Below are 576,716 nucleotides of genomic sequence, written 5' to 3' on the forward strand. Positions count from 1 at the left end.
TACAGCTGTCCTCTTTGACAGCAAGAGAATCAGTCTTTACATCTATCCAAATACAAGTATACAATACATGGTATGCATTGTGTACAAACCTAAACTATGCTAAAACATTTTTAATATGGATTATTATTTATGGGCATACGTGTTACACTTCAAGGTATTTTCTATCAAGTTACTAAAACTAGAAGTACAGCTGCAGAGCAACATTTTCCAATCTTAACATCCCAGAATTTCAGCATCACCAGTTACAATATATTGGAATTTTACATATACCTCCTATTACACAAAGATAAATGCCATGAAACAAGATGGAGAAGGAAAGGTTAATTTAATACCATTCATTTAATTTAATCATTCAATCATTTAATTTTTAGTGGGATTACACGGAATGTTGGGATCCTGAGATTAAAGTAAAATTAACTTCAGGAAAGCAGAAAGCTTCAGGTTTTTAATGACCATTCCAGCTAAAAGCTATCCGAACAAAATAATATAACCGCTCATATGGAGAAGCAAATGAGACTCCTGATAGGTCAATCACACAATAACACACAGACCTTGCCTCAAAGAGACATCTGTCTCCCAAGGCTAAGAGTGGATTGAGAGAATTACAAATAGATGGTTTTGTTTGTTCTGTTCAGAAGTGTGCTCATCTTGCTACACTGGAAAACTAGGTTTGGGTGAGTTGGACTCCTGGGGTGAAATCCTGGCCTCATTGAGTGTCAAAACTACTAGTGACTTGGCCAGGATTTCACCTGTGACTCTTGGGCCATGGGGAGATGACAATGGGTTTCTGGGAGCAGTGTAATCATTGTAGTCTTGTTGTAACAATATTTAAGAGGAGAAGGAGGGAAATGACAAAACATTCAAGATGCATGCATTGCTAATCAAAGTATCCACAAGGTTATAGTCTAACCTTCAGCTTCCTCTTTCCTAACTCAGAGATCGTAAGGGCTCTTGGGTAGGGTCTATCAGCCAGAAACTTGGCCCCACTGTGGTCACTTTATGCTGCTCCATAATAAACAGTAATAGGAGCAGGTGACATGCAAATATATGCCAATTTTAGAATCCCCTTCTGCTAGTTGTCAAATGGAATAACTTTGGTGGTAGCTATAGAAAGTGCCATATTTTTTGCCAACCCATCCAGAGGTTGTGTGCAGGGGCGGCTCTAGGCACCAGCAAAACAAGCTGGTGCCTAGGACGGCCAAATCTAGGGGGCAGCAAAAGGCTGGGGCCCCAGCCCATCCTGCCGCTGCCGGCCCGTCCCCTGCAGCCGGGGGGGGCGGCAGGCTCGGCCGGCGGACCTGCCGCAGTCATGCCTGCGGGAGGTCCACCGGAGCCCCGGGACGACCGGACGTGCTGCAGGCATGACTGCGGAGGGGGCGCTCGTCCCGCGGCTCGGCTGGACCTCCCGCAGGCATGACTGCGGCAGCTCAAGCGGAGCTGCCGGACCCGCGAACCGTCCGCAGCCGCGGGGGGTCCAGCCGAGCCACGCGGGACCAGCAGTCCCTCTGCAGTCATGCCCGCGGGAGGTCCGCTGCTCCCGCGGCTCCGGGGCGCCTCCCGCGCATGACTGCTTGGGGCAGCCAAAACGGTAGAGCCGCCCCTGGTTGTGTGACATCATAATAGCAACAACTATGGAGGGAAATAGGCAGCATCCAGGGGATGGACTATATAAAAACAATTGCACTGGTTTTGTCAATAAAGTTCAGTATGGGGGCTCTGTTAATACCAGTCTTTGGAAAGTATTCTTTGACTACTCAATTAAAATGACAGTGTCTTACATTTCACTCAGTGAAGAGTACAGAAGTGATGAATCATACCTCTTCTTTTCATACCCTGTAAAATCAATGGTGTAAAATCAACCCATGTAGATTGGAGGTATGTGCACTCTGGAATGATTTCAGTCTTAAAATCCAGGCTTAAAGTCTTACCAGTTTGATCTAGCAGAATATAGTTGAAATACCATGCTATTGGTGCTGATTTTGTACTTTTATCCTCTTGGTCAGTGCCTGGGGATAAATGGGTTAAAAGGAACTACAGACAGATGTGTTTTTAATTGTTTGATGTAATTTAGTTTGAAGGCACTTCTTTATATAAGAGAAGCCTTAAGCTCTCCCAAGATGCTGAATGATAAAGGCCCCATGCGAATTTGTTATATAGCCCATAAAAATGACACATTCACTGTACCTCTTCTCTGTAATGGATTCAAAAGTGACATCAAAACAGGTTATCTTTGCTATGTTCTAGTTAAAATGTGATTTGATTTTTTTTTCAAAAAACTCTGTTTGAATGAGTCTACAAAGGATTGCAAACAATGACTAGCTGTAATCTCAGCCGTTATTTGAGTACTGTTTTTAACATTATTTTTTAAAATTTATCCTTTTTTTGGTTGGCAGAGGTGGGGGAAATAATGTTGGTCAAAGAATAATACATTAAAATTTGTGTCAGATGCTGAAAATGTGTATTGGAAAGAGTTTGGATCAAATTCAGCCTGACTTAGGACGAGGGTGTAACTTCCATTGAAAACAATAGGTGTAGTTTAAGTTTACAACAGGTTTGAATTTGACCTTAGTGGATAGAGCTTTTGTTTCTGTATCAAACTTTTACTGTTATTTGTGTCAGTCATGTGTTGTCTCAACTGCACATTCTTTTTAACAGTACCCAGTAAGATTTCTACAGTCTCAGGACAAATAAAGAGCTCAGTCCTCCATCTCTTATCATATCATCATGATCTGTCCTTATTTACACTAGGGTAACACCACTGATTTCTCCAGTGTAACTGACATCAATCTGCTACTCTACCATACCTGCAGTAGTCAGCTGAGAGTCAGTTCTGCTACTTGAAATTCTCTGAAGTAGTGGCCAGGATAGGGATCCATTGCCTTAGCTCTTCAAGCACTTCCTTCAGAACAAAGTCATCTTATATGTATCAGTGGAGTTATTCCAGATTTACACCATTGTAAATAAAATTAGTATCTGAGCCTGTGTTTGTTGGTTGTACTATATGTAAAATCTGGGTTAATGTAGGCTGGTTCAGAACCTAATCATGAACTGCTTTAATGGTGTTGCAATTCTGAAAGCATTGAATGAAAAATGCTTATTGGGATGCTATAACTGTATGCTATACCAAGTGCTGCTCTTGTATTTCTGCTGGTTCTTCCCATTGACTTCAATGGGAATTGCTAATGCATATCAGAAGACTAAATTTGGCACTAAGTGCTCTTATAATTCAGACTGACCATCCTCCTGATTAGTGATGGGTGACATGCAAAAAAGAGAGAAAAATTCACATCAATTCTGAGGCAACCCCAAAACTGGATGATTATCTAAAGCTTATTTAAAAAATGAACCAACTCCTCTTAGGACTCCATCTTCAGCTGTGACAGAGCAAGGCTCAATGCAGATAAGGTCAGGGGAGGTGAAGGTGGCTCTGAGGTGTAAAAAAAAAAAGTAGATTGCGTTTGAAGAAGAAAAATCAGGTGATGACTGTATGACCTATGTGATCTCAAACATTATGTGGAAAGTGCCACTTCTTAGTAACTTTAAAGTTGTGCATTTTCAAAATTAAAAAAAGATGTTTTATAATTAGTGATGTGCATTTGAAGCATATACTGAGATGGCCCCAATGCAATTGTTTAAACCCTATGAATGTCATGAACAAGTATTAAGAATAATATGCAAAGTTGAATGAAATGTGCACTGTATTTACCAGTCCCAAATGCAGTATGCGTAATACTGTTCTAAATCAGTGGCATCAAATTTCAGTTAAATCTCCTAATGATGTCTTTGATGTTATATGGGGGATGGAAGTCTCTGACCTCATTGACAGATAACTATGAATGTGTTATTGAACACAAGACAAACAACATAAGGAGCTGACTTAAAATTGAATGTTCCTGCTTTCATGGGGTTTTTGTGCAACTGCTCTTCTGGGATATGAAAGATTAACAAACAGCTGTTCTGACATGATCTCTTAGAGATCCAGCAATAGAAATTTTTTGTCTAAGACTCCCATTGGGTTGAGTGCACAATATGACCCTGTTAATGTTCAGATAATGCACACTCTTTTTTAGAAGGGTTTCTGGGGACTTTAATTGTGGGCTGTAATTTTCATTGCTAAACTACTGTGTAATGCTAATTTGTAGGCTAACTCCAGCACATTTAGTATAACAACACTACAAAGCTCATCTCTGGTCAGAATATGGATAAGGTCATTATCCTTAAAGATTCTTCAAAGAGAGAAGAAGAATTGGAATGAATACATTATATTACTAAATAAATTTTATCTGCTTTCAGTGGAAAAAATTGAAAAGTGAGAGCTATCTAATATTTTCAAGCCTCTGTTTCATGTCTTTTTTTGCCCCAATGTCCATTTTAGGTGCATAAATGCCAGACTGAGCACAAAATGTGGGATCTGGTTGCCTAGTTTCATTACCAGGTGGGTGAGGTAAGTCCTTTTAGTTACTAACATTTAACAGTTGAGTCTTCTCCATGTGCAAATCTTAGTTCTCCTTATAGGACTTAATCCTGCAAGATGATGAATAGTCTGGCAAGTATCCAGGAAAGCACTTATATGTATGCTTAACTTTTAAGCATGCGAGTAGTTCTATTGTATGTACAGGAAAGGCATCATTCTGTTACACTAGTGTAATTCTGGAGTAACCTTGTGTTTGCACTGCTGTAATTGAGATTCCGATCTGGCCCAGAAAGTGAAAGAGTGAGGGCAGCTGCAGCAATTATATTCTCAAAATAAGCTCTAACAAATATGTTTTTTTGTTTCTCAGTGATCAGAAAACTCTCATTCTTAAAATGCAGTCACTCATTTCATCTGGCAGACCTTATTTCTGTGCTCAGGGCTGGCTCCAGGGTTTTTGCTGCCCCAAGCGGCAGGGGAAAAAAAAAAAGCCACGACCGCGATCGGCGGCAGCTCCACCACGCTGCTTTCTTCTTTAGCAGCAGGTCCTTCCCTTCGAGAGGTACTGAGGGACCGGCCACTGAATTGGTGCCGAAAAGCCCAACGTGCCATCTCTTCCCTTTGACCGCCCCAAACACCTGCTTGCTGAGCTGGTGCCTGGAGCCGGCCCTGTCTGTGATGTATCCCACTAGTGAACTGTTATATAAAACCTCATATTAGGCCAGAGATCTTTCTATCTGGTCTAATACGTATAATGTAGATATCTTAAGCTAATGCTAATTATTCAAACTTGGGTAGGTTCTTTAGTGTTCAGATGGCATCTCAAAAGACTTACATCTGCCTATTTGTGCTTTTGCTCAGTTTCTATGATATCTTTGCAGATAGCTGGGTCCATAAATGCTATTTGGCAAGACATGGAGTACAATAATTTGTATGTTTATTTTATTCTTGTTCGAAAAGAGAAGCCAAGTGTTTCTAAGCATGTTTTAAAATTGTGCTCTAATTATCTGTGAATAATTTGTCATTGTTAGCATGAAGGTTTTTTTAATATATCAGAAACAAATTCTAATCAGTTGTAGTTGCAGGGGTGGCTGATTCTTATTTTATTTACTTTGGTGTAATTACGAATGATCTCTAATGGAGTTACACCAGTGTCAAGCTAGTTCGAGATCAGAATCAGGCCTAGGAGTCCTAATTTGATTGCTCTCTGAGCTATAAAAAAAAAATGTAATGACAACATTGTAACCACAACACTTGCTGACAATTTTAGTCTTTTAAAAATGAGGCTAATCATGATGTTGTTGGAATGGATGTAGAGGTGCTATATAATAATTTTATTAACATATTATGTAACCTAGTCAGTGAGGTCAAGTTACTGAATGTTGGATTACATAAGACTTTCCTGTGGGAATGCACTGATCTATAGAGTCCTGTGGGGGAAAGAAACAGGAAGGCAACCCAGTGGCATCCCAGATGAGAACATCCAGGGATACATGTGAACAACAATGGGGCAAGCTATTAGCTTCCGGGATCCTGTATCCGATCTCCAACAAGTTGCAAACCTTGTTTTGTCAAAGCTAGGAGCCAGAAGATCAAAAGAACAACAAACAGTTTAAAAAAACCTCTTTCTTGAGAGAAGAAGGAAGTTAAGTTATCAGAAGTGAGCAATAGGTGGATACAGGGAGAGACTGGGCTGAGAGAGTGTGCAGGAGCTGAATATTCCAAGGTCCCAGGCAGATAAGCCTTAGGGAACATAACATCAGGCATGCACACAGTTTGTTTTATTGTTTTAAGACCTGTTGTCTTTTAAATGCTTTTGTTCTAAATAAATATTGTTTTGGTTTTAGGAGGCCATTTAGTCACTGGCTTCTACTGTCATTGTTCCTGGAGAGAACAGAATGGCAGGCCCTGGACATAAGTCAGACCCGCTGAGGTAAATTATGGTTGATTGTAGAGGACGTAGCAATGGGCCAGTCTGAGAGTTGGAGAATTGCATGATTCTATTGCGAGTCAGGTTACTGCTTGAGGTCTGAAACCGGAGGGGGGGGGGGGGGTGGGTGCTCTTGAAGAGACCATGAGGGGTCTGAGGTGCAATTAGCCTGGTAACAGTGTAACTGTCAGTTACACACTAGTGGCGTTTGGTGTAGACCTTAGACTGGAGAGAGAGGTTCGATTCAGTGAATGTAGTACAAGGAGATGTAAAGGACATCTAAATAGGCCAGCAGGGCCTCCTGAGACTCAGGAAGGATTCACTCCACACAGGCCAGGTGCTAATATAGCTGTTTGCCTTACCTCCTGGTTTCTGTCAGGAGAAAGCAACTTTAATAATTGCTGGGGACCTCTACAGAAGACCTGCTGGCAGAGGCTCCTAAACTGGTGTATAGCCAGCCCACCACTCCACAGCCACTCCTATCCCTTTGGGGGGGGGGGGGCAACCCTGGCCCTCTTCAGGCTCCCCAGCAGAAGGGAACTTGTGGCAACTCTGTGCCCCTTTAGCCTATCCTAATGGATTTTTTTATCTCACGGACTTTGCCCCAGGGTTACAGTTTTATTTCGAATCTATGGGTGCTACAGATTCATGGGGACTGCTACACCACATTCACTCAGAACAAAGACAAGAGGCTTTCAGTTGACTATAATCAGAGCGAGGAAAGTTACCATTAGCTTAAATATGTATATGTATTTGGCATTGTATTGACAGCTTCAGGATCATAGTAGGTAGAGTTGGAAAACAGCAATTTGATTGTTAAGCAGACTCTCTCAAGGACAGGCTAGGGTCTCCCAACAGATTTTTACTGATTCTCTTCCACTCCTACCCATCTGCACCCTGTCAAAGATCCAGAACTAAAATAACAATCTCTGTGCTCGAGGAGCACAGAATACAAAACCTTTTGTTACAGGAGTGACTTCTATGAAAGAGAGAACTCTGTAGTTAGTTATTAGGTAATGTATCTGTAGGTAGTATTCAAGAATATGCAGTATTGTTCCTGAGTTTTTCAGGACCAATAAAATTTGTTGTGCACTGCAAACTCAGTGCAGTTTTTTTGCATGAAGCTCTTAACTTCCAGAACCTGTTAATTCCATTCTGAAGATTATCAGATGGGTTGCCACACAGGAATGTGATGTATTCCCTCCCCCAAGGACAAGGGGCTCACTCCAGAGCACAACTAGCCCTTGCCTGACCACAAGTGAGTCTGGGTTCCAAAGGATCAAGTTTGAGTCCCAGGTAATAGATATGTGCCCAAGCTGCATAGTTCAGATCTGGAGCCAAACTTGCCCAAAGTTTGAAGGGAGTAGGTGGGAAAGTTCAGGGATGATCTGTCTCTGACCTATACATTGAGAAACCTTTAAAAATTCCCCGTATCCTTTAGTGATTTTCCTGCCCTCCAGTCCATATCTAAGGAATGACACCAAGTACCTCTAACAACAGACTCTCTCCCTACAGGATAGATGGGATTTTAAGCCTTCATAACTGTAATTGTGCTATTACAAACCTGTAAGGATGACCCAGGTGCCAGAATTTTTTCTGAACTAGCTCAGTCAATATCTTTTTGTTCTGTTTCTCTGTGTTTTACTTGACACCTTGGCTTTAATTCAAAGAGTGCTAATTATTTCAAACCAACCTTCTGTCTGTGGCAGCCCTGTTTCCCTCCCCCGTGCAGACACACATTTTCTACACCCCTGATTTTGGAATGGAGTTCTGCAATAATAGCCTCCTACTAACTTACCCAGGATGACTTTGCTGATTATCCATGACAGATTTGTTTGTCAACATATCGTGTTTAACAGCAAACTTCCATCTCAATGTTATTGAAAAGCTTTGTTAAAGAACAGCAGTGCATGTGTCTGAGGGAAGGAAGGGAGTGATTTTGGGTCAGGAAGCGCTTGTTAAGCTTTAGTTCTTGAGCAGATACTTGTGTTGAATATAAATAGTGTTGTCATTATCCACTAAAATGGAAGATCCAGTTATCTCCATATACTAATGACCCACAAGCCTTACAGTTTTATCATGGATGCTTCTGTAGTGAATTTTCACTGCATTCCCTGATACTTTTTGTTGTCTATGACACTTATTGCACTAAGAGCTCATGTGTATCCTCCTCTGCCTAGGATGGTAATGTCATAGTACAAAGCTCAAGGATCCAGAGAACTCTGAGGAGTCAGACCTCAAAGGCTTTGTCAAAAAGAATTTTTTCCCTCTCAGACTATTCTCCTGGTAATATATACTGAAATTAAAAGGAGCAGCTGCTGTAGGCATTGGTGGAAAGACCCTGTGTGCCAGGGAAGAACTCCTTTTAAGTGAGGGCATGTCATCTGCACTGTCTTTAAAAATGAAAGAGAGAGAGATGAGTGCTTCACAGCTCTGTGCCACTTGAGATGACTTGACATGAGCTGGTTTTGTAGTGTAAAATCTCCTTTAGCTGACTTCAAAGCTAGCACACATGCATTAGAAATTCTGCAGACATCCTGAGTAAATGTTTCAGAGACTATTTCTATGGATTCAGAATAAAAAGTCCACTTGGAGTGAATACTAATGACATGACGAATGGGAGAATAGTTATGCAGGAGAGTACAGATGTAATCTGGCTACCGCCAGACTGGGCTTTAGTTAAAACACACAGCCTGGCAGCAGACAAATAAAAAGCTGTCAGCTACTTGCAGTTCAGATTAACGATGGCCGCTTGAGCTCTTCAGACATGTTGGTGGGCATTACCACTTAGTTGGGCATATTCTAGTGATTGAAACAAGAGGCATACTGAAGTGATCTCTCTCATTGGAATTCCCACTTCTGCAAATTCTGTTTTGTCAGGATAAATGGAGTTCATTGGTACTTCCATAGGCACTACAAAGGGGCTGATCCAAAGGCCACTGAAGTCACTAGGGGGTCTTTCCACTGGTCTCAGTGGGCTTTGGATCAGGCCCCAAGGAAGACAAAGTGTAGCCAAAAGGAAACATAAGAAGATGACAGTTGGCCCAGGTTCCCTCATGCTAACTTTCAACTGAGTGAGGTAACGCTGCTGAATGTTGGCCTTAATTAACTCTAGACCTGTGAGCACTTTATTGCTTAATTCTGAAACAGTGTCTGTTCTGATATTTTAAAAATAAATTCAGTCAATTTTGGGCAAAGTTGGCAGTGGTGGGGGAGGGAGGTTAGAGGTACTATGCTCATTAATAAATGGCAATATGTTGCACTAATATAGTAGCAGTATTAAGGTGTCAATGTCGGAAATGTTGCCATTTTAAATATTAAAGTGTGAAAAACAATTTAACTTGCTTGATTGTTTTTTCTAGTCCCTCCCCTCAGTTTGGGCCTTACTGTATGTTTTAGAGAGGCTTGTTTTAATGCTCACAAAGATTTGGACCCTGATTATGTAAGCAGGTGTTTTTCCCATGACAGTATTTTGGTTCAGTAGCCAAAGTGCTTGGATCTAAAACCCCACTCCCTCATAAAAACCTGAGCCATTTAACTGGACTCTCTGTTTGTTTGGTATATGATCCCAGCTAAAAATATTTTGAACAACCAGCAGTTCAATTCCTAGATGACTTTGTGTTCTAGAAAACAGGAGTGCTACCTACTCTTTCATAGCAATGGATCCACCAATGGGATTTAATATTTTCCCCTGTTTGGCTCACACACTGGAGAAAATAGATTGCTGTATATAAAACTAAACTATTTATAAACTTGCCAGTTTCACCTAAGCTAAAAACATGAAGTTATCTCAGTATATGCAGCATTCCTTTGCTCTTCCTTATATTTACCATAGGGAATAACTCAGATACTGAGTTAAAATTAATTATCCAAGGAGTTGAACAGTACAGCTAGCAAATTTTGAAGGGCCTCAATTGTGGATGAAAAGTGAATTCTAGTGTGGAGAGACCAGTCTGAATTAGTGTTGGCATGATTTAGGTAAGTTTTGAGCACCAAAAATTTAGGGCCAAATTGTTCCTGGTAGATACTGTCCCATGTAGAGATTTGTATGGAGAAGCACTTTGCCATTGGGAGATGGGGCGGTATTATACCTCAAGACCTGTGCTGTTCGACATATCCATTAATAATCTGTAAAAGGGTTGAACAAAGTGGCAAAGTTTGCGGACAATACAAAATTATTCAATTATCGTTAAGTCCAATGCAGACTGCAAGGAGTTACAGAGGGATCTCTTGTGACTGGTTAACAAAATGGTAAATGAAATTCACCATTACTAAATGAAAAGTAATGCACATGGGGAAAAAAATTACCCCAGCTCTATATCTATATATAAAATGAAGGGGTCTAAATTAGCTGTTGTTATCCAAGAAAGAGATCTTAGCATCACCGTGGATAATTCTCTGAAAACTTCCTCCCAACGCACAGCAGTGATCAAAAAGGCTAACAGTGTGTTAAGAACCATTAGGAAAGGGATAGAAAGTAAGACAGAATATATTATAATGCCATTATGTAAATCCAGGTGCATTCACACCTTCAATACTGTATCCAGTTGCCATCTCCAAAAAGATATAGTGGAACTAGAAAAGGTTCCGAGAAGGGCAACAAAGATGATCAAAGTTATGGAATGGCTTCCATACAAGGGGAGATCAAAAAGATTAGGGCTGTTCATCTTAAAAAAAAGACAATTAAGGAGGTATATGTTAGAGGTCCTATAAAATCATGAATTGATGTAACCTCATGCTCAGGATTACCCTAAACCTCTGACTGCCAGAAGCCAGAAAGGGAAGGCAGGGTGGACCTCTCTAAAATTGCCCTGTTCTGCACACTTTCTCTGAGACTCAGGTACGGGCCACTGTCAGAGACAAGATAGTGGGCAAGGTGGACCATGGTCTGACACAGTATGGCAGCTCTTATGTTCTTAAGTCATAACTACTCCTTGAGCTCCATGAAATGAGCATAGGATGTTCCCCAGGGTTCATGTGACCTGTTGGGAGGGTTGATGTGGAAGGGATGCAGGGCCATTTCCTTGCCTTCCCTACCAGCTTTGGGGCATCCTAGCAGGTGCATGGAAAAAGCAGTCTCCAGTCTCAAGTGAGTGCTGGGAATGCAACTCTGTGTGGTTCATACAAAGTCTGTGCAAATGTTGGGAGAGGGTTCCTTGCACATTCCCATCCCCATGCATCTGGGCATGGATTAGTCACTATCTGGAGTATAGAGCAAATACTTTGGGGTTAAAACAATGGAAGCAAGCAAGCACCATTTCATTTTTCCTAAACAAAAGTTTGAATCCAAAAGTACTACTAATCAGGGGCGGCTCTAGGATTTCCGCCGCCCCAAGCAGGGCGGCACGCCGCGGGGGGCGCTCTAGCGGTCGCCGGTCCCGTGGCTCCGGTGAACCTCCCGCAGACGTGCCTGCAGATGCTTCATCAGAGCCGCGGGACCAGCGGCCCCTCTGCAGGCACATTTGTGGGAGGTCTACCCAGCGGACCTTCCGCAGGCATGCCTGCGGGAGGTCCGCCAGAGCCGCCTGCCGCCCTCCTGCTGGGACGCCGCCCCAAGCGCGCGCTTGGCGCGCTGGGGTCTGGAGCTGGCCCTGCTACTAATATATACAAAGTAATCAATGAAAATGATATTTATCTTATTTTTATTTATTTCCATTTACATAATAACTAGAATAAAGCCTTAGATAGGTTTCATGTGCTTTAACACATTACTAACTGTATAATTACATCTTGGCAGCATTACAATGATTAAATTAAAATAATATTATTAAATAATAAATTTAGCAGGAATTCAGCTACCCAGCCACTTACAAAGACTCCTTTCTTGTCCTTCGTCATTGTGGAAACCATATCCTCAGCTTTCTCCAAAAGCCCTTTTGCAGAGCGCCTGGAAAGTTACCAAATTTGCAAAATAATGGAACAAAATGGGAACAGGAAATGTAATTTGGCAAACTCTTTTACCTTAAACTCCAGGTCTTTGACTTTATTAATAACCCAGTTGTACTAGAGAAGGACCCTTATCATTCATTCTAGAGTGTTCCACAAAATATAATAAAATAAATGCTAGGAGCAGAAAAACAATGGTGCATATATGGAAATGAACTGTATGGTGTACAGTTATTCATGGGGTAGATCATGATTCTAGTCTTACTTTATGTCCTTACCTTATGTCCAAAGACCATTGAAGTTGAAGGGAATCTTTCCATTGACTCCAATGGGAACTTACACTGCCATAAGACAAGAGTAACTCCACTGAAATCAATGGAATCATCCAGACATAAAAATGGCATAAGTGAGAGGAAAATCAGGTCTGTAGAATGCGTAAGTGGGAACATAGAATTTAAATATACATGTCACTTGCTAAGCTGGGTGTAAGCAAACAATATGCATTTTAACATGGCTAAATGTGAACGTATACATTCAGGAACAAAGAACGTAGGCCATGCTTACAGAATGGAGGACTCTGTCCTGGGAAGCAGTGACTCTGAAAAAGACTTGGGGGTTATGATAGATAATTAGCTGCACATGAGCTCCCCATGCAATGCTGTAGCCAAAAGGGCTAAGGCAAACCTTGGGTGAATAAACAGGGGAATCTCGAGTAGGAGTACAGAGGTTATTTTACTTTTATGTTTGGCATTAGTGTGACTGCTGCTGGAATATTATGTCCAGGTCTGTTGTCAACAATTCAAGAAGGATGTTGATAAATTGGAGAAAGTTTAGAGAAGAGCCATGAGAATGATTAAATGATTAGAAAACATGCCTTGTAGGATAGACTCAAAGAGCTCCATTTATTTAGCTTAACAGTCCGAATATCTACATGAGGAACAAATATTTAATTGTGGCCTCTATAATCTAGCAGAGAAAGGTATAATGTGAACCAATGACTGGAAGTTGAAGCTAGACAAATTCACACTAGAAAAAAAGATGTAGTTTTAACCACTGAAGTAAGAGTAATTAACCACTGAAACTAGGGAACTGGTTGTTTACAGTATGATATGCAAACTTGGCATTTCTTGGCAGCTAGAAACACCACTATAGTGATTTATATGGAGAATGCTGAATATGAATGAAAATCATTGGGTGGTATCATTTAATCATTCTCATGGCTCTTCTCTAAACTTTCTCCAATTTATCAACATCCTTCTTGAATTGTTGACAACAGACCTGGACATAATATTCCAGCAGCAGTATCAAAAACTGGCATTTTTTCCCCTGAGAAATAGCCTGTCCAACAGTCACTGCAACTGAAAGACACCCCAGATGTATTTCCAGTATGGCTTTACTATCAAATAAAAATAGAAGCCAAATTCTTTAACAGACCTTCTCTCTTATTATGAGAAATATTTTTAAAAAGACAGGATCTCCAGTTTCATAAAGAAAGGGCTGTGTGAAATAGTGGCTGCCTGGAGATTAAGGAAAAGACTTTTTAAAAAAGCTCTTCTACAGCATTTGTGTATGCTCTCCAAAATATTATCAGAATATTATTATTATAGACAGGGCTGATAGCATCATCTATTATTAAAGTTGCCCAACACTTCTGTGACATTCCCCTGGTGTTATCTGGACTGCTGATCTGCTAGGTCACTCCAATCCCTGACACGGTGAGATCCCTTACTCCTGGGCTGTTCACGCACAGCCTCTAGCACATAAGATGCTCCCAGCTATGTGAGTGAGCACTTTTGGCCAGCCTCTGCTTGGATTGTGCAACTGAATGACTCTAGCCAATATCTCCCGTCCCAGACACAACCCTAGGAACCGCCTTCTTGCAGCGTCCAATTATGCCTGGTGGCTGCTGCCAGCTTATATGAGTTTGTCAGTTTAACAAAAAAATTGATTATATGCCAGGCTTGTCATCCCATGCTTCAAAACAAATGCACTGCTTCAGGTAGAATAAACAAACAAATTAACTACAAAAGTAGATTTTAAGTGATTATAAATCAAAGCACAAGTCAGATTGGTCAAATGAAATAAAAGCAAAATGCATTCTAAGCTGTTCTTAGCACTTTCAGTGCCCTTACAAACTTAGATGCTTCTCATCACAGACTGGCTGGTTGCCCTTCAGCCAGGCTCTCCCCTTTGATCAGCACTTCAGTTGCTTGGTGGTGGTGTCTGTAGCTGGAGCTTGAAGAGAGAGAGAGCATGACAAATGACATGATAAAAAAGAGAGACTTTTTTGTCTCTCTTGGCTTTGCCCCTACTTCAGAGTCTGGTGAGCATCATAGTCCCAAACTGACTAAGGGAAAGGGGGTGACTCACTCCAGAGTCCAACAAATCTTTTGTTGCTGCCTAGGCCAGTGTCCTTTGTTCCTGTGAGGCTGGGCTGGGTTTGTCCCATACATGCCCTGATGAGGTGTGAACTGCCCCTCTGCTCCTGGAGAGTTCTGCTTGGGCCTCTGCTCCTTGACAGTTTTTGCCTGGGCTTGTTTTAAGCCATGAGGACACATTTTCAGCCTCATAATTATATGCATGAAATTACAACCTATAACATTACTATTACAGCAATGCTCAGTGCATCATGAGCCTTCTGAAGACACCTGACATGACAAACATTGCATTGGATACCACATAATCATATTATAAGGATGAACATGGGGGTGCAGGGTATCCCCCTGAGGTACAGAACATCACAACTTCCGACTATAAGACTCTGTTTTCAGTTGCTTGTAACTTTGCCAATGTTTAACAGTTTTGGCTGGAACGTTCCATGCCAGGTGTTTGCCTCGGGTTGAAATGATTTTGGAAAATTTCAGCCACAATATGTTTCCAGAAATTTGGCTAAGGAAAGATATGTTATTTTGCCCATGTTAAAGGTTTGGTTTTTTTTAAAACCTTTAATTGAACAGCTCTAGAACCCCCATGCTTTGGAGCAGGGATTTGATATCTGGCAGGGGAGTAGCCTTGTATTAAGGATATGCCTTTTACTGTTCCTGTGAAAATCCATGCACATTCGGCTGAGGCCTGGTCTACACTAGGCGTTTAAATCGGTTTTAGGAGCGTAAAACCGATTTAACGCCACAACCGTCCACACTAGGAGGCACCTTATATCGATTTTAATGGCTCTTTAAATCGGTTTCTGTACTCCTGCCCGACGAGAGGAGTAGCGCTAATATCGGTATTAACATATCGGAATAGGGTTAGTGTGGCCGCAATCGACGGTATTGGCCTCCGGGAGCTATCCCACAGTGCACCACTGACCGCTCTGGACAGCATTCTCAACTCAGATGCACTGGCCAGGTAGACAGGAAAAGCCCCGTGAACTTTTGAAATTCATTTCCTGCTTCGACAGTGTGGAGAGCTCATCATCACAGGTGACCACGCACAGCTCATCAGCACAGTTAACAATGCTGTCTCCTGAGAATCGAAAAAGAGCCCCAGCATGGACCGCTCAGGAGGTAATGGATCTGATCGCTATATGGGGAGATGATTCAGTGCTAACAGAACTGCGTTCCAAAAGACGAAATGAAAAAGTATTTGAAAGAATTTCTAAGGCGATGACGGATAAAGGCCACAGCAGGGACTCCGTGCAGTGCAGAGTGAAAGTTAAGGAGCTCAGACAAGCCTACCAGAAAACCAAAGAAGCAAACGGAAGGTCCGGGGCAGGTCGAAAAACATGCCGCTTCTATGCTGAGCTGCACGCAATTTTAGGGGCTGCGCCACAAGTACCCCACCCTGACCGTGGATTCCGAGGTGGGGTTGTAATCTCTGCCATGTCTGAGGATTATGCAGACGGGAAGATGAAGAGGAAGAAGAAGAGGAAGACCTCGCAGAGAGCACACAGCACTCCGTGAACCCCAGCAGCCAGGAGCTTTTATCACCCTGACGGAATTACCCTGCTCCCAGCCCTCACAAGCAACTATTCCAGAGAATGACGCCCTGGAAGGGAGCTCTGGTGAGTGTACCTTTGCAAATAGCAAACAGTGTTTTTTAAGCAAGCCTTTTTTAATGATTGATTTGCCCAGAGGACTTGGGATGCATTCGCAGACAGTATAGTTACTTAGAAAAGTTTGTTAACATGTCCGGGATTGAGAGGAAATCCTCCAGGGACATCTCGATGAAGCGCTCCTGTAGGTACTCCAGAAGCCTTTGCAGAAGGTTTCTGGGCAAAGCATCCTTGTTCCGCCCACCATGGTAGGACACTTTACCATGCCATGCATGTAGCAAGTAATCAGGTATCATTGCGTGGCAAAGCATCGCAGCGTATGGTCCCGGGACTGCTGGCATTCAAGAAGCATCCGCTCTTTATCTTGTTCTGTTATCCTCAGCAAAGTGATATCGTTCAGGATAACCTGGTTAAAAATCAGGAATTTAAGTAAGGGGGGTGGCCATTTTTCTACTGGTTTCGTGGAATGCAGCAGCTTAAAAAAGACACTTTCCTGCACGTAGCGGCGGGGAGGAGGAGTGAAATGCCGATGATCTTTTCTGTTTGGTCACCGGTGGGTGGGGGAGGAAGGTTGTTGATTAGCAGGAGCTAGCGTGGTATTAGCCATGCGTTGGGGGGGAGGGGTAAATCACTGAGACAGTGGCTTACCATGGCCGCATGCAAGCTGAATTCTGATGCCTGGACCTGATGTGTCTGTGAGATCTGTAAACCCAGAGCTGCAAGTGGTCACTATTAAGATGAAAAATGCGACCTTGTAGGAAATCACATGTGCTAGGTGAATAGTGATGTTCACTGTGAAACAGTATAACCATTGTTCTGTAAAATGTATCTTTCTAAATATTTATCTCCCTCATGCAGCTGCAAATTTTTCAAGCATCCCTCCTCCATCCCAAAGGCTAGCACAGATAAAGGCGGAGGACAAAGAAGACGCGAGATGAGATGTTCTCGGATATTATGGAAGTTACACGCAATGAAAGAGCTCATCTGAATGAGTGGAAGGACGTGGTTTCAAATTACAGGAAAGAGGCCAGTGAACGTGAGGACAGGAGGGACAACCGAGATGAGAGGTGGCGACAGGAAGACCGGCAGGAAAATCAGCGGTGGCGGCAGGAAGATCAGCGGTGGCGGGATGCAACTCTGGGGCTGCTGCGTGATCAAACTGACATGCTCCGGCATCTTGTGGAGCTTCAGGAACGGCAGCAGGATCACAGAGTGCCGCTGCAGCCCTGTATAACCACCCTCCCCTCACCATGTTCCTTAGCCTCCTCACCCAGACGTGTAAGAACGCGTGGGGGGAGGCTCCGTGCACCCGCCCACTCCACCCCCGTGGACAGCCCAACCAGAAGGATGCCGTTACTCTGAATTTTTTTTTAATGGCCTTCTCCATCCCTCCTTTCCTCCTCCCAAAGCACACCCTTACTTCTCTCCCTCTTTTTATAATGAATCAATAAAGAATTCATGCTTTTTAAATATAAGTGACTTTATTTGCATAAGTAAGCTGTACTCGAAGGGGGAGGGGGAGTTGCTTACAGGGACTGAGTCAATCAAGGGGGTTGGGTGTTCATCAACAAACACAACAGTCACACTGTACCCTGGCCATTGATGAAGCTCGTTTTCAAAGCTTCTCTGATGCGCACCGCTTCCTGGTGTGCTCTTCTAATCTCCCTGGTGTCTGGCTGCGCGTAATCAGCGGCCAGGTGATTTGCCTCAGCCTCCCACCCCGCCATAAAGGTCTCCCCCTTACTCTCACAGAGATTATGGAGAATACAGCAAGCAGCAATAACATAGGGGACATTGGTTTGGCTGAGGTCTGAGCGAGTCAGTAATGTGCGCCAGCGAGCCTTTAAACAGCCAAATGCACATTCCGCCACCATTCTGCACTTGCTCAGCCTGTAATTGAACAGATCCTGACCACTGTCCAGGCTGCCTGTGTATGGCTTCATGAGCCATGGCATCAAGGGGTAGGCTGGGTCCCCCAGGATAACGACAGGCATTTCAACATCCCCAACTGTTATTTTCTGGTCTGGGAAGTAAGTCCCTTGCTGCAGCCGTTTAAACAGAGTAGTGCTTCTGAATACGCGAGCGTCATGAACCCTCCCTGGCCATCCCACATGGATGTTTGTGAAACGTCCCTTGTGATCCACCAGTGCTTGCAGCACCATTGAAAAGTACCCCTTCCGGTTTACGTACTGGGTGCCCTGGTGCTGCGGTGCCAAGATAGGGATATGGGTTCCATCTATCGCCCCCTCACAGTTAGGGAATCCCATTGCAGCAAAGCCATCCACTATGGCCTGCACGTTTCCCAGAGTCACAACCTTTGTAGCAGCAGCTTAGTGATTGCTTTGGCTACTTGCATCACAGCAGCCCCCACAGTAGATTTTCCAACACCAAATTGATTCCCGACTGACCGGTAGCTGTCTGGCGTTGCAAGCTTCCACAGGGCTATCGCCACTCGCTTCTACTGTGAGGGCTGCTCTCATCTTGGTATTATGGCGTTTCAGGGCAGGGCAAGCAAGTCACAAAGTTCCATGAAAGTGCCCTTACGCATGCGAAAGTTTCGCAGCCACTGGGAATCGTCCCACACCTGCAACACAATGCGGTCCCACCAGTCAGTGCTTGTTTCCCGGGCCCAAAATCGGCGTTCAATGGATAGAATCTGCCCCATTACCATCAGGATCTCCAAAGCGCAGGGGCCCGCGGTTTGAGAGAATTCTGTGTCCACGTCCTCATCACTGTCATCGCCGCGCTGCCGTATCCGCCTCTTACTCGCCTCGGTTCGAAGGTCCTGGTTCAGCATATACTGCACGAGAGTGCGCGAGGTGTTTAAAACATCCACGATTGCGGTATGGAGCTGAGCAGGATCCATGCTTGCTGTGCTATGGCGTCTGCACGGTTCACCAAGCAAAGCAAAAAAGGCGTGAAACGGTTGTCTGCCGCTGTCAGGGAGGGAGGGAGGGGTGAGGCTGTACCCAGAACCACCCGCGACAATGATTTTTGCCCCATCAGGCACTGGGATCTCAACCCGGAAATGCCAAGGGGCGGGGGAGGCTGCGGGAACTATGGGATAGCTATGGGATAGCTACCCACAGTGCAACGCTCCAGAAATCGACGCTAGCCTCGGACCATGGACGCACACCACCGATTTAATGTGTTTAGTGTGGCCGCGCGCACTCGATTTTATAAAATCTGTTTTACAAAACCGGTTTATGCAAATTCGGAATAGTCCCGTAGTGTAGACGTACCCTGAGTCTCTGGAAAATTGCAGTTTCACTTGCTCTGTAGAGATTTGCTAGAGCTTGACAGCTTTGAAGATTCTGTCCTCATTGCGCATGTTTGAGCCACTCACAGCTCCTGGTGCTGACCAGACTGTGTATGTGCCACCCCTATGGAGTTACTGAGCACGTTCTATAGCAGGACTTTTTGGGGGCTCAAAAAGTCTTTCCCTTTAATAGCTGTTCTGGGCTAGATAGGGCTGGGCACCAGAACTGAGATCCTGTCTGTCCTGTGCTCCCATTGACAACCTCCCATCCCCACTGGTGAGCAGGCATCATAGAGGAGGAAGCCATCTGATTGAAATGAAACAAAGATAAAAGCCAGATCAGAGTGGAGGGAACATACGGATTAAAACAAGGAGTCTGGTGAGACTGGGCCTGGAAGGGGGAAAAGGCACTGTGACTGAGAGTTGGAATGGGAGCCTGGACTGCACTGGATAAGGAGCTGGGGGCAGAGGAGAGGCTGCGACTGGGTGGGCAAGGAGACTTGGACTGGAAGCTATGGATGGGGGAGACTGAAACTGAGAGTTAATAATGGAAGTCAGGGGAAGGAGGACAGGGTGACACTGAGATCAGATGGGTATAGAGCAGGGGGAGATTGGAATTAGCTAAGCGAGACTATGAAATAGTGAGAGAGGAACAGGGACGGGTGGTGGAGAACTGGGAATGATGGGGCAAAGGCCCTGAGACAAGGAGTGGGTGGAAGGACTGAGGTAGGATGAAGAATTGGGGAACAGAACCGGAATGGAAGCAAATGTGGGGAAAGGGAGAGGCAGATCAGACAAAGATCCAGCAGGGGGGAACTGGGACTGGCTGGGCGAGGAGACTGCAGCTGGGATAAGAAGTTTGAGGAACGGAGTCTGGGACTGAATAGACAAGGAGAATTGGACTTGGACAAGGAGACAGGGATGGGTAAAAGTCAGAACTGGGAGAGAGACAGGTTGGAAGGGAAGAGCAGAAAGGGTGAAACTTGGGGCAAACAGGCAGAAGAGTGTGACCACTAGAGCATATACTCCTCCAGAGCCTGGACTGGAACCGAAGATTCCTGAGTCTCAACATTCTTCTGGTGAGAGCAAATATCTGTGAAATCCTCTGGCAAAGCAGCCCATCCCTCTCTAGTTCTGGTCCACCGAGAGGATGACACCTACTGCTGCTATAAGTAACTCTGTTAGGTCAAGTGGCAGAGGACTGTGTGGTGAATCTAAAGGTTCCAAACCTGCTGATGAACCATGTGGGTGTCAATATGATGCCATATGATGGTTTTTGTGTTTTTTAAACCGAAGAAAATACACACACAAACCTTTGGTGAAAAAACATCATTAAGGTTGCAAAATCAATCTCTTAAAAGTTAGGAAATACCAGAATTAAGGTTGTCTATGTAACCTTAATTTGGTGCCCTTGTGCATTATGATACTGTTTTTAACTACATGGTTATACTATTTTTTCGATTGGACCCCTGCCTCAGTCAGTGCACAGGACAGATGGTACTCACTTAATGAGCTGTGAGAGGAGCTTATAATTAGTTGGTTCTTTATTATTTGCTTTAAGCAAATTGTCTTCTGCATAGTATGCACACCTTGATGGCAGAATTTCATCTTTGTCACTGCAGTGTGAGCACTGTTGGAACATTAGAATATATGGTATTTCAGAAGCCTGCAAATGGGACTTTGCTGAGGCTGATATGAATCATGTTCATAATGACTCTTCAGTGTTTCTTGCCAGTAATTAGCTTATCTGTTCTCTCTGTTTGAGAGTTTATTTGCTTGATATAACTAAAATACCAAGAGATGCCTATAGAGTTACTATTCCAGGTACTGTAGCAATAGTAGTGTTTCTATCATAAAGACCTTATTGAACTGTTCTACTGCATGTCTGTCCTGAAAATCAGAGATTGTTAGCCAAAAGGGCTCGTTTCCCCCTGGAGCTTACCTAATTACACCAAGGAGGCACGGAGACAGGAAGACGAGTACCACACCCTTTATTGATCGGTCAGCTGAGCGGGTGTTCCTCTCAGCTAGTGCCAGAGAAAGAGACACACCTTACATGGCCAGATGGGCTTACCTTTATACCCCGAAACAAACAACTTAGCCTACGTTTGTCTACGTCATTTGGTTGACCTGTAGAACCTGTACATGCATCTGTTAGGGGATAATTGGATATGCAGGATACATATATCATTTTGTGGGGGCTACAAGATACATCTGTTGAGGATACATTTGTCATTCTGAAGGGGACACAAGATACATCCGTTGACCCTTTGTACTAGATACTTTGGATGCATACATGTGAACGCAGCTGCATACACTTGGGGAGCCAACATATACTTGGGGAGCCAAACAAAACTGATAAGCGAAATAGCTGACTTAGGTAGATACACGGCCTTCAGTCTAATGAGTTCTGTAAGCTTTCCAACACAGTTTGGACAAGCATAACATAACTTTGGTTTACTCAGGCCTAATACGGAAAGGCTTCATTAGCACTATGATTTTTCCAACAACTCCCCCCTTTGAGAATACTCACCAAACCTTTTGGCTGAGTTTTCTCACACTTTGAGGCCAAAAAGCAATGAAGCTCTGCAGAAATATTTACAACTGCTCTTTTAAGCTTAGTCACCCCAACCCAGGAATGAATGCATGGACAAAAGAGTGGAACCTTGTTCATTGAACAACTAAGGGATTGGGGCACTGACTATAACTCAGGTAGGTATACCTAATGGTTTAATTTCCCAGATGTCTCAGTGAATAATTTAGTCCCATATGCATCCTCCCCATGGACCCGGCAGGATTCGGTATGTGGGAGCCACACCCACCCTAACCGGTCCATATGCTTGGAAGGAGCACTGTAAATGTACACACTTTCATCCAGAAAGTGTCCGAATATGTTTCCATGACCACAGATCAGATGGTACTTCAGATGTGTCTGTAAGGGCAGTGGGCCAAGTCTGGTACTCAAGATTACTCCAAATGGCCATCAGCTGGTCATTCAGGAAATCCTGAAATTTTAAACATACTAGATCCCACTGCAATGCCTTCCCAGCCTCAGTGATATTCAATACCATCTCTGTCAGTAACTTCTGGGTTATAGAACTAAGGGTGGAAATGACATGTAACTCAACTGCTCCAGCCTGTACTTAAGATAGCTGAGCTTAAAAAAATAAGGCTAGTGGCCCTTTCTAGTCGGCCCAATTTCTTATTATGTTCTTGGCCTTTAAGAATATTCCAAATGGCTGTTACAGTGTTAGCCCCAGCCCACAGGGATCTGGTCAATTCCCCTTTCTCCAGAGGAAATAACCCAGGCTCTTTGTTGTGCTAATCTAATGGCAGCCCCTTGTGAGCAATCTGGGTATGTAAAAGTGATCTGAAAACTGGATAAAGGCAATGTCATTTAAAATCCAATTAGGGAGGGCAATACATACTAAAGGATTTATCCAAAACACAGGGCACAGCCTGTAGAATAAACCCCAAAATTCAATTAATACCACATTTCCAAACAGGATCCCACAAGTTTCTTCCTGCCAGTGTAGAATTTTTGTTTCTTTACCAGGGTCAGTTCTCAATGTCCTTTTTAGTCAGGAATTCCTGGACTTTGGCAATGTCAGTGGAGTGAGTGTTTTTTTTTTCTTCTTTCCCAAAACAATTGTAGTTTAGCATTCTACAGGGGAGAGATTATCAGCACATCACCCTGTAATGGTTTTTGATTCTTCTAGAAAAGTTCAAAGGCACAGTAGGTCTGTCAGCGGACAAGGGAGAGGTTAGCTAGCACGTCACCTTGTCCTTTTTCCCTGCTGTCCAGAAGGCACAGTGGAGCTAGAAGAAGGAATAGCTAATCATATAGGAGAGTTCTCCTTATGTGGACGGGTCTTTTTGCAGTGAGAATCATGGGCCCAAGCAGTCAGTCTTTGGCACTTCACAGCGGTGTTGGTAATCAGCAGGACTCAATAAGGGCCTTTCCAGCGTGGAGCCAAAGCAGTCTTTTGTTGGTGGACCTGTACATTGATCCGGTCTCCAGGTTCCATGGAGTGGCAGGGCTGCTAGGGTCTTCGGTAGTGCGTCTTTACCTGTGTAAAAAGGAAACCTAACACATTGCATTAGTGTCTTTGCAGATTGTACAGCCCCCCTTTTCTGGTTGTTAGCCAAGTGTCCTTGAACGAAGTCAGTGTATTTTTTTTTTTTTTTTTTTTGGACTGAGCTTGCTAGTTAAAGTTTTTCTCATTTAACTCGTTCTTTTTCCTTTTCCCCTTTTTGGCTTCCTTTTTTTTAACCTACAAAGGAAACTTTTACTTTTTACTTATACACCTTTTGTTAACAATGAACACATACACATTGCTGTTATACAGTACATTAGTCTTATTATTTAATGTATGCCACATGTATCCTTCTACTAAAATAACCTTATTACAGAGCTTTGGAACAACAAGCTAGGATAAGCACACCCACTTTGATGAGTTCATTTAATACAAGCTCTAGTTCAATAGCTTCCCACCATCCCCAGCACTCTGGCTAGAAATCTGAGGTAGCCAGAAGTATCCCATGTACAATATGGGGAGTGGGTTAACTTTTTATGTCCTTGCTTCCAAAGACTGTTAGTATGCAATTTGGCCAATGCAGTTTTTTTCTTTTACTTAAGAAAATACATAAGACTTTAGTATATCACATTTTTCTGATGTATCCAAACACTTTGTATTTTAAGTTGAACAAAACAAATATCTGCATTTCAATTCAAGCCTTCTGATTTATTTCAACCAGACCATCCCATGAAAATATTAAACAACAATTCTGGCCACTTGAGACAGACACCACAAGACAGAACATAAACACAAAACATAATTTTTACTCTGCCAGTAAATCATGGTATGTTGTATGCTGTTTAGCTGGCATTAGTTTTCTTTGATTATCTGAAAGACAAAAACAAAGGTCTACCCCTTCTGGGCAGTCAATTATTGCTTAAAATATACAAATACCCTTGTTGATTTTAGGCAAAACAGGGGAATTACCCCATATTTTCTTGTATATGTTTTATAGGCAGCCCAGGTTTCAGTGGCTTTTACCTTATCAGTTAGATAATTTGCATTAATACAGATGCTTTCTGGCTTGCTTTTTACTTTTAACTCCTGCTTTTAAACACTGAAAGAAAACATCACCACTTATAGTGCCTTAGAGCCTAATAAATTTTCATTTACATAGCACTGTATACATTCTTCAGCTAATTCAACAAAATTGTTCATAGCCAAATGATTGCAATCTAATAATTTCTTTGCCTGAATTTATTTACAAACATTTTAAAAAAAACACCAAGAACTTTTCTCTTTAGCATTTTTACAAAGTTCAACTACTATTCCTTCCAGCAACTACAGAGTTAACTTTTCACTCTCCTTCAAATCACTTGCTCTTTCCTTATATCACTTGCTTTGTCTTTCAACAGCCACTTACCAATTCAAATCACCATTCCAAATATCCTTCTGAGTATTTGAAATCCCCATGCTTATACTCACTTACTTCTTCCTTCCACGAGACCCTCAAAAGTTTCCAACCTGTTCTCCAAGCTCTCTGTCTGTTGCCCGCCCGCCTGGGCCCGATCCTTTTTTTTTTTTTTTTTTTTTCCGCTGAACCGTTTCTTTCATGGGCTTCTGCCCCCACCCTTCTGGTCTTTTCCCAAAACATTTTATTCACAAGACGACCCGAGTCCTCCCTCGTGAGGCTTGCCACCTGGGCAAAACGCATGGCCCACTGGCGTTAACTATTTAATTGCCTCTTGTAGCAAACACACTGCTGTTACAGCATATGCTGAGCACGAATGGTTACATTTTAACAAGTCCCTGAAGGACTGGTACTTGCTTAGCCAGGGCTTCCTTTTCTCCAACTACTCTATTGCCCAGTCCTGCTACGACTGGGGGTAGATCCTTTCACCTGCCACCCTTCCTGGTCAACCAGGGTGGAGAGAGGAATGCTAAACCCGTCTCCAGTTCTCAGACTTACTGCAGCTGAGAATGGGCACACCTTTAATTATGCAATCCTCAACATATAACACCAACAATACCAAACAGAACAAACATAAAACAACAAGGGTAAAACAAATAGATGGTGTAAATTCTACAGGGTTCCCCCATTCTCTATTGCTCACCAAACTGTGACAAATTTCTGTTACCAATTTATGCCTCATGTCAGGTGATCAAACTGACACTGCAGGACGTTGCAGGAGGATAGAGAAAATACACCATATAACCAAATTTTAAAGCTTCATTAAAATGATAAAACAACAATGGAGAGTGTTGGGAATGCTCCACATCACTCAAGAAAGATATAAATGCCCCATACTTACACATATCCAGACTGGCCACGTCTGTATATAACATTCAGAAAAGGGAATAGGTGGACGGGAGATTATCCTGTATACAGCTTGTTCAGAATTTCCAACATGCTTTCGCTCTTGGGAAGGCTGTTCTTTTACACCCTGGAATCTCCTGCGGTGTCTCTTTCAGAGATTCTAGTCCAGGTCAGCTACCTGTGGCTTCTCCAGTGTCACCAAGCCACACCAACACCGGCATCCGTCACAAAGTCAGACTGTTGGATCTCACCAAACAGTTAAGCTTTGCAAATGTAATCTCAGTTCTGTAACTTGTACTGCCTTTGGTTTGCTTGACCTTGAGCATAAAACAACTTTCTCTTTTTATCTCTGGGCGAAGCTGAGTTTTAAATTAACCCGTTTCTAGACAAATTGCTCACACTGTGTCAGAGGCTTTTCTTTGGTGATTAAAAGCTCCTCTGAGATATATGATCCTATCTAGATTAAAGGTACCTTTTAATGGGCATTGTTTAGATGGATCTTCACGCGTATAAAGATTCCAATTCTCTAAATACCTGCAGGTTTTAGAACCATAATGTACGTACATATAATATGCTGGGGTACCCTTAGGGGGTGAGGTGGAATGTTTAGACTGTCCCTTACCCACACGGAAAAGAAGGGGGGGGGGAGAGAAGATGGGTTCACACGCTCCTAGACCCGGTTACAGTTTTGGCTTCCAGCATACCAATAGAACAAGAAACAAAAGTACCCCTACCAAAAAGAAAAGCCAGCCCTGGGGCTGCTCTAAGTCCCAGTAATTGTTCAGCATGGCCCACGGACTCGTGGAGTTAATGGAATTATTTATTAGCCGTGTCTGAACCTAGGTACCTTAACCAGAAAGCTTTTACCCACACACACCTTCCTATTTGTGGGTTCCTTTACCGTTAGGGGCCCAAGGTCCCAACCCGCACTTCGGGGGCGTTAATCCTCAAACCCAGGAGGTAACGCACTTACCACGCCCGGAGTGGCCACGTCTGGCAGGTGGACTCCCCTCTTCTGGTACTGTCTTGCCTCCGTGTCGTTTGGAGTTCTCTATGGAGGGGGCGTAGCCGTCCCGGCCGATTGCGGCGACCCGGAGCTCGAGCAAACCAATAGCTCAAGGTGGCCACTCTCCTGAGCCGTCCTCGGCCGCCGGTCAGCGCCCCCAACAGGGAGAGAAGTCCCGGCGGAGTCGCCATTTGTTAGCCAAAAGGGCTCGTTTCCCCCTGGAGCTTACCTAATTACACCAAGGAGGCACGGAGACAGGAAGACGAGTACCACACCCTTTATTGATCGGTCAGCTGAGCGGGTGTTCCTCTCGGCTAGTGCCAGAGAAAGAGACACACCTTACATGGCCAGATGGGCTTACCTTTATACCCCGAAACAAACAACTTAGCCTACGTTTGTCTACGTCATTTGGTTGACCTGTAGAACCTGTACATGCATCTGTTAGGGGATAATTGGATATGCAGGATACATATATCATTTTGTGGGGGCTACAAGATACATCTGTTGAGGATACATTTGTCATTCTGAAGGGGACACAAGATACATCCGTTGACCCTTTGTACTAGATACTTTGGATGCATACATGTGAACGCAGCTGCATACACTTGGGGAGCCAACATATACTTGGGGAGCCAAACAAAACTGATAAGCGAAATAGCTGACTTAGGTAGATACACGGCCTTCAGTCTAATGAGTTCTGTAAGCTTTCCAACACAGTTTGGACAAGCATAACATAACTTTGGTTTACTCAGGCCTAATACGGAAAGGCTTCATTAGCACTATGATTTTTCCAACAAGATCAAACAGAATTAAGGTAGCTGGCCCCACAGAAGCAGTGCCAAAACTCCCATTGATTTCAATGGGACCAGGACTTCACCTCTGCTATTGTTGATTTCAGAAATCAAGTTGAACAGTTCTGGTACCCTAAAGAGCAAATATTCAATATTTCATTAGCCAAGAAACATGAATCTAAATCTCTTTTTGATAAATCAGTCTACATTTTAAAAAATGGATAACTTTTAATTAAGGTATTTTCCTAACTATAACACTTAGTAGTTTGATCTAAAAAACTTATTACTTTGAAAGCTTTATATGTGAGAAAGACACAATAAGTAATGAGGACTGGCCTGGTCACTAACTTTGCCAAGACACAGCCTATATTTTCTGGAACGTTTGGAGGAGTTCAGTCTAGCAAATTTACAGATATGATGGGTTTTATATTGAGTCACTTAAAATATTTTTACTGGGCAGATCCTTAGCAGGTGTGAACTGATGTAGCTCTATTGGAATCAACAGAGCCCTTGGAGTCAATAAAGCTATGCCAATTTATACCTGCTGAGGATCTGCCCCAACATGTCTATGACTCCCTGATGTACATTGTGTGAAGAAAGGCTTGTCACCCAGTGTTCAGCTTTCTTTGAAGCAGTGTTGTAGGAGCAGAGTGGAGGTCATGTGACTTTACACATGTATTTCCATACTTCCATTTTTTTTTAAGTGGAAGCTTAACTTTGGACTTCCAGACCTCAAAGTTTGTTTTATTTTTTTGAAAACTGATGTTCTTTAAAGGCACATTCCAATAAGGTTAGTGGTACATCTGGTCAACTTTAACTCCAGCTTACTGAACTTTTTTTGCCTGGGAACTGTACAACAGCAATGACACTTTGACCCCTTTTTGAGCTTATAAAAAACAGACCTGGGATAATCACTCATTCATACATTAAACTTCCTGGGTTGAAGAAGACTCCCAAATCATTTTGATTTGATGGTCAACTCAGTAGTCAAATGGAGTTGATTTAAGACATACTAGAAAAATCTAGCATCTGGGTAGTCACAGTATGAATGAAGGTTTTATCACAGATCCCCAAATGTTTGAGGTATTTTGATGCATAGTGGATTTATTTATGAATATATGACATCAATAAAATGCTGTCTGTGAGAGATAAGCACTTTTTATTTCTGCAGGATGAGCTGTTTTGATGCAAAGCTATATTAAGTAGAGTTGGTATTTTCAAAATCAGATATAACAAAATTTGAACCGTTGGGAGCCTTTTTCTTAAGGATGAAATATATCAGTCTACTCGGCCAGGGGATACAGTGTTCTTTTTTCTTTTTTACTTAATTTAATTAATTAAAAGAGCATTCAAATTACCAGAAAGTTCAGATTCAAGGTCTTGTTCAAGACCTGTATATTGCTGAATCAGAATCCTGAGAGTAATCAAAGGGTTAAAAATGAACTATAACCAGATGCATCTGTAGGATAAACAAAACAGTCCTCTAATTTTCAGGGACAGCGGAAATTCTAAGAAGCTATATCAACACTATGGTCCTATAGAAACTTGTTTGTTGGCTATAAAAACAGATGATTGGGTATGGAGCTGAGTTTGCACTGAAATGAAATGGGAAGTGTTCAGTCACTTCCCACAGTTGTTTCTATTAGATAAAACTATAAAATCACTTTTAGTGCAGCACAGTTTTGCTACAACCAATGACCACTTTTCACATCTTAGCATTGAAAGCTGTGCTTTGTCTGAAAGGGGATCTGAGAATAGAGAGAACAAAGGGGAGAGAGAATTAAGGGAAGTTCAATGGGAAGTTCCTTAGACTCAAAAAACAGTTAACAGTATACCACATCTGAGATTAATGGCTAAGGTAAAAATCTAGTAAGAGGGAATAAAATAGAGATATCTGTCTTAGAAGCAGAATACAAAGGGGAACCATTGGTGAAAAAATTCAAATTGGAAAGATTTTTGCTTAAATAGTGTATCCCAAAAGCTCAATTTTAAGTCTTAAAATTGAACCTTGATATGACCCACTTTTATATCTAAATTATTTGGATGATGATATTGAAAATAAGTTTTTTTTTTTTTCAAGACTGCACAGGATACGGAAACTGGAGGCAGAGCATATAGTGACATGCAATGCAAGCTGATTCAAAAGCATTCAGATTGTGGGTGACAGGACCAGTAGATGGCCATTGTAGTACAATTAAGGCAGATGTGTATCATTAATTAGTATCAGACTACAGAATCAAGCTAGCAATACAATATCAGAGTTGGTGACTGAAGCAGAAAAATATAAGTAAGTTCTAGAGAACTTTTTAGCTGACTGAGATCACAGAGTGTCCTGGTGGAGCCCCAGTTTAAGATGGTGACCCGTGTAACTATAAGTAATCAAGAGGGTTAGTGGCTCCTTCTAATCAAAGGACTGGGAAATAAATGAATCAACTCATCTACTTGTGAACTGAGGGACTTGAAAAAAATTATTGATTAAATGGGACCTGTTCCAATGTATTATTTAAAAGCCAGACCATCTTTGGTGGTGTCATGGTGCATGCTGTAGAAATATCTATTAAGAACAATAAGCTTTGAGCATTGTGATCTTTGTGATCTTTGTTGTCAGGCTGTGGGGAGGGCCCATAGCTGGAAAGATCTGAGACAGATAGCTAGATGAATACATACATACAAGACATTGTATTAGAAGGAGATGCTTCTAGCAGTGTTCTCTGCTCATAGTCTGGACTGGGAGTGAATTGTTGCTCCTGGAAATTAAGTAGGGTATTCTGAATATGAAAATAAAGCACTTAGGAAATGTATGATTCTAAAAGGCACTGTAACTTGTACCATGAACTGTAATGGCTCCACTGTCTCCAGCCCTATGCAGGTAAGCAATGGTTTGTGAGGATACTTCTCTTTGCATCCATATGTGGGAAGAAAGTACAGGTACAATTCTAATACCACTAGTGGTACTATTTAACTATAAGAGGATGTGAAGTGGCAGGGAGAGGGTAGTAGGCCTGGACAGTGGGGTCGGATATGCACACTGCACCCAATGAAGTGGTGATGGAGTTGCCCCTGGAACGTGTATTGCCTAGGAGTCCATGAGGTAATCTGGGTGAGTCAGCCCTGAAAACCCCCTGCACTGTGACTCATGGTTTAAAAACTACAGTATAGCCCTAATATTGTGCCTGGTCATTCTGTTGTATATTTGTTACTCTGATAGTATTGTGTGGGGACTGCTGCAACAAGCAGAATGTGGCCTGTTTTTCATTAGTCTTTACTGCTTTATACTTCTGATGGCCCAGCAAATCTAGCTAAGGGGAAATGAGCAGGATAAGAAAGAGATCTTGGAGTCACTTGTGGATAGTTCCCTGAAAACATCCACTCAATGTGCAGCTGCAGTCAAAAAAGCAAACAGAATGTTGGGAATCATTAAGAAAAGAATAGATAATAAGACAGAAAATATCATATTGCCTCTATAAAAATCCAGGGTATACCCACATCTTTAATACTACATGCAGATGTGGTTGCCCCATCTCAGCTTGAATTTTCCATTCTCAGCTTGGAAAAGAGATGACTAAGGGGGGGATCTGATAGAGACCTACAAAATCATGATTGGCGTGGAGAAAGTAAATAAGGAAGTGTTATTTACTCCTTCTCATAACTCAAGAACTAGGGCTCACCAAATGAAATTAATAGGCAGCAGATTTAAAACAAATAAAAGGAAGTGTTTCTTCACACAGCACACAGTCAACCTGTGGAACTCTTTGCCAGAGGATGTTGTGAAGGCCAAGACTATAACAAGATTCAAAAAAGAACTAGATAAATTCATGGAGGATAGGTCCATCAATGGCTATTAGCCAGGATGGGCAGGGATGGTGTCCCTAGCCTCTGTTCTCCAGATGCTGGGAATGGGCAACAGGGAGTGGATCAGTTGATTACCTGTTCTGTTCATTCTCTCTGAAGCAGCTGGCATTGGCCACTGTTGTAAAACAGGATACTGGGCTAGATGGACCTTTGGTCTGACCCAGTGTGGCTGTTCTTATGACTCTGTTATTTCTCTGGTGCATCACTAATAGAGTTGTTTACACGTGTTTATATCTGTAAAACTCACTGAAGGTGAAGGGGGGTGCACAAGTGTCACTGATAGCATAATTTGGGCTTTGGAACTCTTAGCACTAAGGATGGTACATGAGAAGGAAAGAATCTGCTTTGGTTCTCCAAACTCCCATTGAGTTTGCAGGGCTGGTAATTAGAAAAATCTTATGTTTGCTTGCAAACAATCCCTATCTGATATGAAACTAATTGAGACACCACAAATACAGAACCCCACAATGTTATTTTTGCAATCACTGAGAGCCATAGTCCCTTTTAGGTACATGCAGGGCCCAAATCACCATACTATCCAAGCACCTTGCAAATGGATTTATCCTCAGAACAATCTGCTGAAGTTGAGAAGTGCTATTATTCCCATTTAACAGGTGCAGATAGACTAAGACCTAGATCTTTACAGGCACCTAACTCCCATTGGTTGCAGAGGAAGTTAGGAGCCTAAATACCTTTGGGAATATGGGTGTGGGTGACTTGCCCAAAGTCATACAAAAAGCCTGTGTCAGGGCAATGGATTGAACCAGACTCCCAACTCCCAGGCTAGTGCCCTGACCAGTGGAACACTCAGTCAATTAGTTCTTCAGGAAAACTTTCTAGAGGAATCTAGATTTCTGATATGACCAGGAAAACAAGCACCCAATGTGACACAGTTGGGCACAGTTACAACAGTCTCTACTCAAGAGAGGCCAACGGCCAATAGCAGGGGCTGCTGCAGATCAGAATGAAGGCACATCAGTAGGATGTAATGGGCTCTGTTGATATGAGCAGTTTAGTCGAGAGGTGTTTGATGACCCGAGGGTTACATGAAATGGTTACCCTATAACAGATATGTTCTCTTTAAAAAACTTGAAATTGTTTACAAAAATAGGTTATATTAAAAATCAAAATTAATCTTACAAATCCATGTTAAGAGAACTGGGAAAAATATAGCAAGAAAGCACCTCAAGGTGAGGACAGCTAGAGTTGTAATACCACCTATTTAGAAAGTGTATAGGTTGTATGCAGGTTTCTAATCAATACCTCTCTTTCTCCCATCCCAAAGGGATTTTACATCAAAAAATGAGCAGGCACAGCTTTTGAGAACAATTTAATACAATAATTATTATAAAAACCTTGGAATTTCTTAGATTATGGATATAAATGTTGTCTACATTGTTTTATATTAAAATGATCTCTAACTACATGCTCCTCTTCTTCAGACTTGACAGCCCCTATTGTTATACTGAATGCCTCAAATCAGATCTTTTTGAATTATATTAAGAACCTGCTTTCTACCATACTTTGCCTATCTACCTCAAGATGCAGGTTTGTATTATAACTTGGTGTGGGATTTTCAGTTTAATGATTTAAAAAACAATTCCCCCCCCAAACAAACAACAAAAGCCAGATGGGCAAAGAAGGTTCTTTATTATTGTTGTTTTAGTAATGAAAACTAGACTAAGAAAAGCAATGCTAACAGCCTGTTCTTTGCACTGGGAAACAGATTTGCTCTAATCCCTATGTTTTTCTTTATGCTGAGAAATTCTTCACACCTCATATTGCTATTAAATTGGCTTGTATTACTTTTATTTGAAACTGGCCACCATAGATAGACTAATCTGTAGCTAAAACAAATGATCATTGTGTGCTGAAGCATTTAGGGGCACACAAGATCATATGGACTTATAAACTAAATGGAGTTATTCGGGCACAATTAATAGTGAATGTCAATAAATCTTCATTCAGCAGCCTGTCTGTTTAGCTGTTTCCAACTTAGCTGCAGTGCAGGCAGTTGATGAAACAATTTGTAAGTACAATGGAAGTATTTTGCTCTTGTGGTTTTTATGTGTATTGTATTTGTTCTCTTATTATGGTATCTGAGCCATCCTTCAGCTTTATGAGTGGAACTACATTGACCTCACTATGAAGGTCATAATCGGGTGATCAGTTTTATGGTGAAAGCAGCACACCCAGGTGAAAATGATGATAGGATTATTTAGCCCGAGATGTATTTCATACCCTTAAAAATACTTTATTGAAAAAGCCATGAATAATTAAGGATGGATGAGGTTAGATACTATCACTAGCTGAGTGATGGGGACAGTCTTGCAAAGAAAAGATTCAGAGCAATGGTAGGTGAGAGGCATAAAACAAGGCTCTTATTAATAAAAGAAAACATAGATAAAATATGGATTCCAAAATTCAGAATTAGGAGTTTAGCTTTTGAGGTTTTATTAGAACCTTCTGTCCACCTGCTGTGCCTTGCTGCGGTTCCTACCTGTAATGACCCATAGTCCTGTACTGCCTAGGAGTTCAAGATATTGTATGCAGTGTTATAGCCATGTCAATTCCAGGATATTAGAGAGACAAGGTGGGTGAGGTAATATCTTTTATTGGTGAGAGAGAGATGTTTTTGAGCTTACGTAGAGCTCTTCTTCAGGTCACCAGTAAAAGATATCAGGTCACCCACCTTGTCTCTCTAGAAGTTCAAGAGGCATGCTGCTTCTCAACCAACTACTGGTGCATGTGAAGTGAATCTGCCAGTTGGAGGGAAGAGGAACAGTCTTGGTGTGTCAGTAGTTGGGCTATTATATATATGAAAGGTAAGTGGGAATTCCTGCCTTCAAAGAGTTGCCACAAGTTGCCTCATGAGAAGGGAGGGGGCAGAGGAGAAGGTTGTATTGTTCAGGGAAGTAGCAGTGTGTTGTAACAGGACACTTTGAAAATGTTTTGGGGGAAATTATTAGAATTTAAACTTGGAGTGCATCCATAGCTACAATCCTACCTGATGTGAACTCCAGGCTACAGCTGCAATCTCTTATACATCAAAATTTGTCCAGACTGTTTCAGTTCCTTTTGATTGGCTATTGGTGCCTTGATCATAGGCATCATGAGGGGAGTAATGAATACCTAACAGATCCAGCCTGTGATAGATGTTAAGGCCAGAAGGGACCATCATGATCATCTTGTCTGACCTCCTGCACATCTCACTTTGCCCACCCACTCCCCACAATAGACCCATAACCTCTATCTGAGTTACTGAAATCCTCAAATCATGATTTAAAGACTTCACGTTACAAAAAATCCACCATATACACTATTTTTAAATGGCAAATGACCCATGCCCCATGCTACAGAGACAGGCGAACCCCTCTCCGCCACAGTTTCTGCCAATTTGAACTGGGGGGAAATTCATTCCCGACCCCAAATATGGTGGTAAGTTGGATCATGTGGGCAAGACCCACCAGCCATATACCAGGGAAAGAATTATCTTTGTAACTCAGAGCCCTTCCCATTTAGTGACCCATCACCGGCCATTGGGCATATTTGCTACTAGCAGTCACAGACTGGCTATATGCCATCGTAGGAAGTTTCATCATACCATCCCCTTCATAACTTATCAAGTTCAGTCTTGAAGCCAGTTAGGATTTTTGCTGCCACTGCTTCCCTTGGAAGGCTGTTCCAGAACTTCACTCCTCTGATGGCTAGAAACCTTCATCTCATTTCCAAGCCTAAACTTGTTGATGGCCAGTTTATGTCCATTTGTTCTTGTGTCAACATTGGCACTTAACTTAAATAACTCCTCTCCCTCCCTGGTATTTATCTCTGATATATTTATATAGAGCAATCACATCTCCCCTCATATCTTCTTTTGGTTAGGCTAAACAAGCCAAGCTCTTTGAGTCTCCTCTCATAAGCAAGGGTTTCCATTCCTCTAATCATCCTATTAGCCCTTTTCTGCAACCGTTCCAGTTTGAGTTCATCTTTTTTAAATATGGGAGACCAAGTGATGTCTCACGAGTGCCTGGTATAATGGTACTAACTTTCCCCTAGCTCTACTGGAAATACCTCACCTGATGCATCCTAGGATTGCATTAGCCTTTTTCATGACCGCATCACATTGGTGACTCTTAGTTATCCTGTGATCAACTAATACACTGAGGGAGTGGGAATATAGACAATGGTTGTTTCCCTAACAGGTAAGGTAATATCTATATACATGGGTTGCAAAAGCAGTTTTGCCAACCTTAAGTATTCAAAAATTGTGAATCTAGTTCCCCTTCCCCCCAAATAAGACTTGTTTAAAAATAATGAAATTTAAAAAAATCTTGTTTTATTAACCTTCTGTTTTTTGAGTGTTTAAGTTAAACTTGGTTCCTTGGTTTTCAAGCTTTTCTGCACAACCATAAAGGATAGAAATGTACTTTAAAAACAAAAATGAAAGCTGAGATTCTCGTGTATTCCCATAACTCCAGCAGTAAGAGCTCTGAGGAAAAGCACTAAATATCATGAGAGTTGGCAATACGGAGGGTGGAAAACAAAAGTATAGCTTTCCCTTTTAGTGGAAGGCACTAGCCTCTCCTCCTGAGTTTAGCTCAACAGCAGCAATCCTTAGATATCCAGTTAACTCTGTAGTAGGAAAAAAGACCATTTCTGCAGCAATGTATAGAAGAAAAGAAATAGGTTAGTTAAATATTATTTTTATAGCTTACAAACACCCCATTCCCAGTGAACAGAAGGAGTTAGATATTAGCCTGCCTCCACAGCCTAATGGAAGAGGGGGAAACTGTTTCCTCCATTCCTAAATTCAATTTCAAGGATCCCTAACCAAAGAAGTGTTTGACAAGAAACCCTATTCTCTGCTATGTAAGATCCCTAAGAGCCCTTTATTCTCAGATCATGAAATGGGGGAGGAATAGTTGAAGGTTTTTTTTTAAAGTAAAGCACTTGTCACAGATCCTCAGATGTATGAAAACAGCCTCCTTGCAGGTAAAGTTGGGGAGAAACCATGCTTCCATTTGTCTGGAGAAAAAATAAAAACATGGCAGATTATTTCCCTTCATGAAGTTGAACAGTAACTGTTTCTAGATTCATATGGGGCTTTTTGTTTAGCTAACAAATGTTGCTATGAAATCAGATACTACGGAGCTGAAGCAATTGTGGAGTATTCAAGACATGTCTGGTAATTCTGGATAGTTATGTATTATACATTCTTAGGAGTGGTTGTGATGAGTCTGGTCCCATATTCAGACTGGCAAATATCCATCCTCTTACCAGGCTGCATTCACCCAGGCAAACATATTCATTGTATTTGCTATCTCTATTGATGGCTTGGTAGAGCTAGTCCTGTTCATTGTACACATAGCTATTGTAGCATTTTATATGAGACTTATTAGATTTCTCTTCCAACATACTGCTAACTCACTTGTCTGTTTATTAGTAAAGTACCAAAAACCCCAAACCCATTCAAAGAGTGGACATAGGCCAACAAAATTCATGAAATTCTGAACAATTGCTAAAACTAAAAGTGCAAATTTCCTTTACTTGAGAGATGGGTTGAATGAATGCCCTATTAACTATGCTAAGACTGTAAGATGCACATTCCAAATAAACACACCATTTTTTTCTTCAGGTCCCACAAAATCATGTCAGGTGGATACAGTACCCATCCTGATCCCTCTGGCCTTACCGGTTCCTCCTTGTGGTGATGAGAAATTGAAGAGAGTCATTTAGGTCCAAATCTGTACCCTTGGGTAAAATCCTAATCATCTGTAGAATAGCTGTAAAGCTGCTCTGTGGTGGCTACTACAGACCAATGGCAGGAGTATGTTGTATGGCTTGTTATATGCCTTTTTTTCCCTAAGATGGATAGGATTGGTGCAACAATGTGTCCTTGCACTCCAGTATCCCTTTCCTAGCTCCACTATGTTCTGCTCACAGCTGTGTCCTGAATGCTGTCAGGCATGGGGTCTCTATGTAGCTGAGTTCTGTACCGGGGACAACTACCTCATAGACCCCCACTTTTCTCAGCTGCATCCATCTCACCCATGGTACCCTTTGCACATTGGAACTAGGCTGGTTCTGCTGCTGTGGAACTCTGTGCCCTGCAAGGGGGGCGGCGGGGAGTGGATTTGCTCCCTGGAGAATCTAATGGAAGAGAAATTGCTATAAAATCTGATTGTGAAGCTGAATGCCTCATTTTTAGCATTTTTCTATTTCTCTATAGCGATGATAACTGACTTCCTTGAAATCTTTTCAGCTGGTATTTTTCTGCACTCACACAGCAGTTACTGAATGTCAGCACAGCAGGTTATGGCTGCATTACTCACCCCAGCTATCTTTCATCTCTAAATGTGGCATCTTTTTAGTCCTTGTTTAACAAAAATACCATTTGCGAAAAGGAAAAAAGGACTAAGTATATGTAATGCCCCATTAAACAGGCCATACAATATTGTTTCCCTTATATGACACTCTCCCTAGCCCCCATCTCTCATTTTCAAATATAGCCTTTGGGTTCCCAGTTACAATGTAACTTGACTTTCCTCTACTTGTTTTTTTTTCTTTATAGTAGACAAAATGTGACCAGAATGTGGTGTATTAGAAGGTGAAATATGTGCATGCATATCTAAAGGGACAAATACGCTTTTCATCACCAAAATAACTCACTGGGTTCTTTATTATTGTATGTATGTGTGGAGAGGGCCATCTTGCAAGCGTGAAACTGAGATGGAGGTCATTCTCAGGCAGATGATAAAAGGAACTAATGAATCCCAAAAAGCACATGGAGGAAACAACATGCTGCTTTTTATCAGAGAAAAGAAACCAAGAACCTTGTGCTAGTGGTGTGTATAATGATAGGTTATTATGTCTCCCTGCTAGCTCAGTCCCAAGCCTCTCTGGAGACTGAGGCTGACAATTACTGTGAGATTTTAGTAATGTGAAATGTTCAGTAGTGAAACAGCTCAGACAACCACATTCACTTCATAGGGCCTCATTCTGACCGTGAACATACACAGAAATTCCAAGGTGAAACAGCTTTATTTGCCTAGCCACTCAGGTCTTTAGATTAATATAATTTCTTAAGCGAGTAACAGTGAAGTTATACTAAGGCAGTGACTCTGCTTGGCTATGAATGGTCTGTCAAAAAGCTGAGGCAAGGAGTATTTATTCAAGGAATGGAGAGTCAAGTGGTAAGCAGTGGCTCTGTGATGTAAATGCATACAGTATAAGTAACCCTGTTGGTCAGCTGGTTGAATAAATATGAGAATTTCAGGGGTAAAATCTTAGATGTGTTGAAATCTCTTGGAGGTTTGCCATTGACTTCAAAAGGGCCAGGATTTTCTCCCAAGTTTTTATATTCATGTATAGTACATTTATAGTGATACCAGTGCATCCATACTTTTGACAAGGCAGGTATATTTTAAATGTGTTCTCATTGCAACAGATTTATAGTGTCACCAGGGGGTGAGATCTGAACGACAATCATTCCAAGAGGATGCTATGTCTACAAACTGTTGTAAGTTATGACTTTTTTATGTATTAGCCCTCATAAATCAAACCCTTCTATTGCTAACACTATGGTGAATGGTCCAAATTCATCCCTGTTATAACTTGTTGAAGGTTTTTTTTGTCCCATTTTCCATAACTGTAGAATAGATCCACTCTGAAGGCCTGATAATGAAAAATCTTAACCAGATCAATAGTCCCATTCAGCTCAGCAGGAGCCAGGTTAGGCCAACAAGGAGAAATTATGAAAACCCTTGTGTCTTGTCCTGTCTGCTTTGAAAAGTCTCAAGTGAAGAGACTTCTGACACTTACCTTGGAATAAAAATGAGACTATTAAAATGTATATGTACATGATTGTAAGAGTAGAAGTCTGAACTCTGGATGTACCAACTTTCCATAGATTCATAAATTCCAAAGCCAGAAAGTACCATTCTGATCATCAGGTCTGACATCATGTATAACACAGCCGTAGAATATTCCCAAAATAATTCCTACATTCAATCTTTTGAAAAGCATCCAATCCTGGTTTAAAAATTGTCAGTGATGGAGAATCCACCACAATCCTTGCTAAATTATTCCAATCAGTAATTACTCTCACTGTGAAAAAGGTACACCTTATTTCCTATCTGAATTTGTCTAGCTTCAACTTCAAGCCATTGGCTGTTGTACCTTTTTCTGCTAGATTGAATAACTCATTATCAAATATTTATTCCCTACATAGATACTTACAGACTGTAATCAAGTTACCCCTGAACCATTTCTTTGTTAAGATACATAGACTCAATGATCTCAATCACAATAAGGTATTTTCTCCAATTCTTTACTCATTCTCTTGGCTCTTCTCTGAACTCTGATTTATCAAAATCCTTCTTGAACAGTGGGCACCAGAACTGGACACAATACTCCAGCAGCAGTTGCACCAAATAGCAGATACAGAGGTAAAATAACCTCTCTACTCCTACCTACATAAAGAGATTTGCCTCTTTATGCATCCAAGGATTGCATTAGCCCTTTTGGCCACAGTGTCACACTGGGAGCTCATATTCAGCTGATTATCCACCATGACCTCCAAATATTTTTCAGAGTCTCTATATTTCCCAGTATAGGGTCTCCCGCCGACCCCCTCCATCCTGAAAGTATGGCCTATGTTCTTTGTTCCTTAATTTATACATTTATAATCAGTCATATTAAAACCCTTATTGTTTGTGACCAGCTTACTAAGTGAACCAGATTCCTGTGTATTAGTGCTTGTCCTCTTCATTATTTACCACTCCCTCAATTTTTGTGTCATCTGCAAACTTTATCAGTGATGATTTTGTTTTCTTCCCGGTCATAAAAAGGTCAAATAGTATAGGTCCAAGAACCAATTCCTGTGGGATCCCACTAGAAACATCTTTTTGATTATGAGTTCCTATTTACAATTACATTTTGAAACCCATCAGTTAGCCAATATCTAATTCATTTAATGTGCGTCATGTTAATTTTAGATCATTCTCGTTTTTTAATAAAAATGTCAGATGGTACAAGTCAAATGCCTTACAGAAGTCTATTACATGAACACCATGACCTTTATCAATCAGATTTGTAATCTCATCAAAAAAAGATAAAGTTAATTTGACAGGATCTATTTTTCCATACATACACATTGATCAGCATTAATTATATTACCCTCCTCTTATTCTTTATTAACCAAGTCCCGTATCAGCCTCAGCATTATCTTGTCCAGGATTGATGTTAGGCTGAAAGGCCTATGATTACCCAGGTCATCCCATTTATCTTTTTAAAATATTGGCACAACATTAGGTTTCTTCCAGTCTTCTAGAACTTCCCTAGTGTTCCAAGACTCATTGAAAATCAACCTAACTGTCCAGTGAGTTCCTCTGCCAGGTCATTTAAAACTCTTGGATTCAATTTTTCTGGACTTTATTGTGATAGACATGGCAAATTCCTGCAATATCTTTGGGAGATTTTACTGTATTAAGTTCATATACCATTGTGGACCAGAGATGGTATATAATTCCATGGTGGAGGGTGACCACAGCTCCTCCAGGAATTAAGAACAGTGGGGGGTGATTAGCCAAATTCACTCAGATTGTAACACCTCTAGAGGGATACCTCAAGAGGGTCACATTTACTGGTTCAAACTGGATTCTCCAGAGCCTAACAGACAAAGAGAGGGACTTGTGGATAAATAGTCTGACTTTAAACTGACTCAGGGCCTTCTAGGGTTCCATAGGACCAATGGGTATAATCTGTTAAACTCTTAGCACATCTAGAGGAATGTTTTTGCTGTTAAATATATTTTCTCTGTAGTTCTTTCTCCTTAAGAATAAATCAGGTTGTTTTTAAAGGTCTGTGTGGTAACTTGTAACTACTGGCCATTACATCTGTCCATAGCCTTCAAAGAGAGCAAAGTGCAGGTGCTGACCTCTGTAGGCAGTCTGGCTTGCAAGAGATATCACAGTGTAAGCAGGGAACTGTGCAGCCTGGAAAAACATTGGTCAGGTGAGAGAGACACATGGGTCTCTAGACAAGAGACTTGGTGGTGGTTGAGATGCCTGTAGCCTAGAGTCGGTGCCCTTGAGGGACCATGGAATTGCCTGGTACTGTGATGTTGATCATTTACAAATATCTAATTTTAGTAGCTGCTGTTTAACATCTTCCTGAGATACTAGTGGAATGGAAAGAGTTTTATCACCATCATATGACATGACTACAACATCTGTTTTCCATAAACTTTTGTGGGATTAAATCTCAAATTTAATGTGACATTAAATGCTACATTTCTTTAATACATACTTAGATCACAGTGGAATGGAATGGGGGAACAATGAGAAATGAAATCTCTCAACCTTTTGACATTTGATTTACTTTTATCTAACTTTTTAAATAGAATATAAATTTAAAATAGGACAGGTCCTTATGTGCAGACATACTGTGATGAACTAAATTCTCATGTTTCCTTATGCGCATGCTGAACTGAAGCAGTTCAGCCAGAGGGCAGACTGCAATGCCTCCTGGGAGGTGTAGTCTAGCAGGAGAGCCCAGCCCATAGGGGCTGAATGGGGGCAGGAGTTTTACCTGACTGCAGTTCCCACGAGTCACTGTGGTGGTGCAGACAGACCTACACTAAAGTCCAGATGCCCCACAAAAAATGTTAAGATTTGGTGTGTTAATTCAGGTTGACCTGACTGAAAATATTTTGTTTTTTTCCCCCAATGGAAAATCCAAAAAAAGTTGGTGAAAATGTTAAATTACCATGGAAAATTTTCATTTTGTGGAAGCCACAGTTTCTTTGTCAAACATTTTGCTAGAAAATTCCTGACTAGCTCCACAAATTATTATTAAAAAAGGAACCAACAAGATGTGCACGTGACATGTATTTCCTGACCTTACACTGTAACCATTGTCCTTTCCATGCTATTATGTGTTAAAACCTAATCTCAAAAGCTGCTGAATAGGCTCATTGTGGACTCTGAACATGATGCAGTACTGGACTCTTTTGTAGATTCTTCCGGCAAAGGCCTGTCTTGTTAATTTTGTCTGCAAAGCACCATACACATTTGTGCACAAATAATAAATAATTACTTCATTGCTCTAGCATATGGATAGCATTTGTCCTGTCACTGCATTGACACACATAGCACATTGACTTTTGTTTTATTTCCACAGCACTATACCTGGTAGTATAATGTTTGCAGAATTGGAGCCCTATAATTTACAGCAGAGAACTCCATACATTGCTTTTCATCTCAGTAGACACTTCTTGTAGAGTAAAATAATGAAATTACAGAATTCCTTTTGCTTATTAACAATTTTGAAATGCATAATTCATTTTATATAAATTACTTGGCTGCATTAATGTGCTTAACTGAAAAGTAAACACATATAATCCTGTGTACATATTTTTTCTAATTACACAAAGATTGAAACAGCACGCATATAAATCTGATCATTATGCAAAATTCTGAAAAACAAACGATGGGGCTTAGTGTTCTTTGCATTACATTTAACAATGTAATTTAGAGGAAGGATTTTTCCTAAACTGCGTTCTTACTGAAATGGATGTTTCCTTTGTAAATAAGGTAGTATGTTGGCATTACTGTACCTGGGAGAGTTAATCAAACTTGTAAAAAAAATAAAAAAGTATAGAAGTGGAATTGCAGGCAATGGAACAAAAAGTACCAACGTGCATGTGAATCTGGCTTGTTTGACTTGCATAAAGAAAATATTTAAAATTTGGGTAGGCAAACATTTTGCCTTTGTATTAACATTCTTAACAAAATAGCAGCTGCTATACTAGTTATCCCACTGCAGCACCAATGTAGTATTATAATTTAATTTCTTGAACAAATAATTGTGGGAATTGTGAGAATAAGTATTTGACCTTGTTGAGGCCCCGTGGTTTAAATCCTTTTAGGATTTTCTGTACAAATAGCACTGGTTAGCTCTGAGTTTTGCCATGGCACTATGCAAAGTAACATACCAAGACCATATCCAGCTCTGTCGTCACTTAAGCCAACATACTCCCTAGCCTTCCCAATCCCTGGCTGCCTTCTACCTGCCTGCATCTCCCTTCTCACCTCCTTTGAAGCTCAGAAATTTCTGTGGACCAAGGGAGAACTTTTCAAAATATAGAATCTTGTTCTCACAGTTAAATGGGTCCATTTCCCATTCACTTCATTAAAAGCGTAATGAAGGGAAGGATTGAGGTCAAGATGTAGGGCATTTCTTCCCACTACCCTATGGATTCACACATCCATGCCAGTTACGGTAATGATGTTAGACATTTGGTACCAGAGACAAGCAATCAGATATTGTGCTTTGGCTTGTTGGTCTATTGCATGCATGAAACTCCTGAAAGATCAATGCCTTATCTGGTTTCATCTGCCTAATGTCATCACTGTAACTCATATGAATGTGTGGCTCCATGGGGCAGTGGGAAGGCGTGGAGCATGCCCTGCTGCTCCAGCCTCAGTAGCCTACATGGCCATCTTGTCACACCCTAGGCAGGGAGATAAAGCTAGTGTGGAGGGGTAGGTTGACCATCCCCATCCCCACTGTGCATAGATGAACAGAAAATCGCCATGGAGGAAGGCTGTCCACACTCTTCACAAATCCTGCCCACCCACTCAGTGTAACCACACTGGTTTCACTGAAACAGGAAGGCAATCTACAGGTGTGCGAGAGGAGGAAGGATTTGGCCTTCAAAGCAAAATCAATTACATTATTTTTTCCTTAATTTCTAGTTTCTAATTTTTTAAAAAATAAATACAGTTCCATATTGTCAGAGACTGACACTAACCCTTTAAGAGGGAGCTTAGGGCCTGTGTGGGGAGGGAAACCTGGTGACTCAGAGTTGTCTGAGAGCACAGACTGGAGGATCAAGGAAAGGGACAGGTGAGAACTGCCTGGGAGAGAGAGTCTGTAGAGAATAGAATGCTCTGCAGGACCTCCCTGGTAAAAGGGAGGAATTGGCTAGCAGAGGAGCTCTCCTGCTGACCTTCCTGAGCTACAGAACCAGTGCCTGGAGGCTGAAAAGGCCTGTGTTCTTAGACTGTGTTTTGTGCAGAAGAGTTATGAGACTGGTCACTCTTGGGTAGATGGCCCGGAGAGCGGGACCTTGGAACAAGGGCACCAAGTTGCTTGTGGACTCGTGGTGGTGAGTTCAGATGGTGTCCCTGCAGAAGAGAATGGGAAATCTGTTGTACCTTTCTATGTTTTATGGTGGGAATTGTGAGAATGTTTTTTATCATGAGGGTTCTACAGAGTGTCACGTGTGCACATGAATAAATTATGCCTCGTGGTGGGCTTTGTATCAGGCACTGGGAGACTATGTTCCCTTCAGGGGCAGAAGAAAGGGAAAACAGAAGAGGGTTCATGTGTTGTACCATGGCATGCAGATGGAGGGTGCCCTATATGGGGGCTGACCTATGACACATGTTCACTTAAAATTGGGGTTTTTTTGCTCATTTTGCGAAAGCGGGGTGGGGTGGGGCAGAAATATGTGGAAATCACTATAATCAGCAAAAATCTATGGAACAGAGTATTTTATATAGCTCCTTCAAAATCAAGATATCCCAGTTCTCAAAACATCTCCAACACTTTCCTTGGAGATCCACAAACTTGGGTTAGAGATTCGTATAAATGTCATTCATAAAGAAACCGGAAAGTATATGTATCTTTTTCTGGTTCTGAAAGATAACATTTAGGACTCCTGTATTTTATTTCCATTTTTGTCAATGACAGGAGAGCTTCTATCGTTGGCCTAGTTAATCCACCTCCATGAGAGATGGTAGCTGTGTTGATGGGAGAAGCTCTCCTGTCAACATAGTCTGTCTGCACCATGACTGAGGTTGGTATAACTGTGTCATTCAGGGGTGTGGATTTTCATATCCCTGAGTGATGTAGTTATACCAATATAAGTTTACAGTGTAGACCTGGCCTCAAAGTACTTGTTCCACAACTGTTTGTTTTTCCCTAGGATGAGACGTGGATCCGATGTCTGTGTGTGTCCCTAGACTTGCATTTACAATTGTGCTAATTCACTTGAGGTAATTGGCAATCAATTACCTTGAGTTAAAAGAATCACAGCCTGTAGTCTAACTATACCACATCGAGCTAAGCAGCCCGCATAACCAGTATTGGTAGGAAGTGACCGTTATGAAATGAGTGGGGGAGAGAGGCACCTTAGTATGGTGCATGCTATGCTAAATTAAACCATGGGAGATGTCAACAAGAGGAGTGTGTCCTAAACTGCACCGCCTCACAAAATTCAGCCTGTTTCTGCTTGTGATTCACATCTAGGGACCTTATCCCAGGTCTGCGCGCTAATCACTTGACTATACTTTGATTATCACTTTCACTAGCCTAATTAATACTAATTGTTAAAATGTAATGGTTTAACAAGAGAGAGACACATCAGAATATCCCATAGCCAGCGGTTAGGGAACTCACCTGGGAGGTGGCAGAACTGGCTGGTAGTTATAGCTAAAAGAGAGACTGACCCACAATAGGCCAGTGTAGTAGTAGGTTGAGCTGTGCTAAACCTGATGCTCTTGGTTCAGACTTCTTTGGCAACCCATAAGTTGCAGCTTATTATGCAAAGGTATGTGCCCCATGGGTGAACCTCTGGCCTCATTAAAGTCAATGGTAAATTATTTTTCCCTAGGAGTTTTGGGGTTGCTTCAAACTAGGCCATTTCATAATGAAACTGGAAGGTTTAATCTACCCTGCTTTCCTGACAAGATCCCCTCATTCCAACCAATGCTGGTGTAGTAGCAGGGAGGAGTGCATCCAGGGTGCTTTTTATTTCTATTATTTTTTGGTTAAGGTTGCAGTATTTCACAGTATATTTGAGGTATGCCACTCGATGAAGTGAGAGGCATAGTTCAGGTTGGCCTGTCAGCTGTGACATTCCACCTAGGCTCTGGAATGTTTCAGTAAATACACTTCATTATAATGTGCCTTTCACTGAGGTGTGCCACAAAATCCTCCAATCCTCTCTATTTGTATAAGCAATTTTCATACATGGTGGTCTCTTATATTTAGTGTTTTGAAACAGCTCAGTAATATGAAGAGTATTTTCTTGTACAGAATTACCCTTGTATTGCTTAATAAATTAAATTAGCCTTATTATATCTGCCACACCACTGATTTTGTTTATACCCTACATGCATTTTCTTTGTACCCCAAGTCAATCGGAGTGTATCACAAATTCACATTATGTCCCTGGTTTAGGATTTTTCACTTGGATCTCTGAGTCTGCTGAAAGACATGCAAAAATCATGTGTCCAGACAACTGCATTCTAATTGTACATCTAAGAAGACAAGTACATGTTCTAGCAACTGTCTGTGTCCAAATAAATTTGTTTTTAGAAAGGAATGTGCCGATAATGCCTGAAGCTAATTAGCCCATAGTCTTGTGCAAAAGCTGCTGCCAGCCTGCCACTTGCATTAATTATCCTATGTTTTGATGACCTCATGTAGAACTTCAAAGGAATATACTTCTGTTTACGACTGAAACTAGCTTAGGTGGGCTCCCATAGCATTTGATGATTAATAGTATTCTTAAGAAACAGGCTTCACTTATAGTGACTTACAGAAGGTTAAAAGAAAGGTCTGCAGCTGGTACCAGCAGTTGGATCGGGACTTCTGAAAGGAATTGGCATTCACCGGTATGACTCCTTCCTATTTTGTGTGCCATCTGTGCCAAGCTGCTAGGTTCCATACCATCTCCTTTTCTAGCAGCAGAGGGGAAGTGGCACAGTTACTGCTAACAGACTGAGACCAGAGACAGGGAGGAACCAGCAATCTGATGAATTGACAAGAAGATCTGAAGAGAGGCAGGGAGGGGGCTGAGAGCAAAGGTAAATGGGGCAAGAGATATGAAACTCTGCTTGTAAAGAGAAAGAATGGCTTGGTGCTTCAAGAGGGGAAGTCAAGGCATTGTTAAAAGAAGTTAGATAGGCCTCACTTTGGGTATGTCTACAATGTGATTAAAAAAACCACAGCACTGAGTCCTTCACTGCAGTTAACTGATGCAGTTAACTTCACTGATGCAGGTATTTTAACACTGCAGTTAAAATACCTGCATCAGCAGACTTGGGCTCACAGGGCTTGGGCTGCAGGGCTATAAAATACTTTCCCCACCCATGTGGTCTCAGAGCCTAGGCTCCACCCTGAGCCCGAGCATCTGCACTGAAATTTTATAGTCCCTCAGCCCAAGCCCCACAAGTCTGAGTCCACTAACCCAGGCTAGTCTTTTATTATTGCACTGTAGACATACCCAAAGGGAGCATGACTGGGGAGGGAGACAGATGCTAACATCTGTTGTACACTTGCAATGAAATATTATGTTGATTTGGTGCTATACAAATGACTAATATAGAATGGGTTTTAAAGGACAAACAATATTTTAACTGAAACTGTAGCTTGTGTTACGGATGTTAAAATAATTTTGTACATCAGAATTGCTCAGGACTTCTCAGTTGATACTGATGAGGATGTATTCTATCCAGATAGCACTCGAGAGCTTTATGAAGAGTGACAGGACTTAGGTACTGAAAGCTTTTCTACATAGACTCCTAGTGGAAGGTCTGTTAGGCAAAGAGCACTACCATAACCAGGTCATAGTTCTCTCTAACACATATTCTCTGCAGAATTTGGTTCACTATCCACTCTCAGTCTCTCTCCTTCTCCTGCAAATCTTTCCTCACCCCCAAAGATGCTAAGACAGAGTTACAGTTGTGAATATATTTAACTTTTTAAAAAGGTTAAATGAATGTTACCATCAAAATTTAATAAAAACTTAAAAATAAGGAAATCGGAAGCTTAGATTCATGTAGGAATCTTAACACTATGTCTCAAACAGCATGAATATGGTTGAACTGAACCACCTTTCAAAATCTGAAACCTTTATCAACGCTTGTTGGCAGTACTCAGCCACCTGTTACTTTGTGTTGAAACTAATCCAATTTTATTATTTAGAATTTAAGATTAATTCTAGATGTGATGGATTCAGCCACAGAGACCCCCTTGGGACTGCCACCTGAAGTGCTGAAATTATCTCGGAGACCATTTTCCCTGCTAGCTTGGGACTCCAGCACCCTGCATTGTTGAGCCAGACACACTAGCCTGCTGCAACAAAGACCCAGAGTCTGGTCCACGCCCCCAAAGCTGCAGACTTAACTGAAAATGGCTCAGCAGGTTATCTGTCTCCAGCACCTAGACACCCAGTTCCCAATGGGATCCAAACCCCAAATACATCAGTTTTACTCTGTATAAAGCTTATACAGGGTAAATTTATAAATTGTCCACCCTCTATAACACTGATAGAGAGATATGCACAGCCATTTACCCTCCTAGGTATCAGTCACTTACTCTGGGTTTATTAGTAAACGAAAGTGATTTATTAAGTATAAAAAGTAGGATTTAAGTTGTTTCAAGTAATAACAGACTGAACAAAGTAAGTCACCAAGCAAAATAAAGCAAAAACATGAAAGTCTAAGCCTGATACATTAAAAAACTGTTTACAGGTAATATCTCACCCTTAGAGATGTTCCAATAAGCTTCTTTCACAGACTAGACTCCTTTCTAGTCTGGGCCCAATCCTTTCCCCTGGTATAGTCCTTGTTAGTTTCAGCAGATATCTCAGGTGGTAAGAAGGGTTTTTCTCATGACTGGCAGCCTCCTTTGTTCTGCTTCACCCCCTTTTATAGCTTTGGCACAAGGCGGGAATCTTTTGTCTCTCTGGGTCCTCACTCTTCCTTCTAAATGGAAAAGTACCAGACTTAAGATGGACTTCATTATCAGGTGACATGGTCACATGTCACTGTAAGACCCCTAGTCTCCATTCCCCATGGGCTGGACCACACATACACAGGAAGGTTTTCAAGTAACTAAGGCCATCTACAACTGATTGTTTCTGGGGCACCATTAATGGCCTCCACTTAATATGTTTACATCAGTGATACAAGTTTATATCTTATTCTCCTAACTCCAGATATAGAAATAATACATGCAAACAAATAGGATGAACACACTTAGTAGATTACAAGCTTTCTAATGATACCATACAAGGGGTATTTAGCATAAAGCATATTCCAGTTGTTATATTCATAAACATATTTCCATAAAGCATATGGAGTGCAATGTCACATTAGAGTTGTACAAATTGTAATTATGAAACTTTAAAAGCAATAGAAAAATTCACCTGCATTTGGAATTTGCTGAAAACTCAAAATTCAGTCTACCTTTTTTCATAAGAGTCACAAACCTTTTGAGGAACCTAGGCTTGCCCTCTCTCCCCAACAGTTCTGTGTTAAAATGCAGGGTATTTATATAAACCCCCAAATGAAAAGCAAAATTTTAGGGGTCAAAACCACTGCAAAGTGAAACTAAGGCAAAGGGCTGTGGAAATGGTAACAACTGAATTTCACACAGTTGCTTCTGTCATGTTTTTCTATCCCACACAAATCTAATCCATAATCTTAAAACATTGCAGCAATGAACTGGCACTATACAATGAACTACCATTATTATTCTGGATTATCTCCTACCCTGTTTAAGAGAAACTTCTTGGTTGTGTGATGTGAATGTGGGTGATTGGGGAAAATGTTCATCCAGAATTCAGAGCAACAAATTGTGAATGGCAATACTAACAGGAAACAGGTTTACTAGCAATATGAGAATCAATGACAAGCCTGAATAATTCAGAAGGGGAAAGAAGGATGTGCTTTTAATAGTTCTCTGCACTGACCAAAAATACTAGAAAAAGGTCCTATTTGTATCCCATAAACTGATTTAATCTATGCTGAATCTCTTAACAACCCTTTTTTGTGTGTTGTTCACGTCTTTCCAATGCCTTTCAAAATGTATATTAGTACAGATATTCATGACAATAAACATTTCTGCCTATGCTCAATTCATTTGAATAGGTTAGCAATATGAAGCCTATGCTAGAGACCATTAAAAACATGTGCAGCAAACTTTGACTTCACCTTGACACTACATACAGCTTGCTTTTGTGCTATTTTTCTAAATTTTCTTCTGGTTTTCACCACCAGTAGTTGGGTTGTTTACTGATGCTTGCTGAAATATGAAATAGCCCATACTGTCAGCTAAAGTGTCTGGGATAAGCTTTCAAGACCCAATGTGCCATTAAATGGGGAGAAAAAGCGCAGGAATTCTATTTAAAGTCTTTTGGCAATAACCTGCGAGGGAGAAGGAAAGCAAGGGGGAAGAGCACCTTTCAAATGATCAATTTTCTTTACTGAAGAGCCTTTCAGTGTGTTGGAAACGGTTTTGTCGGTCTGCCACAGTTAACACTCAGCAACTATTGTGCCACCCACTCCAGAATCAACATGCTCCAGCCATTCAGAAGTACCGTGCCACATGCCTCCCAAAGAAGGAAAACATGATACCTGGCAGAGCAGCTGATGAGTGGTGATGGTGAACAAAAAGGCTATTGTGCAAGGAGGGTTTATGGCGCCCTCCTTCTCTGCATGGAGTTCAAAAAACAATACATTATTTTCCTTCACACTGCTATGTTTGGCTATTGGCATGCACTCCATGAGCCTTAATGGTTTCCCCTATATTACCCCTATTTCTTAATGCCCCTATACCAGTTTATATTTCCTTTAGCTGGATATTGCTATTAGCAAATATAGCAATTCTTTCCTCCCAACACTGTTTGTAAATTGCCTTTTATGTATTTTTTTAAATTATTTTAAAAAGCAATTAAACATTCCCAGGATGATATTTTAAATCACATTTTATGATTTCCCTCTACTCTACGTGAAGGGCTGACAATGTGCTGACCCACAGCTAATAGTGCCAGGGTTTGATTGAATCAGTGAGTGTTCACCTGTAGTCCAACAGACAAGAAATTAGTGCAGTGAGCCAAAAGGGCAGCTTTTAGATTATAGTTCTTTACAATTCACTGGGCCTGAATCTTCACTCTCACTAATTTTACACCATTGGCTTCAATAGAATTGTTCTTTTATTTGCCCTCATGTAAGTGAGAGGAGAATCAAGCTAGTTTGTTCTTGTTGCCCCACTCAAAAAAGATATATTAGAAATGGAAAAGGTACAGAGAAGGGCAACAAAAATTATTAGGATTATGGAACAGCTTCCATGTGACGAGAGATTAAAAAGATGAAATTAATAGGCAGTAGGTTTAAAACAAACAAAAAGAAGTACTTCTTCACACAACACAACACACCATCTACCTGTAGAACTTGTTACCAGGGGATGCTGTGAAGGCCAAAAGTATAAATGAGTTTAAAAAAAAAAAAGTTCATGGAGGATCGGTCCATCAATGGCTATTAGCCAAGATGCTCAGGGAGTCAACCACCTGCTCTCGGTGTCCCTAAACTTTGACTGCCAGATACTGAGATTGGAGACAGGGGATGGATCACTTGATAATTGCCCTGTTCTGTTCATTCCTTCTGACGCATTCTGTTGGCCACTGTTGTTAGACAGGATACTGGGCTCGAAGGACCATTGGTCTGACCCTGTATGGCCATTCGTATTTTCTATTGAAGCTATTTTCCCTTTTCTCACTTGTCTGTCATTGTTGCTCTTGGAGAATTTGATAGTAGAAAAACTGGAACAGAGAAAATCTTGAACATGATTTTTTTTAAACTAAAACTGTAATTTGCTAGATAGCTGGATGTGTGTATCATAAGGTATATGAGTATGTGCATATCTGTGTTGCTTTCTTATTATATCCTTTATTAAAACCAATCACTTTATGGTATGTAAAGATTATTATTATATTTGTTGTTAGCTGATGCAGTCACCATCCAAGATAACGTAATGCTTTATGTGCTACACAAACATGACTTCCCAGCTGGGGCTAAAATACAACTTCCAGCTGTTTTTAGAGCTTTTGGGGATAACATTCCAGAGACCACTTCTGTGCCTCACACCATACATCCCATCTCACAATCTCTTCTGCAATTCCTATAGGTCTCCCAAGGGCAAGTGTTGGTGCCATGAGAAAAATTTATTGGAAGATGCTCTGCAGAGATGATGTATTAGGTCTGAATTGCCAAAAAATTCATGCTTGGGCCAAGCTAAATACAACACACATTTATGTCATCTTATAACAAGCAAACTGGATTGGATTATTCTTCAGAGATTAATGTGAAAACAATTCCATACAGCAGATGCGAATTTGCAGAGTAGTGCCAGATTTTTAGCTCGCTTGCTCTTTTCTTTTTGGGACAAGTCCTGAAGCAGTGAGCCTAAACTGCTGACCACTTTAAATCAGCAAATCCACCCTCTGTGAGGAAACAGTTTTCCTTGCCAAGAAGGGTCAGAAAATAGAATATAGGCCTTCTGTGACTTGGTGTCCCTGTTAAGCTAACAACTAGTCTAGCAGGTCCAAGTGCTTGAGTTGTGGGAATGGGAGTGGGTGAAGAAACAAGAGGAAGTGTCAATTTTTACCCGAACATGTCTTTTTTTTTTTAAACTGGCAGCTGTGAGAAGTGTGACTGTGACATTCTCATCTGTAATCTGTCGCCCAGTTCAAGTACTGGGTGGGTAGCAGCTGTTGAGAGCATACAGCATCACACATCTCACGAGGGCAGCTTCCTGTACTTCATGCTTGAGTCTGCTAGCTTGTCAAATGAATATCAGCGATATCGATGAATATCAGGGGAGGAGAGGTTGATTGGTATTTAGACTATTTTAATGTATAATTTAACAAACACATTTTATATAATTTATTTGTATTCAGGTAGGGGCCAGCATACTTGGTGATAGGTTCTGCACACACAAAAAGTTTGTCCCTGCCCTGTAGAGTTTACAGTCTTAGTGTATGTTGAGATACAGTGAGGGGAGGGGAATAAGAGGGGAAGAGGATAAGGTGATGGTGAAATGATCCTGTTTTAGTATACTAAGCAACAATCTCAAACTATTAGGATTATAATCCATGCTTTTGGAAACCATTCGTGAGAGTCAAGTTACAAACATTTCATATTAAGTTATTTATAAACAGGTTCACAAATATATAAAACTTCTCAATTCTCTCTCCCAGCTCCTCCCTTGTGTATAGGATCCTCCTTTGTATGTGTATGGGATCCTCCTTTCATTCTAGGAGTGTCTCTCCATTCCCCCCTTCCTCCAACACACACTTTCCCCTCTTTCTTAACACAATTCTACAGCAACAGCTTCCACCATGCATGTTTCTTCTGGATCTGATAAAGAGGGCAGGGTGTGCTACTGAGGCCACTCGGATTGGATTTGGAACACCCAGCAGGAGATGCACTAAGAATCAACTCTCCCCTGTTAGGAGGTTGAGTGCTTCACCACTCCACACTTTCTAGGCTGGTGGAAGCCAGGTGTTTGAAGGTCATTTCCAAACAGGATGCCTGGGATTCTATCCATTAAGGCAGAAGCTGCTTTTTTGAATTTTATATCATAAATCACTCTACAATGAATTTGAAAGAAAATAAAAACAGTTGCATCTCTGGGATTACTACAGTCACTTTTTAAGCTACTTGGAGTTCCAAATTTTCCCCAAAATAAGACATGGGAATTTAAATAATAGATGAGAGGAGATGGGAGCATATTGTCATCATACGTATTTTGAGAGCATTTATGGTATGTACTGCAATTGCTGGCAGTAAAACTAAGCCAAAATTGGTCTAGCCAAAACCTTCTGTTCAACACTACTTAACAGTTTTACAGCACATATTTTCATCACCCATCTGTTAATAGTTGTTGGTTTTATGCTGCTATATTTGTGGAATAAATCTTCCAGTTTAGCAACAAGTATGATTTGCTTTGACATTTATTTGCCATTAGAAATAAGACATGTGACCACAGCAAGTCATTTCTATTAACCTAGCAGCTAAAAATAGCCTTCAGAAAAGGCTCAGACTTTAGTGTAAGCATTTTTATACAGAAATCTCTTCTTCAATTAAAGGAACCAAAAACCTTCTTGCCCCATAGTTATTGAGAAATTTATCCCATCATATCACTTAAGGCAATAGAAATTAACTAGTTTAAACAAAGAAGTAGTAAAGAAACAACCTTTTCAAACATTCTTTTCTACACCAAAAAAGAATAAGCAGGTAGCAGCAGTTCATATTGCCTGTTTGATTCATTTTAGGCCATAGTGAGAGAAACTCTATAGCTCAGGAGTTAGAACACTTACCTGAGAGACCTGAGTTCCAGTCCCTTCTCCAATGACTATTTAAGTATTTAATAAAAAGTAGAATAACTACAACAGATGATATTGATACCATATCCCAGTAGTTTGGGCACTAATTTGAGTGGTGGAAGACCTGAGTTCAAGAACTTGATCTACATCAGAGAGAAGGGGGATTTGACTGTGGGTCTCCCATATCATGGATTGACATTTTGGGTATAAGAAATACAGCCCCAGGCCTAGCCTGGTGAGCCTTTCAGGCCCCAAACTAAAGCCTAGCCCTGGCTTTGCTGGCCCCTTGGCCTTGACCCTAGCCCAGCTCTAGTAAAGTGGTCATCAAGACGTTAACTAGGCTACTCGGAGTATTATGGAGCCAAGCTCCACCACCCCATACTTCCTGTGTAGTTAGTGGAGTCCTCCATCCCGTTGTAATGCAGTTAAATAAAGGATCAAGTGCCCAGCATTTTTGTATGTAGTGTAGGATCCCCTCTTAATTAGCATGACGGTCCTGCAATAATTGTTGGAGATACTTTCTGATGTAACACATAATTAGAAGAGAATGTGAAGGTTGTATTAATATTTCTTTTACTTGTTTGTATTTTGGTTAATGGGAACTGTCCTTTTAGGAACATATTAGGACATTTACTTGTGGAGAATGTTTACAGGAGACTGAATGTGGTATGTTTTGAGGCTTTTTTTCTGTGTCTAGATAGTGGATGGCCCTGCCTTTGTAGGCTTCAAAATGGTCAGATCATGATTTAATAAACTCATCATTCAAGAATGCAAGCCTTCTTCAGTAATACTAGCACTTGGGGGAAGGGGGGGGATTGGATACCTTAGGTATAGCTAATGAGCTATAGAGCCTTTCACTTGTAGGTCACCAGTTTGAATCTATGTAGGTGTCTCTCTCTCCTAGTTCACTTCCAGATGCTTCTCCTATTTTGGCCTTCTGCATCAAGATCATAGATCATTTCTATACTCCACATCAAGGACATAGGGCATTAAAGATTCCTTGCTGCCCAACATACATGTAAACAATATTTAACTACTAAATTCTGTCAACAGCCCCACTGCCATCCAGCCCTCTCAAAACCAAGTCAACCATCCCTGTCAAATCCAATGAATTAAAACATAGGGTTTCTAGATCATGCTTTTTGAAGTTTTTGCGTCAAAAGTTTGTAAAAGTTCAAGAAGTGAGATCCTATTTTTTTTAAACTCTTATACCTCTTAAATACCTAGTTCATTTGTTTCAACTCCTCAGAAAATATTTAAAATTTGAGGTGGATTGGTTTAGTTTTGGCAAAACTAGGAAGCAGTCAATATTAGGCTTACAATATAACACTAGTTTCAATTTTAAGTATGGAGATTAGCAGTACACTAGGGGATCTTTTTGGGAAGTAGCCCTAGCATTAACACATCAAGATACTATATAATTAAAGTTATGAATGTAATTCTGTATTTTATTCTATATATGCACTGAACAATAGCATATACTCAACTACAGTAATCATAGCCTGTGTTTCAAAGAAAATCAGGATAATCATTTTAATACTATATATGTAACTATATTGTTATGTACTAGAGTTGGCCAATTAATATTGTCAAATAATTGATTTGATAATGTCATGAGATTTGGAAAATAAATCTATCAAATAAACTTAAAAAACAAAGCAAAGCTGTCCACTCTTTTATGGAGATGTTCTAATAATTCAACACATTTATGCAATGCATATGGTAAAATCAAGACTATATACTGTTGTTATTCACCCAGAGCTAACAAATAGACTTGCATAGCAGCTGCTTGGTAGCGATCAGTTGAGTGTAACTGAGGGAGAAGAGCTCATTTCTGTAAGAAGTGGTGTTGACAGGATTAAATGAAGTGGCAACTGAAGAAAAGACAAGCAACCTTTCTTTCTTTCTTTCTTTCTTTCTTTTAAGGATCAAATTCAAATTGTCAAAAGATAAAGGTGAAGGCAAAAAGCTACATTTTGAAAATAGGCCTCTTTACCACCTTTAACTGTCATTAAACCAATGAACCTAAATAGTGTTGTTCTTGCTGGCAGGTTTCTGCAGCTGTGCAGTAACACATGGGAAATTTGCTCAAGAACTGAGGAGAATGTGAAGACCTGAGTAAATAGTGGATGAGACCAGCTCCCCCAGAACTGTTTGGCATCAGTGTGGAGAAGGATGAATAGATTTGCAGGCTGGATAGATTCTTGTTTAGTAAAGCACTCAATGCCTATTTATGTTAATCAGTTTGTATTTTGGTATGGACTGGGAAGTTAATAGTGAGTTTGTTCTCTGGTCAGATTCTTAATGAGAACAACCAATTGACCAGACTGATTTCCATAAACATGTCTTAGTCAGAGGGTAAAAGATTATCCTAATTTTAGAATAAAAGCTTTCACTTACATGGTTGCTGCTTCTATCATGAAGTTTCCTAACTAAACAGCTGGAGGTAATAAAACATCTTCTATTTTCAGGCCTGTAGGCAGTCTAAAATTTCCTGCTTTTCATGGATCACCTGTTTCTCTAATTTTCCACTGACTTTTGAGGTAGTTGTTTAAACACATGGCAGCCCAGTGCTTATGTGATTGCACATTGCTAAAGGCAGGATTCTAGAGTGACTTCGGCTGCCTGGATTGGCCTGCAAGATATTTAGTGAAACACACAGAGAACTACCCTTTGAATAAGGGTGTCTACTCCAGTTTCACTTGAACATGCTAATCCTGGTTAATCCACAATACTAGTCCTGGAAGAGATGGCTTAAAATAGTAGTAGTCACTTACAGGAAAAAGAGGATGCTATGTCCTAAGAAGCCAGGGATGTAAGTAGGAGGGAAACATTCAGACACAGAAGATATGAGCAACTTACCAGTAGGATAAATGGTAAGGAAAGAGTGATCAATAGCTGTTGCCATAGCTGACCCAGCTATGTTGCTAAGGGATATGAAAAATCCACACACCCCAAGTGATGTTATTAAGCCAACCTAACCCACGATGTAGACAGGGCTAAGTTGACAGGAGAATTCTTCCATCAATCTAGCTACTGCATCTCATAGATGTGGATTACCTAAACTTATGGGAGAAGCCCTCTGGTCAGCATATGTAGTTTCTATACCAAAGTGCTACCAGTAGGAAGATATGAGCAATTTACCAGTAGGATAAATGGTAAGAAAAGAGTGATCAATAGCTGTTGCCAAAGTAATGCTATACCTTTTGTGTAGGAAATAGGAATCTGAGTTTAATATGAGATTTTGGCTTTCAACGTTTAAAGTGGTAGTGAGTTTTTCTATACATTCAGGCCTAACTTTTCAGAAGCATTTGTGTGTGCATGCATGGGTTCCAGTAGTTGTTTAAGCATTTATTCCAGGGTGTAAGTGGGGAGATAGATAGACACAGGATTTTCAAAGGCAATGCCTGGGCATGTGCAGATGTGTGTACTGCAAGAGGCTATGTGCAAATTGGTTGGGGCCCACTCAGGCTCTCAGTTAAACACTTCTTGTGTTGTAACAACAATGAAGAAGAAAGAATACCACCTCTGTTGGATTTCTTTTGTTTTCCTTGCCTGTGGCATATATTAAGTAGCATTGTACTTAGGATCTGGAGTAGAAACAGATCTCAGCATATCGCAAAATCTGAGCATCTCCAGACATTGTTGTTGTATAATCTGAAACAAATAACACCACGTTGGGACCCAAATTTCAAGCTGGTTTCTATGTCTATAATGGACTGAAGGAGAACCCTGGATTCAAGCTCTAAAAAGTTAAAAAAAAAAAAAATCAGATTTTGTGGGTGATGCCCGTCTCCAGTTTGGAGCATAAAAGGAGGTGAGACAACAGATTTTAATGCATGATATGTTTAAAATATTAAATCTCCTGCTTCTTAAGTGTATTTTTTTTAAATATGCACTATTCATATGTATAGAACTTCCAGTGATGGAGTGGAACTAAAAGCATTTCAAGCCTCTTTATTCACAGCACAGAGCTATATACTCCAGAGTACGAAAAAGGCCTTTAATGTAATTTGCTGCCTGACAAGTGAAGAACTTAAGTGACAGACATTCTTTAAACACACTCTCGCCAAACATTTTTCAAATTTTGTCATATAAAATTCAAATGAACATAGGAAAAAATTTCCCATTTTTGTATGAAAAGCTTCCCCTGTTCCTGTACTAGCCATTGAGCTTATTGAAATTTTTCAAAGCTTGAAGGAGGGGACGGAAATAAAGGGAAGGTGGAACATTTTTGGGGAAAATTCTTGCTATTTTCCCACATTTCTCCCCAGACATTGCTATAAAACATATTTATGCATGCATCTGTGACCTTGTGAGGTGAATGTGGGAATTTTGATATTTTTTATTCTAATATGTGCCTTGGTTTCTGCATGTGTTTGGAATTGCTATGCACTGAGTGTAAAGAACAAAATGAAACAAATTGGTTGTTAAGAACTGACTTGGACCAACCCACATCAATAGAAGACCCTCCAGAGCCAATGGAAACCCCAAGAACTGAACAATTGGCACTTTCCAACAGGGGGTTCCCACCTTGACTGGGTGAAGCACAGGTGAACTCAGAAGGAAGACAATGGAGGCGATGGCAGGAGGTAGTAAGAAGAACTGGGCTCAGAAAGAGATACAGGGTTCTCCTTTAGCTAATAGCATGTGTACACTTGAAATGCTGCAGCTGTGCTGCAGTAGCACTTTGGTATAGAAACTACATATGCTGACCAGAGGGCTTCTCCCATAAGTTTAGTATCAGAGGGGTAGCCGTGTTAGTCTGGATCTGTAAAAGCAACAAAGAATCCTGTGGCACCTTATAGACTAACAGACGTTTTGCAGCATGAGCTTTCGTGGGTGAATACCCACTTCTTCGGATGCAAGTCTTGCATCCGAAGAAGTGGGTATTCACCCACGAAAGCTCATGCTGCAAAACGTCTGTTAGTCTATAAGGTGCCACAGGATTCTTTGTTGCTTTCCCATAAGTTTAGGTAATCCACATCTACGAGATGCAGTAGCTAGATTGATGGAAGAATTCTCCTGTCAACTTAGCCCTGTCTACATCGTGGGTTAGGTTGGCTTAATAACGTCACTTGGGGTGTGTGGATTTTTCATATCCCTTAGCAACATAGCTGGGTCAGCTTAATTTTCTACTGTAGACCAGGCCTAAGACAAAGACACAGAGAAAAAGGAAACCAAGATGGTTCCTACAGAAGCATGGCTCAAGGGAACCCTGATGTTGGCCACCATGGACTGTGCTTTAACCTTTGCTTCTCACTGATACTCAAAGGTCTTCTGATGCTCTGTTCCAATTGACTAGTAACCCCTACTCTGCTTTGAATAGGCTTCTTTGGTGCCACTGTGAATACTCTCTAAGGTGCATTGATCCTGCAGAGGAGAAAAGTCTCTGAACAGGAGTCTAGCTTAGCTGGACTTACTCAGCACAGTTCAGGGAGTGAAACAAGAGTGCTGGACCCAGAGGTTCAGTCTTGGAGGCATTAAGGCCACATGGCTTACCCTTGTGGAAGAGCTGGCGCCCCTGACAATACCATCATTCACAAGTCACAAAGTTCTTTCCATATATATTTTACTCTACATTTTGTTCAACAGCCTGAGACCTACTGGTTTTGGCCCTCCCATAATTACCCTCCATTGCTGGAAAGGAGTGTTTCCAGACTCAAAATGCAGTTTTTGACCATCAGACTTTGCTTTCAACTCAGCTGTTGAAAATAGCTGTAAAAATAGTTGGAGAAGAGACAAATTTAGTTCCACCTTAGGGGCCAAATGTCCAGAGTGACCTCTAAATTTATACCGACAAAATTACAGGCACCCATTTTGGGTTTGTATATCCAAAGGCAGCTATATGTAACTGTGTGACAGCACGGTGCTCTGTCCCCATCCTTCGATGCCCCAGAAACTGCTCAGACCCACTTTCTTCTAGTATTCAATGTGTATTTTATTGCACACCCTTCCACCAACATCAGTACAGTGCAACATCACTGTTTTCAGTTCCTACATTTTTCAGTCTCTCTTTGCCAGGGCCCTAAAAGGGAAAAAGATCCCCCCCATTTTGAGATCTTTCAGCCTGGGTTCAGCTAGCCCTGTCCTCCTCCCTTTGTAACAATTCCTTCCCCACTTTTATCAGATTAGCCAGCTGAGGGCAAATTAGTTCCTTACCTCCTTACTGTCTCTTTCTGATTAGCTAATTGCTCAATCAGCCAATTGCTCAATCAGCCATCACTGGGGAAACTAACTGAGGCTACAGTGATCAGAGTACTGACCCACTTGTCAGGCCTCAGCACTTTGTAACAAACTATCTACCTGATATACTCAGCCAAAGTGTCATTGATCCCACAGGATCAGTGCTATGCCCCAGCTTTTAAACAGTCCTTGGGAAGTACCCTTCAGTGTGCCATGCCCCCAGGGTTGGTTCTACCTTGTCACATAGGTCTTTGCTAGGCTTGTGGAGTTTTGATCCTCTCCATCATGGGGAAAAAACTCTGAGTTGATTCTTTTGAATTGAGTCCATAGGAAGTACTGTGCACTAGTGGCAGCTCACGTATTTACTCAACTGAAACATCTCTTCTGAATGGATTCTAGGTGCTCTTTGAGAACACACAGTACTGTCTTCTGCACTGGGAATGTCTAGACCACCACAGTTTTCCCCACAACTTACCCAGTCAGCTAAATAAAAAGCCCTGAGTGGTCTGTGTGTATCAGGCTGGGAGACTGCAGATATTCCCAGCAAAGGCATTCTAGGTTAATACTCTTTGGACTTGAATTCCTTGAGCTTTTTGCATGCTTCCACTTCTTTTGCTATCAGATCAAATGAGCCAAACATCATTAGAGCACTTTGTGGTCTTCACATATAGGCGAAATACATGTTCTTTATTCATGTCTTGTAACTATAGTCACTTATAAAAGTTCTACTGGTGACTGAAGTCAACCATTTTCTGGATATGTACTTGAAACCTATGATTGCTTACTTCATTTCCTACATTAGACTGTTGTAGATCTGCTGAGAGCAAATAAATACAAGGAGAGAACCTTTTAGAGCTCAGTATATGAGGTTATTTGTTCTGCAGCAATTTAGGTACAAAGCTAGACTGATTGCTTTTCTAATTTCTTGTCACTCAGATAGCTGTGGCCTCAAGATAAGATATCGATGTTTGCCAAGTTACAGGTGTGGAACAGCCTTACCAAAGTTTCTTTAGTATTAGAAACTAGTATTAGTATTAGTATTTAGTATTGTTTCTTTCTAAAGTTCTCTTTCTTTGCCCTCACACTTTTCAGGGCTATACAATGCACTGAAATCACTGTTCCAAAGCTTCTGTGAGATGCAGCTTCTCTGCCTTTCTCTATGGAGTTTTGTAACAATTATCCCAGGAAATTAGCCAAAACCCCCACATAACACAACAGTGAAGGCATTGATTGGATACTGTGATAGAGCACCGGCTTTGCCTTGGAGGGTCCTGCACTTCTGGACAGTTAGGGTTTGCCTCAGAGATTTGCTGTGACCCTCAGTGTAGCCTCTCTCCCCTCCTAGAGGCAAGAATTACAGCTTACTGATTCTCCATCATCAGTCAGACAACGGGTTCGGTGTAAGAACCCTCTTTAGTCCCTAGCTTCCTTCTCAGGGAGCATTTGTATAGAAGTTGGGGTGGGGGAGGAAGGGGGGTTGGGAGGAACCAAGGCCCACCCTCTTCTCCAGGTTCCAGCCCAGGGACCCTAATTGGCAGCAGCAACAGGTAATTTTCCTATACTACCAGAGCTCTAGCCCTTCCCTAGGCTACTTCCCCAAACAGCCCCTCCTAGGTACCTGACCACTCCTGTTCTCCCAGCTCTTTTACTGCACACCTTCTCTCTTCAAGTCTTCCCACAACACACCTACTTACTCCCAGCTCCTACCAGCCAGCCTCTCTGAAGGGGCTTCCTTTTAAACTAGTCCCAGCTGATTCTAAATGGGCTTCAGGTGATCTGATTACCCTGTTTCCCTTTATTGCTTCTAATCAGTTCTTAACTGGTTCGAGGTGTCTTATGGAGTCTGCCTGACTTAATTGCTTCTAGCACCTTCTTGACTGCTCTGGAACCTGCCCTGGTTACTCCGGAAACAGAAAACTATTCATCCAGTGTCCAGTGTGTTTTCCTTCCACCAGACTCCTGCATCCTTCCTTCCACAAGTCTGGGTCTGTCACAATACTCAGTCAGATTAATAATGCCACCATTTGGAAACAACTGGAAAAAGTGATACAACCAACAGTCTATGCGGAAATAGGCAGACAGGTCTGTCTCTCTCTTCCACAGCTGAGAATGGAACCGAGATTCCCTTGTCTCACTATTCTTCTGCACTCAGCAAATATTTGTGAACTCCACTGGCTAAGTGTCCCCATTACCCTCTAGTGATGTCCCATATATAGGCTAAGTCTACACTGGGGGGTGGGGGGTTCGACCTAACATACACAACTTCAGCTACACAATTACACAAATAGTAGCTGAAGTTGGTGTATCTTAGGTTGATTTACCTGGCTGTGAGGACGGCGGTGAGTCGACCGCTGCTGCTCCCCCGTCAACTCTGCCTCCACCTCTCGCCACGGTGGAGTTCCGGAGTCAACGGCAGAGTTAGACGTGATAAATCAATCTCCGATAGATCGATCACTACCCCTGATCTGGTGGGTAGTGTAGACGTACCCATAGAAAGATAATCTGCTTCAGCTATCAGTTGCTCTGTTAGCTCCGAAGGGAGAAGTCTGTGCAGTGGATCCAAAGGATCCCAACCCTGCTGATTTACCATGTTGGTTTCAATGATACAGTAACTCCTCACTTAAAGTTGTCCTGGTTAATGTTGTTTCGTTGTTACATTGCTGATCAATTAGGGAACATACTCATTTAAAGTTGTGCAATGCTCCCTTATAACGTTGTTTGGCAGCCGCCTGATATGTCCACTGCTTGCAGAAAGAGCAGCCCATTGGAGTGAGCTGGTGGGAGCTTGGAATCAGGGTGGACTGGCAGCCCCCCTATCAGCTCCTCACTCCCCTAAGTTCCCTGTGTGGCAACCGCCCAGCAGGCTATCAATTGCCAGCAGTTCAGCTGTCTCCCTCCTGCCTGCTTCTACTCCTCACTTTCATAGAGCGAGAGTGGGGGAACACGACAGGGCTCAGGATGGAGGGAGTGTGCTGGCAGCAGGGGCTGTCTCAACTTGTTGATCTACTTAAAAAGGCAACATACTTAGAGTGGAGTCAGAGTACTTAAAGGGGCAATACGCATCTCTCTCTGACACACACAGGGTGTGTGTCTGTCTCTGTCTCCCCTCCCTCCATTTGTGCCACCTTGTAGAGTGTGAGGCTACATTAACAATGTGTTAACCCTTGAGGGCTCAGCTGTTCTAGTTCATCATTTAGCAGTAAGGCATTCCCTGGGAAATACCCCACCCTCTTCCACCCTCTGACTTCACAACCTCAACCAAGCTTCACAATCATCATTGCTGTGTACAGTATTAAATTCTTTGTTTAAAGCTTATATTGTGTGTGTGTGTGTATATATATATATATATATATATTCACCAGACAAAAGACTATATATATATAAAATATAGTCTTTTGTCTGATGAAAAAAATTTCCCTGGAACCTAACCCCCCCATTTACATGAATTCTTATGGGGAAATTGGATTCGCTTAACATCGTTACACTTAAAGTCGCATTTTTCAGGAACATAACTACAATGTTAAGTGAGCAGTTATTGTATATCATGATATACCTTCTGTGGTTTTATTTGTTTGCTATACAAACCTAGGAAAGTACATACTCATATATGCATACGTGCAAACACTGGGGTTGCAAAGTCAAGCACTCAAAAATGAGGAAATGCCAGAATTAAGGGTACTTGTGCAACCTTAATTTGCCTCCCTCACCCTATGTGCATCTGCCTTATGGCATAGTCTTTAATTATATGATCACATACTGTATTTTTACAGCCCTCCGCCACCTCATTCAGTGAACAAACTGGATGATGCGCACTGAATGAGCAGCTATTCAATATTTTGTTTTATCATCCTCGTTCAATGAGTGACCATTGGGCTTATTTAGTGAATGTTATTCAGACCCTTCACTTTGCAACCTGAACATTCTTGTGTATAGTTACACATTCAAAACTATGTTAAATTATCTGTTGCAGAGGCTAGGTCATTGGTTGGAGCTTTGATCCAATCCAGCCTAAAACAGTTCAGCAACATATCGGCAGTTGCCATCTATTTACAGTGAAATTCAAGAGTGCATTATAAGAACGTTCTCAAAATTCATTGACCTGGTCTGTATTCTGAAGGACTCTGATTGTTCTTGTTCTTTTGAGTTTTGAAAGTCTGTTAATCTTATGGCATGTCACTTATGGTTTTCTTCATGCCCACTGGGATGCTCTGAAAAATGAGATGTTGTGCTTATAGTGAACTTTTTGCTGATTAAAATATTTCAAGCAAATAAAGATAGCATTCCACAGGGTAGGCCATCTATCTCAAATGCTGTTAGTGGCTCTTGGCAAGTAACATGTAATAGTTAACATAAATGTTTATTCAGTTTTATAAGTCATAGGCCCACTTCATAGAACAAACCAGAAGATTACAGAAGACAAGGTTTTCTAGTTGTCACAGAGAAATTAGCATCAATGATTCAGCAAATAAGTGCTACAGTAGGAGGTCACTGCTGTTAGGTTTAAAACAGACATTTTAAACACCTGCTCTGGAGAGCAACATAGGTTCCTCCTGGATTTATAACATATAGAGGTATCAGGGAAGAAAGATCAGGGTTAGAACCACTTTCTCTATAGAGCTATTAGATAGGGGTTAAAAAAAACAAAACAGAAGGAAAACCTGGTTTGACCTTTCTGGTGCAGCCTGCCTATAAATGTAATTTAGCAGGATACACAACCATTGCCGCTAATGATTAGGAGAAAATTCACTTGAAAAGCTAATATAGTGTTACCAGAGCAGGCTGAAAAGTCTTAAATGCACAGTAATCTTGTAATAAATCGGACTCTGCTATGAAAAAAGGAAATAATAACAAATTGCTGCTTAAACTGCCCTGTAAGGATTAGACTTTTCTAAACCAAAACGAAAACAATCAACACCCCTCCCAAAAGTTTTTAGATGTAATGTAGCATAGTTAAAATTCAGAAACTTTCTTTAACATACAACACTCATGATATATATAACACACAAACCTTATACTTCATGTATTGGGCACATGAGCAATGAAGTGTCAATGGTACAAGAAAACAGCATTTTTCCATCACCCAATAGGCTGCAGGGGAAAACAGCAGACAAGAGGTTAAGCAAGGGCATCCTTATCTTTTTACTGACCTATCAAAAGGTTTATTTGATTGCATACTGGGAATTATGCATTTTATTCTTGTCACACCAGAGATGAAAAAGAAAAGAGATGAGAATTCCACAACTTAATAAAACATTACTATAGTTAAGTTATGAGTAACTCTATCACAGGACCATGGTGAGCGTATAATGGTAATGCTATTAAAATATATTGCTCAAATACAAGTGTCATTTTAAATAAATTTTCTATAATCTGATTACGTTACCTGATAAATTTACATTTTGTTTTTCTATGGTTTAAGGACACTTTTAAAGTAATGGGAAAAGTCAGCATGAATGCAAAATAAAGCAAAATCATGGCCAACATTATGTTGGAGGCTGTGTTTTATGTGACAAAGGTTGACCAATGGCAATTTAAAGCATGTCCACTTACCTCTTGATTAAGGATCTGTGTAGAACTGAATCTTAACTTTTCCCACCTACACAAAACTCACATAACTTCCCCCCACTGTCTCCAATCACATTTAGATTAAAATGGTTTTAAGAACAAGATTTTTTAAAATCCATATTTAAGGAAGAGTGAACTATTTGATATTAAATAAGAGCTTAAACCAACCTCCCCTCACTCTTTAAATAAAAAAGCTTTGGGAAAATGTGTCTTTAAAAAAAAAAAAGATAGCTTCATTTCATGTTCCGAGTTTCATACTGGACCAAAGCAGTAGTGATTGAACATTGCAAGAAAGTCTCTGCAATTGTTTGCCAAAACCAGGAAAGGCTGGAAAAATCTGTGCGCTCAGCTTCATAGGCTCTGGAGTTTCGGATAAGTTTTGAAAAAGGATCTGAACTTTAGTGCTTATGTAGACAAAACCAAACTTTTGGCGGTTCACCCGTCACTAACCACAACTACTCATCGCAGTTTACTACTGATGCATGCACATTCCCTCCCATTGAGAGTAATGGGCATATGGTATATACATCAAGAGGGCCCCTAGTGTTTCTACTTTAAACTACCTTTTCCTTCATAAATATTCAGAGCTGGTACTGGTTGAAAAATTTAAGTGGCAAAAATATTGCTTTAGTTTTTTGTTTCCAGTTGTCTTGTTTTTTTGTTAAAATTTTGCTGACAGATTTTTTTCAATCTCAAAAATTTTCAACTAGCTTAAACCAACGTCACCAAAATGAACAGAATGACAATAGAGTGATAATGCACAGCAAATACACAAAGGAAAGAATATATATGAGTGGCTCTTTCATGGTCAACAAAATATATTGGATACGACTGAAAAAGCCACACCCTTGAATAACATAGTTAAGCTGGCCTAACCCCCTGTGCAGACAGTGCTCGGTCAACAGAAAAATTATTCTGTCTACCTAGCTGCCACCTCTCAGGGAGGGGGATTACATCTATGCCGACAGTAGAACCCCTCCCGTGGGCGTAGGTAGTGTCTATGCTAAAGTGCTGCAGCTCTGCTCCTGTAGTGTTTCAAGTGTAGACAAGCCCAATAATATGTGTTGGTGTGCCTTGAATTACAGACATGAAGTGGAGGTGACCCTTAAAAGGTTCCGTTTTTATGGTCTATTTAAGTAAGTACCCAAAAGTGGAGTTGAAATCTCATGAGGTATCCCAGTAATCTTGCTTAAAGTTGGGCCAGATCTGTAAGTGCAGAGGAGTGCAAAGGGAGAAAGAAATGTGGAATGAGTAAAAAAATCTTCTTGAACACTGAAAACGTTGGCTTGAGTTCAGGTTTCAGGCAAGACATTGGGGAAAGGTGTTCTGACTCTGTCAATACTGGTGTATTGATCCCTAATGGGAGTACAAAAATGTGCACATATGGTATGAAAGATCAGGCTGTCCTTGTAATTAACATAATACAGTAACTTTCACAGCGGTGCATGCATTACTTAGCCATTACACAATGCAGGATTTAATTATTTTTATTTTTTTAGTATAGTGTGTAAAATTCATCTAATGGAGTGTACATTTGAAATCAATTACTGGCCTCAACTCAAATAAAGAATGGTCTGTGAATTTGGGAACTCTGTGTTGCTGTATTTCCTGTGCTTATGTTATGATAATTAGAATCCTGCAATTCAGCCACTGCATTCAAATATACAAAGTTATTTTGGTTTAGACATTATTTCTATGTTTTTTCGCCTTGTGAATCCAAAGAGGTGAAGGAGGTTCTAATGATGTTTTCAGGGGAAAGCGAGGTGGTCATAGCCTCCTCAGTCTATGCACATGTCCTTCTGGGAAATCAGGAAGGAGGAGGGAGGATTCCCATTGAACGCCCCTCTGTCAGCTAGTTTAGTCTTACAAAGAATTACAACATGAGAATTTGTGTGCTTGCTTGCTTGCTCTCATTCTAAAGGCAAATGTACTCTAGAAGTGTTAACCCAATTCCAGATTTAATTTCTTAATACTTCAGTGCGACATGAAAATAGACCTCAGTGTTCTAAACTATCAAACTATGGTTGTTAGAATTGCTTGCCTCTGAAATGATTTGATTGTGCATTTGGTTTTGAGAAAGGAAAAATGTTTATTCACACCAGTGCTTTCTGGTTTCAAAACCAAATGTGAAACTATATGTGAACAATATGCCTTAAGTCACTTTATAGTTTGGTATTATCCCTGAACAAGTATTATCTAACTGAATTTTTCCAGTCAATGTGGACACAAGGAACTATACCCCAGGAGTACAAGAATGCATCCATTGTCCACTTGTACAAGTGGAAAGGTAACAGATAATCCTGCAACAACTATTGGGGTATCTCCTTGTTATCAATAGCTGGCGAAATTCTCGTCAGAATTCTGCTGAATGACCCTGTGCCACACACTGAACAAGTGCTCCTGCTTGAGAATCAGTGTAGCTTCTGGAAAGGATGTGGGACCATAGACATAGTGTTTGCAGCTCATCAACTTCAGGAGAAATGACAGGAACAGAACTCCAACCTGTATATGGACTTTCATTGACCAGAAAAAAGCATTTAACACAGTCAGTTGGGAGGTCCTTTGGAAGATCATGGCAAAATTTCGGTGCCCAGAGAAATTCATCGCAATGGTTTGTCAATTCTATGATGGCATGCTCGCTTGCATTATGGCCACAGACCATTCAAAGTTTAAATTGGCCTGATCAGCCACTCATGTGTTCACAGAAACCAAATGAATCAGTGATGCCATTGTCATCTTCGAACTCAAAGGACGAACAACATTATCAAACTGGAAAATAGATATTGTACTTATTGAGAATAAAGATAGAAATCATGGTTTGTGATAATTTGTAGGATCAAACTCAGAAGTGCTCAGTCTATTGCTCCTTAAGCTTCTAAAGCTGGGTAATTTAATGGGGGATAACACAAATATGTTATTAGAAACATTTTGTGAAATCCACAAGTAAATTAATCAAATATAATTCAAATAACTCTTTTAGAAGAGGAAATGAACCTGCTTTCTATTTTAATCAAGCCTTTGTGTCCTTTTCTTTGCTGTGTATCTGCCTACCTCCTAGTAAAGGAAACAGTTTTCCATTCATCATAACTGCTGACTTCAGTTATGTTTCCAGACGCTTCAATGCAACAGTAATGTAAAGTCAAGGAATCAATACTGGGGAAAAATGCAAATGTCAATCTTGAATGTTTCTAACATGCATTCTTGTGAAAGTGCAAACAGTCAAGATGGTATCTGGTGTTAATTATTTGTGATTTACACAATTTTCCATTGTTTCTTTTTTATATATCCCTTTCTAAAGGGTAAAACGCTGCATTCTTCTTATTATTACTATTACTATTTATTATTTTATTTTGTATTCCCCTAGTGTCCAGATCAGGAGCCAATTGTGCTAGTCTCTGTACAAACATAGAGTAAAAACAATCCTTGCTGCAAAGAGTTCACTATCTAAATAGAAGACAAAGGGTTATGGGGGAAAGGGATGTAACACATAAGTGGAGTTAACAAATGTGCTGGTTTGCAACTGTTAGTTAAGCCATGATTTATTTTAAAATGTGGGTGGGGTTTGTTGGGAGGGAAATGCCTAAGACAATGGAAAGGAGAAGCAAGGTTAAGGGGACAGGAAAGGAGGAGAGTGGAGAAGAGCGGGAGCATAGTTGGCAGGGAGACTGGGACTGAAGTGAAGACTCTGTGAGGGAAAGAGTAGGAGGTAGTTGGAGCAAACAGCTATAGATTCTAAACAGATAGTGAGACAGAGACATGTTTAAACCAAGTCTCATTTAATAATTCCCTACCCTGACAATCATCTTCCCTTTGTGAATTTTTAGTTTTGCCTTCTCTTTTCCAGCAGTACTTTTGTGTCATTCTCATGATAATTTGTTACCACAATCTGCATTTTGTTCAATGCAAAGTGGATTGATTTAAATAATAGATTTTAATCACTTATACTTAGTTATTTTCCTAATGGAAGATCCATTCTCATTGGTTGGTAACCATTAGAATGCTTTGTAAACAAAAATAACCTATAGACTGTCTGGTACTTCTTTTTGCTAGCCAGGAGGATATATAATATCCATACACACACACACACATATATATAAATATAATGTACATCTTAACACTTTTTTTTCAGATTCTTAATTTTTACTTTAATTGAGTTTGAAAAAGGTGAATGTTGCATTTGTTGTTTGCTAGATAACTTTTTACTCTGGATTTGTGTCAAACTGCATTTGAGGGTTAGAAATTGTAATTCAGTTAAAAATACAAAACAGCATTTTAGCATAGTTTGCTTTTTAATAATTGAATAAGTTAAAAGTGCTGGATACATAAGAAAAATATAACTATCAAAACTGTTTTGCATTTAAAACAAATTGGTTTATTAAACAAAGGATGTGTGAATTACAGTCAATGTGTTGATTCTGATCACCATGGACCAGATTTTCAAAGGTATTTAGGTGCCTAGTGAGATTGCCAAGAGCTCCTAAGCAGTTTGGGTGCCTAACTCCTACAGAAATCAGCAATTAGGTCCTTTTGAAAAGCTCACTAGGTATCTATCTGCATCTTAGCTGCTTAAATGCCTTTGAAAACCTGGCCCCACATCTTTCCAAGTTTTAGAATTAGTAGATCTTATCCTCTCCCACCAGGTTCTTATGCATAGATTGGAAGAAGGAAAAAAAAGCTTTCCTGCTTTTTCAACTCCCAATTGGTTTATCTTTCTCTTTGAATGAACCAGTCCAAATGAAGAAAATATTCTCTGCACCTGCTTGCTTCACTGAAATCCCAAAGTAACTAAAATAAGCTTGCACAACAAATGTAAGTACATTCAGTTGGGAAACATGTAAATACCACCATTTGCTTGATTGTAAAGACTGAAAATGTAGATACTAGATGCAGTAAATGATATAGTGACATACTCCTAAAATGTGAGCTGACTTAAAATCTTAGAGATGTTTTCCCCCAAGTCTGTATAAATGGTGTTGCTTTTTTAAAATGTGAGGAGGGCTCACTGACGCAGCATATTCTTTATTAAATGATTTTGATAGATTATAGTTACTTAGGTCTTAACATAGGTTGTCATAATTTCAAACTGAATTTCAATCAGATTTTTTACAAAGAAGAATATATTTAACTTAAATAGAAAATCAGATTAAAAAACTCATTGTTTTTTATCTAGCCTGGATCAATGCAGTTTCATAAGCAAGCATTTTTCATGCTCGCTCAGTTATAATCAATAAGTTATGATGAGCACTTGTGTGAACAATTTCCATCATGAAAATGCCTTGTGGGGCACTTTGAAGAAGAGAGTTTCTGGGGCTTGGGAGCAAAGGAGAAATTGTCCAGGACCAATCTTCTCAATCTGTTCCTCTTCAGGTGTGATTGAAATATATTATAGAAGATTGATAGGGCTGTCAAGACTTTTTTTTTCTAGATAATGTTGTCAGTTTTCTTGTGATGCCTAACTGCCAACAGATGTTTGGGATGAGACCTGCTGATTGTAACTGGCTGACATTCATTGTTAAACTGTTGAAAATAGTAAAGTCTTGGTAACCCACTTACCTATTTCTGAAAAAGTGTAATGAGGATAATGTCCTTAATGAGTCAGACACAAGAATCAAAGCTAATGGTTTTCCAGTGGAGGAGCACAGATATCATGCTTTAGACTTCTGGGATCAGGGCTTGGGCAGTGACTTGAGAGTGATTTAGAATGGTTACAATATGTGCAACACACTTAAAAAATGATGGTGCCAACATCTTTGAAATTTGTGAAACTTTTAATCTATCTTTAATAAGAAAAAGGCATAAGAAAAGTAAAAGGCGTTCAGGGCAAAAAAATAAATTTCCATATATGTAATCACATCCAACTTAAAATTTCTGTTCACAAAAGAGAAGAATTCTCTATTACATACACCCCATGATACCATTATCACTGGGGTGTGGAGAAGGAGAGGAGCGGGAAGGAGAGAGGAGTGGGTGTCTTTTAAAAAACAAAATAAAACATAGTAGTAGTAGTAAACATAAGCAATATTAAACCTGCTATTTTGTTCCCAAAGGCAGAATTCAATTATTTTAGGAAGCAACAAACAGCTGTTAACAAAAATTAACAAACTAGACAACATAGATTTTGGAAAATAAATATGTGAAATGGTAAGTCATTCTTTCAGATGATTTACTATGAGTTCATGAGGTCAACAAGACCTCCACTTGGTCATAATAAAAACTATATGTGGTTTTTTTTCTCCTTCCACACAATTGCAGTTTTACAGGAAATAGTCAAGGTTAGGACTCAGAGAGACAACATCTTCACAGACAGAGTAATCTCTTTCTATAAGCTTTCTGGCCTTGGCCACATCAGGGAAAATATATGCCTTTTGCTCATTGTAAAGAATATTACGTTTTTTTCCATGCTGCCTTCATCAGTCTTTCTTGATCAATAACTCTTTCAAAAGAAACAATAACTGTAGAAAGTGGTTGAGTAGTTTTATTTAAAGACAGAGAAGCAATATCTGTATTACGTATTCACAAAATCTTTGCCCGATGGTGAGGGTCAAAATAATCAATGGAATTCAAGAAACCAATAACAGTTCACTGGGAATTTTCAGCATTTTCCCCAACACTGGTCTAGCACTAAGGGTAGCAAAAATAAAAGCATCAGTTTAGACTAACCTACAGCAGTTCTTGCCACAACTAGTAAGTCTGGTTCATTGTAAAGATAGATAGTCACTATCTTTTATTTATATTTGTACATGAGTCTATCAGACAAATACATCTAGGGTGGGATTGCTTAAAAAAAATGTTCAGCATTAACCTAACTCCGCTCTTAGTAAAGTCAATGGGAATGTGACTTCAATGGTAGTAGAATTAGGTCAATATTGAGGACTTTTGAAAATTCCACCCAGAGTATCTGTCATTTGTCAAATAACATGGGCCCAATCTTATTCCCTTTGAAGTCAATGGGACTCGTTTTTTATTTCAGTGGGAATGTGAATGGATTCCACTCCCATTGTATTTATTGACAAATTTTCTTTAGAGCGGTGGTTTCCAAACTTGTTCCACCACTTGTGCAGGGAAAGCCCCTGGTGGGCCGGGCTGGTTTGTTTACCTGCCACATCCGCAGGTTCGGCCTATCACAGCTCCCAGTGGCCACGGTTCACTGCTCCAGGCCAATGGGAGCTGCTGGAAGAAGCGGCCAGTACATCCCTCAGCCCGCGCTGCTTTCTGCAGCTCCCATTGGCCTGGAGGAGCGAACTGAAGCCACTGGGAGCTGTGATTGGCTGAACCTGTGGACGTGGCTGGTAAACAAACTGGCCCGGCCCGCCAGGGACTTTACCTGCATAAGCAGTGGAACAAGTTTGGGAACCACCGCTTTAGAGCCATTAAGTGAGTTTATGTAGAATTTATATATTCTTTGGTTTGTAATGAAAGTGACTCCAAAGGAACTTTATAAACAGATTTTAAAATGACCCAATATACCATGATGTCACCTACTAATTTAGGACAATTATGTATGTCCCTATTTTAAGCACATATTAAAAAAAATCTAGAAAATCACTGATGTCTTTGCATAGTGGGCATTCTTCAAATGTGATTCCTTTAGATGTTTAAAATGGTTATTTTCCAAACTTCCTAATGTAATTGGCAAGTCAAATTTTACTTTTTAAACTAAAACTGTTTATAAGCTATGGCTCAAATCCTGTCCATCTATTTCATAGGGAAAATGGTCTAAATTAACCTGTTAGTCTTGTGTACTGTATCAGGGCTGTACACCAGTTGAGCCAATATTAAGTATAGGGTCCATGGACCTGTTGAAGTGGGTAAAGAAAAGATGCAACCAAGTTTCTGTCCCCTGGATGACCCTGGGCACTGATATATAAAGGAGGGAGAACAAAGCAGGGGAGTGGACGGTGTGTGTGTGGGGGGGGCAGAACTATTTGTAGTAGATGGAGAGGACCCTCTTTGCCACCAATTGCACTTGGTCTCTGTACTGATGGAAAGCTTCATTTTGGATCAAACTCCACCTCATGGAGCAGCTTGATGGCTCATGGCCACATAGGATTCCCCAGCTGCTGAGGAAGAGTCCTGAACTACAGAACTTCATTATACCTCACAACCTTTGCATCAAGATTATACCAAGCCTGATGCTGCAATCCATTGAGATTTTGTGCTAAGTAAACATAAACTTGTTCTCAAATTTTACAATCTTACGCTTATTTTATAATCACAGGAATAGGTATAGAAAGATTAAGGTGTTTGCTTTATGATTTTCTTGATATTCATGGAAATAAGGTCTCTTCCTCTTTCCACGCCCCTGCATGAAACTTTACATCCAAGAGTTATATCCAATCGATGGTCACCAGTTATAGAAGATAACGTTGTCATTCATTAGAAGCTATGCCTCTGTACCTGTTCCATTACAGTACATGATAAAATATAGTACACAGTAATAATCTTCAGAAACTATTATTTCAAGTAAATGGTAATTACTATTGATTTATAATTAGATGGGTCTTTGCTACAAATTTGGAAGCCTAATCCAAAAGGAAGAGGGGATCCTTTAGCAGAGAAAAATCTTGTGGTATTTGGCAGTGTCCATGTTAATCCTGTTTTTATAAAAACAAAACAATTCTACTCATGTATCTGGAGAACAGAGGCGCTACTAGATGTGTGCGTAACTGAATACAGATGGGAAAAAGAACATCAAAACTCTAATCCCATGAGATGTCATGAAAATGGACACTGGTTAGCTTCATTGTTAAAAAGATGCTGTGTGAGACAGCCTGTGGCTGTGACAACAGGACACTGCACTAGATGTACTGGTCAGCAGTAATGGAAGAGAGATATTCTGAGAGAAAAAGTTAGTGGGGAGAAATCTCATTTCAGTTGTAGTTTTACATAGACATCACTCATTTAACTATTATTTAAAATCTATTTTGTCTTTTGAATTACATAGGTACTAATAACCTGATTTCAAAATCTAATAAATCAATGAATATATACATATTGCTTCGAGATACAAAATGTTCGTGAAGTGACATAAAGACATTGCAGTGACATCTCTCACCACCAGTAAGGAACACTTCCAGGGAATGATGGGGTATCAACAGGTTCCTGCTGGTTGCATATTTTGGAGTCTGCACTGATCTCCAAATACATTCTCACTTTTGAATTAGTGTTATGATAGAATGCACTATAGCATTATGTTATGACTGAAAAATGCTAATACAATAAGAAGTTGCTAACATTATACTAGATGGATATCAAAATCTAGCTCTCAGAATTATTTCATATATATTTCAGATGCTTAGTTCATGCCAGGGGAGCAAATATATTTTAGGTGATTTGTTTTGTATTGTCTCACTTTTCATTTTTCACATGCCCTTTCCCCCATCATTATGGTTCAAATCATAAATCTCTATCGTTTCTGCTGTAGTATCTTTCATAATTGGAATCTTCTAGTTTCTAGTTGTGGGGGAGGATGAAAAAGGTGCCATTTTAATTTTGGATCCCTTGCTTCTAAGTTATTGCTATGTCTTTCTAACAGATTGCTGCACTGTAGAATTTAATGGCCTCTATTGTCAGGCTAATATGATGTGTCCACATTGATAGCTCAATGGTTTGAGCATTGGCCTGCTAAACCCAAGTTGTGAGTTCAATCCTTGAGGGGGCCATTTAGGGAACTGGGGTAGAAAACTGTCTGGGGATTGATTCTGCTTTGAGCAGGCGGTTGGACTAGATGATCTCCTGAGGTCCCTTCCAACCCTGCTATTCTATGAAAACTGTAACCAGAATTGGTTGTCAAGAACAAATCCAGTTAATAGAGCAAATAATGTTGTAGGTAGTGAGGTTGGAACTCTGTCTTGTGTTGTGTTCCATTGTGGACAGGGGTTATGGTGGTGTGTATGTTGATACTGATGGAAGATGACACATTGATAAACCACAGAGACTGAAGGACTCTCTACCTTGTAAACAGTTACGCTACATCTTGGCCAGCTGCAATGCAAGAGTTCCCACATTGGACAGCAAGCAGCCCTTTGATATGCCTTCATAGGAACATCCTGGGATGGCAATTCTTTGGGGTAGGGATTGTATTTTTATATCTGCTTGTACAGTTCTTTACACAGTGGAAGTTATATAGTGTACTAGTGAGATCATTCCATTGTATTTAGGGCAAAGACCCTCTCCAACGAGGATTTTTTTTTAAAAGGACAGTATACATTTATTCATATGGACAAGGTAGATAACATCACTAGTAATTACTGTGACCTGTCTGTGTCTTGTGCTAGGATGTATACCTCACTGTCAGTGACAGGGTTAAGTGGAGACAGAGCACAATTAACCCATTCTGTGGTACCTGGAGGGGAGATAGGTATTTTAAGATTAGATAGTTTCTATAAAGGAAGGACTGCCAGGCAGGGAGTCTCAGGAAAGATGCAGTTAAGAGTTCTTTCTCTTTGGGAAAGGTATTAGAGAGGGGCCTGCAGAAAGGAGCTTGTATTCTGGGACTGCCCCTAAAGGGAGAGGGCAGCTGGAAGGAGACTATCCAAGCAGGCCTGGGAGAAGAGACTTTAGGGAAGGCCTTAGGGTCAGCAGCTGAGGTGGAGCCAAACCACCTCCAGGGAGAAATCCCTGGGAGGCAGCCCTCTGTAACAGAGAGAAGAATTCTCCCAAGCCCATGAGAGGGAGGAAGTGTCTTCAGAGGACTGAACCCAGGGAGGGTAGAATAGTTTTCATTCTGCTGACTCTTGAGTTGGGCTGTTGGCCCTGGAAGGGGTGGGACTCTGCTACACCTGGCTGGATAGTCACAGACCATTGAAGTCTGTAGGAGGCAGCAGAGGCAGCAGGGCTCCAATAATTGGTATTGCCATGAGGAGATGCTCCAGAATGGTAAGTCTGTGACTAACCTACATTACAGCTGCTTGGGAATTTTTCAGCAAACTAGTCCCATTGCCAAAAATGTAGAGTAATTGAAACTGTTAATGGGAACGGTTGGTATTAGCAAAAACATGTAATTGAAAAAATTGTCAAAACATCCTGTTTTGACACCTTTAAAAATAAACCAGTCCATTTTCCCAGTTTCAAAATGAAAAGTAATGTTGTATGTGAATTAAACATATTACAAATATCAAAATCAGAAACTTCAAAATTGAAACAAAATGTTTTGATTGACCAAACTGAATCTCTTTGGTTCTGTTTTGCAAAATCTTTCAAGATTTTGACATTATCCTGAATCAGGCCAAGAACACTTTTTGAAATCTCAGATATTTTCCTGGGATGGATAAACAGTTTCCCTCACAGATTTAATTTACATACATCATAAATGTGAAGGTGAAAACCATGTGACAAATTTTATTTCCCAGGCACTTTTGACTTCCTGGCCCGTCTTTTGCCCATTATTCCATCACACCTATAATTGATTCCATCATTCCAAACCCCAGAGTAGCTCCAAATATTTTTAAAATCAGCCTGACAGTTAAATGTTCTCTTTAATACCCAAAATTGGAATCTCCAAATTATACTGGTCTCAGGCCCAAGACAGTCAAGGTTCAGTTCCGTCCCAGTGACAGCTTTTCTGTGTATAGAACTGTCATTGCTTTAAAGTCTAGTACTTTGTGGCCTTACAGGGATAGAAGCAGAAGTTTAAACCAAATGAAAGGAGTTATCATCAGCTTCCTCACAGGACCGAGCACTCTAGCTGTGGAATGGCCTGATATAATTCAGGCTGCCTGGAAAACAAGAATTCCATTTCACAAACATTTCAAGGTTTCTCCTCTCATTGATAGGGAGGAAGAGAAAGAGACCCACTCCCAACTTAATCAATAACCCAGTGGTTAGGGCACTTGCCTGGAATGTGGGAGACTCAGGTTCAATCAGATAGAGAAAGCATTTGAACCTGGATTCCCAACAACTGGGCTATTGGTTATTCTGAAGTGGGAGAGGGTCTCTCTCTGGTTGTGATCCTGGCATTTTTTGACCAGGAAAAAAAAAGTTTTGTTGGGAATTTTTTGAGCCTCTCTAGAGATAAGACTTCAAATCCTGACTTATTTTAGGTTCCCTGTACAATGAAAGGTGTATGAGAATTAGTCTAATTCAAAACTTTGGATGGGGAAACTTGAAGTGGAGTTTTAAATCAAGGGGACTCTCTGCTTCACTATGTGGAGTCTCTGGAGCCTAGAACTGATGGAGGAATTAGACTTGCCTACATCTTGGCTGTGCCACCAGGTGGGGTCAAGTTGAGCCAGCCAGGTGGGGCATAAAGGACTATGGAGTTAGATCTCCAGGAGAGGGCTTGGTGGGGAAGCTGTTTCCTTTGGATTTGAAAGAAAATCTTTTGGATTTTGCAGAAAGGTCATGTGCCAAATCATCACTATGACCAGGGGAGACTGTGGAGCAGTCATGTGGAAAATCATCAGAGAAGGAAGGTGAGGCCACAATTGAGTTTCCACGCTGGAGAGAGATACTGTAGTCATAGGCTCTTGTTTTTTTTTTAAAACTTGGGTACCAGCCTTATAAAGTGTAAAAAAATATATATAAGCAGGGTTCAAAAAGTGTCTTGTTTTTCAAAAGAGTGAACGAAAGTATCTGCAGCTATTTTAAGAGAACAATCTTGCATTGGCATAAAGATAAGGTAGATGAGCTAACAGATCTCTTCCACGATTCCATTAAACATTTGTCTTGTGATTTATTTAGCAGGGAGACCTCAGCCCAGATCCCTCTTCTCTCTGTGTGTTTAATGATGAGAGTCTGTCTTTTCCTAGTTTTATAGCTTAATAAACAGAGGTGCAAAGAATGATTACTTTATCAAAATTCCACAGTGAGTCAGTAGCTCGGCTTGAACTGGAACTGAGAGTACTACTGGCTTTCCAGTTTTTTGCTTCATACCATGTTGTCTCATTTTGGTTGAAAGTTTTCCCCTCGTTGCCTATGTTTGTGGTGGAAGGAAATTTCTAAGAGCAAAGGACAATCAAAATGTGACATGATATTTGGTTGCTGATGTGCAAGTGCAGCAATAGAGGGCCTTTTACGTTTTTTATTGAATAAGGAACAATGCAGTTGCCAGTGCTGAGCATGTGATCAGCCAATCTGTTTTTTTAAACATATTTTCCCCTGACTCTGTTTTTGTTTTTTTATAACTGAGCTAACTACAGTCTGTTCTTGCCTGAACTCCAGCCATAACCCAGCATATATTGTGAGTAGCGGCTTTTAAAAAAAACAACAATAATAATAATAAAAAACCTTTCCGAACTGAGGCATTAGGCTTGCATGTAATAAGATCTGTAGTAAAGTAATGAAACCACCATATATTTTAATGTTTTTGTCTGAAGTGGGCCCTCGGCCATGATTCCAATGGTGATGGGCCATCTGGGTTGCAAATCTGATTCCAGCATTGAGGGTTACCTCATTGTCACAAGGAAACAGGAAATACATTTGAGAAACATCTGTTTTTTCACCTTGCACAGATTTGTCAGCGTGGATGCAGTGTTTCATAGCTGTTTTGCCTTTTGTTTTACAAAGCTTGAAAAGTTCTGGTTCCTTTCCTTTCCCTACCTGAAGAATAGTAATAGATAGATATAAAGCTGAGAGGCATACTTTTGGAGATGAGTGATTTCTAATCCAAAAATCAATTGTCATGGCTGAGTATATTGGGGGCATGAGGGGGAGGAGAAGAAATGCAACATATTGTTTCAGGATTTAATATTAGGTTTTTAGGATCTTGACAAGTAGGGTTTTTGGTCTTATAAAATATTTTTAAGAGTTCTAAATCTCCATTATAATGGCAAAAAGTTACAGTCTAAGTTTTAGCACCAGCATAATGAGGTCCTGGGTCCATGACTGGGACTCTTAGGCTCTATGATAATAATAATCTGCTTCCTGTTCTCTGCTCCTGTTTTAAAATATCTCTGACCCTCTCACAATATGATGAGTTGAGTGGCATTTATAGTTGTAGAATTGTCAAACAGTAAAACATAATAGGGATAGTTATTTATAGTGTGTATATATACATACACACTACTGGGATAGTTAAAGGAGTTAGGGAATCCAGCTACACTCCTAAGAAAAAACTTCTTCTGGTTTCTCACAAACTGTGCACGCACATTTATTTGTACACTGAAATCTAGTTGAATTGTGCATTGTGATACCTTTTCCCTAGATCCATAGACTTTAAGGCCAGAGGGGCCCACAGTGATCATCTGCTGAACACAAGCTAAATAATCGCACTCAGCAATTTCTGCATATGTGTTTGCATGCAGTTTTGTGGGTGCAAAACACACGCATTGCTATTTTGAAAATGTAAAATTATACTATCTTCCCATGTATGTGCTAGTATCATAATGAGATATTACAGTGAGAAGTGCACTTCATGAATAAATATAGAAAATAAGGAAACATTTTTGAGGAGCGGATGAGCTTTGCATTCTGTAGGGATGGCTGGGATCCTCCATGCAGAGAAGGGCGTGAGATGAGTTGATATTTATCATGAGTTGGCTCTAGTAGAGACATGTGGTGTCCAATTGTGGAATTCCAGCAAAATCTGTTTGTTTTAAACTGTATCAGCATCACCCATTTACTGGCAGAACCATATGCTAACATGTTGAATTTGGCTAATTATGCTAAAAAAAAATATCAAGTGAACTCATGCAATCCAAATTCTGAAACTTGGATGGCTTCTTGGGGACAGAACTATCTTTGACTCATTGCATTGTACATGTGTGACAAATTTATACTAATACATAAAGGCATTGCCAGTGTAAATATGACCTCTTCCATATATTTACTGAATCATATTCAGCTCTCACAAAATGTCATACTCATTTTCTTTAATTATCTGAATGGTAGTGGTGGTCTGAGTGTAAATGTGTTTTGAGAGTATCTTTTAGTTTTACTTCCGGCAAGTCTACACTTAACGCTGCATCAGCACAGCTGCACTGATGCAACTGCACCACTGTAGCGCTTCAGTGAAGATGCTCCTCCATCGACCAGAAAGCTTCTCCTGGTGGTGTAATTAATCCACCTCCCCAACAGGCGGTAGTTAAGTCGATGGGACAAGCTCTCCTGTCGACATAGCACTCCCTACATGGGGGTTGGATTGGTATAACTGTGTCACTCTGGGGTGTGGATTTTTCACACCCCTGCGTGACATAGTTATACTGATGTAGGTCTGTTGTGTGGACCTGGCTGGAGACTCTTTCAAGAGTTTGGAAAGCAATTATTAAGCTTTAACGATCATTGGCTCTTTATAGGGTGGGTCCATTAGCCAGTTGCAATGCATAAGAAAAACACAGATAGGCACTTATTTTAAAGACATTTTGTAATTCATAGAGGTGTCTGGAGTTTATAAAAATCTGGGCTAGATTTATGTGGAGATGCAGTGGATCAGTGACCTGGCACTTTTCTGAAGGCTGCTATCTTGTTCTTGAAAATTTCAGTGTTCATTTTAAAAATATCAGTTTCTGTCTGTGAAAAAAACTGAGATGTGAATTGACTGTTAGTGATGTGTCTCCCTCTATAGACAGCCTGAAACAACAGTTCTGAGAGGAGTACATTGTCCCATTCATCTTGCTGGGGTGCTAACTTAGATGGCCAATCATTGCTTAAAGGTCTACATTGGTTTCTGTTTTACTGCTGATCAAAGCATGTTAAGGAGGAGAATCTGCATAATCTACTGTGAATAGTATCTCATTTTGGTGCAATGGGAGAGTACCACAATTTTTTTCTTCCCAATTTGAATTTTGGTGTCAAAAGGCCAGAAGGGAGGAGTAGAGCCCAGAGGATCATCTATGCCCCATGAAAGGGGAGCCAATCCTGTGGAGTCCAAAGGAACATCCAAACCCAACTCCAACCAACCTAACCCTCTCAACTTCTCTACGTCTGCCAAGCAGTGGGGGCCTAGGCTATTGCAGTGCAGTGAGGGGAGCAGGGTCAGCTTCTTCTCTGATTCTTTTGGATACTGCTGCTCTTCTTACTGGGGGCTGTTTGCAGACTCAGCCATATGCCACTGCAATGGTTACACTCAATTCACTTTTTCAAGCTTTTCTTTGTGACCAAAATGGCTAGAAATATATTTTTTGTTCAAAATGAAAGCTTAGATTTTGATGTCCTTGCAAGAGTCTGGGTGATGGGCCCTAGATCAGGGCCGCCCAGAGGCAGGGGGCAAGTGAGGCAATTTCCCCCAGGCCCTGGGTCCCGCAGGGGCCCCGCAAGCCCTGGCCCAGCGGTGGTCTGGGTCTTTGGCGGCGGGGGGCCCATCAGTGCTGCTGAAGCTGTGGAGCGACTGAAGGGCCCCCTGCCACTGAAATGCCCCGCGAGCCCTGGCCTGGCGGCGGTCTGGGTCTTCGGTGGCTTTCAGCGGCGGGGGGCCCTTCAGTGCTGCTGAAGACGCGAAGCGACTGAAGGGCCCCCTGCTGCCGAAATGCTGCCGAAGACCCAGACCGCAGCCGGGTAAGTACAAGCGCCGCAGCTCCCCCGCTTTGTCCCAGGCCCCCTGAATCCTCTGGGCAGCCCTGCCCTAGATGCAGGTCTGTGCCTTTATTCTGATCTGACCCACATTCATAGATTCCAAGGCCAGAAGGGACCATTGTGAACATCTAGTCTAAGCTCCTGTAATAACACAGGCCATGGACTTCCCCAAAATGATTTCCACAGCAGATCTTACACAAAAATATCCAGTCTTGATTAAAAAATTGCTGGTGAGGAGAATTCACCACAACATTCTAAGCATTCTAGAAGCAATCACACCTACCTGAGATTCCCCCTTTTTAGGGATCCATGGATCACATTAGCTCTTTTGGTAACAGCATCACACTCAAAGTTCATGTTCAGCTGATTATTTTTCGGAGTCACTATCTTCCCAGGATAGTAAGTATAGCCTAGATTCTTTGTTTCTAAATGTATATGTTTACATTTATCTGTATTAAAATGCATCTTATTTGCTTACGCTCAGCTTACTCAATGATTCAGATCTCAGGCCCTGTTCTTTTAATTGTTTATCAATTCCCCAATTTTTGTGCCATCTCCAGACTTTATCAGTGATGATTTTATGTTCTCTTCTAGGTCCTTGATAAGTGTCAAACAGCCTAGGTCCAAGAACCAGTCCCTGTGGGATCCCACTGGAAACACTTGTTGGTGATTTCTCTGTTTACAATTACATTTTGAGACCTATTGGTTAACCAGCTTTTAGTCCATTTAATGTATGTCATGTTAATGTTAGAAAGAGAAGGTGGGTGAGGTAATATCTTTTATTGGACTGACTGCTGTAGGTGAGAGAGACAAGCTTCTGAGCTTACACAGAGCTCTTCTTGTGTGTTGTGGTCTGAGGGTTCTGGCCCAGACCCGAAGAAGAGCTCTGTATGAGAATGTCAGACTTTCACGTTTACAGAGAGCGCTTCTTCAGGCCACAGCACACAAGAAGAGTTTTGTGTAAGCTCAAAAGCTTGTGTGTCTCTCTCACTAACAGAGGTTGGTCCAGTAAAAGATATTACCTCACCCACCTTTTCTCACTAATATCCTGGGACCAACATGGCTACAACACTGCATACCACTGTTAATGTTATTGTTCTAGTTTTTAAATCAAAATGTTGTGTGGTATCAAGTCAAATGCCCTACTGAAGTCCAAGTATGTTATATCAACACTATTACCTTTTATCAACCAAACTTGTGGTCTTGTTTTTAACAAATCAAGCAACTCTGACAGGATCTACCTTCCATAAATGCATGTTGATTGATGTTATGTTATCTCCCTTTAATTCTTAATTAATCAAGTCTTGTATCAGATGCTCCATTATCTTGTCTGGGATTGATGTTAGACTGAAAGTCCTATAATTACCTGGGTCATAAAGTTTACCCTTTGTAAATATTGGCACAACTTTAGCTTTCTTCAATTCTTCTGGAACTTCCACAGTGTTCCAGGACTTATTGAAAATCCATATTAATGGTCCACTGAATTTCTCAGCCAGCTCTCTTAAAATTCTTGGATGCACGCTATCCAGACCTGCTGATTTTAAAAATATCTAACTTTAGTAGCTGCTGTTTAACATCCTCTTGAGATACTAGTGGAGTAGAAGTATTACAGTATGATATGACTACATAATCTGTTTTTCCTCCAAATACAGAACAGAAATACTTATTGAACAGTTTTCTGCATTATTGACATTTCTACCATTTTCATCTAGTAATGGACCAATATCATTGTTAGGATTTTGTTTGTTCCTAATATACTGTTTAAAACTCCTTATTACTGTCTTTAACTCAACTGGCCATAGATATGTCTTTGTGTTCTTTTAAGAGAATCACAGAACTGGAAGGGACCTTGAGAGGTCATCTAGTCCAGTCCCCTGCACTTGAGGCAGGACTAAGTATTATCTAGACCATCCCTGACAGGTCTTTGTCCAATCTGCTCTTAAAAATCCCAAATGATGGAGATCCACAACGTCCCTAGGCAATTTATTCCAGTGCTTAACCACTCTGACAGTTAAGAAGTTTTTCCTAATGTCTAACCTAAACCGCCCTTGCTGCAGTTTAAGACCATTGCTTCTTGTCCTATCCTCAGAGGTTAAGAAGAACAATTTTTCTCCCTTCTCCGTGTAACAACCTTTTATGTACTTGAAAACTGTTTTTATGTACTTGAAAACTGTTATCATGTCCCCTCTCGGTCTTCTCTTCTCCAGACTAAACAAACCCAATTTTTTCAGTCTTCCCTCATAGGTCATGTTTTCTAGACCTTTAATCATTTTTGTTGCTCTTCTCTGGACTTTCTCCAATTTGTCTACATCCTTCCTGAAATGTGGCACCCAGAACTGGACACAATACTCCAGTTGAGGCTTAATCAGCGTGAAGTAGAGGGGAAGAATTACTTCTCGTGTCTTGCTTACAATACTCCTGCTAATACATCCCATAATGATGCTTGTTTTTTTGTAACAGCATTACACCGTTGACTCATATTTAGCTTGTGATCCACTATGACCCCAAGATCCTTTTCTGCAGTACTCCTTCCTAGGCAGTCATTTCCCATTTTGTATGTGTGCAACTGATTGTTCCTTTTGCTTCCCTTGTCTATTTTCTACAATTCCTAGCTTCTGATTTATATTCATTGTTATTCACTTCCCCTTTCTTTCACTTTATTATATATTGTTTATAGCTGCATTCACTTCCCTGCTAACTAAGTTCTTTTTTTTTTTTAACTAATATGGCTTTCTTCCTTGGTAAGTGGTTTCTTGGATTGTGGCTTTTTGGACATCTAGTAAAATGTTCTTAAACAATTCCCAATTATCATTCACATTTTTCTGGTTAAATTCTTCCTCCAAATTTATATGCTTGGCTCTATTCAAGTACTAAGTATATATATCACTGGTCTGAACTTTATTATGTTTGATAATGTGCAATGTGATCAAGTCATAATCACTTTTACCAAAGTTACCATTATTTTTTAGTTCTGTGAACAGTTCCTCTGTCAATAAGAGGTCTAATATAGAATTCTCCTGTGTTGGATGAAACACTTCTTGAATTAGGAAAGTTATCTCTAATGTTAAGAAATTCCAAGGATGCTTTGTTACTGGCAGAATGAGACTTCTAGTGTATGTCACTCAAATAGAATACCCCATGAAAAAGCTGCTTTTCTTCCTCACACATTGTACATATAGGCATAAGGAGATGGTCGTTCTGTTCCCTTGTTGACTGGTGGTCTGTAGCAGACTCCAACTGGTACCCTATTTTTGCTTTATCTGTTAGAACATTGATCCATAAGCATTCAAGACCATATTCTTTTGCATTATCAGTGACTTGGAAAGAGGTAATGCCACTTTTGACATAATGTCACTCTCCCTCCCCTTTTGCTCATTCTAAATAGATTATAAACACTGACTTTTAACATTCCAGTCATGTGAATCATCCAATTGGCTTTCAGTAATATCAGCTAGATTGAGCAGTTCAAAAACAGCCTTCAACGAGAAACTGCAGAATTGGAATTAATTTGCAAACTGGACACCATTAAATTAGGCTTGAATAAAGACTGGGAGTGGGTGGGCCATTACACAACGTAAAACCTATTTCCCCATGATATTTTTCCCCCTCACCTTCTTGTAAACTGTTGGAAATGGGCCATCCTGATAATCAATACAAAAGTTTTTTTTCTCCTGCTGATAATAGCCCACCTTAATTGATTACTCTCATTATAGTTAGTATGGCAACACCCATTTTTTCATGTCCTCTGTGTATATATATCTTCCTACAATATTTTCCACTGCATGCATCCAATGAAGTGGGTTTTAGCCCATGAAAGCTTATGCTCAAATAAATTTGTTAGTCTCTAAGGTGCCACAAGTACTCCTCGTTCTTTTTGTTGATACAGACTAACACAGCTACTACTCTGAAACCAATTCCAATCTGTTACCCAGACTCCTAGCATTGGTGTCTAGGCAATTTAAAAGTTTCTTCTCTTCGTGTCCTTTGGTTCCTTGATTTAACTTTCTTCTCAACATCTCAATTTTGTGCTAAACCAGTGCTCTTTTTATTCTCCCCCTTTGCTATTAGTTTAATGGCCACTGAATGACTGGCAAGCCTGAGAATACCACTAAAGCATGCATGATTATATTTTTAACATCTGCCCAATGTTTTGTGATTGATACATCATTTTAGTGTCTCAAGTGGCCAAGTCTTTTCTTGTAGGTGGTGCTTGTGAAAGTACTACTACTTTATTCCCACCAATTCAACCCCTGCATTATTCTTAGTTGAATTTAATGCAGATAAGACTTTTATTTCCTCATGGTATAGCCCATATGGCCTGTTCAGATTGTTAAAATTGCTTCAGTATTTGACTAAACACAATTTTTTTGTGCCTAAAACAACTTAAATGTAACTTATTTTAGTGTATGTATTCATATTTCTTCCTTCCCCTCCCCAGTGTTCATATAACTCCCAGATATCTGCCTACAGGGATGTGGAGATTGTCTGGCACTTACATAACATACACTTAAATTGGCTCTGTCACCTAAATTACTGTTTGAGTTCATTCAGTCACCAAGAGAGAACCTCACACACAGACAGACAGGTTCATCTGTGTTGTAATTTCATTGAAGCAAGTGGAATTACACCAGGGATGAACTTGTCCTGGAGACTTATATGTAACATGGAGACATAAACATTAAAACACTCTATTAGACATATGACAAATGTCATTCTAAACTTGTCTCACCAGTGAAATATATGGAAACAATAAAATACCCATGAAAAGATGATGTAACCCTACAATATATTTTTTTTTATATTCAATGGAATCCTCACTCACTTTTTTTCTTTTTCAGAGAACAACTTCTCTCAAAGCAGAGGTATATTATAATTAGAACTGCAGCTGGCATGCTGCGTTGTTCGGAAATAATTCAGGGCTTTCAATCTACGTCTCTTCCAAATGGAGTTTCTTTGTATACTGATGTAATTATATGTAGGTTGCATAGTAGTCCTCAACATACCAGTATGATTAAAAAAATATTCATGACAACTTTTGTTTTGTCAAGAGTGTGGAACCAAAGGGACTGAATCAACAGGGTAAGAAGACTTCATTCAATTTGATCACTCAGAATTTTTTATTTGAAATGTGTGGCCTCTTAATTAGGCTGACTTTAAAAAAATTAAAATAGACCATTAAAGGTTAAACCATGCTCTGTAACATTGAGTTTTTTGTTTTTATTTTAAACACAATAATATGGCATGTGCTAAAAGTCTTAGCAGTATCAGGACTTAAGACTTTACATGGCTTTCACAGGCATTTAATCACTGCAAAACAGCAGGGCTATGGCTACACTTGCACTTCAAAGCGCTGCCGCGGCAGCGCTTTGAAGCGCTAAGTGTAGTCAAAGCGCCAGCGCTGGGAGAGAGCTCTCCCAGCGCTGTCCGTACTCCACCTCCCTGTGGGGAATAACGTACAGCACTGGGAGCCGCGCTCCCAGCGCTGGGGCTTTGACCACACTGGGGCTTTGCAGCGCCGCAATTTGCAGCGCTGGAGAGGGTGTGTTTTCATTGCAAAATTTGCAAGTGTAGCCAAGGCCTAGGGTTTCTGTTTGCTCTTCTGAGGAGAGGAGTGTGACTATGTATAGTGAGTTGCTTTTATAAAATTCATTTTTAGTATTAATGTGGGGGGACAGCTTTATCTAAACGTGTTTACATCTCCAAGGTAGATGAATACATGATGATTTTGCTAAACTAAAAGGGAAAATCCTACATGAACAGTTTCCCTAATGACCTTCACAATATCACTCAAAGATGCATACATGTGATGCAATTTAAAGAGACCTCTCCAAAGCCCTCAGTCTTACGTAATGTCACAATTTGAAGAGTGCTTTCCTGATATGGGTGATGAGAAGGTGAGAGGAAGGTTGGTTGATTTCTAGAAAGATTTTTCTATCAGGGCTATGGCCCAGCACTGTGGTCCTTCTTAGGCATGTGCTTAAGTTCATCACTCTCCAGGAAATCACTTGAGCTATGTAAAAGCTGGATGTTATTTATTAAGCATCTATTTAAACAGGTATTTAAGTCCCACTGCAGTGTAATTCCAAACTACAATACAAACTAAAATGATAATGTATAAAGAAGATTTAAGGAGACTGGAATGTGAACTGCTAGTTAAATTTAAGTACGTGCTTAAGGGGGTATGTCTTCACTACCAGCTGGATTGGCGGGCAGGGATCAATTTATCATGTCTAGTCTAGATGCGATAAATCGATTCCCGAGTGCTCTCCCATCAACTCCTGTACTCCAGCTCGGTGAGAGGCACAGGCAGAGTCGACGGGCAGGGGTGGCTTTATGTATTTTGCCGCCCCAAGCACGGCAGTCAGGCAGCTTTTGGTGGCATGCCTGTGGGAGGTCTGCCTGTCCTGCGCCTTCAGACTACCCACTGCCGAATTGCCGCCAAAACCACGGGACCAGCGGACCTCCCGCAGGCATGCTGCCGAAGGCTGCCTGACTGCTGCCCTCATGGCGACCAGTAGGCTGCCCCCCCGTGGCTTGCCTCTCCAGGCACGCGCTTGGTGCGCTGGTGCCTGGAGCTGCCCCTGTCGACAGGGGAGAGGCAGCAGTCGACTCACCGAGGAGAAGACACCCCAGTAAGTCGATCTAAGTACATCGACTTCAGCTACGTTATTCACGTAGCTGAAGTTGTGTAACTTAGATTGATTCCTGCTCCCCCCACTCCGCCAGTGTAGACCAGACCTGTACTGCACTAATTTATTACTCTGACTTTTGAGTTAATGCAGGAAGACTGAAAATGATGTTATGGTCACACTTTAAGAGTTAATTAACTAAAGTTTAACAATAGAGCAACCATCGAAATAAAATGCAAATGCCACATTAATACAAAATACATTCAGTGTGATCAATGTTACACTGAATAGCTAAAGAATAGTCTCAGAGGCAACTCCTCAAAGGAAATGCTGTCATCTTACATTACCATCATTGTTTGTAGTTTGTATTGTAAATTGAAATTAAAAAAAGAGAGCAACTAAATGGCAACCTGAATGTTTTAAAATATATTTCACACAAGTAACTGTTCATTTACTTTTGTTGAAATGTGAAGTTGTATAAGCTAATCTAAATGGAAAGGTTGTTTTATTAGTGGTTATAAGGATGTTTTGCTCATGTTTGTTGGCAGATTGCACATATTAAATCGATGCAGTTGGACGGTTATGTCTAAGTATATCTGTGCAACAAAGATTCTTGGATTCTTCAAATGGAAGAGGTGGGTCAGTATAATCTTTAGGGGGAAAATAACCTTACCCATAGGTAAACAGAAAACTTGTTTGTCTATCATCCAAAATGTGGGATAGTGCAAGCAAACATATAGAATAAAGTGCTACTCCTCCCCTAGGTCATGTACACTGAGGGGAAGTGAAATGAAACTGACACTAGCTGCACAGTACAATATATTGTGGAAACTGCTTGTCCAATTAAAATAAAACGAAAATATCCACGATTCTTTCAACGTATCCATTAGCCAATAACCGTGGCCACTTCTTGGTAGTGTGTATCTGAGGGTAAAGGCTCATTTTAAAGGATGCACTCTCCTATTTGAAGCAAAGGATTATTTTATTTAAAAAAAGTTTTCCAATTCCTGACAATTTCCTGCTGTGGTCTTTAGTCATCTATTTGACAAATGTGTAATTTGGTTAGCATTATTTTTTAAGTTTGCCTTTCGATTTAGTGTGTGGTGTTTTTTATTTTATTCTCAATCTTTGCAGTGGTGGAAAACCAATCCATTGTTACATATGAGGAGAGACTGCTGTTAATCCGGCCCAAAATGACACTTCTCTCCTATTATTAAAAGAGTGACCCATTGGTTTCTGAAATAAGGTAAATGTCTAAAACTAGCAGAACATCATCTCTTATTTTTGGGGAGGGATGGTGACTCTCAGGCTCCAGATTAGGACATAACATGGGATTTACAACCCTAACACACTTGCAATTTCTTCTTTCACACTTGTTAGTCAGCTTTAAAGCAATCCTTTGGATAATCTTCAATAGTTTGATCAGGTGGAGTAGGAAAGCTAGTGTATAAGGCAGGGCCCACAAGAAGAGTATATTACATTAATGCTTCACAACAAATTTCTGTTTCCAGGTAAGAAGACTAGTAAATAGTGTTTGTAGGTAAGATTTACCAGGACTTCATGATGGTATAGGAGATGGTTCATGGGAATAAACAGTGTTTCCATATTGCTAAAAATAGTTGGAATGTACCAGTAAAATGGTCAAGATAAAACATTCAAATGCAATTTTCTATAAATTCTGGATGTTGCAGGGCCTTACATTTACATGTACAGCTCCCAGTGACTTCAGTGGGATTTGTATGTGCTCAAATGAGGACAGAATTTGGCTTAAGATATCATTTCAGAAACTGAAATATTTATAACAGAAATAAATCTATTCAGGAGTGGAACGTCTACAAAGGAAAGGACATGCACTGACTCTTGTTCCTGAGCTGAGATTTTTTCCCCCAAGTACTTCACTCAAACCTCACACTGTTTTAGGTAAAAAATATAAAATAGATTTATTAACTACAGAAAGATAGATTTTAATTTATTATAAGTGATAGCAAACAGACCAAAGTAGATTACCTAGCAAATAAACAAAAACTCAATTTAAGCCTGATATACTAAATAGGATTTAAATCAAGCAGTGTCTCACCCTGTACAAGCAGTCCACCAAGGATTCATATGCATGCAGGCTTCCTTCTTTCCTGTCTGAGAACAACACTTCCCCCAGTTCAGTCTTTGTTCCTCAGGTGTTTCCAGGTGGTCTCTTGTATGGGGAGTGAGGCCCACTCATGATGTAACTCCCCCCCTTTTATATCCTTTCCCAACGTTCTGGAAAGATCTTTTGCTTTGATTGGAGTCAAACAATCTCCCTTGGATATACACTATCTTTGAGAGCTTTCCAATGTACATAGTTCTTGGGGTAATTCTTGTGCTATCACTGAGAAGTTTCCATTGTTTGCGGTTCCTGGGGTAATCCTTGTGAGTTTGTGTATTCTTCTCAGTGACCCATCAACATTGTTTTTATTGTTGTACCTGAAAGGCTGCTTGTGGGTGTTCCCAACCTCACAACATGTTTCAGTGGCACATACATAGCAAAACTTCATATGCAATGATAGCACATGCAACTTAACAGGATATTAATGTTTAAGAGACTAAGATTTTTAGAATGATACCTCACAAGGCATAATTTGTACAAAACATATAATTATATCACCGTGGTGACTATGGGATGCAGAGTGTCACAGAATTGTTAAATATTTGCTTTCAGATTCTGATTTTATATTGAATCTTGATCATACAACGTTCAAGCCATCAGACACTTCACCATTTTTCCTAGGGAATCTTCCTCAAGGAGAAGATTGAATAATATTAAGTGATCTGCAAAGCTTATTTGAATGATGGCATTCTTAAATAGCTTCTTGATGATTGAGAATAAATGCTTCATTAAGCTTTAACATCATAACCCTGAGAATCCTAGGAAGGACAAATGAAATAATGAATGATATTACAAGGAGGCAAGAGCATAATACACTGTGCTGCACGCAGGAATCTGATTGCACTAGATATTTTATAAAGACTGAGCCACAGATCACATGCTAATTCTGTCAAGACCTCACAGTGGGATGCAGTAACCTTGAGAAATTGCAGGAAAGGAAACAATAGGTTTTGGTCCTGAGGTGAGATTTCAACATGTTAAATTAATAGCCTTGGGTTATCTAATAATTACAGTGTCATTCACACATCACCAATCACCACAGATCAAGGCTTTAAGAGAGGTATTTAAGACAGACACAGATAAGAAGGATGGGCAAGAAGTATGACTTGCCTTTCTAACTGATAGGCATACAATCAAAAAGAGAGAGGCTTTTTATTTAGGCCTTCTCTGCATTGAGAATTTGCCCTGATACTAGCAATTAATGTTGGTCCTTGATATAGACATGCCAGTGTAAACCCCCTGGGTAGACTGGGAATGCTGTGAATTGCACTGGAGGACCTTATTACTTCTTCAACCCCCAGGGTAAGATCCACCTATGTAAATTGCAGCTTTACAACAGAATGCAATGGCAAAGTAGAGCCTTCAATAGAGAACAGAGGGATGTGTACACAGTCTGGCTCGGTTCCCAGGAGTGCCAGTGAACTAACCTGTTTATGTTTGCTAGGTGGTTGGAAGTTCAATGAACTTGAACTTTAAAGAGGAGCTTTCTACACAGAATTAAGCCTTATGCATCCTATGCCAGCATTTCTCAAACTGGAGTCCATGGACCCCTGGGGGTCCCCAAGGGTACTCCAGGGGGTCTGCGGGCCCCACTGATCATCTCCTTCCCCTCCCTGTATCTCTCAGAGGCTACTGAAGCCAAACCGGGAGATTTTAGGTGCTGAGAGTCTGGCAGCTCAGTGGGGCTAAGGCAGGCTTACCTGACCTGGCTCCATGCCACTCCCAGAAGTGTCCAGCACATCCCTGTGGCCCCTAGGGGGGATGCCAGGGAGTCTCTGTGCATTGTCCCAGCTCCAAGTGCCTACTCCACAGCTCCCATTTGCTGGGAACTGCAGCCAATGGGAGCTGCAGGGGCAGTGCCTGTGGGCAGGGGCAGCACATGGTGATCCCCCACTCCTACCGCCTAGAAGCCACTGCCAGAGAGATGTGCCAGTCGCTTTCAGGAGCTGCCCAAGGTAAGCGCTGCCCAGCTGGAGCCCACACCCCTTACCCTCTCCCGCACACCAGCCCAGAGCTCTCACCCCAAACCCTCTCCTGCACCCAAACTCCCTCCCAGAGCCTGCACCCCACACACCCTCATGCACCCAAAGTCCCTCCCAGAGCCTCCACGCTGCATCCCCTCCTGCAACCCAACTCTCTGCCCCAGCCTGGTGAAAATGAGTGAGGGTGGGGGAGAGTGAGTGATGGAGGGAGGGGGTATGGCGTGAGTGGGGGCGGGAAGAAGAGGGGTGGGAATGGGGCTTTGGGGGAAGGGGTGGAGTGGGGGTGGGGTCAGGGGCTGAGCGAGGGGGTTTGGGGGTCTCTGAAAATTTTTAAATCAAAATGGGGATACTTGGGTTATTAAAATTTGAGAACCACTGTCCTATACTATAACTTCATTGCAACTATAATTCCACCCACATTGTACATGTGAACAATTAATCTTGATACACTGTTAACAGATACTGTGATGATAGATTCCCTAAACTAGTTACTAGGGAGTTTGATAGTTCCGTTTAACAGAATTAGGCCAATGCTGAGAGCTTTTGAAAATCTTACCTACGTTAGATAGATACATATTGTACAGCAATACAAAATGCTACATATGTGCAAAAATGCCAAGATACTGTTGCTGAAGGATCCATTTGAATCATCTGATTGTTATACACTTAAATTCTCAACCACAGTGTTGCAATAACAATTATTTTATTACTTGAATTAGAGATCAACGCCTATTACAAAACACCCATGTATTGTAGTACTTGCCTTTATGACCTTATGTGCCTGAGTTTATTTCACAGAACCTTGTTAAAAGCGAAATAGTAGAACTGTGATAACACGTTCTTTCTTTTACTTCTTGAAAGAGCTGATCTGAAAGAGACAAATCATAATCACTGTTGTTGTTGTTTTTTTAAAAATCATACTGTAAGACCCTGTTCCCAGTTTTGGTTTTAGTATTTAGCTTCAATTCAGTTCAGTTCAATTTACTTCTTTATTATTTTCCTCAGGAATGAACTCATCAACATTCATCTCTTACTTCCCACAAGTCCTGAGGCTGTGGAAACAGAACACAGTCACATGCCCATTCAATTATTAATTACAAATAAAATTACAGATACAAACTGTACATATGCATGAATATTTAAAACATAAATAATTAAAACAGTGTTTTAAAGCACTTTTCCCAAAGAATCAAAGATCCCAATTGTATGCTTGATTACAGGAGTGAAATAACACCTCAGGTACTAGACGCCATTTTTTATAAGAGGCCAAGGCCCCAGTCTTGCAACTGACTATGCGCAGATGCACCCTCCTCTGTGCAGAGCCTCACTGAAGTTAATAGGCCATGAACACAACCTGTTTTGGTTTTTTTTGACTCCTGGTTCTGTGCTTTAATTGCAAGATCTTTACTTGCCAACAAAATGTTGGTTAAAATCAGATACAACGACAATGCATGACAATGATTTATGTATTAGGGGACTGTTTTTAGGAGGATCTTAATCTATTACATATAGTCTCTGACATTTCAGGTTTGTTTTGTATTATATACAATGTTTGCATACAATCTCAGTTGTTTTGCTGGAAATTCAGTAAATGTATACAAGAGTTAATCAGGCAATTCCATCTATATCTCTCAGTGGTTTATTGGTACACAAATGGTCCTAATTTTGCTTTCACCTATACATGAGCATGCCCTCTGGAGTTGCACAAATGTAAACGACCTCAGAATTTGGCCCAATTCTACTGATAGTCCACGGAATTACTGTTTCCCTGTTGGGTATGCTATCCTAGCCCCATATCATTATATTCATTTGTTTATCATGTTGTGCACTCTGAAACAGTGTTTCTTCATCTTGAGCATCTGCTCAAATGGACAAGAGATGCCCAATGTGATAATCAGCTGACCTTAGTGGATGGCCACAGTGAAAAGCAGCTGTCCACTGCAGCATGTTCCAGGCTAAATCTCTTCTGTACAGGGTAATATAGAATGTATTATTCCTCATGGTACTATCAAATCAAGGGAAGACACTGTATTGTATATTTAAGAGGCTAAGTCCTCAGCTTGTATAAATCAGTGTGGCTCTAGTGGATCTATGTCAATTTACACCGGTTGATGATCTGACCACCATACTCCACAATTATTTAAGGGTCTGAAAGTCTGGAAATTCCTTCTTTGTTTTTGTCCAAAGAACCATCATCAACTAGTATTAACCTTCTCCAGCTCATTAGATATTGATGAAACTGAATCTGTGTACTCTTCAATATTTCATTATCCTCTCATAATCATATATATAAATTAACAATACTTGGTGATAATCCCAATAATTGCCAATGTGCAAGGCTGAATGGATCCACAAACAACAAACCTAGGCAATTCTGAATTAGGAGTTTAATTAGCACTTCATATTGTTCTTTAGAATTACTTCTTTATCTCTAGCTACTAGATCATTGTTGAGTACTGACTGACTGTAAATATTTTAGAAATAGTGACAACACCTATTTCTTTTACTGAGTAATGCTTTTACAGTATAGCATTACACTTATGCTAATATGCAGTGTGGTGAATGTATCTTTTAGGCACACTTTGTAGGACTTGGCTGACTTTTTGTATGTTAGGATTGCTGATGTAAGGTTATTTGAGTAGGTTTGCTCAATTAGCACTGCTTCCCATCATGATTCCAAAGATGTAGTATACTCAAATCTTTTATTTTTTAATCAGAATTTGATTTTCTAGAGTTCACAGTCAAGATTTAAATAAAAATAAAATCTACATTGGTTCCAATCTCAAGAGAAAATAGCCACTCTCACAACAAACCTAGGGGGAAAATGATTTAAAAATGAAGAGATGTTGAACAATGGAGACCTAAATAACCCAGAGATGTGCTAACCTGGACAAAAAAGGCCTTGCAAAGAGCCTTGAAATCACTCAAGAAGCATTCTAGTGAAAATTCTTAGGACAGGAGTTCCAGAGATGTCCCTGAAGTGAGAGGTCCCTGCCATTCAACTAATTCAGATGGAACTTCAGGATGGAAAGTAGGGACAACCAGGCAAATTTCACTTGCCTTAAACAGACACAGTTGGAAAACCATTTCAGATGTGTTGTGCCTTTTAGGACCTAATTGAAGCTCCCTTGAAGTCAATGGGAAAACTTCCATGCATTTTAATGGTACAGAATCAGATTCAAAATAATTTCCTCCAGTGAATGTGCCAACTGTGCTTAAACAAATTGTGTTTTGGTTTTTCATAGAGATTAGCAAATAATATGTGATGCAAAATTCATCAGATGAATTTCTGCTTACTGAAATTCTGCAAGCAGACCATGATTTTCCCCAAATCCATTCATTATTTGTATATATTTGACAAGTGTTGTGTGAATTTTGTTAACTCTATGGATTGATTGTGAACAGTTCTCTTGTAATAGTTAATCTTTATTTCTTATTGAAGCTCCTTTGCTAAGAGCTGGTTAGTCAGCTAAGTTACATGCTATTTTACCACTTTACCTGAGAATACTAGAGTAGCATGTGAGCTACTTTGAAATTTACTTTCTGTGAAAACTTGTCATTAAAACTCAAGTGCATGAAGAGAATATACACACGGGACAAAAATTTGGCCAAAGCTAATTTGTTTAAAATGTGGCATTAATAGGGACAGATTTTTCCACTTAGAACTAATTATTCTTGTAACCTTTTAAATGATTTATTAAATATCAACAATATATACATTTTTACCATGAAAATAGAGGAAATTGTCTCTGGTTTTACTTTTATGGTAGTGGATTCTGCCCCACATTTGGGGAACACAGGGATTCTTATATTGGATAAGAACTCAGGAAAATGTATCTTTCATAGGTGACATCTGCTGTAGGTTAGCTTGCAACTTATTATGTTTAGTTCACGTGTCACAAAAAAGGTCTTATTTTAGATTGATAGCAGCTTAGACTGGTTACCATAAAGTGTGCCTAAAATTGCTTGACAGTATCATTCTTGTATTATTATTTTATTAATCTAATTTCTTAAGATGAGACCACACACTTGAAGTGGTGCAGGATATGGAGAATAGGTTTCTGTGCTAAAGAAAGTATAATATAAATGTACAATGAACAACAGAGAAACCCTAAAAAAAACCCTTCTCTTTTAGGCAAGGATTAACAACCTTGGATCTGTTTTTATTCAGCAAAGCACTTAGGCACATGCCTAAATTTCAAATGTAATCAATAGAACTTCACAATGTGCTTAAACTTAAGCGCGGATTTAAAGTACTTTGCTGAACTGGGGCTTGGGAGTGACGTTGTTCTTCTTTTTATGCTACTCTTGATATTGTTTCTCTAAAATGAAAGAAATATATGGAAATATACATATAAATAAATACATACATATAAATATATGGAAATATACATGGCAGATGGATACTAATTAGAGCACTAAAAAGCCCTGAAGGGAGGCTAGAAATCTTTCCTCCATCTGGTCCAATAACTGATAGCTAAAGGAGGATTTCACTAAGTATGTAAAATTGTAACTTCTACAGAAAACAACCTTCCAAACCTGAGTTACTCTTTTACAACATATCAGAAATACATGTGCTGTGACAAAGTGATGTAAATCAAAATGAAAGACAATTCAGAACAGATGTTATTTCTGACATTTAGACCAATAGGTAAAAGGCCTGGAATGATGGATATCAAATGATACTGAATCATGGAACAAGCTCTCTGGAGAAGATAAGATACTAAAAAAGAGGTTATGGTTGCTGATCAACCAAAGCACCTTCATATGTTCCTCCAAGTGTCTTTTCTTACTATAAAGATATGGATGTCTGAGGGATGGGAGTGTGGGGGCGGAGGCATATTAAAAGAACTTATTCAGGAACATGGGCAACCTGCCCACTCCCTGATGACATCCATATATGACATCTATATTATAATTAAGTTAGATGAACCATCTTCAACCCCACATGTCAGAGCTGAGCGGGTAAATGTTAGGGTAAAGTCAATGTGAAAAGATCTAGCTCTTTGGCCCCAAGTCCTACTCCAAGTGCTCATCTGGACCAAGTTGGTCAGGTGCTGGGGAACCCCATGGTAGGAGGAATTCTCCACCCTACACTGAAATGCAGAAGAGCCTCCAAAGCTCTATGTCCCACCCACACAATGTGTGGGAGGAACAGAGGCTCTACTTCAAAGCATAGCCTCTAGCCCTAATCCCTTCTTGTCCCCCCAAAAGCTTTTGTGTGCCTTTGGGGAGAGAGCCCCCTGCACAGTATCACTGATGTGTATCCTACCCCTCCATACAGCAGCAGTACCATTGTCTTGGGAGTGGGGTTCCTTGGAAGCACTGGAAGGGAGAGGAGGAAAGTGATTTGGTCTTTCCGTATCCATGAACATTCCAGGAAGAATGTTTACTTTAAAATGCCCATCTCAATTGGACAGCACCAAAAATGGGAAGATGAGTGCAATCTCTATACCTTTTCTGTGGGAGGTGTTACAACCGTGCAGGAGACTTTAGCCACAGGCTTTTAGAACTTTGTGATTACATGTACAGATTACCAGCAGGGACAGCTGAAAGTACAATTGAAGTGGAAGGAGGTCTGGGAATTCTAGGAATGTACCAGTGAGGTTGTAGTGCAGAAGGAGCCTGAAAAAGTTTGAATGAACTTTGGATAAACACCCACACCTTATCAGAGCCATATGGACCATCACAACCTTTTGAAGATTGCCCATCACTATTTGTTATATCATTTGTGTTTTCCCTGAAACAGCAGAACTTGGAATTCCGGCTGTGGCAGGTGCAGTATGTGTGAGAGAAGCTGCTTTTCAAATACTTTAAAATACATAATTACAATTGTAGCATAGTCTGCCAGGACCTGATCTTGCTCCCAGTGAAATCAGTGAAAAACCTTTCATTTCTTTCATTGGGAGCAGAAGCGGGCACTAGAGGATATGGGATCTTAAATAATGTTTCTAAGAGATTTTACAAAGCCTTTGCTTCAAAACATGCTTGCAGACCCTTTATCTCTTATGCTAATTTTGTACACATCTTATTTAAGGTGGAAAATGGATAATCTAAAAGATTGGGGTTTTTTGCATGCATAGAATATTCATGATACTCTCATCTGTGGTACCAAAATGACTGATCAGGGCTTAACAAGGCAATACTCAACATGGGATTGCATGGTACACTCCCTTTTCTTAAGTTCTACTGAATAAATATTGTGTATTTTCTCTGTTGTTTAAAATACATTATACATGGCCTGGCAGAGTTGAGTGACTCCTTTGTTTCCAGTCCATTGGGTAAACAATAAGCATTTTTAAAGAAAATGTACAACTATGTATTTGTTCAATGGCCAAGAATAGTTCCAATGATTTTGCTCTGGTCTCCTAGGTAAATAATACATGTGCTGTGATACCATCTTTTTAGTCCTTGCCCTTCCTACTTCTATCCCCAAAGGGGAAGGATGTGTTATAAAATACAAAACAACCACAGAGTTTTAACAGTGTTGTATTCATCAGCTAACAACTTAAAAGTTAAAGCTTCATCACAGTTTTCTTAATTAATGCCATCTATTTTTCACAATAAAGTAGATATACATTATTACTCCAGTCTTAATTAATTTGGCTAACACTGGTGCCATATAAATGTAACATTAAATGCGTTCTGTATTATTATTATTATTATTATTTTATTTTATTACAGGCATTTTCACTGTGTTAACTGCAGTTTTTCTCCATCGATATGGAAAATGTTCACCTTTTTATAATCCTCCTCCTAAATCAAATCAATGAATGTCACTGAAAATAGCAGTTTTCACATGTGAATGCTTGCCAGGTAAGTAATTTTGAATTATTAGTATTTGGTGGAGATTTAAAGACTGATGCAGGTACAAAATGCCTGCGTGCAAACTCATCCCTCCAGTTTTCGTTCTGTATGTTTTTCAAAGCTAGAAGGTATTTTCTCTCTCAAATTTCAGTTCAGTTGCATATGGAACCTTGTGAAAACATTACATTTTACCAATTTTTTTTTCATAATTTTGAGCCAAATTCTCACTGTAGCATCTTGTGAGATTTCAGTGCTGTGACTCTTAACTTGAACCTTACTCCAGATTTAAGCTTTGAAATCCAAATATTAGTGTATATTTTGTGTGAGACAACAACTGAGGCGTCAGCAGCCCCATACATTCAGTTAAAGCCTGAAGCTGCGTTATCTGTATTGGACAGAAGCTGAAAAAGACTGTACCAGTTAGCATGTTGCCATTTGCTGGGGGATGCAGGTGTGTGTGGTGGGGGGAACCATTAGCCCATTAGGAAATGGTGTGACACTAGGTTATGAATTACTATCATGATCCTGCAAGGTGCTGGGCACTGAAGCTAAATGCAGCAGCAAAGCACTTAAGCACATGCTTGATTTGAAGCATGTGAGTACTTCCATGGGAAAATAAGCTTTGAGGGATGGGCAGCATGTTTTCTTGAAAGTGGTTTTCTGTAACAGTGGACACAAAAGGTGGCTGATATTTTTGTTTGTTTGTTAATTTGTTAAAAGCAGGTGGTAGCAATGATGTCAATCTACAAAAAGTGAAACTCAAATCATATTTTCCCCTTTTTCCTTTCTGGCTGAGCATTTCATTAGAGATATTGGAGAGCAGCAGCTAGTGGGCAGTTTCTCTGTTCCTTCTCCCTGACCTCCTGCCTTTTGTTGATACCATATTAAAAGTAGATATCAAACTCCTTTCTTTGGTCGGGTAAACGCCAGGGAAACCACAGAGTGAAATTTAATTTAATTAATTAAATAGGGCTAATAGCCCTTGTGCTGCACCTTTGCAGAGCTGTTTTTTTTTAACATGTTCTCAGACTAGTCAGCTGTTCCTGCTGAGGCACACTGATTGTTTCCTCACTTAGTCTGTCCAAAAAGCTCTGTGTCCAGTCTCTTTCCATGCACTTAAAAGTCAAATCCCTATTTTTTCCTCTCCAACTATTCCTATTTAGATATTTCAAATGTGGCAGATTTGTCTTGCCTCTGGGTAGGTGTTTCCATCTTTGGATACTACCTAAATTATGATAGGTGTTTTAGCTTTAACATTGCTACCCCTTCCCCCCTCTCCCTCCCTCAGTGGCCCTGCCAGAATGGACCCATCAGGACCGCCGACGGGGAAGGCAAAAGGGGCAGGGATGTTAAAGCACTGCCGTGGCAGCGCTTTCATGTGGGCTGCGTACGTGCTGGTACCAGCTTCTTACCGGTATGCTATACTGGCCCATACTGGCTCACTTTCACCCCTGGTCATAAGGGTCTTTTTATGTATTATATACAGAATTACAATCAGATTGGCACTGACAAAATATTATGTTCAGTTATGCATTCTGAAAAATGCCCATGGATCTATAATGTTGTGTAATGGTAGGGGAAACTGAATGATAGAAACTGATATAAAAAGAACCCATATTCATGGATTGGGAATGGGTTCTTTAAAAGTGGAACCATCTTTATATATACATATATATTTATTGCTGGGAACAATTATTGTCCTGGTGGTGCAGTAGGAGGTACATCTGTTGACACAGATCAATTAAAGAGATTTGTAGAAGACAGGAAATTACATCCATAGCCCATTTTTAATATGCTTGGTAAACATATATCCTCTTGATTTATTTCTATAAATGGAACTAATCTGATCCCAGACTTCAGGCATTGTCGTTGTCATCAGTATTCTAAAATTAAAAACCAAGCCAGGAAAGTTGCCTTCCCATCCAGACTTTAGGCCAGGTGGAATATGAACATTTCTCCCCTTAAATGTTTTTCAGTTTAAGCAAATATGTTTGCTACAGTACTTTTTCTTAAAGATTATTAACTCACTTGGCAATAGTTTCAAAATGGCAAGATTATGTTTTCCACATGATTGAATTCATTTGGGAAAGCATATGTATGTGTGTATATATATGTATATTACTATTTCCTGCTCAGATAATTTTCCATAATCCTTTTTCAACTATTTTTTCCCATTTGGTTTTTGTAAACAACATGATTGGTTTGCCTGCCTAATCTCCAGTGTGCATTCTGATCTTTTCTTTAGGGAGAAATGCTTGTTACCTCCTGAAATTCATTTGTACAAACAAGACATCATCTGTTTGGTTGGAATAACATTTAATTTGACCTCTGACCCATTTCATTCCTGCTAAATCCCATTGTGGTCTGTAAATGCATCTTTATTTAGTGATGGTATGAAATAAAGTTTTAGCTCTTCATATTCAACTGCAGGATCAGTCTGTGGCTGTTCTGCCACTGGACAAGTTGGGGCCAGTGCAGAGATGTACTGCCCTAGTAGCAGTTTCTAAAGGCAAGCTATAATGTCTCCAAGAGTTCTGGTGTGGTGTGGTTGCTGCTACCTCCTTTAAAAGGATGCAACATCCCCTTTGCCTCTGATGACTGGTAAAGGCAGGAGGAGGATCTTCTCCTTCTCTCCCTAACCCCTCTGGTAGTCTACAGCCAAGGGTGACACTAGGTTCAAAGACTCCATGTGCTCAAGGGAATGCAGGGCTGTGAGTGGTACATACCCAGTGGCATCATAAGTAAGGGGATAAGGCTCCTCATGTCTTCTCCCCTTGTCCACCCAAACAGGGGAAGCCCCCCACTCTCAACTTCAAAATCTCTTCTCCTACAAGTAGGAATAAATTGAGGGCAGGGCATTATGTGAGGAAGGAGGGAACTGTACATGGGGATCAGAGCTAGGTTATTCTACTATCCTTCTTTGACAGGGTAACAAGCCTTGTAGATATGGAGGAAGCAGTAGACGTGATTTGGATTGATTTTTAGTAAAGCTTTTGATACTGTCTCACATTACCTTCTTGTAAACAAACTAGGGAAATATAGCCCATATGGATGTACTATAAGGTGACTGCACAACTGTCTGGAAAACCATACTCATATAGTTATCAATGGTTCACAAGCAAGCTGGAAGGGCATATTGAATAGGGGTCTTGCAGGGATCTGTTTAGAGTCCAGTTCTATTCAATATCTTCCAAAATGATTTGGGTCATGGCATAGAGCAGGGGTAGGCAACCTGCGGCCTGCATGTGGCCTCTCAGAGTAATCTGCTGGCAGGCCATGAGACAGTTTGTTTACATTTGCATGGCTTCCTGCAGCTCCTGGTGGCCATGGTTAGCCATTCCCAGCCAATGGAAGCTGTGGGAAGCAGTGGCCAGCACATCCCTGCAGCCCGCACCACTTCCTGCAGCTCCCATTGGCTGAGAACAGTGAACTGTGGCCACTGGGGGCTGCGGGTGGCTGTGAAAATGTAAACAAACTGTCTGGTGGCCTGCCAGCAGATTACCCTGATGGGTTACAGGTTGCACACCACTGGCATAGAGGGTACACTTAGTATCATTTGGAGGGGTTGCAAGTGCTTTGGAGAACAAGATTAGAATTCAAAACACACCACAATTTGGGAAAGATGTGGACAAATTGGACTAAGTCCAAAGGAGAGCAACCAAAAATAATTACAGGTCTAGAAAACATGACCTAAGATTAAATATTGAAAAAATTGGGTTTGTTTAGTCTGAAGAGAAGACTGAGGTGGGACATGGTAACAGTGTCACGCTGTCTGAAGTGACTCACCACTGAGAGGGACAAACTCAGGTCAGACTGTTAGAAAACAGGGCAGAAACCCCAAATTAGTGATATATTCTATAAATTAGATTTCACCAAGCCAGTAACAAATGTATACTCCTGGATCACTATACAGTACTAGCCTTACCATGGAGTCCCTTAGGCTCTCCAGGGAATCTTGCCACTCAGTCTTTGTGATGTTAGTCTCTATACCAAATACCACATCACATTAGGTTACTCCCAACCCCAAGTGGTTGATCACTTACCCCAGGTCAATGGTTACTCTGGATCTCTTACCAAAGACAATGCTGGAAGCCAATTTCTCTAGTAAACTAACTAAGAGTTTATTAGCCAAGAAAACAAAATGATACTTATTGAGAGGTTAAAGCAGGTAAAATAGATTAACAGGTGAGTCCAAGTTTGAGAGTCCAATATGATAGTACAGATGTAGTAATCTGCTAGCCTTTCGTAAATCTCTGGGGGTTACCTGGAATAACTCAAGGGAATTCTGTTCAATCACTTAGTATTCCACCCTGTCAGAATCCATCAGTCCAGAGATGCAGGATCATTCCTTTAAACCAGCATTTATAGACTCTGCTCACAGAAAACAATCTGAACAGTGTCATCACTCACATGGGTTTTGATGAGTAGCAGTCACAGATTGAGTTTGTGAATTTCCATTGTTGAACGCAACAACCCTTGCTATGGAGTTAGCATTCTATTTCCTGACATTCACAAATAATTTAGTTACAATGATATCCGTAATGCAATTTCCTGCCATTATATTATAATAGGGATAGACAAGTGAAACAATACAAGTATCATTCATTAGTATTCATTAGAAGTTCTAACACCTGAATATGCACATACTTTGATCTAGGGTTATTTAATTACAGGAACATGCTTAATGTAATGTGATAGCAAGCAACAGATTAACAGATAAGTGAATACAATGCTATTAACATTCCCTTTGAACTAAACTAACACAAGTGAATTGACCTATGGCTCTGATTTGAGCTGACAACCTGCTAGACAGCATCACAAACATTTTTCAAGTATGTAAAAGGTTGTTATAAAGAGGAAGGTGATCAATTGTTCTTCTTTAACCACCAGGGACAGCACAAGAAGCAATGGGCTTAAATTGCATCAAGGGAGGTTTAGGTTAGACATTGGGAAAAACTAAGGGTAGTTAAGCACTGGAACAAATTACCCAGGGAGGTTGTGGAATCTTTGTCACTAGAGGTTTTAAATAACAGGTTAGACAAACACCTGCTAGGGATGATCTAGGTAATACTTAGTCCTGCCTCCGTGTAGGGGGTGGGACTAGATTACCTAACAAGGTCCCTTCCAATCCTACAATTCTATGATTCTAAGACCACTGAATATTTATTTTTTGGCACATGGCCCCAGAGCCCTTGACCAGGCTTCATTATGTCCCCTGAGAACTCTAGGGCTGAAGGTTCTTTACTATTTAGAAAGCCTTGACTAATGTGGATATCTTCTGTTTTGCACTATAGAAATGGCATTTCTTACTGCAGGCTTTCTGATCCATGTGCTATTGGAACAGTGGGCCAAAATTTGTCCCAGAGTGCTCACTGTTATCATCTTCCTGCATCAATGTAAAACCGTGTCATTGATAAAGAAGTAAAAAAAATAGGTGTTATTAATTAAATGACCATATGGACATCTAACAAACCTTTATACATTTTGGGCCAGGACAATAGGGTATTTGGACAATTTTAGTGCCAGTGTCATTGATAAAAACTGTCTGTCTTTTGTGATGTGAAATTGTTCAGAAATCAATGTGTGGTCCTTGTGCAAGCATCCATAAAACAGAAACTAGCAGAATTTTATTGTCTCAAGTTATTAATGTGAAGCTGTTCATTTCAGTGGATCACTGATGTGCAATGCATGAGGTCATAATATTTCCACAGTGAAGCTGTTAAGCAACTATAGCAAGACAATTAGAGTTTAATAGGGGAAAGGATACATATTAAAAGAAGCTACATTTTTAAATTCTTTCTATTTGATTGTCTCAAAGCCAGTAATACAGCACTTCCTGAGCAGGTAGGAAAAATGTACTCTTTAATTTTATTTCCCCACTTTTATGGATGATACTTGCCATAAATTGGGGTGAACAGAATGACATTGGATCAGCTACCCAGGAAAAATTCAAAATGCTCGCTTTCAACTTTGCTCATTTCAAGGATTTTTTTTTGTTCTTGTCATTTTGTTTGTGTAATTTAACACACTGCAGTATTACTCAGGTTCTCTGTATGTTCGTTTGGTTCAGAAACCTGTTATTGATCTACAAAGCAGCTGACATACGGTATTTGAAATGAAAATGGCAAGTGGAAACTGAGCAGGCAGTGAGCTGTTTGCTGCATCTGCTTGTTTGTTGACTACTTAAATTAAATTTGTCTAGTTCTGCTCATCTCTATATAAAATTGCATTTGTAATTCCCCTAAAAGATTAGAAACATTTTCACTTGCATCCCATATAAATTACAATAATGCAACATGCTGTCTTCCTAATAAAAGGAAAAAAGCAAACAGACTGAGTTCAGATCTGTATCTTTTCCAGGATTCTATGATCTCACATTCAGCTTGTCTCCACATGGAAGTTAATCTGGAATAATGTAGGATGTGAATTTAGAGCTTATCAGGAATAGCTGTTCTGCTCTATCTAGTGATGCTCTTATTCCAAAATAAGAAGATCCACACATGGAGCTAACCAGGCATAGATATTCCAGAATAACTCCCTATATAGATAAAGCTCTAGTGTCCAAAATTAGTTACATTTTATACTGTCTGGGTATTTGTGCCTTGCTCATCATTATAGTAAATATAATTAATTATCTTAGGAGATACTCTATGAAGTATTTCAACTGAATTAATTATATCTAAATTAGCTGATGCAAGAAAATCAGATCAGGCCATATCTATGAAAGTGATGCAGTAGATGAATACCTTTTAAGGACACTGTAACAAATTAATGAATAAGGCCACTTTTCATGTGCCCAAGTAGTTAGAAAAGATTAATTAATTTGTTGGCTCCACCAGCTCTTTTTAAAAGTATTAAATGATTGTACAGCAATAGCACCAAATACTTCAGTAACATTCTAGTATGCTGCAGTGGTTAGAATCCTATGGTAACATGAGGAAAAATGTATTTAGTCCTTTCCCATAACCTCTGTTTGTGTTGTCTATTTAGCTTATAAGCAATTTGGAGCATTACTCTGTTTGTACAGTGCCTAGCACAATGGGGCCAAACTTAGCTGGTCCATAGAAACTGCTGTAATAAACATGATTAATAATAAGCTGCAATCTTTACTGGTCATAGACTCTTCTGACTGTTTTAATTGTCCAGTGGACCTGATGAACCAGAGGAGTTTGATATATTATTTCCCTCCTTTTCTGGACTTCATGGAATTAACAAAACCACAGTCAATCAACTAGATTGTCCATAATGAGGCCCATAATGATATACTGAAACACATGCACAGGGGAAATAAACACAGGAAAACAGATTAAAGGGATGGAGGAAACACCTGAACTACAAAACAACTTAGCAATGGCATGTAGTGTAAAAGATAAATGAGCTTTATTAACTGCTTAAACATACAGCGTCATTAACATGAGAATATAAATGACTGAAGAGAAGATCAAGAAAAATGCAGCAGGAAGATATCCTGCATAGTGCCAAATGAGTACTTAGAAGCCGTGATCAATCCAACCTGTGAATAATTAAAACTCAGTGAGGACAAGAAAATAAATATGATTATGTGGGACATACACTTCTGTAGAGCTCTTTAAACTAATGAATCATTACCTCATACTCTGATAAGGTTCCAGTATTCTAATTATGATTTCAGTGATTAAAGCTTTTGATGACAGTTTTGTTGGGAAAGCATTTGTTTATTATTTCAGCATGTCTAGATAACTCACTAATTTATGTTATCCTTCAGGCATCTGGTGGACTAGTGATGAGAACTTAAAAGAAGGATTTGTACCATTAAAATATAATTCAATCAATGTGAATTTCTTATGTTCTTACAATTTCTCTGAAAAAGTTAAAAGTATCAGGGCTTAATCCCCTCTTTTTATTGTTAATGTAATTTAGGTTTTAAAACTTGGAATACAGAATGTAAAATGCAGAACATGATATTGAGTTCAGCTTGCCAATAATGATTAAATATCCAAACATTGTGAGCCTAAAGCAGGACCTGCTCTAAGTTTTTTAAAAAATAAAATCTAAAGTAGTTTTAAAAGTGTGCATAATCAATAGCAAAAGATGAAGGTTCTTGTTTGACAGTGACCATTCTTAGGAATCTGAATTTCATGTTGTAAGTTGGTGAGTATTTTTTCCCCTTTCTGTATATCATTTACTGGCCTGATTCTCCATTGCCTTGTATGGTGTGTGGTGACTTATTTCTGTGAAAAGTGGGTGTAAATTATTACCAGATTAGAATTGTAGCAATTTATACCCAACTTGTATGCACCTTGTATTCTAATTCACAACTGTGAAATGTAAGAAACAGGCTCATTGATTTTTATAGACCATACAAGGTTAGCAGAAATGTCAGTTCAGACACACTTTGTACAGTGTCCAAGTGCTAGAAAACCATTACACTTAGTGAAAAGGAAAAAGTGTAGTAGTTTAGTTGCATGGGCTCACAAGTCAAAAGTTGAGACATCACTAAGGAAGATTAAATGCATTTTTAGGTGTAATACTTGTAATTCTATGGGATTGTGTGTCCAAAGAGCCCACCTCTCTGAGATAAAAAGTGAAGAAGTTTACAATAGAAGCAACAGGCCGTGAACTTTCTTCTAATCTCATTTACACTGATATAAATTATGAGTAACTCTACAGGTGTCAGTAGAATTACAGCAGTGCAAAACTGGTTTGAGATTCAGGCACCTAGGCCCTGATTCAGCAAAATGCTTAAGCACATGCTTAACTATGAGTACATTTAAGTCCATCCCTATTCAGCAATGGACAAGCAAGTGCTGAAGTCCCACTGAAGTTGCCGAGACTTCATCACGTGCTTAAATTTAAGCACATGCTTAAGTACTTTGAAGCAGGGCCCTTGCTGGTGTACAAATTAATTGAAGTTCTTCATTATACAAAGTAATAGAATTTTCATGCACAAAATGCACCCTATGCATGTTTGTGCATGTGTCTGAATTGATAAGTTTTTAATGCTCCAAACTCTCTAATAATTGTTTCAATGTACACTAATAATGTATCAAGATGCACATTACTTGATTGGTAATGCACTTCTTGAGTGGCTGAAATTTTAACCCCATGTCCCCCTGGCAGTGAGGGTTTGCACCAATAGCTAAACAAAGCACACCTTGTAAAATCTTAGTTTATTTATGAAAAACATTTAATTTTTGTCTTAAGATATGATATTTGACATAAAGAAGGTTCTTAACAATTAATTAGTATTTATTTAACTTACAATATTTATCACTTTCCATTTAATTTAAATGTGCAATGGTTGCACTTAGCACACTTTATTTAAACTATCACTGTATTAATTAACATTTTAAGTACTTTATTATAAAATAGCATTCTGCACTTCAAGTTCAACCCAAGTAGATCACAATAATATAAATTACATAAAATAGCATATCAATTTTCTTTGTGTATTTTAATATGGGAACATGAAATAAGGCCACCGTATCTGTCTACAGAATGAAATAGAGAACATTATCTGGAATTGAAAGAGATCTAAGCTACAGTCACAGAAAAATCTGCAAGGTACAGGTTTATGTTCCAGTCTTTAGAAAACATATCTATTTAAATGTAGATTTTTTTTCACGTTAGCTTACAAATAGGGTGGAAAGTTATGTTAGTCATCCCAATATCAGAATGGCTTTTTATTCAGAGATGGTATAATTTACTGCAAAAGATCACTGGTTCCATAATCTAATGTGTTTGGCATGGCTGAATCCTTAAAAGCATTGAACAGTTAAAAAAATGAATTACCTGAAGCAGGACCTTTCGCATGTACAGGTTATTTCAGAATTCTCTTTTAAAATGAGCTGGGACTTACTATTAAGTTGCTGAAATTGCTCAAGATCATTTTGTTGGCTTTAGACTATTTGGTGTACAAGTGGCACTGACATGGACAATGGGAAACAGTAAGAAAATAGGTGATGCAGGAGTGTCACATTTACCTTTTTAGATATGAAGAGCCTGCCTTCTCATTTTCAAGTGTACTTTCAGATTTCAGTCTTCTCTGCAGAATTTGTAAAGATTAATGACCTTAGACCAGATGCTTTCTGACTCTATTCAGTGCCAGGCGTCTCTTTGACAGCTAGGGTCATCTCCCTAGTGTAAGACACAGGAAGGTGGTTTTCCACAAGGCAAGAAATTTGGTTTGTTGGGACCCCATCAATATTTCCTATACAGATTGCCAGTATATGTCATTTGATTTCCACTTCAATTATAGGGTACTTAGTGACTATAACCTTTGGTATGATATAAGATCATTGGGATTGAAAAGGACTGTGGATATGACCCTCATGCATCACTTTTAACTGAGACTGAATAATAAACTGTAAACTAATGGAATGTAAAGAATACAGTGGGCCAGAATAAATTTCCCTACCCACCTGGGTACACCCAGTAACCAAACTGACCCACTTAGAATCGAAGATGTGCAAGTTGGGTTTTTCATATGTAAAGAAATTTTTCCACAAAACAAGACTAGCTCTGCTCACTATTCAGTATAATGTAGCACTGTCATTGCTTGAAGGGAGATGGGGGAGTAAGATAAAATCAAATACACATTTCCTAATGTCTGGATATGCGGACTCTGTACTCAGACCCTATGCCACTAGCACTCCAAGCTATCTCCGTGACACCACTGATTTCCTGAGAAAACTACAATGCATTGGTGACCTTCCAGAAAACACCATCCTAGCCACCATGGATGGAGAGGCTCTCTACACAAACATCCCACACACAGATGGAATACAAGCTGTCAGGAACAGTATCCCTGATGATGCCACAGCACAACTGGTTGCTGAGCTCTGTGCCTTTATCCTCACACACTATTTCAAATTTGATGACAATATATACCTCCAGATCAGTGGCATCGCTATGGGCACCCGCATGGCCCCACAATATGCCAATATTTCTATGGCTGACCTGGAACAACGCTTCCTCAGCTCTCGTCCACTCACACCCCTACGCTACATTGATGACATCTTCATCATCTGGACCCATGGGAAGGAGACTCTGGAAAAATTCCACCACGATTTCAACAGCTTCCACCCCACCATCAACCTCAGCCTGGACCAATCTACACAGGAGGTCCACTTCTTAGACACCCTGGTGCAAATAAGTGATGGTCACATTAACACCACCCTATACCGAAAACCTACCGATGCAAGACAAACCCAAGAAAGAAACCAACAGGACTCCACTGGCCATCACATACAGTCCCCAGCTAAAACCCCTCCAATGCATCATCAGTGATCTACAACCCATCCTGGACAATGATCCTTCACTTTCACAGGCCTTGGGTGACAGGCCAGTCCTCGCTCACAGACAACCTGCTAACCTGAAGCATATTCTCACCAGTAACTGCACACCGCACCATAGTAACTCTAACTCAGGAACCAATCCATGCAACAAACCTCGATGCCCACATATCTACACCAGCGACACCATCACAGGACCTAACCAGATCAGCCACACCATCACCAGTTCATTTACCTGCACATCCACTGATGTAATATATGCCATCATATGCCAGCAATGCCCCTCTGCTATGTACATCGGCCAAACTGGACAGTCTCTACGGAAAAGGATAGATGGACACAAATCAGATATTAGGAATGGCAAATATACAAAAACCTGTAGGAGAACACTTCAATCTCCCTGGACACACAATAGCAGATCTAAAGGTAGCCATCCTGCAGCAAAAAAACCTTCAGGACCAGACTTCAAAGAGAAACTGCTGAGCTTCAGTTCATCTGCAAATTTGACACCATCAGCTCAGGATTAAACAAAGACTGTGAATGGCTTTCCAACTACAAAAGCAGTTTCTCCTCCCTTGGTTTTCACACCTCAACTGCTAGAAGAGGGCCTCATTCTCCCTGATTGAACTAACCTCGTTATCTCTAGCCTGCTTCTTGCTTGCTTATATATACCTGCCCCTGGAAATTTCCACTACATGCATCCGACGAAGTGGGTATTCACCCATAAAAGCTCATGCTCCAAAACGTCTGTTAGTCTATAAGGTGCCACAAGACTCTTTGCTGTTGATTCCCATTGGAGTCAGAGGGGAGTTGAGGGTGCCCAGAAACTTGCAGCATCAAATCCTAAGTGATCTGTAGGAAGTAGGGGAGAAAGACAGACTCTTACATACTTGTTGCTCTTTGTTTATGAGAAACTTATTTCCAGTGAACTATATATGTGAGCCAGATCCTCATCTGGTGTAAATCAGCCTATTTCCTGAAGCTAATGGAGATACAGCTGTTTACACCAGTTGAAGATCTGGCCTTGTTATTGCTTTTCATATAGTTTCAGCATTCTTGTTGTTCAGAAAGTAATTAAAGGCCATGCTAAGAGAAATGCCTGGAGCAAGTGCTCAAGCAAATTTTCAAGATTGATCTCTAGCTGACTGCTGACTGCTCAGTACTTCAGAAACCCAGGACCTGGTTTTCAGCAGGAGTTGCAGATGATCATCATTTCTGAAAATAGGTCTTACTGGATGGGTGTATAAATTAGGACATCTAAAAATTGAAACTGTGGCTATAGTTTAGGCACAATCCTTTGTTACTCTATTGTGTTAACAGCTCTGTCTGATGCAACGTGTTTTAATTGGCTGCAGTCTTTCTAGGAAAGGAGGTAGCAAACAGGACTTTTTTGGAAGAACTGCAGATTCTGAGGCAGGGACTTGACTACTGCATGTGTGTCTGTGGCTGGTGTCTGTCTGTGAAGGTTATGTGGTTGGTGTGTTACTGTTTATGGCAAGGGCCATGTGGCAGAGCTCTGTGGCCTGATCAGACCTTTGATCAGGCCCTGTGTGTGTTCTCTGTCAAGTGACCCCCTCCCTGTTAGCAACTGGGTTGGTGCCGACTCAGGTAGGCTGGCTTGTAAAGCAGCTGAAAAGCGAATTTGGGAGAGGATGAACAAGAGACAGCAAATAGAGAAGTTTTTACAGGAAGTTTGGGAAAGGGAGTGGTTTTTTTTTCTCTCTCTCTCTGACAATTGGAAGCCGGGGACCTTTATACACTGGGTAGAGGTCAGGCACGAAAGGATTCTATGCATTGTGGAAATGGGACTGAGTCACTACTGAAATTTTTGATCTGAGATACATCTTTTCCACCATCCACACTGTACCATACCATGGCACATGTATATACCCACACCCCTCATGCATGCTACCTTTTTCACTGTGCTCCTTCATGCATGGGCTTCAGTGGTTCAGGTGTGGACAATAGAGGGGTTATGGCACAATAACACAAGTAGCCATGTACAGTCACTAGGGTGGACATAGTTTCAAAGAGATGCTGTAGTTTAAACAGGCATTAATTCGGGAAGTTCTATGGCTGGTCATGCAGGACAGTGTCTCTCAACCTTTCCAGGCTACTGTACCCCTTTCATGAGTCTGATTTGTCTTGTGTACCCACCAGTTTCACCTCATTTCAAAACTACTTGCTTACAAAATCAGACATAAAAATACAAAAGTGTCACAGCACACTATTGCCAAAAAATTGCTCACTTTCTAATTTTTACCCTATAATTATAAAATAAATCAGATGGAATATAAATATTGCACTTACATTTCAGTGTATAAGTATATAGAGAAGTATAAACAAGTCATTTTCTGTATGAAATTTTAGTTTGTACTGACTTTAGTTGTACTGACTACTTTTTATGTAGCCTATTGTAAAACTAGGCAAATATCTAGATGAGTTGATGTATCCCCTGGAAGACCTTTGTGTACCCCCAGGGGTACGAGTACTCCTAGTTGAGAACCACTGATGCAGGAGATCAGACTAGAAACTATGAATAGGAACAAGATCTAAATTATTTCCAATTAGCTGCTCCTTCTTTGGTGGAGACATGAGTTACTCGTGTTTATAAATACCTGAGTAATTCTGAGTTCGCAGTGTTGTTGTAGCCATGTTGGTCCCAGGGTATTATAGAGACAGGGTGGGGGAGGTAATATCTCTTATTAGGTCAGTGTCTATTGGTGAGAGAGACAAGCTTCATAATCATTGTGAATTAGCTTTATCCATCAGTCAAAAAGTTAAAATGCTACTAATTTGGTGGGGTCCATTAGCTTTGACTATGAATATTTATTATGTATATATTTTTGAGATACAGGAAGTCAGCTATATGGTGTGATTATAGAGTTTCCACCTGCCTTTTAACAGGGTGTAATGGATAAAGAGAAAGCTTTTTCCTTTTGTTTTGGTATCTGAGCTTGAAAACCTAAATATTTCTCTCTTTTTCCAGCTTGCTTCCTCAGCTGTTCTTAAGGTTTTGCCAACAAAATGAAATGTAGGTAGCTGTAGCTTATGAGTGAGAACGAGGATGAAAGTATTGCAAGAAAGCGTGTCACGTCTAATTGAAACATAATGAGGACATGGCTATGGAGGTATTATTTAATCTGGAAGATACAGAACAAAGGGATATTTTGGAAAGAACTAGGAGCAAGTTGTTTTAACAGAAACTATTCAGGTTTTAAACATTTTACATTTATTCTACATTGCATCAGCTGAAGCACATATTTCTGTAAATGTATGATATATACTCTGCCCTCTCTGGAATACTTGGCTCCCAAAGTATCAATATATATCAACAGTTACCAAACAAAGGTCTAAAGTAACTGTTGATATATATTGATACAGAGGTCTAAAAGCAGATAATCATTTACAAATGCTATACTGTAGAAAACTATATTTTGCTGTAGGGCTTTGTGTCATTACAGGGAAATAGTTCTTATAAGGTAAAATAAGTGAATGGGCTATTTACTGAACAGTTAATTGTGTACTCAAATGCAGGTGTGCAATTGCATTGAAACTTTTTTTTTTAAATGGCTCACAGTGTTTTTGGAAGTATTGGCATTGTTTGATTTCCAGGCTGTGTTTTGATTAGTCATTAAACACTGTACTGTACAATACAAAACTCATCCATTACCGGCTACAGATATTGTATTCTAAGAATTATTTTCCAGCAACAATAGTTTCTCTTTTCCAATAGATCTTCAAAACAGTTCTCTACAGAACTGGTTTATTCATGATTTGTTCTAATATTGACATGTTTTTTATTCTTACAGCATTATTCAGAGAATTTGATCACTGTAAAATGGCTTTGATGAGACTTCATGAAAAATACATGATGGAGTTGGAGAAGTTTTAGGAATTTAATATCCAAAGCTTTGCACTGCTTGTCTCCTTTCCTTTTCTCTTGAAGCATAAAAAGGGCTGATGACTATACTGCATATTGTCTTCTACTATTGTTTTTTGATGAAGAGTCCCTTTCCTTCTAGAGGCTAATTTAGTGCTTTTTCTCAGAAGAAGTGTGCACAATTGTTTCGATACCGACATGGTGGTTATTTGTCAGGAATAATTTAAAGTCAGTCTCTGTGAAGCTTTGAGGAGAAATAAAGGAACTCAACTAGAAACAGTGCTGAATAATAATAATGTACGTACTAGTCATGAGACACTGAACACAACAGTTGGTCTCCTTTTCTCTTACTGTTAATGTTCAGTTTAAGTAATGGATAATTACTGGATGTCTTAAATTTTTAAGAAGACTGTTACCATACCATTGACACATAAAGCTGGGTTTTTATACTCAATACAAAGTGAGTTTCTAAATTTCATTCTTAGATGCTTTTAACCATATTTCTTTTTGTTAAGTGTTTAAAATATGCCTAATATAGTACTAAAGATTTGACAATTTTGCAACATGCCTGTATGCATTGTGAAGGAGTCAATTCACTGCTGGCCCCTCCTTGTGGCCAGGTATGGCGTAGCAGCTCTCTCCCACCAAGGTAGCTCCACCTCTGTGGTGCCTCTTCCTCCAGCCAGATCACTTTGAAGTCTCTTCCCTTCCAGAGTAGTCCATGAACAAAAAGAAAAGGGAATTAACACAAATAAACAGAGTTAATAAGAAATAGAGGGGAATGATTCCCCCTCAGGGTGTATCAGAATCTGGGCCTCCCTTCCTTCAGGAAGGGACCTTCAGGCAACCTTTTCCTCAGGAGATGAGGGCTGAAGATCTGTTCTCTCCCCTGCTCTGCCAACAAGTGAGCTGTGCTACTCCCCTCCAGCTCCTCCTCCAGCCTGTGCATGCCTTGCAGGTGTGGTGTGGTGAAGCTGAGCCCAGAGTAGCTCTTTAACACCTTGTTGTCCAGTGGTGGATTTGTGCACCCCATCACAGCAAACAAAGTAGGAAACTGTTCTTCATCAGGTATTAAATTATTCCAGGATAACTTGTATGTCTTTGCTGGTTTTATTTCTAGCTTTGTGTAGAGAAAAATGTAGGCAAGTAAATTGGGTTGGTGAAAAAAAATAGATCAGCAAAATATTTGTGAAGAATATTTTTTTACAACAATGTTACATGTTGCTGTTAGATCTGGCCTATATTTATTACCACACACAATGTCTCTAATATACGTGCTATGGGTTAGACGAGGTTTCCTGATTATACTAGATAAAAGGATTGGGGTAGAATTTTCACTAGTAAAATTGTAAGTAATTTATTAGCCATGTTTTCCTTTACCATGTTCAATTCAGTTATACTGTATATAAATTATGTGGATGAAAGTGCAAAGGTTTTGTTTCTCCAAGACCCTCAGACACTGGCAATAAACCGGGGATTAATATCTAGTCAGCGATAGGGAGAGCACTTTAACTGCAAATTGTACACTTGCATGCCTAATAACATCTGACCTTCAGAACCCTTTAGAATTGTATCTTCTGAAATCGATATTATGAAATGACGCAGGACAAACCACTGCAAATATAGCCAGAAATTAAGAATTATAATGGAAAATGTGTGTATATACTATTCATTGTCAAGAATGCACCAAAAACCAAACCAAAAAACAAGCCAAATCTGGAAAAAAGATTACATGTTGACACACAATAATATTGGTTGATATTTTTTTATTTTGAAGAGAAAACTGAAGCCAAGCATTCAAGCATTCTTAGGCAATATTGGGTGCAATGCAGGAAAATAACTTTATTGTGGAACAGAATCTAAGCAATCTCCTCTGAAACGACTTTCCACAGAAAAGCAGAGAGGAACATGAGAGCATATCTCAGGAGAAAAGTGTGTTAATTCATTTCCAGAAAGAAAGGGAAAAAAAAACCTAATAGAACATTTGGAGAATATGAGGCTCTTACTGCTGGTCTAAAATTATCTACAGAGAAAAAAAAAACATACAAGACCAGATCCTCAGCCGGCGTAAATTAGCATAGCTCCATTGAAGCTAATGGATCTATGCCAATGTCCACCATCCGGAGATATGGCCCACAGGACTTCTAGAAGATTACTTACATGGCAACACAGACAAATGAATCAAAATGCTTCGATTTAGTTGGAAAAGAAGAGTAATCTATATTCTGTCTAGAGGAAATGTATTTTCCATCATATGTTTGTCAACTATTTAATATTTATACTTATCACAACAAGGGTGCCTCCGATACTCAGAATTTCCCTATAAGGAAATCTATCAAGATCTGTGAATATTCCTACGTGTAAACATTTTTTTAAAATTTCCTTTCCTTTTAACTTTTCCTTTCCTTAACTTTCCTTCTGATATTTTACACCCCAATAATATACCAGTTGTAATCAATTGTAGCTTTACCATTGATTGTAGCTTCACCTGTTCACAACAGGATAAGGCTTTATATTACTAGGTATTTTCTTTAATAACAGTAAGAGCAGAGCTTTGAAAGCCTTTCTGATCTCTGTTTTCATGCCATTCTGTGAACCCTCTCTCAGTCCAGTTTACAAGATGTGTTTATTATACACCTCTACCCCAATATAACGCGACCCGATATAACATGAATTCGGCTATAACATGGTAAAGCAGCACTCCGGGGGGGTGAGGCTGCGTGCTCCGATGGATCAAAGCAAGTTCGATAACACAGTTTCACTTATAATGCGGTAAGATTTTTTGGTTCCCGAGGACAGCATTATATTGGGGTAGAGGTGTATCTCACATATTTAGCCTTTTAAAAATATCATTTATGCTTAATTTTCTTAAGACAATAGACATTAGCGATGAGTAGAATGAATCTGTTTATAACCAAATTTATGTGGTTAAAGATACCAAAGCAGGACTAATCCACTTCTTTTGGGGGGCTAGGGTAACTAGATATATAAATTGAAATCCTGGCCTATTAAAGTCAATGGGAGATTTGCCATTGACTTTGTTGGGGTTAGGGTTTCACTCATAAACTTATTTGTGATATATAATAGACAGACTTATTCCTTCCCCCCCCCTCATTCTTTCTTTTTTGTTTTGTTTTGTTTGCAGTGCTGGTGTAGCTGTGTTGGTCCCAGGTTATTAGAGTGACAAGGAGGGTGAAGTAGGAACTTGGTCCAACACAAGGTATTACCTCAAACACCTTTTCTGACACATTTCTGTTGTTCCACCATCTGTGGTTTAAATGCGTGTAATACACAATCTCAATTCTACATCTAGAGTGGAGAAAACACCAAATATAACATAACACTGTCATGAGCATTATGAATTTGAATAGAATAGAAATGCTCGAATAAAAGATTTGCAGGTCTCTCTGGCTGGTAGGGTATTCCTGCCATCTCACTTATATTTGGCTTTCCTGTATACCTGACCTGTTGCCTTCAAGCCAAAGATATTTTTGAAGAGACTCATGGAAATCCTATTCAGTGTTTCTATTGTTCATAGCACAGTCTAATATTTAATGGTTTCTGTATGTACTTCACACACAACAGTGGACTGATATCTGAGAGAAAGCGATACAGGTATCATTTTAAGCTTTCCTTCAGTGTATGCATAATACTGAACCTAATCGAATTGCTCTGCCTCGCTTCTCTATCACCCTCACCTTAGCTGAACCTTTGGAAGCAAGTGAAAAGATAGCTTGTCTACTAATATTATCATTTTTTTAAATGGGAAATATTGTAGTTGCTGGCACTGAATGACAAATGTCATTGACAAACCCAGTAAAACCATTTGAGATTTGATGTAAATGCAGGTGGTTCACACGATGAGTACAATCAAGGAGTTAATTCTTCTCCTCTAAATTTATTGGCATACAGGATTTATTGACATATAAAATGTACAGTGGCACAAATAGTACCCATACATCTTCTGAAGACTTGACAAATCCAAACAAAAATGAGAGATGTCTTCTCTCACCATCCAATCAGGGAATGAGATATCAGATTTTGAGTTTATGTAATTGGAACTGGAAGTTTCCAGTCTCTTTGTGCAACACATGTTGTCACACCAGCTTCTGTAAGACAAATTGGGTCAGAACTGTTGGTACAGCCATATTAGTACATAACTTGAATACCAATTGCTCTAGTTAGCAACTTACCTCTATAAGTCACTTTCCATGGACCCCTTGCAGTGTATCCCTTGGCCAACTTTGCCATTAAACTTGCTCAAGTTTTAGTTTCTCCATCAACATTCTGCTAGCTGCTGAAATGTCTAGTTAAAGTTTATATAATTTATATGAAGTCAGTCCATATTTGTTGATGCTCTTTAAACTTGTTTTAACAATCCATTATACAGTCTGGCAGACCAGAACAGCTGTATAAATCTTCCATTTCTGTTTTGCTTGTTTTAACAACAATGGTGGGACTTTGGTGGGTACGCCTGAACTGAGTCTCTGCATTATTAATCAAACAGTTACTTTTCTGATTATTCCTCTCTGTGGTCAAGTGTGCTTATAAACACGATATTTGGTTTCAGTTCCTTTTTTATTGCCTTTTTTAGCACAGGTGTATTTTGTTAACTGGATAGCATAAGCATGCTCAATTGGAAACATTAGCCTTATTTCTTCACTTTATCACTAAAACTAAAAGAAATCAATATGAATGCAACCCCTTTTCTTTTCTTACCGGCGTGCCCATGAGCTAAACCTTGTCATTAAAATTTATAATATTTTGCCCAAATCTATCATTTATAATTAACTTCCCTTTTACACTCATTTTAATTATAATATTAGAGTCCATCAAGTTCCCTATTTTATTACTGTACCTGACACATCATATAATATCAATGTTTGATATTAATTTAGTCTGATTAAGGGGAAAAATAGGAGATCTTTTTTTTAGCTGTACCAGCTGTACACTCTTGCAAAAAAAGCAGCAACAACTCTAGTTTTGTCAGACTTTTGAAGAAATCTAGCCATTAGACCTTGAGCTTTTATTCTTTTAGCCCTCCATTCTACCTTTTCTAAAAAGGCCTTGCTCTCTGGGCAATTTTTAAATAGTAATAACTCATAATTTTAGAGCCATAGTTGCTACACAAATATGGAGAAGTTCTTTCATGAACAAGCACTTCTTTCTCTCTGTCTTTGAAGTATCCTTAAATTGTTTGAAGTTCATTCATAGATTCTAAGGCCAGAAGGGATCATTTTGATCATCTAGTCTGAGTTCCTGTATAACACAGGCCATATAACTTCCATAAAGAACTTTCTAGAGCTTATCTTTTAGAAAAACATCCTGTCTTGATTTAATCGACTCCTGTATCACCCACTCCATTATCTTGCCCAGGATTAATGTCAGGTTGACAGGCCTATAATTGCCCAGGTCATAATGTTTACCCTTTTTAAAAAATTGGCCCAACATTATTTTTCTTCCAGTCTTCTGGAGTTCCCCAGTGTTCCAAGACTTATTAAAAATCAGCATTAATTATCCAGAAAACCCTTGTTCCAGCTCTTTTAAAACTCTTGGATCCAAGTTGTCTGGACCTGCTAATTTAAAAATGTTTAACTTTAGTAGCTTCTGTATAACATTCTCCAGAAATATTAGTGGAATGGAAAGAGTGTACTGTCACCATATATTGAGACTATACTATCTTTTTTTCCTAAATGCAGAACAGAAATATCTATTGAACACTTCTGTCTTTTCTACTATTTCCATATGTCAGGATTCTTTTTGTTCATATTATATTTAAACAACTCCTTTTCATTGTCCTTATCTCTGCTGGCCATAGATTTCTCCTTGTATCCCTTGGCTTCCCTTATCATTTTTCAACAGTTCCTGACTTCTGCTTTACTTCATTACTATCAACTTTCCCTTTCTTCCATTTTTATATATTATTTATTTTATACAGCTATCTTCACTTTTTAACCATTTTTTTAACCAGCACATCCGCCTTCCTCAATTATGGGATTGTGGGTTTGGGGGTATCTAGTAAGGTTTTCTTAAATAATTCACAACTATCATTCACATTTTTCTGATTTAATTCTTCCTCCCAGCTGACTTGACTCATAATTGTTTTCAGCTTTGTGAAATTGGTCCTATTAAAACACCAAGTATATATATTACTGTTCTGGACTTTATTCTGCATGTACAGTATAAATTTGATCAAGTCATGGTCACTTGTACCCAATTCTGTGATCAGTTCTTCTTTATTTGGTAGGACAAGGTCTAATATAGAATCCCCCCCATGCTGGCTGCAACACTATTTGAATTAGGAAATTGACATCTATAATATTTAGAAATTCCAATTATCAATTTAATATTTTTGTGTGTGAGTTAGACTGTTGATCATCTCTAATGATCTTCAATTATGTTTATTTATGGTAGGGAAAGATATCCACCCTCAAGCAATCCATTTTATTTAGGGTATTGAAATATGTCATTGCTAGGTCAGTGTTTTCGTTTCAGAGAAATTGAACTAGGCTCAACCACAGCTAACAAGGTGCTTCAGCTAGTAAGGTCCCATTGAGACACTGCCACAGTTTCTGAAACTGTTTGAGAAGTTTTCAATAAGAGCAAACAATCCTGCAGGTTCCACAAATTAAACAGCTGAGATAATTAAAGCTTGGAGGACTGGGGGAGAAAGGCCTTAAAATAAGAGTTAAAGACAGCCCTGTGAACACAGTAGCTGATCAACGCAGGACCAAAAGATGTGTCCATTGCACACCTAGCCTGTACTATACTGTACTGGATACAGGCTACAGATTTCCTATCTCACCAGAAATTGAGAAGACTTATTAACCCAAGGGCTGGAATGCTGTTAGCTGTAAGGATCTGCAGATTTCTGCTTGCTGATTAGGCTCTGTGTTTAAAAAACAATGGAGATGCTGCCGTTCTTCTCAAGCTCTGAAAATTCCAGGGAACACACACTAAATAATATGGACATGCTAGAGAAATGGAGAAATCGTCTCTGAAAGAAGCAGCAAGTGGAACATGTTAATATGTATGTGCTAAAGTGTGTGTGTGTGTGTGTGTGTGTGTATATATCTATATGTATGTTGAAATCTTTCATTTAAATATATGCAATAGCCACAAAGTGGGGGAGTCTGAATAGGGAGAAGGACCAGTAGATCTGCTACCTAATATATTTTTTTTAAAGATAAATTTTCTAAATAGTATTTATAATGCTTGTGTGTGCATTAAATGTTTGTTTAATAAGGACAGGTCTACATTTGAAAAGCTTTGACAGTATGGCCATACTAGTATTCTATACTGGCAAAGTGCTCCTAGTGTGGACACAGCCTACACAGCTTTTGGCCTTCCTCCCTGCTGGAGTGAAGTAACCTATACCAGGAAAAGTATTCCTATACAAGATGGGGTAGGGACAGAGAATCAAAACCACATGAAGCAGATAGAAATAAAACAGAGGGAGTAGGTATCTAAAATTATGACACCTAATTTTTTCCTGCATCTGATGTCTAGAAGACATAATAGCAATACCAGCCCATACCAAAGTGTGTGTGTGTGAGAGAGAGAGATGTAGGAAAGAGACTGGCTGCAGGGAAATATAACCTGCAACTCTTTTCCATTACAGTAACTGTTTTAAATCTAAATCTTTCATCTGTCCATGCTGGCATCATTCAGTAGCTGAATCTCAGCAATTTAATAATTATGTTCAAGTAAAGCGGACTCCATAGGCATTTTGTTGACTATTCCCCCAGCTGTGAAAATGCAGACATTGTCTGACTCGCAAGTAAATTATCTTAATAGTTTTTATTATCTCTTTATCTAAGTTTGTCAAAGTGTTTCAGCAGATGCATTCAGCCATCTGTTCTTTGGACCCATGCCCTACATGACTTTTAAGGGTGTACTAATTTTATTAGATCAATCATTTATGCAATCATGAGGTTGTTTTGTTCTGGTATAGCACCAACATCTATTAAGAAACAGTTATTTATTTATTTTTAAAAGCCTCCTTTTTTGGCTGATGATCCTGTTCACTTTCATTCAATTTCTAACTTGCTGCTATTAAGAAAGATACCAGGGAAGGTACAAAGAGGTTTTGGCTCAGTGATATGCAAATAGGATATGTAGTAAGGTTTAATCAGAATTTAATTTGGGTAGCACTACCAAACCCGTCATGCCTGAACTCAAGTATGAAGTAATGTAATTCATTTGGCTAACAGTGGGGCAGAGTCAATGCTGGCACTTTTGGATCTCCCAACAGTACCCTGGAATATGAAGTCCCAGTGGAACAACTTGAATAGCTGTGATGTTTTAAACATTTAGAGGTCTTTGAGAATTCCTGGGCAGGGTGGATAAAAATCAATGATTTAAAAAAAAAATCAGATTTTTTTTATTTAAATCAGGTTTTTTTGATAAAATGCTTTTTGAGGAAAAAACCTATCTAAATATAGTTTTAATTAAGATACAGTATAGCTCAAAGATATCTCATCATGGAATAGGGATTATAAATTCTAATTCTACAGTATGAGACAATATAGTCATGTAATGGTTAAGATAAGATTTGTAAATCAATTCCAATAGTTCATGGATTATGGACCTAATCGTATGGGGTTCCAGGGGCTTCTGTATATATTATTTAGGTTAATCTTTCTATCTACCCAATGGGACTCAGTGCTCAGTCTAGAAGATACCATCAGAGATGCTTAGTTTTGCAGTTCTCAGACTGAGGAGTTGTGTCTCCAGAGATAACCTGCTTGTTAACAGCAAAAATGTTTTCATATAAATAAATAAATAAATAAATAATATATAGAGGTGAGAAATAACAGACCTCAACTCTATTGTCCCTCTGCAAATTTGTGTACACAGAGTCAATCCCTTACCTCTCTCTAAAAGTGCAAAGTTTCAAAAAGTTCAATGAATAGAAGATTGTTGGGGGCGGAATAGATCTGGACAAGAAGTCTGGAGATAAATATGAAAAGCGAGGGACAGGCAGTAGAAACAAAAGTGAAACTATTTGAGCAGCATATTCCAGAAGTCTTGAGGTCTTTCTGAGTGTAGCCTTCATTGATTTGAGACCTACCATACTCTCATTCTCTCACTAGAAGGAAAAACCTATAATGGCAGAAGGCCATAAAAGAGACCCAATTTGGGAATATTTGAATGAAGTTCCTCTACCTGTGGGTAAGACAGGAATGTGTGCAAAATGCAAATAGTGCAACAAAGAAATGCAAGGCTTGGTTGCCCGAATGAAACAACATCATGAGAAGTGTTCCTTCTCAGGAGGAAGCTGTGTTGAAGATGATGAAAGGAACATGACTGTACATGCTAGAGATCTTCAGGTTGGCAAACTTTTTTATTTCATACTTATTTCTTAAGGACTGCCTGTCTTCCTTCTGGACTATTCTTGAATTCTCATGTTTGAACAAAAAATGTAGTTGTTACTCTCTGGTACTATCATTTTAGATGCAGTTGTGATAAAAAATAAATAGCTGAATGTAGAAGGGTTTGGCCAGAGCTCGTCCCTTCCCGGGGCAGTGGGGAACCACACCACCTCACTATGTCCATCCAGTTACATCGAGGAACTAGTCTGGCTGTGGGATCTCATGCCGCAGCAGCGGTAGAGGCAAAACAAATGGTTACTCCTCCCAGGCTGGTGAGCAGTAGCGAGCCCCACGCTCCGGTCCTCAGATGGGGTGGAGCAAACCATTAAACAATAAGCCCCGGTCCTGGGTCAGGGCGGGGCAGTACAGAATCAGTGGCTCAGGTCCTCAGGCAGGTATCTAGTTTGCATATTAATTCAAGTTCAGCAGTTTCTCATTGGAGTCTGTTTTTGAAGCTTTTCTGTTGCAAGATTGGCACCTTTAAGTGTGTTACTGAGTGACCAGAGAGATTGAAGTGTTCTCCTACTGGTTTTTTAATGTTATGATTCCTGATGTCAGATTCGTGCCCATTTATTCTTTTGTGTAGAGACTGTCTGGTTTGGCCAATATACATGGCAAGGGGGCATTGCTGTCCATCATGTTCTCTGTATGTGTATATATATCTTCTTACTATATGTTCCATTCTATGCATCCAGTGAAGTGAGTTGTAGCCCATGAAAGCTTATGCTCAAATAAATATGTTAGTCTCTAAGGTGCCACAAGTACTCCTGTTCTTTATACAGGATTCTGAAGACTACCCACCTTCAAGATCACCATCATTTTCTATAGGTTCAGAGTTATCTGCCAATTATAGTGTTTCAGTCACATAGCCAGAGTTTATCACCTGTAGCAAACAGGAAAAAAAAATCTCCATCATCCAGAAACAACCATAGATAAGTTTGTGATAAGAACCAGCAGATTACAAAAAGAGGTAATTGATGAAAAATTGCAACAAACTCTCCTTTCTGTATGATTGAGAACCCACACTTCATTAACATGGTTCAGTCATTAAGACCAGGATACAGTCCACCCAACAGAGTAGATGTCACAGGCAAATTGCTGGATAAAGTGTATGAAAGAGAAATTGAGCAGTGTGCAAAAGGTCTAGAGGGTAAAATTGTTAACCTGAGTCTTGGGTGGAGCAATGTCCACAGTGATACTGTTGTATGTACCTGTGTGACAACAGAAGAAGGGAATGTCTTCCTTACAGAAACAATTGATACATCAGAAAATGCACACATAGCAGAATACTTACAAGAAATACCAGTAAAAGCTATAACAAACTGTGGGAAAAAAAATTCAAATGTACAGTACACAGCTTGGTCACAGACAATGCTGCAAATGTATCCAAGATGAGAAGAAATTATTTAGAAGAGAGTGACGAGAGTCCCAAGCACAGGTGCAGTGCTCATTTGATACACCTCTTAGCCAAAGACTTCAGTGTTCCAGAAATAAAGGCTAATGTTAAAATTGCAAAATACTTCTGTAACAACCACTTTGCAGCAGTTGCTCTGAAAAAAGTGAGAGGAACCAAGCTAACTCTCCCACAAGACGTGTGACTGAACTCAGTAGTGGACTGTTTTGAACACTATATCAAGAACTGGCCTAATCTGATGACAGTTTGTGAACAAAATCATGAAAAAAATAGATGGCACTGTCATAGCCAAAGTTCTCAACACTGGGCTTAAGAGAAATGTTGAACACATGCTGAGTACCCTGAAGCCTATTTCTGTAGCCTTGAACAAAATGCAGGGAAATAACTTTTTTTATTGCTGATGTTGTTTAAATTTGGAAGGAACTGAGTGAGCTCTTAAAAAGAGAAATATGCAATGACAGAGTTAAATTACAAGCATTAAAAAAAATGGGACAAGCACTATCTCCAGCTCATTTTCTTGCAAATATTCTCAAGACTCACTACCAGAGTCAAACCTTAACTGCTGAAGAAGAGGAGTTGGCTATGACATGGACATCCAGCAATCATCCTTCCATAATGCTATCGATAGTAAACTTCAGAGCTAAGGATGAACCATTCAAGAAATATACGTTGCTGATGATGTTTTAAAGAAAGTCATACCAGTGAACTGGTGGAAGTCACTTAAGCACTTGGAGACTGTTGAAATGATAATCTCACTTTTAACAGCAGTAGCTTCTTCTGCCGATGTAGAAAGAATATTTTCTTCCTTTGGACTGATTCATTCCAAATTGAGAAATCGTTTGAGACCTGAAAAAGCAGGAAAGCTTGTTTTTCTTTTCCAGATTATGAACAAACAGGAAAATGAAGGTGAAGACAACTGAGTTAGCTGCAGAAGCCAGTCCTGCTTGCAGGATAGGGGGCTCTATAGGAAAGCATGTGATCTGGGTCTAGCAGCAGTCTTCAGCCAATCTGCTTTCTCTCTCTCTCTCTGTTTTGTGAGTTCTTGTCTGTTAGAGTTCTGAATTCTAAGAAATAAAGTAGGGTTACATTGTGACCTTTCAGCAAAGAGTATTTTATATTTTTATCTGTATATATGCCATGAACATAACAAGTAATTTCATCTAGACTGTATTTCTCTAGTTTATCAGAATGTCATATGAGACTGTATGAAAAGCCTTACTAAAGTCCAGAGATATCACATCTTTTTCTTCCCCCTTATCCACTAGTCCAGTTACCTTGTCAAAGAAGGAAATTCGATAAGTCTGGCATGATTTGTTCTTGATAAATCCATGCTGGTTATTACTTATTACCTTATCCTTTAGGTTTGAACCAACTGATTGTTTAATAATTTGTTCCAGTATCTTTCTAGGTATTGAAGTTATGCTAACTGGTCTATAATTTTCCAGGTACTCCTTTTATTCTTTTTTTGAAGAAAGGTACTATGATTTTTTTCCCTTTTCTAGTCCTCTGGGTCCATACTCATCCATGAGTTCTCAAAAATATCTGTTAATGGCTTGGATATTGCTTCAGCTGTTTCCTTAAGTACTCTAGGGTACATTTTGTCAGGCCCTGATGACTTGAATACATCTATCATATCCACGTATTCATTAACCTGTTGTTTCCCTATTCTGGTTTGAGCGCTTTTGTCCTTGTTGTTAAGATACTATTTATTTGTTATGATACACTAATAAAATATTATACTAACACAGAAACTGGTAAAACACAGACTTCACTGTGAGTTGCTTCTGTTTAACCCAGGAAAAAAAGTGACCTAATTTGTTTGTGCAGTTGCAGCAGGTCTCTTATCATATTTTTAAATAAATTGAATTATTTATTTATTTTATTCTATAGAAAAATAAACATTATCCATGATTAGACAGTACCGTATGAGTACAAAGTAAAACAAACATGGCCATTATATAAATCAATATATCATCCACAAAGGGAATAGAAAGTAAACAGCTAAGTAGCTATATCATTCAAAAAAATCACAATACATAATACCTGACTGGCTTCCTACATTGACTTCTAAAGGCTAAATTATCATACAATATAGTTAAAGTTGTGGGAACAACATATGGCCCAATACTTCAAATTGAACAAATTCTTGTGCACCCTAATGCATGCATAAAGTCTCATTTAATGTAATAGAGCTCAGTGAGTGCGGAGGACCATAACCCACAGCTTACAGGATTGTGCCTTTGTGTCCAGGTGCACAGAAAAGTGCTTGAGAAACTCTCATTTGTGCATGGAAATCAGCTAATTACACATGCTCGTGTACATACACCATTACCCAGTTTATGAATACAAATATAGATTCTGAGGACACAGCATATAAGAGCACACTTTTCATGATGGCAATTTAGATTGTTAGTTGAAAATTTAGCACTTGAAAGTTTCATTTTAACCTTTAAACAGAAGGGGCCAAATCTTAAACAAACAAACAAACAAACAAACAAACAAACCCTAAGTTACGTGTGCAAAATATGGAGCATCACAGATAAAAGAGACAATGAGCAGCTGGTCTAGGGTTATGCATCTGCAAAATAATTGCATATACAATCATCTTTTTTATGTGCACAGTTACATATTTTGCATGTCCGAGAGCACATTTTCCATGTGTAGCCCAAATCTGATTTTTTTTTATAATTTCCACTCGTCAAATAGTGTTTTAGTTGAGTTAGAAAGGCAGTTTATTGAAAAGTAGTCTGGCTTGTATTTTGATATGATTTATATTTGGATAAAAATGGAACTGTTTGCTATTAGTTTCCTTTAAAACTCAGTGACTTTTCAGGGTCTCATTTGATTCAGCACTGAATGTGGAATATAGACCTATTTCTTATATTAATGACTTCTATTCATTCTCTCCAGAAAAAAATGATTTTTCAAATCTTCATCCTCTGACTTATCTTTAGTCCAAAGATTTTCCTGTGAAATGCTTGCCTGTCATGCATCACACCTTGAGAACTTTATCCCTCTTGACATCCATGGACTGAGCCACTGACTTTTTAAATCAAGAGTAAAGATGATCTGTTTGCTATGCCTATTCCTGTTGATTTGAGATAAGCTGGTTTTATTTAATTTGTGAAGTGCCTTGCAGTACATTGATGTGAAGTATGATTGCATTAGTACAGCTTTATATAGTGCACACATTCACCTGCTGACATTCTCCTGAACTCAGCAGAGTGACCTGGCAAAATTTAACAGTAAAAAACTTTTAGGTTAAGAGGACAGTCAAAAAATATTGTAATGAATGCAAAACAGTGTTTTACACAGCAGTAAAGGGCATATTATCCCTTATTGCTCCATGTCCTCAATAATGAGTATCCTCCAATAATGGTGTCCTCCACCATCCTCCTGGTTGGGGAGGATGATGGAAGAGCTGTGAGCCTGCTTAGTGGTTAAGAGACCTGTTGCTGCTCTGAGGTGCTGGAAGCTCATATCATTGAGTAGCCAGTATCCCTAAGCAGCCCTACGCAGATCTTAACCTCCAGTGAGATGTGATGTCAGTAGCCAGTGTTGCTGAGTAAGCAGCCTCCTACATTCTGAACCAACTGGAGTTTTAAGGGCTGTCAGTTTCATTCCAAGGTACAGTGGATTGTGCTAATTTCCGATTGTGCTGTGGTAACTTTTCAGACTGAAGATAAGGAGTAAATTTGTAAAAGTGAAGGTAATTAACCATTGGAACAACTTACCAAGAGTTTTGGTAGATTCTCCATCACTGGCAATTTTAAAATCAAGATTGGATGTTTTTCTGAAAGCTATGCTGTAGTTCAAACAGAAAAAAAAAACTGGGTGGGAAACTGTGTTTTATACATAACAGGTCAGAATAGATTATCAAAATGGTCCCTTCCAGACTTTAGATCTATGAAATTCAGTAAGTGTTGACATTTATTTTAATGGTAACCGCTTGTAATATTATTGTTTAATCCACAGCAAAAACTTTAGCGTGCTTTTAACTGTGCTTTACATTTTCTTCTTGTGAAATCATCATGAAAGTTCCATAAGCAAAATCTGACTTTATGAATCAAGGCCTCAGTCTTCAACAAACAACTCAGTCTAAAATAAAATTAGATTCATGTCACCATCATTACATATTTAATAACCATTGCAGTGCATCCCATTTGTAAGCAGTTTCATTATTCAGTAACCAGTGAACTTTCAAAGACCCTGTACTCTTTCATGTTTGGCCATGGGAGGAAATACAGGGGATGAATTATTCACTTGTTACAGCTGAGGAAGCATTTAGTGCATCCCAAGAGAAGTGTTGAACAGAGGGCAAGTTTAGGTAGACTGGTTTCTGACATATCCTGTACGTCTGAGGACTTTACACCCTGTTCCAGTTTGAGTTTTTATCATTGTAATCCCATGTGGTCACCTACTAACTTTGTAACCTTAAGCAGATTTCAGAGATGAAAATGGGTAAATATAGGTTAGTTAATATTAGCAACTCTATGGGCCAGATTTTCAAAGTGAGGAATATACAAATATTTGTGTTTATGTCTAACTTGTGGATTCAAATACTAAATGCACATATGCCAATCAGGTATTTGTGCATGGACTTAACCAGTTATAGAATTAACTTGCCATGTTTAGGCATGCAGAGATTTATTCACTTGAACACATCTGGTACACATGAGAATGAGTCAGATGTGCACAAGTGCTTGTCTGCACCTAATTTTGAAAATCTGGACTTATTTTTTTTTAAAAGATGGCACAATATGCTAGTGTTCTGTTACTTCCAACTGAGATTCAGTTTGCCATTAGTTCAGGTTTTGAATGTACATGGTGGTTCTAAACTTCACTCAGTGGGCATCACTTAATGTGTTCCAAATTCTCTGCCCTGCTTGGAAAAGTTATAACCTGATTTTATTTGGTTAAACCAAAAAACCAGACAGGGTTTCTCCAATCATGGCAAATAAAAACTATTGAAGGACCTGTGGGAGAGGAGGAAGGGGAGAGAAATTACACCAGAAAACAAGACTGATGCTTTTAGAAATTGAACTGACATATAATCAAAAGTCATTATCAACAGCAACTTGGCAATGAAGGGCTATTAACATGTTTACAAGGTTAACAACATAGGTGTAAAGTCCAGCAGCCAAAGTCATTAATTTTGCATGGACTGTTTCCTGCCAAATATAAGTATTGAGACATTTAGGCCAGAGTACAGTTTAATACTATGTAGTATTAAACAAAAACATCGTATGAAAAGAAACATTTCATTTCCTTGATCTACTACCTTTTATTTAATCTAACAATACTTCAAATTATCTTCCTGCTTTATAGATTATTGTCTTGGTAAAAAAAAGTCAGCTAACTGTTACTATTAAAAGAGGAAAGGTGGAGTTGATACCACCTCACCACCAGTTTCTGTTATCTATGCAACATAAATTGGTGATGGTCAGATTATAGATTGCACTCCAAAGGTTAAAACAATACAGAAAACAAATGGAAAATGAAGTGAAAGCTGGAATGTTTACAGTTGGAGGTCTAAGAATACAACAGTAAACTCACTTCCACCTCACCTCATTGCTGATAACTTGATCATTTTATTTGTGGAATATTTTGGACCAACTGCTCTTACTTCCTGTATTACATATGCATTTTAGTATATTCAATAACTTGTTTCATTTAACATTTTGAAATAGTATAAATTAAAATAAAGTATTACACTTCCTTTTGTGATATTTTCACAAATATACACTTGTATCAGCTTAGCGCAGAGCTGGAATGAGTGTTCAGTCTATACCGCTGTAAAAGAATCCCCACAATTTTATGACTGTTATTCTAGACATTTAATACTTGCTTCTTTTTTTCCCTTCAAAGAAAGATAACATTTTACAGGATTTCAGCTAAGCACTTTTGTGATTATTCAGAACATTGCGGGATCCCCCCATCACCTCTTTGCTGAGATAAAATCTGAAGAAAAAACCGTAAAGATTTTAGAGTATCCTTTTGACAATGGGCATGGAAAACTGAGCAGATCCATGCAACAGTTGCCTCTGTATGCCCAATTGCCTAAACTCTTACCGTTGCATTTCTTCTTATTTAGGACAAATACTCATGCATAATCAGAAATATGTTGGTAATAAATTGTCTAATTCATTTCTGTACACTTATGATGACAAAATGGAATTCTGAGAGCCAACTACCTTTGCATTCCATTTGCTATTACCATAACTGTATGCACAAATCATTTAAATGCATACAGAAATGGCTAAAGTTAGACTTCTTTGTACCTTCATACAAACCCTATTTACTCATGCAAACACAAGAGTGCTTTTTCATATTTACCTGAGTCCCTACCTTTTGAAAAATGTGCTTTGGTAAGTAACTTGAGATGACCATTGAATGGCAACTGACAGTAATAAAATGTCACTGGAACAATGCTTTTATAATGTACTTGAACAGTTATCTGTTGCTTGTAGAACCACTCAAGCATGCAAAAGTGGAGTCCCACTGAGTTGTAGCCTTCTGCTTGAGGTTAGGTTAGTAAGTTCATTGGCTGTGGCAGCTATTTCTGAACATTTCAGACTGTCATTAAGTGGCTCTAAAAGCTTCCAAAGAGTTTATGGACCAAGCAATATTTTCTCAAAACTCAATATGGCAATTTTCAAGTTAGTCAGTAATGAACAAACTGAAGCAACAGAGAAGGCATGTATGTATGGCCAACTGACCACTTCATTTATAAACTGGAGACCTTTCTCCTACCTTTTGTCAGTTTGTCTTTCAGACTGTAAGCTCTTTGAGACATAGTCAAGACCAGAATAACTATCTTGTTTGTGTAACATTTGTTGTGAAGACTAGTCCTGTGGCAGTGATCGTATATTCTTTTTATAATTGGGAAGAGACCAGCACATTATGGAGGAAAATAATAATAAATTGATTACTTCTCACATTTGGTGACATTTGCCCCAAACCTGGCTCTCCCTTCATTCCCATTGTAACTGTGCCTCAGTGGGTCACAACTGAGGGTGCCAAATTCAGGACAAACTGCTGAGAAATAGAGCAAACACAACCCAAAACTGGTGGTTATTCTTCCATAAGATATACCAAACCAGCAACAAAAGTAAACTTCTGTTTCACCGCACTGGTTAACAAGAAGTCATAAAAGCAGTTCCCTTAGGCATTCAAGTTCTTATATCACTACCAAAAACACTGGATTTGGAGATGAGTGGCTCTTTAAAACCAATTTCTTCAAATAAAAGGTTCTTCTGATCCCAAAGGACCGGCCACACACCCAGATCAATATATAACTTAACTCTTACCCCAAAATCACGCTGATGCTAATCCTTCAGTATCTAAAATCTAAAGGTTTATTCATAAACAGGGGCGGCTCTACAAATTTGGCCGCCCCAAGCAGTCACGCGCGGGAGGCGCCCCGGAGCCGCGGGAGCAGCGGACCTCCCGTGGGCATGACTGCGGAGGGTCCGCTGGTCGCGCGGCTCAGCTGGACCCCCCGCAGCTGCGGGCGGTTCGCTGGTCCGGCGGCTCCGGTTGAGCTGCCGCAGTCATGCCTGCGGGAGGTCCAGCCGAGCCGCGGAACCAGCGAACCGTCCGCAGTCATGCCTGCGGCAGGTCCGGTCGTCCCGGGGCTCCGGTGGACCTCCCGCAGGCATGACTGCGGCAGGTCCACCGGCCCAACCTGCCGCCCCCCTGGGAAACGGCCGCCCCAGGCGGGTGCTTGCCCCGCTGGGCTCTAGAGCCGCCCCTGTTCATAAAAAGAAAGAGAGAAAAGGGAGAGAATTGGTTAAAAGAACAGTATACCTACAGACATGAGTCAATCTTGAGATTCAGATTCATAGAAGAGATGGGGAGCTTTGTAGATGCAAAGAGTTTTAGAACTGAGTCCATAGGTCTCAGTTCAATGTTTGTATTCAGGGAGTTTCAAAGTTTGTATTCCTTTGCAATAAACCTCAAGCAGAGGTTCTTGCTGTGCACAGGCACTTCTAATGTGGGGTTGGGGGTCTGTGGTGATGCAGGATGGGGAAGGAGGTAAGAGACACTCCATTGCATATCTAAGCAAAATATTTACACCTACTGAACAACACTATGCTATTATAGAGAAAGAATGCTATGCAATTTTATGGGCAGTAAAGCAACTCAAACCCTATTTGTATAACAAGAAGTTTACCATGTTCAGTGATCATATTCCCTTGGTATGGTTACACAAAGCAAAAGGAACCAATTCTAGCTTATGCCGTTAGAATTTGGCCTTGCAAGAGTTTGATATGGACATAATTCATATAAAAGGAAAAGAGAATCTTGTGGCTGATGCCTTGTCAAGGTTGGGAGATTCTTGAGGTGCATTCAGGAGCTCTAATAGCTCCCTTCCACACCAGTTTTGTGTTGGGGGTGTGACACATGACCAGAAAGGGTTATGCATCCTGCAGGATAAATTACTCAAATTGAACCCTTAAAAACATATGGGGAGATAATGTTTGTGTTTTTGTGTATTTACATATATATTGGTAATGGTCAACAATGTAATCAAACAGTCCCTGTCTGTGCTGTATTCTGTTAATTCAGAGATCAAAATAATATCTTAACATTTAAATGAACTATAAACATAGGATATCACTGTATTCATCTCTCTTTGAAATATATAGCAAATCATCTGTAAGTGGTGGAAAAACAGGCAATTGCCTTACGTTAATCTGTGTGGATAATTACAGGCGATGCTTAGGAAATTAGTGTTTATTGTTCACTGAGGGACTCCAACTTGTCACAAGAAGGCCTGAAACTGTATAAAAATGGCTTGGGTCCTGATATTGTCATCTCATATCTGCTTGAGGTTTCATGCAGGAGAAGCCTAAGCCCTAAGGACTGAGATCCCAGCTCTGACTGGACCGCCCTGAGAATAAACATTAGACTATAATCTATGGACTATTTCTGAAAGAACTGTTTGCATCTCCGAAGCTCACCATCTCTGCTATAAAAACAACAAGGAGTCCAGTGACACCTTAAAGACTAACAGATTTATTTGGGCATAAGCTTTCACGGGTAAAAAACCTCACTTCTTCAGATGCATGGAGTGAAAATTACAGATACAGGCATAAATACACTTGCACATGAAGAGAAGTGGAGAACCAGTGTTGACAAGGCCAATTCTGTCAGGGTGGATGTGGTCCCCTCCCAATAATTGATGAGGAGATGTCAATAATTGATGAGGAGATGTCAATAATTGATGAGGAAGTATCAATACCAAGGCCTGGTCTACACTGGGGCGGGGAGAATTGATCTAAGATACACAACTTCAGCTATGAGAATAGCATAGCTGAAGTAGACGTATCTTAGATCGAATTAAAATTACTTCGCGTCCTCGCGGCATGCCGTGGCTCCCCCATCGACTTTGCTTCTGCCTCTCGCCGAGCTGGAGTTCAGCAGTTGATGGGAGAGCAATCGGGGATCAATTTATCGCGTCTACACTACACGCGATAAATCGATCCCTGATAGATCGATCACTACCCGCCGATGTGGTGGGTAGTGTAGACGCACCTCAAGAGAGGGAAAATTGCTTTTGTAGTGAGCCAGCCACTTCCAGTCCCTATTCAAGCCCAAATTAATGGTGTTAAGTTTGCAAATGAATGGTAGCTCTGCAGTTTCTCTTTGAAATCTGTTTTTGAAGTTTTTTTGTTGAAGGATGGCTGCTTTTAAATCTGTTATTGAATGTCCAGGGAGATTGAAGTGTTCTCCTACTGGCTTTTGTATGTCGCCATTCTCGATGTCTGATTTGTGTCCATTTATTGTTTTACGTAGAGGCTGTCCAGTTTGGCCAATATAAATGACAGAGGGGCACTGCTGGCACATGATGGCATATATCACATTAGTAGATGTGCAGGTGAATGAGCCCCCAATGGTGTGGCTAATGTGGTTGGGTCCTCTGATGGTGTCACTAGAGTAGATATGGGGACAGAGTAGGCAACAGGATTTGTTACCCGGATTGGTTCCTGGGTCAGTGTTTCTGTGGTGTGGTGTGTAGTTGCTGGTCTGGCCTGCCTTACAAGGTCTGTGAGAGTGAGGGTTCATTTTCCAGGATAGGTTGTAGATTATTGATGATGTGCTGGAGAGGTTTTAGCTGGGGGCTGTGGTGTTCTGTTGTTTTCCTTGTTGGGCCTGTCCTGTAGTAGGTGACTTCTGGCTACCCGTCTCGCTCTGTCAATCTGTTTTCTCACTTCCCCAGGTGGATATTGTAGTTTTAAGAATGTTTGATAAAGATTTTGTAGGTGTTTGTCTCTGTCTGAGGGACTGGAGCAAATGTGGTTGTATTTTAGCTCTTGGCTGTAGACAATGGGTCGTATGATGTGTCCTGGATGGAAACTGGAGGCATGTAGGTAAGTATAGCAGTCAGTAGGTTTCTGGTATAGGGTGGTGTTTATGTGACCATAACGTATTTGCACTGTAGTGTCCAGGAAGTGGATCTCTTGTGTGGACTGGTCCAGGCTGAGGTTGATGATGGAGGTGGAAATTGTTGAAATCCAAGTGGAATTCTTCAAGGGCCTCCTTCCCGTTGGTCCCTATGATGAAAATGTCATCAATGTAGCGCAAGTAGAGGAGGGGCACTAGGGGACGAGAGCTGAGGAAGCATTGTTCTAAGTCAGCCATAAAAATGTTGGCATACTGTGGGGCCACGCGGGTACCTATAGCAGTGCCGCTGACTTGAAGGTATAAGTTGTTCTCAAATCTGAAATGGTTGTGGGTGAGGACAAAGTCACAAAGCTCAGCCACCAGGTGTGCCGTGGCCTCATCAGGGATACTATTCCTGACAGCTTGTAGTCCATCCTCATGTGCAATATTGGTATAAAGAGCTTCTACATAAATGGTGGCCAGGATGGTGTTTTCAGGAAGATCGCTAATACAATGTAGTTTCCTCAGAAAGTTGGTGGTGTCTTAAAGATAGCTAGGAGTGCTGGTAGCATAGGGTCTGAGGAGAGAATCCAAGTAGCCAGATAATCCTGCTGTAAGAGTGCCAGTGCCTGAGATGATGGGGTGTCCAGGATTTCTGGGTTTATGGAACTTGGGTAGCAGATAAAATACCCCTGGTCAGGGCTCTAGGGGTGTCTCAGTGCAGATGGTGTAGTTTCTTTTGGTTTTCCTCAGTGAGATCGGAGGATAGTGACCTGTAGAATGTGGTGTTGGAGAGTTGCCTGGCAGCCTCCTGTTCATAATCTAACCTGTTCATGATGACTACAGCACCTCCTTTGTCAGCCCCTTTGATTATAATGTCAGAGTTGTTTCTGAGGCTGTGGATGGCATTGTGTTCTGTATGGCTGACGTTATGGTGCAAGTGCTGGAGGGACCAACTAGGGGCAGAGTTCTTCTTGACCTGCTGCTGACAAACAGGGAAGGATTAGTAGGGGATGCAAAAATGGATGGTAACCTGGGAAGCAGTGACCATGAGATGGTAGAGTTCAGGATCCTGACATAAGGAAGAAAGGAGAGCAGCAGAATACAGACCCTGGACTTCAGAAAAGCAGACTTTGACTCCCTCAGGGAACTGATGGACAGGATCCCCTGGGAGAATAACATAACGGGGAAAGGAGTCCAGGAGAGCTGGCTGTATTTTAAAGAATCATTATTAAGGTTGCAGGAACAAACCATCCCGATGTGTAGAAAGAATAGTAAATATGGCAGGCGACCAGCTTGGCTTAACTGTGAAATCCTTGCTCATCTTAAACACAAAAAAGAAGCTTATAAGAAGAGGAAGATTGGACAAATGACCAGGGACGAGTATAAAAATATTGCTCAGGCATGCAGGCGTGAAATCAGGAAGGCCAAATCACACTTGTAGTTTCAGCTAGCAAGGGATGTTAAGAGTAACAAAAGGGATTTCTACAGGTATGTTAGCAACAAGAAGAAGGTCAGGGAAAGTTTGGGCCTGTGGCAAAGATATGACTCACCAGCATGGCGCCTCCTGCTGGTTGTCTTGGGAATTAGCTCTCTAGTGTATGGCATGCCCGCTGCAGGCCGCTGGCCTGCCGCTGGCCCCGTGTCCCTCTTGGACCCCGGTGCCCTTTACCTCGGGATTCTGCCCCAGCAGTACCCCCACGCTCTGGATCTCCCCTCCCAGAGGAATCCCCAGCCCTCTAAATCCACCTTGCCTACTGCCAGTTATCATCTAGCCCTTGCTTACTGGGGCAGACTGCAGTCTGTAATGGCTACTCATCATTGGCAAAGGGTTCAGACCAGCTGCCTCAGCCTAAGCCTGGACTGCAGTCTCTGAAACCCCAGTACCTGTTTTGGCCTTTTCCCAAGGCCTGCAGCCTGGGGAGTTGCCAGGCCAGAGCTCCCCAGTTCCTCTTGTCTTTCCTCAGCCTTGCTATACTCCCAGTACCCTAAGCTCCCAGGCAGCCAAGTCCTTCCCTCTCCAGAGTAAGAGAGAGAGACTCACAGCTTCTGGCCCATAAACATCTTATCAGGGCCAGCTGGGCCCTAATTGAGCTGGCCACAGCTGTGGCTGCTACTCCAATCAGCCTAGCTTGGCTGTTTTAACCCGTTATCCAGGAGTGGGGCAGCTGCCCCACTACAGGGCCCCTTACTGAATGGGGGAGGCAACCTAATGACAGAGATTGCTCCCAGACTGCTGCACTGGACAGCACAGTATGGGGAGGAGGTGATCAGCCCTCTGTGGAGAAAGAAGTGGTTCAGGATTATTTAGAAAAGCTGGACGAGCACAAGTCCTTGGGGCCAGATGCACTGTATCTGAGGGTGTTAAGTAGTTGGCAGATGTGATTGCAGAGCCATTGACCATTATCTTTGAAAACTCATGGTGATGGGGGAGGTCTTAGATGACTGGAAAAAGGCTAATGTAGTGCCCATCTTTAAAAAGGAAAGGAGGAGGATCCGGAGAACTACAGGCCAGTCAGCCTCACCTCAGTCCCTGGAAAAATCATGGAGCAGGTCCTCAAGGAATCAATTTTGAAGCACTTAGAGGAGAGAAAGTGATCACGAACAGTCAGCATGGATTCACCAAGGGCAAGTCATGCCTGACTAACCTAATTGCCTTCTATGATGAGATAACTGGGTCTGTGGATGAGGGAAAAGCAGTGGACATGTTATTCCTTGAATTAGTAAAGCTTTTGATATGGTCTCCCACAGTATTCTTGCCAGCAAGTTAAAGTAGTATGGGCTAGATGAATGGACTATAAGGTGGATAGAAAACTGGCTAGATCATCAGGTTCAACGGGTAGTGGTCAATGGCTCCATGTCTAGTTGGCAGCCAGAATCAAGCAGAGTGCCCCAAGGGTTGGTCCTGGGGCCAGTTTTGGTCAATATCTTCATTAATGATCTGGAGGATGGCGTGGACTGCACTCTCAGCAAGTTTGCAGATGACATTAAACTGGGAGGAGTGGTAGATACACTGGAGGGTAGGGATAGGATACAGAGGGACCTAGACAAATTAGAGGATTGGGCCAAAAGAAATCTGATGAGGTACAACAAGGACAAGTGCAGAGTCCTGCACTTAGGACAGAAGAATCCCATGCACTGATACAGACTAGGGACTGAGTGGCGAGGCAGCAGTTCTACAGAAAAGGGCCTAGAGATTGCAGTGGACGAGAAGCTGGATATGAGTCAACAGTGTTGCCCTTGTTGCCAAGAAGGCTAACAGCATTTTGGGCTGTATAAACAGGAGCATTGCCAGCAGATCGAGGGACATGATTATTCCCCTCTATTTGGCATTGGTGAGGCCTCATCTGGAATACTGTGTCCAGTTTTGCACCCCACACTACAAGAAGGATGTGGAAAAATTGGAAAGAGTCCAGCGGAGGGCAACAAAAATGATTAGGGGGCTGGAGCACATCACTTATGAGGAGAGGCTGAGGGAACTGGAATTATTTAGTCTGCAGAAAAGAAGAATGAGGTGGGATTTGATAGCTGCTTTCAACTACCTGAAAGGGGGTTCCAAAGAGGATGGAGCTAGACTGTTCACGGGGAGGGGAAAGGGAGGACAGAAAGAGTGTCCCAAGATAGGACAGACTCTTTGACAGACTCTTCTGCCATGCTAAGTGTGTGGTTGGACAGATTAACAATATTGTTGGGTGAGTTAAGGGTACCCCAGTTGTAGCCCGCTGTGGCATGTAGGAGTTTAGATAGTTTACTGTCCTTTTTCCTGTGTAGAGAAGTAAAGTGTGCATTGTAAATGGCTTGTCTTGTTTTTGTAAAGTCCAGCCACGTGGAAGTTTGTATGGAAGATTGGTTTTGTATGAGTCTCCAGTTTTGAGAACTCATTTTTGATCTTCTCCTGTTTGCTGTCATGATGCTGATCAGGTGGTTCCTCAGTTTCTTTGAGAGTGTGTGGCACAATCTCTCACCATAGTCAGTGTAGTATGTCAATTGCAATGGATTTTTTACCTTCAGTCCATTTGGTATGATGTTCATCTGTTTGCACTTGGAGAGGAAGATGATGTCTGTCTGTATCTGTGCGAGTTTTTCCATGAGGTTGATGGATTTCCACGTTATACGACTAAATTCAGTGCCTTGCATGGTGCCAAGTGACAGAGGGGTAGCCGTGTTAGTCTGTAACCAATTAACATGGCTACCCCTATGATACTTGGCATCTCTGCTATGAATCTGAATCTCAAGAATTGTACTCACGTCTGTATGTACACTGATCTTTTAACCAACACACTCTATCTTTTCTTTTTAAATAAATGTTAGTTTAGTTAATAAGAATTGGCTGTAACTGTGTATTTGGGAAAGGTCTGGAATATTCCCCTATTGGGGAAAACTCTCATTGAAGCAATTCTCATAGGATTGGGGCCGTAGATAATAAGTCATCACTGTAATGAATAATAGACACAATAAATGTTTTTGGTTCTTGACAGAAAAACCACATAAAATATTTTCTACTTATCGTCACTTTTATTTCTCTTAAACCTTTGACAGTTACTAATGGGTGGGTTGGTGCTGGCTTTAGGCCTTGTGTTTATTCTTTATATAATTGTTAGTCTTTCTGATATTATGCGTGCCAGCTTTGTCATGTGTAATTGGCTTCATTTTACAAATAAAAAATGAGTTAGATAAATATCAAGTCAGATTTTTTTTTATTTTATTTTTTTGCTATGGTAATGTCATGTCCTTTAAAAGTAATAGAGACATTTGCTGAGGGAGATTTAAACATGAGCACTAATAATGTACCCTTTTTGGTCAATTCCTGTCTTTTTTGACACAAACAATAAACATGTTGTAGCTCTGCTGAAGAATGGCCACTCCAAAAGAAGGGTAAGAAAACTGGGGTGAGATCCTGTCTGCTTGAAATCAGTGTGGTTTTGCCATTGACTTCACCAGGTATTTCAAGTGGAAAAAATGTAATACTTTGAGATACTGTAATAATACTGAGTAATACTGAGATACTAATAATACTGTAGTAATACTGAGATGCTAAAAATAATTTTTACAAACCAAACTAATGAATTAGGGCATGTGTAGCATAGATAGATCACTGGAGCCAGAGGAAAAAAAAACATTCTTACTGAAATTCTGTCCCTAAAAAAGAGTGAAAGGTGAAACTCACAAGGTCTGGCATTCTATTTTCATTTTGAGAAGCATCCAACAGGCCTAGTACTGAGCTATCCTCACCTCTTAAGTCTGTAAAATTATTTGGAAATATCTGAAGAACATGCTTTTCCAGAAGATTTATGATCCTTTGTGTTTCTGGTCACAGCAGAAATACTGTAGTCTTACTCATGATATTTTGGCACTTTTGCTTCTGGCATGTTGTGATGGGTTGGATCACAGGAAACCCGCTTTGAGACTGCCACCTGATGTGCTTTGGCTACCTCTGAGTCTGTTTTCCCTGCTAGCTTGGGACTTCAGTGCCCTGCCTGGTTGTGCCAGACACGCTTGCCTGCCACAACCACAGCCCCGGGACTGAAGCACGTCCCTCAAAAGCTGCAGGCTAAACTGAAAACAGCTTAAGAAGTGTTCCTGTCTCCAACACTCAGATGCCCATCTCCCAATGGGGTCCAAACTCCAAATAAATCCATTTACCCTGTATAAAGCTTATACAGGGTAAACTCATAAATTATTCATCCTCTGTAACACTGATAGAGAGCTATGCACAGCTGTTTGCCCCCCCCCCAGGTATTAATACATACTCTGAGTTAATTAATAAGTAAAAAGTGATTTTATTAAATACAAAAAGTAGGATTTAAGTGGTTCCAAGTAATAACAGACAGAACGAAGTGAATTACCAAGCAAAATAAAATAAAACACGACAGTCTAAACCTAATACAGTAAGAAAGTGATTACAGATGAAATCTCACCTTCAGAGATGTTCCAGTAAGTTTATTTTACAAACTAGCCTCCTTCTAGTCTGGGTCCAGCAATCACTCACATCCCTATGGTTACTGTCCTTTGTTCCAGTTTCTTTCAGGTATCCTTTGGGAGTGGAGAGGCTGTCTCTTGAACCAGCTGAAGACAAAATGGAGGGGCATCCCAGGGGCTTAAATAGACTTTCTCTTGTGGGCAGAGACTCTCTCCTCTCTCCTATCCAGAATTCAGCTTCAAGATGGAGTTTTGGAGTCACATGGGCAAGTCACATGTCCATGAATGACTGAGTTCCTTACCAGCCAGGCCACATTCCTGGGAAAACTCAGATATAGACTGGTGTTTCCAAGTTCATTGTTAGCTTAAGTGTTTCTTGACTGGGCACTTACTGAGAATAATCTTTTCTCAGGAAGCTGACCAACGGCTTCACTGAGAAATTAAACAAGTACTGTAGTGGGGTGATGACCCGCTCCAGCCCTGACAGGGTTGGAACCAGTCCTGGGAGAGGGCTGGCAGGCTGGGAGAACAGCCCAGGCTGAGTGAGGAAACAGCCACAGCTCTGGTCACATCCCAAACGGACTCAGCTGGCCCTATAAAGGGACTGCTGGGCTGAAGCAGTCTCACTCTCTTTCTCTGCCTTTAGAGGGAGAAAGGGCCTGGCTGCTAGGGAGCATACAGGTACCTAAGGTGGAGCAGGGCTGGGGGAAGGCAAGAGTAGTTGGGGAGCTCTGGCCTGGAAACCCCGAGGCTGAAGGCCTAGGGTAAGGCCAACTGGGTACTGGAGTTGCAAAGGGGCAGCCCATGGGTAGGCAGAGGCAGCAGGTCCAAACACCTTTGCCAGTGATGAGTGGCTGATACACTGCAGTCTGCCCCAGTGAATGGGGGCTAAGTGATGACTGGCAGTAGCTAAAACTGAGGTGAAGTGGGGATAATGAGTGGGGGTTCCCCTGGGAGGGGGAGACCCAGAACTGGGGGGTTACTGCCAGGGGGCACCACCCCAGGTAAAGGGGCACCGGGTCCTGGGAGGGACACAGGGTCCAGAGAGAGGACAGGTGGATCACCGGCCTGCAGAGGGTGCTCCAGAGCTGGAACGAGCTAATTCCCAGAAGTCACCATCAGAATGTGCCGCAGGGTGAGTCCGCACCTCTACAAGTACATAGCCAATATTCATAACTTTGAATACAAAAATGATACATTCATAGAAATAGGATGAATATATTCAGTAGATCATAACCTTTACAGAGATATGTTACATGGCATATGTAGCATAAAGCATATTCCAGTTATGTCATATATACGTTCATAAGTATATTCCCATAAAGCATTTTGGGGTGCAATGTCACACGTGTAATCATTGCTTCATAGATCTCTTCCATATCATCTCCCCACTAGGAAAGCTGCAGCTAAGGTGAGGTTGCATAACAACCTTCTAAGGAAATTGGCCAGCACTTAATGGGGAGCAAAATGCTCAAGCTCTTTGATCATCGAGTTTAGCCCTCTGTTACTCTGCAGCAGAATATTGTGCTCTGATCTGACTCCATTCGTCTCACATTAGGTTGGTTGACACACAACTATATTAAACTATCCGCATTGTAACTGGGACGATTTGACATATACCAGTACCATAGTTGCCTGTGTTAAGCAGCATCACTCCTCCACACATTTGTCTTGAGGATGCTGCAGCCAGAAAGGTTGAGAAGACCAGGGCAAACCTAACTTACAGTATAAACCGACCTCTTCAACCACCCAAGAGCGTGCTTGTTGTCAAGGCACCTATTGTAGGCCCACTTGCTGTGCTCAGATTTCTCTGGGATATCGATGTTATTGATGTGGTATGAAGAATGGTCTGCAGCTGATGTCAGCAATCAATCTGTTATAACTGACCTGACCATGCTTGTACCCGGCTTTAATTTGCCATGCTGCTCGTGAGTGCTCCTGAGCAGATTTAGAAGGGGCCAGGGTAAATGTGCAGCCAGCCTTACCACCTGGGGCCAATGAGAGGATCCCACATATGGCTGTGGCCAAAGACAGACAATGTCTCACGTCTCCGATGACTGCCCTCTGACTAGATTCAATGGTGGTCTGAGGGCTCTGCACTTTGCTGAGAAGGCTGCTGCAAATTAGCTTGGCAAGCTCTGCATCTAATAAGATGAATTAAAGTCACTGGGGATTTTACTTTGATTTCAAAAGGGCCAGGATTTCATCCAAGATCTGTCATAACATAGAAGTGAAGAAGCCATAGAAAAAAATGGAAAATAATAGGGAAAAAAAGCAGACAACTGAATCTTAAAGAACTGAAAAAGTTGGATTAGATCTGTAGGTAAATGTCTTTGAGGAAGTTATTTAACAAACAACCTACAGCTATAGAATACTCCACAGTCTAGGTGAAATTACTTAAATATTTCACATTGACTTGTTTTGTTTCTATAAAATAAAAATCAGATTTCTATGAGACTGAACATTTCTGGGAATGGCTACTCAGTTTTTATTTACCGTACTTATGTACTTTGTGTTGCTAAAATCTTTCAAAATATTTCATGAGCTCATGTCACATGATATGAAGCTCTCACAATCTTTATTTGTGTGCATGTGTAGAGAAATTCAGGGGATTAAAAATTATTTGCTCTGAGTGCTAGTTTTTTATATTAGTATTCCACTGAGGCTATTCAACGTAATTATATGGTAGATGCTTAGTGGTTCCACTATAGTTGAACCAACTCCTCTGTGTTACTTAGGATTACTGACCCAGTCCTACAAACACTCACACACAGGCTTGATTCAGTGGGACTAGTCACATACTGAAAGTTAAGCAAGTAGATAAGTATTTACTGGGGGGGAGGGAGATCAAATAAGCACAAATAGTCCCCATTCTAGTGTTATTTAGGTTTACCCAAAAGCAACCATCTAAACTATTGAGAAATTACTTAGCTAAACCTTTTTTTGTAGTAACATTTCACCAGATTATATGTGGATAGTTGAAGTCACCCACTATTACTATTTTATTAGACAGTGGGCACTCAGTATCCTTTGCCTGATCAGGAAGCTAGTGCTGTAAACTTATTGGTATACTTATACAATTGCACTTTGGATTTTGTATTCATACAGATTCTGCTTATTATCCATTTCACTCAGTAATTTTATCTTAGATTCTACATACTCTTTTTTAATATCAAGATGCTGTTTGATCTCTTATCTTATCTTCCATTTCTGTATATTTTGTAGCAATGTATTATGATATCATGTTAATTGCCATTTTGCTATGTTTCAGCAAAACCTATTATGTCAAGATCTTCTCCCATTGCCAGGAGTTCTAGTTCACCTGTATTTTTGTTTTAAAGCTTCTCACACTTGTAAGCAAAGTCAGGATGAGCTCTACCCTGACATCCAGTGGTAAATTATGAGGAGTGGGCAAAGGAATTTCAAGAATGTGCATTTGCATTGGTAAACCGACTCCACACAGCAGCCTGGGATGGTTATTTTCATAGCTGTGGGATCCCCAATTTCTTTGTTATTGGGGCAGGAAGAAAAAAAAGTGCTGTCATCTTAATTATGTGAATGAGGAACTATGAGACTGCTTTATGACAGAAATGACTCAACCTACATTAAATAGTACTTGCTAGACAAGGGACATGGGTTCCAAAACCCAGTGAATGGAGAGAGGTTGGGGACTGGTGTGTGTACCTGATGGTATGGGCCCCTTTTGAGGGCCTGGAACACCAATTGCACATCCTCCTCTCTCCACTGTTAAAGAACAGAGCTAATTTTGAATCCTTTAGGAGTCCATCTAGAGGCTGCTGACCTGAATTCACGTTGGGCCAATGTAGCGCTGGGGCTCCCCTACTACAAGCTGAAACCACTAAGAGCTGAAATCACTAAAAGAGCTAAGCTTACTGAGCTGAGATCACTGAGTGGGGGAGCCTGAAGATCGATCACTAAGCGGCTGGCAGAGCGGAGCAGTCTGCAGCATGTTGGAGCAGCCCATAGAACAGTGAGCAGTGTGGAGCGGTTTACGGGGACGGCTGATGTGGTTCACGGGTCTGCTGGAGGAACAGCACAGCTGGTGGAGTGGAGCCAGTCGTGGTGAAGGCTGCAGCAGAACTCCACGGAGAAGCGGGGCAGTCGGCCCTGGCCCAAGTAAGGTGTCCCTTAACACCCTGTGTGCACGCCCCCCCCATTTCCACCCAGGCTGGGGTGGGGTAAAACTCTGCAGATAAACTTTTGAACTCTGGGGTGGCACTGACCAGAGACAGAGACTTTTGGGTTGTTGGACTTTGGGGTGATTGGACTTAAGACCCTAAGGGGGAAAGGACAGTGCCAAATGTACTTGGAGTTGGGTGTTTTGCTTATGGTTTGTGTATAGTCCTGTTTGTGGTGTCTCTCCAACATGATGCTGCATTGGTTCCCTCCTTTATTAAAAGGATTTTGCTACACTCGGACTCTGTGCTTGCGAGTGGGGAAGTATTGCCTCCTAGAGGCGCCCGGGGGGGTGGTAGGTAATTGTCCCAGGTCACTGGGTGGGGGCTCGAGCCGGTTTTGCATTGTGTTATTGAAACGGAACCCCTGGATACTGAACCCGGCCCTTGTTGCTGCCAACTTAGAGGGGCAGAAGGGTTACACACTGGCATATAAGCATTTATATTGCCTTTCATTTTTGGCTGTGTGCCTATTTTTATTGAACTCTTTAAGTCTGACTCTTGTAGCTTTTCTGAAATTTCCCTCTATTGCTCAACATTTCTCTCCTTCATTTCAGATGTAGCTTCTGTTGTGTCCTTTACTGGATACACAGAGACCTCTGTATTTCCAATCTCCTGAGCAGATTTTTGTCCAGCATGTATCTATTTTGGTTATAAGGAACCCATCACCTCTGTATACTCCCTCTCTTTGCCAAAAAATTCTCCGGTGACTAATAAACTTAAGTCCTGCTTCTTTCTATCATCTATATCCTTAGCCATGCCTTGAGACTCTAAAGTTCCCCTTGTCTAGCTGGCCCCGCCACATAAAACTGGAAGCATTTCTGAGAAAGCTACCATAAATGCCCTGGAGCTAAGCCTTTTTTCTTAATAAGCTCAGTTTAGCCTCTAGGGCTTCTCTCCTACATCTGTCTATGTCAGTGGTGCAAGTACAAGTGGTACAAGCAGAAGTCAGTGGTACAAGTATGAGCTTATGACCCTGGGCTCCTCCCTGCAACTTCCTAGAAGTTTGCTTAGATGTCTTGTGAGATCCGTCACCTTTGTTATTTGGTGGCAAATCATCAGTTGGATCACGTACTCAGCTACTGATATTTCTAATAAAGAAACCCACTATTGTCACAGATTTTTAAAATGATTTCAATGGGAGTTAGGCATGGCGATGCTTTTGAAATTACCACTAGGCCCCTATCTGCATGTTTAGGGACCTAAACACTTTTTTAAAAGATGGCTTTTAGTCCTTCCATTCCACCTTGGTCATCTCTCATGAGACCAGCTTCCTCAAGTGGGGCAGCTGGTTTTGAGATAGATCGTCTCTACAGTGCTGTCTCTAGACATAGTTCTAGACTATGCTCTGTCTCTGCTCTTCCAGTCCTGCACTTTTGTGCATTCTGATGGCTATGAGCTGGTTGCAGTCAGTACATACATGCACCACTTGGCCCAAGTGCAGATACCAGAAGTCCAACATTCTGCACTCTGTAGTATCTTACGGGTTGTCATGGGTTTTTTAATTGTGTGAGTGGGTACTACATGGTACCACGTTTACACTTTAAAATAGCACTAATTTTATAGTTTTAGTTGATTGTTAGGATTTTCTCTACTTTACTCCAACTGCTGCTCATTTAGTACAAGATTCCCACTCAGTTTTAACATCTTTGTGCACACTTTCTCAGTGTCTCCCTCACACTGTGTCTGGGGTTAAAGGCAGGACATGTAGGTTCCAGTGACTTAAATGAAAATCTATTGGTTTCAAGGAATATGAGCCCATTTCTATTAAAATGTTTTGTCTGGATAAGCTGAATGTTAGATTAATTAAACTCTAGCTGGTTTCATTAGACTTAATTAAGCATTTGTCAGACAGACCTGAGGTCTTTAATATTGTTCCATCCTCTCTGGAACAATGAAATGAAATCACAAATTCCTTCTTTCCCTTCCCTTCCAAGGGTGACTAAAATGCACATACAATCTATTTTTAAAATAGTTTACAATTTTATACATTTATAATTTATTTGAACTATATTTATATGAACCCATGCATCCCTCAAGAGGAATGTCATCTCCTATAATGTCATTAGATTTTGTAATAAATAAATAAAATAAAGGATTCATAAAAATCTTACAGGAGAAAGCAAAAGAATGTCACTCAGGGAAACAGACAAGGGGCAGGAGGGGAGGTTGCCTGGATAAGGGATGACTGAAAGCTGAATAAGAACTTCATGGTTTTACCCAATATGTATAGATGTGTTTTTTCATTAATTTTTCACTCAAAATTATTTTGATTGTCTTTAAGCGTACCCCTACACTACATGCTGTCTAAGCATTACAGAACTGTGTTAGCATAAAAGAGCAGGAATGCAAAAGTGATTCAAGGCTTGTTACAAACAGAAATGGAACTGACTGTTCTATTTCCATTGTTGTTTTAGCAGTGTAGGTCCTGGGATATTAGAGAGACAAGGTGAGTGAGGTAATATCATTTCTTGGACCAACTTCTGCTGGTGAAAGAGACAGACTTTTGAGCTGCACAGAACTCTTTCACCAAGAAAAGATATTGGTCCAAGAAAAGATATTACCTCATCAAGCTTGTCTGTTCTTTTTTCATTGTCCAATGGGGAAGAAGAAGTAAAGAGCATGCATTAGGTTATTTTATATGACATCTGTTTTGGATTCTAAGGTATGATTACCATATAACACAGCTTCTGATCACTTCTGTGACCTGTATGTGGAGACGACTCTATACATTGATATCCCACACATGTACAGAAAAGGAGCTGAGATGCCCTGGTGGCAGAATTCCCTCTTGGCATGAGATAGTGTTTGTATGCTTGGGTATAACCAGGTGTGTGTGCTCCGTGAGATAATAGGACCAAATTCCATGGCAACAATCCCTCAATTCCATAGCAATGTTAAATTATTCTATTACTGTGAAATACCCTTCTGTCTCATCCCTCATCCTCCATACTTTACTGCTTCAAAATTAAAAAAAATGCAAAAAAAATATTCATGGATGTAAAATTGGTCAAGGATTATTTTCAAGGATACTTATTTAGCATAGTACCACAGTGCCTCACAGTCTGCACACAGCCCTGGAGGGAGGGAAGTCCTAGCACCCCCAGTTTACAGATGAGAACTGGGTCACTCAGAGACTACATGATTTTCCCAAGGAAGTCTATAGCAGATCTGGGAATTAAACCCAGGTCTCCCAACTCCCAGGCTAGTACCCTAACCGCTGGACCTTCCCTCCTCTTCCCTATGCTGCTCATTTCCAGGCTGCCAGGAGATATAAGTGCTTCAGGGACAAGAAGTGTAGGGAAGGCAATTCTTTGCACTGAGCTCTAGTGACTGAATGATGCACAGAGCAGTACTGAAATGTTCTGGAGAGAGCTGAATCCTGCTTTCCCTTACAGGATGTAATATAGGGCCATTAAGATAAAAATTAAAGCAATACGTGGGAGGAATGTTTAAAAAACTAAATATTAAACTGCATATCGAAGCCCCTGTAATCTTTGGATTAATGTAAATGTGGACTAGATAGAGTATTGGAGGAGATGCTGTAGGGAACTATCCTGTACTGGCCCCAAGGGGAAAGATGTGATAGCCCAATATGTCTTTTCCATCTCTAATTTCTGTGGCTAAATTGAAAGATGGTCCTCTGATTTTTTTTAATTGGATTTTTTCCCCAAGGATACTTATAAGATTTTTACGTGACCAAGATTAATGTCAATTAAAGACACCATATATATTACTGTAAAACTGTGCTGCCTCACATTAGGCACAGCTTTCTGCTTTTTTTTTTAACTAATGTTCTGATTATTGTAACAATAAAAGGGAGTTTGTTAAACACAGGCCTCTTTTATGCTCTTTCCTTGATGGAGCTGTTCAGTGCTGTATTGCGACTGCTTTGTGGCTCTTTTTCACTCTAACCCATCCCTGATTTGCTGTAATGAATACTTAATAACAAAATGAGCATTTCAGTTTTTCTGTGCTTTCTCCTCCAGCCATTTATCCAGCACTGAAGTATTTGATTTTAGTTTCTCTTTAGTTTAGTTGCCACCTCTTGTCCATAGGTCCATAGGTATTAGCCCCCATCTCTCAATTTTATAAGGTATGTGTTACAATTTTAAATTGTACATTTTAAAAATGACAGACCCCATCAAAGTCCAGATGTAATTGTGATGGCGCTTGTGTGAGTCAGAGTACTGTACTCATTGTTTTCTGTGAGCTTTGCAAATTTGTCTTCCTTTCCCAAAGTACTCTGGAGAGAGAGAGTTACCATTTTCATTTGTAACATAGGTTTTATATGCCTTTGATATTAGATATGTACAAATCCTATCTTTAAATCAGGGATTTTTCCATCTATTTTATTTTCAGTTGTCATAGGTTTGGACTTACCAGCCAGTAGCTAGGTTTGATTTTTCCACATGATAACTTCTCTTAAAATTGAGCATGTAGGCTTAATAATACATTCTCCTGGTATACATTATTGGACTTGTATACTCAGAGTCCCCTTCACTTTTAAAAATCTATTTGGAAACAACAAGGAGAATCTAAATACTCCAAATCTTAGACTGTGTAAAAAAATGTGTTTAATTTCTGCTGCCTTTGCTACTTGTCACATTTTCAAAGGCACATAAGAAGGGTGAGCATGCAAAATGCATGTGCATCTACTGCACCTGTGATATCCCATGTTTGTGTGAGCAAATATTTAGCTCTTTGTGCAGGTATCCAGTTTGCCCAGGCTAACAAAAGCTTGCAGGCATTAATGCAGCACTTCCTATCTTAGGTAGTTATATGGCCCTCATTTCTGAGCACCTCACAATCTTTTATGTATTGTCACAAGACCTGTGCGAGGTATTGTTATCCCCATTTTACAGATGGGAAACTAAGGCATAGAGAGGTGCCCAAGGTCACACAGGAAGTCCATGGTGGAGCGGGGAATTTAACCTGGATTTCCCAAGTCCTAGGTTAGTGCCCTAACCCACTGTCCTTCATCTCAGTTTTTGTGGGTTCACTAGCTATGTGTACAATTTAGGCTCTTGCACAGCTCTTTGAAATCTTGTCTTCAAACATTCAAGTTCCTGCTCACTGTGTTATTTTCCGGAAGTTTTGGGGAAATGGTGGGATGTGTTTTCTTCTGGAATTTGCTCAAATTAGTTTTACACTTATCCTGAGGGAGGTTCAAATGTACTTGACTTGTCCCTTACCGTTGGGTCTGGGTGAGCTCTAAAGTAACCAGGCATCATTTTCATTTTAGATACATAGTACCGGCATTGCATTTATAACTGAAAGCACTGATTCACCTGTTCTCCAGCAGCAGAATCAGCCTGCTCCTGTTAATTCCTGCTGCTGTCTGATTACATATAAAAGGAATGCAACGAGTATTTCTTGCATGTGGGCACACACTGTCAGGAATGAGGGCCTGCAACAGAGCCAGTCTCCGGTCAACGTAATGAGTACAGCTGGCCTGTAGTAGGCTGCCTGATTGGCTATGCCGTCTGACCAGTAGGGAGAGTCAGCAGCAGTGGCAGATTAGTCACTGGGCCAACTGGGCCCATGCCCAGGGGCCCTGACCAATTGTGGGGCCCTTGAAAAATGGGCACCCCTATGCTCCCTGTCCAGGAGTGGGGTTGGGCTGGGGGCGCTTGCCCTGCTCTGCCTGCCTACCCTGCTTGGGGGGTGGGTGGAGCAGGGCAAGCTCCCACACGCTGACCCACTCCCTGCCAGGAACTCGAGGTGGGTGGAGCAAGCCCCCGTTCCTCGGCCCCAGGATTGCAAAACCTTAATCCCTCCCTGGTCAGCAGGCCAGGTCTTAAGCCCAGCAGAAGCAGCATTTTGGTGGCTACTCAAAGCATAGGCCCACAGCTGCATTAGTGCCTGCCTCTGCCTTGCCTCACTCCAGGTAACCTGGCTCTGACCCATGGCTCTGATTCCTGATTTTGGTTATGACCCCTCAGATCTGGCCTCTAACTATGACTCTGACTTTGGGCTCCTACTGACTTGTGCTCTGACCAGTAGGTATGATTCCCACTCCAGCCACTAGGCATGATCACTGAAGTTCAGGTTTCTGACACATAGAAAGGGCTTCTTTGCCATTGGAGACTCAATCCTCTCTGGAGCTCCACCAAGGACAGAGGTGACTTTGCAGTGCACCAGTGAAGGCCATTGTATAAATAACAGTCTGGCCCAGTCTTTCATACAGATGGTGGAAAACCCAGAGTGGTACATTTTACTCTTGTTGTTGAAACAGAACCATCTTTCCACAGAGCCTGACTCTTCTTCTATATCAGATTGTTTCAGTTTGCTGAATGCTGCTTCATGGCCTTCGCACCCAGACTGCTTATAGGATATGACACTCTAATACAACAAGAAAGACAATCTGGTGAGAGAATGAACATATAACTACACTCCACCATCACTGCATTACAATCATTCCTTTGCATCGATAGAAAAATGCCTCTACTAGGAATAAGAGAGAGAAACACACATATGGCACTGCCTCGCACCAATGAATGCCCATCCCGATGTGTTGATTCCAAACGTAGGCGTTCCTGCCTTAACAGTTCAGTCAATAAATAATCGTATTTTACTCAAAACATATTTGTTAAGAACTCAAAATCATTTTTGCCACATAATACCTTGTAGCATGAAATACTAGCTTAGATTATGTAGAGGGACTTTTTCTATGGGAGATTAGCAGCACAGTGTTGTGTGGGAACACAAGGCGCGCTTTGATACTGGAACCTGACTCCTCATCTAGTTGGAGGCCCCTTTCATTCATGAGCACCCAGCCTATTGCATTTGTTGCCTCATTAAGATGACAAGGGCTGGCCAAGATAAAGGCAAGGGTATTATCTCTCTACTGTAATGCCAATGTTATGTTTAATATTTAGGGACAGAGGATTAGCTTCATCTTCCAAAAAGGGATTAATATAATAATGGACTTAATCTATGTTTTAATAGGTTTTTGTTCTTTTGTGTTCACTGTAATGTGGAATTAATTTCAGCCTCGATGCACAAAGGTCCCTGCTGGCTGGTGTCACAGTAAGGTGAGTACTGGCAGAAATCCAGCAGACTTCACACAATAGAATCAGGCAGCCTTGGTTGAGCATGGCTGGCTAACCAGATTTTTTTTAAAAGCACTGGGCATTTCTTCACCATATGAGTGTGAATGTTTAATTTGACTTGATATTTTGTTATTTTAATAGCATGATAATCTATGTTCAGTAAAAGCCTCTACAGCAGGAAAAAATCACATGGGTTTCTGCCCCCCTTATAACTCAGGCAGCTTCCTGGCAAAAAATAAAAATAACTCTACATTTTAAAATGATGGAAAAAGAGTGAAGTGAGATTGGGGTGGGGAATAAAATGGATCTTTGCCTAATTCCTGAGACACTTAAGATAAGTGAAGATTGTAATGTAGGCAAATGTGAAATGTTAGAAATAAAGAAAGCGCATGTGTGTATGAGAGAGACAGAGACAGATGGAGAGAAGAAAAAGGATAATGTTATGCAGCACTGGAGTACTTATAAGAATGATAGCCTTATAAGTACTCCAGTGCTGCATAATATTATCCTATTATCGTCATAGGCTATCATTCCACTGAGGGAGTGCAGAAAACTCATGCACAGTGATATTCATGTCCTTGGCCATGTGATTATTACCACAAAGTGAAAGAAGGGCTCGATTCACCTGTTTTTCATTGGTGTTGTCCTAATGGATTCAACAGAGTTCCACTGGCATCAAATTGTAGAAGTGCACTGGAGAATCAGGCCCATACCATACAATATATTGGTCCTAGATTTCAAGGCCAGCAAGGACCATTGTCATCATTTAGTCTGACATCTTGCATAACACAGGATTTAGAACTTCACCCAGTAAATTCTGCAATAATTCCTGTTTTAAACTACCAATCGATTACCTCTTTTCCACATGGTATCTGAATTCCCCTTTTCAAGTATCTTGCCCTTCAGTTTTTTTCATTTCTTCCTCCACAAGGGTTATATTAAGATTAAATGTTGAAACATTTTATGATCCAAAAGGTATTAGACAAAGGGCTCAAACCAGCTCCGCTGAAGTCAATGGAAGCCTTTTCATTGACTTCAGGAGGAGCTGGATATATCCCATATGTGATAGCATAGCCCAGGGGTTCTCAACCTTTTTCCTTCTGAGCCCCTCCCCAACATGCTATAAAAACTCCATGGCCCACCCTGCCACAAGAACTGTTTTTCTGCATATAAATGTCAGGGCCAGCGTTAAGGGGTAGCAAGCAGGGCAATTACCTGGAGCACCATGCCACAGCGGGCCCTGCGAAGCTAAGTTGCTCAGGTTTCAGACCCAGGCTGTGGGGCTTCGGCTTTCTGCCCTGTGCCCAAGCAAGTCTAATGCTGGCCCTGCTTGGCAGACCCTGTGAAAACTGCTTGCAGCCCTTCAGGGGGCCCTGGACTCCTGGGTGAGAACCACTGGCACAGGGTACCCTCATATGTACATGATTTATTGAGGACTTCACAAAGCAAGAGCGGGGGGCAGGGGGGAAACAGTGGTTTGTTTAGAACCTTTAAATGGACTTATATCCACAATAGAGGTACATTTTGAAGGGCCTTACTTAATATCTATAACTCATTGCTTAATTAGGGCCTGACTGTATTCATTCCCCATAGGGCTGCATTAGGGGTGATATCATGGCTTTACCATCCCTATGCTCCCGGGATAGCACAAGCAAGAACTGCGCCTCCAGAAGCACAATTCCTTCCCCAGCTCCCTGGCACATGGTAGAAATGGGAGCATAGTATAGTGCAGGATTCTCCATTTTGTGTGACCAGCTAGTGCAGAGGTGGTATAGGGCCATAGATACATATCCATCCCAACCTCTTTGGGTGGGGGTAATTTCCAGAATCAAAGGTCTTTCATTCAGGAAACTGTCTCCAGAGATGAATGAAAACAAGAATGAAAATGCACATTTTAACTATCACAGCTTCCATGTTTTTTTTATAATTGTTATTAATTCATCTGTTAGGTGCTCAAAAAAACACACCAGGCCTCTGCCCTAAAAAGCTTGTAATTTAAAGATGACATAATACAACAAACGAGGTTTGTGAATAGTCAAAAAGTGAAGGGGGGAGGACAACAAAAATAGAATGAAAGGAGAGACAAGGGACCAATAATAAGATCACTTCATTACTCTGTAAGGCATGCATACATGGAAAATTCTGTTAACACTGGATTTTCCCTCCTCTTTTCCTCCCTTTTTGTCAATGAGATGGTGGAAGTGAATTTTTAGGATGGATTTGAATGAGTCAAGGTTAGCAGCTCAGTAATAAAGGAGGGGTACTCATCTGGGTCAGTTTGGGAGAAAGCATAGTGAGTGAAAGAAAGGAACAAAGAAGAGAGAAAGTTTTTCACCGTTTGTGGAAAACAGATGACAAGGAAACTTGATGGAAGATAAGGTCAGAGATAGGCATTATCATATTTCACTATTTCTATTATTACCACATTTCTTGGCCCTTGGTTCTTTCAGTGTGGTTTGCCTATTAGCTGTGATGGACTGAAGCTGATGAAATCTGGATCTCAACCTCACACAAATCAGAGGTGTTCAGAGTTTTAGTGTAGCCTGTCATAAAATTGCAAATGTTGAATTCAGATCTAGGTTCAGATTAGGGATAAAATCAATATTCTGAAGACTTCTGAAATAAGTTCTTGGCTACTCTTTTCTGTGGTTATTTAGCTTTTACAGCATATATAATCTCACTAGTAAATCTTTCCTTTTCCTCACTAATGATTCATTAAGAGCCATCTGAGCCAGATCAGCAGCTGGAGTAAATTGGCTCCTCTCTGTTGAAGTAGAGGGCTCTATGCCGATTTACATAGTTGAGTTACTGTCCAATTAAATGTCCAGTGAACAGGAAGTAGAAAAATGGAAGCCTTGTACAGAGAGAGAGAGAGAGACAGTAAGAAATCAACAAAATATGTCAAATTAACAGGGTTATTGGGGAAGCTTAAGAAGAAATTAAAAATGAAAGAAAAGTGAAATAAGATGGCAGAGAGAATAAGTGAAAGAAAGGGTGGAACAGAAATGAATAAGCAACACTAAGTCAAAACTGCATGAGGTCACCATATAAGTAGCATTGCTTTGACTTTGCCACCTACATGGTATTATTTATTAAGAAGGTTTAAAAACAAAGAGCCTCCTGTGGCTCAAAAAGCCCCCTGCGTGCCTCTAGGACCCACTGCAGCTAGAGTAACTCATAATTAAAACAACTGATACGATGCAAGTTGCTGCATTTCTTACCGCTCCCAGACCTGAAGAAGAGCTCTGTGTGGCTCAAAAGCTTGTCTCTCTCACCAACAGAAGTTGGTCCAATAAAAGATATTACTTCACCCTCACCCTGTTTTCCTACAGGAGACAGGGCTTGTCTTTTTAAACAGGCTTGGTTTATTTGACTTTCCTAAGAAAGAAATTACTTTGTTTCCAGATTTGCTTTGCAAGTGACTTTAACTCCACTTCTTTACCTTAATGCACACTGGAAGTGACACCGACATGGCTTTTGTCAGTCTATCTGAAGTATCTAGTCTACCCGAAGCTCCAGGAAGCAGTGGGGAGACGTGGTTTTAACACCTCTGTGTTTAGACAAGGTGTTATATTGTCAGGTAAGAGAGAATCCCAAAGGAATGCTGGTTAAACCTTTATGCCACACCATACCATCATTAACTCCCTACATCAGTGGTTTTCAAACTTTTTTTCTGGTGACCCGGTTGAAGAAAATTGTTCATGCCAATGACCCAACAGAGCAGAGAATGAGGATTTTGGGGTGTGGGAGGGGCTCAGGGATTGGGCAGAGGGTTGGAGTGTGGGGGTGAGGGCTGTGGGGCAGGGCCAGGGATGAGACGTTTGGAGTGCAGGAGGGGGCTCCAGTTTGGGGGAGCTCAGGGCTGGGGCAGGGGATTGGGGCATGGACTTACCTCGGTGGCTCCTGGTCAGTGGCGCAGATGGGGTGCAGAGGCAGGCTTCCTGCCTATTCTGGCACCGTGGGCCATGCTGTGTCCCGGAAGCGGCCAGCAGCAGATCTGGCTCCTAGGCAGAGGTGCGCAAGCAGCTCCGTGTGGCTCTCGCCTGCAGGCACCGCCCCCGCCAGCTCTCATTGGCCAGTGTCAGTAGTTTGGTGTCAGAACAGGTAGGGACTAGCCCACTTTAGCCAGGCTGCACCGATGATGGGACTTTTAACGGCCTGGTTGGTGGTGCTGACCAGAACTGCCATGACCCAGTGCCTTACATTCTGTGACCCAGTACTGGGTTGCCACTTGCAGTTTGAAAACCACTGCTCTACATCACTTATGTTACTGAAAAACTATTTTAGAAATGTTTTTATAGAGTTTTTTTAAAAAGCTAATGGAGACTATTTTTGTAACCCTATTCCTGTAAAGCATCAGTCTGAGTCTGATAACGCTAAAACACCTCTAAAGAATTACCTAAAATAGTCTTTCTGTACCTAAAAAGTCATGATTCCAAAGTCCTGCAGTTGCATGCAGGGGAGGCTCCAGGCCCCAGCTCGCCAAACGCGTGCTTGGGGCAGCAAGCCGCGGGGGTGGCAGGCAGGCTGCCTCCGGCAGCTTGCCTGCGAAGGGTTTGCTGGTCCCGCGGCTTCGGTGGACCTCCCGCAGGCGTGCCTGCAGATGTGAGAGGTCTACCGAAGCTGCGGGACCAGCGGACCCTGCGCAGGCAAAGCGCCCGAGGCAGCCTGCCTGCCGTGCTTGGGGCGGCAAAATCCCTCGAGCCGCCCCTGGTTGCATGTGAGTGGTGGGTTGCATTGGGAAGTAGGGAATCTTTCCTTTTTGCAGTTACTTCTAAACAGATGCAGTCACGTACTTCAGAAAGCATGGTAATGTTTGGTTACAACATCAAAAATGTTTTCACTTATCCCAGATACAGCACTCCTTCATTTCTTTCATTTCAAGTGTTGCTTCCATTAACCAATTTAAATGTTCATTTTACAATTTTTTTTGCTGTTTCTAGTTGTGGACAAAAAGGGAGGGAGATTTTTGTAACAATTATGGGGCCTACACAGCACCCACAGAAACTAAGGACCCCTGCAAACCTCACCATCTTCCACTCCAAGTGCACGGCACATTTTTTCAAGGTCATCATCTCCACTATGAACACATTTTAAAAAAAAACCCCAAACACTACTGTGATGGGTTGGATCACAGAAACCCCCTGGGAGCTGCCACCTGATGTGCCAAGACTACTTCTACCTCGGCTTTCCCTGCCAGCTCAGGACTCCAGCACCCTGTCATGCTGAGCCAGACACGCCCGTCTGCTCCAACAAAGACCCGGGGTCTGAATTACTTGCCCCAAAGCTGCAGGTTTACCTGAAAGCAGTTAACAGAAGTGTTCCTGTCTTTAACACTCAGATGCCCAACTCCCAATGGTGTCTAAACCCAAATAAATCCATTTTACCCTGTGTATAACCACTATTAGAAGGCACTCAGATACTAGTGTGATGAAGGGGTATAAGATCCTATATAGAATGGAAAAGAACAGAATCATGACACAACTTGTCTCTGAAATAGCTTCAGCATGATTCCACAGTTAATATACTATAAACTTAACACTGAGAGTAGGTTGTTTTTTCCCCCATTTTACCCCATTGCCTCCATAGGATTTTACCATGAAATTCAAGAAACTTCCCAATGCTATTTTGTGTGTGTGTGTGTGTGTGTGTACACATACATACATAAGCAATTTGTATAGATTTGTCCTTGTGGCACTACATCAGTTTTTTAATGTCTGTAAAACAAATCCACCAACAAGAGCAAGAAAGTGGAGGAGGTGGGAGAAGGAAGCGAACTGTATCAAGCCCGAGAGAGGTTCCTGGCAAAATTATTAACCTTTTATGAGCTCTACAGCTGTGATTTATATGGTAAAACTTGGACTGAATTTTTATATGTACAGTACACTTAAGTAGTTCAACTGAAAAAAAAATAGTTACAATAATTACTCACTTAGTTTGTGTCCATCTATCGTTAAAACATAATGAACACTCATTCACTGTGAATGCCCACTTGGAGAATAAGTTTACCAAGCAGTGTGGTAACAAGATGAATCCTGTAAATAGCCAAGAATCCAAGTGGTGGGGAGTAGCCAGGGGCGGCTCTAGGCACCAGCACGCCAAGCGCGTGCTTGGGGCGGCAAGCCGTGGAGGGCGCTCTGCGGGTCGCTGCAAGGGAGGCAGGCAGGCTGCCTTCGGCGGCATGCCTGCGGAGGGTCCGCTGGTCCCGCGGCTTTGGCAGATCTCCCGCAGGCTGCCGCCGAATTCGCGGGACCGGGGACCTCCCGCAGGCATGCCGCTGAAGGCAGCCTGCCTGCTGTGCTTGGGGTGGCAAAATGCCTAGAGCCGCCCCTGGGGGTAGCAATTTGGAGGACATATGGAAAGGGAAATTTGGGAACTATATATGAGTCTGGTGGAACATTGGATACTGGGGGGAAGGTGAATGGAGATGGGAATAATTTTTGGGGAGACCTGAACCTAATGATGGCTAAAACTGGGGGAATCTGGAGGAAGAAACTCTGGCAAGTCTAAAGGGGGCAATTGTATGGGTGCAGTAAGTAGGAAAGTAAAAGATGAGTCAAGAAAGAGACTGGTGAAAAGAGAGTACGGGAGAACAAAAGGGAAGAGGAGCTAGAGATAGGGAGATTTGTTGTGGGAGGACAGATCCTGTCCCACAAGTCCTCTGTCCTGCCCATTTTGTAAAACTGACTAGACACAAAATGTGGTTCAATACACAAAGTAAACAAATCCAAAATGTTTTTTTAAAATCTTTCAGTTAGTACCTTCCTTGTTACTGGTAATGCTACTGGCATCATCACTGGCACAAAAATGTCTGTAAAATTTGTGAAGGGAATCCCCAATTTAATTTGGCTCTGGGGCCAAGCCTATACAGAAATAGAAACCTCCAGTAAACCCCTGTAGCAGGATTTTCTCACCTAACTGAGATGTACTCAGCACAGGTGGGCAATCCTTTGAATTATCCTTGTACCATCCACAATTCTAGGACATGCCACAGACCAATGCAGTCCCCGGGCTAACTTAGAGCAGCCTCTGGTTTTGGGGATGGGAGGTGTACACAGCTAAGGTGGTTTTTTGAAGCATGAGGATTTGTCATTTCAGTGTGAATGCCCAGGTAGCCAGCTAAACTGGCATTACAGATAAATCAGCCACAGTGGGTACAAGAATCTAGCTCCTTGTTTTATTTATTACTGTGATGTACAACATATATTACAGTCTTTGTTGAAAAGATAAGATTTACTGCACTGTCATTTGCCAGAAAATGCAGTACTAATTGCGCTTTCAAACTTTTGTACTTAGGCTGGAAATAGCGTTGAATTTTGATGCTTTAAAGATGTGTGCAATCCTCAGAAGTTAGGCAGCTATTTTTTTAAATAATAGTCTGTTCACCTCTGACCAAAGCCAAGAAGACTGATTTGTCATGCTCTTTATTTTCTCATTTGCTGTCACATTCATTCTGAACAGCTTTCCTTCCAAACACATCTCCATCATTTGCATCTGATTTTGTGCTGTCAGGAAGCAAATGTTTCTTAAAGGGAAAAGCTTTGAGAAATGAAAAACATATTACCAACATATTGGGGCTGGTAATTAAATGGCTGAGCAATATACACAATTTCCCCCACATATCACTAATGTAGAACTTAAATAACTAGGACAACTGTGAACTTTGTGGTTTGCTTATGAAATACATTGTGCACAGGTGCAAAGTAGTAAATTGGACCCTAGGTATGTGACTTATTAGCTCCAGTCAGCTGTCTCAGTACTGTTGACTAGGGAATGTCTCCCCTCTAGTGGCTGCTGAATCCCCAGTGAGTCAGCTGCATGGGATTCAACCAATGATGAGAAAGTATTTCTAATCCCCAGCATTTTATGTAATTTACTGTGTTGAAAGAAGAACTCAAGCTTTTATAAGAAAGATGATTACATTGCATTGTGTTTGGAGAAGTAGGTTGATTAGCACTGCCAGCTTTGTATATACCATTTTGATATTTCATGGTATTCCAATCTTTTAAGAATAATTCCCAGCATATTTTCTGTATGGGAAGTTAAAAGCCAGTCTGACCAACCAAAAATTTTCAGCACTATCCGAGATGCTTCTTACAGCTACACAAGAAAGGAGACGTAATGTAAGTTAAAGCAGTTGAGAGTGGTGTGAAATGGGAGGAATCTCTTTAAGTATCTGTGCTTGGGAAACCTGCCTACTCGAAAACTGTAGAGAATAATTTAATTTCAAGGGAAGAGTCAGACGCAAGCTTAATATTTCTTCTACTACTTTAACTGTTTTTTTAAAGCTTCTTTCCCTACATTGTTCATTTAGTGTCCTTGGCGAGATTTCTGGCTTAGCCATAGCAAGCCTGCTTCCCCTAATTTTTTAGAATGAAAACTAATAACATCTTTGGGGGTCAGTGCAATAAAGAAATACTGTCACATTCTGTGAAAGATAAGTTCAATTATTCAATTTTCTATTTTTTGTCTAAATTTCCGCCCTTGCCAATAGCAAAATAAGATTGATTTTATCGTTTTTTTATTCTTTCCTGAACTGCGCTGAGCATTTTTGTTTCAATTTGATAGTCTGCACTGCAGACTAGCATTATCAAAAGGGTCTTAGAGGAGTCTGTATTTTTCTTTTTAATTAAGGCAGGTGACACAGTGGGGCTCATGTGATTAATGCTTGAGGAGATGTTTCCTTTGTGAGCGTTTGCAGCAAAACTATAGAAAGGTCATTGTGTCATAAAGCAGTTTTTTATGTCTGAACTGACAGGTCTTTCCTTCCTATTTACTTCATCAAAGGATATTAATTTAATATTCCCCATAAAGACTTCCTGGGTTTATTACATTATGCCTTAAAACCTACTTGTCTCCTTTAAAAACCCAGTTGTAATCTTTTCAGAAGTCTTTACAATAAAAATGTGGAGGACTCCAAATAATTTCTAGGCAAGGGTTAGAACGGAAGATACAGTAATCTGCACCCGCAATTCTTGCTCCAGACTATCCCTATAAGAGCTTTGAATAGCTATACTGAAACTTTGTCAATCATCCTTTCCAAGGGGGAAACATCACTTGCAGAAGTATTGCTTTCAGCGGCAGCACTTCAGGGGATAAAAGTTAAACATTGCGACCACTTCTGATCAAGGGACAATGGGCACACAAGCACCTTTCTTGTCCAAGAGCCTTTTAGTTTAATGTTCTATTTCTTGGGGTACCTGCATTTTTAAAAGCTGTATATACACATCTTTTGGGAAGTAACAGAAGCAGAGAAAACATGTTAGGTGACATTACAGAGCAACCATAAAATACAAGAAGTGTATACATGGGTGTAGCAGAGAGGGTGAGATGATCGGAATTTAGGCTTGGATCATGCAAAGTGCAGAGCGCTGTGGCCTCAGTCCAGCTAAACACTTGAGTACAAGTTTAATTTTAATAAAGCCAGAGAAATCAGCAATTGTAGGATTGTACCTATAAAGACAACTATGCAGTCTGCTACTACATTATAAGAAATCTCTGTCTGTATTATAAGAAAAAGCAATCCAATGTGTCCTGTCTCTTAGTTGTTTTTGAAGGGTGATTTTACCCATATTCTAAGAAAGGAAGCTAAATAGTATATCAATTACAGGGTGTATTTCTGTATATTCAGTGAGCTTTGGTATTATAAGTGTAACCCCAGTCTTTTCAAACCAATGAATTGTGTTGTGGGGGCGGGGAAGGGGAGTCTTTCTTTTTCCAATGCTAAGAAGCACCTTGTTCCTACCAGGAAATCAGAAATAAGCTTAGAGGTTTTGACTACCTACCTTTTAATGAGCCTCTTTTGTCTTCCTCAGATAATTTGGGGGGAGGGGAAGAATTGCAGTATACTTTTCTTGCTTGATGCTTTATTTATTTTTGTTAACTTTAATGTGTAACTCAACAACATAGGCACAATGCAGTCTAATGAAAAGATCAAGAGAGAGCAAGTTTAAAAAATCTCAGTTTTTGTTTTAACTGTATTATTTACCCAACACAACCCTCCACAACATAACCCCCTCTAAAAAAAGCCAAAAAATAAAAATGATTAAACATACTCAGTTCTAAGTTCACAAAACTCATGCAGGGGCCAGAGTTTGTCATCTACTCCATGTTTCCCAATTTTCATCCACATGTAATTTGTACAACCTTTATTTAGTCAGGCAGACTCCATACCAACTGCATTACTTAAAACACAACAAATAAACAACTAAGTGTCCTGAATACCTGGTAAGTGTGCCGACATACAAAAGGACTTCAGCAGTTCAGCAAAAGAATTGTCACATTATACTCGGTCACTGTGGATGAAACAAAATGTGGGGAACCTCTAGAGTTCTGAATAATGGTCATGATTAGCAAAGCTCTTAAGCAGATGCCTAACTTTGGAAATATGCTCAAGCGCTTTTTTTGAATGGGGATGGACTTAGCTGTGTGCTTGTGTGCTTTGTTGAACTGTATCCAGATTGAGCAATTTGTCATTGACTGTGGATATATTATTATTTATTATGTAGTATGAACTATTTGTATTACCCTGGAGCCTAGGGGCTGTGGTCATTGACTGAGGCCCCATTGGGCTAGATGCTGTAAAAACGCAGAACAGGTTTATTTTGACAATAATAGATTCTGTATAATTTTGTAGCAAACCATTCTATGTCCACATAAAGGGGACATCATGTATTAAATCATACAAATTACATCATTGACAATACATCTTAGGTTGTAAAATCACTTAAAACTCACCAAAGGGTTCAAAATAAGTGAATTTTTTATCCACCTCACCATAAAACCCAACCAAATGGGCTTTTTGTGGGGTTGGCTGCAAGATTTGCAAGGAGATAGAGTCCCTGATGTGTGTGTTTGTGTATAGATATAATATAGTCTTCCCAGAAAATTGCCATAGAAATCACACGCAGACGTGTGGTGTATATTAATATTTTCCATGGGAATATATGGAATAAAATGACTTAGGTCAAAATGTCTTGTTTTATCTTTAAGACAAATTATATTAGACATTATAAAAATCATAATACACACCAAGTATTATTGTCCTATTTAGTTTTCATATACATGCAGTATGTCTGGATAGCATAATAAATGTATGGAAAATTATTCTTTGTCTGCTGAAGTTGGGACTGTAATGATTGACTAGGGGCAGATGTGCAACCTGCAGAAATATGCAAAAACCATCACATTTCTTTATGGAAAAACTCAGCTTTCCAAACAGTAAGGGCCCAACCCTGTCAACACTTATTCATATGAATAGTCTGTATTCACATGATTAGTTCCACAAGTAGTGAATTGGAGTAGATATAGTTGCTCAAATGTGCAGAGATCACTCATCTAAAGTTTTGTAGGATCAGGTCCTAAGCTTGTCTCACCAGGAAAATCAGACTGATATTTTCAGCTGCCTGCTAATTGTGGGAAAACAAACTACTAAAATATAGGGAAAAGACTGGAAGAGTGCTGTGTGATGGCTGACTTAATAACGTGAATACTAGCATAATATACCATTCAAAACATTTAACATGTGTTACCTCAAGCACACTGTGCAACACAACACTCAACAAATTCTGCAGGAATACATCCCTCAGAAAAATAAACTGGTTCCTCTTTCTTCCACTGACATGGAGAACAAACATAATTTTTACTAAAATTATGAAGCCTTCTCCACAACATGGAGTGTTGGGGAGAGAGAGAGGGAGAGAGTATGCTAGGAAAGAGTGAGTGGCAAATGTTCAGCTAATACCTGTGGCTCAAAGCAGAGACTGAGAGTGGCTTGTAGTCTTACTTACACATGTCTGTTTCTGCACCACTTTCCTGCTCTGAATGATGATAGTCGAGACAAGGAGGCCTTCTTTCATACTAATGCACCCCCATAATTTTCCTCTCAGAAAACAAGCTCTGCGGGTGGTACAGGTAAATTTGGCTGGCTGTAAAATTAGCCATGGAATGAGAAACAGCTGAGAGGCATAACTCTGAGAGTAATTGATTCCATTTTCAGTAGTTTTAATAAAAAATATCTCAGCACTGTAGCTAACACACATTGACAGAAATTACTGCTAACCAGACACAGCAAACGTTCATAACTGCACCAGGTGATGAGGTGTTTGGGAATGCTAAATGTTTGGGTGATGCAGTCATTTCATTTGTTAAATAATTTTAGGTCTAGAGCAAATTATTTTTATGTTCTTCTTTTCAAAGTTCAGATTGTAGAACATTCCTACAAAACACCAATTCATTCTCTCGGCCTTTCTTTCAAATAAGGCCCCATTTTAAATCCTCTGTAGTTAATGGATAGTGGAACACCTGTGGAGGAGTTCACATGACATCCCCCCAAACTTAGGAAATAGACATTCAACATTAATATCTAGGGTGGAAACATATTTGTCTTCACCTGGCCAACAAAGCTCACAAAATATAGCTGAAGAGATTAAATGGTATTCTGCAGAATGGCAGGGAAGTAGGCTTTATCCATCAGCTTTGCAGGACCACTGCTGCAGCTGTTGAATCGGGACTACTTTCCAAGGTATGTGGTAATGCACATATTCTAGGAGAGTAATTTAGAAATTTGATCCAGGATAAAATTTTGCCATTTTGCTCACTTCAAACATGACGAGATATCACAGGGAGTCAAAATAATTCCTCCCCGCCTCCCAATTATTTTTCCCCTCAGGATTAAATTTTGCCTTTTAAAATAATACCGTTTTTTTTCCACAGTGAAATTTTTCATTTGTGGCGAGTCACAGGTGTGTTTCTTTTTTACGTGTACGTGGGGGAAAAATATTTGCAGATTTCATGAAATTGTGAAAATGTAAATTTTTTCTGGTAGTGAGAATTGTTCTCACAGGCTCAGCGAAGACAAGACTGTGACATAACCACTGACATGTGGAGAGCATTCTGCAATTCCTCATCTACATTACATCATTGAGTGTAGAGCAACCTTAAGTGAAGTGTTCCACTGGAGGTTTCAGGAAACTCTTTCCCTCACTCTTTGGATACTGCAAGCATGGACACGAAGACATGTCCTCTTAAAGATTTATATGGTTACCAGCCAGGAAAATGACAGAAATTTAGGTGAAAAAGATGTCTGAAAGGCAAATGCCCATTAAAACCAAAATCTCCCCAGCCATGAACTGATGAGGAATTGTCTGTTGGAATAATTTTCATTTTCTTCTGGGAAAATTGAAATGAAATACTTCCTTTTGGGTTGGTTTGAACCAAATTAAAATATTGTATTTTTTGAATTGACCTGAAATGTTTCCTTTTGAATCAGATCAAGAAAACATTGAACTTCATTTTCCTGTTGTGGCACATAGCCAAGCAGGAATTCTAGTTCTGGCCCCCTTATGCGTCAGTGACCCTGGAGGACTACCTCTCCCATAACACAGTGTGCTAATTTCCTTCTGACTCAGCTGTATGGTGGTGCACTGTGGAAGTCACATAATTCTGGGTGCATTGTGGGAGATATAGTCTGGCCAGGGAGCTGGCCCCAGGTGAGAGAATGGGGGCATCAGGCTCCTGAACAACAACCCCATGAGGCAGTGCACCATCAGGGGAAAATGCACGTTAGTATTGAAATTACTTGAAACTAAGTGTTCTGGGTCATTTCCACAAACTGAAACAAAACATTTTGATGTTTCCAAATCTAAATTTGTTGGAATTTTTATTCTGCAGAAAATTTTGAAATTTTCTTCTTGATTTGGGTTGAAAACAAATGTTAAAAAGTTGGACTTTCCTGGGGATTGAAATTTTTCTCAGCTCTGTTCAAAACTATTCTTAATAATTAGTTTTCAGTGATGAGACGGCAATATATAAAGTCAACATTTGCATTTCTAACTACCTAGGTTTTGTGTTGAATGTAATGTCTAGAAACATTCTAATCCGTGCTCATTTATAACAACTGTCAAATGAACAAGCTTAAGCAGTTCTCTTTGGGCAGTAATAGACTGTGCATCTGCAAGACAAATGTAGATTCTAAAGTGACTCACTCTACTTACAGAGAAAGATTTCTAATAAAAACAGGCATATTGAAGTCTTTAATGATAGAAATAATCCACGTGTATTTCTAACACAGCCCAGGAATACATATCTGAGACCAAGGAACTTTTCAAAGATGAAAGTGGAATTACTGGATGGCCCAGAATGGAATTACTGGATTTTTTTTTTTTACAAAGTTGTTTTTCACGTGTGACTTTTTTATGAGTGCAAATCACTCCTCTGGGAAGCAGGTATAGCTCTTATCAAGGCATTATAGATGTGCAGAGGTGTTCTTGTTTAAGGTAAGTGATGCCAAACAATGGTAAATACTATCCCAGATCATGCAAACTAGCATATCACATAAACTTGATGGAACTCTAATAGGCTCCTGGCTGGTAAGCTTGGAATATAGTTTGTCTGTGAGGATGGATAAAATAAAGGCTAACCAAAGAGATGAAAGCTCATTCAGATTTAAAGGGTTTTTATAGCATTCTGTATCTCTATTTCCCCCCTTGCTGTTATATTTTTGATCAAGACAACTAGAGGTTTTTTCCATCTACTGCACTATGTGAAAAATGTTAAAATTAACATATGTGAAGAATTGGAATATATACAGAAGGGCAAAATATATTTAAAATGAAGCACGCTCTTTTCTAAGGACCTGATTCTGTCACCCTTATTCGTATAGAGAATCACTTAATGTTACAAATAGCTCACTGAAACCACTAGCACTGCTCCTAGAATTAAGACGAGTATGGCATTTAGTTGATTACATTTGAAATCAATAGGATTGCTAGAGGCATTAAATACAGCTCAGCATGCACAAGGGTGGCAGAATCAGGCCCTAATGTTTTAAGAAAAAACACATGAATTTATCACTGACAGCTGACACTTTGGGTCAGAATCACTGGGTTGCTCCATCTGCTTTATGCCACTCTGACAAGTTGCCATTTGGTTTAGGGATTCCATAACTGACTCCTATGCTAATCTCAGTTAGGCCTCACTTTAGAGGGCATGGGAGGGTAGGGAGAGAGGAATGGTTAGAGCATGTTGTGCTCTAACAATCTCCATCTGGTAAGTGGCCCCTTTGGAGCCATAGCCAACCAGTATAGATTAGAGCAGGGAGCGGCAACCTTTGGCACACGGCCTGCCAGGGTAAGCACCCTGGCGGGCCAGGCAGGTTTGTTTACCTGCTGCGTCCGCAGGTTCAGCTGATTGAGGCTCCCACTGGCCGTGGTCCGCTGCCCCAGATCAATGGGGGCTGCGGGCAGTGGCGTGTGCTGAGGGATGTGCTGGCCACCATTTCCCATCACCCACATTGGCCTGGGATGGCGAACCGTGGCCGGTGGGAGCCACGATCAGCTGAACCTGCGGATGCGACAGGTAAACAAACCGGCCCGGCCCACCAGGGTGCTTACCCTGGCAAGCCGCATGCCAAAGATTGCCGATCCCTGTATTAGAGCATATCTTGATGAGGGCAGCATAGAAGCAGGCCCAGGATCAGGAAGATGCAACTGGATGTCAGCAGTATAAATGAAAGGAAAGAGAGTGATCTCATGTAGTATTTATAAGGTAATAATTGGAGATATACCAATCTCCTAGAACTGGAAGGGACCTTGAAAGGTCATTGAGTCCAGCCCCCTGCCTTCACTAGCAGGACCAATTTTTGCCCCAGATCCTTAAGTGGCCCCCTCAAGGATTGAATTCACAACCCTGGGTTTAGCAGGCCAATGCTCAAACCACTGAGCTATCCCTCCCCTAGATTGAATCAGTTTTCTCCAACTTCTGTGCAGAAAGCAAGGGTTCAGAGCAGTGGAATTTCACCAAAAGGTGAAACGAAGAAACCATTAAAAAACTCAGAGGGACTCATAGAAACAATGAGAAGTTTGGGGCAGGAGAAAGGAACAAAGGGGCATGCTTTTGTAGCAGAAGGGACCTTTTTGACTGGCTTAAGACAGCTGGCTTCTAGAGAAGCCATATGCAGGATGGGGGCATCCTGGATGCACTAGAAGACTCTGGTCAGATCCCAAAGAATGCTCAATAGTGGCAAGGAAATTGAGTCTTTGCTTCAACTTTCACATGTCCCTGAAGAGGTGAACTGGAAACTAGAGGGCCCACAAAATTGGCAAGGGTGTGCTAAGCTGCTGGGGAGCCTAGAAAGTTGGACTCTGGGGCTTCAACTCAGAAGAGGGTGCCAGGGAGAAAATCTGTGTCCGAAGAGTGTCCCAGAAACCCAGAGGAAGTACCTGGACTCTTGTCAAACTCAGGAAAGCTTAAAAGCACGTGAGACTCAAACACAGCAACCTAGTGAGTGCAGGGCCGTCCAGAGGGGGGGGCAAGAGGGGCCCCCACGAGTGTTTTCCGGGGGCCCTGGAGTGTTTCCTGTCTTCCCGCGGCTCCGGTTGAGCTCCCGCAGGCATGCCTGCGGCAGGTCGACCGGAGCCCGGGACGAGTGGACCTGCCGCAGGCATGACTGCGGAGGGGGCGCTCGTCCCGCAGCTCGGCTGGACCTCCCCGGGACCACGGCACCCGCCGCAGTCCGCTCGTCCCGGGCTCCGGAGCCGCGGGAAGACGCCCCCCAGGGAAAGGGCCGCCCCACGCGCCTGCTTGGCGCGCTGGGGTCTAGAGTCGCCCCTGAGCGGGGGCCCCCCGCCGCCGAAGACCCCGGGCCCCCGGAATTCTCTGGGCGGCCCTGAGTGAGTGTCCCTCAGGGGGAGCTAGACAAGGGCTGTGACTCTCAAGCTCCTCTGCAGAAGACACCATTCATAAAAAAATGTTTAGTCGAAAACCCAACTTTCTGTCAAACATTTTAGGTGGAAAAAACTGTGAGGAGTCCTAATTTAAATAAATTAATGTCAGGAACATAAAAGTTGCTTCAAATAGGGCAAAGAGGGAGCTTTTACATCTTACAGCCTCATGACACATGATCAGTCCATGAGTAGATATTTATAACAAGTAGGGATATGCCACATTATTTTACCATGTAAGTGTTTCAGTTTGTCTGCAAATTAGAGAGGTCGCCAGTTTGCAAACAGCAAAAGGAAATCTGATAGTCAGTCCTCTTCTATGTGATTCAGTAAATCCAGGAAGTGTTCCCACTCAAGCCATCCACACTGCTCAGATTAATTAAAAATTTCTATCAAAAGCAGGAAGGCACTCTGACAGCTCCTGCCAGGCTTGGGAAGTGCTTGGTAATTGCTGGTTCATAATGTTGTCTAATTTCACTATTGGCTGTCAGACAGGCAACACTAGTAGGAAGAAGCATGGAGGAGGGGAGGTAACAACATAGCACATAGAAAATCTACTCCCTAAAAGAACATAAAATAATAAGACTGGAAAAATATATTGAAAATACAAAAGAAAGCAGAAAAAAATTAATGTACTGCGTTTTTTATAATTAATGTTTATGGACTGTGCTGGCTTCAGAGCACTGAGCTTCTATCTAGGTGCTTATCAGCTATGGATATCCCCTTCCAAAAGCAATAATAGAACTAAAAGTTAGCTAATGAATGTGTTCTTCTCTTTGTGCTTTATGATTTGTGACTGCTACTGACTGCTGCCTTATCTAGCTACTTCTGGCTGCTCCCATTCTTTTCCAATAGTTAGTATTCAATGGGTTATTTTCTTGGCAGGTAAGTATTCATGTATGCATTAACACAAGTGTTAATGGCAAAAGTATTCTGCATACTAGCACTTGTAAAAAGGACTTCTGTGGCATTAGTTTTTTTTATTTTTGTGAATTATTTGGTTGGGTTAATTCAGATTCCAGCAAAGAACTCAAATATGTATCTTACCTTTCTTCCCTCTGAGCATACATTCTTCTTTGGCTTAACTAAAAGCCTGTAAAGGAAGGAGCAGGGAATTCTAAGTTTCACTAGGATTTCATTAGTTTTCCTCTAGCTCTGGTCTTGTGGCTAACTTTTCTGTCCATTGGAATGTGGTATCTTACCTATAAGGGAGGAGAGAAAGGGTAATCAAAAGTAAGGGAGAAAATACAAGATATTTCTGTGGCTTGGTGACAAGCATTGAGGCTTCAGGACAGTTAATTTTAATGCAGCATCCTCTCAACCCAGTAAGGAACCCAGGAAAGAGTCCACTCACCATGACTGGTGGTGTGGTACCTCCAGCTATACTTGGGTATTCTTTGCAAACTATTTACTCCCAAGCCACAAAAAGAGAAAAGGAATAGATGACCAAGCCACTCCATTTACCTGTGATTTTTTTTTGTTAAAAACTATATCTATTTAAATAAAATACCTTATCTTTTTTTACCCTCAGACTGTATCCCTTGCCTCAGTTAAGCAGAACCCAATGAAACAGAAACCCAGCTTTGCGGTGTTTACTGTCCACCTGCCACGCCTTACACAAAAGCAAGAAACTCAAAAGAGAAGAAAGAAAAAGGCTCATATCTTTATTCCTCCTTCTATAAATTCAAGCACCTAAATACCATATAATTAAGGACTTCTGTGTCTTGTATCATATTGCCTACTTGATAGGCCACACTCGGAACACAGGCAGTTTCGCCTCTTTCTCAATGGCATAATTCTTCCAGGAGAAGGATGTAACGAGTAATTTATAATTTGTGTGGCCTTGCTAAGTTACGTTTGACATGCCAGATCATGCTTGGTTGGTGCAACTGGAGGTGCATGAAAATGAGCAGCAAACCAACTCAGATAAACAAAAACAAACTCAACACTCCTCCACCTCTCTGCACCTCTGTACGCACACACTCAGTTCCTATAAGGTCTACATCACTTGCCTAATCGTAGGGCAGATTTTATTACCAAAGTAGAGTTTGTGTCAAGGAAGAAAGGGTGTGATTTGCAGATCTCATCTCTGCCTCGCAGCACACTACAAATTGAGGCCCATTAGCCGCACGAGTACACTTATCTCTCTTGCAGCTTTCCTTGAAAAATGGCTCTTCCTATTAGCTGCCACAGAGGGGCTGCAGGCCTCATGTCAGGGGAAGATTTATGAACTGCATGAGGTGCTGCAGGGGGTGTAGTACTGTTTCAGCCAGCGGCCAGCTGTTGCACACTGGTCAAAGGAAGAACTCTGTGAGCCTTTGCCTTTTTATAGAGCAGAGAAATTATTCTCCAGATAATTTTCATAATCAATAATATTGATATGCATCATTTACATACTTCACAGAGATTCATCAGAGGAGATAGCACTGGAATAGCTATAAATTCTTTCAGGTAAATTCAAGTTTTTATTATACATTTATATTTATGCATGTGTAATTTGTAAGTGTATATAATATGTAAGTAATTTGTACTCTTAAAACACTGTTCCCCTCATTCAATAACACTATTATTTGTATTGCAGGAGCACCTAGGGACTCCAATCATAGACCAAGATCGCACCGGGCTAGGTTCTGGACAAACATATAATGAAGATACCCTGTCCCAAGGAGCTTACAGTCTAGGGGTCTGTCTACACTTGGAGCTGGGGATGTGATTCCCAGTTTGGGGAGACATACCCATGCTTGCTGTCATTGTGCTAGCTTGCTAAAAACAGAAGGTAGCTGTGTCAGTGTGACCAGAGGAAGGGCTTACATATGTAGGCTCTTTGATGGGCTTGTACTCAGGGTGGCTAACCCCTCTGCCACAGCTACCTTCTACCTTGCGCTGCCACAGCTACCTTCTATTTTTAGCATGCTAGCTCAATGAGAGCTTGCGTGAATATGTCTTCTCAAGCTAGGAACCACAGCCCCATCTCAAAGTGTACACATATCCAAAGTAGTTCACTCCATAAAGGGCCAGATTGTGCCTGGCCCTCACACGGATGCACAAGGACCAGGCACTATGCCAGTCTCTGCTGGGAAGTGTGGGGACTGTTCCTACCATTTGTCCTCAGTGCCATACATGCGATAAAGGAAGGACTGGACCATGGAGCTGGCCAGCTGCAAAGGGATGGTGAAGCATGCAGACCACCTTTGTATGCTTAAACTGTTCAAGCACAAGTCATTTCATAAGATCTCCCTGAGGCCAAAGACTTTGCATCATCTCTAATGTAGGCCTTTGTCTATCTGGCACAGTATGGCCCAAAGAGTATAATGGGCTAACTGACTGTGACATTGGTTTTAAATAGAGAAACTCCTCTTAATATTATCTGGCCTGTTTTCTAGAATAGGATGTTTTCAAATTACATGTGAATGTCATCTTTAATATGGTGACAGCACTGGAAGGCAGTTATGAACGTTCTGGAGAGCTTCTGTAATATGGCTAAATGTAAATGTATACATTGAGGAACAAAGAATGTAGGCCATACTTATAGGATGGGTGACTCTATCCTGGGAAACAGGGACTCTGAAAAAGATTAGGGGGTTGTAGTAGACAATCAGCTGAACATGAGCTCGCCGTTCAAAGCTGTGGCCAAAAGGGTTAATGAAATCCTTGGATGCAAAAATAGGGAAATCTTGAATAGGAGTAGGGATGTTATTTTACCTCTGTATTTGGCACTGGTATAACTGCTGCTGGAATACTGTGTGCAGTTCTGGTGTTCACAGTTAAGGAAGGGCATTGATGAATTGGAGAGGGTTTAGAGAAGAGCCACAAGGATGATGAAAGGAATAGAAAATATGCTTTTATAGTGATAGACTTAAGGAGCTCAATCTATTTAGCTTAATTGGTTATAGTCTATAATAAACTTATATGTGGAACAAATGCTTAATAATGGGCTCTTCAGTCTAGCAGAGAAAGGTATAACACAATCCAATAGCTGGAAGTTGAAGGTAGACAAATTCAGACCAGAAATAAGGCATAATTAACCACTGGAACAATTGACCATGGGTCATGGTGGATTCTCCCTCACTGACTGAAAGGAATGCTCTAGGAAATATTTTGGGGAGATTCTATGGCCTGTGTTATATGGGATGATCTCAGACTAGATAATCACAGAGACCCTTCTGGCATTAAAATCTGTGACTGTGAGGTTGACTTATTGGGTTTGACATTTTTGGGATCCAAGCACAAATCGTCCTCTATTTTCTTTGGAGAAAGCACTTTATAAACAATGCCTTTGTAAAGAGGGTGCAGTGTGTACCTTGATAAATTTTCTAAAATGATTGTGTATAAAGCTTTAGGTGATTTGGTAGGGTAGCATGAGGAAGCTTGCACTTCTGCTGCATATTCTGTGCTATATAGGTTTTTATACCATGCTCATCACTGTCAAATCTGAACACTTTCCAGTATTGCATTAACCAATATGATTACACACATGTCATGTGATTATTCTCTCAACCTCTCCCCAGAAGGAGAAACGTGCAGTAAAGTGTCTTCTTTGCTAGGGTTTTTGGTATGGTTTTGTTGCGGTTGTTAGAGAAGGCAAGGTCAAAGGAATGTGTGCACATTGGAAAGTGGTAATGATTGTGATTGTTGTTAGTTCCTGGAGAAATTTATTTCATAGTCTCAGTCCAACCTGGAGAAAGTTCCATCTCCTGCACAAATGAGCCTTACTCTTACTGTTGAGGGTTTTATTGTGCCAGAGGAGCAGAGCAGTTGAACAGAGATGGTCTGTTAGATATCTTGGCACCAGGCCATGGAGTGGAGTGCTTTGAAGATAATGACCGAGACCTTGATTTGATATTCTATAGGATGCCACTGTAGAGCGTGGAGGAGGACAGGTTTGATGTGCTTATAGTATTCTAACTGCTGAGGAGAGATGCTGCAGCATTCTGCACTAGCTGGAGTTTCTTAAATGCTGAAGGTTTCATGCCCAGGTATATCACAGTCCAGCCATGAAGTAATGAAGGAGTGAATAACTGTGGTTGGGGTATTCTTTCTCTAGGATGAGATGGAGTCTGCTAGCCAGCTGGAAATGGTAGAAAGCATTACTTGTGGCTGCTACTATGTGAGACTCCAGCATCAGTCCATGTTGTATATTACCTGTTTTGTTGGATAAGCAGAGGGGTTCAGTATTCGGGGCTGGGAATCCAGCAACTTTCCCAAGCACAAACAGGTTAAAAAAAAAAAGAGAGAAGGTGGAAAATGTGCGTTCTGTGATTCTGAACACTGGTCATTCACATGCAGCTATTGCACTATAATTTACTAAGATTTACATTTACGTAGACATACTGTAGTGTTATTAATAGGAGTTTACCAATCTGTCTGAAAAAAAAGAGATTTCTTTGGTAAATAGGTTTTTTAATACATTGGAAAGACAATCTGAGTTCATTCCAATCCAGAAGTGTCTTTCACTGCAGCAAATCTCTTTAAAAGGCTATGACCTTCTTGGGGTTTATTTTTTTGAGGACAGAAAATACTTTGAGCTTTTCTACACATAATTCCCTTAGAAAAACATTCCATAGGAGAAAGCAATATACTAAAAGCACAGTCTACTGCTACTTCCCATCACTGAGGGCAGAGTCAGTTCCAGGGCATTTCAGCCATTTCCTTTGAATTGGGCTTCCACCACCCCCATCCCAGCTACTTTTCTAGTTTAAAATAATGTGGCCTTGATTCTCTGTTCTGACCAAGCTAACCTCTGGGCAGAACTGCAGGCAGGGGGAGGAGGCCACCTTTGCACCCCTGGATTCCGGGGCTAGCTAGAGAACAGAGACATCCCAGGGACTGCTGTAATTTACATTCTGCTGCAACTGTTCTCTGTTTTCCTTTGCAACAGCCTAGATTATCTACAGCATTCTCTAACCATGTCCTCAGTTCCACCAGTCTCAATCCAGTGGTTGTGATGAGAAATGCCAGCATGGCAACCATCAGCTGATTTAAGTTGATGCATCAAAGAAAACAATCTGATAGTCCATTTTTTGTCAATAAAAATTAATGCAAATGTGTATGACATAGGCCCTTTTTCTTTGACTAGTCCATGACTTTTCATATTTTGAACTGTTTTAAATTAAGCTCTTAGCAAAAATCTCTAGGACACTGTAAAAGTCAATGACTTTCTTGCATGAAGGAAAATAAAGGGATAGGGTGTAAGGGAGAAACCTTTGAACTAAACATACTGAGCTCCCTTCACCAGCCCTGACCTTTGTATCTGGGGTGGCAGACAATTCACCCCAAAGGAAGAAAGGCAGTGTTGCCACCTGCCCTCCCCTGAGGACATCTTGCCGTAAATTATACTTGGAGCTCCATAGAAGCCTTGCCAGCAGAGCCTGCTCAATGATCTGCTTTGCTTCATCAACACATTGCCCAGCTGTCCTGGTGATGCCTCTTTCTGATGCATGCTTTTCAGGCTAAAACCCCTGCTGAAGATGAAGTTGTGGCCATTTTCTTCTTCTACATTATCTCCACTCTCAGACTTTCAATCCATAAGGACCTCCAAGAGGGGCTCCCTTAGTCGAATGCAGTGTAGACCCAGGAGCTGACCTAACCAACTCTGGACATTATAAAACACTGCAGAATCTTTACATGTTTGTGAAAGTAGAGCCAGTGTATGTTTTAAATTATGCTATTGGGGCCTTATAATCTTTGAAAAATAATCTTGGCAATGTATCTGCAGTGTAACTGTACTGCAGTGTTGAGTAGTGTAGAAATGCCTGTAAAGAAATAAATATTTACAAAAGAATAATTAAAACCAACATGCACTAATGTGGATATAATATTGCAATTTGTGAAATGTAGAATGGCAGTTGGGCCATTTGTCCAACAATAAAGAAGCATTTTAGATTGATTAGTGTCTGTGTAGAAGGCACAGGGATGAAGTGGGCAGAAGGTGCCAATTTATAACTGTCAAGCTAAGGGAACAGAATGCCAGTTAAGAAGTACTTCTGCATCAGTAGCATAACATTTTTTATGCACTATGAAAGGACTTCAGAAATCCCCTAGACAGAAAATCATTCATAATTCAATGTTCTCTAGTTCCATGCAACTCAGGCATTTCCTTCTTCTCATTTTGTTTAAAAAAATTACTGTAACCTTAATTTTTTTTTCCCTTCAGCTTTTCTAGTTATAGTTCACACCAGGGACTTAAAAGAACCCAGAAGTCAGTTGGGCTATGCATTGATCAGCAGTGAACTGGAATCCAGACCAACACTTTCTGAGGGTCTAGCATTTGTTCTCTGAGGGACTATAGCATCTCTTTTTACTAGCACACACATAGATTTCAGATGCCTGAACTTGTACTGACCTAATCAAACCTCCAAGGAAGTTCACTGCCTCCACCCATGGCATGTTGAAGAACTGGAATATAGATCACTTATGTAGAATTATAAAGCCTTTTTAGAACTTCCTAATAGCAAGGATGTAGAGGAAAAACCTTTCAAATTACTTTTTGTTTGCTAATAGTCCTTTTAGGAATACCTTGGAAGCAAAGCTTCCCACCTACTGCAAGTTTTTCTGGCCTTAAGTTTTGTCTTTCTTACACGCCGTCACCCTGAAATTAAATTTGAATGTCATCTTTGTTTTGTTTTCTAATATCTACCTAGAGTTTCCCAGGTGTCGCTTTGGATTGTCTCCTCTGTTTGGTACACTGTAAAACCTCCCCCAACAGTCTTGTGAATGAGTACTTGAGTCTTGTCTCAAACTGAGATTCATATATCGAAGTGCTACATTAGTCAGATTTTCAAAGGAAATACTCTGTCACCCAGATGCCTATAACAATAGTCAATAGAGTGAGAATTCAGCAAATGCCCACAAGGATCCAAAGCCTTACCCAGCCATTGGTGCAGCTGTGCTGCTGTAAGCTGTGTAGTGTAGCCTTATGATAGTGAGGGGATGGGGGGGGAACTAATGGGTACTGGGATTTCTGAGATTCCCCCACCATATGTGGAAGGACAGTGTATGTGCAAGGAGACAGTTTGCATAGCATTTTTTGCAGCTGGCAATGAAATGCTTGCAAACATTCCAGTTCCCTAAAATTCAGTACTATATTCTCAACTCTTTATCTCTGTGTGCAGGGTTTATCTGAAATAATATCTAGCTTACCCCACAAATATTGGCTTAAATTAAATTAATTCCCCTTTAATGTGTTTGAAAAAAATCTTTTAAATGGTTTTAAGCAGGAATTAAAATCCTAAACTGTGGCCTCAACATTTAATCACAACAGCTAATCAGAAATGTGGCATTAAAAAAACACCTTTAATTTGAAGATAATTTATTTTGACTAATTAAAAGAGCAATAGTAATGTGCACTTGTCTGACTTTTTGCCATTGCCAGCAATAACATCTGCTCCGAGAAACTTGAACCTGGAGGAGCTCAACAAATGAATCACATCATGATGTTCAGGAGAGAGCTGCAGTTCAACAACAGAATTGTGCTTATATCTCAAGCATAGAGTACAAATTTATTGCAGAACTGTGGGGTTAAGGAGGAAGATACTTTTGCATATTCATGCCCTGAAGAAAAGAATGTGGTTATCCACAATAAATGTGTTGTGTGCTGAGATGAAAATAAGGGGGAGAAGGATAAGATCATCATCCTGAAGGATTCTCTGTCAGATGAACTAAAAGTATGCCTGGTAACTGCCAAATACAAAGCTAAATGTTCTTCTCTTAAGGAAACACTGACTCTGTCCTTCACACACACACACAACCGCCACCCCTCAGATAGTTGAAGAAGACTGATAGACAACTCTCATCAAATCAGGAAATATAACTTGCCATACTTTGTATGACCATTTTAATGTTTCAACAAACTCAATGTTATTCTTTATTTTTTTTCCTTTGTTTGGATGTGCTACTAATTCTGCAATTAGAATTAATTTGCCTCATATCTACATAGATTTTGGGTATGGCCAAATGTTATGTTAAGTGAACTAATTCAATAATTTGATCAAGCGAGATGGCCAGCATGTTTTTCACATATTGCAAATTGTGGATCATCATGGGAGATTGTTAAGGGGATCGTTATCACTAAAACCATCTGGATAATGTTTAGCAGTAGTAAAAATGACAAACAAAAACTTGGGATGTGTGCAGAGGAGACTGGTATATATATCACTAAATCATTTTGGCATGATAATAAGCAATTTTGTGACTGAATTTGGAGTATGGGCTCAAATTCTGCTCTTAGATACATGCATGCAATGAGACTGATGCCAAATGAATTTGGCATACATTGTGCAAATTTGGTACTTGCTTCAATTTTAAGAAAGCAGATTGGAGAGGCTTTGAAAGCTCTGTGGTAGCAGGGAGAAAGGATCCTCAGGTTATCCAATGGCACTGGCATTGCTATTAATGTTTGTTTATAATTGAAGTGCAATATAGCTTAATGGAAAACCACAGGCCCAATTCACTGTTGCCTGGGTGTAAATGATCAGACAAGCTACAGGGCAACAGTGAATTGTCCCCATGCTCTCAGTTGTCCCATTAAGGCACAGTTTTGAGAGATGGTACAGAGACGTACTTCCCCAAAGAGAGCTCTAGGAGGGACTGTGCCTCAAGTGACACAATCCTTTAGAGTGCTCCCTTCCGCACAGTGAAGCAGGTTTACTATCTCTGTCTTTTAAGATGCTGCAGACTATTCTCTCCTCTGCTGAGCCAGATAACTTCCCTGCCTCCTTTGGAGTGCCTTGCAGTTTGGAAGGAGCAGTCACCGGGCTTGGCCCCATACTAGGAAATATACATAAAGCAATAATAAAATGAAGAAAGGCAGTGAGAGGGTAACTGAAATGGGAGGTGCACAGAGTCCAGCTCAGAAAATGGGTCCAAAATGACATACAGTGTATTTAAGGTTACATCGTGAAGTTACCACAAGCTCTAAGCAATGGGCACACTAGCGACCAAACTGAGAGAGTCATAATTCAGCCTCTGGTTCTCCTTTGTTCTGGAGGGAAGTAAGCTGCTATCAGTCTGTTGCACAGTCTGTTCCTCTCCATGCAGCTCAGCTGCACTTGCTGGCATGCTGTGTCGGGGTGGGAAGGATACAGTCAAGGCCCCTCCGGCCTGTCCACATGCGGGAAGGGAAGGATAGATGCTCTGCAGAGGCTGTTTCCCCCCGAGCAGTGATCACAGTGCAGGTAGTCAGCGCAATGGTGTAAGGGAGCACTTTACATTCCCTTATTCCACTAAGCGAGCATGTACCACTAGTCATGACTTAGCCCATAGTAAGATAACACATGTTCCTGTTTAAGGTCTTGCTAGCTAGTCAATGGGGCAAAACTATTTTAGGTCACATGTTACTGTCTTGTTCATTCTAGCAAACAAAAAAGTTTGCAAAGGCACTTTTGTTATAAACTCATCATTTCAGTTGCTCAGCACTGTTAGAAAACATAGATTCAGCCCCTATCTTTCTAAAATGGCGTACTGGAGAAACCGAGGATATATACACAAAATTAAATATAGGCATTTGTATTGCTTTTACTGTATATGCCTGTGACAGCCTTAGTAAGTGTGTCCTGATGGTGAGAATAGGAGGGGCAACCCCAAATTATCATTTAAGAACAGACTTTCAGTAAAAGGGCTCTAGGAAAAACATTCAGAGTGGACAATCCTTGAAAATATTTGAGAACTGGTGAGTACCCAGAATAGGGTCCCAAGGTGATGCCCTAGTGGTTGAAAGGCTGTGCATCAGTGACTAACATTTCACTAGTAAGACTTCAATGATTAGTGTCACTAGTCAGGTACATTAGTAGGAACTAAATTTCTGTGATGGGATTCCAGACCTCAACTGCACACTGGCAAAGGCTTTTGTTTCTAGGGAAGAGAGGCAGTTTTCATGAAGATGTAGTTAAACCAGCACTAAATGGCATTGAGCCCAGTCTTGTTCAAAATCAGCATTTCAGCAATGTGACAAAAGGCTTACATTAGCAAACAGCTTGCAATGGATTGCATAGTGTGCAGCCTGCTTACTGCATGATACATAACATCATTTTAATTCTGCCAAACCCAAGGAGTTCTTTTAGAGTACAACACATCTCTATTGTGTGAAACACAATTCAGCAAATTCTAATGGCTAAACTGGGCATGGAATATCATTAGTGCAGATATTTTTACCATTAGTGGGTGAAGATCAATGGGCATTTTCCTGATGAAGGTCCCAGTAAATATTGAATAATGACTCAGAAGTTGACCCCAATTTTTATCCAAATTGCTTGATTTTGCAAAACTGATGTGGAATCTCATGTGTTTTTCGGTACTTTGTGCTTCTGGTCTGGTTGGAAATACATTACAAATTCCTTTTGGAATTTTGGTACCAGAACCAATAAGTGGAGACGCATATAGAAGACAAGGTTTACTAAATTATTCTAAATCTTGAGGTTGGATTCGGCATGAGTTCTGGTCAGTGGTAAGGTTTTTTAAATCTACTCAGGTTCACCCATTTCTAATTCTTATTTAAAAGTTTTATTGGGGCTTAAGCATGGTGGAAATGTGAACATAATACATACAGCATGAAAGGGACAAATGTAACATTTTTTTCATTGTTCTTCCTTGTTTTTAGGAGAGAATGAAACAGAGAAAGAAGATTCTGTAGACTCTTTGACAGAGTGTAATGACATTACCTGGTCCCTCATGAACAACAGGTTGACTTCAATTCATCTTCACCTTCCCTCTTCCCCAGAGGAAGGGCTAATAAAATAGTTGTTGGGGTGACAATGAAGGAAAGTAGAATTCTACCACTGGGTTAAAGATGAAACATGAATTTGGTTGAACTTTTCTGTTTAATTTCTGTATATGTTAACTTATTTTATTTCTCATTGTAAACCCTACCTCTTGGGGAAGAGACCTTGCAGATTGCAACTGTGGGGTTTTTTTCTGCTGAGTCATTTCAGCAGTTTGCAGCACCTCAGTGTAATACATATATATGTGTCATACATCAGCCAGACTCGTATTGTGTTTACAGCATCCATTGTAAAGATACTGAGCTGAAAATACATTAATGATGATGTGCTGCTTCCTGTGTGGTTCCTAGAGTGGGAAGATAGGAGTGAAGTAGCATAAAAGGTAATCATGGAACATTAAAAAAGAGGCAAATGAGTCTATGAGCATGTCTACACTGCAGCTGGGATCATGCTTCCCAGCATGCATAGATAGACACGGGTTAGCTCTCACTAAAAATAGCAACATGGGGGGCAGGGGTAGCATGGGAGGTGGCTTGGGCTAGCTGCCTGCATACTTATTCAGTGGGGGCTAGGTGCGTTTGAACTTAGGTGGCTATCCTAAGCCACCGCCAGTGCTACCCTGGCTTCAATGCTAATTTTAGTGTGCTAGCTCAAGCAGAGATTGCACGTCTGTCTACCTGTTCTGGGAAGCAGCTGCAGTGTAAACATATTCTTAGAGAGAAGACTATGAAGATATTTTAAAATAATACGGAGGGTAAAATCCTAACCAGTTGAAGTCAATGAGAATGTTGCTGTTAACATTGATGGGGCCAGGATTTTACTCTGGGAATACATGAAGAAACAATTCTTCCAGAGATAAGGTACATGCCACTCTAATCTAATCAGTGCATGTCAGTCTGTTCTTGATAATGGCAAAGTCCTTCTCCAGTGATGTGATGCATAGATCATCAGTGTACATGAAGCTCCTCGTATTGCTCTATGTGGGCTGGGCATTGGTATATATGTTGAAGAGGGTTGGTGCTAGCACACTGCCCTGTGAGAGGTCATTTCATTGTCATCTCCAGTGGCTCCATTTCTTGCACAGTTCTATGTAAAAACGTCTGTTCTTCAGAAGTGATTGGATGAGCTGCACTAGGGGGTAGTCATGCATCATATCATATACTTTGGAAAGAAGGTTTTGGTGGCTGACCGTATTGTATGCCACTGATAAGTCTATGAACTCAGCGCCTGTTATCATCCCTCTCTTGAATCCATCTTCTATATGCAGGGTGATATTTAGTATTTGGCCAGTGCAGGACTTTCCTGGTCTAAATCCAGCTTGTTCTGGTATTAGATGCAGTTCAATATCAGGTGAGATGTGATTGAGAATGAGATGTTCATAAAGTTTATAAAGGTGACATAGGAATGATATTGGCCTGAAGTTCTTTGGGTCAGAGGCATCCTTCCCTGCCTTCAATAGAGCTATTACATGGGCTCGTTGCCATAGCTATGCTAAGGGTTGATGAACAATTGTTAAAAAGGCATCATACCCATAACTTTGGTTGCAGGACCAAAGTGCTTTATTTGCTCCATGTATATGTCGTTGAGTCCAGCTGCTTTGCAGATCTTCAAGTGACTTATTCTGACATTGACTTCATCTATTGTGTATGGCGTGCTGAAATGATTTTCTTCCGGATCAGTTGCTGTCTAAGTAGTATTTTAGGCTGCTTGTTCAGAGCTTTCCTGTTGAGCAGAAGCTAGAGTGCCACCTGGTCAGCTGTGATATTGTGGTGTTGCTCTACTTTCTTCAGATCATTACATAAGCATCAACTCTGTGGTGCTCCAGGGTTAGAGCACCCATGGAAAAAATATGTGGGTGCTGAGCACCCAGTGGCAGCCTCCTACCACTCCCTCCCCCCAGCACTTCCCACCAGCCATTGGCCCACTGATCAGCATCTCCTCCTCCCAGCGCTGCAATGTAACTTCAATTTAATTGTTTCTGTATATGTAATTTAACTTTTATTTGGAGTGTCGCTTTATGGCCTTCTAAACAGCTCAACAAAAAACTGTTTTACACTACTGTACTGGCATCAGACTTAAACCAAAACCATTTCTTTTCTTCACAGGTGGCTATTTTTTCATTTTCTCTCACTTTTAAGTTGCTAGCCATTTGGTTTTGAAGCAGAAGTAAAGATTGTCATCAAAACATTGTTGCTGGCCCTTAAAAAGGAGACCTATTGCATTGACAATTATCTAGGGAAACGTGTTTATCACAGATAAATATTTACTTTTAATATTGCCTAATGCTGCTGTGAATAACATCTGCCTTGCAGAGTTCTCAAGTGTGATTTAACAGTAGTGCTGGAGGAGTTTGGGAAAGGTGGCCTCTGAGAAGTTCTTTTGTTTTTGTTTTGAAAAGGAATTCAAGATGAGAGGTGATTAGGTGGTGCCGTGAATTAGTGCATTTGTCTTTCTAAGAAATGAGCCCCAGGTTCACCTGATGCACATAAAGTAATATTCTTATGTAGACTGAGCTCATGAACTAGTTAATATTTATGAGTGTCACTTGTGAACCCAATTTTGGAAGACTGTTCCTTAAATTCCTGGAGGAGGTGAATGGAGCATTCAAGTTCAATTCATATTCAGATACAAACACTCAAACCAAACTCAAAATCTCAGAAGTACCCTGGTGATGTGGGAAGGATCTCAGGTCTTGATGTGTTGCTTCACCAATCATCGCCCCAAAATTTCTACCATGAGTCTCGTTTCATCTTTCAGTAGTCAGCCAGTTGATGGCTCCCTGTAAGGAAGCTGACTACATTTCTAAAGCAACCACTGCTAAAAAATATGTTTAAATTTATCTGTGGTTGAAGGCTACCACACTGTGTGGCTTTGATTTACAGTTAGCTTTCTTTGTCATAGACAGCCTCTAACACTGGTCTTCATTGGAATTCACTTCTAATTTTGGGAAGGTCTTGGCCTGTTAAGCATACAGGACAAGGCCTCCTAGGCCTGAGAATAAGAACTGGATTCTCTGATCCACCAAGTTCACTTTGTGCTTCTTATGCTTATGCCAGCTCCTTCCCTCACCACTACAGTATATGGGGAGAAGAGGAGGGATATCAACAGTGGAGGTACAGTGTGGTGGAAGAGGGGAAGAGTGGGTGAATAGGGGAATAAAGCTTCAACATGCCCAGTTCTCCACTGTTGTAGGGTCCCTGAGTGATTTTCCTTTAGTGACATACGTAGAAGCAGCTTCCCTGCAGCTTTAATTTTATGCCAGGGCCAAGCAGCTAAGAACTACTACGAACAACTTCCTGAAAGCCTCCCCCTGTGCCAAAATCCAACTTAGGTCTTCTGTTGGGCAGTAGGATTTGAGAAGAAGCTCTTGGATGAAATTTTACTCCTGGACAATTTCATTTTTATTTATTTATTTAAATGTTACCCACAATATGTGAATATTGGCCTGTCTGCATAGCCTGAGACTCATCCTCAAACATTTTTGCATACATTTAACTTTACAATCCATTTATGTCCCACTGAAGTAATGGGACAACTCATATGCATAAGTGTTTTCAGGATTTTCTCTTTAGTGCTCTTGTTCTGACTTTGTCCTTATTTAAACTACGCAGTCCTTTAAAAATCTGATCCTTAATGTGAAAGTTAGTTAATTCACACTAAGTAAGTTTACAAAATAGAAAACAAGTAAAATGAATGCAGTCCCTTCAAATATGAAACCCCCAATTTAAACAAAACTTTGAACTACCAGCTCTACAGCACTGGATTGGGGCCATATTGGCTAAAATAATGAAATAAGGAAAAAACATGCAGATTGCTGGGAAAACTGATGAAGATTGATCATTCTACTCATTATAGTTACAGTAATTATATCATGTCAGTAGGTTGGAAATAACTTCCAGCTGCAACACTGTGATAAGTTCTCAAGAGTTTAATTGAAACGAATAGATAATCTGTTGAAAACTGCTCCCAAGACCAATAGTGCAAGGGTTAATGTACATACATAATAGAATTTAAATCCAGTAGAGCCATGTGTATGGATCTCATGTAGGCTATTTTGTTTGTTTTGTTTTTACCAGTTACATCCTGTCTCCATGAATCGTGCATTGGAGGAGCCCAGCTCAGATCCCATCTGACTCAGCTGTTAAAGGATTTAGTCCATATTTTCAATTCTGACATCAATTCTGCTTACTGTAAAAACAGATCTAACTTGGTGATGAGGCAGGTGCCACTGATGCCTAATTAATCCTTACTTAAAATGTGGCTCTGTTGTGTCTTAACTGCCTTTAATTTCATTTCATGCTTTAGGGCATTGCCATTAACTCTGACCTCTAATTAAAAATCATGATGCCACAGAGAGAGCACGCTACTAATATTTTACCTATATATATATATATATATAATATATCAATTATATATATATAAAGAGAGAGAGAGAGAGAGAGAGAGAGGCAGGTGCATTTGCTGTCTCTGTGCTGTTCTCTCTTTGTCTCTCGTCTTCTCTTTCTCTTTGATAACCCTAAATTATCAGCTCTTCGTCATGCTCACTCAGAAGGAAAGATGAATAACTTATATTCTCATTCTGTTACTTCCTATTGACTTAATTTATCTTACACCAAAATTCCATCAAAACTCTGTAATGGCAAAACTCTCATCTCTACTGTTGTAAAATTACTAAAAATAATTGCAAATGGAGGGTCAATGAAAATAATTTCTCCTGTTATTCCCACACCACAAACCATAAAGAATAACTCCAATGACTTATCTTGTACAGTGATAGCTCAGAGTTTCAGCTGCTCTTTTAGCATAATTTATTATATTACTACATTTGTACTAGTGAAAAGTGAACTTCAAGAAGCTTGGAGGTCTGGTTCAGATAAACCTCCAGATTTTGAATGCTTATCCAAACTTTTTGGATCAAAATACATTTTGGGCTCCAAAATTCTAGTGAAAATTAATATTCAACAGGAAATTCATAATGTACATATTGGGTACCTAAATTTAGGCACCCAGGTACATATTTAGGCATGTAAAGAAGTGGCCTGATTTTCAGAGATGCTTACCACCCTCAGGTCTTATTGATGTAAAGGAGAGATCCAGGCTCTGTGGATTTAGGGGTTAGCTGTAGGAATGTTGGTTTGAAAATGCTGGCCTGTCAAGGCACCAGAACTGCTGCCACAGTACATTATCATAGAATCATAGGGTACGTCTTCACTACCGGCTGTATCGGCGGGTAGCAATCGAGTTCTCGGGGAGCGATATATTGCGTCTCATCTAGACGCGATATATCGATCCCCGAACGCGCGCCTGTCGACTCCGGAACTCCACCAATGCAAACAGCGGTAGCAGAGTCGACAGGGGGAGCCGTGGACGTCGATCTCGCGCCGTGAGGATGGTAGGTAACTCGATCTAAGATACTTCGACTTCAGCTACGCTATTCACGTAGCTGAAATTGCATATTTTAGATCGATTCCCCCCCCCCCCCAGTGTAGACCAGCAAGAGGTCATCTAGTCCAGTTCCCTGCACTCATGGCAGGACAAGTATCTATCTCTGCAGTATGGCTGAGCTCTGGGCTTTTCCTTCATGTTGTCTTTTTGTAATGCTTGGTTTAATTTTCATGATATTTTGGTGAGAATTACTTTTTGCTAGTGCTCATTCCAATGTGGTCCATTGAACAGTATGAAGAACATTGCCCTTTCTCATAACACTGTACATGATGTATTTATTTGCCTATGAGTTTTCATGGTGAAGACATCTATAATCCACAGTGAAGTATGTTAACTGTCATAATGTCACATGATGTCACATTTAACACACTTCACTCTATACATGAACCCACATCTTTTTACATAAATCTGAAAAGAATTTTTCATCTGTGAAATTTATGTACAGCCAAACACATCCATGGTGCAGAACCAGTCAGATTCCATAGGCATATAGGCTTACATGAATACTAAGAATACAACACCCCCATCTCCCCCGCCCTTTGGGTCAGCCACATAATGCCTCAATTCCAAGGCTGGCATTGGTAGAAAGAATTACTCATCTCTCAGTGGACTGGTAGACCAGAGTATGTTTAGTGCCTCCCTGACTCCATGTGATTTGTAGGATCCTCCTTGGCTGATTAACACCTGGGGAGACTTAATGGACTGGAGGTTCAGTTCCATTCCCTTTCTCCTCTCTCTACTGCCATGACAGTAGAGTGATGGCTAGTGCAGTGTAAGGGAGGAGTGACATCTGCAGCACAGAGAGGAGTAGAGAGGGATTTGGATCCATGGAGGATTTCTTAAGGTTGATTAGCAAAAGTTCTGTCCCCAGCAGCTCTTCACCTCACTCTGAGAGGAAGTTCAAATCCCTTCCACCAATCCATTGTGTGATGGGTTAGCTGTGGCCAGGAGTAGTGAGACTTTCATGGAACTGGCATAGGGGCAGTAAAATGCTTATAAGCTCCTTGCTTCATCATAATATGGGCTCCAGCTCAGGCCCATAATAACTAAGCCCTTGAAGGAAAGTAAAACAATGAAGAAAAACAACTAGAAACGCTCTGAGTGGTTCTGGAGCAATGTGATAAGAATTGATCATTGTACTGTATAATAGGCACAGTAATTATACAAAAACATTATCTAAAGGGAATAATATGAATCCCTATTTAAAAAAAAAAAGTAGTGGAAGGTGGTCCTACTTGTCATATTTTTTTTTCAGAATGAATGAGATCACATTTAAAGTAGGGCATCCAACACATTTTTTATCATTTAATTAAGTACAGATAATTATACTGAAGAAATAAAGCTGGTGTTTAAAATCCACATATTGATTTTCACTTTAAACTCTAACTGTTGACTTCATTTCATATGGTTTCGAAACTAGATGACAGAAGCTGTGATGAATCTTTTTGGCTCACACACCTACAGGATCTCAATATTTCAGTAAATGAGATCCTATAATACATTGTTGATTCTCCAATAATAATATCAGATTCACTATATATTGATATTAAACAACTTGTTTACCATTTTAGGGAGTGACACAAAAGTAGATCTTAGGGGACAGATAGGGTGGGGCTACAGACCATCAGAAGTAGGTTACCACATGGGTTAGTCATATGGAAATATCTCCGCTTTCGGTACACTTGTAAAAGTGAATTCAAGGGCCTAGAAACTTGTTTGATTGGTGCAGCTCTAAAGGAAGGCTTTCCTATGTGTTCATGATAGAACTATGAAGACACGGGGATGGAATCTTTCCTTATTTGAATCAGATGGGGCTGAATCGGATGTAATGTAGGATTGCTAAATTGTTAAGTTACTGTACACATTTTTAGGGATGAGTTATATAACATCAATCAGTGGGTGCAAATTTAGTACTTGTCAATGGTACCAGGTCAGAAAACAAATCCCTTTATTTACTCACCAAACAGGAACAATAAGGGCAGCAGTAAGGTAAGTTTTCCCATGTTGCTCCTGCAGTGTCTCTCAGTCACTGCTGAGAGTGGAAAGTGAATTACCTTCTCCACTATAGAGGTGATACCTCTGCTTTTGTTGAACTTCTGAGAATATTGCAAGGCCTTCCTTTCCAGCCAAATATTTTCTTGACCAGGATTCAATTACAGAGGCTTTTCCCATGTGGGTCTATGCATGCTTTTTGCATGTGGACCTTGCAGTAGACCCAGAAGATTAGCAATTTAAACTGAACTCAAGAGCTGATACTGATTACAAATGAAGTAACATGGCATGGAGAAAGAGGCAGTTTCTCATGTGAGCTTATCTGGCTCACTAAGGCTTTATGGGTTAAAACCAACATCTTGAACTTCACTTAGAAAATTATCACCATACAATGGAGAATATGGAAACTGGTGTCATGTGACATCTGTGTGGCACACTGATAACCAGATGGGTGCATTCTGCACTAGCTTCTGTTTCTGAATGGTCTCTGTTGTGTAACCTAATGGCATTACAGAAATCTAACTAGGAAATGCCAGAGGACATGAAAATTGTTTCCTTTCCTTTAAACAAGAATATATATACAGTATATCTGTCTACATACACAGACTATAGATTTTAACACAGCTGTGTTCCTTCCTGACTAAGAAAGATAGCTATATGGCCGATTTATTGGCTGACAAGCAGATTTCTCTTCTCTTTGTCACTTTCCAACTAATTAATTGTGTCTCTACAGGGTGGCAGGTCAAGCACTTCTAGTGTGAATATGCTTGTCCACACATGAATAGATTTCCACGTGCATGAATGCCTGTATCTGAATTAATACAAATATTTAGCCAAACATTTGTGCAAGCAAATACTGGTTGCACGAATGTTCAAAGAAAAATGAACAAAAAAGGGTCTGAAGAAGATCAAAGTGAGTTGTGAGTAAGATTTAGCTAGCATGTTCAAGAATATTTTCTTCCACTATGTTTTACACTCTCTTCAGAATCCTTGAGTTGAGGGTTTATTCCTCCATTGGTTTGGCCAGATGTCTGTAAATGTCCTTACAATATGTGGATGATGCCAATTAAATCTTCTAGGACAAGGTTACCTCCTGTTTTTTTTACTTCTGTATGAGATAGTTGCTCAACTAAAATAGCTGGAACATTCTTTTGGATGGCTTTAACTAAGCAGATCGTACTGGGTATGTGGCAATACAGGGAGGTGCAGGAACTCTCCCAGAAAGAGGGGAGGAAGCAATGAACTCTGAAGAATGTTGTTTTTCATACTCTGTTCCTAATTCTTCTATCCATCTTTTGGTCTAATGTCTATCACCACATAGCACATTGATATTATTAACTTGATTTTTGTAGCTAGGAAAAGTTAGGCAAATTAAGAGAAATTAAGAGACTTGCCAACCCACCACCCAAAACCCACAAAAAAGCCAGTAAATGAGCTGGGAACAGAAACCATATCTGCACACTGCCCTCTCTGTACTTTAATCACAAAATCAACCATATATACACATAGACAAAGTGACCACCAAGAATCAGTGATCAAGAGAAGAAATTGCACTAATGACCTTTCAGATCTAGAAGTTCTAGTGTAAAATTATATATATGGGACACATCAGAGACTTATATGAAATCCATAATGCGTATGAAGCTATTTGAATAAGTAGAGGGTCACACCAATTTACTATTGGCTCCTATGTTCATTCTGGTGATAGCAATCCATGACTGTGTGCATGCACATGGTAGAAGAGGAGAGCATCTAAAGGATGGTATTTTAAAATGGGATTCTATACCAAAGTAAGCACAAGTTCCTTCTCCAGTATTCTGAGTAGTAAAGATTATTTATGGGCTTTGAATTTTGGAAAGAATAATGATGTGTGATGAGATGATGCAAATAATAATAATAATTATGAAACTCTTGAAATCTACTACATTAGCTATAAAATGCAATAATCTAAAAACTACTTGTTTGAAGTTTTACATTAGTAATTCATGCAGTTAACTATTTTATTTAATATTCCATTGCAAAATGTAAATTATTTGAGTGAGGGTTCCTATGGGCATGGCTCTTGAAACTAGGGTTAGGGTTCCTTTGGGTCAGGTACTTGGAGCTACAGTTAGAGTTCCTATGGGTAGGGCTCCCTGCCCCAGGATTCAGGTTCTTATGTGCATGGTACTTGGAGATAGGGTTAATATTCCTAAGGCTAGGGCTCCCAGCCCTAAAATTTAGGTTCCTATGATTAGAGTACTAGGAGTTAGGGCTAGGGTTTGGGTAGGGTACTAGGAGCTACATTTAGTGTTCCTAGGTTAGGGCTCCCTGCCATAGGGTTAGGGTTCCTGTAGGTAGGGTACTTGGAGCTAGGGTTAGGGTTCCTGTGATTAGAGTAGTTGGACCTAGGGTTAGGGTTTCCTATTGGTAGCTTACCCTGCCCTAGGATTAGTGTTCCTATGGGTAGTGTACTTGGCACTATGGTTACAGTTCCTATGGGTAGGGGTCCCTGACCTAGGATTAAAGTTCTATAGGTGGGTACTTTGAGCTAGGACTAGGGTTCCTATGGATAGGGTACTTGGAACTATGGATAAGGTACCTACTTAGTATCTGACAAATTTTGAGACAAATAATTGAATTTCCTCCCATTTATTAAAACTGTTCAACTTTAAATGGTATTGTGAAGAAATAGTTTACTTTCCATTAAACTGCATTAAATACATTAAGTATTTCCAATTTCATTATTATTGTGACTTGCATATTTACATTGTAACTAGCACATTAAAACTTCATTCTTTTACTTGATCAGTAAATCAAATGTTTAATTTCTTTTCTTGACAAACATTCAAAAGCCTTGTTCTTTGCAATCAGTATTTTCCCACTACTGTGGACAATTACTTCTGTGTATTTAAAGCACTTTCCCTCCCTCCTCAGACAAATCATAATCAAAGCATGTAGGCCCAGATCCTTAAAGGTATTTAAGCACCTACCTTTCATTGATTTCAGTGAGAGTTAGGTGCCTAAATACCTTTGAGGATCTGGGCCTTAGAGCCAATATTTGACCCACTGATACCTTTAAATTTGGAGGAACTGATAAGCTTCACACACCAGACATTTAATTTATTCCAATATGTGTTACAGGGTATTTACCATGAATGCAAACATTAACTCAGGGCAGACCCTCTACAGTCTTCCCCTCAAACTCAGTGAAATTGGGAAACCTCTCTCTCTCTCTCTCTCATTCCCCCCAGGTAAGCCCTGGGGGTGGAATGATATAGACCACAAGGTTGGGTGGGGATAGACTCAGTCTGCAGAGACTTCAGGTTCTTCCTCCCCATGAATAAAAGGTCCAACAGCAAAATCCCAGGTCTCATTTACCTCTGGGAGTTGGCCCTTTTACCCTTTCCCACACTGTACACCGGCCACTGGGAATGCCAGCAATTAGCATGGAAATGCAGACCCAGCTCCTAATGTCATAGAGCCAAAGGTAAGCTCCAGTATCAGACAGATGCACTGCATCCTCCCTAAAAAGCTCAGGACTGATTTTAGGATCATTGTATCAGATATCCTCATGTGTTATCACCCAGCCACTCCACTCCTAAACTTATCTTGGAAACCTCCCAGTTCACATTTTATTCTGTGTCTTGTTGATGCAGGCTGGCTCACTGGCCCCTTGCCAAACTTATCTTATGAGCCTCTCTGACCAAACCAGTCGAGTGTGAGGCTGCAACTGCGTAATCAGCTCCATATCCATCTGTCTCCCAGTTCTTAAATTTAATCCAGTGCACTCCCCAAATAATTTTCACCCAGGTGAACAATCAGGACCTCAAGAGGCTGTGGCTCAGCCATCAATGAGTGCAGCAGGGGCATGAGCGGGTCCCAGCGCATGCCCCATCTGACATACCATTGAAGCCAAATGGTTTCAGCCTTGAAGCGCACTTACAATCCAACTGCTGACCTGGCTGCCCACTTGTGGGCCCAGTGTACAATAGAATGCTCACAGATCCAGACCTTGACCTTCCTCCCAATTTCTCCTGCAATCATAAACCACAACATTAGTGTAAACCCTGGTGTGGCTAGTGACGGCTAAGGCCAGGAATGCCCACTAACCTGCAACATGAAATTAAGTGTGTAAGGCCCATCCAGCTCATGCATGAAACCAAAGCTGGGATGCCACATATCACACCTCAGGGATGAGCCATACACAATGAAGTCCTTGATCGCTATATTCTGCAACTTTGACCAAACAAGCCGTTAAACTAGAAAGTCGGGGGAGCAATAGGGTTTTGTTTTTTTTTAAATCATAAACTGTAATGAGACAAGGCACCACGAGTTGGGGAGGCATTGTAAGTAAGTCACGGCTGGCAAGTGAAGCAAATACCCAGAATCTGATCTCTTGAAATTAAGACAGTGTTTCAGCAATGCCATTATAAGTATTGTAAGTAAGGCATTGTAAGTAAGTATGTCTGGAACATGAACTGCACAGAATATGTTAAATGAAAGGCAAAATAAAACAAATGCCCTCACCAGCTTCATTACCTGTGCCAATTTTGTTGACTGTTGATAGATTATAAGAACCACTGCCTAGCTGTCACCCCAGAAACAAGCCCACTTATTTGTGAATTCCTCACCCCAGATAATGACTGCCACCAATATATGTTATACCCTGTGCTGTTCAGTCCACTGACCACTGCTGTGTATAAACCATTTCCCTTGAAAGTATACTCCAGAACTGATTCCCACAGAAGCATCAGATTGTACCTGAAGCACTGTCCAATTAGCTTGCCAGAGGGATACCCCATTAAACTGATCAAGGACTTTCCCCTATACCGACAAGTCAGCATTCATATCCCTTGTTACTCTGATGAAATATTGAGTCTCCATGACCCCATCAGTGGGGGGATGGAAACCAGGCACAAAAATCCCTGCCCAGAGCAACTAACTTACAAGCAAAATGCAGGTGTCCTTAGGCCACTTGTAACTGGCTGAGTGTAGTCTTTCTATCATCACCTGTATCAATGCTCGTAGATTATCTGCCTTATCCCTGGATAGCTCTGATAAACTCTGCATTGTGTCTAACTACATTCCCCAAAATACATCAACTTCTGTGTTTGGTCTTCTGTCTTTTCAGTGGCCAGCGGGACCCTCATGTGCCTGTGATGCTTTGAGTGTTCACCCAGACCAGGAAGGAGTTCTGACACTGCCTGTCCTGTACCCTGGGTGCTTCTGTGCTATGCAGATCAGTTCAGATCCCAGACATCAGCAGCATGCTCCCAGCAGTGTTCAATCTCTCTCACGGGATACTCACAGAAGTTTGCTGCTTCCAAAGAGGCAGAGCACACACCAGCCTGTTAGGTTAGCTGAGGATTTCGCCCTGCAGTTTAAAACGCAGCACTGAGCTCAAAGGGCGCTGCTCCTCCTATATCCCCCTGGTGATGGATGCCAAAATGGCTCTCTCTTTCTGCTTGTATTTCCCCAAATCTATTGTCTCTGTTTCAAGAGCCAGGAAAGCTTCCTGGGGGTGGAGGCTCCATTCTCCACCACTCATTTAGCTTGATGGCTTTGCTTAGCTTATGTGTAGATGTACTCTTTGTCCCCTGAGGTTTTACCTGGCTCAATTCACATTGGCAACACAGGAAAACAGGCAATACAACATTCCTTTGTCTAGGACAGGCTGAGCGTACACACTGCTTGCATATTTCTATATTTAAAGAACATATTTCCAGTACACAGCCCATATATACATCACACAATAATATTAATGACCAGCGTGTTACTGATTTGCATATGATACCTTACGTGACACCTGGTAGATAAAGATTATGACTACAGTGTGCTGGAGCAATGAGTGAGTCGGGGCAATGAGTGTGTCAGGCCTGCTGAGTTATGGTATGGGGAACCCTCTGCCAGTTGGCACTGAAGGCCCCCCCGGGTCACGGTGCCATTCCTAGGAAAAACACTTCAAAATTCAACACATTCACCTGTTCCCAGTTTTCCTGCAAAGAGAAGATAATGAACCACCTGTTTTAAGCCTATTATTCTCAAAACTGCCCATTCTAGCATTGTACTAAACTTTTCAAAAACTGAGCATGAGATGGAACAGCCCATGGGCAAATATTGATTGAAACATTAATAACCTTCAAACTGTAAACTAAACAAGTTAAAATCCTTTGGATGGACAGGAAGCAACCCGAAATGTAGACTTAATGTCACACTTTGCTAACTGTGCTCCTTGGCCACATCTCTTTGTCATGGCTACTGCTGTATCAAATGAGGAATATCGAGCTGGGATCAACATAGACTGGGATCAATGCTGTCATTAACAGAGGAGCCCTGAGGGTAAGACAAATGGTATATAACACTGTATTCTCTTTAGCTTTTTTAGAAACCAAACTTTGGGAAAGAAACAGGTCCAGGACTGGTAAAATCACAAAGGGGCCAGCCATCCTTTTAACTGCTAGTTCTGCCTGTATTTTTGTTTTTGTGAACTGTTCAAATCCTTTAATGGATTTTAAATGTCATTATTTGCCTGTGCATTATCTCTATCTCTTTCAAATGGGATCCAAAAGTCAACCATTCCAAAACATAATTAATGTATTTTTTGTTTGGATAGTCCACCAACAGGGTCCTAAGTCTAAGCCCCATCAGTCAATATGTTCTGTTGTTCCTACAGTTTTTCTGAGATTCTCATCCACAGGAAACAATTATTTCTCACCATGTTCCTGTCTAAAAGAATGTTTAAACTGAAGCCATTGGAAGTGGCAAGTGCTCAGCATAAGGCCTATTAATCCCAGAGCTGTTCTGTGACCTCCTATGACTCTATGGTACACAAAGATGTATGAACATAAGGACCTGTCAGCTGAAACCTGTATAGATTCTAGTGAACAAACTGAGTACATAGAGAACTTGCCACATCACTGCCACCCGCTAGGATTCTCAGTAGGGGAGGACAGAAGCAATGACAGCTTTAGAAGCTTTAAAAGTATTATGTTTGAAAAAAACTTCTGAGCATTGTCACTTGGAAAGTCCCAAATGCCCAATTCAGTGTGCAGCCCTAATATAGACTACAAAAAAACCTACATTAAAGGAAAGATTTAGGTTACACAGTCAAGCACTCAAACTTTAGGAAGTACCAGATTTCTGGTGTGCCATGCAACCTTAATTATGCTCTTAATTTTGTATCCCTCTTGTGCCCTGAAAGAGGCAGGAGAAAAATACTATGAGACCATGTAATTAAAGACTGTGTCAGAATCGATATGCACAAGGAGGTAGAATATATTTGACTTTTCCTAACTTAAAAATATTTGTTTTTGCAACGTAAATAATGTTCTTTTAATGTAATTTTTAAAAGGAAACATGTAAAAACAAATATACACCTATGTATCTGTAACAAACCCATCATGTTTATTATCAGTGAGGTTTAAACCCCACACCAGTAACATCACAGCACAAACAACCTTCACTTGAGCTATTTGACTAACTACATCACCTAGCAACAGGAGAATTTTGTTATCTGGAGGTGATCAGCTGGGGGACCAACCCAGCCCATCTTGCTTTCTCCCCTGACAGTCTACCCTATGTGATACCCCTCAGGGATAGAGGTGTGAGCAAATGGGTCACTCGAGCCAGGTGCTGGGTTCAGGGGTGGTTTCTCAGGGTGTAGAGGGGGGAGAGCCTTGCCCAATTCAGACACTTGTGGTTTAATGGGTCTCTGAGTCCAGGGAGTCTAACTTTTTCCTTCATCCCCCATCCAAGTGCTGCTTTGGCAGTTCCCAATATAGCAAGTGCTGCTGGTATTGCTTTGGTAACAGTATGAACCTGGTTTTAAAATGTTTGTGTGCACAGTTATTATTTTGGCAGTCTGCCAAAATTTCCTGAAGAACAAAAGCAACAGAAGGGAAATGGTGATTAACAGTTGATATCTCAGGGTACGTCTACACTACGGGATTATTCCGATTTTACATAAACCGGTTTAGCAAAACAGATTGTATAAAATCGAGTGCGCGCAGCCACACTAAACACGTTAAATCGGTGGTGTGCGTCCACGGTCCGAGGATAGCGTCGACTTCTGGAGCGTTGCACTGTGGGTAGCTATTCCATAGCTATCCCATAGTTCCTGCAGCCTCCCCCGCCCCTTGGAATTTCCGGGTTGAGATCCCAGTGCCTGATGGGGCAAAAATCATTGTCGCGGGTGGTTCTGGGTAAATGTCGTCAGTCACTCCTTCCTCTGGGAAAGCAACGGCAGACAAGCATTTCGTGGCTTTTTTCCCTGGATTGCCCTGGCAGATGCCATAGCATGGCAATCATGGAGCCTGTTTTGCCTTTTGTGACTGTCACCGTATGTGTACTAGATGCCACTGACAGAGGCGATTCAGCAGCGCTACACAGCAGCATGCTTTTGCTTTTGCATGACAGCAGAGATGGTTACCAGCCATACTGTACCATCTACCATACCATAAATTGGTAATAAGATGATCATGGTTACCAGTCCTTTTGCACTGCACCATTTGCTGCTGTCATAAGTGCCCCTGGCTGAGATCAGCCAGGGGCGCAAAAGTCAAAATTGGGAATGACTCCCTGAGCCAATCCCTCCTTTTTGGTATCTAAAAATAGAATCAGTCCTGCCTAGAATATGGGCAAGTGTACTAGAGAACCACTGTATCACAGAACCAGAGAGCACAGCTGCTCTGTGTCAGATCCCGCAGAAATTATGAGCTGTATGCTATTCACAGGGGGTGCTCCTGCAACAACCCCACCTGTTGATTCCGTTCTTCCCCCAGCCTTCCTGGGCTACCGTAGCAGTGTCCCCCCACTTGTGTGATGAAGTAATAAAGAATGCAGGAATAAGACACAGTGACTTGTTAGTGAGAAATGAGTGGAAGGCAGCCTCCAGCTGCTATGATAGTCCAGACAGGACATTAAGCAGTGTGGAAGAGAGGAGCCCAGCATCCCGCTGCTAGTCCAGGGACAATTGTATCTTTACTTTACACATGAAGGGCGGGGGCTGATGGAGCTCAGCCCCCTGTTGCTATGATGAAGACGGTTACCAGCCATACTGCACCATCTACCAGGAAAAATCAGGAGCTTTTTACACAGGCGCTCATGATTGACCTCACTGAATGCTAGTCGGCATGGTTACCAGTCCTTTTGCACTGCCCCATGTGCCAATAGGTTGATGATGACGATGGATATCAGCCATATTGCACCATCAGCCACCCATGGCGGGGGGGGAGCAAGGATGTTGGTGTTGACTGCTGCAGCATCGCATCTATCTGCAGCATTCAGTAAAGATAGGGTGGCATGTAAAAGAATCAAGAGAGGATTGTTTTCCCTTTCACTTCTGGGGGTGGGTGGGGAGGTGCGTAAATTGCCGAGCTATGCCCTGAACCACCGCGGACACTGTGTTTGACCCTAGAAGCATTTGGAGCTCAGCCAAGAATGCAAATGCTTTTCAGAGACTGCAGGCACTGTGGGATTGCTTGAGTCCTCCAGTCCCCGCTCCAGTCCCCCCTCCATGAGCGTCCATTTGATTCTTTGGCTTTCCGTTACGCTTGTCACGCAGCAGTGCGCTGAGTCCCTGCTATGGCGTCTGTGTGGAGATTTTTTAAAAATGATTTTGAATTTCGTCTTCTGTAACGGAGCGCTGATAGAACAGATTTGCCTGCCCTTACTGCGATCACATCCGCATGGTCCATGCTGGAGCTCTTTTTTTATTTTGATTTCGGACTGCATCGCCACCCGTGCTGATCGGAGCTGCACGCTGGGCAAACAGGAAATATTCAAAAGTTCACGGGGCTTTTCCTGTCTACCTGGCCACTGCATCCGAGTTCAGATTGCTGTCCAGAGCGGTCAGTGGTGCACTGTGGGATACCACCCGGAGGCCAATACCGTCGATCTGCGGCCACACTATCCCTAATCCGATATGGTAATTCCGATACTAGCGCTACTCCTCTCGTTAGGGAGGAGTACAGAAACCGGTTTAAAGAGCCCTTTATATCGATATAAAGGGTCTCTTAGTGTGGACGGGTGTGGCGTTAAATCGGTTTTACGCTCCTTAAACTGGTTTAAACGCGTAGTGTAGACCAGGCCTCAGCCAAATCTGAAGAGAATTTCAAGGGAAGAAAAGAAAAGTTTGCAGATGACACTAAGGTGGGGGGAGAGGTAGATACAGTAGAGGGTAGGGATAGGTTCCGGAGTGACCTAGACAAATTGGAGGATTGGGCTAAAATCTGATCAGGTTCAACAAGGACAAGTGTAGAGTCCTACACTTAGGAAGGAAGAATCCCATGCACTGCTACAGACTAGGGACCGAATGGCTAAGAAGCAGTTCTGCAGAAAAGGACCTGGGAATTACAGTGGATGGGAAGCTGGATATGAGTCAACAGTGTGCCCTTGTTGCCAAGAAGGCTAACGGCATACTGGGCTGCATTAGTAGGAGCATTGCCAGCAGATTGAGGGAAGTGATTATTCACCTCTATTCGGCACTGGTGAGGCCACATCTGGAGTACTGTGTCCAGTTTGGGGCCTACCACTACAGAAAGGATTTGGACAAATTGGAGAGAGTCCAGCAGAAGGCAAAAAAAAAATGATTAGAGGGGTGGGGCACATGATTTATGAGGAGAGTCTGAGGGAACTGGGATTATTTAGTCTGCAGAAGAAAAGAGTGAGGGGGGATTTGATAGCAGCCTTCAGTAGGGTGACCAGATGTCCCAATTTTATAGGGACAGTCCCAATATTTGGAGCTTTTTCCTATATAGGTTCCAATTCCCCCCCCACCTCCTGTCCTGATTTTTCACACTTGCTGTCTGGTCACCCTAGCCTTCAACTACCTGAAGGGAGGTTCCAAAGAGGATGGAGCTAGGCTGTTCTCAGTGATGGCAGATGACAAAACAAGGAACAATGGTCTAAAGTTGCAGTAGGGGAGTTCTAGGTTGGGAAAAACTATTTCACTAGGAGGGTGGTGAAGCACTGGAATGAGTTACCTAAGGAGGTTGTGGAATCTCCATCCTTAGAGGTTTTTAAGGCCTAGCTTGACAAAGCCCTGGCTGGGATGTTTTAGCTTTGAGCAGGGGGTTGAACTAGATGATCCCCTGATGTCTCTTCCATCCCTAATCTTCTATGATTCTGTAGCCTGAATGTGTTCCCTTGCTAAATAGCAAGGACCTTCAGAAAACAATGGAGATACGAAAGGTTCTCCCCACGTCCCCTCAACAAAAAATGGCCACAAGAATCATTTATAATGGAAAGTGTTGGGGAACAAAAATATAGGGGTTGCTACCGCTCCCCTGCAATAATTGTTATGGCCTCAATTTTGTCTGACACATTAGGGATTGAACCAGAGACCTCCACAGACAAAAACATGACTCTACAGCTTGTGATAGACCCTAAGGCTGGGATTTATCACAGACCCACATCTTCTGTACCACACTGACCAGAGGCTACATTTTTTCCTGCAGACAGAGGAAGCACAGTCTAAGCATCTGAGGCCCACAGCAATCCAAATCGCATGCAAGCCGCCACTTATACAACAGCCACACTCTTAACCAACACACTGGGAAGCAGGAGAGAGAAACAAATGAATCTCTACGGCTTAAGCCTGGCTCTCAAGTGAGAGCTTTAAGAGAATCATGTCTTCTCTTTATGGGGTACAGAGGTGATTGCATAACATACACTGAATCAGACACAAAAATAGTTTTTGATATTGCAAGCAGAGAAAAAACACAAAAAGTAAAAGACAATAAAACTTTAGAGAGCCTCTTTCAATAGTTTCTCTATTAAAATGGAGTAAGTGTTCAGTATTTCACTCCACCACTTACTAGCATCATCTTTATGTTTTATTTCTATATTTTTCCATAGCCGTTATTACCATATTTCTAAGTACCTCATAGTTACTACGATTAACTATTTATCTCACAGTAGCACACAGAGGACCCCATTCTGCCTGTGTTAGGTGCTGTACAAACAGAGAGATGAACATATTCTGCCCCAAAATCTTACAACGTAAGAATACACACAACCTGTAAAGGGTAAGGAAAAAAGAGAAAATCAACTATATATAATTTTAAATACCTTTTTAAATGTATTTTACAAACATTCATTAATTTAACTGCCTCCTCACCCCCTATAATATTCAGCTGATATATAAAATACAGACTCTCTTCCCCCGGGACACATTATTTCATAACTGTCTCCAATCCACTAGATTTGTGAAAGTTTGCTCTCTCAAAGGAATTTTTTTCTCCCAGCATGCCTTTCTGTTGACTTTCCCTTTAAATTTGGCAGAGAGAAGCTGCTGCAGCTCTAAAGTGGCCATATTGTAAGAGATATGTGTTTGCTATATCTTCCCAGCAAGATGGTAAGTTTACTTGTCCCATTATGTTTTTCTTTTCTTATGGTGGAATAGGTGGCACATTCTTAAAATCCCTTTGCAGAAGCAGTATTGTTAAATTCCTTTTGCCTATAGAGAAATTGAGTGATAGAGGTTAAGGGACTTACCTATGGTCACACAAGAAAACTGCTGCATAGCTTCCTGATTTCCAGACAAGGGCCTGAACTATCTCTTTATATGATGAATCCACTCCCCACCAGTTTCTGAAAATCTCTCAAGTTAAATGTGGATGTTATCATTCTTACAGTAGCTTAAGAAGTAGTGATAGGACCCATCTCCTCAAAGGTGTCTTTGCAGGATTCAGTGTCATTTCTTCTGACTCTTACAAGAAACTGGAGCACTTGTGACTATCTGCATTAAAGACTGTTTCCTTTGTGAGACAAATGCTCTCCCATGGATTGTAGTAAATTCTATTTGTAGCCATAGAGTTTATGAAAAGAATATCAGCAGAGGCCGTAGAAGCAACAATGTGTGCAGTAGCAGAAAAAAAGCATATGGGAAAACTAGATGATGGCTTTGCACTGGAAATATTAGGAAGGAACTCCTGTAGTTTTCTATCTTTTGGCAAAAGCATGTTGAAGTGGAAGTGTTCTTGTCTGAGTATGGTAAATTCAGCACCTGTTCAAATATGTCATCTTGGTGTGCTCTGTGAGAACTACAGGACGAATAACAGAAACAGTACTCTGTTGTGGCCTTGACACACCCATTTTGGGATGGTGAGACCCAGAAGATCTGCACAATAGCCTAGCAACCAGACTAGATCTTCTAGTACTGCTTCTCCCAGTCCCTAGCACTCTGCAACAAGCACAGTAGAATGCACCAGGCTGTTCTGTTCTGGAAAGAGCTGGCTGGGAAACAATATTTTTTCTATGAAAATTTTTAGTGAAAATTATTTTTGTTAATGGCTTAACCAAAACTTTTCAGACTTAAAAAATAAACAACTTGCCCTCCCCAAAGAACCCATCAGCACCCCCCCGCCTCCAAACTAAAAATGGTTGGTGTTACCAGATTTTCAGTTTTCTAACAAAAATCAGATTTTTTTTGATTAAAATTGGTACATTTTGGTTTTTTAAAAAAATGTGCATCTTCCTGAAAAACAAAATGCTGTTAAAATATGTTTGGGTGAAAAGTTTTTGATGAACTCTAGTTCCAATATAAGAGTTAGTGAAGGAGAAGTTTAGGTTAACTAAAGATTAGTGCTATGTATTGTTCTCCACACTGAGTAGAAGTAAGTCTCATATTCTTTGCATGTCCTCCCCTTTACTTTATCTCAGGAGTATACAAATAAGAGGATTGGGGCATGAGCAGAAACTGGATCTATGGAGGACAAATGGCCCTAAGTGCAATCCTCAGCCTAGTAAAAAAGGCACTTAGCTACTCTTCCACTTAGGCCTTACTCTAGCAATTTGTCAGGAGTAACTTGGTGACCATACTGCAAAGCTTTCATTAATTCTGCACTGAGTTCCTCTTGGTCCCTGTCCCGTTCATTGCTTTTTACGTTATGCCTATATTTGTGCAACCTGTACATATATGATGATAGGGTCAAAACGTTTCAGTGGTAACACAGCAGAATTCCAAGTGGGATTGTACAGTCCTCGAGGCACAAAAATGATCCAAAGCAGCACAGATGTATGTATATGATTATGGAAAGCAAACATGAAAGACTTCAGAGGTTGTAGAGTAGGTTTGTTTTTAAAATTGTATTTAAAGATCATAATGTGTCTGAACAGGTTAAAAAAAGCAATACAAAAGAAAAGAGAAATAGACAAAAATCCTACCTGTAATTTTTTGTACTTGAGACTGGAAAAGTATGATGGTGTGTTTCACTGCATTCTTAGCCATCCCCACCCCACCCACCCGGCTACTCTCAGAAAATTTCAAGAAAGGCTGCATAATTTGTGGGGTTTGTCTATATGGAGATTCTTTTCAGTCTTTTTTCAATTTCTCTGTTTCAGCCTTGGGTGTGTGTGCATGCATTATCAACAGCAATTTGCTTTGGCATCTTGTTGCAAAGCCATATAAAAGGTGCTTCCTTCATCGTGATCATGCATGCTTTAATATGGAGGCTTTATCAGGAAGCTGTTTGTCAGACACTCTATTAGGAGATATTGTTAGAGCAATCAAAGCCATTAGAGCTAAAATTATTCCCTTTCAGCCTGTACCCACACTCAGCAAGGTGACATTTCGCCTACTTTAAAAAGATGGCAGGCTCCTTGGCTTTTAGATATGAATATCTTTTTCCTTTTTTAGGCTCATATTTAAAGACCAAAGTAATTGGCCGAACTTCTTAATTTCTTACATACATTAAAAATCCTTCCTAAGAGGATTGTGTTTTAAAACTTTGTGTAGAACTAAAGTTCCTTGCAAATATGTGGTTTATTTTAACATAAATGTTTAATACAAAAAGTCTAATCAATGATATTCTGCTAACTTCATTATATGATGATATTTCTGTGATTTTGTATGGGGGTAGAGGGCGAAAGGAATGGAGAATGGTGTCTGTGCAACATTTATGTTCTATTTGTCTATCATGGGGGTTAAGGGTTCATTTTCAGTTTTCATCAAACTTAATTCATCCAAAATTCCATCTAGCAGTGGTCTTGCAGACTTTGCATTTCTGAGATTTATGTGGAAGTTCTGGGAAGAAGGGAAGGTTTTTTGTATTCCTTATTTAATGGCAAAGGGTAAATGGTATCCCGTGAAAAGAGCCTGTAGGAGAGGAACAAGCAAGAGAGATGAAGAGTCAAAATATTGACAGGAGACTGGGTGCAGGGTCTGATTTTAAAAGCATGGTCTGAGAGTCCTCTGTGGATATGTTTACGCTGCAATTAAAAACCCATGGCTTGCCCATGCCAGATGACTTGGATTCACAGGGCTTGGGCTAAGGGGCTGTTTAATTGCAGTGCAGCTGTTCAGGCTTGGGTTGGAGCCCAGGCTGTAGGACCCTGCAAGGGTCCCATACACAGCAATTAAACAGATCCTTAGCTCAAGCCTGAATCAGCTGGCATGGGCCAGCTACAGGTGTCTAATTGCAGTGTAGACATACCCTATGTGAAACATGTTGGGAACCATTTGTAAACAGAAGGACTTCTTTAATATCACAGTTTTTCACACAAAAAAATGTTTGTTGCACATTGAATTCCTTTTTTAGCAGCCGTGAGAAGGTGCTCCTGGATGTCATTATTTCCTTTGATTCTCCTCCACCTTCTAAGAATCTGGTCACTGGGACCATCTGTGCATTGAGATGGACTGGATTAGCTCTCTCCAGAGAGATTTGTGCCACACCCTTATGGCTACAGGTGGTCTTTATAGAGTGACGCAAAGCTGTCCCTATTCCCTAGACTCATGAGCTAAACATGATTCCTATCCCCTAATTACCTGAACAGCAAGGAACTAAGAGCAGAATTGGAACTCAGAACCCCCAGCTAGTGAGCATATTGCACTGCCACTCAACCACTGGGCCAGCCACATAGATTGTTAGAAATAAATTTCTAACTATGTTTAGCTCTTGATGGACCAGAATGCCAAAGCTGCTGCTGTACCCAAACTGAAAGTGGGTAATCACAAACGAGGCAGCCAGAAGGAATGCTTCAAGGACACACTGAAGCATAACTTGAAGCAGTGCAGCATTGATGTAGACAGCTAGGAGGCATCAGTGAGAGAGGGATCACACTGACAAGTAGCAGTCAATGGGGTTACTCAGTTTAAGAAGAATTGCCATATTGATCTTGAGGTACTGAGGCTGAATCATAAACAGCGGCATATTCAGCAGGCTCTGACTGTAATCAGAGGTCGAGCTACATACTCAAAGTGGAAAGGACCGCCACTCACACATTGGCCATTTTAACTCATTCATACTCACAAGACGTAATACAGTTGTCAGTGTCTTCTGTCATGAAGGTAACAACAACAGCTCTTGATGACAGTAACATAAGTATAATAAGTATCATTCTTCTCTTACAGTGATGTAAATTAGGAGAAATCCCATTAAAGTGAAGCTAAAGTGGAGCTATGTTGCTATAAAACCACTGTGAAATCAGAATTGGTTTCCATAGACCAGATTTTAGCCCCCGTACTACTCCTATATTCTGTGCTGGCAGCATATAGGAACTATGAGGAGTGGCAGTAAGTCAGAAGCAGCATACGGCCAATGTAAGCATATGGGACATTGCCAAGTTTAGGAAGGGATGTGCTTGTATTGCTCAGCATTGCAAGGATTCACTGCTGCAAGAGCAGGTTTATAGAGATTCTGGATTTATGGCTGCTTAAATTAGGGCAATCTCAAGGGATGATGCTGGCCCCTACAGTAGCTCAAAATCCATGTGATGCAAACGTGGGTGCCTCTCTTGAGGTGTATCTTCTGTGCTGAGCCTCCCAAAAAATACAACACAGGATCTAGCCTAACGTGTTTTCTCCCTGAACAGATATAGTTGATATGAGACAGGCAAAACTGACCCACTATTTATGGTGCTTGTTATTTAATGAGGTCAGCTTCCTTGTGAGCTCAGCTCAAGGAATTATAGCAGCAGCTGTTAGAGCTGCTTTAGTGAAGGGTCTATTAGAGGTTTCAAAACCTTGTTTTTCTGCTAATAGCTTAGCAATAAGAGTTCAGTTTAGTCTGAAACTTAGCAAAATAAAGCACATAAAAATAATAAATGAATCCATATATACTAGGCCTGAATCACCACCCCCTTACCACCAGATTTAGGCCAGCATAACTCATTTAGTTTTAGTGGTACAAAGGAGTAGCAAATTTGGCCTGTTGTCCGATTCCTCAAAAGATGTCCTTCCAATCAGGTAAATAATGCAGTTTGAAAAATCACTAAATATGTATTTAGGAAGGTATCTGTATATACCAGATAAGAAATTATAAATCCTAAATTTTGGGGATTTTTTGGTCAGATCCCTTTAAAGGCTTTTTTAGTCTGCTTAAATAAAGCAGTAACTGAATTTAAATGACAAAAAAGAATGTAAATGCTGTTAAGAGTCTGAAAAACCCAGAAGAGCATGAAAAATGATAGTAAGACATTATAAACTTGCATGCAACCTCAGGTAGTGAACAGATCTCAAAACAAGGTTGATTATCATTAATACTGGTGTGTATGATTGTTTCCCCAGTGTGCTAGGTGCTGTCCACATACTCCTGAATATAATATATGATTTAAATAAAATAAAGGTAGAAAAATCTTAGTGCTAATAAAAGATTGTGTTTGTTTATTGAAATAAGAAAAAAGTTTAGGGGTACTTTTTTAACATTGATTTTTTTTTAAGATGAATATAGAGAAGTTGTGCTGGTCAGTCTTCCTTATTCTTTTGGCCTTAATCCTGCATCCTTTACACATGTGAATAGTCCCCCTGAACTCATGAGACTACTGGAAGCTTTGCATCTGTTTTGGAGCTTTTGGGTGCAACCACAATATTAATAACAATAGGCAAATACAATGCATGGCCCTTGTTTGGCAATCTGTTCTGTTCAAACTTAGCCATGTTGATTTCACTAGGACTCCATGATGGCGTAAGAGCCCACCAATGTGGATCAGATTGCTGGATTGGGGTTTAGGGATCAGGGGTGCTATTATAAAACCAGGCACTAAGTGGTCAGTTAAGGGTGGAGTTTTGATTTAACTCACATCTTTGCAGTTGTTCATTTAGTGAATGTTTTAATGGGATTCATACATATGGCTAAACCCATACATGACTCTTAACATCTAGATGTTTCTGTTGTTTAAATATACAGTAAGGTTTTATAGGGTATGTGTGTTTTACAAGGCCTTGCCACTTAAGAAGTTATTGATATTGATATATTTATACACATATACACACAAATGCTGACTTCCCCCCCACCACACACATTTTCATACTTTGATTCTGCTTCTGCACCATTTTGAAGTCATGTTGGCATAAAACTGGTGTAAAAAGGGGAGAACCAGGCCTCTTATTTATAACATTTACCCTTCACAGCACCATCAAAATAATAAATTGGTGCATTTGAGCATTACATGGGAATTGAGTTTTTTTCTCAGACGACTGTTTCTTAAACAAGAGGGAAGAATCATGATGATTATTCTGTACATATGACACTCATATAACATGGATAACATGTATCACTCATAACAAAATGCATTACATACCTACATTCCTCTGCAGTGACTCTCAGTTGGACGGAAGTATCAGATCTCACCATAAATTCTCCCTTTCCTTCCTTAACCTGGGGCCCTTTAATAAACACTAGATTAGGTTTTGTAGCTGCCAAAATCAGGGATTGAGCTGCTGAATAAATTTGTCATGAAATGCATGAGTTCTTTTTCTTTAACAGATTTGTGTGGGGAACTTTATTTTTAAAATGCTCCCTAGTTTACATGTAACACATTTTAATTTTCCCTTTGCATGAAGTTAGGAAATATGCCTGAAAGGAAAGCGTAAACACTGCCTTGGTGGTTGTTCGCGGTACTGCTGTGTAATCCCAAGGCATTGCTATGTAGCATTCCAAGGCATTCTCTATGCAATTAAATGACCCTTTAGAATACCTCACCAAGGCAGAAGAGCCATTTAGCTTGATTTGTTTTATGAACTAAACTACGTTATTTTACCCATCTTCAATAGGGTTCAAGGTTAAGCTTTTCAGGATTTCTCTGGGAAAGTATTTTTTTTAGATGAGTTGACTGCTGAAAATTAATACCATGTCACACTTTTTCATTTCTCCCTTCTACAAGTGAGCAGTTTACTAATGTATTTGTTGAAGGAAACTTACTTCTATTCTGCTGGATACAGATAATGCTTAAATGTTGTGCCCTGAAATGCTGACCTGTTATTTTCAGTTTGCTTCTGTTAATTCATGATGCTGTGATCTATTGGGGGAAGTGAACTCTCCCTTTTGTTGTGTTTGGGAAAAATATGAAACTGAATACAATGTGTCAAGTCTGGATAATTATGTTCTTCATAATAACCAAAGCCCTTATCCCACTAACACTTTGGAAATTTGAAGCCAATGGAACTACTTGTGTAAAGTTATTGATGTGCATAAGTGTTTGCATGGTGGGGCTCGAGTGCTAACAGAAGGGTGTGCTGTCTACCAGGCGCTAAAATACGGGATGTGGACCTGCAGTTGAAAAGGATCCGAAAAGGAGCAGGTAAGAACCCGTTGATCATCCTTCATGTAGGAACGAATGACACGGCTAGATTCTCGCTGGAGAGAATCAAGGGAGACTATGCCAGGCTGGGTAAGACGCTCAAGGAAATTGAGGCTCAGGTGATCTTCAGTGGGATTCTACCTGTCCCTAGGGAAGGGCGACAAAGGGGTGACAGGATTGTGATGATAAATAGTTGGCTCAGGGAGTGGTGCTATAAGGAGGGCTTTGGGATGTACGGGCACTGGGAGGCATTCGGGGACAGAGAACTGTTCTCACGGGATGGGCTCCACCTGAGTAGGGAAGGAAATAGACTTCTCGGAGGGAGCTGGCTCATCTGATCAAAAGAGCTTTAAACTAGGAATCGGGGGGAGACGGTTGGGAGATGTCCAGGCACTCTCCATGCCAAATTTAAACATTGAGAGGGAGGATAACAGGATAAGAATGGATATAGCCAGAGGGAGGGGTTTGGACATAAGGAAGAGGGGGGCGGATGGATACTAGACCAATAGGTCATACTGGTGGTACTGTGTCCCTACCAAACTGGGTAACACAGGTAAGAGAGGCCAAACAGCAAAAATTAGGATGTTTGTTCACCAATGCGAGAAGCCTAGGTAACAAAATGGAGGAATTGGAGCTCCTGGTCCGAGACTTGAAACCGGATATCGTAGGAATAACCGAAACATGGTGGAATGCTAGTCATGACTGGAGTACAGGTATGGAAGGGTATGTGCTGTTTAGGAAAGACCGAAACAAAGGTAAAGGTGGGGGAGTAGCACTGTATGTCAATAATGAGGTGAACTGTAATGAAATAATTACAATGGAATTATTAGTAATGGAATGGATAATACGGAGTCTGTTTGGGCAATGGTCACATTGGGGAAGAAAACTACTAGAGCCTCCCCTGGGATAGTGATTGGGGTGTGCTATAGACCGCCGGGATCTAGCCTGGATATGGATAGAGAACTCTTTAATGTTTTTAAGGAGGTAAATACTAATAGGAACTGTATGATCATGGGAGACTTTAACTTCCCGGATATAGATTGGGGAACAAATGCTAGTAATAATAATACGGCTCAGCTTTTCCTAGACGTGATAGCTGATGAATTCCTTCATCAAGTAGTTGCTGAACTGACGAGGGGGGATGCCATTTTAGATTTGGTTTTGGTGAGTAGTGAGGACCTTGTTGAGGAAATGGTTGTAGGGGACAACCTTGGCTCGAGTGATCATGAGCTAATTTGGTTCAAAATAAATGGAAGGATAAACAAAATTGCATCTGAGACTAAGGTTTACGATTTCAAAAGGGCTAACTTTACTAAATTAAGGCGACTAGTTAGGGAAGTGGATTGGACTAACATATTTAGGGATCTAAAGGTGGAAGACACCTGGGATTATTTCAGGTTGAAGTTTCAGGAGCTGTCAGAGGCCTGTATCCCAAGAAAGGGAAAACGGTTCGTAGGTAGCAGCTTTAGACCGAGCTGGATGAGCAAGCGTCTCAGAGGGGTGATTAAGAAAAAACAGAAAGCGTACAAGGAGTGGAAGATGGGAGGGATCAGCAAGGAAACCTACCTTATAGAGGTCAGAGGGTGTAGGGATGCAGTGAGAAAGGCCAAAAGCCGGGTAGAGATGGACCTTGCGAAGGGAATTAAAACCAATAGTAAAAGGTTTTTTAGCCATATAAATAGAAAGAAAACCAAGAAAGAAGAAGTGGGTCCGCTTAAAACTGTAAACAGGGTGGAGATTAAGGATAAGCTAGGCATGGCACAATATCTAAACGAATATTTTGCCTCAGTCTTTAATGAGGCTAATGAAGGGCTTAGGAATAGTGGCAGAGTGACTGATGGGAATGAAGGTGCGGGGTTGGAAATTACAGTATCCGAGGTAGAAGCCAAACTTGAACAGCTTAACGGTAGTAAATCAGGCAGCCCGGATAATCTTCATCCTAGAATATTAAAGGAATTGGCGAGTGAAATTGCAAGCCCGTTAGCGATAATTTTTAACGAATCTCTAAACTCGGGGGTTGTACCGTTTGACTGGAGATTAGCTAATATAGTTCCTATTTTCAAGAAGGGGGAAAAAAGTGACCCGGGTAACTACAGGCCTGTTAGTTTAACATCTGTAGTATGTAAAGTCATGGAAAAAATATTAAAGGAGAGAGTAGTTACAGACCTTGAGGTCAATGGCGATTGGGACAAATTACAACATGGTTTTACGAAAGGTAGATCATGCCAAACCAACCTGATCTCCTTCTTTGAGAAAGTAACAGATTTTTTAGACAAGGGAAATGCGGTGGATCTAATATATCTTGATTTCAGTAAGGCGTTTGATACGGTACCGCATGAAGAATTACTGGTTAAATTGGAAAAGATGGGGATCGAAATGAAAATCCAGAGGTGGATAAGGAACTGGTTAAAGGGGAGACTGCAGTGGGTCGTATTGAAAGGTGAGCTGTCGGGTTGGAGGGAGGTTACCAGTGGAGTTCCTCAAGGTTCGGTTTTGGGTCCGATCTTATTCAATGTATTTATCACTGACCTTGGAACCAAAAGTAGGAGTGGGCTGATAAAGTTTGCGGATGACACGAAGTTGGGAGGTATTGCCAATTCAGAGAAGGATTGGGATATCCTCCAGGGAGATTTGGATGACCTTGTAAACTGCAGTATTAGTAATAAGATGAAATTCAATAGTGAGAAGTGTAAGGTTATGCATTTAGGGTTGACTAACAGGAATTTTAGTTATAAGCTGGGGACGCACCAGTTGGAAGTAACGGAAGAGGAGAAGGACCTCAGAGTCCTGGTTGATCGCAGGATGACTATGAGTCGGCAATGTGATGTGGCCGTTAAAAAAGCTAATGCGGTCTTGGGATGTATTAGGCGAGATATTTCTAGTAGAGATAAGGAGGTGCTAGTCCCGTTATACAAGGCGTTGGTGAGACCTCATTTGGAGTACTGTGTGCAGTTTTGGTCTCCCATGTTTAAGAAGGATGAATTCAAGCTGGAACGGGTACAAAGAAGGGCCACTAGAATGATCCGAGGAATGGAAAGCCTGTCATATGAAAGGAGACTTGAGGAGCTCGGTTTGTTTTCCTTAACCAAAAGAAGGTTGAGAGGAGATATGATTGCACTCTTTAAATATATCAGAGGGATAAATTCCAGGGAGGGAGAGGAATTATTTCAGCTCAGTACTAATGTGGACACGAGAAGAAATGGATATAAATTGGCAGTCGGGAAGTTTAGGCTTGAAATTAGACGAAGGTTTCTAACCATCAGGGAAGTGAAATTCTGGAACAGCCTACCGAGGGAAACAGTGCGGGCGAAGGACCTCTCTGGCTTTAAGATTAAGCTTGATAAGTTTATGGAGGGAATGGTTTGATAGGATAACGTGATTTAGTCAATAGGTCAATAACGTGCCACCACTGGTAATTAGTACTGAGGGTCAATGTTGGGATATTGAAAGTCTTTTTCCTGAGTGTCTGGCTGGAGAGTCTTGCCCACATGCTCGGGGTTCAGCTGATCGCCATATTTGGGGTCGGGAAGGAATTTTCCTCCAGAGTAGATTGGCAGTGGCCCTGGAGGTTTTTCGCCTTCCTCCACAGCATGGGGCAGAGGTTGCTTGCTGAAGGATTATCTGCTACTTGAAGTCTTTAAATCAGGATTTGGGGACTTCAACAGCTGAGTCAAGGGAGAGAATTATTTCAGGAGTGGGTGGGTCAGCTTTTGTGGCCTGCATCTTGCGGGAGGTCAGACTAGATGATCATAATGGTCCCTTCTGATCTTAAGTTCTATGATTCTATGATTCTAATAAAGAAATAATGAGGACCGAGGACTCTCAGATCAGCAAATATCTGTGTTGTGTTAGTGAAGGTAACTACTGATTATATGATTCTCCTATTATCTACAAATGATTTTTATATATTCCATTGTTTGTAAATACTTATTTAGAAGCTGGGGGGAGGGAAGGGCAAGGACAGGGACAGTTTCTCTGGATTTCTTTTCCGTCCAGCAATCATAGATACATTTACTGTTCATAGAGTAAAGTCAATATGATTTTGTGTTGTTTACTTCCTTGTCTCTACAGCTGTCATTGTGATGTCAGCAGGAAAATGAACTGCTGTGATATTGCGTATTTGTTAGTTAGCTATTTCTGCACAGTCAGCAGAGCATGTAAATGTTTTAGATTTTTTTTTAATTTTATTGCTGTAAATGATACAATGCATAGAGTCATATTGATGGGTTCATTATAAACTCCAGTACATAACTGGTGTCTTAGTCTTGGCAGTTTTTTCTGTGCAAATCATATGGATTAAAATATCTGCATAACATATATGCTTATGCATAGCTTTATACATCCTTTAAATCCCTCCTGAAAACTCATCTCTCTCATTTTGCTTTCCTTCACTACTCTGCCCTAGCACTCTTTCTTACCACTCTAGCACCTGATCAGTAATTGCTGCATTGTATTGGTCTTGTTTAGATTGTAAACTTCAGGATAGGAATATTATATTGCTACCTCTTTGCAAAGCAGCAGAGCATGTCAGGCACAATGGGCAGATCTTGCCTTCTGTCATATGGCCATATAAAGACTGGGCTGAGGAGGAGCCAGGACAGTAACATTGTAGAAAGGGGTGGGGTGCTGGGAATCCATTCATAGGGACCATATATTCTGTGTGCCATGCAGCTGTGCTCCATGAAGAATCCCTGTGCCTCAATACAAAGAATATGAGGATGGAGGAGGACAAGTTGTAAAGGAGATTTGGAAGACTAGTGAAGGAATTGGAACCTTTACTTGGAGTTTATGCAAATACCATTGAAGTCAATGGAGTCTTTCCATGAAATCAATGGGCTTTGGATCGGGACCATGGGGAATGCATCACCTTTAGTGGCTACTGAAGCTCTCAGGGCACCTTTGTAGCCTGTAGCGGAAGTATTTCTTTCCCTGGTAGAATCTGATTAGGAAGATGAAGACTTGCTCAGTTTGTGCAGCCCAGCAGGAAGTTCATGTGGTAAGAAGTAGATCACCATGTACAAAATGGGAAATATATGAAGGGTAACATCTGTAATTAAAAGTGGCTCACTTTTGAAATGGAGTCTGTGTCTGGGGTCACTCCTGAGACAGAGAATATTTTGTGAGGGAAGTGGTATGAGCACCCAAAGATATTGTAAATAACTGATTTGTTGGTTCTCTGGCACTTCCAAAAAATTGGAGTGAAAAATCAGTTTGGGCTGAATTGAAACTGGAAGTTTCTGGAATGTTTGGTGAATTGAAGAATTTTTTTTAAAGCAAAGAAAATGAAGGGCTACATTCACAGAAGAGGCGGAAGAGATGGTGCCTCTCCTTATAACTTTCAGCCTAGTGGTTAGAGCACTCTCCTGGCATATGGAAGACCCAAGTTTGCATCCCTGCTCTAGAGCAGGGAACATTGAACCTCCAATGTGAGTGCCCTAACCACTAGACTATGCCATTTTGGGAGGTGTATGTCTTGATCTCTCCTGTTGAAGCTACTTCAGTTTGTATCAGGGATGCCCGGTGGGCAGAAGGCATTGGGGTAGGGGGAGGTTAGTAGGGGGGGCTCTTCCTCCCCCCCCCCCGCTCGCCTCCCCGTTCGCCTCCTCACCCTGCTTGCCTTCCTGCCTCACCTTCCTGCCTGCCTCCTCATGGGGCCCCCCAAACCGCGAGGCCTGGGGCAGTTGCCCCGATTTGCCATACCCAAGAGACGGCTCTGATTTAGGGCATTCACCTAGGATGGGGGAAACCTATTCTATTCTACACAGGCTTTTATCCTGTGCTCATCACCGTAGTATATGAGCACCTTACAATAGTGCATTAAGCCACATGACTACACATGCTCTTTGTTATCTCCTCCCCAAATGAAGAAGCAAGTGCAGTGGAGTGTCTTGTTGGGATAGTGTGTGTTGTTTAAATCTACCTGTCACTATGTGATTGTTAAAAAGGCAAGGTCAAAGGAGTATGCCTTGCACTTGGAGCAGAAAGTGGTGAGGTTTGTGATGGTCCTTCATTACTGGGGGAGTTTATTCCATAGTCTCAGAGAGCCCATGGAGAGGGTTCTATCTCTCACTCAGATCAGCTGGATTCCAGTCTACGCTACAGATTAGGGATTTGAACCTGGGTCTCCTACATCCCAGGTGAATATCCTAATCATTGGGATAAAAGTTACAAGGAGTGGCACCACCACTACTACTTCTTCTGCCTCCTTATTTTTTGTGAATGATGCCTAAATTCTTTTGTGAATCTACCCCACAAAATCAAAATGTTTTATATTCATAGTGTCAAAATAATTCATTTTGACATTATCAAAAAAATTGTTTTGATTGAAACAGTTTGCCAGAATTGATACAGATTCACAAAATGTTTTGGTCAATCTGGATCTTTTTTTGGTGAAAAAAAAGTTGCATCTTCAAACTTCAATCCAGCTTTAATTGTAGACAGATTTGGTTTTACTTTGAGATTGTGGCTCAACAACAACATTACTAAAATATTGAAAACCACACAAAGATATAATGCCTATTTATTGCACATTTATTGTTAATTTGGTGTGTAAATCCTCTAAATTATTTAGAAAATAAGATGCAAGTGGGATGTTTTCAATTTAGTTTCTTCCACAATCTTTATTTGTGACATTGACCACATTCTGCAAAAGTATAGCTTAGCAGGGCAGTAAAAATGTCTTATTCTCCATATCCCAGCCGCATATTCCAGACACGCATTGACTAGAATAGGGTAGCAAAAACATCTTTGTTTGCTCTTTGCTTAGTTTGGGGTTTCTGATCATTTAACAGATTAATCTGTTACCAAACCCATGATCTTAAATTGATTTATGGGAGGAAAAGGAGAATGCAAGGTGGTGGTTGTCTTTTAAATTATTTTAGAAGATTTCAAAATATTTCTAGAGGCTCTGTGAAACATTTTAGAAGCTATAAACTTTTAAAAAACCAATAGGGTGTTTTAAAGGAAAAATGAATCATAGTGCAATTAAAATAAATGTTTGTTAATCTAAACACTAGTCTGAGAAAACTACTTTACATTTCTTATTCAAAGATAAACTACATCTTTAATCTGATCAGAAATTAGAGAGTTCTGATTTATCTGGAATTTGGAATATCTCCTAAGTGAGATGTACAACATGAAAAGAAACCAAAATTGACTTACAGCCTTTTGGGTGTAGGAATTCTTAATTCTCGGGACAGAGGGTGGGTGGGAGCTCTTTACCACCTCCAAAAAGAATCATTTTTTGATTCAAAATATATTCCTACCCTTCCCACTAATATACTTATGTTTTAAAAAGAGATGAGCTCAGTAATTTTCTATGGCAGTGAGGTCTTCCACAAGGATTCTTGAAGGCTCTTACATAGGTTAGGTACGTTGTCTTCTTAATCATCTTATAATTGGCACTGGAATCCTGGATGTTTTCATCATTGGGAATTTGGCTTCATATTTGTCAATGTAAGACAATTCCTATTTGCTCATCCTTATGACTCTAGGCCTTACTCCTGCAAATGATAATATCTGAATCAGAGAGCATGAATAAGTGTATCTGAGGTATGGAATGGAAAAATTAAGCATCCTAGATTTAGCCCATTGCTACTAAAAGCAAAATCTCTAAAGTATTTCCAAAAGTCTGAGGTTAATCTTTCCTTTACCTTTCCTTTCAATCTAGTGGTGGATTCTTCTGCACATAGGTGCATGGAACAGGACCGTTTCTTTTTGTTTATAAGAGCCTGGTCTGATATGGAAGTGCCTGCAGTTTTGATTCCAAAAATGTCAGTGATGAATTTCCATCTCTAGAGATGCCAGGCTATGTGGTGCCACCCGCCTAAGTTATTCTTCCTAGGCAGCCAAATCAGAGCAACATATTGTAGTAACAGGTGAAAAGTGGTAAGAACTGAGAAGAGATAAAGAGAGCTTGTGCGAAAAAATCAAAGAAATCATTAAGGGGGGAAATAGTGGTGTACACTGAAGATGGTGAGCTTACTGATAGCTGCAGGCAATTAAAGGATTTCATGACTCATATACTATCAATTTGAGATATCTGGCTGGGTGTTAGAAAAAAGGGCAGATTCATTGTTTTTAATCCAAAAGACATAGTCATTAAATCATTTGAATTTACTGTTAGAAGCATTTTTATTGGACAATCTACAGAGGTAAATTAATTGAGCGATGAAACATGACACTTCTGCAGGTGAGATATCAAGATATAACTGCACCCCTAGGGCAGAAGGTGCATCTGGGTGTCCCTGCTTCTCTCAGAATTGTGATTGCTGCATGATAAAAAAATATATAATTGCCCCCTATTGTTGCCTAATGCCTTAATGAAATTTGTTCACTGCCTAAATATAAAGGCATTAGTCTGTTTGTGGACCCTACAGGAATGACTAGTTAATATTTGGTCTATATGACATTTTAAAAAGAAAGAAACCAGTTACTGCGTAGTGAAATCCTAAGTGATATTTCTAACTGGAATTTCAGGTTGATATATAATTTTTTGCTGCTTCAAGTAACCTATAAATACTCTACTGGCTTTGTTTAAAGAATCCAGTTTGTTGTTGTTTTCAAGCTCAAGCAATACCTTATGGGCAATGAGGTAAGAAAGAAGTTGAAAAAGCAGTATGGGGAAAATGTAATAGTTTTTGAATATGCTGTTGCTGAACCGAATGGCCAAGTTGTAAAAAGATAGTACAGTGGATGCCTCCACAGAGCCATGAACAGAACTGTTGTGTCTGCAAAATTCTGTAATGTGCATGCCAAAGTTGCCCCTGCATGCACATGGCTCATAAGTTTGTGCGGCATAATGGGTGCATTGTTTTATGTGGATACAGCCATTGTGTCCATCTTTGAAAATGTCTTCACATCATTTGTGCTGTGTGAAGTGAAGTGCTTTCAGATGTGGAGAATGTGGAGTAAAATCACATTGAATTCTGTTGGTCATCACCACCCAATTCTTTGGAAAAAAATACTTTGCTTTTCTCACTCAGACCTTCTCTCCATCTTTCCAAATTTGGACATCACTGCCCTCCTTCCTCACCCTGAGTTGATAGTCTTTCATAAGTCATGGCAGTCATCAGAGAACGTATAAAAAGTACTTTCCTTTTTTTAATAAAAAAAAAAGTTAATACCAATTCCCTCACTAAGAGTCATTCCTCTGGCAGCTGTTACTCTAATGATATATTACTGCAATACAATATCAGTGAGACACTGCTCTGCTGAGATTTTATTATTGAACATCACCAGGGCCCTGTCAGTCTGGAGGTACACCAAAGTAATATGTCAGAGTGATGGTTGAAGAAAAGTGAACCTTGAAAAGTGATGGAGTAAGAGAGGACAAGAAATTCAGATTGTTTTACAATAAAATGACTTTACGCATGCTGACATAATTTAAACTTTCTGATTGGCTGGCACTTACATCATATCCATCTATGTAAAGCCTGTACATGAATGGCTTGCACTGTTTTCCTTATTATATATATATATAAATTCCATCTCCTAACATCAATATGTAATAAGACACACCTGGCAAGACATTTCAAGAAGATTATTGCATTTCTTGGGTGGTCAAGTCACTTGACTTTCTGCTTCTTGCCTCCCTAACACTACTCAGAGTGTGCTATAATTACCCAGTAATGTACTACCTGTCATATTTTATTACTTAATTGAAATACACACACATCTGAGAAAACTCTAATTATGCACAGATTTTTAAAGCCAATTTAAAACAAAACATACTGGATCTTCTCTCCAGAACCCTTTTATTCTAGCAGTTACTCTGACCTATTGTTTTCTAATGCTCTATTTCCTTCCACATCAACACAGGAGATATAGGGAACCCTCATGCTCGAAATACCTTTTAAAAACTTTTTAAAAGCCTGAATTCCATTCCCACTTGAACTACTGCTGTATTCCTCACCTGTGTAAATGAAAGGAGAATCAGCTCCCCTATTTGTAATATAGGGATAGTACATAATATTTTTGTGCATTGTTTGTGTTTATTGTGGTACATAATGGCTTTCATTTTCTGTTCTTTGCAATAAGAAAGGTCTGCATATAAATGGAAGGTGCCTATTTTGTGTAATGATACTATATTCCACTTAATTTAATGATTTGCTTTTGCTCCTCTGTTCAATGTGTTTTGCCTTTGCATAACATCTGTTAAAATCAATGCCTCCTAAAGAGCAGAGCTATCTATCTGTCTTAGTTATTTCTAAGAATCCTATCATATTAGTATCTAATAGCTGGAGATAAAATATTTCCAAGTTCTCTCTCCTTTAGTGAGATCCTTGGTAATAAAGATTATTTCTTTGTTAGCACCAAGGCAACACAACAGGCCTCAAGACCTTAGACACACAATATACCTAATTCCTTGTGCTGCAGAGAAAAATCTTCATTGTCAGTCACACATCATGCTTTACTGCTTCAGTGCAAAAAACCTACACTTTTAGTTAATTTAATAACTCAGCCTAGCTCTTACATTGACAAAACATTATTAGCTACCTTAATAAAGAAAAATGTGACAGTAATCGATATGAATTAGATAAATGTTATTTCCACACAGTGATAAGAAACTATCAATGGCAGAGTCATAAAAGGATTCACATTTGAGCCTGTTTTATAACACTTTAGAGCTGGATAGATGGAAGAACAACCCCAGTTGCCCAAGTGCAATGGAAGCAATGAATACTTTCATATAGTTGAGAGAATTAAAGTTGGGTTCAGATTTTCACCTAAAGCAGGGATTCAGCTTCTCTACTTTATATGAGGAATACAATGTGTCTTCCAGAAATGTAGTGACTAATCTGAGTAAATAATTAGTCTTCTGAGGATTTTCAAGTAAATTTCTTACTTAATTTGAGTGACAGGAATTAAAATGGGACTTTTTAAGAAACAGTTCCCTGTTATCTCCCCTTTTTTGTTCCTTTTGATAACAAACGGCTAATTTATTATCATTTACATTTTCTATATAGTAAAAGCTTATTGTCATGTTGCAAGAAAATAATCACAGTATACTTAAGAATGACATAGAGTGAAGTAGTTAATGGATTGTGTGTTTATAACCTGGTTATTGTCCCTCATTTACAGAAATGAGGAAATATGCAAACTAAGGTTGTAAGACATTGGCATAAAGTCTCCCGCTTTCTGCATCTTCTGCCTTAACTGGTGTGTGTGAATGAATGAATAGAGGAGTAGGTAGTATTACTGGAACTTGAATTAATTTGGATTTATTAACCCGAGTTTTACTTATTACTGGTCCATTAAGATTTCAAGCAACGGAACGTATAAATCCTTGTCATAAGTTTGCCTTCTAACCAAATCCTCTGTACAAACAGATTAGGGCTGGCTGGGAAATAAGAATTCCATTTCATGAAAATTTTTGAGGTTTCAGAATTTGTTTTCATTCTACGTTGGAATAAAAGTGAAACTTTAAAAAAAAATGTGTGAAAAGAGAGAGCTCCACTGCAGAATAGTCAAGATCCCAGTGGCAGGGCACTCACTTAGAATGTGGGAGAACCCATGCTCATTTCCTTGCTCTGCCTCATTCAGAGCAAGGACTTGAACGTGGGTCTCCCACGTCCCTGGTGAGAGCCCTAGTTGCAGGACTACAGGAAATTTAGGTGTTTTGCAGTCTCTGATTTTTGACCAGAAATCCCATCCTGGACCTGAGAAACCTTCCCAACCTTATCTGTGATTGTTGAAACCAATTGATTGACACCCAAGGTTTCAGGTTCAATAACTTGACATTTTCTGATGAAAAAATATTGCAGTGAAAAATTCTAGACCAGATCTAAAACTGATGCAGTTGGCATGCTTGGCAGTCACTGCTCCATAGGAACGTGAGGCAAGGAACCAACAAGGGTCATGCAGGTCATCATGGAGGCACACTGTCAGAGTTGTGTGGGAGAAGATTCCCTTGCTCCTGCCTGCACTTTTGCTAGTGCTATCAGTTGCTCAGTTTCATGAGTGCCAGAGCAACCCAGCTTTTTGTTGCTGCTGCTGTTGTACAAAGGAGATTGAGGGGGAGGGTATGAAGCTAATCCACTCTTCTCTAGTTTAGCTGTGCACACTAATGCTTCCATAGATTTGCTTCAAACTGTAAATTCTACCCTCAACACTCTTTACTGTAAAATGAATTGGGACAGTTCCCAATCCTTGGGAAAAAATAAACAGATAAATGCTATTTTTGTATAAGACAACACAGTAGGGTTAATAAAGCTGTATCACAGGATCCTACCTGATCTGGTGATGTGGATTATTTAGGACCTTATTGTGAGAGCTGCTGAGTACCTCTACTCCCTTTGTAGTCAATGACAGGTGAAGGTGATGAGTGCCTTTGAAAATCATATGATTATTATTCCTTAGTGTATATACTGTTCTATAGAAATGTGCCACACGAGATGGGCAAAAAGGTACTGTTATATTGGGGGTTGGGTGATGCCACCCTTCATTTAAATGAAGCTTCTTTATGGAATAGATGGCTGAAACAATAGGAACTGTAGCTGAAACGCTGGCAGTGTGCAAGACCAGAGTAGAAGTTGAGCCATGCAGCCTGAAAGGTTTTCCCTAGGTCAGAATGCAAATACAGGGTGCTGGTTAGTGTTTGAAGGAGCTCTGTGTATGTAAGCGAGAAGGTCAGAAGCATTCAGACAAGGCAGCAAGGAAATGCAAGAGACAGCCACTGGTAGCATAACCCTGAGAAAAAGTTGAGAGAGAGATTTTGGGTGGAGTGTTGGCTGGAAAAGGGCTTGAAACTATGAGCAAACAAACTGTTTCCTGCTCTTTGATTCCTTCTGTGTTCAGGGAAACAGGACTTGTAAATAACCAGGATTTCATCAAATAAATACTTGACTCCTCATCAGTTTCTCCCCCTAACAGAATCAACTTACAAGCTTCCTCTCCACCAGTATGGCCATCATTCTGGTCAAAGGAGTTGCAGTATTTTACATTCAGTGTTTATATAAATTACAAAATGAAGTCCAGGAATACTGTATATTCAGCTGTCTTTAGATGCTTTAAATAAAAGCAATCTTATCTGTGATCTACTCCATATTTCTCAGGCTCTTTCCAATAATTTGCTTCAGGAGGTTTGAGTTTACATTTCATTGCACTGTACCTGTATAGATTTGTGTGAACACTAAAGTATATACATGCACAAGAGAATTGTATGGGAAATGGTTTTACCATGATGTGACATTTTGAGATTTTCAAAAATTGGCCTATTTTGCACTGTGATAAAACGGAGACCTTTGGAATTTTTTTGTCAAAAAATAGAGTGATCTAAATCAGAATGGTCTGGTGGTTAGGGCTCTCACCTAGGATGTGGGAGAGCCACATTCAAGTACTTCTTCCACTTGACTGAGCAGTACAGGAACCTTGATCTCCTATATCCCAGGTGTGTTCTCTAAAAAACAGGGCATTCTCCATGTCTATCTCGCCCCACAGAGGAACGTGTTGGTTTAGACAAATGAGCATTTTATGATGAAAAACTGTTTAGTGAAAAAATTCCCAACCAGCTCTAATACACACACACACACACACACACACACACACACACACACACACACACTAAATTAGTGTATTGAGACAGGGAAAAAGCCTTTGGATGTTGTGGCTGACATTTCATTATACTGTTGTTTAGAGGCTGGGAGTCTGCAGCCATTGTATGGTGCAACACTGATCCAAACTCCTGTAGAGCGACTTTTTTGGCTGAAACTTCTCCCTTGTGTTTGAACTTCATGTATTGCTAAATTTTTCCTCCTTCTTTCAGGAAGCCTTCTTACTACTACAGTTTATATTAACACTTACAAAAGCTCGTGATCATTAAGTAGAAGTACATAGGTTTGAGAAGCAGGAGCAGCATTATATTTTGGTTACCCATAATTTGTCACAGTACACAGAGATTACAGATCTTAGTTTAATTCATAGTGGCGATGATAAACTTTGCCTTGGGGAAAATGTATGTATACTATAGGTGATGACAAGCAGGAATTTTAATGCTGCTTCTCTTGCACCACAGACACTGTACTTCTATCACCACATAGGTAATTGATGAGAGTGGTGCTTATTGCGTGACAGCGTTCAGCTAAGTGTACACATGGCAATGTTTGTGCAAATCATATAAATTAATCAATAATGGCCACTAGCTAAATGAGTGTGAGAGACTCTTTGCATGAGAACAACCTGTCAGTTCTAGGGAGACTAAACGGGCAGTTAGGGAAAAATAAAGCTGGATTAAAGCTGCTGAGAATGTATTACAAAAATGTATTACTCAAGACAGAACAATATCATGTAAGCTGATTTGGATGCGATCTGGTGTTGGATCGCCTCTGTAAATATAAATCCAGCTGTAGTCGTGCAGAATCCTAGTTATACTCATCATTTCCATCAAGCTAACAAATTATACATGACATAATTGACTTTGTTAGTTAACAATCTGTCATGCTTACTGATGCAGAGTCAAATAGAATGGTCAAATGTCCAGTACCAAATAGCCTTCAGATAATGGGAGAACACAGCATTGTATTGTTTTAAAAAAAATACATCCAGCTTTGCAAGAACTATATCAAGATTGTTGATGTTTCTGTGCATGGTAATATTTTCATTTTAGTAAATCTTCCACGCTTACCTGTGATAACCTCAGACAGTCATATTAATGGGTAGAAAATAGAGCTGTTTGAAATTTTGCATTGTAATTTCAAATTTAATTGGCAAAATGGATTGATATTTTCATGAAAATGCTGTTACATTAAGTGTTTCTAATGAGCACACACTTCCACTACAGTTTTTGCACATTACAGTTATTATTAAAGTTTTCAGTATTTGTAACTTTTGACCATACTCTGCCTCCTCAGATTGTGTGTGTTTCATTGCAGCTAGAAGTTTACTTGTGCACTGCTCCAAAGTAACAGAATAGATACCTTTTGGGCCAGAATCGTCCCTTTTGCTTTTTGTGACTGATGGGGAACAAAAACATGTGAAAAAGGATAGCACATGCTCTGCAATATGGACCCACTCTGGGTAGTTACATGCAGGGTGAGGAGCGGGAAGTGATGGAGTTGGTGATCAGGTTCTGTGCAGGGCAGGCTTCCCTGCTGACCCCACAGATATCCAATCCGTTATTTGATTTGGGTGTTGATGCTTCTGTGTAGCCATGGAGACATGCAGCCAATTGCAAAATGGCTCCCTGGGAATTCATCCTGCCAGGAAGATGGGGAGCCAGTAGGTGCATGAGGACTTCAGATTTTCAGGGCTTCACAGGTTTCAAAGGCTTGTACTGCCTACCTATTTCATGAGGGAAGGACTCAAATTCTCCTCAGTTCCAACTAAACAGTGAGACTTAGTGGTAAAGACCTCCATAAGGAGAAGAGAGTTCCAAAATAACAGGAGAAACTAACATTAAGTGAGTGGAGTAATGAACAATATAAGAAATAATGGTTGTTACAGATAGAAATAAATTCTTTGGGCTAGCAGAGTTGTAAAGCAAATTAATATAATCAGACATTAAGAAATATTGAACTGCAGAGAACATCTCACTTAACAATACATATGTTTTCAAATAGTTACATAATAAATGATTAAAGAAACCACTGGTCCATTTTGAGAGAGGCAGTGTGGTTTAGCGAGGAGAGAACTGGACTGGGAATCAGTAGACCTGAGTCCTATTCCTGGCTTTGTCACTAATCTACCATGTGCCTTTGGGCAAGTCACATCAGTTCTCTGTGCCTCTGTTTCCCCTCTCACCCTTTTTATGTCTTGTTGACCTGGCTTTGGAAGCTCTTTGGGGCAGAGACTATTTCTCACTGTGTGTTTGTACAGTGCCTAATACAATGGGTTCTAATCCTGTTTGAGACATCAGTGTGCTATTGTAGTACAAATAATAATAATTATAAATGACAGTGAAGAATTTGCATCAGGAATTAAGTGAACAGCAGGGTTTTTCTCTGTCTTGACAATAGGAAGTATGTTTCGGTAAGGAGCAGATACCAGAGAATGATACAGAATTGACTCTAAAAAGCAGATAAAGCAGTGGGGTCAAATTTATTGCAAGAATGAACAGGCACAGCTCAATGGAATTGAGCCTAGCCTGGTCCAGATGTCAAGAATCCATTAGCCTGAAAGGACATAGAGAAAGAAAAAACAAAGCTTTAACTGATGTTTTAAAAGGCTTACTCAGTTTGGGATTGATTCCTGAGAAATGTAAAGCAGACAACATACTTTTGATATTTAAAAAAGTCAAGAGACAAACCAGAGAACTATAAAACAGTTATTTAAATTGTACTTGGAAACTATCTTAGGAGTTACTGAATGCCTAGAAAAATTCAATTTGGTTATGGGTAGTCAGCATGGACTCAGGCAGGGAACTGATGCTTAATTTACATTCTGCAGTTCTTTGACGGTAATTCAGTGCTGCAATGGTAAAGTAGATAAGAAAAATTCAGGGTATGTTATACATACAGATTTTTCAAAAACTATTTGACAAAGCTACACAGCAGCTTGATGTCTTAGGCTAAAGTAAGAGACATGGATTAGGAGATTTATATTAGGTGACTGACCACAGAACTATCCTGGGTCTGATTCTGAAACCGTTGAAGTCAAAACTCCCACAGACTTCACTGAGACAAGGTTGGCTCCCGCAGTGGACAGGAAGCAAAATTAATTTTTTTAAAGATTAAGGGGATTACAAGTGTGGTGCTGTCAGCAGTGGCCCCAAACCTTTTCTATACCAGGGTCCCTTGCTACATATAAAAGGGATTCTTCTCTCATCTAGTCATAAAGAAAGGGAGGGTGGTGATGGTCACATTCCCCTTGGACCTGTTTGTGATTCCCAGATTAAGAACCCATGCTAAGGTTGTTAGAACCTTGTTAATCATAATGATGCTCTATCCTTCCACTAATCTCTCTGTGGAGCTCCCTACAACTGGAGAAATACTATGTAATGCAAACAGATTGCAGAAGGTATGGATCATTTATTTAAGTGACCATGTGTGCAGATGTCAAATAGGGACAAATAGAAAATAGTCTGATAGCTAGGAATCAATTTGGTAAATATGTGCAACATTGTACAGTTAAAACAGCACATTGATTGAGATCCGGGGGGCGGGAGGGAAGGAGGGGTGGCTATTGTGTAAACCGCACTGAAATGATCAGACCAGTGAAATTCAAAAGTAAAAATGGCATACATCATACTAGACTGATTAACCAAGGGACAGAATATAAAGTAGAAGAATACACAATACATAAATCAATACACACCTTTTAGATTCCATCTTACTCTAAGGAATAATATCTGTAAGGCTGTATTCCCCACCCATTTAGACCTTTTCGGTTATAGGGATTTCAATAAACACTTCAGTGAAGGCTAACATGGAGCTCACCAATGATATGAACATTTGTATATATTTGAACATAGATTCCTAGGGCTCCCTTGTAGGATAGTTATGACTATAGAAATGCATCAACCTGTCTGTCTGAGACTCCCTTGTAGTATGGATTTCTATATATAAAGGCTGCACTTTGTGGGGCTCTGTGTAATGTGATTTTCAGTATGTACTCAGCAGCAGCACCCTAGAGCTTCCCTGTAATATGAGTATCTCTATAAAGATTGCATTGAGCAGCTCTCATGGCAGGTGACCACCAGTCCCTACTTTTATTATTATTAAATGCATATAGACTAGAGGACCCAGCCAGGATCAAGGCCCCCGGTGTGTTGGTCCTGGATAACAGAAGGATACTACCTGCCACAGGGAGCTTAGAATCTAAATTCTCTCTCCTTCCCCTTATTAATCTGTGGGGACTCTTCCCTCCCAAAGCTGCATCCCAAAAGAGCCCTACTGCTTCCTATGTCCAAAACATCACCAGCAGTTCGCACACCCAAATGATGGGCATTTTGCATGATTGTGGATTCCCCTTACAGTTTGGTCAGATGGGGACAAAATTTTGCCAGAACAGAGGACCTTGTAAGTTTTTTGCCCGGTAATGAATCAGAGCTACAAAACACCAGACCTGATAGGTTTTGATCCAGCCTAGAAGCCTACATCTAAAACCAGAGGGGACTAGTTTGGATGTAGTTCCCTGAATCATCAAAGCTGTTCCTTCCTTACTACAAAATTGTGAGAGCAGCTTGGGTTTAAGATGGCCATAGCAGCCAAGTGGCTATCAGCAAAGTAATGGGTACCACCACAATCAGATGGCTTTCATGGATAATTCATTTTACTTTAGCTGTCAAGCCACATCAGGGACTCAGCAACTGACACCTCAGTTTGTTATGGATCATGGGGTCATAACAAGGCCATTTCTTTTCATTGAATGTGATGAGCAAAATCCCCTAGTCCATCTTTATAAAAGGCAGTTTACTCTGGCATTCCATTATCCAGCACACAAGATGAATGTTCCTGGCCATTCTTTTTCCACATCCAAGTGAGTGTTACGGGAACAGGCTTAAAAATAAATCAAATATTGCCTTTCCAGCTCCAACAAAACACATCAGGAGGAAGCTTTTCCTCCCCTCCCCCATGTCTTTATACTGTGTTAAAACCCTCCCTTCTTCTTGACAGGTCTGGAATACTTTCTGGAAGGAGCTGAGAAAGTGTCTGCCTGTTTTCCTGTGAAAACCACTGCCAGTACTGCAATGCACGCAAGGGTGCAGAGCCTCCGCTGGTGTATATTGCCATTACGCCACTGAATTCACTAGAACAACTTACACCAGTGAAGGATCTACCCCAAGGTTTATGGCTGCCAGCTTCTTGCAGTGCTAAGGTGGATTTGTGCCATGCTCCCAGGCCTTTTGATTGGCACAGTGTAGGACTGTCACTTGGTTACACATACAAAACTAAGCATATCTTGATTTTGTTTTTGGTAGAGCTAGATTGGCAGCCCTATTTTGTTTTCTGTGCAAATCTGTTGAAAGTGAACCAAAGCCAGCTGTGTCTGGAAAAGGTGCTCACGTACCATAGCACAAGCAAATTAAATAAACAAAAGTACTGACAGATAGTGACATTCTGTTTACATGGCTTTGTATGACAGTCAGTCACTCTACAGCAAGGATGAGCTGATATTTGGATATTATTTGTATAGACAATTCTAATGTAAGGGAAGAGTAAAACCTATTTGTTTCATCATGCTTTGGGCTGCTATTTAGTAGAAAATGAGGTTTTTTGTTAGTGAGCAAGGGTTTCTGTTCTGTTACAGTGATAGTTTTAGTGGTGTAAGGCATTTTGGTGTCTCAGTGACTGGAGCCAATAGCCATTTATAAAATAAATTGTCTGGGTGATATTAGTGCCAAGAAATCTGAACATCACTCAGTCTAATATCAACAACCCCATATCAATTTCTTTCCCTCTCCCCCATCTTTCCGAAGGCTATCATCCAAGGAGGTTAGTGTGGATTGATGTCCTTCCATTTCACTCCAATGTCTTAGGAGAGAGACAGCTAGCCAGCCCCCTATCTCCAAATCCCCCACCTCTTCATGGTTGAGACAAGACCCCTTCAATCTACACAATATTCTTCCAGAAACCAGACTGTCTGTCCTCCATATTCTGCAACAGCAGGCCAGCAGCACTGTGCAGTGTGGAACAATGCAATCCCATGGGGCACAGCAGTGGGTTGAAGCCTGCTGTGCTGAATATGGATTGGCAAAATAGGGGGTCTCTCTGCTGAGTCCTTGAAGCCTGGAAAGAGGAGGATGGGGCCCAGCTGGCTGTGCACAAAACAGTGTGAGGTATTGGGTGATTAGACTATTGCTGCCTTAATCTTGCCAGAAGAGACTTCTGATCGGGCATGGAGAAGTGCACAGATTGAAAGGCATATAGAAGGTTACAGAGAACAGGGGTGAATGAGTATGCAGCAGTCAGATATTCCAAAATGATATTTGGGGACTATTCAACTGACTGAATGGCAGTGTCTGTTATTTTACATGCTTATTCAATATGCCTGCCCCTCCTGAACAATGAATTGGGAAACATGACAAATTACAAGGAGTTCAGTCATCTATACCTCATAATCATTTGCCACAAATACCACACCACATTAAAGGAAATGAATTTTTAAATATTAATTGAAGATAAGTCAAATTGCCTTGGCCCTTTTCAATTCAACAATCTCAATTCAACACACCAAATGGGTCACCTACCAAAACATAATAGCATAGGATTTCTACACTTTCCAGCCTGTGTGCAGGAAAAAAAACAGATGGCCTGTGAAATGAACTTCCACACAAGTACCTCTGCCTTGACTCCTCAGACTACCAATCTATCTGATATAAACAGACACACTCTCATTTTACCCAATCCTTGTGAAGGTGCAGAGAAAGAAAGCCCTGTCAATGCTATTTTAAGATAACCCACCCTTTTCTTACTCTTGATAATCTGGGGAAAGAATTGGAGGTGAGGCTGGAGGAATTGTCACTGTTAAATCTGTTGACCCCAAGAAAATGTTCTAGTTTAATGACATGTTCCATTAAACTGGATTTCTAATGATGGAACGCAGTTTAACAGCTCAATCTTTTTCCCCATTTAAAGAATTATAGATGCAAGTGTCCATGAGCTCAAATGTTTGCCCACAAAGTCAAAAGCCAGGTGGAAGCCAAGTTTCTAGATGAAATCTTATGGTTTTGTTACATGAAATGGAACTAATTTAATATGCCACATCAATGTATAGGCTTTATGGCCTATACCACTTTATCCTGACAGATAAAACTTTCAACCATGCCCAGATCATTTCTTGTCTGGATTACTGCTACCCCCTACTCTTTGGTCTCTCCAATACCCACACCCTCTAGCTCATCCAAAATGCAGCTACAAAGCCTTCTATTTCTGGCGATCTGGCCAGAACACACACTCTTTGAATTGTTACACTCATTCACACTTTCTCCATTACATCAGGATAAACTCTGCCCCTATTTACGTATGCAGCCCTGATCACATCCCACCCTGTCCTACTTGCTCCACCAAAAATTCCAATTTTCACTTCCCATTTATACCATTCTCCTACAATTGTCCCATTCTTCCATGGCTCTAGTTCACCAAGTCACTAACTTCACTTCATGATAATGATCATTATAATTTATATGTATATGTGTGTGCATGCGTGCGGCTATATATAGCCTTAGTTGAACCCCCTAGATATTCAAATGCCTGCTAAGCATCTATATTATTATATTTCTTCAGCCCTCATCTTTCCTGCCCTCACTCCCTCTCTACTGCTTGCAATCCCCACTTGTTGTGGCACATATAAATTATTTACTACATTTTATATTGCAAGCTGTTCTGAGCAGGGACCACGTCTGTCTGTCTATATTGTAAATCGATAGCACACTCTTGGGGGCAGTGAATTAGTAATTATACTGTATATGTCCAATATAGACAGCTCTGTGAAAACATGGAATAGAAGAAAATTTCAAATATAAAAAACATTTCACATAGATGATGATCCAACTATTTTAAAACATATTACTTTTTAAATGACTAGGGATATTGGCTAAATTCCCAATCACTAGTTTTTGCTATTAGGTGAGCATGTGTGCAGAAGAGAGGATTTAGGAACTTATTTAGAACTGTATAAATTGGAACTCAAGTAGTTGTCTGATTTCAGTCTCTGGGAAAAAGTACAAGTATGTTATGAATTAGAACCGTAGCAAGTCTTTCTTTTGGGAATTTTTTTTATTGTGTTCCTCTTTAAATTAATGTTCTAACAATATCAAAAGACTTGATTTCTAGTTTCCCACAATACACATGAGACTAATGTTTTTGCACTCATGTTCACATTCTAAAACCCTGTTGTAAAAGTTTCTCTAACTCACTCGAGTGCAGAAGATGCCCCTTTAAATCTGGCAGCCATAGAATAATTGAATCCGCGTGGAAAATCCAGACAATATCCATGAATCAGAATCTATGAATCAGAAAAAGAACAAGACTGAATTTATAGCTGCAAAATCAGCTTCTCTAGAAACATTTGTAGGCAGTTTTCACGAAATCAGCAATACATTCCAACATCCCTTTTGTACATTCAATTTAAAGGTCAGACCACTGAAAAGAATTTTACTGGTACTAAAGATCATGATTTTACATCTCTCCCTCCCCCAGTTTATAACTCAGATTTCACAAATAAAAAATTAGAGGGAGAGAGACTGTGTTTACATGAATGATTTATTTCCAATTTGCAATATCCTAGATATGTGTAGGGAATGCAATACTGCACTGAACATGTAGGGCCAAATCCCCCTTTTTATTATTTCTGGTGCAACTCCACTTATGTCTATGAAGTTGTGTTCATGTAATGGAGAAGAATTCAGCCTATAATTATTTAGACAAAAGAAAGGAAAGTAACTGCAAAAAGAGATGTATCTGCAAAAAGAGACGTACCCACAAAAACATACACTTTAATGTACATTTTAAACCATTACATATAAAATACTTCTGGAACTCACAACCAACCAGTTATTTTGAAAAGCAAATCAGCCAGAAGGCGCAAGCCTCCCCAAAATATAACATGGAGGATATTACTCTGGTGAACTAATATGATCTTCTTGACAGGTTTAGGTGGAGAAAAAATGTTAGTTCCCAATTGGGGACTTAAATAAAGGCACTGTGCTGCATAGAAATAATAATTGGAAAAACAATTTCCAAACTACAGTGAGAGGAAGATGGTAAATCATTCCTATCTCGACCCCCAAGCAAAACAAAAAAAATTGCCATCAAACCTCCCACATTAAAATGTAATTTTATCTCATTTCTTGTCTCTTTATTGCTTTGGTGGTCCCAGACTGCTTCCCTCATACCAGTGAAAGCAAAGACGTTGCTTAATATGTGTGAAACAGCTGGTTGTGGATAAATGTGTTATGCAGACACATTTGCAATTAGATTGTCCGGTAGAAAGGGTAGAGCAAATAGACTCTGAGACCACACTATTATTTTGATATGGCACAGCATGAACAAGATAATCCCTTGCTCATGTGATAGATGCTTTTCAGTGGGTATGTTAAAGAAAGATTCCAGAGGCACTCGTGTTTTAAAGCTGTTTTGGAAGCAGTCAGGCCAGATACAGTATATGGTATAACTGCTCTTCATAATGACGTGCAAAAGCAAATAACATAGAGCCAAATCCTTCTCACTTTATTTACATGAGTAGTCCACCTGAAGTCAGTAACTTGTGAATGGGATAAGTGGGAACTGGTACATAGTATCAAGGACAAAGATACAGCTGTTTTATTATTAATAATAGCACCATTTCTAAAATAGCACCTTTCAAGGATCCTTCTCTATTTTACAGACATCCAATTAGAGCTGTTTGAAGCTTAACAATTTCAGTTTTCAGTGCTTTGTGGAGAAATACTTTAATTCTGGTTTTGCTTCCCAGGGTTGGCATTCTGTGAGTTTCACTGTGAATTTTAGGAACCAAGAAACAAAAAGCAAAACTAGAAACTGTGTTAGGCTACAAAGTTTAGTTCCAGACCCTAATTGCTCCAGATCCCACAGATATGTGGATCCAAGATTTAAATTCAAGCTACTATAGAAATAGGAGACAGTCATGAAGTTCAAATCTGTTCCTGCCCCCTCATTATTGTTTGTACAAGGTAGGGTGTAATTTCCTCTTTGTGTGTTGGTAGTTGTGAACATGAAATCCTGCACATTGATGACAAATATGCCCTCAAGCAAGCAGGGACATTAAATAAACGTTGCAAAACTTTCCATCTCCAGCACAAAATAAATAAATAAAATCCATTGCATTATCTTACAGATTCATCTATTCTGAAAGCAATATATGCAGCCTGACAGAAAGCTTAGTATGAAGGCAAGCTGCAAGGTGACAAATTGGAGTTGATAGCATTGTTATTCTTCCTGATGTTACTAATAATTCATGGGATTCTGGGTCCAGGTGTTTCACCAGAGGGCATAGTTCTTTTGAATGTCATGGTATGATGTTAGGTCACATTGTACTGCCTGATGGACTTATCTAAACCATTAAATACTCAGAATGCCTGGGGCCTGATCCTGCAGGTCCTAATCAGGTAAAACTCCTATTTACCTCAGTGGGAAGCTTGCTTGTGAATGGACTGGAGGACCCTGCCTGTTAAGCTGAACAGATATGACAATTCTGGAATATTGTTAAATCTATACAAAAAGTAATGGGCCGAATCTTTTTCTCACTTGTGCTACTATTGCTCTAGTGACCTGAATTAAGTTACTCCTAATTTACAGAAGTGTAAAAAGAGAACCCACCACAACAGAGAAAACTTCCAAAATATTCCTTTTGGAAAAATTTCCTGTGGAAAATTTCAGTTTTTCAATGAAAAAAATAAAATAAAATAAAATAAAACACTAAAAAATGTTTGATTTTTGAAAACAATTTTCAGTAATATATTTTGGTCTTTGAAACCAAAAACTGATTTTTTTAAATTGAAAACCAAATTAGAAAATTACTGAATTTTTCAGTTTCCAGTTTTTTATAGGAAAAATGGAAAATGTCAACCAAAATGAAAATGTCCCATTAAAAAGCTTCATTTTGATTAAAAAGCCATTTAAATTAAATGAAAAGATTTAAACAAGCTGTAATAATCATCAACCATCATTAGAAATGAGCTATGCCACCCTATAATGTTATAACTTTAAAATCATGTTTACTAAAAGTGTTCCTTTGGGTCATTATGCCAACCAAAGATGGCTAGAGTGCAGCATGAGCCCTTGTCTCTGGTATGTCTCCTGTGCTGGAGGGAGCCCATGAAGACGTGTCCAGTGGAATCTTCAGCTTCCCTTTTAGAGTTTTACAGACAATTTGTGCTGCTGGAGTGAAGTGAGGGAACCATAGCATGAGCCTCGATCTGACTTGGCAGTGCTGCTGTCATACAGTGCAGTTTGAGATACCACTAGACAGGCAGGTATGATGATAATTGCTATTTAAGTTACTCAAGTTCAACACCTGTTCCCAAATCAAAAGTGAGCTGGTTAATTGCTTGTCTACATCCCTCCATAAAAGTGATCCTTTTTCAATTATAATTTGAAGTCTATTGGCTTATGATGTGTGCTGTAACCATTAGGTATCGTCTGCCCCCCCCATCTAAATCCTTCATCTGCCTACTCATCCTAAATTAAGCGATTAGTAGGTAGCATGTTCTGCAGATGTCTAGCCAGCAGCCCACATATATTAATCATTGTATATATTTAGCCTTTTTCACTGCCTCTCTTTGTCAGTCTCGTTCTGCAGCTGTAAGTTAGAGACTCAGATGAAGCCTTCAAAAATGAGGCACCGATATTATACTAAATACAGTTCTTTCATAACATCAGTCTTGCTGAAGCACGGAGAAAGATATACTCTGAGTACACGCTGGAAAGTAAATCTGATAGAAACAACTATGGAGTTGGTTATGACCAAGATCTTATTTTCCTGTACACTTTGATGCTTTTCCTGACATCTTGAAATTTTAAACATGAAATATCCTTCCGTGGATACAGAAAGGAAATTATATTGGCCAGAGCAACCCAAGTTGAAACCATCCAAGTATTTTGTAGAAGTGAAAAATGATATTGATACACTGTTATAGTTTGGATGTTGAGGGTGTCGTTACAGAGGGAATTGTTTCACTAGCATCTTCTGCAACTGGTCTAATAAGAAACTGTACCTCAAGATAGAAAATGAGGATGAAGACAGTTCCTTGCTTTGTATGTAGATGATCATCAATCAAGTTACCTCGGTTTGAATAAATAGGCACCAGAGTTGGAGAAATACTGAAAAAAAGTTGTGTGTTTTACTTTGACTTACAAATCAATACATTTCTTCTAATAGTATTCATTACCTTTCTTATTTCTCCATTGTGACCTGCATACAACCATTTGAATGAGTAATTTTTGTTTGCAAGTAGGTTACTGAAGACAGTGAAACTTGTGAATATATTAATTAAATGATTTGCATTGGAAAATGTAACTGCAAATATCTTGAAATCTTTTTGATACTTCTCTTGGTGTTAAGTGTTTTCAGTCATCCAGTCAAAAATCAAAACAAAATCATGTGACAAGTGGTCAGTGACAAATAATAAATGATGAATAGTCAAACCAAATAGGTTGCCAAACTCATAACATGAACTATATTCAACTAAAGTGTTCTGATTTTCAGTAATGATCAAATGCATAAATATCAGTCTGTTCATGGATAAAGGGCTTTGGTTTTCAAATTTTGCTACTGTTCTCTCAGTTTTAGTCAGCAGGATGGTTCTGCCTTTTATGTAGTTCTTACATTTAACAAAAAAAGGCTACCATTTTATAAGTTCTCTTTCAAATATCTCATTGATTTTTAGAGTTTAAAGGCTACTTCGAAACTAAGTTTTCTACTAATGCAATTTGGAAGACTCTCCTTTTGATCCAAATTCACTTCACATTTTTCTCAGCAAAAGTGTAGTTACCAGATACGTATCATCGCTGATTTAATATGATGGATGTGCCTGTGTTGAAAATCCCTGTGACACAGGCATCAGAAAAAAACCCAGATGTATAGGTTTCAGGATTACATAAGGAATACATTAGTTTTTAATGGACAGCACTGGTGTACATGTGAAATCATTTAAGATGCGATGTCTTAGTTTTACTGCAGCAGAATCTTTATACTCCATGCAGCAGACATTCGCCTTATACTTGATGTTTGATGTAACATGTGGGGATAGAACTAATTGCAAGTTGAAACTCATCTGAACTTCTTGAGACTTGCTCTAGCAAACTCCTCTGACAACACCTTTGATCTCTTCCTTCAGTTGCCACCCTTTCCAACTGACCTAGATTCCCCCCCTCGGTATGGTTGATCCATTTCCTGATGATCCCTCTGTTCCAGGGTTGCTGCAGAAGACAGGATTCTGGTTATTAGTAGAACTCACAAGAAGCAGCATATGGCCCTTTCTTGTCAGCAGCAGCTCTTGTTTGAAAGAGGCTGAAGACCAATCCTACCAGCCGCTGCTCTTTGGAAGGAAGGTGCTTTCCCAGCCACCACCATTGGGAGAAAGCTCCTGACCTGAGGTGGGATCCAGAGGTAAGCAGCCTTTCTGCTAGGTTCTATTGCTCCAGAATTATAATCCTAGATGCTCTGTAGATTTAGGAATATTGTCCTGAGCAGTGATTATGTAGTCCTAAATTAGTAGGGGAGGTACCCTTGAATATCTGCATAAAGCAACTAAAAATTGTAAAGGGAAATAGATATTGAGATTCTTCATAGTGGAAAGCGAAACCATCTCAAGTTGGAGTCCAGGGTTCACTGCTGTTGTTACTGATGATATGATAATGATGGAATATCACATTGATGTTGATGTATGACAATTCAGCAAACACATGAATAGTCAGTGTTGTGTTACTGAATCACCTGTACTGTCAATGGATTATAGTGGGAAATGTTCCAGTCCTGTTCTGTCATCCTTACAAGCCATTTGCTATAGTGGTTCAGAAATTGCAATGAGTAGGGCAACAAATGCGGTTGCAGATTTAAGTTTAACCAGTGATATAAAGTATAGAAAAATATATGTCTGCAATTCTACATTATCCCTTGATGGTTAATTGTCAAATAAGCAAAGTAATGAACTGTTTACACCTTAGAGCTTTCCATATATTCCTACATGAAACCAACTCCTGCGTAAGGTTAACCAACAAGCCAATTTGCTTAATACATTGGATTTTTTCCCCCATTTCTTTAGAATAACCCCCCTCCCCACCAGCTTATTTTGGCAGAATGTGAAACCTCAGCCTCATGATGAGTTATAACAAACAACTCTCGGTTGGAAAAAACAAGTTTTTTATTTCAAATTGTTTTTATGAAATTAAAATAGAAACTGTGATTAAAGGATACTGCAAAACGTTTTCCCTGGGTGGCCCTCTGTTTGGATTACATACAACTTTGCAATGACTGAAGTTCTGAATAATTCTTTAGCCGCGTATTTATAAGACTATCATTGAGGGAAAGATGCTTTTAGGAAAATCAACTTTTCTCAACTTGGCCAGAGTTATGATCCTTGGCTTAACACTCAGAACTTTCACAAAGTTCTATGTACTTTAAAAGCAAATTCCACCAAAATTCTCCCCACTTTCAGGCTATTCCACATATTCTGTGGAGCCATTGCAGAGCTATCATGATATTACAGCAGCATTTCTCTAATGCACACTGACCTGATTGTGTATCTTATCTGCTTTCATAGCATGATGATGGCAGAATTACATTTCTATGCAGCACATGGGGAAATAAAATACAGCATGATTATAACTGGGATTAAATATGGAAATAGGCTGGATTTAGTGACCAGAGGTAATACAGATAAGGTGGTCAAATTTCAGCATTTCCCTTGCAAGGCCATTTCAAATTGTGAAATTACCTGTGTATCTTAGTATCCTGCCTACTGCTTTCTAAGTGGTTGAGTTAATTCATCATCTCAGTGTCATATGAGCTCAGTCCTGGCGCAGTTTCAAGAGATCTCATTATTTTTTGATGTCTGTGATGGATTAGAGATGAGAATATCACTGGCCTACGGGTTCACTAGCTCTGCCTGTCATATTTGTCAGCTACAAACTAGCTCTAGTGAAGGGTTATAAGGGCATTTGGGATAGTGGGCCATTAAAATGCTGTTCCATTACTTACACACAGTCAGCTTGAGGAAATATAAGGTAACAAGTGTGAGAGTTACCTCATGGGATCCATTTTCTCTGTTATGCACCCAAGAAGGAAAATCAAGATGACAGCAGACAACAAGGAGCTTTTGCCACACTCACTAGCCACATCTTGTAATTTCTTACTATCCCACTCTCTGCAGGTGAAAAGTGCTTGTTTGGGTAACCTCGCATGTAATTCTGGAAGCTCTGTGGTGGAGCAGATATCCTGCTTGATCTTCTCGTTCTTGGTATCCTTCTTAATTTAGTTTTGGATCAGAACTTAGGATGACCCTTGAACTTTTCACAGTCCTGAAAAGATTGTTCTCATTTGGAGTAGTTGTCTCAGGGATCAATATACAGTGAGTACTTCACTTTTCAAATTCAGGACAAAAGGATTTGTGGGACAAGAATCTGAAGAATCAAGCACTTGAATTTGCAAAAGAATTGGTATAACTTGAGGCAAAGTATATTTGTGAGGTTTATGATTTCCAGATAGCTTATATGGTTGGTATGAAATAAATCCATAACAATGCAGGTAGTATTAGAGCATCTGAAATACCCCATTTTGACAATGTCATTATGAGCCTGGAGTTTTAAAATCCCACTTATCTTACAGGAACAGTGTGTCTTTAACAGGAACTCAGTATTAGTGGGTTTCACCCTGAAGGGGAAGAAGGCCCAGATCCACAAAGGTATTTAGGTGCGTTATGTCTAGGGCACTACCAAATTCACGGTCTATTTTGGCCAATTTCATGGTCATAAGGTTTTAAAAATCATAAATTTCATGATTTCAGCTATTTAAATCTGAAGTTTCACAGTATTGTAATTGTGGGGGGCCTGTGGCAGGGTCACAAGGTTATTGTGGCAGGGATGCAGTACTGCCACCCTTACTTCTGCGCTGCTGCTGGCAGGGCACCACCTTCAGAGCTGGACACCAGGCCAATAGCTGATGCTTTCCAGTCACCCAGCTCTGAAGGTAGAACAAGAAGTAAAGGTGGAAATACCACGACCCTCCCTAAAATAACCTTGCAACCCTCCTGGAACTCTCTTTTGGGTCAAGACTCCCAATTTGAGAAATGTTGATCTCCCCTGTGAAATCTGTATAGTATAGGGTAAAAGCACACAAAATACCAGATTTCACGGTCTGTGATGCATTTTTCATGGCCGTGATTTTGGTAGGGCCCTACTCATGCCTATTGATTTAAATGGGAGTGAGGCACCTAAATACCTTTGAAAATCTGGGAAGAAATGCCTGTTAGAAGTGAGGCATTAATACTGCTCTAGGACTGTGTGCTGCTTTCCCTAACTCCATCCTACTTTAAATACTGCATATATATTGTATCAGACACACACAATGTTTGATAAGCTGCAGAAGGATGGAACTGACAATTCAAATGGCATCCTCTAAAGATCATCTTCGATTAAGACGGAGAGATAGGTGTGTAAGGATGGATGAGAGTGGGACAACTCATCCTTTCTCACTGAAGAAATTCTTATATGCATGATATAAAAAGATTTACTGTATATGCTACACTAGACCCCTCTCTTAAGTTCAAAATTTCTCGTCAGTTCTTTAATGACAGATATTTCAAAAAGTGTCTTCGTTAACTGGATATCATGAATACGTCAAGAGCATTTTTTTCTGTATATGAAATACTTCATTCTAATGTATGAAGAAATGAACCTTCCATTTCTGGTTTAATGACTGAGTAATACTCTGGGCAAATATAGAATTTTTAAAAAATTTGAATTTATCCTTGAAGTAACTGTAGAAAATTTTAAGTTGATTATTTTAAACTTATCATTATTTGCTTTTAAAATTCTATAGCTAACAGAATTCTTACTTTGGATTTCACAATAATTGTCCAAGAACACCATACTGTCTATAAAATAATGGACAAACAATTTCATACATACAAGACTAGAGTATAAAACAAAACTTTTAGAAAAGTATGGAATATCATGGTGATGCCTCTACTTGTAAATCATTCTTGTGTCTCTGTGTCCTCAAAGTTTATAATGTCACCACCTGAAAACAGAAAGTTCAGTCCCACTATTTGTCAATGACTATTAACTATAGCTGGTCAGGAATTTTGCTGAAAAATGGCTATTTGTCAAAAGCAAATCTTTTTATTGAATCATATTGATTGCAGTTAAACTTTCACTGGGAAGGTTTTTCTCAGGTCTTGCTCACAATGCTCAGGGTCTAACTAATCGCCATATGTGTGGTCAGGATGAAATTTTCCCCCAGATCAGATTGGCAGTGACCTTAAGGGTGGATGCAGGTTGCTTGCTAGGATTATCTGGGTATATCTCACTTAATCATTTCCTTGCTATTTCTGGGGCCTTGGGCACTGGTGTCCTTCAGTCCTTCTATTCTCTGCCTGTGCCATATAATAGTCTAGTCTCCTGTGGGCTATAAAAATGTGGTCTAATTTTCATTGTTGCATTTAATGTGAGGGTGCTGGGTAGTGCTGATGGCCTGTGCTATGCAGGATGTCAGACTAGATAACGTGGTGTTCCTTTCTGGCCTTAAACTCTATGAGGTCCAGAATGGAATTTTCTGGTCAAAACGAGAGACCTAACCAGGCATTTACCTGGGAGTTGAGAATCTCGGCTCATGTCCCTGAGGTCTGAATCAGGCTATTGGCTATGCTGCAGTGGTCTTCCTCTTATGCATATTTTGTGAGAACTTTCAAAATGTTCTTCCCTCTTCCCCCCACCCCCCATTACAGAAATAAAAATTGAAACCTCACACATTTTTGTGAAATGGAAATTCTTGTTTTCCTGTCAGCCCGCTTAATAATTATATGGTCATACCGTATATCAGTTTTACCTAAGTGTCTCCAGCAAAAATGACAAGGGATATCATTCTCTTTGAAGACACTAGACAATAATCTTCCCCAAATAAGTAAAAGTTTTTAATTTTTCTCAAATAATTTTTTTTTAGCATTAAGGTATTTACAAAAAAAGGGAACACAGAAAATAAGAGCTTTTAAAGATTAGTCGTGATATTAAAATCATATCATGAGTAAGGCTAAGTTTTTGTCATGGATATTTTTAGTAAAAGTCACGGACAGGTCATGGGTAATAAACAACAATTCATGGAAGCCTGTGACCTGTCTCTGACTTTTACTAAAAATATCCCTCAGAAAAGGGGTAGGTGGGTTTTGCACCCACTGCTGCTGGGGCTCCTGGATCCTGCACCGCTCTGGTGCGTGGGAGCTCCGGGGTCCCCTTGCCCATAGGGCTGGGCTGCTGCAGGGTCCCCTCACCCCCGGGCAGCTGGTAGTTGCATAGTCCCCCAGCCACGGCTGGGCAGGTGCGGAGAGATTCCCCGCCGCCCACTGTGGCTTGGTCTGCCAGCCCCCTGCCATGGCTGGGCAGCTGTGGGATCCCCCCACCACGGCAGGGGCTGGGAGCTGTTGAAGTGGGGCTGGTTGGGAGCTCCAGCCCTGGGGCAGAAAATGTCACGGAGGTCAATGGAAGTCAGGGGCGGCTCTACAAAGTAGGCTGCCCCCCAGCAGCGGCGCGCGCGCGCCGCCTCCCCAGTCCCGGTCGGGTCCCCTTCCCCCGGCATCCTGGGGCTGGGGGGGAGGCGTCATTTGTGGAGCCGGCGCCGCCGGCCGCGCAGGTCCACCGGAGCCGGACGAGCGGACCTGCCGCAGCGCGGCCTGCGGCGGCTCAGCTCCGGAGCGGGGGCCGGGACCGCGACGGGGCCGCCAGGCAGGCACCGTCCGCTCCCTCCGGCCGGTGGACCTGCCGCAGGCGGCCCGGCGAGCCAGCGGAGCCTCCACCGACCGCCCCCGCCCCCTCCCAGGATGCTGCCCCTGCGCCGCCGCCCCCCCCCCCCTGATGGAAGTCATGGATTCTGTGACATAATCATAGCCAGGGCCGGGTCCAGGCACCAGCCGACCAAGCACATGCTTGGGGCGGCACCTTGAGGAGAGGCGGTGTTCAGGTTTGTTTGTTTTTTTTGGTTCAGCTGGGTGGCACTGGAGGATTTTCTTTGTTTGTTTTTGTTTCGGCCGGGCGGTGCTCGGGGGGCTTGGGTGGCGCGGTGCTCAGGGAGGGGCGGGGGGCTTTGGCGGTGCGACACTCGGTGGGCTTTGGCGGCGCGGCGCTTGGGCGGCGTGGTGCTTGGGGGGGCAGGGGCTTGGGCGGTGTGGCGTGGCGCTCCGGGGGGGGGTTTGGCGGCACTCGCGGTGGGGGGTATTATGGCGGGGCAGCACTTTTTTTTTTTTTTTGCTTGGGGCGGCAAAAAAGTTAAAGCCAGCCCTGATCATAACCTTAATCATGAGGTCTGATATAGTTACAAAAACTAAAAATAGATTTTTTAAAGTCATTCAACAGTATCCGCAATCAGTTAGCCTTGTAGGATTTGAAGTCCTGTCTGATCCATCATACAGACATCATCTTACACGATGCTCTAAATGGAGTCTCACTGAACCACTGCTCTCTGAGCCCTCCTTTGAACTGCTCACTCTCTGGTGGAAGTCTTCATTAGAAGGTAAAAACTGTTTCTCTGAAATATCTTTTTGAGTGACTTCAGGCTTAGCTATTTCCAGTGAATCATTGGCTCCCCTTTTCCCTGTAGTCTTCTTTACTGAGTACTAATGTGTAACAGAGCTTTTATAACTCCCCGACCAAAAAGATGAAAGCTTGTTGATTCTACCTAAAGTGCCACTAGCAACACAGCCTCCATGCTGGGTTACTTGCACATGCCTCATTTTGCCATTTTAAGAAGTCAAATAGAACAAGATTATTATTAAACATTGCAGAATGAATGAACTCCACCCCCCTACATCTCTCCCATTATATCCTACATTCATTGGGAAATGAATCCTACATTCATTGGGAAATGATCATTTAGGTGTGTGCTACTGGAAAGGGTATAAGAAAGCAAAAATGGGCCAAAATGGTATTTCTGAAAGGGAGAAGGTGGTGAGTCTAAGACCTATTTTCCAAAGAAGTAAGTTTTAATGATGGGTGAACCAATCTGGCTAACATAAGAACTGACTCAAACTGACTCTCTTTATAACTTCATAAAGCATGTTTAACTTTAATAAAAAGTTCTGCATACTGTTCACTTTCTGGTTTTGAGTTAAAGGAGATATAAATACTGTAACAAATCCATGGCTATCTGCTGAAGAAACTTCATGATAGTAATTGTTTCACATGCTGCATGCTGGCTAACATGAAAGTGCTTGCAAAACTAAACTGGCTTTTTATTAAGAGAACTATTTACAGAGATGCTGCAACCTCAGTTCGCATTCTAGCCATATGCACACAGACTGACTACCTCCTCAAAATTCTTGCCTCCTGAAACCTGTGCTGCTCCTTCCAAGTTTTATGCAGGTTGTAACCATCATCATACTGAACTTCATGGCAGCAGCGGGGTTACACCTGAGATCTTCCTTCTCTCACAGCACAAGGGTCCTATTACTTGAGCTAAGGGAGAATCCCCATTAGACTTTATTATTTATTAGTTGTGAAATTCTGACTCCATCCAGTGGAGGGCAATAGTACACATGCAGACATCATCTAGTCACTTCATGGCAATACTATATTGGAGACTGTTCTCATAGTACTTAAACCAGTACTGAAACTTAAAATACTGTTCTGATGAGATTTTAAGTCTGGTCTCCAGACTGAAGCTGTTTGGATAAGTTTCCCATAAGCAGCTAAACTTTGGATACTTATTCGAACTGAAACCAACTCAAACCTCTGAACCTTGTCTTGTTCGTGAATCACTCCTCTGTCAGTGCTTTCAGCTATTGACAGGTACAAAGATATATAGAGCTTTAGTCATAGTAGAGAAGGGGTGTGAAAGAGCCTACCCTTGAACAAGTGCAAAAAGAGTTTGTCCTTCAAAATAAGGTAAACTTTTTTGCAAGACTGGCATCAGCGTTAATTGTATGTGAGTAATGGTGACATCAATTTGATTTACTTTATTAAATTTCTTTAAACAGAATATAAGCACATCAGCAATTTCCTCATGAACATTATCCTCTGAGAGATACATAAGTATATTCAAAATTCTAATGAAAACAAAATTACCATACATTTAAAAATGCCTTTTCTGCTTACTTCTGAATTACGTGATAAATACATCCTATAATGCCAGCAAACAAAAAAAAATAGTTTAGAGAAGTGGTTTTAGTCACTCCAGTAATTAACTATATTTACAGGGTAAAAAAAGTATTAATAATGCATGAAATTTAATTCTGAAACCATTACTCTGCTGCTTTACACAGTCAGGGCTTCATTACTCAATTACTAAACAGGAAATATTACAGTAATTTAACTATAGTTAAGGCTGGTCATCACTAATGATGGGTGATGGTTCAGAAGGTTCAGTTCATATAAATAACCAAAATAACCAAAAATTGCTTCTCAGAATTTCATTTAAACTAGCTGAAATGCTTTCTTCTGCAAACTGAGTTCCAAATCTCATTAGGACACTGGGTCTTGTGTTTTTTTACAAGATTTCCAGTACTTCCTCTGTGCAGTGAATCTGGACATGTTGGACCCAGTCCTCCAAATCTCTTGCATGCCTCCTGTTTATGTCAGGTGGATCTATGTATATCAAGCTTGTAGCATCAGGCCAGTTGTGAGGACACCCTCTCTTTCAGTATTTCATAACTTTCATACCACAACCTGACGGGGACCAGAAAGAAAAGAATGTGCCATTTTCATATCCTTTCCCCCTCCCCATGCACAGACCTCACATTTCACTTACTATTTAATTTCTTCAAGGAGCGAGATGAAAGAGTAGATTTTAGAAATGTTTTATAGGAAGAACTGGACAAGAGGAGAGAAGGATACAAGGCATCTAAAATTGACCTCAAGATTAAACCTTACAATGAAATGCTGGTCCCATGAACTCAATGACAAAATTCCCATTGAGTTCAATGGGGCTGGGATTTCACACCTTATATTTAAGATACCTGTTAGTTATAAACAGCTCTGTATTGATATCTAGAAATGCTATTTGAGAATTTTTGTGTGTGGAAAACTTAGTGAGTATAGTAGGCATGAAATAAACACTTCACAGATTTGTATGTACTTTTCTTTTTGTTAATCATAGATAGGGCCCTACCAAATTCATGGTCCATTTTGGTCAATGTAATGGTTATAGGATTTTTAAAATAATAAATGTCATGTTTCAGGTATTTAAATCTGAAATGTCATGATATTGTAACTGTGGGGGTCCCAACCCAAATGAGGGTCAGTGGGGAGTTCCAGGGGGGGGACACGCAGTATTGCTACTCTTACTTCTGTGCTGCTGCTAGCAGCAGTGCTGCCTTCAGAGCTAGACTCCCACCCAGCAGTCACCACTCTCCAGTCACCCAACTCTGTGAAATCTGGTCTCCCCTACAATAGCCAGATTTTATGAGGGAGATCAGATTTCACGGGTCGTAACACATTTTTCACAGCCATAAATTTGGTAGGGCCCTAATCATAGACCTTCACATATGCTAACCAAATACCCTGGAAATCATTCTTTTCCAAATCAAAAATAGTCTGTATTGTTATTTTGGAACAGTATTTTTTAAAATCATCTCATTAAAAGTTCTCAAGGGAAAACAAATCTCCAAGAAATTTTTTTGCAAAATTGTTTACATTTATACAGAATGCAAATGACATAGGATGGGAGTAGAAAACCAGTTGTTAAATCTGATTGTTTCTTTCAAGTATAGAAAAAATAGTTTTATTGAAATAGAAATCAGAGTAATTAATAATAATATTATTGCAGTTTTTGTCCCTTTAAAACAAAAGTCTATCAGAGGAAGACCCCTTCTGAGAAAATTAAGAGAGGGGTGGTAGTGAGTTACCTCATTAATAATTCTCCTTTCTACCATTGTGTTAATTAGATAATCCCATAAAAGGTATTGGTACTGTTTGGCGGGAATCCCCCTCTCCTCCATATCTCTCGCCCCAAACACCCCCACCAAAAACTATGAACAGTTTGATAATTGTACCCCATTCCCATTTTCGCCCTATCCCCAGAGAACTGGAATATATGCACCGATCAAAATTCTTCATTCCAAAAGCTAAACAGGTGGCAACTCATGGCTCATTTCCAAACCTGCTCTGAACAGTGCAGCTGGTCAGCCATCATATCAGAGTGAGAATATTTTTACCCTTGCCCACTTCCTCTATCCTTCCAAATTCCACCTTCACAGTTTATTAGTCTCAACAAAATGGTCATTGTTCATTCTCACGTACTGAAGAACTTGGTTTACTGATTGCTTTCCCAAAGCCGGTGCTTTATTCCCTGCTGCCACTGTGCTCAAAACTTTTTGGATGTGAAATTCTCCGTTAGTATTGTCATTGTATACTATGGTAGGACTTTATACTTCAGACAAGTGATAGCTCTGTGGGGCAAGGATTGTGTTTACTAACACTCCACATGTCAGACAGGTCAGCAACAGGGGGGATGAAACAGACAAATAGAGTGGGAGATAGGAGGATGAGGTAACAGTAAAATGAACAGGGTTTTGAAAGAAAAGCTGCTCACTAATCACTACTTGCTCTAACAATACAGGAAGGCTGTGATTTTTAAACAACATTTCAGGTTTTGGTTTTAAGGATCCTCCATTGTGCTCCTTCTGGGGTTTTTTTTTTTTTTAATCATCTTTTTTTTTTTGTCTTTCTCTTGCTTTAAAAAAAAAAGGAATAGGAAAAGTGGACTAATAGCCATGGTGGGCCAGATCCAACTGAATCTACTATTAGACAACTATTAGAAATGTTAGGAGCGAACTAGTCTGACTGGAACTATGCTAAAAAGTCCTTTCAATGCTTATCAGATCAGGGAGCAGATTTTCTGTGCTAGATTAGGTCTTAAAATTTGATTTTGCCTATAACTTTGCTAAGTTTTTCTTAAATATTGATTGTGTATATACTTGTACGGGGGGAAGGGGGGTAAGAGAGAGAGATCTTCTCTATCCTTTTTCCCCTTCCCTGTTGTCCATGATTTCATCTCTTCTGTCCCCACAGTTCTACCTTTTATCACATTCTTTCAATTTCTGCTTTGCTTTTTCTTGCCTCTTTAGCCTTCGTTATTGAACAAATTAATCAAAAACATCTTTAGCTGTGGCTTGTTGACCAGAAGCTTTTCACTGAATATTTCTGCTTTTAAAAAAATAATTAAAAATAAATGACCAAGTTAGCTACTGACCTGACTCTGTCTGTGACTAGGTCTCGGGCAGCAGGCCTCTCTAACCTCACAGGGCTATAGTCAGAAGAAAAATGGCATGTCCTTTATACCTACATAAACCTAGGTCAGGATGTGGTGTTTAAGGCCAATAAACACATTTCTAAACCTTGCTAACCTCATTGAAACATGGATATTAGACATTAAACATTGAGATTAGGATGCTTGTGTGCTAAGAAAACTGCTTATTGTGTTTCATTGTTTCCCTGTACTCCCTGCCTGTTTGCCTGTATTCATCTGTTGTCTCTTGTCTTATACAGACATTGTAAGCTCCTTGGAGTAGGGACCATCTTTTTGTTCAGTGTTTATACAACGTCTAGCACAATGGGGTCTGGTCCATAGCTAGGGCTGCTTAGGTGCTCTGGTAATACAGCTAAAAATAATAATGCTTCACATCAGATATTCGATGTACTAAACACTTTAGATATCCAAAAGAAATAAAGTTTATGCAAATCAGGAGTGTGATGACTACCTGGATTGCATTTCAGGCCCAATTTTGTAACAATCCAGGGAAAACTCCCTTTCGCAATTTTATTCCCTCGCTACATGTGGCTGCAATAATTTGTGGTGATGTCATTTGTATCATATATTTGAGAATCTGCTTCTATTGTCCAGTAGGTTGATAATATTTTTAGTTTCGTACCAATTCTTTATGATAAGAAGTGTTAGCAAATTTGTAATTGCCAGATATATTTGGCCCACATCCCTAGTGGATAAAAAAACTGGTGTAGCTCCTTTGAAGTCAATGGTCCTACACTGATTTACACCCGCTGAACATCTAATATTTATATGCATGCAATCTATCTGAACAAATATGTACTGAAAGTAGAAAGCAGAAACATGTTCAGTGAAACTTATATTGTTGTACCATAGTTATGTGGCAACCAGCAGTATCGCAGATTAAAAGTGGAGTTAGAAGAGGCAAACGTTTCATTACGACGCTTCTCTAATGCTGTGTCTATACTGCAAGTGAAGGTATGATTGCCGTGTGAGTAGGCAAAAAGATTAAAGCTAGTGCTGGTAATAATAGCAGAGAGACCCAGCAGCATGGACCATCATGTTGGCCAGCAACCTGAGTACATATCCAGAGGACCTCGTGGGCTTGTGCTGGGGTGGCTAGCCAGCACAGAAGACCATGCCATTATATCCTCGCTGCCACTGTTACCTGCACCAGCTTGATTAAAGCTAATTTGGGTATGTACACCTGTGCTGCAACCGCCTTCCTTTGTGGCATAGATGTACTAGCACTAGTATACCTTGATTTGTTTCAGTGGGCTAGGATCCAATTTTACATGACTCACAGACTTTAAGCTCAGAAGGGATCATCGTGATCATCTAGTCCGACCTCCTGCACATTGCAGGCCACAGAACCTCGCCCACCAACTCCTGAAATAGACCTCTAACCACTGGTGAGTTAGTGAAGTCCTCAAATCATGATTGCAAGCCTTAAAGTTACAGAGAATCCACCATTTACTCTAGTTTAAACCTGTAAGTGACCCGTGACCCATGCCCCATGCTGCAGAGGAAAGTGAAAACCCTCCACGGTCTCTGCCAGTCTGATCCCAGGGTGGTGGGGGAGATTCCTTCCTGATCCCAAATATGGTGATCAGTTAGACCCTGAGTATGTGGGCAAGTCCCACCAGCCAGACACCTGGGAAAGAATTCTCTGTAGTAACTCAGAGCCTTATCCATCTAGTGTCCCATCTCTGTCTGTTGGGGATTTTTGCTACAGGCAGTCACAGACTGACTATATGCCACTGTAGGCAGTCTGTCATACCATCCCCACCATAAACTTATCAAGTTCAGTCTTGAAGCCAGTTAGGATTTTTGCCCCCACTGCTCCCCTTCGGAGGCTGCTTCAGAACTTCACTCCACTGATGGTTAGAAATCTTAGTTTAACAGCAAGCCTAAACTAGTTGATGTCCAGTTTATATCCATTTGTTCTTGTGTCCACATTGGTGCTTAACTTAAATAACTCCTCTCCCTCCCTGGTATTTATCCCTCTGATGTGTTTATAGAAAGCAATCATATCTACCCTCTGCCTTCTTTTGGTTAGGCTAAACAAGTCAAGTAATACAACAAGAGAGGCTCTTAAGTTACCTGTTTCAGATCAGCTATATTATTTCTTGGAAGAAACGGGAGTTGTACTAATCTTCTTCTTGCACTGTTATTATTGTTTTAGTAAATATGTAGTCTCTTCAACACATACAAAATCACTTCTAATTTTGTCACAAATAGCCCACCCATCCTTGTTCTCCATTTTTTGCCCATTCCCATATATTAATCCCTAATAGACACAGGGACACTATTTCATGGCACTGTTGTTCATCATAATTCAAATATCACTGCTCTGTTTTGTTGCAGAAATCATGGCTAGTGTTGGGTGGATAATATTTTTCCTGTCCCACAGAAATTTTTATCAGTTCAAAAATTTTCCCATACCTCATTGAGATGAAACCTGAGACTTTCAGTGTGTCTGAAAGGGAAATTAGTAAATTGTGGCAAAAAAATTCTATTGCAACTAATTGGCATTTTTCAATGAAAAATTATTTCCTTGAAAATTTCCTAGCCAGCTCTAATCATGGCAGCTCTCAAAACCTGATAAAACCCCTTGTTCTGTTTAACTGGCAAACTATTATCAAAAGCAAGCAATATTTCTACCTTTACTGCCTCTTCCTTTCCCTTTCTCATTTTAGTACCAATTCCTATGCGACCTTATGCCCAGAAAACCTCAAGTACTGGACAAAAACTAATCAGCTAAAACTTGAGCAGCCACCTGATATAGTCCTGTGTATAGTGCTGGCTGGCAAGAAGCAGCATGTATGTTTGTTTTTTCAAGCCCAAAAAGTGTGTTGTAAGGAAGAGAGATTTGTTTCTGATGTTCCTTGAACAAAAAAAGGTTGCACTGATTGGACTTTCAATTAGCAACATGTTAGTGACATTTAGTGACATGCGTGAAAGTAAAAAAGTGAAAGTAAAAACTCCTCTAATTCCTAAACTTTCTGGAAACTCTTATTACACAGTACTATAGTATCTACAAAGATATTAAATTCCAGATGTGTTGACTGCCAACAGTCATTGATACAAGACAACATTATAGAGTGAATCTGAGTCACCCCAGTGAAATTCTCCTCCTCACCATTGTTTTTGGTTCACTATTTCCTTAGCAGAGGGAGGGAAATATTGTCAGAATCACAAGAAGCAGCTATTCTGGGAAACAGCTCATTTTACATCAAGGGAAACAGTGTGTTAGAAGTGCCAGATGCTTTGTGGAGTGAAGTTATGGTATTTATAAAAATGAGCATTATTTAACGTGATTTTTTTTTTTGGTAAATAGAAGTTGCATCTACTCCAAAAATGGTTGAGTTTCTGCAGCTGGAAAGTATGGAAGGAAGCAGGAGAGTATGGAAGGCCAAACTATAGAGAGCTTCTTGCATCTATCAATATAGTGAAGCAGCCTTAAAAATCCCACCTATCCTCTGGGGAGGGGTGTCTTTTTCACAGGGACTTAATGTAATAATATTCACCCTGCAGAGCTACATTCAGGTTTGGTGTCATTTTAAAGCTCCACTGCTGTAGTTTGTTTACAAGAACCGATGATGTTGGCGATGAAACTGATGTTGGCGATATTGTAATGCCAGATGGATATAGGTTTATTATACAATGTAGATGAAATTTGCCTAGATCATTACAGCAAGTTACAACCTCTTTCTTTTCAAATAGCAAGGAAAGTCTGAGTTATAATTGATGTGCTTTTCTTTTTGCCTTGATTGGCAGCTTGTCTTCAAAGGTAGCAGCAGACTGGGGAAGAACAGAGGGAATTTGAAAAGAAACTCAAGGACTTTGGAAAGACAAGTTGATTTGTGTTCTATTTACCATGCTTTCCTTTTCCAGGTCAGCATGAACACATCAGTAATGCTGAGTCTATGCAATCATTGTTCCACCTCTCCTCTCATTCCTATTGACTTCCTGTTAAGAAAATAATGCTAACTAATGCCCTCTTTAATTGAACTGAATTCCTGATGATGTCTGAAGGGATGGTGTGTGACAAACAGTTAAATCGAGTCATTTGTTTGTTTCGTGTATTCTTTATAATGTATTCAGATAAACTCCAAAAGAACCAAAAAGACCATCTGTTCTCAGCCAGCTGTACATTTGCCACCCTGGATTCTATCCCTCATCACTACAGATGGCTGCAGTTGCTTGTTTTGGTGTTGATTTTTTTTCAGTTCTGGTTACTACAGCTGTTCCTCTCCAGCAGGGCTCTAAGTCTTATACCCCAAAAGCTGGATGTAAGACATCCTGTTAAATGTGCAGTTTTACCAGGTATCTATCTTGAAAAAATAAATTCCTTTGGGAGAAACAATGCTCCTTTTCATATTCTGTCACTTTTTTGTTTTCTGATTCACTGAGGCTGAATGAGGAACAACAATAATTGTATTCCATGTCAATAGGTTAAACAAAGCTGGGTTCAGACAAAAAAAATCCTAGAACCAATTTTATACATCATGAGTTTATATACTGGATAACACAACCTTCCATATGCACAGAAACTCTAATAAATGTCACCTTTGCAATTAGACAGTAAAATCAGTTTACTATAATTTATGTTTTATGCTAGTTTGATGTGACAAAAAAATGAAAAGGCCTCAGTCCCAGACAACTGTGAAATAAGAGCTGATTTCTATGCTGGTCCAGTCATATCTCTTTAAATTCTTAATGGTATCACCTTCAAATTGAAGGTCCTTTTCACCTAATGCCAAAATACCAGAAAGGAAATATTTCTAGTGGAATGACTGTGGACCACTCATCAAATATTTACACATCCTTCCACACCCTTAACTCTGGAATAAGGAATTTGTGAACTGGAAATACTCCAAAATCATACAAATTACCCCATTTTACATTCAAAATCAAAACACTTCATGTGAAAGGTGTCCAAATTCAACTATGAGCAGAGGTAACCAAGATGTTCTGGAATTTGCATCTAAATAAGTTTCTTAGCACTCTGCATGCCTGTTACCAAAAAGGAGATATTGAAACTAGAAATTAATGAGACCTACTCAGGTGTCTGGATATTCTTCTGCAAAACATCATGAACATAATCAGACTTGAGTCCCTGGAGAAAAAGTGGAAAGAGAGCAGCCTGTTGACCATGACTTGTGAGGTCTGTGGCCACTCTACACATCTGACATTCATATCCTGAGGGAACTGTAGTTGCGGCAGGTGTTGATATAATGAAATTCCATTCTGCCTGTGTTGGAATAAGAACTGCTCAGTTATCCGAGCAGTCAACATTCATAGCAAGGTCATCCTAGACACCCTATACCTGTCATTTCCCCAGGGCCCATTTCAAACCAGGTCTGCTGTCTGGTCTGAGGAAGAGTTTCTGCGTCGCTCACTGCAAGAAATATTCTTGAACATTTGTTTGATATTGAAACATTCGGTAAATAAATCTATTGAAAAATTATACCCTGCAAAAAAAGCCACCACAGTACAAGGTATCAGAGTTAAGTGAATAATTTGCCATGAATAATTTAGTCAGTGATTTTAGCCTTTTCCCATGCATGCAGGATATCCATGTTTTCTTTTATGAATAGAATTTCTATAAATTCACTATGGTCAAGATGGTGGTTTGCTGTACATGGACACGGAGGGAAGAAAGGGGGGTGTAAGCTTCCCCATTACTCACCATCAATGGCCTGAGTGCAGAGGGACAGCAGGCGGTATGGGGATGCTACTTCCTCACAACGCAGGTGGCTGAGGAGTGAATGAGTGGAGGAGGGTTGGGAATTAATGATGCTAGCACTCTACCCTCCCAGCACCCCATCCACCATAGCCAGTAACAGATTACTTCCCTCTGAAGCTAGGAGGGCAACCAAGGAAGAAACTATGACTCTGAGTGAGGGGCTGCTTGTAGGCTCGTGCAACTATACTATACTCTTTCCCTTACTCAGGGCAAGATACAAAGTCTCATTCTTGCCCTATTTGAACTTACTTTCAGTGATTGATTGCACATATTCAGTGCTGTGATTAGTTATATAATATTAGTCAGCATTGTTTTCGTTCCCTGATTGGATAAACCCGTAAGCATTTTCAGTGCAAGTACTTGGTTTCCCTGGAGCTCCATGTATGGAAATTTGGAATTTTCCTTTTTACAAACATTTTGCCAGTAAATCTTGATTGCTCTGATGTTTGTTGAAACAGAAAAGGGCTAGGAATGTGAGAGAATGCTCCAAATGACTTCAATAGAAAATTAAAATGAAGATTTGTGGAAAAATCTTTATTTTCCCCGCTTGAGATCTATTTTATGAAGGTTAGACTGCAAAGGTGGTAGCTTGTGAATTCCTTTAAAACCTGGTGGGGTAGATTTTTAATGAGGCATGTGGAGGTTTAGCCACACAACTCCTTTTGAACTTTATGGAAATGTTGTGGCAAGCTCTCTTTGCCCACCACTTTGAAAATATTCTGCAATGCATTAAATTAAAGTACATATCAATAACTAAATCTTGATCTATGAACTACTGGGACATTTGTGATCCTCTGGGACAATGCAGATCACAAGCCTAGGGCATGGGAGATGAGGGTTAGGCATTCTCTGCCACAGAGACCTAGCTGTGGACCCAGAAGACCCAGTTCTTCCTTTCAGAAGAGGAAAATAATAATAAAAACAATATCTAGCTCTTATACAGTGATTTGCACCAGTAGATCTCAAAGCACTATACAAAGGAGGTCAGTATCATTTCCCCCATTTTACAGATGGGCAAATCCAGAGTTAAGCTCTCTTTAGGAAACAATGTACAACCTTCTTTAAGGTGGTGTACCTTACCACCATAAAAAGGATATTGGCATCCTTTTCTACTTCTGCCTCCAAAGAATTTAAAAAAATCAAAATAAAAAAGACACACAATTAATAAACTAATCAACCAAAGAAAAATAATCCTCAGGGATTTTTTAATAGCCCCAAAATAGGAGAAAGGATTGTCACTCAACAAATTCTTTGCATTGCTAATCTATTTTAGGTGGAAGGTGCTCAGGCATTGTGGTTATGAGTGGCATTCCAAAGCCCTAACATAGATTAAATACATATTCTGACAGCAAATAATACACTTTGGATATATGGACAGGGTTTAGGCAAAAACAAAGGTTTAGCAATCAAACCCAGGGTTTTGGAAAGAAATATCATTCAGGATCTCATTGGCTAAAATACTTTTAGCTACTGTTATTTTGCAAGAAATAATAGCAGCACAAAATAGAATAAGCTGTATCCATCTCTTCAACACTTTGCTTTCCTGAAACCTCTCTACCTGCCCAAATATAGCCCTCTTGTGTTTTATACTTTGGTAAAATATTTGCTGCATTTTTAAAAAAGAATAAACTACTAAGGATGCTGGAGCTATGTATAACATGAACATGAGTTCTCACATTAGCAATGAAATCGCTGGCAGAATATTTACTACTCATATTATTTTTCCATAAAATGTAACAAATTAAGTGTGTATCTGAGAGAGAAAGTACTGTATCACCCTGGACCACAATTAGGGCATTGTAATGCAAATGGCATTGGTTTGGAGCAACCATTATGTGTTATAAAGAATTATGTAAAAATCTACATAAGAAGGGGGCAAAAGTTAATGTTGGACTGAGGTTATTAGTTGTACAATGAGAATACACTCACAATACATGTATGGTCATTACCCTTTTCATAAATAGGGGCATTGAACATAAATTAAAAAGCACAGAACCAGAAAATACAGTAGCTTGCCAGCAGTCCCTTACTAAACACTGAACAGAGTCATTGCCAATCTGACCTTTGAGCTTTTGGAAAGAGTGCAGCAACTATTATAGATACAGAATTTTTGTCCATTTTTTTAGTTTAATCCTCTCTCATTATATTTCACATTGATACTATCCAGCTACAGCACTATTTCAAATAACACTTTCAAGGCACTGGGCCAAACTCCGAGATGATCACTGAAGATGGTGGTATAAATTGTAGACTGATGAGTCAAATTCACATGTGGTTACCTCTTAGACATAACCCATGGAACCAGGGCCGGCTTTAGGCCAATTCCCACGATTCCACAGGATCGGGCCCCGTGCAAGAGGGGCCTTTTTAATTTTTTTACTCACCCGGCGGCGGATGTAATTTACATGCCAAAGGGAGTGGGTTGTGTCAGGAAAAGCAAACTACAGGAAGATATAAGAAGGTATTAGATATGCAGGGCTATTTCTGTCCTCTGTTAAAAATAAAGTAGATTTTTAAAAACCTGCTCTATCTCTTACCCTTGCAAGTCACAGTCCATTTGATAATGACTCCAGTGAAGGGAGCCAGATTGTGAATAAATTGGACATGTCCATTATATCTTAATAAATATGGCATTGATAAGACCAAATCCTGCTCTCAGTTACATTGGTGCTCAGTAGAGTAACTTTGACATCAGTCAGGTTACTCTGGATTTACCCTGATATAATGGAGTAATGTATTAAAGATGCAAATTGAAAGGCTCTTAGTACAGAAGAAGAACAAAGGAAAAGCTGGGCAGAACATTTTCAGGCTGTTTTAAATAGACCAAGCCCAAGTGAACTACTAGACGTACAAGATGAAGATCCCTCAGTAGAGCTTGGTTTTGATTTATCAGATATTATAATGGAAGGATTTAGAAAAGCCATCAGAATACTCAAAAAGGGGAAAGTAGCTGCAGAGGATAACTACTGGGGAGATGCTTAAAGCAAGCTCTGGACTTTCCTTGTGTTTTTGGAAAGAATATGGAATGATGAAAAAAAACCGGGGAAGAAAGGCCTCAGTAAAATTGCCAAAAAGAAGGGTTAATTTACCAACTCCAGTAACTGGATAGGGAATCACATTACTCTCAGTGCTTTGGCAAATAATATGCAACATCATCCTGGAACATAACAAACAATTAGAGCCTCAATTTAGAGAAGAACAAGCAGTTATTAGACCATTGAGATCATGTGCAGACCATGTTGTTGTTCTCAGACATATTATAGGACCAAGTGTAAAGTGGTAAGCACCTCTTGTGATAAATTTTATAGATTTCCAGAAGGCTTTTTACAGCATACAGAGAGACAGTCTTGGAAAAGTATGGCACAATATGGAATGCCATAAAAATAATTAGATCAAGGATCTATATCGGGGTGGCCAAATTTACTGGCCCTCTGAGCCACATAAGAAGATCTTCAGAAGTTCAAGAGCCAGGGCTCACTGCTGGGAGCCGGGGCTCGAGGCTTCAGACCCATTCTAGCTGAAGCCTCAAGCCCCGGCAGATGTGCCCTGCAGGGCTGAAACCCTGAGACCCCCACCTCCCTGCTGGACAGAAGCCTCTACCCTGTCACCCCACTGCAAGGTAGAGGTCCTGACCTCCCTGCCCCCTCAATCTGGTAGGCAGAGAAGGGGGGGCATGGGGAGCTTGTGAGCCACACTTGAATGGTAAAAGAGTCACAGTTTGGCCACCCTGGTCTATATGATAATTCCAAATGGGCAGTCAGAGATAGTGATAACATCAGCCAGTGGTTTGGATTGAGAACAGGAGCAAAGCAAGGTTGTATTATGTCCCCACTATTGTTTGCATTGGTCATTGACTATGTCATGAAGAAAATAGTCATAGAAGGCAATCAAGGAATGTTATGGAAAAATGATGAAGTACAATTTTATGACTTTGCTGATGACATCATCTTGCTTAGTTCAACACATCGCTTAATGGAAGAAAAGACACAGGTTTTTTGACAGATACAGCAAATCAAGTAGGCTTGTTTGTCAATGAGGGAAGGCAGAATATCTTGCTAACCAAGTCCCAAATGTAACCATTTGAGTGAATGAAGAAACACTAGAAGAAGTAAATCATTTTACCTATCCAGGAAAGGAGATGTGCAGTGCTGGTGACCCCATGCTAGATGTAAAGCAACTAATACCAAAAGCAGCAAAGAACTTTCATAAACTTGAAAAGATTTGGAAAAGTAGCATGATTGACACTGACACAAAAGTATGAATTTTTAACACTGGCATGTCCGTCTTCCATTATGGAGCAGAGCCATGGACATCTACAACAGAAATTGATAAGAAGAGAAACTCATTCCCAAATAAATGCCTGGAGAAGATCGTCAAACTCCATTGGAAAGACTTTCTTGCAATGTCAGAAATTCTAAATAGACCAAATTAGTCTAAAGCATCAAATATGGTACAAAAACAACTATGAACATATTTAGGACACACTTTAAGAATGCCACCAACACAGCTTCCATGGCAAGTGATCATATGGACACCACCTGGAAAGAGAAAAAGAGGGCAACCTAGAGAAACATTATGCAGAACAATATGAAAGAAGCCAATTCCATCAACAGATGCCTAAACAGACCAGCAGAAGAATGGAATAAATTGTGGAAACTTGTGGATGCCCTATGCTGCTGAAGGTGCAGGAGGATTAAGACTAAAGAATCGAGAGGAAGATTTGTCTTGTTGTGTCCTTAAGTATATTTAGTCCATAGCAGGATACAAGTCCCTGTTCATCTAATTTTAGAGCTGTACAGATAATAGAGTACCACCTGCAATGGGGGTCCCTCTCTTATCCACCTTCTTGACACATTCAAATATCTTAGCCAGTTCTGGCTCCCAGGCAGTGGAAAAGGTGGTTGAAAGCCACTCCCAACCCCAACCTCCAGCTCTGCCTTCTATGCTTTGCTTCCTGTAAGGCACAGCCCAACAGCTGTCCCATCATTCCTAAAACTGTCATTTCCAAGGATATCATTTTTCCAAATATAGTCAGTCTACCCCATGGATTTATAACAGTGGATCATGCAGTCACATACCCAGCCTGCCCATGATTTGCTGGAACTCTCTTGGTTAGAAGTAGTGAAGAGGCCTGCATTATCTTTATATAAATTATGTGAAACTTGGCCTTATATATGATGGGTGTCCTCTCACTGCAGAGCCCAATTATCCACTTGTTAACATTTGAAGACTACAGCCAATTATAATGACTGAATGTAATTTTGAAAGTTCATGTGGCATCATTACATTCAGCACTGTTCTTCTGAATGTTTGGTAAATGTATAATAGTGGAGCACTCAAAGCCAGGTAACAGGAATAATGTGTCAACATTAGCCAGCATCTTCAATAATTCAAATCAGACCTCATTACGTATAATACCTGCATCATGGATCCATGAATAAATATTTTCATACCGACATGCAAAAAATATTACCCAGTGTTAGATGTACTTGAGATACATTGAATTTCACACCAACTACAAAAATGTGCTAAACAAACTGCCCTTGGGCTAGTGCAAGCTATTATTATTTATTTGTTGAAGATTCATAGTTTTCTCAGTGCCATATAGGATGTGGAGGAATACACCATCTCCACTCCAAGTAGCTCATAATGTAAAAAGCTTCCCAGGCCATGAACCTTCTTTCTCATGTTTTTGCTCTCTGTCCTTCCAAGAAAATCTTATCAAAATCTGAAGGTGGCCTTTTCAGTTCAGCCACAGAACTGAAGAGCTTGATTTTCAAAAAAATACAAAATTGCCCATGCACAGGGAGCAGAGAGTTACTGCTCCATGTCAGCCAGGCATTGATACTGACACCAAGTCTGCAGTTGGTGTAAATTATTATATGTCAGTCTACATAAGAATTATTTTTAAATATTTGTCTAAGGAATTAGAGAAAATGAGAAAGAAGATGACTTGGGCGGGAAGGGACCAACAACTAAACTTTCTTCTGGATAACAGAAATAAACAACAACAAAGGTGATTCTGTTAAATGCTGAAGAATTGGCAGCTTCCTAATAATTTGTTTGGGGACACTGGTGGTGGTTCTCTTTAAGATTTTTCAACACTACATGCTGAAGGATGAGGACAAGTGTTGGAAAGGTTAATGGCCTACAGGGACAAATCAAACAGGTGGGATCAATCAGGTGCAGAGGTGCCTCAGATATGCCTCTTTTTCCTGCCTATTTACCTTATACAAGGGAGGTGGGTGGCATAGGAACTTGTACAGTGACCCTACATCATTGGAGGATTATCCTAGTGAAGTATCCTTCATTGGGCAACTGAGCTGGGTTTGGCGCTGCACTGTATCAATGCAGGAGCACTCCAAGGAGTCTAATGGGCTACAGAACCTAGCCTGAGGTGTTTATTTTTGTCTAGGAAAATAAACTGTCCTCAGCTGACTCCTTCCAAAAAAATGTGAAACATGTTCGAATAACAATAAAGACACCTCCTGTGGGTGTGACACATTGACTCTTTAACCATGCCTTGCAATTTGAAATTATCTGAACTTTACAATGTCTGTATTGTATTGAACTCCTCCACATTTTTCATACTTCAAATGCAATTTTTATAAGAAAAAGCACTCTTTTTCATTTGGAGTGTTAAATACATGTTCTGGGGAAACTGAGATGTTGAAGCTTGAATGAGTAGCTTAGTCTTATTACTCATTGGAATTCATATTTTCCAGTAAATCTCAACAGGACAAAAGTAGCCATGAAATATGGGTAAGACATTTTCATTCCCGTGAATGGAGGGTGGCAGCTGATTGGTGTCTGAACTGAATGAGTGAGAAAAATACAATACTCTGAATTAAAACTAAAATGATACTGAATTCCCTGCTGGTAACCTAGGTAGATGGTGAACCTGCCAAACCAAGTGGTAGCTACAATATATTTTTGACTGCTTAGTCATTTTGTAAAAGGTGTATGTTGAAATGTATGATACAACACAATGTATGCATACCACATATTGTAGTATATGGTGACATGTTTAGGATGCTTTAAAGAAATGCCCTTTTCTTTGCTTAAAGAGCAAGACTTGGCAAAGGAGGGCAGATATGGCTATGGTACAGGAAGAAATTGGTAGTGGCTCTTCAACAGTCAAGCTTTGTCTGACATAGGTACAATATTTAGCAGTTTGCCTAGCTTCAGTTATTGAGAGACATCATATAGCTTGTAAAGCTTCAGAATCCAGGTTACAGTAGCTGATGGGTTTGCATTTCCTCATTAACTTATTCCTGATTGTTCAAGCCACTCCTTCTGATCAATGGCTATGTTAAATCTGTGGTCCTGTGCACCTGAGGGAGGAGGTAATTGGCTCCTTTTGAAGTTTTGTTAATGCTGTACTATGATTGTGCTCACAGACTCATTAAATTATAGATCATTTGTAAGGGGCCTCTTGGATCCTCTGGTTCAGTTCCCTCCTTACCCTAAATCTGACTAATGGCTCTGGGTGAGATTAATCCTTTATCTGTAGGAGATTTTTTTTAAAAAATCAACACTTTGGGATTCAGGAATATAGTTAGCCAAGCAGAAACAGGAATTAGGAGAAGAGCTATGGCAAACAGTACAGAGACAAAAAGAACGGTGGAATGTAGTTCTTTGTCCAGGAAGAATGTCCTGTATTTTGGAAGGGTTAAAAACTTTTCACTAGTCGCTTTTGGGGGAGGAAGTGGGGAAGCTTTTAGCGGCAATTCTGTATAACTTGCTAATGTGACAAGTCAAGTTTCTGAAATACCAGTAAATGCATGTTAAACACAGTAAGATTCACATATGATGACATATAGAAAAATGGCAGGCCTGATTTTCAAAGGAACAACACCCTAATGCTGCTATTCCTTTTATAAGCATATAAATTTGAGAGAGCAGAAACCTGAGCTTGAACATTAAACCATTAACTCCTATATAGGCATTCAAATAGCCAGGAGGAACATTATGGAAAAAATAAATTAAACCAAGGGAGAGTCTCTCCTCTGTATATAATGGCAGGGATCATCTTCCATCCACAAACAGGACTTCAAAGCACCACACTAAGTGCAACAGAAATAAGATCCCTCAGGTCACCCAATATTTGAAAATCAAATATACCATATATGTATTTATTTTGACACCTAATTCTTCCCACAACAATATTGAATTTTAACTCGCATCTCCTTTGTGGGTTTTTTTTGTTCTTGTGTTTGTTTGCATATACACATTACACTGTAGGTACATATGCACCTCAGGCTGGAGAGTTTTCCCTAGTGGTTCCTGTAGGAGCAGCCCTACTCACTGCTGCGCTTCTTGTGCTGTGAACGAGGGTATAAAGGACAGAATTTCCCTTCACCTTCTTCAGTTCCTTTTTTAATGTCCAAGCATTCGTGTTCCCTGCAAATAATTACTCGATCTATCTAGTGGTATTCAAAAGTCTTTGGAGTTTTCTCTTTCCTTTTATTCATTTATAGTTTTAAGTATATTTAGTTTGATTTAGCATTTTGGGTTTTTTTTTTCAGTCTGGCATGTCTATGGGACCCTGCCTGGTGCCAAGAGAACCTATAAAGGTCCCCATGGTTCAAACCTTGCAATAGGATTCAGGAAGTCTATGCCTGTTAGTGATGCTCATTCCCATTGCCTCAAATGCTTGGGTGGGCATCACATCAGATGTGGGTACTCTATCTGTTGCAGTTTCAAGACTATAACGAAGAAGCTGAGGGAGGAGCACCTCCAGTATAGCCTTATGGTGGCTGTCCTTAGGCCGGCATTGGAACCCTATCAGTCATCTAAGGGAAATTATTCAAAAATTCCTTCCCACAGTGCTTTCCTAGCCTTATCAGCTGATAGAGGTTGCAGAAGATTCATGTCTCCAGGACTGTCCTCTTTGAGGCCCAGGGAAACAGTTCCAGTCTCAAAAGGACAAGCAGAAGTTGTAATTTAGCTCCTCAAAGTCTAGGATGAAGGATTTCCACTAATAGTCCATCAGGTACCAAAGGTACAAGGTGCCATTTGGTTTGCCACTCTCCAGTACTGACTCACTCAGAGAGATGTGAGCCATCCACGCTGTTGCCCTCTCAGGGACTGTGGAGACCAGCTACTTCCTCTATGGTGACAGAGCAGTCCTCCCTGATCACTGCAGGTCAACAGCCCATATAGTTACCAACTATGCCCAAGGCCTACGCTGTGGCTAAAGACTTATGATGGCTGTCCATACCACCATTCTCTTTGCTTCAGGATAAACTCTCTCATCCAGCACTGATATGCAGCCTCCTAGATTGTTTCACTGTTTAGCCCATCCATGGTACCTTCTTCTTTGGGCTTCGTACCACCCCCTTTCACAGGGCCAAGTCTGAATCCCCCACACCACATATTACTGATGGCCTGGAAGCCATCCATGCTGTCCCTGGCATGGCACGGCTGGCATAAGTCCCAATCCAGGTTGCCGAGGACCCCTCCCAGCACAGTGCCACCCTGGTTCTCCAGGTACTCTGAATTGTCATCAGACTTTGGAGTCAATACTCAGGTGGCCAGGTGGCAAGAGACTAGAGTGCACTCTCATCATCACTGTGGCTTTGAGAAGGGCTTGTCTAGGGATTGGGATGCTTGGACCAAACAAGGCTGAGGCCTCCTGCATGTAGAGCTATATTGCTTCATAGATTCATAGACTTAAGGTCAGAAGGGATCATTATGGTCATCTAGTCTGACTGTCTGCACAATGCAGGCCACAGAATCTCACCCACCCACTCCTGTTATAAACCCCTAACCTATGTCTGAGTTATTGAAGTCCTCAAATCATGGTTTAAAGACCTCAAGGTGCAGAGAATCCTCCAGCAAATGACCCGGGCCCCATGCTGCAGAGAAAGGCGAAAAACCTTCAGGGCCTCTGCCAATCTTCCCTGGAGGAAAATTCCTTCCCGACCCCAAATATGGCGATCAGTTTAACCCTGAGCATGTGGGCATGTCTCACCAGTGCCTTGTATAACGGTACTAACACCTCCTTATCATTACTGTAAATGCCTGATGCATCCTAAAACTGCATTAGCTTTTTTAACGGCCATATCACATTGGCGGCTCATAGTCATCCTGTGATCAACCAATACTCCAAGGTCCTTCTCCTCCTCTGTTACTTCCAACTGATGTGTCCACAATTTATAACCAAAATTCTTGTTATTTAATCCCTAAATGCATGACCTTGCACTTTTCACTATTAAATTTCATCCTATTACTATTGCTCCAGTTTACAAGGTCATCCAGATCTTCCTGTATGATATCCTGGTCCTTCTCTGTGTTAGCAATACCTCCCAGCTTTGTGTCATCCGCAAACTTTATTAGCACATTCCCACTTTTTGTGCTATATGAGTAGATCCTCCAGGAGGGCTGCTTCTTCTACTGACACCAAGAGGCTGATGGGACAGTTGGTAGTGATTAACCATCTGACTCCCGTGCACTTGGCTTACCATTGCTGGCTCCAGAACAGCTGCCAATACCACAGCCAATACCAGTGACACAAGACCAACCTGGAGAGCCATTTACCTTGCCTCTGCTTCATGCCTCTTCCTTATCACCTGATGAGGCTCTGGTACCAGAGACATTACCCCCAGTACTGGATGACTTCAATGTACACCAGGAGTTACTCAGGAGAATAGCAACTTTTCTGGGCACCCAAGTGGAACTTGTAGAGGGGAATACATACAAACTCATTGATGTTCTCCATCCCACTGCAGCAGGGAAAGTGGCCCTGCCTATAAATTAGGCTATCATGCAGCCAGCCAAAGTGATCTGGCAGACCTCTTCCTCCATTACCCTGGTGGCCAAATGAATGAACCAGAGATTTCACATTCTATCCTGGGGGTTTGAGCAGTTTATCTGCATACCACCCCTGTCTCATTAGTTGTGGCTGTGGTGAAAGAGAGAAGTTTATAGAGCCTGGCTAAGGCTACCCACAAGAACAAAAGCACTAACCAACTTAATCTTTTTGGCACAAAAGTGTTTTCCATGGCAAATCTACAACTCTGGATTGCCAACTATCATACCTATTGTCATGGTGTGACTTCTCCAATTGGGAAGCTATACCAGTTTCCCTGAAGATTCCAGGGAGCGAATCTAATCACTCATCGCTGTGGCATGCCTTGTCTCTCATTCAACACTGCATGCTTGTACTGGATGTGGTGAATTCTGCAGCCAAGGTCATAGTGACTGCTGGTGACAGTCCTCGAGGATTCCTGTGGAGGAATGTTCCTCATTCTCATCCAAAACAGATGAGGCTTTGCCTACCCTGAAGTCCTTGGGCCTCTACACTCTGGCAACAAAGACGAAAATATAATCTTCCATACCAGACTAGACAGTAGCATTACCCCTGGCCAACCTGACAGGAGGCAAAGATTGCGGCAGATGAGGCAGATGTCTTCTTCTTTCTCAGTTACAGGCATCATCAAGCCTTGAAGCAGTAGATTTGACTCTTATTTCAAGGACAGCATGCCACCCAACCTGGATCTCTCTGGCCCTTCCCTGCCTTTCCAGGGCAGGCTATCCCATTTCCTGCATGCCCAGCCATCCATCACCTTGGACAAATATGTGCTAAGCATGGTGAAATGAGGATATACCTTCCATTTCCTAGCTATCTCCCCTCATATTTGTCCCAGTCCCTCTTAAGGTATCCCTCTCATGAATATGTGCGGGGACAAGAATTTCGGACTCTATTTCCTTTGGGAGCAATAGAAGAGATACAAGGTATTTTATTCCCTATTACTTTCTAATTCCCAAAGCCAGAGATGTCAGATCTATCCTAGACCTCTGAAATCTCAATAGATACATCAGGAAGATAAAGTTCTGAATTTTTTTCCTGGCTGAAAGGATCTTTTCTCTAAATCTGGGAGACTGATATGGCGGCCTTGACTTACAGAACGCTTACTTCCAAGTAGCAATCCATTCAGGCCACAAAAATTCCTGAGGTTCATAGTAGGACACAACCACTACTAATTCACTATTCTGCCCTTCAGCCTGTCATCAGTGCCAAATGTTTTTGCCAAGTGCATGGCAGTAGTAACAGCTTACTTCTGGCAGCGGGGGAAGAGTACACATTTAGCTTTTCCAGGGTGACTGGCTGGTTCAGAGCTACACCAGACACCAGGTTCAAGCTGCTTTTCAACAAACATTACATCTCTTCAATGTATTGGGCTCGCAATTCGACAAGGAGAAGTCAATACAAAGGATAGAATTTGGGGCAGTCCTGAATTTGACATCTACCAGGGCATTCTTTCCCCTTTCCAGCATTCAGACTCTGCAAAACATATGAGTGTCCCTCAAGAAGCATCCCCAGACCACTGTAAGGAATTGCCTCAGGATCCTAGGTCTCATGGCAGCATGTACATACATCACACTTTACACCAGACTGCACATTGGGACACTGCAGGTATGGCTAAACTCAGTCTACCGTCCTCAGGTTCATCACCTAGACAAGTTAGTTAGTATCTCAGACACAGTATTGTCTTCTCTGAACTGATGGATGAGCCAAACCAATGTATGTAGAGGATTTCCCTTCCATGTCTCTGGTAATGGATGCCTTGGTCATGAAATGGGAAGTACATCTGGGAACCCTACAAGATCAGGTGTTGTGGGCTATCCAGGAATTCAGGCTCCACATAAATGTTTCAGAGTTGCAAGCAATATTTTTGTGCATGTCAACAGTTGCACTCTCGTGTTCAAGGCAAGACTGTCCACTTATGGACCCTCCTTTCAAACCTTTGCCATTGTGCTCTTTTCTGCATATATCAGAAAAGATAGTGTTTTTAATGGCCATCACCTCTGTCAAATGAGCTGAATGAACTGGTCACTGATCCACCATACACAATTTTCTGCAAGGACAAGGTTCAGCTTGGACCACACCCTAATTTCCTTTCAATGGTGGTTTCTGACTTCCACATGAACCAGTCTCTCTATTTGCTAGTTTTCTTTCCAAAGCCTTGTGCACATAGGGATGAGAGAACACTTCACATCCTTGATGTTTGTCATGCATTGGCTTTTTACTTGAGTAGGATGAAACCCTTTCAGTCATCTTCCGAGCTCTTCATGTCATGCACAGAATGTACGAATGGTCATCTTTTCACAACTCAGAGACTATCCAAATGGATCACCAGTTGCATCACAGTGGCTTTGGCCATTAAAGGAATAATGTTTCCTGAAAGACTCATGGGGCACTCAACCAAAGCACATCCAGCCTTGCTGGCATTGCTGGCACACATCCCAGTTGTCTACATCTGTACAGCAGCAACATGGTCCTTGATCCATACTTTCACCAGATGTTACACACTCTTTGCTACTTTGAAGGAAGATGCAAATGTAGGCAAGACAGTCTTACAATCCCTCTTCTGATGAGACTCCCAGGCTTGGGGTAACAGCTTGGGAGTCACAGTACAGTGGATGTATGCAAGTACTTGAGGAAGAAAAAATAGTTACTTACCTTCTCATAACTGTTGTACATCAGGATGTGTTGCCATACATGACCTATACTCCTTCCCTGATGCATTGGAGTCTATCATCGGGGTCCAGTGTGAAGAAACTAAGGTGGAGTGGAGCAACTCTGCCCCTTATACTTTCACTCACAGCACAAAGACCTCAGTAGTCACATATTAATTGGAGTATTATTTGTGAGGAAAATATATTGGGTGCTTTTCTTCTACGGAAATGTTAAATTAATTAGCATTGTTTTAGAATTGATCAAAGATAGATACTCTCTTGGACTCAAGTACACCAAGCTCATCCCCAAAATACTGCATTTAGAAATAATTCACTTTCTGTCTCCATTGCACCCAAGGACTTTCCAAGAGGATTTGGAGGGATTAAGTTGAGCTGGCAAAATTAATGGAAACTATTCTGCACTTCCCAGCTATGCAATTACACTGTGAATGAAATGTTAAGGCTAAATGTGCCAGGAAAAGCTATGTTCTAGTAGAAATGATCCTTGCTCCTAAATATTCCATATGGAAAACAATATTAATAAAATGAGAATGGTTACAGTTGAGAGGTTAAACACTCAAAAGTCTGGAAATGCAAAAGTTAAGGTTTAACTTGAAACCTTAGTACTGTCCCATTGTGTTACAGCCTTTAGGTACATGATCAAATAATATTTCTCTGATAATACAGTATTGAATAATACATAATGTTGTCTGCAAAATGTAAAGGGTAGCGTTGCTGCTTGCTACCTGGATATTTGAGAGCAGGTATATGAAAGATTTTCTTTTTCTGCCCTGTTTGCTCTAATACTTGGGCATAACTTATAAGATATTAAACTTCTAAATGTGTAACTTTATAGTGCTGTTTGGTAAAGGAGAGATAATGGAAAGCCTAATGGGGGAAAAAGGTGGGCTTCAAGATATTTAGTTGCCTCCAAATATAGAAATATGTGGAGTGATAGACATGCTCAAAGATAATGATTCAAAGAAACAAAGGCTCTTCCCTTAAAGAAAGAAAGATAGAAAGAAAGAAAAAGAAAAAAGTCAACCAAATGTCATGCTGAACTCAAGCCATACTTTCTGGTGTCTCAGTGTGAATGTGAGAATTATCTGTATTAAATTTTCTGATTGTTATATCTCTCTTAGGATTTAGTGGTACTTGTGTTGCTGCATAAAGCACAACAAAGGATTTACATCAGTTTTAGCTAGCTTTGGACTGCAAGAACCCAAGAAAATGGCTGTGGACATAACCCATTTTCCAGTACTCAAAAGGACAGTGGTGATGGGATATTAATTCATTTGAATCTTACCGCCATGAATGTGGAATGAGGGTTTGGCTAGTTCCATGCGGGTAGTGGGAGGAGTCTCCAGCTTGAAAATCCCAAGGGACTTTAGGTGGGGACCTTCAAACAAAGAGCTTAGAAGCAGAACTTCTGAGCCTTGGAGAAGAGGGGGTCAGAATACTGATAGAGTAACAGATTATGATATAGTCTCCAGTTGCTGGGGTCTCAGGGATAAGTGGGGCCTACCTAACTTGCAAGGGTTGACCACATTTAGGTAAGAGAATATGCCTCTTGGCTTTTGTTATTTTTAATCCATTATGGATTATGATTATGGACCTTTGGACAAATAAAGTATATTCTGTTTTGAATAAACCAGCTGAGCTCACAACTATTAGAGAGGATTCCATAGCAGGGGCCAAATGCAGGTGAACCTGCTGGAGCTAAATGTGGTTGGTAAACAGGGATTGCAGTAGCCTGGTGAACCACAGGGATTCCAATCTGAGAGACGTGCAGGTGGCTTGTGGCTTGGAAAGATTGCCCACCCTCGGACACTGAAACAGTGATCACAAATGCAGCTTGTCCTTGAACTGAAATACTCAATAATTGCTGGCTAAACTTTTCCATTATTTTTCATTTTTGTATGGCACTGCATCTCTGGGTTCTGGATGGGCTCAGAAGCAGAAGTGCAATGATACCAGAATAGTCTATTCTTGTAAGATTTCCATCCCAGTTTAACAGATCCATATAATAATCTTATGATATAATATTTTGAACACCTTAGCTATGATTTTCCAAACTCATCCTGTAATTCAGATCAGCATCCAGACTATTGGGTGTTTATCTGTGCTGAATTGTATACTTTGTATTGAAGTTCTCCTGTAGCCAGGGGCGGCTCCAGGCACCAGCGCACCAAGCATGTGCCTGGGGTGGCAAGTCATGGGGGCGGCTTTCCGGTCGCCGTGAGGGCAGCAGTCAGGCTGCCTTCGGCGGCATGCCTGCGGGAGGTCCGCCGGTCCCGCGGTTTCGGTGGCAATTCGGCGGTGGGTATGCCGAAGGCGCAGGACTGGCAGACCTCCCTCAGGCAAGCCACCGAATCCACGTTACCAGCGGACCTCCCGCAGGCGTGCCGCTGAAAGCTGCCTGACTGCCGTGCTTGGGGCGGCAAAATACATAGAGCCGCCCTTGCCTGTAGCTACTTTTGAAAAGCAGTTACAGGACTAGGTAGTTCAGGCTAATAGTGGAAACTGTTCATGGATGATTATCATATAGGTGACTTTTTGGGATAAGTAAATGATTTCCTGTGCTTCAGAAGCCTGTTGTTATATTACATGATTTTTTTAGGTCATCTAGCCAGCTGTTCTTATTTATTTGACTTTGGGAGAGGCGACATAGTATCCATAACATCTGATCCAACCAAAAGAATTCTGAAAAAAAATATTTTTGAAAAAAAAAAAAGTTATACAAATAGATGGAGAAATCTCAGTGGGTTTTGTTTCTGTTCCCTCATTGAAGGACTTAAGTAATTAAATGTTGCAGTGTAAATTTTGAACTGTATGTTCTTTTGTAATATGCAAAAATTATGCTGTGTTTGGTTAGTCACATAGGTCATTTAATCAGGCACTGCAAACAGTATACCATGTGATTCATCCAACCAACACAGTGTAAATTATGAATATTCACAATAAACTGTTTGCAACCCATCTACAGACCAAGATTTAGTGGAAAGTTGTGAATATTTGTCAATGTCTGTAGCACCCTTTGCCTGATCTAGCTTAAATTACTTTTTGTTACTTTGTCTACCATCCCAAGTATACTTTCTGAGTCAAATTCTGCTCCCAGGTACACTTGTGAAACTCCACTGATTGCATGGATATAACTTAGAGCAGAATTTGACCTAAAGGCTGTCAGCTCCTGAATGCTGCAACTAAGCAACATGGCTTTAATTTCCCTTTTTAGCATTTTGTTTCCAAAGAAAATACCAACAATCACAACCAAACACACCACTGTGTTATATTTCTATCAGTACTGCCCAGTGAAACCTGTAAAGCTTGCATCATTTTCATACATCTCCCTGAGCTCCTTCTCTGAATGACAGTTGGTATACTATAGAAGGGGGATGAGATAGTTCAGAGGTTTGAGTATTGGCCTGCTAAACCTAGGGTTGTGAGTTCCCTCCTTGAGGGGGCCATTTAGGTATCTGGGGCAAAATCAGTACTTGGTCCTGTTAGTGAAGGCAGGGGGGTTGGACTCAATGACCTTTCAAGGTCCCTTCCAGTTCTAAGAGATTGGTATATCTCCAATTATTATTTTAGAAGGCATGTGAAATCAGGGTAGCTTCAATGCTGTGTTTATCTTTTCTCAGATAAATCCTTGTCTTATTTTTAAACATTGAACATTTCATAGATCAAAGTGTGTGGGGTGGGGGGTAAACAGTTCTGCACACCAGGGATGAAGTAGCTGCTACTGCACAGAACATGGCAGTGTGTGGACACTAATCCTAGGGATCCATCACAAGACTTTGATAATAGCATGAGTCAAATTCTTTGAATCCTTGCTGATAGAGTTGGCATTAATGTGAGTATAGTCAAGTGCCAAAGTCATTTGAGGGCCATCTAAAACTTCTGAGGGACCTGTACAGAGATTTCCTAGAAATATTTTCATTGGCCAAAGGGCATTATCCTAAAATTGTTCACCAGAGCCAGTAAATTTCCTTCCAAAAAGGGACAGATAGTAAATAGTTTTTTCTAGTTGTATCAATAGTTTAAAATCTTTTCCTATATCTGTTGTGACATATAGGAGACAAAAGGCAGCTAGAACTCAAATATATTCACAAATATTTATAAAGTCTCTATTAGACAGACTCAAAACATAAAGTCTAAACAAGTAGTAGTATAATAATAATACTTAATAATACCTAGCTTTTATATAGTGCTTTTCATCCGTAGATCTCAAAATACTTTACAAAGGAGGGCAGAATCATTATCCCCATTTTATAGATGTGGAAACTGAGGCAAGGAGCAGGGAAGTGACTTACCTAGCATTACCCAAAAGGCCAGTGGCAGAGCAAGGAGCAGAACCCAAGTATTTGTCTAAAAAAGAGGCTGGAGCTTGAGATGCATCTCTCTCTCTCTCTCTTTGTGTTTAGAGGATATGTCTAACTATTCTTTAACTCTGTTCCTCTATCCAGGGCTCTGATCAGTCATGCCAGATCCAGGATTGTTGGTGCTATTTGTTGTCATGACTCTTATTCTTCACTCTTTTTCTGACCCTGGCTCATGAGGCCTTGATCCTTGCCTCTACTGGGCCTGGTTCCGAGATTGACTGACTGTTGTTGTTCCTTATTTTGCACTTTCAGTAGTAAAATCTGGTTCATATTTTTCTGGTTCGATTGTTGATGCTTCTTTCTGAACTCCTGTTGTCCTTAAGTTCATTCTCAAGGCTTCACATATTATTACATATGTACATAGGAAGGCAAATCCCATTGACAGCAATGAGTTTGACAGCAAATTCCTATTTCCTGATGGGAATATGTTGCTCTATATGTCCACTTCAAACTCTGCAGACTTCAGAGAGCACAAAGATAACTTATTTCTCATGAAATGCCTTTGAGTTTATCCAGATTCCTTTGTCTGTCTTTGTCCAGAGAACTCTTTCATTAAGACGATAAAGGAAAATATAAGGGTAGAGTTATAGAAAAGCTTCCAGAGCTGTGCCCAGAATTTAAGGATCTCCCTAAAAAGTGTTAAATCCAATGATCCCTCTGCAGTGTGATTTCTTCTGTGGGTGGCCTTGCCATCTGAAATGATTGACATTGTTGAGCTGTGTTCATTAATTCATGTGAAATATATTTTCGTAAAAAATATAGGTCAGCTGATCTTGCTTCTGGCAAGATCTGAGGCTGTTATTCAACATGCCAGTCAGTTGCCCTTTGGTGCTGGCACTGATTGTAGAAATTGATTGATTTAACTGGCACAACAGGTTACAAAACAGCTAATTAAAATTGAAATAAACCCCACTGAAATACAGACAAATCCAACTCGCTTTCGTTGAACTTTTCAGGTTTAAAAGAAAAGAAAGCACCGGGCCAAATCGCTGGAAATCTTGAAATCTGTCAGAAAATTCTGATTCCAGTTCTTGCATGTACTTTCCAATCTCATCGACATTGACAGTGCAAGGTGTCAATAGCTCTTTTATGAGTTGGAAGTAACGGAAAGTAGAAGATTGAATATCCCTGGAAAAAACTGCTAGTTTCAGAACAAATGCTTTCCAGGCTTCAGAAAGATCCAGAACTGTTTGCCCTGCACCCTGGAGTCAGAGGTTGAGTTCGTTTAGGTGAGCGGTGATATCAGTTAGAAACATGAGCTTACACAGCCATTTGTCATCATGCAGTTCAGGTAGTTTTGTTCTTTTTCCGACAAAAAGGCCTTGATTGCCTCAAAACAGTTTACAAAGTGCACCAAAACCTTGCCACGACTTAGCCAACGAATGTTGCTGTGAAGTGGGATGTCGTTATAAGCACTGTCCATCTCTTCTAGCAGTGCTTGAAATTGTCTGCAAGTCAAAGCAGATCGAGCAACAAGGAAATTCACAATTCGCACCACTGTATTCATCACATTATTAAGCTCTGAATTAGAAATTAAAAACACGGGTTTTCTTGATGGATGATACACTGAAATTTGACTGTCGGCAGCCAATTTGATCTTCAAGTAACTTTACAAATGCCTTCTGTTTTCTGACCACGGCAGGAGCACCATCTGTTGTCACACAGAATACTTTTCTGATGTCAACTCCTCGTTCTTCAAAATGGTTTACAAAACTTTCCAGTATATCTTCCCCCTTTGTTGTGCCATGCAGGGGTTTTAGGCAACAAAGTTCCTCTTGGATTTCATCGGAAGCACAGTATCTTGCAACAACTGCCAAACATAGAACATCATTTATATCCACGCTGTCATCAACTGCAACACTAAACACTGCTGTGTCTTTCAATGCAGTCGTCTGCTTTTCCTTAATGTTTTCTGCCATTTCACTTATGCGTCTCTCAACTGTTCTGGCAGAGATGGGCAGTTCTTTTATTCTAGATATGATTGTATCTTTATTTGGCAAATCACTGAACAAAATCTCTGAACTGCTGAGAAAACTTTTTATATATTCCCCATCTGTAAACGGCTTTCCATTTTTTGCAATGCACTGTGCGATCTTGTAACTTCCTTCTGTAGCTTGATTTTTACTTACACTTAAGCTTTTAAAAACACTACTTTGCTTCTCATAGGCTGCTACTGCCTTTTTTATTGATTCAGTCTTGTCTGCTTCATCAAGAAAGGTTTTCTCATGCTTCATTTCAAAATGTCATCCAACACTTGACGTGCAACAAACAACACTTTCATAACAGAAAGCACAAATAGCATGGTCCTTCTTTTCAATAAATCCAAATGCGTCTGTCCAAGCAGGCTGAAATGACTGGACATCTAGCTTCGCTTTCTTAGGAGCTGCCATTTTGTCAAATGTTTCCTTCAACTCTCAGTGGGGGAAAAAATGGCGATAGACGGCAGGCACAAGGTCAAACGCAGTGTGGTCTGAGATAAGCAATTTTAAGATGGGGGTGCTGAGCTGCACCCCCTCTTGCCTGGTGTGCAACCCTCACTGTCCCAGGCTGGGGACAGTGGGCCACAGCGGGGAGGCTGCAGAGCAGTGATCCAAGGTCAGGAGCAGAGCCCAGGGTGGCTGCAGGGACTCCAGGCCAGAAAGCAGGCTGAGCAAGGCTGGAGATCCAGACCTCGGCTGGCAGGAGGTCAGCGTCTGGAACCCCAGATCAGCAGCTGAGGTGAGTGAGCTGGCCGCAGTAGGGTTGAGCAGGGCCGGAGGCCTGGACCCTATCTGGAAGGGGGTCTGCACAAGGTGAATGGGGCTGCAGCATGGGGGACCCCGGCTGGCAAGGGACCAGCAGCCAGAACCCCAGAGTGGCTGCAGGCTGAGTGGCTCAGCCCACCACCACTCTGGGGTTTCAGCTGCAGGCTCCTGCCAGCTGAGGTCCCAGCTCCCTGCCAGCCTGCGGTTCCTTCCCCCAGGCCAGCAGAGGGTGCTGAGTGGGGCTGCGGCAGGGGGGACCCCGGCTGGCAGGAGCCAGCAGCAGAAAGCCCCAGAGCGGCAGCAGGCTGAGCGGCTCAGCCCGCCCCATGTGCCATTAAAAATCAGCTCGCATGCCACCTTTGGCACGTGTGCTATAGGTTGCCGACCCCTGACTTAGAGAGAGCTTCCATATTATTTAACTCATAATTGATATAATTCAAAGTAAAATTTCACACCACGGTCTGTTCTAAGACTAAAAATGCAGGAGGGGAGTCAGAAAAAGGAACAGTGACCTGTTTCTACCCAGTTTCAAACCAGGGACATTTCACCTCTTAGGTGACTATGATAACCACTACACTACGGGCTTCTCTTTTTTTGTCACAGACTTTGCCAAATGCACAGAAATGTTTTCCCTAGCTACAGAAGCTACCTAATGCAATGTCTATATCTATTGCCTTCCTGCTCACAAAGTGGCCATGCCCCCGCCCAACGCTGACACAGCACGGAGTGCATGTGACACACCAAACAGGCTCGGGCAGGCTCACTAGCGAGGCATGATACTTTTGCCGTTAAGCAAACACAGCAATTCTTTCCTGGGCTCTGCCACTGACTGCCTCCATGCATTCAGCTGTGTCCTATCAGTGCAGGAGGACTGCATGAGCTCGGTAAACATGTCATCTCAAGTGCGTTTTTTTTGCCTTCTAATCTGCAATAACCTCAGGGATGGAGATGATAGGGGGAATGTAGAAACATTCTTGGGGGAACTGCATGGTCACTGTGCTGCTGAGTGCTGCTCAGTTCGCCATGCTGGCCAAACAGGAACTGAAATTCGAAAGTTCCCAGGGTTTTTCCTGTGTACCTAGCTAGTGCATCTGAGTTCAAAGTGCTGTCCAGAGTGGTCACAATGGAGCACTCTGTGATAGCTCCTGGAGGCCAATACCATCAAATCGCATCCACACTACCCCAAATTTGACCCGGCGATGTCGATTTCAGCGCTAATCCCCTCATCGGGGAGGAGTACAGAAATCGATTTTAAGAGCCCTTTAAGTTGACAAAAATGGCTTCGTCATGTGGACGGGTGCAGGGTTAAATCAATCTAACGCTGCTAAATTTGACCTAAACTCGTAGTGTAGACCAGGGCCAAGTTGCAAGCCTGAGTATAAAACGGTACTCAAACTTCATTAATTGTTATTCAACATTCACTATTTCCTCCAGATTGTTCTCCAGCCTTAACAATATTTCCCCCATCTTATTCAGGATGACCCTCATCCAGTATCTTTTGGCCAAGTGTCAACTTCTCTGAGGCACTGGGAAAGCGTTGTTCAGGACTGATGAAATAGAGATGTGGAGCACAGTGTCATTCACATGCTGAAGGCACTGCAGCTCCATTGCTTCATATACATGTTTGAAAGAGGGATAGCAGAATGGAGTTGTGGAACTGTGCATCAGAGTCCTTGATTGCTCAGTACTACTTTCTGGGTACTCTAAGAAAGAAAGAAAGAAAGAAAGAAAGAAAGAAAGAAAAGCTACTTGCGCAATTCCACCTATCTGTACCAGGGCCTACGGGCATGTCAACATTACTGAGGGGTCAACATTGGAATAGGCAGTTTATAAATATAACAGAATCAGCATGGACACTTGATCTCCATACAACACCAGGAAGACAGCCTCAACAAAGAAGATCAAGTTGACCAACTCAGTCAACTCATATCCAAATCTGAATTGACAAGGGTCAAGGAAATCAAAGATTTATTTATGTTACATGGCAACCACTTTCTCAATAACTCTCTGCCCTAAGAGATACAAGATTAAACAAAGAAGAATAGTTGATGAGAGTCTCAGAATCCAGAGCTGTTTTTTCCATACATGGGCTGAACGTCCCTTCTTTCCCTTTTTCTCCAGGATCAAGACTCCTCTCATAATAGACACAGTGTCTTTCCACTCACTTTTAACGTCCAGGAGAGAGACAAGTCCAACTGACAGGTAATAACTTGGAGTTCCCTGAGCACTTCCAAAATTTGAGTGAAACCTGCTGAGGCTCAAGAAGTGAAGACTTCCCTTTTGCTCTGTTTCGTAAACCTTGTCATAGTCAAGACTGGACTAGCAAATTCAAGGGGAAAAGAAATGAAACATTACTCTTGTATTTGAAAATAAGAAATCTTAGACTGTGTCCCCTAAACTGAAAAAGGAGTTTGTACTAACAGGACAGGACCAGCTGCTTGATTTCTCCTTGGTTGATTACAGAAATTCCTCACTTAATGTTGTAGTTATGTTCCTGAAAAATGAGACTTTAAGTGAAATAATGTTAAGCAAATCCAATTTCCCCATAAGAATTAATGTAAATGGGGGGGTTAGGTTCCAGGGAATTTTTTTTACCAGACAAAAGACTAACACTGGTCTACAATTTTTGAGAAGTCGTCTGCTTCAGAGATAAAATGTGGTATTTATTATGTATTTTGATGTGCTGAATTCAAATATGACAATTAAAACAACTGATTGGCTACTGTTTCTAAGATATTTAAGTTTTTACATTTTATGTCTATGTATATTGTGTAGATAGTAGAGTTTTAATCATAAATTGTAAACCTAGATCTTTTCATGTGTTTATGGTTGCTTTACATGATAATATTTCACCTGTCCTGTTTATGTAACACTTTAAAAATCAGCAAAAGGGTTATCTAACTAAAATTTATTATGAAACAAAAGGCAAAAAACTATTATGTACATAATTTAGTCCCATTCAGTGTCTACTCGGCGCTTCTTGGCTTGTCTCTTGTATTCATTAAATGGAGCATCTCTTGTCACTGTCCAGCAATAGTCTGCAAGCATTGATGGGCTCCATTTGCCCTGATAGCGTTTCTCCATTGTTGCAATGTCCTGGTGAAATCGCTCGCCGTGCTTGTCGCTCACTGCTCCGCAGTTTGGTGGAAAAAAATCTAGATGTAAAAATGTATCTTTAGTGACATGTTGCAACCAAGGCTTTTGTATGCCTTGAGGAGGTTTTCCACCAACAACCTGTACTTGTCTGCCTTCTTGTTTCCGAGAAAATTTATTGCCACTAACTGGAAGGCTTTCCATGCCGTCTTTTCCTTGCCACGCAGTGCATGGTCAAATGCATCATCTCGAAGAAGTTCACGAATCTGAGGACCAACAAAGACACCTTCCTTTATCGTAGCTTCACTTAACCTTGGAAATTTTCCACGGAGGTACTTGAAAGCTGCTTGTGTTTTGTCAATGGCCTTGACAAAGTTCTTCATCAGACCCAGCTTGATGTGTAAGGGTGGTAACAAAATCTTCCTTGATTCAACAAGTGGTGGATGCTGAACACTTTTCCTCCCAGGCTCCAATGACTGTCGGAGTGGCCAATCTTTCTTGATGTAGTGGGAATCTCTTGCACGACTATCCCATTCGCAGTGAAAACAGCAGTACTTTGTGTATCCAGTCTGCAGACCAAGCAAGAGAGCAACAACCTTCAAATCGCCACAAAGCTGCCACTGATGTTGGTCATAGTTTATGTACCTCAAAAGTTGTTTCATGTTGTCATAGGTTTTCTTCATATGGACTGCATGACCAACTGGAATTGATGGCAAAACATTATGCAGTAAAACAGCTTTAAGACTCGTCTTTGATGAATCAATGAACAGTCTCCACTCATCTGGATCGTGAACGATGTTGAGGGCTGCCATCACACCATCGATGTTGTTGCAGGCTACAAGATCACTTCCATGAAGAAGAATGGGACAAGATCCTTTTGACGGTCACGGAACATGGAAACCCTAACATCACCTGCCAGGAGATTCCACTGCTGTAGTCTGGAGCCCAACAGCTCTGCCTTACTCTTGGGTAGTTCCAAATCCCTGACAAGGTCATTCAGTTCACCTTGTGTTATGAGGTGTGGTTCAGAGGAGGAGGATGGGAGAAAATGTGGGTCCTGTGACATTGATGGTTCAGGACCAGAAGTTTCATCCTCTTCCTCTTCCTCGTCTGACTCAAGTGAGAATGATTCTGGTGCATCAGGAACCGGCAGTCCTTCTCTGTGGGGTACTGGGCGTATAGCTGATGGGATGTTTGGATAATGCACAGTCCACTTTTTCTTCTTTGACACACCTTTCCAAACTGGAGGCACCATGCAGAAGTAACAATTGCTGGTATGATCTGTTGGCTTTCTCCAAATCATTGGCACTGCAAAAGGCATAGATTTCCTTTTCCTGTTCAACCACTGGCGAAGATTTGTTGCACAAGTGTTGCAGCATATGTGTGGGGCCCACCTCTTGTCCTGATCTCCAATTTTGCAGCCAAAATAAAGGTGATAGGCTTTCTTAACCATAGTGGTTAGACTGCGCTTTTGTGATGCAAAGGTCACTTCACCACAAACATAGCAGAAGTTATCTGCACTGTTCACACAAGTACGAGGCATCTCTGCTCACTTTGGCTAAACAGAAATGTGTCCCTTTGCAAAATCAAACACTGACAAATAAGAGAGCACGACACTGTATGATTTCTAGAGCTGATATAGGGCAATTTGTTCAGCAGAGTGATGTAAGCTTCGTTATGATTGCATCATCCATGACTTCTAGGAATAACATGATGCAATTCATATCATGTATGACGCAATACCAGCTTCAGATTGCATCATTCATTGTTTTGCCTAAAAAGCAAGTACTGTCCAAACCCAGTCATAGATTTATTCATAGATCCAGTCAAAGATGTATTTTAGTCATTTCTGGTTTAAACTGAGATCCCTTCCCTTTATAACTCACTTATCCTCCGCCATTCCCAAGTCAAGGGTCGTATATACTGACCCAATAGCATACCTTGAAAACTAGAGCCAATCAACAATTTTAAGCATCATTTTCGTTCTCAGTGACCCAGAATTAGTAAAGTTTGCATACATTTGTTTCAGAAGCATTTTGGCTGTACAGCAGTGTAATTTATATTTATGTGTATATATATATACACACACACACAAACAAGTTTTAAACAAACAAGTATAAGTTTTAAACAAACAATTTAATACAGGTACACAGTGATGATGATTGTGAAGCTTGGTTGAGGTGGAGGAGTCAGAGGGTGGGATATTTCCCTTACTGCTAAATGATGAACTAGCCATTGGCTGAGCCTTCAGGGGTTAACTCTCTCACTTTGAAAGGCAGCAGAAATGGAGGGAGATATGCACATTTCCCTTAAGTACACTGCCTTATTAATTAGATCAGCTTGCTGAGACCACAGCTGCTTCAAGCTCCCTCCATCCTGAACCCTGCTCTATTGAAGATGGGGTAAGTGGGGTGCAGGAGCAGGGGGTAGGGGGACACCCTGACATTAGTCCCCCTCTTCCTTCCCTCCTCTCACCCCCCGGCACAGCAAGCAGGAGTATTGGGGAGCAGATCCAAGGCAGAAGGCAGGAGCAGCTCATGGCAGGAAGGGGAGGGACACAGCTGAAGTGCAGGCAGCTGCTGCACAGGGAACTTAGGGGAGCAGGGAGCTGATAAAGGGCTGCCAGTCCACCCTGGTTCCAAGCCCCCACCAGCTAGCTGCAAGGGGCTGTTCTTCCTGCAAGCAGTAGATAAAGCAGGTGGCTGCCAAACAACGTTAGAAAGGAGCATTGCACAACTTTAAACAAGCATGTTCCTTAATTTATCAGCAACATAACAAGGAAACAATGTTAACCGGGATGACTTTAAGTGAGGAGTTACTGTAGGTAGTTTTCCTACTTGAAATAGTGGCACTAAGACCTTAAAACTGCAGAAAAATGTACTCCTAAACTCAGGGTGATCAGAGGGTAGTTGAAACAGAACAACTGTGAATTGTTCTATGGGATTTCAGACTTTTTGTAGTACTTCCAATTTTTGAACACATCTTTCCTAGCAGATGTGTAATTATGAAGATGATTCATCATTTTTGGAGAGTTTCTCTGCTTCATTTTTAGACAGCCAAAGTTTCCCCTGAGCATACTATAATATTTTGATAGATCCTGGAGGCTAGTTAAGCTGATGCGATGATGGGCCAAGTGGGAGCACTTCTCAGCAGCAGAATAAACTGTGTACCTAAACTCTTCTTACTGAAGCATGTAGCAGGGAAATGCCAGGGACAGGTGTTTGCATGGTAAAGATGCTCGAGGCTGCTGAAGCACTTAGCAGCTTAAGGATATCTAAAAGTGCTGCCTATATTAAAATATGAATGGTGTCTATCCTTTAAGGCTGTGTCAAACAGGAAACACTTATATTTTTCATTGATTCTAAGATCCCAAGGCCAGAAGAGATCATTTTGATCATCTGGTCTGACTTCCTGTATAACACAGGCCGTAGAACTTGCACAAAATAATTTCTAGAGCAGATCTCTTAGAAAAACATTCACTCTTGATTTAAAAGTTATCATTGATGAAGAATCTACCATGATGCTTGGTAAATTGTTCCACTGGTTAATTATTCTCACTGTTAACAATTTTCATCTTATTTCCAGTCTGAATTTGTCTAGCTTCAACTTCCAGCCATTGGATCATGTTCTATTTTTCTCTGCTAGACTGAAGAGTTCTTTATTAAATATTTGTTCCCCATGTAGGTACTTTTAGACTGTAATCAAGTCACCACTTAATCTTCTCTTTGTTAAGATATGTAGATGGATCTCTATGAGTCTATCACTATAAGGTAGGGGTGGCCAACCTGTGGCTCCGGAGCCACATGAGGCTCTTCAGAAGTTAATATGCGGCTCCTTGTATAGGCACCGACTAGGGGCTGGAGCTATGGGCGCCAACTTTCCAGTTGCCGGGGGATGCTCACTGCTCAACCCCTGGGTTTGCCACAGGCCTGGCCCTCACTCCACCCCTTCCCACTCCCTCCCCTGAGCCTGCCATGTCCTTGCTCCCCCCCCCAGCCTCTTGCATGCCACGAAACAGCTGATCGGGAGGTGTTGGGAGGGAGGAGGAGGATGCTGATGGGCGGGACTGCTGGTGGGTGGGAGGTGCTGATGGGGGGCTGCTGACATATTACTGTGGCTCTTTGGCAATGTACATTGGTAAATCCTGGCTCTTTCTCAGGCTCAGGTTGGCCACCCCTGCTATAAGGCATGTTTTCCAGTCCTTTAATCATTCTTGTGGCTCTACTCTGAACCCTCTCCAATTAATCAACATTAACTTTACAGTGAGAGGGCCTGATTCTGGTCCTCATTCTCACTGGTGTAAATGAAATCAGAATCAGGCTCAGAGACTGTCAAAGGCGTTCAAGAACACTAGACTATTCAATGTTTGCCTTTTTGTTCTAAATTTCAAGATTCCATCATAATGTTCAATTGATGTGATTTAAATGTAAGTACAAATCATGAGATTCCTCTTCTTTGTGAATTCTCCCTTCTCTCAGCTGTATGATCCCCTGTTTTATTAAGCCTTGGTTAAAAAGTACTTCAAATAATAATATTGTTTTCTCCCTCCCAGCTGCACTCTTAAAACCAGTTCCCCTTTTGCCCTGACAGTTTTCACAAATATTGACTCGTTAAAAAAAAATCTTAATATTTTCCTTCAACAAACATCTCCAGATGTTTCTGCTGAACTTTTCTGCTTCTCACTGGTATCTGTTTGAGACTGGAGTTGGCTTTATTCAGCATGGGAGTAGCACTTAGTGGCAGCAATATTAGTCTCTCTGTGGGAGATAAGGCTGAGATCCTTTGAAAGCGGTTTTTCCACCAGAGACCAACCCTGTGTAGAGAGCAGCTTGCTGCAGCTCCAATATTTTTTACAAGATTATGTTAAAAAAAAGGCATATTTTGCAGTCAAGTTTATGTACTTTTCAAAAACAGAGCATTATCCATCTGGCTTTGCAAATGTGTTTTCAGGGATAAAATAATATTATAATGATTTATCATTGGAATAGCAGTATTTTTTCCCCTTGACATTCTGAAAACACAGTAGGAGTCTCCAAGTTACACATACAGAATTGAACCACTTCAAATTACCCAAGGTTTAACCTTGTTAAAAGCATTCTGAAAGCTTGGGGATGGTATAATTCATCACTTCATTTGAAACATTAGGATGCTAGCCCAAGTACAACATAATGAACTTCTTGCCACAGGAATTTTCGGACAGTGCTGTTTTGTGAAGGTGGATTTGGAATAGCTGTCCTTGGAAAGTGAAGTCCTGCTGATCTGGTGGTGTCTTTCATTTGTCTACCCTACTCATTTGCAGACAAAAATTTTTTGAAGGGTTTGGTTTTTTTTATAATTAAAGTAAAAAATGTGCCTGAAATCAGGGCTGATTGCAGAATTTGGGTTCGTTGTGTAAACTTGTCACATCATGTCAGCCTTATTCAACAATCCTTGTAGCTCCATCACATCCCCCAGAGCTCTGTTTAATGCTACGTCTAGTCTTGGAGCTGGGGTTGTGATTCCCAGCTTAGGTAGTCAAACTAGCACTATCTGTCATTGAGCTACCAGGCTAAAAGTCGTAGCTATGGTGGCACAGGCAGAGGAAAGTGCAGGAAGGACTAGCTGCCCCAAGTACAAACCCACCTGGACTCTATGGGTATATACTTGGGGTGGCTAGCCTGTGCTGCTGCTGTCCATGTGTACACTACTATTTTTAGCATGCTCGCTTGATGACAACTAGCGTGAGTTTACCTATGTGAGCTGGGGATCATACCCCTAGCTCCAAGTGTGGACATACCCCAAAGGTGATTTTCAAAATGGGAATAATTTTTGAAGGTACAGTACACTGTCAACATAAAACTCACCTATTACCTCCATTCTGTGTTACTAATAACACTTGTTTAGAAAATGAAAAAATATTTTCAAATGTAATATACTTTTCAGTTATTTACTATCTGCATTTCTCACAGCTTGCCAGGGAAAATAGGCTATTTAGAGTCATGTTGGTTTCCATTTTCTGGTTCTGATAAGGTACACCATAGTGCAGAGTTTGGGTTCAGAAATCTCCCAGGGAAATGGTATGGTAAAACAGTGATTCAATGATTTCTTTATCATCATGAAAACACTTCTATTAACATTAAGCACTGGGAGAAAAAAACATATTTTTTAAAAAATCTAAGATTTATGTGTAAACATATTTGACAATGTTTCTTTAACTACAATGAAATCTTAGGCATGAGAGCTGGTGTGATGGTGTACAAATCCTATACCAGAAAAGAAGGGGTTAAAGAGCAGCTTTGGGCTCAGGTAGTCTTACCCTGTCAGGCATGTGAGTCATGGAGGAAGAGACTTAAAAGGGAGAAGCCCAGTTCAGAAGGACCAAGCCCTGGGAGGTGGACAGGTCTCATGAAGGAGTACTGCAGAGGATGAAGCTGGGCTGGCAGAGGGCTCCTGCAAACAGTGTGTGATAGCACTGAAGACACTATGCTCATTAGATATCCCCTGACAGGAGGGAGGCCAGGGACACATTGGGACTATTTTTGTGTTGTGCCTTTGCTTTGTTACCTTTCCTCTGAGGCCTGAAGAGGGCTGGAGAAGAAGGCCTAGAGGCAAACCTTGGTAGGAAGAAGTAGGAGGTCTGAAGAATCAGACCTTAATTGCCTGCTCCAGGGGCTCTGGGCTGGAACCTGGGGTAGAGGGAGGCACCGGGTTCCCCTGCAGACCAGCAAAGAAAGGCCTGGTGAAGGCTCTGGAGAAGGGTCATAAGGCTTAGTGGGCCTGGAGTAGTGCTGGAGCCCTGGCCCAAGGCTACTGGACTGTTAGTGGACAGAAGTCTGACAATCCAAAAAGGGTGAGACTAGAAAGTGAGCTGGCCAGAGGGCCAAATCACAAGATCACCAGCAGAGTTCAATGCCTGATCAGTGATACTACGGAGAGGGAAAACCTGGCAACATGGCACCCAGCCACAAGGCAGTACACTGATTTTTTTTTCATTTTGTAACAGACGGAAACGAGTTATTCGGGTTACCTAGTTCATGTGTCTGCTGGTGCCTGGTTTTCCACTACATCCAAATTAAATACAAAGGGCCTATTTTTCCTTTCACTTATGCTAATGTAAATCAGGCATAAATAAATTGGAGTCAGTGGGCAAAATGCTGTCCCATTGAAGTCAGTGGGAGTGTTGCTATGGACTTTACTGGGGTTCTACCCAATGGAGTTATACTGATGTGAAACCAGGATGAGAAGGGATTTAGGCCACAACTGCACAGTATGAAAAACAATATAAAGATGCAGATTTCCAAGGAAGACTCATCCTCGGTCTACAATATTTTACCAGTCAATTTAATTGTAATGCTTGCCACCACCATAACAAAGTGGTAGAGTTCTTCGGTTAATCATCTCTGTTAGCTGGTGTTGGAACCCTGCAGGGATAGAGCTAAGGTACAGGATAGAGAGGACCTCTGGGTATTCAATCCTAGGGAGAAGGCTTAGGCTAGAAAGGAACCCATGCTTGGGGGAAAGGCTTGGGCTGGTGTTGATGTGATGTCACTCTGAATTATTTTGTTGATGAAGATAAACCCCAGAAAGAGGAGTGAGAGTTGATCCTATACAGCACATTTTGAAGCTAGGTACAAATGTGATGACTGAAACAAAAAAGCATGATAGCAATGATAATGTTGAACATTCCCCTTCAAATAATTGTTGTAAATTATCATGGTGCACTCTGGGGTATTTTTCATCCCCAGAACAAAGAGAAGGTCAGTGGAGCACTGCAGCAGCAGGGAGAAAAGCCGTATTTCCTTCAGGACAGGATGGATGTACAGGCTGCTGTGTCCTCATTCCTCTTCCAGATCCTTACTAGTTTTCTAACACATCTCTCCTACTCCAAGGAGCAGGTGGTGCAAGTGGGCCAGTCAGAAGTCCCTGAAAATGCAAGAAGAAAAGAAGGAAAGGGTCAAAAAGAGGTGGAAAGCTTGAGCCTTTTTGAAGGCACGTGAGGGATCAGGTCTTTATGTTAAAGTCATATAGAATTTAATAGCTATGAAACCAATAGGCTTTTATAGTAATTACTCTAAAAATATAGAGAATTTAATAGAGAGTGATATCCTGTCTAGAGAACTATGTGCTTTGCTATTGAATTTTATAGCATGGTTTTAAAAATCTACAGAAAGGTTATCATTCTCTATTAAATTTGATAAAACTTTTCCAGAAGAATGGTGAATTCAGGATCACTTAATAGGTTTTGTCAAAATTCCCTGGGCTCTGCAAGATTTTGGTTACATTTGTCATGAAGTTCCAGGGATCTTGAAACTGTCCTCACTATAAAACTACCAGTAAAATGTACTGAAATAGTGAGAACTGAAACAAACAGGTTTCACATCTCCCAACCAATTAGCCTATAAGGACGAGAGTGCTGTTGATCATATTGCTCTCAAGCAAACCCTGTTTGGGTGGTACTCAGGGGCATTGATGGGCAAGCAAGGATAGAACTGTGTAGTTGCTTGGAGATGTGTGAAAATACTCTCATTTCCAGCAACACTGAGAGAATGTGTTTTTCCCTCAATTGCAAAGTGCTAAACCTGTTAATGTTTGACTTACTTTTTGTTTGTTAAGATGAAAAATAGTCTCAGGAGGTACAAACTGCTTTGCTACAAAACTCTTATTGGCTGCAAAAATATTTAAAATGTCACCAGCTTCAAAAGCATGCTTTTGAGCAGGGATAGAAATGTCACAAAACACTGTTTGCCAGCAAAAACGCAGCATTTCTCAGAGGATCAATGCTCATGATACCGTTGTTTTCCTTATGAAAATACTCCCAAAGCAAATGTTGTTCACTTTGGCTTTTGTTCTGCCTGCCAAAGCAATGGATCATTGTAAGAAAGAATCTGATTCTGATAAGTCTAAGCCTGGGATATTTAAATTCCAAGCTTCTTGAAGCAGGGAACTGTTGGTTGAGGATTTTTTCTCATTTTGTTTTGTTTTGCATACACGAAGCATAGTGATGCTTAAAGGATAACTAGGTGGTCACACGCTTTGTGGCTTCTGTAAGCTCTGTATTGAACATACCAAGGACTCCTTTGCATACCTCCATTCTCGCTCCCCAAGCTCCATGTCTGCCACTCTCCCATCCTCCTCTATTTTGCTGACTTCCAGCAACTTTGCCCACCCTCACTGTCATTCCAGGCGCTCTCTTTGCCCCCTCCCTCTATACCAGGGTCCTCCATTCTTTTTCCCTATGCCCAAGACTCTTTGTATGCCCCCATTCCCATTCTGACACATGCCAGGATCACTGTGTGTCCCCCATATTCCCCTCCTCCCATACCATTGACCCCCATTCTCTATGTATCCCTCCCTCCCCAATGTGGCAGGAGCTCTGGATGCTCTTCCCCACTCTAGCATCCTCCATTCTCCCCCTCGTAGCAGGGTCTGTGTGTTACTCTTATTCCTCTTCCCCTTTATCCCTCCCCACCATTCTTATTTAGCTGTCTGGGACATATTTATTCAGGGTGTTAACATTTTTCAACTGTTGGGAAGAAGGGCAGAGCTGAGATAGAGCTATTGCTGGAAGGTATTAATGGCTGTCACCAGCTGGTTCTATGTCAATTATAGTTCTATGTAGAAGCTGCTGGATGGCAGGGACTCCTTGTGCCCCCCATTTTACCCCTTCCAGTTTTCTGATTTTCAACTCCAGTCAATAGGGACCTGCACATTGATGCCTAAGAGATTCCCTGCAATGTTGGAGTTAAGTGGATGTGGCATTCAAAAGTTATGACATTACAGATAGGTAGACAAAGTAATGACACAGAGTTGAGTATAAGACCTTGCTTCACTCGGCCATTAATTAATTTTTATTTTCATAAGGTGGAAAGCAAAAAGTTTTGTTTAAAAATACCATGTTTATATTATTGTGAATAATTTCTGAACCAATAATATGTCTTGATTTTAACAACATAAAGTGTCTCATTCTTTGTTAGAGAGACAAGGTGGGTGAGGTAATATCGTTTATTGGACCAGCTTCTGCTTGTGACAGATACAAGCTTTCAAGCTTACACAGAGCTCTTCTTCAGGTCTGCAAACATAATAATAACTTCCTGAGTTAAATTTCCAATCTCTTCTTCAACTCACCTTCATTGTATCTAAGACTGCATTATTCATTACAGTCTGAAGGCCATTTGGTGGCCTGTGTGACATGCATTGGAGAATGCCTCATCACATTTTTGATACAAATGGGCATTTATGTTGCTCATCTTAGAGAAGATGCCATGCTCTGAAGTGATATAGAAACTGAACGGTCCAGCCTCCCCAGAGCTGGAGTGAGGAACCATTATGGACCAGTGTGGGATGCTTGTCATGCTTAGTTAGTACTGTACCTGTTCTATGGCTTAATAAAGGACTGGTGTTTCCAGATCTGTCAATCTGGCACCTTAAAGGGGCATTAAAATTCGGTGCAAAGATTTTAAAATGAAAGGACTGTGTCATTTACTTGAACGGGACTTACCATCATAACAAGATCTGGAAATGTGATCTTATTAGAATTACTGTACAGGCTTGGAAGCTAATTTTCAAATGTAATTATCTCTGTGAATTGTTTTCCAAATAAAAATCAGTATTATTGTTATTTATTTGTTTTAAAGAGCAGTTGTCTTCAAATGTGAATTTTTTTAAAAAAATAAAGATATTTCTGGTTTGGAGTCTGGCAAAAAAGGTGTGCAGAACTCTATGAAAATTGTGGATTTTGGAGCTAAGAGCTAAAAATGAAATATTAAATCATATTTCATCCTAATGTGAATTTATACAGGCCATGATATTAGACTCTGAAAATTGATGTTCAAAGTGGAAATACTGGCAGAGAAACAGGCTTCTATAACAAGTATATTTATTCTACCCAAAATGCCAAAGGAGCAACCATGCTACTTCCTCAACTGTGTGGTCTTGGCAGTCTGTGTAAATTCTGTCTTGTGAGCTATTTCACTAATAAAATTGAATCTTCTTATCCTAGTCGTACATTTATTATAGAGAGCAACCACCACCGGGATGGACTGGAGCAGGCATTATGCACCAACATAATAAAAATAACTGAATAAGTAGGATATAATTATTATGCCTTTCAGAGTTTGCCCAGTACATTGCAATTATTCACTGCTAAAAGTGCCATGTTATCTTTAATAACTATAAGGATAATTATTTTGCATTTATGTAGAAGACTGCATTTTCAGAAGTATATTAACTCCGAGCATCATGATAAACCATTGGCTCAGTAATTACCCAGAGTGTAGAATGCCATTTAGTGAATCACCCATCACATTTCCTGCAGCCCTGACATTTCCCTCATGTCTACACTGTAGTTGAAGGTGTGATTGCAGCTCAGGTAGGAAAGTCTGTGTTAGCTCTAACCTTGCTATCATGGGTAAAAATAGCAGTGAAGATGCGGCCGCATGGACCCTGCACAGTCTAACAACTCGAGTACATGCCCCTGGGTACTGGGCGGGCGGGCTTGTACAGCCGACACTGAAGCATACTAGTGGCTGCTTCGCTTACAAGAGCTGGTGTGTCCACAGCACAAGGTGGTGTTCCTTCCTCACTGCAACTGTGTTGGATATAAAGTCCCACCACAGACTCATAGGTACTGTATGTGTTTGCACACTGTCTTTAGGTCAGTTCAACATAAGGAACATTGCACCCATGCTGCATGTGCACAAGCCTTGCACTACCAACTCCACTGAGAAAAGAGAAACCTGCCAGCCTTTTATTGTATTATTTTAACCTGTTTAAATATTATGTCTGATTTTTCAAATGCACAATGTTGTCATTAAGGAGCATTTTTTTCAAGTGAAGTGATTTGGCTAATGCAACCTTAATTGACCTTATAGGTCAAAATATTAGAGTAGTTACTTTGCTATTCAAAACTAAAGATCTTCTTAAGGATCTTCCTCCTTTCTTCTTTAGTGAGCAGTTATTACTTCCTCACAATCACAAACAAGATTCTTTTTCTCTCATTTATTGAAATGTATTCCATCTTTTCATTTGAAATAATCCATAAAATACACAGAAGATATACAAACTTCCCATCCCCAGCCACCCAGCTTTCTTTCCCCTAGTCCCTGGCACTGTTGGCTTTTCTTTCATGACTTTATCACCATGTCATTTCAATTATTTATTTTATTAGTTTGGTTTAACCTTTGGTATGATATATTTCATAACTCTACCTGTGATGATGGAAAAGATGCAGCATTACTTAGATTGTAAGCTCTTTGGGGCAGAGAACGTCTTTTATTCTGTGTTTCTCTAGCACCTAGCACAGTGGGGTCCTAGTCCATAACTAGAGCTTCCAGACACTACAATAATGCACAAAATAAATAGTCACAAAAAAGCAGCTAAGCAGAAGTTGCAGTGACATTTTTCAGGAACCCGTTTTATTTTCCTCATTGGCTACATACTATTATGTGAGAAAGGAGTGTAGCCACATAATAGTATTAGTAATGATAATGTCACATTTTCCTTTCAAAAGTGTATAAAAAGAATAGAAGAGTCAAAATGAAAGTGAAGGCACTCTTCTTCTGTGCTAACACAATGAATATATTTATACTCCATTTTCGATTAATTGACACCTGTAATTAAATCCAGGGCCTAGAGCTCTTCAAATAATATTTGTCAAATAATTGATTTGATGAATTTGCAATAATTTTAAAATGAATTATTCACTGTATAATTGTTTTCATTATTCTTCTAGTGCCATTCAAGGCATATGTGCTTTTCTTTCAGATGAGTCATCTTCTTAATATTTCTTTTTTCCTCATTGTTATTTCAATAATAATGAGACATCCTGAATTAACCACTATTTCTACTCACCCTATTATGTTAATTGGTATCTAGAAATCCTTGGTAGTAATATTTTACTTGGATTCCTTAGAAATTAAAAGTGAAAGATTCTTAATTGGCTTCTGGTGGCACAGGGCCAACGAAATGGCATGTCTTCATACTACCTCACTTTACTCTGCTGGTAATAACAACATCTTATTTTTTTTCAAGGTATACAGCTAGGGAGGTCTGTTCTAAATAAACAAGAGTCAGAGATGAGGTAAGTCATGGCCTCTAGCATTTTTTGATCTGTTGCTTTGTGACTCAGAGTTCTGCAACGTGTTTTCCTGCATATATTGACATGTTGGGCCTGGTTCTCCTCTCACTTAAACTGATTGAATAACTTCATAATTCCTTATTTACACCACGTAAGTGAGTAGCGATTAAGGTCCATTGCGCACTCTGAATCATGTTTTAAAGGATATCCTGCAAAATCCATAAAATATTTTTAGTAAAGCCCAAATTTTAAAAAACAACAACTTTTAGTGCAATCTCCAACAGCATGCCTTGGGCCACACCTCATACGGTGGCTCTATCGTGAAGGAAAGGAAGCCAAAATATATGCATTATATTGACAAGGCGCATGCAGGTATTTCTTTTCTTGGCTTGCAGACACAGGTAGTATGTTTAAAGAACAATTAAATTGTCCATTCTGTAGGTTTTGAAGGTGCCTCATATGTGATAGGTCCATAATACATTTTAAACCATTCAGAAAAAGTTTAGGTTAACTTCAGGTTGCCTCTTGACAAAGAAGCTTTCTGCATGCCAGTGTACACAGCACTATTTTACCATCTTGATACATTGAGAAGTACTCTAGAAATCAGGCAAATAATAAAATAAACATTACGTGCATCAAATTACTACACGTTAGTAAGTAAATGAAAGACTTGTATGTCATGAAATAATTAACTGTTGTCTAAAGTCATCTTGGCTCACAGTTCTGGTAGAGTTTAAATTAGAGATGTGTATACTTATTCATTTAAAGTAGAAATTAACCCAATTTTTGTCAAAACTCAAACCAAACCCAAATCAAACGTTTTTTGCAGTCTGAAAATGTTTGGTTATTGTTATATTAAATTTTCATATGGCTCTCATCTGTGTTTCATCTGGGCCTCTAAGCAGAAGTACTGAGTTATGGTGAGGAAGATAAAGGCTGTTAGAAGGGTCTTTCTGATTTGGCTAGAAGTAGGGAATACAGTAAACCTAATGAAAGAAGCTGTTTCCCAAGAGTTGTAGCCCATCTTTGAGACCAAAGAAATCAAGACCAGCTTAAGCATCCAGTGTTTTGGATGACCTCTAAACTGAATGAAAAATTCTTCAGTCACTCATTGCTAGCAAGGACACTTTCCCTACTCCATCTCCTACCTTCTCCCCAGTATCTAGCCAGTTAGATGGAAGGAGATTAGGGAGGGTCCAACATGCATATTCATAATTTTCCCCACCACTTCCATGATCCTTCAGTAATGTCTCTTATTTATCAGTTACCTAACTTCTGGTAGAGAAGGCTGAATCAATAGGCAGAATTGGGAGGAGGTGGGGGAGGGAGAAGAAGGACTTGTTCCATTCTAAATATTTACTATCTTGCTGTTTCTCCCCCAACACAGTTGTCTCATGTATCCTCATGTTATGTCTCTCCAACTTTCTTCTGATGTGGTTGCACCTATGACTAGATTCCAAGCTGAACGAAAATAGCACATGCTATGATGGGCACAGTTTATTTCGAGAAATTCATCCAAAGATACCATATTAATTCAGCAGCAATGGAGCCCAAAAGAGAAGATGCCATAGCTGTTAGTCCCTATGACTGCTGTAATTAGGGATGATAGCTAATCAGTTTCCTTCTGCAGATAACCTACTGCAGTGATTCTCAACCAGGGGTACGCATACCCCTGAGGGTACCCAGAGGTCTTTCAGTGGGTACATCAACTCATCAAGATATTTGCCTAGTTTTACAGCAGGCTACATGAAAAGAACTAACAAAGTCAGTACAAACTAAATTTTCATACACACAACATTGGAAAGTAAGCATTTTTGCAGTAATAGTGTACTGTGAAACTTTTGTATTTTTATGTCTGCTTTTGTAAGCAAGTAGTTTTTAGGTGAGGTGAAACTTGGGGTACACAAGGCAAATCTGACACGTTAAAGGGGTACAGGAATCTGGAAAGATTTAGAAGCACTGACCTACTGCATGTATTGTGGGGAGAAGGACCCAGGCTTCCACAATGAGGTGAGGAAAAAGTCCTCAGATCAAACTCCAATGATAAGCTGCTTTCCAGAGCAGGAAAGAAGGACCTTCTGCTTTCCCCATATAAATTAAATTAGATGTAAAAATGTCTTCAAATCTATCATGTTAGTTCCCACTGTTTTAGTTCTGGATAAAATCTTCAATTCCTTTCAAACACTCAAGTTGTAGTATCTAAAGCCATGTTTTAAAAATGACACAGAAAATAACATGCCTTGAGATTTTTAATAAGTATAGTAAAGTAAATGTTGTTGGGTCAAATCTGAAAAAGCATCACATGCAATCCTGGCTTTTGTTTCTAAATGATGCAGCATGGAATCTTTTGTGTGTGGTTGTGCCTTTGCTGGAAATATATGATGTCATCTTCCTGGCAAAACCCAGCTGCTAGCAGTGACTGGCCTTTCTTTGGCAAAGTCCTCTGTCTAAATCAATCACATCTTGGAGATCAGAACACATGCAAATCTCATTAGGAGAAAATGCATGTATAGTCTACAGCTGTACACATCAGTACTCTCTTCTGTGACTCCTTTATTCCTTTTACTATTCTCTACCTCTTACATGTCAGATATTAGGAATAGCAGTGGTAAGAATACAAAATCATTTGTATGATTAAGGACTATTTAACATGAGTAAGGGAGCAGAGTCTACAACTGTAATCATTAGGGCTGTCAATTAGTGGCAGTTAACTCAAGTGATTAACACAAAACAAATTAACTAGATTAAAAAATGGTTGTGATTAATCACAGTTTTAATTGCACTCTTAAACAATAATGGAATACCAATGTAAATGTATTATAAATAATTTTGGATGTTTTTCTACATTTCCAAATATATCAATTTCAATTACAACACAGAATACAAAGTGTGCAGTGCTCACTTTATATTATTATTATTAATTACAAATATTTGCACTGTAAAAAGATAAACAAAAGAGACAGTATTTTTCAATTCACCTCATACAAGTACTGTAGTGCACTCTCTTTATTGTAAAAGTGCAATTTACAAATGTACTTATTTTTTTACATAACTGCACTCAAAAACAAAACAGTATAAAAATTTAGAGTCTGAAAGTACACTTCTTGTTCAGCCAGTCGCTAAGACAAACAAGTTTGTTTACATTTATGGTTGATACTGCTGCCCACTTCTTATTTACATCACCTGAAAGTGAGAACAGGCATTTGCATGGCATTGTTGCAGCTGGCACTGCAAGGTATTTATGTGCCAGATATGCTAAACATTTGTATGCCCCTTTGTACTCTGACCACCATTCCAGAGGACATGCTTCCACCCTGAATTTAAATTGGTATTCTATCATTGTTTAACAGTCTGATTAAAACTGGTATTAATTGCAACTATTTTTTTAATGTTGCGATTAATTGTAATTATATTTTTTAATTGACAGCCCTAGTAATCATTCTTTTGAATGAGCTGGAGTTATGTACATTCTACCCAAATATTACCATCTGTTCTGTGGCTATATGCAATGGTGGCCCAGTACGAAGTTATTGATTGATCTTCTGGGAAAACAAAAGAGGTTGGGGGCAGAATTTTGAAATTCATACCCTGATCATGCTGCTGAGTTCTACTCTTTGTAGGATCCCTGCATCCAGCATGCAGTGATTTGGGGTATTGGACAGGAGTGAGTCAGGGGCTTTTAGATCCACTACCTCCGCTGAGGATGACAAGGGAAGGTTCACCAATTGAGGCTGATACTAATGTCAGGCAGTGAGAGTGGTTCTGCACTTTTGGTTTATGGCCTGGGGGAGGAAGGAGAATTTATTCCTCTCCCAATCTCCAAGGAGATTCCCAGCACACAATTCACCCACTCAGGTGCAAGCTGGAGTCAAGGTATGGCCCATTCTCCTTTTACTTTTTATGATCTATTACTTACTGATCAAACTTGCTTCCTGTCTGGAATATGTCAAGCTTGTTTTTATTAAAGTTGACTCTGAGTAGACATTCCTTCAACATTTTTCATGGTTCCTTCATCAAATGCCTGTATTCATGTATACAAGGAACTTTCTGAGTTAAAAAAATGCCAAAATCTACTTGGAGTCTATGCTTTTGCCAGCTTTAAATTTCTTTTGTTTATCATCCTCCTACCTATCATTCCAGAGTTAGCAAAGTCTTAGTAGCAACTGGACTTAGTTTTTGAATCAAGGTTTCCATGTGATAATGAGGTCTACACCATCCATTTTTACGACGGCTCTATGGAGGGATATCACCTCTTTTGTCATGCATACATCTGAGTGTGTTCTGAACTATATTTTCATTTAAAAATCTTCCCAAAAGTAAATGAGATTGAAGAAAACCTGCCAGAATATAAACATTATTCTGTATATCAGGCACAAATGTGAAACTCATCTTGCTTGTAAACTGTATAATTTTACAGTGCCTTTAGAGATCACACATTCTCCATAGGATGGGATAGCAAGATTTAATATTGCGGAATTAAATATCAGAGGTTTGGAATTTCTTGAGAGAATGCATCCTTTCTTATTCTCTCTCTCTCTCTCTCTCTCTGTAGGCAGGTATGTGTATATATGTGTGTGTCACACACATTAACCCAACATTTCAGCCTACCCTCCATTTTTGAGGAGGAGGTGGCGGGCAATGTGCCATGAAAAGGGAGATGGACTATATTTTAAAAGATCAATCATGCATGAGTATATGTAATGTGTAGGTGAGACAGAGGAATGAACAGTTAACATCATTTAAAAAATTACTGTTTTATAATAATTTATCATTTCTAGCAAAATTCCCCTTTATACAGACAGAGAATATTGCTGAAAATAACTTTTTAAAAAAGATAGGACTCTTTCATTTTATCGTCTCTGTATTTGTGTTTTTTTTAAATTCAGCCTGATATTGGTTTTCTAAGAACATAAAAATTGTCATACTGGGTCAGACCAAAGATCCATCTAGCCCAATATTTTGTCTTCCAACAGTGGGCCAGGTGCTCCAGAGGGAATGAACAGAACAGGCAATCACCAAGTGATCCAAATTTCTGGAATTAATTTCTTTTGGATGCAGGTCACATATTCTTCTTCAAATCAAAATATGCACTACAGATCCCTAACAGATTACACTTTGTATAGATACATTCCTTGGTTGTAACAGAATTACAAGTGGCCTTTTCCTACAATCCACTCGACTGTGATAGTTTCTCCGTGCAATGGTGTTATGGGTATTGTCCCCAAAGTTTTATTTTTTTCCATGTGAAGAAAATGGAGAGTTTTGAAAAAGGATTAACTTTCAGGGTGTTGTTTTATGGAGAGTGAAAGGAAGGGTGCTTGAAATTGTCTTCACCTAAAAGGCCTTTTGATATCTGAATATTTTTCTGCAATAACAATTTTTATTATTTTTTAGAGAGAAATGAATTTCGTATTGTGGTTTCCATGCTTTGCATTTAATATACTTTTAAATTATACACTAGATGTAATATATGGCAGCAAAACATTTTCTAACTCTCAACAGATGAAACAGATTAACTTAAAGCCCAGAACTGAAGTTGTCTCCTTCACCTGATGAAAATGTTTCCCACAGGGTCCTTCCAAGAAATCAAACCCAAGTATTATTTCACATTGGCTCGTAAAAATGTTGTCTTGTGTTCATGAGGAAAAATTGTCCCTCTGGGAAATTCTTTTTATTGTATACCCCACAGTGGAGGATAATCCATGCATCGTTTCTCAAGGAAATGATAGTGGGATTGTTTGTTCATCTTGACAGGACAAGATCCAAATGCAAAAACTAGTCTAGATATCCAAAGAAAGGTAAAAACAAAATAATCAGGTAAGTAAGGTGATCTTCCCAAATACCCACAGTGGTATGGATTCCATGTTCAGAGCTAAAAGAAATTATTAGAAAAGTTATCTGAGGATCAACTCAATATTGTCTCATTAGTAATTTACAGTCACTGGCACAGCAAGAAAATTGTTCACATAAACCAATAGCAAATATATAAATGGAGAATGTCAGAGGAAAAAATGCTGACACCAGACCTTGTAATTTCTGGACATATGCATATCTAATTTAATCAAACTAGGCTGTTCAGTGTCTATCCATTATAAACATTTCGGCTTGATAGTGCTCCTTAGGCCACGGGTTCTCACAACAAAAATGTGGTGACCTCAGAGTGCAGCCACCAACTCTTGCTGGTGGCCACTCTTGGCAAATTTTCCTAAAATACTTAAATAACCTTAGGAAAAACAAATAAATATGCAAATATACATGTCCAAATCATTTAAATTTATTTAGGGTTTTTTGTACATGGTTATTTTTGAGTCTGCAAAGTTGTGTATTGGTGCCCTTGGCCTCCGCTGCCTCCCCTGGCCACCCCCCACCCCTCTCAGGCTCCCCACGGCCCCCGCCGGGCCCTGATGCCTCCCTCCCCCATTACCCCAAGCTCCCTTCTGAGGCCTTGCACCCCAGGTTCACCCTGCTCCTTGTCTCTTTACCATCGTGCCCAGTAAGGCTGGCCCAGCTGAAGCTCCGCTGCCTTGAGCTGAAGCTCGGAGCCCCATAGCTGAAGCTAGGGATGGGAGGCTGAAGCATGGAGCCCACCACCAGAGCCCCAAGGCTAAAGGGGGAGAGGGAGGATAAGTCCACCCTCAGAGCCCCGCATATGAAGCCGGGGGAGAAGGGTGAAACCTGCTGCTGGAGTCTCTGGCTGAAGCAGGGGAGAGGGGCTGACGTCCACTCCTGGAGTCCTGAGGCTGAAGATGGATGGGGGGGGGGCTTAAGCCCACCCTGGGGACCCTGGGGGCTTCAGGGAGGGGCTGCTGCTTTGCCCCCTCCCCCGTCTCTGCCCAGGAGGCTGTTGTGGCAGCAGGAAACCCCCCTGGTGGCTGCATGTAGACACAGTGGTGGCATTTAAGAAATGCTGCCTTAGGGGGTTATTCTATTTAGGGTTTTATGCCACCTTTGGGGCACTTAAACCAGGACATGTGGCCTAAGGCTAGATCCTCTCCATGTCCAGAATCCATTTTGCCCAGAGTTTGGTAAGAGGCTGTCACTGAGTCAGTTATGACATCCTGATTCTATGGGACAGTTCCTCTAGCCCCAGCATGAGTTAGAGCAGATAAGGAACTTCTCTAATTAGCCTACTGTGGCAACCTACTGTCCCTAAGGGCTACATGCCAGGTGAGTCTCGGCCGGGTGGAGATCTGCTTTTCCACTCCTTGCTCTTCCCCACCCCAGTACGTACAGAAAGAAAAGGACAGGTGATCCATGAGACAATCTCTTTTTGAAAATGTCACCCATGCTACAGAGTCAAAAAGTTTGAGATCCCTGTGGTTTTAAATTAACATAGTTTTTCTCTGTAAATCTTATGTCCCAGACTAATGAGGCTGTGATCGTTTGTTCTAGTGTTTACAAAAAAAATGTTTTAATAAAGACTTGGGAAATATTGTTTCTTTTAAACTTATTCCCAGGAGTCTAAAATATTGAAATACTAACTGAAAAGGAAAGATCTAGCACTGTCCAACCCACTTCAAAGATGGATGGTCCTGGAGCAGAACAGGCTTGTCTGGCGGCATTAGTAGATGTTGACATCTGTGGTAAATAGGGATAGAACTGGTTGAAATCCAGTATGTTAGTGTGGTGAAACTTCAGAAAACTAAAATATTCTTAAACACTTGTTTAAATAGAGTTTATAGAGGCTGCCACACAAATGGCTGTATCCCAAGCAGACAACCACCCAGAGGGCCACTATAATCCATCAGTGTGCTAGGGAACTATCAAAAAGTAAGATAGAGATGAGCGGGGCACAAGGCTCAGAAAAATGGCTTCTAGGTTGGCAGTGTGAGGCCAGGAGTGCCTAGGGTGACCAGATGTCCTGATTTTATAGGGACAATCCTGATTTTTGGGTCTTTTTCTTATATAGGTTCCTATTACCCCCCATCCTGTGTCCCGATTTTTCACATTTGCTGTCTGGTCACCCTAGGAGTGCCTGCTCCTTGTGTAGTTCATAGGGGTATATGAGGAGGTAGCAGTAAAGTGGTTTGTGGACAAATTGTAAGAAATTATGCATGCTAAGCAGAACTGTCAAAAACAAAGGCAAAACTTTGCTAGGCGATGTTAAGATATGAACATTTTGGGTGCAAAAATGTTCACACAGCTCATTAGGAGGCGACTGGGCTACTTAATCTTATAAATGAGAGAGCTGGTGGGAAAATTCCAAACTGAAATTTTGACAAATTTCTTCAACATTTTGAGGGTTTTTTATGGGGCAAGGGAGGTCACATTTTCAGGGAAAAAAATCCTGATTTTTATAACCTGTAGTAATGGTACAAAAATTTCAAATGTTGGCAGTTTTTTCATGGAAATTTTGACCTATTTTCAACCGTTTTAATAATGATAAACAAAGATGAATAGTCTTTTCTCCGGAGATGGGAGTTACATACCATGTGTAAGTCCCCTCCTATGGATAAAGGCACCTCTGCATAGTTTACTTTGGTAACACTTCCCTGAACAATACATTTGTTAATAAAATGATGCCACACACAGACTTTGTATAAAACAGCAAATTTAGGTGTAGCTGAATAGTATGCCTAAATAGTCTTCCAGTGCATATACTACATGCAGCTTTTACTCTCATCTCTTCATCTTCTTTGCAATAGTCTTGGGCTTCTCCTAATTTTCATGGTGATAATTTGATGAACCAGGGAAAGTGCTGATCAAATATATTTCAATGGCAGAGGATCATAATTGTGTCAGTTTAACACTTCAATAGTATAACTGGTTTTCTGACATTAGCAGCCAAAACTATACATGTCCAGTTGATGAAGGTGAAATGGGGGGAAAAATCCTTACACAGTGCATGAAGAAAAACGCTATTGCTATGCTCTTCCGTCTACATGTCTGGTATCCAAAGACCATCTACAGCTTGAATTCAGCCATTTTGCCCTTAAGGTAGGACATCCCTTCCCTAATAAGAACACACAGAATTAAAAACAACATTCTGTATGGTTTTTGGCATTTGTATTTTTGTTTGTTTGTTTGTTTGTTTTTCCTCCTGCATTTGCTCCCCTCGGTCATGTTTGCTTCATTGTAGCATGGCAGAGCACCACAAATATTAAAGTGCATTGTACATTCTGTATATTATTGCCTGGTTTCAATCAAGCTGCAAGAGAGACAAAAATTAAGGTTAAACGAAGACAGGCAGACAGTGCAGTCTGTTACAAGACCCAGGTCTTCATTGCACTAATAAATTACAGCACAGCTTGTTATAACCTCCCAAGAAGTTAAGATATGAACAGTTGTTCATGCCTCACATATTTGTGTATATATCTCAATGTTCCTGAATCTGTATTGCTATGACAACTTCTCTGTTTACATGAAGCAAAAAGAAAACATTTAAAAAGTGTTTTCTAGGAACCTTGTATCTATCCTTCTGGCGATGCTATTTAAAACTGGGCTAAATCCATCATGAAGCACTGACAGTCCCTTGTTGATCCAGTTATGTTTCAATTCAGTAGAATTGCCTTAAATAGAACCTATCAATTTGTGTAGGCAATATTATTATCGTTTTATGCAGGACAGCCTATTACAGTTTGAGCAGTATATTCATTTTCTGCACATGCTTGGCGATATGGTGAACAACAATCATCAGTAAAATATGGTGATCATAGAAGAAGCCAACATTATCTGTGCACCATCTAACCTAGTCAGCTCTACCAGAAAAAACGTGATTTTGGCATCATAATCATTTGGTTTAAAAATGATTGATTGTTTGGTATGCAAATTATGATTCATTTATAGTAATTGACCTGGAAATTCTCAGAGAAGATTCTATAAATCTGACATCTGAGATAGGATTGGACACTGTTTCCAGCAATAGGAAAAGGAACTTATTTCTTATTAAGACATTTAGTTCAGACTATTTCAAACTCAAACTGGAAGAAAAAGAGAAAATAAATTTGCTAAAACAAGCTGTTCAGTGGACAGCATCTACCAATAAATGAGCAAGCTACCAACATCACATCATTTAATGGGATTTGGAAAAATGAATAATTTTTACTTGAGTAGTATTTCCACACGTTGGATGGAGCCAGGGTTTTAAATTTGATATTCTAATTATGCATTGCACCCCCATTGAGCAGTGAAATGAATCCTGTGTAATTATGCTGCTTTGAAAGAGGAGACTTTGTTTTCAAATCATGTGTACAGACAGATGTGTAGTTCAGATGTAAAAAAGAGCCAGAGAGAACATGTGTCTTTTAGATAGCAATGTTCCAAGTTAGAAATATCCATTGAGCTAGAGTCACAAAGGGGATTTAGAATCAGTGATGCAATGCCTAACTTTAGGCACCTTGCTGCTTAGTGGCACCCACAGCCCCAAGTTAGGCAACCAAGCTCTTTATACAATACATGGGGAAAGTTAGGCATCTAAGAACAGGATTCACACAAGGCAGAAGTGGGGAGCTACCTAAGCCAAACATTTTTCACAAAAAAAAAATGGGGAGGAGGCGGTTTCCTTGTTCCCCACCACCAGGTGTTCAGAGCACTCATTCACTTTGAGTCAGAACAGGGACTTGAGCACAAGTCTCTCACCACTTAGGTGAGTGTCTTAACCACTGGGATATAGGCTATTCTGGGATAGGTCACTCACCCTCTCCTTTTTTGAAACTGTTCCACACTGTATAAATAATTTAGTCACTGGGCCAGAGGGAGCAAGTGAGAACGATTCTATAGCTCAGTGGTTAGGACAATCATCTGGCAGGCCTGGGTTCTAGTCCCTTCACTAACCAGGGGATACAGAGTATCAGGGCACACTACCACCGCCTCCTTTGGCTGTGTTTTCTGTGAGGCCCAATTTTCTAGACACACTCTAAGTGACCTGTGAGCATGCCTACTAGATCAGGCCCCACAGGCAAGGGAATCCTGCTGGGGCTCAGGTATGAAGTAGGTGCGGGGCATCAGGACTGAGGTGTCTGGGCTCACGCTCATGGCAGACATACAGGCACCTGGGGAATTTAGGTGCCAGCAGAGTTAGGTGGCAGCTGAGCAGGAGTTTTGAAGATCTACATTTTGGACTTATGCACCTAAAATGGCATTTAGGCATCAAAATATTATTGTGGATCTAGCCTAGCATCTAGTCAGGTGGAAAAAAAAACCTGTAGTCTAGAATAGGGGTAGGCAACCTATGGCTCGCATGCCGAAGGCGGCACGCGAGTTGATTTTCAGCGGCACTCTCACTGCCCGGGTCCTGGCTACCGGTCTCAGAGGCTCTGCATTTTAATTTAATTTTAAATGAAGCTTTCTAAACATTTAAAAAACCTTATTTACTTTACATACAACAATAGTTTAGTTATATATTATAGACTTATAGAAAGAGACCTTCTATAAACATTAAAATGTATGACTGGCACGTGAAACCTTAAATTAGAGTGAATAAATGAAGACTCGGCACACCACTTCTGAAAGGTTGCCGACCCCTGGTCTAGAAGCAGCCACTTAACGTACAGTAATATTGCCTCTTTTTGACCCAAGCAGCTAGACAAAATTTGGAGCCCTGTGGGTATTTCAGTTGGGAGTAGAAATTAGTGATAGTTATTTCTTTGATGCAGTTTTTTTTTTATTTACAAAGAATGCATTTCTGTGTCTCTGAACACAGAGGGAGTCAAATAGCAGGAAACAGTTTCTTTTGCTCACAGCACCAAGAGCTTGCACCCCTGACCCAGAAGCCTCTTCCAGGGGTGCAGGCTAAAAGAGTGCCACCATGCTTTCAGCTCCTCCTTCAGTGTCTCTCTCCCTCTGTCTGTTCTTGTTTGGCCTCAGTCACTGCGTGACCTCTCGTCCTGCATTCCTAAAATAATACTCATCCAAAAACACCTGGATGGACTAACACACACCTTTTGTCAACGGATGGGCCTATGCTTACAGTTATGTTAATTGAACGGTGAGTTCACACGAGTAATCTGAATGGGGTTTTACTGAACCCATGACATGGTTGCCCATAACAGTAACATACAAGGAATATGTGCAGTTAGAGGCTGCTGTAATAACTGTCCCATTGAAAGCAGTGAGAACATTACTCAGCATGGGCAATGGTGACAGAATGTGGCCCTATATTCCTTTCTAAAATTAATTTAAGTAGCTGCGGACTGCAACATCAGGTGTAGATTTTATAATGTATTTTCCTTCCAAGTGCAAGATGTCTATGAGAGCTTCTTCCTGCTCCAGGCTCTGTGTGCTATGAGTCTCAGCTGATTGATCACCTTGGTACAATTCAGCCTGCAGAAATATCTTGCAGTAAGTGGATGTTAGCTTTGACCTGCAGCTTCACAAGTTTTGACTTTGCCGAGGGCAAAACAGTTTTTCCTGATGAAACTTGGCCTTCCGGTGTGGTGAAAATTAGCAGAACTGCACTACAGAATAATGACGTACTGTGTCATCTTTTCATAAAACTGGCTAAAAGGATGCTGGTTTTGCTGCATGTGTGAAACTTCACACAGCTCTAATCTTTAATGTGTGTATGCCAAGGATAATATAAAATAGCACACAAGATGTGGAATAGCTGGCAACCAGAGAATTTAATTAAAGGAGGGAGTAACAATTGGTTCAAAGGGGTGGTAGTTTCTAAACCTAAGGAGAACAGATTCTTAGGGCCAGGTAACTTTCTGATGTTGCATACTTACTTAACAGATGGATTATTTGAAGAGTGGCAGTATCTGTCCCTTAGTTAGGAAGTGATAAGTGATATCTTTAGGGGTAGGTGAATTGCTTTGGATAAAATAACCCAAACCTGAAACAACATTATTTTCCATCTTCTTTCCCCATTTATTTGTATGCCTCTCTCTACTACGGTCCATCAGGGTCAAAATTAGAAAGGCTGCCTTATAATATTTTGGGGGCTGACCAGAAACAGGGGGACCCATTCATAATTAGTGAAATATATATGCTTTACACAGTTGCTTTCCAATTTCTAACGCAGTCCCCTTCAAAGAAGCACCATTCAAACTTACAAACTTTCTAGAATGTTCTGGGTGTTAAAGTAATATTAATCTTAATTCGTTACAGGAGTGGATAAAATTCTGTGAACTCAGAAGTGGCTGATGACCTTCCTGTTGCAGAGTGAACTCTTGATGCATTTGTTCATTGAAGCTGCCAGCAAAGCTTCCAGGAGACTGTATGTGCTCTGTCTGCATGTTCTTCAGGTACTGCTTTTTTAAACACTTGTGTATGCTGGTTATTGTATCACCCTGTACAGCTCAAAGAATCTGGCCATAGCATAACATGTGATGCCTCCATGTCTGACCTAAATATACATATTGAGGCTACCATGATGAATGAACTGTGTGTTATTGCCTAATGATCTGATAAGAGAAGGGGGAGTGAATGCAGGATGATTATCTTGGAAATAGCATTGAGGGTTTATGAACTCTACTGCAAATTCAGTGGAATATAGGAAATATATGAGTAAAGCCATATTATGCAGCAGTTCTAACCATCCACTCAACCATCATAACAGTAAAGGCAATCAGCATAATTATAGTTTTGTGTGGAAATGTATTTAAATATACCACTCAGAAACCATGCTACTTTCAGTCGTGTTCAGAGAATTATTCTCTTCCAATTCCCCTTATTCTTTTCTTGTATATTTCTCTCTTCTTTTCTCTTTCTATTCCCTCCCTCCCTTCCTCCATCCTTTGCTTTGTCTTCATTTATTCTATTTTTAATCTCAGGTGGGGTTGGTGGGAAGGACAGGTATAGCAGTTGATCTCCTGTGTCTGTCACCTAGAGCTGATCAGCAAATGGAATTTCTGTATTTGTGGGAAATCCCAATGTTTTGCTCTATGTTTTTGTCCCTAATCAGAATGAAAAGTCAAAATATTGAAGCCCCTTTTCCCAGAACAAAAAAATTCTGAAAAAATTCATTTCAGAATCTCTAAAAGTTTACTTTGGACATTTTCTATTGAAATGAAACCTTGACATTCTGGAAACATTCTGTTTTTCATACCAAATTGAAACATTTAGATTTGGGTTGGTTTGACATTAATTTGTGTCACGCTGCCATGTTGCCTTCTTAGAGTTGTAGTTTGAGTGCCTGGTGCCCCAATTGTCTCCTATTGGCTAAGTAAATTCCCAGGCCAGACTATATCATCCAGGATACACTGCAGTCATGGGATTTCCAGGATGCACTGCAACAACTCTGTCAAAGGAGAGATCACGGTGCATCATGGGAAATGTAGTCTTGCCAAGGATCCTGGCACATATCAGAGATTGAGGGCTGAGGCATTTGAACAACAGCTGTCATGAGGCACTGTAGCAGCTCAGACAAGCAAGGGTTAAACTAAATGTTTCACTTTGGATCAAACAACGTTTTTTGGCAAAATTGACATTTCAGATTGGAGATTCAACATTTTCCATTGAAAAAAAATGTTCAAACATAAAATTCCTCTCCAGCTCTACTCCCATCCTGAAAATATGGGCCCGTAAGAAAAGAACCTGTTACCTTGGGATTGCCAGCTTAGTTCTGAAGACACAAAAGATTTAAACAAGCAACTAAACTTTTGTCTGCTTATCCAAACCGCACCTTTGAACTTATAAGTCACAGCTACTTAATTGTGCTCGTCACCCTTGGTCTGTCATGAGACCACACACTATAAGGACTTACACCTTAGCAGCTTTGGCAAGATCACCAGTAGATAATATCATGACTGTGCACCCAATAGTTTGATTTGCACTGTTAAGAAGTCTACTTTTCAGAGCTAAAACCATGATGGAATCCAGCAGTTCACGTGGAATTCATAGTATGAGTCAGATGCTGAGTTACTCAATGAAGCTAATGCTCTTAATCTTTGCATATAAGTATTAAACATGTAAAGTTACCTTTTTTCCTATAGTATATGTATTCAAGAATAATGCATCTATATGAAAACATACTCCACATTTCTTGACCTTTGGGTACTATTAAATGCTTACTACGTGTGGGATGACATCTGGTACCGTATATTAGGACTGTGCTTTACACAAGTAGAGAGAGGAGGACATTACAGCTTGAGATATTTAAGAAAATATTCAAGATAAATAATGAAACACATAGAGTTGTCATTGGGCTAGAAACCCAACTGGAATCAATCACAGTAATTCCATTGATTTCAGTGCAGCTATGCCAATTTATACCAGCTGACGAGCTTGCTCATTTCTTTTAAGGAAAATTACTCATAATCAAAACCTAATTTTGAATGAAGTCTACTTTAATTTATAAACAAAGGAACTGAAACATGTATCTGCCAGTATTTGATTGTACTATAATACTCATTAGCTTTGGTGAGAAGAAGCTAAACAGTTCTCTTTCCTAGTGGTTTGCTGCTTAGACCTCTTGACTTCATTTTATATCTACTTCCTGGCCTTGCCTTTACTGCACCCATGGGCGGCAAGTTGTATGGGCCCCTGGTGCCTGGGCTCCAGCAATATTCAGGCCCAGGGGGCCTAGCTCTACCAATGTTTGGGGCCGGGTCTCTCCCCCCAGCCCTGCCTGCTGCCCCCACACTCCTCTCCCAAGTGTCCCCAGGCCCTACTTGCTGCCCCCACGCACCTCCCCAAGCCCCGGAGCGTCCCTGCCTCTTCCCTGCAACTCCACACTGACTCTGCTCTGCTGGCTTCCAGCATCAACTGCCACCACAGGGTCCTAGTTCCCCCACCCACTAGTAGCAGGGCAGGCTACTCTTCTGCCTTGGACCCTTCCCTTTTCCTTCGGGAACTATCACCAGCACAGGGGGCCCCCTGCTCACAGTCACTGCTCCTGCCCCACGCTGGGCAAGGGGCATCCCCATCACCCACCCTCAGTGAGGCTACAGTGAGGGGCAGCAACAGGGGAGGAGGTGCACATGTGATGAAAGGCTCCCCCTGGCACCTACCACAGGGGAGGCAAGGGGGCTTCCTGGACCTGAGGGGGTCCCTAGAAGCACGTGCAGTGACAGTGGTGCGAGGTGAGTGTGCTGCTGTGTGTGGGGGGGCTCCCCCAGAGCTCACTGCTGCCGGCGGGAAGAGGGCTGGGGGAGTCTTCCTCTCTGGCCCCAGCCCCGGGGCAGCCTTCCTACACCCCAAATACATCCCCAGCCCTGCCCCACCCCAGAGCCCACACCCCCACACATCCAAACCCTCTGCCCTAAGCCTCTCCAACACCCCAAATCCCCAAACTCCCTCCCAGAGCCTGCATCCTGCATCGCTCCTACACCCTAATCCCCAGCCCAGGGCCTGCACTCCAGACCTCCTCCTGCCACCCAAACTCCCTCCCAGCGCCCAACCTCTCACCCCTTCTGCCCCCAAACTCCCTCCCAGAGCCTGAACCCTGCCTGCACCCCAATACCCTGCCCCAGCCTGGGCCTGCACCCCAGACCTCCTCCCGCCACCCAAACTTCCTCCCAGAGCCTTAGGCAGATGTGGGGGTGGAGTTTGGGGGGGGCAGGTTCTAGGCACCACCAAAATTTCTACAAACTTGCCACCCTTGACTGCACCCATCCTCTCTGGTTCCCCTTTTCCAAGAATACCACACTCTCTTTTTTTTATCCAAAAACTATTAATTCATACTATCTTTGATGGCAGTGACTTCCCAATATCAGACATTCTCATTTTTTGTTTGTTTGTTTTTTGTGCCATTCTACCAACTCTCCAACCCGTTGCTTGGTCACTAATAAAATAAATGCAAGAAAGGTAATAATTGGAGATATACCAATCTCCTAGAACTGGAAGGGACCTTAAAAGGTCATTGAGTCTAGCCCTCTGCCTTCACTAGCAGGACCAATTTTTGCCCCAGATCCCTAAGTGGCCCCCTCAAGGATTGAACTCACACCCCTAGGTTTAGCAGGCCAATGCTCAAACCACTGAGCTATTCCTCCCCCCTCCACTCATGCAAACATCTCCAGTAGACTAAAAATTTCTAGAGGTAAATTGAGTTTTTCTTAAAAAATAGGCTTATTTACACAAATATTCTGCCAAGTCTACTAAAATGCAATTAGAAATCTCCAGTGAGACAATTACCCAGTTCCTCATCTTCCCAAACATTTTGTGCTGAAGGAGCTTTGCTACTGATGCAAAGCAGCAAAAGCTGTATTTATTAACCTAAATCCCGTTACCAGTTAATAGCAGGCATATTTATAAGCCCATTACTATATGAATATGAGCTCATTAAAACTGGCTAAAATATTAACTGTACTGTCATTATCCAAGGATTTTTCTTTAGAAATGGCTGGCAATCTAGCAATGAAAGCCTTTTTTGTAATAAGATTATCAACTTGCTATAATCCTCTGCTTCTCAAAGAAGTACAAAAAACATTCTTTTTTGCTTAATTAATCATGAGAAAGTGACAGATCCCTAACAAAAATCATTGATGACTAATACCACAGTCCTGCCAAGCCTTGCACATTTTACACACAGTTCCTCCCATTGGTATCAGTGGGACTACTCACAGAGTGAAATCCTAGCTCCTTTACAGTTGATGGCAAAAGTTCCATTGACCTCAATAGGGCCAGGATTTCACTCAGACCATATCACGTTAAGGACATGCATAAATCTTTGTCCCCTATATATGCATTCTTTGGCCCCTCCCGCCTGCAGACTGTGCATTACTGCAAGGGGTGAGTGTGCAAGAAGACTCTATGCTCTTGTCTTTCTGAGCAGTGGATGGCATAACCGCACTCCTGACACTTGGATTGCTCTTGCTGAGAGACCTCTGGGAAGGAGGCATCTGCCAAGAGTGGAGGAAGGAGGGGACCCAGACTCCCCTTGCATTTTGTGAAGGGTTGTAGCACTCCCCCTGCACCCCGGGGAGCTCCAGCAGGGAGTATGCCTTGTTGAGGCACAATCCCTCCCAGTCAGTACTGCTGCACACTGGCTAATAACCATAGCAGGGCAGAGGACATTGAAATATAACATACGGGCACAAATAGTTACAATGGAAGATAACAAAGGGCTTGTGTACACTTACAGCAGCGCTGCTGTAGTGCTTAGTGACGACGCTATCTATGCCAATGGGAGAACATCTCCTGTCGGCATAGGTATAGCGCCTCCCCGAGGCGTGGTAGCTACGCTGATGAGAGAAGCCCTCCAGGCGACATAATGCTGTCCACACTGGGAGTGAGGTCTGTATAACATATTTGCTCAGGGGTGTGGAAAACCTGCGTAGTTATAGTGACATAAGTTTAGTGTAGTGTCATGTAGATCACGGCAAAGACAACTTTGTATATTCTAGTGAATTTAGCACTTTGCAGACTTTCCAGATTAGCAGTGGGAACAATATTCTCTGTTTACTTGGAAGGCAAGTAGGATGTGAGCAGCAACACTGCAAACTCCCCCATACTGCTCCTGCGAGGCCCGATTCTCATTTATACTAATGCCTCTTTCCACTTGCCTGGCAGTGTAAAGGTGGGTGTAAGTGTCATTTACTACCATTTTACAGCCTTTTACTGTGCCACAGGTGTACAAAGGGGCCTTATGAATGACAATCAGGCCTTCAACTCTAATGTACAAGGATCACCTCTTGAGTACCTGAGAGCCATTGGTTTCATGACCACTCAGTTCCTGCTGCCAACAAAGTTGCCAACTGTTGCTAATAATGGTGGTGATTTTTATAATGTGACTGGCAAAGGCACAACATGGTGGTTAAGCTTGAATATAATTTTGTGTACTTTTGCTGCCATGTACCAACACTATTAAAATGATTTTAATACACTTTTACTAAACATGCTAATCATCAATTGTAATTAGTATCACATTACCAATGCTTTATCATTTTTATGGCACCAGCAATTAAGTATGTGTTATAAATATTTAATGGTACAAATATGCAGTAAAGATGAAGAAATACAGTTTTATCACCATGCACTAAATTTATTAGGATGGGTACTCAAATCAGCCCTTGATATATCGACTTGTGTCATTCTGTAAATGACATCAACGCCAATAAAGCCACAACAGAGCCCAACAATGTAAAACATCACGCATATTTCATTCCAAGAGCTTGAATAAAATATTAGAGCCATTCCTGGGTTAGCTGTTGCTCTGAATCCATGAGCTTGAAGTAAATGTACATGTTCTTCCCAATTTATGCCACAGTCTGATTATAACCATATAAAACATAATCCAAATACATGAATCCCACAAGACTGATATGTTTTACACCAAAGTGTACATCTCATTTGATGTGATACTATTAATATATGAAGCTCTCTTTCCCTGTTTAATGGCTCAGAAGACCTCATTGTATTAGAACAACAATTTATTACTTGAGCAATTACAAACAGTTATGTGATCTGATTTAAGGTGATGTGTATATGTACAGAGTGGAAGATGTGTATATAAGTGAAAAACATCTCTCTTACTATCAAAGTTGGGGGAGGAAACAATATTTGGAGGGCAGTTTAGGAGGAGAGAGATGCTGCTGAATTTGTTTTGCTGATTTCCAGGGATGGTGATAGGATACATTTAATATCTGGTAGAAGCTGTCACTACTTCAAGAAGGATCAGTTAGATGTAACAACTCAGTTCTGAAGAGTAAATACAGTGTCTGGCTGAGCGAGACAAAGTGCTGTGCCAGGTGTTTTGATATGATAATCAGCAGTGATGGGTGAATCAGAAATTATTTAGCTCAGATACCAAAATCTGGATGCTTATCTAAATTTATCTGAAACGTCCAAACCTCTTTCGTCTTACAAGGGCAGCTTTTCTCAGTAATGGTCCTAGTTGGAAATCAGATGTACAGAGGAACATACAAAAAATAATTAAATTTAAATTTGCCACCCTTTTTTGATCTTCAATAACTTTTAGGTTCAATTCAAGTTCTGGGAGAATGTTTTTTATCAGTTCTTATTTCCTCTGTATTTTTAAACACAAGAATAGTTGGGTCTTGCTCAGAGGAGATGTTTTCCTTGGTCACAAGCAATGAAGATATGTTTCCTCCTTTGATGTGGACATTCAGAAATGATGCCTCAGTGACTATAGATGTATTGGCCTGGTGGCTCCAGCAGATAGAAGGGCCAGATGTACCTGTGAATACTAGGTATGTCTCTTACCTCCATATCTCTATTATTTCTCATTTTAAAATATGCAGCATATTCTGTTTACCCAAGAGAAAATAAGTCTTCTACACTTCATTGGCATGCACTTAACACAGTCTATTTTGCTTGCATTCTAGCCTTTGCAGTCACCTAAGTAGGCAGTGACTGTGGGAGCAAATAAGAATACAGACAATGCATACAGATGAATATTTCCTTATGGTATAATCTTGCTGAAGAGAGAGTATAAGAACACATGGGGGAATCTTTAATGCAAATAGTAAAACTCAAAATATTTTATTTATTAATTACCACTGAGCACAGGTGTGTTGTGACTTGATTTTTGCTCTGATCTCCTATGACACTTGATCTTAAACTACTGTAATTTTTGGACAGGAAATGCAACTAATTATAAAGGTTTCCGCATAGTTCCAAGGGTGAGAGAATGGAGATTTTATAATAAGGGTCCTTAAAATATCTTTAAATAATTAAAATGAAGATTCTGCAAATGACCTAAAACAACCAAAGTATTAACAGTTCAAGTTAGTTTCAGATGAAACTTTGTCTTAAATGCACCAGATAAGCTAACATGATTGAAGGAAAATCATGGATAATATACATGCTGTTGATTTGCATATATCTGACCATCTGATAGCCTTCCTCATAGTGTTTCCCTAGGGCCTTGGGAAATGGATGAGCCTTGCAGCATGCCTTGAAGGTTCTGGGCTATGTTGGGCCCAGGGTAATGTCAGAAGCTGGAAACATGTGCTTTGCTACTTTTCCTACTTTGTGTTTTGTTCACATCCAGGCAGAAGAAGACTTGCAGGCCTAAAGTTAAGTGGCAGTGGTAGCAGAGAGTCAAAAAGAAAGTGACAGGTGGGGACAGAGATTCTGAAAAGGTGAGGCATAAATCAGATGCTTGGATACCATGATGATGAGCATAACTATGTAGAGTGGATAGAGTGACATGGGGAATGGAGTGAGAATGAAAGGGGAGTGAATAAAGAGAATGAAGGAGAGTTTTACATAAAGTGGAAAAAGGAGAAACAAAGAAGTTCTGGAACAGCCTTCCAAGCGGGGTAGTGGGGTCAAAAGACATATCTGGCTTCAAGACTAAGCTTGATAAGTTTATGGAGGGGATGGTATGATGGGATAGCCTAATTTTGGCAATTAATTGATCTTTGATTATTAGCAGGTAAATATGCCCAATGGTCTGTGATGGCATATTAGATGGTGTGGTATCTGAGTTACTACAGAGAATTCTTTCCTGGGTGCTGGCTGGTGAGTCTTGCCCACATGCTCAGGGTTTAACTGGTCGCCATATTTGGGGTCCAGAAGAAATTTTCCTCCAGGGCAGATTGGCAGAGGCACTGGGGGTTGTTCACCTTCCTCTGCAGCATGGGGCATGGGTCACTTGCTGGAGGATTCTCTGAACCTTGAAGTCCTTAAACCACGATTTGAGGACTTTAGTAACTCAGACATAGGTTAGGGGTTTGTTATAGGAGTGGGTGGTGAGATTCTGTGGCCTGCATTGTGCAGGAGGTCAGACTAGATGACCATAATGGTCCCTTGTGACCTTAAAGTCTGTGAGTCTGGGAGTTTAAACAGATGAATAGAAAAGAGAAGGCTGGACTGAGGAAGTTGAAAAGTAACCTGGAAATACAACCTAAAAATTGCTGTAATCACATAACTGTGCCAAATATCGCCATCTAATTAGCTTGTGACAGCAATCAGCAGAAAATATGTTAAAATCAACTTAAAAAAAGAAGTTTGCTAGAGATGCCTCAGAATGCATTGTTCTGGGATGTTGGAGATACAGATCCTGAATATTAAACTGAATTGTAATTGCCTTGATCCAATAGAACTGTATCAAGCCTATTTTCTATTTCATTCTATACAGAGGATTTAAACATTTCATTATTGTTATTATCAAAATACTAAATATAGAAGTTTAAAAATGCAGCATGGACAAAAAAATGTAGGTCTTAAGCTACAAAAACACATTTATATTTATCGCTTTCAGTAGGCATGTTTTGATACAGCAGTCATTATTTATTGTGGGAACATGGATTAAACTATACTAGGCTTTCTGTACTTTCAAGAACTTCCACTGCTATTGCATTAAAATAACAAAGGGATAGTTGGGGATTTGGACATGGGAACTGAGTGAGGTGGTTGCCTATATCTATTCAACAGCAATATCAATTTCAATATCTTTATTGGCATTGTAATGGAATCCAGTTAATATATTAATACATCAAATACTTGCAGATGTATGGCTGGGTAGCACTTGACTAGCCATGTATGCATGCAAATACCCAATGCTGCATGCTCAGTCATAGCCTGGGTTTTGTGCTCTTCAGTCAGACAGGCACAATTCAGTGTGCACAGAAATATGTGAACAATACAGTAGGTTAGAAAACTCACATATTTCCTGTAAACAATTTTGTGGGGAAAAATCCCCTTTCAAAAAATGTTGACTAAAAGTTTTGGGGTTTTCCATGAAAGTTTCACTTCAAAATTAAAAGCTTTCATGTGGTTTCAATTCAAAATGACATTTCAAAAGGATACATTTTATTTCTCTTTGAAAGGTCAAAACTTAACTTTTTTTTCTTAAAATGTTTTTTTCAGGTTTTGGAAACTGGAAAAATTCAGTCTTCCATTTTTGGATGCTCTCTCCCTCCCCTCCCCCCCTCCCGCCCTCCCTTTGTAAATTATTCCCCTTTTTTCCTCTGGAAAAAGGTGAGACAGTTAAACAAGTATGTGAATGTGTGGGAAAAGCACTTGTTATGATAATGAAAAAAATAGTCTCAAAAGAGAAATCTCAGTAGTTCATTTATTGGCTTGAACTCCATTCCCATCGAGAAGATTCTGTAACATCAAGTACAGCTACTTTAGAGAGGCCCTTTGGCTACTGCTTCTACTATTTCTGTCATTTTTGCTGCTAGGTCATTGTGGAGCTGTTGAGCAAAATAACATTCTGTAGAGCATCAGCATGTCATTGTTTGTTGCCACCCTGGGAAATCCAGTGATACTGAACAACTGCAAGACAAAAAACTCTCTCTACCTCCACTAAACAAACAGTACAAAAGACAACCTGTTCTAGAAAAGACATAATCCAGAGAACTTGAAGGTGTTACAAAAATAATAGATGTACTGGCCAACAAAGTGCTTGTGACTGTCTGCTCCCAGCCAAAACAATTTTCCAGCCCCAGCTACAGAGTAGGGCAGACCATGTGATTGTGACTAATGGGAGGGTGGGGTAGTGACTCTTGTTTAGGCCTGGAGCCTATTGTGCAACCACGGTACAATGCTATTTGAAAGAGGATTGCTATTAATGTGTCAAAGCCAGAGAGCTGAGAAATATGAATATAGTTTGGGCTCCCAAAGCCTTTACTTTTGTATTATATTACTGCCATCTTCCAGTTATTTCACCTTATGCAATGTATACAGGTACACTTTTAAGCCTTTCACGGAACAAGCCTGACTGGTACTGATGGAAGTGGTGTGCATGGAATCAAGCCACTAAGTGACCTAGAGATTGTAACATCACATTCTTCTTCTTATTATTTATTATTTTAATATATATTATTTGTATTCCAGTAGTGCCTAGAAGTCCCATTGGGGGACCAGGGTCCCAGTCCCTTGGCCTAATGCAAGGTTGATGAGCCAATATTAAAAAAAAGATTTTGACTACAAAGAATTGACTTGCTTCTTTCCCCAATTTGTTGATATATATTTGCAGTTTCCTTCCTCTGTGTGTGACATTTCTGTATGTTTCCTTCTGGAAATGCATCCTGCTTTGCATTTGCCTCTAAAATGCCTACACCAAAACCTTTGGTTCAATAAGACATTTATTGGATTTTATGATGAAAGGTGACAATTAAAACTGAACTAAAGCTTGATAACAATGGAGTGCAGTAGTTACCTTTTTTGCAGTTAATTGGTTAACATAGTTGGCCATAACTATGGTTTCAGGAACTGAGCATATGCATTATTTAACAGGCAATAACTGTTTTAAAAAAGACTGACAGTCCCAAATGTCTTCTCCCCATCCCCCAACCTCCCCAGCTATTGAAAAAACTATGGGAAGAGTTCCTTAGGGGCATGGAGAATGTCTACTGGGGCAGGATGTAGGCACGGGAGGACAGGAGATCATGCAGGAAGGCCTCTATTAGTAAATAAACTTCATTATCTATATTTTACAGGTAGGGAAACTGAGTTCCAGACAAGTTAAGGATCGGATTTTCAAATGCACCAAAACATTTGGGTGCACAAGTCCCAGTGAAAATCAGTGGGGCTTTTGTGCCCAAGTCACATAGATACTGTTTTTTAAAACCATCCCTGCATGACATACCCAACTTTACTGAGCAAGTCAGTGCTGGAAAACAGGTCACTTAATTCCTAGTCCAACCTCTGCTCTGTCTATTGGATAATGATGCCTCCAGGATTTGTAATATAAATACAGATTTTCAGTTTCACAGTGCATCTCATTTGTATATATAACTACTATAACTCTGTTTGCAAATCTGATATTTGTGCTTACACATAGCCAATTAGATGCTTGTTAGACTCTTTAAAAATGAGGCCTCAACTATTTGTTTGTGTATAGTCGTATTCAAATATTCCCTTGAAGGTAAACTAACTGCTTGCATATGTTTGCATATACCAGACAGACTTAGAATAATTCATAAGCATCTAGTTTACATGCTCACACATTGTTGAGTATTCATGCTTATTGTTTCATATTTAGGGTCAGTTTAGAGTATTCATGCTTATAAAGTACTTCAATACCTTGAGTACACACTGTATGTGTGTATGTGCATGTGTATCTATAGTGAGCCTATAGCTTTGAGTAATGACTACAAAGACATTTGACTAAGAGCTCAGATAATTCCTGATTAAAACTACTCAATGAAAATCTTTCAAGTTTCCCTGAAAAATTAGACAGGAAGCACCTAATTACAAGTAATGCTGGTTGTTCAAATTTGTGCATACATATTCACAAGTATTCTATCACCAATCCACAACTTTTCCTTTAAAATGTGCAATTTTTCACATGCAAACACTGGTGGCTGCAGTGCATACACTAATCAAATGTTTCAGATGCTAGCTCTGTGAATGTAATGACTGTGGAAGTTTGGCTCATAAAAGTAACTAGAGTCAGGACATTGACACTCTCAGTAATTAAGGGATAATTTATTTCATTAAAATATGGCAATCTATTTGATAAAATGTTTTTGCCATCATTTACCTCTTTTATAAGTGTTACAACTTCTATGAGATGAATTCCAATGTTGGATTGCAGGTGGTTGTAAAGAGAATGTTGAATATAGCAACTTACAGATATCTGTCAGCAGCTGAAAAAAGTCCAAGCTTATTTTCTTTGAAAGAGCCTGACTTTCTTTTTTTCTAATGAGTGCAGTGTTCCCAGTGGAGCCCCACTGATGCAAATCTGTCAGTGTAAATGCTTTGAGCTACAGTGGCAGCAAAGTCAACAAATAGCGAGATGACATTCAGAAAGAAAATACACCTGTTTCACACTGGCTGTGATAAACTGAGCAGTTGTTCTACAGTTGACAGGTTATTTCTGATTATGGCAATGTCAACTCAAAAAAACGTGTGTGTACACACACACACACAAATACCAAAGGGTAGAGCTGTCAAATGACCAATTTTAGAATCCTGTTTACAAAAGTGGAAAGGAACTCTTAAAAAGCAAGTTGATTGAAAAAATAGTTTCAACAGTTTGCAGCTCAGTCACAGTGTTAATGAGTACACTTCAGCCCAAATGAACACTTCCTGCACAAAGATAAGTAGAAAAGTGTGGGGGGGACCCCAGTGAGATTTAATGCATAGTTTCTGATCTGTTCTCCTTTCTCTGGAGAAGGGAATGCTATCCTGGTATGGAGAGGGCAAGGAATATGTCTTCTGAACGCCAACATTTTGTGCATGAAAAACTGTGATGCAAATCTATAAGCCAGACTGAGGCTGCTAAATATTGGGTCCACATTGTGTATCTATTTTAATTCGTATATTAAAATTTAATGTAAACTATGAGCAGTATACATTTTGGGGGGAAAATAATTCTGTTAATTAGACAGTGTATTCAGTATCCAAGCTTTTGTGTGAATAGGAAGCAGGTTGAACAAGAAAAATATCAATGTTCCCCAGGGTTAGGAGACACATGACTTATTCTCATATTCTGGTATATCTCTGCTAATGTAAAATAAATGTGGCACTAGTATTGCTCAAATGAACTAGCCTTCAGCGCTACGCGGTCAGAGGTAATGGATACAGGATTTTGTACAAAATGCTGGAAATCTCATTCCAACAACCTAAGACTTACTGGGTTATAACCTTCAAAAGTCAACGTTTTGTAGTTAAAATAGACTTTTGCTATTGGAAAAAATGAGCAATATTTTGATCTGCACATTTTCAGCAAAAAGTTGTTGAATTACAGCTGAAAAATTCCTATCTTATATTTGGAAAAATATTTGTTATGAGTGATCTACACTGATATTTAAAAAAAAGGCTTTGGAGTGATCAAAGGAACTTCTGGGATATAATTATGTTACAAAGAAAGCTGCTTCACTGAAAGTATTTCTTAGTGAACAAAAGTGTCATGGAGAGATAGCAGCAATTTCCATCAAAATAAACCAGAGAAATATAAATTACATTGACAAGGAACTGAATAACTCTGCCTTAGAAGGGATTTTACAGCTACAGGATCACTATCAAGTACACTAAACCCTGACTGAGAAAGCTGATTGTGCTATATATCCCACATGCACAACAGCTGCTGCAGAGTTATATCAGGCACTTCAGATCCAAGAGTGGATAGAGAGCAAATAAATATATACAGAATGATGAACTTATCTCTGCCTTTCATATAAGAACAATTCTTTATGCAGTTTTACATTACTGTATCTTAAAACTGTATGCTCATTTGAATATTTGTTACTTAGCAATGAGAATATGTGCAAATAGATGATGTCAAAATTGGTACCAAAACTGCAAAATCCATGTCATTCCTTGTATGTTTTTAAATCAAAACAAATTATTCAATTGTTCCTTTATTTATAAAAGGAAAAAAATCACATACTGCTTATCCAGGCAAAACTCCCACTGAAGTCAATGAGACTGAAAAGGCTCAGAGTTGGATGTTTGGAGCAAGATACTGATATCAATAGACTGACACCTACATAAGTGACCTAAGTGCACCCACAACACTTGATGACTTCAGCTTTTGGAATCAATCTTTTAAATGTTGGCCTGAGTGCCCAGCGTTGCCTGACATTGTGAGTCTAGGAAGAAAGAGTCAAAAAGTCTCACAGGAAGCCAAAGTGACATGTTCCTATCATCCTAAGGTACCTGAGACATTGTGAGTCTAGGAAGAAAGAGTCAAAAAGTCTCACAGGAAGCCAAAGTGAGGGACAGAGCAAATATAACATGTTCCTATCATCCTAAGGTACCTGAGATGTAGCTCTACATGGGCAGGGCTCCACAGAACACAAAAGGAATGTTTGATAGAGCAGGTAGATAATAAGGGGGCAAATATTTACAAAAATATTTTGAACCTTTTCCCCATTGTCGAGTGAATTAAAGTGAATGTATGATAAGGCCCGCCCATGGCAGCAAAGCTAGTCAGTGGATAAGGGAGCAGTTTCTCTGCAGTGCTGGAACTTTCTTCCCATGTCCATGAGATTGGGATTGCTGGCCTCATCTCTTAGTTGGTCCACAAACTAAAGGAAAGTCTGCAAGATTCACCTCATTGAGTTTCTGAGCTTTGGTCCCATATTGCAGCTTTTTCAGCTTTCAACCTAATCTCATAAAGCTGACAAAAATTAGAAAAGGTTCTTCTTTTTTCCTTATGTCTTTGTGGTTTTCATTATTTAGAATCCTGAAATACTTTGTTGATAGAACATTTTCCTTTTGATCATTTACTCCCTCAAGGAAGTACCTCACAAAAGAAGTACCCAAAGAAGTGGACAATGAGCTTTTATAACATGGTTCACAAAATGATATGTTTAGTTATACTTAATTATTTTATCAGTAATTGCCTTATTTACGAAAGAGGAATTTTCAGTCAAGCTGTAAGAGAGAGCAAATATATTCCATGCTAGTGCCAATCAAATGCCCAGAAAGAGAAAGGTATTATAATCTAATTGCTTTGGGTTACTCCATGTCTAGCTAATAATGACATTTGAGGTCCCTACAATCTGACTTTACCTGTAATTCTATACAATGCCATAGAGCTAGTCCTGATTTGGGAAAAACATCCCTATACATGACAGCACTTATGCATTTGCTTAAAGTAAACTTGTACATAATTCCCATGAAAGTAAATGGGACTTAAGCACTTTTAAATGCTTTTCTGAAATGGAGTCTGACTGACAAATTGGGGAAATCATTCTATCTATTTTCTCTAACAGCCCAACAAATATGTTGAAAATGTGCTTGATGTGTACAATAGCTATCAGGTCACAATAACAAACTGTGCTTAGAGTTTGGCAATCTGGTTGATAAAATATTCTGACGTGCCTAATCTTTCCCAGTTCATTAAGTCAAGTCTCAAAGTTTCTCTTTTACAGTATTTATGAACAGGGAGAGCACTGCCACATGTGTGTGTATTGTATCATTCCTGTCTTGATCAAAATACTGATGCCACACCGCTAGGAAATGAACTATTCATAAATAGAATATTTGTTTGTGATAGATGATAGGAGAAGGATTAAAATAAACATTCACTTGTTTTTCAAAATATATTTTATGTAGTTTTCCACACTGGGAAAAGTAGCTGGACTTGCAAAGTGGACAATGAAACATGCAGAAAGAACAAAGGGAGTGGGACAGGAGCCACTGGTCACCTGACCTGTGTGTCAGGGATGGTTGGGTGGGGGGGTCTGAGTATAACTGCCCCAGGAGAAAGAATTGTATTCAAACACCAAAATCAATGGTTGTCAAAATGCATTGGTAAGCATGGTATAACTTCATAATTTGAAACACAAGATGACAACCACGGTGCTTGCCACTAGATCATACAATAATTCCATGCTGGCACTATGGTGAGCATCAATCTTCTGAAAACATGAGGAGTTTTGCCCTTTTTGATCCAAAGAAAGAGACAGCAATACAGTCTCTCGTCTTCATACATTCACTCCTCTCCCCTTCTTGTCATCTAGTTGGCTAATCTGAATACACAGATGTTTGCAGAAAGAATAGACTTTAATTAAGAGGTGAAATACAGAAAAGTGTGTAGTATCTGGTGTGCCTGGCAAGTACTCTAATTAAATAAGCTATTTTTTTAAACAAAAGCCCTAGTATGATTGAATCTTTGTTCTTGCATTTATAGAATTATAGAAGTACCTTTATCAAACTGTATTATTCACTGACTTGTCAGGTCATTCCTGGATTTGTGATCCAATTTTGTATTAATCTTTGTGAGCTGTAATTCAGAACCCTTGTGTAAAGACCTAGGAATAGGAAGAATTATATAATGTAACTTTTCAGGACACAGGGCCTTAGAACAAGAGAGAGAGAGTCAATGAACCAGGAACACATTTTTCTGGGAAAATATTTTTATTTTAAAACAGTTATAGTGAGTCATTAATGGTGATGGTTGGATGCTTTTCATTGAATATGTTATTCAGCTGAATATAATTATATTCATCAAATTTATTATTGATGGGTATTTTTTTTCCAACACTCAACCAGTTCTAACCACTGGCACTTTTCAAGACTGAGAGGATGGAATGGAAAACAAATGCATAAGGGGTGTGAACTCAGATAAACAGACTCTTTGTTTTATTTCACCAAATATTTGTGTGAAATTTTTTGAAGTAGTGAGGTCTTGGGACTATCACTGAAATCAGTGGTATTACTCACAGGAGTAAGAGCTGCAGGATTCTGCCCCAGTGGACAATAGGATAAACGCCTTTTCTGATACAGCTTCCATGCTTTTCTTTTTCTTTTTTTCTTCAAGGAGTGGGAGTAATTTACACTCTGTTTTTCAAATATACTCAATATAGATCCAACAATATAGATCCAACAATAATGGCCTTTGGGTAGGCCCAACTTTATAAACACTCCAAGTACCAAGCTCCTTTAAAACAAATGGAAGTTCCACATGTGGAGCTTTTGTAGGACTAGGTAATGCATGCAAAGCTAGTCAAAGTTTTGTGAATTTTGACATTTTGATTAAATTTCAAATATCAAAATTTGAAAAACTAATGGGGAAAAACCTGACAAAATTTGTGAATTTCCCACCCTTTTCCTGTTTTCTGTACAGCTGCTAGAAATTTTTCAAATATTAAGCTTTGAAAGTGAGAAACATTTTCAAAATTTGAAAAAAGAAGGAAAATGATTCCTCCACCACATTCCCTGCCTTTTTATGTACCAGTTCCAGTTTGATGTTTATGGAGGACCAACCCATAGCATTGAATCATGCCCTTGGTTCCCACTTAAAATAATCCAGCAGATTAAAGCAGAGGTTAAGTGTCCCAGTGTATTTTTATGTATTTATAATGAGGCATCACCTAAAGGACAGAGCCCCATTGTGGATGACACTGTACAAACATAACAGAGACAATCCCTGCCCTGCAGACCTTGCTATGTATAAATGTTGCTCTGTGCAACGTCAAGCATGAACAAGCTGCTGGAACTCGCTCCTCACCTGAGTCCAGAATAATTCAAGTTTCGTGACCTGCTGGCACACTGGAAAACATCTCTTTTGTAGGGTTTTTTGAGAGAGGTTAGGGTATGCTTCCCACAATGATTAAGTGTGCAAAGATATTTCTGTGGATCTGCCTGGCTGAAATGATTACTTTAATGCCACTGGCATTCTAACGTATTATTAGTAGTTCAATGTTTGTTGTGTCTTTTGCTTTTTGGATAACAAACATAATATGAAGGGATCACCCAGGCACAGTGAGGTCTGAATAACTCTGTTCATTAGCTGTACATGACATAAAAGGCCTCTCTCTCTCTCTCTCTTTCTCTCTCGGGCTGCTCTGGCAGGACTTTGATGGCTTTTGAAACACAGAAGAGAGAGAAGGTCACTAGAGGGTTCAGAAACTCTTTAAAAGGATGCTACCCATTCCTTGTATGCTACAAAACGAAAACTCAAAATCTGAACTTCCCTATGCTTTAAGAAAGTACAGATCCACCTGATTTTTATTTCTTGGGCCTATATTCAATTTTCTACAAAAGAGAAAATCTGTAAAAGTCTGGTCAGACAAGGAGCAGTATCGATAGGTTCTAAGGGTAGAACATGGGTCCTCAAAATCCATGTGTCTCCTCACAGGACTGTCTCCAGTATTACAGCAAGGGAGCTGCTTCCTGATCCTGCCTGGAGGTGTCCCCAGTTTAGTGATTCTGCTTTATTAGGGTGCTGCATAAGTGAGGCTTCACCAAAGTCCACTCAGCTCTGCTCTGGTCCCCTGCATCACAACAGACTCCTCCATAACACCTCTCACCATGAAATCCTCAGTTTGAGTCGTGTCTGGCCACAAAGTCCTAGCAAGAGGGGAAGACCTTTGATCAGGGTCCTGGATTCTTGGAATTGAGCCCTCTGCCACAAGGCAAGAGCTCTTTTCACTCTCCAAACCTCTTGAGGAGCCCATTCCCCCTGTCCCGCCCCATCCAAGTTCATGCCTAATTGTGGTGACTCCTCAAGCATCACTATGGGAATTGTTGGTAGGTAGTCTATACAAATGAGGCTCCCTATGGCATCACTTTTCCCTTTTCACCAACAGAGTGACTAGAGATCCTTTTCTTTGTGGAGCTTCTGGCCATAGGGCTAATTCTGTTAATACCCATACACCATTTCCACACATCAGATCTGATAAGGAATGCAGCAGAAGATGGACTCTATGTGGGGATATTGATGCTTGCTGGATTTTACTGTCTTTTGTCTGATATCTATATTCTTTGAATACTCATTTGTTTCTTTTTTCCAACTTGTGATTTTTTTTAAAACTACATTATACTAAGTCCAAAATCAGAAGTTGATTTAAGGATAACATTTCTAAGCCAGAGGAATGTGAATGAGACAGCAGGGGGCCAGATCCCAGGATAAGAGAGTTGCTGTACCCATTCTGGTTCACCCCAGTATAAAAAGGCTCTGGTGGTGTACAACTGGCATAGAAGTCACTCTCCTTCAGTGCTGCCAGTATAGTAGGGGGAAAGGGATGTGGCTAGTGCACCCCAGAGCCATGTTAATACTCAGCCAGGAGGGACCAAAATGCAGTGTTGCAACCCAGTGAAAGCCTTAGGGCTGCTCTAACGTGGAGCAGAGGGAATGGCCAGCACAGAACAGGCTCAGGGGCAGCACAGAGGTGAGGTGACTGATTTGTGTTCTGTGCAGTTTGACCGCACCTGGGGATCTGGCCCAGAATTTCCCAAGGATATCTCATCCTCATTAAAACAACAGAATTCACTGTACAGGAACTGCAGTTGGGGCTGGATTGTGCATCTGGCACAGATTCAGGTGCAGGAGGGCAGTGTGGGGCCACGTGACCATCAGGGAGAACACTGGGAAAGAGCTGTACTTTAAGCAGCACAATCTTTCTCTCAAACCTCACCAGAGTGCACAGGGGAGGCGCACTTTGCACCATTCTTTGGATTTATCCAGGTTGTTTCACCACAGACTTACTGTGTGACCTTGGGCAACTCACTCAGCCACTCTGTGCCTTAGTTCTCCATCTCTAAAATGAGGATAACCTCTCGGGGTTGGGGCTGGGGGAGGGGCGTGTTGTGAGGCTAAATACATTAAAGATTGTGAACTGCATTGAGAACTGCTGATGAAAAACACTAATATAAATGCTAGGTATTATTGTTTCTGCTCCTGCTGATATACTGGCTCTGCTCTGTCAGAACCCCACCTCCTTCCTGTTCCCTTTCTTGCAGTTTTCTCTGGGGAGGGAGGGAGATTGTTCTTCAGTGGCAGCAGCCTCTGTTCAAACGTCACATAAAGGGACAGACTTATTACATGTTGCCCAACCCCTATGGGCCTATGCAAGGGCTGCTCACAATCTAGCTCATAATAATCTGTAATTAATAATAAAAATCACTGCTATTCTAGCCAAATCATTTTGTTCATTTCACCAAGGGTCTTATTTCTAGTAGTGGCCAGTTACTTGATACTTCAGAGAATAACACAAACCCCATAATGCCTCTAGTCAGTTGTGCAGTGTTCAATCTATTCTGAAAAATTCCTTCCTGATGTATCCCTGTGAACAATCAGATTACAGCAGCATGCCGTTTGATTCCCCGTGCATAGCTCTATTGAAGCAAATGGGAACTTGACAGAACTGGTTCCTCTATAAGTTACAGTTCTAGGTGCTCTAGTCAAAATTCCATAGCCACGTTGATTCTCCATTGATGAAGAATCCAGTTTTCGGATCAAGAAATTATGCTAAAGTTCACTTTCTGTCCTTGTTGCCTATCTGAACTAAATAAGAACAATACTAAAACAAACGAGCACGTTTGAAGGTCAACATCAGTTTTTTAGATCATAACATTCATAAGCTGGTGAGTCAAGACAAATGAAAAGGTGAAATCCTGTGATGCACACAAGCCTTGCAGCAATATAACTGGGTTGTTTCTGATCTATAAAGGATCTTGATATTCTTTAATGGAACTATGGAACTACTGCACTCTTGGTAAGAGATTAAGCCATAGGTGAGGAAGCTGCAATGCAAAATGAAAACAGGAGGTTAAACAAGGGAATTAATCATCTTGTTTTTCTATTAAAAATGATTGTGGAAGATGTTTTTATGAATTGTTTGTCATCTGCTGCTCATCAGTTCTGGTCAAGTATATGATGAAACTATAAAGATCCAACAGCTAGTACCCTTTGTATTTGCAACCTTGAGATTTTGCACATTTTAATATGCTACTACAACATGTAAAGAAACCCTAAGGAAATACAGTTATTTCAGACAGCTTTTGTTGTAGAAGGACTCACTTAATTCAAGGTCAGGGTAGTTGTTGCAAATCCTTGACTTTTGATGAGCAAGAAGAGGACCCGAGGACACTCTGTTTGTGTTAACTATTCACTTTCTTTTTCTTGCACATTCTTTAATCAGATGCTTTTATTCCAAGGATGAATTAAAAATTTAGCGGGCAATGAACCATGCTGTTATTCATTGTAGGGGACAATGACATAGGACTAGCATTATTGTTTGTTAAATTAGCTCTTAATTTAACCATTTTAAAAGACTTTCCACAAAAAGAGTTGAGGGTAGCTAATAAAACAATTCTTCCCTGGATCAGCCAAAAACTTATGAACAGGGAAAGCGAAACACCTAAAGCCTGTTGAATAAAATGCTCATGGAAGAGTAGGTTTAAATGAATTGTTTCCTAAACTGATCTGTAAACATTTTTGGTATTGAGAGCTTTCTTTTATGTTAAATGAATTAACATAACATTCAAATGTTTAAATGCAAATCAGAATTCTCTTTTATTGCTTTTGACAGAAGGCAGCAGCCAATATTGTACTGCTGACCGGCATCTTACTTTTAATAAGAGAGGAAAAGGAAGGATATTCTTGTGGTTAGTACACTGGAGTGAGACTTGAGAGATGTTGGTTCAATTCCTGCCGCTACCACAAATTTCCTGTGTGACCTTGGCTAAGTCAAATAGGCCATTATACACACTAGGAAAAAAGGTGTAAAATCCTAGTGTAGACAAAGTAAGCTGTAGTTTAAACGTACTAGCTAACTGAAGAAAACCTTTGAATTTAGTTTGACCAAATAACACAATTGCCTTGTCTATACTAGGATTTTGACACATTAGCTAACATGTTAAAATATCTCTTTCCCTTCCCCCCGAGAAGACTAGGTCTTAAACTCTCTATGCCTCATTTCCCCATCTGTGAAATAGGGATACTAATGTTTTCTTTCTATCAGACCTTTCTGAATGATATGGATTTGTCTCTCTACTGTGTGTCTGAACAGTGCCTAGCATAGCAATATCCACTGGGGCCTCTAGCTGCTACTGTCATTCAAATAATTATTACTAATAATACTGCTAATAAAAGGCACCAATCCTGAATACATACACATGCTCAGTTTTACTCATATGTGTAGTCAATGGTTCTACTCATGTAGAGTAAAAATAATTATGTGTGTGTTTGCAGGATCAGTGCCTTAATAACAATATTAAATGACTAAGAAATAATATGTTCTAAATTCTGTCAGTATATAAAGTTACACAATGGAAAACTTCCCTTGACAGGTTGTTCTTCAGCTTTCAATATGCTTGTGAAACATGTAGGTCAAAAGTTAGGCAAGATGGTAAAAAAATAACCACTCAGAAATCACTTCTCCCACACAAGCAGGTGCATAAACCAACAGACATGGGGGGAAAGCATTTGCTGAATCCTAAAATGTGACTTTGCATCTTAAAACAAACAAACAAACAAAGTAGTGCAAGCGCTTCTATGCCAAAAAGAACTATTGATATTAACACTACCTCCTCTGCAAAAATACTGCACAAAGAAACAAACAAGCAAACAAAAAATACAGGAAATTGCAGGGATGTACTAAATTCCTACTCCTTCAAACTGAGCATTGTCATTAGCCTTCTTTGTATCGGCTACTGTGGAGAGCAAGCAGGGCTGGCTCCAGGGGTTTTGCCGCCCCAAGCAGCCAAAAAAAAAAAAAAAGCCGCGATCGCGATCTGCAGCAATTCAGCGGGAGGTCCTTCGCGCCGAGTGGGAGTGAGGGACCCTCCGCCGAATTGCCGCCGAATACCTGAAAGTGCCGCCCCACTCCGGAGTGGCCGCCCCAAACACCTGCTTGATAAGCTGGTGCCTGAAGCCGGCCCTGAGAACAAGCATCTTCCTACAATTCACATCAAGGATTGGAGTAGCAAATTCTGACTGAAACACATTCAGTTTCCCCTAAGAAAGCACCTATGAACATTTTTCTATCTGATAAGTATCTAATGACTTTACTATTATTTGCATTTTGGGGAGTATATGCGGGAATCTTCATGAGGGAACATGAGGCTAGAATCAGGCAAAATGCTGGTAAGGTACTATGCAAATTTATCTACATGGCACATCATTCCCAGTTTGAACCTCCTTAGGTTAGATGTTTTGCATTATTTATTTTGAGAGGCTCATGTGGTTCTCAAAACTAGTTTGCAAAAAGAAAAGAAAAAAAATCCAAATTAAATGGTATAAATCTTAAAAAAAAAAAAAAAAAGTGCATGGCTAAATTCAGCCACCAGGTAATCTTACTGCTTGTAGCTTTTGTCCTCCCATCTTCTCACCTCCCAGTGTTTTTCACCATTCCTTATTACAAATTCATCTTTCCATTGACTCCAATGGGCTATGGAGCTGGCCCTCTGTCTTGTTTTAATACTTAGGCCCTGATCCTGCAAAATGATGTGTTAGTGGGAACCACTTAGACCTGCTGGACTGAGTGGAACTCTCATGATGGGTAAGGCAGATTCCCCCCTAACAGTTTGCAGGATCCTTTGATTGTAAACTCTTTGGGGCAGACACTTTGGCCAGGTGAATGGTAGAAAGTTTTGCAGACATAACAATGTTGGTTAAGGATGTGATTTTTGCCACATCTCTAGGCCGGCAAAAGTCCTGGTGCAGATGCAGTTATATCAAGACAAAAGGGCTGTTGCTGGTAGAGCTTATTTTCCTCACCAGTAGAAGCTGCTTCTGTGCTAGGAGGATTTTGCCAGTATCACTATACCAGCAAAACTTTTAAGCGTAGTCCAGCCCATTAGGTCAGCTCCTCAGCCTCCACAGTTGGTGTATACTGCTGTACTTCCATTGGTATCCATGGAGCTACACCCATTTACTCCAGCTGAGGATCTCGCCTACGGTCTTTTACTTGTCTGTAAACTCCATGCACACTCAGAGGTCTTGCCAGCTGATGATACTAGTTAAAAATAATTTGCATTCAGAAGACTTTTTCCTGAAGTTTAGACTTGTGTTTTCTTTAAGTAGAGTTATACCTGGCCTGGATTTGGCTTGTGATCTTTGCATGGGTTTATAATAAGGTAAAAAGTAAGAATAAAAGTGAAGGGGAAAAATTGTCTGTGTTATTTATACCATAGGTATAGATGTGAACAGTATTTTACAGGAAAATCCCTTACCTAAGGAGTTCACAACCTAGAGGACCTAAATGAGCAATTTCTTGAACACCTTCAGCTCCCTTTGACATTAATGGGAGCTGAGGGTGTTCAGTACCTGATAGGACTGGGTGTTAAACTAGACAGATAATAAAGGGCCTCCACCACAAGAGAAAGTTATTACTTGTTCAAGGCTCAGGCATGACTGCCTGCTGCTGCCTTTCAACACACAGGAAAAAAGCAGCAGGGAACCTAGATGTAAGTACAAGCAAGAAAGGAGGACTAAGTCAGACAGTGGAGTGTGAGAAATGACGCATCAGTGCTAAATTACTGCTTGTGTCAGGAAGCCTATTGTTTTCCTCAGAAGAAGAAAAGATCCTTTGGCTTCTGTCTTTGTCAGCCACGCCCTCTGTGCAATAACTGCTTAGAATATGCGGAAAATTCAAAAGGGGGCTGAAAAATTCAAAAGATGCAAAAGGAGTGGCCGGAAGAAAGAAAGCAGTCGGAAAGGAGACAGGCTACACCTCTTACACCTCCATCCAATGGCATGTTTGACACGTCTTGGCCCAAGCCAGGGGTGCCGCTCTGAGACTTAATGAGAAGTGACACCATAGCATGAAAGAAAGGGAAGGAAGGGAAATAGCACGAGACAATGTTACCTTGTGCTGTGGAACATCAATATGCAAATTGGAACAGTATCTTGTGCAGACCTGTCTAAGCACAAACTATCACACATGTGAAAACACCAATATCAATGGCCACATCAAATGTATTCTCAGGTATTTTCATTTATTTGCTTTTGACATAGGTATGCTGTTCAAGTCATTGCTGTGTTGTATTCTGATTGACAGTTCCATTTCTCCTTCAGCCCTCACAGAAAAATGCTTTCAATAGTCCCAGTTCTGAGAAAGTGAGCACATCCCAAGTCAGAGAGCTGTGCTAGAATTCAGTGCTGAGGGAGTTCTGAGAGATGGAATCCAAAGCCCTTTGGGTCAAAGTGAAAGGAAACACCAAGACACTGGCTGCTGTTAGATATGGCATGGCCTGCTATTCCCCTCCTATGCTGAACTGAGGCCATACAGATCCTCGCTGTGTGTGGGCCTGCTGACCACATTCCTGGCATGCCCACGTTTCTTCTCTCTACTGTGCATTGCATAGACCCACCACAGAGGTGTCTGTAATAAACAGGGAGGTGCAGTGTTCCCCTGGGTGAGAGCTTCACAGCGTGTGTCACCAATACAGCTCTATGCTGGGCTGCTGTTGCCCTTTTTATGTCTTCATCAGATTGTCCACAAGGGGTTCTATGATAAGCACAGACTAGCTATAGCCTGCTGTCATATGCCAGCTCTTGAAGAAAAGGAACATACGCATCACCCATGAAAATACAGCTGATATGATCATATCCAGTTCATTCAGATGCTCCCATGAGGTTTGTTTTGTTGACAGACAGAGAGAGACACAGCAGTGATAAAATTAAGCACAGTCCAGATATCAATCATACAACATTGATTTTCTTAGAATAGCTTTATTTTTTTAAATCTTAAATATATGATAAAAATGAAACTAGGGCAAAATACATCCTATATTTCCACTGGGTAAGAGGACGAAGCGCATGTGAGGTTTATAAGGGTCATTTCTCACTGAGATCAGTTTAGCACCGATTTAAGTCAGCAGGGAGATGTCCTTTTGGCTTGCCTGCAGGAGATGCTCCCAGTGGAGTATGAAGATCCTGATTCAAGCCTTGTCTTCAGTAATGGGCTGGATGCATGCTATGAGTCCTGCTGTTGGGTGGTGATGATGATTTACTATTTCTTCAGGGTGCTTAGTGCTGTAGGGATACAGGCACTCTGCAAACTGATTAAGGCCATATTAGTGTCTGGACAGCTGCTTGCAGACACAGCTGAGCAGGGAATGTTGATCATCTAGTCTGGTTTTTAGTCATGGGGTGCTGAGTGGAGCATCAGCAGGCTGTTGGCTGGAAAATTAGTCTACTTCTGGGCATTGTTTTTAGCCAATGGCTCTCTTCAGCTTATATAACTATAATTATAATTCAATTTTATTTATTTATGCACTATAGACTTAATAAAGGGAGTTAGTGTTTACCTGGGAAGGGGATGCAGTTAACTCCCTGTACACAATCAGTTTTTTTACACTTTGGATTAATTTAGCCTAATTTCATTTTCCAAGTGTTGCTGTTGAGGAAGCATAGCGTGCAGTATATTTGTGTGCTTTGGCTCACCCTCACCCTGAGCTCTCAAGAGTGTTCACTGTTTGAAAAAATAAGGACAGGCAGGTTCCTTCCAAACGATATAGTGCACTGCGCACTTTGATGGTTAAAAAGTAGTAGTTTCCAGTGTCCAACAGAGGACCACCCAGACATTCCTAAAACACATGGATCACTGATGTTTAATGAATGCATAGTAAATTTCAGAGCTGTACAATTAAATGCGTATTTTCGTGCAAAGTCTTCTTGGCTGCATGTTAAAGGGCCCTTCATACAGTCTCTTCTTCTGTCTTTCCCTAAGAATAAAACCTGTGGAGTTTAAAAAGCGAAGGTTAAAGTCATCTACATTTCTGTTCTAGACTATCTGACTGGAAAAGGAAAAAGGAATGGGGAGAAAGGGATCAGAGAGTAGGAACTCCTGTGAAGAATTCTGTAGCCACATAATTTAACACCACTGGGCTGAGTTAATAATATTTCTTGTTTCAATGCTTTCAGCTCTGTGGTCTGCTTGCTGGCATAAGCACTGCTCCATTTATAATACAGACATTAAACCAGATTGCCTGGTTTAAAGACTAATAGATGCTGCATAACCTCTTCAGGGAGTCTACAGCTCAGTTGGCATCTGTAATCTTTTCACCTCTTGAGGTTCAGTGCAGAAAATCTGGTAAGGTAATTACTCTGGTTCCTGGCATGTCTAAACTATTCTGATGTCAGGGAAGCTGCATTTGGGTCCCAGAATGCACTTTCATATAAACAAACATCACTGTAATTGTTAGTCGGGGGTAAGATATTGGAAGACAAAGTGCAGTGCAGGTTGAATTTCAATTTGAGAGAGCTGTGTCAACTTGAATTAAATTTATACAGTACATTGATGTATGGGCAGTAAAATAACCTCTCATGTAAATAACCCTAGGGATAACTAGGAATATCTGCTTTTCATGGATAGTAGCTGCAGGGGGGAATCAGAACTACTTGAAACTACTGTTAAAAAAAACATTCTGATACTGACTTCATACTGCATAACATCATGTTATGTTCCACTGATTTGTGTCCTCATGGTGTTATGTAGTGTGTAGGAGCCTAAGTTAAGGCCATGATGGGGATGATTCACTTAAGAATAAAAGTTTATTATTTTTATTTATTATTTGTATAGCAGTAGCACCTAGGAGTCCCAGTCATGGATCAGGTCTGTGCTGAATGAGGCACTTTACAAACACAGACCTTGTATTTGGAAGTCTATTTTCAATGTAATTAGCAAATAATGTTATTTACATAGTTCCTGATGTATATTAAGTACTTGACATACAAAGAGACAAGCATGCCTGCTCTGGGAGCTTACCATCTACAGTAAATAGACATGTGGGTGAAAGATAGGTGATGAGATTCAACCTACTTGTCTGGAGGAAGTTAAAAGAAAACTGTTCTGTAGGGACCAAATATATATGAGATACTGGCTATCACCCCCTTTACATTCTAGCAGAATTATTTGGGATATGCTTGACGGAGCATCTTGTGCAATTTCTAATTATATGAGCTCTGATTAGAGTTAAGATGTGTTGAGGAGGGGCAGATGGACTCAGCTAAAGAAAGAACTTTTTGTCTCTCAACTCACAAGTGATTCATTCTCTTTTAAAATGTGCTAGAACCTTTCACCTCTAAATAGAATTGGTCTCTGCCTCTTTCTGATAACTCTTTAAAATTTCCCAAATCCCTCAAACAACATACTTCTCAGTGATTGCTCTGCCGAATAGAATGTCTGGAGTTGGAGGTGAAAAATAAGAGTTCAACTTATCTTTTCCATCCCCCTGCCAATACCCACACTACATTTCTGTGTACTTTATCCAGTGACTCAAATAATGCAGCTTCTGCCACTTCCCTTGAGAGAGACTAAAAGGCTGATAAAACTTATTGTTTGGAATGTTTTTCTGATCTCAACCTTATATTTTTCTTTACTCATTTTCATCCCATTATTCCAGATTATATCCCTTTGCTTCCAGTGGTTCTAGTTCGTATGTCCAACAGAGATGGTGGTAGATCTAGTCTTGGTCTATTTCAGAAATATTTCAGAAATAGAAAACACACCAAGGTTTTTTCTTATGTCTTGTACAGTATCCTTTTTTGAATCTGGTGCCACTTCTCAGGCTTGGATCCAGGGGCGGCTCCAGGCCCCAGCACGCCAAGCGTGTGCTTGGGGTGGCAAGCCACGGGGGGTGCTCTGCCAGCGCCGCGAGGGCGGCAGGCAGGCTGCCTTCGGCGGCATGCCTGCCGTGCTTGGGATGGCAAAATCCCTAGAGCCGCCCCTGCTTGGATCACACTTTGTTTAATAATTACACTGAAAAATGCTCACTCTAATTTAAAATAACATCTATTCTGCATTTAATTGAAAGGATGAATTGGGCAGGTAGATATGACTTGGTGGCACACATGTAATACCAGAGAACATTCTGTAACAGTTGGTGTTCATTATCACAATCTCTTCTGTGCAAGAAAGAAACAATGAATTAGATTCAGAAGTCTGTTATTGCTCTGTCCTCCTCCCGCTGCACCCTCTTCTGTATAGCCCCCAGGTAGGAGGACTCAGGAGACACAACTGCATGGAAGGTCTGGACTCAGAAGATACAACTGCATGTACCGCCCCCAGCCCCGCCCCCTGCCTTTCCACAGAGCTGCGTCTCCTCCGTCTGTACAGCAGCCCTCACTGTCTGTACCACACCCAGCCCCATCCTCAGGCAGGGCTGCTATATAGACGGAGAAGATGCAGCTCCATGGAAGGGCTGGGGCAGGGCTCGGGGCGGGCTCCCCCTGTGTCTTTCCAGTACACTGTACCAGCTATAAATATCTTACTGGTACATTGTAGCAGATCGTACCACCGTACTTGCACCACTGCCTGGCAGGCTTTCCAGGGTCTATACAGACCCTGTAAGAAATCTGACCTCAAAGGTCTAAGGTTTGAGCCTACACCTCGGCTCAGGCTGCTTTGCACAGCTAAGGCAGCACAAAAGTAGCCAGAAAGAGGATTCCTTCCCCTCTGACCTAGGCAATCCTTAGAGGCTCCTGCACCCTTGGTGTTTTGCAGGGGAGGAGGCATGCCAGGAGTTAGGGTGTGCATGGCATTTTGCCAGATCTTCCACCACCAGACCCTCTGGTTGTAAGCAGCACAACTCAGATCAGCCTTGCAACTTTTCTCTGAGACATTCGGTCACTGAGCTACTTTATTTGACCCATTCACCATAAATCGACTAAGTTAACACTCAGAGAAGGCCAGGAGTGAGCCCTAATTTCAGATCCTTCCCCCAGCTACATAGTGTGTGTCACCTAATACCTCGAGAGGGGTTAGTTCCTATCACTCATCACAGATACTTCTGTGACAGGCACTATAGAAAAGAATATATTAAAATAGCCTCTTTGAATAACTTTCTCTCATGATTTCAGTTGGTATTCATAGTCACATAACCGATCCTATTGTATTTGTTTTGCATTCAGTAAGGCAGCCATAATTTTTCAAATAGGATTTTGTTTATTTACCATTAGACAAATGAACCCTGGAAGTAATATAGGAAATTAATCCAGAAAATGCTTATGCTTTATATATTTTTCTGGTATTGCAAAGACAGCTTATCATAACATTGCCTGGGACTTGATTTGTTCTGAATCAAGCTTGAGATCTTTGAAGAGTGATGGTAATAAATTAAAGCATTGTCTGGCAAGCTGGTTCATGTTTGTTCAGTGATGCTGAAGATGAGTTTATTTCAGTGTTCAACAATAACACATATATGTAGTGCCTGCAATTCTTTATTCTGGATTTTTAAGAAAATAAGAATATTATCATGCATCATCAACAAGCATGTGCTTAATTTTAAGCACAAGGATAGTCTCATTGACTTAACTGCTTTTGCTGAATAGAGATGGAGTTAGATGCTCAAAGCTAATTATGTGCTTACCTGCTTTGCTGAACCAGAGCCTATTTTAGGAGTATTTCTAGAGAGGAAGTATACTTGTGATCTAAGACTGTTCTTAACATGAATTGTGTTATTTCATGGTGTTTTCTACATCTTTAGAAGCTTAAAAGTAGTTACCATCTTCTGGCTGTTTGGTGGAACTTGTAAAATGAGTTGGTGGTCTCAGTCTAATTTCTGATGGATATGTTACCATGTCTCAAAAGCCACTAAAGTTATTTTTGCCCTGTGGGACCTGTAGGCTGAAGACTAAACTGGAGTGGGGAAAGAACTGCCTTCTGACTTTTAGGAATGATTGCCCAGAGTGGTCTGAGACACATGGAAGGGGCAGCACGAGGAAGCTTGCATATGGAAGCTACTCATGTTGCTTTTATTTTGTGTATATATGCTGTGATCCTGAACTATTGAACTCAGGTGGAGAGATCCCATTAAATTCACTGGATCAGGCCCAAACAGGATTTCAGTATTTAGGAGCATAAATCCAGCCCCTTTTACCAAACCTTTTCCAAGGCATAAAAATTCAGTGTAAACTAACAATTACTGCCAAATATCCTTATCGCTTAATTGAATGCCTAAATCTGCTTAAATAAACTTAAGGTTAAGAAATGAAGAAACGTAAACAAAGAATTGAAAGCTCCAACTTTAAGTTGTGCTGATAGGAGGAGAAGGCACAACATGTCTGACATCATGTATTATATTTCAATATCCCAGAACCAAATCCTGAGTTTTTAATTCACAGTCAAATTGTGCCTTGAAAGCAGAGCCCACATTAGGAACAATGTCTAGACTTGGATCACCCCAATGCTAGGCACAAACTAGCTTTCAGTTTTGATACAGTCCTTACAAAAGCGAAGTCCTAGAGACTTCCGTGAGTTTGGCCTGTTTGGGAACTGAGTACAAACTCAATCATAACGTTTTACTCTCTGTGGTACTTATATGGCTTGCATCCGAATAAGTGGGTATTCACCCACGAAAGCTCATGCTGCAAAACGTCTGTTAGTCTATAAGGTGCCACAGGATTCTTTGTTGCTTATATGGCTTGTGAGCGTCTCACAGTCTTTAATGTATTTATCCTTACAACACTTCTGTGAGGTGGGGAAGTAGTATCATCCCCACTTTACAGATGGGAAACTGACACCCAGAGAGACTAAAAGCCAGATTTGCAAAGGTGCCTAGAGATGCAGGTAGGGACCTAGTGGGATGTATCAGAAGTGCCTAACATCCATTGAAATCAGTATGCGTTAGTGTCATAAACAGATAGTTAAGGGTTAAAGTCTCTTTTACCTGTAAAGGGTTAACAAGCTCAGTAACCTCATGAACACCTGACCAGAGGACCAATCAAGGGACAAGATAATTTCAAATCTCTGTGGAGGGAAGGCTTTGTCTGTGTCCTTTGTTTGGATTGCCGTTCTCTCTTTGGATTTAAGAGAGGCCAGACATATTCTCCAAGTTCTCCAAGGTTTCCTGAAGTATTTTCTTCTATTCAGTATAGTGAGTATTAAAAGGCGGTTTAGTCTTATAATTGATTTGTACATTTGCAATTGTGTGTTTGCTGAAGAAATATCTTTATTTCTGTTTGCTGTTACTTTGATTATTCTGAGGAGGAGGGAGGGGCAGTCTCTCCAGTTTTTATAAGTTAGACCCTGTAAATTTTTACATCCTGGTATTACAGAGATAGTGTACTTTTTTCTTTCTTTAATAAAATATTTTCTTTTAGAACCTGAGTGATTTCTTCCCTTGTTTGGATTTTCAGGGGAAGGGGAGGGGGAAAAGTGAATCCCTCTTTGTTTGATTCAAGGAGTTTGAATCAAGGTATCTCTCCCAAGGACAAGAGGAGGGGGAAGGAGGTGGGGGGGAATGGATTATTTCCCGTTGTGTTAAGATCCAAGGAAGTTGGGATCTGTGTTCCCCAGGGAAAGTTTGGGGGAACAGGGAGTGTACTGGACACTGGAATTTCTAGTTGGTGGCAGCGTACCAGATCTAAACTAGGATTTTAGTTTAGAGGAGCCTATGCAGGTCCCCATCTTGTGGACGCTAAAGTTCAAAGTGGGGAATAAACCTATGACAGTTAGGCACCTAGATGCTTTTTAAAATCCTACTAAGACCTATTTGCATCTTTAGGCACCTGAATACCTGGCCCTAAGTGACTTGCCCAAGGTCACACAGGAAGTCTGTGAAGGAACCAGGAATTGAATCTCAGTGTATTGAATTCCAGGCTAGTGCCCTCACCACTGAACCATCCTCCCTTACAGCTTTATGCCAACTGGTTAGCTGAACTAAGATGGTTAAGCACCATCTACTGTCATGTGACCTATACATCACTTGAAATCAACAATAGTTTGTTACTTGTAATTGAACATCGCTAACAGTGAGACCTGCCTTGTACAATAGTTTTTCAGTGTATGGACTTCCCATTGACTTCAACTGCACTTCAAGCAGCTGCTGTATCAGCTCTAAAATGTATTCATTAGAACATAGTACGCTATAACGCTTGTGTTTGCCAAGACCTCAATTCCCATGCCTTTCTGAGATCAGTCATGTTCCTTTAAAATTTAAATTCTTACTTTCTGTATTTTTTGCTTTAAAGGGATTATGGCGGTACTGGGTGCAGAAAAATGTGAAAAGGCTCTCCATTTCCCTTTAGCCTGCCACTCAGCAGATGTAGCAAATGTTCTAATTCATTGACCTTGTGCATTTAATTTCTGTGTGCATTCATCTCAGCATGGCTTGAGATTTGTGTGCAACAACTCCTGAATTTAAAGCGTTGGTGGGTTTTTTGTGCATGTGCAATTTTCTAAGAGAAACATTCATATTCATTTTAACCGGTTTCATCTTGAGAAAGAGCAATCGAGATAAACCCTTATGTTTCACAAGTGCTGTGCTTTCAATGTCTTGCTACTTGATCAGTAGATACACTTAAGAGTGTTACTGAGAAAGAACTTATCAGGTTTTTTCCAAGAAAGCCTCTGTAAGGTCTATTTAGGATGGAAGAATACTGGATCAGATGATTTGGGGATGAAATTTAAGCTGTTGGTTTTGACTTATGAAGCACTAAATGATTTGGTTCATGTCCACAGTAGAAACCACCCATCTCCCTTTAGCATTAGAGAAGCCTATTGAGTATGACTCAGCTAACTAGCTATTGTCTGAACTCAATATTAATCAAGTATCACCCCTTTTGACCCTACCAGTTAGTCAATATTTGAGGTCTTGCAAGTTGTTTCCATTAGGAGGAGAAATTGATGGAGTTGGGTGTTTCTTTGATGCAGTCTCTTTTAAATAAAATATTATATATGAAGTCCTGTTTTCCTGACAACAATAGGAAGAAAACAGCAGGAGACAGTTTCTGGTTTTGGGGGTTTTTTTGCTCACAGTTCTAAGCCTGTTCTGACACAGCATAATCAAGATGCTTGCATTACACCATTTAGTGGTGTAAATAAGGGAAGAAACAGTGGGTAAGATACATAGTTCCAGTTTTTCTTTCTGGAGTACTTTGTGTGCCTGGAGCCAGATGGGGAGATTCCAGTGGCTGGGTCAGAATCATCTGGATATTGTGAGGGAAGAGGGAAGGTGATGTAAGGGAGGGAGGTGGAGCAGCACTAGGCCTGTTATTAGCTGTTTGAAAATATTTAGGTGATTTCCATTATGAGCAAGCAGCCTGGAAGGACACACCCACAGTCACTCCATCAGAGTGGAACCAATGGGATCTCAAGAGGATGGGGAGGAGTTTAGAATAGAATGAGTGGAAGCCAGCCAGCCTGAAGAATTCAGTTGTTGGAGTTAAGCTGCAGGCTTGCTCACCCCCTTGGAAAGAAGAAGAGGACTAGAATTTGTTGCAGACTGATGTTGCAAAAACTCAGGAGGAGTTTGATGGGGACTATAAAACTGCCACTTTTCCCCCAAACTTTAAGTAGCTGGTGTGACCTACAGAGGGTTTGGACATGATTCCACAGAGAGTGAGAAGGGTAAATCCTCCCAGAGAAGTGGCATGTATGGAGGTATGTACGCATATTTATGTTTTGTATTGAACCACAACTAACTTTTGTGGGTATAAAAAAACCCACAGCACACATCAACACTAGCACTCTTGAGCTGAAACTTCTCATTCATAGTCTCAGTCAGGTGTGAATCTATTGGAAAGTTTTGTAATACAGCAAGAGACGTTCTGAGTCAGACCAATGGTCCAGCTAGTCTGATATCTTGTCTCTGACAGTGGCCAATGCCAGATCCTCCAGAAAAATGTGTGCCCCTCCCTCCTAACTCCATTAGAGCAATTATGCAATAATATGCTGATTGGGGAAAGAGCCATTTAGCCATTGCTGATTAATCTGAAAGTGAAATAAATGTGTTTCACTTGGCCAAAAAAATTTGCTGAGGCTATTTTTGCACTCAGATAATTTTAATTGGTTTTCTTTTAAAACTTTAAATTTCTCATGCATGTAGTGCTGACTCAAAGGAAGCATGCTAGCTACTGAATCACATTCACTACTCCTTTCTGCAGCAGCTAGATTTTCTTTGGTGGAGTCCCATCCAGGATACTACTGTGTCCCAGCACTTCTTATTGTGATATCTATGGTGATCATAGGCTGATCTGGGGGACCATGGCTCAGTTGATGCTCCTTTCCTCCACATTAATAGTGCTTAATATTTCATCTCAAGCAACAAATAATGTTGCAAATGTATAAATGCTTTTTTGTGATGAAGAAATTACAGGAGTCATAGGAAGAGGTAATTGAATAGGTTGCAGATTATCTACTGGTCGGAATTGGTGTTGTTCTTGACTAGATTACAAAGTAATCTGAGTTTGGGTATGATTACATTTTATGTGAAAAGCTTTTACATTTTTGATCTCTTTTCTGGTGACCTGGTGAAAGTGCTCTGAAATGTTGTGTGGGATACTCATAGACTTTACAGTCAGAAGGGACCCATCATGAGTTTTGAGTCCTTCACCTGGTATTTCAATCTCTGTCTTCAACAAAAATTTGCCTGCAGCCATATCCCTATAGGAATGATCTTGTCAGGTATCATACCCTAAAATGTGACAACCTGATCATTGCTTGGATAGAGGCCTCCACAAGAAAAAGTTTATGGGAAGTGTGATGTTGCACTCAATATGATTTTATGAAAATATGCTAATGAGTGTGAATATAATGTAACTGCAATATGCTTCCTACAAAAGGTCTTTTGTAAGGTATAATTACAAAGTTTATAATCTACTGAGTGTGGTCATCCTATTTGTATAAATATATCACTCTTGTATCAGAAACTAGAAATATAACTCTAAGGGCCTACTGTAATTATGCAAAGTGTGGACCATTAATGGTGGTTTGGAATCTTGATGGCTCTCATTAACCAGGACAATTGTCTGTAGATGGCTCTGTTTATTTGTAAGCTTCCTGTATACCTGTGTGCTGGCAAGTGGGTAGTGAAGTCTTACAGTGACATGTGTCATCTGAACTGGAATCAGGCTTTAACCTGGTGCCAGGGGCGGCTCTACATATTCCGCCGCCCCAAGCAGTCATGCGCGGGAGGCGCCCCGGAGCCCCGGGAGCAGCGGACCTCCCGCGGGCTTGACTGGTGAGGGTCCGCTAGTCGCGCGGCTCGGCTGGACCTCCCGCAGCTGCGGGCGGTTCGCTGGTCTGGCGGCTGTGGTTGAGCTGCCGCAGGCATGCCTGCGGGAGGTCCAGCCAACCCGCGCGACCAGCGAACCGTCCGCAGTGACGCCTGCGGGAGGTCCACTGGAGCCGCGGGAGGAGCGCCCCCTCCGCAGTCATGCCTGCGGCAGGTCCGGTTGTCCCGGGGCTCCGGTGGACCTCCCGCAGGCGTGACTTCGGCAGGTCCTCCGGCCCAATCTGCCACCCCTGCTGGCAAGTGCCGCCCCACGCGCGTGCTTGTCGCGCTGGGGTCTGGAGCCGGCCCTGCCTGGTGCTTTTCCATTAGAAGGAGGGGTGGGAACACAGAGCGGGACAAAGGATTCCCGCCTTGTGCAAAAGATATATAAGGGGCTGAAATCATGAGAAGTCCCCTAGCTACCACTGGAGCTGGAACAAGGGCTGTACCAGAGGAAAGGATTGGGCCCAGACTGGAAGGTGTCCAGTCTGTGATAGACGCTTATTGAAACATCTGAGGGTGAGATTTTATCTGTATTCAGTTTTCTTACTGTACTAGACTTAGACTTGCGTGTTCTATTTTATTTTGCTTGGTAATTCAATTTGTTCTGTCTGTTATTTCTTGGAACCACTTAAATCCTACTTTTTGTATTTAATAAAATCACTTTTTACTTATTAATTAACCCAGAGTATGTATCAATACGTGGGGGGGGAGGCAAATAGCTGTGCATATCTCTCTATCAGTGTTATAAATGGCAAACAATTTATGAGTTTACCCTGTATAAGCTTTATACAGGGTAAACAGATTTATTTGGGGTTTGGACCCCATTGGGAGCGGGGTATCTGTGCTTTAGAGACAGGAATACTTCTTAAGCTGTTTTCAGTTAAGCCTGCAGCTTTTGGGGGACGTGGTTCAGTCTTGGACCTGGGATTGCAGCAGTCTAGCGTGTCTGGCTCAAACAAGGTAAATTTCTGGAATCCCAAGCTGCCAGGGAAAACGGGCTCAGGGGTAGTCTCAGCACATCAGGTGGCAGTCCCAAAAGGGGGTTCTGTGATCCAGCCCACCACAGGAAGCGTGTAACGGAAGCTGCTAGTTTCATCCCGAAGGTGCCACCTCGATTTTGTGAGCCAAACAATCTGTTTATAAAAAGTAAACAAAAGCCATTGCAACAAACAAGAACTGTATTAAAAAAAAAAAAGAAAAAATCCCCAAAGCCACGTCAAGCGCTTGTGAAGTGATGCTCTTCAAATAGCTGTATTCCCTTCCCTTTCTACTATGATCATGATAGTCCTCAGTGGAGTTCTCAGTCTTACCTAGACTAGGGCTGGGACCATGTCCTTTATTTGTGTGTTCAGCGCAATGCTCAGCTATAATCATGCACACTTGTACAAATATCAACAGCTATCTATGTTTGCACATATAGTCAGATACCAGAGAAGAAGTAGAAAGAGCAGAGTAGAATATTATTGGAAAGCCAGCCAAATAAATGTTTTAAAGAAGGAATTTGAAGGAGGCAAGTGAGATTGCTTGGCATGCAAGATCAAAGAGGCTGTGCCAGCGATAGAGGGTGGTCTGGAAAAGCACAGAGTAATAACACAGGAGCATGGGACTTACCATACTGGATCAGACCCAAGGTCCATCTAGTCCAGTATCCTGTGTCCCCCAGAAGCCACCACCAAGTGTTTAGTAAATGATGCAAGAAGGCCTATAATAGGCAGATGTGGGGTAATCTGCTCCCATGAAGATCTTATATCTAACAATTTAAGATTTAAGTCCTCAAACAGAGGTTTTATTTCCCTTTGTATGCTCTGTTTGTTAGCATTAACTATTATAATTCTGAATATTCTAGATATCCACATAAACATCCAATTCTTCTTTGAATCTTGGCCTCAACAGCAAGGAGCAGGGCTTGTGTGGAGCAGAGAGTACGAGCAGGGCCGCCCAGAGTGGGGGGCAAGAGGGGCAATTTGCCCCAAGCCCCACAGGGGCCCCCACCAGAGTTTTTCGGGGCCCCTGGAGCGGGGTCCCTCACTCGCTCTGGGGGGCCCAGAAAACTCTTGCGGGGCTGGGCGCAGGAGCTTCTTCTGCTCCCAGTCTTCGCGGCAGGGTCGGGCGCTTCGAAGACCGGGCTGCACTTCGGGCGCGGCGGTAATGCAGTGGGGCGGGTCTTGGGCACTTCCGTGGTTTTGGAATGGAAGGGCCCCCCCGCCGCCGAAGACCCCAGCGAGATGAGGGACAGAGGAGACCAATTGAGAGGTAGGCAAGGGCAGAGCTTATCTGGAGCTTAAAAAACAAGCAGGATTTTGAACTTGATTTGGAAAGAGACAAGAAGCCAGGGAAGATAGTAGGCTGTGATTAAGAGACAGGAAAGGAAGATTATTTTAGCAGCATCCTTTTGGATAAACCAAAGAGAGCAAAGGCATGAAGTTCAGGGGGCAGAGCCTCCGATGGTATATACTGTCAATTTACACCAGCTGAGGATCTGCTCCCAGAGTGGAGGAAGTGCAATGGTCCTAAGGAGAAATAACTGTGACTGAATATATAAATGTATGCAGTAACATATACAGAATATCTTTTCAGAACAAACAACAACAGAAAGGCAAAAAAGGAAGTACTGTGAGCTGAGGTTTAAATGCTGTCTAGAAAATATTCATCCCGAAGCTCAGAGCATTATCTACTGCTCTTCCAGTAATCTCCCCTTTATGTAGTAATAATCTAGATGGGGACAGTGTATTTCATGCACCTCATCATTACTCTCAGCAGGCACCAGTTCTGTGGAGGTTTTTATTTCAACTTGGTTTCTTCCTGTCTGAACAGACCTCATGGTTCCTCCTGTGACTTGAAGCTGAGTGTACACTGGCAAGGGATGGTGATAATGCTGTTCTCATCCAAGTTTGCACATTAGGCTGGGGAAGGTCGTGGCCAGATCTGTACAAAATATTTGAAGGACAAGTTAAAAACACTGTTTTCAAGTTTATAGAGCGTCCAAGGAGCAAGCATTGCTTCATGTAAAATTTTATGCATCAACGAGTATTGAAACTGGGGACACAGGCCTGATTCTGCATGCTGTTCTTTAAGAGCAGACCCCTCTGCTTGTGCAAAGCCTGAATGACAAATTGCAGGATAGGGCCAAAAATTCCTTGCACTACTTGATATCTGCAAAAACATCAAGGTAGACTTCCCAGTTGGCTGCAAGTTTCAAACTAAGTTGGTCACTGTGGGATAGAGGTAAGTAACGTGGGGTTTGTTACAGGAGTGGGTGGAAGAGATTCTGTGGCCTGCATTGTGTAGGAGGTCAGACTAGCTGATCATAATGGACCCTTCTGACCTTAGTCTATGGGTCTATTTACATCAGCAGTATTTTGATTTATCTCAGGCCTGGGAGGGAGAGAGTGTCCTGAGAGGCAGGGATGGAATGGGATATGATCAGATATAACCCCTGAAAATACACTAGCTCTGACATATGACAAAGAGGCCTCACAGGAGGATGCTGGTGTTCTGACATAAGATGCATATGGGAACAAATCCTTTGTGGCTTCCCCATCATTAATTTTATATTTATCTTTTCACTGGTGAGACTGATTAATTTTATGATTTATATGTAGTTTTGCAAGGGCGAAGGTGGCTTACTGTGGAGTTTTATGGAAAGTTTTTCTATGATGAGTCAAATTTACTGCATTTTTTATATGTACTTTTGCTATATTAAGGCTGAGGTTAGCATTTCTGTTTTGTTTTATTTCTCTTATAATCCTAGGAGAAGGACAAGATTTACTATAAGAGGAAATGAGAATATTTTTGTTTGGGAATCACAAATGCAAAGGGAAAATGTGGAAAATACAAAATGAACCATATTCCTCTAGACCATGAATCCCCAACCAATAACAAAGCCCAGAGCTAAAATATGATGCCTGTGGTTTAGCCTAACCTACCCATTTACATCTGTTGTTTAAGATCTTATGTTGCTGGATAATAACTGCATTTGACTGCTCCTTTATACGTAAAAGTCACCTTCTCATGGATAGGTAGTCTTGGCCTTTTAGTTCCCCATTTCTATATTATAAATAGAGTCAGATCCTTGGATACAAACTGGCACAGCACAATAGGTGGGGTGCAGGGGTGGGGGTCTGGAGCCAGAGGGTCTGGGTGCAGGAAGGCTCAGTTGCAGGAGTTGAGGTTTAGTGGCGTGGGGTTTGGGTATGGAGTGCTAGGGAGGTTATGAGTGTACAGGGTGAGGCTTGGCAAGGGTGTCCAGGTATGGAAGGTCTGGATGCGTGGGGCTTCGGAGAATGGGGAAGCATCTCCCTATACAGTGACCCCCTCCCCCGTGAAGCTCGGGAGTGATGCGGGCAGGAAATAGGGGAGAATGCTGAGCTTCCTGCAGCTGGGGGAGGTTTCTTCGGGAGGGTTTGACACAGCCCCAAACACTCATTGCATGGGACGAGGAAGTCCCATCCTCTCCTGCCTCCAGCCCAGCCGGGACTAGCAGCTGATCCTGGCTCAGGGATCCTGGACCCGAAGCCCAGGGTAGGTGGAGGGTCCATGGTTCCCCACAGCTGCCCATGTGGCACTTACCATGGCCAGGCTGTGGCTCTGACCCCCCCCACCCCATGGCCAGAGCTGGGTCAGGGAGAGCCACACGGGCAGCTGTGGTGAGCTGGTGCGAAGTCACGGTTCCTCAACCTCCACCTGCCCTGGGCTGGGTAGGGAGCCCAGGGTGCAGGGACATGGGCTGGAGGCTGCTCTCAGCCCCCTCGCAGTGCGGGCAGGTAGAGGGTCCGTGTGGCTCCCTCAACTGCCCAGGCTCCCTGGCCGGGCTCCATGCTGGCCTGGTGGGGGGTGGGGTCTCAGGGGAAGAAGAGAGGGAGCGGGTGGGGTCCACTCCTGAGAAAAGTGGACAGGACAGGCCTGTCCACTTTCAAAAAGTGGGAGGGCTATGGCTCTCCTGCCCCCCCAATTCTAGCACCACTGTTGGATGTGCTAGGTGATTAGGGTGACCAGATGTCCTGATTTTATAGGGACAGTCCCGATTTTTGGGTCCTTTTCTTATATAGGCTCCTATTACCCCCCAACCCCATCCTGATTTTTCATATTTGCTGTCTGGTCACCCTATAGGTGATAGTGGTAGCCAGAACAAGGCAGGGTTTGCTGTTGTAGGACCTACATTTTACCACAACTGACACTCAAAATAGCACCTGCACAGCTCAAAAGCTTCAGCTCTACTGTGAAAAAGGAGATTGCCTCTGGGTGAGCCAGTTAGAAGGAAGTTTGTCTCAGCTGGAAGTTGCTCTTTGTATATCTGGAAAGAGAGGCAGGGATAGAAAGAAAAAAAGGAAGAGGAAATGGGATCACAGTACATACCGAACTGATCTAAATTCCATCCATTTTAATCACAAGAGTATTGCTCTGCAAGACAAACATCATTTAATCTAAATGTAAAACAGATAATCCTGCTGATGGTTACCAGCCCAGTCCACTGAAAGGAAATGTGTTGCCTTTTCTTCTTTTCCCTTAACTGGAAATGAATCAGTGTTGTTGGCTATGACACATCAGGACTCAGTCTGCTTTCACATTCATCACCATGGAGCAATAATAGATGAGAAGTCTATAATTGTGTCTGCAAATGAACACTTGCAAGCACTTTGATTTGTATCAGATTATACAATTGTTTCCTTAAGTGCTGTGTGAAATCACCTGATGTAAACAGCCAGTCTGAACAAAAGATCATCCAAATTGCTCGTTTCTTAAGCATTCTACTTACATTTAGGTGTGTGACATTTTCCTCATACTTACGCTTGGCAGAATTTTAATTGTTGTTTTATAATTTTGATAGATAATATAAATGCTTATTTTAAGCATTTTCCCAAATTTTTATCAGTTTAAATTTTCATAGTTGCAGGAAATCATGGGAGTGGGGTCAGACAATAATTAATTATATAACAGCAGATGTTGAGATTCAAAAAGTTAAGCTTTTTAACCATTAAAACTGTTAACATGTCATATGTCAAAATATACAAAGTAAATATCCTTAAATCAAATTTTAATAAGTTCGCAATCAGTAAATTTCAATTATCAGTGGAAGTATTTTTTGTCGGTTTTTCTGTGACTAATCCTGTACAGTTAAGAAATATTTGAGTGGCATGGCAGTCAACAAGCTTTAGCAACCAATGAGCTCCTCAAACCATCTATTTTAATTATATGGATTATTATTATTATTTTATTAATCGTATTTATGATGATAGAATGGTGACCCATTGCTCTAGGTATTGTATAAACATAGAGTAGCAGACAGTCTCTGGCCTGAATATCTTATCTGAATAGACAAGACAGGCACATGGTGGAGGAAAGGGGAATAACACACAAGCAAAGTGAGCAACTGGATGGCAGCAAACAGCATGTTAATTCTGTCTGTATCCATCTGTTGTCTCTTGTATTATATTTAGATTGTAAGATCACTCACATTCGATCTGACCAACCGCCTATCAGGGTGGCGAGGCCTAACCTGAGTGGCACTACAGTCCTGTGTGCCAGAGGCTAGGTCAGAATGCCTGCCGTGGGGAGCTGAGCCCAGATAAGCCCCATGGGTCAAGAGCCACTTCAGCCAGGACAGGGGATTTGTGGGTCAAAGCAGGACAGTCCTGCAAAACTCAGAACTGTTGGAGAGTCTATGGATCCGTGTTTTGCCTTTCCCTACACACTGGTGCCGTGGCTCAAAACAATACTCAGCAAAATAAAAGAAACCCCTTCATCCACACAGTCCAAAACTCCTGGGTGAGTTCCCATAACTCTTTTGTTTTAGGTGGGGGATTGTGGTTAACTTAGTTATGCTAGCTGAAAGGTATGTTCACATCTGTCAATCTCAATGAGGGTTTAACTTAACCCATAACATGGTTTTCCCAGCACTTCACTCAGTAATGCCCTCAGACAGCCTGCAAGTGTGGACAAGCTGAAGGAAAAAGTCTATGCTATATCATGCCTTCTTTGGGGTGTCTAGTGCTGCTTGTAGTGTCATGATTTCCCCCCTCCTTTTTTCTAGGGAACCAAATTCTGCTGTTATCCCAGTGTATATCTATTTACTCATGGTCCGATGGGTTTTTGAATTAGGCAATAAACTTTTGTTTGAACCCTGTTGCCTCATATTCAATTATTTTAACAACAATTATTTTCCTTTGTCATTCTCAGTGTGTCTCTTGCATTCATGGAACAGTATGAGCTCTCAGTGGCTTACAATTGAACACCTGCTGATGTCCTCCCAGAATCGGCCTTCGGGCCAGGGCAACTCTCTCATTCTCACCTTCAATAAAAAAAGCCATGACAAATACAATTTTACAAATCCTGTTACAACACAAAGTGGATGATCTTGCCTCACATGTTGCAGCCACATTAATCAAAGACATTTAAAACACAGGACTAGTGGGGGAGCAGGATAATTAATTAACCTCTAACCCTGCAATAGACTCCATCCAAAAAAGCCCTTGTGCCCAGGCCAAGCCCCTTTAGAGTCAGTGTGCTTAACTTTACCAGAACTCCATGCTTCAGTTCTTTGCTCAATGGCCAGAGGGCTTAGCAACTTCACTTCCCCAGAGTTCAGACTACAGGGGTGAGGACACTGTGGGAGTGAACTAAAAAAGGTTCCTAGTTCACATTAATGTAGTCCTGTTTGAAGATGACTACATCTAGGAACCTTTAGGTTCAAGCCTGCAGCATCCACACAGAGGAATTATAGCACAGCACTTTGGTATGCATTGTTATTCAGCACCCCATAGCCCAAACTGTGGGGCAATATAGACATACCTTTAGGCCTTGTCTACACAGCCACTTTACAGTGCTGAAACTTGCAGCGCTCAGGGAGGTGTTTTTTCACACCCCTGAGCGAAAAAGTTGCAGCACTGTAAAGTGCCAGTGTAGACAGGCCTAAAATGAGCTAAGCTGAATGCAGACAGACTTTGACAAGGGATTTAGGGCCAGATTTTCAAAGGTATTTAGTGCCAAACATACAAATAGGCACTTAGTGGAATACTCAAAAGCAACTAAGCAAGTTAGGTGCCTAACTCCCACTGAAATCAAAGGGTGTTAGATGCCTAATTTTTAGGTACTTTAAAAAATCCTACTACACACCTATTTGCGTTTTGACACACCTAAATACCTTTGAAAATCTGGCCTTTAACTCTTTTTTGCTCAAATGATCTCCACCATCTGAAATAATATTATCCTCAGAAAAGAATGAATTATTTTGAAGATGAATATGAGCAAAGAAGGGCTATGTGTGCTCCACATTTCTGAGCATCAGGTCACTATCAGTAGCCAAGTTTAAAATTTTGGCTCAGTGACTTGCACGAGATCACAGAGAGAGTCTGTTGCAGAGCTAGAAATAGAACCTCCATCCAGGGGCGGCTCTAGAAAATAGGCTGCCCCAGGCAGCTCGGAGCGCTGCGCCGCCCTTCCTCGGTCCCGCGGGTCGTCCCCCCCCCCCCCGCGGTTGAGCTCCTCCCCAGCTCCGGTCCACCGGATGACGGGATGAGCGGCGCGGAGCATGCAGGCAGGCCGCGGAGCCGGGCCGCGTGAGCGGCGGACCTCGACTCTCGGCGCGGCGGGCGCTGGGGGGGGGGGGCGGCTCCGCGGCTGCTGCGCGTCATGCCGCCGCCCGCGAGCCGGCAGGAGAGCCGCCCCGCGGCCGCGCCAGCGCCTGCGCGGGTCCGGCCGTCCGCGCGCGGCGGCGTGGACTCCCGCAGGCCGCGCGCAGGCGGTCCCCCGCCCCCCCCAGCCCCCCCCCTCTGCGCCTAGGCAAAGGCTGGCAGGCTGGTGCCTTGCTGGTGCTGGCCTGCCTCCATCTTATGTCTGTCATTCTTCTCCTTTTCTATAGACCATTTTCTTCCCTTTTATGTTTGAATTTAAACAAAATCCCCTTTTTATTTAGCACAAATGTTTATATGTTAACACTCAAGACAATTCATAAAGACTACTTACTTGGAAAATCTCACCAAGTCTTTTCCATTTACTGTAGCTATACTGCTTCCAGAAGAGGGAACTGCATTAATTCACAATCTCTTGTTAAAATATGGATTTCATTAGTCTTTAATGATAGGACTTGGAAGGGAGGGAGAAGAGCAGCAAAAACGATTAAGGGGCAGGAGAGACTGTCTTATAACAATAAATTAACACCACTAAATGTGCACAGCTTAGGTAAGTGACAATTCATGAGGAGACATGATAACCATCTACAAGTACATGAATCTATAAATGCCAAGAGTAGAGAATTATTATTTAAGGTAGTACAGGGAGTAGGATGTATTTTAAGTAAACAGGGGGTTAAATTAAGAAACAGAAAATTTAAGATGAATATCAGAAGAAATCTTGACTGTAAGATTGCTTTGATTTTTGGAATAGTCCCCCAGGGGAGGTGGCAGAAGCCACATTGCCTTGAACATTTAAAACTAGATTGGGCAAAGCACTTCCAAATGTACTGAAGAGAACAAGCCTTCACAAGAGGATCTCATAGGTCATTTCCATTTCTGTTTTCTAGTATACTTGTAAAACCATCTAAGTTTTATGGGAAATAAAGCACCAGAAGTATTAAACACTTGTTGTGACAAAAAAGGATAACCTTTAAATTACTGTAGACATATACAACTCTTTGACCCTTCTCTGTCACCTTGCAAACTCATCTATGGACGGTGGAGTGTAAGAAATAAATATATATCCACAATTCTGAGAAGGAGATGCTTTGTCATGTTTTGCAATTCCTAGAAAGTTTCTTGCTACACCAAACTTTTACTTTAATTTTACTTGTGTACACAAGGACTTAAGACATAAATTTCCGTTATCTGCGAGGGGAAAAAAAGTATCAGTTTTCTGGTGCTACAGAAGGCTTATGTGCCACTGGGAAAGGAGAGAAGAATAGGGATGTTTCTGGGGCTGTAAAAGTTTCTTATTCCTTTCCGCAATAAATGCTATTACTCTGAAACTCTCTTGGGAGTTTACAGGCTATAAAAGTTATTTCCTGCAAACTGCATGTTTCTAACATCTGCCTTCTACCCCAAACACCTCTAGGTAAAAAAGTAAAATCACTCCCCGGCTTCCAGAATTCATCCAAATACACATCCAGGCTAACTGTCTCTATTTAGGGTGGTAGGCCTATTTTTTTGAGCAAAATATTTGCCATTTTTCACCTCTACCCCACCAAAAAACTTTGGAACGCCATCTGTGAGATGCTGACCCCATTGGAGTCAATGGGAAAACTCCTATTGACTTCAATGGAGCCATATATGTTTTTTCTCTTCTTTCCAAAAATCCCTTTTTATTGGCTTTGTATGTTGGCCAGTATGGTGGAGCTAGGGACTATGGTCTCCAGGCTAGATTCACTGGTATGCATCAGGTGCTTTTATGGCTCTGGTGTGCAAAGCATCTCTAGACCCAGCTTAACTGTATGATTGAGTTTATGGCATTTATATAATCACTAGAACAGCAGCCAAAATGTACTGGTAAATCTGACTGTGTCCTTTTATTTAAGAGATAATATCAATACAAATCCACAAGGGAATCTACTTATTATGGAGGGAAATGTTGATATTTATAATACTGTATTATTTTAAAATATTCTTCTCTGCTTTGTGTTCAATTCAGGAAGCCAGGTATTGTGTCCTTCATTTTATGCCGAGAGCATGTGGGAAATTGGCCTACGTGGAATGTGTGCAATTGGTGATAACATTCAAGTCATTTTATTGCGCATGAAAAGACCAGAGTCTTATCAATTGAAATTAGCTTACTCGTGGGCAATATTTTTGTCCAGATTTGTAGGTGGTCTTATTCTGGAGCAAGTTTAAAGAGTGTGCAAGAAAAGGAGTGGTAGTCTCCTGCTTTTAAAAACCTCTCCAAATGTGATTGAGAGCCCTACGCCACCAGAGGCTAAGTGTTATACTATTTTATGTATTTCTTTCTTTATTTACACTCTGCTATAATATGTACATGGCCCTCTACAGGAAGGCAAATGCCCTGCTGTAAGAAGCTTGTTCAGAGAAATAAACTACATGGAAAAACAGTCAAAATGCAAGAGGGTTGGACAGCAAAGGGTAGGTTTATGCTCGAGTTGGAAGGAGTAATTTCCAGTTCTAGTAGAGATACCTGCATTGCAGGCATGGTAAAAAGAAGCATAGCTGTGGTGGCATGAGTGTCAGGAAGGGCAAGGATGCCGAAGTATGTACCAAGTATGCATACGTGACTTTGTATCACCACAAGTGGTGTGCTTGTAATAACTAAGCAGCAGGGCATCAAATAAGCAGTTTAGACATCATATTATGTGCAAGCAAAATCTGGGCAACAGTATTCACTGTGCATAAACGGAAAATCTTCCGTGTGTGTGAGAGAGATTTAACAAGGATTTTCTTTTTTTTATTTGTATGTTTTATTTTTTAAATAATGGGCCTTATTTTAGTCTCCATTTATGCTCATCACAAGCCATCAGATATTTTGTCACAATTGACATTCTCTGCTGAAGGAACAATTACAGTATGCTAAGAATGAAATGCAGTAGCAAAGCTCTTTGAAGAAGCTTGCACAGCAGTTGCCTGTAATGCGTTTGCAAGTGTCTATTATAATAATTATATGTGTTGGGAGGCATTAATCAATAAGTGTCTTATCAAAGTAATGATGCCCTTCAAGAGCAGTTAGACTGCCCTGCCTTCTTCAGGAGATGAAGGAACTATAGTTGAGACAGTCTCTTAATAAGGTTCTTTTATACAAGATAGAATTTGTGGGCCAAATCCTGTAATGTGCTGAGCATCTGCAACTTCCTTTGGCTTCAATGGGAGTTGCAGGTGCAAAGAAAGAATTTGATCCACTGATGTCCATGGTGAGATTCCCACTGAGATCAACATAGGGCCTCTGGTGTTCAGTACCTCTCAGGATTTGGCCCAAAGACTATGTTAGTATGTTGATCAAAAAGATAAGTATCAAGTCCCTACTATTTCATTACCTTGGCATTTCATAGTGGCAGAATGAATCGACTCACTAAATGTTTGGATGAGGGTAGTTCAGAGAAAAATACTTTGTGTGTGTGTGTGTGTGTGTGTGTGTAAGCGTTGTGCTCCATAAAAAGATATTTTCTCAATTTTTTACTGGTGTACTTTGGCAAGCTGACAAACAGATTGGCTATATAGAACATACTTCATGAGAGAGAGAAACTGGAAAGATGAGCAAGAATAACCTTAGATCATTAGTATTATTAACTCTACATTTCAACAACAGAATATCTGTTGAGTTTGAAAAGAATCTGCTAAAATCACACATGATGGAAAGTTAGGCCATATTTTTCTTTATCTCCCGAATAGACTTGCAAATGGTAAGTCTTTATCTGGTGTCAATAAGTACAGAAATAGGAACTTCACAGCCTAGGTGAAAAAATGCATGAAAAGTGCAAGTCTTAAATTTATAGTAGTACAAGCAAAAATGTACAAAACAAAGAAATCCCATAATGGCAGAAAACTTCAAATGCAGATCATTTTACTAATGCTATGAAAATGTATTTTCTCAAAAGACGAACCCTCTCTCCCCCAAAACTTTGGATACCAGGAACATTTGCCATATTGCACGGGACTCATGAATTAATCACTGCTTTACTTACTTGCTGTACAGCTTGGGGTTTATTTTTAAGCACAACCCTGCAAACACTGGATTTCACAGTGGTGTAGGCAATAAAAAAAACTCAGTCCTGTAGTTAATCTTCCATCTGTATGTATCAGTGTAATTCAGTGGGACTACTTGTGTAGGCAGGACACATGTTTGAAGGATTGGGCCCTTGGTTTGTTCCAGGAACTAAAATAGTCACTTTCTTTAAACAAAATGTAATTGGAGGTATTATCTTTCTACTCTTTGCCTACTGTTTAGGAAATTGAATCCATTGTCTCTTGTAACCTAGACACACCTACTCTTTATATTGCTTCTCAATTTCATGTAAACATGTCCAGATTTGATTACTCTCTGGACTTGTCTGTACAGTGAAATACAATTAATGTTGTTTTCTTTTCTACTTTTTTATTTGTCATTTCCAGATAGTAACATTAAAAAAGAAATTATGAGTCCAGATAGACTGTGACATTATATATTATTACTGAGACCAGATGTGTCCACTTGGATTATAAAGCTGTGAATTATTGCTGAGCCTTTTTGCTCTCTTCAGAATAAGTTTAATTCAGATCTTTAGGTCATCTTTCATGTTGAATGTTTTTATAAGTAATTGTCTATCCTTTGAAGTCCCCATTTCTATATCTGATGTGATTTCCTTAAGACTTCTTAGCTGAACCCTCCAGCCTGATAGACTTCTTCATATACTTTGATGTAATAGAGTTGGAATTTCCACCATATTTCTACAGCTCCCTTAAAAGTTGCTCATTCTGGCTTGGCTGATTCCATCCCAGAATTCTACCTAGTGATATTTATTTGAGAAAATAACAGCACTGCTAAAATATTTTTCATCATTCATAATGTTATATTGTCTCACTGTGTGCAGTAATTCTTTAGAAGCTTGAAGCTAAAATTGGTTGCCTTAACAAATGTGTGTTAGACTCCAGTGCATTATTCAGACTCATCAGTTGCATACGTGCCGGAACTAAGGGTGCTGCAGCACCCTCGGCTTCAAGTAGTAAAAAGAACCCATGTACATGGTTTCCGCCATCAGAACCCACACTATAAAAATTGTTCCAGCTCCACTGACCATATTGTTTCCCTGCTGTGTCTTTTTGTTATCCCTCTCCAGTAGTTTGGCACAGAGGTGCTACATAATGATTGCACATTGCCCAGGGCGAACTTCACTGAAAATTCCTGAACAGGACTAAGAGTCTGATCCTGCTCCCATTGAAACCAATAGTGAGACTCCTGAGACACAAAATTTAAATCCAGATCTACAACCCCACTCCCCACCCCCAATCTGGAAGCATTCTAATATGGGAGTTTGTTTGGATCTATTATAGACATGGAGGAAAGCAGTAAAATTCCGGTTCAAATTCCTTCAGAGAGTGAAGGGAGCCAGTGTTTTGATCCAAGCCCAGTACATAGAGAGGAAAGCCCCTCAACCACTGAGCAGTAAAAGCCTTCTTCACATTTTCCTGTCTGCTAGCTGTCATTTCATGTAACAAACACCTGGCCTAAATTTTAGCAGTTTTGGTAGATAATCTGTAGAAGCAGCTGTTGCTGTGGTATTTGCAAACAAATGGAATATGGCAGCTAGCACACTGCTGGCTCATTTCCAGCAATAATGTGATAAGTGGATGAAGTTGCTTCGATCTGGAGTTCATTGGTTTTTTTGGACAATGAAGCACATCTCTGGGATATCATCAAACATTTTGAAACCTGCCATTTCATTGGCTCATGGATCCAAGGTGAAAATATCAATCTGGGGTGTGGGAAACAAAATCAATTTTTTGCCCTTTCTTTCCCCAGTTCTTCCCATATTGATTGTCACTTCTGCAGTCATTCCGACTATTCTCCTCTGCTCTAACCTCCACTGCCTGAAACTTCTTCTCTGTCTTCCCCTTGGGGAGTTAGCATAGTTTCAACCCCTCTGCCTCCCTCTTATCCTTGGGGTCTATGACAGTTTCCACTTCCTCTATTTCTTCAGAGATTTGGAGGCTACTTTTTATTTTCTCTTCTCCCCACTCCTCCTTTCAGGAGTGACAGGGCTTCCACTTCCATCTGTCTTCCTATAGGGGCTTCTATTCCATCCCCACCTTCTTTGATTACTGGGAACTTTTTATCTATTTATCTATTATTCACTGGCTTAAAAATCATGAAAATTTAAAAATAAGAAATGTGTGATCTTTTATTTGCCTTCTGCTTTTAAAGGCTTTACAGTTCTTTTTTTCCCAAACTTCTCCACAACCACGAGGTGTAGAAACTTTACTTTTTAAAAATAAATATTGGGGTTCTCGTGTAATCACAGGATTCCAGGAGCTGGCACTTTAAGACAAAAACACCAAATATTTCAATGTTCATTATAAAATCACAAGAGTTGGCAACAGTAGCCTAACGGCACTGGGTTCCTTCTCTTTCCCCTCCACTCAGCAGACCCCATCTCTTTCTAGTCTGTCCCCGCCCCCGGTAGCAGGGAAAACCACCTTCTGGGATAGCCTTAATCTCCTCACTTTCCTTACCAATCTTCTGCTCCAAGAGGGGTCTTTTCCCCTGCCCATCATCCAATCAAGCTTTTCAACCTTCTCCCCTTTTTGCTTTCCCTAACAGGGACTCTCCCCTGCATCTCCTCCTCCCTTTGTCATTCCCAAGCAGAGACTTCATCCTCTCACCCCCTCATTCAGGCAGAGCTTCCAACCATCCCAATCCCACCCCTGCCCACCAGTGCAGCCCCATCACAGTGGCAGGGCTCTTCACCCTTAACAGTTCCCTCAGTTAATTAGATACATGTGCTCTTGGCTTGTGCTAGGCAGGAGTGAGAGGCAGCAGCGCCTCTTTAGGCTATTCTGCAGGCTACATGTCCCTCGATGCCTTAGCAGAGGGAAGCTAAGAAATGTTCTACCATATCAAAGGTACCACTCCAGGAGCTGTGCACACCCTTTGATTATAGAACAGGCTGCAGACAGGTGACCCAATAAACCATTTGTCAACCTTGCCACCCTTTATGTCTATCCCTGTGGAAAGAGAACGTATTGTGAACAATCATGCAAACAAATGTTTGCACCAGAAGTGACTTATTCAGACTGTTATTGTGTTTATAAAAAATTCCAGCCGTTCAATCAGGGAGTAGAAGCAATACCATGTGACTTATATGACCAATCACTCAGCATGAATTGCAAATTCCAAATCAATCAGTGAACATTCAAAAGCAACAGTCTCAGTTAATAGTGCACAAAGACTCTGTAGGAATAGGGATTCATAAATGTATTTCCTTGAGATTTTCATTGAATAATTTAAAATTACCCATTTGTAAAAAATCATTCTTCACAAATAGTCCATAACTAGAAAAAAGTGTTTAAATTTATGGAATACATAGTTTTCTGCAAATAGCTCACCAAGTTCAACTGTTATAGTAAGGTTGAAATCAGAGAAAGAACAAGAGGGAGGGCTAGACGAGGACAGGAGAAATGTTACTTCAGCATCATTTAGGGCTACAGGATGAGATGGTGACTAGAAAGTGAAAGGAGACGGGGCAGTGTTCGACATATAAACTGAGGTAGAGCTTGTTGAAACTGATTTAAAAAATATATTGAAATTTGGGGAGAAAACATTACAAATGTAACAACATTTTCATTATTTTGTTCCCATTTTTGAACAGCTGTAGAATTGGTGGGTTTTTTTTAAATTAAGAAAGGAAAAAGTTGAAAACATTTCCCCCTTTTTTTCTCACCAGCTCTATTGTGGGTCCAAAGGCAAATAGAAAAATGGGCACTTCCTTGAGGGGTTTATTTACTCCTGTATGAAGCTGCAATAATTTATGAGTAGTACTCTTTATTTGCAGCAACCAAGGAGCTATTCATTCTATGGTTACCATTTATATGTATTACAGAAAACTTATTTAGATACAAATATTATACTAGATGAGTATTTTTTTTCCATTAGGATTTATTGGAAGGAAGAAAGATGAGAGCAAGGCAGATAAGCATGATCAGAGCATAGATATTTTTTCTTAGCAAGATGGATTTAGAGGAAGGGATGAAATTTTGGAGATGCTCTAGAGCAAGAAGTGACATAATTTGGGGACTTCCTGAATGAAATCAGGCAATAATGGTGAAGGATGCTCTAAATTTTGATAATCAAAAGGACAGTGGTGTTGTGAATGGTGAAAGAGAGATAATTTAGGAATAAAAGCAATAAGTTCAATTTTAAACATTTAATGGGGCAAGGATTTCTCCTATTGAAGAGGCCTTATGAAGTTCTCAGGTTTCAGTTCATGTGGGCCAACACTTGCTGGTCCACTTGGAGTTTTAGGTTCTACATGAGCTCAAATATCCAAAAAAACGCTCCTATGTCTCTCTGCTGGACACTTCGTAATCCCCTATTCAGTTCAGTTGCTGTTTCTTCACAACCAACTGCAGAAAAGGAAGGTTGGGTGTCTTGGAGAAAAGCTGCAGTGGATGAAATATCAATGGACCAGAGCTGCTGTTTGTGGATCTTAACAGAACTCAATCTCACCCTAATTTCAGATGGCCTTGGGGTTCTTTATAGAACTTATGTATAGTCTTGTTATATCGTTTGGGGTGGTGGCAAGACATTCAAGAAGAAATATTAGAGAGAAAGGTGGAAATACAGGACTGGATCAAGGGTGAAAGGTTAGGAATGGAGAGGTATATTTGTGATTCATCAATGTAGAGATGGTAGCTGAGCCCATGGGAGTATAAATGTGATTGTCAGGCAGAGAACATGAAAGGAAAATAGGACTGAAGGCAGAGCTCTGGAGGAATTCAGAAGAGAGTAGATCAGTAGATTCCCCATGTAATCTACCCCCAGGTAGATTACATGGGGAAAAATGCAGAAGGAATATGAGGAAACTAGGAGATGAACCAAGAGAACAAAAAGCCAAGGATGACCAAAAAGAAGAGGGTGTGAAATACGGAATAATTATAACCATGTCAAAGGCAGTAGATAGATCAGGAAGCATGTGGACAGATAAAGAAGCCATTTAGACTTGGCCAGGAGTGGATTTTTATAAATAATGAAAAGTAAGAAAAAGCTGGAACACTATAGTTTGAGCACTTTCAGCTCTGAATTTTCCTTTCTAGGTTTAGTTTGGTAGAAAGCACTATCAATGATTTATCATTTTATAGTTTCTCTAGTGCAGTGCCTTACTTCATTTTACCATTTTATGATGTTTCCATCACAGATGTAAATTTCATCAAACTGATTTAAGACACTAAAAATAAAGCTTTTGAAATAATGTATGGTTGAGGAGACCACAGTGACATTTTTAAATATTAAGACAAATTCTATTCTCAGCTGCATGGGAGTAAATGAAATAAGACCCAAAATCTGAATTCTTCTGTCTCCAATAAGGGTTTTTTTCCTGAGAAAGGACTAACACCTGAGTAATCACTAATTTTCCACTATGTTACACCTGTTTTTATGCCAATATAAGTCCACTGAAGTCAAAAGAGTTGCATGGGCATAAAACTGGTGTACCAAGGGCTACAAGGAGGGAGACTTAAGAGCCAGCTGTGCTATGTGTATACCCACTGGTTCCCTCTCAGTGCTGAAGGAACTCCCCAACAGTGGCCAGCTGCTACTTCCTTTACACTGCTTGAGTGAGGCAAAGGGACCAGAATAGAAAAAAGAATTTCCCTCCAAATATTGGTTGTGTTTTTTCAATAATATGTTTGGCTCTCAGGCTGAACAAATTGGACACCTTTAGTTCGTACAAATGAATTTCACTTTTGCTTTTTCACAACCTGTTCACAACCTGAGCTTTGTAATTCATGATATGTGGTTGGCCACCTAACTCACATGGTATTTTTCAGCCCTCTGATTGGCTGACTTAAACTTTTAAAACAGGTATTAGACTGTAACGAATAGTGAACACTTACACTTCAGACACAAATTTACACATTTTCAGTGAATAGTTTTCATTTAGGACAATGGCTGATCTAAATATAATTATACCATTCAAGATAGCAAAAATATCGGAGCTCAACTGATCTCATATACCTCTACTATTTGAGGGTAACATCTCATAAGAACAGGTGTCAGGAATTCAGCACAGTAGAGTCAGAACCTGAATCCTAACCACACTCTGGCCTTGAACCCCACCCAAAACCCTAACACAAGGTGAAGCAGGACATGATCACAGACTCCTCAGACCATCACTATCCCAAACTCACTCTATAGCAGGCAAAATGACCATGCAACTGTATTTCTATGGCACTACAGTGATATTAAGTCATTATTCAAGTGAAACGTTTTTACAGTATGTGCTATGTACTAGTGGTGTCCAAGAAAATGTATCTTCTCCTATTCAAAGATAGCAGGAATAAGGTAGCAATTAGCGTAACTTATTTGAAAGAACTGTTGTAGTTTTCATCATCTTTTGCCCATAGTCAAAATCAGAATTCCTATACTTCTTGGACCTAGACATCTGAAGTTCTTGGCAAAATTGTGACATCTCTCTACCCAGTGGTATTAGACACTGGGGCCTTGCAGATCAGTTTCCCATTGGAGAAGAAATCAGGGATGCAGAGTCTGGGTACTTTCTTAATGTAACTTGTTTTATTAGAACTTTAAACACCAGTCCTAGAACAGAGGTGGGCAGACAACACTTGGGCAGTCCCCTCTTTCAAGAATCTCTGCTAAAACACTGTGCCTGGTTCCTAGTGAGCAACTCTGCCTCAAGAATTGACTTTAGTTAGAGAGATTAAAGTAGAGAAGAAACTCTCCTGCTGCTTTCAACAGCTTCCCCTCAAAGAACTAGCATCACAAAATTAAAACACATTATTGCTCCCAAGACTGAACAATGTTTGTACATTAAGGTAAAACTATGTGTAGTATTGCCAACTGGTGACTCCCACCATCACAATATGATTTACTATATATTGTATACATGTACATGTGTGTTTGTGTTATACATATAGTGGACCAAACTGTCAGCTGGTGTAAATTAGCATAATTTCCATTTCACTTCAAAGAAAATTCGCCTTTTTAATATCATCTGGAGATCTGGCCTACTAACATAAGTAATAAGAGAAAAGATGAGGAAATAGAGACAAAAGCTATGAAATAAATTAGAGTAAATGAAAATCAAGCATATAAACCAGGACTGGAAAGATGTTCAGTTAATTTTGCATTAACACAAATTTTGCTGTAGTTTATGTATTAGACGGTTTCCTGTGGTGGGGTCTACAGCAGAGCCGACTGAAAGATGACAATTCCATTTCATGGCAACTTTCAAGGTTTTGAAATTTGTTTTCATTCTGTTGGAACAAAAACAAGACCTTTTGAACATTTTCACAAAAACAGATTTGTATTGTAATGTTCATTTTCTAAACAAATACATCAAGATTTTGGTTTGGAAAGAGGTGTTGAAATGTCTGAGACAGAGCGCAGGTGTCTCTTTGTAGCCTAGGATTCAGGAAACCCACATGTAAGTCCCTGGTCTGCCTGATTCAGCCAAGTTTTTCATCTGACTCAGCCAGAGCAGAGATTTGAATCTGGGCTAGCTGCATCACATCGCATTATTGCTCATTCAGCCCCAAATGTTTGTGACCTCTTAGTTGAAACTGAAACATCTCTGCACAAAGTTTCAGCTTTGATGAAACAACATATTTTGACCAAATTTAAATTTTGTCATAAATATTCTGACCAGTGCTATCTTAAGTTACTTCTCCAGAGCTAGACAGACTGCTTCCTAATCTACAAAATAAGGACTGTGACCAATATTGCTATCCCACACCATATCTTTGGGGACCCTGTTGTATTGCAGTTATGAATGGTTTATATATGATTGTGTTCTGCTCCATGGAAAGGTTACCACAATGTGATGGGTTGGGCCCCCCCTGGCTGGGATGCCACCTGATGTGCTGGGTCTTCCACAGAGCCAACCCATTCCACCAGCCTGGGCTTCTTACCCTGTCCTTGCTAGGCCAAGCCCTCAAGCCTTCTCTAGCACACACAGGTAAGGCCACACCCATCTGCAGACACAGACTGAAATCAGCTCTGTGTGGGAGAATTCAGCTCGGGACTTTACCCAGCACTCATGTGCACACCTCCTTTGGGGGTATAAACCCAAAATTATATTGTCTTGCGCTGTATAGACATATCTGTACTGCATAAGCTCATAAAAATTGCACCATCCCTCAGTGTGCAGGGAGATATGCACACCTTCTCCCCCCCATCCCCGATATGAATTGCACAAACTGTGTTTTGAAATAAACAAGAAATAAGTTTATTAACTACAAAAGGTAAATTGTAAGTGATTATAAGGGATAGCAAACAGAGCAAAGAAGATTAGTGAGCAAATAAAACACACAACCTAAGCTTAATTCACTAAAGAAACAGGTTACAAAATGTATTTTCTCACCCTAAATGTTGTTTTTGGCAGGTTGCAGAGTTTCTGCAGCTTAGAGTTCCAGTTATTTCTCTTTACAGATTAGACCCCCTGTCTCAGCCTGGACTCAACCCTTGCTCTTCCCCAGCTTAGTTCCTTCATCTCTTCATGTGCTTTCATCAGTCTTCCTTCTTGGGTGGGGGAGGCAATGGAGAAGTGCCCTGATTGACTCACTTCCCCAGCCTTAAGTAGGATTTATATAAGGTGGGAATTCTTTCTTTCCAGTGGAAAAATATGAGCACTGTCCAAGGTGGTACTCGTACCAGGTGCCATCATCAGATGACCCTGCAGTGTCAAAGCAACATCCAGGAAGCTCCTCAGGAAGGTGGGAGATTAGTATCTTCAAAGTTCTATTGTCCTTCTTAAATGGCTCATCCAGGCTGATTGCCTATTGTCTGGTGGACAATCTCTGAAGTAAACACACAGTTGTAATTGTTACATAATCAATATTTCTAACTTCAGATACAGAAATGATACATTTATACAAATTGGATAATCACATTCAGCAAATCATAACCTTTCCAATGATACCTTACATGATCCATCTTGCATAAAATATATTAGTTATTCCATATTCATATCATAACAATATTTCTATGAAGACTGTGGGGTGTAGCATCACACACAGCGCCTCCAGGAATGAAAAACAGTGGTGAGTGATTTAGGTGAGTCACTGAAGGTTAGCAGCTCCAGAGAAGATCCACCCTCTGGGGAGGTTTGCATATATTGGTTCAGGTTAAGATTTCCAAAGCCTGTGAAACATAGAGTTTGGGGCATAACAGAATGAGCTTGAACTGACTTGTGGCCCTTTTTCTGATCCAGCAAATGGACAGGATTTTCAGTCCACTGGGGGCCCCAACCTTTGTGGAACAGTTGGAAAGACTTTGGCCTACTAGGGCTCCATCAGACTGAATGTTGACTCCTGGTATGTTTAGTATGTGTTTTATATGTTTTCTCTATAATGCTTTAATCTTAAGAATAAATGAGCTTGCTTAGAAAGAGATGTGCTATAACATGTAGCTGCTGGCAATGCAATGTTCATAGCCTTCGAAGAGAAAGCAAAGCACAGGCTCTGGCTTGCTGGGGATATCACAGTGTAAAGCAAGGAGCTGTGCAGCCTTAAAACTTACTGGTCAGAAGAGGGTAAGATAAGGGCCTTTGCCCAGAGACAGGTGATAGCTGGGAGCTGGAAACCTTAAATTGGTGCTCTAAAGGGACCACAGAGGGGGAATACCAGTGCAGTTATTTCAACCTGTAACAAGGACCTATGCGATCCCTCATCCTTCAGAAATATCTGCAAAAACAATGCCCAAAGTGGAAATTCCAGGCATCTCTTACCCTTCTAGCTAGGGCGACCACATGTCCTGATTTTATAGGGACAGTCCTGATTTTGGGGTATTTTTCTTATATAGGCTCCTATCACCCCCACCCCCTGTCCCAATTTTTCATATTTGCTGTTTGGTCACCCTACTTCTAGCCCCACTTTCTTTTTGCCCTTTAAGTAGAGCTACAGGGAAGCAGGGAAAATTCAGAGTTGCACACTTTTCTCTTGGTTATTTTAATGTTATACTATTTGCATTGAAATAGTATAACATTTCAATGCAAATAGAATATAATGCAAATAGTATAATAGAATAGTATAACATCAACTGTGAATCTGCAGCCTACAGAGCTTTTCATACCAAATGATGTTATGCAACAGAACTGTCTTAAATGTTCTGAACTGAAACTTTACAGTGAACACAGTTACTTCCAACTACAGGTAAGCAGGGTCTGAATGAGTTCTCCCCTGACAGCTAGCTGGGAGGGAGAGAGACTTCAGGAGCAAACTGTGTTTACATGAACACACCTACTCTGCCAAGATATCCAGCAGACAGAGCGGTGTTGCTCAGAGTCATCAACTTTGGCTGGTATTGGCTTACAAATCACTTTAGTACTGAGTGCAGGGGTAGTGACATGTTATCAGTGCTGTTGTCTTTACTGTATGAATAAAGGGGAGCATAACTATGCTTAACCTGTCCCAAATGAGGAGGTCATCCTCAGCTGAAAGGCTCTTGTTAAGCCAGAGGCTTGAATGCCAGACCCCTGTAAAAGTAAGAGGGGTGGGGAATAGGTGTTCTAGCCAGGAGGTATAGACTCTCCCTAAGGGTCCCCAGTCTTGTTTAACCTGTTCCTCCCCAGTGTTCAAAGATAGAAGTAAATAGACTCCATTAGGAGCCTTTGTTATTTTGAGTGCTTAGATGAGAACTGAAATTATTTGTGGTGAGACAGCATTTCTGCTTAGCCTGCTAAAAGCCAAAAAATACTAAGAGCTGACAATCAGTGAGATTGACCTGCAGAGGTCACAACAGAGAGGCAGGTGGCAGCAGAAGGTAACTGACCATTGGCCTCTTATTTGTGTTAAAGGCATTGCATAGCTAAGTCTTTTCTAGGATGTTGGGTTGTGCACTGGAACAAAGTGTTCCTTAAAGTGGAAACCTTTACTCTTGTAGCCAGTTGCTTCTCCCCCTTAAATACTCCGAAGGGAGAGTGGGTTAGGACAAAAGACAGCAAATGAAAGGAAGGCCATCACAGAATGTTTTTTGGAGGGAATACAGAGAGGCAGCACTCATAGGGAGCTCCCGCTGTCCCCTTTCCCTGCCTTGCACTTATCCAGTTAGCTCCAGCCAACACTCTGTCTCCTGCCAGGGCACAAAGGAAGAGACAAAGTGTATGATGGGTTCCCCAGCACAAACTGCCTGCTGTGCCTTGAGTCTGTTCCAGTCCATGAAAGCTTTACCTTTCTGCCGAGAAAGGAGGATTCACTGCTGAGACACAGAGCACAGTTTTTATTTTTGTGGGCAATTGAAGTGAACTCCTGCTGTGGTCTGCCAGTCTTCCTGTTCTTGGGATGCCTGTTTCTGAAAAGCCTGTTTTTGAAAAGGTGACAAATGTATTATTGATCCACATCTATATTGTGGCAGCTTTATATGGATACCCCAGGGAATGCTGCTTCACCGGTCTCTTTAGTTATGTCCAGAGAATCCCCACAGGGAAGGACAGCCTGAGTGCTGGCTTTTACATCAGACCAGACTCTCACGCCCTGAATTTAAGTATAGGATTTCTGTGTTGTGCTGCAGCTTGGTAAGAAGCACTCAGCTTACTGTTACAGCAATGGGTTCTGCCTCTTGTTCACTGCCTGCACCCTTCAGCCACACCCATGAGTCAGCACGGGATCTGGAGCAAAGCAGAGCGCTCAGAGCCTTTGGTTATATAAGCATATTCTAGAAAGGGCAGTAAGTTCAAACCATAACAGGACAATAGCTATTCTAAGAACTCAGAGAATTTGGGGGGGGAGATGCCAGGGATATGAGGGTTGCTCTTTTGTTTGTTTTATAAAGTATTTCCTTTTCTCTTTTTTTTTATTGCTGTCCCTAATGCATTTCTCCCTTCTGGTGCTCTACACTAGGAGTTCCTACTGTTCAAATCCCTGTTGTAAACATTTTCCATCAAGTCAAGCCTATGAGCAACATATAATTGGCACAGGGTACAATAGTATCACAGACAGCACCATCAGAAGATAAACCGAGAGTGCCTACGGGAATTACTATGGGACCAGAGAAGAAGAGTCTGCCAAAATTTTGAGACAGAACCGATCCTAAGGCTGCAGTCTATTGAGAGCCACTTAGATTTTGCCTAAAATAGGATGGTCTAATTGCCCATGGAAAACTTACTACAGGCTCTGAACATTTATTTTATTTTGCATTTATATAAAATTCCCCAAATATATCACTGAACTGCTGCTGATTGTTGTTTTTCCCTGCTCGTATTTTAGCAGTGGGATCTTGTTATTTTTGTTTATTATTTCTCATTCATACTGCTCTAGTTCCTAGAGGCCTCAGCTAGCCTGGACTGGGCACCTTAGAAACATAAAATAAATGACAGGTCCTGTCCAAAGAGCTACCAACCTAATATGTAGTTTCCATTTCCTGCTATGTATGAGCTGAACCAAACGTCACCAAGACTTATCAGGTAAATAAACCTCAGTGTCATCACAACAGAATTCCTCTTTTTTGCAACAATGCTATGAAGCTGTGTACTAGCTCTTAGTGGGTGAAATCCTGGCTCCACTGAATTCTATGGCAAAATTTCCCATTCAAGGAGCCAGAATTTTACGTGGTATTTCTCTGTAAAGCCCCTAATTTCCTCCAAGTTCTTTATTTTCAGTTACCTAACCACTCCCAGTAATCTGATTTGTGTGTGTCATTTCTCATCAGAGAATATCTGAACAGCTATGAGTAGCTAAGCTTCAAAGTCCTCCCAAACCATATGGGGCCACTACACATTGCTATGTTGTCATGCCAGAGGATTACTGTGACTGTTATCCTGAATGTCAGTATGCACCCCAGCCTCACTGCCCTATAATTCTCCATCTTTATTTGCAAATAAATGACAAATCCCATCTTGAGCTTTACATGAGGACTACGGCTCAACAGGAATGCCTCCGAGGATTGCTTGCAGTGAACTCTCTTTAGTGCATGACATTTGGGTAGCCGTAGGAGATTCCATGCTTGAGAGCTTAGAATCTGACTGTGAACTCCTACTGGTGACACAAGTCCAAAGAAATCTTAATTAATTGCAGGTTTCTGTTGTTTTCACTGCAGTGGGAAAAGACAATGAGGAACAGAAGAACAGCTCATGTCATTTCTTCAGGGATAATAGTAGCTTTTGTTACAGTGATAGCATTATACATAATGGAGAACATGAAAAATTGTATCAAAAGTTGAGCCCTAAATCATCCTGTATTGTCTGAAAACTTACACTGTAGCTCAACCCACCCTAGCCCTGTATTAAAGTCTGCACAGATGTTTCTGTCACAAGATGACTACAACACTCTCTGTTCTTAGAAATGTAAAGGCAAAATAGAACTGAGGAATGCAAAGACAATGCACATGTAGACAACAGCCAGGAATAAATGTACTTGGTCAGGAATTGGACTGAGAAGGTTATAAAATTAAAAATATATACATTGCTCCCTGGAAGTGTTTGAGGCTGGATTTTTAAACTGCAACAAAATGACTAGAACAACCGTAAAATGCTGTTTGGTTTTCTAATTATTATTGAAGAATGCCTCCTGAGCCCAAACTCTGTGTCTCCTCCTTTGAATCAGCTGCAGCTCATGCTGCTTCTCATGCATTATACATTAAACCCATATGGCAGCTTGAGGTGGAAGGTCTCTGGAGGAAAGCTCCATACTGCTCTTTTCACTGCAGGAGGCAGAAAGGTAAGAAAAACAAGGGGACGTGGGAGGGAAGAGTATAGGAAGGTGCATCAAGCTGATCTCTGCCTTAAAGAAAAGGAGAACTGCCACAATTACACCACTTAAAAAAGAAATGGACTCTTCTAGGAAGGGACCATTGTTTGTCTTCCACTTATTCCCTCCTTCCCCCCCCCCCCCAATCCTTTTCTAAACTGTGATACTATTGTACCCTGTGCCAATTATAATAAGCACCTCTGCTCCATCTGGTGCCAAGATAAGAGTCAAGTCTGAAGTTACTGCTGTATGGAATGGATCTGCGTACAAAAGTTTTATGTTTATGTGCTATTGGGCTGGCATGTATTGGATCTTCATACAAATGTGAGGAAGACTTTTTTTTTTTTTTTTGCATCTCTCTTAACTGAAAAAGTTGAGGCTGTAGCAATAGCTTACACATAATGGGGGTGGGGAACATACAAAGCCAGTACAGATGTACCCTGTGTGCGCATTTGAATAATAGAGGATGGATTATTAATGTGTATCAAGAAAAAGCAACTAAGCAAAATGCTTCAGGATAAGGATTTAATGCCTTTTAAATCATAAGGTAGGAGACAAATTTCAGAAGTAGCTTCCTCGGCTAACCTCAGAAAGATAATGCACACTATATAGAGAGCAGGAATTCAGATCTTGAAAGGAACACCTCACCTTGCTTTATAGGCATTGGTCTTAATGGAGAGGCCTTTCATACATTTGTGATTAGTTTGCCTTTTGACTTGACTTTTACTTTTTATTGGTTTTGCTTTTTGGACTGAGACTATATTATGGGCTTTTTTAAAACAACTTTATATACAGATAATTGACAACCAACTAAATTTATGGTCACTATTAGAGTTGTTACCATCGTCAAAATATGCATGCCCACAAAATTACAATATTAGTCTTATAAACATGTTGTCATATAATTTTATTTGTGCTTCCTTTTCCTGGGGAGCAAGGGAAGAGAGGCTTGAAATATTTATGACAGTTAGGTCAATGTACTGCTAAAAGTCATCCTACCCAAATTTTAATTATTCAAACCATTTGTGATGTTCAAACTCTTACTGACTTAAGTTCTGGTCTCTCCTGGGTTCCATTTTTTTTAATAGGAGTAAGATGTGCATTTTTCTTAACACAAAAAATTCCCTGATGTTTTTTTAAAATCAGACACAGGCTGTTGAACACACCGGGGGTGGAAAGGAAGAAGGGAAGGCAGTGAATAGCTGTTAACAGATTTTCAACATATGTGAGCAGCTAGCACTGAGAGAAAAGCGTACATTTTTCATCTCTCTTTAGACCACTCCAGGAAGGCTGTGCTGTATAGTTGTTAGAGTAGAGGACTGGGAACCAAGGCTTCTGTTTTTTATTCCTGATTCAGCTACTGCTTTACTGTGTGATCCTAGACCAGTAACTTCCTGTGCTTCATTTTTCTCATTTGCAAAATGGGAAAAATATTTACTCTCTTTGTTGCAGGAAAGAGGTTTTAGGTTTATTGAGTATGCTATTTAAGTGCAAAGTATTGATATTATTATTTTTCATTGCCCAGTTCTGATCACCTGTTTTCCATTCACCTTTTCTTCCCTGCCTCCACCTTATTTCAGCCTGCCAAGTATTTCATATTCACAAGGCAATTTACCCAGATTTTCCTCTTACATCCTGAACTCTAAACATGAATACACATGTCCTGTATTTGTTCAGGAGACAAACAACTGGATTTATAAGCCATCAACTCCCAAGTCTCCTGCTGTTGTGAATTAATGCTGACAGGGGCAGAATCTTCTGTCAGTCACTGATTAAATGTGTCAGGAGAAGTAATGGGATGGGAAATGTAGCTTGTGAGTTTAATGTTCTGGAGGCCTTGGTGGGAAAACAGAATGGGATCAGCCTTTCTGTCTTCCTTTCCCTTGCTATGAAAACTCAAGCCAGGTGTTTGAAGGAGGATCTATGAGGCTAACTGTACTATGCTTTTCATCTTCAGGGATAGCACGAATGAAGACTATTAGTACTATCCCTTCTACCAGAAAATAGCTGCCGCAATGGGGGTATAAGAAGAGAAGGAAGACAGCCACATACTTAATCCTTTGAATATGTTTGTGAGCCCAGTAACCAAATAGTGTAATTACTAAGGGAACCTGCAGATCTCAGTAGATATGCCTTTTCACAGGGGACAGCTACTAAAGCAATGGGATGGTCACTGGCATTTTCAGGTTTCAAATCCCCATATTAATCTTCTGTGATGGGGCAAGGCCAGATGGCTACAGTAAAGTAGTGAGGAACAGGTATGTTAGCCCCAGGCTAAACAAATCCCTGGTACCATGGTAACCAAATGGCAGTTGCTCCAGGTTAATCAAGACACCTGGGGCCAATTAAGATCTTTCTAGAAGGCAGTGGAAAAAGCTACATTGATTGGGACACCTGAAGCCAATCAAGGGCTGGCTGGAACTAGTTAAAAGCCTCCCAGTTAGTCAGTGAGGTGTGCATGCAAGGAGTAAGAGGTGCAAGGAGCTGGTGTGTGTGCTCTGCTGGAAGACTGAGGACTACAAATGTTATCAGATACCAGGAGGAAGGTTCTGTGGTGAGGATAAAGAAGGTGTTTGGAGGAGGCCATGGGGAAGTAGCCCAGGGAGTTGTAGTTGTCATGCAGCTGTTACAGGAGGCACTATAGACAGCTGTGATCTACAGGGCCCTGGGTTGGAACCCGGAGTAGAGGGTGGGCCTGGGTTCCCCCCAAACCTCCCAACTCCTGATCAGACACAGGAGGAGTTAACCCAGACTGTGGGTTCCACCAGAGGGGAAGATCACTGAGGTGAGCAAATCTGCCAATAAGCACAGGACCCACTAAGGTAGAGGAGGAACTTTGGCACATTTCTTAATATAAGAATATATTGATGCTGTTTAAAAAAAAGAATTCTATTGAACTTGGTGGGCATTGGAAAAACTAGAGGAAAAAGTGAAAAATTTACAGATAGTAGCTGCCGCTAAATGCAGGGTACTGAAGCAGGTTTCATTCTTCACTGAAATCTACTGCACCAAGATCTGCAGCTCTGATCTACTGGATGGGATTTAAAAAATGTTCCCTGAAAATATAATTAATCAAAGCTAAAAATCCCCTAATAACACACAGCATCCCAGACACTTACTAACATTCCCCTGTTTTTTTTCTTCCAGCAAAAGCATGCTTCTGTGAATTTAATTAACACCCTTTTCTAATCCACCTGCTAAATACTACCACCTGTTTTGTGAATGAGCATTATTAAACAATGAGAATTGTTGTAGCCTTTTTTGTCTTCAGATAATTCATACTCAGGGAAGGTGTCTGTATGTGTCTTGTAACACAAGTAAAAACATCTACATACAGATCAAAAACTATGAACAATTTTGTAAGTGAGCTTGATGCTTTGACGTAACTATATATAATACAATGTGCCATGTCATTTCCTTCTGTAAATGGCAGAAATGTTTTATTGAATCTTAAATATCATTTTTTGAGCTGGATGTTACCTTGTTTGCTCATGCAAATTGAATCAGTGTGTGTGCAAACAGACAATTATTAATAAAGGAGGCCCATTGGTGCTATTGAACCTGATTTGCATATACAACATTGTGGTTTCACATGCACTTTTGCTCGCACATTCTTATTTGTAAGAGACTAAGGCAGAACTTTCTAAGATTGTTTCAATATAGTTGAATGGCTTCACTGTCTTACTCACAATGAACATTCCTCACTCCGGTCTGTTCCAGGTACATTTTATGACTGAATAAATTATATTGAACAAAGAATGAACAAATAGGAAGGAAAGGAAACACAGGACTACTAGACCAATAAGAGCAAGGATTGTGATATACTGCCACTGGAGCAGGGGGAAAGTTTTGTACTATTTAATTATATTTTTGCTGTATATTTTAACAATACCTCTTCTGGAACACACAATATTTGGAAATGTTAATTTTTGTTCCACAGGACATGTGGATCCTTGTGCATGATTAGAAAACTGCAAATTCTAGTGGGCTTGTTTTTCTATGCATTAGTCCCCAAAACAAGAAGATAAAAATCTCATTGTTTGAAATGAGACATAAACAAATCTATCCTTAAACTAAATGTTGCCTCCCATTCAGGCATAGATCTTCTCACTGCCTGTAGAAAAATACATCTAAAAATGCATAACTGCCTTACTACCATCAAGAGATGCTGTTCAAGTGGAGCTCTAGGAATCAAATATTCCCATACATGTAAGGAATCTGGCTTTGTGTTTAGAGAATTCAGAAACTGTGGGCTAATTATTCATATTTTGCCAAAGTCACAGAATTACACATTCAAATGTGTCCATGTCAAATGTCTCTCTGATTCCTCCCTCCCCACTCCTATCCATTGCTATTTAGGGTGCAAACTCTGATCACAGCAAATGAACTTAAAATTCATGTGGGTGTCATATGCATTTCTGTGGGTAGTCATTGTAGTTCAGCATTATTTCAGGGTAAGACTTCATTTTAAGTGTCTATTAGCTAATCTTAATAAATGCTGAACTAAAATGGAACTCTTAAGGGGATACACATGACAGCCAAATGAATATCAAATGAACTCATTGTTATCACACTGAATAGTAAAACAACAAATAAATCCAAAGTAATTGGATGCTTAAAACCAAATGTTTGATAAACTGCTTACAGTCACGATTGTAAAAGCCTGTTAATGAGCAGAGTTTAAAAAAAACCTGTTTATTGTCTCAAAACAGAATTTAATTCCAATTTATTTCTATCAAACCAAAGTGTTTTAAAAGTTAAAGAAACCAACCATGTAGAAGTTTTTAAAGAAATATAATTTAACAAACTTGCGGCACAATGTTTGTACTGAAATTTCCTCCCCAAAGGCTCAATCCTGCTTTGCAACCGGAAAAGAAAAGGCTGCTCTGTTCAGTGCTACTTTACTTACCACCCTGGAAGGTCACTGGGGAGGAGGCACAGTCGGGTTGTACTGCTAAGAGCAAGGGTCCTGGTTTTGCCCTTCCCCTGGCTGCTGAACAGAGTAGGCTATGGATTAGAGCTGAGCACCCTTGCTCTAGGAACACCTAGTCACCAGCCACCAATACGCTCCTTTTAGGTGCTGAGCACCCATGTGGAAAAGGATACAAGTGAAGATGGAGACTCACTATGATGCATTTGCACTAACCACAAGCAATATGTAGGTTTCAGCAGGTGCATCTCTGCTCCACATCCCCCTCCCCATAGTGCAGGATTGAATCCCAAGGGTCTCAAGATAGGATCCTTTGGAATGCAAAAAGGAACTACTGCTAAATTGAAAATGCCTGATGATGGACAGTCAGGGCTTATTGCTGCCCTGAACTAATTTTGAGACATTTTTCACCCTGAAACTGAAGTTAAAGGGGATTTCAGTAACTGTGAACCTGACAACAAATCACATAAAGACCATTTTGCCCTAAGCTAGGATGAACTTCCTCTCTTGTACCAGCTTGTGCAATTAATATTATGATCAGTTACCGTGACTCTTGCTCTGCTAGATTGCTATGTGGAAATGTGATGGATTCACTGTCTTTCCTAAGCCAATCTGAGCAAGCAAAAGTGAACTCTGGCACTCCATTTTACTAAAGCTGACAGCTGCTTCAAGAGCCAGTACTTGGTGTTCCTATCTGTCTCCTCAATGAAAAGAAATTCTAAATCTCACACTGAAAGGCAAGGAACTAAACAGAGGGTGAGTGGATAAATCCATCTTTGTTGCTGAAATTTGTGAAGCAGAAGAGTTCCAACATAAACACTAAGAGTGAAAGCCTGGCCTCATTGAAGTCTATAGCAAAACTCCATCAGGTTTTAAGAATTTATGGATTGGAAGCAGTTTCCTTCCTAAAGCCCTGCTACTGGCTTTACTTCATGGAGTAAAAGTCACTGTCTTTTTATAGCTTTGACCACAGGCAGAGTGATCCCACTGGACACAGTAATCCAGCCATGAGTGTATGAGACAGCCTAGGTTTAGGGCACCTTTTCTAGCCCTCTCCCTATACAGGGTGAGCAGAAGGGATACTACAGAGGAAGGACTGATCAGTCATGATAGTAGCTGCCAAATTGCATTCATGTGGATATATGTTCACATCCTGATAGACAGCAAAGATAATGTATGGCCAGAAAGAAGAACTGCCAATCGCAAAGCCCTGTGGAAAGGTGCTGGCCAGATTTGGCTGCCCCCCAAAATTTATTACAATCCTAAGGCTGTGCCATGATCAGATGACTGCCACAGTTCTCTGTAATGGCCTTGAGACAGAACCTTTCATCATCAAAACTGGGGTTAAGCAAAGAGATGTTATTGCCCCAACCCTGTTCCCCATCTATTTAGCAGTCATTTTGGTCCTCATTAAAGATCACCTCCCCAGTGGAGTTGACATTCAGTACAGAATCAATGGGCAGCTCTTTAATCTTTGATGTCTCTGCTCGAAGTCTGAAGTCTTCATGGCATTCATTACTATCTTCAGTATGCTGATGATTGCGTTATCCTCACGCACACTGAAAATTACCTTTAGTCCATACTGGATTTTCTTGCACAAGTTTACTGAAGTCGAGGACTCTCACTCAATATTGAGAAGACTAAAGTGCTCTATCAATCTGCTTCAGGCCTTGCACGTGACCCATCACAAATCACCATCGAGGCTCAGACTTTGGAGACAGTTGAGCACTTTTGCTACCTCAGTAGCCAACTTTCTGAAAATGCAAAAATCAACAGTGAGATCCAGCACAGGATCCAGTGCGCAAGTGCTTCCTTTGGGAAATTGCTCCGATGCGTTTTCACATACCGTCACCTACGGCAGGACACCAAGATCCAGGGCTATAAGACAATTGTTACTACACTCCTTTATGGATGCAAAACCTGGGTGACCTATCGACAGCACCTCAAGAGTTTAGAGAGGTACCACAAATGATGCCTCTGGAAGACCCTTTGCATCAAGTGGCAAGATCGCCATCTTGGCTGGAGCCAATATCACAAGCATGGAAGCAATGAGCCTCATGTACCAACTTCGCTGGGCTGGACTGTGTGTGTGTGTCAGACTCTCGCCTCCCAAGATAAATCCTCTGCCCTCAGCTCACCCATGGTCAGAGATCCCATGGTGGTCAGAGGAAATGCTACAAAGGCACACTGAAAGCATATCTTTAAGAAAACTGATGTGGACATCATGAGCTGAGAGGAGCAAGTCACCAACTGACCCCCCCCCCCCATGGTGCCATATTCTCCATCAAGCAGTGACCTGCTTCTAGGAGAAGGGCCTTGCCTTTGAAGTTGGAAAGAGAAAGAAGAAGGAAAAAGAGAACTTTCTCCCAGCAAGCAGCTGGCCTGCCACAAAATGTCTGTACCTACCAAGGGCAGATTTGCAGTTTCCGGATTAGACTCCTGAGTCAACTCAGGACCCATATGTAAATCTGTGGGAGCGATCATCCTCAAATGGAGGGATTGCCAATCAATCAACTTCATGGAGTACATTATTTTCAAATATGCAAGATTATGCAGATAGGAAACCTGTCCAGTGTCAGAGTACTGCTTAAACCACATATGCCACTCTGTGTGCTAATCAATGGATGTGTATACCCAACAATATAGGCACAGAAGACTCTCGCCACTTGGTACAACTCATCATCGCACCGATGCTCAGGGCTTGGCAACGTGTCCATACAATGACACTAGTGTCCATAGTAAAAAAAATGTGGGGTCTGTGGGGGCGCTCACCTTGGGTGGCTCCCCACAAGCAGCTCTCCATCCCTGCTGTTGCTGGTGGAGGTGCGGCCAGGTGCCAGGCAGCTCTGCAGGTATGCTGCCTCCATCTCCCCTCCCTGAGTGCTAACTCCGCAGCTCCCAGCCCGTTGGCCAGGAACTGCGGGAGGGGGGATGGAAGCAGCCTGCAGAGCTGCCTGGCCGCACGCACCTCTAACAGCAACAGCAGGGATGGGGAGCTGCTTGCGGTGAGCCACCCAAGATGAGCCTCCCTGCAAGTGGCTCCTGTCCCTACTGTTGCTGACGGAGATACAGCCAGGTGGCTCTGCACGCTTCCTCTATCCCCTTTCCCTGAGCACTGCCTCCATGGCTCCCAACCCATTGGCCGGGAACTGCGGGGTGGTGCTGGTGGATGGGGCAGTGTGCAGAGCTGCCTGGCCACGTCTCCATGTAGGAGGCAGAGGCTGGACATGCCACTGCTTCCAGGAGCTGGTTTGAGGTAAGCGTTGCATGGAGCATGCGCACCCGCACCCGCACTGCCCCCGCCCTGGTCCCCCTCCAAACCTCTTGGTCCCAGCCCAGAGATCACCCTACTACACCCCAAACCCTTCATCCCCAGCCCCACCACAGAGTCTGCACCCCCAGCCAGAGCCCTCATACCCACTGCACTCCAACTCACTCCCCCAGCCCAGAGACCGTACTCCCTCCCGCACCCCTGCCTCAGCCCGGAACCCCCTCCCATCCCCCACCAATGTCTGTTACTAAGTCCAGTAATTTTGTCACGTGTCTGTCGCAGAACATGGTGGTGCTGACCCCTGCCTACACTTGACTGTGAATCCAAAATAGTAAATTGGATGTTTCACCTAGGTAATGTTGTTGCATATTTAGACCTATATAAATGTGCCCAAGCTTTTGGTAATTAAAATGATTATCTCCACAGTTACTTTGGAAAAATATTTGTTCATGGAAAAGGTAAAACAATTAGTGTAATTGTGTTTTGATTCTACATTTATAGGTTTGTTCAAGTTGGTTTCTTTAGAAGGTGAGATTTAAACAAGCAAATGTTGGGTTAAATAAAATAGTAGACCTTTTTGTAGATCTATATCCATGTTTCCAGGTCTGCAGGCTGAATCAAAAACTAGCTTTGAACAGTGTTTTTACTCCCACTCCTAGAGATGGACCTGAACCTCAAAATTTAAATGCAGATCCAAACTTTTCCAAAAGTTGGGGGGTGTTCATTTCTAGATTTGACCACATGACTATCTACAGACTCCTGACTCCCTTCTTAGACATCTAATGGCACTAAAGCCAATCCCAACAGTTTCCTGCATCCCTTTGAGAGAGAAAGTTGCACATGCATATGTTTTGTATGTGCTTTTGACAGATTTTATTGTCATTATGAAATCTGTTAGATCTTTCTTTGTGGTGATTAATCTGTTATTAGTACAACTCAAGTTGTCAGTCCAGATTTCCCATTTGTTTCTGATGGCAAGGTAGCCTTGAGAAAATGTGCACACTGCTGGCCAAGGTAAGTGGCAATTTATTATCAGTGAAGCTCTTGTTTGCAACCTGGAAGATGAATCAAAAGAGTCAGAGAATCACTAAAAAAAATACTTTCAGACCTGAATGAATATTACATTACCTCATTGAAAATTATTAAAATTAAAAGAAAATCCATAGATATAATCCTCTTCTGACAGATTTCCAGTAAGAATACTTCATGCTGGAACTTTTATTTTCTTATGGAATTATACAGTATTTATTTCTTGATCATTTTCTCCAAATCATCTGGGCAATCAGAGGATTTTATAATCAAAACTGGACAGTGCAAGTCTAGGAATTTGATGGAAACTTCCTGATGAAATGGAAGTTTCCCACTAAGTAAACTAGTATTCCAGCACCATTAGGGGGGAAAAATATTTCTAAAGAGTAAAATAAACTCTCTAGCTACCTGTAAACTTACGTTATAGAGGAAACTATTGTCCCTTGAACTGAAAAGGTATTATTCGGTGATGCTGTCAGTATTATTTCAAATCATGGAACAAGTTGCAGATACTAGTTAGGGGGCTGTCCTGTTTTCCAAAACCATAAAAAGCTCCAATTTCAACAAATGAATCATAGGCATTCAGAAGAGGGATGAGATCTGTACAAAACTTTACCCACTATAGCTGAGAGAATTTTTTTCAGCCTACTTCCCTACACCCAATCCAGAGAAATGTGTGTTTGAATAGGTTGTGTGACCTACTTTCCTGGGGGAAAATATTATGTTTTCAATGTAATAAATAGGTATTTAAAAATACCCCTTGCTTTTCTCAAGCAAATGATAGCTGAGAACCCAGACACCATGACACTCTATTTGGGGACATTTGAATATTAGAATATATCAGTGGGCATAATTTTTTTTGACACGGTGATAATTTGCCAGAGGCATTAATGAGGGAATTTATTGTTGGTGGAGAATAAATGTTATCGCAATTATTTCAGCTTAATTTTTTGGGGGTTTTTTTGTTTTGTTTTTTGTTTTTCTATGATGAGAGGAAAGAATAGGTCCATGGAGCATGAAGTTGTTTGCTGACATTGTGTCACAGGCAAATAGTCTGAGTATTTCTTCCTCAACAACTGCTCCACTTAACTTCATTCAGAAGAACTTATTGCAGATGATTTATTTATTTGTGTATGAGCTTCCAAAATTTGAGATCACAGGTCAAGTGAGAGGTCACAGGTCAGGTGAAAAGCTAAAAATTGCTGAACCAAGCAAATGAACGACTAAATATAGATGGAAACAAATAGACCAATGTGTCCTAGCATTACAGTGTTCCCACGCTGAAATGTGTATCGCTATAATATCCTGTTTCCAAGACCCAAAGTTTTAAGGATTTGGAAACAAATATGAAATGAAAAAAATATATATTTTTAAAAGTCAGTAACATGATATTTTTGTTTGTTTTTTCCACCTTATGGTTTCTACAATATCTTGTAATCCTTGTCTGTTAGGTTATATTTTGTCCTTTCAATCAGTCAATGGGCCATCCTTCCATTTAATTCTACTGCCATCCTTGAGGCTCTATAAGACCTTGAGCCAACATGATGATTCAGTAAAGTTTATATTATAGAACAGAAAATATTATTGATGTTGGAATGATCCAAGAGCATCACAAACCAAGACAGCTGCACTTTATGTAAAAGTAAATAAGTCAATAAGAGTGGGTGGCCACTCGGCTGGCTGGCTGGGAAAACACATTAAGACCTATTTGTTTCCTAGGGATCGCAAGGGCCAGGTATGGAAAACAGAAGACTGGAAATGTTTGTTTGTTAGATTTCTAAATACCCTACTTTAAAATGGTGCCAGTTCAAGTCCTCAGTTTTCTGTGTGGGAAAGTAGTGCTACACAAATTGTGCATTTGCCTTTAAAAATAATTCAGGATTGTCATAAACAGATAGTTAAGGGTTAATGTCTCTCTTACCTGTAAAGGGTTAAGAAGCTCAGTAAACCTGGCTGACACCTGACCAGAGGACTAATAGGGGGACAAGATACTTTCAAATCTTGGTGGAGGGAGTTCTTTGTTTTGGGGGTTGTTCGTTCTCGGGACTGAGAGGGACCAGACATCAATCCAGGCTCTCCAAATCTTTCTGAATCAGTCTTAGGTTTCAAACTTGTAAGTAGCACAGGCAAGGTGTGTTAGTCTTATGTTTGTTTTCTCAACCTGTAAATGTTCCTTTTGCTGAGAGGATTTTACCTCTGTTTGCTGTAACTTTGAACCTGAGGCTAGAGGGGGTTTTCTCTGAGCTATATAAATTTAGGTACCCTGTAAAGTATTTTCCATCCTGATTTTACAGAGACTACTTTTACTTTTCTTTTTTAAGAACCTGATTGATTTTTCTTTGTTGTAAGATCCAGGGAATTGGGTCTGGACTCACCAGGAGTTGGTGGGGGAAAGGAGGGGAAATGGTTAATTTCTCCTTGTGTTAAGATCTAAGGGGTTTGGATCTGTGTTCCCCAGGGAAGGTTTTGGGGGGACAGAAAGTGTGCCAGACACTGATTTCTGGCTGGTGGCAGCGTTACCAGATCTAAGCTAGGAATTAAGCTTAGAAGGGTCCATGCAGGTCCCCACATCTGTACCCTAAAGTTCAGAGTGGGGGAGGAAACCTTGACAAGGATACAATTATTTAACAGTCAGCCCGGCAGTATGTCTGCCTTTTGCACCATCCTATTGAATTGTATACCAGGTCAGAGTACTGTGTCCCACCCTGATCCTGCAATAAGCTCTGCCCACTGCACTTGTGGGTCAGCAAGAGAGCCATGAACTTCCTACATGGAGCGCCAGATGAGGGTAGAAATGTTTGCAGCACTAGGCTCTTAGACAGCATAATGTAACATTGAAATTAATATCATTAAAAACTTCTACCCACCTTGTGCTTTTAAAATATTACATTTAATGGTATTATCAGTAGATGATCACCTGCTTAAATAATTTTCCAGCTGATAGTAAAACAAAATACCTATGTTTATAAGAAATGTTTCTTCAGATTGAATGAATGGACTCTGGACACAAAAGTGTCAGCACATCCCTCTTGATCATATTTTCCACTGCTTGAGGGGCATCCACCATGGTATATTGGCTACACATTTGCTTGCAGTTCAGTAGATTGTCTGCAAAATCAGGCAACATAAGTGAGAGGCCTTTTAAATGGCCTGAATTAGTAAGAGATAAGGGGCCAGGGGTGGGGGAGAATCTCTTAAACATTTCACCAAATAGCCTGGTGCATTAATGAATCATCAGTTTATTTTGTTAGTGGTCGGATAATACATCTGTTTTAGTTCTAGCCCATCTTTTTTCCATCACCTTTTTTTCCTGATTAATGTGGCATCTTTCTTAACAAAAATCTGCACTTTCCAAATTATTACTTGTTTCCCTGATATAAACTTGTACATGTTTTGTTTTCCTGTGGCTGATACTGGCAACTACTTTTCCTCATTTTTAAAGCTGACAAGCATACGGAAAGGGCTGTGTTAGCTTCCCTGACAAAACATATCCGTGTGTTTTGGCCTTCAACTTCCCCTTATCCTTTACCCTGTATCTAAACAATATCATACTCTTACCATTATTTATATAATACTGCAGATAGATGCTTTACAGGGATTAGAGTACTAATATTCAAACAGTAAAAAAAGACCCTACCTCAAAGAAGGATTTGAGTGGTCCTGATTGCTGCATCACGTTGGCTGGATGCCCTCATAGCAAAAGCAGAGGCCTTGGTATCAGGAAACCTTGGTTGTATACCCAACTTTACTACAAGCTTCCTGTGTGATCTTGAGAAAGTCACATACTCTCCCTATGCCTTGCCAGATCCATTTTTAAAATGGCAGTGATACCTACCTTGTGGTGATACTTTGAGGTTGAGGTCATGAGCATATGTTAAATACTTTGAGATTCTTCAGTGATAGGCTCTCTGTCTGTATATCCACTAATCACTGTAGTAGTTGAAAAGTTATAGAAATGAAAATTATCCTTGTTACTAACCTTAAGACTGCTTACTGTGTATCAGTGTAGCACAGTATCTCTAGGAGCACCCACAATAGCGGCTACTGTTACACTTTTAGCAGCTTTGTAGCATGTACCTGTTGACTCAGGTGTCCTGGCTGGCCAGTGAAGAAGGGGTATGAGTCATGGCCCCCTTCCTCATTCACTTTGGAGTTTCTGGAAAGCTAGTTTCAGTCTTCCCTCGCCACTCCACTAAAGACAGATAGGACTGGGAATATGATTGGCCTCTCAGAGGGCAAGAGATCCTTCTGGGGAGAGACCCATCTCCCTCCTTTGCAAACTCATGCTGCACTTACTACAGTTTAGCTCTATGTGTATGCACTTACGTATTCATAGGTATTGCTATGGTACTCATCCTCACTGAGGAAGTGTTAATTCTTGAAATGTCAGCGGATACTATTAAATTACCAAAAATAAATAATTCCCTTTATGTAAGACACTCTCCAATTAGCATACAGTGCTAATCATTGCCTTAGAATGAGATGTGAACAATTAAGAGAAATTATGTTATGTCAATCACAGAATGTCAATTTTCAAAGCCACAACACCTCTCAACCTCATCTGAGGCAGAAGGTTTGAGGGGGATGAAATAGAGAGAGAGAGAGAATGTATTATACACAGTACTGTGGGTGCAAAAAACGTGCATAAGAAATCTTTTTGAAAATGCTGTGGGGACAATGGTCTCCTTTTGTTCATGGTTAATTTCCTGAGTTACGTTACAGCTGTGATTTTGTCCAATCTTTTAACTCAACCTTTGCACATGAAAGACCCTTTTCAGTTCGCCTGAATCTCATAGGCATTCACAAGTTTTGTCTGCTTCTTGAAGGTTTTGATATATGCCTATGTCTTCCCCAATCAGAGGAAAAACCTCACAAAGAAAGGAATATGTCAAGAAAATAAACAAAAAAACACAATGGGGGGAAAAATCACCCCAAATGAGATAACCGGCAGATGCTCCTGAATATGGAAGTCATCTGTAAGCATTTAGTGGAATGGAGAATGCTGAAGCAGTTCTCCATCTGCCAGATGCCTGAAATAGAGACAGATGAGCTGTTTCTCTGAACTTCAACAACAGAGCCAGCTGAAAAAGCAGACCTTTTCCACCAAGGGTCACTTGTTGAAATTGTTGACTGTAAATCAAAGTTCTGCTTTTGGGCTTACTTTAAACTGCAAAATGTGACCAAAATGCCTAATACTTTTATTTGGAAAATACTACCTTCCATAGAGCTCAGTGTTCATAAAAATTTCAAATATCTAAGCAGAAGCTGTTAACATGTGTATATCATTCTAGCAAGACGTGTTTTCTGTATGATGCACACATTTTGTTCCAGTCATTTCTTGTATTGCTCTGAATTTTTAAGGAATGCCCAAAATAATAACCAATCTTTTCCAGATTTATAGTGCCAAAATAAGTCACATTTCAAGTTTACAATTGGTTATTTAAAGGTTTCTTCCTTAGCTACAGTCAGTCTAAAAAGACTGCTGTTAAGCTAACCTGTCAGCTAACTTTCCTGTCTTCTTGATTGAAAGGTGCTATAGGTCTGCTCTTTTCCATTGCTTCAAATGCAAATTTCTTTTGGCAACCAACAAACAAAATATTTGTGCAAAAAACTGCTGAAACTGAAAGAAAAGATGAAGTTTTGTGTTTTCAGTTTTGAGGAAAAATCAAAACATTTTATGGCAAGTCCTTCCCTCCATTTTTTCAACCAGCTGTGGCCATACATCTGCTCTTTTCCTTTTCTTCAAATGCTGCTTACAACATTTTGGCCAAAGTTTTAAAACATGAGTGGAGATAAGAGGTACCTCAGTTCTGGGGTGTTCAACTTGACAAAGTATAACTAACCCACCCTTTGAAAATTGGATTCCTTTAAAATGAATCAAGTTGGACAAAATCAGTCCCCCTTAAGGTGTCTCAAGTTGTACAGAGCAAAACTGAGGCAACCAAAATCATTAGTCACTCCTGGAAAAATGTGGTATTTAAAATATAGAGCCTGCCACCAAAGCAGCATCCGCTTTCCTGTCAGTTGCTAAATCCATACAGAGTAATCTCCCAGCACAAGTATCTGGATCCTGAGTTTCCTGTATTTCTGTGTGTGGCTTCAGAACTCTAGCGGGAATAGTACCACACCCTCAAAGACCATTTGCCTCAATTAGCCTTTCCCAGGTAAGTTTGTCAGGCTGCTGGAGAATAGTAATAACTGGAGAACTCCAAACTAAATAACATGGAGCAAGACTGTTTCACATGGATATCTCAGGTGAGATGTGATTCCGTCTCAAGCTCCTGTTACCAATTTGCCACTTTGGGGAACAAGGTATTTTGATTTCCCTGTCAGCAAATGCTTAGAGATTTAAATGCCTTTCTGCATTAAACAACCCCAAACTGTACAATATAAGAAAATTTAAAAATAATCCAAAGATTCTCATGAAAATGTAAACATTGAAGGTGTCAGTCAGATGTGTGCACATATGGCAAGAATTATGAGCACTCTGTCACACTTAATTGCAATTATTACTCATTAAAGTAGAAATAAAATCTGTTAGTGTATGTTACATACACTACACTCATCACTGTGATATCTGGGTGCATTACAGAGATGAACACCTGTTGTCAATAACTGGCCTAAATCAAATACCCCTCTCTCTGTAAGCTCTTCCCATTGATAATACCCCTTTGTAAAGGCCAATAGCCAAAATCCAAGTCAAGTGACAGTGTCTTACAATGCATCCCCAAAACATCCACATTTTGGTTCTGATAGATGACAGGATGGAATGATTTCCAGAGCTGAGGACGCCTAGGAAGAATACCTTGATTTTTTGCTTTCAGTCTACACTTCAATCACAGGGTGAGATTGCAGCCCATGTAGACATACCTGAGCTAGCTCCCATCTAATGATGTGTGTGTGTCTCCTCTCTCTCCCTAATGTAATATATATCAGTTAAGCTTGGCGCACAACCCAAAGAATCTTCATTCTTACCCTTCCCACAATTCTGAGGACAGACCTACGCACAGTGGTGCACTAATTGTAAAATACAAACTGGTTAGCTCTGCCAGTTCAGGTTTTGATATGACTCCCATCACAAGTGAATCTGAGCCCCTCCCACGTAATTCAAAATAGACATAATAAGAATCCCTCCATCTTCTCTTCCATCATCACATATAGGAGAAATAGCTTGATCATCTTTTGTAGATTATTTTGGTTTATGTTGTAGGTGAGACTGAGTGAGTTTGTTTACAAAGTAATTATTGCGGGAAAATGGAGTCAAAGAAATGAGTTTTCGATTTAGTTCTGATAGTGTTACAGTTAGCAATAATTCAGTCTCTTGAGCGAGTGAAGTACATCTAATTAGAGCTGGTTTGTAAATGGGTTTCATTTCTGCAAAAAACTTGATTTTTTTTCCATTCCAAATCAGCTTGAAAAGCCAAAATTTCAAAAGATTTTCTTCAAACAAACAGTGACCGAATTTTATTTTCTAGAATCTAAACATTTGGTTTGGCTAAATTTGAAACATGTCATTTCACTCCTTTTAGACTATCCATAAATTAAATTAAATTTGAAATGAAAAGTAATTTAAGATATAAAATCTAAACTTCTGTTTAAAATGGGAAGATTAGATATCTTGGGGGGGGGAATCAATTTTTATTCCAAAATGAAATTTTATCAAAATCAATATGATTTCACACAAAAAAATGGTCCAAATGTCATTTTCAGATGGAAAACTGTTTTCACAAATTTCCAGTCAGCTCTACATCTAGGTCCAGCAGCTGTGAAAGTTCTGACTTCATCATTAGCCTTTCCTACTAGTTGACAATTTCCTTGTTTCAGGTGACCATACCTGTTGTAGTTGTGGAAGGAGGAAATCTCTCACCGAGCTAGATCATGGTAGCATTTGAATATCAGGACAGAACCTTTTGAAATTCACTCTGTATTCAGGGGAGACCTGCTCACTTAAAGAACCCATTGCCCAAATGACTTCCCAGGTCATCTGAATAGCCGACAGGTAAGCAAGCCAGTTAGAGTAGAACTCCAGTGAGTTACTTGGCAGGGGGATATATGTTTTTGAGAGACCTCAGCAAAGAGGTAGGAAGGGTTGATGAATTTAGAAAAGAAACCATTTGGAAATAATTCATTTTTGGTTTGATTTTGCAGGGAAGGAGAGATTTTGGAACTGATTAAAAATTGGGGAGGGGCAGAAAGGGGATTTTTGCAAGGAAAGTCACATGTAGGGCTCAGGGGATACATTTTTACAAAACATCACTGCTCAAAACTACTTTCCCTTGTCCAATAACATCTTTCCTATGTTGAGCCTTAGCTTTGTAGGTTTCAGTCAGGACATTAATTCTGCCAAATATGATGAAAGCAAGGGGACCACAGAAAGAGGGCAGAGAGATGTGGTATTACCAGTATACTGATAGTACTGCAATCTGACACAGTCCCCTGGAGAAATAAATACAGCCATCATCTGATGCTTGGGTCCAAAGCCAGATTGAAAGGGATCCAAGGAGTTAGAGGAATCTCCCCATTGCTAGAGCTGCTCTTCCACCTCTTTCTCAGTAATGCTCCCCAAATACGGAAAATTTGAAACTGCACAGAAACTGGCAAGACTATTCATATGGAGAGAAGTCTTCTTGAGTAATGACCTAATCATGCATCTGAAGAAGTGAGGTGGTTTTTTTTTTTTAAACCCATGAAAGCTTATGCCAAAAAAAACTGTTAGTCTTTGAGGTGCCACTGGACTCCTTGTTGTTTTTGACCTAATCACTGCATCTTTCCCTGGGCCCTCATGAAGGAAGACATTAATAATTCCTAGCAATAATAGTTCCAAGCTCAAAGTTTAGCTGCCCAGGGCTCCTAAAGGAAGAGTTGAGGCAGATCTGGGCTAGAAGAACAGTTTTGATCTAGTTTACTAATTATCACCAGTAGAATTACATGTCCGTGAAAGGGATATATTCAGTGTAAATCAATTACACTGTAAAAATTCTTGAGTCTATTAATGAAATTCCAGGAAATCTTTTTTTTAAAAAAAAAATCTGTATTTTACTTGCATGGAGGTCTGTAATGCTTTGTGAAGCCAATCCCCCTTCCCCTCTATTTAAGCAGGGAGGGGCCTACAGACAATAGGTGAGGAGTAGGGAGCAAGATGCAGACATGGCAAGGCACACCAGAGGACACTGCTCTCTGAGGGTTTGGTCCACTGAGAGCAGTTTTGGGGGTGAAGATTGGACAAGCAAGAGGAGGGATGGAAATGTGACTGATTCCTGGTTAATTACTAAATGATACATGGTAATTCAACCACATTTTCACTTATGTAATGGGGAAGAATGATTCTCTCCACTGGAGGATTTACTGGGTAAAATCCCATGGCTTATATTATCCAGGAGGTCAGATTAGGTGAGCATAGTAATCCCTTCTGCTCTTAAAATCTATCATGTATGACCATGTGGACCTATAAACCAAACCCCTCTTCCTAGAGGGGGATCCACCTTTCTGAAGACTAATGTAGCCCTCATGCAGCAGCAATGCTCACAGGAGAGTTCCTTTACTGATCTGTGACTTAGGGTATGTCTACGTTACCCGCCGGATCAGTGGGTAGTGATCCATGTATCACATCTAGATGAGAGGCAATACATCAATCCCCGAACATGCTCCCCATCAACTCCAGAACTCCATGAGGGTGAGAGGTGGAAGCAGAGTCGACGGGGGAGCAGTGGCCATCGATCCTGCGCCCTCAGGATGTGAAGTAAGTCAATCTAAATCGATCTAAGATATGTCAACTTCAGCTACACTATTCTCATAGCTGAAGTTGCATATCTTAGATTGATTTCCCCCACCCCCAGTGTAGACCAGGCCTTAGAGGGAGGGAGGGTTCCATCCTCCATCAACCCCAGTGGAACTCAGCTAGTGCATGAGGCTCAGGATTTGGGCTTGTAATGATAGGGTTGTGGGTCACATCTGAGCTTCTGTGGTAAAACTAAAAGAAATTACCTTTCAAATGAAATATATTACTCTTAGTGCCTAGTAGTCTCAGAGCTGTTGAAATCAATCTCTCTCTCTCTCTCTCTCTCTCTCATATACAATAGAGAGAGATACTAAATTACATATATAGGGACAAATTTTGAAATATGTTTCTAGTTTTGTGCCTGCAAAATTGCATGCATAACTGGTAGCAATTAGATGTCCAACTGCTAAAAGCACAAGAGGAAGGATGGTCTTATGTAGACTTGGCAGAATTTGATTATATATAAATGTTTTTATGAATAATGTCAATATTTTAAGCATTTTTGAAATTTGTGTACATCTAAGTTTTCACAATTGCACAAAATTATAGGTTTCAAACATACAACTAAGCATACATTTATTTAAGCATAAAATTAATTTATCTAAATATTCCCAGTTGTGAGAAATTCTGAGGAGAACATGAAAGTCTAAGTCTAGGCCATACAGTAATTATTTAATCTCATGAGATGTTGAGATTCAAAAGATATAACTGTTAAAACCCAAACTGTCAATATCATGTCAAAATATACAAAGTAAATATCCTGAAATCAAACTCTAATGAATTCTCAAACAGCCTTTTTCTTATTTCCATCTGTTGTCAGAGTGCTACCGGTGTGGTGCTCTGCTCTCTCCAATGTTGATATCACTCGGCTGCGTGCGTGAGTTCCCTCTGTGTGCTGCCCCAGCTCTGCGCAGATAGCTGACACAGCAGACCCGACGAGAACCCCCAATAACCACAGAGTCCAGTAAGATGCAAAGTCACGTCGACTAGGTTTATTGCGACCTCGGACACAATGGCAGTTCCCTGTAGGTTTCTTAGCCTAATTCAGGGCATACTACGAGAAAGTGCCTCTTGGCAATGGACCCAGCTCAGTCAGTGGCGGGAGTTTCCACTGCCCCCTCGGCTGGACAAAGACACCGCCCCAAGGATGCATTCTTATACACAGATACAAACAAGTTACACATCACACCTGACGTATTGAGGTGCAATCCCTCTACGTAGCAAGGTACAACCCCTCTACGTATTAAGGTGCCGCCTCTCACCTTGTACATGTTGGTTCGATCAAAACAACTCTATCCATCATATTACCCTTTTGCCCCTGTCATTGGGATGGGCCAGCCTGTTCTTTGTTATCTGTGTGGAATGTGCAAGTATGTGAATGTTCTGATATCTAGTGTTCAGTACCTTTTAGGCATGTATCTTTTTGCAGCATCAGCCCTTTCCTTGCTTCTGTGAGCAGGGCCTGCCTCTGGCTCACAGCTTAACTTTGCTTTATGTTAGCAAAGTCTTGACCATTACTTTAGTTCAGGCCTCATACTGGGCCTTTATCAGGGCCTGCACTTACTACACCATCATTTACAGATCAGCAAAGTATTTTTTTTTCAGTATGTGAACAGTGAAATCGATGTTTACTGATAAAAATCTGATCCTTCCAGACCTAGTTTTATGCACTGGACTGTGAGTCAGAAGATCTGAGTTCAATCACTTTGGGCAAATAATTTAATCTCTCTCTTCCTCTATTCCAGCTATAAAGTGGGGTTGATAATACTTCCTTTCTCATACCATTTAGTCTATTTGGATTGCAAGCTCTTTAGAGAAAAGACTGGTTGGTTCTATTCTTTTGAACATTGACTTGTATAATAGGGTCCCTATTCTGATTGGGGCAGCTAGGTGCCACCAAAGCACAAATAATGCATTTTAATGTACCCATAAATCAGGTACTGAAACATCTAAATGATATCATCTGTGCCTGGAATTGATTGTGATATCAAATTTGGGGTCTGGGTTGAGACAATTTGAAATTTTTTTGTCCATGTGAGAGCAAAGTATTCTCTCAAACACTGATACACAATATCAATTTAAAATTCTTTTATCTCATGTTGCCTCTGTTTGGTGCATTTTTTGCTTTCTGTTTTGTTTGGTTTTTGTCTGAGCTTCCATGAATTTGTCTGTAGTCCACAGGTAGAATAGCAAATGTGCGGAGGTAGTTGAGCTATCATTGCTGTAGAACAGTACTATAAATCCCTTTGTAAAACGGAAATCCTGTGTATGACTTTGTCTTGTAATAATACATTGTGTCCTTACATGACCCTAACATCAGGCAATGTACTTTACTTAAAGCAAAACCAAGAAAATGTTTGGCTCTCTGCCAGTTTCATTTGTCACGTTATTTTGCAGAAGCCAAAAGCAATTTTGTAGTTGAAAATCAAAATTGCTTTCCCCAACTATGACTAGCCCTTTTGACCTGATGAAAAAATTACATGGGGCCAAGTTTATATAGATCTTGTAGGTTTGGGGCCCAGTGACGTTTTTCTTAAAACCTTCTTTGCAAGGATTTTGTGTACACAAAGAGGTATTCCTCCACTCCCTACTGGGGTTTACATTGCTTCTTTTGTAGTTCTCTGATTTCCTTGTGGGCTAAGATTAATAATGCTGTAGCTTTGTTGTTGTGCTTCTGAAAACAGAATTCTGGCTAGTTTTACCTGTAATGATGGATTAGTAGTAATGCAGAACATGACCAGCTGAGATAAGCTTAGCACAACTCTCAAATGATCAGCTAGAGAGAGCTTCTGCCAATGATCCATAAATATCTTGGTTTGAATCTCAACTGTAGTTATGTTCAGTTCAAACACAGACAGCCCGGCCTCTGAATGAAATACTCTATTAATTGCAAAAGTCCACTCCAGTGGCTGTGCATGTCTCACATAGAAAATATCACTCTGGCAACTGGCATAAGAGAGGGAGGGAGAGAGAGAGAGAAGGGGGCGGGTGGGGGAAGCTATACTGTTGTTAATACTGCAGTGTCCCAGATAGTCAACGAATTTTCCAAGCACAGTTCCCACCTAAGGAGATTATAGTAACATTTTATATTATTCAAGGATTTTTTTATGCCAATATAAGTCATGATGGCAAATTTGTTTGCTTTTTACTTTGCCACCAAGGAAAAATACAGCCCCTCACACTAATATAATTATACAATACAAAGTAGCTCTCCATTTCCTCTTCCCTCTCTCAGCTTCCACTTCTAACTTTCCCCTCAATGATCTCGGCCTAAAGGAGACCAATCTCCAAATGTTTATATACAGCACTAAATGCACAGGGGTCCAACCTGTCTGGAGCACCTGAGCAATTTCATGATATAAATATATGCATAATAATTGAGTCAGATTGTGGCTAGCCTCTGTAAAATTTCACAAGGAGGGGAGGGAGAAAAGACCCTTTGTGCCTCCCTTCAAGGGTCAGTCCATGAACACACTGAAGTGTGCCAGGCTACTCCCGAAAAGGGACAGGAAGGGAGTGGGGCCATAGCCGCACGGCTGCTTCATGCAGGCCCCTAGAACTGGCCTAGTATAGAGCAGAACAGGTTCTGCAGCCCCTTACTGGGTGTAGCAGTGGGTACACCCCTTCTGCATGGAGGGTTGCTCTGGGTGACATTGTGCACTCCTATGGCACGGTGCCTCCTGAAGCTGCTTCTGGGTCATCGTGGCTCCATACTTTCCCATTGACTTCAAGGGAAGTCACGTGTGCATATCCATGAGTGGAATTTGGACCATGAGTATAAAATTATGCTTGACAGAACAATGCTGAACTTGGGCCAGCTGAAACACATTAAATGTATGAGTGTGTCTTTGTTTTGCTTTGAATTTATTACAGCTGAAGAAAGCGGGATCATCCTGATGTGTTTAGAGTTCTCTCCACTGGGATCTGGAACTGTCTAATTCTTTTTCAAAGCTTAATTGCAGCTTCAGGTACAATTATGCTCATTCCCTACTGCCAAGAGTGGCCAGACATGGGAAGAATGAAAATCCTGCCTGTTTACTCTGTAATTTGTGCTGTCAAGGACTTTACCTTGTAATTCAAAGAAGATGATTTTTTTTCTTTTAATTTCCCAGCCAAATGTGAAAACATTTGGTATTCAGCTTCAGATCAAAAGCAACTGAAAATATAATTTACTCTCTGACTGGGGTCCATGTCCCTCTATGGAAAGGAAAGAGAATGGTGACTGTACAAAAATTCCAAGGTTTCTACTAATTCTATGGAGCACTAACATAGCCAAAAATAATCAAATGGATTAAAAATAGAAACTAAAAGCTAGACTCCCTCACTTATATCCAATCATGTTGTCAATATTTCATGAGAGTTCTAAGCTATGATACAATGAATAATTGTATCCAGTTCTGATACAGCTAACACATGGAAAGGTATCATGAAGTTAGGAAACATTGTGCTTAATATTGTTGCTAATATCTTCCATATGAATCCTTGTATCCAGTTCTGTTGCCAATATATCAGACAGAATATTTTCATAGTGTGGAAACCAGATGATGATTTGCAGATACAATATATGAGAACAGGTAACAATAGGGTTGCTAGGCATCTGGTTTTCGACCAGAATGCCTGGTCAAAAAGGGATCCTAGCAGCTCTGGTCAGCACCGCTGACTGGCCCATTAAACTCTGGTTGATGGCACAGCATGGCTAAGGCATGTTCTCTGCCTGCCCTGGCTTCGCACTGCTCCCAGAAGCTGCAGCAAATCTGGGCCCTAGGTGCAGGGGCGATCAGGGAAGCTTCACATGCTGCCTGCGCCCACAAGTGCTGTCCCTGCAGCTCCCTTTGGCAATTGACATGGTGGCCGCTTCCAGGAGCAGCACGGAGCCAGAGCAGGCAGGGACAGGAGCTGCCTGAGGTAAGTGCCACCCACCCGGAGCCCACACCCCAATACCCTTCCTGCACCATAACTCCCAGAGCCTGCACCCTCACCAGCACCCCAACCTCCTGCCCCAGGTTGGAACCCCTTTCTGCACCCAAACTCCCTCTCAGAGCCTGCATCCTGCACGTTCTCCTGCACCCCGACTCCCTGCCCCAGCCCTGAGGCCCCTCCCATACCCAAACTCTCCTAGAGCCAGCACCCCAAACCTCCTCCCTTCTCCAGCCTTGAGCTCCCTCCCGCATGCCAACCCCCTCATCCAGAGTCCAACCCCAGAGCCCACACCCCCAGCCAGAGCCCTTATCCCCTTCCATGCCCCAACTCCCTGCCCCAGCCTGGAGCCCCCTCCTGCACCCTGAACCCCTCATTTATGGCCCCACCCTGGAACCTGCACCCCTAGCTGGAGCCCTCATATCCTCCCACACTCGAACCCCTGCCCCAGCTGAGTGAAAGTGAGTGAGGATGGTGGAGAGCAAGCAACTGAGGGAGGGGGACTGAAGTGAGTGGGGGTGGGGCCACAGAGAAGGGGCAGAGCCTCTAGGAAGGGACAGGGCAGTAGGCAGGGCAAGGGTGTTCAGTTTTGTGCAGTTAGAAAGTTGGCAACCCTAAGTAACAGTCACAATAATAGAGAAAGTAACGAAGAGAATGGATTATGTGCAGGGTGCATGCTCAGAGAGAGTACACACTTAATTCATTACATGCTCAGGCTCAGAGAAGCAGCCAGAGCCACGGAACTCCCATAAAGAGTCACAAGGAGACTATTGACCCATTTAGGACAAAGAGAGCCTCCTATGAATGTGCCATAGAGAAGGAAAAGTGTGCTGGAGTGTCTACAACTTTGGCTTCAAGTAGAGCATTAACAGTTCCATGTTACCACAGTTTAAATACAAGGTCCTGTTTTCATGCTAATATTCCTTGCAATGCAAAATTCAGGAAGAAAAATTGTGTAGAATCACCTCTGAATGGAGCTGTTTGGAAATCTTCCATCAGAATCACCTTCTGATGGAAAATGTGGTTTTGCAAAATCAAATTTTCTGTGGGAATTTCTTTTTATTAACATCAGGAAAACAAAATACTTCATTTTGCTTTCAGGTTTATTTGACTGAAATTGGAATTTCTTTTGTTAGAATTGACCCTGAAACATTTTGTTTCAAATGAATTCAAAAATAAATTGAACTGCATTTCCCTTATGGTGCATTGTATTATGGAAGATGTAGTCCTCCAGGGAGCCTTCACATATTAGAGAATAAGGGCCCAGATTACATCTCTTATAAATCAATGTGAATTTTCCTCTAACTGAGCTGCATGCTGAATCATGGGAGTCACATGTGAGAAACAGTCCAGCCAGGGAGCCTGGCTCATAGGAGAAAATGCGACCATCAGCCTCCCAGATAATAACTCCCATAACGCAATGCATCACTAGGGGAAAAGGCAGTTTAATCTTGACCTACATCAAAATAAGCATTGTGATTTCAGGACTTTCAAAAAAATGCATTTTGATCAAAATTATTGGAATTTCCATTCTGTGCATGCAAAAAAACCCACAAATTTTTCACTTTTTTGTCTCAGTGTGGCATGAAAACAAATATTGAAGAGTCAGAACTTCCCATAGAATTCTTGCAGCTGTAAAAGAACACCCTAAGAAATTACATTCTATATTAGAAGAATTGCCCTCATGCAAAAAAGTGACCTCTGTGACCTGTAGCCAGACATTTCCTAATGTATGTGGAATTTCAAATGTCAAAGCTAACCTCCACTTTCCTTTTTAGATATAACTAATGAAATCTGTGGTTCTTCTTATGTGTGAAGATGACATTGTAAATTGATGCCAAGGGGGGGAAGTTTACAACTAATCTTTTCTTATAGATCTCATAGTTATTCATGGTTTCCTGCCCCTTGCAGCACCCCAGGCTTATCTTCGAGAACTGGGTTTCACAGGCCAAATCTTGTCCTTTCGGATACCACATCAGTTTACATGAGTAGGGATAATGTTATCTAGGTTGCTGCTGGTGGTGCTAGGGTTGCTGCAGGGTCCTTCCCAGGTTGTTGCCGGCCGTTGATTGGGCTGCTCTTTTAACATCTGGTCATAGGGGGGCAGCTCAATAGCAGAGGCAGCTTGCTCTGGTGGATTAATCGTGGGAATGAGAGCAAGTGAGGGACAGATGTTTTCCTAGGCTGGCTTTGGCACTGAACTGTCCAAGGGCTTTAGTCCAGTCACCTAGCACAATGGATCTCAACCTTTCCAGACTACTGTACCCCATTCAGGAGTCTGATTTGTCTTGCATACCCACCAGTTTCACCTCACTTAAAAACGATTTGCTTACAAAATCAGACACAAAAATACCAAAGTGTCACAGCACACTCTTACTGAAAATTGCTTACTTTCTCATTTTTCCCATATAATTATAAAATAATTCAACTGGAATATAAATATTGGATTTACATTTCAGTGTATAATATATAGAGAGCACTATAACTAAGTCATTGTCTGTATGAAATTTTAGTTTGTACTGACTTCGCTAGTGCTTTTTATGTAGCCTGTTGTAAAACTAGGTAAATATCTAGATGAGTTGATGTACCTCCTGGAAGATCTCTACATACTCCAGGGGTACATGTACCCCTGGCTGAGAACCACTAACCTAGAATATCTGCCTTACTGTTTCCATCTGTGAAAGAGGATGACAATACTTGCATATCATCACAGTGTTGTCCTGATGATGATTTAAGCACTTGACTAATACCACTGCTAAAAGTTACTAGAATGCACACACAGCTCTAGTTTCAGGGACCTCATATGTCAAATATCCCTAGCTTATTGAGAAAATGGATACTAGAAAAGGACATTTTTAGAAGTGGGAACAGCTAGGTACACAGCACAAGTGCCCAGACTTCACTTCTCCTGCAGCTTGAAGCTATCCCAAAACCTTTCTCCAGGCTCTGCTTATGTGGACAACTGACTATTCTGAAATGTTTCTAAATATTGGCAAGTGTATGCTGGCCTCTGGCACAAGCACCTAAGTTCTCTGCCTGCTGTGGGAGACTGGGGACAGGCCCACCAACAGCAATTCCGGGCCCCAGGGCAGAACAGTCAATAGGCCTCCAGGCCCAGCATGGTGTCACCACATGGACCCAGAGCTGGACTACATGAGGCAGCTGGTGCACGCGCACACAAGCCGTGTCCACGTGGACACAGTCCGACTGATATTTGGGTAGTGCTGCGCCTGCACTGGCTGGTGCCCAGTGAGCTGCTGCAGGCTGCATTGCTGGTGCCCAGCGAGCTGCCAGCTGTGCTGCTGGGCACTGTCTTCTGGCACAGCCAGGGCTTCCACATGCCCGCCCGTCTGCCTTTGCTGCTGCTGGTACCACCCCACACATGTCTAGGAGTCCTGTGGCCTGCCCAGTGACTTAAAAGGACCTGGGGCTCCCAGCTGCTGCCTCCATAAATTGCCTGGGCCCCTGGGCCATTGCCCCCTTTGCCCCTCCCTGTCAGTGAGCCAATGACTTCCCTCTCTTTTTATATAAAATGAGCAAAGCATTGATTGGTCCAAAGAATCATCTTCTGAACTCTCTCCTGAGGACCCAGATCAGGGAGTCACTGCTATATTTGGGAGAATGGGCCAGCTGGCTTGGCTAAATAAACTCTCTTCCATGAAACACCATTGAGTCTTCCACCAAATCCTCAGTTTCAAAGGGAAAAATTTCAATTTAAAAAGCATTTAAAAACTAAAATCCACACTGCATCCTGTTGAAGCACTCTTAGTTTGCTTCACGAGCAACATTATAAATGTATCTTTTGTACAATCCTAAAAGGATAAGATTAGGATCCTGTCTTGCAGTCCTGTCACACGTGAAATTCACCCTTTTGGAGAGGGGCCAGTGCAAGACCTATAGACTACTTATTTTGAAGGTTTATGCTATTCAGCCTTGCACTAACCCACTGCACAGGAGTGAATTTCACCTTCCTATGGATGGTTCCACTGACTTCAGCAGGACTTCTGTGATATGGAGATGCCCTGTAATAATGTGTGAATTACTGTATGTTGCCTGGCTTTTGGGAGGATGTTTTCTGTATGACTGTATTAGCTCACTCAAGGGAGGTATGTCTGGAATATGGGCAGGATGGAGGAGAAAAGTGGCTATCTTGAGCCAATTGATAAACACTTAAGACATGTGGCTGACAAATTGGAGTTCTAGTGTACTGAACGATAAATCCCATCAGCTACCAGTGGACAACATAACTCCATGTGTCCTTAGTGAAAAGTCACTAAACTATCTTAAGTTTCTCCTCTGGAGACAACTACCTACCTCTCAGGGGTTTTGTCGTGGTTTCATTATTTGCTTATGATTGTAAAGTGCTATATAAATGCTAGTGCTTAAGTCTGCAAGAATGCATGCAAAGCCCTCTGGCAGATGGGGAGAGGCAATGAAGATTAGTGTCTCTTCAGACTCCCTAGTTATTTAGACCATTCTCCCATACACACGTTTTCTAAATCTTCCCTGCTCTGCATTGATCCTATCACGAGCAGCTATAGTAGGCTTCTGGAAATTATCCAATTCCCTCCTACTAATATAAAAAAATGAGTCACTTGTGTTTGTGTATGCCCCCAAAATCCTCTTTCTGCTGCAGCCTAAGGTTCTTAAACAAGACCTTTGCATAGGACTCTAATCACAGTGGATGGGGGTAAATGGGCAAAAGCACTTTAGCAGGCCCCTCTCGAAATACTAAGGACAAAAATGGCCGTGTTAAATCAATAGGGTATATTTTTAGATCCTGCAAGTATAGAACCCAATCCTGTTCCTACTGAAGTCATCAGGTGTTCTGCCATTAAGTTCACTGGGAGCAGGAACAGACATTAAGTGTAGCCCAAAGTAGGCTTGTTTATTTGGAGATCCCGGTGTACGAGTGTTTCAAAGCTGCCTAAGGGATGTGGACACTAATTCCCTTTTTAATTTGAATGGGAATTGTGTCCAAATCTCTTGTGCTTCTCTAACCATGCCCACCCTAATATAAAAGAATGAGGAGAAAAGAGTTTAGTAGGCTTTAAGACTGAGCTTTCAAGCTGTTAAAAAGGTACCTCCACTTATGTATAGATAAATATGTGAGAACTGTTTGGAAATGGAAAGACTCCTCTAGTTCTGTTCCCTTAAAGAAAGAAGCAGCTCCTTTTCTGTGATCTGGGGTGAGTAGAAAACTGTCCTTACTATTCCTGTGACTTGGGAAAGAGGTGGAGGAGGGACTGTAGCTCTTTTCCTGTTGCCCAAGTAAAAGGTGAGAAGAGACTAAATTCCCATGTGGGATAAATACTGATTAATTTTGGGGGCCTGGATGATGGCTGTTTTGGGAGGCAGTTTATTCAGGAGCAATGAGTGACAAGTGTTGCCTGGAAAGGAGGTGGGTATGGGTGCCAGGAACAGGTCATGGATATGAGGCAAGAGATTTGGGGGAGTGGAGGCAAAGGAAGGGAGACTGGGAAGAGAGATTAAGGATGGATAAGAACAAAAGAGTGCTGGAGAAAGCAATACTAAAATACTATAGAGGAAGAGAACAATATAGGGAAAGAAATGGAGGAGGAGGAGGGAGCATGGAAAATAACAGAGTATAATTCAAGAGAGCTCGAGTGAAGGAATGGAAAAAGGACCAAGAAGCAATTTTTTAAAATTAATTTTAATTGCAATATGTTACAATACATAAAAATATGTAAACATGGTGCATGTACAGCTATATATGTACAAATCAGTGTACCCTCCTATTAAACCTCAGCTGAGAGGTTGCTCACCCACTGTTGCTTCCTGCTTCATCCTGCAGTGATGTTCTAATGCTGATGTCTGGATATAGCAGCCATGTGTACAACAACAGACTCATGTTCTAAACAAGCACAGGGTAGGATCAAGCAGGAGGAGAAGCTGGGTCATAAGGAAGAGATTTTCTTTCAGGAAGTATTAGCTGTAAAAATAGCTGTAGAGAAAAACAAGGGAAACTACTGTCAAAGTGAATCACTATTCCTAAAAATCTCTTTATTAAGCTCTCTCCCTTGACTTAATTGATAACATTTGATTATGCTCTTCAGTGAATACATACAGTAGTGATTGATGTCTTTCAAGAAAGAGCCCAATGTGCTTCACAGACTGGAATTGGTTCATCCATCAAGGAAATGCATTGGGGAAGAAAGCTACTAGAGCCTCTGCTGGGATAGTGCTTGGGGTGCTATATACCACCGGGATCTGATCTGGATATGGATAGAGACCTCTTTAATGTTTTTAATGAAGTAAATACTAATGGGAATTGTGTGACCGTGGGAGACTTTAACTTCCCAGATATAGACTGGAGGACAAGTACTAGTAATAATAATAAGGCTCAGATTTTCCTAGATGCGATAGCTGATGGATTCCTTCACCAAGTAGTTGCTGAACCAACAAGAGGGAGATGTCATTTTAGATTTGGTTTTGGTGAGTACTGAGGACCTCATAGAAGAAATGGTTGTAGGGGACAACTTTGGTTTGAGTGATCATGAGCTAATTCAGTTCAAACTAAATGGAAGGATAAACAAAAATAGATCTGTGACTAGGGTTTTTTATTTCAAAAGGGCTAACTTAAAAAAATTAAGGAGATTAGTTAGGGAAGTGGATTGGACGAAGAACTTGTGGATCTAAAGGCAGAGGAGGCCTGGAATTAGTTCAAATCAAAGTTGCAGAAATTATCAGAAGCCTGCATCCCAGGAAAGGGGGGAAAATTCATAGGCAGGAGTTGTAGACCAATCTGGATGAGCAAGCATCTCAGAGAGGTGATTAAGAAAAAGCAGAAAGCCTACAAGGAGTGGAGATGGGAAGGATCGGCAAGGAAAGCTACCTTATTGAGGTCAGAACATGTAGGGATAAAGTGAGAGAGGCCAAAAGCCATGTAGTGTTGGACCTTGCAAAGAGAATTAAAACCAATAGTAAAAGGTTCTATAGCCATATAAATAAGAAGAAAACAAAGAAAGAAGAAGTGGGACAGCTAAACACGGATGCTGGGGTGGAGGTTAAGGATAATCTAGGTATGTCCCAATATCTAAACTAATACTTTGTCTCAGTCTTTAATTAGGCTAATGAGGAGCTTAGAGAGAATGGCAGGATGACAAATGGGAATGAGGATGTGGAAGTAGATATCTACCACATCCGAGGTAGAAACCAAACTCGAACAGCTTAATGGGACTAAATCGGGGGGCTCAGATAATCTTCATCCAGAATATTAAAGGAACTGGCACATGAAATTGCAAGCCCATTAGCAAGAATTTTTAATGAATCTGTAAACTCAGGGGTTGTACCATATGACTGAAGAATTGCTAACATAGTTCCTATTTTTAAGAAAGGGGGAAAAAAGGTGATCCGGGTAACTACACACCTGTCAGTTTGACATCTGTAGTATGCAAGGTCTTGGAAAAAAATATGAAGGAGAAAGTAGTTAAGGACATTGAGGTCAATGGTAATTGGGATAAAATACAACATGGTTTTACAAAAGGTAGATCATGCCAAACCAACCTGATCTCCTTCTTTGAGAAGGAAACAGATTTTTTTTAGATAAAGGAAACACAGCGTATCTAATTTACCTCGATTTCAGTAAGGCATTTGATACAGTTCCACATGGGGAATTATTAGTTAAATTGGAAAAGATGGGGATCAATATGAAAATTGAAAGGTGGATAAGGAACTGATTAAAGGGGAGACTACAGTGGGTCATACTGAAAGGTGAACTGTCAGGCTGGAGGGAGGTTACTAGTGGAGTTCCTCGGGGATCGGTTTTGGGACCAATCTTATTTGATCTTTTTATTACTGACCTTGGCACAAGAAGTGGGAGTGTGCTAATAAAGTTTGCGGATGACACAAAGCTGGGAGGTATTGCCAATACAGAGAAGGACCGGGATATTATACAGGAAGATTTGGATGACCTTGTAAACTGGAGTAATAGTAATAGGATGAAATTTAATAGTGAAAAGTGTAAGGTCATGCATTTAGGGATTAATAACAAGAATTATTGTTATAAGCTGGGAACGCATCAGTTGGAAGTAACGGAGGAGGAGAAGGACCTTGGAGTATTGGTTGATTACAGGTTGACTATGAGCCGCCATTGTGATATGTCTGTGAAAAAACCTAATTCAGTCTTGGGATGCATTAGGTGAGGTATTTCCAGTAGAGATAAGGAGGTGTTAGTACCGTTATAAAGGCACTGGTGAGATCTCATCGGGAATATTGTGTGCAGTTCTGGTCTCCCATGTTTAAGAAGGATGAATTCAAACAGGAACAGGTACAGAGAAGGGCTACTAGGATGATCCAAGAAATGGAAAACCTGTCTTATGAAAGGAGACACAAAGAGCTTGGCTTGTTTAGCCTAACCAAAAGAACGCTGAGGGGAGATATAATTGCTCTCTATAAATATATCAAAAATAAATACCAGGGAGGGAGAGGAATTATTTAAGCTCAGTACTAATGTGGACACACGAACAAATGGATATAAACTGGCCATCAGGAAGTTTAGACTTGAAATTAGATGAAGGTTTCTAACCATCAGAGGAGTGAAATTCTGGAACAGCCTTCCAAGGGGAGCAGTGGGGGCAAAAGACATCTCTGTCTTCAAGACTAAGCTTGATAAGTTTATGGAGGGGATGGTATGATGGAATAGCCTAATTTTGGCAATTAATTGATCTTTGTCTATTCGCGGTAAATATGCCCAATAGCCTGTGATGGAATGTTAGATGGGGTGGGATCTGAGTTACTACAGAGAATTCTTTCCTGGGTGTCTGGCTGTTGAGTCTTGTCCACATGCTCAGGGTTTAGCTGATCACCATATTTGGGGTTGGGAAGGAATTTTCCTCCAGGGCAGATTGGCAGAGGCCTTGGAGGTTTTTCGCCTTCCTCTGCAGCGTGGGGCATGGGTCATTTGCTGGAAGATTCTCTGCATCTTCAAGTCTTTAAACCATGATTTGAGGACTTCAATAGCTCAGACATAGGTTAGGGGTTTGTTGCAGGAGTGGATGGGTGAGAGTCTGTGGCTGTGTTGTGCAGGAGGTCAGACTAGACTATCATATTGGTCCCTTCTGACCTTTAAAGTCTATGAGTAGAGTAGAGACATGGCAAAACCCAAAAACTCAACAAGAATAGGAAACAACTGAAACAACATGGGGATTTTCTTGACAGGAGAAATATAATTCCACAAATATTGATTTGGCTATGATGCCAAGATTAGCACTGGAATCCTTCTAAACTTGGTTTCAGAATACTTGTAAAACAGCATGCCACTTACAGCTGTGTGAAATGGCAGCAAATCTGCTCTCCCTTGTCTTATTATAGCACATACCTATTTCATGGAATGCAAACTGATTGGTGGTGTATGACATTTTATTTTTTTTGTCAAAGCCTTAATTGTGGTTTCGAAAAAAGTTCTTCAAAGGATTTTATAGCTGTTGTTTTTCAGCACAGAACCAAGGTTCTTCTGTACTCTGCTATATCTGATGAATGCTTTTTCCCACAAAAACAGACACTGTGGAGAGACAGACCCTTACATCCCTTTGGTAGGTAACAGTGTAAATTTGTATATTAATCTAACTCTCAGAAGACATATATTATGGTGATATGGACAACAGAGGGTGTGCTTACACTCGGCATATAATGTATTGACTAATCATTTCCTGAATAATTACTAAGTGATGCTTCATAAAATTCTTGGCCACTGAGTCTTTTAAACTACAACAGATGTGGAATAGTGAGAAATAAACATTTATATTATTCTCCCTAAAGGCAGTTGAAATTCAAATAATCAAAGTCAAGGCAAAGGCGAATTGACAGCATTTAATTAAATTTTGATGCCAAAGGAAGACCTTGCACCATATCTGTGAAAGCTTCTGTAAGCAACAGTGTGCCCAGATAAATCAGTCTGCATTCATAGTTAACTGGATTGTTATCTAGCTGCTCCAAGATAAAAACTGATAACTGGCACTCTGCACTCCTATATCAGCAATATAAACAACTGATTTCAATAGAAATCTCATGATAGTACTATATCTATATACACTTATATAGCCTAACTCCTCTTTACCACACACTTACATTTTCAAAGACCAAACTAGAAACTAGTATTATGCAGTACTTTTCAGTGCACTAAAAGCATTGTATTTGATATATATATATACTAAATTTTCAGTAGGGATTGCTGTCCATGTGCTGCAAGCAGCCAACCATTGTCCTTATGGTTAGTAGCAGATGTTCTGGCAATCACACTGGAGAATGTACCCCTACAGGTTTGGAAATGGGGATATGTCTGAGAGATTGACAATAGTTTGGACAGCTGCCAAACTCCAGTGTGTGTCATCAGTTTGCAGTCACACCCCCTTTGCTCCTCCTTTTCTCACTGCTTTCCTTCCAATAATAACTACTGCAATAGTGCCTGCAACTAGTTATGTGCATAAATGGATCTGGGCAAGTCCCCGCAGATCTCAAGTACGACTCTTATAATACATGGAACCGAGACTTCATAGACTGTTAATCCAAAGGGGACTATTGTGCTCATTTAGTTTGACCTCCTGAATAACACAAACCATAGGATTTTCAATTCTAATTCCTGTTAAAACTGGATCATATCTTGCGGGGGAAATTCAATTTTGATTTAAAAATGTCAAGTAATGGAGAATCTACCACAATCTTTGCTCCAAGTTCCTATATATAATTACTCACTGTTAAAATTTGTGTCTTTATTTATAGTCTGAATTTGTTTAGCTTCAACTTCTAGCAGTTGATTTTAGCTATACATTTGCAGGCTAGAGGTATGGTTTAGTTAATGAAATTTCTGTCCCCATGTAGGTACTTACAGATAGTAATCTAGTCACCCCCTAACCTTCTCACTGGTAAGTTAAATAGATTGAGCTCCTTGAGTGTCTCCCTACAGTGCATGTCTTCAAATCCTTTCATCATTCTCATGGCTCTTCTCTGAGTCCTCTCCGATTTTTCAACATCCTTCTTGACATATGGGCACCAGAACTGGACACAGTATTCCAGCAGCAGTCACACCAATGCCAAATACAGAAGAAATATATAACCTCCCTACTCACACTCATTATTCCCTGGTTTATACTTCGAAGGATCTCATTAGCCTTTTTGGCCCCATTGTTGAACTTCTTCTTAGCATATACACAACATGCCTCAGGCGGCATGTGACTAGGATCCATCACTGAATTTGGCCTGCTGGTTGTATCATTATCTTCCCCAGCTTGGGCCGGGTACTGATGGGGAGTGCGACATGAACGCTGAGCTGTGCCCCCATTGTTTCACTGATGCTGAGCTGATTATCTGCTGTGACCCAGGGACCACTTGGTACCAACTGATGGAGGACACAAGGGGTACACAGGGTTTTACGGGAATTGCATAATAGTTTACCAAAGGATGGTATGTGAGGTCTCTACCAAGATCCAATAGCCTAGTGGTCATCAATCATTGTGAAATGGATGGATGGATGGATGGATGGATAATATTTAAGGAGTTATGTCTGTATAGTAAAATTATGTTTTAAGGTCTTGGAGTTAAGGCAGGTCACCAGGAGGTGACATATCCTGTCTGAAAGGAACACTTCTAAGGCAACAGACACCTATCTCCTTGTCTGGTCACTCATGTATTGTATTCCATCTGCATACTAAGCCAGAGGCAGAATGAAAGATTGCAAAATCTACAAGAGAAAATATACAGTATGAAACAAACAGCAGGGGGTGTCGTGTTTATGAATAAAGACAAAGAATGGGATTGGTCTATCTTGGGGTACAAGGAAACACATAGAATCCTTCATGTAGGGGACAAACAGTGTGGTTATCTCATGAAAGAAGGGTCACAGCCAAATTGGCTGTGAAGTGCTGCCAGGATTTTGAGGGAGCAATGCTCTACTAAACATGAGAATATCTTTTTAAGGCTCTAGAAGAAGTATTATTCTGTTTTATATGTAACCCTTTTTTCAGTATTTCTACTTGACTACTTGAATACCAATGCATTGTTACATAAAGTTAGTGTGTTTTTCCTACTATAAACATATCTAAATTCTGTGTGTCAAGTAGCATGGAGGTCTGAGGTGTAACTGGTAAATTGAGGTGTACCATTTCTTTGGAAGCAGGAAATTTGTGAATACTGCAAGCGTCCAGTGGACTTCAGGGAGATTCTCACAGGGCTTGGGGGTTAGACTGGGTCTATTGCTAAGCTGTTGAGCAACAGCAGGGCCTATAAGGCCTAGAAAGGGAATGCTTGTGTTGCCCACAGCTGGTGGAGTTGGAGAGATGACCCCCAGCAGGCACAGACAAAACTTCCTCAGGCTAAGGGCAGGTGATAGCGAGGTACCACACAACCCTGGGTTCCCCCCAAGTCCTCTTCAGAGACACTGCTTCTCAGGAGTCCGTCCCCCCCCATTCTTCTTGTCCTGTAGTATGTCCAGCATTCTTTGTTTCCAGATGTATGATGCTACATTTGGCTGTAATGAAACACACACATTATTTGCTTTTATCCAGTTCACCAAATGATCCAGAAGATCATCTGATGATCACAAAAGAAGATCACCTGTCTTCATTATTTACTACTCCCCAGTCTTTGTCCTCTGCAAACTTGATCAGAGATTTTATATTTTCTCCCATGTCAAATAGCAGTGGACCAAGAACCAATCCTTGTAGGACCCCACTAGAAACACATCTGCTCAGTGATGATTCCCCAGTAACAATTATGTTCTAAGACCTGCCACCTAGTTTTTTTTAAAAGCAGCAAAGAATCCTGTGGCACCTTATAGACTAACAGACGTTTTGCAGCATGAGCTTTCGTGTGTGAATACCCACTTCTTCGGATGCAAGTAGTGGAAATTTCCAGGGGCAGGTATATATAAGGAAGCAAGAAGCAAGCTAGAGATAACGAGGTTAGATCAATCAGGGAGGATGAGGCCCTGTTCTAGCAGTTGAGGTGTGAAAACCAAGGGAGGAGAAACTGGTTCTGTAATTGGCAAGCCATTCAGTCTTGGTTTAATCCTGAGCTGATGGTGTCAAATTTGCAGATGAACTGGAGCTCAGCAGTTTCTCTTTGAAGTCTGGTCCTAAAGTTTTTTTGCTGCAGGATGGCCACCTTAAGATCTGCTATTGGGTGGCCAGGGAGGTTGAAGTGTTCTCCTACAGGTTTTTGTATATTGCCATTCCTAATGTCTGATTTGTGTCCATTTATCCTTTTCCTTAGAGACTGTCCAGTTTGGCCGATGTACATAGCAGAGGGGCATTGCTGGCATATGATGGCATATATTACATTGGTGGATGTGCAGGTGAATGAACCGGTGATGGTGTGGCTGATCTGGTTAGGTCCTGTGATGGTGTTCTTGGTGTAGATATGTGGGCAGAGTTGGCATCGAGGTTTGTTGCATGGATTGGTTCCTGAGCTAGAGTTACTATGGTGCGGTATGCAGTTGCTGGTGAGAATATGCTTCAGGTTGGCAGGTTGTCTGTGGGCGAGGACTGGCCTGCCACCCAAGGCCTGTGAAAGTGTGGGATCATTGTCCAGGATGGGTTGTAGATCCCTGATGATGCGTTGGAGGGGTTTTAGCTGGGGACTGTATGTGATGGCCAGTGGAGTCCGGTTGGTTTCTTTCTTGGGTTTGTCTTGCAGTAGGAGGCGTCTGGGTACACGTCTGGCTCTGCTGATCTGTTTCCTTATTTCCTCGTGTGGGTACTGTAGTCTTGAGAATGCTTGGTGGAGATTTTCTAGGTGTTGGTCTCTGTCTGCGGGGTTAGAGCAGATACGGTTGTACCTCAGTGCTTGGCTGTAGACAATGGATCTTGTGGTGTGTCCGGGATGGAAGCTGGAGGCATGAAGGTAGGCATAGCGGTCGGTAGGTTTTTGGTATAGGGTGGTGGTAATGTGACCATCACTTATTTGCACCGTGGGGTCTAGGACGTGGACCTCCCGTGTAGATTGGTCCAGGCTGAGGTTGATGGAGGGGTGGAAGCTGTTGATACTAGTTTTTTTTAAATCCATTTAATATGTGCCACGTTGATTTTTATATGTTCTGGTTTCTTAGTCAAAGTGTTATGCATATTAATATACCCGTTAACAACTCTAATGCTTCATGCAAGCTTCTAAACTGGGGCTACTGCTCTAGTAGTTGGTTTACCACAGAGGGCTGTGGTCAGGTGGTGACTGTTCAAGGCTGTATGTTTCTAGACACTTGAGTGAAATACTGACCTCACTCATGTCAATGAGAGTTTTTTCCATTAACTTCAATGAGACCAGGATTTCACCCTTGATGTGGAAGCTGGAATTGTTTGAGAAGTTAGGCTGGAGCAACTCCTAACCCATGATGATGGGAACATGTCAACCTCCTCCCCCTGTCACCCCTTGGCTTGTTTTAGATCAGGGATCAGCAACCTTTGGCACGTGGCCCATCAGGAAAATCCGCTGGCAGGCAGGGACAGCTTGTTTACCTACAGTGTCCGCAGGTTCGGCTGATCGCAGCTCCCACTGGCCGAGGTTCGCCGTTCCACACCAATGGTGGCAAACTGCAGTGGGAGCTGCAATCAACTGAACTTGTGGATGTTGCAGGTAAACAAATTGTCCTGGCCCACCAGCTGATTTCCCTGATGGCCCGCGTGCCAAAGGTTGCTGATCCCTTCTTTAGGTCATGCGCAAGTCTACATAGAGCTACAATGCTGCCTCTTAAAAAAGCAACATGTGAAGTGGCTCCATAAGTCTTATATTTCAAAGGTAACCACATTGAATGGCATTATCAGGCTGGATATCAACCCTGAATGCTCTTATGTCCTCATACAAATGGACCACTTATTAGCTACAGTACTGTACCAGTTCTTAAAAGGGCCCATGGTTATTCAGGAGCCTCCATGCAAATCTGAAACTTCAAAAACAGGGTTTGGGCACTGAAATCAAACCTCTTACAAGCCAGCAATGGAGGACTAATCCTAAGACTAACTGAAGGCATGTTGGCATCAGCTGGAATTCCTTGGCTCCCGCAGGACCCTTCTTTATGGGCTGTTTTATAATTTAATGTTCCATCCTTTGTCATAATATTTTCAATGTGAAACCATTGCACTTGCATTTTCTGCATTTTTAATAGTGTTTTTCTTTTCATACACCCTTGATTTATGTTTAGGGGCAATGTTGTTCAGCATGTGAAGGCTCTAAAATGAACAAAAGGAAAACTGATAATCCATAACTTGGAAGTACAAGCTGTGGTATCTCTTCTTGTTCGCTCCTACTCTTTGCTTTGATGCCACTCAGGCTCTTAAATCTTGAAGTCTTTTTAGGCTGGAAATAGCATTTGTCTTCTAAATGTCATTTCAGAATTGATATCTATGGATATCCTTTTGTCTTATCTCTTTGTGTGACACTCTTGTGGCAGATGGAGCAAATAGCCCAGTATATTTTCCAGGAATTATGTTTAAAAATAAGTCTTCCAGACTGATGTTGGTACCAGCAGCTGGTGAAAGGAGAAGAATTTTTTCCTGAATGTCACAGGTTTTTTTTTTGTTTTGTTTTTAATATCTGCAGTAATTAGAATTGCTAACTTCGGGTTAAATTTACAGAGGGACCCTAATGTACAGGTTTTCTCTCAAGACTGTTATGAGCTTTCCTCTTCAGCCACCTTTGTTCCTCCCCACACCCCGCTGTTTCTTGTTGCAGTCCTCTACTTGAAATAGCTGCCGGTTGGGAGCTTGATCACATGACCAATGGCCTGGTGTTGTATGGCAAAAGCTTTACAAGTATGCCTGTATTCCTTCCCTGCGTCTAGTCCTCAGTCTTAAGTATCTAACTAGGAGACAGGTCAGGTACCAAAATATTCACCCAATCCAAGGGTTGTTAGAAGTTTTTCAGGACAAATGAGGGCCATCACTAATGAGATCCATGTGATTCATGCTAAGGCTTTCTGACAAAAGCAAAGAAAATCAGAACTTGATGTAAAACTTTACCCTCCCCTCATCCTGTGGAGCTTTGATTCCATAGCACAAAATGTGATGTTAGCTAAATAACTCCCTGAAACTGCTGTAATATAAAAAGATTTTTAAAATAAAGCTTATTGCACTCTTAGGCATGATCAATCCATGTATAACTATGACAAATATGTAGCACAGGGGTCGGCAACCTTTCAGAAGTGGTGTGCTGAGTCTTCATTTATTCACTCTGATTTAAGGTTTCGCGTGCCAGTCATACATTTTAACGTTTTTAGAAGGTCTCTTTCTATAAGTCTATAATATATAACTAAACTATTGTATGTAAAGTAAATAAGGTTTTTAAAATGTTTAAGAAGCTTCATTTAAAATTAAATTAAAATGCAGACCCGGGCAGTGCGAGTGCCAGTGAAAATCAGCTTGCGTGCCACCTTTGGCACGCGTGCCACAGGTTGCCTACCCCTGATGTAGCATATGATCTCCAGAATGCAGAACAACATACCTGCTACTGTCTGACTGAACAGTGCTTAAAAAGGCCTGGCCATAGCATGGATGATACCAACAATACCTGCTGTTCCCATTAAAGGGCAGTGGGACAGTGATGAAACTATAGCAAAAAAACAGATCACTTGACAGCACTAAGAAATATCCCAAGTCAACACTTGGTTGTGTATCCATGCAGTTGGGTACAGAAGTGGCTGGAATGGGCAAGTCTGAAATGGCATGCAGCGGGCACTCCATAGCAGTCCCTGGACTCAGGTGCTCAGTACTGGTACACACAGGGGACTTGTGCAGAAGAAGAGAAGACATAACTACTGACAGGATTTACAGTCTAGGAACAGCACACTGGCAACAAACACACCAGCACATAAGTCCAGACGTAATACTTCCTACCTGGCCCATGGCTTATTGGCTTCACATCCAGCCATAGTAGAAAGCTGGAAACAGTCTGCTGGATATGTAGTTTTGCTGATTCTGCTCTTTTTTTTACGTACAGTCTAGGGAGAATCTGCTGCTGAAGAAAATAACTCCCTGTCTCTGCCCCTGGAATCAGAGCAAAACAGAAGCATACAGTATGTATTACTTGACAGCACCCAAAATTGCTAAGATCCTCAAGATACAGATACATTACACTTTTTAAAAAAATGGAAAGCTCTCTGGGGTAGGCACTCTCTCACTCTGTGGTTTTTACAGTTCTCAGCACCACTAAATCTAGTAGCTGTTTTTAAACTTTTCTCACCTAGAAAACTTTCTAGTACATTTGTACAGATGTGTTCAGGATATCATAGCCCTAGTAGTGGTGTGCATTTCTGAACACCTACTGAGAGATGTAGGCACCCTCAACTCCCACTGACTTCCATGGGCATTGAGGGGCTTGGAACCCTGCAGAGTTAGTCCATTTTCATTGAAGCAAAGAAGGGGGGTGTGTTTCATGCACATGGAGTGATCTATAGATAGAATACCTAATGACTTTCTAAAGATGTTGTCCTCATGAGTAGGACCTTTAATTACTTGCCAGTGCTGACAGCTAGTCTTCAGGAATTATTGGCGACCTTTTCCTTGCAGGAGAAATGCAGTATGCAATTGAAAACTGTTAGATGCATTTTGCCTTGCTGCAACGACACATCAACAGGAAACCTTCTGAGAAAATAAGTGCTAGAAAAATTAGATCTTTCCTATAAAAATGACAAATGGGTGCTTTGAAAATGGAAGACACCTAATCCAAGTCTACCTCGGTGCTTCATCAATAAAAGGAGTAATTGTTGAGGAACTGATTCCTTCTAACCTTGGATAAGGAGTTGCCTCTGTAACAATGCTGTGTTTGTGTCTTGTGCACTGAACACGATAAGGGAATGCCACTTGCATTAGTAAATGCAGACATGAGCTGGTATTCTTTTAGTAAGGCACAGCCTTGTTGAAGGGTTAACAATAATGTTTAGCAATGCACTTAGCACTTTATGATGAAAGCCTTGTACAAACATTAATCAAGAGGTGACGTTTTAACAGTGGGCTACTACTTCTAAAGATTGGACTGTTTCATCAGAGACAAACAAAGAAAATGGGGGCGAAGGAAGCAAAACGATAATTCTGCTAATTTTGAATTTTCTTATGCATAAGTTATAGCACATGAATCACATGACCAGAACCTACAGTAAATCAAATAATCCCTTAGTTCCTAATTTAAATCCAGTTTTAACTGATCCTTTTATTTTTGTGGCTACAGTTTTATAGGTAGAGTTATGTGGCTCCAGTCAGTCATGAAACTAATTTTGGGCCCATAGCTGGCCATGTAACTTATGTATAGGCCTCAATTATTTATATATAGTCAATTATTTGACTTTGCAAGTTGTGGCGCAAAAAGATTAGATTTGAAAATCTGGCCATAATTCAGGCAGCCCATTATTCAAACAGGTTTTCATAGAATCATAGGACAGGAAGGGACCTCAAGAGGTCATCTAGTTCAGTCCCCTGCACTCATGGCTAAGTATTATCTAGGCCATGCCTGGCAGGTGTTTGTCTCACCTGCTCTTAAAAATCTCCAATGATAGAGATTCCACAACCTCCCTAGGCATTTTATTCCAGTGCTTAACCACCCTGACAGGAAGTTTTTCCTAATGTCCAACCTACACCATCCTTGCTGCAATTTATGCCCATTGCTTCTTGTCCTAGCCTCAGAGATTAAGAAAAACAATTTTTCTCCCTCCTCCCTGTAACAACCTTTTATGTACTTGAAAACTGTTATCATGTCCCCTCTCAGTCTTCTCTTTTACAGACTAAACAAATCCATTTTTTTTTTCAATCTTTCCTCATTGGTCATGTTTTCTAGACCATTAATCATTTTTGTCACTCTTCTCTGGACTTTTTCCAATTTCTCCACATCCTTCCTGAAATGTGACACCCAGAAATGGACACAATACTCCAGCTGAGGCCTAATCAGCACAGAGTAGAGCAGAAGAATTACTTCTCATGTCTTACTTATATGTGTGTACCTTAAACTCACCTGTCCAATAAAGGGATTAAATCTCTTCACTGGAGTGAGAAAAAAGCTCCCGCCCTGCTCTATAAAGGTTGCATTTGCTTCCATGCTCGGAGGAAAGGGCCTTTATGGCTGTCTGAATGATCCCTGGCTGAAGTGGCCACTTGGAAGGGTGTAGCTGAGAACTTCTGCAATGAGCAGTAAAGATTATGTGAACATAAGCCAAATTGGCAGAGCCAGGGGTTTGTTAATTATCCCTCTTTGCAAAGGGAGACCAACCCGCTGCACAGGTTCCATTTTGTGTTGGTCTATACCAATGTGTTGAGATGAGAAAAGAGCTATTTGCATTGTTTCCCATTTATAACAAGGGAAAAGCAGAACTACTCATTTGATCTTGCAGAAAGGGAATTCTTCAAGTTATCCCCCAACCACCACGAAGAAGAAGCTAGACCTGTTAATTTCCCTCCTTAGTCAAGTTCAAATAGCTGCCTACTTGCCTGCCAACAAAGAAAGCCCTGAAGAATTGTTCCCTTCTATAACGAGAAAGGACCTTGTTTAACTGTTCTCAGACCTTTGTGTTTCTATTTTCTTTAAAGAGTTAGCAGTGCCTTATTCAAGGGATGCGCTAGTTACCATTTTACACAGTGCTAGTGGCAATTTCCTATATCAATAAAAGATATAACACAGAAAACAGCTGACCCTTGTGTATATATGCAGCTAATCAATTCTGCCTTTATTATTAAAAATAATACACGAGTTTTGCATTGTGTGTTACGGAGCTATAGAAAGGACATTATTTATATCCCAAAGAGTCAAAGACATGAAAATAACAGTGAAGACAGCAGAAGTGAGGGGCAAGAGTAAAACAAACACAAATAGTAAAGCCTGTCTTCAGGTTTGCCAGAGCTCTGCTAGGAGTGTCTGGAGGAGGGAGGGTGAAGGTGGCTTAAAGCCACCTCCGCACTCCCAACATCACCAAGGTAGCCAGCAGTTGGTTCAGCCCCTGGAACAAGTCATAACCGCCTCAGAGGTGCCCCATAAGCTAGTGCAAGGTAGAATCATACAAGAGGTTGAAGGCTGTATAGTGGCAGAGGTCACTAGAATGTGCTGTGTTCTGTCAATACCTTCTCATGCCACTGGTAGAGACTCTGCACTGGGTACAATTTAAGAGAGATTGTACTGAGCTGTTATACTCCCTCTATGCCAGTTGAGGTTTCTCCTACTCAAAGGGAACCTCCAACTGCCCTTTCAAGGCAGCTTCACAGATCCTTTGTTCTTCCCCAAAGGTGTAAAGAGACCCTAGGGTCTGACCCATGCTTTCAAACCTGTTTTTAAAGCTGTTTTTATTGTACTCTGACTAATTTTCAAAAAGCGCTTTGGTGTACCAAGTTTGTTTTTAAAGTTGGGGTACATTGGAGACAATACTAGATGTAATTTCAGTTAATATTGAAATATAGTAACAGTATGCGGTTCTTTTCTGACTAAACTAGATATTACTCTTCCCAATTCACCCTCCAAGCTAATTTGTGTAGCACAGTTGTGTACCATTACTCATTGCTTCTAAAAGTAATTTCTTAGGGAGTTTCAAATCTTCCATTTTAAGTTTAGACTCCATTTAGCTCTCTGATAACAGAGTCACTGCCTTGACCCCTCTCTGGGTAGAACTATATGATCCTACCACTATTTTATATTGGATCTCTGGGTTGCAGACCCCCAGTTTTGTGTAAACATGACAGGCCCAACTGTATTTGGCACCTGTGAGAAACTTCCCTACAGAAGGCTGTGATCTGCAGTTAATTCAAGTAACTCAGGAAACAGCATCTTCAAAACAAACACGTTGTTTATTCACCCAAAGGTATGTAGAAAGCAGAGACAATGGATAAAACAACAAAAGACCTATATATGCATGGGTCTTACCTAAACTTTATTTTTTCGTGGCAAGTTTTGGCTGAGTGGAGCTTACCCTGGACACCCATACTTCTGGGCTGTGAGAAAAAGACAGCCCCTCCCACATTTCCTCCATGTCTTTCTCATAGAGACTTGCCTCCAGGTTGTGCTACCCAATCACATACCCCTTCCTCTCTAGGAAGAAGTCTGTAATGGTGTAGGGTCCCTTTGATCCTAGGTTTGGGCTTGGGAAAAATAAACATGATAGCTGGGCTGGAGCCAGACAGGTGTGCATTTCCCAATAAATAGCTCCTGTATTGTTCCATTAAGGACCCTTAATATTCTTGTTGGATATAGCTAATCTTGCATGGAGCTGAAGGACAGAAAGAACCATTAGTCTCACCTCTTATATATTACAGACCATTAAACTTCACCCCATCTGGTGCCGTGTTTTCAGCTGTGGTCAATCCCTGATGAGTCAGTGGAAAGCCCAAGGTGGAAGTATGGGTGCTAGAATACACCCAGTGTACATCAGGGAAATAACATTCCTTCCTGACTCCAGCAGGTAACTGGCTAAAACCCATTTATAGTGGATGCCATGCCAGGATCTCAAAATGCTTTGTAAACAATAATTAATATAGATCCATAACACCACTGTGAAGCATGTGAGTATTATTCCTACTTTTCAGATGAGTAAATTGAAGCACAGAAAAATGAAGGCTGAATTAATATGTGCACAATCCATATTTAGGCAGCTAAATAATTGTTCTGATTTTCAGAGGTGCTGAGCACTCCTACCTGCCATTGAAGTTCCTCTGAAAATCAGGGTTTTTATTTAGGGGCCTAAGTTTAGGCAATCGGAGTTTGAAAATGTTGGACTAACTGACCTGTCCCGATGTCACATTCTGTAGTAGAGCTGCAAATAGAACCCGGACATCCTGGCTCTCAGGACTCTGCCTTAACTGAAAGATGATCCCTTCTCCTTCAAGAGCCAATGCAACATGGGAGATTGCAAGGGGGTGGACAAGAGAAGATGAAGTGAATGAGGGGGGGGGAAGTGATCTTACTTTTCCAAAAAAGCATAATATTTTTAAAAGAGTAAAAAGGATAGAAAGAGAGAGGAAAATGTTATGAGGATAGTATAGGTTGTATATGGGAATGGTGAATATGTGAAAGAGAAGAATTCTTTTTTTCAGTCCAATCAAATCCCTGTTCTTTCATTGGAGCCTCAAGTTTCCTGAGATGATCTTCAATCCTGCTGCCTTCTTCCCTTCTCCTCCAAGACTGGAGATAACTGTCTCACTCTGACTAAGTGACTCCATAGACCATTCCCTCACCCAGGTTTTTATGTTCCCTAATATGTCACCCAGACTTCATCCATCTGTACCATTTTACCTTCTATTAGTTGCTTTTCCTGCTGCAGTACTACCCTTGAATCTCCTTGGCATTGATTTCAAACCAGTTGGTAGTCACACTGATTTTTCACCATTGATGGTGTCTCAAACTCTAGATTTGGAAAACACATATTAGGTCAGCTAGTCTGCCTGCCTGCCAGAGCAAGATTTTCCCCTACAGAATGTTTTCTAAGGGCTTGTCTACACTACAGGACTATTTCAAATCTACTTAAGTCGAATTTGTGGATTTCGATAAATATAAAAATTTTGTATCCCATACTAAATACAATAATTTCTGAGTCTCCATTCACGGGCCAGGCCGGGCTTTGCGGACTGCACTGTGGTGGCTATCCTATCCTTCCCCCCGCACTCTCGCCGCCCATTGAATCGTGGTGGATTTCCCAATGCATGGGGGGGAAATGTCGAAAAATGAACTCAATCCCTCCTCCCTCCCTTGAAAGCTTGAAAGCGCGGGGGCGGCTTTCTGCGTCTTCTGTCTGCGGGTGCGTTGCTGCGCGCAGCAGCGCGCGCTGAGCGAGCATGGCTCCGCGATCGCACGCTCTGCTACTTTCGTTGTCAACTCGTTGCCAACCACCTCCACCTCTTCCAGAGTCAGAGAGGGAGCGGCCGGGGCGCCGCAGCGCGCGGGGTGAGGAGAGGCGGACAAGAGACAAGAAAGCACAAACCGGCGGCAGTGGAGCAATGGAGTGGATCATGGTGATCAAGTGGTGTGTGGGGAGAAAACTGGCACGAAGGTGGCAAGCACAGGACTGTGGCAGGTGTGGGATGAGACATGCAGCTGCAACTTCAGGATGATAGGCTGCGTCTTCCACAGGACTTTGAGGATGTGGTCCCTGACTGTGTGCCCTGCTGTCCTGCGCTGCCGCCCAGCCCTGAAGCAGCTGAAGCGCAGCAAGCTGCCCTGCCTGAGCCCTCTGCCCCAGCCATCTGAGTCGACAGCCGCCGGCACACACTTTGGGCGGGCGTGGCGAACCACTTTGGGGTGGGTCATTTCAGTAGCCCACGTCAATCGTTGAGCAAGCAATCAATCGTTGAGACTGTCCAAAAGGTCATAGGTCATATCATAATGTCAGGTCCATGATTCCCTTCGCGCGTGCGGCTTCCTGGACTGGGGGTGGGGCTATTCCCACCAGCCCACCAGCACAGCCCAACAGCAAACCAGGCCAGGCTATACATTAAGCGTGCTGTGCATTTTTGTGGGGGACCTTGGGGACGTTTTACCAACATCAACGGGCATCAGGGTCGGGTGCGTCGGGTGGGGCAGGTCTGTTTCTTGTTAGCGTGTGTCAGGGAACTTTCTTCCTTTTCACCACTTTCTGGATGCACCGGGGGGACTGCAGATGCAGTGATCTGATGCCCCCGGCCTAAGGCCCTGCCTCTGCCAGCCTTGACCCCAGGCTACGCAGGCCTTGGAACTGGAGAGGCCTCTGCAACTACCGGCTGAGCAGTGAAGAATGGTGAGTGGGTGTGCTTGTGCTCAGGAGATGGCGGTGTGAGCGCTGAGAACTCGGAGAGGACCTTGCGAAGAGGCAACTGAAATGCTGCTCTGCTTGCTGTATCAATCTGAGTGCAAGCTGCTGACCTTTCTGTGTGCTGGGGAGCTGAGGTTGAGGCTGGGCTCCTTTTTTTGGGCATCAGAGACACCCGCGCTGAGCTGTTGAGCAGCGGGAAGCAAAGCAGCTGTTTCCGGGGGGAGATGCGAGCAGCGAGGAGCAGGATGGTTCCCCTGAAGCCACTAGATTTTTTTTAAGAGAGCCTGATCAACCACCCCACTTCCCCACTTCCCCTTTAAATTTTAAAACTAAGGACATGTTTTAGTAATTAATAAAGTTTTTTAACTAAGGAAATTTTTTTTTCTCTAAAAAAATAATCTCTTTCTTGGCTTAATAAGTCTGTTTCTGATTGGGTGGTGGGAAGCATGCTGGCTGGTGGGTGGTGTGCACTGATGGTTGGGTGCAGGAAGGGGGGGGGGTGGTTGGAAGGGGGGGGGTGGGGGGGGCTGGGTGGATTGGGTGTGGGAAGGGGTGAGGGTTGGGGGGGGGGTGAGATCGGAGGGGTCTTGAGGAGTGTGAAGGATCTTTGGGGCTCTGGGCACCGAGGATGTGAGTGGACCAGGCAGAGCATGGGGAGCCCACACTTTACAGATGGCGAGCACACCACACACACAGACACTGCCCCTGGTGCATGACCACAGACCTGTGCACCACACAGTGCACCCTGCAGCCCTGTCCCTGTGCACCATGGCAGTCTGTGTGCTGCCCAGTTGACCCCCTGCAGCTAACCAGAAAGTGACTGGCTGTGGGCTATGCAACATGACAATGAACACCCCACCCACACAGAACAAATTTTCTGACACACATAATGAAACTTTGAACTTGGAGTTGGACCTGGTGAAAAATAATGTAATATTAGTAAGGGTTTGAACTTGGGTTAGGACTGGTTGATGCTTGCTGCTGCTGCTGAAGCTGTTCAGCAGAGCGCGGCCGCGCCCCTGTCGACAACGTCTTGTCACTTGTGCAGACGGGACTGTGAGGCGCTGGCGGCCCCTGCTCCGAGTCAGGTCACTCTGGGTGAGGGGACGGCTCTGCGGCCTGGGGGCGGTTGAGCAGATGCTGTGCAGAGGCTCTCTCCCTCAACTCTCTCTTGCTCCTCAGCGTGCGTACCCTCGCGCCCCCTTCTCCGTTCCCGTTCCAAGCTCCGTTGCTGGCAGGTGTCTCCCTGCCTGCCCTCTGCTCTGCCTGAGCTCTTCCTCCTGCCGCCAGCGCTGCTGCTGGGGCTGTCTCTCTCCTCCTGTGTCTCTGCTCTCTTTTTCTCTTCTCTGCTCCTGCTGGAGGAGCTGGAACAGCAAGGGCGGTGCTTTTCTTTGGAGCTGTGCCTTGCCGTGTGTGTCTGCAGTGATGATAGGGGGCAGTAAGGAGAGGAGCCAAGCTACACAGTCTAGTCATTTTCAGTTAAGAACAAGAAGTGGGGTTTTAAGTTCAGTCGATCTCGAACAGGTCCGAGATTTCAGTTAAGAATTGGCGAAAAGAGAGAAAGGAAGGATAGAGTGCATCTTGAGAAGCAGCTGCATCTCTCATTGCAGAGTGCTTGCAAGTTCACAGTACAGAGTGCTGCCAGGCTAGTGCTTAGCTTGCACAAAGCCTGCTGTGCCTTACAGTGGCAAAAAAGAAGTGGTACAGTAAGCATCCTCTGCTGTGTGCAAGGCAATGCCCAGAAGAGATGATGGTTAGAGGGCATCTAAGCCAGCCAGTGTGCAAAGGGTCATTCTGTTATGCAAAGTCAAACCTGTTAAGCTAGGGGCTGAGGTATGCAAAGTAAAAGTAAAACTCTAAGTGTCATTCTTATAAATTAAAAGTAAAACATGCACAATAGTAACAGTACACTAATTCCACTAAAAGTAAAAGTCACTCATGCACAATAGTAGAGCACCACTACATCACTAACACAACAGAGCGGCGGATAGACACAGAAGCCCTGCACACAGCGCACACCTACGCCCATGCTATCGTGGGATGCTGCGGCCCCTGTACCTGCTGCCTTGCTCCTGAGGATAAGGTGTCCCCCAGAAACCTCCCAATGAGAAACTTTCCCCAGAAGGAGCTTGCTTTTTTCTTTCCAGCTGCTCTCTCTGAGCTTTCCACTGCTCCCTGCTCTTGAACTATTCTTAGAGGATTATTTTATTATTCCTATGTTTGTATATTTTCATATTATTATATTTTTATATCTTAAAAATATTTTTTTTATATTTTTTCTTATTATTTATATATATTCCCTTGTAAATGTTTGTAATTTTCCGATCCTTTAAATGTTTCTGAGCGAGGTGATGATCCTCCTGATAGTCGTCGGGAGGGCGGGGGGGATGAGGGAGGGGGGGCTGTCAGGGGGATGAAGAGAGGGCCCTGGCGTCGGGGAGGGTGGAGAAGGGAGGGGTGTCTGAGGCCCGTCTCCTCAAGACCCTTCCTCATCTTCCCCGGAGGAGGACCCGTCCCGAACGCATTGGCATCTGGTGCCTCGTCACTGGTCGTACACTGCTGGTGGGGGCCAGACTCTCTAGAAGGTGCAGCACCGGGGGTGGAAGCGGAGCGTCTGGGGGCGGGCTGCTTTCTTTGGCGCTTTTTTGCTTGCGCTTTTGATTTTTTCCTTTCTTGTCTCACTTCTTTTTGTTTCCTCTCCGCTCGGCTTCTTCAGCACTGCATCGCATCTTCGGCCTGGCTTTCCGCGCTTCGAGGCTTCGGCGTTCACTCAGCTCAGACAGCAATGGAGACACTCTCTGACCGGTCTCTGCATGCCCCTGGACTCTGGAGGAGCTTGCCTGATGCCTGAGAGATTGCAGAGGCTGCGGACCTCTGGACTCCTGAGAGAATTCCCTCTGCGGAGCTGCATCCTGCCAAGGCTCTGCAATCCAGCATTTCACCAATTGCAGAAAATGAATTCAAATGAACTGAGCCAAATTCTCGTCACTGGGCAGAGGTTCAACACCTCCAAAAGAGCTGGTGCTGTCCAGCGCATCCACAGTGGTGCACTGGCTAGCACTGGCTGCTAGTGCAAGCGCTGCTCCACCACCAGCCTAGAAGCCTAATTCGAGTGAATTCACGCCAGACCAAAGTTCGAATGGGTAAGAGTAAATTCGAATTAAAAAGAAGTTGAACTAAAGAATAAAAGGAATCGCTAACATTTTCTCTACTCCAGTTTAAATCTGCCAAAGAATGAGACTTCCATCAATTCACCTGGGAGATGATTTCACGTACCAATGTAATGATTTTTTTTTCAGAGAGTGTTAGTCTTAACTTTGAATTTTCTGTCCTGTATACTTATAGTGTGGCAATCTTTGTGGCATTTTAAACTGAATTTAATACAGTCATTTGCAGATACATTAGATAACACTGGTGATCCAGATAAATTCATCATTCATGGGACTGTCATATGTCATTTCATAAATGTTCACAGGAATTTATCTGAAGTTAATAGACACTTAGAAGAATGGTGCCATTGTGTTGGCCCTGTAACTTACAAGGAAAGGAAGATGAGAACCAAATTCTAAATCCATTTGTATAGTTCTGCACACTTACTTCATTTGTACACAGAAGCAGGAAGAAAACTTCATTAAGTTTTCCTGCTATTTAATCTATCTATATAGGCAGTTTATAAGTCATGTGGTGTCTTATGAGACAGCATTTCCGCTGCAGAGACTAAAGCAACCAGTGCTGTTTGCTATTTAAGGAATATCTCTCCATGAATTTGATTGCAAAAGTGTAGTCTAAATAAAGCTCAGGAAATTGTGTTCTGACTTCCTGCATTCTATCTTAAGTTTCAGTTGAAAAGATGTTCTTCACTTCCAGTCCAAAACTCTTATGTAGTGTCCTGCATTATGAAGGGCCAATTCTCTTCAACCCCTCTTTATATTAGTAATCTTTATACAAAAAGCCCCATCTGATGGGGCTTTTCTCTCTCACACTAGTGGAAATCAGAAATAAGCCTGTTGGGCAGATCACATCACCTCTCTGTGCTTCAGTTTCCCCATCTGTAAAATGGGGATGATGATACCGACCTCCTTTTAAGGTGCCTTGAGATTTACTGATGAGCTAGGAATTGCTATACCAGTGTCATACGTGTGTGAATAAGCATTGTAAAATAAAGGCACTTTCATAGATTCTGCTTTTCATGCAGAAGTGGATTAGATCCTGAAAAATGGATACATATGAGTGGACCAGAAGTGCCATTTACTTCAACAAGGCTCCGAATGGGCAGAGAGTCCACCTGCAGAGAGTAAGTTACAGAAATGGGGGCATAGTTTTAGATTTGTGAGGTGACTTGTTACATAAATTAGATATTTTTTAAAAAAGCGTATATACTGTGGATTTTAAAATTTGAGAGCCCAGCATTCATAACTATGAATTACGTTGCAGCTCTGTATGGAGATGAACTCCTTCCAAAGCATTGCTTGATACATGAAAAGAACCCAGATTTGTCTCTGATAAAACCTGTGTACTGTCAGTTACCTCAATGCTTTAAGATAGTTTAAAAGTTGCCAGTGTAGCTGGAGAGCCCTAACACAATCGTGAAAGTCTGATTTTGTGATCTGACTACAGCCTGTGATTTTATCAGCAATTAAAAAACAAAAAACAAAACAAACAAAAAAAACCCCACCTCCCCAAAAGTCTTTCATTGATGGAGATTGTGGAGGGGCAAGAAAATTACTTGCCCACTTGGCCAGCATTGTCCCCAAAATGGGTAGCACTGGTGAATGGGGGAGCTTCAGCTAAGGATCTTGGTGCAGGGCTGAGGGGAAGGACACTGACTATATGCATCCCCTGTAAATCTTAAGGATGGGAGCTGTGAAAGCACAGCCTGTCTTTCAATGGAGGTTAGTTTGCTCCTTGAGCAAAGTGGCAACCCTGACCAAAGGGGGGGACATCAAGATTTTTCTTTTCACACATTAAAAACATTTTCTCCTCAGCTAATTTTTTGCTTCAGATTTTCATGAGAGAACTCAACAAAAACACATGTGCACACATTAAGCATGGCCCTGCTGTGAATGTAGTGGACCTGTCTTGTTATTGTTGGAAGACTAGGCAGTTCCCCCAACATGGCACTAACACACTCATGACCACAACTGTATGTATTTAACATAGAACTGTTGTCTCTGGCTGAAAGCCCCTTTAATAAGGTAACAAAATTTTGCTAATATAATCACGTTGCAACATAACCGAGTTTGCTTCCTTTTTCGCTATTCTTCCTAATCTTTCTGCTGTCTGTGATCCTGTAGAATAAGCACCTTGAATACATTTATATAATTACTTCAAGCACTTATATTCAAAGTGAGTATGTATTTAAGGATATGTGAGAGAGGAGCTTAATTTTTTTCCTCTACCAATTGATCATTTTAAAGGTTTATACCAGCTAGGAAATTTCCAAAGGCGTTTTGGTACATGCTACTGTTCAAATATTCATTAGTTGAATTCCACAATAATATTTATTTATAGCCTTACCTCCAAAGATCTGTAAGGTATATATTATTAAAATGGGATCCATACTGGGTTATTGTTGCCTCTCAATACATAATTTTCTCTGGTTAGTTTCTTTACACGTATCCATTTTAGGCTAAAAGAATCCTAATGTCTTCTGGAAATTTCAGCTTCTGTTCCACAAATGTCTTGGGAATCGACAATGCAATAAATCACTCTGATTGACAGCTTTGGCATTTCACAAGGGTGAATCTCCCGCATGTAACTGTGGTATTGAAAATTTTTCAACACATGGTACCAAACCTGTCAGAAAATGTGTTTTTGATCCCTTCAAACTGTCCCATTTTTTGTCCACAGGTTTCCCTTGGTTGTTTTAAAAGTGCACTGTGAGTGCTTGCCATATGTGGAAGGTTTATAGCACTGCATTTTTTTAAAGGACTCCATCATTATCTCTTCTTAAATAAAAAAAAATCCCACTGTGATTTTGACATGTTTCATAGTTGGTGTATGTTAGAGAGACTCACAAGATAGGCTCAGTCACCTAGGATTATCAACCTCTGTAAAACATTCACACACATTATTGTACAGCGATACATTTTTCAGTTTATTCTCTTCCTTTTCCTTTGGCAGTTTTAAGCACTTTTGTATATCACAATTTCCTGAATTCCTATTCCAATGGATTTTTTTCTATTTAACTTTCATGTTTTGTAGTTTGGAAACTACACATCTTGGGTAATGACACTTCCAGTGATGTTTGGATTGATGGAAGATGTCCTGCCACATTACCATACTTAAAACATTACATGTATTATTAAGCCTCTTTAGCTGCTTCAGTCAGCTGAGATCAATGAAGGGGAGACTCCTCTCCCTCTCCAGGATCTCAATCTGGTTTGAGCAACTGTTATCACCGTATCATGATTGCCACATGTCACTTAGCCAAAGACAATGGGGAACTTTACAATAAATAATGGAAAGAAAAATTACTAGAACCACCATAATTGGTGCAAATTGAAAGAAGGTATAAGCACTTATGTTAGGGATAATGTGGAGTATGTTGTAAAAAAAAGTATTATGAAAGATCCCTTATGGCAGCATAACAGAAGGTGATGGGACCTTGCAGCTACCTATCCTCAAACATCAAAGTAAACACCTTTGGGCTTTATTTTGTCCATCCCTGCATTGATGGGGAGATGACTCAACAAACCTTCCCCACTCTTAGAGGGCCTGAGCAGGGCCTGGGAATAATCACAGTGTTTGCATTTCCTAGAGTACCAAGACTGATCTAGGCTAAGTCTGATATTTGTTGCTAGCCTTTCCAAAATGGACAGAGGTAGAATCATGGACTCACTCATCTGCTGTCTCACCTAGGGAGCACAGGCTGCACCCTGGCCTAGAGTGGTGTGGTGGCTGCACTCCCTGTATGTTCCCAGAGATAGTGTTCATATCTGAGGCCTGGTCTATACTTAAAACATAGGCCAACATAGCTACATTGTCAGGGGTATGAAAAAGCCCCACCTTTGACCACCATAGCTATGCCAACCTAACCCCCACTGTAGACACAGCAGTGTCAATGAAAGTGACCTAATGTTGACCAAGCTACCAATCATGCAGGTGGTGTTCTTACATGAATGGGGAAAAAACCCTTGGTCGGTGCAGACTGCATCAACACTACAGGCTTATGCCAGCATAGCTACGGTGACACAGACATACCTTGGAACATGTTGTGCCTGATTCTCAAGTGCCTTATTTACATCTGTGCAAAGAGAGTACCAAATAGGTGTCAAATGCTACCATTGGGGCAAGCGAGTGGGGAGTTCTGCTTTAGTTGTATTTAACTCTCATTATGAACATAGTAAAACGACAACACAAGGTGCAAGGCAACCCACTCCAATGCCTCCAGAGACTCCTGCTGGAGCAATGCAACTTCATGCCACAAGCTGTTCCTTAGGAACAAATGAGCCTTTTTCGCTTACCACACTGCTCTCTATTCCTTTAGCATGGTATTAATGGTCTTCCTCATACTTAGAATAGACTAGCAAATGCTGCTGTAACATTAACTGCTCTGAGCTGTAAATAGTATTCACTGTACTGTAAATGGTGAACTTTCTTGTGTTTTGTGACTCACTAATTAATCTTAAAGAGAAGAATATCAAATATGCACCAGCCTATGGTACGTAATTCTTTTCCTCATCCCTGTTGTTCCCTCTACCCCCCAAAATTCACTGTAATTGGTGAGGGTCCTTAGTATTGCTCAATGGGGTGCCTCAACATCCTTGCCTCATATCACTGAAGTAGTGGCATAGGTATTACATCACTTCATACAGAATTCTGGGGATTTTTTTCACATTTCTTTTTCTCTGAGATGATCTTACCCCTCATTGTAAATCCTCTTCTGCCTTCTATGCCCAGACACCAGCCATGCTGCTGAAGCTAAAAGGACTAATGCACTCTGTTAGAAAGCTATAGTTTTACTTATGAACTTCTAGAATGGGGGGGGGAGCAGGGAATCCAAATGAAAACAGTTTACCATTCCACTCCTGCCTTCCAGGAAACTGAAAACATCAACTCAACAATGGCTTCCAACTTACAATGTTTGTATGTTAACATGTAAATGAAGTGTGGAGGAGAGACTTCAGAATGCAACTGGCAGCATAGACCAGCCAAAGTATGGACTTTTTTTCCTTTGCAATTACAGTAGAAACAATTATGAAAACAGAGTCCCCCCCACCCTGCCTTCCCTAAAGCCAACTAGAATATTTAAATGGTTTCAATGTGGACATCTAATTTAGTAATCATTTCAAGTATTGCTAAGAGCTTATGCATTCTACACAACTTCAAAAGCTGTGATTGCAATTAACTAGGAATTCACATCAAACTGAGCAATTCCCCCCACTGCAGAGGGATTCCTAGTATGCATTGAAACTGTTTCTTCTATTGGAATATGCCCTCTGACATTTCTCACAATTAATCCTCAATTATTATTGCATTTTAATAATAAGTGGCATAAATAATTGTTCATCAGAAATAATGTTTAAATGATAACATGCATCCCAGTGGAAGCAATACATTTGTGCCTTTAAATAATACAGACTATGAGGATTCTTTCTTGGGTTATGTGGACCCATGTCATCTGCTGGAGATGGCTAGAGATTCTGGGGGTGTGTGTGGAAGGGAGAGGGAGTTGTTTGATTGCCTGCTTCATTAGATTGTTGAGAGTTTCCTGTGTGTTCCCCTTCATGGCCTGTTCCTTCAGGATATCAATGTCCAAGTTTACAGTTCCTATCAGGGAGTCTCTTAGGCAGAACAAAAGCTCAGTTGTTAAAAAGTGTCATAGAGCAGCATGTGTGAGACACAAGATTGAATATCCTTCAGGCACACAAAGACAAAGCAATGCTAGGACATCAGCAATGGGGCTTTTCACCATGAGCAAACAGATGGCCACAGTAAAAAAGACCAGTCTTTATGAAAAAGAAATTCTTCCGCCCCCGTCTCACTTGCTTGCAGTTTCAGGGCAACATTTGATATGCTGCAATATCATCAGATGTTTGTGTCCTTTTAATTAAACCAAGAGGTTTGGAATAAGACTGGCCTTGTTTTCAGAGAAGTGTGTTTAAAAAAAAAAAGATAATGGAACTCCTCCGTTTGCAAAAGGCTTGTGTGTAATTTGTCCTTTGCAAGAGCAATCAAAGATAACCTGTGTGCAATTGATTACAGGCATTGGATCCTTTTAATTGCTTGTTTCTACACAGTGTTCTAGTTACAGACTGAAAGTAGATATGTCTGAGCTGTCTTGGAGCTGGGATACTTCCTTTGCTTACATGGTTAAATAATAAAGCTATTAGTAAGCCGCACCCTATAGAACAATCCTATCAGAGACAGAGAGATCCAGAATCTCACCTTTCTTTGTCCCTTCTACCAGCTATTAGGTGTTTGTGTGGAAAACAAGGTTAAAGAATATCATGGTGTTCTCTGGTCCAAAAAAAAAAAGTACAGGGAGGAAAAAAATACCCTCTTGTCCTTCAGGCAGAGGAGACCTGCTAACAAAAAGGTGGGGTGGAGATGGAAAAAGGCTTCATTTGCAAGAACAGGAAGTTGGATCCATGTTCAGCAGATCACCAGAGTGAACAATTTACACAACAATGTCACTGCAAGTTGCAGTCAGGCTGAGTCTGCACTTAGGTTTTGTTTTTATTAGCATTTTGATTCAGCACTTGTATTTCTGAGTAAAATAAATCCAGAAAATGCCAATAAATGATTAGATGCACTAGCACTTACCTTTTTTATAGAACATTGTAACTTCATTACTCTGAATTTGCCTTAATAAGTCTTCAAATATCTAGCTAGCTAGCTATCTCTTTGGGGGTTATTGTAAATTCAGTGAGCAATTATAGCTTTTTGCTACAAAGTTTCTATGCTGACTTTTTCTTGCCTGACAGCAGGTAAGTGACATTAAAATATTAACATACTACATTATACATAAACCTGTTCCTGAATAAGTAATATTCAAAGACCCTGGCTAAAGATTCTGGCTTGCTGCCTGGGGAGCCCTCCTCATTTTTTAAAATGTATCCCAATTATGCCTATGTGCCTGAACAGAAAAATTTAGACTAGAACATCTGTGAACTTTGAGGAAGTTTGAATGTGGATTTGTACTTAGCAGCTGAGCCTTCTTTCCACGATGGGCCAAACCAATCCCCTCATTCTGAACAACCCCAACTTTGCAGAATTTCCATTCGGGATCCAGACTTTGCTATCAGACTTGTTATTAATTATAGTAATTTGACAATTGCATATAGCACCAAAACACATTTTGTTGGTGCAAATTCTAACACTTGCTTGTGTGTAGCTGTTAAACTATCAGAAGCAACATATGCAAAGGTTAGAATTCTTAAAGTATGTGGGTACATGTGTATGCCTATGTAATTTTGTACATTTATAAGTGGCCTAAGGGTGCCCTTTTAAAAATGTACCTCTTAGTATATAATGAGAGTTAGGGCCTAATACAAAACATTTTGAAGTTATAATTTTTTGAAGTTAACATTTTTAATGAAAATGGATTTTTTTAACAAAATGCTTGCATGAAAAGATCTGTTTTTATAAAAAGAAAATGTGGGGTTTTGTCATTGCCAATAATGAACAAAAAATAATTTGGTTTTAAACTGAACGTGTTCAGTTTTCTGCTACAGAAAATCAAAAAAAGTTCAGCTGTTTCATTTTATTTTTTGTTGAAAATAATAATAAAAATAGAAAAAAAATCACAGCAAAAAAAGAAAAACATCTTTCTATAACCAACTCTACCCTAACATCTCAAATTTATCACAACTGCTGCCAACTGAACTTCATATTGGCTGGTTAACAGAAATCACCTCATGGGCTGCTGAACTAGCAAGAAAACATGTATCTTAACATTCCATGTGTTTTAATGGGGAACATTCATGGAATAGGACTGCATGGCTGGTGGAGCAGGAGCTAAAAGCAAAGTGAAGTAGTCTTAATTAAAAAAAAGACACCTGCTAGGTCAAGGACAGACTAGAATGCTCTGGTTGGTTCTAGTGTCAGAGTTAACTGAAAAAGTTTTCAGAATTTCTCAGTCAGCAAGAATTTGCTCACAACTATGTGTGTATCCACTGTCCACCAACTTCAGAGAAACTATACATCCGTTCTCTCTGTTGCTTGAGCAGTAGAAGTTGCTTCAATGATTTAATGTATGGATGTCTGTGATCTTAAAATCAGCAGTCAGCATGAGTTTTGTTCTTAGGCCCATGTATACTTTCCATCAGTAACATATATGTATATAATACAAAACACAAGAATTAGGGGTCACCAAATGATGTTTAATAGGCAGCAGGTTTAAAACAAACAAAAGGAAGTATTTCTTTACACAACGTACAGTCAACCTGTGGAACTCTTTGCCAGAGGATGTTGTAAAGGCCAAGACTATAACAGGGTTCAAAAAAGAACTAGATAAGTTCATGGAGGATAGGTCCATTAATGGCTATTAGCCAGCCTGGGCAGGGATGGGGTCCCTAGCCTCTGTTTGCCAGAAGCTGGGACTGGGCAACAGAGAATGGATCACTTGATGATTACCTGTTCTGTTCATTCCCTCTGGGGCTCCTGGCATTGGCCACTGTCGGAAGACAGGATACTGGGCTAGATGGACCTTTGGTCTGACCTAGTATGGCCATTGGTCTGACCTAGTATGGCCATTCTTATGTAGCCATGGATCATTACTGGTTTTCATTTCAGGACCTAATCAAAGACTCCAGAAAAGCCCAAGGCAGACCCTTTTCCATCATCACTGAAAGGATGGACAAATACAAAGAAATTACCTCGGGATGTTTTCTAAAGCAAGTACATTATATTTTTATGTCATATAAATGCCACAACAGCTGTTTAACAAAGTGGATATCACTGCTTAAGGCTACAGCTTTCATGATTACTTTTTAAAGTGATGAGCAGTAGTTTATAATGAGCAATATTTTATTTCACTTATCTTCGCTAACATTGCACATGAAAAATGTGACAGTGCCACTACAAAACTACTTAGCAAAAAATGTTCTGAGATCACTATTCCTGTTATCATACAAATGCATGAGTTACCCATTCATTACAAAGTGACAAAGAGTCCTGTGGCACCTTATAGACTAACAGAAGTATTGGAGCATAAGCTTTCATGGGTGAATACCCACTTTGTTAGACGTATTCACCCACGAAAGCTTATGCTCCAATATTTCTGTTAGTCTATAAGGTGCTGCCAGGACTCTTTGTTGCTTTTTACAGATCCAGACTAACATGGCTACCCCTCTGATACTTGACACCATTCATTACAAAGACTTGGTCCTTAAACAGCTGATTTAGCATCTTCTGTCCATGCAGCAGCTATGGGAGCCTTGATGCCTTTCCTAATGGCTCTGACTGTATCCAGGGAGAAAAAAGACAGTTAACAGGCTTTAAAAAGGAAGTTTCAGAATGAATAACTGCTGTGGTATATAGTCCCATGCACAACCCTTTCTGAGAAGACCAGTAACTGGAAAGATTTCACAGGCCATCCTCTAGCCCACCAGGGAGTTAGGATCCTACAAAACAGTCATGGTTATACCTCAGGAATGACAGGAAAATTTCCAGAGAAGAATTTTTAAATTTTCTTCAGGCTCAAAACTAATATGCATGGATCTCAGATAGAAATAAGTGAGTCCTGGGGCCCCATTTATTCAGTCTTAGTACATCAAAACAGAAAAATGTGCCATCCACCCATTTCAGAAGATGATTTCAACTGGCTTGAAGGAGATCATATCTCCTGAAGGAGATATAAGATAATGGGGATCAGAGAGCACAGTGCCCTCCAAAAGAGAGGACCAGGCAGTAGAATGCGGTAGAAAGCCAGTGAACCCCTCCATATCAAAATGATATCAAACAGGTAGGTTAGATCTATAGAGGTCCACTATCCTGCTACAGCTACTATTTGTCAGGAGTGGAGTTCTTTGTGAAGTGAGGTTCTTAAGGCCTGGTGGTACTGTGACAAGCAGTTTGAGAATACCCAGAAGTGGTGTGAGACACTGAGCTACCCCTTTCAGCCTCAGCAAGTGGGTACTTTGCTGTAGCTAAGCTGTGTGACAACTCCCAGACACACCAGTTTGTCTGCCTTCCCAGCAAACGCTTCAGGGCTTTCCCCAGCCTAAACTTTGCCTTGCTGGTAACAAGCCTCCAGGCCTGAGTTCCTCAGAGAAGTCTCTGCAATACACAGCCCCTATCATCCTACATTCACAGAAGATATTATGTTCACCATTCCCTTAAAGAAACAGCAGCTTGTTATCTTGACTGGAGTTAACAATCTCTTCAGTTCAATCACAATGCTGGGTTGGTTTAGATAAAAAGGAAAACAAGTTAATTTAATCAAAAAGGGAGGTTTTTATGTGAGTTCAAATATTAGGGATAAATATAGAAAGTTTCAACAGGCCTGAGCAGATGTGGAGGAGTTTGGGGGGCTACCCCAGGGAACTGTCATGCACAGTGTGTGCATTGTTGAGGGAGGTGCCTGACAGGGATCAATAAGAAGATAAACTTTGAAAAGATTCTGTTTGTATAAGTGGGGGATGTTTATCTGAACCCAACGTCTGAATGTTTTAAAGTTCATTCCATCACCTTTTGGTGTTTGTGGAGCCACAACTTTCTGCCATCTATACAGAGTCCCATTTCCAGGCTTACACCTGTCACTGCTGCTACTCAGTACAATTTGCAATATGCATAAAACTGAGATCAGAAATCTAAAATTAGATGTTAGTGTTTTTAAAAGGGTTTCTTTTTATTAACTTGTTTCGAGAGAGGAGTGGATTCATTCCTCTGCCATTTCGCCTGTATGTCTTATGCTTTTTTTAAAATGCAGTCATCTTTAAACTTCACTAAAGTGTAGATGACTGTCACAGGTGACTAGCCCTTTAAGAAGGAGCAGGGTCCAGTGCACCTGCACTTATTACCTGCTGCCCAATTGGGCTTAAGAAAAGGCACCTGGACCTTACAAAGGGTGTGGGGAAGAGGTAGCTGCAGACAGATGTTGGAAGAGATCTGCAAATGTGGTGAGGAGCTGTCAGTAAGACCATGAATAAGTAGAGGAAGATATTAGTGGTGAAGGCCTAAACTCTAGGCAAGAAGTGTTGGGAGGAAGACAGCCCCTTGGGGAGGAAGGGCTGTGTCCAGCTTGGAAGTGAGATCAAGAGTTTGTAAATCTGAGTTCTAGTCTGAAAGACTTTGGGCAAGACTTAATCAACTGGACCCCAGAAGTGGGAATGTTTTGAATATGTGGGCTTCTCAAGAGTGCCTTAGTGAGAGGAACTGAGGCAGGTCTTAGCAGAACCACACTTTCCCAAAAGGGGCTCTGGCATGTACACCCTTTAACATGCTTTATTAAATGAAGCAAGTAAGCTGGGCACCTACCCTTCCTACTTTAAAATCATGACTAACAGCACTTCCATCCTCCATGCAGAGGGTGATGTTCACATACTGTTAGTGATTTTTTTTAAAGTAGATCTGTGTTCCTCTTTGTAAAGGAAAGAAAATGATAGATTAGTACCAAAAATATTCTATATTTTTAATTATAGCTGTTTAGCATCCTTTTGAGAAAATGAAATATCAAAATATGTTTCATCAGTGCCATACTGGTTTTGATGAAGTCTTAACTGGGAAGGAATTTTTATTAAAAGGTTCTCTGGTTACATCAATCCAGGAATAATGAAACCTGAGTCTATGTAAAACTCAGCTTTTCAGTGCAAAAAGGGATGTTTTGATACTATTCTGTTTTGTGAAAACATTCAACAGTTTTTGTTTCTGTTCCAGTCTGGGACAAAAACAAATTCTGAAACCTCAAAAGTTGCAGGGAAGTTGAAATCATTTTCCTCTGGACAGCTCTAATTTTAATGAAAGTATATTATAGGACCTCACTAACTCACTCCAATGACTGGGAGAGTACTTTTGAATTACTGAATTTTGCAAGTTAGCGAGTATACAACTATACTCAATAAAAAAGCAAGGATAATGCACCACAGAATGCACTTTGTTCATTTATTCAGCAAGTGTATTTTAGTTTTAACTATGTATCATAGGAGTCTTATAATACAGGACACTTATCTATTATAAAGTAATAACCTAAGTAATCTGAAACCTTCAGTCTTTGCTGAGAATTGGATTTGTGTGTAAATTACAGGGTGTGCAGGCTAGCAAATTACAAATTAGTGAGATTCCTCTATAAATTAATTGCCAAATTCAGGAGCTCTTAACTAAATTTCAGGTAACATTTCCATTGAAGTGAATTGAATGATGGGCATTCTTGTGAGCAATTTCAGGAGTTGGCCAATGGTGTATAGGTGGGTCTTATTTTATTTCAAGAACAAGCTTACCTTCACTTATTTTTCTGTGCATGAAGTTCAAAGAGCATACAGTGTGTAATGCCCCTAACTTAGCTGTCTGTCTCCCTACAAGGAAACTTGCAGATCTTAAATCAGATATGGTAATGTTCCAATATAAAGACTCTTTGCCATGAGAAAAGTGAAATTCCAACTCTACTTCTGTTCTGCTTGTGACAGACAATACTGGATCCATGGGCAAGTCCTGAGAAAACCCTGAAAAACAGTATTACTTCACAGAATAACAGGTGTGCTGCATAAGCTGAGGGGATGACACTTTTGTGATGAATCTTAGCAGCGTAAATGTATTCAAAGCGCACTACTGTAAGGAAAGACAGCTATAAGCAGTTCTTGATTCAGGGCAAATCCTCAAAATTACCTCCCTTGCCAGTAACTCTAAAGTGGTTTCTTGCTCTTCTCTACTATGTAGAACTTTTGGATAATTAATTTTATTTTTTTTAAAAGAGAATGCTGCATATGATATTGGTATAACCTTTGTCACAAAACAAATGTTGTGTTGGGGGAAAACCTACTATGCATGTGTACTAGTCCAAATGCTTAAGAAGTGTGATGCAGATCAAGTGAATGTTCACCTAACATGGAAGTCACAGGGAAAGCGTCTTCTAAACACAAAGCTACAAATGCACCAGCTCCTCAAATATATTGAGTTCCTTCAGTGGGAATTCAGGGTACTGATTCACCTTACAAGAGACAATTGGCACCTTGTGGGATCTGGCCCTTAGTAACTGGGTCTACTGGAGGGGCAGTCAAAAAGGAATGTGTGTTAGTAAGTAGCATTCCCACCCTGCACCAAAAAAGGCAAAATGCACTGCCTTCTTGGGATATAGCTTGGTTAACAAATTAACCCAAAATAAACAGGCTCAGCTGGTCCTTAAATTATTCCATCACACAAACCTTAGATTCTTCTGACCTACAGGCTACTTTCACATCTCTTAATTGCCAAATTCAGGAGCTCTTAATTAAATTTATATCCAGAGTAGAGTAAACAAGCCACAACTGCTGCAGTGCTAGTAGAGTTGTTCTTCAAGAGAACTTTGCAGATCTGTTACAGAGTGTTTTAGGTATTTGCTTGTTGGCAACTGGCACCCTGGGCCCTGCCATATTGTTGAAAGGAAGAGGTGGTAATGATAAACACCAAAGGATTAGGAAAATGGAGCACCAAGAAGGAACAAATTCTTAACTCAACTATGACTTTCTTTCTGCTCTGAATTCTTGTCCTGCCCACTTCCTTGCCCCCAATCTCACCCTAAAATAAACAGGTGGTGTGTGGCACTTGCTAAAGATGGATCAGCCTACATAGTGGTCTGTCACATAAGTGTTCAATTTGTATTTGATAGAGAACTGCATGAACAAAACTTCGAGATCACCCACAGATATTTAAGAAAAACTGAAGTTAGAGTATCCACTAATAAATGTTGCCATCTTCACTGATTTTTGATTATCATTTAAGGTGTGAATTAGAGGAATAGACGTAGAACCTTGGAAGTGCTAGAAGCATCTTTCAAAGATGCAAGTCAATGGTGCTTAGCAAGATTCTCTTTAAGCAAGAATGCTTCTCGCAACAATGAAAAAGTGCTCATGTCTACACAGCAAAGAAAAACTCGCGGCTGGCCCGTGACAGCCAATTCAGGCTATGGGGCTGTTTCATTGCTGTGTAGACTTCTAGGCTGTGGCTGGATCCCAGGCTTTAGGACTCCTTGGAAGGGTCTTAGAGCTAAGGCTCCTGCCCGGGCCCTGAAGTTTACACAGCAATGAAACAGCCCCACAGCCTGAGCCCCACGAGCCTGAGCTGGCTGGCACAGGCTAACTATGTGGGTTTTTTTGCTGTGTAGACATACCCTCAGTTTACATGGTTGAGTGCATTTGATGAATACTTTTGCCTTTGTTGAATACAAGTGACTTCTCTCTTCCCAGAATATTATAAAAATGTCCCTAGATGCTTAAACATCTGTCATTTATGAAGGTGTGCTGTCCCTTTAGTAGAAAGTCCAGCTCATCCTTGTTCTAAATTCTGGTCTAGAGTGGCAAGGCATTTGAGGAGTTGTAGTTCCCAGGGGAATCTGGAAATCGCAGGTCGGCAGCAAAGAATTCTGGAAAGGGGATATAAAAAGATGGGCCTAATTCCTCAGTGTAGGGAGTACACAAGAGACTTTCTAGCATTTGTGCAAGACTGTGTAGTGTTCCTGCTTTTAGCTTAGAGGGGCTGTGGAAAGATGCCTGTGGCAAGGGATAGTGATGTAGTCAGGAAACTAAGGAACTTCGTATAAGTGCATTTTTTTACAAAGGAATGTGAGCCCTGGACTTGACGCTGAGGGTTTGGAACTCATAGTAAAAGCAGGTGAAGGAACTAACCTGGTGTTTAGGTTTGAGTCCTGATTTTGTTTCCTTTTTAACATTTGTATTTCCAGAGAGGGTGGGAGGAAGCCCACTTTCTTCAAGAGGAGAAGGCGGCCACATGGATAGAAAGAGGAACCAGACCTGGGAAGGGCAAAAGGCTCTGTGAAACCCATTAACCAAGGAGGAAATGTTTGAACTTCTCCCATGCCAAGCAGAAGAATTCTTAGTTTGGCTGGAGTGCAAGACTACCCAATGAGTAATAGGAAATAGGCACAAAACAGCCAAACAGCAAGAGGCCGATCATCTACAATCTGAGGCTTCAGCCACCCCAATGCTAAATGTTAGCTACTCTTACTGGGCTCTAGTCATGTTTAGTGGCTAATGGACCACATTCCTGGATGTCATTCCCCAACAGTATGCAGCTATATATTTAGATGTTTTCAGTCCAGATCCTGTGGACACCACACGTAAGTCCAGATCCACAGAGGTATTTAGGCTTCTAATTGACACTAAAATCAATGGCAATGGAAGTTAGGAGCCTAAATATTTTTGTGGATCTGGTCCAAAGTGAATACAGCTGCAGTCACTGAGGGAGGCTGAACTGAAGACAACCTTAAACACAGGATGAATAGTGGGGGAAATTATTTTTTTTTGGGGGGGGGGGAGGGCAGGATGGCTGAATAAAGCCCTCCCAGGATCATGTCCCCAAACTGAGAAACAGAGCTGGGCTTTCTTAGGAAAGGACTGGTGATTCATGCCATTTTGGCTACTTTAACAGACCTTACCAGGTACTGGCCATAAAAGAGCTCCACTGGACCCCACCATATTTATTTAGAGTTAAAATAAAGACTCCTAAGTCAAGGGTCTAAATGCTCTAAAATGATGTCATACAATAAATTAAATCTCAGTGACTCTTCAATCTGTTCCACAGGCCCCCAACCAGCCATATACCCCACTTAATTTAGGAAGCACCTCTTCAGCCTTTTCCAAAAACCCTCATAGACGGATGCATCTTGCAGCATGCTTAGAAAGTCATTATATTCAGGCTATTTTGGATTAGGGGGTGGGGGATAAGTCAGTCTTGGTGGAGCCAAGACTGTTCCCTCTCTTATAATGCAGCAGATCTAGTTCCAGTGCCTCTGCTGTGATGTCATGGGAGAGAAGGAATGAGATATGAAGAATTAATCATAACACAGGCAGTGTGATGGACTACATGCATTGTAGCCACATGCTCTGAGTGCAGCGCTGCCCAGAGAAGCAATAGCTGAATGCAGACATCTTCTCCTAAAATGGCGCTATCATAAGTTGGAATGGGGAGGTGTATGCCTATGCTTATAGTCTTCTGGTGCCTACACAATCCCACTAAGCCAAGCAAAGCCTGGAGATGCAAGGGTTAACTTTCAGCAAGGGTTGAGGCAGCTCAGGGAAGCATTACCATTTGGGAGTTAGTTAATTGCAGCTGATGCTATGTAGGCACAATACTTTAAAAGAAGGGCAATTTGCACAAGAGAAAGCGATAAAGCAGTTATGCTGCCCAGAAGCCAAGCCATGGGTCTCTAGGAAAAATATAGACCTGATCCTGTGTGTGTGTGGCTGTATTTCTTGTCTTATGCTTGAATGCCATGCTTATAAATCTGTATGGAAAGAATGCAGCTAGTGATTGTTTTCCAAATTGCAACCTAGAATACTTGTAAAAAACTCAATCCAAAGAGGGTTATTTGGTGCTCAATGTGAGCCTTAACTCCCTTGTTCCACCCCTGGACCTTTACCAGCTTCCCTGTCTACAAAGGTGCTAATTCTCCTTGTTTTGTGGTATGTTTTTAGATACATATTGGTATGGCTTTGTTGGCAGAAACCTTTGTTCTTTTCCCAATATCCCTGTACAACCCTTGAAACGTCCAAAGAAGCCTTTTCTTAAATGTGCTATGGGCCTTGTAAGTCTCCTGAAAACTTTAGCTGGCAAAAATGTAAAACTCAAATACACTGAAGTATCTGAGAGAGATAGAGAAATCTGTGGGGTCTCATTTAACATTTTTGAATACAGTATTTTTTGTTGCTGGTTGTAAAATACTTAACTCTAGTGTAAATTATATGTGAAGAGGATTAAACCCCTCCCCTCTACAAACACAAATAATAGAGCAGAGGTCTATACAATGCTTCTCACATGAGTTAGCTTTCAAGATTTTTAGAATTAATTGAGGGTAGAGACAAACAAACAGCATCTATTAACCAGCCTACCTCTGCATTGTCTGCTTGCTCATTTTTGTATCAAAAAGGAAACTGCAGGGCTTTTGGAAACTCAGCCAGCAAACCCCAGGCTATTTCACTTGTGAATTCATCAGTCAGTATTTCCTTGGAAATACTGCCGCAGGTGTGAATTTCCAGTTAACGAGTTACGTTTAGTGCTGGAGTATAGTATACTGCAGCTGGGATACTATACTATACTATATGGCCAGCAATTTGCAAGCTAGATATATATTAATCCTATAGTTTAATAAGACAGTTCTGGGAAATAGATTTCCTCTTCAAAAAAAAGAGCCACAGAACAGCTATGGGCTATTATCTGCAAATTGATATTTTCCATTTAACACGATAATTTTGTCTTCATGTTTGTCCCAGCTGCAGTCTTTGTTTTTCAAAGGATTTTAGAAGTGCAAAATGTTGAATGAAGCAATCTTTGAATTTTCCCAGTACTTTCTACTTTTGTTCTGATTACCAGTTATCTAAATCTGTCAAATTCTTTTCAATACAAGATATGAGTTGTATGTCTTAGCACTACCATCTGTAGATGCTCAGGAATAAAATATATTTCATCAAATACTCTTCCATTCCTGAGTGCAGAAGCATCTCTTCTGAAGTCAACATAAACCATACATCAAAACTCTACAGTGGCAAAGCTCCACCAGCAGCAAGACACAGTTAACTGACTTCAGAAACTATACCAAGGATAGCATCTCTTCAGGAGCTGAAAGAAATAGCTCTGCTTTTAAATAAATAAATATCTTAGACTCAGAACCAATTTATTTACAAAGATCACTGCTTTCCAGGAATCTACAAAGGTCAGCTCCATTTTCTTTATTTTTCCTTTAACTACAAAGATGAACTAAGCAGAATTTAGATTTAAGAAGTCAGATGAAAACCAAATTATAGATGACTGAACTACATTTAACAAGCAATTAGATAAATGATCTGATGACTAGTAATGGAACTGTAGAATATCTTAGCTTTTTGCCAATTACAAGACCAAACTTGCACAAATTCAAAGACTTAATTGTGCCAATGTCATTCCAGAGTGACTATATAGCATTGGCTGAAAAGGGGAATATATACTGCAAAACAAAATTAATTGAAACTATCACTTTTTCTTTAAGTCTGAAATACTGTCAGTTCAATACATTGAAATGAAAACAAATTGACCAGTTTTAGCCACTGGCTAGAGGACATGAATGGTCAGCTATCTTATTGGCCATGATGACTAAACTGGAATCACTAGTCAAAGCAAGATTGAGTATCTCAAAAGACAACCTGGCCATATAGGAAGAAGTGTGTAACATTCGTTTAAGAAAGCTACTGGAACTTGCATCATGCTTTCAGGATACAACTGGCCAATGAGGTTCTGATGTGATGCTTGTTTCATTTGGCTTTAGATACACTGGAGAGTTTTCAGCATGTAGTTTCATAGCATTGGAGGGGATGTTGTCTCTAGCCTGAGAAATTTACTTAAGCTATTAAACTTAGTCTTTCTATCTTGCCACTGGCCTGAACTACACTTTTGCACTACATCCATTAACAAAGTTTTTCTCTGCATCTCTCTCACAGATGTGACTATAAATACTGGGAAGAGGAAAGGGGTTATTTGCAGGAGGGAAGGGGAAGGGTGACTTTCTGAGATTCTACTTAAAAGCTGCTGTATCTGTTTCCTCAGACTTGTAGGATTTACTGGACTCAAAGAGACAGTTTGTGACTGCTCCACCTCTAGATAGATACCACACATAGACTGGTTCAGAATGGGTTTTCAGAGACTAGGAAACAAAGAAAGGGTTCTTAGCATACAAGAATGGGCTTGAACAGACAAATGGGCTTCCTTCTGTGTCAGCCAACAGAGAAGACCTTCTGTCCAAGGAAAGGCCCCAACCCTTGCTGAAAGGCTAGAAGGGATGTTGGCCTGTCAGATTTCCCATGGGGAAGATGGGTGACTTCTGGTACGTTTATTAGTAAGCATGTAGAAACTATTCTGTTTTCTCTTTTAAAAAAATAATCTTAAGAATAAATATACTGTTCTGAGAGATTTGTGGGGTCACTTGTAACTGCTGGTAAAAACACTCGTCCTCAGAGAGAGAGCACAGCACAGGGTTTGACCTTTAGGCAGACTGGCTTGCTGGGAATATCAGTGTCTGGCAGGGAGCTGTGCAGCCTTAAAACCCTCAGGCAGGAAGGAGAGAGATGCAGGTCTCTGCCCAAGAAAGGTGATGGCTGGGAGCCTGAAATCTTAACTAAGTACCCTTGATAGACCACAGAGAGGGGATGCAGGTGCAGTTACCCTGAAATTGTGACACTGTTCATAGCACATTTTCAAACTAAACCAAAGAACCATCTGTTCCAACAGCTTTTGTTTGCTTTAACATTTTTGAATATCTTAATGACTATTATTGTGAAGTGCCTTGTGATAACCCTGTGTGGAATATTATGAATGAATTTTGTTGATATATAGTATAAACTCTACTGTTCCTCCCCCCCAAGCCATTGGGATTGAGGGGAATGAGCTATAGATAAAATAACATGAAACATGGTGTTCCTCAAATGGTACAACCTATGGAATTCAAAAGGCTATTAGAGTGCAGAGGGGGGAAAATCCTGCTGTCTGTGTCTTAAGTATAAGATTGGCTCAAGTTTCTTCAGGGGACATATGGCCATTTTATTTTGCCAAGGTTTCCTGGAACTCAGAGTATGCAAGTTCCAAGGAAGCAAATCCATCAAAATGTATTTTTCCATCAAGAAAGCCAAAGAGTAGCATGAAACTCCTCAAGTGGCTCTTCAAGACTTTGAACATCTGAGAATAGTAATATATATGTAGCTAGGCATTGAGATAAATTGCTTTCTTTGATATATCTATTAGCATTGATCATTCACTCCTGCTTGAACAGGACATGCACACTAGGTGCCATTTCACACTTTCTATACTGGAAAATTTGATGTAACACAAAATTTAAGTTTGCAAAGCTGCAGAAGCATAATATGGACCATTCTACATCACAGAAATCAAGTGATTTCCTCAGGAGAGCATACATCTTTATTATGAGCAATTAGTACACTTTTACACCTAAACTTGGGGGAGGATAGATGTGCTCACACACTTTCTCTCTTCCCTCTTGTAACAAATTTTTTCTTCCTTTTTTCTCCTTGTGTTATGGCTTGTACAACCTAATCTTCTGATAGTTATGAAATGCATTTATGAAAGCAGGATACCAATGAGTGACCTGAGGAAAAAAGAATTAAACTTCTGACTCCAAGTGAAGGATTGATCTTGTCCCTCTCATAATGGAGGATGGATAGCAGAAAGTTGAAGATACCACATGTTTGTAAAGCAGGAGCTTGAAGCACAGGATCAGGTTAAGATGATAAATCTGCTAGAAAAATAATCTAAAAATACTAGTCTGAAAATCAGACATCTGTAAATTCTATGCATGCAATTATTTAAAAAAAAAATTGTGGAGCCAACACCTTAATGTAGTTTTCCCAGTGACTGGACACTAAATTAAGGCTTCTCAATTCCATGAGAGTCAGCCTGTCATCCTTGGATAGTCAAAAGAGTGTTCAACATAAGAAAAAATATATAAATGAAGAATGGTACCATAAATTGTGCAGCAGCGTAAACTGAAAAAGAGAGTGTCCTTAAAAAGAAGCTGAGGCAGTGGGAGGAAAGAGAGGGAAAGCTTTGGCTGAAACAAGCTTTTCCTAGTTGATAAAAACATAGTTGTTCAAGTGTAATATTTTTCCACTGTGGTTGGAGTCAGACCTAGGCAGAATGTCAACATCTCTGTTTAGAAGACTGTCTTCTACAACTCCGCTACACAATAGGCTGTATGTATTTCCATTGCTCACCATGGTAGGAAATCATCTTGTCAATTTTAACTCCATGTTAAAACAGACTAACATTTTCCCACCTCCTGTGTTTCTCTTCACAGGGTCTGTTTCAAAAAGCAATGTAGTGATTTTCTGCTACATTTTTAAAGTTTTATTGTGGAGTGGAAGAACAGTCCATGTGTGTGTTCCATTATGCAGCCCACTGGACTGGTTTTCCTTTGTTTTATTTACTGCTTTGCATTATATTCTGCTTTGCATTATATTCAGCAGCAATGCAAGAAATCTACAGGCCTGTATCCTGTAAGACATTAGCTTCAGCAAGTTAGCATAGGACTTGAGGCCTATGAACTTCGAACAGATAAACTCTGCACAGAGAAACAGCCCAATGGAAAACCCCAAGTATTTGGGGAGTTGAAAATAGGGAAGTTCTGACCACAGGTACATGAGTCAACTACAAAAATATCCTGGCAATGAACTAATGTACATAACAGGTACGTGAGATACATCTAAGGCTAGCCTGCTTGCTTGTCTATGTATCTTTTCTTATAAGTTTCTTATTTTCTTATAGGTTTGATAATTTGTTTTATTATAATAGGTTTATAGGTCTATATTAGAGTATATTTAGGCTGTAACACAAGGGACCTGCAGGCCACACCCTGGCAAAGTTAGCATACATGTGTTTGGGACCTTTCACCTATATAGATGGTGATGAGCTAAAGCATAAGGTCCATATATGGCTGAAATCTTTAACACGCAAGATGCGTTAAAGCAGGTTGGCATAGGGGCTTTCCTAAGTTCATGCCCTTTTAAACTTAACAGGTACAGCACAACTTGGAACTTTAAAAGAACTGAAATAACCAGTTAGGACAGAAATAACAAATGTGATACCTAACCACAAAAGGGTCATGGTAACAGATGAATGTATACGATAATAAGTAGAGATCACTGATATACTAACCTATAGGAAAAAAACACTCCAACATTAGTAAGGTGAGAAAATACAAATAAGGAAAAGGGGGAAAATCTCCTACCAAAGACACATCAAACATAGTGGCATCAGCGTAACATATTATAAAAGTGGCATCCCAGCCTAGAGGTGGTAGGAGAGAGAGATGCAGTCCTTGGGAAGTGCCAAAATGAATAATACTGGGCCTGGTTTGGGGCAAGAACCTGGCAACCCTCAAAAGTGATAACTGGGGATTCTTAAGTAATTAATATATAATCTAAAGATCAGGCAACACTGTTTAGCTCCCTCATCCAAACCTGCTATTTAGGATCAGTTCTGCAGCCTTTAAATAGACATCACTGCCACTGAAGTCAATGGACTATAGGATTGGGCTTTAGTTAAGATTTATTTTTTTTTCATTCCCAATACATGTATAATTAGTTCTTTGTATTAGATTTTCTGCTGGCAACAGAGGTGTTGGAACAATTTGTATAGTGGGGCTGCTGCGAGCCACTGAACCAAACTTTAAACCCTGTATATGATGGAAACCACTTCAAGCCAGGGGTGCTGCAGCACCCTCACCAATCCTAGTTCCAGCACCTATGGTTGGCAAAACATAACTATAAAATATATTTTGTCTTTGGCAGGTGGTGTAAATCAATTGGTTTCTCAAACTTCAGATGGGATTAGCTTATCGATAGGCGTGATGTCTATTTTATTCTGCAATTGTATTTTCCCAGATATTTTTCTCATAATGCAACATATTTGATGGAACAATGAAACACAATATAGAAATAATTAATCAAATGGAATGTACGCTGACTGATGTATCACTCAGTGCTTGATACTTTGTGATGTTGCAATGGAATGGCATAATTTTGAGATCATTGGATAACTATTGGACTCTATCCAAGAACTGGACATGGAAAACTACTGTATCTCCAAGAACAATGCATAGACTGATATTCATTTCTTAAGTAAGATACTCTTCCCTTTTTCTAATGGTTGCTTACATATTTTAGACATCTATTTCTTCTAGAAGCCTCTGAGCATAACAACTAAATTGTAGCAAAGTTTCACTTTGACTAAATATTATCAGGCTTATCTTAAAGGCTTAAGCTGGTGAAAGAAACCCTCAAGTAAACTTGAGCCTATTTTCAAGGAATTTATTGGATTTTTTGCTTTAAAATCATGTGACAATTATATCTTTAATAGGAAACATGGCAATTTTGACAGGCATATTTAGAGACTTGGCTTTGTTTGAACTGAAACTCAAAATAAATCTTGAGGGATTCATGAACATCAAAGAAGCCACTTGCACAAATCTGTATGATGTGTTTGAGTTCAGACATATATTGACTCTGTGAACTATTGAGTTCAGCACAAATTTAATTATTATTTAAAAAAATCAGTCCAACACTGAAAACTCTTGTGCTATCAGCAGGTTCTGGTTGATGTGATGCAGTCACTAAATGATAACTCTTCTGGTTGCCAGAAACTTTCTGCTGTCTCTATCTTCTACCTAATTATTTGAGCTGAGGAAGGCAATGTGGTTAAAACAGGGAAATGAGGCTGAGGCAGCTTTTAGCTCTGCAATAGATGTGACACTTTGGACACATCACTTGACCTTACAGTGCCTCAATTTGTTCACCTGTTAAATGGGGGTTAAATTTTGTACTCCATTTTGAAATCTGATATGATGTGCAGTTTTGTTACTTTCTAGAGAGAGGTTACATTTCTATCTTCCCCATACCAAAACCAGGATTTGTTGGAGGTCTGAGAGCTGTATAATGGACTTTCTCAGCCTTAAGAGCAGGAGTTTAATTGACGAGGTCTTAATCTTTAACAAAAAAAAGTCTTCCCATGTCTGTGTAGAGTATCTGAGTTCACCAAATACAAATGGAAAAACAACCCGAATAAAACACTCCATCTCAATTAGGATTCTCTTCCTTGGTATCTGTCATATCCTCTACTACTTGTGTGACAAGAGGATAGTGATAATTGCTAAAAATGCTCCTGGTAAAATGAAAGGTCATAAAAAACTGGAAGGAATGACCCACTTTTTCATGGCCCCAATTGGGGCCCCGGCCCCAATTTCACCTGATGCTCCAAGTTTGCAGCTTCTTATTGTTCAATGTCAGCATCCCAATAGATGTTCTTTTACGATTAAAGATAAAAAAAACATCCATGGTTACTTTTTTTTAGTAATTAAACATACTGTGGGTTAAGGGATTACTTTCAATGTAATAGCTGATTCAAAAATTAAGGTAACTAATTAGTTTTTAATTGATATAAAATGGGGCCCATCCCAAAAACAAGAAATAATGTGGAGAACTTTCTTTAATCTGTCAAGACTTTGTCTATATTCTACCCTAAAACATAGCTGTATTATTTATAATTCAAGATACTGATGTGGAAGTAGATTTTGAAACCATGCTGGAAATTATTCTAGTAGCCTGTTACCCCTCAAATTATAATATCAGGTGAGAAATTAAGCCAGCGTTTAATGTAATAAAGTAATAGTGGGATGGAGATATTAGAAATTGTCTTCTGTTGAGCATTTCATACAATGATCTCTTGAAAATGGTATTCTTTAAGTTTAGTTCATTTTTCCTTGTGCCTTTTTATGATCTTAAAAGCTTCTGAGTCTCATCACTTCTGAGGCTGCTCTGGATAAGTGCAGAACAAAGCCACGGTGCAGGAGATTTTGTGCTTTTGCCAAGCACTAACTGTCTGCCTTGCAAAGTTAAATATTATGTACATGAAATAACATATAAGGCATGTGTGGCTGGAACAAGCTGTCAGTAAAGCTAAAATAACATGGATACAAGCTGAGAACATCTGAAGCTCTTCTGTTTAGTATTGAGCACATTACACCTGAAAGCATCAAAATAAGACTCTTATCCCTGGGGTAGTAAAGCAATAGGAGGCCCCTTAGATCTGTTGGGGCAGAAATAATTATTCACGCTACTTAGAATCGTAGAAGATTAGGGTTGGAAGAGACCTCAGGAGGTCATCTAATCCAACCCCCTACTCAAAGCAGGACCAACCCCAACTAAATCATCTCAGCAAGGGCTTTGTTGAGCCGGGCCTTAAAAACCTCTCAGGATGGAGATTCCACCACCTCCCTAGGTAACCCATTCCAGTGCTTCACCACCCTTCTAGTGAAATAGTTTTTCCTAATAGCCAACGTCCTTGTTCTGTTATCTGCCACCACTGAGAACAGCCGAGCTCCATCCTCTTTGGAACTTCCCTTCAGGTAGTTGAAGGCTGCTATCAAATCCCCCCGACTCTTCTCTTCTACAGACTTAGTACTTACAGGGCCAAATCCAAGTCCATTGGAGTCAATGGGAGTCTTTCCATCAGCTTACTGGGCTTTGTATCAGACTCTGTATGTTCAAAGTGCTGTACAGAAAGAAAACCAAGTTCACCCTGCTGGACACATCCTTTCCCAAGATAACCTAGCTGACTTTTAGGGCTGTGCTGAAAACCTCCCCAGTGGAGGGCTTGTTACAACTTGTGTTGCTGTAACCTTCCCTCACAGGCCTTTTTTTATTACCAGGAGGCTTCACACTTTCCTATGCCAGCAAGCAGGGTGTAATTTGGAATTATGCAAACCTAAAGTCTTACCCTGAGTATTGTCTGCATTTCCCTTTCAGCAGATGGTTATTGCTAGGGCACTCAAACTTGGGTGGCATTGGCATTGCAAAATCCACTTCATGGATATACCCTGTGTGGTTTCCTTCTGAACAAACGTTCACCAAGTCAAAGCAGAATGTGTAGAAAAGTATCTTGAAAGAAAGTTGCTGCCAAATTCTGCAGAGAAAAGGACTTAAATCCATGAAGAAACCACACAAACACTCCATGTTAGTGAGAGGAGATGAAGGAAACATCAGTGATCTAGACAGGAAAGACTAATAATGATCCACTATTTCATAAAATCATAGGGTTGGAAGGGAGGTCATCTAGTCCAACCCCCTGCTCAAAGCAGGACCAATCCCCAGACAGATTTTTACTCCAGTTCCCTAAATGGCCCCCGCAAGGATTGAGCTCACAATCCTGAGTTTAGCAGGCTAATGCTCCAACCACTGAGTTGTCCCTCCTCCCCAATATTTAAAACAGGAAACAAACCTTGAAACAAGCCAGATAATAGTAAGCCATTAATTTTGCTATCATTTAGCAGCTCTTTCTTATCCAGCATTTGCTATTAGGTATAATCTTTCTATAAACACCACCTGCCAATGTTCTTTGAGTCTTTGAAATAGAAAAAGCATTCAGTTGTCAGGCTCTTTTCCAAGTAATTCTTTTGTTGAACTTTATGCCTTTGAATTGTTCTTGTCATTTCATGGCTATCTTCCTGTTTCTGATTTTCTTGTGCTAACTATACCAGCATCGGTGTGATGGTGAAATAATTCTGTGTAGTGGTGGCATGGCATATTCCATATATAATAATGGTATTGCTTTTCATTTACTCAGAGCCTTAGAAATAAATAATTCACACAACGCCCTTGTGAAGTAGATATTCTTATCCCTGTTGGCTGAATCAAGATGGTGAATCAAGATATTTAGTTTCCCAAGGCATGTGCGTGTAGAGTGGTTGTGGGACTTAGCTGGTGTCAATGCCATGGTAAGAAACTGGAGTTGCTGGCTGCCACTGTAGAATTCAGACTCCTTGATAATGAGGTCTCATGGAGTTACTCATTGTCATTGAGATCAAATCATGATATCAACCCATAGGTAGGAGAAAGGAGATTGGAAACCTTTATGTTTGACTTGCTTATTGCCCAAGAACATGGTGTGTGTTTCAGGACATCTCTTTTTAGCCTCAGAATGTTCTTTTCTGCTGATGTACTTTCTTGCTGATGATAATTCCTGCAAATATACAGTCATGTTCTCTATTCAGCATGGTATTATGAACTTCGAGTCTTTGGAATAGAAAAGAATTGAATAGAGTCTTTGCATGTGCTGAAGACTAAAGAGAATAATAGGCATTTTCTTGTCCCTTGTTCTGGCAAATCCTGGTATGTTTACACTGCATCTGGGAGCGAGCCTCCCAGAGCAGGTAGACAGACTCAAACTAGCATGCTAAAAACAGCAGTGTGGATGTTGCGGCTCTGGCTCTCAAGCCCTCCTGACCTCCTAGGTCTGATCTCAAGTGGCTAACCTGAGTCTCACTGTAGTCAGAGTATCCACACTGCTATTTTTGGTGTGTTAGCATGAGCCCTGCTAGTATGAGTCTGTCTGCCTACGCTGGGGTGGAGGGGTATGGTTACACTGCACACTTCTTTCAGTTGCATGTATAGCATGCACATCCACATAGTCCCCCCAGCAAGCAGACCCCAGGGCCTGCCCCCACTCCACCCCTTCAACAGAACAGCTAGCCAAAGACTCAAAAAGTAATAGCAAAAAATGTTTTAAGTACATTAGAAGCAAGAAGGCTGCTAAACAACCAGTGGGGCCACTGGATGATTGAGATGATAAAGGAGCACTCAAGGATGATAAGGTCACTGCAGAGAAACTATATGAATTCTTTACATTGGTTTTCATGGTTGAGGATGTGAGGGAGATTCCCAAACCTGAGCCATTCTTTTTAGGTGACAAATATGAGGAACTGTCCCAGATTGAGGTGTCATTAGAGGAGGTCGTGGAACAAATTGATAAACTAAAAAGTAATAAGTCACCAGGACCAGATGGCTTTCACCCAAGAGTCCTGAAGGAACTCAAATGTGAAATTGCTGGACTGCTAACTGTTGTCTGTAACCTATCATTTAAATCAGCTTCTGTACAAAATGACTGGAGGATAGCTAATGTGACACCAATTTTTAAAAAGAAGACCCTGGCAATTACAGGCTGCTAAGCCTGAGTTCTGTATTAGGCAAACTGGTTGAAACTATAGTAAAGAACAAAATTGTCAGAGACACAGATGAACATAATATGTTGGGGAAGAGTCATCATGGTTTTTTGTAAAGGGAAATCATGCCTCACCAATCTACTAGAATTCTTTGAGGGGGTCAACAAGCATGTGGATAAGGAGGATCCAGGGGATATAGTGTATTTAGATTTTCAGAAAGCCTTTGACAAGGTTCCTCACTGAAAACTCTTAAGAAAAATAAGCAGTCATGGGATAAGAGGGAAGGTCCTCTCATGGACTGGTAACTGGTTAAAAGGTAGGAAACAAAGGGTAGGAATAAATGGTCAGTTTTCAGAATGGAGAGGGGTAAATAGTGGTGTCCTCCAAGGGTCTGTACTGGAACCAGTCCGATTCAACATATTCATAAATGATCTGGAAAAAGAGGTAAACAGTGAGGTAGCAAAATTTTCAGATGATACAAAACTACTCAAGACAATTAAGTCCCAGGCAGACTGCGAAGAGCTATAAAAGGATCTCTCAAAACTGGGTGACTGGGCAACAAAATGGCAGATGAAATTCAGTGTTGATAAATGCAAAGTAATTCACACTGGAAAACATAATCCCAACTATACATATAAAATGATGGGGGCTAAATTAGCTGTTACCACTCAAGAAAGAGATCTTGGAGTCATTGTGGATAGTTCTCTGAAAAAAAAAACACTCAATGTGCAATGGCAGTCAAAAAAGCGAACAGAATGTTGGGAATCATTAAAAAAGGGATAGATAATAAGACAGAAAATATCATATTGCCTCTATATAAATCCATGGTACGCCCACATCTTGAATACTGTGTGCAGATGTGGTCAGCCCATCTCAAAAAAGATATATTGGAATTGGAAAAGGTTCAGAAAAGGGCAACAAAAATTATTAGGGGTATGGGAACGGCTTACGTGTGAGGAGAGATTAATAAAACTGGGACTTTTCAGCTTGGAAAAGAGACAACTAAGGGGGGATATGATAGAAGTCTATAAATTATGACTGGTGTGGAGAAAGTAAATGAGGAAGTGTTGTTTACTCCTTCTCATAACACAAGAACTAGGGGCCACCAAATGAAATTAATAGGCAGCAGGTTTAAAACAAACAAAATGAAGTATTTCTTCACACACCGCACAGTCAGCCTGTAGAACTCCCTGTTAGTGGGTGTTGTAAAGGACAAGAATATAACAGTTTAAATAAGAACTAGATAAATTCGTGGAGGATAGGTCCATTAATTGGTATTAGCCAGGATGGCCAGGGATGGTGTCCCTAGCCTCTGTTTGCCAGAAGCTCGGAATGGATGACCGGGGATGGATCACTTGACGATTACCTGTCCTGTTTATTCCCTCTGGGGCACTTAGCATTGGCCACTATCAGAAGACAGGATACTGGGCTAGATGGACATTTGGTCTGACCCAGTATAGCTGCTCTTATGTTCCCCCAAGGCCCCACCTCTGCCTCCTCTTCCTGCCCCCGCCCCACCTCTTTCCACCCCCTCCCCCGAGCATGCCCCACTCTCGCTCCTCCCTCTCCCCCCCAGCACCTCCTGCATGTGGCTGAACAGCTGATCCTTGGCAGGCACGAGACAGTGGGAGGGAGAGAGAGGAGCTGATTGGCAGAGCCGCCAGTCGGTGCAGAGAACCCACTATTTTTTTCCTGTGAGTGCTTTCAGCCTCAGAGCACCCATGGAGTTGGTGCCTATGCCTCCTCACATGTACAAATAACAGTGCACATGGCTTAGGCAAGTAGAGTAAAGAGACACAAGAAAGGTGAGGATATGTATGCTAATACATACCCTGTGTCTCTTTAGTTGCCCAAACTGTGCCTTCCTATTTTCAGCAATGTAGTGTCCCACTGCCTCCCTGCTGCTGGAGACTTTTCCAGCAGGGGATGCCTCTGGCAGGGAGATGGCAGTGGGGAAAAGTTTGGGCAGCTCCTTGCTGCTGGAACATTTCACCTCCATGGGGAAAGGCTCGGCCTATCCCTGTGGTCTTTTCCCGCAGAAGGGACAGACTCCAGCAGCTGGAAAAAGCTCTTGGCTTTCCCCTGCCAGACCCTTTCCTTGCCACAATGAAGGATCTGGCAGCAGGCAGGGGCGGCTCTAGGCACCAGCGGGCCAAGCGCCCGCTTGGGGCGGCATCCTGGGGAGGGCGTCATTTGGCTCCGGTGGAGCTCCCGCCGGCATGCCTGCGGCAGGTCCACCGGAGCCCGGGACGAGCGGACCCGCCGCAGGCATGACTGCGGCAGGTCCCGTCTTCCCGCGGCTCGGTTGAGCTCCCGCTGGCATGCCTGCGGCGGGACCGCCCGCCCCGGGCTCCGGTGGACCTGCCGCAGGCATGCCGGCAGGAGCTCAACCGGAGCCGCGGGAAGACGGGACCCGCCGCAGGCATGACTGCGGCAGGTCCGCTCGTCCCGGGTTCCGGTGGACCTGCCGCAGGCATGCCGGCGGGAGCTCCACCGGAGCCAAATGCCGCCCTCCCCAGGATGCCGGAGCCGCGGGAAGAGGGGACCCGCCGCGGGACTGGGGAAGGGCGGCGCAGCGCTCCGCGCTGCTTGGGGCAGCCTACTTTGTAGAGCCGCCCCTGGCAGCAGGGAGCTGCTGAAGCCTTTCCCCACTGCCTCCCCTCTGCCAGAGCCTTTCACTGACACATGCAGCTACACACCACAGTGTGGACACAGCCCGCTTTTCACTGCAGAAATAGCTATTCATGTACTACACAAAGCCACCACCAGTTGTGTGTAGTGTAGACTTAATGGGGGAGGCTCACTCACCCAGCTTCAGTGTAGACATACCCATTGGGACTATCTGCAGATAATCCCAAAAGGGTAGACTCCCTGGCAGTATCTCTCATGTTCCTTTCCCATACAGTTTTACATGTTACATGAAAAAACAACCAGATCTCCCAAATGCTGCTGCCAATGTTTTGTCCCTTACATTAATAGAAGTTAAGTCAAATCAGCACTAAATGTGAGGTGTTATCTTTAACCATAGGCCTTTACTGGGTCTGAAGCTAATCACCAGGAAATACATCTTAATGCTCTTTCAGAGGACTTTGGCTGCTATTGGTGGTGGTCTTTTTGCAAGTTTTTGACCTCTTTTGTGATGGTGTACATGTGAGTGGCAAGCATCAATAGCATTAGCCTGCACAACGCTGCAAGTGCATTTTGGCTTACAGCGGTTCCCCCTGGAAATGGTGATATATTTTTACAGTGTGATAAAAGCAAGAAATGTAAATTGGCAAAAACTAATTTGATGGTGCAAAACTCTTGTGCGCCACCTTATTACTAATGCTAGCAGTGCACATCATTTATCCATCCAGCCACCCCATTCCACCCTAGAAGTGGCTATGTCTTGTGGTGAGATGATGATTCCTGTATGTTTTTAAACTGCTGTAGTATCACTGAGGATGAAAGGAGCTCTGTAAATGTAATTATTCTTGATAAATTCACGCATACAAACTGCAGCGCAACCTTAAATTGTTTCGATGGTGAGGATTACTTGTATGCTCCTTCCCCTGTTGCTGTTTGGGTTCTTTTGCCCTGAAGACCACTTCACATAGATACCTGTGAAGCAAGTATTGATTGAAAAAGGAAGCGAGCCTGGTGTGTTTGTTCATAAATTGCAAACATGTGATATATGTATTTCCTCTTAAGCTGCAAACGGTATTGAAGTCAATCTCTTATTATGTGGCAAAACCACTGTTTTCTCTGAGCTTGCCCATTTGACTTTGTACTAATTTGTCACCTTTATCAACTAGTAAACAATAAACATTAAATGTTCATCATAAGCACGATCTTCCTGAGACAAAAGGCATTTCACACGCAGCAATCAGAAAGGAAGATCATTTTGATTAAGTAATAAAAATGCAGTTTAGCACATATGGTAAATATTACAAGCCAAACACTCCCTTTCCATTCTATGAGAAGAGAAAAAAGTAGATGATTCAGACAGGGAGAATGGAAGAGGGGCATACCAGGCTGTGTGGTAGGGAGGAAGAGGGGTCAGAATGAAGGCTGAATCTAATCTACCTGCCCCTCCCCTATCCCATGGGAAACATGGAGTAAGTAATGTTGATCCTTGTCAGAGTCTGCACCCTCACTTGAAACTGGGGGGTTTCAAAGTGAGGACCCGCATGACTTCCCCCACCCCAAAATCCTAGGGTAGGTCTCCCCTTTGCTGCCACCACCTCGGTCAATACGTGGGCCGGGACACCCCTGTTTCCCTCCTGTCTCCCTCCGAAGACACTCCCTGGGGAACACAGATCACTTACAGAGGAGGATCCCTTCCCCCTCCCCCCTCTCTGCCCGGAGATAAGCTTGTCTCACCACCGAGAGAGAGCGTCTTAGCCCCCTCCTCTATCCACAGTGGAAGGAATTTAATCAAATCTTTATAGAAAGAATTTATTAAAAGAAAACAAGAAAATACACCATCTCTATGAGTCCAAGCTGGACACTCATAGGGTATAACCTTGCTAAGTTCTGGAGAGAATCCCCTCTCCTTCTCAGTACAACCAGTACAAGCAGAATTAAGAATAATCAATAACAAACACACAGAATTGCAAGCATAGGATTATTAATTTAAGACACAACGTATCTTTCTAATACTCACTATCTTGACTAGAAGAAATTAGTTCAGAAAGGTAGAAACTTGTAGAGACTTGATTAAATTGTCTGGTCTCTTGTAATTCCACAACGGCTAAGAGCAATACACACACACACAGAGGGAAAAAATTCCCTCCCAGGAATTTCAAATTCTCTTCCCTGATTGGTCCTCAGGTCAGGTGCCTACCAGGTACTATTTTTAACCCTTTACTAACTAATCATGACAATCCTTGCTTGCTTTTCTATTCCACGTGCTAAAATACCCTACTGAAGGGAAATTGGGCAGCCAGCGAAGGAACTCATAGGAGCATGGCTCAGAGACCACGGATACCAGTGCAGATATATGGGGTCTCCATACAGATAATCCTGGCCTCCATCCAATTATCCCAAGACCTTCAAGCAATGTGGGCTGAACTCCTGATTATTCCAAAGGAGCATGCACTGGCTAGAGGGAAACTACATCAGATCTCAAAGTTTCCAACCCCCAACACAGGGCTGGCCCATGTAAGGAACATTTGTTTGTTTTTTTCCCCAGTTTGTGCCTACTATGGAAAATCTTCACTGCTGTCTGCTGAGCTAATAATTTTTAGATGGAGTTGTGGGCATTTGGCTATGTGTTAGATAATATGATTAACCTCAAAGCCTTGTGGGATATCTCAGTTGTGTGATTTTTGCAACTTTATGTAATAGCCAGATTTATTTCTCCATTTCCTTTTCAACATGTTGTTTAGGAATGGTTCTATCACAAGATTTCCAAAAGTGAGTTTTTGCCCTTTTAAAAATCTGAGTAGTGTTTCTTGTCAAAGGAAGGATGATTAGATTTAGTCTCTAAGAAGTTAGATGTGGAGAAAATTAACAGCAGTAATAAAGGATTTGTGTCTCTGACTGCAGCTTTTATCTCTCGACTCTGCATTTGTGATGTGAACTGTTGTGATAGCTGTCAATACACTGAATGGAAATTAAGGTAAGACAGACAGTCATGGCTGGGTTTTTTTCCTGATTTTTTTTTTATTATTATTATTTTTTCCCCCCTCATCATCACTGGAGGCCATCTTCAGCCTACTCAGGGTTTACATAAATCGAAGTGACAGACACACACCTTGTTCTTTTCACTAGACTAACACATTCAAAAATGAATGTTTTGGAATAGGTTCCCTGTTAGCCACCAATAACTGGAGTTATTAGACAACTGACTGATAAGTAGGGTGACCAGATGTCCCAATTTTGTAGGGACAGTCTCGATATTTGGGGCTTTGTCTTATATAGCCGCCTATTACCCCCACCCCCATCCTGATTTTTCACACTTGCTGTCTGGTCACCCTACTGATAATTAGGGCATAAAGGCTTTTAAATGTATATAGTAAGTTTTTGACAAGAAGTCAGTACTGACTACAGTTATCAAGAAGAAATACATCAATCACGTTTTTCTTTTTAAACACATGAATTTGCATATGTGCCTGTATATGCTTCTAATACAAATATGTGGGCAAGTTTTCAGATATCATGGTGATAAGTACAGAGTCTTATCCAAAGCCCATTGAAATAACAAACTTCTATTGGCATTGATGGGTTTTGGATTAAGCCTGGTATGAAGAGCTAGGTTAAACCCCAACTGAACCTCATCACTGCTTTCTTAAGCTAATTTTCACAAACCTTGAAATACATATTAAAAACTCTTACAATAAATATCAGATGAGTTGTATGTATATCAGTGGTACATGCCAAAAAGTTTGTAAAAGCTACACATTTAAAGGCAGGTCGAAGAACTGTTCCCTCCAAAATGTGTATTCTCCCGCTAAATTTATTTGTACACATAGTTTAGGAACATAGGGATTGCCATACTGGATCAGACCTGTGATCCATATAGTCCACTAGCCCGCCTTCAATAATGGCTAGTTGCAGATGCTTTAGGAGAACGTGCAATAGACCTCCTAGTTCTTTGAAGCCTAGGGAGGGAAATGGACTTCAGATCCAAAGCTCTAGCCCAAGTCACAACTTTTCAAAGTGCTGTTTATACAGCTACTTTTAGAGTGCTAGCTTAAGTGTTGTTAGCCCATGTCTGCCTGCCTATGCTAGGATGCTTGCTCCTACTTGCTTTGTAACATCCTCCCCCTAAAATACTTTCTAAAGGCATCCACAAACCAAGCTTCTTTGGTTTTGAGTAGGTCTGGCTGAAACATTTTTGACAAACTTTTGTTTTGTCAAATGCTGTCTTATCAAAGTTGAAATATTTCACAGAAATGTATCACTTTTGACAAAAACATTACTGAGTTTTTTTGAATTTAGGGTTCTCTGGTCAGAAGATATGAGCCATTTTTGCTGTATAGCCTGCACCAGCCTAGGAGATGAAGGTTCAAATCCCTGCTATGATAAATTCAGAGTGATCTGGGTCTGGGGTGAAAAACTCTGCTCTGAATTGGGCACAGCAAGGACCTGGTTCTCTCACATCCCAGGCCCCATCTCTCTGTCTTCCCTCCATCACAAAAAGCTCAGGTTTTGATCTGAAACTGGAAATGTTAACACAATTCTGTTTTCACAAAAACATTCAAAAGGCTTTGGTCTTGTTCCAATGCAGAGTCACTAGATGGTACTGGTACACGTGGTCTTACAAGTTCAATTTCTTAACTTGTGAGCAGTGTATAGTGTTTTAAGAAATGCTGCTTTGTTTCATGATGTAGTTTGTTTTTGAAAGAGCTCAGGCAAGTAGCAAGCAAGTTTATTCCCTGCCTTAATATCTCTAACTAGAGTCCATTTCTGAGGCAGAGTTGTTTCCTGGGAACCAGGACCTGATGTTAATCTTAGCTAGGCTGAGATTTCTGAAAGATGAGAGGGCCTGCTTGCTATTTGATGACCTCTAGTGTAAAATATCTTCCACTAAGACTATACCCAGACCCCATGTCATTAAGGTCTGTTCCAATGGGAAGCTGGTTTAATAGTCCTAGACATTTGCTATCACTTGGCAGAGAGGAAACAGCATTATAGCTTGGTACAAAGACCCAAGAGGTCAGAGACCCATTGTGCTAAGCATTTACAAACACAGAGTACGAAAATCTCTGTCTCACAGGCCTTGTTATCTAAAACAATGAAAATGGATAAAGGGAAGGGATTCAGGAAAAAGCACACACCCTTCTTTCCTGTAGGTCCCAGGACAGGAATATAGAGCAGAAGAGAGGAACACAGTAAAACATACATAGCACCAAGAACAACAGATCAAACCACAGGAGGAATTTTTTACAATGTCGAATATAGGAAGGAATGTTGTCAAGAAGTGAAATCACCTAACGCTTTGAACTCGCGTATCTAAAATATGACTTGCCTCAAGTTTCTACCCTGCAATAATTTCATATGTATAAAGCTGGTGTTTGTGAAAGGTAAAGTCAGCTGTGTGGGGCGGGAGAGGGGTGACATAAATCAGGCAAACTAGATTTAGGTTAAAATGTGGAGGAACTAGTGTTTTTCCTTAATGGAGTTGTAAAAACACACACAGATTTGGGGCTATAAATGACTACAGCTACAAGTTCTCAAATGGTTTCTCTATTTGCTCAGATCCTTCATTGCTTAGTAATTATATAAGTAACTAGGTATCTGTTCTCATTTGATTAGGGTGACCAGATAGCAACTGTGAAAAAACAGGATGGGAGTGGGGGGTAATAGGTGCCTATATAAGAAAAAGTCCCAAAAAACGGGACTGTCCCTATAAAAATGGGACATGTGGTCACCCTATATTTGATTTTTACCATCTCAGTTGTCCTCAGAAGTTGCCATCACTGCCTTCATTTCCCTATGAAGGCTTTCCATTTTTTTTTAAAGAGACTCAATGAGACTATATGATTATTTAAGAGAATTGGCAGCTTCTAGCCATCACTTTGATACCAAATTTTCCTGCCACAGGCGTTCAGCAAACTGGTTATAATATAATATGGCTCATCCTCATTTGGACTGGCTCCTGAGACATATTAAGCACTTTCAGCTTCTCGTGAAGTCAGTGAGGGAGTTGAGGGTGGTATGCTTCAGCTGTCAGGAGGTACTCTGCGCCTTTCAGGATTTGTCTGTTTGCTGCTTATTTTTGTGTTGTATTATGATAATGTTATTGCAGGGCCTGGGCTCAGTATTTTCTCAACACAGAGGAGAGACGAATAGTCTCAAGACAATCATGTGTGACAGTGTATTTCACAGACTGCTAGGCCTATCAGTCACAATAAAATCCAGATTTAGTAGTAGAACTTACTTCTCCCTAGGGGCTTTCATGAGAATTGGATAAAATACTGATCGACTGCAGATTAAGTAAGCTAAAGAGATGTGTTCCATCTATACATCAGAATAGTGTAAATAACAGATTTCCTGTGGCACTCAACCCTCCCTCTCAAACCCCCCCCCCAAAAAAAAACAACCCCCACACATGCTCTCACACCTTTTTAGGAACAGAAATAGTCTGATTGGTACAACTGCATGATTGGGAGTATTGTAATATTAATTCAGCACATGGTACTGACTACAAAGGTGAAAGGAAAACTGCTTGCTAAACTCTTGCATTTCAGATCATATTAACATTTGAAACCCTTAATATCTCTGAGCCCGGATCAAATTAAAATAACATGCCATTTTTTTCCCTATAGCTCAGCTTAAATGCATCTGTTCTTGGACTGTGGAATATGTGACTTTAGTGGCAGTGGAAGAATTGCTGGTTTGTCACAGCTGCAGCCTGGTAGTCGGCTCTTTGTGTGGTCCTGTGAGAGAAGCTTTGCAATGTGCCTCCACAGCTGTGCTGTGGTGAGTGGGTGAAGGTGAATACAGGGGACATCATTCTTTCTGTGCTGGTCCATGCTGAATAGCGATGTGGGGGGAGGCTACAAGTCATAGGTTCAAAGGCCAAATTGTTCCCACTGGGCTGAAGAAAGGGTAAAAAAAGACACAACAATTGTTCACTTTCAGGTTCCATATAAAAGACAGAAGCAACTAAACTAATGAATTATTCATTCTTGCATTCTGTGCTATGCTGATAACTGTACTTGAGCAATAAGCTGTACATTTTCCCATAGTTAAGAAATGTAACACTTTTCCTATCTTGGCTTTGTTACTAAAGCTAATGCTGAACCAAATGGAAACTACCTTATGATGGCTTTAGTGCTACAGAAAAAAAACTAAGTAGCATTTCATCTTGTGGTGATTACATTTTATTTGTATTGTGTGAGTGTGTGCAATACAAATGTGCATTTGTGCAAATATTTGGTACTCTCATATCTTGAAGGAACATCTAAATGAATATAGGGCTCTTTATTCAAACCACAATGCAGAAATTCCAACTCTGTGCATTCAACTTCTTGTACCAGCATGTATTTTCCTTAAGTCTAAAGCTGGGTGAATATTGTTTGTGAATATTTGTTATATTTTGTTTAATGAATTTATTTTGACTGTGTTTGTGTCCCTTTTTTAATGAGTTTCCATTAATATTTCTAGCAGTTGAATTTGCTGTCTAGAATATTTGCTAAAACAATTTCCCCCCCTCCCCCAAGGAACGTTGGAGGATATTAATGGAAAAGGAATTTTGAATTCCTGTACATGAGCGCTCACACCAAAAAACTGCATTCCCAATCAGGGAACAGAAATGTATCACGTCTTATGTTTCCAATCAAAACTACTCAGCACAGTTCAAATTTCAGTTAGACATCTAAATTTCAGAATAAGCTGCTTGCAAATCTACAGGCTAAGAACAACTCCCAAAGCGTATGGTGATTCATTTCAAATAATTACTAACCGTCAGAAAATTGCTGTGTTGCAAACAGAAATAGTTGTTTAACTTTTAAATTGTCATCTGTTAAATGTTTCACCTGACCCAGCTCTATATGAAACAATTTAACTAGAGAAGAGCCCTCAAACCTGCATAGCAGTACTGTAATCTCTGAAGAGATTTAGGATCATCCAGAATTTAGGAAACAATGATCCAAAATGTCAAAACTGAGCGATTCTTTTAGATAGTCTAGGGTAGTGATGGGACCCTTCTAAAGGCTTGTCTACATTTAAAATGCTATAGCTGCAGTTGTAGTGATGCAAGGTGGCCTCTCAAGGGCCCCCGCACTGAGCCCTTGTGAGCAGAACCAGGTCCTAGTAGTGCCTCCCCCAGGAAGTGGGTGGGAGGGGAAGGAAGTATAAAAGGCGGCCCAGAAAGCTCAGTAGGAAGGCAACCACTGGAGACACAAGATGCCTCCTGTGGCCTCCCGAACTGGGAAGCAGCAGAGTGTGCCGAGAAAGCAGAGGACTGGCCTGGGCCACCGGGGTCGCTAGTTGATTCAGACCTGGAGGAAGCAGACAACTGGCCCGGACCGCCCAGACTGCCATCAGACCTGACCCCGGAGGAAGAAGATGACTGGCCTGGACCACCAATGGACCCAACCCCCAAAGACTTACTTGCGGTCCCGGAAGCTGCCATCAACCTTGACCCCTCCTCATGGCCACAGGTACACAAAGAAGAGGAGTGTGGAAGTGGCGCAGGGGTAGCAGACCCCTGTCTGGCTGTAATGCTGACAGAGGGTGAGTTGGCATGCTGTGGCGTGGATCCCCGCTGACCCAATGACAAAGCAATTTGTCACTGCTAGGACCCTGGCCGGGATGCAGTGGAGTGGGTGGGCCTGCATCCCTGCTGCCATCCCAACCCGGGGATGGTAGTCTTCCCTCAGACTCTTTGTTGTACCGCCTTGATCTAAGGCCCGGGGAACTCAGTCTGCACACAGGCCTGAGCCTCAGACTCTTTGTTGTCCCGCCTTGATCCAGGGCTGGGGCCAATTGACTGTTTGCTTCCCACCCAGCCAGAGCACAGGCTTTGGCCCCAGCTGCGAGCAGAGACTGCTTCATTCCCCACGGCAGCCGACGTATCAGTGATGTAGTGAGGCGGGGTGGTCTCCCAAGAACCCACAGTGGGAGGGCCCCTGCACTGAGCCACTACAGTGCCGCTTTAGCGCTTCAGTGTCGGCAATACCTATGCTGATGGGCCAGACTCTGCGGTCAGCATAGGCATAAGTAATCCACCTCCCTGACAGGCGGTATCTAGGTCGATGGAAGAATTCTTAACTACATCACTCATGGAGAGTGACACCCCAAAGTGACATAGTTACGGTGACCTAATTTTCAGACCTAAGTGTTGAGAGGCTTGGTTTAGCTAAACATCCAAACAGGGCTGGCTCTGGCTTTTTCGCCTCCCCAAGCAAAAAAACAAAAAAAAACCCCAAAAATGGGGTGCAAACTTTCGGTGCCACTTACTTGGCAAGCCTCTGGGCAGGCGGTGGCTGCACTCTGGCTAGCGGGACTCCCTGTGCTGCAGACATGCCCCGGGCAGCGGAGTGCACACCCCGGCTAGTGTGGGGGGAGGAGGGAGTGGGGGGAAGAGAGAAAAGGGGGGTGGCCAGGGCTTCCTTCAGACAGGGCACTCGCCACTTGGCCTGCTCCCACCTACAGGTGAATTGAAAGTCATCGGTCAGCTGGGAGGGAAGGACATGGGCTGCCAGGCTTGCTTCAGACCTGGCACCGGCTGGGGCAGACAGAGCGCGCAGCCCGCTCCCAGCAGGGCGCTCCCCTCCTCCGCGCCGCCACCCCCTACAGTGGCGCACTGAAAGTCATCAGTGAAACAAAAGAAAAACAAACAAAAACACCAGGGCTCAGGGTGCCGGAGCAGCGAACCAAAAAAAAAAATGGCTATGCCACCCTAGGATTGGACGGAATGCCACCCCTTAGAATCTGCTGCCCCAAGCATGAGCTTGCTCGGCTGGTGCCTGGAGCCGGCCCTGCATCCAAACCTTCAGATATCAATCTGAGGTTTATCCATATTGCGCTGATTGGATAGCTCATAAAATCTCCAACACTCTTTGGTTCCAGCCACATAAGAAATAACAGGAGAAAAGTCTTTTGTATAGTACTATAAAAAAAAATCATGGCTTCTAGGAACATCACATTTCTTACTATGCAGCACACCACGGCCATTTGATTCCAAGTTCATAAAGCTAGGAGGGATCACTGAGCATCTAGTCTTGCCTCCTGTATAACACAGGCCATAGGATTTCTCTGAATTAATTCCTGTTTGAACCAGAGCATATGTTTTTGAAAAATGCCCAATCTTAATTTAAAAATTGCCAGCGATGGAGAATCCGTCATGACCTTTGGTAAGGAGTTCCAAAGGTAATTACCCTCACTGTTCAAAATTGCACCTTATTTCCAGTCTGAATCTGTCTAGCTTCAACTTCCAGCCATTGGAACTTATCATAGCAATATAGAGGTGGAAGGGACCAAGAGGTTATCTAGTCCATTCCCTTGCTCCAAGGGAGGATTAAGTATACATGCACCATCCTTGACAGGTGTTTGAATCTCCTACAAAGCTGTAGGCTAGCTTCGGTTCAAGTTTTGGGTGGTGGGTTTTTTTGTTTGTTTTTTACCTACTACCCACTTTTCCTATCCCTAAATTAAAGAGTTGGATATAGAGACAACAGGTATGTATCTAGCTCTTTGAAAGCACCTGGCTTGGTGATAAGACTGGTACACACAGCAGAACAGAGGCATTTAAAAATGGATTGAAGTTTTTTGCTTTTAACTATAGATTTTTAAAAATTATATAGTTTAATTATGGATTTTAAAAAATTATACCTGTTGATCTGCAGAATTCCTTTTTTTAAATAAGTTTTACCTTTAGCATCTCTGTACCTGCTTTCATAGCAAAGGTACAGTCCAGGATTTTTATTTTACATTAATTTTCACTATAAGGGTTATAAAATTCCCACTCTGGAAAATGTTGTAAGTGTTTTGTAAACTGATAACATATTAAACATTCTAAAGTATCCTACAATCCATGCTGGGATATTTAATGTACGTGTCGTGCTTTTTATGGTGTGAAATAAAAGATGTGCTGGAAAAGGCTGCAGCATTCGTGTTTCCCAATGTTTTATGTGGATCTGTTTTTGAATTCCTGTCTAGTTGCTGAATGCCTGCTAGAACTGTGCATAGAGTTGTTGTTGGTTTGGGGGGGGGGGGTTGTTTTTTTTGGTTTTGTTGTTTTTTGCATCAAACCCCAATTTAAGAGGACAGAGGCCTTGTTTGGGGTTTTCAGTCTGAAACTGTATCCTCTCTGTATTCACACAACTCTCCCCCAATGTCTTTGGAAACCTGGGAGCAGAGGCTTCCCCTATCTTCTTCCCTGTACACAAGTCCTTCTTATCAATAGGACCCACCCCTCAAATACCACTTATCTTTCAGTGTTTTAGGGAGATCTTGTTAGCCTGCAATACCCCTTCTTTCCTGATGCCTTCAAGGCTACTGGCCTGCTTTCCATCTGCTATCTGTGGGTGGAATAGCAAAGAGGCTCACTTCACCATGCAAATTCTCCAGGGAGATTTATTGTTGTTATGCAGTACAGCAAGTAGCAATGGGAGCAGCAGCTCATTGCTGGTACAAAAGAAAGGAGAGGAGGAAATGCATGCTACAATCCCACCTAAAATGATGTCTCTGAGGAGAAGCAGGTTTCAGATACTGTTCTCAAAGATACTAGATGGAAGAAGCGCATCATCAGGGCATCCCCTTAATAATATGGGAGAAATTGGTTCCCCATGTTGAGTGGTGAGTAAAGGGGGAGTAGGTCCCACTATGGAAAGGGAATAAAAAATCTCTAGTTTTATTACAAAATCAACGAGTTTCACCATACTACCACAGACTGCCTCTTAAAAAGGCTGTTATGTCCAGAGGAGGTAGGCTTGGGACAAGCTTCCACCTCCTATAAAGTGCCAGAACGGTTGGTGTGACTGATACCTGATATATCAAGAATACCAGACCCCCTCCAAAAAAGACTTGCATTTGTGGGATGTGTGGGTCAGATGAACTGAGGAAGACTGTCAAAGCGAGAGTTGCAAGGATTTGTGCCAGGAGCGTGGGGTACCCAAATGTTTTGATGATGTAGCTCACTGGACAGGATGCAGTATGGTGTGCCTCTCAGAGCGATATGACAACTGCAAAATATTGAGAGAGATTGCTGGCCAATGATTGTCATGTCTTATGTGCAGTGTTCATTGTGATGAGTATCTACAGTGCTGTGCACTATGAAAGTATTTATATACCAGAGTTTGATTTAGAGTTTTGAGCTTTGCACAAACCCAATGTTCCAAGCAAACATGAAGGTCTGCAAAACTCCAGTGGATCAACAATGCTCCCAAATTCTATGCAAACCAAAACAGAAGTGGTTGTCACACAACACTAATCCTAACCTCTTTAGTTAGAGAATTCTGATACCTGCAGCCCGGAAGAAAGAGAGAAAGAGAGAAATTAATAGACAGACTCTGGGAAATGCTACTTGAACATAATTTTTAAATGCCTCTGCTGGTCTTTCCTAAGGAGACAGTTTATTTCAGTTTTTCATTTACTTATCTTCAGGACTACTAAAATTACTCACTGAATTCACTCCTTCAGTCCTAGGAATTGATACCCAAAACAAATCACTAGGGCTGAGTGGAAAAAATTATGATCCTGTATCCAAGAGACTTAGCCTGTAAAACTGCTCAGGGAATGTCCATAAGCAGATTGTGGTGTTCGTGAATTTATTCATTGTTCAAAGGTGTTCACCTTTTAATACCATGGATTCTGCATGTAGTTGACAAGTGTTGGCTCATTAGTATTGGCCAGATAAGTCACATGGTATCATTTCTGTTCCTGACTGGATGATGAATGTGCAAGCATTGACATGAATGCTTAAGTTAAAAGGTAGCTTTGAAATTTGCTTTCCATTAATTGATGAGTCAGTAAAACTCAATTGTACAAATTTTCACAGAAAATGAACACAAGGGGCGCAAGCAAAATTTGAGTAAACATTCCTTTTTTGGAAGAATTTATCAAACTCTACAAGTCACCTACTGCATGAGAAACAATGTAGCCTGACCCTAAATGTGAAATTCTAATGCATTAGCCACATATCCCAATGACCCTCTAACATAGTGCTCCATACAAGTGTAGAGATGGAAAGGTTTCCATTTGTATGTTCTCCTTTCAGCTTCAGAATCCATTTATTTAATGCCTGCAAAGCACTTTGAAGTCCTTCTATGAATGCTAGAGAAGTATAAAGGAGGTTGATGATAGACCTATTTTTAAGGACCCCCATAAGTAGGTCCCTGTATGATAAACTACAAAGGACAGAAAATAAAGTGTATGCCTCTGAATTTAAAGCTAATGAAATAGATTTTTTTTTCAGGAGGAGGATATTGGGGTGATGACCTGTGCAATGAGGTTTTGGCATTATATTGAATTTCTAGGTCTTCAAATATCATTTTTTTTCTTTGTTAAATCAAAGGAAGTGGTATACAGCTGATAAGTGACGCTGTAAAGCAGTATGAGTAAACAATATTGCAACACTCAGATCAAGATTTGAACAGTGGAAAAGTCAGGACATTATGGTGACCTGCTCAGGGAAAACAAAATTGGACCCAACTGAATAAAGAGGTGCTAAATTCCCCACACTAACCAAGCTATAGGAGGGCAGCATTCTGGCACAAATAAATATAAACTTGCCTTTTAAATGTTTTATAGATCCCAAAAAATCCTTTGTCTGTTTTTTGGTATGGTGATGTCCCAGAATGTATCATGCTGAAACATCAGAAATAAAATTAGTAACTATTTTTACAGCACTCAGAAGCATGTTAAGCATTTTATAGAAACCAGACATCTCAGTACTAGCATTAAATCAGCCAACAGGAGGTAATAGTATAAAGATTTCCTGATTCCCAGACCTATGCTTTTGCCACTAAAATTAGATATTTTGAAAGATTCTAATGCAGTATCAGAGAGAATGTATGGTCTATTTGTTGAGGTAAGATAAATATCTTCAAAGGAGGGTATTTTTGAAGTGTAACCTCTCGGATGTGTTGTATCATGTCTTGTTATCCACTTACTGGTGACAAGACAGCACACTCAGGCCTGGTCTACACTACGCGTTTATACCGAATTTAGCAGCGTTAAACCGATTTAACCTTGCACCCGTCCACACAACGAAGCCCTTTATATCGATATAAAGGGCTCTTAAAACTAATTTCTGTACTCCTCCCCGATGAGGGGAGTAGCGCTGAAATCGGTATTGCCATATCGGATTAGGGTTAGTGTGGCCGCAATTCGACAGTATTGACCTCTGGGCGGTATCCCACAGTGCACCGTTGTGACCGCTCTGGAAAGCCATCTGGACTCGGATGCACTGGCCAGGTAGACAGGAAAAGACCCGCGAACTTTTGAATTTCATTTCCTGTTTGGCCAGCGTGGAGAGCTCACCAGCACAGGTGACCACGCAGAGCTCATCAGCACAGGTAACAATGCAGTCTCCTGAGAATCGAAAAAGAGCTCCAGCATGGACTGCACGGGAGGTACTGGATCTGATCGCTATATGGGGAGAGGATTCAGTGCTAACAGAACTCCATTCCAAAAGATGAAATGAAAAAACATTTGAAAAAATTTCCAAGGCCATGATGCAGAGAGGCCACAGCAGGGACTCAGTACAGTGCCGTGTGAAAGTTAAAGAGCTCAGACAAGCCTACCAGAAAACCAAAGAAGCAAATGGAAGGTCTGGGGCAGGGCCGAAAACATGCCGCTTCTACGCTGAGCTGCATGCAATTCTAGGGGCTCTGCCACCACTACCCCACCCCTGTCCGTGGATTCCAAGGTGGGGGTGGTAATCTCAACCATGGCTGAGGATTCTGCAGATGGGGGAAGATGAGGAGGAGGAAGAGGAGGACGAGCTTGCAGAGAGCACACAGAACTCCATTCTCCCCAACAGCCAGGAGCTTTTTCTCACCCTGACAGAATTACCCTCCCAGCCCTCCCAAGCCACTATCCCACACAATGAAGCCATGGAAGGGACCTCTGGTGAGTGTACCTTTGTAAATATATAACATGGTTTAAAAGCAAGCGTTTTTTAATGATTAATTTGCCCTGAGGACTTGGGATGCATTTGCGGCCAGTACAGTTACTGGAAAAGTCCGTTAACATGTCTGGGGATGGAGCAGAAATCCTCCAGGGACATCTCCATGAAGCTCTCCTGGAGGTACTCTAAAAGCCTTTGCAGAAGGTTTCTGGGCAGGGCAGCCTTATTCCGTCCTCCATGGTAGGACACTTGACCACGCCATGCATGTAGCAAGTAATCTGGTATCATTGCATGACAAAGCCTAGCCGCGTATGGTCCCGGTGTTTGCTGGCATTCAAGCAACATCTGTTCTTTATCTCGCTGTGTTATCCTCAGGAGAGTGATATCGTTCATGGTAACCTGGTTGAAATTCAGGAATTTAATTAAGGGGACAGAGATGGTTGGGCTGTTTGCCTGTGGCTTAAAAGAAATCCTTCCCTGCATTTAGCCAAGCAGGGCGGGGGGTGACTGGCGCTGAGCTTTTTCACGTCTGGCTAGCTGGGATCTTCCCTGCTACCAGCCACGCGGTGGGGGGGAGGGTGGCTAGCAGCGATCTTCCATGATACCAGCCATGCGGTGGGGGGAGGGGTAAAGTGATCATCCCAGAGAATTGGATGGGGGCAGTTCTGTTGCTGCACGTTAACAGGAAAGAAGCAGCACTCAATGGGCTTTGCTTGCTATTTGGGAAAGGAGGGCGCAGGATATATGAAGGCTGCAGAAGCCAAAAGACAATGGCTTACCATGGCTGCATGAAAGCCGAATTCTGATACCCGGACCTGCGTCTGTGAGATCTCTAACACCAGAGCCACAGGCACTCAATATTAAGATGCAAAATGCGACCTTGTAGTGAGATCACGTGTGCTATGTAATGTGAATAGTGTTGTTCACCATGAAAGAGTATAACCATTGTTCTGTAAAATGTATCTTTTTAAATACTTCTCTCCCCTTTTTCCCTCCCTCATGCAGCTGCAAATTTTTCAAGTCTCCCTCCTCCATCCCGAAGGCTCTCTCAGATAAGGCAGCAGAAAAAAAAGACGCGAGACGAAATGTTCTCAGAAATCATGGAAGTGACCCGCAATGAAAGAGCTCATCTGAATGAGTGGAAGGATGTGGTATCAAAGTACAGGAAAGATGCCAGTGACCGTGAGGATAGGAGGGACCAACATGAGGATAGGAGGGACGAACGTGAGGAGAGGAGAGACGCTCGAGATGAGAGGTGGCGGCAGGAAGATCTGAGGTGTCAGGATGCAACTCTGGGGCTGCTGCGTGATGAAACGGACATGCTCTGGCGTCTGGTGGAGCTTCAGGAACGGCAGCAGGATCACAGAGTGCTGCTGCAGCCCCTGTATAACCGCCCTCCCCTCTCACCATGTTCCATAGCCTCCTCACCCACCAGACGACTAAGAACGCGTGGGGGGAGGCTCCTTGCACCCGCCCACTCCACCCCAGTGGACAGCCCAACCAAAAGGCTGTCATTATTTTGAAATTTTTTTAGTGGCCTTTTCCTTCCCTCCTATCCTCCTCCCAAACCCCACCCGGGCTACCTTGTCAGTTCTCGCCCTCTTTTTATAATTAATTAATAAAGAATACATGATTTTTAAATGAGAGTGATTTTATTTACTTAGGAAGCAAGCGGTAATCGAAGGGGGAGGGTGGGTGGCTTACAGGGAATGAGTCAATCAAGGGGAAGGGGGACTTCATCAAGGAGAAACAAACACAACAGTCACACCATACCCTGGCCCATGATGAAATTGGTTTTCAAAGCTTCTCTGATGCGCACCGCTTCCTGGTGTGCTCTTCTAATCACCCTGGTGTCTGGCTGCGCGTAATCAGCGGCCAGGTGATTTGCCTCAGCCTCCCACCCCGCCATGAAGGTCTCCTCCTTACTCTCACAGAGATTGTGGAGCACACAGCAAGCAGCAATAACAATGGGGACATTGGTTTGGCTGAGGTGTGAGCGAGTCAGTAATGTGCGCCAGCGCGCCTTTAAAGTGCCAAGTGCACATTCTGTCACCATTCTGCACTTGCTCAGCCTGTAGTTGAACAACTCCTGACTATTGTCCAGGCTCCCTGTGTATGGCTTCATAAGCCATGGCATCAAGGGGTAGGCTGGGTCCCCCAGGATAACTACAGGCATTTCAACATCCCCAACTGTTAATTTCTGGTCTGGGAAGTAATTCCCTTGCTGCAGCCATTTAAACAGAGTAGTGTTCCTGAAGACGCGAGCGTCATGAACCCTTCCCGGCCATCCCATGTGGATGTTGGTGAAACGTCCCTTGTGATCCACCAGTGCTTGCAGCACCATGGAAAAGTACCCTTTCGGTTTATGTACTGGGTGCCCTGGTGCTCCAGTGCCAAGATAGGGATATGGGTTCCATCTATCGCCCCACCACAGTTAGGGAATCCCATTGCAGCAAAGCCATCCACTATGACCTGCACATTTCCCAGAGTCACAACCTTTTGTAGCAGCAGCTTAATGATTGCTTTGGCTTCTTGCATCACAGCAGCCCCCACAGTAGATTTGCCCACTCCAAATTGATTCCTGACTGACTGGTAGCTGTCTGGCGTTGCAAGCTTCCAGAGGGCTATCGCCACTCGCTTCTCAACTGTGAAGGCTGCTCTCATCTTGGTATTCTGGCCTTTCAGGGCAGGGGAAAGCAAGTCACAAAGTTCCATGAAAGTGCCCTTACACATGCGAAAGTTTCGCAGCCACTGGGAATCATCCCACACATGCAACACTATGAGGTTCCACCAGTCTGTGCTTGTTTCCCAGGCCCAAAATCGGTGTTCAATGGCTAGAACCTGCCCCATTACCAGCATGATCTCCAAAGCGCAGGGGCCCGCGGTTTGAGAGAAGTCTGTGTCCATGTCCTCAGCACTCTAGTCGCCACGCTGCCGTAGCCGCCTCCTCCTCGACTGGTTTTGCAGGTCCTGGTTCAGCATTGACTGCACGAGAATGCGCGAGGTGTTTACAACGTTCATGATTGCTGTCTTGAGCTGAGCAGGGTCCATGCTTGCCATGCTATGGCGTCTGCACAGTTCACCCAGGGAAAAAGGCGCGAAACAGTTGTCTGCTACTTGCATGGAGGGAGAGGTGAGGCTGTACCCAGAACCACCCGTGACAATGTTTTTTGTCCCATCAGGCACTGGGATCTCAACCCAGAATTCCAATGGGTGGAAGAGACTGTGGGAACTATGGGATAGCTATGGGATAGCTACCCACAATGCAACGCTCCGGAAATCGACACCAGCCTCGGTCCATGGACGCACACCGCCAAATTAATGTGCTTAGTGTGGCCACGTGCACTCGACTTTATACAATCTGTTTTAAAAAAAAACAGTTTCTGTAAAATCGGTATAATCCCGTAGTGTAGACATACTCTCAGTTTGCCACTCTCCTAAGTAATATCCAGGTCAGATCTGCATGTGTAAGTATAGTGTAATTTCATTCAGCATGCTTTGAGTTAAATGTAACTTGCAAGGTTTCCTTAGTAATTAACCTTAGTAACTTCCTTTTTTATTATTGATGATATTGTGTAATTATTAAAAGCTAATTGTTGGGGGTGTGTTCATATGTCCATGATGACAGTGAGAAATAAATGACTTAAACAGAGATTGCACATAGGTACCCTGGCTGATATCCAGGAGATGCATGAACTGAACACCTTCACCCATGCACATACCCTAATCAACTTTTTTTTAAATTATTTCTAACCAGTACAAGGAGACTTTAAGGGGTGTGTTGTTTTTTTTAAGTCGGGTCCCTATGCTGATCTATTTAAATCAAAGGAGGCCTTCCAGGCAATGTCAGATAATGTCTTTATACAATAATCACTCACTCTCACAGGAAGAAAACCCACATTTCTGTTTGTGAAATAAAACTGTGGTTAAGCAGTTTGTCCTTTTGTATATTATCCACTTGTTTCCTCCCCTAGAACTAGATAATGGTCTTTAGTATTCCTGTCTCTTCTTTCAAAAACTAGGAATATGGATGTAAGAACAGTCTATGTATATTTTCCTATTGGAATTTCAAAGGTACTTAGGGTGACCAGATAGTAAGTGTGAAAAATTGGGACACTTTTGGGGGGGGGGGGTAGTTACACATATAAGACAAAGCCCCTAATACTTGGATGGTCCTGATAATATGCGGATGTTTGGTCACCCTAAAAGTACTCAGCATTGGCCTAACTCTACCCCCATTCAAGTCAATGATAAAACTCGTATTGACTTTAATAGGGACAGAATTAGGATAGCACTGAGCAATTCTGAAGCTTCCATCCTTAGTCAATACCACCTAAAACATTAGCGGGTGGATAAATTAAATGAGTTTGGCAGTCTCCAACCAGTTCCTAATGAACAGGTGTCCAGAGCGCAAAACCTGTATCCAAACTGACACTTATTAGCTCCTTTTATTGGCAGTCTCAACAGTGGAGCGTGCAGATGGAATTGAATGGTCCATGAAGAAGGAACTAGTCTCTCAGTCCTTCAGACGTGAGGTGCATCAGCAGGATGTGTGGAAATGGAGCCCTGATTCTGATGCACAGCATGTTCTGTACCTGCTCTGTGGATAGAGCACTTAATTCTCCTTCTCTATCAGTTCATCACCCTTCACGTGCAACACAAAAACAAAATCATTGACTAAACCAAGCTCTTACTAGTAAACAGAAGCCTATGCGTATTGATGAACATGGTATAACAGTTACTGGGATGATTGTTAAAGGAAAAAAAATTTCAATATACTTCCTTACCTCTAGGCTGAACAACTGCAATGCACTAACTACAGAACTGTGGTGCATCCATCACACAGCAGTCTACTTCCTAAGTGGGGGGAGAAGCTAAAGACAGTCCATCTTGCCACTGCTCCCTACCACCCATTGAAACTCTACTCCATTCTGGACACATTTTAAGATGCTAGACTTGAACTTTAAAGCCCTGAATGGGCTTAGCTTGAACCAAAATAGTGGCCTTTGTTATTTTAAGTATTAGATCAGCCCCGAATTAAAATAAATAAATCAGATAACAAGTAATGACTGTTTCACGCACTAGCATTTTGCCTGCTTTGTATGAACGTTATGTTGCTTTGGAAATCTCTATAGTTTATGGACCAAAAAATGATTTTGGTTAATACATGAATATGTAAAGAGAGACAGACATCCAATGTGGCACATTTAAGCAATTCTCCTTTATGACAAAAAAATAAACCATTGGAGAACTGGGGTACAAGGTAAATTAGCAAATGTGAGCCTTAGTGGTTAGGTTTTAAAGAGGACTCCTAATCTGTTATAATGGGCCATTAACTTAAAGCATATTTTATTGTCCCCATTTTATAGCACTATTATCATTTTTACTACCGTTATTGTTGTGCTGTGATTTGAGTGTGAAAATCCTGGAGGATGTCTGGTGGAAATAATGAAGAAATGTCTTGTAAAGAGCTATGTTTCTGTGTGGTGATGGTGGCGTTAGAGCAGTAGTATACTATTATATTTTGTGTAAGACACAGAAACATTTAGGAAACATCTCTACAAAAATAATTGTTTTCTTTTCAATTAAAAATCAATGCACTACAGGCCAGATCCTGAAGCCTTTAGTGAGACTTTATTCAGTCCTTGTTCAAGCAAATTTCCAGGGAAATCGTCTGATAAAGACGAATAAAAAACAGAGTAAGAGACTCTAGATTTGACCCTTTTCTTCTCTTGGTTATACCCAGACTACTGAAGTCAGTTTCTGTGTGGAGATTTATGGGGTTACACAGGTATAAATGGGAATAGATCTTGCCCTTTTATGAAATGGTTTTACTACCAGGACCTATTACTAGGCTTACTCCTTTTAGAGTGGTGCTTGCTACTGCTACTGTATTGCTATTCTGTTCCAGCTCTTATTGTTTGACACTTTCCCATGAAAGAGTGGATGAAAGAGGCCAAGACAGTTGGAGATGAATGATAGATCAGTATAGCCCAGTGGAAGATTACTTGAAGGCTGCTGTCAGGATGCTCTCATCCAGAAACTGAAAACTATCTGAAGGCAACTCACTTCACTTGGCTAGAAGTGGCTTTCCCAGAAGGGTGATGGTTGGGGTAGGAGGGAAGAGGGTTGGCTTTTGCCCTTCCTTTTGCTCACTTCTCCTCTGTCACTCCTAGTCTTTATTCTGCCTGCTGACTTCTGCTGCATGAAGCCCCCTGATGCAGGAGCACCTACTTCTCTCAGTAGTAGACAGGATACATACTTCTGTTGGCATGGTTCAGAACTACAACATGTGACAAACACACCTGTAAGATTTCAGAGTGGTAGCCATGTTAGTCTGTATCAGCAAAAACAATGAGGAGTCCTTGTGGAAACTTAGAGACTAACACATTTATTTGGGCATAAGCTTTTGTGGGCTAGAACCCACTTCATCAGATGCATGGAGTGGAAAATACAGTAGCAGGTATAAATACACAGCACATGAAAAGATGGGAGTTGCCTTACCAAGTGGGAGGTCAGTCTAATGATACGATTCAATTAACAGTAGGATACCAAGTGAGGAAAAATCACTTTTGTAGTGATAATGAGTGGCCTATTTCAAACAGTTGACAAGAAGGTGTGAGTAACAGTAGGGGGAAATTAGTATGGGGGAAATTAGGTTTTGTAATGACCTGTAGTAGAGATTCAGTCAGGTTGGAAGGGTATTTTGTGAGTTAGACCCTGGACTAGAACTCGGGAGAGCTACGTTTTGTTCCTGACTGTGCCACAGACTTGGCACATCATGTAACCATTTTAGACTTCAGTTTCCCAGTTTGTAAAATGGGGATATTCATACAGGATTTTATGAGATTTGATTAATGTTTGCCCTTTTCACCCAAGGAACTGAATGTGTTATGCAATTTCAGGATAATCTTCTCAGACAAACACACATGTAAAAGAATTCTATTCTGTACATGTTCTTATTCACCCTCTCTGCTGTGGTATTTGAGCATCTTTTAGTAGTGCCATAAGCATAGTGACTAACTTCACGTGTGATTCATTCCCTCTGATCCTCTCTCCGGGAGGAGGGGGATTGCATGTGCAACAGAGTGTTTTGTTTTGGTAGGGATTTGGTTTGGGGGTTTTCACTTTTTTTATGTGCATGTATCCATTTAAACTACCACACAACAATGTGTAAAATGAGAAGTTAGAATATCAGGAATTGGAATACAAGCTCCCTGTTACTAAAAGGAGGCAATTTTTATCATGGAAGCTTCTATGCCCAGTGTCAATTGGTCACCAGCTCTAGATGAATGTGGTTGTCCTGTGCCATGATATCTGTATTGTGAGTGTGCAGGATATTCCCTGTCCCTCATATACTTTGATCTCTGTGCAGAACAGAACCACTTTTGGAAAAAATAAAAAATGTAATCAGAGCCTAATATATAATATAGTAGCTATGTGTCGGCCCCAGGAACAGTGCTGGGAATTGTGCGATGAGTGCAACCATCTACTTTCACAGGGTGCACTTTGCAAGGTACACTGAGTGAAGAAGCAGAACAGCACTGCATCTGAAACAGGATGGCTAGTGTGGATGGATGTAGTGTACCACTGCAAGTGCAAGCAGCAATTGTGCAGTCAATGAGTGAATGCCCATTAGAATACCCACTAAACATTCCCTTTTTCACCTAGGAGCTGCTTGTTTTGAGAACGCGTGAGGCTAACCATAGATTTCAGTGATAGGTATAAAATAGCCACCATTAAGTCAGGATTTTTCAACAGTTCCTACACATTGGTACAAAACATACTGCAGTAATCATCAACCTTAGGGTGACCAGATGTCCTGATTTTATAGGGACAGTCCCAATTTTTGGGTCTTTTTCTTATATAGGCTCCTATTAGACCCCACCCCCTATCCAGATTTTTCACACTTGCTGTCTGGTCACCCTAACCTTTCTAAGAAGGGAGAGGAAACTTCAGTAGCTGTAATTTTTTGGAAAATTTTGACTTTTTAATAGCAACCACTTTACTACAGAAAATTGAGATTTGTATCTGTCCTTAGCAATAATGTTTGGACCTTTGGAGGATGCTTTGGAAAGAGAGAGAGAGAGAGATTTGCAGTTTAATTTCAGAACAACGTGAAAGGTCAGAAACAGAAGGCCAAAGTACAGGTATGGGGGTACGCATGGGTAGGGAGGGTCTTTGAATTGTAGTGGCGATAGCTACCAGATTAGCAGAGTGACTGAGTAATATTGAAGGAAACGTAGATATTCCCTCCTGAAATCAATTTGACTAAATGACCAATGGGTCACTTTATAAATTTATTTATTTGAACAACTTTTACTATTTGATGCACCTGGATTTAAATAATCTAAAGAAACTCCCTTTTTATTTAGTTTTAAATTTTGATATTGTTCTAGTATTTTGAGATGAATAAAGTTCCTTTTAGTAACTTGAATCCAGTTGCATCAAACAGTACAAATACTGTTTTAAAAGAAATCATAAATATTGGTTACTAATTCAGAAGGGATTCTCTACATATCCATCTATATTATTACGGCATCCTGCTATCCGTTAGAGCTTGCTGCTGCAGCTCTTCCTCCCTCCTCTCCCCACACACATTTTTAACCTTCCATTTCTGACCTTTCAAGTTGTACTAAAATAAAATGGTGTAATCCTGCTTTCTCGCTCTCTGCAAAGCATCCCCAAATTCTCCAAAAATAATTTATAATGACAGACAAAACTCTAATTTTCAATAGTGCATCTATGGCTAAAAGAAGGGGCAGCCTCAAGGGCATTCAAAACAACTATCTGCAGCATGGGACACTTCTGGGTGCATGCAAGTGTGCTGAGGTCTTGATAGCCTTCTACAAACAATCATTATTCACTTTGGTTCCTTGCCTAAGGGTTAATAAACTCTCTTGCCCACTGATTTCAGTGTGAGCTGTGTATTCACAACTGAGAGCAGAATTTAGCTGTTGTAAATGCCTCTGTTTTCAACCCTGCAGAAACAGTGTTTCACAGATTTTAAGGCTCAGAGAAACCATCTGTGACTTCTTGCATAACACAACCCTTTAGAACTTTATCACTAACTCCTGCATCAAGCCCAATAGCCTGGATTTAATCTAGGGCACATCTTTTAGAAAGATTTTGATTTTGCATACTTCCAGTGATAGAGCATCTGCAATTTCTGTTGGTAATCAATTCCAATGGTTAATTACCCTCAGTGTTTAATATTTGTGCCTTATTTCCAGTCTGCCAAGTAGTGCTCTAATGCAGCTGATAATCTAGCCCAATGGGGAAAGGTATCTTATTGACATCTTCTCTTTGTACTGAAGTGAAACCTTAAAACTTTAATTTTATGAGTGAAAATCTCTGCTTAAAAAAAACAACCCTGTAATTGGCTGCCTTCTCTATCAGGTGCTCTAATTTAGTCTCATTTGAGCTCTCAGATGCTCTTGGAAATCATTAAAATGTATAATAAAATCCCTTTTATTTCTGCAGTGCCACTAAATCAGTGGCTTAACAATAATAAACCATGAGTTCACCCATATCATAAACAGTCTTCAGAGATCATAAGTCTACCACAACCTTTAGCAGCTGGCCAACCCTGAAGCTGAATCATTTAATACTGAGGATCGTGTACAGCTTCATTGAATTCAGCATCAGCATTTACCAGGCCTTGAGATAGAAAGTACTACTGTATATAGCATATTAAAATCTCAGGAAAGGAGGAATATTTTGGAGATAGTGCTGCTTTACACCTGGAAGCTAAATGTTTATTCTAATAAAGACTTTGATGTTTCTAGTATAATTGAAAAAAAAATTCAGTTCAAATCATTTTTGTTTTCTTCTAAAATAGACGGGATTTTAACAGCAAACCACTAAGGCTTTGGTCCTGGGAATCCTTGTACCATATGGAGGAGGCAGAGCAAGATGGTTGTACTCCAGGGTAAGTGTGAATGGAAGCTGTTTGTTTGTTTGTTTGAGTGCAATTAAAGTAAAGTGTTAGGGCCTGATGCTGCACCCACTGAAGGGGAAGAAAAAAAAAACTTCCAGTGGGCAGTTTTCAGTGCTGAGAAGAAATATGCCAGAGAGTCCTGCCACACCCATTTCCTCCCTCTAAGAGCACACGGTAAAAAGGGGGTGGGTGTGCCTGAAGAGACAGGGGCTTACATGTGAGTGTCAGCTTGCAAATGGAGGGCCAGATCCTCCCTGGTGTAAATCAGTGACTCCGTTCCTTTCAGTGGAGCTGCACCAATTTATACCAGCTGAGAATATGATTCTCTTTGATTACACTCCTGCCCTGTAACAGGGGAATAACTTGGTGGCCATGCAGCAGAACTCTCATTATTGCACTCCCTGTCTTGCTCATCATTTTCTACCTTGCATTTATATGTACAGTGCTCTGTACCAGCACAATGCTAGTCACTTCAATGATATGAAGCATTTTGCTTTGTGTGCTGTGTATATAATATGCATATTCTCCATGTTTCTCACTATCTAGCTGATTCAACCTATGTACATTCCAAGAATGTAGGCATGTAATACTCTATTAATTTCCTCTTGGCCAGCACAGCTTTCTTTGTCTTACCAAAACAGTATCAATTATTGTAAAGGTCTTTGAACAGATGTAACATTATTCCCTAATGTCCCCTGAATGATAGGCTGAACAAAGGCAATACAGTTGCACTGTGTGTCTGTTTTTCCCCTTCCTCCAGTCTAATGAGTAATTTTCTTCCCTCTCCATCTGGGTGCCCGGCCACAATCAATGCAGATAATGATGGGCGCGTGTAACATACAATTTTTTAAATAAGTATCTCTGTGCATCTTGGCTGTCATGTAACAGACAGCACAAGAGTCTGAAAATGCCAGTTTGGACCCTTTTCACGAAAACATGCAGTCATCAGTCAAAACAGCAGCAATAACCCCCTCTGGCTCCCTACTGTTTGATATTCATTTCATGTCACAAGATTTCTTTATCTCCACTGTGAGTTCCTCCAGATTTATAAATAAATAAAACAAAAACAAAAACAAAACACATTTCTGCAAAAGAAAAGAAATCCTTTGGGCTGTTTCTTACCTACACATTACAAAAGAAGAGTCCTCTACCTGGTGGTTGCTGTGGCATTAGCAGCTCTAAAAGGCAATACATAGATATGGCCTTAAGAGATGAAATATTCCTTTCTTATGAAAGGCTTGAAAATAGCTACTTGGTTGGCTAGAAGATTAGTATATCAGATTTTTTAAAGGTTAAGCAGCTGAAATTGGAGATTGTATAAGAATCGTAGTTTTCTGATGTTGGTAGTTCTGCTGGAAATCCCAGGCATTTTGAAGATGCTTGATTCAATGATAATACTGTAATTTCTAAAAGCTTAAGTTTTACTTTAAATATGTCTTGGCAGATAAACCTTCAGGACCCTTGGTTTACTGGCATAGCCTGTCAGAAAAACTTAACAAGCACTCATCATGGTCTGAGGTGTGCGATATGTATTTAGCTGGAGCAGTCAGCAGAGCACTAGTCTGCAGAGTCATTGTCATTAGCCAATGCCTTGAACCCATAAAAAGACAGCGGTGCTTGTACTAAATCTTTGAATAAACTTTACTTACCTATAGTATATTTTAATCCACTTCTTTTAGTGGCTTTTATTACATTGTTATTAATTCAAGTGTTTAAGCGACATTTTGTGTTTAAAACAAAAACCAAAAAAAATTCATCTCTTCCTATTAAGAGAGGTTTTATTATTAGTTTTCTTCCTTCAAAGTCTATGTAATGAACTTCAAATACTTTGCAATATTTTTAGTGCAGAAAACAATTAAAAATTAAACCAGCAGAAACAATTAAATACTTTGTCAGAGCAGCAGCAAGTATTTGCCTCTGTAGGGTAGCAAAAATGTAGTACCATAGTAGAATAGTGTTCCTATGGCTATGAACAGTTTTGGTCCTGCATAAGCTATGATGTGATCCTCCAACCCATAGTAATGCAAGGAATTCTTGTTCAAGTATGTAGTGCTATTGACTTTAATGGCACTACTTACTTGATTGCTCACCTTTTAAAGTTGGGTAGAGCAGAGGAATCATGTTCATCAGTGATCTGTTTGGTTTGCTTGAGCTCATGTTCAGACAGACTTAGTGGAGTACTAATAACAATGTGCTCTCTGCTAAAAGACCCTACAACATGGGAACCACTGAACCTTATCCCTCTGCACGGCCTTTAGCCTCCAGGATCTCATTTCCCTACACTCAGAATGTGCTGTTACAAGTGATCAACCTTTTTCATTCAAAATCTTTTTTCCTAAGAAAACTGACTTTTTTGTCTTAATCGAAATTTCTATGGGGAATCTCTGCTTTAGATGAAATTGTCCAGGCTTTTGTCGAACTCAAACTTTTGAAGGAAAAACTTCAGTGAAAACAAAAATGTTTTTGTATTTGTCAAAAATTTTAACAGGAACAAATACCCTTTCCTAACCAGTTCTTATGCTACATTTATTCAGCAAATCAATATACCCAGCCCTCTGCTGTCACCACCACTTGGGTAACTGCTAGAGTGAAGCCCTGTGAGTCAATGGTCTCTTCAGGAGTCAGGCAAGCAGATGTCATTCAGGATTGAGGCCTAAGAGAAGTAGAAGAAAAGGAGCACTGTTTGTATGAAATTGATGGGCCGGGTTCTCAGTTGGTGTAAATTGGCATAGCTCCATTGACTTCAACGATGTTACAGTGATTTACACCAACTAAGGATCTGACCCGCTATGTTTCTAAATGTCCATTATAGTGTTTCTGTTAACATATTAGTTGTAGTAATCTTAAGGGATTTTTAAACTATGGCTAATGCACTTCTTTGGTTTGTTTCCTTTTCACATTTCAATCACTTTGGACAATTATACTTGATTGAGTTTCACTTTTGTTTTGTCACCAGTTTCACTTTCGAACTTCAGTGTTCCAACACTTGTGGGAAATGTTTAAAGTAAATTGTAATAAGTCTGTTTTCATTGAAATTTTAATGAAAATATTATAATTTATGTAGGGCCCAACTTTGCCATCTTTACTCATGTTGAGTAATACCTTACTGTGATGGCTTATTTGGGTAAGGATGGCTGAAACAGGACCCATTATGTTCTGTAAAACCTTCTTCTTAAACATCAGCATGTTGGCCTGTTGGTGGTGACGGTTGTCTGTATTACTGTTGCACCCAAAAGCACATTGTACTAATTGTGTACAATACTAAAATAAAGACAGCCCCTATCCCCAAAGAGTTTACAAACTAAATATTTGAGGTTGTCCCTTTCATGAGGTCACTGAGGATACATTTGAAATAAACAGTGGATTGATTTTGATCCTTATTGGAGATATCTGTCTGACTTGTATCTTTAAAGACATTGGGATAATTTCAGAAATGTGATATCGTGGCATCTTCTTGCAGTCCTTGGCAATTTGACCATCCAGTGCTAATCTGCGATATGTGCAGTCTTCAAAAAGAGGAGGTAGAAGCAGGTCACGTTGCTGATCTTTGTGATGAAGTTCTAAAGAGCCTTTCTGGAAATAACCTGGGATGACTATTTCCCTGTTACAATTTGCTACTGTTTCCTCTCTCAACTGTTTGAGGCCTGTAATACTATGAAGTACAGTGGCAACTGGAGTAGTTTGAAATGATATAATCCCATTAGAGAAGGAAGGCTAACACAACAAAAGTAGTCAAGTATCTGAATATGTGTCAGGAAGAAATTTCAGCATCTTTCAACTGAGGTTTTAGAAACTTTTTCCTCCCCTGGAGAGAGGCCCTTTGCACTATTGAATAGTAAAGACTGAGTATTAAAAATATCAAAGGAGTTCATCTTCAAAGTTACCAAAAAAAAAAATCAGATTCACATCTCCTTACAGCTTTCTTAGGCTAGGAAGGCTCACTCCATAGTGTAATAAATAGCCTTTGCTGGGGGGCAAGGGCTGGAGACATTACATTTTTATTCCTTAGTGGCTTCCTGACAACACAGTGCTAGCTTTAGCTTATCAACATTGGTTTCTACTAAGTAATAAAAAGAAAAGATTGCATGATATTCTCCTCCTCCAATAGGTCTGATTCTTATTGATCTTTAATAACCCATTTTGTACTTCTGTATTCACCACTCTTTAATGTGTGGTGATTTCATGAGAGTAATACCAAAATAAACTTGAAATCAGCAATAAATAAAAGCTAGACTCTTTGACTTCCTCATATGGGGACTGAGGTAAATGGATATGACAGTTCTAAATTATTATTTTTCCTTAATATTTCCAGAGCCTATCCTACCTAGACTGTTAGCAATGTCATGAGCATTAAACTCGTGCAAAAATTATAGAAGTAGTCTGGACTAGGCTTATAAAAGGGAAATTAGACAAGCAGAGACTGGAGGGAAGATTTTTCCATGCATAAAGAAGTGGCGGGTGGCTAAGAGAACATGACTGGGGAGTCAAATTAAGCAGAACTCCCCATTCAAGACCATCTGCTGTCAGAGGCCAGTGAAGGAGTGATATGGCGACACAAATTTGAAAATGGGGTTGATTCTTTGTCTGCCTATGTCCTACCCTGCATGCTGTTCTGGAATATAGAACTGAACAGGAGACTTCTGTATCTGACTAGGTAGAGATGAAGGGAAATTCTTGTTATACACATTAAAAGAAAGCTAGAGGGAAAATTTTAATCAGTGCTTTAATGGAGAAATCTTCTTTGGAAAGGAACTGTGGCATTGGGTAAGAGCTAAGCAGACACCAACTATATACTGTACAGATATAGGGTGAAATTTACCTAGGCCTGGTTTATTCCAGAGGTCCTCACCTCCCTCACATTGATTATGTGACATTGGGAGCCAGAACTACCTAAAATGTGGATAGTATTGACCAGGAGTGAGGCATAGCCAGGTTAACTGAAGTATGGTTCAGCACATCCCTTTAGCAACCTCCTCTGGCAGGACTCTTATGGAGCCCCTTCTGCAATCTCACGATGGACCTGCCCAGCAAGAACCCTGATGAAGGGCAGCCCTGGAAACACCTCTTGCCTTCTGTGTGGATCAACCAGCAAGTTGTGCAAGAGGCCTCAACAGTGAAGGGAGGTGTGAGTAACACTACCTGTGTCAGAGTCAGTGCAGCTAGCCCAAAATATAGAGCTAGAAAGGGGACTGTCCATCTTTCCCTGAATTCCAAACTTCTGCAGCTTAGTTTGGCCCTAGGAAATAAAGTAGTAAGAAGAGAAAAAAGGAACTAAGGCTATGGCTACACTTGCACTTCAAAGCGCTGCCGCGGCAGCGCTTTGAAGCGCTAAGTGTAGTCAAAGCGCCACCGCTGGGAGAAAGCTCTCCCAGAGCTGTCCGTACTCCACCTCCCTGTGAGGAATAACATACAGCGCTGGGAGCCGTGCTCCCAGCGCTGGGGCTTTGACCACACTGGCGCTTTGCAGCGCCGCAATTTTCAGCGCTGGAGAGGGTGTGTTTTCACACCCTGCTGCAGCCTTGCAAATTTGCAAGTGTATCCAGGGCATCAGAATCACTTTGTTAAACCAGTAAGATACTGTCTCTGTCATTTCTTGAATGCCACAGATGTCTTTATAGAGTAGTGGTAGCTGGAAGCCCAGAAAGCTGGTGGAAGGATTTAACTCTAATTATTTTAATTATATGCTCTGGCTCATCAATTCTAGGTACAAAACAGACACTTTTAGCCTCTGCTCCAATTAGAAAAGGTGATTTGCTTAGATTCAACATATTTACTAACTCAATTTATGAACAATGTTTTGCCCCTGGTAATGTGGTTTTATTATTGGATTTATAAGAGGACAAAATTGGTTAGACAATTCTTGATTATCTATGGGGAGATAAACAGATAGTTTGCAGGTAATAAGGATATTTCAATTTAGTTGGCTCATTCCATCCCACTGGCTCTTAGTGAGTAGTCCAAGCACCTGGACTAGTCCAGAGCAACCTAGAAGAGCACAATGGGAGGAATGATATTGATGTAATGGCTTCCTTTTGCCTTAAAAGTTTTTCCTTCTCTGTGGTTTTTGTTTGTTTGGGTTTTTTTGTTTTGGTTTGGGTTTTTTTGGTATTTGAGGAGGGGGGTTGGTGGTGAAATCCTGCCCTGTTGAAGTCAATGAGAGTTTTACCACTGACTTCAGTGGAGCCAGGATTTTACCTCTGCTTTCTGTCTGATTCTTCAGTTGTGCTAGCAACAACTTGAGTTTTTCTTAGTTAGGTTAAAAAAAATGTGGTCTGGAATATAAAAGGACAGTTCTTTAGTTCTGTGATTTCTGTAAAATAAACCGAGGCCTTAAAACATTTATATTAGATTTTATAAAAGTCTCCACAGACATCATGTGAAAAGTTTAAGAAAATCCACCTAAAAACTAAACCACCCAACTCCATATTACTGCTACCAAAAATACAGATAGATAGTTGGTCCATTCCATCATAAGCCTCTCTAATCTAATTGAAACATTAGAAAAGTTTATGCTGCAGTAATATGAAGACTGTGACAGAGACAAATGGAAGCAATATATTCAAAGCTAGTCTTGTCTCTTCTCTAACACCTTTATATTCTAGGGATCTGATATTAGGGTATGATGTTACATAGCCCATGTGATGCAATAGCTGAGTACAAAGGAATACAGTGTACAAAGGAATACAGTGAAGATAAAGGGCCATAACACCATCTATGCTGTAGTGTAAAGCATCAAGAAAAGGAAAGTAGTGAGAGCTGCTGGGAGGGAGGGCTTGGAGCTACTGGGGGATTGACTATCTTGGTGGAGCTGTTTTTACAGAGACCAAAGATAAGCAAGACTTGGGAATTTCAGAAAATATTAAACCTTTTTCTATCTGAGTTCACAGGTCTTGCCCAAGCATCTCATCTTTAAATATATATATATATAGAGAGAGAGAGAGAGAGAGAGAGAGAGAGAGGTTAGGTGCAGTTTCAGTTTAAACTTCCCACCTCCATATTCACACAAAGTGTGTGCCAGGAGTGGGGTAAAGTTTGGAGGAGGATGGTTCATAGTTGCAAATAGGATGGTCAGATGGCTCATGTTAGTTGCTTTCTATTCCAGGATTCTGGTGTAGGTTTTTGGCAACTATATACCCCTGCGGTGTCAAGCTGTGATCCATCCCAGGTAAAATATACCGTTCTGACGCACATGCTAGAGCAGGGGTGGGCAAACTATGGCCCCCGGGCTGGATCCAGCCCACCAGCCATTTTAATCTGGCCCACGATATCCCGCTGGGGAGTGGGGTTTGGCGTTTGCCTCACTCCGGCACTCGAGTCAGGGGACACTCCATGCGGCTCCCAGAAGCAGCAGCATGGTCACTCTCCAGCTCCTATGTGTAGGGGCAGCCAGGGGGCTCTGCTCTGCATTCTGCTCCCACCCCATGGCCAATGGGAGCTGCAGAGGCAGTGCCTGCAGACAGGGCAGCATGCAGACTCGCCTGGCCACACCTCCATGTAGGAGCTGGAGAAGGGACATGCCGCTGCTTAAGGTAAGCGCTGCCCTGAGCCTGCACTCCTAAGCTGCCCACATCCCAGTCACCTACCCCAGCCCTGATCTCCTTCCTGCCATCCAAAGCCCTCAGTCCCAGCCTGGAGCACCCTCCTGCACCCCAAACCTCTCATCCCCAGCCCCACCCCAGAGCCCACACCCCCAGCTGGAGACTGCACCCCAACCCCCTGCCCTAATCCTGATCCACCTCCCGCCCTCCAAACCCCTTGGTCCCAGCTCGGAGCACCCTCCTACAACCCAAACTCCTTATCCCCAGCCTGAGACCCCACCCCCCACTCTCTCCCCCCATCCCACCCTAGCCTGGGGCCCCCTCCTGTACCCTGAACTACGCATTTCTGGCCCCACTATGGAGCCCGCACCCCCAACCAGAGCCCTCACCCCCTCCCGTACTCCAACCTCAATTTGTTGAGTATTCATGTCCTGACATACAATTTCTATTCCCACATGTGGCCCTCGGGCCAAAAAGTTTGCCCACTTTGCTAGAGCATGCAAGCTTCAGATGCTCTTTAAAAGCACATACATATGAATAGGGCACTACCAAATTCATGGTCTATTTTGGTCAATTTCAGTCATAGGATATTAAAAATCATAAATTTCATGATTGCAGCTATTTAAATCTGAAATTTCATGGTGATGTAATTGTAGGGGTCCTGACCCAAAAAAGGAGTTGTGGGGGGATCGCAAAGGTTATTGTAGAGGTGCTGCTACCCTTACTTCTGCGCTGCTGCTGGCCAGGAGCTGCCTTCAGAGCTGGGTGCCCAGACACCAGCTGCCGCTCTCCGGCCACCCAGCTCTGAAGGCAGCGCAGAAGTAAGTGTGGCAATACCACATCCCCTGTAAAATAACCTTGTGACCCTACTGCAACTCCGTTTTGGATCCAAACTCCCAGTTTCAGAAACACTGGTCTCCCCCATTCAATCTGTACAGTATGGGGTAAAAGCGCACACACACACACACACACACACACAGAGGGAGACCAGATTTCACGGTCCATAATGTGTTTTTCAGTACTGTGAATTTGATAGGGCCCTACATGTGAGTAAATCTCAAAGTTTTTACATACTCACAGAAAACAAACATAAACAGTGTATGAGCACTACCTAAACAAATTTGTGTTTTATAAATTCAAGCAAATATTGATGGACATGCTTTGTAGTATTCGCCATGATCATCCTCGCTTTTCTGAAAAGCAAAGGTTAGCAAAAAAACCAACAACCTCACTTCAGATAATTTTGCACAAATTCTGATCCTGCCCTGCCTTTCACCTTGTGTAGTCATTTATACCTGTGGTTCAGAGGGTGTCTGATCTGATCTGGTAAAATTTTACTCCTGTTTAACACAAGTGTAAAGGATTATACAAGGTTTAAGGCATTGGAGAACCAGGTCCATAGTCTTGGATTACATAAACACAAGATCATAGCCCCTTTCACCTTACAAAGTCTGTAAGATTCTTTGCCTCTGCTCCTATATGCTTTACAAGATTCACAGGAGCTCTTCCACCAGTCACAGGTCCATAGGAATTCATCTGACTAGACTTACCAATAAACACCTACAGCAAATATTTGCTTAGATCAGGGGCGGCTCTACAAAGTAGGCTGCCCCAAGCAGCGCGGAGCGCTGCGCCGCCCTTCCCCAGTCCTGCGGCGGGTCCCCTCTTCCCGCGGCTCCGGCATCCTGGGGAGGGCGGCATTTGGCTCCGGTGGAGCTCCCGCCGGCATGCCTGCGGCAGGTCCACCGGAACCCGGGACGAGCGGACCTGCCGCAGTCATGCCTGCGGCGGGTCCCGTCTTCCCGCGGCTCCGGTTGAGCTCCTGCCGGCATGCCTGCGGCAGGTCCACCGGAGCCCAACCGGAGCCGCGGGAAGACGGGACCCGCCGCAGTCATGCCGGCGGGAGCTCCACCGCAGCCAAATGACGCCCTCCCCAGGATGCCGCCCCTGGCTTAGATGCAGGCTTCAAAAACGCAACAAAACAATGTGCTGCATATATTCAATGCATAATTTTCAAAGTCTCTTGGTTGAATCAAAGTCAATTTCTTTCTGAAAAATTTCCTCAGTGGGGTCAGTTATCATAGCAATCATTACCTGTCTATTCCCAGAAGTTTCACGTGGCAGGCTGTTCAAAACAAGGACATAAGATTTTTTGTAAATATGATGTCTTTTCCACTTTCTTCTCTTAAAGAAGTCTTGGCTGTTTTTTCTGCAATTTACCAAAAACAACCAATTTTGAGCCAAAACCAAAGACAAAAATGTTCAGCCCAAAAGTAAAGGTTTCAGAAGGGTGTGACTTGGTTTACTTAAAATGGGATTAGAATGGATATTCCTGTGCAGCCTTAGGTATAGCGGTGATGTCTATTGCAACTTCATAATATAATATTGGTTGTGGAGTAGATCATTTAGTGAGCTCTTTGTGTGTGTGGATGGTAACTGGTCGGGTTAGTCTGTATTTTCTTAACATAACCTCAGTAAAGATGTTTCAAAATATGCTTGTAGGAAAACACTGAGGAAAAGTAATACTGAGCTCTTAAAAAACACCATAATTGGAGAGACAAGGTGGGTGAGGTAATATCTTTTATTGGGCCAAGTTCCACTGGTTAAAGAGACAAGTTTTTGAGCCCCACTGACCTCTTCTTCAAATCTAGGAAAGGCAATCAGAATGTCATCATTAAATACAAGGTGGAACAAATTGTTAAGCATAAGGAATTAATACATGTTGCAACAGGCCATTCAAGGTGAAGTGGGCAGTTAGCCCCCCTGCAGTCCTAGGGCAAAGGATGACTAGTGGATTATAGATTATTGTAATGAGCCATACATCCAGTGTCTTTTCTGAGTCAATGATTTTTAGTGTTTAGCAAAGTTCTGGATTTAAAGCTCCCAGGCTTGTCTTTCAAAGTTATTGTGCAGGTTTTCTTTAAGGTTGAGGACAGAGGGGTCAGATATGGAGTGCCCATTTTGTGAAAAGTGTTCTCCCCATAGATATGGTTTTTTATCTTTGATCATTTTACTATCTGAGTTCATTTGGAGAGGACACAGGGATATTATATGGCACCCCAACATCATCCACTTATCAAGACTACAGATTAGGCTCTGATTAGGGGCAATCTCTAAGAGACTGGACTTCTACCATAATAATATGTGGAGATCCTCAAAGAATTCTTTCACAACAAAGACAACACCACCCAAAACTACCACATCTCCCCCCCTACAGTCATACAAAAAAGAATAATCTGACCGGACACTCCACAGTGGATAAAACTATGCACTTGTTCATTACATTATTACTTCAGGAAAAATATTGAGTAAAAACCTTGACAAACATTATATCCACCACACTCTCTCCAGCACGAAAAAGGAGAACTATTCAGTCCCTGAAATTCAACTACAGATAGAGATCAAACTAGCAGACAAAAGGGGGCATCATCATAGTCCTCAGCAGGGATGACTGTATCAACAAGGCCAACTGACAACTCTGCAACACCACCTACTATAAATAACTCGAAGACCCTACACCACAATTCACCCAAGAATTTAGGGTGATTCAAATCCTTCCCCAAACAACTGCAAGAAAAACCTCTACAAATTCATCACCTCCTCCCCCCGAGCCTACCCCAGGGACCTTCTACATGCTTCCCAAGATGCACAAACAAGGGAGCCCAGGAAGACACACACTATCTGGCCACCTCACTCTTACTGAAGGAATATTGGGACTCACAGAAACCATCCTCAAACCACTCACCACACAAAGGGCCAGTTTCCTCGAGGACCACAATGACTTCTTCAAGAAACTCTGATACATTAACAACATCTCTCAGAATATCATCCTTGATACCATGTATGTCACTTCCCTATACACCACTATCTCTCCCATTTACAGAATTGCTACCTGTAGCAAATATTTACAAGATGATGGACAATACTCAGATAACCAGCCCAAACACATTTTCAAACTCATCTATTTCATCTTCAACAACAAACACTGTCCAAATCATGGCAACAGCCATGGGTACTAGGATGGATCCCCAATATGCCAACCTTTTCTTGGGCCACCTTGTGGAAAAATTTCTGAACAAATGCACCCCAGTGCCAATGATGTATCTGAGATACATTAATTTTTTTTTATTCTTTGGACAGATGATTTAAACTTCCTTTATAGATTTTCACCACAACTTCAATAACCATCACCCATCCATTAAACCCTCTCTAGAACATTCCCACACCAGTATCAACTTCCCAGACACCACAATCAACTTCAGTGATGGGATCCTACAGACAACTATATACAAGAAACCCGCTGATCACCACACCTACCTTAATGGATCCAGTAACCACCCCAAACACAGCAGGCACACAAACACCACAGAATATGCTCCAGGGAGAAAGTCCAGGCTACACACCTTAACATGCTTAAAACTACTTTCACAAGACAATAGGGTGACCAGACAGCAAGTATGAAAAATCGGGATGGGGTGGGGGGTAATTGGTGCCTATATAAGACAAAGCTCCAAATATCGGGACATCTGGTCACCCTACAAGACAAGGACACTCCACCAGCAAAGCAGAACCCAAATATCCTGAGAGACCCTGCTGTAATATAGATAAGAAGGGAGGGGGTAAATCTCTGACTGCACATCCCTTATCATCCCTTGTTTACCCATTGATCAAAGTGGCACCAGACCCTGCAATGACATTGCACAACCTGCAGACATAGCTCCTCTGCTACAATGATTAATACTTCCTACAACATACCCTTCATGGTCCTACACATGCCCATCACAACATGCAGTGTATCTCATCCAGTGCACTAAATGCCCCAATAACTATGGGGGTGAAACCGGACAGTCACTATGCTCTCAAATGAACTCACACAGGAAAATGATAACAGACCAAAAACACCACATTGTCCCGGGTGAACACTTTTCTCAAAGTTGTCTCTCTATATCTGACCTCTCATCCTCAAAGGAAACACCTTCAAAAGCCAAGCCTGGGAGCTTAAATTCATAACTCTCTGTAAGACAGCAAAATTCATGGACTCAGTAAAGACTCTGGTTTTATGGCTTATTACAACAAGCTGTAACCCTCCTTTGACCTAACACCTGCAGAAGTGGTAACTGCCCATTTCACTTTGAATGATCTCTTGCAACATGTTGCAGCTCCTTATGCTAAACAAGGTGGAACAGATTGTATTTAGCTGTGATACTCTGAGTACCTTTCCCTGGCCTGATTAAGAGCTCTGTGTGGCTCCAAAGCTTGTCTCTTTCACCAACAAGTGAGTGTTAATCTAATAAAAGATATTACCTCACCTACTTTGGCTCTCAAATATCCTGGGACCAACACAGCTACAACACTGCAAACTTACTAATTGGCACTAACTAACTCCTTTGTTGCTAAGCAGAGAGGTCAACAAGTGGCTTGGGTGTGGAGAACTCACTACCCTTTGCTCCTCTCCCCCACATTCCCAAAGAGTAATTTAGGGTTAAGGAACATCCCCAATGCATCATATGACATCTGGAACTGCTGCTGTCCATGCTATATTTAGCGTGTGGATAAATGGAAGATTTTTGTGTCCATTGGTGACACTCTGACACACCTGAAGCACAAGTCAAACAAAAATTTTAAAACTTAAAGAAATAAGTCCTCAAACAGTGTCATTATCATATACCTTGACTTGTGTCATTCAGTGCTAGGCACAACAGAGTGAGAGTTCCATTAACGCAGAGTCTTTGGAATGTTCAGTTTATTTCACATGGTTCTATTTAACAGCTCAAGTTTGTTACTGGCATGCAACACTAGCACTGAAAGAATCATTCACTGATGAATACAATGAGAGAGAAGCATGCTTAATCATATTTTCAAGAAAACCTCTCCTTGGGTAAGTCTTCTCTTCTCATAGTCCTCCTCTTCTTTCCAACCAAAGACAAAGATTTTAGAGAAAAAAACGTGTATGTATTTCACCTGCCAACTCTCCTGCTGTCAAGAAGACAAAAGACTCTCTCACAGCTAGTAAATATTGTCTGTAAAATGTCTTTTAAAAAAATAAACTTGTTTTTAAAAAAGCACATTCTGCACAGTTTGGCCTTTTGTTTGTTCGCTGTCTTCCCACAAGAGTTCCCCTTGGCATCTCCCTAATCACCAGCATTATTTCTCCTTGTGCCACACTGGAATGCAGACCTGCAAGTCAGACAAGGTTAATCTGGCCAGCTGCCTCTGTGTCAAGGCTCATTCGATGACAGTTAGCTTGCATCAGCCCAATTCAAGGCATTCAACTGCAACTAAAATACCCTTCCTCTGTTTTTCTTTTTCACTCCTTTCTGCTCTTTTTCCTCCTTTTGTTTCCTTTGGAAAGATGCTACCAATTACCCATTTTTGATGACACAATTGTCATGTTTTGCAGATTTGGAGGCGGAGAACTGATATAAGCAGCCGTGCACCCCATTCACAATTGCATCTATGTTTTAGTTCCAGAGAGAATAGTTCTCATGACATACGCTCCTGGCAGGGATTCTTCGGTTGTCATCAGTCTTCTTATTAACACGCTGCTGGTGGGTAAGCAGTAAAATAATACCTGCTGGAATCCACTGAAGAATTGTCTGCTGGCACTTCAGTTATCATGGTTCTAGCTGATGTTGCTGTGTATCATTTATATTATGGTTGCAGCTAGAATTCAGCCAGTTTGCACATCCTTTGTGCTATGCTCTGTACAAACACCATAGAAAATGACAATCCTTGCCCCAAGGAGCTTGCAGTGCCTTAGATCAGTTAACAGGTGGAGGAGAGTAACAAGAAGGTCACAGTGAAGGAGGTGGAGACAGGGTAATAAAAATAATAGGGTGTGTGTAATTAGTAGATAGGAAGTAATCACAATTCACTATCTAACTGGCCATTATTGGGTTGCAGTTTACTCTATTCATTGTGGTTAAAAGTGAATTTGAAGAAGGATAAGGTGATGGTTTTAGAGGTTTTTGATTTGGAGTTTTTCCTCTAATAAGGGGTGGGATGGGAGTAAGAGCAAAATGTTTTTGTGGTCATTATATTGGGGGTTGGGGGTGAGGTTGGGTAGCATAGATCTTGGGTGATCAAGGCTGCCATCACCCATGACCTTGCAATAAAATAAGAGAACACATAAGTAGGGAGGAACAAAACTGTGGAGGGCTTTGAAAGTCAGGGAAAGAAGTTTGTGTTTAATGAGGTGGAAAAATGAGAGCTTCTGCAGAGACTTAAAAAGGGGGGGAGGATGACATAGTGAGAATGATGAGCCAGGAAGATGCTCTTAGCCGCAGCAGTTTGAATGGATGTGAGCAGGGTGAGATTAAAGGCATCAAGGACAGAAAGGAGAAGATTATAGTAGTCAAGGCACAAAATCAGTTTGACTGTCCTGTCTCTGTGCAAAAAACAAGATACGCAGGTAGAGATTATAAGAACATGATCAGAGAGCAAATGAGAGCCCTCATCGAACTTGATAGGAAGAGGGAACTAGAGGAAAGGACATTACATAACTGGCTAGCAGAAATAAGACAAGATAGATCCAGATGAGAAAGGAAGAGGGAAGGCAATGTAGAACCTGAGGAGAAGAGAAGACAACTCAAAGATGAGGAGTAGTATCTCTAAAGTCCAAAATTTTCAAATGTGGCCCCTGATTTTGCCTGAACTTGCTCATCACCTCTGAAAATCAGGTCCAAGGCATCTCAAGCTGGGCACCCAAAAACTAAGTGATCAAAAATATAAGGCTTGAGTCCTAACTGTTAGAGAGAGAGGTTTTTTTTCCTCCATGTGATATCATAGCAGTTCAGTTCAACTGGGACACCTGAGTTAACAGCGCTGAGATGCAGACAACTGAAGGACAGTAGAATGATGTTTTAGGTGGAGACCTTCCTTCCCCTGGTGTTTCAGCAAAGTCTGAGATTGTTGATGTTTAGGTCACAGCACAGGGTCAATCTCTCTTTTGTTGTTGGATGGGAGGTCCTAGGGTTGTCCTAATCTTTTGCTTTTATAGAAGGAGCATCCAAATATGACTTTCGTTAAATTCTGTGTATGTGACCTAAAATATGTACATGGGCACCTGATACAAATGATTCAAAAGGTATTATGTCATCACTTTAAATTCCCTCATCTAAGATGAGAAGGACTATTAAGTATTTAAGTTTTGTCTTGCTATATACTGCTCCTTTGAGGGAACTGGATGGCTCAGCAGATTGGCAAGGGGCTATATATGCCCTTTCACCACTAGGTCACTGGTTTGAATCCTAGAATGATGGCAACTGGAAATCATTACCATTTGTTAGGTGTGCTGTAGCCAACATGTCAAGAGTTAATGGTTTCAGTCCAGGTCCCCTTGTACAAGTGTCTACATTATAAAAGACACCATTGCTGTTAGTCTTTGCTGGCAGCCTTAGCAGAGAGCTCTACTATGAAAGACTGAATTACCATTTCATCCTGTGATAGGGTTTACAAAACCCACACTAAGCCAAGGCATGGGCAGGGCTGGAGTGATACTGGGTCTGGAAGGCCCCGCTGAGCATACACCTGCAGAGAAATCCAGAGTAAAGGGAGCTTCAGCAGCCCTAGACACGGGGGGAAGAGGCCATTTCCTGGAAGAGCACTGCTGTACAGCAGAATCTTCTACTGAAAGGATCAAGCTATGTGTGTGTGTGTCTCTCTCTCTCTTCTTTCTCACCCCCCCCAACACTCCCCAAGAGGGAGAGAGAACCATGGGCTAGGGGCACAAGAAGGCTTCAGGAATTGGCCATAGACTGGGGGTCGGGGGGGTGTCATGTAAAGACTTGAAGTCAACTATGACCATACCATAAACTGAGATGCAGAGTGTGGTAGGAAGTGGCTCAGCCCAGGGGAAGTTGAGCAAGGGGCTGACCAAACCTAGGCTGTCTCACAGTGTTGCACTTTAAGGGTCGTGGGCCAAACCAAACAACCCCACCACACACCCCTAGAGGGCTGCTGTCGGGGGGATGACTGCGCTGCTGCTGCTCATGCTACACCTCATCTGTGGATACCTAGGAGACGTCAGACTCCAGGCCTGTCAGGCTGGTCGCCTACATCAACAGTAAATTACTTTTAAATTATTTTAAGACATAATAATAAAATGCCTATTTGTATATTGCCATTTATGAGCATAGCTAATACTTTTCCAAGTGAAGCTCTTGAAAACTTCAGAGAAGACGACAGAGGATTTGTGTGTAAGATAGTCTGCAGATGGCTCAACTGTGGTAATCGTACAGCTGTGCAGAGCTGACAGTGCAGGCTCTAGATTTTCCATTTGCATGTGTGTGGGCGGGGGGGGGGGAGATGTAGCAGAAATAGAGCGAGGAAGAGGTTGCAGTGGACTATACTAACCTTCTGCCTTCACAGAAACAACACTTAAACCAGAGCTACTGACTACTCTTCCTTCCCCTCCTTAACACATCATTCATTATCCCTCTGAATAAACCTATGCACAGCTCCAGAGAAGATCATTTTCACTGGACTTAAATACCACTACCATTAATTTAACACTGATTACAAGTAGTTTAGCAGGCTGCCTCCTTAACTTGGCCCCTATGGTCTGTAGTAGCTACTTATGTGAACGTGAGCACCAAGGACTGCCGGGTGGGCATTCCTCTGCCCTGGGCCCTTGGAGCTCTGGTGTCTGAGTACACTGCCCATGTACTAAGTGTGTGCACTCTTTCCCAGAATCTGGCCTCATGCGCGGCTTGGTGTACGCTTTATTAGAAGCAGGCAGTTATTTGTTTCTGTTGCTCACCAAGTCTCTTCTTTTTCCCTCCTGAATGGTCAAAGATATAAACATTAAAATAAATCTCAGAAGAATACTACTTTTAAAGTAGCCTTTTAGAGTTTAGTCTGTGTTCCCATTCTTTTCTTTCCATTCTGTCTCTGATGTTCATAGGGTAAGGATAAGGGGTCAGCAAGACACTAAAAGAATACTGTAGTGGTGAATGATCCCTGCCCTCTTTCTCTGTCACTGAAACACCAGCTTTGTTTCTCTTTCTCTCTCTCGCTCCCATACATACACTCACTGCCCTAGTAGTTGTCTAGGGTAGGTTGTCTTCTTCAGATCTGTAAGTTTCTGTGTTTCAGTCTGTTGGGATATTGCTGTAGCTGGAGACTTTTGTATTATGCTGTCCCTAGGTGACAGCAGCGGTGTACAGTATCACACTCTAGTTCCAATGGCCGTGTGCAGTAGTGAATATTCCTAGTAATAGTGGTGGTGTACAGATTGTATTGTCATGTTGCTTTAGGATAGTGGCTTCGGTTTTGCTTAGTGAGGGGCAAATCTGAAATGGTTTGAATGTGTATTTCAATCTGGATAGGCAGCCCAAAATGAGATTGCCCATCCAACCTACCCAAACTAATTTGGTCTTCATTGTTGAGCTGTGAATCATAGGGAACAGAATTTTCTCTTGGGATTTCATATGCTTTCAGTCAATCCAGAAATATTACAAGCTGGGTGAACAATGGATTTAGTGGTTCACTGGCAGTTCTGGAAAAAAAATGGTTTGGGTCAACCCACAAACAACATTTTTCTGAATTTTTGGCAAATCAAAAAGTTGGGGGAAAATCAAAGAACAGTTGGGTCACACACAACGTCTTGTTCGACCTGAAACAAAACACTTTTTGTTTTGATTTTGAGCTTGTTTTCATTTTTAAAATTTTAAAATATCAAATTACATTAAGGTAATTTTGAAACGAAAAGCTGTTTCAAATCAAAGTCAAAACATTTCATTTCAATAATGTCAAAGTGAAACATTACAACTTTTTTGGAACTTATTTTGTAAACCCAAAACAATTTGCAGAAATCAACATAAATCTGTGAAATATTTCAATCAATTTGCATCTGCATTTTTCACTGGGGAAAAAAAATTGGTCAAAAATTTCACCCAGTTCTAAATATGGGAGCAGCCTTTTCTCAGTGACACTATGTCTCTAGTCTTGTCCCAAACTAGGAAGTATGGAGTCGTGAAAATTTAAAAATAACAGGGGGAAACTGTTAGTGGAACTCTTTCAAATATCAAAAAAATTCTGTTCAAACTTAAGGTGAAGGTTCTTATAGATTTTTATTTTATTCTAGCCTGTTTGACCATCTCTAGTTTTGATCAGTATTTTTGACAAGCTATATTTAGAGTATCGGGTGAATGACTCATTGAAAACTGAGTGTACGAGCTTAGGGGAGAAACTCCCTAGCTAACAAGCTTGGCTGTGGCTCTGTTAAAACCATCTCACTTCATACTTGCAATGAAATGTTAATGTAAAGAGAAGCACTGACATTTTTTACCCTATCGTGCCCTCATTTTCTAAGTTTCCTTCAGAACTGAACATGCTGAGGGTGACAGCCTGTTCTAAAGAAATTGTTTAGAATGGAGTTCAGCGTAAGGGCACCATAGGCAGCAGTATTCTTTATTGACAATAACCTTATACAAGGGAATTTAATAGCAACAGTGCAGAATCTTTTATTTCTTAAATGGGTCCTCTTCAGCCACACAGCATAATAAATGGCAAACGGCAGTGATAACATTCAGGATTTGTGTCAAATCAATGTCATTTCTTGGACTGGAGGCATAAGTACTATTTCTTGGAATATGACCTTGAAGCTATTTGGGCTTCAAAAATCTAAATATCTGAAGTATATAAAATGCACACTTTGCTCTTTTGAATGAATCCTCTTTCTCTGATGTGAACTGCCATCCCTCCATTATCAATTTTATGGCTTCCTATAAAATAGAAGCCTGTCAGCAGCATGCATAATACTCCTGTGGTTACTTAAATGCTACCTAACAACCGCACTATATAGATAAGTATAGTAATGTTTGTTGTCTAAGCTAAATAATGGGCCAAATCTCGATGGCCTTAATCAGTTATTCTTTTATTTAAGACTTACATAGGCAAAACTGCCACTGGCTTCATTAGAAGTTATCAGCATAAGGAATAAGTAACAAATGAATAAGGATGTCTGAATTTGTCTCCACTGATTCTTGCTAAAAAAATATTTTGGCTGTGGTGTGATTGTCTCACATTGTCTGCCTGCACAAAGTGGTCCTAAGAACACTGCAGGAACCCCCCCCCCCACACACACACACACAGTGTAGGGAAGTTAAGTAGGTGTCTAAATGAATCAGCTGGGGATGAGCTTAAAGGAGTTTTAGAAGGCAGCATGGCCCTGTGGAGAAGGCCCTAGATTGAGACTCAGGGTTCTATTCCTGGATCTGCCATTGACCTGCTGTATAACTCTGGACAAATCACTTCTGTCTGTGATTTTGCTTTCCCTTTCACCTTCAGTCTGTCTTGTCTTTTTAGACTGGGTCTTTGGGGAAGGGACTGTCTACCTACATATGTACATATGAAAACTCATATGACCATTTTCAGGCAGTTGTGAGCCAGAAATTTTTGCATCAATGCTTATATTTGTTATGCTTATATTTATTAAGTCTTTGACAAATGTCTTCATTGTCCCATGAGTGATGCTGCAAACTTGTGGGGCCTTGACTACAGCAGGAGAGAATTAAGTTCCAGCATAGAGTGGATGAAAGCTGGCCTTATTCCTAACACTCTACTGGGATGTAGTGTTCCAGGATAGAGTGGGTCCCTGTTGGCACTAAGCCTAGCTCTCTTATGCGATGTTTGGAAATAGCTTAAGGCCTTAGACCTTTTGGACCTGTGCTCCATAGGTTTGCTTGTTTATTTGACTGTTTGCTTTGCCTGAACTTTTATAAAAATATTAACACTGCTTTGGAATCAAACAAAGGACTCATGAGGATTTTTGGCTACATTCTGATGGTATTTTATTTTTAGCAATACTGTTAAATAAAGAGCCGATTAACACATTTCATGGCATTTTGGTCATATGGAGACTACAGAACCCTACCAGCAAAGCTCAGTAGCAGTGGAAGGGTCACCGTATTCTTTACATTTTTCTGTTTCATGTGGAAATCCTTTTATGTTGGCTGTCCTGAAGTTGGAAAGTCAAAGTTGTATTTAAATAGTAAACATGTTAACTGCAGAAATCTGTATGTGGAAGCAATCAAAACTATTATTTTTGGAGGCAAATTACATGTTGAATTGCATGTTTGCTGGCATGATAGAGTGTGCAATGGCCTTCAAAGTTGTGTTTATATAGATCAGAAGCGTTATAGGTTTCTCCATACTATTTTTACCATAACATCATACATTTACACAACAGTCCTATGTGTACCAACTCTGCCAGGAGGTAACTGCTACAATTGTATCCCAAACCTATGAGAAGGGAGTCAAAGTCTGTTATTGAAGGTGGTGTAGTGGGTTAGGGCAGTAGTCCTTGGAGAGATATCATACACTCAAATTTGAGTTTTGGTGAAAATAGGTTTGGGGGCCTTTCATCCCAGTCCCATGCTCATAATTAGAATAGAAGATGTGTTGAAAATTAAGAAAGAAGTATATAGGCAGAGAAACTTGCACGGAACATGCAAAATACTCTTTCACCAGTGCCTTGTCTCTCGCTTTCATGAGTACTAAATTCAGCCATATTTTTGTTTGTTATTTGTCACTGATTGTAGGGTGTAATGCCTACAGCAAAAAGAAAGGACTGTTGTTCTGATTATTATAGACAGGGCTGGTAGAACCATCTGTCATTAAGGTTGCTTGAAGACTTCCCATTTTAAGTCAGTTTTCCTTTAATAGTTTGGGCTACAAATGTTTATACTAGTTGTCTGCCTCAGACAGAACATTTTTGGAAAATTTCATCCAAAGTGGTTCAGCTTTTTCTGAGAATGAGACTAAGGCTACAGCTCTACTAGGCACTTGGCGTGTGATTTCCAGCTTGAGGAAACATACTTGTGCCAGCTCTCATCAAGCTAGCGCACTAAAACTAGTAGTGTAGCCATGGTAGCATGGGCAGTAGCAGGAGTGTTGTAAGCAAGACACAAGAAGTAATTCTTCCGCTCTTCTCTGCGCTGATTAGGCTTTAACTGGAGTACTGTGTCCAGTTCTGGGCACCACATTTCAGTAAAGATGTCGACAAATTGGAGAAAGTCCAGAGAAGAACAACAAAAATATTTAAAGGTCTAGAAAATGTGGCCTATGATGAAAGACTGAAAAAAATGGGTTTGTTTAGTCTGGAGAAGACAAGACTGAGAGGGGACAGGATAACAGTTTTCAAATACATAAAAGGTTGTTACAAGGAAGAGGGAGAAAAAGCGTTGTTCTTAATCTCTGAGGATAGAAGAAGAAACAATGGGCTTAAATTGCAGCAAGGGAGTTTTAGGTTGTGTTGTATCAACCAGGCAAGGTACTAACAAACTTCAACAGGACTTGATTTTTAAAGTGGAAACCTCTTTACCAAGCTGCTACTGCACCCTCTGTAACTCTCACTCTGCCTCCTCAACTCCTCCCCACTCCTTCCTGTTTCCTGTCCTTTCAGACTCCCAACAGCCAGCACTCCCAGTTCTAATAATTTCAAGCAACATCTAAACACCACATTCCCTCCTCTCTTAAGAAACTCTCCCAATTAAAATAAACATTGTTGTTCTAACCACAGGAACAAATAGGAAACAAGACACTATACTATTGGCAGAAATATTACACTGAAAACACTGTAGATACTACGTAACATAGTCTCTAGTCCACAGACAGATGGTCATCTGTGACAGGCCATCTCTCAAGCCCCGGTTCCAATGCAATGTCTTGTGTGGATACTACAGTGAAGTCATCCAATGCAAACTGGGTGTTGGCATAATCTCCTCTTGGTGCATAGGCAGGTGCAAGATAAGAAGCATTCCATACCTGCCCATCAGAAAGTCGATAGGTGTAAGGTCCCTTCTTCTCTATGATTTTAAGAGGAGCTGTGAATTTATGGTCTCCTTTGCATAAAATTCCAGGTTTTCATATTCTAACGAAGGAACCACACTCAAACTTTGGTTCCTAGCACCCCACCGCTTGTCTGTGAAAGCCTTATACTTTGCTTGGTTCTGTTCAACTGTTTTTCTCACATCATCCTCGGTTGGGGTCTCAGGTCGTGCCTTTAACAATCCAGCAATGTTCAGTTTAGTATTCATCTGTTTCCCATGAAGTAACTCTGCAGGTGATCTTTGAGTTGTGGCATATCGGGTAGCCCGGTATGCTTGCAAGAAATCAGTAGTGAAGGGTATCCACAATTGCCCTTCCAGTTTAGCCGTTTGCAAACTCTCTTTCAAACTTCTGTTAAACCGTTTGATTTCCCCATTGGCTTGAGGGTAATATAGGGATGACCTTCTGTGTAAAATGTTCCTCTCTGCTAGAAAAGTTTCAAACTCCAGGGAAGTAAATTGACTACCATTATCTGAAACCAGTTCTTTGGGGTTACCTTCCCTGCTAAAAACTGAAGAGAGGAACTTAATTACTGTAGCAGAAGAGATTTGCGATGTAAACGCTACCTCAGGCCATTTACTGAAATAGTCTATTAAAGTGATGGCATAACGACAGTCAATTGGAGCAGTATCAAAGGGTCCTACAATGACAATCTCCACTCTTTCCCCATGCAGATTCAGGAAGAGGAACAGGCTGTAATGGAGGGGTACATGTCAGTGCTGTCTTATCATGCATTTGGCAAGTGACACAGGATTTTGTGAGTGCTTCAGTTTGAGAGTCCATCCCTGGCCACCAATACAGATCCCGTAGTCATTGTTTGGTTCTGACAATTCCTTGATGAGTATTGTGTGTCAGGTGTATGAGTTTTGACTGTAATTCTTCTGGCACAAGTAGCCGTTGTGTACCTTGTAGCACACAGCCATCGAGCAAAGAAAGTTCATCCCAAACTCTAAAATAAGGCAGGAAAACTGGGTCAAGGTTTCTAGGGTTACTGGGCCATCTCTTTGTCAGAAATTCCCATAGTTTTTGTTGAATTGGACACGCTGAACAAGCAGCTTGAAATTGTTCTCTTGTAACTGCAGTAAGAGTGCTTGTAATAAGCGCAACTACTACATCCTCATCCTCCAGTGGACCATCTGGTGAAAGCAAATGCAGGTGATAAAGGCAATCAGCTACCACATTTTTGTTTCCAGGCTTATATTCCAGTTCATAATTGAAAGAGACTAGTCTTTCAGACCATCTAGCAACACGATATCCTGCTCTTCCCAGTCCTTTCGTGGTGAGCAACGTCGTCAAAGGGCTGTGGTTTGTGCGCAACTTGAACGTGCGGCCTCACAGGTAAGTTCCCCATTTTTCAGTAGCCCAAACACAAGCAAGAGCTTCTTTTTCAACTGTAGAATATTTTCTCTCAGCGTTACTTAGTGTCCTTGAAGCAAATGCAACAGTGCTCTCTGTGTTGTCCTCATGAAGTTGTGTGAGGACAGCCCCAAGTCCATAATCAGAAGCATCAGTAGTTACAGTTGTGGGCAATGCAGGACTGAATAGTGCAAGTACTGGACTATGTACAATCAAGTCTTTCACCGTTTCAAAACTAGCTTGTGCATCTGTTGTCCACACTAAGGTTGAACTTCTCCATAGTAATTCTCGTAACGGTTCAATGACAGAAGCATAACTGGGAATGCATTTTGCATACCAGGATGTAAGATCCAAGAAGGAACATAAGGTTTGCTAATCCGTTGGAGGAGGAGCATTTGAAATTGCCAGGATATGATCTGGATCAGGTTTTAGTCCAGCCTGTGAAATAGCATGCCCCAGAAAGGAGAGTTCAGTTTGTCTAAATTTGCATTTGGACCTATTGAGCCTGCTTTGCTGATGCAGTTTAGTACAGACTGCAGGTTATTGTCATGCTCCTCAGTAGTATTTCCAAACACAATAATATCATCCAAATAGCAGTGAATTCCATGTTAATTCTTCAGAATCAATTACATCATTTTTTGGAAGGCACTTGGGGCTGATGCGAGACCATATGGAACACATTTAAAACGAAACAGTCCCTCGTGTAATAAATGCTGTGAGGTCTCTGCTATCTTCATGCAACATAACCTGGTGGTGTGCACTCTGAAAATCAAGAGTAGAAAACATCTTTGCTCCACAGAGTTCTGCAAATACTTCTTCTATTTGAGGAAGAGGATGGCTGTCAATCACAATAGCTTTATTTGGCTCTCTTAAGTCCACAAAAGGCAAATGCCTCCATCCTTCTTCTACATCACTACTATAGGTGAAACCCATTCTGAGGAGTTAATCTCTTCCATAATGTCCTTTTGAACAAGTTTTCTAAATTCCTCTGAAACAGCTTCCCTCACTAAAAATGGTAAGCGCCGTAATTTCTGTCGTACAGGCATCATATTATTCCGCATTTTAACTTTATGCGAAAACCCATAAGCACAGCCAAGTTTCTCCTCAACCTGGTGTTGGGTCCCAGCTGAAACTGGTTTGTGTACTGCAAGAGTGCTTTGCTGAGGAAGATCAATTCGTCCATTAACTACCCTGAGATTTAAAGCAGCCAATAAATCTCTGCCAAAGATAGGAGTGCCTTTGTGGACAAAAGTATCAGAGGGGTAGCCGTGTTAGTCTGGATCTGTAAAAGCAATAAAGAATCCTGTGGCACCTTATAGACTAACAGACGTTCTGCAGCATGAGCTTTCGTGGGTGAATACCCACTTCTTCAGATGCAAGTGGTGGAAATTTCCAGGGGCAGGTTTATATATAAGGTGCCACAGGATTCTTTATTGCTTTTGTGGACAAAGTAGAACTCTGCAGTTACACAGCAATCACCAAAAGTAACTATTGATGGCAGGTAGCCATATTTTCAAATAGCACACCAACTAAAGTTTGGGTTCAGTAAGAGGCACATCTTTAAAGTAATGCAAATAGATGGAATCAGGTAGTATAGATACTGCTGAGCCAGTGTCCAACATTAGCTGAATAGAGTGTGATGTGCCTGAGGGTATGGCGGAAACATTTACAGTGCACTTTATCTGTTCTGGAATATGTGCAGTAGTAGTTTTGTCCTCACTCAGCACAGTAACATCTGGTATTGTAACTGCATGTACCTGTTGATTGAACTGGATACTGCGACATACTTTAGCAAAATGCCCAATCTTTTTGCAGTGATTGCACTGAACTACTTTTGCTGAACATCCTGTGTAGCTTGCAAGGTGTTGTGGGGATCCATAACGAAAGCATGCTTTTACTGTATTCTGAATTTGCTGATTCAGTGGCTTTTCATTAGTTTTCCTCCTGCAATAGTTTGTCTGCAGCGACAGTGAACTTTTCTGCGAAGGAGTCAGAGCCTGGACTGTGCCTCCTGTATCCCTGCTCATTATTTTGGCATCAGCTGTAGCTGACTCAATCTGAGTAGCAATGGTTATTGCTTTTTCAAGTGTAAGTTGTGGTTCTAGAAGTAAGCGCTCTCTTACATGAAGCATGGTTGTTTTCTCAATGAGCTGGTCTCTGATCATCTCATCTGCCATATTCCCAAAGTCACAGGTTACAATCAGACTCCTCAGGGAAGCAATATACTGCATTATAGTCTCCCCTGGTTTCTGCTCACGCTGGCGAAATCTGTAGAGATTAACCACTACATTCACTTTTGGCACAAAAAAGTTCTTTAATGCAGTGAGTACAGTCTCTCATATTTATCATCTGCAAGGGGAAAAGTGTAAAATATATGCTGCCCTTCTGCTCCAAGACAGTGGATTAGCAGAGCATGCTTTCTTACTTCAGAAATCTCTGTAGCACTGATTGCAAGCAGATAAGTCTCAAACATATGGATCCAGGCAGTAAAAGCAATTGGAGGCTCACCTGGGCTGTGCAGAAAGGGTGCAGGTGGGTTCAGAGGCAGAAGATTCATCCTCATCACCAAAATGTTGTATCAACCAGGCAAGGTACTAACAAACTTCAACAGGACTTGATTTTTAAAGTGGAAACCTCTTTACCAAACTGCTGCTGCACCCTCTGTAAATCTCACTCTGTGTCCTCAACTCCTCCCCCCATCTTCTTGTTTCCTGTCCTTTCAGACTCCCAACAGCCAGTGCTCCCAATTCTAATAATTACAAGCAACATCTAAACACCACAGGTTGGACATTAGGAAAAACTTCCTAACTGTCAGGGTGGTTAAGCACTGGAATAAATTGCCTAGGGAGGTTGTGGAATCTCCATCACTGGAGATTTTTAAGAGCAGTTTAGACAAACACCTGTCAGGGATGGTCTCGATAATACTTAGTCCTGCCAGGAGTGCAGGGGACTGGACTAGATGACCTCTCGAGGTCCCTTCCAGTCCTATGATTCTATGATGCTGTGAAATGGCAGAAGGGGCTCGCAGCCCCATACACCCTGACTGGACCCCTTGGGTACATACTCAGGAGACTAGCCCAAGCTCCTGCCCGTGCTAATGCAGGTACACTACTATTTGTAGCACACTAGTTTGTTGAGAGCAGCCATGAATATGTCTCCTTGAGCTAGGAATCACACCTAGATTATATGTCAAAGGAAATTACACTAAATAAAAACACTGCTTTGGAGCAGGGACTTCAAATTTGATAGAGGCTGGTTTTTGTGTCATGAATGCCCCTTTTGCTGTTCCTGTGACAGCAAATTAAACACCTTTAATAAAAGTGTAGTTCTCACATGCTCATTAGAGGTTTCTTAGTTTTTAACAGCTCAAAAATCTCCAAAGATTCCATCCTCTCTAAGCACGCTTGAGCTTCTTACAGTTCCTACGAGTGACCAAACTGCACACACACAGTGACTGAGCATGCTGCAATCCAGGGCTACAGTGGCAAAGCTGGACTTTCCCTGTAATGGCTGCTCCAAGTCAGACTGGGGCTGGCATAAGGCATAATGGAGGTGGAAGTTGTCTGATTCAAATGCATAGGGAACAAAAGCCAGACCATGGGATGGGGTGAGGGGAATAAAGAGTAGATTGGGACAAGAATTTTGGTGAGAATGGGACTAAACGGGGGGAGGAGAGGACTGACTGGGAGTTGGAGGAGGAGTGACTGGGAATGACTGGGCAAGGAGACTAGGATTCTTTCTTCATTCAATGCATAGGATGGGCCTGCTCTGGGGATGAATCAGGGCTGTGCTCTGAAAGGAGCTTGGTTTCTGTTGCATAAGTTGGAAGATTTGTAGTCAATGAGGCAGGTGCTTACATGAAAAGAAATGACTGTCTGAGGGTTAAGGCAGTTGAACACACAGGAGAACTGGATTGCATCTTTGCCTGTGCTACAGTGTTCTTATGTGATGCTGGACAAGTCACTTAAACAAAACTTTTCTCAGGTGGTTGTTAATTGTGTGTTCCTCATTTTCTGGGTGCCTGACTCGAGACCCTGGGGTCTGATTTGCAGAAGTGCTGAATAATCACAGCTGCAACTGAAATCAATAGAGCTGGCTGGAGAACAACAGTTCTGTTTTGCAACTTTTGAGGTTTCAAAATGTTATTGTTCCACATTGGAATGAAAACACAACCTTTCAAACGTTTTTTGTAACTGCAAAAAAAGGTCAGGTTTTCAATTTGAGCATTTCTTTATCTCTGTCCACCTGTCTGTCTGTCTCTAACTGGAGAGTCCACCCTAGACCTCAAAAACCTTACTGGCAAAATTGGTAAGTTTCCATGAAATATTTCAGCTTTGACAAGAGCACTACACAGTATGCTAAGCGTGTGCTATACAACGCTAAGTACTCTGGAAAATCAGGTCCTAGGCATCTCAAATTGGTCACCCAAAATCAGTGAAAACATTTAATCTTAATCTTCCTGTGCCTCAGTTCCTCATCTATACAATGGGGATAATACCACTCCCTCACCTCCCAGAGTGTTATGAAAATAAATGCATTAACATTTCTGAAGCACTCAGATACTAAAGTGAGGAGTGCAATAGAAATTAATAACTCTGTATCAGAGCAGAATTTCAGTAGTGTACAGTAAATAAAACCTGAGGCCATATATTGAACAAGGAGGATAGAATAAAATATTGAATAGCTGCTCATTAAATGAACACCATCCATCCTGTGCACTGACTGAAACAGGGGTTCTGTGGAATAATATGTGATCACGTCATTAAAGACTGTATCATAATGCCTGTGCAGAAAGGTGCTAAATTAAGGTTGCCAAGGCAAATATTGACTTTGCAGCCTTAATAATCTTTTCATGTGAGGGGGTGGGGGAGAGGGGGTTATCTGTAAATACAGTAGACCCTCAGCATTACAAACACCAGAGTTACAAACTGACCAGTCAGCCACACACCTCATTTGGAACCAGAAGTACACAATCAGGCAGCAACATAGCCAAAAAACAAACAGAGTACAGTACTGTGTTAAACATAAACTACTAAAAAAAGGGGAAAGCAGCATTTTTCTTCTGCAGAGTAAAGTTTCAAAGCTATATTGTCAATGATCAGTTGTAAAATTTTGAAAGAACCACCATAATGTTTGGTTCAGAGTTACGAACATTTCAGAGTTACAAACAACCTCCATTCCCAAGGTGTTTGTAACTCTGAGGTTCTACTGTAATTTAAATGTAATTACTGTTGTAACCTTTTCATAAAAGGTTTGCCTTCAGAAAGTATAGACATCAGAAACAGATTCTAAATGGCCATCAGTGCTGAGTAATAATCTAGGGAGAGGGAAAGCTATAAACATATCTATCACATTTTCCTTTCATCAGGGTTCCATGATGAGATACAGGTCACTGGAAAGGAAATGTGATTGGGTTTATTTTCTCTGAAAGCATATTATGCCACCTCCTCCATATTATGCTCACATTTTCGTCCTTCCATTCATTTATTACCATGCCCATCTCCGCTAGTCTATAATCTTTACACGGTTTTCTGAATGTCCTGTGTGAAAAATCATGCTGACCCGGAAACAGATTGATTCTCTATAGTCTCTCTCCCCATCAAACATAGCCATTCTATTTCTAGGGCTTTATTTATAAATCCTGGTTCTCCATTAAAGATACCCAGGGAAGTCTGGTGGGTGGGTGGGGGGGGGAGAGACACCTTTTCCATTTCAAAGTGTAGAACTGAGTGAGTCCCTTGAGTCTCTGAACTGATTTCCATCCCAACGCAGGTGTTAAAACCATTTCTGTAGGTAATGACTTGGGTAAAATCAAAGGCAACACATACTAGCTCTTAATCCCAAAGCTGACATCTTCCTTCGAAATGAAGCTTTGATGTGCTGCAGGGTGTGAAACTTCAGTAAGGAATTATATGGATTAGTCTCACTGGAAAAGAATAGTCGTTCTGCATTTGTTTTCAGTAGATGACCTATTCCCTCTTAGGGTACGTCTACACTACAAGACTATTTCGAATCTACTTAACTCGAATTTGTGGAATCGACCTTATGAAGTCGAATTTGTGTATCCACACTAAGGACACTAATTCGACTTTGTGAGTCCACATTAACGGGGCCAGCGTCGACTTTGGAAGCGGTGCACTGTGGGAAGCTATCCCACAGTTCCCGCAGTCCCCGCTGCCCATTGGAATGCTGGGTAGAGCCCCCAATGCCTGCTGGGGGAAAAAATGTGTCGAGGGTGGTTTTGGGTAACTGTCGTCATTGAACCGTCAATCACGCCCTCCCTCCCTGAAAACGCCGGCGGGAAATCTGTTCGCGCCCTTCTCTGGTCAGTTACAGCGCGGACGCCACAGCACTGCGAGCATGGAGCCCGCTGTGATCATCGCTGCACTTATGGCCGTTGTCAACTCCTCGCACCTTATCGTCCACCTCTTCCACAGTCAGCTGCTGAGAAATCGGGCGAGGAGGCTCCGGCAGCGCGGTGAGGACAGGAAGTCACAGAGTGGTGCAGACCTCTCACAAAGCAGGGTACGCCGCGCAGTGGAGATCATGGTGGCAATGGGTCAAGTTCATGCTGTGGAACGGCAATTCTGGGCCCGGGAAACAAGCACGGACTGGTGGGACCGCATAGTGCTGCAGGTCTGGGATGAATCACAGTGGCTGCGAAACTTCAGGATGCGTAAGGGCACTTTCCTTGAACTCTGTGACTTGCTGTCCCCTGCCCTGAAGCGCCAGGACACCCGGATGCGAGCAGCCCTGACTGTGCAGAAGCGAGTGGCCATAGCCCTCTGGAAACTTGCAACGCCAGACAGCTACCGGTCAGTAGCGGACCACTTTGGCGTGGGCAAATCTACCGTAGGGCTTGCTGTGATTCAAGTAGTCCATGCAGTCGTTGAGCAACTGCTCTCAAAGGTAGTGACTCTAGGAAACGTCCAGGTCGTCAGAGATGGCTTCGCCATGATGGGATTCCCAAACTGCGGTGGGGCTATAGATGGGACTCACATCCCTATCCTGGGACCAGCCCACCAGGCCAGCCAGTACATTAACCGAAAGGGCTACTTTTCTATGGTGCTGCAAGCTCTGGTGGACCATAGGGGACGTTTTACCAACATCTACGTCGGGTGGCCGGGCAAGGTTCATGACGCGCGTGTGTTCAGGAACTCTGGTCTGTTTAAACGCCTCCAGGCAGGTAGTTTCTTCCTGGACCACAAAATAACGGTTGGGGATGTGCAGATGCCTACAGTGATCCTCGGGGACCCAGCCTACCCGCTAATGCCCTGGCTCATGAAGCCCTATACAGGCGCCTTGGACAGTGAGAAGGAACTCTTCAACTACCGGCTGAGCAAGTGCAGAATGGTGGTGGAGTGTGCTTTCGGACGTCTCAAGGGGAGATGGCGGAGCTTACTCACTCGCTCGGACCTCAGCGAAAAAAATATCCCCGTTGTTATTGCTGCTTGCTGTGTGCTCCACAATCTCTGTGAGAGCAAGGGGGAGACCTTTATGGTGGGATGGGAGGTTGAGGCAAATCGCCTGGCTGCTGATTACGCTCAGCCAGACAGCCGTGCCGATAGAAGATCCCAGCGGGAAGCGCTGTGCATCCGGGAGGCTTTGAAAGCTAGGTTCCTCGGAGAGCAGGGTAACCTATGACTGTCCACTTGATTTACAGAGAAGCTGAACCTGAGCCTGTTTCAGTGACTGTTGACTTCGATCTGCGGTTACATACCCCGTTCTCCAGGTTTCCCCCCTTCCAACACACGTTTTAAAATAAATTTAATGGAACACTGATTATTAACAAAGTTTTCTTTAATTATGAATTCCTGTTCTAGGGTTGAAACATGGACGCAGACTGTGGTGGGTACGGTGTGCACTGATGTACAGACCGCTTCTACACTAGAGGAATGACAGGCTCCTGCTCCTACAGCGGTCTCTGGGGGGAGGACGGTTGCAGGTGGGTGTGCAGGAAGGGGTGGGTTTGCAGGAAGGGGTGAGGAGTGCCGTCTTTGGGACGGAGTTTGGATGCAGGCTCTGGGCTGGAGGTTGGGGCGTAGGAAGGGGTGAGGGGTGTGTGGGAAGGGTGAGTATGTGTCCGTGGATGAGGGCTCTTGCTGGGGCTCAGGGCATCGGAGAGGCTCGTGGCTAGGGTGGAAGGGCATGGTAAGGGCAGCCTGCCTTGCCATTTGTGGATGGCAGGCGCTAGGACCCTGGGGCATCATACACCTCACAGACTGACCCGGGGCAGCATACACCTCCCAGACTGACCCTGGTGCCTAGTGACTGCAGTCTGTGTGTGTCCTGCTGTTGATCCTGCCCCCAAGTCTGTACCCTGGTAATGGAGGCTGTCCTATGCAATTAAAAAACCCCTCCTCCCCCTTCACACAAAGTCTTCTGACAAGAAAAACGTGATGGAAACAGTGAATAACAACAAACTACTTTTAATACTCAACTACACAGTGGGGGGATGAAACTTGGATTTGGGACTGGGTGATCCAGGAAGGGAAGCACTTCTCAAAATTTATGGCATGAGAGCTGTGTGGTACATGAGCGCTCTGCTGGGGTGCAGTGACAGTTTTCACGGCCCCTAGCGCCCCTCCTTCTTGTTATTTTGGGTGAGGGGGGGACAGGACTTTGTGGCGGGGGATGGCGGTTGCAGATACAGTGCAGGGGGGCTCTCTCCTCCTGCCTGCGGTCCTGCAGAACATCTACAAGGCGCCGGAGCATGTCCGTTTGCTCCCTCATTAGCCCAAGCAGCGTTTGAGTCGCCTGCTGGTCTTCCTGCCGCCACCTGTCCTCCCGTTCGCTGTGTGAGCGCTGGTGCTGACATAGGGTCTCCCTCCACTGTCTCTGCTCAGCCGCCTCGGCTCTGGAGCAGGCCATCAGTTCCGAGAACATGTCATCCCTAGTCTTTTTCTTTCGCCGCCTAATCTGCGCCAGCCTCTGTGAGGGGGATGCCGGGGCAGTTCGTGAAAGAGCCGCAGCTGTGTGATGGGAAAAAGGAAGTGATTTCCTTGAAAAGATACATGTTTGTGAACACTGAACACAGTCTACTCAGTTTCTGTGAACAAGACCATACAGGGCACCTAGTCTCACGAGCTCTCAGGACAAGTTCGAGATTTCAGAATACGCTTTCATTGGCTGCGGTCTTGCACAGGAGATCGGACAAGTGGGGCGGTACAGCTGAATCCGTGTAGCAACCAGGCCTGGTAAGCCCTACACTATAGGCTGCTTAACAGTTAATGGATAGCTGTGCCCTCCCGCTGAAGGCAATCTGGAAAGCATAAAGTCTGACCCTGTTCCAGCCCCTCGCGGCTGTGCCCGGGAAAGATCACTGTATGCTTTTCCTCTGCGGCCTCCAACACGTGGCTGTTAAACGAAGGTCATTGCTATGCAAAGTAAAAGTCAAGCATTCACAATAGTAACAGTACACTAATTGCCCTAATTAGATGCAGCAGTCGCCGAACGAGATTACCCTGAGGCGGGTCACTCGGAGAGAGAGAGAGAGGATGCTGCGAGAATCCCTGCACAGACCAGGACCGTATGCTGCCATGCTGGTCGAGGCAATGATTCCGCTGTACGTTAGGATGGCCTGGCGTGGAAGAGTGTGCTTCTACGGAGCACCAAATAAGGCACCTCTCCCCAGGAACCTCCTGCGGAGGCTTTTCGAGCACCTCTACGAGAGCTTCGTGGAAGTGTCCCAAGAGGATTTCTGTTCCATCCCTATATGTGTGGACCTTCTTTTTATATAGTTTTATATGGAAAACTTTTTATATAGTTTTTATTCCTGTTTTTTTTAAAATAAATGTTTCCATGTTTATAGCACTTACCGACTGATCCTTCCCCTGATTCTGAGTCCGTGTTAACGGCCGGGGAGGGTTGGTAGGGGATCTCTGTGAGGGTGATGAAGAGATCCTGGCTGTCGGGGAAAGCGGTATTGTAAGCGCTGTCGCCTGCGTCGTCCTCCACAAACCCTTCCTCATCTTCCCCATCGGCGAACATCGCTGAGGAACTGCCCGTCGACACTATGCCATCCTCAGAGTCCACGGTCACTGGTGGGGCAGTGGTGGCAGACCCACCTAGAATGGCATGCAGTGCCTCGTAGAAGCGGCATGTCTGGGGCTGGGCTCCGGAGCGTCCGTTTGCCACTCTGACTTTTTGGTAGCCTTGTCTCAGGTCCTTGATTTTCACGCGGCACTGCGTTGTATCCCGGCTGTATCCTCTGAGTGCCATGGCTTTGGAGACCTTCTCATAGGTCTTTGCATTCCGTTTGTTGGAGCGCAGCTCCAAAAGCACAGACTCATCGCCCCACACAGCGATCAGATCCAGGACTTCCCGGTCTGTCCATGCTGGGGACCTCTTTCTATTCTGGGATTGCATGGACTCCTCTGCTGGAGAGCTCTGCATCATTGCAGGTGCTGCTGAGCTCGCCCCGATGTCCAACCAGGACATCAGATTCAAAGTGCCCAGACAGGAAAAGGAATTCAAATTTTCCTGGGTCGTTTCCTGTGTGGCTGGTCAGAGAATCCAAGCTTGGACTGCTGTCCAGAGCGTCAACAGAGTGGTGCACTGTGGGATAGCTCCCGGAGCTACTAAGTTCGATTTGCATCCACACCTAGCCTAATTCGACATAGCCATGTCGAATTTAGCGCCTTCTCCTCGTCGGGGTGGAGTACCGAATTCGAACTAAAGAGCCCTCTAGGTCGAATTAAACGGCTTCCTGGTGTGGACGGTTGAGCGGTTAATTCGAATTAACGCTGCTAAATTCGATTTAAAGTCCTAGTGTAGACCAGGCCTTAGACAGCATCAGTACTTGAGGCATAGTGTCTGCTGAGCTGATTTATAGCTCCTAAAGAGAGACAAGTCAACAAGGAAATACTGAATTCACCATAAAAGAAAATATTCTCAGCCATGCACACACATAAAAAGCTGATGAAAGCCAGGCTTAACAGTTTGCTAGGGTAGTCTGGGATATTAAAAAAAGAAAAGAAGAAAAAAACTTTTGTAAGTACAGCGTAAAACAACAGACAAAAGCTAAGGAATGTCAGGCCTCACTGAGAGTTTATGCAACCCACAGTGTGGGATAATCAATGTGTGGACCTTGTATGTCCTTAATAATGAGTAACACAGCCTAAATGACAGTGTTTTCCAGATTTGTGTCATGCATGGATGTAAAAAAAAACTTTAAAATATAGCAAGCAATAATAATAATAATAATAAATAAAGTACAACAGGCCACATTACTAGAGCTGGTAAAACATACAAACACAAAACAAGTGGTGACAGAAAATTAGCACCAAAATAACAGAATTCAAACAATTTTGATCAGCTGAGAGCTCTAGGAGGTAATCAACCCATAGCACAATGAGGCCATGGTTTGTGACTTGAGCTCCTAAGTGCTAGTATAGTACAAATAATGATCATTGTGAATATTTCATCCAATTTCCCCTCCATTTTTAATCAAATTTCACTCATAGACAATTAAGGAGTAATGAAACCCCTGTCAATAAGCTGCTGATAAAAAGCAGCTAAGCTAAAGAAACTGAACATAAGCAAATCAGCAAGTCTGGCTGATATGTCTCTGAAGGCCTTCAGAGAACAGCTAACAAATTTAGCAAGACACTTGCAGTTATATTTGTAAAGTCAGGTGGAATGGGGAAGTACCCAACCATTGGGGGAAATTGTGATAATGCTCTTCAGAAAACGGGGGGAAAGGGAAAGCACCAGGCATTGCTGTCTTGTAAGTCTAACTTTAAAACTGCATACAAATGGAACAAATGGAACTCAATACTATATATTGTGATAGACCCAGACCAGTTGGGAACAGCAGAGTAGTCGAAGGAGCTATACTGACCACTGGATAAGCAGTTTTCTGTTCCCTGAGTGACCAGAGCTGGGGCTGCTCCAGGCTAATGAGAACACCTGACTCCAATTAACCTGCTAAGAGTCAGGTGAGGCTGTTAAGCACCTGACTCTAATTAAGGCCCCTCTGATGCTATAAAAGGGTTCTCTCTAGTCAGGCCAAAGAGAGCTAGGGGAGAGGAAATGCAGCTGAAGGTCTCGTTAATGAAGACACCCTCAAGTCACTGGTAAAGAAGTCCTAAGGTAAGGGTGAAGAAGGCAGAAGCAGGAGAGCTGTGGGGAAGTGGCCCAGGGAAATGTAGCAACTCTGGCAGTGAAAGGTTGGCTGCCAACACCTGCTCCCATTAGGGTCCCTGGGCTGGAACATGGAGTAGAGAGGGCTGGCCTGGGTTCCCTCCCCCACACTGCAGGAACACCTCCTGGGAGGGGAAGACAGGCCCCTGTCAGGACAGAAGGCAAAACTGTTTTGGTATGAGGCTGTAGGAGCAACAGAGTCTGTGGGAGTTCTCTCACCAACCTCCTTGTTGGCTTATGATGAAAAGGGCTCAGTAGACTGTATCCCTGGCCCTAGAGAGAGAAGGGCTACATGGAGGGTTGCAGTGAGTCTCTGAAGCTAGCATAAACTGCCTGAAAGTGTGGGACCCACAGGGACAAGGTCAGAGCTCTGCCACAATATGTAACTTGATCTATCAGTCTGTCCCTTTGCTGAAAAAGGAGTTACATAAGATTCTAAAAGAGAAGAAACCATCACCATCATGATCAATGAACTGCATGTCTTTGAAAAGAACAACTTAGTCAGGCAAGTATGATTAACATTTGTCTATGAATTAGGGCCCAATCCTTGGCATTCCCAACCATCTTCAACGCCAGTTGATATGCTCCCCAAATCAATTGAGGGTGCTCATCACCTCTAAGTGCTCAGCTCTTTATGGCACTCGGTACTTCATCTAAGAGAATGCATCAGATTAACTCTCTAGACTCTAATAAATTGTTTTATATAATGTTTAACAATGTGTTACATTAAAAATAATTCAAATAGCTTTGGAAATGACTGAGCAAAGTCAGATGGATTGAGAACCAGCTGAAGGACTGTAAGCACAGTGTAGTGATAAATAGCAATGTGCATGTTCGTTAGGTATCTAGCAGATACTGCAGTGATTGATTTGAAACCCAGTTTTATTTAATATCCATATTAGAGGTAAACAGAATATTAAATTAACTTGACTAATTTGGAAAGTGTAGTAAACCATAACATTAGAGAGGTACTAGAAGGGTCTCTAGAAAGGTTACAATTATAGAAAAGATGTTTTAAAAAAATGCAGGCTGGCTGGGGGAATAACCATCTGAAATAGATACTTAATGGGAGAGTTATATTTCAACAGCAGTAATACTGACAGAGATTTGGGAGGAGTTGTGAACAACAAATTACCTACGCACTTCCTGTTTTGCTACCCTATTGCATCGTACTATGAGTTTTGGCCAGTTTAAATGAATGCCTTGCTAATGACAGGAAGAATGATTAAAGGACTAAAGACACTGACACGTGAGGAAAGATTTAATATAATGGCATTATTGGCCAAAAAATAGATGATGACTGCTTACAAGGATTTAAAGAGTATAAACGTCAAGGAAGGCAGGAATTGTTTAGGTTGTTTTAAGAAAAAGAAATATGTAGGCTGAACACCAGAAAATGTTTCTAACAGTCTTAGATTACAGTCTCACAAAGGAAAAGGTAGAATCCCCTTTGCTTGAGCTTTATAAACCTGGCCTGGACAAATCACTGAAAGATACACTAAAAGGAATAGCAGTATGTTGGACTATGGGATGAAATTGTTCTTTTCTAGAGCTGGTCAAAAGTTTTACACCCAAAGTTTTCTAATTGAAAAATGGCCTTTTTTGAAAAACAACTTTTCATTAAATTGTCACCATCATTGAACTTTAAAAAAAAATTGAGGAAAATAAGCACTTTCAACCAAAATTATCATAATTTTTTGTTGAAAACAGATTTCTTACTGAAAACCCATTTTTCAGTAAAGGAAAATTTTCTGTGATTTCAATTTAAACATTTATATTAAAAAGTTTGGTGAAAATATCATGGTAAATGGACACATTTCAAATCCGGTAACATGGACACAACTTCAAATTTTCTAAATTTGTTGCTAAACTGCATTTTATGACTACTACTTTTCGTGTCCCTCTAAGTTCTGTGATCCTCCACAGTATTCATTTATAAAACTAAAAGGGGATCAGTGTGGCAACCAGAACATGACTCTTGACCCAGTACTTTATATATTATTTATTTTTATTTTTTATAGATCTGTAAGATGGCCAATGACTTCATGAGCCATGAAAGTTCTTTGAGCTTTCCCCAGTAAAAATGAGAAGTAGCATAGGGCTTGTAATCAAGTGAAGCTTACATCTTACTTTGAACAGAGTGCAACACAACATGTATATAATCCATCTTATCCCCTTCCTTGGGTATGACTTGATTGGTAAGTTAAACAACAAAATGTAAACCTCTCCCAAAACTTGGCTGCTGTTAGGGATTCACTGCAACACTTCCTGTGCCCTAGGACCTAGTAACTTTTGTCCCATTTCTTTCAATTAACTTAGGGACAACATGGTTCTCTGAACCAAAAATAGAGTTCTTCTTGCCCACTCCATCTTGATCATGATGTAAATACAGCTGTGCATATTTTAAAAAGTACACTGATATATGGGATAGTGAAAACAACAACAGTATCTCAATGTGAGGTATTCTGCCTTTCTGCACCTTGGTAGACTTCCGAGTAACCTGGCATGGGTCACCCAAGTAGGTCCAAAGCCCACAACCCAGTTTTCCTGATAAATCTGCAGGGGTTGAGGATCAGATCAGAAAGGATTAAGTAGCAACAGCTGGGGGTCATTAGCTACAGGGCCTACTGCCAAGAATACAAAGGACAAACAGGGAAAAAAGGATTTGGTTGTGAAGGAAAGTCTGGTCTTCATCGGAGGAGATGTTGATCTTTTATTTTTGTACCTGTTTATTCCCTGGATATGGAGGAAAAATCTGTGGTTTTATTTTTTTGTTCATTCAATGACCACTGGTGAGGGAGAGTCCATCCAGTGACGTGCAGCCACTAGTCTGCTTACCCACCTATCATATCCTGCATACTCATTTCCTGAATATGAGGGTTGGTATATTGGACCAGATGCTCAGCTGCTGTAAATCAACATAGCTCCAATGAAACCTACTGACCCATTGTATTTACATGATATGTTATATCCTGCATAAATGTCCTGGATACTTACTGTTCTGAAAACTAGTTAGACTAGAAAGTGCATCTAAATATATTTCCTGAACTATTATGAATAACAAGGTAAACTATCTGTAGAGTTTCCAGCCTGTAGTAAAGATACTGCACACCCCATGCATAGTAACAGTCCTGAGCATAGTCCAGGCACAAGCTAGGCATCATCAGAGCCCTGAGGTGGAAGAACTTTAGTGGTTCCATTGACCTGGTGCAGTGCTTGGTTTTAATTTTTGTTCGTCTTTTTTCTTTTGTCAGTATTTAACATTTTAATGTTTTAAAAAATAAGAACATCAGAATGGCCATACTGAGTCAGACCAATGGTCCATCTAGCCTAGTATCCTGTCTTCTGAAAGTGGTCAGTGCCAGATGTCCCAGAGGGAATGAACAGAACAGATAATCATCAAGTGATCCATCTCCTGTTGCCCATTCCCAGTTTCTGGCAAACAGAGGTTAGGGACACCATTCCTGCCCATCCTGGCTAATAGGTCCATCAATGGCTATGCTCCATGAATTTATCTAGTTCTGGGATTTATCTAGTTTGGTACTGAAGTAAGGCTTACAGGCCTGTAATTGCCAGGAGCACCTCTGCAGCTTTTTTTTTAAAAAATGGCATTACATTAGCTACTATCCAGTCATCTAGTAGAGAGGATGATTTAAGATAGATTTATATACCACAGTTAGTAGTTCTGCAATTTCGTATTTGAGTTCCTTCATAAATCTTGGGTGAATACTATCTGGTTCTGGTGACTTATTACTGCTTATCATTTTGTTCCAATGTTTTGAACACAAATTGTAAGGACAGTGTGAGTTACATGGAGAAAAGGCAGCTACTTCTGTCTAACTCAATGTCTTGGGTCTAGGTTTTGCAGCCCATGTAATATGCAAGACTACTTACTGTTTTGAGATCCCAACAATGCCTGACCACAACATAATAGTGTACTTACTATGTGTTTACAAATTAACACAATTACTGAATCACATATATTACACAAGCTAGTAGCCAGAATCAGAATTCTTATGCTGTAGGTCTGAAAATACAGGCCTCTTCAATTTGTTTGTAAGATATGGCAAAATCATAGCTAAGGTGGTGTGGCATGGCTGTAAAAAAACTGAAATAAATTGTCCTGCATTTTCATTTTCATATCTGTGAAGAAACAGTTTCCTCCCCAATTTTTATGTTTGAGTTGAAATGTTTCTGGTGAGAACACAAAGGAAATGAAACTATTTTTCTCTATTTGTACGTGAGCCAATGGAGGGTGTCTCCAAAATTCACAGACGTTGGTTCCCAGGGAAAGACTACTATGAATCAGATGATTCAGTAAACTTCAAGCACTTTTTTCCATATGAGTTGGTTAAAACTTAATGGGTTATGAAAGATCATCACCTTGTGTTCCAGATGTCCAGCAAATCCTTTTCAAATATCATAACAGTGCTTGGTTGGAACCCTTCATATGTGTTCTGGCAAAAGATTCTATGACAAGATTTTGAAAAGTCAGTTGTGATTCATGGGAAAGTTTTTAGTTCAGAAGCAGAGAAGTCAGTGTGGTGACAATGAAGTGATGCAGGCAGCATTTTCCACTCTTGGTGGAAAAATTTACTAGGGGAGTGACCGAGAGAGATTGATGGCATGAAAAAGGGTAGGTGCTTAGGGTCCTGACTGATTCAATGTAGAAAATGATCCACTTCACAGTGGAATAAAACTTTGTTGATTTTTGGCTGGAAAACACAAACTGGACAAGCTTCCATGAAATTCAAGGTACTAATAGGCTCCATGTTGAGAACACATTTACAAATAAATACTAAGTCTTTAAGCTTTAAAATAACTACATCCAAACATTATCACTTCACAATTATTAACTCTTCCTCCACCAGCCATCCACTCAAAGGATGAAACAAAACAATAAAAAACTAAAAATGTAGGCCTTGTAGGTGGAATAGATATTGTAGTGCATCAGAAAGAGAAACAGAAGGAAAGCAAGGGAAAAGAACACAAGCCCTAAAGCCAACATTTTACATATATAAGTGCCCAAATTTAGGTACCTGCATCCATATGTAGGCAGCTAAGCAGCCTGACTTTTCTGAAGTGCTGAAGACTGACGGTTCCCATCAATTGCATACATGATATTTAGATTGAGGCCTAGTTTCACAACCAGCTATCAAGGTAAACTTTTAGTACAACCTCCATTGTGTCTTGTTTACATCTGTGCCTATTGAAGACAATGGTCAAATTCCTGCCAACTTCAGTGGGAGCAGAATTGGGCTTTTTTTAGGCCCTATGTATATGACAACTTTTAACAAATTAATCAGTTATTAACACTGCTGTCAATATACGTTGCATCCACACATTATATGGTAAGAGCTTGTTTAGTAACTGTGGTGGCTGACCATGTGTTGCCGCAGCCAGAGGCCTAGGCTGCCACATGGACATCTTCCTCAAAACACTTTTTTTTTTTCTACGCAGACACGATCCTATAACCATGTTTGTGTAACTGGTTTGGCCAGTCCTGTTTCCTCAGAGCTGTCTGTATGGTAGGTGGCTGCGCATGCTCTTGTTGCAAGTTCTCTGTTCTATCCTCTGCTAAGGCAGTGTGAGAGAGCTGCCCAGGTTTTCCCAGTATGCACTGATAAAACAGCTTTTAGGCTGCATAGGAACAGTGGTTGCAATGGCAGAAAAGCTACTGTGTGGACACAAATTGAAGCATGTTACTTACAACTGATTAAGGTGATCATACATCCCACCAATTATAAATTCATGATTAATCATTGTAATCAGGACAAGGTCTTAAAGTTAACAAACTTAGTGCTTTAAAAGGTGTTGTGTCAAGCTGTTCAAAGCTTCTTGAATTTTTGAAACTAAGGATTTTAGATTATTTTTCATTGCCAAGGGAGTTTTCAATGAAAATTGTCATAGAAAACTCAAAATTTGAAAAGCTCTGGTGTCAAAATGGCGGACAAGGGAGGAGACTGCACTTCTGGATTTACCCATAGAATGGGCACATTATGGCAGAAGCATTATCAGTATCACTATACCCTCTTGGCCATGTGTCTGAAACCTGGCATACAGAGACCACTGCTGGAGTTGAGAGAGCAGTTTAGTCTCTATGCCTATAGGCTCCCTGCTGAGAGAGACAGGGAGACTGTCAATATTGGTCGTGTGTTTTGTGATTCAAACAACTATCCACAAGGTATTGGACAGAGACCACCCGCTCTTTTCTGATAGACCGCCAAACAGTCATTTGGTGGCAGTGTGTTTCAGAGTAGGTGTTTATTTTATTTCATTTGCTTCCTTCCTGATTTCCTAGTGAGCTTAAAGCATTTGGAATAAGATTGCAAGCCTATTCGGCTTTGCAGTGGATGCTATTTGCTTAGGGTTGCCAATCTGACTGAAGCTATTCAGGGAGATTTCTCCCCCCACCCACCCCCAAATGACATAATGTCATTTTCTTAAAATATCCTATTAACATCTCCTGAATTGTTTGTAGTAGTCACCAAGAGATTGATGCCAATTCCAGGAGACTCCCGGCCAATCCTGGAGGGTTGGCAACCTATATTTTGCTTCGTGCCATGGGCTGTAAAAAGGGAGCCCTTTCTATTGGAGCTTCAGTACCTAGCAATGGGGAATATGTGCAAGATCCCCTTGAATGAGGAATGACAGACAAGAAAAGCCTATTGTATAAAAGAGAGAGGAATAATTTCCTATTCTAATGTGGAACTACACTCTCAAATGCTGCTGAATTATTTTAAAACAAACATGCATTGAATCGTTCCCTTTTATGCAAGAACACTTTTGGCCATGAGTAATACCCAGATGATGAACGAATAATCAAGCTTTGATGAGGTACAACAAAGGGTGTGTGATTGTCATCAAATAAACCCTTCCCAGGGGTTTTTAAAGCATCAGCTGCAGATGAGACCCCCAGTCAATCAGACGTGTGATTGCATCATGTAAACGACACCCTCCAGACTTGCCTTATTTGCTCTTATGAAATTCCTGTCAGCTTTTGCAATAAATAATTCAGGTAAATGGCTCTGGTCACTGCAAGCTGCCAATTATTACAATGCCACCACTCGCCATCACTCATTACCGTTGTGTCAGCTATGCTATTACAAGTCTTCCCACTTTCAGATGAGGAAAAGATTATTCGGGTTTTAGCTTGGGGGAGGGCACTTATTTTCCAAATTTCCCCCTTCGCCCCAAAATGAATGAATTTAATTGAAATAAATACATTGATTTGGGTCTCTTAAATTCAGACATTTTTAAATATCTGGAAGTCTATAACTGAAGATGCTTTTTATGGGCCCAATCCTCAGGCGTAAATTGACAACTCAAGCCAATTGAGTTATGCCAGTTTATACCAGCTAAGGATCTTTCTATACTTCTGTAGAGCAAGTGTTCACATTTTAATGAGAGAAAATTAAATTTGGCTTCTGGTTATTAATTTGTATTGTGGTACCCACCTAGGAACACTAGATCAGGACCCCAGGCACTGTACAGACACAAAACAAACTTGTCCCTGCCTCAACTTATAGAGAGAACCTATTTATCTACCATGGGTACTTGTATGGACCCCATCACTATAGTGTCTGAGCAGCTCACACTCTAATGTTTTTACCCTCACAACATCCCTGTCAGGTAGGTAATATTATCTTCCTTTTACAAATGGGAATTGAGGCACAGAAAAGCTAAGTGACCTACCGAAGATCATGCAAGGTGGTCTGTGACCGAGCAGGTTCTTGAACCCAGCTCTCTCAATTAGAGCCTTAACGACTGTGCAACTCTTCCTCTTAAAAGCATTCTGGCAAAAGCCATGTCTGATATTTTGTATTTTAATCTTTGATTTTCAGAGAATGATACATGCTCTTTGAATACTGGAGGGCTCATGGAAATTGCCTGCTTTAACTCAGAAGTGAAATGATCTGGCATTTCCATTTTAAAGGAACTCATCCAACAAGAACATGTAGATTAAATGAAAGCAGACAGTGGCTAGAAGAGCTATATTTTGGGAGTGAACATAGTGGTTTTGCCTGAAGACTAAAATCAGCTTTGATAGACCTAAAAGCTGCATGACATGTTGCTAAGTCATGTTGCTGACATTGAGCTAGTCCCCCTGCCACAAGTGGTGTGAGCATAAACAGTGGCATTAGTGCAGTTTCATCAGTTTGATATACAACTCCATTTCATGTTAGACCAGCTCTCTTCCCCACTACATGCATTCTGACATTGAGACAAGCTTTTAAAATAATAATCAGGAAGCATTTTTTTAAGACTCTCTTGTTTGACACACAGCTGGCAGCTAAGTGTTGAACTTTATGGAAAAGTTCAGTGTAAATTATTGGCTTTAATAAACCTTATTGGATGAATTGTACCGTTTCTGTTATTAAAACACCTGGGTACAATAATCCTGATACTTTGTTTCACTTTGTGCGCCTTTGTGGAAAAGAGAGTTCTGGGCTCTGAATTAGTCATTGACCTTTGTTCGGTAGTTTGAATGGCTATTCTTTGGTGATTAAATGATGCTTCACGGACTACTCAGCCAGAGCCAGTCAATAAGCTATTAGTGCCATCATCACTATTGTGTCACAGCTCAGACCTGAATAGTGTGATTAGTTCTATTATCAAAGCCTTAGCAACCCCATGGTAAAAGCACACTCAGTGGTTTTTGAAAAATGAACATGGTATTCAAAAGTATCATGGGGCCTTCCCAGTGTCCAATGTGTAGAAATCTGGCAACCTTGCCACACCGGTTCAAGACTTTAGGTTTTTCATCTGTTGGATGAACTGGACATTGAAATCAATACATCCAGTGGGGGGGAGGGGGGGGCGGCGGAGAGATTGTAGTGGGGCAAGAAGGTCACTTTGCTAGGAAAAGCAAAACTGTGGAGTGACTGATCCCCGGGCAGAGTGATGAAAAGAAACAACAAAAGTCTTCGCAGTACGATTTGTCCCAGGCTGGTGGAAGCATGGTTGGTTATTAGCAGAATATTGTGTGAAGCGGCCTTGTGGCTCCCTGTATTAGTGTTTTGTCAAAGGATTAACGATGTGGTACAGGAAGATGAGTGGAATGAAGGGACTGTAAAATATTGCCATTCACTTGGTTGTATACTCATCCATAGTCCATCTGCTATCTTCAGTTTGATTACTGCTTATAACAATACAACAGCCATTAGAACTGTAAAGCTAAAACAAAGATTCCAGAATTTGTGTTATAAGGTGGGCATCCTCACTGAGAAGAACCTTCTAGGTCTCTTCAAACTAGTAGTTTTTGTCACAGCAAACAAGAATGTTCTATCACAGTGAAATACAAACTGTGCTTGCAAACTCAGTGAGTTCCTCTCCAGTGAGTTCTCTGGCAGTGCCCCTAGCAATAAGCTACATTGTGTCTCATGTAAGACAACTTTAAAATAAGATGCCTGAGGGAAAAAACTCTTAACGTGTATTGCTTTATGGATTTGAAATACTGAAAAGTCACAAGGATGCTCTGAGATTTTTTTTTTTTTTGAGGGCAGGATGTGGTGATCTTTGAATTATGCTGGGATGTTGTTGGTGGTTAGTGTTTGTTTCCTTTCTACAGTATTTTTTGCTTTCATTTCAGTAACTGACAGTTTGACAGGGAAGCTGTCCAAAAAAATTGTGAAGAAAGGATATTTACCTTGAGGACAGTGAGTGCAGTTATTTTTTGATATGTGTGATTAAGCATACCTGCCACATGAGCTAAAAGTCTTTAGGATTGCCATTTTCTGCAAATGTAATCAGCTGTCATGGCTGATTGTGTGTACGCACGTGTTCAGACACACTGAATCTTAAGAGAATGTAAACAATATATTAATGCACCCCTCAGAAACATCAGATTTGCCACCAATCCAGCTGATATAATAATTGTAAACTTTGCTATATATTAAACATTGATTTTACTTTTAAAGCTGATTTCCTAGCAAAAACTTCATCTCCTTGATCCACAGGACCTTGAAAACCATACATGGCTCATGTATCCAGATATATTTCCTCCAGATATAAAGGTCTATTGTTTCTTTTGAATCAGTTTGTATTTTTGAATTCAATATTTTTACTATGTTGCTTTTTTTTATCCAATTCACTAATCATGATTCATCATCCATACTGATCAAGGGAAGTATATATTCTTTAGTGGCATACTTCCACGTGTTCTTTTTGTAAAATTATCATTGGCATCGGTGTTCCTGTGTCTTTTTTCCTCATCTTTCCATTCTTAAATACATGAGATTTTTTAATTGTAACACTGAAACAAAGAACTAAGAGTAAAACGAAAGTAAAGTGTAAATGAAGAAAGGCTTTGTCAGAAGGCAATTTAACATAAAGAAGAAACATTGTTAGAAAGATTTGCATCTATGTTGGCTTTTCAGTGGAAAGGATGGCACAGAGCAACATATACTGTTTCGCAGTCCCACCCATCCACTGCCAGACTTCTACAGTATGCAAACCTCTGTTCTCTCAATGAGAAAGGGATCAAAGCAATGCCACTTCAGAAAATTGCCAGTATTGAACTGTCTGTTCCTGACAGAATCCAGGTGTTTTGGAATCTGTCTGGGCTTGATTCAGCTATCAATAAATATGTTGGCATCTGCACATCTAAGTCCATATAATAGTGCAATAAATTTTCTGCATCTAGGTTATAACCAAGCCTCCTCGCCCCCCAAAAAAAACAGAAATTGGGCTTGTTTTTCACTTAATTGGCTTGTTTGTTGCTTGTTGCTTTTTTTATCAGCTCCTGGCAAGCAGGGGCAAGGGAGGGAGAGTCAGGGTACACAGCATGCCTACCACAGTCCCAAACTACTCATCAGGGGGATCTAGTCACATAGAGTATTGTGGTTCTTAGGGATTGGCTTGTTTTGGCCTTGTTTTGAAATGGGATTAGCTTGGTTTTTGGTTTATTGTGAAAGTCGGGTGCTTGCTTATTGCATGAAAGTTGGCAACTGTGGTTATAACTGGCAGTGGCCCTTCAGTTTATTTTAAACAAAATCTGAAGAAGGGTTGCATATAACACTGCAGCAACCAGATGAAGAGATCCAACCTGTGCTGTTAAAAAACGTTGCAGGAAGAAATAGAGGACTCAGGGCAAGGGAGAGGTGGTGTAGGAAGGGGAAATCCCAGTGAGGATTTGCTGATGGGATTTTTTTTAAACTTTTCCCCCCAATTTTTGAACTGTATGTCACTACATCAGTGATAGAACATCTATATTTGAAAACTTCATCCTAGAAACATTAGGTTCTAATTGCAACATTTAAATAAAAATAACTGTTCTAAAATGTGGAACATAACAAGCATGTTGATGTTCTCATTTTATGCATATTAAGTCTATTAGGAAACCACAATAAATGTTTAGAACTCTCTCTAGAGTGGAACTGTCTATTGACATAGAAGAGCTGAATATTGATGGCCCTGCAAGTGAGACAATGTCAATGCCATTGCCATCATCAAAGCACGAACTTTAGAGATAATCCCTGTCCCAGACCTTCCAGTAGCTCTTCAGCATCAGTTTTATTCAAAGACATCCAAAAATGCCAAAGTTCAGTCTGTGACTGTATCATAAGTACAAATGGAAAATATATATTTGAATTTGAAAGTTGCAGCCTTCTTTTATGTGAACATCACTTTCAACATAGCACAAAATGAACAAATTAAAGAAATTATTCCAATTTGCCCTGGTAATACTCTTCCAGACAGGTTTAAACTCGCAGGTCCACTACTACATGCTGCAAATGCAGAAAGAGGGAAAAATAAATGAATGATACAAGATGCTTTATTAAACCAAATAACGACTACAGGCATCTATGCAGTGAAAATTCATTTCCACTTAATGCAATTAAATCTGCATCTCAAAGGAAACCTGCTAAGTAATACAAGTTGATTAATCTTCCTTCTTGGATGGCATCTTCATGTATGGCAATGAGATCTTTGTCATGTGCTCAGACAGCAAAGACACAATGATAGGAGAACTTCTCAAGTGTAATCAGCCTAAACGTCTGACAAATGAATAGCTCACAATTAAACCTTGTTTAGAAAGAAGTAAATACGTAACAGTCCTAACGTATATCATGGGAATTCAAAAACACCTCCACAATTACCATCATGATTGGCTTAAAAAGAGGACTGATGCCTCAGCTTTCCAATGTCATTCAGTGGAAGTCTCAAAGATTTTTGTCCAGGTCCTGGACGGTGCTGCAGCTGCTTTGTGCTACCAGTGCAAAGAAGCCCTACAATTAGTGCAGCTTGCCACAGGAAGATCACTCAAGTCTAGAGTGGTGATGTGAAGCTAAAGTATCAGCCTCTGCACCATCACCTGTCTCTGAGGAAACGTAGAGGGCATGGCCAGGGTTCCCTGTGCCATGCTGAGCGATTGCTACCGTATTAGGCCCTCTCAAGCTCTAGCAGCCAGTCCAAATTAGAACAGCTTGAGAGCTGCTCTTAACTTACCCAAGGGAACTGTCTCAGTACACAGCCAGATCAATAAAGCAAAAAGATGGCTTACAGCTACCGTTCTACTGAACTGCATTGTGCACTTGGCCAGAGCTAAGAACCTGGGTCTGAGTCTGTTTGTACCCAGCTTCCATAAGAATGCGGAAATTTGTACTGAGCATGAGGCGAGAGGTGACCAAAACAGGGAACACATTACCCATAACAAGGAACAGTGCTGAAGAAGCACTAAATTTACAAAAGCAATTGAAGGAAGCTTCACAGGAACTTCATAGATTACAGTCTGGTTACTAGAGCTGTTTGGGAATTGCAGATTCATCAAAAATGAAAACATTTGTGGAAATGTTTATTTTTATTTTACTTATTTTAGGGGGAGAGGAAACTTGGAACAGAATGTTCCAATTTTCCATTTCAAAATTGACTTAATTTCAATTTTTAAATGTTAACTTTTCTTTTGTATTATATAAATATGAAATTGGAATTAGGTTTTGATCAACTGAACAATTTTGGGGGAGGGGATTTTGTTTCATGGGAAATTTTGGATTTTTTTTTGTCTGCACTCCATTTTGGCCTGGATTTGTTTTTTCAAAATTACAGAATTTCCCATGAAATCGAAAATCCGATTCCCACCCAACTTACTGGTGGAAGTATTGTTGCAGACTCAGTGGGAATCTGGATTGATCTAATTAACTACAAAGAACTAGAACCACGGAAAGACAAAATCTAAAATTAGAGCAGGTATGGTGCATTAGGCATCATGACCCTAAATACAAAGGTTATTCATTAGTTGTATCCAGAATGGGAAAGTGAAGCTTAACCTGTCTAATTATATGTAATCCTGAGTGCCTTCCATCTCTTCTGTTTGTAGCATTGGCCTCAAGATATGAGAGGGAGAGAGAGGGGGAGAGAGAGAGAAGGTAGGTGAGGTAATGTATTTTATTGACCCAACAGAAGTTGGTGGAAGGGACAAACTTTCAAGCTTCACACACAGTTCAACACAGAACTGAGGAAGAGCTCTGTGAAGCTTGAAAGCTTGTCCCTTCCACCAACAGAAGTTGGTCCAATAAAGTGTTACCTACCTACCCTGTCTTTCCTTCTCTTCTAGCATTTAAAACTCAAGATCCAGATTTCTACCTCAAATCTGTGTTTGTGAAGTGGATCGTATCACAGTTTGTTGCATCAGAATGGTGGGAAATTGCACAAGAAAAACAGATAAAATAGTTCAATTCATCCTTTTGTCTATTTTTAAAAGACCTGGGCTGCACCCCAGAAAAATCAGCATCAATTGTGTGTTTTTTATCATAGTTATATTTGTTGGGTAGAACTTCATAATAGTATCTAGGTTCTAAAAAAGCAATACCTTGGTATGTGTATTGGTGTTTATGGGCAAATACAAAAGGCTTAACTAGTTAGGCTTAACTAGTTTAATATGTAGAGTGAAAACTCAGTTGTGTTCTTGTGTTTTACTTGTAGAAACAGACAAAACAAACCAAGTCAGCATTAATTTACATTAATTTCCCCTCTCTGTACAATGAATCCCCAACACTAAGAGAGCTGTAAGTATCCAGTGGAGTAGCTTGAGATCATGGTTCCTAATGGATCATACTGTCATGGGAGGAAGAAGTGGTGCAGGAAGGTGTGGGGAGGCACTGGGCTCCTGTGCAGATCACTCTGCCCCTGAGCGTGTATGCGTCTTTGGAGGGCTTAACCCTATCTCATCCCTGTCCTCCCAATAGAAAGATTAGATGGAAACTCTGCAATTTGAGGTGTGTGGAGTTTCCTGCCTATACTAGTAGATGCTCCCCTACAGGTTTTACCTTTGTAGGGGAGCATCTAGCCCTGTGTTGTGTGTGGTGGGTTTTTTGTTTGTTTTTGTGTTTGTTTTTTTTACTTAAAAATATATAACTTTTATGCCACGTTTCAAAATGGTGTGAGTTGAAAAGGGTTAATTTACAAGGTCAAATTCTGGCCTTTGAAATACATCAAGAACCTTGAGGACAGAATTTAGCCTTATATCCCTTTAAAATGAGGGATCAATTCAATGTTCGATATACTTTCTCTACCAGTTGACTGTTCTGCCAGTGGGGTGGACTCTGATCTAAATAAGTCTTTTTTCATCTTTGATGCTAAATTAATGTATAAATGGGGGAATACAGCCATGTTGTTTTTCACACATCTGTTATTAGCTTGTTCTTTAAATAATGCCAGGTGAACAGAGCTGAATTTCACACCCTTGACAAAATTGTTGGAGAGCCCTATAAATAGGCATTAGCTTCTCACTATTACTGTTTTCTTTTTAAATCAGACAGACTAAAATACCTGTAATATAATTACAGTAACTCCCCACTTAACGTCCTCTCGCTTAGTGTTTTGATCATACATCCCTGCTCCATTACAGAACATGCTCCACCTAAAGTTGTGCAATGCTTTGCTATAATGTCATTTGGCTGCATGCTTTGTCCATAGCTGGCAGCCCCCCTATCAGCTCCTCGATGCCCCCTCAGTGCCTCCCGCCCATCAGCAGACCCTGTGAATCAGCACCCTTCCCCTGCCTGTGGCAATCAGCTGGCTTGCAGCGTTCAGGAGGGAGGGGAAGGAGCAAGGACTCGGCACGCAGGCTCCCCCTGCCTCCCAAATGCCAGAAACCAGTTGATTTGCTGCAGGCAGGGGAGGGAGGGGGAAGCCTGTGCGTTGAGTCCTCTCCCTTCCCTCCTGCCCCTTGAATGTCGCAAGCCAGCTGATTGCCGTGGGCAGGAAAGGAGAGGAGGAGCAAGGATGTGGCGTGCAGAGTAAAGGGGGAGGAGGGAGAAGAGGAGGCAGGTTAAGGGTGGAGGCTTGGGGGAAGAGGTGGTGTGGGTGGGCCAAAGGTTGAGCCCCCCCAGTGCTTGCAGAGTAGGGGAAGCTGCTGCGGCTGCTGTGCAATGTGCTTCTCGTAGCCTACAGCACCTTCAGCCTCCTTGCCTGCCTCATTGTCTCCAGTGCCAGTGGGCTGTGCCTGTGAGGGGTAAGGTGGGGGCACCTCCAACTCTAGTACTGTACTGTATGGCAAAAAGAAATTTCCCTGGAACCTAACCCCCCCTTTACATTCATTCTTATGGGGAAATTGGATTCGCTTAACATCGTTTCACTTAAAGTTGCATTTTTGAGGAACATCACTACAATGTTAAGTGAGGAGTTACTGTATATTTTACTGTTCCCAAAAGGGAATTTTAAACAGAAAACTGCACATAAATATTTTTATAGCAGATTTGTAACACTATCATAAATAAAGCCAGAAGAACTGATGTACAGATGTCAAAGAGCAAAGTGGCAACCCATGTGGGGAAAAAAGTCTTAGATTAATAGAACTAAGGTGAATGAATTGTTCTTAAAATCAAAGGTTTTAAAATGCTACCTGATAGCTGGTACAAGTGATTCTACTTGAATGCAATGTTTATAATACAAGAGGATGTAATGTAATTGGATCATTTGGGGGGTAATGTGCCAGAAGATCTGTAGAGTTTTAATTATGGTCTTAATTAAATTGAGTGGTGGTGGGGGGTTCATCTCTAAAGCCCCTATCCTGCAAGCTTCTTTACGCTGAAGGAACCCTATGCCCAAATGGGGTTCTACTGAAGTGGATAGAGCTTTGAAGATCTGGCCCATCAGTGTCCCTTTAAGGCATAAAGACATTCTGAGTTATAGGTCAGAATCTTGATTTCAGATACGATTGTGAAAATTCACAGTAATTGAGACTTTGGCCCATGGCGTAGTTGTGGTCAGAAAAGTATATTTGTATCAATGACAGCATAGTTCTCCATATATCAATGGATTCCTAGCAAATGTACTCAGATTACAGTATGCTTCTGAAGCTAAAGCATAGGACTGAGGGGTCAACACGAATCACAGCTCTGTCAAACTTCCTTTGTAACTGCTGTGTGCCTCGGTTTTCTCACCTATAGTATGGAAATATTAATCATGTCGCCTTGCAGGGGTGAGGTGAGGTTTAATTACTGGATTTTTTTAAAGCACTTGAGATGGAATTGTTAGAAGCTCTAGAAGGGCTAATACTAGAGATTAAGACAAGATTTTTCTAACTACCAGCTATGCCAGATCAATCTGAAAATCAAGCTCAATAAAAACCTGAGCGTAGGAGCTCAGGATTTGTCATTATTATAAAATAATCATCATAATTAGCTTTTTATACTGCTCTATTTTCAAAGCCACACACAAACTTTAGCTACGATAATTAAATCAAACAACTACAAAAAAGATGAAGGTTTTCAAAAAAAGTCTGCCAGAAAACAACATGAGTAAATTTTCATTCGAAACATTTCCTACTGTTTGGTTTTTCGAAATTTCTTTCCACCATTACAGTGACTCTTCCATGTGAAGCGTGTGGCAAGACTTTTTTTTTTTTTATCCTGAACTATCACAGCATTCTGCTCTTATTCTGTGGACAAGTAGCAAAGGTGTAACCAGTATTGTTTGGTAAGCTATTTAATGTCTGCTATGATATTGTAAATGATCTCACTGGCAGTACAAGTTTTTTTAAAGCTTGATTGATGTGTATTCTTTATGCATTTTGTCCATCCTTCTAACTAGTCCCTATGGACCATTTGATGGTGGCCCTTTGAACAGCTGGAGAGACTTAGAACAAAGCTGTTGTCTGATCCCTAACTTGAATGAAAATCTGTTTATAGAATTAGTCTAATTAAATAGGAGATTATAAGTGATGAAATACACAGACGTCCTGCTGCATGGAAAGCCATCAGTATTGAATACCAATAGCAGCATTGCACACAGTTAAAACACTGATGTTAATTGTATTTGAGGTTTCCTCATTAACCCTAGAAATCTCAAAGTTTTGGAAATATTTTTCTACTTCCTCTTTTGTATATAAAATAGAATTTTATAAGGAACTTGGACAATATAATTTTTAGAGGGGGGCACAGAAGGATAACTATGGTTCTGATCCTGGAAAGACATTACAGAAATGATTACATGCATCTACTGTGAGTAGTCCCAGTGTTTTTGATGTCACTATTCAGTATGTAAAGTTAAGCACCTATAAGTCCCTGGAAGGCCTCAGCTAGTATCACATTTCACAAAATAAAACTCAATTTTGCAAATCTAACAAGGCTTCCTGGTGTTCCAGAGGAATTTGTTCAAAGTTAATTTAATGCATGTGGGAAAAGAATAAATGTGGGCTCATCTTTTAGATATAAGGAACTTGGACAATGTTTTACATTTCCAGTGTAAATGGAAAATGGTAATTTGTAGTAGGGAAAATGTTTTAATGAGAACATGACACAGAAATGCATTTAAAATCAGAGCTTCATGTTTCAAGGAGGGAGATCGCTCAAGGAGATTGAAGCTGGATATTTTCAGGTTGATAGACCTATGGTCAGATCCTTGTTTCCCCTGTGGCTATGTTATGGCAGGTAAAAGAGCCAAGCATAAATTGGCTCTTAAAAAAAGTCCCAGATCCAAGTGAGGGAGGATTCCCCCCCCCCCCCCAAGGCACTGATGCAAATAGCTGTAAGACTTTCCTATGAAGACTCTTCAGATGTGGCACCCTAGGGGCAGGAAGGCAGGTTGGGAGTGGGGGAGCTGCATCTTGTAGTACTGCAGAAATTCTGGGTGGTGCCAAAGTCTGTAGGGCAGCTGCAAGTGGCTGCTATAACTTAGACTGGGCCTCCACCACTGGAGCCATCTCAGGCCTTGGAGCAGCCCAGGAATGGGAGGCTGCAAAGGTAGCTTAAAGCCCTTTGGGCACCCCTACTGTAATCTATGGCCCACAGGCTGTACACAGCCCACCAAAGCATTTCATAAGTCCTGTGGCCTGCTTCAGCACAATATACTAATGGCTGATTCATTTGTGTTTTGTTGTCATGTTTACACAAGTGTATACGTAGAAACAACCTATGTAGAGGATTGTCTACCTAAATATAGACAAACCAAACTGAACTTAAAATATAAGTCAATATGGGTGACTTCAAATCTAATTAAAATATGTAGAATCTGTTTGGTCCTCCTAAGGTTGTGCTTAGGTCATATGGCCCTCCTGTGTAATAAGGTTGGGCACCACTGCTTTACTGTATGTCTGCACTGCACTAAAACACCTGGAGCTGGCCTGGGTCAGCTGACTCGGGCTTGTGGGGCTCAGGCTGCAGAACTATAGAAGTGCAATGTAGACATTTGGGCCCAGGCTATGCAATTACATGAGGAGAGAGGTTCCCAGAGCCTGGGCTCTAGCCCGAGCTCAAACATTTACACGGGGGTGAGGGCTCCTGCAGCAGGGGCCACAATCACCTAATTCAATAAATGGCTGAATATTGGCAATGCTAATTGTCACACATGCTGGGGGCACAAATACACTCAAGGGAGGGACGGGCACACACACAGCTTGTGGGAGGGAATGACACAAACACTGGGCAAAGGAGGGGCACCCGCGCGCGTGCACACACACACACACACACACACACCCTGGAGGGAGAAGCAGGGAGCATTCAAAATCAAGACACCCCCCCCCCCCAGGCCTGGGAGAGGGGAAGAGACATCCCATGGGAGCCTCTAGGCCCAGAAGAGAGGAGGGGTCCCTGTTCCAGTCCCACAAGGAGGAGAGGGACAAGGCACCTCTCTACCCCTCCAGGCCTGGGGAAGAGAGGGAGAGGGGACATCTGGAGGGAGGAGCAGGGAGTGTCCAAAATCAAAAGATGCCCCCTTCCTCCCCCACAAAAAAGGCAAAAGATTTTGGCCCAATCTCCTAGTCTGGCTCACAGTATTTGAACCCTCAGCAGAGAGGTGCAGGCATCAGGGCTACCCTGTGCAGAATCAGCGGGGCCGGCACATGGGTCCCCCCCTTACTGCAGGCATGGGCAGTGGTTGTGCACCCACTCTCCTTCTGCTAGGTGGTCATGGGGTATGTGGCCAGGGGAGCCCCTGGGCTCAAACTCCTCCCTGTGCAGCCTGAGGAGGCTCTAGGGCCAGGACCTGGTCCTTGTGCCCTGCATTCCACACTGCTGTTCTCAAACTCCAAAAAAGGGCACCAGAATACAAGTTCACCCAGGGTGACATTTTCCCTAAGGCCAGCCCTTTCAGAGTAGACACACCCTTAGAGATGCTGCGTAGAACCTCACTCTGATCTTTAAAAGCTTTCCTGGAAAATGTCACCATATTAATTAGTGAGTTTAACTATTAGAATAACAATAAAACAAAACCTGTTAGTGTGTCTTATTTCCACCCTCCTGGATTGAGAATCATCACAAAATGTTGGTGTGCAAGAGATCTAAGTTTAGGTGCTGAGGTCATTCCCTTCGCAGTTGGACCAACAGGAGCTAGGAATGCTGCCAGGCCCCAGTTCACCAAAGCACTTAAGTATGTGCTTAAATCCCGTAGAAATTAAGCATGTGCGTAAGTGCTTTATTGAATCAGAATGCAGAGGCAGAGAACATTCAGTCTGAAGAGAGAATATTTTGCTTTGCTCTCAGATTACTTCCACTACACCCACCATATTCAATGCTGTTTAGCCACATGGAGGATTGCTGTGAGGAGTGGCCTTTCAGTGTGGGGTGGGGAAGAAAAATGAGTGAGGGAGTGACATTCTATACCTTGGGGGAGCATACTGTAACCCCCATATGCCTCATTTTCATGTAATCGTGATCTTACATATAAAGCATGACAGAAGTTCCTAGGGTTGTGTCTGGGACCACAATCCAAGGAGCAGCTTATATGCCAGAGGCTGTGCATGAACAGCCCAGGAGTGTGGGTTCCCACAGCAGAGCAGGGTAAGGCTGGCTCCCAGAGTCAAGAACTGGAGTGACCTAGCAGATCACCGGTCTGGATAACACCAGGGGAATGTCACAGTGGGGTCATGATGGACCACCAACACTCAAAAGTGAAAGGTGTTGAGAAAAGCTATTACTTATATAATAGTGAAGAAGATCTATCTCCTATTTTATTTATTGTCATCTCTTATTGCTATGCATAACATAGATCCTATCAACTTTGTTAGATCAACCTGGTTACTATAGTTACAACATAGTAGTCCCCTGACGTAGTGAAAACAACATGATTCAGTCTGGAGGTACAAATAGGGTTGAAACATGTTTAACCATGTTCCTTCACCATGTTACAGACTTAGTATCCCTAGCTACAGTGTGGTTCAGGGATATGTTTAAATCATGGTTTACTCCTATTCAAGCTATGAGACTGAACCCCATTTTCAATGTGTCTTGAAAACTACAGTTTTTAACAGTGTTCCCTGACTTAGCTGATTTCATCATGTTAGGAGTTTATCTTGTAATCTATTTAAGTCAAGTGCCTGTCACTTTCATTTATCTGTAAAGTGACACCCACTTGTAGCACAGTATGAAAAATAACAGGTACGAATGGAGAAGAAAAATTTGAATTTTAAAAGACAGCAATGAGAGTCATTATCAGTATTATGCTATAACTTAGATTGTTAGGAAATAAAATTACACCCCCTGATTCCTTACTACTCCTGGTTAAAAGGACTTTCTCTAAGTTTTAAGCTAAGAATTATAGTTGCGATATGTTACTATATAAGATTTCTTTTCCTTTGAAAAACTTACCCTTTTGATTCCTGCTGGAAACTGTAACTTTTAAAAAATCAAAAGAAAAAAAAATACTTCATTCATCCCAGGTATGATACAGCAAATGTTACTTTTTAAAAATTGTATTCTTTACAAATATTACTATATTCTACAATAATGACACAAATGATTTCAGCATCACTAATGTAATCTGTCCTGTTTGGGAATATTGCAGTAAAATTAAAATTATAATACTTTTTCGATAAGGAAAAAATATGATTAGTTACAGCAATCTACTGTATAGAGATACCAGTGAGTTATTTCTCTAAGTGGTTATCTGTGAGTAAACAGAAATTTGAATCTTACTCTGGAGTTTATGAATCTGTGTTGTTGGGGGTGACACTGTTACAAGCATCTCACCCTGTTGTAATAAAATCATCAAGAGGTAAATACACAAATACTTCCTTCCATGCTGTGTTGTTGAAGAAGGGAGCTGGCAGACACTAAGGGTACGTCTACACTACGGGATTATTCCGAATTTGCATAAACCGGTTTTGTAAAACAGAATTTATAAAATCGGGTGGAGCGCGGCCATACTAAGCACATTAAATCAGTGGTGTGCATCCATGGTCCGTGGCTAGCGTCGATTTCTGGAGCGTTGCACTGTGGGTAGCTATTCCCTAGCTATCCCATAGTTCCCGCAGCCTCCCCCGCCCCTTGGAACTTCCGGGTTGAGATCCCAGTGCCTGATGGGGCAAAAATCATTGTCGCGGGTGGTTCTGGGTAAATGTCGTCAGTCACTCCTTCGTCTGGGAAAGCAACGGCAGACAAGCATTTCGTGCCTTTTTCCCCTGGATTGCCCTGGCAGATGCCATAGCATGGCCATCATGGAGCTTGTTTTGCCGTTTGTGACTCTCACCGTATGTGTACTAGATGCCGCTCACAGAGGCGATTCAGCAGCGCTACACAGAAGCATGCTTTTGCTTTTGCATGACAGCAGAGATGGTTACTAGCCATATTGGACCATCCAAACCCTTCCATAAATTGGAACTGAGGATGATCATGGCTACCAGTCCTTTTGTACCATTTGCTGCTAGTGCCCCTGGCCGATCAGCCAGGGGCGCAAAAGCCAAGATTGGTTACTAGCCATATTGCACCTTCCATCATTTTGTACCATTTGCTGCTGTCATAAGTGCCCCTGGCCGATCAGCCAGGGGCGCAAAAGCAAAAATTGGGAATGACTCCCTGAGTCAATCCCTCCTTTTTGGTATCTAAAAATAGAATCAGTGCTGCCTAATATAGGCAAGTGTACTAGAGAACCACCGTATCATAGAACCAGAGAGCACAGCTGCTCTGTGTCAGAGCCTGCAGAAATTATGATCTGTATGCTATTCACAGGGGGTGCTCCTGTAACAACCCCACCTGTTGATTCCGTTCTTCCCCCAGCCTTTCTTGGCTACCGTAGCATTGTCCCCCCACAGTGAGAAATGAGTGGAAGGCAGCCTCCAGCTGCTATGATAGTCCAGACAGGACATTAAGCAGTGTGTAGGAGAGAAGCCCAGCATCCCACTGCTAGTCCAGGGGCAACTGAATCTTTTCTTTACACATGAAGGGTGGGGGCTGATGGAGCTCAGCCCCCTGTTGCTATGATGAGGATGGTTACCAGCCATATTGCACCATCCATCCACCAGAAAAAATTAGGGCCAATAGGCTGATGACGAGGACGGTTACCAGTCCTTTTGTACCATCAGCCTCAGCTGATGATGAGGATGGATTTCCATCGTATTGTACCATCAGCCACCCGTGGCGGGGGGGGGGAGCAAGGATGTTGGTGTTGAGTGCTGCACTAGCGCGTCTATCTGCAGCATTCAGTAAAGATAGGGTGACATGTAAAAGAGTCAGAGGATTGTTTTACCTTTCGCTTCTGGAGGTGGGTGGGGGGTGGGTGAGTAGATTGCCAAGCTATGCCCTGACCCGCGGACACTGTGTTTGACCCTAGAAGCATTTGGAGCTCAGCCAAGAATGCAAATACTTTTCGGAGGCTGCAGGAACTGTGGGATAGCTTCAGTCCTCCAGTCCATGAGCATCCATTTGATTCTTTGGCTTTCCGTTACGCTTGTCACGCTGCAGTGCGCTGAGTCCCTGCTATGGCGTCTGTCTGGAGATTTTTAAAAAAGGATTCTGAATTTCATCTTCTGTAACGGAGCGCTGATAGAACGGATTTGCCTGCCCTTACAGCGATCACATCCGCATGGTCCATGCGGGAGCTCTTTTTTTATTTTGATTTCGGACTGCATCGCCACCCGTGCTGATCGGAGCTCCACGCTGGGCAAACAGGAAATATTCAAAAGTTCGCGGGGCTTTTCCTGTTTACCTGACCACTGCATCCGAGTTCAGATTGCGGTCCAGAGCGGTCACTGGTGCACTGTGGGATAGCTCCCAGAGGCCAATACCGTCGATCAGCGTCCACACTGACCCTAATCCGATATGTTAATACCGATACTAGCATTACTCCTCTCGTTAGGGAGGAGTACAGAAACCGGTTTAAAGAGCCATTAAAATCGATATAAGGTGTCTCCTAGTGTGGACGGTTTTGGCGTTAAATCGGTTTTACGCTCCTAAAACCGATTTAAACGCCTAGTGTAGACCAGGCCTAGGTCAGCTCACACTAGGTAAGCATGGCCTATAGAATAGGGATCAAAGTTTCAGGAGGCAGGGAGAAAATGTCTGGCTGATCTTCCTGGACCTGATCAAGAAGTGAAGTCCTGTTCCCATTAATTCTAAGTTTTGGTGTCTTCAATATATTATCATTTGCTAGCCCTGATGCTGTTGCAATCCAAGAGAATGCCAGACTCTTCTGCTGACATCAGTCATTTGGAAGGCTTAAGAGTTCCCTCATCATACAGATGGTCAAAGGCACTGAGGATTAATGCTGTATTTGGGAGAGTTTATGCCTGATTTTTGGTGGTTGTTTTTCCCTTCAAATTCCAAATAACAACTGGAACTTGTGATGCACTTTGTTTCTTTTCTTTAAAGAAACCATATCTCCTTCTCTCTGTGTTCAATATGGTGTTAAAGAGGTGATTTACCATTAGGGCTCAGTATTCCTACTAATCATTGAGAGTTTATTTAAGGCATTATAGTGGCTGTGATCTGCAAAGCAAGAATTTGTTCCATATCAAAGGGAAACACATTAACCCAGATATTGAATTAACCAAGCAAGGTTGTATAAAATAATCTTCAACGCCGTTATATTTGTGGCACCTGCAGGCATGACAACAGGCACAGTGGGTGTATGCATGGCCCAAAAAAAAAAAGGTTAGTGTGATCCTTGGATGTATAAACAGGGGAGTAGTGAGTTGGAGTAGGGAGATGATTTTACTTCCGTCTATACCATTGCTGAATACTGCATCCAGTTCTAGTATTCACATTTTGTAAAAGATGTTGAAAAAATGGAGAGGGTGCAGAAAATAACCACAAAAATGACTAGATGGTTGGAGGAAATACCTTACATTGAGAGACTTAAACTGCTCAGTCTTTTTGTGTGTATCAAAAAGAAAACTGAGGTGTGACGTGATTACAATGCATGTGTCCTTCATGGAGAGAAAACACTGGACTCTAAAGGGCTGTTTATTCCAGTGGAGAAAGCTTCCAGCCATTGGTTCTTGTTTTGCCTGCGGCCAGACAAATACAAATTGTAAATAAATCACACTTTTTTAACAGTGAGGGTCATTAATCTTTGGAACAAACTATCAAGTAAAGTGGCTTCTCTGTCTCTTGATGTTTTCATATCAAGACTGGATGCCTTTCTGGAAGTTATGATTTAGTCAAACAAGTTATTTGGCTTAAAATAGGAGTATAACAGAGTAAAATTTAAGGGCTTGATGACGAGACGGCAAAATTGGCTTTAAACCACCTTGGTGAAGCCATATACTGGGACCAGACAAGCACCTACCCTGCCCCAGTGAAGCTACTCTAACTTATGTTCTACTTCCTACAGCCTGGGAAGTGTAGAATAGCTCTAGTGACATGCTCAATCCACCTGCTGTGGGAATGGCTGTGAGCAGAGGCATTGTAGAGCCCTTGTGCCAGCTCTACACAAGCCAGAAAGGCCCCTGCATGAAGGGTACTTTCAGTGTCATAATGTGCCTTAGCATAACTGAGGATGGGCTGACAGTATCTTTGGGAAATAGGTATTTCCTCTTGGTGATACAGATTCTCTGGAATCCAAACTTGCAAATCAATTTGCAGAAGTTGGTCTGGTGCCAGCCCATGCAACTTAGTGGAGTACATGTACTCCTAGTTGGCTGCAGATATTTGCTTCAGATCATTGAAACAATTGGTAACTTTGGTATGTAATGTAACTCATAGATTGATAGACTTTAAGGTCAGAAGGAGCCATCATGATCATCTAGTCTGACACATTGCAGGCCACAGAACCTCACCCACCCACTCCTGTAATAGACCCATAACCTCTGGCTGAGTTACTGAAGTCAGTAAACATGTCCTTTAAATGAGCTTCTGTACCAGAAGCTATGAATGGATGGTGATTGCCTGTTCTGTTCATTCCCTCTGAAGTACCTGGCATTGGTCACTGACAGAAGACAGGCTACTGGGTTAGATGGACCTTTGATCTGACCCAGTATGGCCGTTCTTGTGTTCCTGTTGAAAAGATTTGTCTAGTCTTTAGAATTGTGGTGTTGGGATTGGGGCAGGGAGAGAATTGTTTGCCATCTGGTATGCTGGTAGAATAGGCCTTTTCTCAGGGACAATAAAGACAATGTCCAAACTTTCAAAAGTGATTAGCAAGGTTAAGTGCTTTGGTATTTTGGGTGCCCAACTTATGACACCTTGAGGGGGCCTGAAGGTCAGTCCCATTCAAGGTATCTCCAGTTGGACACTCAAAATATTAGACCCCTTCCCTGCCCCCCGCCCAAATGATTGGCCATTTTTGAAAATGTAGCTATTGATTGAAAGATGCAGATTGTTTGGGCCTGAACTGAACAGACAGTAAACTCGAGGCTTACACCCATTGCTTTAGTACTGGGAGGAGGAGGAACGGCAGACACAAAGCAGACTGTTTTCTTCTTCTTCCTAGATTACTTTTGTAACACCTAGTAACTCCCATGATGTTTGTTTGGTAATTGGGTAGCATGCAGCGCTGAATCCGTAATGGTTCAATAATGTGCTTGACAGTGTTGCCTTGAAGTAACACATCGCATTTGACAGAAACTGTTCTTTAGCTTGGATGAGCACATTTGTGATGCTTCCTTAGGCTTGTTTTTAATTCAGACTGTGCTGTTCAACTCTGAGGAGAAAGTCTTGTCTCTGGTGCAGTCAGTGAATATTCGGTCCTTACCACCAGCACTTTCACATGAGTTCATGACCATCAGCATTAACTGGCTCACTTGTTATCAGGAGCCTCACTTAAAAGCTTGGAAGTGTGCAAAGTTTTATCTCTAGATTACAAATGTACAAGGACTTTGGTATTTGGCTGGGTTGCCTCCACAACCTTAACAGTGGTGCAAATATGTTTCAAAATCTGTTAAAACATGATAAGTAAAATATATTCTTTCATTTTGAAGGGAAAAATAAATTTATTCTTGTATCTGAGATAGCTGCTTTCCTAGACAGGCCTTTCAGGCAATGCTGATATGGTGGTGCCACAATTCTAGCGCAGTTCATGCAAAGGCTTGATGTGTAACACAATAATTAGTTTTGTGTAAAGACCTAGGTGACAGGAATAGCAAGGTATGAAATGCCTTTACCTACCCCTTGTTTGCTCATGTCCTGGAGGATGGCAGTTTTGATAAAGACTAATCATTGTTCATTCTTCCCCCTAGCTTCGGCAGCAGGTACATTTCTGCATTCTGAGGCTGTGTAGTGTCTGCAGCAGCCCATGTAAAGAAAAGAGACAGAAAAGAAAGACTGAATGAATATGGAAAATGAATCATTTCCAATGTGGGATAAGGGCCTAAAAGGAGAGAGCCACCAAAAGCCCAAGCTGAAATCCTGCCCCATTGAAGTCAATGGGAATTTGCGATTGACTTTAGTGAGGCCCGGATTTCACCCCCCTGTGTTAAAGACACATCATGATGTCTACTTTGCTTTTAATACTTTGGTATTAACAAGCTTCTCTTTAGCCCAAATTTCACTGCTTTTCTACTGACAAAGCCATGACCATTGGCAGTCCATGTAAGAGTTTTAAAATTATTCTAAACAAACAATGTCCTCTCTCGCCCAGTGTGTCTTGGCTTATTTATCTCTCTTTTGGGACCTGATCTTACTCAGACTGAAGTCAATGATGAAATTCCCCATTACTTCAGTGGGAACAAGACCTTGTAATCTCCTTTGTGCAGAATGTCTCTATTCTTTGTCTTTTACAGTGCCATCCATCTTACTAAATAAATAAAAATCATAGTAATTAACTGTGGCATTTTTCTCAGGGATCAGCTGCAGTGTGAGGTGCAAACACACACAGAGCCAGACTTGAACTTACTTTGCTAACAACAAACACGAAGAGCAATACACAAGAACATTCTGTAGCTTACTATCTGCAGAGAAACATCATTAGGGGGAGCTCTAATATGCATTTCAGTGCATCACATTACTAACAAAATGTATTAGTGAAGTGAGCATTCAAAATGAGGGGCAGTTTTTGTGATGGAGCGATTCTGGCGGGACCCAACTGAGAGTGCCAAATCAGGACCAATTGCTCAAACAGGGCAGTTACAGCCCCAGGCTGGGGTTTTTCCACCTCTAAGGCAAACCAAACCAGCCAGACAAAAGGGACTTTGGTCTCACCCCACTGGCTAACCACAAGTCACACAAGCAATTTCCTTAGACACTCCAGTCTCCCAGTATCACCACCAGTGCACTCGTCCTGGGGATAAATGGTTATGAAAACCAACACCCCAATAAAAGAAAAAGGTTCTCTCAATCCCAAAGGACCAAGCCCCAGACCCAGGTCAATATACACATCAGATCTTACCCACAAATCACGCTGTTGCCAATCCTTTAGAATCTAAAATCTAAAGGTTTATTTACAAAGGGAAAAAGATAGAGATGAGAGGTAGAATTGGTTAAATGGAATCAATTACATACAGTAATGGCAAAGTTCTTAGTTCAGGCTTGCAGCAGTGCTGGAGTAAACTGCAGGTTTAGATTAAGTCTCTGGAACATCCCCCGCTGGGATGGGTCCTCAGTCCCTGGTGTAGAGCTTCAGTTTGTGGCAAAGTCCCTCCAGAGGTCAGAAGCAGGATTGAAGACCAGATGGAGATGAGGCATTCGCCTTATATAGACTTTTCCAGGTGTAAGAATCCCTTTGTCCTCACGGTGGAAACTTACAGCAAAAAAAATATGGAGTTTTCAGTCACATGAACAAGTTTCTGCATACTTTGCTGAGTCACAAGGCGTGTCTGCCTTCTCTCCATGGGTCAATTGTGTAGCTGATGGCCCTTTAATGGGCCATCAAGCCAGCTATGCCGGGCTAACATCAGCTTTGTCTGGGACAATTCCCAGAGGCAGAGCATAATACAAAATATAGACAGTAGAGCCAATACTTATACTTAAACTACAAAATGATACACAGACATACAGACAGCATAATCATAACCAGCAACCCGGAACCTGGTCTTAGACACCTTATATGACCCCCTTTACTTAGGATTTGGTGCCACCACAGGACCTTGGTTGCAACCCATGTTCTATATGGTTCCCATTTATATCAATAACGTCACAGTTTTACATAATGGAAAAGATTTATAAATCATGCTCAGTGCACATTTTAAGAAGTTGGGGAGAGGTGTTTGTTTCAAAGCAAGACTCAGTATAAATATTTAGGTAATTTCCTTTCATGGGATAATTGTTGTATCTGACTTGAAAATATTGCATTTCTAGTGTAAAAATAAAAAAAAAATTGGGAGGGGAGAAGCAATTTTCTACATATTCCATTTCCAATTCAAAAAGAATATGGAATAAAGTATGAAATATGGAACAAAGTATGTTCTTGGCAGCCTTTCAAACTTTAAAAAGAGTATTTTATTGTTTCTAAGCAACACAGTAAAATTTGCTATTTGTATTTATGGCCTATTGCTTTTCTGGATGCATAAGTTAGGAGGAGATGAGCCTGTATGATCTGAAAATATGCCAGATATCTTTTCTGTCTAAAGCTTTTTAGTGATGTTTATGCCCCATCCAAGACTGACCAGGTTCTTATAAACCATGCCTTATACATATTTAGTTGAAGTTTTTAAGCTGAAAGAAAGACTCATGACTAGATATACTGGAAGCGGGTATGTAAAGAAAATATTGTTTAAACCATAGGGTTTAAATATTTTACCAGGCAGATCTGGGTCTGAACATATATATACAGTGTAGCCTACTCTCAGATACAAAGGAGTATATTTTGGGGAGGAAGGAGAAAGAGGTTTAAAAAAAAACAAAGGGTTTACTTTACATGGTGGCTTTTAAACTGAGGTATATGAAGTCACTGGTAGGCTGCATTCCACTTGTGGGTGGTCCACAGGAAAGTGGCAGGTCACGCTGGCTCTTCTTCCTTGTTTCCAGATGCTTCTACAGATGTTCAGGCTCTTTGCAATGTTTACTACAAATGTGAATTGCATATCTATTGTTTCTCGATTATTTCCAGATCATATTTGCTATCTTCACAAGTAGTGGTAGTTTTTTCCAATTCCCAGCAGGACAAACTCATCTTGGGAACTGAAAGTCAAGCTGGGCTATTTCCTTCTCAGGCATCATTACTTGTCATTAAAAGTTGTGCATGATAAATTGTATACACAGTTATAGCTGCAGAACTTCATTGTCTTCCATCAGTTACACTCATTCAAGCTCATTCTACTCAAGGAGCACCTCCATTGAGTAAGGTTTTGCTATTTATTTTTAAAATTTAGTGTTCATGGAAGGTGCCATTTTGACAGCCCTAGAAAGGCTTGTGCTTAACCACAGAAGAGGTGTGATATGAACAAATGCAGTGAAAGTGTCCCTGACTCTCTTACCCATATTCTTCAACCATGATCTGTAGTGGCCACCTCTATTGAATCAGATGGTTCAGTGTGTCCTCAGTCCTCTCCACTGAGCCCAGCCTCCTCTGTTGACCCATTAGGACAATGGTTTTCAACCTGCGGTCTGCAGCGCCCTGGGAGTCCACAGACTATGTGTAAGATTTCCAAAGGGATCTGCACCTCCATTCAAAATGTTTTAGGGGTCTGAAAATGAAAAGATTGTCATCCTCTCTCTCTCTCTGAGGAGGCTAGTGTCAGCAGCAGTACTAACCTGCACTCCACATTCACAAAGCTGACTCATTTTCCTCTTGAATTCCCTCCTTAAAACTCTCTTTTGCCATGAGGCCTACAAAAAGAACTGACAATAGTTTGGCAGCTGGTGTGCTGAGACCACTGCCTATCATGCTGACCAAAACTGTCTCATTTTTTGCTTACGCTCCTCTGTCTGTATCCCCGTCTGTTTCTTGTCTTATATGTAGATGGTAGATGTCTTTGGGACAGACACCATCTTTTTGTTCTGTTTGTACAGTGCCTGGCACAATGGAGTACTGGTCAACGACGAGTTCCTATTGCAACTATGATGATGATATTTAATTAGTCTTGAACACACTAGAGGAATTCACATTTGGAGGAGTGAGGGTTGAAAATGTTCCCATCTTTTCTAGCTGAACCAGTGCTAGCAACACTGGGAGCCAAATACAGTAAACAAGAGCTCAGTTATTGAACTGCTCAATGACATGAAATAGTTCTACAACAGAAATCTGTAAGTGGAGGAAAAAACACCACTGAAATACTTGCCGGAAATGTTGCTGTGTTCTACAGAATCTAAGCTGAGGGTGAACAGCATGTGGCCCCCTGAAGACATAAAATGCAGACAGTAGCTACCCTCTCCCAGTAACTGCAGGGGGAGGACAAAGCAGATTAATTTCAGGCGTGTATTGCTTTTGAACTCAAAGAACAAGCAATTTCTATTTGACTATTAAGGAAGATACAAGTACAAGCAAATAGTATGGTTGTGTGCATTTATCTCTGAAAAACATTATGTACATTAACATGCAAATTAAGAGCAGCCCTTGGTTTCACTAAGACTGAGCAGCACTATCGGAGTTTTCACTGAAATGAAAACAAAAGCGTTTTCCTACCCTTCTGGTTGTGAAGATATAGATGATTTCATACTGTAAATCACTGTACTGTACTGCTGTTTTGTTTGCTCTGCAGCAATGCAGAATGAAATATGTATCACCAGCAGTGGGATGAACTACTCTTCCCTGCACCCTTTGTCTAAAGTGAGTATTAATTTCTTAGCCTGGGTTTTGACCAGAATGTTTTTACACTTTTAAACAAAATCAGAAACACCAGCTCTAGTCACTGGAACATAATTATAAAATAATTCATTATTAAATTATGATACAGGGTCAATTTCTATGTTAAAAAATTATGCAATAGTATTTTAGCAGAAAAATTAACTAGAGAAATATTTAGTTTGCACATGGATATGTGATTTGCAGTTTCTAACCTCTTCACTAGTGTGTTCTCTGTTGTGAAGCACACTAAGGCATTGTTCCACTATAACCCAAAGTGGCATGCTGTACTTAGCTGGGGAGACAGCTCTGACATGAAGCCAGGTTTTCATCACATACCTGGTTCGTGAGGCATCAGAGGATGAGGATCTAGAGTTGAAGGTATTTCAGACTATCCTCCTGAATTCCTCACATATATGTCAGCAAAAGGAGTTGTAAAACGATCCCTTTTGAAAGCACAGCTGAATGTTCTGCAGGTTCTCTAGAATTTCCTAGACTTCTTGCTTGCCTTTTTGTGGTTTTGGAGTGGGAAAGTTCGCAGATTTTCTTTGGTTTTCCATATATTTCTATTGACTCATGGTGTTTTGGGCAAGATCTGGGCTTGCTCTGAGCATCAGCCTCTGGGAGTAAGGAGACATGAAGTGTTCTGTGTGGGCTACCTGCATCACAAGACATAGCATTGAGAGGGAGCATCCTCTCTGCAGGGCTTCTACTCCCACCTCCATGCAGGTGGTTTGAGATGGTTAGAGTCTTGACTTCACCCCTTAAATGTACCGGCCAGCACAGCTGAGACAGTACAGAGGAAGAAGTCATCTGAACCGGGTAAATGGCTGGAGCTCCTTACTTTTCTCTTGCATAAAGGGAAAACCAGAGACTTACTTACAACTTTCTAAGTCACAGCTCGGTCCTATGTCTGCTCCTGGGGCAGCATGGCCCTTTACCATATTTTTATAAAACCATATATACTGCACAATGTCACATGAGGGTCATTTAAAAGTATTTGTAATGAGTGAATATATAATGTAATTGGAATATGCTTCCTGCAAAAGGTCTCTTGTAAGGTATCATTACAAAACTTATAATCTACTGAGTGTGATCATCCTATTTGTATAAATGTATCACTCTTGTATCTGGGACTAGAAATATGAAATATAACTTGAAGGGCCTATTGTAATTATGCAAAGTGCGGGCCATTAATGGTGGTTTGGAATCTTAATGGCTCCCATCAACCAGGACAATTGACTGTGGCTCTGTTTGCAAGCAAGCCTTCCTGTGAGTCAGGCTGGGAAGAATGAAGGCTTGGGGTCTTATAATGACATGTGATCATGTCACATGAACTGGAATCCATCTTTAACCTGGTGCTTTTCCAGTTAAAACCCAGAAAGAGACAAAGGATTCCCACCTTACACAAAAGATATATAAAGGGGTGGAAGAGAAGAAAAGGGGAGGAGCCATCATGAAGAATCCCCTGGCTACCACCTGAGCTGGAACAAGAGCTGTACCAGGGGAAAGAATTGTACCCAGGCCTGGAAGGTGTCCACTCTGAGGAAAAAACTTACTGAAGCATCTCTGAGAGTGAGATTATCTGTATTCAGTTTGATTAGACATAGATTTGCACATTTTATTTTATTTTGCTTGGTGACTTACTTGTTCTGTCTGTTACTACTTAGAACCACTTAAATCCTACTTTCTGTATTTAATAAAATCATGTTTTACTTATTTAACTCAGAGTATGTATTAATATCTGGGGGAGCAAACAACTACGCATATCTCTATCAGTGTTATAGAGGGTGAACAATTTGAGTTTACCCTGCATAAGCTTTATACAGGATAAAACGGATTTATTTGGGTTTAGACCCCATTGGGAGTTGGGCATCTGAGTGTTAAAGACAAGCACACTTCTGTGAGCTGCTTTCCGGTCAACCTGCAGTTTTGGGGCAAGTAATTCAGACCCTGGGTCTTTGCTGGAGCAGACAGGAGTGTCTGGTTCAGCAAGACAGGGTGCTGGAGTCCTGAGCTGGCAGGGAAAACAGGAGCAGAGGTAGTCTTCGCACATCCGTTGGCAGCTCCCAGGGGGGTTTCTGTGATTCAACCCGTCACACCTCATTTGGACTTTCAAATGATTTCTGGTACTAAAGAAGAATAGAAAGCAAAAAGAAACATCTGCCTAGAAACCTTCCTGGTGTAGGATAAATACTTTAATAATTTGCATAGATTTGAATAGCCATTCTTCCTAGATTTTTGGCAAAATTGTTTATAGATTTCTATTGTCTTTAGTCCTGAAAAATGTTCATCTATCAAAACCAACTGTTTTTTTTTTTCAACAATAAAGTTGGCTGACTTTCATGGGCTTGGATTTGAGGTTGCAGGTCACAAAAGTTGCACTACAGGGTTTAAGAAGCTCATTCTATCTGATTTTTTCCAATTCTCTTTTGAGCATTGGGTACCCTGGCATTGCCAGGCCTCTTCTGTATTAAAGCTAGCTTCACAGCCAGATTTTTTCAAAGGTGGATTCTCACAGTACTTTCACACCTAACAGCAACATATACAGCTACCTGAGTTTTACACACAAATGTTATCTTGCATATTCAAACTTCACTCCTTCCATGTTGAAAGCTTGACTCTCAGTGTTTCTGCCTGGCTCTGTTCCCTCTATTCTGCTAATTCCCTCTCTCCTGTTCTTCTTTGCCCTGACATCAATCCCATCTCCCTGGCTGATCTTTCTATCAACTTGATCTCTAGCATTGTGACTCCTTTCTTTTTACAGAGGAAGGATGAGCTTTCAGATTTCCTATATCACCTTGTCTGAGTTGCTTAATCTCTCAGTGTCCCCCATCTGTAAAGTGGGGAAAATACCTCACAGGGTTGTTGTGAGGACCAATTAATTAATTAAGAATGTTTATCAGATCAGTACCATAGAAAAGTCTGTCTGTGTGTCACTCTTTCGCTGTGTGTGTGTGTGTATATATATGTGTATATATATGTGTGTGTATGTGTATGTGTGTGTGTGTGTGTATATATATATATATATATATATATATATATATATATGTATATGCATATAAAGGATGGGTTCACCAATCTTCAAACAGCACTGGAAACTGGTCCCCGTATCATAGCAATCTCCTCCCTGAATACTAGCACAATATCTGTTTCCTTTCACAGCTTGGACAGACCAGATTGAGGCAACAGCACTGGATAAAGCACACAATTGGCAATTATTCTACCCTAGAGAGCCCAGGCAATAGTAAAAAGCAGTGGCAGAGAGGTGTGTGTACATGTTTCTCACCCCAAACTAACAACTGTAAGGAGAATTTCACATTGTGGCTTCAAATCTGCTGATAACAAATGAGTCTTTGTTTAACGCCGTGGTTCTCAAATGGTGGTCTGTGGAGCACTGCCAAGTAATTTGTACATCTGCTTCTGTCACAGTGATGAAGCAGCTTCCAATATAAAAGCACTGAAGATTCCTTCCAGTTGTAGCCCAGTCCCAGCTTCTTTTAGGTTTCCAGAGGCATTTGGGGGCTGATTGACCTCATATAACAAGTTTCTCCCTGAACCTTACACGTTTCTTTCTCGTGTGTGTGTGTGTGTATTTGCATTTGTTGTGAATTCAACCATGATAAAACATATGGCCCATGCTGCTGGAGGCTCAGCAAACATAGAAAAAGAGAAACAAACTGCAGAGGGAGCTGAAGAGAGTAGAAGCTATAGAAAGTACAGAAAACAATGCGGGGAGACTCCATCCTAGTAAATTGTGAAGTTCTGCTCTGAGGAGAGGAAATACAGATACAGTTTGGGGGTAGGGACTGTGGAGAGGAGAGAAGTGACAGAGTCACATCCATCAGATAAAAGCAAGTTTAATTTCATTTTGACTACTTAAAATTGTCCTACCATCACTCGTGAATAAGACCCCAGGATACTTGAACTCTTCCACTAAAAGCAGCAGTGAAGTGAGTGCTGTATCAATCCATGCTGACTAAGTGAGAGCTGAGTTTTCAGACAAAGTTCTTGGTTTACAACTTAGTCTATGTCCCCATCCTCACCTATGGTCATGAACTTTGGATAATGACCAAAAGGACGAGATTGCAGGCGCAAGCAGCGGAAATGAGGTTTCTCTGTAGCGTGGCTGGGCTTACTCTCTGACAGGGTGAGCTGTATTGGCTATTCAGGGGGGCCTTGGAGTAGAGCTGCTTCTCTTCCAAATCAAAAGGAGCCAACTGAGGTGGATCAGGCACCTGATAAGGATGCCCCTGGGAGGCTTCCATTGGACTCTACCAGGCACATCTCACTGGGCAGAGGCCCTGAGGCTGACCCAGGACATGCTGGAGGGATTATATCTCCTGGCTGGCCTGGGAACACTGGGGAATCCGCCAGGAAGAGCTGGAACCTGTTGCAGAGGAAAGGGAGATCTGGTCCTCCCTACTCTCCATGCTGCTGCTGCAACCCTCACCAGGAAAAGTGGCATAAAGGGAAAAGAGAGCAGAAAACTGACCTAATATTTTTTCATATATCCAAGCACTCTTCATGCTTGGAAGGTTCTCCAAAGGGAATTTGAATCCCCATGGGAGATGGCCCACAGGAAAACATCTATTTTAAGTGGTCCACAGTATGGTTTAGTGTCATGATGTTATAAGAATAAAAACCTTAGCCCTACTAATTAATCTCTTGGATCTGGAATTCTTAGAAAATTACACTCAGTGATGGACTAATGAAAAAGTTTGTCCTTGTCACATTTTGGTTTTGAGACAGGCTGAAGTTTGCAAATCACTCTGATGGGTTACAGTACAATTGAAAAGTGATGTTTGCTGCCATCACACACTTGATAAAGAGCTCAAAAGAGTGCCATGAGAATTCAGAAATGTATTGTTTTTCCTCTAGTGTTTTCAGATATTAGCATTTTTTTAAAATTTGGAACAGTTGTCTCTGCAGCAAGAAATACAATGCATGCTATGCTTCCTTTTCCAATCACTGCACCTCCAGGGTCTCAATAAATTTGATTCAAATCAGATTTCTCAATGATCAAAATAGCAATTTTTGGCTTTCTGGACAATAAAAGTGTAATGGGAAGCCTGTTGGAGTCTTTCCATTGATTTCAGTTGATTTTGAATCAGGCCCTAATCTAAATAAAATGAGGAATTACCTCTACCCCACTCACAGCCTGGCACAACCAGCTAAGTGCATTACGAGAGGGAAAGTATTCACCTTTCTCTGAAGTATCAGGTGTTGACCATTATCAGAGGCAGATTTGATGGATTAGTTGTTGAATGCATTGTGACAATCCTATATTTCTAAGAAGAAGATCTTAAAATGTCTTGGATATTGACAAAATTATGGTGACTAATCCTTTTCCCCTAAATGTTAACTAGATTTACATGCATACATTTTCAAGAGAAGATGGCTCTCATATTAGGGAGCCCTGAAAGGAAATGTGGGCTTGAGAGGCCAGTTATGTTACCTGGCTGCACCTGAAGGGAGAAACAAATTGAATAGAATATGAATCTCAGCTAGGGAGGGAGGTGGGTGGTTACTCTACAGGAAGCTCAGAGCACAAGGGGGCTATTTAGGTAAAACCATGGCTAGAATGGTAGCAGAGAGAGTAACACACCTAGAAAGAAAAAAATTCATAGATGGAATGCAGAGTGGGCTCAGAAGAGAGGAGTGTGATTGACCATATTGTAAAGATAGAAACAGAAGCACACACACAAACAAAATCATGAGAACCAAAGAATTCATTATAGTAACGTTCCTGGACATACTGTAGACTTTTTCTATGTTATGCAGAGAGGGGCTACTTATAGGAAAAATATACAGATGGATAAGAGACTTCATAAGCTACAGGGGCGGCTCTAGGCACCAGCAAACCAAGCTGTTGCCTAGGGCGGCCAAACTTAGGGGCGGGGGGCTGGGGCTGGTGACCTGCCGCCATGCATGCCTGAGGAGGAGGAGCCGGAGCGGCGACGACCCCTGCGCCGCCAGGCAGGGGCGGGAGGCGCGCGGCCCCGCTCGCTGGCGCGCTGGACCTCCGGCAGGACGCGGCAGCTCGCTGAGCCGCCGCCCGCGAACCGCCCCGCCAGCCGCCCGTGCCGAGGTCGCGCTGTTCCCCCAGCGCAGCTCACCTGACGCCGGAGCTCCCGAGCCGAGCGAGAAGAGAGGGGACCGCCCAGCGGACCGGAAGGCGCGGCGCAGCTGCCTGGGGCTGCCCTTCTGATAAGCTAAAGAACTATAAAAGCCCGAAAAGGGAAAGTTTTTTCCAACATATATTCAATTGCAAATGGAACTGCACAGGGGAGTATAATTAGCCCATCGCTCTTTAATATCATGATAAATGACTTCCCTACAGAAATGAGTACAGGAATAGGGTTTCTGATGACTGTGCCATATGGACCAAAAGCAGAAACCTTGAAAGCACCACCAAAAGAATCATTGATGCACTTAAGTGCAGAATGGGGAAACAGGTGGAGCTTCAAATTCTCCATAGACAAAAGTAAGGGAATGATTTGCATATCAAGGAAAATCCAGAAAGATATAAAGTTATGTCTATATGACCAATAGATAAATATAGTGAAAAATTACAAATTCTTACAAGTGATATTTGATTGCAAGATCACTTGAAACTATTAAAGTTAACAACAAAGGTAAAATTAACTTTAAAGTATTTCTGGAACATCCTGGGGAGTGGATAAGAAAATGGTGGTAATGCTAGACAAAGTACCAATTAAACCAATTAGTGAGTATGTATGCCAGGCCTTTAGCTCAGCAGTGAACACAAATCTGAGAAAACTAAACTATATCCAAGCATAGGCATTATGTATCACATGTGATGCCTTCATTCATATGTCTCTGTGTGTACTACAGATAGCAGCTAGAAAAAGACCTATTACTCTCAATGAAGCTCCTAAATGCAACCTTTTGGGCCAAAGTACTAGGTAATAGCAAAAAAAAACAACATGAAGCTACTATATAATGATTGTTGGGACTTGAGTGGAAGCTGGCTAGGACAAAAAAAATCAAAATTCCCCATGTAAGTTGAGTTCAGAGGTAGATAAAGGATTTTAATGAAAAGAAAGGATTGAAAGAGACCAAAATCTATAGCTATGGGAAAATATCACTGGAAACCACCCCCACCCCCACCATGTAGATATGGAATTATATAATGAAATAAATAAAAGACTGATAAATCTGGAAGATATCACAAATCATTATTTTGTGAGAAGTGGGGAGACTATTGCCACATATGTACAGATAGCTCTAAAGAAGAAGGATCAGGAAGAGTGAGAACAGATTTCTGGGTGCCCTGGTTCAGACTCAAGAAAGCCATATGGCTAACTTACTTTGTAATCATCTTTACAGCTAAGCTAACAGTGATTATGCTAGTGCTAAATTGGGCTTTGATGTGTGGCCAGTTGCCGTGGCCATCCTCTTGGACTCCTTATCAGGGCTGCAGGGAATTTACAGTGGTAAGTCTGACGGCAGAAATGAAATTCCTAATGAAATATTACTGCTAGCAACTGAACAGGTGCAATTGGATATAACCATAGTAATAGCATGGATCCTGGCACACATAGGGGTAGCAAGCAACAAACTGGTGCACAAACAGGCAAAAAGTGCTATTAATCATGAACAAGTTGACCTAGAAATTTCCTTAAGCAAACTGGAATTTAAACACCTAATCAAAAATGAGCTCAGGAAGGAATGGCAAGAACTGTGAGCAAATGAAAGAAAGAGGAAAAAAATCTGAGAAGTATGCCCTACCATTCATCATGCCAATATAATCCATGGCCCTGAGAGGAAGAATGAAGTGGCTGTATTTAGAATTCTAATTGGAAATTGTGGATTAAATAGCAATTTATTTCTAATTAACATGAACAAAGATGGATTATGTGTAACATATAAATTCCAGGAAATGATAGCTCATATCCTTTGAGACTGTAAAGACTCTATCAGTGAAAAGAGGGGTTTTTTAGAGGCCTTAACATAACAAAAATTTTCCTTGTGACATCAATCAAGAATACAAAGACAATGAGGCCCAATAAAAAGAGCTCTTTGGCAATTCTCTAAGAATACTAGGAAAGGTGAGAGACGGTAAGTCACGAACAAGATATAAAGTGATCATAGACTCAGGAAGCGAGTGTGCTATGCTACAAAACCAAAGAAGAAGAAGGGGGCTACAGGTCAAGACTGAAGAAATCGATATTCACACTCTGGAACTAGAGGGGTTATGAGAAGAAAGCTAAGGGGGAAAGTTGGCCCTGGGATCCTCTCCTAATTAAGGAAGCCTGACAAGAATCCAGGAGAGATGAGGCAGCCACTGGGAGTGGAGCGGGTTCTGGTGGTAAGCCCTGATAAATGGACAGGATCTGGAACATCAGGGGAAGAGAGCCCTGGGAGGTGCTCACTTGAGGAACAGAGCAGCAGAGAAGGATGAAAGGCCAAGCCTAAGTAGGGAAGAAATTGGTTTGAGTTTAGACTTTTAGCTTTGGATTTTTGTTAGGGACTCCAATGGAAAGCCCTGAGCATCCTGGCCCAGAGAGAAGGGTAAGCCTAAAGAGGCTGCTGGGGAGAGGGCCTAAGAAGGGTCACAGTAGGAAGAAGTCCAGGGAAGCAGCAGCAAATAGAAGGAGCTGATCTTGGCTGTCGGTTATAGGGTCCCTAGGCTGGAACCTGGTGTAGTGGGAGGGCCTGGATTCCCCTTCCAAACATCAAAGAAGAGGCTGAAAGGCACCTAAGAAGGAGTTATGCCAGCTGGAACACCTGAGGCAAGGGTATGCAAAGACCATGAGGTCCAGAGTTGGGGCTGGACACCTGATATAAGGACATTGGACTTTTATCTGTGGAACTCTGTTACCCTAGAAGAGGTGGACTTAAATCATGACCTGGCTGGAGGGTCAAGTCACAGATAGAGGCAAGCCATCAGGGGACAAGAGTGACTATTGGCAAGGTACACCAGATGAGAAGAGAGCCACTACACCATACCTGGCCACAAAGAGGTGTTTGAGCAGGGACCTGTCTATATACTATTTCTTGGAAATAAGGAAAAGTAAGAACTACTATATGTATCATTTTCCTTCATTTACTAATGAAAATGTTCTCATATTTAGTTCTAGTTGGTAGAGATGTGATGGGCCATATGGCAAGAGCCATATTGTGTATACCAGTCAATAATTAGGTTAGATGCTTTTTCATGGTACAGTATAGACTAACGGTGACTGTAACAACACAGCAATTGAGATAGTAAGCTAAATATTCTCATATTTCTTCTACTGACCTGCCTTAGAATAATTGAACTCTGGAACTTGATGAGCATCTTGATTGATAGTTGATTTCAATCTGAGCAATGCATTTGAATCTCCCATTTTTAAAAGAATCTCTTCTTTCTCAGACAATGAGTTGCTAAAAATTTTTTGAAGCAATTCTTCAGTACCCAAGGACCATTCCATTACGAATACTTACTTATTAAAAGCACAGTCTCACATCTGTAGAAGTACAACCTTTTAGCTATATCCACTCTGTATTGTAAGCAACAAAGAATGGCCTTTGGGTTGTTTTTTTCTAAGGATTGACCAGTGATGATCCTGCTGGGAATAGCAAATAAGCAGGATTTCACTGTGTCTGTAGCTTGTTTTGCTATGCAGCAAGCCACAGGCTTGTCACTGCTATGGCACTTCAATGTTTGTGTAACGAATGTTCATAAGCAATTATGTCTTTGATATAATTCATTTATATTCACATCCTCTTGCAGATACCGCCAGAAAAGGCAGAGCATGCCCAGAATTTCCTGAATGAATATCATAGCTAGTGATTGGCAAAATATTTTATTGTGGTTGAATTTCCACCATATACGCATACTGCTAGTATGATGGGAAAGCTTAAGTAAGATGTCAATGGGAGCGAGGTTGAAAGTCAGAAGCAACTTGCATTCTAATCCCAGCTCTGATACTAACTCCCTCAGTAGCATTGGAAAAAAATCTATTAACTCTAAATTGGAAGACCACTCTTGTCTTCGGAAAGCCCTGCAGTAGATAAGGTCGTAGTTGAATCAGGAATGGAAATTCATCCTTAACTGTGGCAATCTTTGCCTTTGTCATTCTGCACTAATGTGTAATTCTAACTTTACATTAAACAACTAATGATATTAAATGGAGATGTTTGTACTTAATCATGTGCTAGTTGTACTAAGAAACACAAAGTTTCTTTTTTTTCCCTATTCAAGAAAGTTGACACAAACAGCGGAGAACAGCAGGTCAGTCTCCTAACTGCAGTAAATCAAGTGTTTGCCAATATACTGATAAATCACTTTATGACACTCTGGGTTTTGCTGAGCAGAAGAGGCTGGAAGTATTAGGCTGATGGAGCAAACATAATCCAGTACCATGTATAATCCCATCATCTGTGAGAAACTCAGTACAGGCAACCAGATTCCTGCATTGTAAAGAATAGTTATGGCATTGGAGAAGGCAACAGTCTGCTACCTCCAATGTATATTCTTTTCCATAAGTTTCTCATTATTTTTAGTACTTCAAACTTGAAAATAAACTATTTCAAAAGCTTTGGTCAATCATTTACCCCAAACAAGACATTGGGGGCAGAAGTGCTGGAACTAGGGGTGCTGCCACGCCCCCTGCCTTGAAGTGGGGTTTCCATCATATACAGGGTTTACAGTTTGGTTCAATGGCTCTCAGCACCTCCACTAGAAAAATTGTTCCAGCACCACTCTTGTTGGAGGGGGTCAAGTAATGTCTGAGATATGTAAATCTGACCTTACGCAGCAGTTGGAAAACTTTTTCATACTTCATAAAATATTTACCTCATGTATCAACTCCCCTTACAGACTCTCATATTAGGACATTTAAGGGAACATGATGAATATAATCTCACTAATGCAATCGATGCAGTTGCCTGAAACATCCTCACCACCACCACCACCCCATTCCCTACACACACATTTTGTAACCACCATCATGCATAAGGGTGACATAAACTGGCCCTTTCAAACTGATGCCCATACTTGTAGAGTGAATCACTATTCAGTATTAATAAGGAGGATCCTTAGTACCTTGCTCCTTGAGTCCTCTCACTTACTTCATTGGGAAAACCCTGTAAAAGGGTAGCAGAAACAGCTCCCAAGAAAAAGGAGAGCTGCTATGCCTGCTCCAGCAAAATGGATAAATGATATTTATGGAGTAAACTGGTGAAAATATAAACTGAAGTTTGATCCTTTCTTATTGTGTGCCACCCACAGGTGGAGCTTTCTAACAAAGTGGAGTTAATAAAGGTAAGAAGCACCACAGTTTTATTTATTAGTAGTAGTCTGTAGTAGCACTCACAACATATTAGGAACTGTACAAACATAAATGAAGGTGGGAGCTGCCTTATAACAAAGAAATGCTTGACGTGTTAATGCACTCTTTTTTTAAGAGCAACAAAAGGCAAGGACCAGGATATGTTGTCAAGACTACAGAGTACTGCCTCATGAAAAAAGCCAAATATTTTCTCTACTGTGTCATAGCAATTTACATTTATTCTAAATCATATTAAAGCTTGTTTTTTATTTTTGTGACACACAATACAGTTTTGACAGTGTATGTAACACTTCCAGTAAATACTACTATGAAACAAGACAGCAGCAGGTTGAGAAATAATGATCCTTTTTTCAATATAATATTTTTCTGGCACAGGAGACAAGCACTGGATTGTAGAGGAAAGGCAGCTGGATTAATGTTTCTTGCCACTTTGGAGGTTCATGAAGGTTTTTCCCATGGACCCAAACATTTTCACAAATATCTCTGTAGGAGGAATCAAATATAGAATAAGTGTTAAGGGTGTAATTTACCCCAGTGTGGCCCACACAAGCACTGAATCCTGATTTCAGAGCATAAATGGGGGTTAAATGATACATAGGGCTCTCAGCACTAACGTGAGTCTTACCCTAAAAAAGTATGAGGTAGCTTCCCAGTCACTACTTGCAGTGAGTGATGCTTTCTGCTTTATGTCACACACAATCACTGAAAAAGTATAATCCATCAGATTTATTCCATTTGTGATTTATATGAAATTTATAGAAATCCCAGATCAAGCAAGGGTCTCGGGTATTTACTTTTCTTGTTATCTGATATTTGTTCTTTTCCACTAATATGATCATGTTATCTGTAGTACTTTAACCTTTTAAATAGGAGTTTATTTTCAAAAGTTTTGGTCAATTACACACTACAAACAAAACATTGGTGGGAGGGTGGGTAGAGAGAAAGCTCAAAATGATGAGTGGATAGAAGCCGGGCAGACTTCCAGGCATATCCATATATAAAGACAGGGTCAGAAAATTGCTAAGCTGATCTAATGGAAGGCAGCAAAGATAACACTCATGTCTGAACTGTCTGACAATCTTGTCTGATCCCAGCAACATGAAGTATGTTTGCTAGTGCATTTTCTCGGGGGGGAGGCAGGAGGGAGACCCATCAAAGTACACTATGTCTATATCAAATGAAAAGTTATTTTTAACCTTTTCACTAAGAGTTGCAATAGCAGTTGTCAAAGTCTCCCCCCACCTCTGTCAAAATCTCTTACACTCACACAAACACAGAGAGAGAGAGTTCTGCTTCCACATCTTGGTAATAAAATAATTTTAATCCTACTTTATCATTGTGTCAAGGTATAGGAAGGGCACACTGTAGCACTTTTCTGGCATGAAAGTATTATCCATCCATATTCATTATTTAGACATTTTCAGTATAAATAGAAAATTGTGCCATATACACACTTCCCCCAAACAATTTTCAGCGGTGTAAATGTATCTCTGAGGACAAAGTCAACAATGAAGAAGCCAGTTCATCTGGAACAATGAGAGAAAGTAAACATATTGTAGCAAAATGCTAACTTCTATGCAAACTAATTTTACATATAAGGAGGCATGTGAAATTTGATAGTTTCACAATGTGGACAAAAGTTGTTGACTTTCACTTTTTTCAAAGATTTTTCTTTTTTTTCCCCAGGAGAATGAGAAGTTACACAAATGTCTATTAGGGGAGCAACATGAGAAACAAGCAAGCTAGTCTCAAATTAGTATTTTTACCTAAATTTGAGATGGGCAGATGGGCTATGTATTCCTTTTGGAAGCATCTCAATGACAGGTGGATTTGTGGGAAAATTTGCCTTTGGAAACTCAACAAATTCCCTGACATGACAGAAGTGATCTTACCTTGCAGATAGGCTTCTTAATTCTATTCCTCCAGGGATGAGTTAAGCATACTGTCTGTTCCAGAAAGTTCTGAAATTTTCCAGATCACACAATATCCATGTGCTTTCAAATCCCCATTAAACCAAATATTCAAAATGGAAAATCCTCAAAGAGCTAGTTGTAAGTGTTTGCCAAAGGGGATTTCAGGGGAAAATATAAAAAGATATTTTTCGGCATGCATACTCAAAGGTACCAGAGGGCTCCAAATATAAAAATAACCTATTTGAAGAGGAGCATTTCAATTTCCTCAATAACCTTCACTACATTATTTTACTGAGCAGCAACGTCAATTGATCAGCTTAGATCATTTCCAAGTGTTATTTACTGACTGTTGTATGAAGAAAAAAATGGTTTCTTTCAAGTCGGGCTATGTTGCACATAGATGTACAATACTTTACAATTCCAGTGATCTCAGTTTTAAAATGAAAATTGGTTTTGTTTATTTGCACATTGTGCATTCATGTGGTATACATAAAAGAAGCTTCAGTATGTGACAATAGCTCCTGTCAGACATTTAAAATCCCAAATATTATTCTGGAACGCTTTCATAATGAAAGCAGAACTTGTTCTGTTGCACATGTACATTTCTGGCAGATTAACTATTGAATAGCTGATAAGTGCTACCATTAGTGAAACTTGATAAATCACAGTAAAAGAGAATGAATATAAAATACCATTAAATGCTATAAATTTACTAGCCAGAGACCAAATCTGGCTTGAAGTTACATGAGTGTAAATTCAAAGAGTGAAATTCTGGCTCTAGTAAAGTCCATGGCAAAATTCCCATTGACTTCAGTGGGATCAGGATTTCAGCCAAGAGTTGCTCCATTGACTTTATGGGAGTTACTGTGAGCTTACACAGATGTAACTGAAGAAAAAAATTGACCTTAAACCCGGTTATTAGTCATATTGATTGAGTAAGGTGAGGGCTTTCAGCAATTAAACCATATACAATGGTTTACCTCTATAGCCCAGGGACTTCCTGACATCATCAACATTATTAGAGCAAGGTGAAAAACGGAATTTTCTTTATTTTTGTTTTTCATTGAAATTCAATATTTTTATTTTGACTTTTTTTTTTCAGCCAGTTCTGTTGTTTATTTGTGCCTGGAAGTTACCAATCAAGATTGAGATTCCACTGTCCTAGGTGCTATACAAGCATACAAAAAGGCAGTCTGCCCAATTTTTTATTCAGTAGCTCTGCCCTAAGGATGTGGTAGCGGAAATATGGATGACAGCCATTTTTTGTAGGACAGTGCTCACTGTTTGGCAGCTGTGAACCATGAGGACTAAAATGCTTAAATAAGGTAGATTCCTAGATCTATAGGAGTTAATATGAAGTAGTGATCAACAAAAATGAGGTGTGATCAACTAACCTATAGTAACACAAGTGGTAGCTACTGTCCACAACAGTATAGCATTTGACTGCATGGCTATAGGTTAAGATAATACGTATTACCTGACCTGCTAAATTTTCCACTATATTGTCTTTGCCAGACAATTAAGCTGTAGCAAATTTAGACCCTGATTCAGCAAGTTACTTAATCCTGTGCCTAACCAAGTATGTGAGTAGTCCCAGAGGCTTCCAGGAACCTACTCACGTGGTTAAAGGAGGGCATGTGCTTAAATACCCTCCTGCACTGGGTGCCTTATATATTAAAGCCCCTATCCTGCAGAGACTTATGCGTGTGTTTTGATTTTGATACATATTGATTTCAATTATCAGAGGGGTAGCCGTGTTAGTCTGGATCTGTAAAAGCAACAAAGAATCCTGTGGCACCTTATAGACTAACAGACGTTTTGCAGCATGAGCTTTCGTGGGTGAATACTGGCCTTGGGCGGCAGGCCAGTCCTCGCCCACAGACAACCTGCCAACCTGAAGCATATTCTCACCAGTAACTGCACACCGCACCATAGTAACTCTAGCTCAGGAACCAATCCATGCAACAAACCTCGATGCCAACTCTGCCCACATATCTACACCAGCGACACCATCACAGGACCTAACCAGATCAGCCACACCATCACCGGTTCATTCACCTGCACGTCCACCAATGTAATATATGCCATCATATGCCAGCAATGCCCCTCTGCTATGTACATCGGCCAAACTGGACAGTCTCTACAGAAAAGGATAAATGCACACAAATCAGATATTAGGAATGGCAATATACAGTAACCTGTAGGAGAACACTTCAACCTCCCTGGCCACACAATAGCAGATCTTAAGGTGGCCATCCTGCAGCAAAAAAACTTCAGGACCAGACTTCAAAGAGAAACTGCTGAGCTCCAGTTCATCTGCAAATTTGACACCATCAGCTCAGGGTTAAACAAAGACTGTGAATGGCTTGCCAACTACAGAACCAGTTTCTCCTCTCTTGGTTTTCACTCAACTGCTAGAACAGGGCCTCATCCTCCCTGATTGAACTAACCTCGTTATCTCTAGCTTGCTTCTTGCTTGCATATATAAACCTGCCCCTGGAAATTTCCACCACTTGCATCCGAAGAAGTGGGTATTCACCCACAAAAGCTCATGCTGCAAAACGTCTGTTAGTCTATAAGGTGCCACAGGATTCTTTATTGATTTCTATGGGACTACTCACAAGTGCATAAAGTTAAGCTTGTTCCTATATGCCCATGACTACATTCCTTATTACAGAAAATCTCCCGTTGACTTCAGTGGGAATTTTGTCATGGTAGGGACTGCAGCCTTGGGCCCATCATGGAGGAGACAGTGATATAAGGTAAATCAATACACTTTTTTATTGACAGTTGGATGACCATTAAAATGAAAGAAATGGGATTTGTAGAGGCTCTGAAGGCCTCAGACACCTTTGTGCAGCATGGATCATTGTTCCAGGAGAGCTTCCTGCATGCTATCACGTATGGGACATTGGCTGAAGGTCAAGATTTGGCAGAGAGTCAGAGGCACAATTACATGGCTCCACTGGCTTTGGCCTCCAAGGAGCAGAGGTGCAGTAACTTTAGAAATTACTGCAACCTCAGGATTGCTTTGCAACTGTGGAGGGCTCCAGAAACGCTCCACTATTGGGGGAAGGAGATTGTTTTACCCCCCTGCCCCAGAGGAGAATCTTGCCTGTTCAGACTGTGCACTGCTTTCCAAAATGCTTGTCTGAGGTTTCCCTACCTCCAGCACCCTGTCTGGCTGAGCCAGACACTCCTGTCTGCTCCAGCAAAGACCCAGGGTTTCCCTACAGAGGAAGAGGGAGGGAATTGAAAACCTTCTCCTCATTTTTAGATGGATGACTATCACATAGACCAGGCATATGTGCATTCACGCTGAGAAGATAGGAGGAAGGATTGTTGAATGGTTAGGGAACTAGCCTTGGACTTGGGAGAGCTGGGTTTAACTCCTTGTTCTGCCACAGACTTCCTGAACATGACCTTGGGAAAGTCACTTTAGTCTCTCTGTTCTTAAGTTCCCCAAATGGGGATGATAGGAGTGTAGTAAGGCAAAATATACTACCCCTATTGTGAGATGCTCAGATACAACAGTGAAGAGGAACCTAAGATGGACAGGTGTAAGTGAAGATGGAATTTTGGCCTCCTGATATCAAAAGGAAGGCTAGGCTGACTGGTTAAAAGTAAGCCTGGGTTGGGATCTGTGGCATTACACCAAAGCTGAATTTGCCCATCACAAACTGGTGTGCTTGCTCTCTGTTTGCTCCCCTGTGGTCTTTAAATGGTCAGCCAGACTTGATATTTTTAACACTTTTTTTTAAACAAGGACATCTAAAAAATATTTTTAGTGTTGCATTTTTCAGTGTCTCCCAAATTGCTGAGCTAGATCGCTGTTTGATTTAGTTGCAAACTGGCATATAGATCTGAAAAAAATAGGACACTCCAGTGACTTGAAATATCTCTCTGCTCTGCTTAGTGATTACTGATGTTCTTCAGATGCTTGTAAGTGCTTGACTCTGAAAAACATAGGAGTTCTGGGGATGTACCATAGGTCGAGTTAAATGTACTGAGCTACTGCTTCAACTTTTTAATCAGTTCTTTAGTTAAGAAGTGATGAGGATCCTCTGGGCTTGACCATGGCAGAATAATCTAAAATTATGTGAGAGACAGGGTGATTTAAAATGCAAGGAGCTTCTCATTCCCAAAAATGTGGTTACAGTTACAGCACCACAGTATTTAAAAAGTCTGGGAGCGATTAGGACTCTGATGGAATTTTATTTTCTTTACTTAAAACTGTTTTATCTCTATGTCTATAATAATGATAAACAAACAGCGTTTGCTGTCTACTGTTTGCACTGTAGATACTGGAAGAATAAACATTACAATAGTAACACACACCAATGCAGTTTATTAATAAACCAATGAGGAGACTAACACTTAAGGCCACAGGAAAAAATGTAAAGGAATGAGCAAATACAGATTCTGATTTATTTTTTCAAAGGAAGTACTGTGTAACTATCTGTTCATGTTTGGAATTAATACTGAATTATGCATGAACACCATATGCTATCTTGGCTATCCAACTTTATTTAGGTATAGGACCTACAATAAGTGTCATATTTGGTTTTTCTTTGTTTATATTATCTCAATTTTAAAATTAAAACACTGAAAGATAAGCTCATTGAGCCACCTACGCAAATGACACAGCTGTACTGAAGTCAAGGCAGCTATGTTGATTTACACTACTGAGGCCCTGCCTGGCCCACTTTTTCTTATTTTAATATAAATGAATACCTGTGGGGCTATTTTTAATAAATTGTAGGTTGTGACATCAGTGATGCACATGTGAGGCGCCCCAACCAAGAAGAGTTCAGCAGCAATACCTATAAAGGGAAGGCAATTTTAGGCCAGACCCTCAGCTCATGTAGATGATTATACCACTGAGGATGTGGCTCTCTAAGAAATAACTCCCAGCAGTGAGTATTAACTTATTACAAACCATCCAGTTCTTTTATGAGTTAATTTATATTACACCAGAAGGCAAACAGCTTGCCTCTTCACTAGTTAGTCACAATTTCCCATCGTTCTGAGATCTGCGCAAGATGACTCTGTTTTCTCTTCCAGACATAGAAGGAAAACACTTGCCTCAGATTCTCTGTAGAACTTGGGGAGCTGCATTTCCAACACAGCATTCCCATTCCTGAGTGGGTTTGGTAGTGACAGAATGTACGCAGGGTGGAGTCGGGGCCTTCTTCACTAGTCGGGGCCTTTTTCACTTGTAGGCCAAAAATTTGTAGGGGAGTGGCTCCATGGCTCTCAAAAATTTGTAGGGGAGTGGATGAGACCAAATGTGATCCTAGCACTGTGAATCTGCAGGCCAAGGGGAAAAGATAGTCACTGGTTCTGGACTGCCCTTTGACCTTGCTCCTTCTTCCACTCCACAATGGTAACACACCTAGCACAATGCTGTAACTCCTCAAAGGTTGACTCCAGTGGGAACACAGTTAGACTCATTCTGAAGGAATGGTCTTGAAAATCCCACCTGAAGAGATTAGCTAATTCTGCTGCAAGCACCATTAGCAAATCCCTTTTAGGACTGCAGGTGTGAGGCCACAGAGGAAGGGGCTCATTCCAAGGAAAGTGGCTCTTACTCACCTCCACCCCCAACCTAGCCACTACTCCATTTCCTCTGGTGGGTGAGCCATGTGGATATTTGCTGAGAGGCTTCCATAAAAGCAAAAGTGTGAGGCTCCCACCGGGGTTATGTAAGATTTGCAGATTCAATACTTAAGGTTTAAATGCAAGGGACTGCAAGGATGATTAAAGTATCATTTAAAAATTCCCTGTGTGCCAACCCCTGTCTCCCATCCTTTGCCTATCTTGTCTATTTAGATTGAAGATCTTTGGGGCAGCATCTGTCTCTTAGTATGGGTTTGTAAAATGCTTAGCACAACGGGGCTCCAATCTTGATTGGGGCCTCTAGTCATGCCTGTAACAGAAAACTAATAATGATTGTCATATCCTTGCATTATTCATGTATGACCCTTTTGCCAACATGAGCTGCAAGTGGCCAAAGGAAGGGAGCATATAGTTCACTCTTAGAAAAACAACAACATTAGGGATCCTGAACCCTGGCTGCTGGGGGAAATGACTTATAACACACTAGAAAGCACTAGACTAGGAAAAAACAGAGCCCAGCGCACAAAGACAAATAAAACTGCTCTGGGCCAGTGGTAAAATGGATGAGGAAGGGGCAAGTGGTATGCTGTGTGCATGACAGCTGCACATACCTCATCAGATGCACCTGTCATCCCAGTTACAGCAGCATCACAGCTGAAGGAATTTGAAACTGAGAAGATTCCAAGCAGCCGCTGCTGATCTGAGATCACAGTGTAGAGGCTTGTCAGTTTCCAGCCAGTTCAGCAATTGTGTTATGATCGGGTACATCTGGTTTGTGTGGGATGACACAAGTGGGAAAGGGAGGCCACAGAGACAGAGGAGTAGTTCAGGGGAAGAGAGAGAGAGAGAACTGCTGAAAGGAAGAGAGTAGGAAATAGACAGAGAAATCAAAGGACACTTGAGAAAAAAAGGCAAAAGGAGTCTGCAATGAACGGAGAAAGGAAAAGAGAGAGAGAGAGAGAATGACAGAAAATGGGGTGAAATGGACACAATGAGAGAGAGACAGACAGGGACAGAAATGGAAGAAACAGTAAAGAAATGCAAAGCAAAAATTGAATGGAGACCATAACAAAAGAGAGGGGAAACAAGGATTTGAAGAGGAAGTTTGAAGATTAAGTGTATAGGACTAGTAGACAAAATAAGGTCACTTCAATACTTTTTGAAATTTTGAAAAAAAAATAAAAAATGAAATAATTCCCACAGAATTTTGTTAGTTTTTTTTTTCAACCAGCTTTTCTGCTTACATAACGTTTACAATAACAATGTGTCAAGTCTTAGGAGTCTGTTTTCTTAGCTACATATAAAACCACACCTGGTCACTTACCTGGAACTTTACCTATTAAACATTAAAAAAAAAAAAAAAAAACCAACCACAAAAACCCAAACCCCCTGATCTTAACATGAAAATAGTGAGGCACAGGCACCATAACATGGTGAAATGCAGAGGCTACAACTTGATTTAAAACTTTAGCTGGTGTAGCCATCCTAAACTATCCAGCAGGGTTGTTCCAGTGCAGTTCTCAAAGATCACTAATCGCCTCAGTGGACTATAAACCTGAGGAGGGATGTGAAAGTCATACCCCCTCTACACCCTCGGGACTGGCCAAGGAATCCTGACTGGAAGCCAGATTCCTACCCAACTCCCCTCTTCCATGCCAGGGGTACAGGAGCTAAGGGATGCTGCAAGTTGCATGAGATGCAGAGATGTTCCCCACCCTCATCATGCAAGGCCATGCCCAGGGCCAGTTTCCAGGCAGCCCATTGGGTTCAGGGACCTCAGTCAGACACTTTCTAATGCTCCAACCACAATGGAACCCACCACATTTGTGACCATTTTAACCTAATCCTCTAAAATCAGACCTCCTTGATTCCAGGTAGGAGGTGAAAAAAAGCCAGGTGGGGGAAGGGTAGAGAGAAGACTTAGCCCCTGTACACAGAAAGGAAAGGGGGCATAATGAACACTGCATCAACTGTTCCCCATCAAGATCACTTTCCACCAGCCCTATCTCAAGGGTAGCTCCACTGCCTGCAGTGTGACCAAAGCCTCACCCGTTTACCATAATAAAACATTATTTTTAGGGGAAAAAAATCATATTTATTTACAGTTAAATTGTGCCTTTTTGCATTGGCCCTGTCATTCTGTACTTATGAACGGTAAGTTACGCCTTGTAGTGAAGAAATGAGGCCACTGTATTTTGCTAAACTTTTGTTGGTTTTCATGTTATAAAGAAACACTAGCAGATGAAGAGTCCAGTTTTATTTCTCTCTCTGAAGACAGCTAGTTTTCATGAGCCATACGAGAGCAGAAATCATTAATGTACCTTTTATTCCTGACTTTAAAAAAAAAAAATCAAGTGAAAATTCAAGCTTCACACCCAATTAGTATAGCAGCTGGTGTTTTGCTCTATAGGACACAGACACGTGTATGTGTGAAAGTTTGGGGCTAGAGGTGTGCGACGCCGGCAGATACCAGCCGAGCTCTGAAAAATTCATTGCTGAAAACCAGTCTGTTTCACCTGTGTGTTAATATGGTTATAACAATGAAATGCTTGTAAGTTTCTGCATGCATTAAGCTCCCTTATAGTATCTTTATCACATGCTATAAGGTCATTTTTAAGTTTTTTGCTTTATGACTGTAAAAAATGTTTGCTCTGAAATTGTGAACCAGACAGGAGGGATGGACTTCTAACCATCAAGAAGTTCCATCAAAACTAAATAGGCCATTGTAGGCCGTCACAATACTTGTTAATATCCCCCTTCACATCCAGAGGACGCTATGTGCAAAAAGGCTTGTACCGACAGCTTGAATTCTGGAAGAAGGAAATAAAAACACCTAAGAAGAAAATTTTTCTTTTCTCACTTTTGCTGTTTGGACTCCCATGAGGCTGGAGCTATGAAACCGAAACAGAGATCCCCAGGGTCTGCCTGAGTTAGCCCTAAAAGCCATTCAGAGCTGAGATTATTACAACGCTATCACCCTGAAAACCATAGACTGCAAGTCATTTGTGTGTATATGTTTTCTTGCTTTAACCTTGTAATAACTCTCATTTAGTTTTCCTAGTTAATAAATCTTTAGTTAGTTTATTACAGGATTGGCTACAAGCATTGTCTCTGGTGAGAGATCTGAGGTCTGGTCTACACTACGAGGGGGGGGGGTCGAACTAAGGTACGTGACTTCAGCTACGCGAATAGCGTAGCTGAAGTTGAACTACCTTAGTTCGACTGACTTACCCGTCCAGACGCGGCGGGGTCGAACTCCACGGCTGCAAGGTCAACTCCGCCACCGCCATTTGCGGCGGTGGAGTTCCGGAGTCGACCAGAGCACGTGGGGAGTTCGAACTATCGCGTCTTGATTAGACGCACGCAATAGTTCGAACTCCGAGAAGTCGAACTCACCGCGTCGACCCGCGCAGTAAGTATGGACCTACTCTAAGGTACATATTGACCTAAGATAAGTCCCTTGGGACTGGAAGCACCCTGAATCTGTTTGTGATCTGTGGTGTATAGCAACAAGGTATCACTAAGTCCAGCTTGCCTGAGTGGCAAGATGCACTGGAATGCCCAAGAGGACTGGCTGGGACTCCATGGTAAGACTGTTACAGGAGTTCACACTTATTACTGGGTTGGTGAAATCTAATTATAGAACATACAGTCAGTTTGGGGTCTCTGCCCTTCTTGACAGTCTGCCCTGAGGTTGGCACTCACGGTGGTGAACCACTTCAGACAGCTTGACAGGGTGCATCTAGCACATCTGTGTGTGCACTGATCATCATCAGAGAACATATATTATTTGCTCATAAATTACTAATGGAGGTTTTGCTTGAGAAGTGTTTATCAAAAGTAGGGCTCAGATGTTAAAGACCATCTCTGCAAAAATCTCACAAGTTTGGCAACATATGTGACATATTCATAGTCAGTCTGTCTAAGGGTAACCGTTTTTGGAAAAACATCTTAACTTGCTTGAAAAGTGAGGCCAATTTGAGGCTTAAAGGTGGCCTGTAAAAGGAAAAAATGGGTTTGTGCCACCTTTTGTGCTTCTTTATAGGATATAAATTGTGATAGGGGCTTGGGGGGGGTTACATTAGAAACTCAGGGTTTGGCTAGCCTGGGAGACACTCTCATGCTGAAATGCTGACATCACAAGAATCAAGAGATTGAAAGTTGACTGTTTAAAACTCACTGGTTTTTGTGTGGTAACTTCAGTGACTAATGAACATTTTGGAGAAAAGATATTTTACTAAAGACACCCCTGCAGTTAAGAGGCAATTAATCAAAACACATACCTGAGATATCCAGCAAAATCACAGATCAGACTTCACTTTCCTGATATTACCAAGGCATTAAGCAAGAAGGAAAAAAGGAAACAAACAACACAACTTCGCTGGCCTTCTCTGTACTTTACAAAGAGGGTGTGGGGAAAACAAAGATTTGAATCCTTTTCTGGTCACTATTTAGGCCTCAGTCCAGCAAGATACTTCAGTAACTTTAAACATTAGTAGTCCCACTGACCACAATGGTACTGCTCACATGCTTAACTATACGCATGTGCTTAAGTGCTTTATGGGATCAGAGCCAGAGTGTTCAGCACCTTACAGGGCTGAGAGTTTAGACCAGCCAGTCTCCACTGATTCTATCTCAAAATTCCAAATGATGCTGATCATCCCCAGACACTTATTGGTTATACTGTGCTTGTCATCCATAGGCTCAACACGCAATCTAACTAGAATACTTAATTTAAAATAACCATAGAAGTCAAAATTCTCTATAGATCCCATGGGATTTATGCAGATCTCATGTGATCCATTGACTGTGGGAGCTGAAACTCCTACTTTTCCCCCAGAAGAAGCAAACCCTCACTCAAAGGGAAAACATGAAGGAAACAAATCAAGACTGGGTGCCTTCCTGAAAGAAGATACACTTTAGTCAAACACAAGTTACTGGGGGTCAGACTCACTACAGAGTAACTGGGTGAAATGTAATGGTCTGTATTATGCAGGAGGTCAGACTGTTTGGTCTAATGGTCCCCTTAAAATATGTGCAAAACACCAGAAAGGGAACTTCATGGCATAGTCACATAGGGGATGATGTGATTCAGAGTGACTGTGAAGAAAGCATCTGAGTTTGGAGAGGATACCCAGTTCTCGGCAGCCTCGCTTTCAGAGTGGGAGATTAATCTCTCCAGGGGAGATTTTCAATGGCATCAGTAGCAGTTATTATTTGTATTACCGTAGCACCTAGGAGCCCTAGTTGTGGACCAGGATCCCATTGTGTTAGGGGTTGTATAAATCCACAACAAAAAAGAATTTCTGCCCCAAAGAGCTTATAGTCTAAGTATAAGATGAGCATGGATGTTGGCAGATTGGGGAGTACAAGGAAAAACTGAGACAGCATTGTATAAATAGACAAAGCAGAAAAAAGGTGGTGGAAACGCTATATAACACACCAGTAGAGTGAATAGTGGGAAATGCCATGTTAGTGCCATTTTAAATATATATATATATATTTAAGTCGGATTTACTTAGGTGATCAGCTACATAGGAAGGGAGGTGGGGCAGGAGAGGAGCGGGTAAGAGGGTCAGGTGTGGCAAGATTAAGAAGCTGGTGTGAAGAGGTTGAAGGAGAAGGGGGGTTGCAGCAAACAGCCAGTCCTCATAGGGCAGAGAAAGTCAGAGAACATTCTAGTTTTGACTGGAGTTTCAAAAGGTGCCTAACTCCCATTGAAAGGTGATGGAAGTTACCTTACCTGCTATGTATGCCTTAGAAAATTTCTCTCTCTCTCAAAGACAAAGAATTGACTTTAGCTATAAAAACATTTTTAAAAATATAGAATCATCCTTCAGAAATAATGAAAATATGGCTTTATGAGACAGGTGAACAACAATCAAAAATGATAACCTAAGGTTCAAAACACCCCCAAAACAGCTAGAAAATCTTGAGGTTCACCCATCTCCTGCAGCCTGGAACTCTTAGATGGAAAAGTTCACTCATCCCTGCTCCTGAAAAATGTTTTTACAACAATGCTGATTAGCATGTCAGTGCTTCATATGCCGTTCACTTGCTCTACATAGCTGCTGTAATATGACACAACTTTCTTCCATCATAGCCTGAAAAGAAAGTTAATAAAGTAGATTTATTAATAACTGTTTGTTTTAGAATAATAGGCTAGGAACTATATATATATATTTTTAAATGAATGTTTCTTGGCAGCACAGCAGTGCAAAGCAATCAAAGGTAAAGTCTCTGCTAAAGCTCAGGTATGCACACTAGCACTGAGCACAGTGTGTCACTATATGAAACAATAATTCATAATGTTATGGTATAATCAAAAGCCTTTTTATGTATCTCATAACAATTATGGCATAATTCAGCTAAAAAATAGACCGGAAATTCTGTGACACTAAATTACAATATAGAGATAAAAATGGAACACTCATCAAGCTAATAACAGGAGGATGATTGGAAGCTCCAAGCATTTTATCAGCTGCCTGCTGTTCTTGGAACAAAGGCCAATAATAAAAGGGACGTGACTGCAACACAGAAGCAGTCTTTCCCCTTGCATTCTAAGTGTAAGATTGCTTTAGGCTTTTAATTTGCCTGATCAAAAACAATTTTTGTGTTTCATTTTCCCCTGAAAATGTTTTTACTTTCACATTTAAAAAAAAAATTATATAAGTGTTTTCAAAAAAGTGATATAGACGGCAATCTTAAACACCATTCTCTTAATTTCCTAGCATCTGCGTTTAGCTAGTCGTGGAACAGAGCATTCAGATAATAGTGATGGGTATGGTATAAGTATTTAGATATACAGATTATTTGTCTAAACTAAAATTTTTATAAATAGCTGGATTTAAAAATAAAAATAACAACACTGCAATTCTTCTTTACAAGTATCATTGTCATCCTTTTCTTCATGCAAATAGCTCAAAAAACACTGATGGTTCAGTTTACAAGTTTGGTACTGATTTTTCTTAAAAATCACAGATTATTTGGTGTTCCATATAGCCACGAATGACTGGCCTTTGAGACTTGTGAAAATCCTGCCCACACAGGTTCCTTGGTTTCTGGAAGCACCATAGATCAGTTTGTGGGTGGGCAGGGAGGGGAATGGCTGTGCTGCTCAGACTGCTGGTGATGGCCCTCAAGCTGACACATATTCCTTCGTAATCAGTTGCCTACAGCTTAGCGACTCTACTGGTCAGTCAGCACAACCTCTGCTCACAGGAGGGACAGCTCAGTAGCATGAGAAGGAAATACTAGGAGCACAGGTATGTGACTGAATGCAAAGAGTTCCTGCATTCTAAACCCAGTGCTGACACTGACTCCCTCTGTGCCCTTGATCAAATCAGTGAATCTTTCTGCTTCAGATTCTCCAGCCGCAATTAAGAAGTTAGGCCCAGATCCTCAAAAGGTATTAGGTACCTAACTCCCATTTAAATGAATGAGAGTTAAGCATCTGAATACCTTTGAGTATCTGGGACTTAATGTTGATAAAGTAATGTATGTGCTAAAATTTACTAGAATGCCACACAAAATCCTCCAGTGAAGGGAGTGAGGAGCAAGCTATGGATGGGGAATGGGGACTAAAGCCATCCAAGCCCACTTTATTTATATAATTAACCCTAGCAAAATATTTTTAAAATTTGGATGGCAAATATGCACAGGCCCCAGTTCTGCAGCAAAAGGCTGTGTGAATACAAGGACAAACTTGAAGATGTAAGACACTCAGCTATATTTGGAATATGTCCCAAAGAATCCTTCTCATCATCCACAGCCTGGTCCTCTGCCTAATGATGTGATGATCATTATGAGCAGAAGTCACTCACATATGGGAATTAGTGAAGCTGGCTCTACCAACAGACCTATATAAGTATCATGACACAACACACCCACTCATGAGATAACACAATGTACCTCCAGTCCAAGTTTTAGCTTTCATTTACTCAGTATGAAATTTGTTTATAAGGTAAATTGTTCACAAACAATATTAATTTAATGTTGTATTTAAAACTTTTCCCTGTGAAATAATTAACATTGCTGTAATTACTATTCACTGCAGCACAAAACAATGGAGAGGAAAAAAAAACCCTCACAATCCTTACACTGCCCTTTTGTATAATGGAAAAGTAAGATTGACAATATTAACATTTATAAACAATGTCACATTAGTTTGCACATTTGTCAGACACTCATTTACTGTTCAGATTATCAGATAGGACATGTAGTGTTGCTGTTTGTCAACACAATACAATAATAAAATGTTTTAAAATGTATGCAGAGTTACAGATCAGTTATTGGTCAGTCAAAGGCGGATTTACAATGAAACATACAGTACCCTGGCATGGGGCTCCCCAACCACTGCAGGGTCAGAAGCTGTGGGGGTGAGCAGAGAGGGAGCCATTTAAAAGCCATGCTGGACGTGTGGCGTGCAGTGCACTCTCCCAGCCGGTGAGCCAGGCTCCTGCTGCTGGATGGAGCTGGCGGCCAGGTGAGGCAGGCTGGTGAGGGGCTGGCCGGGGGCGCGCTCCCCTGGTGGGGCGGCCGCCCATGCCTGCCCTGCTGCCCTGCTCCTCTAGATGCCAGGCAGCGCAGGTGCAGTCCCTGGCATGCACTGCTGCTGGCGGCCCTTGGATAAAGGCCCAGGGAAGGGAGTGGCACACCGGGGGACTCAGCTCTCACATGCTGCTGCCACCACAGCTCCCTTTGGCAGCAAACAGGAGCAGCGGTGGCGGTGGCAGGGCCGGGCCGTGTTCACCAGCCAACCAGGTAAGGTAACCCAGCAGCTGCAACTGGGACTGCCCCAGCCCCTGTGCACTACCCCCTACACACACACACACACCTGTCCTGACTCCTGAACCCCCCACCCCTACTCTGAGCACCAAACGGGAGCTCCTGCACCCCCCCCCCCATCCCCACCCCTCACACCAAACAGAAGTTGCCCCAGGTAAGCGCTCCACACCCCAACCCTCTGCCCCAGCCCTGAGCCCCCTTCCACATCCTAACTCCTGGCCAGCCCCCACAGCCCAATGGTTTTTAATAAAACGCTCTTATCCAAAGCACTTTACAATAGTTAGCTAACAGTACAAACAATATTTGGAAAGACCATTAAGTGGTCCGCTGAGACCCTTAGCAATTTTCAAGTGGTCTGAGGAAAAAAGTTAGACTACAAAAACAATCATAGAATATCAGGGTTTGAAGGGACCTCAGGAGGTCATCTAGTCCAACCCCCTGCTCAAAGCAGACAGATTTTTGCCCCAGATCCCTAAGTGGCCCCCTCAAGGATTGAGCTCATACCCCTGGGTTTAGCAGGCCAATGCTCAAACCACTGAGCTATCCCCAATCAAGGTATCTCACTTTATTTTCATTTAGTTCCTGTTACTTATAATATAGGAGGAGGATGAAGAAAAAGAGAATGAAAACAGGGGTGGGGGAGATAAGAGAAAATGTTCTTTTTCTTAGCTGGGTCCCGAGAAGGGGCCCAAAAAATGAAGCTGAGCACAGGGCCCCACTAATTCTAAGTCCACCACTGTGGACAGTGGAAGGACAGAGTAGAAATAGAACATTTTACCATATAGCTGAAATGTTACAAGGACACCATCAAAGCCAATCTGCAGTGTAGCAGTATCAAACGCAGGGACCTTGAGGACACCGCCAGCAACAGAACACAGTGGTGTGCAACAGTCAGAAATACCTGCATCGCCTCTGAAGAAGACCGCTGCCGGCGTCTACAAGAGGTACGCGAACGACGTCACAGAGCACCAGCAGCGCACAACCCACTGACTGCGAACTTCCCATGCACCATCTGCAGCCAAATGTGCACCTCTAGAATTGGCTCGTATAGCCATCAGAGGGCACACCATGAGACCAACAATAGATGATTTGCTCAGATTTGTCATCATCGGATTGATGGACTACCAAGATTGAGCAGTGGTACTGGCTAATAATTACAACTGTTTGACTAATTTACTTTCAAGCAATAATTCAGTGAGTTTAGTCCTTTGTGCAGAGGCTGATTTATTTATTTATTTATTTATTTACACACACAAATGTATTCATTTGTGTGTTTGATGGACAGTTCAGGCAGTAGTAGCTTTGGAGAGGCTCATACATTGCACTGTAATTTCAATGAGGATTTCATCCCTTCCACACCATATAGCTCTTTCCCCCAGTAGTCAGGTTTTGGCACTAAAGTTGCCCCTCAGCCCTGCAAACTGATCCACACAGGTAGACCCTTATGCTCACACACAGCCCCATTAAAGTTAGAAAGTCTCCACATAGACACATGGATCGATCCCTGTTCAAGTACCTTGGTGAATGCAAATCAGTGTAGCAGATTTAGTGCGTCTTAATGATAGCAAGACACTTAATATGGTTCCACTGCACAGTCTCACAGGAAAACTACAACAAAAATAATCTGCTATGAAAGGAGAATACAATTAGCTACTGAAAACCAAACACTGAGAATAATTATTAATGGCAATGTGGTCTGGGGGAGAGGGCATTAGATGGAAGTTAGGAGATCTGCCTTCTGTTCCTGGCTCTACCAGTGCCCTGCTTTGCAACCTTAAGTAGGTCACTTCAACCTTCATCATGTCTATATAGATTGTAAGCTCTGGGGCAGGGATGGTTTCTTGCTATATGTTTGTACAGTGTCTATCACAATAAAGCCCTGATCTTGGGGGCTCTGAGCACTACTGCAATACAAATGGATCATTGTCAGATTGGAGAAGTAATTATTCTGGACGCAGATACTTAAACAACTTATAGGGGAGAATGCGCTAATCAAATTTAGGGCTTTTACAATTCAATACAATATAGTCTTGAGAAAATGGAGATAAGATTTAAATCAATAAAGTCAAGGTAAGCAGGAAATTTCCTCAACCTTATTATAGAGGAGATTATTCTGCCCAGAAGCAAGAACCTGGATGATATTCCTCCCCGCACCCGCCCCAGGAACTTCTACAAAATTTCAGACCTTAGCCTATAAATCTTACCTGCCAAGGATCATCTACATAATTTCTTCCGGGACGGCCATGCTCTACCCTTCCATTCTTTTTTACACCCCTTCTTCCAAGCCTCCTCTCTTTTTCTTCTTGCTGCTCTTTTACTTAACGTAAAGCACAAAGGGGCCCATAGGTGCCACAGCAATATAAATTAATTAATTAATTAATTAAAGCGTTCATGACAATAACCTCACTGAACTGAAAAGTGAACACATCCAAACTGATGCTATGTGCTATCGCATCAATGTAACTCCAATGAATCCAATTAAATTATACTAGGATAAAACTGGTGTAATAGAGAGGATGATCTGATCCATGGTGCCAGATCTCTTATCCACAGGTTTAACACCATTGATGATCTGTGTGCAAGTGAGATCAGAATCAGGTGTGATATGTAATCACCTTGTCTATTTTGTATTAATGACTTTATTTTCTGCTTATGTACAGTACATTCTTTATCCCATCTACATATGGAAGAAAGATTTCTTTTGCATTCAGCATTTAATAATGTACCAGATAAATTTTCCTTCCCTAAAACAAAGGGTGAAATCCTGGCCCCATTGAAATCAATGGGAATTTTGCAATTGGCTCAGGTGAAGCCAGGATTTCCCCCAGTTTGTTTAATGAGCCTTGGTGGAAGAAGTTCAAATAGTGGCCATACTGGCTAGGAAGTACCAAAGAAAGATCTGAATTTTGTATGGGTGATAAAAGAAACATGAGTCAACAATATGATTTGGTCATAAAAGAAAGCAATAAAACCCAATATGACATTTAATAGGAGACTCAGGGGTAAACAAGAGTAATTATTTTGCTTTACTTGTTATTACATAGAGCTCACTTGAAGCAGAACAATTAGTTTTGGGTACCTCATTTTTAAAAATACAGACAAATTGGAGAGAATACAGAAAGCAACAAAACTGATCAAAGCTTTGGAAAATAAAAATTATGAGGAAAGGTTATTCTGGGCACTGGGCATCACCAATCCAAAGAAAAGATGAGGAATGAGGTAATATACGTTAATCAGCAACCGATCCATCAAAAGATGCTAATAAGAAACTAGGGATCAGTTATTCCTTCAGTCAATAAGGACAGAAGTTATGGGATTACGGTAAATATTGAGAGAGAAACAATGAAAATAAGAACAGTTATGCAATGGAGCCAGCTGCCAAAGGAGGCTGTGGAATTGCTGTCAGTGCACATATTCAAGGTTAGTCTTGACACCCATTAATTAAAAAGGATTTAAGAACAATTAAATTAATCCTGCCACAGAGAGATGGACTAGATGTCTGTTCCTTACCAAAAGGATTCTGTGAACTATTTGAACCAAAATTAATGACATGCTAATGTTGTTGCACAGAAAGTATTAATATTCATTGCTTATCTGACATTCACAAACTAGAGAGAAAGACTCTCCTTTCAAGCAGACAATCAATCTGCCCAGGTGTCTGAAGTACAAAGAACATCTGCAATATAATTTGGAGAAGAAAAAGAAAGTAAACATAGAAAGTGCTAAATGGAAGTTGCACAGTATGTGATTCATCCTGCCAGGTCAGCTGTCACCAAGCAGCTTGAGACACAAGACTTATATCTCCCAAAAAGAGATAGTTAATTCCATCCTTATTGGAAATACCTCATCTGGCAAAATAGAAGAAGCTAAAATTGTTCATCCTCTGGTTGTGCAACTCCTGTACCTTTCTGGACAGCCTTAGAGTTTTCTGCACTGCTATGTACCCAGGCTGTGATTCAGGAGTGTTAACCCTTTTGGCCTGAGCAATTCACCAATATCCAGGGTCTTGTGGGCTGTTTTCATTAGAAGGAGAAATCGATTATAGATATTTTTCTGATGCAATTCTGTTGATTTCCAGAGAATATACATAAAGTCCTGTTTCTCTGAGCACAGTAGGATCAAACGAAAGGAGGCAGGTTGCTCACAATTCTACACTTGCCTTTCAAGCCAAAACTCTGCCCAAAATGCTGTCTCCTGGTTTTGTCTCAAGGCCACACCACAAATGCTTCTCTTGCTGTCTCCTGGTTTCTGCTTGCCGCTTTTTTACCAACACACAGAAAGACAGTTACAAGCAAGACAATCCCCAGCCCCAGCATTTGTAATCAGTCTAGTCTGTGGGTGGTGGCTTCCATTGTTTCAGCCACAAAGGGTCATTGTTCTCTCATTTGACCTGAATGGAAGGTGCTAACATGCCCATCAGCTGAATGAGTTCTGTGATGGCCCATATAGATCAAAGAAAGCCACCCAGCTTCTAGCATAACAACAGTATGTGGAAAAGGCTGATGCTTCAACTGGCTTCTTCCTTTTTTGACAACCAAGGCATCATGAAAAACAAGTTACCCACAAGCAAAAACAAACAAACAAAGTGTGGCTCAAGCAATGGCTTCTTCCACATTCTGATTTGTAAATCTTTGGCACAACAGTGTAGTAATCTATATGCTTGGCTGGCTGGTAAAATGTATAAACAAACTTGTCCTCTGATGTGCTGAGTACCCACAACTTGAATGACTCCACAATAGCTGTATCCTGCAGGAGGCACTCGCCTTGTAAGCATCATTTACTTGGGGACTTTTCCCTGGACTACAATGTGTATTCAAATTAACAACAACAAACAAACTCTGTACAAGTTGTATAACTACATGTAATGCAATGGATTGCAAATGTGTTATAATATATAGCTGCTAAGTGGTAAAAATGTCTGTCATTTCATGAGAAATATACTGTCATATGACACAGGAAATACCTTGTAGCAAATAGCAGGCCAGGTTCTCAGCTGCTGTACATTGGCATAGTTCCATTGACCTCAGTGGAATTACACTGATTTCCACCAGCTGAGAATGTTTCATTCTGTGAGGCAGTGAGTAATTATCCATGTATACCTCATACTGCTTTCTCTCCTCAAGCCAAAAAAGTCTCTTTTCCTCCCAAAGCCTAATTAGAGTCTGTAGTTTTGAAGTTTACTAGACTAGTATCCTAATGTTTTTATTAAAAAGCATGTGAAATCTACAGCTTTGACATTCTAGGATGTGGGTGGGTATAGTATATTTGTTTTGACAGGATGGATATAATTTTTAAAGGCAGAGGCAATTCTAAGACAAACAGAAGGTCTGTTTCTTACCTTACACCAGTGTAAATCAGAAAGTAACTCAGCTGAAGTAAATGGAGTTACACCAATGCAAAATCAATGGAAAAAGAGATCAGAATCAAACTCAGAGGGGAGTCTGAGCCTTCACCCTATCTGGAAAGACTGACTTTGAAGGTCTGATTCTGATTTCACTTTATATTGGTTTTACACCAGTGTAACTGCTTTTATGATTATAGTAGTTCCTGATTTACACCATCGTGAGATCAGAATCAGGGTTAGAGGACATAACAAAGTGTAGGGCCTGATTCTCCTCTTACTTACAGTGGCATACATCAGGAGTAACGCCAATGAAGAGATTTGCAGAAATGGATGGATTCTAAGTCCATTGGTAGGCCTCGAAACAAATGGCATGATTCATAGATTCATAGATTCTAGGACTGGAAGGGACCTCGAGAGGTCATCGAGTCCAGTCCCCTGCCCTCATGGCAGGACCAAATACTGTCTAGACCATCCCTGATAGACATTTATCTAACCTACTCTTAAATAGCTCCAGAGATGGAGATTCCACAACTTCCCTAGGCAATTTATTTCAGTGTTTAACCACTCTGACAGTTAGGAACTTTTTCTTAATGTCCAATCTAAACCTCCCTTGCTGCAGTTTAAGCCCATTGCTTCTTGTTCTATCCTTAGAGGCTAAGATGAACAAGTTTTCTCCCCCCTCCTGATGACACCCTTTTAGATACCAACGGCTATTATGTCCCCTCTCAGTCTTCTCTTTTCCAAACTAAACAAACCCAATTCTTTCAGCCTTCCTTCGTAGGTCATGTTCTCAAGACCTTTAATCATTCTTGTTGCTCTTCTCTGAACTCTCTCCATTTTCTCCACATCTTTCTTGAAATGCGATGCCCAGAACTGGACACAATACTCCAGTTGAGGCCTGACCAGCGCAGAGTAGAGCGGAAGAATGACTTCTCGTGTCTTGCTCACAACACGTGTTAATGCATCCCAGAATCACGTTTTCTTTTTTTGCAACAGCATCACACTGTTGACTCATATTTAGCTTGTGATCCACTATAACCCCTAGATCCCTTTCTGCCGTACTCCTTCCTAGACAGTCTCATCCCATTTTGTATGTGTGAAACTGATTTTCCCTTCCTAAATGGAGCACTTTTGCATTTGTCTTTGTTAAACTTCATCCTGTTTACCTCAGACCATTTCTCCAATTTGTCCAGATCATTTTGAATTATGACCCTATCCTCCAAAGCAGTTGCAATCCCTCCCAGTTTGGTATCATCTACAAACTTAATAAGCATACTTTCTATGCCAATATCTAAGTCGTTGATGAAGATATTGAACAGAGCCGGTCCCAAAACAGACCCCTGCAGAACCCCACTTGTTATACCTTTCCAGCAGGATTGGGAACCATTAATAACTACTCTCTGAGTACGGTTGTCCAGCCAGTTATGCACCCACCTTATAGTAGACCCATCTAAATTGTATTTGCCTAGTTTATCAATAAGAATATCATGCGAGACCATATCAAATGCCTTACTAAAGTCTAGGTATACCACATCCATCACTTCTCCCTTATCCACAAGGCTCGTTATCCTATCAAAGAAAGCTATCAGGTTGGTTTGACATGACTTGTTCTTTACAAATCCATGCTGGCTATTCCCTATCACCTTACCACCTTCCAAGTGTTTGCAGATGATTTCCTTAAGTACTTGCTCCATTATCTTCCCTGGCACAAGTCAAACTAATTGGTCTGTAGTTTCTTGGGTTCTTTTTATTTCCCTTTTTATAGATGGGCACTATATTTGCCCTTTTCCTGTCTTCTGGAATGCCTACCTATGGACTTAAGAGCCACCTGTTTCTGAACATCTGAGCTTGCAGCAGCTCCCACTGAAGTCATTGAACACCAGTAGTCTGGTAAATTACAGTGAAGGTAAAGCAGTAACTATGGTTATGTTGATAACTCTAACTGTGTGTGGATGAAGGATGCCTGTCCTCCTCCTTTAACAATATCCCACTTTATTTTGTCCTCCTCCATCACCTCCTTTTGAATTTAAAACAAAAATAGTATTTTCCTAAAATCAATATTTGTAAAAGAGTTTAGAAATGTATTGCATTTTATTGGGAGTATATATGTCATTAAAGGTGTCACCCTTACTGTAGTAATGATTCATATTTGCTTGTGAAGATGAACTAAATGGAGTAATAGCAAATACTATATGATATGGATAGCATGTCGGTTAATAGTGAAGGCCTTTCCTCTTGAAGTTACAAATGCTCTTCTGCATATCAAAAGGGAGCTTAATGTGTCACAATACAGAGTAGGTTATGTGCCCCCCCCCCAAAAAAAAAGGCGGTTAAGCAATTTTTTCTGTATAAAATCCTTGGAAGTCTGGCAGGAAAAAAGTGAAAACATTTTATGAATGGGTTATCTTGCTTGAAATATTGATTATCTGGTTTTAGACAAGACACAGTCCAGCTCTATTTATAGCAATAATTTCCATACTCAAATATGGACACTGTTTCTATCCAGCCTTTTCTATCAAGCTAGGTATTTATACTCTACCTTTCACTGCAGTATGTGAGGCCCTGTCTACAGTAAGGAAATTTCCATTTGTGTAACTGATGTAGTCTGTGGTGGTGGCATGGACATCACTCCAGCCCTGCTTCAGTTTCCCTTCACTCAGGTTACAAACAAGTCTAGACAGACTTTTTCATCAAAGGCCACGCATTTCCAAAAGTCTCATTTATTAACAACAACCATAAGCATAAGTAGGACCTTACTCAGATACACCCAGGGATATTCATCATCTCAGGCTCAGTCCAATTAGCAGTCTCAGGATACTTTCCTTTTCTGCACCTGGAAAGAGTCTTTCCTTCTGGGACTCTTTCCAGTTCCTTCTCTGGGTTACTCCTGTCCAGTCGTTCCTTAACCAGGAATCTCCAGCTCTTGCCTTTGGAATGGGGCTGTATTAGTTTGTCCTACACTCTCTTCTGAACCAGGAGTCATCCCCTTCACAGTGGGTTTTGTTAATCAGCTCCTCTGGTCCTTTCTAAGTAGGAGCCTTTCTAAGTGGAGCTGAGTTGTGGGTTAGCCTGCTGTGAGGCCTGTGCCATGCCAGATTCTCCCAGTCAGGCTTTTCCTTTATTAGCCATCAGGCTTCAACAAGCCAGCCTTTCCCAGCTGCTGCATCCCTTAGATCCTTACAGTTATATCGATCTATATATAGAGATATGGGCCCTTTCAAACCCTTAGGAGGCCATGCCACATAGCTGGCTGGAACTACTAGGAACTACTGCCCCTAAGGGCCAGACTTCCCCATCACATATCCCCTAAAGTAGATGTGAGGCACTGGCACAAATTGGGGGTTATAGTTGTGCAGTTTACGCTGGTAACATGGCAAAGGAAGCTCCACTGATTAAACTTTGCTTTGTACCAGTGCAGCATATCAACATGAGGGGTCTGTGCAAATTCCCTAATTATAGTTCAGGCCTGGGGCTCTTGCAAAATGCATTCTTTCCCTGTGAGTAGCCAACACCTAGGCTTGAGCACGTCTGGGTTTCCTGTTGTATGCTGGGGAAGTCAGTCTTTTCTATCAGGGCAGAGAGTGGGGAGACAAGACAAGAGCTGGTTGGAATTTTTCATCAGAAACTGTTTTTAAAGTGAAAGGTGGCCTTTTTTAGAAAACTTTTTTCAACATTTTTAACTTTTTAATCAAAACAATGAAAACCCAAAAATCCCATGTTCTATTTTTCAGTATTGTTTCCCATTTCCCCTCCACATATCCTCCTTTCCCCTTTTTCCCCTTGTTGAAGGGAAAGGGTGGAGGGGGGCATAAGAAAAGAGGAAAGAACAAGATCTGAGAAACTGAAAAAAAACCTTTGGTATTGTATTGATGTTTGTTTCTTTGACAAAAATTCAGAAAATTTTCATGAAATTTTCATGAAATTTTTTGAGAAAATGTTAAAAGAACAAACAAAAAAGCAAATCATTTTACAAGGGCATGTCATTCTTTCTTCAGTGCTCCTACCTGTAAAACCGGTAATGTTTATTAGGTCAGCTGGGAGTGGGAATGGCTACTGAATGTGGACCTTATGCTTTCCAGCATCTAATGATCTCTCTCCAGTCTTGTGTTTTGCGATACTGTGGGTGCTGTAGTGCTTTTACCACATGAAAATGTGTACGGGAAAATACACTTGTCTGACTCCTAGGGGTGTTGTGAGGCTTAATGAGTGTTTGGAAAGCAGCACATTCAGATTCTTAGATGGAAGTTGTGCTATAAATGTAAAATATTAACTACCTTAATGTTGGATCACAGTGTTAAGAGCAAACATCAATTGGTGACTTATAAAGATCACTGTGAATGTACAGAACATTTCAGGTGCCTGTTTATTAACAGCGCAAATGTAATTGTGGGGCGTATGCCCTCTCTGGTTCCCCAGAGCCTAAGGAAACTCCCCTGTGAATAATTTGCCTAGGTTGGTGTCAGAAGTGCTGGAAATCAGACAAAAATCATAGGAGGGGCAGCTGCCCTAGCCAAGCTGGGTTGGCAATGAGCTAAAGGGATCTATTCTAGACCAAATTAAAATGTATTTATTTAATTGTATTTATTTTAGTCCTGACTTCTAAGGTGGTTTCTAAGACATATTGACTAATGTTTCAGGAGAGAAGAAAAGAAGCATGCCTTGCTCGATTATCTTTGTTGCACTGGCAAAAGCCCACGAAAGAGAAAGAATAGTTAAGGGCTGGGATTGCATTAGAAAACATCCTCTCAAAACAGCTTTCTGGGATTGCTTTGAACTCTCACTCATCATTATTTCATGCGCCGAATCTTCTTTGTGCTTGTGGAAGGGGGGAAAGAAAAACACAAGATATTTGCCTTTAGGATTTTTAATCAAAGCTACTGCTCTCCTGATTGCTGCAGTGGATTTTCAAACGCCAAAGCAAGTGGGTAAATTAAAATCCCATGTTCCTGTGGGCTAGGAACAGAGCTGTTTGAAATGTTCTTTAACGAGAAGAGCATGTTCCTATTGCCCAAGCTGAGAAGTTCCAAAGAGATCCTATATCCGGGGCCACCTCGCAAACGGAGACAGAGAAAGCGAAATTAACTAAGGGGAGAAAAGGGCTGGGCTAGGGTTGTTATCAAGCTGTTTTAGGACCTGATCCAAAATCCACCGAAATCCATTAGGAGTTTCCATGGATTTTAATGGGATTTTAATCAGTCCCTCAATCGCTAGGCTGAGCAAATGGGGGGCCGGGAATTCACACAGGAAAAGGGGGGAGAAGCGGTTAGCACTATCGGTGCATCTTGCAGTGCATCTTCTCAGTGTTTGCAAGCAACGCACAGTCCAGAGAACAAGAGAGCCACATCCAGCTCCTCGTACCCCTTCTGTGGCACTTAAAAAGCGATATTCTGGTTGAAAAGGAGAGGGGTCCGGACTCCAAAGGAGACTTGCAGGGCTGGATCCTGAGACTACACGGTAGCGTTTATAAATCGCCCCAACCCCAATAATTTTGAGAATTCAAAACAATGAGCATAAAGCCAAATTTTCTTCCTGTTAAATATAGCCACTTATTCGCTAGGTCAGATTTTCAGCCAAAAGTTCTGTGCTGATTCATTTTTATTATTTAAATTCAATGTTAGCCCAAGAGCTGGACAACAATGTACATAATAAAACGCCATCAGGAGAGGGAAGGAAAACAGATTGTCCGCTGGCAGCAAAACATCTGGAGAAACCTGGCAGAGGCTTGGGGCGAGGGGCGGGGAGGACCCGTTGAAACTGCTTTGCGTGCTCAGGTTATAAAAAGGCTGCTAATACCTAAATAAATAAGGGGGTTGTTGGAGGCTCGGGGGGCTTTGATGTTGTAACACGCTGCCTGCTTTTGCTGAGAAAGTCTGATACTATGTCGTGAACAAGTGTGAGGGGGTTGTAAAAGGCAGGCAGCGTACACTGAGGCAGTGCTACGTAGGCCAGTAAAAGGCTCCTTTGTGCAAAGCCTCGAATGGGAAGGGCTGGAGCGGCCATGCCCAGCTGATCATCCAGATGTGCAGGTACATTCCAGAGGTTG

The 576,716-nt window shown here is 41.1% G+C and overlaps 4 long non-coding RNA genes across 4 annotated transcripts; all 4 read left to right on the plus strand.

Moving 5' to 3' along the window:
* The first annotated feature begins 78,752 nt into the window (after window positions 1-78,752).
* On the plus strand, window positions 78,753-87,918 carry LOC120408716. Its single transcript, XR_005600911.1, has 3 exons — window positions 78,753-78,811; window positions 83,442-83,513; window positions 87,686-87,918. It is a non-coding gene; the product is annotated as an uncharacterized LOC120408716 (long non-coding RNA).
* A 114,132-nt stretch (window positions 87,919-202,050) lies between these two features.
* LOC120407465 lies at window positions 202,051-302,839 on the plus strand. The gene is made up of 3 exons (XR_005599990.1): window positions 202,051-202,120; window positions 236,092-236,286; window positions 302,641-302,839. It is a non-coding gene; the product is annotated as an uncharacterized LOC120407465 (long non-coding RNA).
* Window positions 302,840-305,238: 2,399 nt separating this feature from the next.
* Window positions 305,239-474,002, plus strand: LOC120407463. Its single transcript, XR_005599988.1, has 8 exons — window positions 305,239-305,555; window positions 310,427-310,517; window positions 405,699-405,774; window positions 409,985-410,130; window positions 416,648-416,746; window positions 420,494-420,610; window positions 470,428-470,517; window positions 473,061-474,002. It is a non-coding gene; the product is annotated as an uncharacterized LOC120407463 (long non-coding RNA).
* Window positions 426,453-453,004, plus strand: LOC120407464. Its single transcript, XR_005599989.1, has 3 exons — window positions 426,453-426,518; window positions 448,610-448,682; window positions 452,335-453,004. It is a non-coding gene; the product is annotated as an uncharacterized LOC120407464 (long non-coding RNA).
* Window positions 474,003-576,716: the final 102,714 nt, after the last annotated feature.

The sequence above is a fragment of the Mauremys reevesii genome, linkage group 6, assembly GCF_016161935.1.
Source record: "Mauremys reevesii isolate NIE-2019 linkage group 6, ASM1616193v1, whole genome shotgun sequence".
NCBI classification, from domain to species: Eukaryota; Metazoa; Chordata; order Testudines; family Geoemydidae; genus Mauremys; species Mauremys reevesii.